Here is a 482074-nt window from a genome sequence, read left to right as displayed (position 1 = left end):
CTTTGGGAGGCCGAGGCACATGGATCACCTGAGGTCAGCAGTTTGAGCCCAGCCTGACCAACGTGGTGAAACCCCGGCTCTACTAAAAATACAAAAATTAGCCAGGTGTGATGGTGCACACCTGTAATCCCAGCTATTTGGGAGGCTGAGGTGGGTGAATCACTTGAACCTGGGATGTGGAGGTTGCAGTCAGCTGAGATTGCACCACTGGACTCCAGCCTGGGTGGCAGAGTGAGAGTCCATCTCAAAAAAAAAAGAAAAAAGAAAGAAAGAAAAAGCAGGGCACGTTGGCTTACGCCTGTAACCCCAGCACTTTGGGAGGCTGAGACAGGTGGATCACGAAGTCAGGAGTTTGAGACCATCCTGGCCAACATGGTGAAACCCCGTCTATACTAAAAATACAAAAATTAGCTGGTCTCAGTGGTGCACGCCTGTAGTCCCAGCTACTCAGGAGGCTGAGGCAGGAGAATCGCTTGAATCTGGGAGGCAGAGGTTGCAGTGAGCCAAGATCGTGCCACTGTACTTCAGCCTAGGTCACAGAGCAAGACTCCGTCAAAAAAAGAAGAAGAGTTCAAGGAAGAGTCCCTGATGTACACTGTGCCTCCTGGGGTTTGCATATGTTCTTCGTTCTGCCTGTAATGTTCTTGCCTGATCCACTCCTAACCAACCATGAAAGCCCAGCTCAGCATCTCCTCCTCTAGGAAGCCCTTCCTAACCTCCCACACAGGCTTCCTTCTCCTATTAGAGTGTATGAATTTGCTACGGCCACCCTAACAAAGTACCACAGACTTGGAGGCTTACACAACAGGAATGTGTGGTCTCAGTTCTGGAGGCTCCAAGTCCAAGATGAAGGTGTTGCCAACACTGACTCCTGAGGGCTGTGAGGAAGACTCGGTTCAGGCTCTCCTGGCTTCTGGCGACCTTTGGTGCTCCTTGGCTTGTAAAAGTATCAGCTGACCTCTGCCTTCATCTTCATATGACGTTCTCCCTGCATGCGTGTCCATCTCTGTCCAAATTTCCCCCTTTTATGAAGACACCAGTCATACTGGATTAGGGCCAACCCTGATGACCTCATTTTAGCTAATTACATAAGCAATGACCATATTTTCAATTTTTTTTTTTTTTTTTTTTGAGATAAAGTCTCGCTCTGTAGCCCAGGCTGGAGTACAGTGGTGCAATCTTGGCTCACTGCAATCTCCACCTCCCGTATCCTGGTTCAAGCAATTCTCCTACCTCAGCCTCCCAAGTAGCTGGGATTATAGGCACAAGCCCTCACATCCAGCTAATTTTTTGTGTTTTTTAGTAGAGATGGGGTTTCACCATGTTTGCCAGTCTGGTCTTGAACTCCTGACCTCGTGATCTGCCCACCTTGGCCTCCCAAAGTGCTGGGATTACAGGCGTGAGCCACCGTGCCGGCCCAATTTTTTTTTTTTTAGACAGTCTCACTCTGTCCTCAAGTGATCCACACACCTCGGCCTCCCAAAGTTCTGGGATTACAGGCATGAGCCACCACACCCGGCCCCTATTTTCAAATAAGGTCACATTCTGGGATGCTGGGGTTTGGGACTTCAAGACATGAATTTGGAGGGGGAAGGCAATTCAATCCATGACACAGAGGTCCCAATTCTCTGGGCTGTGGAGGTGCCAGCACTATCTCCAGTGGCCCAGTGCCTGGCTGGGGACCAGGCACGTAGCAGGGCACGGTGACTGTTGGCTACATGGGCAGGAGACTGAAAGATGCTGGAGGGTAGATGGCCATCAGCAATGTGTAACTCAAGGGACCACCCCACAATGTACCAGTGCCTAGTCTGGTGGGCTAGGGGAACCAGAGAAGACTTCCTGGAGAGGAGAAATTCCAGCCGAGCCTTAACCCGGAATTCACATCCCATGGTACCCATGGTAGACAGAGTGACAGCCTGCACAGGCACCCGTGCCAGGGACGAAACTCACCCGGACTCTGCTCCTGCCTTGCTTTAAAAGGAGGGAGTCAGCCAGGTGCAGTGGCTCACGCCTGTAATCCTAGCACTTTGGGAGGCCAAGGTGGGCAGATTACCTGAAGTCAAGAGTTTGAAACCAGCCTGGCCTACATGGTGAAACTCCATCTCTACTAAAAATACAAAAATTAGCTGGGCATGGTGGTTCATGCCTGTAATCCCAGCTACTCAGGAAGCTGAGATAGGAGAATTGCTTGAACCCAGGAGGTGGAGGTTGCAGTGAGCTGAGATTGCACCACTGCACTCCACCCTGGCGACAGAGCAAGACTCCATCTCAGAAAAAGAAAGAAAAATGTTTTTGAAATCATGGAAGAATTTTAATTTTCCTCATTGATATTCTTGAACCACGCTTCATTTCCAAATATACACAATAACAAAGCCATACTTACTCCTAACATTATACAACTATCCTGTATGCAACCGAAAACACACCAACCCTTCCCCAGGAGAAATGCAAAACCCTTGGATGATGTTCACTCTTCTCTTTTGATATCCTGTAACTTAAATACCATAATAAAAAGTTAGCTATTACTTTCTTATTTTGAGACAGGCTCTCACTGTATCACTCAGGCTGGAGTGCCAGTGGTGCGATCTTGGCTCACTGTAGCCTCTACCTCCCAGGCTCAGGCGATCCTCCCACCTCAGACTCCCTAGTAGCTGAGACTACAGGTGTACGCCACCACTCCAGACTAATTTTTTTTTGCATTTTTTGTAGAGACAGGGTTTTGCCATGTTGCCCAGATTGGTCTCAAACCCTTGGCCTCAAGCAGTTGCCCACCTTGCCCTCCCAAAAGGCTCGGATTACAGGTGTGACCACCACACCCAGCCTAAATTATTATTAATACATCTTATGTTAGATGGTAAGGAAATAAGAGGGAAGAAAACAAAAATATTTGGCTGATCTATATATAAACACTCATAACAAAATCAGTAAGAAACAGTCATGATTATTACTGTCCCCATTTCTGCAACTGGTCATGTGGTTGGAGCTGGTCTTTATAATTCCCGTCTTCCACTGCCCTTTCCATATTTCCTTTTCGCTCAGCAAGCATGTCATCTGGTCATGGTTCTTTGCCTGGTGGGGTGACCCAAACCTTCGTTCCTGAAATTCCTGGACGGTCAACAGTCCTGCCTGAACTGGGCTGTTGTCGTTTTTGTTTACTTTAGTCACAGGACGTGGTACCGACGCTTCTCCACTTACAATGAGGTTATGTCCTGATAAATCCATTTTTTTTTTTAAGACAGAGTCTCACTCTGTCACCCAGGTTGGAGGGCGGTGGTGCAGTCTCGGCTCAGTGCAGCCTCAACTTCCCAAGCTCAGGTGATCCTCCCACCTCAGCCTCCACGCACTATCACACCCGGCTAATTTTTTTGTATTTTCAGTACAGACGAGGTTTCACCATGTTGCCCAGGCTGGTCTCGAATTCCTGGGTTCAAGTGATCTACCCGAGTGCTGAGATACAGTTGTGAGCCACTGCACCTGGCCCTGATAAATCCATCCTAAGTTGTAAGTATCCAAAAATGAAACTGCACTTAATGCATCTAACCTATTGAACATCATAGCTTAGCCTTAAATGTGCTCAGAATACTTCCATTTGCCTACAGTTGGACAAAATCATCTAACACAAAGCCTATTTTGTTGACTAAATATGTTGACTATCTCACGTAATTTACTGAATACAGCACAATGTGGAATACGGTATCAGCTGTCTACCCTCGTGATCTGTGGCTGACTGGGAGCTGCGGTCGCCGCCACCGCCCAGCATCATGAGAAAGCATTGTACTACATGTTGATAGCCCAGGAAGAGATCAAAATTGAAAATTCAAAGAACATTTTCTAGTGAATGCATATCACTTTTGCCCATCATAAAGTAAAAAAAAATCAAAAGTCAGTTGGGCACGGTGGCTCACACCTGTAATCCCAGCACTTTGGAAGGTTGAGGCAAGTGGATCATGAGGTCAGGAGTTCGAGACAAGCCTGGCCAAGGTGGCGAAACCCCATCTCTATTATAAATACAAAAAATTCGTCAGGCGTGGTGGCAGGCTCCTGTAATCACAGCACTTTGGGAGGCCGAGACAGGGATGGATCATGAGGTCAGGAGTTCAACACCAACCTGGGCAACATGGTAAAACGCTGTCTCTACTAAAAATAGAAAAAAAAGAAGCTGGGCATGGTGGTGAGCACCCGTAATCCCAGCTACTTGGGAGGCTAAGGCAGGGAATTGCTTGAACCCAGAAGGCGGAGGTTGCAGTGAACCAAGATCATATCACTGCACTCCAGCCTGGGCAAGAGCGAGACTCTCTCTCAAAAAATGTATATATTATAAGTCAAATTATTATAAGACAAAGACTGTCTGTATTAAGAGAGGCCCTAAGGGAGCTCATGTGTTCCAGACATACTCTTCCTTACTCTGTTGTGTAGCAGCAATACAATTTCCCCTTGGTAACCAAGATCAGTCATCCCAGCCAGTTCAGTGACCTCCTTCTTTGCCTCTTAATTTTGGGCATGGGGAGCCCAGCACAACTGAATGGCAATCTCAACCTTCTGTTCAATGTAATCATTGTGTTGCCTAGTGGAAGCATTTCTCCCTTTGGAACCAAAACCTCTAAACTAGCAGAGCCTAAGGTCACGGGGACGGGAAGCAGAAATGCTGCTAGTACATCAATAGGGATAAAAGTGAGTGGAGCCACTCCTAACTCCTGCCCTTTGACTCCTGGCCCCATGAAACCTGGCTATAAGAGGAATAGCACCATATGCTGGACACTGATTTAAAGGATGTACAGCATCCTGGAGGGCATTGCCCCAGCCCTGCCAGGTATTGTCACCTAGATGGCATTGTCACTGAGTCTTCAAAAGGCAATTCACTACTCTATCAAATCAGTTGCTTCAGGATAGTGGGAAACATGGTAAGACCAGTGAATTACGGTGAATTCCATATGATGAGTTCATGACCAGTGAATTCCAGGCCCATTTCCACATTTCATGTGCAGGGAAGTGAGTTGCTTGATGAGAAGCAATACTGTAAAAGTCCATGGATCTGGGTGTCGTGGCTCATGTCTATAATCCCAGTTCTTTGAGAGGCTGAGGAGGGCGGATCACCAGAGGTCAGGAGTTCGAGAACATCCTAGCCAACATGGTGAAACTCTGTTTCTACTAAAAGTACAAAAAAATTAGCCAGGCATGGTGTCACAGAACTATAATCCCAGCTACTCAGGAGGCTAAGGCAGGAAAATCACTTGTACCTGGGAGATGGAGGTTGCAGTGAGCCGAGATCACGCCAGTACACTCCAGCCTGGGAAACAGCAAGACTACATCTCAAAAAAAAAAAAAAAAAGCCGGGCATGGTGGCTCATGCCTGTAATCCCAACACTTTGGGAGGCCAAGACAGGTGGATCACAAGGTCAGGAGATCAAGACCATCCTGGCTAACATGGTGAAACCCCGTCTCTACTAAAAATACAAAAAATGAGCCAGATTTGATGGCACATGCCTGTAGTCCCAACTGCTCGGGAGGCTGAGGCAGGAGAATTGCTTGAACCCGGGAGGTGGAGTTGCAGTAAGCCAAGATCACACCACTACACTCCAGCCTGGGTCACAGGGAGAGACTCTGTCTCTAAATAAATGAATGAATGAATGAATAAATAAATAAATAAATAAATAAATAAAAGTCCATGGTTGGTAATTTTAGCACTATTGTTTGCAGGGAAGACAAATCCATATCATATCCAGAGTGAGTGTCTATTCCAATAGTGTTCCTTCCACAATAGAAGTGTTACAATGTAGTTAACTCGCCCCCAGGTAGTTAACTAATCACCTCAGGGAATGGTGCCGTATCTGAGGCTTAGCATTGGCCTCGACTGCTGGCAGATGGGGCACTCAGCAGTGTCTGTAGCCAGGTAGACCTTGGTGAATGGAAGTTTGTATTGTTGAGGCTTTGCGTAATCCTACCCTACTAATATGGCTACTTGGTTTCTGAGCCCACTGGGTGATAACAAGAGTTGCTTGAGAAATAAGCTAATTGGAATATGCAAAATGGATCATCCTATCCACTTGATTATTATTATTATTATTACTATTGAGATGGAGTCTTGCTCTATTGCCCAGGCTAAAGTGCAGTGGTATAATTTTGGCTCACTGCCACCTCAACCTCCCGGGCTCAAGTGATCTTCCCACCTCAGCCTCCTGAGTAGCTTGGACTACAGGAATACACTATCATGCCTAGCTAATTTTTGTATTTTTTGTAGAGATGGGATTTCACCATGTTGCCCACACTGGTCATGCAGTGGCATGATCTCGGCTCACTGCAACCTCTGCCTCCTGGGTTCAAGTGATTCTCCTGCCTCAGACTCCCAAGCAGCTGGGACTACAGGTGCCCACCACCACATCCAGCTAATTTTTGTATTTTTTTAATAGAGAAGGGTTTTCACCATGTTGGCCAGCCTCTTGAACTCCCGACATCAAGTGATCTGCCCACCTTGGTCTCCCAAAGTGCTGGGATTACAGGCATGAACCAATGCACCCAGCCTACTTGATTATTAAAATCCTCTTCTGCTAGCTGGGCGTGGTGGCTCATGCCTGTAATCCAGCCTGGCCAATATGGTGAAACCCCACGTGGGGTTTTTGTAAAAATCCAAAAATTAGTTGGGCATGGTGACCCATGCCTGTAACCTCAGCTACTCGGGAGGCTGAGGCAGGATAATCACTTGAACCTGGGAGGAGGAGGTTGCAGTGAGCCAAGATTGCACCACTGCACTCCAGCCTGAGTGACAGAGCAAGACTCTTGTCTCAAAAAAGAAAAAAGGAGAGTAGTTATCCACAGAGGATGGTGGGACTCTGCCTTAAAATCCTAAGGGTCTGCCCTGTGATTCACCTAGAGGGGTCTACCAAAGACTGCAGACATCTCTATCTGCTAATGACACTCCAAGTGCCATTGGATCTGCTGTATCCTGTGGCCCAAGTGGCAGAGCAGCTTGCAGCCACGGAGCCTGGCCTCAAGTAAGAATTTAATAGGATGTGTGCAGTGGCTCATGCCTGCCTGTAGCCCCAACACTTGGGAGGCCAGAACGGGAGGATCAGTTGAGGTCAGGAGTTTGAGACAAGCCTGGTCAACAAAGTAAGAATGTGGTTCTCCAAAAATATATATAGAAATTAGTGGCTGAGCACGGTGGCTCACACCTGTAATCCCAGCACTTTGGGAGGCCGAGGCAGGGGGTGGATCATGAGGTCAGGTGTTCAACAACAGCCTGGCCAACAGGGTGAAATCCCATCTCTACTAAAAAAAGAAAAAATACAAAAATTAGCTAAGTATAGTGGTGGGCACTTGTAATCCCAGCTACTTGGGAGGCTGAGGCAGGGGAATAGCTTGAACCTGGGAGGTGGAGGTTACAGTGAGCCAAGATTTTGCCATTGCACTCCAGCCTTGGGGACAGAGTGAGACTCTCTCAAAAACAAAACAAAACAAACATATATATTTATATATATAAATATTCATGGCTGGGCATGGTGGCTCACATCTGTAATCCCAGCACTTTGGGAGGCTGAGACGGGCAGATCACCTGAGGTCAGGAGTTCCAGACCAGCCTGGACAACATGGTGAAACCCCATCTCTACTATAAAAAATACAAAAATTAGCCGGGCGTGGTGAAGGGCACTTGTAATCCCAGCTACTTGGAAGGCTGAGGGAGAAGGATCACTTGAACCCGGGAGGTGGAGGTTGCAGTGAGCCAAGATTGCACTCACTGCACTCCAGATAGGTGACAGAGTGAAACTCCACCTCAAAAAAGAAAAAAAAAGGAACATTCACACTTCATTCCTTCCATCTTTTGTGTATTATTGTCACGTATTTATTATTTATTTAGTTAGTTAGAGACAGGGTCTCACTCTGTCACCCAGGTTGGAGGGCAATGGCACTATCTTGGCTTACTGCAAACTTCGCCTCCTGGTTCAAGTATTTCTCCCACCTCAGCCTCCCAAATAGCTGGGACTACAGGTGTATGCCACCATGCCCGGCTAATTTTTGTATTTCTAGTAGAGATAGGGTTTTGCCGTGTTACCCAGGCTTGTCTCAAATTCTTGGGCTAAAGGAATCCTCCTGCCTTGTCCTCTCAAAGTGCTGGGATTCCAGACATAAGCCATCACACCAGCCCAAAAATTGTATACTTAGGATGTACAACAGGATGTTTTGATATATGTATACATTGTGAAACTGCTACATGAAGACAATTAACAGATGCATTACCTCTCATACTTACTGTTTTCTTTGTGGTGAGAACTTTAAAAATCTACTCTCTTAACATTTTTTTTTTTTTTAGGTGAGTCTCACTCTGTCGCCCAGGCTGGAGTGCACTGGCACTATCTCAGCTCACTGCAACCTCCACCTCCTGGGTTCAAGTGATTCTCCTGCCCCAGCCTCCTGAATAGCTGGGGATTACAGGCACCCACCACCATGCTCAGCTAATTTTTTGTATTTTTAGTAGAGACAGGGTCTCACCATGTTGGCCAGGCTGGTCTTGAACTCCTGACATCAGCTGATCCGCCCGCCTCGGCCTCCCAAAGTGCTGGGATTATAGGCATGAGCCACCGCACTCGGCCTCTCTTAGCAATTTGTAAGTATACAATATATTGTTGTTAATTAGAGTCACCATGACGTACAAAAAAATAAAATCCCTTGAACTTATTCCTTCTAACCAAAATTTTCTGTTCTTTGACCAATATCTCCCCAATCCCTCCACCCTGCTCGTACATTCTATTTTTTCATATCTATAAATCAACCATACATTGCTATTTTATTATTATTTTGAGACAGGATTTCACACTGTCACCCAGGCTGGAGTGTAAGTGCCACAATCGTAACTCACTGACCCCTCAGCCTCCTAAGCAGCTAGAACCACAAGTATGCACTACCACATATCCAGCTAATTTAAAAAAAATTTTTGTAAAGACAGGGTCTCACTGTGTTGCCCAGGCTGGTCTCAAACTCCTGAGCTCAAGTGATCCTCCTTCCTTGGCCTCCCAAAGTGCTAGTATTACAGGCGTGAGCCACTGCGTCCAGCCCACGTTGCTGTTATTTTTGCTTTGGATTGCCAATTATCTTTCAGGGTAATTAGAAATAATGTAAACATGTCTTTTGGCAGGAGGTGGTGGCTCACACCTGTGATCCCGCACTTTGGGAGGCTGAGGAGGGAGGATCACTTGAGTCCAGGAGTTTGAGACCAGCCTGAGCAACATAGCAAGACTTCACCTCTATAAATAATTTTTTAAATTAGCCAAGTGGCCAGGTGTGGTGGCTCACAACTGAAATTCCAGCACTTTGGGAAGCCGAGGTGGGCAGATCACCTGAGGTGAGGAGTTCAAGACCAGCCTGGCCATGGTAAAACTCCGTCTCTACAAAAATTAGACAGGCATTATGGTGGGTACCTGTAATCCCAGCTACTAGGGAGGCTGAGGCAGGAGAATTGCTTGAACCCGGGAGGCGGAAGTTGCAGTGAGCCGAGATCGTGCCATTGCACTCCAACCTAGGTGACAGAATGTGATTCCATCTCAAAAAAAAAAAAAAATTACCCAAGTGTCAGGGTGAGTGGGCACCTGTGGTCCTAGCTACTCAGGAGACTAAGGCAGGTGAATCACTTGAGCCTGAATGGTCAAGTTTGCAGTAAGCCATGATCACACCACTGCACTTCAGCCTAGGCATAGGGCAAGACCCATGTCAAAAATATATACATATCCAAGCATGGTGGTGTATGCCTGTAGTCCCAGCTACTTGAGGGGCTGAGGTGGGAGGATCACTTGAGCCCAGGAGATGGAGGCTGCAGTGAGCTATGATTGTGCCACTGCACTCCAGCCTGGGCAACAGAGTGAGACCCTGTCTCAAACAAAACAAAACAAAACAAATACACCTCTTTATTTTAAAATAATTAAATGAATCTATAAAATAATTAGAGATTCATAGGAAGTTGCAAAAAAACAGCATTGAGAGAGTCCTGCTTACCCTTCATCTAGCTTCTCCTAATGGTAACATTTTAAATAACTACATATAGTATCAAAACATGATATTGTTAATTCAAGAAACTGACATGAGTGCAATGACTTTAAGCAGAATATAGACCTTATCCAGATTTCACCTATGTGAGTTTTTGTATGCATTTCAGTGTGTGCCTATAGAGTTCTGTACAATTTTATACCATGAACTTGTTAGCACCACCCTCACTTTTGAAATTGATTCTTGTGACATACAGAATTCTGGGCTGATGGTTTCTTCAGCACCAAAGATGTTGGTTCATTATCTTCTGCTTGCATGGATAGTTTCTGATAAGAAGTCAGCTATAATTCTTATCCTTGTTCCTCTGTGTGTAATAATGTGTCCTTCCTTCCCTTTGGCTGTATGATTAATTTTAGGTGTTAACTTGACTGAGTCTTGGGGTGGTCAGATATTTAGTCAGTGATTATTCTGGATGTTTCTGTGAGGGTGTTTTGGATGAGATTAATTCAGTATCAGATTCAAATTAGTAGACTAAGTAATGAAGTCTACCCTCCCAACCAGCCTGGCCAACATGGTGAAATCCTATCTCAACTAAAAATACAAAAATTAGCCTGGCATGGTGGTGGGCACCTGTAATCCCAGCTACTCGGGAGGCTGAGGCAGGAGAATTGCTTGAACTCGGGAGGCGGAGGTTGCAGTGAGCCAAGATCACACCACTACAACCCAGCCTGAGCGACAGAATGAGACTCTATCTCAAAAAAAACGAAGTCTGCCTTCCCTAATGTGAGTGAGCCTCATCTAATCAATTGAAGGCCTCAATAGAACAAAAGCTTGTCTCTTCCCTGAGTAAGAGAATTCTTCCCACCTGACTACCTTCAAACTGAGACATCAGCTTTTTCCTCTCTTGCTTCAGACCAGAACTGAAACATCAGCCCTTCCTGGGTCTCAAACTCGGAAGCCTTTGTGCAGAAACTAAACCATTGTCTTTCCTGATTCTCATGCCTTTGGACTCGGACTGGAACTAAACCACTGAATCTCCTGGGTCTCCAGCTTGCTGACTCATCCTGCAAATCTTATGACTTGTAAGCCCCCATAATTGCATGAAGCAATTCATTATAATATATCCATATTTATCTACCCATCCATGTCTTACTGGCTCTGTTTCTCTGGAGAACCCTGACTAGTACAGGCTGCCTTCAAGATTGTCTCTTTATCTCTGGTTTTTATTTTTTAATTTTTTTAACTTTTTTTTTTTTTTGAGACAGAGTCTTCCTATGTTCCCAGGCTGGAGTGCAGTGATATGATCACGGCTCACTGCAACTTTCACCTCCCAGGCTCAGGGGATTTTTTCATCTCAGCCTCCCAAGTAGCTAGGACTACAGGTGCACCCCTCTACTGCCAGCTATTTTTGTGTTTTTTGTAGAAGCAGGGGTCTCGCCATGTTGCCCAGGCTGGTCTGGAACTCCTGGGCTCAACAATGTAACCACCATGGTCTTCTGAAGTGTTGGGATTACAGGTGTGCCCCATTGCACCCAGCATATCTTTGTTTTTTAGCTTGCTGACTATGCTGTATCTAGGTATGGTTTTTGTTTCTTTGTGTGGGTGGGGATGATATTTATCCTATTTAATGTTCTCTGTGATTTTTGGACATACGTTTTGTTGGGGTTTTTTGGGGTTTTTTGAGACAGAGTCTTGCTCTGTCGCCAGGCTGGAGTGCAGTAGCTCAATCTCACCTCACTGCAACCTCCACCTCCCAGGTTCAAGCAATTCCCCTGCCTCAGCCTGCCTCAGCCTCCTGAGTAGCTGGGACTACAGGTGCCTGCCACCACGCCCGGCTAGTTTTTTGTATTTTAGTAGAGACGGGGTTTCACCGTGTTAGCTAGGATGGTCTCAATCTCCTGACCTTGTGATCTACCCGCTTCGGCCTCCACAGTGCTGGGATTATAGGCGTGAGCCACGGCGCCCAGCCTGGACATATGTTTTGATGTCTTTCACTATTTTTGTAAAATTCTCAGCCATTATCTCTTCAAACATTTCTTCTCCCCATTCTCTTTCTCTTTCTTCTGTAAGTCCAATTACATGTATATTCGAAAGCTTGATGTTGTCCCACAGTTCTCAGATGCTCGGTTCTTTATTTTTGCACTTACTTTTCTCTTTGTATTTCAGTATTTCAGTGCGAGTAATTTCTTTTCTTTTTTTTGTTTTTTCGAAACAGACTCTTGCGATGTTGCCAGGCTGGAGTGCAGTGGCACGATCTCAGCTCACTGCAGCCTCCACCTCCAAGGTTGAAGCAATTCTCCTGCCTCAGCCTCCCAAGTAGCTGGGACTACTAACGCCAGCCAACATGCCCAGCTAATTTTTGTATTTTTAGTAGAGACGGAGTTTCACCATGTTGGCCAGGATGGTCTTGATTTCTTGACCTTGTGATCCGCCCGCCTCAGCCTCCCAAAGTGCTGGGATCACAGGCGTGAGCCACCACACCCAGCCACAGCGCAGGTAATTTCTATCAACCTACTTTCAATTTTTTTAGATTCTTTCTTCAATTTTGTGGAGTCTGCTGATAAACCCTTAGAAGGCATTCCTCCTCTGTTACCATGCTTTTATTTCCAGAATTTCCACTTGAATCAGGTAGCTTTTATCCCTGCTGAAATTACCCATCTGTTTTTGTTTGTGATCCATCTTTTCTACTAGCAATTTTAACATATAAATCATGTCTAAAATTCCTGACAATTTCAACATCTGCATCGTTTATGAGCATTTCTAGCTTTGTAGATTACTTTCTATATTGTTTGTTTATTTGTTTTCTTGTTTTGAGACAGAGTCTTGCTCTGTCATCCTGACTGGAGTGCAGTGGCACGACCTTGGCTCATGGCAGCTTCAACCTCCTGAGCTCAGGCAATCCTCTCCCCTCAGCCTCCAGAGTAGTTGTGACTGCGGGCGAGCATCACTGAACCAGGCTATGCTGTGTATCTTGACAGTGGATTGTTATTTTATTTCTTGCTTTTTAGCATTTTATAATTTTTGAATAAATGCCTGATGTTGTGTGTAGGAAGTTGAGACTTAAATAGTATTCATTCCTGGAAATGGGCATGTAGACACTTAGTATTGGAGCTGAAGTTAGTCAGGAGTTGAGTCGGGTTTGCTATGGTTACCTTCATTGCACTACTGACTCTCCATTCTTTTAGCATCATCTCAAGCTGAGGATGAGGGCTGGGTTGCTGGAGGGATTTACTCCGTGTTCCTGCTCTACGTCTGAGCTTTTCACCCCGAGTTAGATTGCTGGTGCTTGTTACTTGATGCTTGCTAGCCTTAGAAGGCGGGGGTGTCTGTTGTCTGATTCAAATTCAGTCTTATGCAAACTCCATCTTCCTAGGTCTTGAGAGAGGGACTTCCTCAGTGATCTTGCTCCTTTCCCCTTCCCTCAGCAGCAAAACTCTGGCTGGCACATTTGGCAGATCCTATGTGAGAGTTTCTTGCCCCTTTCCCAAAAGTAGGAACCTTGTAATGATATTGGCATAGGATCCTGGGTCAAGGGTGGTTTTCCATCCCTCCCTCTAACCCCAGCTGCAATGGGTCTTCACATGTGTCCTGGAGGGGAGGGCTCAGTGCTGTTTACCTGCAGCCTAGCACTTGTGTTCTAAAGGGGAAAGGGCCTGGGTGAGGCTGAGCCCTGCCCTCTTTCCTGCAGCTGCAGCTCCTCCCCGCCGCTAGACCTCCACCTGGTGGTGCAGAAACATAGATGCAAAGTGGCCAGACGTGGTGGCTCAAGTCTGTAATCCCAACACTTTGGGAGGCCGAGCCTGGCAGATCACCTGAGGTCAGGAGTTCGAGACCAGTATGGCCAATTTGGTGAAACCTCGTCTCTACTAAAAATACAAAAATTAGCCGGGAGTGGTGGTGGGAGCCTGCAGTCACAGCTACTCGGGTGGCTGAGGCAGGAGAACCACTTGAACCTAGGCGGTAGAGGTTGCAGTGAGCCGAGATTGCACCATTACACTCCAGCCTGGGTAACAGAGCTAGTATCTGTCTAAGAAAGAAAGAAAGAGAGAGAGAAAGAAAGAAAGAATGCAAACTTTGTTTCTGTGACTCCTAGGGGTCCTATATTTTATGCTAGCCCACATGTGACCTGTAACAATGTGTTACAAATTTTCTCTAGATTCCTTTCATGCTTGGCACATAATAGATGCACTGTACATACTTGTATATTTGGAGGAATTTTTTTTTTTTGAGACACAGTTTCACTGTGTTGCCCAGGCTGGAGTGCAGCGGCCTGATCTCGGCTCACTGCAACCTCTAGCTCCTAGTTTCAAGTGATTCTCCTGCCTCAGCCTCCCAAGTAGCTGGTATTACAAGCATGTGGCACCATGCCAGGCTAATTTTTGTACCTTTAGTAGAGACAGGGTTTTGCCATTTTGGCCCGCTGGTCTCGAACTCCTAACCCCAAGTGATCTGCCCACCTCAGCCTCCCAAAGTGCTGGGATTATAGGCATGAGCCATCATGCCCAACCTGGAGGAAATTATTTGCCTTTTCTGAGTCCATTTGTGCACTGTAAAATGGGGCTAATAATGCCCACCTCACACAGAGCTCACAGGAGGTGATGGTTATAAAGGGCTTTTAAATGGAGAGCAGCAAACACACATACAGGATAATTGGCCTCTGGGTCTCTGCTTCTTGAGGTGTGCAGGCTCAGAGGCAGAGAAAGCTGAAAAATGCTGTGAGGCTAGGATGGCAGTTGAGGAGGGTGTGGGTGGAGGGGTGGGGACAGTGGAGATCAGAGAGGCTGAAAACCAGAAGATAAAAGCCAGCACAGGCCGGGCACGGCACTTTGGGAGGCCAAGGCGGGCGGATCACAAGGTCAATAGATTGAGACCAGCCTGGCCAACATGGTGAAACCCCGTCTCTACTAAAAATACAAAAAAATTAGCTGGGCGTGGTGGCGCGTGCCTATAGTCCCAGCTACTGGGGAGGCTGAGGCAGGGGAATTGCTTGAATCCAGGAGGCGGAGGTTGCAGTGAGCCGAAGTCACACCACTGCACTCCAGCCTGGCACCTGGTGATGGAGTGAGACTCTGTCTTAAAAAAAAAAAAAAAAAAGCCAGCACAGACTGTCTGGGTTTAAGTCTTGGCTCCCACAGTTACTCCCTCTGTTACTATGGGCAAGTTGGGTAACCACTTTGAGGCTCAGTTTCTTTGTCTGCAAAAGGGGTTTTGAGATTTGTGAGAATTCTATTCATTAAGGCATGTAAAGAATTTCAAATATTTCCTGGACTGTAGTACTTAATAACTATCAGGTGCCGGGTACCTGTAATCCCAGCACTTTGGGAGCCCGAGGCAGATAGATCTCTTGAGGTCAGGAGTTATGACCAGCCTGGCCAACATGATGAAACCCCATCTCTACTAAAAACACAAAAAAAAATGGCCAGGCACAGTGGCTCATGCCTGTAATCCAAGCACTTTGGGAGGTCAAGGTGGGTGGATCACTTGAGATCAGGAGTTCGAGACCAGCCTAGCCAACATAGTGAAACCCCGTCTCTACTAGAAATACAAAAATTAGCTGGGCGTGGTGGCACATGCCTGTAGTCCTAGCTACTTAGGAGGCTGAGGCAGGAGAATTGCTTGAACCCAGAAGGTAGAGGTTGCAGTGAGCCAAGATCGTGCCACTGCACTCCAGCCTGAGGGACAGAGTGAGACCCTGTCTCAAAAAAAAAAAAGTGTATCTCTGGGGAAGTAACCTTTAAACTGAGACTTGAAGAACAAGCAGTAATTTGCTAGGTGTGCCAGGCAAAGGGAACAGCATGTGTAAGGCTGAATTAGGAAGAGGCTTGGACATATGCAGCAACTGGAAGAAGGCCCACTGAGGCTGAAGATGATAGAGAGAAGGGGGATGGAGAGAGAGGGGCAGAGGCCATTGGCTGCATCCTATGGGCCATAAAAGGACAACTGGGCTTTATCCTGAGAGCCATGGGAAGTTATTGGGGAGTACAGGCAGGGAGTGAGTCACACGATTAGTTTTGGATCTTTGAAAAGCTGTTCAGCAGGCTGTGCAGAGAATGGCTCAGAGGAGGGCCAGAGTGGAAGTGGACAGACCAGTCAGGAAGCAGAGAAAAAAAGGGAGCATGGCACATCCAGGGCAGCAGGGAGTCTTCACCTCAACCCTTTACTATTTTATTTTATTTTTGTATATTTATTTATTTATTGAGATGGAGTTTCGCTCTTGTCACCCAGGCTGGAGTGTAATGGCGTGATCACGGCTTACTGCAACCTCTGCCTCCAGGTTCAAGCAATTCTCCTGCTTCAGCCTTGAGAGTAGCTGGGATTACAGGAGCCCGCCACCACGCCCAGCTAATTTTTGGTTTTGTTTTTGTTTTTAAGTAGAGACAGGGTTTCACCATGTTGGTCAGGCTGGTCTCGAACTCCTGACCTCAGGTGATCCACCAACCTTGGTCTCTGAAAGTGTTGGGATTACAGGCATGAGCCACTGTGCCCAGCCAACCGATTTATTTATTTATTTATTTGAGCCGGGTGCAGTGGTGCGTGCCTGTAGTCCCAGCTACTCAGGAGGCTGAGGTGGGAGTATCGCTTGAGCCCAGGAGTTCTGGGCTGTAATGCACTATGCTGATCGGGTGTCCGCACTAAGTTCGGCATCTATTTGATGACCTCCCGGGAGCGGGGGACCACCAGGTTGCCTAAGGTGGGGTGAACTGGCCCAGGTCGGAAACGGAGCAGGTCAAAACTCCCGTGCTGATCAGTAGTGGGATTGTGCCTGTGAATAGCCACTGCACTCTAGCCTGGGCAACATAGCAAGACCCTGCCTCTAAAAAAAAAAAAAAAAAAAAAAAGAATATTTATTTGAGACAGAGTCTTACTCTGTCGTACAGGCTGGAGGTCAGTGACACAAATCTCAGCTCACTGCCACCTCCACCTCCAAGGTTCAAGTGATTCTTCTGACTCAGCTTCCCGAGTAGCTGGGATTACAGGTACCCACAACCATGCCTGGCTAATTTTTGTATTTTTAATAGAGATAGGATTTCACCAGGTTGTCCAGGCTGAATTCCTGACCTCAGGTGATCTGCCCACCTTGGCCTCCCAAAGTGCTGAGATTACAGGTGTGAAGTACTACACCCAACCAGGCTGGAGAATAGTGTTGCAATCACAGCTCACTACAGCCTCAACCTCCTGGTCTCAAGCAATCCTCCTGCCAAGGCCTCCCAAGTAGCTGGGACCACAGGCGCACACCACCACTCCTGGCTAATTTTTTAGTTTTTATAGAGATGGGGTCTCACCATGTTGACCAGGCTGGTCTTAAACTCCTGGGTTCAGGCAGTCCTCCCACCTCAGCCTCCCAAAGTGCTGGGATTACAGTGTGAGCCGCCATGCCTGGCTACCTCAACCCCTGGTACCATTTCCATTTCTTTCCGGAGCACTAAGGCAAAAACGTATTCTATAGGGTGAGGGTGCTGGGAAGTTCAGGCAAGCTGTTTCTTGCTAGTTTCAAGATTTGCCACCAGAGGGCAGAAAAACCCAAAGAGACGCTTGGAATAGGCCCGGGTCCACCTCCTGGAGACTGAGTCCTGGGATGCAGACAGCTGAAGGGCATACTCTCCCCTGGCCCAGTGAGATGGCTGAGTCGGGCTGACGGGAGCCAGTCTTTCTGTTCTGTAGATGTTGGTTAGAAGGCAGTGAGGAAGCTGAAGGAATTCTGGACTGGGTGCCTGAAAATGTGAGTTCTAGTTCTTTCCCCTCAGTTTCCTGACTCAAGCAAGTTACTTCACCTTTCTCAGCTCCCAATATCTGCAAGAATGGAGCTGATAGTCCCTGCCCCGGGCCTTGGCCCTAGATTCAGAAGGAGACCAAGTAATGTGTTCAGAATCTACTGTTTGTGTGACGTGTTTAAACCCAACCCCAACTACAAACTAGTTCTACAGTCTTGGTCAAGGGACTTCATTTTCTTTTCTTTTCTTTTGTCATCCAGGCTGGAGTGCAGTGGTGTGATCTCAGCTTACTGCAACCTACACCTCCCGGGTTCAAGTGATTCTCCTGCCTCAGCCTCCCAAGTAGCTGAGACTACAGGTGTGCGCCACCACGCCCTGCTAATTTTTTTGTATTTTTAGTAGAGATGGGATTTCACCATGTTAGCCAGGATAGTCTCAATCTCCTGACCTTGTGATCTGCCCACCTTGGTCTCCCAAAGTACTGAGATTACAGGCACATGTCACCACACCCAGCTAATTTTTGTATTTTTGGTAGAGACAAGGTTTTACCATTTTGCCCAGGCTGGTCTTGAACTCCTGGACTCTGGCGAGTCTTCCCTGCTTGACCTCCCAAAGTGCTGGGATTACAGGTTGAGCCACCGTGCCCAGCATTCTGAGCTGGTTTCCCTTTTTGTTAAATGGAAATTCTAACACATCGTTCACATATTTGCAAATTGTAAATAAGATAATGTCTATTAAGCACTTAGCACAGTTGCTGGCACATAATAATTGCTCAATATGGCCGGGTGTGGTGGCTCAAGCCTGTAATCCCAGCACTTTGGGAGGCCGAGGCAGGTGGATGACAAGATCAAGAGATCGAGACCATCCTCGTCAACATGGTGAAATCCCGTCTCTTCTAAAAATACAAAAAATTAGCTGGGCATAGTGGCGCGTGCCTGTAATCCCAGCTACTCATGAGGCTGAGGCAGGAGAATTGCCTGAACCCGGGAGGCGGAGGTTGCAGTGAGCCGAGATCGCGCCATTGCACTCCAGCCTGGGTAACAAGAGCAATACTCTGTCTCAAAAAAAAAAAAAATTGCTCAATATATGTTTATTATGTGTGTGTGTGTATATGTATATGTGTGTGTATATATATATATATATATGAATACTACTCAGCCATAAAAAGGAATGAATTAATGGCATTCACAGCAACCTGGTTGGGATTGGAGACTATTATTCTAAGTGAAGTAACTCAGGAATGGAAAACCAAACATCATATGTTCTCACTCATAAGTGGGAGTCAAGCTATGAGGATGGAAAGGCATAAGAATGATACAATGGACTTTGGGGACTCAAGGGGAAAGGATGGGAAGGGGGTGAGGGATAAAAGATAAAATTTGATTAAGCGTATACTTCTCAGGTGATGGGTGCACCAAAAGCTCACAAGTCACCACTAAAGAACCTTCTCATGTAACCAAATGCCACCTGATCCCTAAAAACATATGGAAATAAAAAATGAAAAAAAAAGGGGGGTAGATTAGACCAGATAGTCATTAGGAGCCCTTCCAGCTATGACATTGCAGGCTGCTTCTCTTTCTCCCTCCCTGTCTTCCATTTACCCATCAGTTACTCATTCCTCTAACAATTACTAACTGAATAGCTACTATAGTCCAGGTGCAGGAAACAAAACAGACCCACAGCAAAACAGGTGTAATCCACAGAAGCCAGCCCTTTGAACGTGTATTTGTTCTGAACCTTTATTGTCTTATCCAGCAATCAATCCTTGCAGGTTATTTCGTGTTTGGAACAGGAAATAATTGTGCCAAGCGTTTATTTCCATGCATCTTTGTGTGGCCATGTACACACAGGAGCACACACACACATTTATATATAACATTTGCAGCAGCGTTGTCATGGGAACCATTTTTTGGTGTCTCTGGGCATGAGGGACGCCTGCGAGTGGAGGAGCTTTTATCGAACACCCCCTGCATGCACTTTTGTGTGGCATGAAATCCCGCTGGGAGAGTTGACCCAAGAGCCTTGCTCGGCCCTTTTGATCGTCGCTGCCTATTTTCCTCATTGATCTTGTCAAATAAGAGTGAATTTGACTGAGGGAGCTGAATGTCAAAGTTGGTGACTGGCAGAGCAAGATCCTCTGGGACATTTGCCAACATGGTGGTGTAGATGGGTCAGCTTGGGCTTTTTGTCTTTTGAAACCCTTGATTTGGGCATGTTTAAAGGTTTGGGGAAGACTTGCATGAAGAGACAAAAGCAGCCAGGGGATGTATTTTCAGAAACGACAGCTGCAGCAGGCGCTTTTGAACTCGGTGGGCAGTGCCAGAGCAGGGAGGGATCAGAATGCCAGCAGGAGAGAGGAAGGGAGCCATGGTCCCCCGAGCATTTACTCTGGACCTGGCCCCATCCTGAGTGCTTTGCATACGTTATCTCCTCTAATCCTCAAATCAGCTCTGTAAGATAGACATTGTTGTTCTTAGCAGGAAACTGGAATCTAGAGAGGAAAAGGAACCTAGCCAGGAAGCTGCAAATCTCAGATTCCAACCCAGGTTGGGCTGGATTCCAGAGCCTGGGCTTTGCCCACTATTCAGTGTCACTGGACAACTTTCTGCAGTTTGGTTTTCCCTTACTTCTAGGCCAGAAATAGGGTGAAGGGCCAAGGAATGGCAGTCCAGAGATTCAAGTCCTGACAAACCCAAAGTCACTGTGGCAGATCCAGCCATGGGTGGCCATGAGGATGTCCAAACTGAGTGTATTGCAATATATTACATTCACCTTGGAACTGGCTCAAGTCTTGGTTTTGTGAGAGCTTACTGCATACGAGGCACTTTCTCATTTACTCATGATAAAGTCTTATGAGATCAATGCTATCATTGTTATTACTATAATGCAGATAAAGAGACTGAAGGTGGCCAGGCGCAGTGGGCCACACCTGTAATCCCAGCACTTTGGGAGGCTGAGGCAAGCGGATCACCTGAGGTGAGGAGTTCGAGACCAGCCTGACCAACATGGAGAAGCCCTGTCTCTACTAAAAATACAAAATTAGCTGGGCATGGTGGCATATACCTGTAATCCCAGCTAACTCAGGAGGCTGAGGCAGGAGGATTGCTTGAACCCCGGAGGCGGAGGTTGTGGTGAGCCAAGATCGCGCCACTGTACTCCAGCCTGGGCAATAAGAGTGAAACTCCATCTCAAAAATAAAAAAAAAAAGAGGCTGAAGAAGGCCAAGCTCAGTGGCTCACACATGTAATCCCAACACTTTGGGAGGCTGAGGCAGGAGGATCGCTTGAGACCAAGAGTTCAAGATCAGCCTGAGTAACATGATGAAACCCCTGTCTCTAACAAAAATACAAAAATTAGCCAGGCGTGATGGCATGTGCCTACAGTTCCAGCTATTCAGGAGGCTGAAGTGAGAGGATCACCTGAGCTCAGGAGGTCAAGGCTGCAGTAAGTTGTGATCATGCCATTGCATTTCAGTCTGGGCAACAGAATGAGACCCTGTCAAAAAAAAAAAAGACTAAAGTAGAGAGAGATTAAATGTCTTGCTCAAGGTCACACAGCTAGTGAGCTGAGATTTGAACCAGAGCAACCTGGCTCGAGAGCCTGAGCTGCCATAAGTTAGAGCTGGGTGTTAGAGTTGGGTGCAGTTCTACAACTGATCCACATGGAATTTCCCCTCCCTAAGGAGCGTCATGAAAGATGAGGAAGTCTCTGTGAACCCCAAAAATCTGACACAAGTCTCAGTTAATTTATAAAGTTTATTTTGCCAAGGTTGAGGATCTGCACCTGGGACACAGCCTCAGGAGGTCCTGACGACATGTGCCTGAGGTGGTCGGGCCCAGCTTGGTTGTATATGTTTTAGGGAGACATGAGACATCAATCAACATGTGTAAGATGTACACTGGTGATGCGGGACAACTGGAAGTGGGGAGGGGCCTCCAGATCCTAGGTAGGTACCAAACAAATGGTAGTATTCTTCTGAGTTTCTGATTAGCCTCTCTCCAAAGGGGGCAATCAGATATGCATTTATCTCAGTGAGCAAAGGGGGTGACTTCGAATAGAATGGGAGACAGGTTTGCCCTGAGCAGTTCTCAGTTTGATTTTTCCCTTTAGCTTAGTGATTTTGGGGCCCCACGATTTATTTACTTTCCTTTTACAACTTGAAGGGAGAAGAAAGGGGATCTCCGGGTGCGGTGGCTCACGCCTGTAATCCCAGCACTTTGAGAGGTCAAGGTAGGCAGATCACGAGGTCAAAAGATTGAGACCATCCTGGCCAACATGGTGAAACCCCATCTCTACTAAAAATGCAAAAATTAGCCGGGCGTGGTGGCACATGCCTGTGGTCCCAGCTACTTGGGAGGCTGAGGCGGAAGAATTGCTTGAACCCAGGAAGCAGAGGTTGCAGTGAGCCAAGATCGTGCCACTGCACTCCAGCCTGGCGTCAGAGCAAGACTCCGTCTCAAAAAAAAAAAGAAAGGGGATCGACCTTTCTTTCCTTCCTTCCTTCCTTCCTCCCTTCCTTCCTTTACCCTCCCCTCCTCTCCCCTCCTCTCCCCTCCTCTCTCCTCCTCTCCCCTCCTCTCCCCTCCCTTCCTCCCTTCCTTCCTTCTTCCTCTCTCTCTCTCTTCCTTTCTTTGACAGAGTCTTTCTCTGTTGCCCAGGCTGGAGTGCAATGGCGCTATCCTCATTTCTTGACCATTTCCTATGTGTCCAGTACTGTGCTAGATCTTTCCACCTCACACCTTTGCTGGAACATGGAAACTACTATAATCCCCCTCATAGAGATAAGAGAAATCAAGGCCTGCAGGGTGACTTGACTAAGGTCTCAAAACTGGGATTGGATTTCTACTTCTGTGGTGTAGATTTTGGAAAATAAGGTTTATTGTTTTCCAAAATCTATGCCACAGTAGAACAGCCCTGGGCCCTTCTCCCACATTTCTCAGTTATGATGCCAAGGAGAGGGGCTCAGGTGTTCTCCTAAGAGCAGGGAAGGCCACTCCAGAGACTCTTGCACAGGAGAGAACTCCAACCTCCCCAAATAGCAGGTGTCCCCCAAACCTGCCAGAGTAGGGTCACACCCAATACCTCAATCAGCATCCATCCCTCCACTATTTATGGAGCACCTCTGTGTGTCAGGAACTATGCTGCACATACGGCAATGAAGGTGAAGGTCATAGTCCCCATCCTTGGAGCTTACTTTCTAGCAGGGAACAGCCATGATTCAAGTTATTACAAGCCTGAGAAGCGAAGGGAGCTCCAGGCTGATAACAGATATGGAGGTTTTACATTTATTTAAGGGTGTGGGAGACCTTTCCAACATTTTGGCTTGAGAAGGCCAAAAATGTAACTTAGTATTCTCGGCCAAACCTGAAAGCCAGATGTGCTATGTCACGAAATGAAAGAGGTTTCTATTTTCTTTATGTTCAAAGAGCAAGTTGTGATAGTCTCCCCAAGCCATTTCCAGCTTCACAGAAGAGATAAATAAGCTCATGCTTATTGAATACTTCCTATGTGCCAGGTACTAGGCAAAATACACTTTTTATTAATAAAGTTTGATAGATTCACAATAAAATAAGGTCCTAGCACAAAAGAGGCAAGGGAAGAGGGATGATTAAGTCTGTCTGGCTGGGAGCAGGGAACCTAGGAAAGTTTGTCTCAGATGCCACCTGAACTAGGTTTTGTTTGTTTTTTAAGACGAAGTCTCACTCTATGTCCCAGGCTGGAGTGCAGTAATGCAATCTCGGCACACTGCAACCTCTGCCTCCTGGGTTCAAGCGATTCTCCTGCCTCAGCCTCCCAAGTAGCTGAGATTACAGGTGCCCGCCACCATGCCCAGCTAATTTTGTTGTATTTTTAGTGAGACAGGGTTTCACCATGTTGGCCAGGCTGGTTTCAAACTCTTGACCTCAGATGATCTGTCCACCCCAGCCTCCCAAAATGCTGGGATTATAGGTATGAGCCACTGCACCTGCCCTGAGCTAGGTTTTAAAGGATCAATTCGAGCTTCTAGGCAAGCCAGGAGCAGGAGATACTCTAGGTGGAGGGAACAGCAAATGGGAAGACTCAGAGACATGAAAATCCATAGCTGTTCAGGTTGCATGTCAGTGGGAAAGGGCTGAGAACTGAGGCTGCAGAGATTGGCATGAGCCAGAAGTGATGGGGCAGCAGGTGCCCAGCTGAGGAACCTGGACTCTACCCAATACCCACATACCCTGCATGAAAGGTGAGAACCAAGTAGCTTCTTCAACTTCTTTATTCAATAGAAGTGGAAGAAAAGGCGTGCAATGAAGGTGGAAAAAACAAGGCAAGAGAGACTGCCAAATTTGGGAAACTGAAAAATGTTCATCTGCAGAATTAATTCTAAATCACTGCTATTTTCACTCTCCTGCTGGTGGGAAAAGGCAGAGCATAGCAACGCTTCAGTCTCTTTCCAGGTGTCTGGAGTGTGGGCAGGCCAGGCCAGGCCAGGCCAGGCTGGCAGGCTGGCTCCCACAGAGATCACTGGAGCCGGTCTGGTGCTTGACACCAGCTGTGGGCATCTGGAAATCCAGCTTCCTCTTCTAGTCATTGGATAGGAGGTAAATCAGTGTCCAGGATTTTCCAAGGTAGCAAGCTTGGCTGGATATTTCAATGGCATCAGGTTCAACCAGGGCCAGGGGAAGGCTGGGCCACCTGGGGTAGAAGGAAGTGGTTTCCAGATTCAAGATGAGAAAGGCAGGTGAGTGAGTGAAGTCCCTTGGCTTAGAGACAGGCTGGAGGCCTGTTAGGCATGTATTAGAGACCTTCACTGGGCCAGGCCTGGTGGAGGTGCATGCTAATTTCAGCAATGGGGTAGCTCAGTGGATTTGGCATATGTGAAAGTTGCGCTAATAAGGCCTGGCATCAGCAAGGTAAAAGGCTGCCTGGGCCCCAGGTCCAGCGGCTTCCTCCCGAACATACTGGGTGATTAACCAGGGGAAAAAAGGAAGTCCCTGCCATGGCCCACCTCCTACATACAGGCATTACTAATACATAGAGTCTGATTAAATGAGTTAAGACATGTCAAGAGCTTTGCCGAATGCCTGGCACATAATGAATGCTCAGTAAATGTTAGGTTTTTTTTTGTTGTTTGTTTGTTTGTTTTTAAGATGGAGTCTCGCACTGTCACCCAGGCTGTAGTGCAGTGGCCTCACTGCAATCTCTGCCTTCTGGGTTCAAACAATTCTCCTGCCTCAGCCTCCCGAGTAGCTGGGACTATAGGCATGCAACACCACACCCAGCTAATTTTTTTGTATTTTTAGTAGAGACGGGGTTTCACCATGTTGGCCAGTATGGTCTCGATCTCCTGACCTTGTGATCCAGCCGCCTCGGCCTCCCAAAGTGCTGAGATTACAGGCATGAGCCACCGCGCCCGGCCTAGTTGTTTTTGTTGGGCAGATGCAGTAGTGGTTGATTTCAGCTTGCTAGCTTACAGCCCTCACAATAACCCTTGGAAGTAGAAATTAATAGAATTATTAACATTTTTTGTTTGTTTGTTGAGACAGGGTCTCACTCTGTCACCCAGGCTGGCTGGAGTGCAGTGGTGCAACCATAGCTCACTGTAGTCTTCATCTCTTAGGCTCAAGCAATCCTCCCACCTCAGTCTCCTGAGTAGCTGGGACTGCAGGTGCACACCACCATGCCCAGCTAATTTTTAAAATTTTTAGCAAAGATGAGTAGTCCAGGCTGGTGTCAAACTTCTGAACTCGAGTGATCTTCCTACCTCGGCCTCTCAAAGTGCTGGGATTACAAGCGTGAGCCACTGTGCCTGGCCAAAATTTGTCTTTTTGCAACTTAGTGCAATGAGGCAAAGGACACACGGATAAAAGTGGCAGAGCTGAAAGGAACTTCTACAACTCAGCAATAACAACAACAAAATAACCCAATTAAAAAGTAGGCACTCACACCTGTAATCCTAGCACTTTGGGAGGCTGAGGCAGGCAGATCACTCGAGTTCAGAAGTTTGACACCAGCCTGGCCAACATGGTGAAACCCTGTCTCTACTGAAAATACAAAAATTAGCTGGGCATGGTGGTGTGCGCCTGTAATCCCAGCTACTCAGGAGGCTGAGGCAGGAGAAGCAATTGAACGAGGGAGGCGGAGGTTGCAGTGTGCTGAAATTGTACCATTGCACTCCAGCCTGGCAACAGAGCCAGACTCCCTCTCAAAAAAAAAAAAAAAAAAAAAAATGTGCAAAGAGGCCAGGTGCGGTGGCTCACATCTGTGATCCCAGCACTTTGGGAGGCCGAGGTGGTTGGATCACTTGAGGTCAGGAGTTTGAGACCAGCCTGGCCAACATAGTGAAACTCCCGTCTCGACTAAAAATACAAAAATTAACCAGGTGTGGTGGCGGACGCCTGCTCCTCTGCAGCTACTCAGGAAACAGAGGCATGAGAATTGCTTGAACCCAGGAGATGAAGGTTGTAGTGAACCAAGATTGCACCACAACACTCCAGCTTGGGCAACAGAGTGAAACTCTGTCTCAAAAAAAAAAAAAAAAAAAGGGAGGCCGGGCACGGTGGCTCAAGCCTGTAATCCCAGCACTTTGGGAGGCCGAGGCGGGTGGATCATGAAGTCAAGAGATCGAGACCATCCTGGTCAACATGGTGAAACCCCGTCTCTATTAACACAAAAAATTAGCTGGGCATGGTGGCGCGTGCCTGTAATCCCAGCTACTCAGGAGGCTGAGGCAGGAGAATTGCCTGAACCCAGGAAGCGGAGGTTGCGGTGAGCCGAGATCGCGCCATTGCACTCCAGCCTGGGTAACGAGCGAAACTCCATCTCAAAAAGAAAAAAAAAAAAAAGGGCAAAGAACTTGAATAGCAATTTCTCTGAAGGTATACAAATGGTCATTAAGCACATGAAAAGATGCGCAACATCACCAATGATTAGAGTAATTTAGAGAAATGCAAATCAAAACCACAGAGATATCACTTCATAATCATTCAGATGGCTATGATATATTAACATATATTAATATATTTATATATATTATAACCATTCAGATGGCTCATGCCTGTAATCTTAGCACTTTGGGAGGCTGAGGCATGCGGATCACTTGAGGTCAGGAGTTCGAGACCAGCCTGGCCAACATGGTGAAACCCAGTCTCTACTAAAAATACAAAAATTAGCTGGGCATGGTGGCACATGACTGTAATCCCAGCTACTTGGGAGGTTGAGGCAGGAGAATCGCTTGAACCCAGGAGTCGGAGGTTGCAGTGAGCTGAGATTGCATCATTGCACTCTAGCCTGGGGGTCAAGAGCAAAACTCCATCTCAAAAACAAAAAACAAAAACAAAAACAAAAAAAAACCCATAAAACAGAAAAAACTAGAAACAAAACAAACAGAATAACAAGTGTTGGTGAGGATGTGGAGAAATTCAAACCTTTTGACTTGCTAGTAGAGATGATGTAAGATGGTGAAGCTGCTAAGGAAAACAGCAGGGTGGTTCCTCAAAAAGTTAAACATAGAACTACCATATGATCCATTTCTAGGTATATACCCCAAAGAATTGAAAGCAGGAATCCAAACAGATATGTATACACTCATATTCATAGCAGCATTATTTGCAATAGCCAAAAGGTGGAAACAACTCAGATCTCCCCTGATGTATGAATGGATAAACAAAATGTGGTATATTCATACCGTGGAATATTATTCAGCCCTAAAAAGGAACATACCTTTTTTTAAGAGACAGGAATTAGCTGGGCATGGTGGTGGGTGCTTGTAATCCCAGTTACTTGGGAGGCTGAGGCAGGAGAACTGCTTGAACCCGGGAGGTGGAGGTTGCAGTGAGCCTCGATCGCGCCACTGCACCCCAGCCTGGGCAACAGAGTGAGACTCCCTCTCAATATATATAAAATAAAAATTAATTAATTAATTAATTAATTAATTAAATAAGGAGACAGGGTCTTGCTCTGTTGCCCAGGCTGGAGTGTAGTGGCACTGTTAGCTCACTACAGCCTTGAACTCTTGGGCTCAAATGATCCTCCTACATCAGTTCCCTAAATAGCTGGGTTTATAGGTGGGAGCCACTGTGCCCAGTGACTTTCACTTTTTTTTTTTGGTTGAAATAGGGTCTTGCTCTGTTGCCCAGGCTGAATTGCAGTGGCACAATTGTGGCTCATGGTTGAGCTCAAGTGATCCTCCCACCTCAAGTAGCTGGGACTACAGGAATGCACCACACACACAGCTATTTTTTACATTTTTTGTAGAGATGGGGTCTTGCTATGTTGCCTAGGTGGTCTTGAACTTCTGGACTTAAGCGATCCTCCCACTTTGGCCTCCCAAAGTGTTCAGATTACAGGTATGAGCCACCATATTGGATATTGGGCTGAGCCTAGTTTTTTTTTTTTTTTTTTTTTGAGACAGGGTCCCGTTCTGTCACCTAGGCTGGAGTGCAAAGGCACAATCATGGCTCACTGCAGCCTTAAGTGAAGGCGCCAGTGATCTTCCTACCTCAGTTTCCCAAGTAGCTGGGACCACAGGGGCACAGCACCACGACTAGTGAATTTTTGTATTTTTGGTAGAAACAGGGTTTTGCCGTGTTGCCTACACTGGTCTCAAACTCCTGAACTCAAGTGATTCACCCACCTTGGCCTCCCGAAGTGTTGGGATTACAGACGTGAGCCACTGCACTCAGTAGGATCCTACTTCCTAATGAGAGGATAGGATCACATCACGAGAGACACCTTAGAGAAGTTGTTGAGTCCTGGCTCTGCTGCTCACTTGCTTTATGACCTTGAGAAAATCCTTTTCCAACTCTGTGCTCTATGCCTAAAACAGGAGCCTGGGAAAGGTAATCCCTAAGGATCTTTCCAGCCCTGGCCAGACTCTGTAATACTTGTTAAAAATCGTGCTAATACACATAACAACATTTACCATCTTAAGCATTCTACAATAATACTTTTTGCTCTCTTTCGCGTCCTAGTGAACCTGAACTATCTGAGGCCACAGTGGCTGCAAGGGCTGTGGTCAACTCTAGGAACTGCTGAGAGCTGGAAGAAATCATACATGCATTGGGCAGAGGTAAGACAGCTTGGGCCCAGAAGTGAGAGTGATGTTAAATCAAAGAAGCTGAAACTTCGCCCTGAGGGGAACAGGGAAGGAAGTAAGGCTTCCTGAGGTGCCTACTGTGCCCTAGGCCCTATTGATGGTCTCTGCAGAGAAGTTCCTTTACTTCTTGTTCTAATGTGTTAGAGGCTGACTTCTTATCTTCATTTGGCAAATGGTCAAGAGAAGTTAGGAAACTTGCTTAGGGTGGTAGAGTTAAGTCTCTAAGGTTAGAATTCAGATCTGTCTTAAAAGGAACCACCACTCTCACACGCCACCATATATCACTGGGCCCTAAGGCATTTGGAAGGGCCGGCTGGCTCAGCTCTATGTGGATGAGCATTTGTGGCTCATGATGAACATACTTGCAGTACAGAGAATGGAGATAAATCATTACTTTTCCCATTGAGGTTTCTCTCCTTCCTCCATGTCTACTTCAGGTGGGAGCCCCACAGTCTCTTTTCCCTTCATATTTATTTTTTAGAGAGAGGGTCATGTCCTATAGTCCAGGCTGGAATGTGGTGGCACAACCATAGCTCACTGAACTCCTGAGCTCAAGAGATCCTCTTGCCTCAGCCTCCCAAATGGCTGGGATTATGGGCATGTGCCACCAAGTTTGGCTAATTATTTTATTATTTACTTATTTTTGAGACAGGATCTCATTCTCAGGCTGGAGTGCAGTGGTGCCATCATAGCTCACTGCAGCCTCAAGCTCCTAGGCTCAAGTGATCCTCCTACCTCAGCCTTCTGAATAGATGGAACTACAGACACGTGGCATCACATTAAGCTAATTTGTAAACTCTTTTTGTAGAGATAGCATCTCACTATGTGGCCCAGGCTGGTCTTGAACTCCTGGTTTCAAGTGTAGCCCTAGGCCTCCCAAAGCATTGAGATTACAGGTGTGAGACACAGCGCCCAGCTTCCTCCCCTTTACCTCCTTTTTTCTCCTCTTCCTCCTCCTTTTTCTTCTCTTCCTTCATCTTGTTTTCTCCTCCTCCTCCTTCTTATCTTTCTTCCTCTTCCTCCTCTTCCTCCTTTTCCTTCTTCTTCTTCTTCTTCCTTTTTAATCACTTTGGCTTTCCATCTCTATGCCTTAATTACCTTGGGTCTAGATCTATTCTCAGCAGGCCTTTGTGGATGTTTGCATATTTCAGTACAGAGCACCTAATGATACTCAAGTCTCTCTGGGCTAACACAAATGGCTTCTCTTAGCATAACATGGCTTGTTTTTAAAGGCCAGTCCCTCCAGGAGGAAAATGAAAGGGTAAGAGAACTCCAGCTTGTCACGATATTTTGGAAAGTTTTTTTTTTTTTTTTTTTTTTGAGGGGGTGGTGGTGAACTAACTTTACCCTTAGGGACTGGAAAATTGAGATTACCAAGTCACTTTGTTCAAAAAGACTTTGTCGCCAGGACACAGCAAACCAAGTTTCATGGACCTCAATTAAGAAACTAAGTAGCCCTCCTGGGCCCAATCCTCAGCTCACTAAGGGAAACGTCGTGATCCCACATGGTAACAAGCAACCCATCATTACCCAGCTATAAGGAAATGTACCAACTGAGTCTTCATCTGTCATCTAGCTCTTTGGGAATGTAGGTCTTTGACAAGAGGCTGCACTGGGCTCTGGGAATAGTGGATGGCTGGTCAAAGACATAATGCTCCTCTCGTGAGCCTGCAGTGCCTGCTCTAGGATACTCCTGCTTTTCTCTCTCCCTGTGCAGTTAGACTCAGTCTGGGCTCTTGTGTTGTTACACAGAACTTCAGGGTAACACTAAGTCTTTAGGCAATTCACGAGTATTCAGTCATTCAGCAAATTTCACATCCTATTTATTGAGTGCTAGATGTCAGAGATATTTAAAATGATGAAATAATCTCTGGCTGGGTGCAGTGACTCACACCTGTAATCCCAGCACTTTGGGAGGCTGAGGCAGGTGGATCACCTGAGGTCGGGAGTTAGAGACCAGCCTGATCAACATGGAGAAACCCCATCTCTACTAAAAATATAAATTAGCTGGGTGTGATGGTTCATGCCTGTAATCCCAGCTACTCAGGAGCCTGAAGCAGGAGAATTGCTTGAACCTGGGAGGCAGAGGTTGAGGTGAGCCGAGAGCCTGGGCAACAAGAGCAAAACTCTGTCTCAGAAAAAAAAAAAAAAAAAGAAAAAGAAAAAGAAAAAAGAAAAAAAAGACTAAGTAATCTCCCTGCATAAATGAATAAAAATAGCTAAAATGTATCTAAGAATTACTATGAGCCAGAGACTGAGCTAAGTGTTTTGCATTTGTTTTATTTTATTTTATTTTTTGAGATGGAGTCTAGCTCTGTTGCCCAGGCTGGAGTGCAGTGGTGCTCGGCACACTGCAACCTCTGTTTTCCGGGTTCAAGCAATTCTCCTGCCTCAGTCTCCCAAGTAGCTAGGATTACAAGCGTCTGCCACCACGCCCAGCTCATTTTTGTATTTTTAGTAGAGAGGGATTTCACTGTGTTGGCCAGGCTGGTCTCAAACTTCTGACCTTGTGATCTGCCCGCCTCGGCCTCCCAAAGTGCTGGGATTACAAGCGTGAGCCACCCTGCCTGGCTGCATTTGTTTTATTTCTCATGATAACTCTAGGAGGTAACCTCTTTATTTTACAGATGAGAAAACCAAGGCTTGGCGAAATTAAGTGCTTTCTCCGAGATCATACACCTAATTAATGGCAGGGCTGAGAATCAAACTCAGGTCATTTGCTTCCAGTGGCTGCACTCATGGAGAGTGCCCTGAGACTTAAGCATCCACTGCCAAGGGGATCTAGAGGAAGGGTCCCTAGTTCAGCTTGGGGAATGAAAAAAGGCTGCCTTGAGGAAGTGATGCTTGAGCCAAACTTTGAGTCAGGAATTAGGAATTAGCCAATTGGCTAAGGGGAGTGAGGACAGTGTGGGGATACAGGGAGTAGCAACGGTTTGCACATGGGCGCCAGGGCAAGAAGAATGGTTTCCTTTTCAATAGACGAAGGTGGCTGCAGCTCTGGATTTGAGGTGGAGTGTGGCAGGTTGGAAGCAGAGCCCAGGCTCTGAAGGACCTTAGATTTAGACTGGATTCCAAAGGCAATGGTAACAGGAAAGTTAACAAAATCAGCTTTTCTTTTTTTTTTTTTTTTTTTGAGATGGAGTTTTGCTCTTGTTGCCCAGGCTGGAGTGCAATGGCACAATCTCAGCTCACTGCAACCTCCGCCTCCTGGGCTCAAGCAATTCTCCTGTCTCAGCCTCCCTAGTAGTTGGGAGTACAGGCGCCCACCACCATACCCAGCTAATTTTTGTATTTTTTAGTAGGGACGGGGTTTCACCATGTTGGCCGGGCTCGTCCTGAACTTCTCACCTCAGGTAATCCACCCACTTCGGCCTCCCAAAGTGCTGGGATTACAGGCATGAGCCACCGCTCCTGGCTAAAATCAGCTTTTCTTGTTGATAGTACCTCTGGCCATAGTGGGTAAGTTGCTATGTTGAAGTCAGATACCTTGGGTTGGAATTTGTGTACATTTACTTAAAAGTCTGTGCCTGCAATCCCAGCACTTTGGGAGGCCGAGGTGGGTGGATCATGAGGTCAAGAGATTGAGACCATCCTGGTCAACATGGTGAAACCCTGTCTCTACTCAAAATACAAAAAATTAGCTGGGCATGGTGGCGCGTGGCTGTAATCTCAGCTACTAAGGAGGCTGAGGCAGGAGAATTGCCTGAACCCAGGAGGCGGATGTTGCGGTGAGCCAAGATCGCACCATTGCACTCCAGCCTGGGTAACAAGAGCGAAACTCCATCTCAAAAAAAAAAAAAAAAAAAAAATGTTATGAGAGTTTTCACATCTTTGAATCTGTTTTTAAATTTGTAGAGGCAGGGAGTGGTTGGTGGCTCACACCTGTAATTCCAGCACTTTGGGAGGCCGAGGTGGGCAGATCCCTTGAGCCCAAGAGTTTGAGACCAGCCTTGGCTACACAGTGAGCCCCGTCTCTACAAAAAAATACAAAAATTAGCCGGGCATGGTGGTGTGAACCTGTAATCCCAACTACTCAGGAGGCTGAGGTGGGAGAATAACCTGAGCCCGGGGAAGTTGAGGCTGCACTGAACCATGATTGCACCACTACACTCCAGCCTGAGACCCTGTCTCAAAAATAAATAGTCTAGGCACAGTGGCTCATGCTTGTAATCCCAGCACTGTAGAAGGCTGAGGCAGGTGGATCACTTGAGGTCAGAAGTTAGAGACCAGCCTGGCCAACATGATGAAACCCCATCTCTACTAAAAATACAAAAAATTAGCTGGGTCCACGTGGTGGTGTGCACCTGTAATCCCAGCTACTTGGGAGGCTGAGACAGATAAGGTTCATAAAGTGCTTAGCTAAGACTGGCACACAGTAATCGCCTGATGCTTATAGCTATTATTAAATTAGAAAATAAAACTAGCTCAGAAAAGAATAACAATTAGGCAATTATCAGCCTGTTATCACCCTAGTGTAAATGAGAAGTCAAATCCTTTCCTGGAAGCAGGTTTTGATTGGGATAAGGAAGCCTGAGATCTCAGAAAATGAAAGCAGAATCTGGGGAACTGAAGGACCACTAGGGAATTCTTCCTGAAGCCAGTCATGCCGGGAGAGGAGCAGAAAATCCCATCCTAAATAATCAGGTGTTACAAATCCAGACAGTTTAAGATGCCACAGTATGAAGTACCTGCTGTTTTCCAGTCTGGAGATGGGGAATGAGGCTTCCTTTTCAATGTCAGAAACTGTGAAGCCCTAGCTAGAAAAACGCTGTAGGGGGTTGTGGTATCAACTCTCTTTCAGATACCCTTTTATCTCAGCAGGAGCATTTGGGGCTCCCAGGGATTGTCTTCGAATTAAGCATCCGCTATGTGTAGAGCTTTGTATGAATTAAAAACAACAACAGGCTGGGCGAGGTGGCTCATGCCTGTAATCCCAGCACTTTGGGAGGCCAAGGCGGGCAGATCACCTGAGGTCGGGAGTTCGAGACCAGCCTGACCAACATGGAGAAACCCTGTGTCTACTAAAAATACAAAATTAGCCAGACGTGGTGGCATATGCCTGTAATCCCAGCTACTCAGGTGGCTGAGGCAGGAGAATCACTTGAACCTGGGAGACGGAGGTTTCAGTGAGCCAAGATCCTGCCATTGCACTCCAGCCTGGGCAACAAGAGGGAGACTCCGTCTCAAAAACAACAGCAACAACAAAGGAAAGCAGTATGAAGCAGGATAGCAGAACTAGACTCGAATCTTAGCTCTGCCAACCACACTGTTCATGCGACCTCGGGAAAGTCTTCTGTGCATTTTGAGTCATAATTTTCTCAGCTTTTCTCTTGTGTGATGGTATTGAGCCTCCCCAGTTTCAGTTTATTCATTTGTAAAATGGATACTACCTATTTCACAGGACTGCTTGAAATAAGGAAGGGTACAGTGCTTAGTGCTATGTTTGGTAACTATTATTAAAACTTGATTGCTCCATGATGCCTGCCATTCTTTTTTTTTTTTTTTTTGAGATGGAGTCTACTCTGTTGCCCAGGCTGGAGTGCAATGGCACTATCTCGGATCACTGCAACCTTCGCCTCCTGGGTTCAAGCGATTCTCCCGCTTCAGCCTCCCCCGTAGCTGGGATTACAGGCGCGTGCCACCACGTCCGGCTAATTTTTTTATTTTTAGTAGAGACCAGGTTTCACCATGTTGGCAAGATTGGTCTCGAACTCCTGACCTCAAGTGATCCACCCACCTAGACATCCTAAATTGCTGGGATTACAGGTGTAAGCCTCTGCGCCTGGCCGATGCCTGCCCTTCTTTCCCACTCAATGTTACTGTGCTTAGGACAAGGCCCCTGCTTGGGGGTGGGGGTGGGAGTGATCTTGGCAGGTCTGGTTGGGAAGAAAATCCTTATCAACAAATGTCACCCAGCATAGGACACTGGGGAGCTGATCACTGGCTGCTGGTCAAAGGACCCTCCAGTCCTGGGGAAGGCCTAGGTTAGAATCCATCCGCAGAGTTCAGTTAAGGCTGCTCATTAGATATGGCGGCTCAGATCATGTCCCCAGCCAACTTGGGAGGTGGCAAGGTTCATCCAGACGAAGGTGGCATTTAGATTTAGGCTCTGTCCTTTCCCCCCCGCAGGGTGACCTTGGGCCAGTCACTTTTCCTCTCAGTGTCCTCTGGAAATGGGTCTCCTCATTCCAGTCACCTCTCAGAGCGTCTGAGGAAAAAGTGTCGACACAATGGGTGTGAAATGCGTGGTTAAGGGCCGGAGGGTAGCACTGGTTATGCGAAGTCCCGGTAGCGGGTCCCTACCCAGCGGGTTCCATTCCGGTTAAGCGGTTCCTTCCCCAGGAACCGGGGTTTCTTGTCTCGCCGCTGCTTCTCCGTCCCTGCAGGCAAGACCCAGGGAACAGCAGGCTCCGGGGCCATTACCATTGTTTTTCGAGGCTGGGCCGTAGGGAATGACTCTCGCAGGCCAGACCTCGCCTTTGGTCTCTGCCTCCGCCCCGTACCCGCGCCGCGGCAAGCCCGAGAAGCCCCTGTCGCCGATCTTTGCCGAGGAAGCGAGTTAGCCCCTGAGCGCTCCCGAACGGAGGCCGAAGACGCACCCGAGCGTCTCCGAAGAATCCCGACCCCTCTCAGTCTCCGGAAAGAGCCGAAGAGGCTCCCCACCCTCGGCCTCCCGAGCTATTCCGAAAAAGCCCGAAGTTTTCCGAGCGGCCGTCCTGCCGGACTGCTGGAGGCGGCCGCAGCGCCATGTTGGATGCTCTGCTCGTTGAGTGAAGAAAATCCGCCGGCATCGCCTGAGCCCCGCTACCAAGAAGGGCGCCGCTTCCCCCGGGGAGGGGGATAAAGATCCCCCGCTGCCGGCCCATGAGGATATTGCCGTGAAAGGTCCGGTCTCTCCGCCTCCTGCCCCCGCCGGGTCCGGCCCCCCCCCTGGGGTCGCGTTGTCACGGAGACCGGCAGCCGGTGGTGCTGGCCCGCGGGGCGGCTGCTGCTGCCGGCGGCGGCGGAGGCGGCGGCGGCGGCGGCGGCGGCGTCGGGCGTGTGTGACCGGCCCGGGCCCCCTCCTCCTCCTCCTCCCAGGCTCCCCCCAGCCCCCAGCTCCCGCCGCCTCCCCGGGTCTGCCCCCATCCCGCCCCCCCGCTGCCCCCGGCCCCTGCACCCCGGCGCGCCCGGTCCTGCTCTGGGGGGGTTGGTGGCTTCGCTTTGCCATGAGTTTACCGCAGAAACCGGCTCTGAAATCAGGCACAGCGACTGCAGCAGGAACCGGACCCGGCACCGGAGCGGCGGCGGCGGCGGCGGCGGCGGCAGCGGTACCGCCTCCTCACCCGGCGGCGGCAGCAGCGGCGGCAGCAGCAGCGGCGGCGGCGGCGGCGGCGGCGGCGGCGGCAGCGGCCCCCCCTCCTCACCCGAACATCAGGGCCCTCCAGACCCAGGCGTCCCAACAGTATCCTTTTCACCTTCCTGTCGGCCCTTCGGTTCTAGTCGTCGCGGCCCAGGGGGACCCCGCAGCCCAGGATACTTTCCTGCTGACCGCCACAGCCCAGCTAGGAAAGGGGCTGCCGCTCAAGCCCCTCCTGCATCTGGCTTGGCCGGAGCTTTTGGGGTGCCCGGCGGCAGCACTGCAGAGGGAACCCCAGACCTTCTGCAATACTGTGAAAGCTAGCTCCACTTGTCCGTGCTTCTGCAGCCCCTTCCTTTTAGAGCTGGGGGAACCCTTCACCCCTCCTCCTCTCCTAAGGTACCCTCCCTCCCTTTATTGGGCAGAATTTGCTTGGTGCCTGGGACCAACCCTGCAGGGAAGGCTTTTCTCTGATTATTGTGAGGATTACACCCTCCTACTCCTCACCTCCCCTCGGCGCCCCCTACAGCGGGGCACAGTGGGCTTCCCTAATTATTGTTAGTACATAATAAACTATATCGGTAAATTTCATGTTTAAAACTTAATCAGCTCGTTTTCGAGGTAAGTTGAATTTTCAGTCTAAGGTGAAAATGTACAGAAAGCAGTCCCTCTGGATAATTTTTTTTAGTAATGGGAGAGTTGTGATGTGGTTTGGGGTAGAACGAGATCTGAGGAAATGTGACGCTGGACGCTTCCCTGTCTGACCTTTTTAAAGGAAGAGGAAGTTCACTGACATTACCCATCACCCACAAAAGTCTCACTTCTTGGAAGATTTGTGTTAGGCTGAATATTTTTTATGGGTTTTAGTTTACTCTTCATAGGCCTGATGTCTAGAGAGTTGCCAGGGCTTCTGGAGGAAAGTCTAGTATTGAATGTTTCTAATTTCATGTTATTTGCTCGATTGTAGAATTTTGGACAGCTTTGATTGAAAAGACTTGGTGACGAGGTCTTTTAGTCAAAAACTAGACGGTGAGGGTAAAACGTTGAATTCATGACTTCCACGGAGATTTAGAAAGGTATTGCGTACTTGAGAATAACATTTCATCATGCATCCCCTCCTCCCTACACCCACTGTATATGTGTAAATCAATAAATAATGATTGGATGTTAGATGTGTTGTGTTTTTGTATTTGTGTCATCGTGTTTGACTTTTAGAGATTGTAGGGTGTTTGAGCAAGTAAGAAGCTAACTGCTGTGAGGTCCCCAGATTATTTCACAGACTGTAGTTTGATTCTTGTCTGTATAGATTACTTTGAGAAGGGAAAACAATCTCCCTTAGAGTCATTTCAGGTCATTGTTTGGTTTCTGTCAAGTGTCGTTTTCTCTGTTCTTTAAATATAGTTCACGTTTTTCAATCCAGGCACCGTGGCGCAGTGCAAAGATGAATTCCATTCCAGTGTGATATGTGTACTGATTTCATAATATTTTTATTCTGCATGATTCTGCTCAATTAGGAGTTGTTTACCGATGAGAAAGTGTAGTGATAACTTAGTGTTGCTTATAGAAAACATGGTTAGTTTTGGTCAATGTCTCTAATTGCTTTCCGGTGACGGAAGAAGGGGTAAGGTTGACTGGTTTGCTTCAAGGCAGAGTTCAGTGATGGATCTCTTAAACCTATCTTAATAATTTGTCAGTTTAAATTACTTTCTCATTTCATTTTTTTTTTACCTTGATTGCCTATACTCGGTTAGGACTTTTAAGTTTCTGAATTGTACCACCAAGTAAATTACTCATTACCTGCATCTTTGAGCTGTTTAGGCAATTAAACAGAAATGAAGGGAAACCTATAGTAGGCGTCCTTGATATACAAAGTAGTAAGAACTGCAGTGCTGAATGTGACACTGCTTGGTGAATTTGGTGGCTTTTTGGGACACAAAAAGTTGTGACTTAAGTGTTTCAAGTATACTTTTTCTCAGTGCATTTCATAGAAGGACTTATAAAAGCTCTGAGTTGGTTGCAACATGCAAGTAGTTACAAAAACTGAAACTTAATTTTCTTTTGAATAAAAAGCAGTTGTTAAGAGATAAATTTAAGGGTAATTTCCAGTATAGATCGTTTAAACCTATTTGTAGTAATATGGAATACTTAGTTTTATGTGGCTTTAAGTTTTTACTTTGCCTCATACCATTGAAGCTAAAATTAATCTTCCTCTTGATGTGTTTCACAGCTCTTAATATTTTCTCTTTGCTTTTACACACGGAAAGGTTACAATTGCTAAAATGGAAAATTTTATTATATGAACAGCAAATGAAGTGTAGGTTGTAGATTTCATCGGAACATATACCAGTGGTGAAGTGTTATCAACTGGTAATGGGGTATTGATTAAAAAGGATTGAAATAGAGCAGTTCTACTTTTGTACCCTGAGGGAGTATGGGAGTTTGTATTTGACGCAAGTGGTTGTTGTTCAGTAAGTTGATAACATTTAAGCATCTTGGCAGGAGTGCAAAGCTGGAGTTGCGCTTTTCATGGCTTGAATACATCTCCAGACACTCAAAATATATGGGTATGGTTGTGTTTGCATTGAATTAATAAGTTCAGACAGGTTTTTTTTTTTTTTTTTTTTTTTTTTATTTGAGTCTCACTCTGTCGCCCAGGCTGGAGTGCAGTGGTGCGATCTCAGCTCACTGCAACTTATGCCTCCTGGGTTCAAGTGATTCTCATGCCTCAGCCTCCTGAGTAGCTGGGATTACAGGTGTGTGCCACCGCTCCCAGGTAATTTTTTGTAGGGCGTCATCAGCCTCCCAAAGTGCTGGAATTACAGGTGTGAGCCACTGCACCTGGCCAGACGGTATTTTACATTTGTAAAAATACTAGAAAGATTTGCATGGCACCATGTCCTTCATTTATACTTAGCGTTCAAGTGACAAATCAGAAATAAGAAATGTTAACAATAAGGCCAGACATGGTGGCTCATGCCTGTAATCCAAGCACTTTGGAGGCCAAGGCGGGCAGATCACCTGAGGTCAGGAGTTCAAGACCAGCCTGACCAACATGGTGAAACCCCTCCTTTAAAAAAAAAAAAAGAAATGTTAACAATAGCAGATTTGAATGTAAACTGGAACTTGCTTCAAAGTAGGTATCAGTATTGCATGGTGGTACCCATAAGGCCATTTTAGGTAATGGCCTTTGGCATAAAAGAAGCAGATGATGGGGGGCCTGGCAGAGGGCAGGCTGGAAAAAGAAAAACTCTGATAGGAAAAGTGCTAAAGGAATGGAGAAATAGGCAAAGAGTTTTCATAACATAATCCAGCATGAAGTTTATAGGTTATGAAATTAGCACTGTACAATATTTGCCTTGAGATATGCTCACCCCAGCTTACCCTTATGTGGTTCCAAGAGGCTCTGTGGAGAATATTAACAGTGATTCTTAACCTTTTCTGGGTAACAGACAACTTTTACATTTTGATGAAAGCTATATGGACCCTTTCCACAGAAAACTGTGCATACATAGAAATTGTTGTTTACATTTTTGGGGGGGTTCTTGGGCACCCCTTAAAAGGCTAGGTCTTTAGATTGAAATTGCTCACTCTTCAGATAATTCAAGATAAATGAGTTTGAATTTAGGTATCCAAGTAGTTCTGACTTGAACAACTTTGCAGTCTGTTATGAATACACGGTGTTCTCTCTTTATGGAAAGACTTCAGGGTGTAATTTCTGTCAGGGTTGCTGACACTGGGGAGTCTAGTTACTGTTTTGGGGCAGCCAATATAGTTAAGAAAATCAGGCAGTGGGTTCTTTGCAGGAGCTAAATTTGAGAAAAACCTGTATCAACCAGAAAATAACTCGTGTTCTTAGCTAGTTTGTCATAGATATATGACATGTATATATTAAAAACCACTATTCCTGTTGCATTTTTTGGTATTATAGTTTTCCTTTTTCTGTATTGATTTTCAGTTTTATCTTTCAGGCTGAAGCCAATAACATTTTTTTTCTTTTTCTTATTTTTGCCTCTTTACCAAAGCTAAATCTGAATAATTAATAATAGTACTTATTCATTGAGTCCCTACTATTCTGGGAGCCAGACATGCATGAGTTTATTTAATTCCCTGGAAAACTTTAATAAGGTAGTCAGTATTGTCTGTATTTTACAGATAAGAAAACTGAAGTGCAGAGAAGTAATGTTTCCAGGGTTCTCCTGGTAAATGGTGGTCTGTGATTCAGACTGGTATGACTGACTCTAAAGCCCATGAATGCCTTTTTTACTATGCTTGGCTGTTTCTCACCAAGCCTGTATGTGAGAATGGGAGGAAGAATACTCTCCTATATTTGAGAGCCAGGGGAAGGTCTGTATACAGAAATGAGGTTCTGTGGAGTAATCTAGAACACAGTGATACTGTACTTTGTTTTAATTAGCTCGTAGCCACATACTGATAGACAAGTAGGTTATTTTTACCTTATTGACCCTTAAGACATAGGCCTGTTGGTTCAGTGCATGTTCCTGCTTGTTCAGAAGTTAGCAAGGCCTCAAGCGGAATACCATTATAATTAGCAACTAGAATTCTATAGCTCATTTAGTGGTCGGCAGTCTTTCTGCTCCTAAGCCCCACCATCAAGAAAACGTCATTCATTCAGTACAGATCCTCCTATAGGAGGACAGAGGGTGACAGATAAAAGATGGAGATAAGGAAGAAAGTTACTCAGATGACTGAGTTATAGCTCAGCTGCTGCTACTTCCTGTTCTAGGTTTATGAGTTTCAGAGTAAGGTATCTGCTATACCTGATCTTAGCTAGAAAGCCAAGAAGTGATCAAAGTGAAGTATTTTCTATCAAACCATGAGAGTTTAAACCAACTGAGGACAGATGCATTGATTTTCCACATTGGGGTTTCTGATAACATTTTTAATTTTTATTTTACTTTTTTTGAGACAGAGTCTTGCTCTGTCGCCCAGGTTGGAGTGTAGTAGTGCAATCTTGGCTCACTACAACCTTGACCTCCCAGGTTCGATTGATTCTCCTGCCTCAGTCTCCTGAGTAGCTGGGATTACATGCACGTACCACCATGCCTGGCTAATTTTTGTATTTTTAGTAGAGACTGGGTTTTGGCCATGTTGACCAGGCCGTTCTCGAACTCCTGGCTTCAGGTGGTCTGCCTGCCTTGGCCTTCCAAAGTGCTGGAGTTAAAGACACTGAGCCACCACACCTGGCCCTGCAGTCTCTACTAAAAATACAAAAATTAGCTGGGTGTGGTGGTGCCTGCCTGTAATCCCAGCTACTCAGGAGGCTGAGGCAGGAGAATCACTTGAACCTGGGAGGTGGAGGTTGCAGTGAGCCAAGATTGCACCACTGCACTCTCAGCCTGGGCTACAGAGTGAGACTACGTGTCTTAAAACAAAACAAAACGTCTTCTAAAAAATGTTTGAAAACCACATCTTAAATCAGTGGAGAGGATTGCCACATTTTGCCATTTATATTGAGGCTTCAATAGATGTGGCAAGTTTATGAATTCATTAATTCAGCACTTAATGTGTGTTACTACACTCAGTGCTAGATCTAGGATTGAAGAGCTAAGGTAGAATGCCCCCAAAGAACTTGGTCCAGACGGGTAGACAGAATGCCGTAAGTACAGGGATCACTCTGCTGTGAGAGTAGTCTAGGGAAGGAGGTAGGGCTTTCTAAAAGAAGTTGACATCTCAGCTAAATTAGAAGAATGAGTAAGAATTAACCCAGGTTTATATAACTTTCCCTCCTTCTGCCAGCCTATACTTTTCCCAATTCGGTTGTTGCTGCATAGAATTTTAATAAATGGATTTCAGTCACGTTTCAGGCTTTTTTTTTTTTTTTTGCTAGAGGAGGTACCAGAGGAAATGACGGTCAAATACAGTTGCTACAAATTCAAAGTATTTTCTGCATCATAATCTGAGGAGTTAGTGTATGAGAAGGAGGTACATACCTGATCTGATCTGTGGTTGGTCTGTTTCTGGTCTCCTTCCTACTGCATCTCATAATATTCTTGCCCTTTTGATACTAGACTTTGACTTAGAAACAATACTTGCTAGCCTTAAAATAGAAGTAGATTTACCTTGGTGATTGAGAAATGCATGTGATTTGGAGGCAAAAAATCTCGATTTCAGTTTAGCTCTTTCATTGTAATAGGTGTGTTATCTTGGACTAGCCACATAACTGCCCCAGGCGTTGGTTATCCCTTCTCTGAAACGTAGGGACTAGACTCATTTATTCAGTGACCTTCTTGAATTGTAATTGTTTATGATTCTGATTGTGCTTTGAGATTTGTTTTATTCTTGCAAGTAGAGGGGAGGGATTTACAGAAACCAGTGAATGGTTTCTTTGTCTGATGGTAAGTGACATGTTTCTGTGATGGCTTATTGATATTAGAAGATACTAATATGGAACAAAGGCAAAGCAATTTGCTTCTATAAGCTGCTTCTGGTTTTTGGCTTATTAATGTTAGATTCAGCCAAAGAGACTAAAAGACCTCTGTAACTTTAGTGGTGAAGACTATATGTAGTGGTGAAGACTGTGTAGACTATATCTGTATAGTTAGTGAGATAGTGTGAGACCATAAAATAAGATTGCCATGGTCATTTGCTAGCTTGTTCTGGATGATGATACAGTTAGTTCATTATGAGATAGGAGGGAAAGTAAGTTCTGGAATAAACTTCTGTGGTGCTGTGGTGAGACACAATCTATTTTTACCTAATGAATAATACTTTGAGCTAATATAATAGTAAACTATTTCCTGATTATTAGCCATGAATATGACTTTAAGCAATGGATAAACTGCTGCTGAGACTTACATGGATGAAATATTACAGGATCCCAAGCTACTTCTGAATTCTCAAATGGCTTCCAGTTCTTTGGCTTGCTGCCAATGAAAAGGAATTTTTCAATCTCCTGTAGCTCAGCTGAAATTTGAGATAGTTTAAACTATTTTAAGTGCGTTTGAAATTTGTTGGTTTTTATTATCTTTTTTTTTTTTTTGAGACAGGTTCTTGCTCTGTCACCCAGGCTGGAGTGCAGTGGTGTGATCTTGGCTCACTGCAACCTCTGCCTCCCAGGTTCAGGTGATTCTCATGCCTCAGACTCCCAAGTAGCTGTTATTATAGGTGTGTACCACCCCACCCAGCTAATTTTTGTATTTTTAGTAGAGATGGATTTTGCCATGTTGGCCAGGCTGTTCTAGAACTCCTGACCTCAAGCGATCCATCTGCCTTGACCTCCCAAAGTGCTGAGATTATAGGCGTGAGCCACCATGCCCCACCATGAACTTTATTAACTAGTAATTGTTTTGTACTTTTTTTTTTTGAGACAAAGTCTCTGTCATCCAAACTGGAGTGCAGTGGTGCAATCTTGGCTCACTGCAACCTCCGCCTCCTGGGTTCAAGCGATTCTCCTGCCTCAGCTTCCCTAGTAGCTGGGATTACAGAGGCATGCCATCATACCCAGCTAATTTTTGTATTTTGGGTAGAGGTGCGGTTTCACCATGTTGGCCAGGCTGGTCTTGAACTTCTGACCTCAAGTGATCCTCCCATCTCAAACCTCCCAGAGTGCTGGGATTGTAGGCGTTAGCCACTGCACCTGGCCTGTTTTGTACTTTTTTGAGCCCGTTGTGTGCTACCTCACTCTTCTAAGACATTGAATTTTGTTAACAGAATGTAAACTCCATAAAGGCAGAGATTTGTGTTTGTTTTGTTCACTGTGGAATTGCTAGCACCTAGAATAGTGCTTGACAGACAGTCGGCAGTCTGTAAATGTTTATTAAGAGAAATGTTAAGTGTGTTGGACCTCAGGAATCAATTTGAAGATTAGTTTTAGGGCTAATATAGAAGGCATCACAACTCACTTACAGCATTGAGAGCTGCCCTCAAATATTTTGTAGTCATGTATAATTGAATTGAAAATAGTTCTATAATTTCCTTTCAGATGGAATGGCATTGACCCAGTTAACAAAGCCATCTGAAGTGCCTGAGTTGTATTTGAAGTACATGTAAATACTGAGGATTAGGGGTGGTATAAATGCCGAAGAGGAACAACATGTGTAGTAAAATATATATGTTTTTAAAACTTATTTTAATATTATTAAAACTTATTTTCTGATCATAAGAACAACACAATTAAATCAGAAATTTTGAAAAGTACTTAGAAAAGTAAAAATCACTCATAATCTTATTGGTAGAGAGAACAAATTTTTTTTTTTTTTTTTGAGACAGTCTTGCTCTGTTGCCCAGGCTGAAGTACAGTGGCACACAGTCTAGGCTCACTGCAACCTCTGCTTCCCGAATTCAAGCAATTCTACCTCAGCCTCCTGCGTAGCTGAGGTTATAGGCATGTGCTACCATACCTGGCTGATTTTTGTATTTTTGGTAGAGATGGCGTTTCACCATGTTGGCCAGGATGGTCTTGAACTGACCTCAGGTGATCCGCCTTGGCCTCCCAAAGTGCTGGGATTATAGGCATGAGCTACCGCACATGGCCACTTTTTTTTTTTTTTTTTTTTAGAGGCACAGTCGTGACTCACTACAGCCTTGACCTATTGGACTCAAGCAGTCCTCCCACCTCAGCCTCCCAAGGAGCTGGGACCACAGGTGTGTGCCACCACACCTAGCTATTTTTTTGGTAGAGATGGGGTTTTGCCATGTTACCTAGGCTGGTCTCAAACTCCTGGGCTCAAGCCATCTGCTTACCTCGGCTTCCCAAAGTGTTGGGATTTTAGGCATGTGTCCCTGTGCCTAGGTGAGATAACCACTTTTAACATTTTGGTGCATTTCTTTTCTGATTTTTTTTTTCTGTGGATTTTAATATTAGTGGAGATAAATTTTTGTAACATAAAGTCAGATTACGTACATAGTTTCGTATCTTGCTTAATTTGTTACCTAAGTATCTGCCGTGAAAAGTACTTTTTTTGTCCAGGTGTTATGGCTCAAGCCCGTAATCCCAGTACTTTGGGAGGCTGGGGCAGGAGGATCACTTGAGTCTAGGAGTTTGAGACCAGCCTGGGCAACCTAGTGAGACTCAAAATTAAAAAATAGTTTGGGCCGGGTGTGGTGGCTCACGCCTGTAATCCCAGCACTTTGGGAGGCTGAGGCGGGTGGCTCACAAGGTCAAGAGATCGAGACCATCCTGGTCAACATGGTGAAACCCTGTCTCTACTAAAAGATACAAAAAATTAGCTGGGCATGGTGGCGCGTGCCTGTAATCCCAGCTACTCAGGAGGCTGAGGCAGGAGAATTGCCTGAATCCAGGAGGCGGAGGTTGCGGTGAGCCGAGATCGTGCCATTGCACTTCAGCCTGGGTAACAAGAGCGAAACTCCGTCTCAAAAAAAAAAAAAAAAAGTTTGCCAGGCATGGCAGTGCATGCCTGTAGTCCCTGCTACTCAGGAGGCTGAGGCTGGAGGATTGCTTGGGCCCAGGAGGTCAAGGCTGCAGTGAGACCTGATCATGCCATTGCATACCAGCCTGGGTGAAAGAGCAAGACTGTCCTAAAAAAATAAAAATAGGTTTTTTGTTTTTTTTTTTAAATTGAGATGGAGCCTCACTCTGTCACTCAGACTGGAGTGTAGTGGCATGATCTCAGCTCACTGCAACCTTCACCTCCTGGGTCAAGTGATTCTCCTGCCTCAGCCTCCTGAATAGCTGGGATTACAGGTGCCTGCCATCATGCCCAGTTAATTTTTTGTATTTTTAGTAGAAATGGGATTTCACCATGTTGGCCAGGCTGATCTCAAACTCCTGACCTCAAGTGATCTGCCCACCTTGACCTCCCAAAGTGTTGGGATTACAGGCATGAGCCACCACACCCAGCCAAGAGATACTTCTTGAATAGTTTTATTCTATATCTATTTGGAATATAAATGAACTTTTTGTTTCTAAAGAATGTTTTTCTTGGGAATATTTTTTCACCTTTGGCTTTTAGCTTAGAAGTTATGACTGCACATTACAAAGAGGAATGTTCAAACCTTTATCAAGTCAAACATCTTTGAGTTATTGTTCCTGTAATGTTTTGCATTATTTACAAGATTAAAACTCAATATAACATCCCAGGTTTTTTTCCCATACAATAATTCACATTTATTATTCCTATAAGTTCATCTTTATATGTTCAAGTATATTAAGTTTTTAAAAAGGCTGGGAGCCAGAGCCCTAATTTTTTTTTAGACAGAGTCTTACTCTGTCGTCTAGGCTGGATTGCAGTGTTGCGATCTTGGCTCATTGCAACCTCTGCCTCCAGGGTTCAAGCAATTCCCCTGCCTCAGCCTCCGGAGTAGCTGGGATTACAGGTGCCCGCCACCACGCCCGGCTAATTTTTGTATTTTTAGTAGAGGCAGGGTTTCGCCATGTTGGCCACGCTGGTCTTGAACTCCTGACCTTGGTCTTCCAAAGTACTGGGATTACAGGCATGAGCCACTGCACCTAGCCTGTTTATGTATTGGCCAGGCTGGTCTCGAACTCCTGACCTCAGGTGATCCACCTGTCTTGGCTTCCCAAAGTCCTGGGATTACAGGCGAGAACCATCGTTGGTTTTCAGGAGGTGTTAGTATTATAAGGAGCGATTGAAGGAAGGAGGAAAAGACCATGGGGATTCATGTGGGATAAGGGAAAGAGGATTGAAGTGTGGGAGTGAACAGAATTTTGGAATAGGAGAGAAAATTAGGTGGGAACAGAAAATGAATACAGCCAGTTTCAAAACAGAATACATTGTTTTTACATTGAGAATGGAAAGGACTGAACCTTGAAGGAACATAAGAAAGGGTGAATGAGATGATTCCTGACCTTTTTTCTGGGTCCTAGTAAATAGTACATAAGAAAAAGCACTTGGCCGGAGAATTTGGCCAGGTGCAGTGGGTCATGACTTGTAATCCCAGCACTTCAGGAGCCCAAGGTAGGTGGATTGCTTGAGTTCAGGAGTTTGAGACCATCCTGGACGACATGACGAAACCTTGTCTCTACAAAAAATAGAAAACTTAGCCAGGCTTGGTGGCACATACCTGTAGTCCCAGCTACTTGGGAGGCTGAGGTGGGAGGATTGCTTGAGCCTAGGAGGTCGAGGCTGCAGTGAGCCATAATTGCACTGCTGCACTCCAGCCTGGGTGACAGAGTGAATCCCTGTCTCAAAAAACCACCCCCCCCCAAAAAAAAAAAACTTGAATTGGAGGATGAATTAATTAATTAATTAAAAAAAATTTTTTTTTGAGACAAAGTGTCGTTGTGTCACCCAGGCTGGACTGTAGTGGTGCCATCTTGATCTAGCTCACTGCAACTTCTACCTCCCAGATTCAAGTGATTTTCATGCCTCAGCCTCCCAAGTACCTGGGATTACAGGTGTGCGCCACCACGCCTGGCCAATTTTTGTATTTTTAGTAGGGATGGGGTTTCACTATCATTGGCCAGGCTGGTCTCGAACTCCTGACCTCAAGTGAAGTGCCCGCCTCAGCCTCCCAAAGTGCTAGGATTACAGGCACGAGCCACTGCACCCGGTTTATTTATTCATTTTTTCGAGATGGGGTCTGGCTGTTTCACTCAGGCTGGAATGCGGTGGCCCAGTTACAGCTCACTGTAGCCTTGACCTCCTGGGCTCAGGCAGTCTTCCTGCCTCAACCTGTTGTGCAGCTGGGACCACAGACCCACTCCACTATGCCTAATTTTTGAATTTTTTTTGTAGAGATGAGATCTCAGTTTGTTGCCCAGGTTGATCTCAAACTCCTGGACTCCAGGGATCCTTCTCTTTGGCCTTCCAAAGTGCCAGGCCTACAGGTATGAATCACTGAGCCTGGCATGGATGGATGAATTTTAAAAAGAAAAAAAAGAGTTTAATACTATAGTCAGGGTTTGGGATAGGCAGAGGAGAGTGGATTATGGTGAGTGGGTGATCAGCATGAACAAAGATTTGGGCTTTGAAGCAAGTATAGTGTATGCTGTGTTCTAAGAATTTGGATCTATGTGCTTGGAATGGAGGAATCTCATGGTAATATTCTATGATACTACCATATTATCAAGATAATGGATCCAGATCCTAGAGCACTTTGAATAAATAAAAGAAGAGGAAGTTAGACTTCAGCTATGTGAAACTATTACTTTTTTTAAAGAACAGCTTTATTAAGATGTAATCCACATACCATATGAGTCACCCATTTAGAGTGTACTATTCAGTGGTTTTGAGTCTAATTCAGAACTAGTCGAGAATTGTACAGCCACCACCACAATTTTAGAATATTTTTGTCACTCCCCAAAGGAACCTGTTTGACTCCCCATTTTCCTCCGATTCTCCCTGTCCTAGGCAAGTCCAAGTCTACTTGCTGCCTCTATGTATCTGCCTATTTTGAACTTTTTAGAGAAGTGGACTAATGTGTGTTTTTATTTTTGTGATTTGTTTCTCTCAGCATATGTTTTCAGGGTTCATCTGTTATAACCATGTATTAGTACTTCATTTTAAAAATTGTTGAACAGTATTCCATATACCATGGACATTTGGGTTGTTTCAACTTTTTGGCCTTTGGATAATGGATAGCCAAAATGTTGGATAAAATTTTTGGCTCTGAACGATTTTGCTGTGAACATTCATGGATGTTTTTATATGGATGTTATGTTGTAATTTCTCTTGAGTATATATCTTGGGGTACAGTTGCTGGGTTATATGAGATAACTCCATGTTTAACATTTTGAGGAACTGCCAAAATGTTTTCCAAAGTGACTGTACCACCATTTTGCCAACAGCATATGAGGATTTCAGTTTTTCTACATCGTTGCCGACACCTGTCATCTGTTGTTTTGATTATAAGCCATCCTATTGGATGTGAAGTGGTATCTCATTGTGGTTTTGATTTCTATTTCCCTGATGGCTAATGGAGCTGAGCATGTTTTCATGTGTATTTGACCATTTGTCAGTTACGGAGAATTATCTATACAGATCCTTTGCCCAGTTGTTAATTGGGTCATATGTCTTTTTATTGTTCAGTTGTAAGAGTGCTTTATATATTCTGAATATAAGTTGTTTAACAGATACAGTGCAGGTATTTTCTCTCATTAAGTGGGTTATCTTTTCATTTTCTGGAGGTCTCTCTCTGTCACCCAGGCTGGAGTGTAATGACACAATCAGAGGTCACTGTAGCCTCGAACTCCTGAGTTCAAGGAGCCCTCCCACCTAAGCTTCCCTAGTAGCTGGGACTAACTGCATGTGTGCACCACTACACTCAACTACTTTCTGCAGTTTTTGTAGAGATGGGATTTTGCCATGTTGCCCAGGCTGGTCTCCAACTCCTGGGCTCAAGTGATTTGCCCACCTTGGCCTCCCCTTATAGGTACGAGTACGAGTCACCACTTCTGGCTAGTTTTTTATTTTCAGTAGAGACAAAATCTCACTGTGTTGCCCATCATGTCTCAAACTGCTAGGCTCAAGTGATTTCTGTCTTGGCTTCCCAAAGTGTTGCAATTAAAGGCATGAGCCACCCGGCCCAGACTTGCATGTTAAGGTCACATAATCCATTAAGTGCTTGAGATTTAGTGAGGTGTGCTATTTATAAAATATGGCCTATTGGATAAATGAACTTTGACTATTTCTATCATTTTTTTAATGGCCAGAAAACAAGTGTTACCTGCTTTTATTATTAAGATAAATTACTGTTAGGCAGTGATAGTTTTGTAAAAAAATGAAGTATAAGCATTTGGCTATTTTGCAATCCTGTAAATAATGGAAATTGTGAGTTACAAATTCTTAGGTTTTTGGATTTCGCATAGAGTGTTAGTTCTGTCAAGTTGAAATTGATTTTTGATGTGAAGTTATACTCTCAGGCTATTCTAATGTCTATGTTGTTATACAGAAACAATATTGGGGCTGGGCATTGTGGCTCACGCATGTAATCCCAGCACTTTGGGAGCCTGAGGTGGGCAGATCACCTGAGATCAGGAGTTTGAGACCAGCCTGGCCGAGATGGATAAACTCTGTCTCTACTAAAAAAAAATACAAAAATTAGCTGGATGTGGTGGCACGTGCCCGTTATCCCAGCTACTTGGGAGGCTGAGGCAGGAGAATCATTTGAACCTGGGAGGCAGAGGCTGCAGTGAGCTGAGATCGCACTACTGTACTGCAACCTGGGCTGCAGAGCCAGACCGTCTCAAAAAAGACAAAACAAAACAACAACAAAAAACAAAATTGGGAAATACTGCTTAATCTCTTGTTAGCGGGGTTTTTTTTGGTATTTAGAAAAAGACTGCATTAAAGAAGAGGTTATTACCTTTTGGTGTAATAAAAACAGTTTATTTGTTTTGGATAAAGACTTTCCACAAAAAAACTCTTCAATTACTTAAAATTGGGAAGTGGGAATGGGTGGAGTTGCTGGTTTTGTAAGATTATATCTACTTTTTAAGTTTTAAATTATTATGCATGTCATTATGCGTGTCTCTAGCTTAGCTCTTACTCAATATTCAAAGGAAGTGGGTCTTAATTAGTCCATGTATAATTTTAATGGCATCAAGTACCTAATTAATATTGTTGAGTCTTTGAGGCTAATGTAGTCAGCTGATACTCCCAGTATTAGATTGTTGATCTTTTTCAGAAATACTAGAATTTGGAAGCAGTCCAACTTCCTGGAATAAATGCTGTTTCAAAGCAGACAACGGAGCACTTGACCTTAGCTTATTACCTTTTATGTTGTGTGACTGGGTGAGTGTACTTAAATGTGATATATTTTAGGTAAGGCAATGGAAGCCGAATGTGGCTCTGGAATGTCACTGATTTCATTCTTTATCTTCATTAGAAAAATCATAGGCCAGGCGTGGTGGCTCATGCCTGTAATCCCAGCACCTTGGGAGACTGAGGCGGGCAGATCACAAGGTCGGGAGATTGAGACGATCCTAGCTAACACCATGAAATGCTGTCTCTACTAAAAATACAAAAAATTAGCTGGACATGGCGGTGCGCACCTGTAGTCCCAGGTACTCGGGCGCCTGAGGCAGGAGAATTGCTTGAACCTGGGAGGCAGAGGTTGCAGTGAGCGGAGATTGCGACACTGCACTCCAGTCTGGGTGACAGAGCAAGACTCTCTCAAAAAAAAAAAAAATGATAAAGGATCCAAACATAAGTATGCATTAGCTTATTTTTCCTTTACACATAGTAGACACTTAGTAAACTTAAAAAGAAATGTGTTTGAAGGGTACCGCCATGAACCAGTGATTTTTCTAAGCTGGAAACGAGTTTTCTGGTTCAACTCTCTGTCCCCTCTCCTGTCTTTGTTCCAAAGGCCCAGGGGAGGTAAGGACAACTTGCTTGAGCATAAGGTTCATGCCAATTCAAAGTTATTTGAGGTCTTTAACAACACTGACCAGTGATCTACTGATAGATCCTGTTTCTCCTGTAATGGTCCTGGTTTGGATTGTAAATTATATGGTTATTCCCACCTAGTAACCACATAGCTTAGACAATTAGGAATCTTTTTTTTTTTCTTTTTTTGAGACAGTGTCTTGTTCTGTTGCCAGGCGCCAGGCTGGAGTGCAGTGGTGCGATCTCCGCCTCCCAGGTTCAAGCATTTTTCCTGCCTCAGCCTCTGGAGTAGCTGGGACTACAGGTGCGTGCCACCATGCCCAGTTAATTTTTGTATTTTAGTAGAGACAAGATTTCATTGTGTTGGTTAGGATGGTCTCAATCTCTTGACCTCGTGATTTGCCCACCTCAGCCTCCCAAAGTGCCGGGATTAAAGGTGTGAGCCACCTCAGCCAGCCATCTTTTTTTTTTTTTAAGATGGAGTTTTGCTCTTGTCCCCCAGGCTGGGGTACAGTGGCACGATCTTGGCTCACTGCAGCCTCCACCTTGCAGTTTCAAGTGATTCCTCTGCCTTGGCCTACAGAGTAGCAGGCATTACAGGCATGCGCTACCACACCCAGCTAACTTTTGTATTTTTAGTACTCTACTAAAAATGAGGTTTTCACCATGTTGGCCAGGCTGGTCTTGAACTCCTGACCTCAAGTGATCCAACCACTTTGGCCTTCCGGAGTGCTGGGATTAATTACAGGCGTGAGCCACCATGCTTGGTCTAAACTCATTTTAGAGTTACTGAAAAGTTGCCAAAATAGTTGGATGAATTCTCTTATATCCCTGACCTCCTTTCCCTAATGTTAACATTTTTCATAACATTGTAAGGTTATCAAGAATGGGAAATTAACATTGATACACTATTATCAACTAAACTACAGACCTTATTAAAATTTTACCTGTTTTCCACTCATATCCTTTTTCTTTTCTTTTTTTCATTTACATATTTTTATTTGGAAAGTTTTTTTTTTTTTTTGAGACAGAGTCATGCTCTGTCACCCAGGCTGGAGTGCAGTTGCATGATAGCTCACTGCAACCTCCGCCCCCGGGGCTCAAGTGATTCTCTCACCTCAGCCTCCCAAGTAGTTGGGATTACAGGTGTGCGCCACCATACTCAGTTAAATTTTGTATTTTTATGTTTTTAGTAGAGATGGGCTTTCACTGTGTTGGTCAGGCTGGTCTTGAACTCCTGACATCAAGTGATCCGTCTGCCTTGGCCTCCCACAGTGCTGGGATTATAGGCGTGAACCACTGTGCCCGGCCTTTTTTTTTTTTTAAATGGTGTCTTGCTCTGTCGCCAGGCTGAGGTGCTGTGGTGCAATCTCAGCTCAGCTCACTGCAACCTCCAACTCCCGGGTTCAAGCGATTCTTCTGCCTCTGGAGTAGCTAGGATGACAGGTGCCCGCCACCACACCTGGCTAATTTGTAATTTTAGTAGAGATGTTGTTTCTCCATGTTTGCCAGGTTGGTGTTGAACTCCACTTACTTTGGATTAGTTTAGATATTAGTTTATATAAAAGACAGACATGGAAATTATTTACACGATGAATGATATCAGAACTTCAGTGGAATGGGTAGCTTCACGCTGATGCCATTTCAATAGTGATTTATTTCAGTTTACATACTTTCTGAGAGTGTCACCATGTCTAAATGAATAATCCTTGTCATCTAGAGCTGTTTGGCACCTCTATATTCTGGGAGAACTTTATCTTCAGTTTTTACACTGACTGGTTGAATCTCTCTCTACCCTTTCCTTCAGAGCCTGATCCAGCAGCTACTGGTGTTGCTTGCCATTCTTTTCTTTGAGATTTTTCTGAAAGGATAATATTTCCTTTGGTTACGATTTCAGTGGTGCTTGTTTTCAACCAACGCTCAGAGAGGAAGAAACTTTTTTTTTTGAGACAGAGTCTTTCTCTCTTGCCCAAGCTGGAGTGCAGTGGCATAATCAGTGCTCACTGCTCCCTCTGCCTCCTGGGCTCAAGTGATTCTCCTGCCTTAGCCTCCCAAGTAGCTGGGATTACAGGCGTGTGCCACCACTTCTGGCTAATTTTTTGTAGTAGAGACGGTATTTCACCATGTTGGCCAGGCTGGTCACGAACTCCTGACCTCAAGTGATCGGCCCACCTTCACCTTCCAAAGTGCTAGGATTACAGGCCTAAGAAACTTTCTTTCTTTCTTCTTTTTTTTTTGAGACAGAGTCTTGCTCTTTTCGCCAGGCTGGAGTGCAGTGGCAAGATCTCAGCTCACTGCAACCTCTGTCTCCCGGATTCAAGCGATTCCCCTGCCTCAGCCTCCTGAGTAGCTAGGAGTACAGGCGCATACCACCACACCTGGCTAATTTTGTATTTTAGTAGAGACGGGGTTTCACCATGGCCAGGATGGTCTCGATCTCCTGACCTTATGATCTGCCCACCTCGGCCTTCCAAAGTGCTGTGATTACAGGCGTGAGCCACCCCACCTGGCCAGGCCTAAGAAACTTTCTAAACGCTTTTCCTGCCATGACTCCCAGTACTCTAGCTCCTACTCTACTCTCGTACTGTGCTGGAAAGGAGAGACTCCTAATGTCCTTTTTCTGTTTCAGGATCGTAATTGCATTTAGTTACTTCTCTTTAGTCTCTTCTGGTTTGTAACTATTCCTCTGACTTTCCTTATCTTTTGTGACTTTGACCCTTTTGAAGATTACTGATCCATTGTTTTATAGGGTATCCCTCAGTTTGGATTTGTTTGATATTTTCTCATGAATGGGGTGAGGTTATGCATTCCTTCTCATTGCCCCATATCAGAAGATTCTTGAGGTCAGAATGGTGATGATTACCTTGACTACTTGATTAAGTGCGTCTTGCTAGTTTTTCTATTGTGGAGTTCTTCTCTTTCCTTTTGTAGTTCATAAGTATCTTGTGGAAGATATTTCATGAGTTTGCAAATAATGTTAGAATCTTCTCAAACTTTGGTTCTTAATTTTAGCAACCAGTGAATCTTGTCTGCAACATTTCTTACCTTTGTGGTTGCCTAATTGAGACTTTCTATTTCACTCCTTAATTCTACATTTATTGATTGCAATTCTGTGAGAAAAAGCTTTCTTTCCTCCGTTTGTTTATTATTCATTTGTTATTCATATCACTATGGACTCATGGTTGTATATTTTATTTTATGGATTAAAATCCAGTACTATCATAGTTTGTTTTGTTACTCAGATTGTTCTAGCTTTGGCCATCAGAAATTCCTTCAGGTTGATTTCTGTGTTCTTTCAACAAGCTATCATCTTTTTTTTTTGTTTGTTTGTTTAAATGAGACAGGATCTTGCTTCATTCCCCAGGCTGGAGTGAAGTGGCTTGATCATGGCTCAGTGTGACCTCAATGTCCCTGGCTCAAGAGATCTCCCACCTCAGGCTTCCGAGTATTTGAGACTATAAGCATGACGGGCATGTGCCACCATACCTGGCTAATTTTTTTTTTTTTTGAGACAGAGTCTTGCTGTGTTACCCAGGCTGGAGTGCAATGGCATACCATCTTGGCTCACTGCAACCTCTGTCTCCCGGGTTCAAGCAATTCTCCTGCCTCAGCCTCCTGAGTAGCTGGGATTACAGGTGCCTACCACCATGCCTGGCTAATTTTTGTATTTTTAGTAGAGCCAGGGTTTCACCATGTTGGCCAGTCTGGTCTCGAACTCCTGACCTTGTGATCTGCCCGCCTTGGCCTCCCAGAGTGCTGGGATTACAGGCGTGAGCCACTGTGCCTGCCCCCACCTCCCTTTTTTTTTTTTTTCAAGTAGAGATGGGGTTTCACCATGTTTGCCAGGATGGTCTTGATATCCTGACCTCATGATCTGCCCGTCTCAGCCTTCTAAAGTGCTGGGATTACAGGCATGAGCCACCATACCCAGCTGCATGGCAAACTGTTTCATATGGAGTGTTGAACAAAGCAGAGTTGGGATACTTTCTGCCTATATTCTGAAGAGAAATCTCTGTTCTTGTTTATGTATTCTGACTTGATCATTCAGTAGATATTTGTTTGGTAGCTGTCAGAACACTCACTGGAAGTGTGTCCTGGGCTAAGCACTGAGGAATTAGAAATAAGACATAGCCTTTGCTTTGAAGAAACTTACAATCCTAGCCAGACCCTGTCTCTACCAAAAACAACAACAACAACAACAACAAAACATTAGCCTAACATAGTGATGTGTGCCACTGTAGTTGCAGTTACGAGAGGCTAAAGTAGGAGGATGGTGTGAGGCCAGGAGTTTGAGGCTGCTGTGAGCTATGATTGCACCACTGCACTCTAGCTTTGGTGAAAGAGTGAGACTCTATCCCTTAAAAAAAAAATTGAAGAAACTTAAAGTCCTCATTGAGGAAACAGATACGTAAGAAGGTAAACAGGAATAAATAAGCACAGGGCCTATGAGAGCTTTGAGGAGGACCACTTAGAGGGTGAGTGGGAAAAGATTGAGAGGAATGCAGGAAGTGGACAGATAATCAGAGACCAGGAAGGGTCTTATAAATCATGCTAAAAAGCCTGGACACGGTGGCTCACACCTGTAGTCCCAGCACTCCTGAGGTCAGGAGTTTGAGACCAGCCTGACCAATATGATGAAACCCCATCTCTACCAAAAATACAAAAATTAACTGGCATAGTGGCATGCGCCTGTAATCCCAGCTAGTTGGGAGGCTGAGAGAGGCAAATTGCTTGAACCCAGGAGATGGAGGTTGCAGTGAGCCGAGATCGCACCATTGCACTCCAGCCTGGGCAACAAGAGCAAAATTCCATTTCAATACTCATAAGTAAATAAATAAACCATGCTAAAAAGCTGGGCTGTCACTCAGCCAACAGTGTGAAGCTGTAGTGTGAAGCTGTAGTGAGAAGCTGACAGAAGACATCAAAGCTGTAGGCTAGGGAATGACTGGATAATTTGTATTTGAGAAGGACCCTTCTGAAGACTTGTTAGGAGGGAGAGTTGGTTATATATTTGTAGTGAGTAATTTAAATCCAAGATTGATATGTGAATTAGATTTTTTACTTGGGACTTTTAAATAGATTTTATATATTTTTCATAAGGATGACTTTTCAGATTACCTTTTTATCTCCAGTTTTCCAAATAGGTATAAGAAAGCTTATATCTAGGTAAATTCCCATGACTGTCATCCACTCTCCATTTAAAATATACATATACATATACATATACATATACATATACATATACATATACATATATATTTTTTTTTGAGAAAGATCTTGCCCTATTGTCTAAGCTAGAATACAGTGGTGTGGTCATGGCTCCCTGCATCCTCAACCTCCTGGGCTCGAAAGATCTTTTAATCTTAGCCTTCTGAGAAGCTGAGACCACAGGTGTGCACGACCACACTTGGCTAATTAAAATATATATATATATATATATTTTTTTTTTTTTTTGCTGGGTGCAGTGGCTTATACCTGTAATCCCAGCACTTGGGGAGGCCAAGGCAGGTGGATCACCTGAGGTCAAGAGTTCGAGACTAGCCTGACCGATATGGTGAAACCCATCTCTACTAAAATTACAAAAAAATTAGCCGCACATGGTGGCATGTGCCTGTAGTCCAGCTACTCCGGAGGCTGAGACAGAACTGCTTGAACCCAGAGGCAGAGGTTGCAGTGAGCCAAGATTGCACCACTGTACTCCACTGGGCGACAGAGTGAGACTACGTCTCAAAAAAAATGTTTTGTTTTGTTTTGTTTTTTTATAGAGATGGGGGTCTCCTTGTTGCCCAGGCTGTTCTCAGACCTTCGGCTCAAGTGATTCTCTTGCCTGGGCCTCTTAAAGTGTTAGGATTACTGGTGTGAGCCACTGTGCCTGGCCTATATATTTTTATTTTTATTTTAATTTTTGAGATGAAGGTTCACTCTGTTGCCCAGGCTGGAATGCAGTGGCGTGATCTCAGCTCACTGCAGCCTCTGCCTCCCAGGTTCAGGTGATTCTTCTGTCTTAGCCTCCTGAGTAGCTGGGATTATAGGCACCTGCCACCACACCTAGGTAATTTTTGTGTTTTTAGTAGAGACGGGGTTTGTCTATGTTGGCCAGGCTGGTCTCGAGCTCCTGACCTCAAGTGATCTGCCTGCCTTGGCCTCCCAAAGTGCTGGGATTATAGGCATGAGCCCACTGCACCCTGCTGGCCTATGTATTTTAAAAATATATTTCTGGTTTTAGTTTCAGCCTTTGTTTACAGTTAGTGAATGGTTATTAGCAGGTTTGTAGTAGATAGTTTATAAGTGAGTAAAATTGAGGCATATTGTTTCAATACTCAAATAATGAGACAATAGCGAAAGTACCTGCTCATCAAAAGGTAAGAGTGTCTTTTATCATACTGCAAAAGAGATATGTAGATGGAGCGATACATATAGATCCATAGCATATATCTGCATCTCCTTATTAATAGTTCAGCTAGAATTTGAAATATTAGGTTAAATTGGCTGCCTTTGAATGAAAAAGGAAATTATCTATTTGTACTCAGGGTATAAAACTCAGATTAACCATTGGATATGAAACCAGAAAGCATTTAGGAGGTGTATTTCAGTTTATTCCTTCACTGGAAACCAAAACTTTCAAAAATATATTTGGAGGGGAGTCCACTTACGACAGAAGGATTCTTTTTTTTTTTTTTTTTTTTGAGACAGAGTCTCACTCTTGTCGCCCAGACTGGAGTATAGTGGTGCGATCTCGGCTCACTGCAACCTCCGCCTCCTGGCTTCAAGCAATAATTCTGCCTCAGCCTCCCAAATAACTGGGACTATAGGCGCCCATTACCATACCTGGCTAATTTTGTATTTTTAGTAGAGACAGGGTTTCACCGTGTTGGTCAGGCTGGTCTCAAACTCCTGACCTCAGGTAATCCGCTCACCTTGGCCTCCCAAAGTGCTGGGATTACAGGCATGAGCCACTGCCCACAACCAACAGGATTCTTTTTATTATTACTATTATTGTTTTAAATAGAGATGGGTTTCACTGTTTTGGTCAGTCTGGTCTCGAACTCCTGCTCAGGTGATCCACCTGCTTCGGCCTCCCAAAGTGCTAGGATTACAGGCGTGAGCCACCATGCCCAGCCCAGAAGGATACTTAAAGATGAACTTCTTTTGACTCAGAAGTAAAACTGAGTTGAAAATGCTCAAAACCAGACCAGTAGATAATTTTATAGAATGTTGGAGGTTGTTTTGCCTTTCTGGCTCTCACAAAAAAGGTTAGTGATTCATATTGTATCTGCACATTTTGTATTTCTTTCTCTGTACTTTAAATAGTTAATAGCATTGTGTAATTTTAAAAAAATATGCCCTTGACTTTTTTTGTTGTTATTGAAAGCAGTTTTTCCTGTGTCTGAGCATGTATAACATTAGTGTTCTATGTAGAGACTTTGGTTATTGCAACCAGAGGCACATTCTTAGGCAAGAATGGTTTTTGAATGTTCAGTTATCCTGTTTCTAGTCAGACATCTTCAGAAATGAGCAAATTCCATTAAACCAGTAACCCTGATTTTAGTGGATATGCACTTATACCAATTCTGCTTTGAGAAGAGAGATTGTTCACTGTGCTTTAGGAGCTGCTAGCTAAGTCTGGTGCTTCTTAATCTTTAACTAAGAAAAATGAGGCTTGCTGACAATAGGTATTTTTTAATGGCCTGTGAAACCCAACAACATGTTCAGCAATGTAAACCGTAATAACTGTCTTGCTGGCTTCGCTGTTCTCTGAAGTGTAACGAAAACGCTTCTCAGCCAGGTTTGGTGGCTCACACCTATAATCCCAGCATTTTGGGACGCCAAGGTGGGAGGATCACCTGAAGTCAGGAGTGAGAGACCAGCCTGGCCAACATGGTGAAATCCCTAAAAATAGAAAAATTAGTCTACTAAAAATAGAAAAATAGAAAAATTAATCTGGTGTGGTGGCACATTCCTGTAATCCCAGCTACTCGGGAAGTTGAGGCAGGAGAATCACTTGAACCTGGGAGGTGGAGGTTGCAGTGAGCCAAAATCGTGCCATTGCACTGCAGCCTGGGCTACAAGAGCAAGACTGTTTCAAAAAATAAAATAAACTGCTTCTCACAAATGACTCACCTGCTGACTCATCTTCCAGCTCCTAAACAACCATAGTATCCAGCATTATTGAATGCTGGGACTTGAGAATAAAGAATCTAACCAGAATCTTAGAATGTGAGAATTAGAATGGACATGGAAATCCTTTAACTCACCTCCTTCTCAAATGACCTTAGCTATCAAAAAGAAATGTCACTGTGGTAGCTGTCACAGTAGATAGTTAAAAGAATTAATGATAGTACTATTCAGAATGCCATTAGAATCTTCTGGATGAATGAGAACTTTTGTCTGTCTAAGAGTCTTTGAGATACAGACTTTTTAGCTTCCCTTCAAAAATAACACATTCTAAAAGTGGCTGAAAGCTACTGGTTGTAGGGGTAGCACACATCATTGCCTCCTATACACTTCAGGAGGACTGTGGGAAGAAGTAAAAATGAAGAGTGGCCATTGTCTCTGAAAATTTTCTAATCTAATTAGAAAATAGATTTGAGAAAGGAGAGAACTTTGGAGCATTTAGGAATCAATTTGTGATTATTAAAAAAAATTTTTTAGAGACAGGGTATTGTTTTGTTTCCCACCTTGGAGTGCAGTGGCTATTCACAGGTATAGTCATAGCTCACTGCAACCTCGAACTCCTAGTCTCAAGGCATCGTCCTGCCTCAGGATCCTGAGTTGCTGGGATGACAGTGTGTACATCATGCCTGGCTTGATTGGATCTGTTACCTATGTATGATTTTGTAACATTATGCATTGGTTATTTGGAAGATTATACGATTATGCATTGCTTATTTGGAAGATACTTTAAGTTATGTAAATTTTCCAAATGTTGATTTATTATATGGCATAAAATCATGTTATTAATAGTTAATATCACTATGATCTCCTAAGAAAAGTTTTTGGGAAGCTCTCTAGGTCATGGTAGTAGATACCAGCTCACTGTGACTTGTAAAGTGTGTAAAGTAATTGAAGTTGCATTCAGAACCAGTCTGTGGGTTGAAGGGAAATGGATTTCACTTTTATAAAGAAGCTTCATGTTGAAGGCTCTGTAAGTGGGTATTTTATTTTTCTGATTCCTTTTTTTTTTTAGTGTTAGCAAGTTAGATTCCATCTAAGGAGTACATAACCAAACATATTTGGCCTTTTCAAATTTGTTAACCCAAATATTTTTTTTAAATTTAATTTAATTAATTTTTTTTTTAGAGACAGAATCTCACTCTGTTGCCGAGGCTGGAATACAGTGGCATGATCTTGGCTCACTGCAGTATGGACTTTCCAGGCTCAAGCAATCCTTCCACCTCAGCCTCCACAGTAGCTGGGACTATAGGCATGTGCCACCATACTCAGCTAACTCTTGAATTTTTTTGTAGGGTTGGGATTGTAGCTCAGGCTGATCTTGAACTCCTAAGTTCAAGATTAAGAGTTCAAGCAATCCACCTGCCTTGGCCTCCTAAAATGTTGGGATTATAGGCATGAGCCACTGTGCCTGGCCCAAAGAAATTTCTGTGATGGAATGTATTGTGTACTTCTGAATTTGCCGGCTTTTTCTAGGTGCTTGGTTCTCTGTCAGTTATAGATCTAGGATTCTTTAGAACTTCTTCTGAGCCTTTTAGTCCCTCCATTCTCCAGTATGAAGCTAGACCTCAGAACTGGCTGATTAGAGTCCTGGATCAGTCTTACCTCATGGAATTGGTTTCATTTTTTTCCCAGGCTTAGCTACTGTCTTCTTTTTTTTGAACTTGTCTATTTTACTAAACTGGTATCTAGAATGAGACAGAGACTAGGATGAATCTCTTTTTACAAGTGGAGTGAGTGAGACAGTTTGACCTAAGATTTTGTTTCTTGTGCCCCTAGGTCATATAACAGAAACTGGACTGTTGTATCAAATTTTGTTAATATTCTAAGAGATTTTTTTTTTCCAACATATATTCAAGGATTACCTTGAAATTAGCCTAGTTTTATTTTTTAATACAATTTGCTTTTATAGAATTGTACTTTGAAAGTTGGTATTCAAATAAAAGTCTAATTGTTCTCATGTCATCTTTGATGATAAGTAAACCTTTTGAAACATGCTAAAGGCCTAGTAATAGGATGTTGGGCAAATGACAAGCTATATATGCATTCAAATACTATATAACCATTAAAAATGTTGTAGAAACATTTTGTTCTCATGTCATCTTTCATGATAGTAGACCTTTTGATACATGCTAAAGGCCTAGTAATAGGACGTTGGGCAAATTACAGGCTATATATGCAAATTACAGGCTATATGACCATTAAAATGTTGTAGAAACATTTACTGACATAAGAAAGTGCACATTTTCTCTGAGGAAGTCTGTTGAAAATAGTATGTATATTCAAATTTTATTTAAAAAGTATATTAGGAAAAAGTGTTTGGTTACACAACAGTGTTCATATGGTTACTGGTTGCTGGTGAGATTAGGTCATTTGATTTCTTTCTGTATAAGTGATACTTTGTTTAACTACTTTAATTATTATTATTATTATTTTGGAGACATAATCTCACTTTGTCACCCAGGCTGAATTGTGGTGGTGCGAGTCTGGCTCACTGCAACCTCTGCCTCCTGGGTTCAAGCATTTCTCCTGCCTCAGCCTCCCCAGTAGCTGGGATTCCAGACGTGTGCCACCATGCTAATTTTGTATTTTTAGTCGAGGTGGGGGTTTCACCATGTTAGCCAGGCTGATCTTGAACTCCCAACCGCAGGCCATCCACCTGCCTTGGCCTCCCAAAGTGCTGGGATTACAGTCGTGAGCCACCATGCCCAACCTGAGCCAATGCGCCTAGCCTGTTATTTTTATAATTAGGAAAGTAAAGCTACTTCTATTTTGGAAAATGAAATCAAATTAAATTGGACTTTCTCTGAGCTCTTCATTCAGTAAAGATTAAATTATATTACTTTAAGAGAGTGAAAAGGAATTTAAAATGCCTTTAGATTTTCAGCAGAATTCAAGGGAGTTTTTGTTGTTAACTATTATTTGAGTAGAAACTAAACTCATTAAGCATTGTGTTCCCCATTCTGATTAATCTTGGTTTTAGCATAGTATCGGTGTAGTGGCGATCTCACATTGTGGTGAATTAGGTTTCCTCAAATTTTTCATGACACCATGAAAAATGATTTTAAAGTACTTGAATATAGGCATCTTTTTTTTTTAAAGCCTTATTTTTAATGACATGGGATTTTACTGCAACATTTTTTATGATGCCTGATTCATTGTTATTTTTGTTAAAGAGTTTCCATTTTAGAAGTCCTTTGCCAACTTGTCCTTGCTGTCCTGGCTTTCATCTGGGACTGCAGCAGGGCTGAGCCAAAAATGGCTGCTGCTGCAGCAGGGGCGAGTGTAGTATAGGACTTGACTGCTGTGATTCCTGTGAGGAAGCAGAAAGAGAAGCTTGGGGAGAATTCCCTGGTTCAGGATTCTCTTGATGGTTGTGGCCACAAGAATTGGGCTTTTCTTGTGGAAGAATTTCCATGCTGTAAATTCTGCTGTTCGGAGGGAATTCCGCTGAGTATTGGGATTTACAGCCTTAGTGGGGACCCACCCATTCTCTGCAGTAGAAGAAATCTTAGCTGATGCTGTCATTCACTGAGCAGGATTGGCTGTTTTCAGAAAGCGGCAAGGCTTACCTGTCTGTGTCAGTTGATGACAGAGAAATGTCCAGAATGATAGTGATTTGTAGCTTGGTGGGTGAATATACTTAAATGCAAATTCTCTCTCAGGGAGGGAGTGGGTGGCATATAGTAGAGGATTAAAAAAGGTCTTCCCTTTTGTGCAGCTCATATGAGGAATACTGTTCCATATCAAAAATCAGCTTTTTTAAGGTGAAAGATAGGTTTGAGTAGGGAATTAAAGTTGCTGTATGTGCACTTTGGAACACTCCCAAGAGGAAATACACTGCCATTTGGATGGGTTGAGTTTGTGTCTGAGTTCCTGTCTTTTCTGCCTGTGAGTAGAGATAGGCATGATGTAAAAACACCAGGATCTGCTGCTTAGCAACCAGTAAGATACGGTATATCTGGATAGGCAGTAACACAGTACTTCATTCATTTCTCTTTCAGTGTGATGAAGAGAAAAGGCTTTTTTTGCTTAAGAAACAGAAGCCCCCATCTCTATAAAAGCCATATGTAATCATTGTGGAAAATACAGGAAAAAAACAAAAACAGAACAACAGTATACTCGTAACTCTTAACTCATTGATGTATTTTGATAAATTTCCTTGGAGGAATTTTTTGTTTATATATGTATACATGTTTATGTACATATTTATATACACATGGGTTGGCATATATGTGTTTATATATATATACACACATTTGTGTAGCTGCAAATCATACTGTAAATGTAACTATAATTTTTCCAATTTAAAAATTGATATATTTACATTTCTTTCCTTTTTTTAGAGAGTCTCTGTCACTCAGGCTGGAGTACAGTGGCATGATCATAGCTCACTGTAACCTCTAACTCCTGGGCTCAGGCTATCCTCCTGCCTCAGCTTACCCAGTCGCTGGGATTACAGGCATGAGCCCCTCCACCTGGCCAGTATAGTCACATTTCAATAAACATTCTGAAGGCATCTTTAACAGCTTTATAATATTAGATATATGACTGTGTCACAGTTTATTGAAAACACATTTCTTAATGCTTTTTTTTTTTTTTTTTTGACACAAGGATCTTGTTATGTTTCCTAGGCTGGCTTTGAACTTCTGGCTATCCTCCCATCTCAGCCTCTCAAGTTGCAGGGATTACAGACATGCACCATTTACTGGATTTTTAAGTTAACAATATTGCTATTGAAAGGAATGCTGAGACCAGGCAGGGTGGCTCCTGCCTGTAATAACTACCACTTTGGGAGGCCAAGGTGGGCATATTGCTTTAGGCCCAGGAGTTCAAGACCAACTTGGGCAACATAGCAAGACCTTGTCTCTATGAAATTAAAAGAAATAAATTAGTGAGGTATAGTGTGGTGTGCCTGTAGCCCTAGCTACTTGGGACACTGAGATGGGAGGATTGCTTGAGCTCAGGAGTTTGAGGCTGCAGTGAATTATGATTGTGCTATTACACACTCCAGCTTGGGTGACAGAGGGAGACCCTGTCTCTTAAAAAGAAAAGAAAAGAAAAAAAAAAGGAATGCTGAAATAAACATCTTTGTGCATACTGCTTTTTAATATTTCAGATATTTCTTTAGTAAAAAGTTAAAAAAAGTGGATCAACAGGTGTGAACACTAGGAAAATTGATGTATATTGCCAGATATGAATTTTCACCTCATCTGCAGTGTACCCTAGTACCTGTTACATTTTTAAATGTTTTTATTGATACATAATGCATGTACATATTTTCAGGGCCTACTCTACTTTTATCAGCCTTAAGTATTGCTGTCTTTCAATTTTTGTTAATTTGATAGGTGAAAATGATACACGATTTTAGTTTGCATTTCTTTCTTTTTTTTTTCTTTTCTTTTCTTTCTTTTTTTTTTTTTTGAGGTGAGTCTTGCTCTGTTGCCAGGCTGGAAGTTCAGTGGCGTGATCTTGGCTCACTGCAGTCTCTGCCTCCTGGGTTCAAGTGATTCTCCTGCCTCAGCCTCCTGAGTAGCTGGGACTGCAGGTGCACGCCACCATGCCCAGCTAATTTTTGTATTTTTAGTGGAGAGAGGATTTCACCATGTTTGGTCAGGATGGTCTCCATCTCTTGACCTCATGATCTGCCCTCCTTGGCCTCCCAAAGTGCTGGGTTTACAGGTGTGAGCCACTGCACCTGGCCTGCATTTCTTTTATTACTTGTAAGGTTTATTTTTACCCCTTGTTTACTAGGTTTCTTTCCAGTTTAAAAATTATTTGTTCATATCCTAGACTCGTATTTTTTGAAATTTTGATTTAGGTTGAAAACTTAGCAAAATAATGCATGTGTTTTATTTTTTAATTTTTTAAATTATTTTTATTTTTTTTCATGGCAGGACAAATTTTATTTATATATATATTTTTAGAGATGGGGTTTCACCATGTTGGCCAAGCTGGTCTCGAACTCCTGGCCTCAAGTGATCCACCCACCTCGGCCTCTCAAAGTGCTGGGATTACAGGCGTGAGCCACCGCGCCTGGTCTGCATGTGTTTTATAAATAATACAAATTGTATAGACTTATTTATTTATTTATTTTGAGACAGAGTCTTGTTCTGTCGCCAGACTGGAGTGCAGTGGCATCTTGGCTCACTTCAACCTCCGCCTCCCAGGTTCAAGTGATTCTCCTGCCTCAGTCTCCTGAGTAGCTGGGACTACAGGCATGCGCTGCAACACCCAGCTAATTTTTATATTTTTAGTAGAAATGGGTTTCACCATGTTAACCAGGATGGTCTCCATCTCTTGACCTCGTGATTCACCTGTCTTGGCCTCCCAGAGTGCTGGGATTGCAGGTGTAAGCCACCACGCCCAGCCAATTATATAGATTTATACCTTCGTATGGTGTAATTTAATATGGGAAATACTCTTTTCACTTATACTCCCATGATTAAAGGTTATCACCATTGATAGTTTGGTGTGTCTGTTCTTACAGACCTTTTTGTATGCATTTACAAATAAAGGAGAAGAAGAGGGAGAGAGAGAAAAACTGAGGTTTTAGAGGATGGACTTGAGCTGGACTCTGGTTTGTGTCCTGACTGCTGGAAATGTGAAGTATGACCTTGGTGGACTTAGAGTCCCAGCTCTCTTGGTTTAGTGCTATATGTCTTGGGAAAGTGATTTAACCTGTTTGTGCCCCAGTATCCTCATGTTTGCAGAGAGTGGTAGTTATAGACTCTTATGTCTTGAGTTGTGAGGATTAAATTAGTTAATACATTTAAAATGCTTAAAATAGTACCTGAAAGCCAGTGTTATATAGTACTATAGGTATGGTAGTTGTTATTACTATTATTGTTGTATTACATTACTGTATATAAAGAATATAAGTAGGATGATACTGCTCATGCTTAGTGACTACTTATTCATGTATCATATAAATCTTTGCCACGTCAATACATACAGACCATTGTGTAGTCTAGTTGTACTATTTTTTTTTCCTTTTTATGGATAGTAGTGTCGTTTTTAAGGAATATTTTGGTATTAAAGTTGTAGTGCATATCCTTGTACATATATTTTTGTGTATGTTTTTTAGTAGAATGGAGTCCTATAAATAGAATTTGCTGAATTGAAAAGTATGTAAATAAAAAAGCAACAATTTGACAGTCACTTTTTTAATGCCAAGAACTTTTGTTTCTGCTGCTTTTTTTTGGAGGCGGGTAGCAACTGTACCTTATTTTATGACTTAAAACATTTCTTTTTGAGACGGAGTCTTGCTCTGTTGCTCAGGCTGGAGTGCAGTGGCGTGATCATGGCTCACTGCAGCCTTGGCTTTCAGGGCCAAAGTGATCATCCCACCTCAACCCCCCCAAATAACTACGACTATAGATGTGCGCCACCATGCCCAGCTAATTTTGTTTGTATTTTGTAGAAGTGAGGTGTCTCACAATGTTGCCCAGGCTGGTCTTGAACTCCTGGGTTCAAGCAGTCTTCCCACCTCAGCCTCCCATATTTTATGTCTATTAATCACGAATCTTTTCAACGATACTAATTTGAAATTAAAAAAATCTTTTCCTATTCTGTGCACCATCTCTCTCCTCTGGGAGATCTCCTCTTTGTTCTTTACTTTCTTAATGTCTGGTGATTAATAGATTCTATTCATATTAATGAATAGAAAGAATGAAGGATGAGGTCTTCCAGTGATTTTTTTTGGTTGTCTCTAGGGAATTCAAGTAATTTTTTAAATGAAAATATTGTTAAAAAAGTTGAAATACCTATGTTAATTCATGTTAAGTTTGCATTATGGTCAGTTTTTTTATATTTATGTTTTATATTTATGTTTTGTGGAGTGGAGTTTTTCATACAGCATATTTTCTAAATGTATTTTAGTTGTGATTTTGGACCTATATCATCTCCTCAAAAAAGTAGATACTGTTGTATCTATTTTTAGAAGTGGAATAGAAATGGAAATCCTGAAATTTCCTTTTTTTTTTTTTTTTTTTTTTTTTTTTGTTCTGAGATGGAGTCTCGCTCTTGCCCAGGTTGGAGTTCAGTGGCGTGATCTCTGCTCATTGCAACCTCTGCCTCCTGGGCTTAAGTGATTCTCCTGTCCCAGCCTCCTGAGTAGCTAGATTACAGGTACCCACCACCATGCCCAGCTAAATTTTTGTATTTTTAATAGAAATGGGGTTTTGTCATGTTGGCCAGGCTGGTCTTGAACTCCCAACCTCAGGTGATCCACCTGAGGCTGATCTGCCTCAGCCTCCCAAAGTGCTGGGATTATAGGTCTGAGCCACCATGCCTGGCCAAAATCCTGAAATTTCTAAAATAACTGTATCTTTAGGGAACTTACTAGCTTTTGAAGAGTTCAGGTTTGCCTTTTATTACAATTATTGCATTGGTAGTAGTAGTATTTTATAGACTTTGTTGTGTGAAATGAAAAACTCCTGGTGATTATTGCTTTTTCTTATTCCAGTTATTGAATTACTATTGTCACCATCTACTATGTAATTTTATTTTATTTTATTTTTGAGATGGAGTTTCACTCTTGTTGCCCAGATTGGAGTTCAGTGGCATGATTTTGGCTCATGCAACCTTGGCCTCCCTGGTTCAAGTGATTCTCCTGCCTCAGCTTCCTGAGTAGCTGGGATTACAGGCATGCGCCACCATGCCCCGCTAATTTTTTATTTTTATTTTTAGTAGAGACCGGGTTTTACCATGTTGGCCACGCTGGTCTCCAACTCCTGACCTCAGGTGATTTGCCCGCCTTAGCCTCCCAGATTGCTGAGATTACAGGCATGAGCCACCATGCCTGGCCAATTTTAATATTTTTAAAAGTTAAAATTGCCTTTCTGATTTACATATCATTAGTTATTGAAATTAACCATTATAACCATATGTTTGCCCTTCATTTACTGTACTTTATAAAATTTTTTGAGGCAGGGTCTCGCTCTTTTGCCCAGGCAGGAATGCAGCAGTGCAGTCATGGCTCACTGCAGCTTCAGCCTCTTGGGCTCAAGCCATCTTCCTGTCTCAGCCTCCTGATTAGCTAGGACTACAGGTGCACATCACTGTGCCTGGCTAATTAAAAAATTTTTTTTTAGAGACTGGGTCTCACTATATTGCTCAGACTGGTGTGCAACTCCCTGGCTCAAGTAATCCTCCCACATTTACTCCTCAATTTTTTTTTTTTTTTTGAGACAAGGTCTCTCTCTATTACCCAGGCTGGAGTACAATATTGGCTCACTACAGCCTTGAACTCCTGAGCTCAATCAGTCCTTCTGCCTCAGCTTTCTTTGTAGCTAGGACTACAGGCCTGTGCTTGTCACAATCAGCTAATATAAAAAAAATTTAAAAATATTTTTTGTAGTGATGAGGTCTTGCTGTGTTGCCTAGGCTGGTCTCAAACATTTGACCTCAAATGATCCTCTTGTATTGGCCTCCCAAAGCACTGGGATTACAGATATGAGCCACCACACCCAGACCATTTTATGTAATTTTTAGCCTTTCAGACTTTTGTGATATTGGCTGGATTTTGTCATAGAGATTTGTATGTAACCAAATTTTATTCTTAACATTGACTACTAGATAACTGGATGGTTTTGGTGAGACTTTACCATTTCCGGGGTCCACCTCCTGGGTTCAATATTATGTTTTCCTTAAGGGAAATCACAATGTATATACATTTATAATTTTGTTTCAAATGATTCCATTTGTTAAAACATTTGATTTTGTTTCAAATGAATTCAATTTGATAAAACATGAATCATAGCTAGGCAGGGTGGCTCAAACCTGAAATCCCACTGAGTTAGGAGGCTGAGTAGGAGTATCATTTGAGGGTACATGTTTGAGACCAGCCTGGGAAGCATAGTAAGACCCAGTCTCTTAAAAAATAAATAAATAAATAAACTGGACAAGAGGTATATTGGTCAAGATCATTGGTTTTAGAAGATATAACAAAACTCGAGTTAAGCCCTAGGGTTTTTTTTTTTTTAAGGCTATGGTTCTATTGAAGTAGTCATGTGATCTTTGGCAGTTCTCTTAATGTAACATTTTAGAACTTGGTTTTCTTGTCTGTACGACAGTTGATATCTTTTTTTTTGTTTTTTTTTTTTTTTGAGACGAAGTCTTGCTTTGTTGCCAGGCTGAAGTATAGTGGCATGATCTCGGCTCACTGCAACCTCCCCCTCATGGGTTCAAGCGATTCTCTTGCTTCAGCCTCCCAAGTAGCTGATACTACAGATGCATGCCACCACGCCCAGCTAATTTTTTGTTTTTCTAGTAGAGACAGGGTTTCACCATGTTAGCCAGGGTAGTCTCGATCTCCCGACCTTGTGATCTGCCTGCCTTGGCCTCCCAGAGTGTTGGGATTACAGGTGTGAGGCACTGTTCCCAGCCAGTTAATGATATCTTACAAGTTGTTATGAGGATTACATGAGCCCTCTATACAAAATACCAAAAACACTGATAGGCATATGGTTGGTACTCAATAAATAATGGCTTTTTTTTTTTTTTTTTTTTTTTTTTTTTTTTTTTTTGCTGTGTAGCCCAGGCTTGTCTCTAACACCTGGGCTCAAGCATTCCTCCCACCTTGGCCTCCCAGAGTGTTAGGATTAGAGGCATGAGCCACCACGTCTGACCAAGAAACAATGCTATTATTATTCTGGCCAGCATAAAACAAAAATCATTTCCTGGAGAATTAGACTATTTAACAAGGCATGTGCTTATCAGTACTTGCTTTAGCTCTTCTAGTGTTCTGCTGTGTTGATATTTGTGACCAGGATCTGCATAGTTTGAGAACCCTCTATTTCAAGGATTAGGAGGTGGAAAACTTACGAGAAAGAAATCTGGCCTGGTAGAATGTACCTTGATGGCCTTTTTGAAAGATGGGACTCATTCTTTTTCTTTTAATGGCTTATAATCTATTGTTAAAATTTACTTTATGACCTGAGACAAAGACATTTTACTATTTAGGCCCGGTTAAATGTTGTTAAACGTGTCTACTACCCAGAGTGTACCAAGGTGCTTTTATTTCTTGAGATTCCTGTTGTATTTCATCCATAAAAATGATTGAAGCAGGGCCAGGAACCAGTAGCTCATGCTTGTAAGTCCAGCACTTTGGGAAGCCAAGATAGGAGGATTGCTTGAGGCCAGGAGTTTGAGACCAGCCTAGGCAACAGAGTGCAACAGAGTGAGACCCCCATCTCTCCCTCCTCCAAAAAAAAAAGGGTGGTGGTGTGCTCCTGTAGTGTTAGCCTACAGTTCTAGCTACTCAGGAAGCTGAGGTGGGAGGATCCCTCAAGGGGATCCCTCAAGATTGAGGCTAGAGTGAGTTAGTTCACTGAAGTGTTTCTCCAGACTTTCTATGCCCGTTACAACATTTTAAACTTTAACTAAAATGTTGTATACTCGTTTTATTTATTTATTTATTTATTTGAGATGGAGTCTCACTTTGTTGCCTAGGCTGGATGGAGTGCAGTGGCACGATCTCGGCTCACTGCAACCTCTGCCTCCTGGGTTCAAGCGATTCTCCTGCCTCAGCCTCCAGAGTAGCTGGGACTATAGGCATGCACCACTATGCCTGGCTAATTTTTGTCTTTTTAGTAGACAGGTGGTTTCACCATGATGGCCAAGCTGGTTTCGAACTCCTGACCTGAAGTGATCCACCACCTTGGCCTCCCAAAGTGCTGGGATTACAGATGTGAGCCACCGCGTCTGGCCTGTTTTATAGTATTTTTTCTTTCTTTTCTTTCTTTTTTTTTTTTCTGAGACGGATTCTTGCTCTGTCGCTCAGGCTTGAGTGCAATGGTGTGATATCAGCTGACTGCAACCTCTGCCTCCTGGGTTCAAGTGTTTCTCCTGCCTCAGCCTCTCTAGTAACTGGGATTACAGGCATATACGACCACACCCAGCTAATTTTTATATTTTTAGTAAAGATAGGGTTTCACCATGTTGGTCAGGCTGGTCTTGAACTCCTAACTTCAAGTGATCTGCCCACCTTGACCTCCCAAAGTGCTGGGATTACAGGCATGAGCCACTGTACCCAACCTGTTTTTTCTTTTTAATGTAATTTCTTTAGTAACAGTTTTATATTTCTGTAATATGTATCTATTTCTATTTCTATTTCTCGGAAATGACTATAATTACTTATGGATGCTGCTTAATTTGTTTTTATTCAATTCTTTCTAATCTACTTATTTCTTTTTTTTTAATATTATGAACTGTGCTGCACTGAACATTTTTATACAACTTTTTTTACTTGGATGGATATTTTTGCGATAAATTATAGAAGTAGATCAAAATGTGTGAAGGGAAGTATGTCACAGTATGAAGTAGGTAAAAAGGTTGTAGAAATTAAGTGTTAGCTGTTATGAGTTTTAAGTGGTTTGGTTCCTGATTCCATTTAGATCTTTGTTGTTTTTCTTCTTTCTTATTTATATTTACTTTGTATTATTTTGCTTTGCTTCATGTATTCTATTTAGCCACTTAAAAAAAAAAAATTAACGTTTGAGGAGACAGGGTCTCACTCTGCCACTCAGGCTGGAGTGCAGTTGTACAGTCTCAATTCACTGCAGCCTCCACCTCCCAGGCTCAAGCGATCCTCCCACGTCAACCTCCTGAGTAGCTGGGACTGTAGGCACACACTACCACAATGACTAATTTTTGTATTTTTTTTAGAGTCAGGGTTTCGTCATGTTGCCCAGGCTGGTCTAAAACTCCTAGGCTCAAGTAGTCCGCCTACTGTGACCTCTCAAAATGCTGGGATTACAGGCATGAGCCATTATGCCTGGCCATTAGTCACTTTAAAAATTCTAATACTTTTTTTTTTTCCCTGAGATGAGATGAGGTCTAACTGTGTTGCCTAGGCTGGTCTTAAGTGCCTGGACTCAAATAATCCTCCTGCTTCAGCCTCCAGAGTAGCTTTCTGTTTTAGTAATATATATCTATCTCCATTTTTTGGAAATGACTGAGATTATAGGCACACGCCACTGTGCCAGGCTAAATCTTCTTTATAAGACAATTATGGAAATATTCTTTCTGTGGTACTGATTAGAATTTTTTTTTTTTGAGACAGGGTCTTGCCCTGTTGCCTAGGCTGGATGGAGTACAGTGGCACAATAACAGCTCACTGCAGCCTCGATTTCCCAGGCTCAAGTGATTCTTCCACCTCAGCCTCTCTTGTAGCAGGGACTATAGGCCCACACCACCACGGCTGACAAATTTTAAAAAATTTTTGGTAGAGTCAGGGTCTCACTATGTTGCCCAGGCTAGTCTTGATTAGGTTCAAATGATTTTCCTGCCTTGGCTTCCCAAAGTGTTGGGATTACAGGCATAAGCCACTGTGTCTGGCATAAGTAGACATTTTTAAAAACCTTTTTCTGTTCCCTGCACTGTTTCTCTCCTGCAAGGTTGGATCTGTTTTTTGTCTCGTTTCTTCACTTTCTTAATGTAAAATAGAAAGCATACTGTAGTATCGTAATCACTGAGTAAGCAGGATCTTTTTTTTTCTCTTGGTGGGAAAAAAAATACAAAGTTCTTTTGAAATAAAAATCTTTTTCCACACTTCTTTTTTCTTAACATAGAACTATACATAAACTTACACACACAAAGAAATTTTTTTTTTCTCAAATAGAAATGGTAATATTCAATTCAAACATATATGCTATTCCACAGCTTTTCTTCTTTATTCAGTGTGTTGTAGATCATTCTATAACATGACACAGAAAGAGAAGCTATTTGGTGAGTGGTTACCCAGTTGGAATTGGATGACACTTCTTCGTTTATATAGCATGACTTTGGGCAAACTGCGTTGCTGCTGTGAACTGGGGTTTTCTATTTTGAAAAATGGGAATAATAATTGTTCCTAGGATGTTTTTGAGGGTTAACATTAACTTGTGAAGTTCTAGAACAGTTGGTTCAAGATATTTAGCTGAATAAATATAAACTGTAATGATTATAATATAGCTATTTCTGAGTTAAAAAATATATATTATGGATTTATCACATTCATTAAGTCATTCTCAAATTGATGTGCAGAAAAATTTATTTTAGAACACCTTATTTTTTCCTTAGATGCCTTTAAAGTGATGGTTAGTTTTTATTTTAGTAAATGGCTAACAAATCTTATTTTGCTGTTAGTTCCTTGAGTGAAGAACTTAACTGAAGCTTCAAAGCTTTTATAAAATAGGGAAGTAATTAACTGCTTTTCATTCCTAACCCTGGATGTGTCTGCTTTTCTCAGGTTCTATTTTGTGTAGTTTTTACAATATAGTCTTGTTTTCAAATAGTAGTTTTCATATCATCCATTGCTGAAAACTACTTACTTTCATTTTATCTTTTTATAACCTGCTGCATAAATAATTTTGCCAAGGTCAGGTGTTGTGGCTCACGCCTGTAATCCTAGCACTTTGGGAGGCCAAGGCAGGTGGATCAAAAGAGGCCAGTTCAAGACTAGTCTGGGCATATGGTGAAACTCTGTCTCTACTAAAAATAGAAAAATTAGCCATGCGTGGCGGTGCATTCCTGTAGACCCAGCTATTTAGGGGCACTAAATAGCTGAGGCGAGAGGCTTGCTTGAACCCAACGGGTTGAGGTTGCAGTGACCTGAGATTGTGCTACCGCACTCCAGCCTGCGTGACAGAGTGAGACTCTGTCTAAAAAAAAATTTTTTTGCCCATGCTACTGTGACCTTTAATTTTAGTGAAAGGAAGAACATTTTATTGTTCCTATTCTGTTGTTTCTTTAGGTTATTGCCTTCTTTGCAATTGGAAAATCAGTTTCATAACGATTTTGTTGTTGTGTTGGTTATCCACAAATGTCTAGAGAATATTCCATTTTCCTGAGAAAGACACATTATGACTTTTTTTCTTTGAGGAGTGTCGCTCTGTCACCAGGCTGGAGTGCAGTGGCGCAATCTTGGCTCACTGCAATCTCCACCTTCCAGGTTCAAGCGATTCTCCTGCCTCAGCCTCTTGAATAGCTGGTACTACAGATGTGTACCACCACGCCAGCTAATTTTTTTGTTTTTAGTAGAGACAGGGTTTCACCATGTTGACCAGGATGGTTTAGATCTCTTGACCTCGTGATCCTCCTGCCTCGGCCTCCCAAAGTGCTGGGATTACGGGTGTGTGCCACTGCGCCCAGTCTGACATACTCTTATTGAGAGAAGAGAGCCTCAGCCAAATCTGGAGGGTGTTTTTAAGAATGTGGGAAATATTTGCTAAGTTAAGACCTCTAGCTTAGAGAATTAGGATGCTCAATAATGAGTTTATTTAAATCATGCATATAATATATGGTATTTGCCTTTTTTGAAAGCTTTGAGTTACCAGCATGATGCTTATTGTTTTATTTAGAGCCTATTGTTTCTTAAGTTTTTTTTTCCCTCAGACAGGATATCACTCTGTCACCCAGGCTGGAGTGCAGTGGCGATATTGTAGCTTACTCCTGCCTCAAACTCCTGGCCTCAAGCGATTATCCTGCCTTACCTTCCCGGTGTTCTGGAATTAAAGGTGTGAGCCACCATGCCCAGCCTTCTTGTTAAGATTTTTGACTTGTCATTATCCAGAAGTAAGTTGATTTCTTTATTTCTCAGTGGAGATATTCTTTTAGTTTCTTTTCTAGAGTAATAGTATAAATAGGGTTTGGCAAATGGGTAGAGGAAGATGTTTTTTTCTTTTGAAGTGGGTTTGTTTTGGGACCTGATAAAGTGCAACCAAGCATTTTGTACTTGACATCTTCTTAAAACTTGGAATATTTCTTTTTTTTTTTTTTTCCTTGTTGTATTCATTTATTTCAATAGTTTTTGGTTACGTAGATAAGCAGTGGTAATTGAGATTTTGGTGCACCCATCACCTGAGCAGTGTACACCGTACTCAGTCTTATCCCTCACCCTTACTTCCATCCTGGTGACTCCACAAATGCCATTTATCACTTTTGTGCCTTTGCAGCCTCATGATTTAGCTTCCACTTATGAGAACATACAATTTTTGGTTTTCCATTTATGTCTTTTTTTTATGAAAGATCAGAATGGCTTCAGTATTTTTTGCATCTATGTTCATAAATACCAGGCCAAAAATTCTCTTGTGCTGTTCTTTTGAAGCTCAGATAATCTTGTTTATGAAACTAAGTTTTTAAAAAAAATTTTTTTTAATTAATTTATTTACTTTAGGTGCATACTGTATCTGGCATTTCTCCCCATGTTATCCCTCCCCACCCGCCGCTGTCTCTCCCCTACCCCCCTCAACTGCCCCCAGTGTGTGATGCTCCTCTCCCTGAGTCCATGTGTTCTCGTTGTTCAACACCCACCCATGAGTGAGAACATACGGTGTTTGGCTTTCTGTTCTTGTGTTAGTTTGCTGAGAATGATGGTTTCCAGATTCATCCAAGTTCCTACAAAGGACGCAGACTCATTTTTTATGGCTGCATAGTATTCCATGGTGTATATGTACCACATTTTCTTTGTCCAGTCTATCATTGATGGGCATTTGGGTTGATTCTGTGGAAGTCTAATAATTTCTTTTTTTTTTTTGAGACAGTTTCCAGTCGACACTCAGAAACAGGTTGTTCAGTTTCCAAGTGGTTGTGCAGGTTTGTGTGTGTTTCTTGATCCTGAGTCCTAGTCTGACTGTGCTGTGGTCTGATAGACTGTTACGGTTTCTGTTCTTTTGCATTTGCTGAGGAGTGATTTGCTTCCAATGATGTGGTCAATTTTAGAGTAAGTATGATGTGGTGCTGAGAAAAATGTATATTCTGTGGATTTGGGGTGGAGCGTTCTGTATATGTGTATTAGGTCCACTTGGTCCAGCTCTGCATTCAAGTCCTGGATATCCTTGTTAATTTTCTGTCTCATTCATCTGTCTAATATTGACAGTGGAGTGTTGAAGCCTCCCACTATTATTGTGTGGGAGTCTAAATCTCATTTTAGGTTGTTAAGAACTTGCTTTATGTATCTGGGTGCTCCTGTATTGGGGGCGTATGTATTTAGGATACTTAGCTCTTCCTGTTGGATTGATCCTTTTACCATTATGTAGTGTCCTTCTTTGTCTCTTTTGATCTTTGTTAGTTTGAAGTCCCATTTTATCAGAGACTAGGATTGCAACCCCTGCTTTTTTTTGTTCTCTATTTGCTTGGTAAATCTTCTTCCATCCCTTTATTTTGAGTCTATGTGTGTCTTTGTATGTGTGATGGGTTTCCTGAATACAGCACACCGATGGGTTCTGACTTTTTATCCAGTTGGCCAGTCTGTGTCTTTTGATTGGGGCATTTAGGCCATTTACATTCAATGTTAATATTGTTATGTGTGGATCTGATTCTGCCATTTTGTTACTGGCTGGTTTTCTTTCCTATCAGTTGACTCATTTTCTTCATTGCGTTTTTGGTCTTTGCCAACTGGTTTGCTTTTGCAGTGACTGGTGCTTGTTCCTTTCCATGCTTAGTGTTTCTTTCAGGAGCTCTTGTAGGGCAGGTCTGGTGGTGACAAAATCTCTCAATAATTGCTTGTCTGTAAAGGATTTTATTTCTCCTTCACTTATGAAGCTTAGTTTGGCTGGATATGAGATTCTGGGTTCAAAGTTCTTTTCTTTAAGGATATTGAATATTGGCCCCCACTCTCTTCTGGCTTGTAGGGTTTCTGCAGAGAGATCTGCTATGAGTCTGATAGGCTTCCCTCTGTGGGTGACCTGGCCTTTCTCTCTGGCTGCCCTTAGCATTTTTTCCTTCATTTCAACCCTGGTGAATCTGACGATTATGTGCCTTGGGGTTGCTCTTCTTGAGGAATATCTTTGTGGAGTTCTCTGTATTTCTTGAATTTGAAATTTGGACTGCCTTGCTAGGCTTGGGAAGTTCTGCTGGATAATATCCTGGAACATATTTTCCAGCTTGGATTCATTCTCCCCATCATATTCAGATATACTGATCAAGTGTAGATTAGGTCTTTTCACATAATCCCATATTTCTTGGAGGCTTTGTTCATTTCTTTTCACTCTTTTTTCTCTTGTCTTGCCTTCTCTTTTTATTTCATTGAGTTGATCTTCAATCTCTGATATCCTTTCTTCTCCTTGATCGATCTGGCTATTAAAACTTGTGTTTGCTCCACGTAGTTCTTGTGCTGGGGTTTTCAACTCCATCAAGTCGTTTATGTTCTTCTCTAACCTGGTTATTCCAATTAGCATTTTGTCTAACTTTTTTTCAAGGTTTTTGGTTTCCTTGCATTGAGTTCAAACATGTTCCTTTAGCTCAGAAATGTTTGTTATTAGCCACCTTCTGAAGCCTGTTTCTGTCAATTCGTCTCACTCCTCGGTCAAGTTGTGATCCTGTGTTGTTGAGGAGTTGTGATGCCTTGAAGGAGAAGAGGTGTTCTAGTCTTTGATGGTTTCATCTTTTTTGTGCTGTTTTTTTCCCATCTTTGTGGATTTACCTGGCTATGCTGTCAGGGAACTGCTTGATGAGGTTGCTTGTCTGCCCAGGAAGGCCAGGTTTCTGTAGTTCTCTAACATCACATTCCTATATAAATTCTGCTGTGCAGTGTCCAGGCATTGCCACTCCTCCAGAGAGAATTCTATGGCCACATCCCTAAATGTCAACGGTTCTTTTTCTTCAGGCTGAGAGAATTTTGGGCGTTAGCCACGCTTGGTCGCTGGCTTAATAAAGGACTCATAATTTATTCTCAGAGTGTGGCCCATTCCTTGACTCACTCCGGTACAACAGAAGGCTCCATCATTTCTAGGCTTCCAGGGGATCCCAGCGTCTTAGCTGTGGATCTCCAATACCTGCAGGTCACAGGGCCACACAAGCTAGGCGTCTTTAGAGTAAGCCAGCTTGCACGTTAGGATGCTGCAAGTCACATAAAGGAGGCCAGCGAAGAGAGGCTGCTTCACACACTGTGGTTTACCCAGACACAGACCCTGCCAACTTCTTGGAATATTTCATTGCCATTTATCTAATTGGTCAAAGTTAGAAAAACTTGGAATATTTCATTGCCATTTATCTAATTAGTCAAAGTTAGAAAAACTTGGAATATTTCATTACCATTTATCTAATTAGTCAAAGTTAGAAACTGAGCTGGGCACAGTGGCTCATGCCTGTAATCCCAGCATTTTGGGAGGCCAAGGCAAGAGTATTGCTTGAGCTCAGGAGTTTGAGACCAGCTTGGGCAACATATGAGACCTTGTCTCTACAACAAATTAAAATAAAATTTTTTTTTTTTTAAATTTGTGGTGCACACCTGTAGTCCCAGCTGCTCCGGAGGCTGAGGTATGAGGATTGCTTGAGCCCAGGAGGTCAAGGCTGCAGTGAGCTGTGATCACACCACGGCACTCTAGCCTGGGTGACAGGGTGAGACATTGTCTGAAAAAACAAAGCAAAACAAAAGAAACTAATGGGCAATGATAGTATTTAGCTTTTTTTTTTCTGCCCATCAGGAAGTGAACTTTTTTAATTTTTAGTTTTTTGAAACAGTCTTGCTCTGTTGCCCAGGCTGGCATACAGTGGTGTGATCTTGGGTCACTGCAACCTCTGCCTCTCAGGTTCCAATGATTCTCCTACCTCAGCCACCTGAGTAGCTGGGATTACAGGTGTGTACCATCATGCTTGGCTATATTTTTAGTAGAGACTGGGTTTGGCCATGTTGGCCAGGCTGGTCTTGAACTCCTGACCTGAAGTGATCTGCTTGCCTCAGCCTCCCAAAGTGCTGGGATTACAGGCGTGAACTACTGTACCCCACCAGATGTCTCGATATTAAGAGCAATTTATATTTCCTTTGGTCTATGTTGAATCTTCTCAGCTGTGTACAACCTTCTTGGTTTTGGGGAAGGAGGGCTTAGGAATTCTCTCTTTTTTGGCTGGAGTGAACTTGTGTATTTTTTATTCGTAAATCTGTTGTACATTTTCCTTAGGTCACTCTTGAGGGACTTGGGTCAGTGTGATTCATGTACCTATTGAGTTAATTTTTATGACTTCTCTCCTAGACATTGAAGAGCCAGAGCTCTGACTTTTAGCTCTGGGGGACTGATTCTATAAATATGGACAGACAGGTAATTTAAATGGATTGCATTAGTGCAATTAATGGTGTTTCCAGGATATTTTGAAATTTTCTCCTCTGTGTTTCTTTCGAAAAAGCTTGGGGTTTGATGTTGGGTCTGACTTTGATGAACCACGTTTCCATGGGCTATTTTTAGTGTAATTCAATGCAAAAGGAGGAGAAACAGTTTTATTCCATATCGCTTAATTCAGAAAACTTGTGGTTTTAATTTGTTGGGTTAATGAGTATCATTGTCAAACCAAAACGTGCCCAAGGTAATTAGAATTCTGACAACATATGTCTTTTCTTTGTTTACTTTTAAAAAATATTACATTTAGATTTAGTTAGATTTAGCTAATAATTATTTTTAGAGTTTCAATCTGGGATTCACATTTAATTAACTTTTATTTTTTTTTGAGACAGGGTCTTCTGTTGATCAGGCTGGAGTGCAGTGGCACCATTGTAGCTCACTGCAGCCTTGACCACCAGTCTCAAGTGGTCCTCCCACTTTAGCCTCCTGAGCAGCTGGGACTACAAGTGTGCACCATCATGCTTGGTGGTGGTGGTGGTGGTTGTTGTTGTTGTTGTTGTTATTATTATTATTATTATTATTATTTGAGACGGAGTCTCGCTGTATCGCCAGGCTGGAGTGTAATCCCAGCACTTTGGAAGGCCGAGGCGGGCGGATCACCTGAGGTCAAGAGTTTGAAACCAGCCTGGCCAACATGGAGAAACCCCATCTCTACTAAAAATACAAAATTAGCCAGGTGTGGTGGCTCATGCCTGTAATCACATTAGGATCACTTTAGCCCAGGAGTTCAAAGCTGCAGTGAACTATGCTTGTGCCACTGCACTCTAGCCTGAGCAACAGAGTGAGACCTTGTCTCCAAAAAGAAAAAAAAAAAGGAAAAACAAAACAAATTAATATCACGAGAACCAGCCATGTAATTTTAGATTTTCTTTGTTATTGTTGAGACAGAGTTTCACTCTTGTTGCCCGGGCTGGAGTGCAATGGTGCAATCTTGGCTCACTGCAACCTCCACCTCCCAAGTTTAAGTGATTCTCCTGCCTCAGCCTTTAGAGTAGCTGGGATTACAGGCATGTGCCACCGTGCCCGGCTAATTTTGTATTTTTAGTAGAGACGCGGTTTCTCCCATGTTGGCCAGGCTGGTCTCAAACTCTTGACCTCAGGTGATCTGCCTGCCTCGGCCTTCCGAAGTGCTGGGATTACAGGTGTGAGCCACCATGCCCGGCCGTATTTTAGATTTTCTAGTAGCTACATTAAAAAGTAAAAAGAAACAGGAGAAATCAATTTTAATAATATTTATTTAACTCATTATTGTTAAGACATTATTATTAAGACATGATCATATAAAAATTCTCAGTGAGATACTGTATTTTACATTGTTTATACTAAGTCTTTGCACTTCAGTGTATGTTTTATACTTTAACAGCACACCTCATCTTGTACCAGGCAGATTTCAAGTGTTCAATAGCCCCAGCATTCCTGGAGGCTACCTATTGAACAGTGCAGTACTGTAATATATTAAAGCGTAAATACTGTTTTCTGTCTGCTTTTAGAAAGGATCACAACTAGCAGAATTAAGATGCAAGGGAAAGGATGAAGAGGCAGAGCTATATGACAGGCAATACCTATCAGTATTGTGATGGTTCCTACCATTTCCTTCTTGGGTTAGTTACTCTACTAACAGCTGTGGGTAACTTTGTCCAGGCATTTGGGCATTGTATTGTCATTTTATTATATTTCAGTTTTTTCCACTAAACCATGTAGTTAAGACAAGGAAGAATTTTTTTTTTTTTTTTTTTTTTTTCCTTTTGGCAAGGGAATATGTTCTTTGTGTTCTTTGTTTCTGTTTTCATAAAGGTCTGTCTATGCTGGGAATAAAGTAGATAATATACTTACTGTTAGAGGTCTTTCTACTTAGAACAGAGAGCTCTGGCATGATTGATTGTATGGCTGGGACCTGGGTGTGTTATATTACCCATATTAGTTATGCATGAATTGATTCCCAGGCTTATTCTACAAATTGGGAGTCAGGGAAAATGTATATACTGTCAGGAGTAAGACCACATGTGAGGACTCTAGTTTTAGTGAATACTGATATACAGTCTCGTATTTTTGCATCTTTCTGTGTTAGCTTTTGCCAGTAATAATAACAAACATTTGATGAAAATATTCTATGTGGACTATTGATTTTTTACCCCATTTAATTTTCTTTCTGTTTTTTTTGTGATGGAGTTTTGCTCTTGTTGCCCAGGCTGGAGTGCAGTGGTGCAATCTCGGTTCACTGCAACCTCCACCTCCCAGGTTTAAGTGATTCTCCTGCCTCAGCTTCCCAGGTACCTGGGATCACAGGCATGCACCACCATACCTGGCTAATTTTGTATTTTTGGTAGAGACGGTTTCAGCTTGTTGGTCAGGCTGGTCTCGAACTCCTGACCCAGGTGATCCACCTGTCTCTGCTTCCCAAAGTGCTGGGATGATAGGCGTGAACCACCACACCTGGTCTACCCTGTTTAATTTTCATAATCCTGCTGTGACTATGCAGGTGGTGTTGACCTCATTGTATAGATGATGAAAATAGGTTTTACTGTCTTCTGTTACAAAAGGCATTTGCATCTCATGAATGGAATTTGTGTGTAAATTTAGTGTATGTGGTGGGATGTATTTCTTCTCTTAGGATCTATAGCAGTAACATGATGATGATGTTTTATGTGAAATTTATGTTTGTGTTTAGGCAGATGTAAAGTGGCACATCTGGTTTGAAAACCTCAAACAATTATATTTTAATATACTGTATATATGTCTGAGATTGGTAGCTATAAGAGAATAAGACAAAAATAAAAAATACTGCGTAGTACTCTATAAAAATACGCTATAATATAGCAGAGCAATGCATTGTTCATCAACTGGCTTCACAAACAAAATATAAAGTTCCTTGCATGTGCCGTCCTTGATCACTTGCTCCTCTCTTTCACCAGAGGTAACTGGTATCCTGAATTTGGGATTCATTAGCCCATTATATTTCTTTTATTTTTATTTTTATTATTTTTTGAGATGGAGTCTCACTCTGTCGTCCAGGCTGGAGTGCAGTGTTGCAGTCTTGGCTCACTGCAACCTCTGCCTCCTGAGCTCAAGCGATTCCCATGCCTCAGGCTTCCAAGTAGCTGGGATTACAGGTGTGTACCACCATGCTCAGCTAATTTTTGTTATTTTTAGTAGAGATGGGGGTTTCACCATGTTGGCTAGGCTGGTCTTGAACTCTTAACCTCATGTGATCCGTCTGCCTCGTCCCTCCAAAATGCTGGGATTACAGGCACGTGCCACCCTACCTGGCCAGCCCAATGTATTTCTATATTTATTCATATGTATGTCTGAGTTTTCCAGGTGTCTGTTTTTGTTTCAGCTAAGAAATCAGAATTATTAAATCTCAACGGACATGTGGGTATTTTTTTCAGCCTGTAAGGTATTTTCTGTACTTAGTTCCAACGTTGTATTTCTGGAGCGTTATTAGGTCTCATGACTGAGATACAGGAATGTGAAGTTTGAAAGAGTTAATCTCAGTGTTAATACCCAATATTTTGAGCTGTTAAGATTTTAATTTTATAAAGGGCAGGAATAAGACTGTTTAAAATTATTTTTCCCAGTGAAGTAAAATTCTAATGTGAGATTTTATTAAGTAACTATGGTCTGTTTGCTGTATTTAGGTGTAAGCATAGAAGCAGCAAGTGACATTGAAATCCACGGTGGAATTCTCGGCAATAAGTACAGTTCAACAACTGAGAACATTGCTTGTGATGATGGTGACCTTTAAGCATCCGAATTCTCATGATACTTATTTATCTATAAATGAGAATAACAATGCTTACATTATTAGGATAATGGGGAAGACTAGAGTATATAGTATATGAATCATCCTGGGTGCTCTCTTAGCATATCAGGTATTTTTCAAACCTTAGTATTTGTGGCCTTTGAATTTAAACAGTTGCCTGAAAGCCTGGTGTGTTATTAGCTTCAATTGTTGGAGATAGTGTCAATGAGTGGAATTTATCAGTTAGAAGCTACTCCTAGATTTTCAACACTCTGAAAGGTAGGACTATGTTTCCTTGATTGTTGCATCTTCATCCTCTTATAGGGAGTCAGTGGTACTCCAAACCAATAGCATAGACAACAGTCATTAAGAAAGAAGACTTCAGAAGGCTTTGTGCTTGACCTCAGCCCTGTCTGTAAAGTGTAACATTATTTAATTAAATCTGGTACATTGTCATTTTTGTTTAATAGGATATTTTTCCATTTGAAACAAAAGTAAATGTTCATAATGAAAAATTTGGGTCTAGGTGTGTTGGCTCACACTTACAATTCCAGCACTTGGGGAGCCGAGGTGGGTGGATCGCTTGAGTCCAAGAGTTTAAGACCAGCCTGATCAATATGGTGAAACTCCATCTCTACCAAAAACACAAAAATTAGCTAGGCATGATGGTGTGCACCTGTAATTCCAGCTACTCGGGAGGTTGAGGCAGGCGAATCTCTTGAACCTGGGAGGCGGAGGTTGCAGTTAGCCAAGATCACTCCACTGCACTCCAGCCTGGGTGACAGGATGATATTCTGTTTAAAAAAAAAAAAAATGGAAGTTTTAAAAGCTCTGAAAGCTGGGTGTGGTAGCTCATCCTATACTTCTAGCATTTTGGGAGGCTGAGATGGGAGGATTGCTTGATCCTAGGAGTTTGACACCAGCCTATGCAACATAGTGAGACCCCATCTGTACAGAAAATAAAATATAAGCTGGGTGTGGTGGATTATGCCTGTGGTCCTAGCTATAATACTTGGGAGGCTGAGGCGGGAGGATCTGTCGAGCCCAAGAAATCCAGGCTTCAGTGAGCACCACTGTACTCTAGCCTGGGTGACAGAGCATGACTGTTTGAAAAACAGATAAAAGCTATGAAGAGACCCTGATTTCACTATTCAGAAAGAACCTCTGATAAACTTTCATTTGAATGTTAAGGAAAATGTTTGAATCTCTCAGTTTTTAAATCTCATTTCAAGGACAATATCACTTTGACTATGTTTATTGAGTTTTGAGTAAAAATATCTAACAATAGTTTTACTTTGGTATGAAGAACATTATATTAATAATATTGATCTTTATATTGCCTTCATTGTTGAAAAATACTTTTCCTCATATAAAAGTCTGTGTTGATAAGGTTTTTTCTTCCTTTTTTTGATTATGAAAAAAAATTTTTTTTTAAGACAGGGTCACACCATTTCCCAGGCTGGAGTACAGTAATACGATCACAGCTTACTGCAACCTTGACCTCCCCAGGCACAGGTGATCCACCTCAGCCTCCCAAGTAGCTTGGACTACAGGCACACATGACCACGCCTGGCAAAGTTTGCAATTTCTTATAGAGATGGGTTTTGCCATATTGCCCAGGCCAGTCTCAAACTCCTTGGCTCAAGCTATCCTCCTGCCTCAGCTGCCAAAAGTGCAGGGTTTACAGGCATGAGCCACCATGCCTGGCCACACTCTTTTAAAGTAATGTAAAAATAATTGTTTTCTGGCTTATATTAATTCTCACAAGACTTGTATTACTTCTTACTTAAGTATATATGTAATTTTTTATTTTTTTCTTCTTGGTGTCTTCAAGCTATTTGACTTTGATGTTTCCAGACTTGTGTGTTTGTTGATTTGTTTTATATTTACCCTGATTAGGATTTCTCTAAACTTCCTGGATCTGTGGTTTGGAATTCTTAATTTTTTTCTGGAAAATTCTAGTTCGTTATCTCAAATATTTCTTTTATTTTAGTCTTTTTTTCCTTCTCTGAATCCAGTTATATGTATATTATACCATTTGCTATTTTCCCACATTAGTGGAACCTCTTTTTCTTGTTTTTTTTTTTTTTTTTTTTTTTTTTTTGTTTGTTTTTGTTTTTTCCTTCCTATGTTTTAGTTTGGGTAATTTCTGTTGATATATTTTCATGTATCTTGAAGTCCATTGAGTCTTTTTTTTCTTTTTTTGAGACAGAGTCTCACTCTGTTGCCCAGGCTGGAGTGCAGTGGCGTGATCTTGGCTTACTGCAGCCTTTGCCTCCTGGGTTCAAGTGATTTTTGTACCTCAGCTTCCTGAGTAGCTGGGATTACAGGCGCACGCCACCATGCCCGGCTAATTTTTGTATTATTAGTAGAGACGGGGTTACATCATGTTGACCAGGCTGGTCTTGAACTCCTGACCTCAGGTGATCCACCCACCTAGGCCTCTGAAAGTGCTAGAGTTACAAGCATGAACCACCATGCCTGGCTGGCACTGTTTTTTGTTTCTAGTATTTGCATTTAGCTTTTGAAATTACTCCATCGAAAAATAATTTTTCTTCCTGAAATTACTCATCTGTTCATGTATGTTGTCTCCTTTTTCACTGTGCCCTTTAACATACTAATCATAATTACAGAAAAATTCCTGTCTTCATTTTTCTAGCATCTGTGTTATCCCTGAATCTAGTTGTATTAATTGCTCTTTTCCCTATAGGTGGTTTTTTCTCTATTTGTGTCTTCTAAGTTTTGATTAAGCATTAAGCATTGTATGTAAGAACAGTAGAGAATGAGATAAGTAACATTTATGTTTGGAAATTGGTATGCCTCTTCTTTCAGGCCTTTAAGCGTCAAGTATTGGGTACTTAGTTGAGCTAGTTAGCTCACGCCTGTAATCTCAGCATTTTGGGAGGCTGAGGTGGGTAGATCACTTGAGGTCAGGAGTTCGAGACCACCCTGGCCAACATGGTGAAACCCCGTCTCTACCTAAACAAATACAGAAAATTAGCTGTTTGTGGTGGCATGCACCTGTAGTCCCAGCCACTTGGGAGACTGAGGCAGGAGAATTGCTTGAACCCTGGAGGCAGATGTTTCAGTGAGCCAAGATTGCACCACTGTACTCCAGCCTGGGTAACAGAGTGAGATTTCATCTCAAAAAAAAAAAGAGGTGGGGTCTCCCTGTGTTGCCCAGGCTGATCTTCAACTCCTGGGCTCATGTGATCCTCCCGCCTTGTCCTCCTAAAGTGCTGGGATCACAGCTACTGCACTTGGCTCTAGCTTGGGTTTTTATTGTTATTGTCATTACCTTTGGTGTACCACAGGCTTTAGGGTCTTAAAGTGGTAACTAATTTACCCACAGTGGTAGAATATCATTGCTTGGTACTAGGTGCTAGGATTGTGCTAGAGGCAGTTATCTGGATCCACCCTCAGTCTTATGCAGACCTCATGTACCTGGGTCTCAGATGTGGCTTTGTCAGTGTTACCTCCCCTCTTCCATGTGGCAGTCAGTGTTTGTCTTATATTTGTGGTTATTCTTGGGTTGGAATTTCTCACCCCATGCCCGGTGGTAGCAAACTTCTGCTTGATGTATCAGTATGGAATCCTAGGTCCAAGATAGTTTCCATCCTCTTCCTCACTAGGTTTAGGGTGGGAGGTTGTTATTTCTTCATCCTGGCAACAGTAGATTTTGGAAATATCCTGGGGAAGAAAAGGGTTTGCTGCCTTCTCTACAGTCAGTAACCTCTGCTTCATAGCAGGAAAGGACCCTTGGAATCTATTTTGGCTTTGTGCCTGTTCCTAGCTGTGGAGGATCTACCTCTTGCACTCCTGTTCCATCAAATGGGACTCTCTCCAGTTTCTGTCATGAGGCCAGTCTTTCTCATGAGCAACTGTGAGAGATATGTAAAGATCTTGCTCATGTGGAGATTTGTAGTGAAGATCTTGCAAGTGAATATAATATAATACTTACCAAGAGCCTTGTGTCTGGGCACTCAGTTTGGAAACTGATATGCCAGCCACTTTTTAATTTTTAGGAATTTATTAAACTTTTAGCAGATTTTTTCTTTGTTTTTGAGACAGAGTCTCACACTGTCGCCTGAGGTGGAATGTAGTGGTGCGATCTCGGCTTACTGCAACCTCTGCCTCCCAGGTTTAAGCAGTTCTCCTGTCTCAACCTCCCGAGTAGCTGGGATTACAGACACTTACCACTACACCTGGCTACTTTTTTGTAGTTTTAGTAGAGACGGGGTTTCACTATGTTGGCCAGGCTGGTCTTTGAGTGCCTGACCTCATGATCTACCTGCCTTGGCCTCCCAAAGTGCTGGGATTACAGGTGTGACCCACTGCACCCAGCCAGATTTTTCTTATTACAGCTAACCATCTCTTTCTCTCGTGGTCTGCCATTTTGTCTGTTCTTTATTGGAGGACCTTGTCCTTCTTTGGAATTCAATTCATTTTGTTCCCTTGCAAGTTCAGCTTTCTAATGGGCGAAAGAAAAGTTACATTTTATATTATGTAGCCTTTTCTCCTTTTAGAGTGAGTGTGATATTCTTTGCAGCTTTCTTTTTCCTAAGCAGAAACAGAATCTTTTGAATTAATCTGTGTCAAATTTCAACATTCAAAATTGTAATCATTTCATGAAGGATTATAAAAATGCTTGAAATACTAGGTGAAAAAACTAGATTTAGGAAATCAAGGCAATGAGACAATATAAGAATAGAGATTAAAAAATAACTAAAGAGGTAGGTAGAGCCATGAGTGTTATACAGAAATGAAGACAAAAGAACCTGGATAACTGATGGATGTGGGTTGGAGTTATGAATCTGAGCTTCATAATGACCAAAGCAAAGTTACATAATTGACAGTGTTGGAACTTTTGTGTGTGTGTGCGCGCGCGCGTGAGAGTTTCGCTTTTGTCACTCAGGCTGGAGTGCATGGCATGGTCTTGGCTCACTGCAACCTCTGCCTGCCAGGTTCCAGCAAATTCTCCTGCTTCAGGCTTCCGTGTAGCTGGGATTACAGGCACCTGCCACCACTCCTGGCTAATTTTTATATTTGTATTAGAGACAGGGTTTTACCATGTTTGCCAGGCTGGTCTTGAACTCCTGACCTCAGGTGATTTGCCACCCCACCCCTGGCCTCCCAAAGTGCTGGGATTATAGGCATGAGCCACCATCCTAGCCAAAACTATTAATATGAATTTATTTCCATGAGTGCATTTAAGTAGGGAGAAATATTTTTTGCTTTACTGGCAGATCTAGTGAAGTGAATTATGCAATTTATAAGACATCTGTCCTTAATATAGATACTTTTTAAATTGTGTTACTTTTTAAAGTGTGTTGTTTGTGCTCTTCTCACATTTTGTGCTGGAGGAGCTGAGATAATTTCTTGAATATTAGTGCCTGGTATTACAATGTAAGATGGTAGTTACAAGATAGTTGTTGTTTGAATCCCAGAGTCCTCAAAACAATCTATTAGTTTATTATTGCTAGGAAGCCAGGATGGCCTCATGCACAGGTGGGGTTAAGGAATGCATTCATTTGTTCCTTCATTTAACAAACATTAATTGCATGCCTACTGTGTATAAGGTATTGTATTAAAAGCTGAGGATAGGCCGGGCGTGGTGGCTCACACCTGTAATCCCACCACTTTGGGAGGCTGAGGTGGGCGTATCACGAGGTCAGGAGTTCGAGACCAGCCTGACTAACATGGTGAAACCCTGTCTCTACTAAGAATGGAAAAAAAGTTAGCCAGGTGTGGTGGCGCATGCCTGTAATCCCAGCAACTCAGGAGGCTGAGGCAGGAGAATCGCTTGAACCTGGGAGGCAGAGTTTGCAGTGAGCCGAGGTTGTGCCATTGCACTCCAGCCTGCACAACAGAGTGAGACTCAGTCTCAAAACAAACAAACAAACAAAGCTAAGGATATAGCAGTGAATGAAACAAGCCTTTTTTTTCCACAAAATTTTATTGTATTGAGATAAAAGGTAGTACCCAGACATAATTGTCAGATGGTGATAAGTGCTGTATAGAAAAATAACGCAGGCCTGATATGGTGGCTCATGCCTGAAATCCCAATACTTTGGCAGGCTGAGGTAGGTAGATTGCAATTACACAATTTTGAGTCCTGAAGAAAAAGAAAGTTAAAAGTATTTAAAGGAAACCAGGCACAGTAGATCATGCCTGTACTCTCAGGACTTTGGGAGTTCCAGGCGGGAGGATTAGTTCAGCCCAGGACTTCAAGACCAGCTTGGGCAACATAGTAAGACCCCATATCTACAGAAAATATAAAATTAGCCGGATATGGTGAGCACGCCTGTAGTCCCAGCTACTGGGTGGGGGAGGGTGCTGAGGTGGAAGGATTGCTTGAGCCTGAGAGGTCGAAGCTGTGGTGAGCCATCATTTTGCCACTGCACTCTGGCCTGGCAGCAAAGTGAGACCTTGTCTCAACAACACCACCACCAACAATAAAAATTATAGGAATAACCAGGGTGTGATGAGTCACACCTGTAATCCCAGCACTTTGGGAGGTGGGCGAATCATCTGAGGTCGGGAGTTTGAAACCAACCTGACCAACATGGAGAAACCCCGTCTCTACTAAAAATACAAAATTAGCCAGGCATGGTGGTGCTTTCCTGTAATCCTAGCTACTCAGGAGGCTGAGGCAGGAGAATCGCTTGAACCTGGGAGGCAGGTTACGGTGAGCCAAGATCCCACCATTGCACTCCATCCTGGGCAACAAGAGTGAAACTTTGTCTCAAAAAAAGAAAAATTATAGAAATAAAAAATAAGAAATTATGGTATAATAACTCTTTATGCAGCATTTACATTGTATAAGTAATCTAGAGATGATTTGAAGTATACAGGAGGATATGCATAGGTTATATGCAAACACTAGACCATTTACATCAGGAATTGAGCATCTGTGGATTTTAGTATCCACAGGAGTCCTGGAACCAATTCCCTTTTGATACAGAGGGACAAATGTACTTCATCAATTGACCTAGATCCATCTCTGTTAATGTGTTCTTTTTTACTTGATGTCTTTATTTTCCTTATCTTTTTTTCTTGGTTTGTTTAAAAAAAAGGGTCTGACTCTGGTAGCCCAGGTTAGAGGAACGGGGTGGCATGGTCATAGCTTACTGTAATCTGAAACTCCTGGGCTCAAGGAATCCTCCCATGTCAGTCTCAGGAGTAGCTGTGACTATAGGCAGGTGCTACCCTGCCCAGCTATTTATTTTTTGTAGAGATGAGGGCTTGCTATGTTGCCCAGGCTGCTCTTGAACTATTGGCCTCAAGCAATCTACCTTGTCCTCCCAAAGTACTGGAAATGTTTCCCTCAACTTGACATGTTTACTAAGTCTCTTAAGAATCAATACTTTACATAATTGCAGTGTAGTTTTGTGGTTAAGAGTATGGCCTCTGGCGTCAGAATACGTAGGTTCAAATCTTAGTCTTGGATACGTTTTTTTGCCTTTTCTGTGCCAGTTTTTTTTTTCTTTAATATTAATTTTTATATACATTCTTGAGACAGGGTCTCACTCTGTCACCCAGGCTGGAGTGTAGTGGCACGATTACAGCTCACTGCAGCCTCGACCTCCTGAGCTCAAACGATCCTCCTGCCTTAGCCTCTTCAGTAGCTGGGACTACAGGTATGTGCCACAACCATGCCTGGCTAATTTTTGTATAGACAGGGTTTCACCATGTTGCCCAGGCTGGTCTTGAACTCCTGGACTCAAGCAGTCCTCCCTCCTTGGCCTCTCAAAGTGCTGGGATTATAGCTATGAGGCACTGTGCCTGTTCTGTGCCTGATTTTCCATCCTGAAATAGGGAAATAATAGAACATTCCTCCAAAGTTTGTTGTAAATGAATTAATGTGCATAGAACAGGGTCTGTCATACTTAGTGCCTAATAATATATATATCATAATAATATATATGTATTTTCTGATATGGAGTCTCACTCTGTTGCCCAGGCTGTAGTGCAGTGGCACTGTCTCGGCTGACTGCAACCTCCGCCTCCCAGGCTTAAGTGAGTCTCCTGCTTCAGCTTCCCGAGTAGCTGGGATTACAGGCATCTGCCACCACTCTTGGCTACTTTTTGTATTTTTATTATAGACAGGTTTTCACCATGTTGGCCAAGCTGGTCTCGAACTCCTGACCTCAGGTGATGTTTCTGCCTCGGCCTCCCAAAGTGCTGGGATTACAGGTATGAGCCACTGCACCCGGTCTAGTGTCTAATAATATTAGCTATTTTTATTGTATGGAATATATAACCATGGAGCTTTTCTTTTAAGGGCCCTTGTCATTAAGAAAGGGCACTGTTTCAAATGTTTAAATAGAGTTTAAATATTGTTTCTGAGACTTCCCAATTTTTGTTTTACAGCAACTTTATCAGAAGTTGAATAGTTTAGAATTCTCTCATCTTTTAAAAAGCTTTTCTTTATATCTCATATGCTCCATATGTAGAACCCAGATTTGGTCTTTTTTACACATTAACATTGTATTGGATACAAAGTTACTGAGAAATCAGAAGCTTTAAGTGGATATGTAATTAAAATAAATTTCTTTCCTTCTAATTCATATACCATTGTAGTAGCTGATACTACGGTATACATTTTTTTGGTAATATGGGGGCTGAATCACTTTTGATGAGGAATTAATGGAACTTATTTCTAAACCTGGATGTGTTGAAACAGTTAATTCATCTGGAGGTGATTTTAGATCTACTTGATATTGAAGAGCGATAATCAGAAAGCACTGTAGTAATAGAAAATTATGATGGAAATATTAATTCCCCTTTTTGATTAATAATTGAGCAAATTTTTACTTAGTATTTTCACAAAAATGAAGTTCTTTAATTTGACTGGTTTAAAATGGTTATTCTCAATCTTTTTCAAAGGATTATATTATTTAACTGTTTAAGAGTATACTTTGTTGTCAGCTAACCATAGTAAATGCCATTTTTATGCTTCCTTTAAGAAGGATTGCACAGAAAAATTAAAAAGCCAGCATACTGGGATACCAACCACTACTGGGTGGTACAGTTTGAGGTTTCAAAATTCTGAAGAATTTTCATTTCCTCTACCTTCTATAGCACCATGAAGGCTTCTGACTATTCCCGGAAGTCAGTCTGGCCATCTTCTCTGTTTTATGTGTCAGTGAGTTACCCTCTTATAGAAGCAAAATAAAGCCTACCCTTTAGATTTCCATAATAAATTATCAGCTTTGCTGGCTCTTCAAGGTGTTTGAAGACAGTAGTGCGCACGTAAGAAGTAATCTCACATCTTTACTACACGGTGTTGGACAGCGGTTTGAATGTGTCAGATGAAGTACATTTGATGAAAGCTTTGTACTACACCTTGAAGTTTTTTTTTTTTTTTCTTTGAGACAGAGCCTCGCTCTCGTTGCCCAGGCTAGAGTGTAATAACACAGTCTTGGCTCACTGCAACCCCACTTCCTGGGTTCAAGCAGTTCTCCTGCCTCAGCCTCCCAAGTAGCTGGGATTACAGGCACCCACCACCACAGCCACCTAAGTTTTGTATTTTTAGTAGAGAGGAGGTTTCATCATGTTGGCTAGTCTGGTCTCGAACTCCTGACCTCAGGTGATCCACCTGCCTTGACCTCCCAAAGTGCTGGGATTACAGGCGTTTGCCACTATGCCCTGCCTACAGCTTGAATTTGAGTGAGAGATATGCAATGTTTAAGATATTTGAAGAAGAAAATATCATGTATTTCCAACTCCTAAATTGATCCCTGGAGATAGACCATCCAAAGGCTGTGTGTACCATAGCAATTTTGTCTCATAGAAATGCCTTCTATATAAAACTTGCTCTTCGTCATCACTGGAATTATGCCATTGAATAAGATTTCTGTATTTTTTATGGGACCTATGCGGCAGAATTTTACTTGATCATAGTCTAGAAAGGAATTCTACAGATAAGTTTGTTTTCTGTAGTTTAAAAAGTTGTTCAGTGCAATTTGTCTTTTCCTGCCCCCTCTTCCTTTTTTATTTTAACCGTAATGCCAGTAGATTTTAAGATAAATTTTTGGCCCAAATGCTCTGATCTGTTAATACTTTTTTTTTTTTTTTAAACCATCTCACTCTGTTACCATGCTGGAATGCAGTGGTGTGATGTTGACTCACTGTAATCTTCACCTCCTAGTTTCAAGCAATTCTTGTGCGTCAGCCTTCTGAGTAGCTTGGGCTACAGGTACATGTCACCACAGTCAGCTAATTTTTTGTATTTTTAGTAGATACAGGGTTTTGCCATGTTGGCCAGGCTGGTCTTGAACTCCTGGCCTCAAGTGATCTTCCCACCTTGGCCTCTCAAAGTACTCGGATTACATAGACGTGAACCATCACACCCACCCTCTGATCTACTTTAGTTTGAAGTATTGAAGGCATCACTTCTTTTTTTTTGATGAACTCTTTTTCCCATGGTGTTATGTCTTGTATTATTTAAGCCTACCACTGTCTCAGAGTCATTGTGCGCTAGGGCAGATTAAGAAAATTGGAGATCCTTTTGTGACTAGATAGATGTCTCACAACTTTTAAATATTTTGATAATTTACCATTAAGAGAGAATGACAATGATAATGAAGACACAAGAGGAAAAGCCTGGCCGTCAAGCTGTATAGCAGTTTTCCAGAAGCTTTTACTTTTAATTGGGATCAGATTATATTACCCTTGCATTCTTGTTCCAACCATGTGATTTTGCCTGAGTACATGATTTTAGCATGTCTCTAGCTTCTTTAGACATCATGATTCCTGTCTTGCTTGAGTCTGAATCTGTATAGCTTAAAACAGCATTATTACTAGTAAAAGTGCAATTATACATCATTGACATGTGTAATACAAACTGGCAGAGTAAGACCCCAGCTGATATGTTAAATGCATTGAAAAGGAGTTTTTCACACATTTGAATTGCATTATTTTCTTACATGAAAGTGCTCAATATTACTGGTTTGGGCTCTAATACTTGAATTGTAGTTGAACTTGAATTCACCCAAACTGAAAAATCTTGTTTGTCCTGTTCTGTATCGGTGTGCTAACTGCTGAAGCTATTAAAACATTAGGTGTGTGAAAGCATATGGAGATGCTTTATTTAAAGGAGATAAGGAGATGTTTATTTAAAAGGCATCAAGTTTAAATTTGCAACTAATTTTCTAATATATGTGCAAAAGTAATTCTCCTTTTCTCTTACCTTGTAATTTATAAAAATCAACAGAAAAATAAATTACATGGTTTGAATTGGTCATTTAGTTTTTTGGTTTTCCAATATATGGGAGGATGGAAATTATTTGACTTCTTGCTTCTGTTCATGTGATTTTGCTCTTAGTAATACAATTTATTCTTTGGTATAAAGGAGTTTTCATATTTTGAAAAATGCCCATCTGAGGGTTAGCATGGTATGAAGGTAATTAGTCAAAATACTATATTGAGAGCTCATCTGAACTCTTTCATATTCAAATGTGTCATTGTTTAAGCAGAGATCTCTCTTGCCCTAACATTTATTGTTTATATATACACGAATTCATTCCAGAGGGGGAATTAGAGGATGGTGTCTATAGACTGTTGGGACTGGAGCTAAGGTGACCTGGGTTCAGTCTGTGTTGTGACTCTCACCAGGTGTGTGAACCTGGGAAAACCACCTAACTTCTTTGTTGCTTAGCTTCCTAATAGGCTTATTATTAAGCCCGTTACCTTGTAAGGTAACCTATCTTACAAGGTGTTTTGAATCTTCAAGGTTGGAAGGCATTGAAATGTGTATAATAGCCAATGTACACATATATGTTGTAGTTAAGATCCATTGTAAAGGAACCAGAAGGTTTCCCTCCCATTTTTGTAGATTGTTTCTTTCTTTCTTTTTTTTTTTTGAGAGGAGTCTCGTGTAGCTGTGTGACCTTCAATAGGTTATTTCTCTTGAGTCTTTTTTTCCTTGTTATTTTAGTCAGACATTCATTTTATAAGATTATCTCCCAGCACTCTTTCAAATTTCTGATTCTGTAATTTTTTTATACCCATTTCAACTGCAAAGATGGGATTCATTAGTTCTTTTTTTTTTTTTGAGACGGAGTCTTGCTCTGTCGCCCAGGCTAGAGTGCAGTGGTGCAATCTTGGCTCACTGCACCTTCTGCCTCCTGGGTTCAAGCGATTCTCCTGCCTCAGCCTCCTGAGTAGCTGGAATTACAGGTGCCCGCCACCGTGCCTGGCTAACTTTTGTATTTTTAGTATAGATGAGGTTTCACCATCTTGGCCAGACTGGTCTGGAACTGCTGATCTCATGATCCACTCTCCTTGGCCTCCTAAAGTGCCGAGATTACAGGTGTGAGCCACCGTGCCTGGCCCAGTAGTTGTTAAAGTAGTGTTATAAACAAAATTTTTAAAAACTCGATAGCCCTTCAGAATAATCTTCAATTATTAAAATGTATTTTTTTGCAATCTAATTTGTCTTACAAGCAAATTCTAATATAGCTCTGCATAAAGTCAGCCATACACATACTTTAAAATCTCAGTCATGGAGTTGGATTTTTTAAAAAGAAATTTCCAGTAATGAGGATATATTAACTTTATACATGTATTTTTTAAAGAAAATCAGCATTTCTTCTCTCTCTCTCTCCTTTTTTTTTTTTTTTTTTTTAAAATAGAGTTTGGTTCTCAGTATGTTGCCTAGGATGGAGTGCAGTGGCTATTCACAGGTATGATCCTGGTGCACCTATAGCTGGGACTATAGGCATGTGCCACTGTGCCCAGCTCTCAGCATTTCTATTTCTTTTTTTTTTTTCCTCTTGGGATGGAGTCTCACTCTGTCACCCAGACTGGAGTGTGGTGTCATGATCTTGGCTCACTGTAACCGCTGCCTCCCAAGTACAAGTGATTCTCCTTCATTAGGCTCCCAAGTAGCTGGGATTACAGGCACCCATCACTACACCCAGCTGATTTTTGTATTTTTAGTAGAGACAGGGTTTTACCATGTTGGCCAGACTGGTCTTGAACTCCTGACCTCGGTAATCTGCCTGCCTCTGCCTCCCAAAGTGATGGGGTTACAGGTGTCAGCCACTGTGCCCGACCTGCATTTCTATTTCTAATTTTAATACTAGAGAATGAACCTTTTCTTTCTTTAGAACCTCAAAGGAAAGGATGTCTTGGGCTACCTGTAGCTTCACAGATATCACACAGTGGGTTATCAACCAAATCTCATCAAACTGTGACAGTTTCTTTCATTAATTTCATTTTAGTTGGTTAAGTTATGGCAATGAGGGAAATAGTTATGATCCACACTCTGAGGGTTTACTAGTATACTGAAATACGGAGGTCTCTGGTTATGAACCTGTATTACTTGTTCATATGTGAAGTGCTTAATGAGACAGTGAACTGTTAACTTCATAGAGAACTATGTTTGGTTATGTAGACTTTGAAAAATACCTAAACAAAATAATGAAATTTCTTAATAACTTTTCTATTGTCTTCTCATAAAAGGAATGGGATTATCATTGCTGGAATCCAAATTGCAAGCCAAAAGACTTTATGTCCTCTGTAGATTTCTCAGTGAACTAGTTTGCAAGGGCCAGTGTGAAATAAAAATGCAATTCCTGGAATTTTGTTTAAGAGTAAAGTGAAATGTAGTATAAGTAGGGCACAAGAGTCCTTTTTTTGGCTGGTCTGTATTGAACAAAGACCTAGTAGCTGCATGCTTGGAAAGCTTTCCTGTGTCCATGCGGTTTTCATCCTTATTGTAGCCAGGCAGCTGAGGAGATATCCCCTAAAGAGACAGAACTCCCCATCCTCCCACTTCTTCCGCTTTTATTTATTTATTTTTTATGATATACTGGGACACTGAAAGGCCTTCCATTGACCAGAAAGACAAAGAGTGCTTTCATACTTAGGGTTTAGCCATACCCAGTGTACAGGGCTTTTGTTAGGGCTTGCACTAGTTCTTTCTCTCTCACCTCCCTCAGTCTCAGTATTCATACTTTGCAGCAGCAGCTTTATCATTTTGAGAATTTTATCTCCTTAGTTAAAAATAAATAGTTGCAAAAGAAAAGTCAGTTTCTTATAATGAACAATGCAAAGCAAAGCTTTTCTTGTGTTTAATATGGATAAATAAAGTACACTATTATAGCTAGCTGAGTACCACACTGCTTGTCTTGTTGAAATTACTCTGTCATTTAAAAAGTACAGTTAAAATAAGTATTAGTTTGTGTGTGACTGTATCTCATCTAACTCTTGGTGCCTGCTATCATTCATGAAATATAAGAATCTTTTACCGGTATCAGGTGGTTTTGAAATTACTTAACAGTTTTTGTGTTTTATTAGATATGATGAAGTGGAGAATTTAGACAGTTATGTGGATTTAGACAATTATGTGCCTTTGACCTCAGTTCAGACAGATGTATCTCCTTAAGATTAACCTTGTTAGTATTGTCTTTGTCCTTTACCTTTCTTATATAGAAGTTAACGATTAAGATGAAATAAACAAGTTATTTTTAAATAGATGTTACATCTGAATATGTAGGCTTTATCAGATAGAACTGGATTATATTTTACAATTTTATTTCCAATTTGCAAGAGGTCTCTTGTCATTTTTTAATGCAAGTGATTAATCTTTTAATAAAAATTTTTTTTTTTTTTTTTTTTTTGAGGCGGAGTTTCGCTCTTGATACCCAGGCTGGAGTGCAATGGCGCAATCTCGGCTCACCGCAACCTCCGCCTCCTGGGTTCAGGCAATTCTCCTGCCTCAGCCTCCTGAGTAGCTGGGATTACAGGCACGCGCCACCGTGCCCAGCTAATTTTTTGTATTAGTAGAGACGGGGTTTCACCATGTTGACCAGGATGGTCTCGATCTCTTGACTTCGTGATCCACCTGCCTCGACCTCCCAAAGTGCTGGGATTATAGGCTTGAGCCACCGCGCCCGGCCAATAAAAAATTTAATGCATATGGAAAATTATAAAGAACAATATAACAGATACTTGTGTGCCTGCCACCCATCTTTGTTGTATCTGCATTTTTAAAACAAGATTTTGGAGGATTTTGTCAACCCTGATGTCTTAATCTGTGTCTTATTTATGATTATTTTATTTTCTCATTTGTCTCATGTTTCCCTCCTAGACAAGTCATTTGTTAAGAAAAACCTATTGAGTACCCTTTATGTTGTATGGTTTCTGCTGGAAAACATCAAATAGAACTTTCAAAATTATATTTAACTATGAATATTAAACAAGCTTATATACTACATTTTTAGATATTAAAGCTTGGTTATCATATATTCTAAGAAGGGGTAATGTATTACACATGGTGAAAATTTATTCAAGTATGTTATAAATTGTATAAATACAGGATTGAAGTCTGAGAGAAATTATCTATTATTCTGTCATTAATTCAGCTGCTATTGAAGTATTATACCTCATTTTGACCTTTATTATTAGACAGTTGCTCTTAGAGGTCTTAATAGTAGCAGTGGTTTATTATATGCCTACCATATACATGCCACTGGGTATCCTTTAAATTGTGTGGGCACAGTGGCTCACAACTTTGGAAGGCTGAGGCAAGAGGATCGCCTAAGGCCAGGAATTCTAGACCAACCTGGGTAACATAGTGAGACTCCTGTCTCTACAAAAATTTTTTTAAAAATTAGCTTGGAATGTTGGTACCCACCTGTATTCCTAGATACTTGGGAGACTGAGGCAGGAAGATCGCTTGAGCCCAGAAGTTCACGGGTGCAGTGAGCTATGATTGTGCCATTGAATCGTAGCCTGGGCAACAGAAGGACACCCTGTTTCTTCAAAAGAAAAAAAAAAATTTTAATAAATCATCTCATTTAACTCTATATCAGCTCTCTGAAGTGGTACATACTTTTTTTCCCTTTATTTTGCAGGTGATGAAATCTTATACAGGCACATCTCATTTTATTTCACTTCAGTCTATTTCACTTCACAGATAACTTTTTTTTTCCCTAACAAATTGAAGGTTTGTGGCAACTGAATGAAGCAAATCTTTTGGCACCATTTTTAACAGCATGTGCTCACTTCATGTCTCTTTATAATTCTTGGTTTTCTTTGATCTTACTATTGTAATTGTTTTGGAGTACCATGCTCAGGTAATATGGCAAACTTAATAAAAAATACTGTGTGCTGATTGTTCCACTGAAAGACCATTCCCCTGTATCTCCCCATGGGCCTTCCTCTTTCCTGACATATGACAATATTGAAAATTAGGCCAGTAACCCTGCAGTGGCCTCTAAGGGACATGTGGAAGGAAGGGTTACATGTCTCACTTTAAATTAGTAGCTAGAAATGATTAAGCTTTGCAAGGAAGGTGTTAGCCAAGTTGTGAATGCAAAGGAAAACCTTTTGCAGGAAATTAAAAGTGCTGCTCCAGTGAACACATAAGATTATAGTAAGATACATTTTGCCCTTATTTGTATACATTTTCACCAGTTGTGAAAACGTAAACTGTAATTGTAAATAATTTTTTTTTTTTTCATAGAGACAGGGTCTCACCATATTGCCCAGGCTGGTCTAGAACTCCTGGCCTTAAGCAATGCTCTTTCCTTAGCCTCTCAAAGTGCTAGGATTATAAGCATAAGCAAAGTGAATTGCACAATTGATTTACTGCTGGCATCTTAGCACAAATCAAGGTAGTGGTACGAAACCGTACTAATAATAATGATTGGGCTCTTGCGCAACATGCACTCTCAAAACAGACAGAACACCAGTTTTACTTAATGTCTTTGATGAAACAGCAAAAAAAATTTTGTTTTATTAAGTGTTGGTCTTTGAGTATACATCTTCTTAATATTCTGTGTGATAAAATGAGAAGCACACATAAAGCAGTTTTGTTGCATAATTGTCCAATAATGGTCTTAATGAAGAAGACTTGTGTCAGTGAGTGGCAGGCTCAAATAGCGGCTTTTTTCAGGCATCACCATTTTGAAATGATAAACTGGTTATTTATGCTTGGATATTTACAAGATACAGTATCAGAAAATAGTTGATTGTACTTGTCATTTCATGGAAAACAGTTTTCAATGATAAAATTACAGCTTTCATGGGCCAAGTGCGGTGGTTCATGCCTGTAATTCCAGGACTTTGGGAGGCCGAGGTGGGCGGATCATGAGGTCAAGAGATTGAGACCATCCTGGCCAACATGGTGAAACCCTGTCTTTACTAAAAATAAAAAAATTAGCTGGGCATGGTGGTGTGCGCCTGTAGTCCTAGCTACTCGGGACACTTAGGCAGGAGAATCGCTTAAACCCGGGACATGGAGGTTGCAGTAAGTTGAGATCACACCACTGCACTCCAGCCTGGTGACAGAGCAAGACTTCGTCTCAAAAAAAAAATACAGCTTTCAAGTGAAAATTAGAATTTGGGGCACTTGTAACCACCACTGTGAATTTGACAACTTTCCAATACTTAATAGACTTTTCTGATGAGATCAGTAGAGCTATAAACAGATAAGATTAAAAAAGAAATTGAGACAGGCTTTCACTGTTTACTCTGGCTGGAGTGCAGTGGTGCGATCACGGCTCACTGCAGCCTCGACCTCCTGGGCTCAGATAAGCTTCCCACTTCAGCCTCCCGAGTAGCTGGGCATAAAGGTGTGTGCCATCACATCCAGCTAATTTTTTATATTTTTTGTAGAGACAAGGTTTGCCATGTTGCCCAGGATAATCTCAAACTCCTAGGCTAAAGGAATCAACCTGCCTCAGCCTCCCAAAGTACGGGGATTACAAGTCATGAACCACCTTGCCTGGCCCAGATAAGATTTTTGATGTTCTGTAATGAAATGTGTCAAGGAAGACTTGTATTAGTGCATCAGTATTTTTCAGGTGACCAATGCATGATATTACAAAATCGTGGACAGATGAAAGATATATTTAAAATGTAGTACAGATCAATTGATTTTAATGTAACAGCATATGAGAAGTTCATTCATTTGGTTTTAGATTAGAAATTGCACCTAAGGTTTAAAAACTAGCACTCATTGAATTTTGGTGTAATTAAAAATATATGCCCATTATTTAGGAAAGAGTATTAAAATACTGCTTTTTCCTGGTGTGAGACCAGGTTTTTTCCACAGACTTCAAAATAACATGTAACAGATTGAATGCAGAAGCACATGTCAGAATTTATTCTTCTGTCAGAATCCACTTGATAGAATTAAAAAAAAATTTGTCGAGGAGCAGTGGCTCACACCTGTAATCCCAGCACTTTGGGAGGCTGAGGTGGGCGAATAATGGATCAGGAGTTTGAGACCAGACTGGCCAACCTGGTGAAACCCCATCTCTACTGAAAATACAAAAATTAGCTGGATATGGTGGTGGGTGCCTGTAATCCCAGATAAGGAAGACTGAGGCAGGAGAATCGCTTGAACTGAGAGGTGGAGGTTGCAGTGAGCCAAGATTGTGCCACTGCACTACAGTCTGGGTGACGGAGCAAGACTGTATCTCAAAAAAATTCATTCAGCCTGTGAAATCTGACTAAAAAAAAGAAAAGAATTTAGCTGGTCTACCACACATGAAAGTGATTTGCAAAAAATATACAATGCTACTCTTCTCCCAACTTAAAAAAAAAAAAAGTGACACTTTTTTTTTTTTTTTTTTTTGAGACAAGGTCTCACTCTGTTAGCCAGGCTGGAGTGGTGCAGTGGCACAATCATAGTTCACTGCAGCTTCGACCTCCTGGGCTTAAGCCATTCAGCCTCTTGAGTAGCTGGGACTACAGGTGCATACCACAATGCCCAGCCTATATGGCTATCCTTAAGAATAAAAAAAAGAAAGCCTGGACATGGTGGCTCTTACCTGTAATCCCAGCACTTTGGGAGGCCAGGCAGGCGGATCACCTGAGGTCAGGAGTTCGAGACCAGCCTGATCAATATGATGAAACCTTGTCTCTACTAAAAATGCAAAAATTAGCTGGGCCTGGTGGCATGTGCCTATAATCCCAGCTGCTTGGAAGGCTGAGACAGAAGAATTGCTTGAACCTGGGAGGCAGAGGTTGCAGTCAGCTGAGATTTGCCATTGCATTGCAGGCTGGGCAACGAGAGTGAAACTCTTGTCTCAGAAAAAAAAAAACTACAAAAAAAAACAGCTTAGGCCAGGCATAGTGGCTTACACCTGGCCCTTTGGGAAGCTGAGGAGGGAAGAGTGCTTGAGCCTGGGAGGCAGAGGTTGCAATGAGCCAAGATCGTAAAATTGCACTCCAGCCTGGGTGACAGAGTGAGACTGTCTCAAAACAAACATCACTTACGTTAACATACAGTTGGCTTATTATTATCCTAGAATAAGTTAATATTTTATTTTTCCTTAGTTTTGATTTCTAATTTGGCAGATACAGATCGAAGTAACCTGTTTAAGCAAAAGCTGTTTATGTTTCTTGGTATTTCTTACATGTAAAGGAATTCTAAGACCATAAAGTTTAGATACACTGAATTAGGCCATTCCAGCTGTTTCTTAAGCTTGGTTATCTTAATGAGACAAAGAGAGAAATAAACTTTTTCTGTTATAACTTATTTACTTGCTGTAATTATTAGGGATTATATCAAGCATATCACATGTTATTTAATTTTCACTACAACTGTGTGAAGTGAAAGGACTGTTAATATTCCTGTTTACATATAAGAAAATTGGGGCTCAAAAAATAACGTGTCTCCACCACAAGTAGTAAGTGGTGGAGTCTGAATATGAATTAGGAACCTTGACATCAGAGTTTACATTTTTAATCATATAACATGTTTGCCATAGTGGTCTGCTTTTTTCTTAGATTTAATGTCACTGTTAGCAAATGTATCTAAGATGACATTTAGTTATAATCTCATAATTCTGTGAAACATCTGCTATCATTTATGAGCAAACTGAGGTGTGGTGAGATGAAGTGACTTTCCCATTTTAGGAAGTACAGGGATCAAGATTCAAAGTAAGACTTTCTTTTTCCTTTTTTCTTTCTTTTTACAGATTCTCACTCTGTCGCCTAGCCTGGAGTGCAGTGGTGTCGTGATTTTGGCTCACTGCAACCTCTGCCTCTGGGGTTTAAGTGATTCTCCTTGCCTCAGCCTCCCAAGTGGCTGGGACTACAGGCATGCGCCACCATGCCTGGTGAATTTTCTTTTTTTATTTGAGGCAGAGTTTTGCTCTGTCACCAGGGCTGGAGTGCAGTGGTGCCATCTGGGCTCACTGCAACCTTCACCTCCCGGGTTCAAACGATTCTCCTGCCTCAGCCTTCCAAATAGCTGGGATTATAGGGATGTGCCATCACATCCAGCTAATTTTGTAATTTTAGTAGAGATGGGGTTTCTACATGTTGGTCAGTCTGGTCTTGAACTCCCTACGTCAGGTGATCCACCTGCCTTGGCCTACCAAAGTGCTGGGATTATAGGCGTGAGCCACTGTGCCCGGTCCCGGCTAACTTTTTTTGTATTTTGAGTAGAGACTGGGGTTTTACCATGTTGACCAGACTGGTCTTGAACTCCTGACTTCAGGCTACATCCCACCTTGACATACCAAAGTGCTGGGATTACAGGTGTGAGCCACCACGCCTGGCCCGTAAGACCTTATTTTTTCTAAAAGTGAAGACTTTTCATTTTATCAGCTGTCTCCCAAGCAACATGAGTGGGTAGAGAAAAATGGAGGAGTCAGGATTTACTTCTCTATGCATTTTTTTCCCTTCCCCTTTTTCTGTATACATCAGGTGTCTCACCTGAACATGGGTCACCTGGGTTGTTGTTACCTCTCTTACCTGACTAATCTGTGGTGACTGTAGCTGGATAGACTGGCCAGAAGAGAGGGAGGATTTTCATTTTAGGACTTTGATTTGATGTTTGAGGCAATGTCTGTACTGTTTTGGGAGATACTGGTTTGCCTTTGGTACCATGTTTGTTTGTTTGTTTGTTTGTTTCTAGTCATCACATAAGAAAATGATCTTTTTGGTCATTCAGACCAAGACCTATTAGTAATCCCTACCTTAAAATCTTTTACCAGTACAAAAGCAAAGCAGGCATTTGGGTTCTAATCAGCTTTGGAACTAAATTGCTTCTGTAGATTCTTCAACGAGCAGAATGGGAGGACCATTCTTCTTGGGTCTCCAAGGCTTGGGAGGGCCGAGGTGGGCAGATCACCTGAGGTTAGGAGTTCGAGACCAGCCTGGCCAACTTGGCGAAACCCTGTCTACTAAAAATACAAAAATTAGCCGGGCATGGTGGCAGTCACCTATAGTCCCAGCTATTCGAGAGGCTGAGGCAGGAGAATCACTTGAACCAGGAGGCAAAGGTTGCAGTGAACAGAGATCGAACCACTGCACTCCAGCCTGGGCAACAGAGTGAGACTTCATCTCAAAATCTTCCCATGGCTGTGGCGCTCACCTCGAGGAGACAGAGTGACTGTCTAGGCTCTTAGTGGAAATGTCATATCCATCTCACTGAACTCCTTACTTACCCTTCCCCTCTGAACTGCAACCTCTTGCCTCAGTCTTCTGACTAGTTAGGTCTACAAGTGCATAGTACTATGCCTGGCTAAATTTTGTGTTTTTGGTAGAAATGGGGTTTTGCCATGTCAGCCAGGCTGATCTGGAACTTCTGTCCTCAAGTGATCCACCCGCCTTGAATCCCAAGTACTGGGATTACAGGCATGAGCCACCCTGCCTGGCAGAGACTATTTTATTTTTTTGGAGATGAATTCTCACTCTGTCGCCCATTCTGGAGTGCAGTGGCATGATCTCGGCTCACTGCAACCTCTGCTTCCTGGGTTCAAGCAATTCTTCTGTCTCAGCCTCCCGAGTAACTGGGATTACAGGTGTGCACCACCACGCCTGGCTAATTTTTTTTTGTATTTTTAGTAGAGACAGGGTTTCACCATATTGACCAGGCTGGTCTCGAACTTCTGACCTTAATGATCCACCCGCCTCAGCCTCCCAAAGTGCTGGGATTATAGGTGTGAGCCACTGCACCCAGCCAAGACTGTTATTTTTTATTTAGGGAAGGTTTCATGGTGTGGAGTATAAAAATAGGTTCAGTTGGAGGGATGTTATGTACAGTGGTAATTGAAATCACAGGGTTTGTACTTAGTGGTAAAAACATTTGATTGTCCGTTGATGACTATAATGTTTTTCATGAAGATTGGTCTGATAATAGTATACTGTATGAATTTAATTGGAAGAAATTCCAGTTAGGAAAATCTAAGCAGCTACTGCAAATAGGCTACAAGAGAAGAAAAAAATATCCGAGTTGGAGTGGTGGTCATGGCCTTGGGAAATAGAAGATAAGGGTGGATTTTAGAAAAATTAAAAAGGAAATTGAGTGAATTTGAGGGCTAAAATTGTATACTGGCCATTAGCTTTCAAATTAGTTAATAATTGGACTGTTTAAAAAGAGTATACAATTAATAAACCAACTATGTTAAGTAACATTTTTTATTTAAAAAATAGTCATAATTTTTTTAATTTAGGGAATAGAATGGTATTGTTGTATAATTTTTGCAAATCTCATTAATATCTTGTGCAATAGAAAACCAGCTGAATTCTTTTATGTAGTATAAAGGCCAATTTTAACAAGTAGATTTTTTTCTTGAATTAAAAAAATTGTAGTATAGCTCATTAATATATAACATATTTGCTTTTAGATAGAATTGTTATATAATATTGATCTCTGCAGAGATTGATAAGAATATGATTTGGCCCTGGAACAAAGTTGGAAACTTAGTAATGGGAGAGTGGTTGGGATATTTTGTACACAGTGGTGTACTGGTGTGAGGGATGGTTGATTCTGAAGCTGCATAGGGTCAAAATTACTTTTGAAAACCTTTTTAAAGCAGTCATATCAGACATACTGTACTGCGTCTTGTAAGTCTGGTACACTCAGTTTTTTTTTTTTTTTTTTCAGTTTATATTTCTTCCTTGTTTGAGCACAGGATAATTCACTGTTATTTAGAGGCCAGATTGTATAGCAAATTATGTATTACACATTATCACACTTAAGATCTTGATAACTAAAGAAATTAGTTGGTTTAGATCTCAAGTCTTATGCTGACTCTGGAGCATATGCTCCTTGAGTGGGAAGACAGGAGTTGGCACTGTTGACATTTCTCTGTATCTCTCTTCCCCTCTGCCTTTCCCATGTCGTGGTTGAGTTTGTTTAAGTGTAGGAATTGTGCAGGATTATGGGACTCTATATATATACAAATACATAACCCATATACATGCACTTTGTATTATATGTATGTGTATATATATATAATCAGAAATTAAACAACACTATTAATTTCCATGGCATCAATTCTAAAAGGAATGTTTCTTCAAATGTTATAGAAACGAGTTAAATTTGAATTAAAAATAATTTGTTAAGTTTACATAGCCTCACTATCTTGAACTACTTCCTTCTCCTTCCAGTTAAGTTGCGCAGTAACTGTTATGGTATCAGTGTAGACACATTATACTTATTTATACAAGTAAAAAGAGTATTTCTGATAACTTTTATCTTCACCAGGCCTATGATATGCATCTTTTAACTTAGCGATTTAAAATCACATATTAAAACCATAATATTTGTAGTTTTTTGGCAGACGATAAAAAATTCAAACATGATAAAAGGGTGTCTACATTGAAAAGTTAAGTCTCCTAATATTCATATCCCTAATTCCCTTTCTCAGGGGGTTGTCAGTTTTTCTTTTTTTTGAGGCAGGATCTTGCTCTGTTGCCCAGACTGGAGTGCAGTGGCGTGATCTTGGCTTACTGCAACCCCCACCTCCTGGGTTCAAGCAATTCTCCTACCTCACCTCCTGAGTTGCTGGGATTACATGTGTGCGTCACCACACCCAGCTAATTTATGTATCTTTAGTAGAAATGAGGTTTTGTCATGTTGGCCAGGCTGGTCTTAAGCTCCTGGCCTCAAGTGATCTGGCCGCCTCCGCCTCCCAAAGTGCTGGGATTACAGGTGTGAGCCACTGCGTCTGGCCTATAATGAACATTTTTTAGGCTTATCACGTATCTAGAATTCTATACAACTTTAGTGGTTTCTTTTTAAGAGAAACCATATGTAATTTTCTTTGTTATAGGCAGTAGCTCTTGAGACTCTAGGTTGCCTACTTAAGCGTTTTCACAAGATTTATCTTTATGTTTGATTAGCAAAACTAGAAAGTATCCAGCATCCTATTGGACTTAGTTATCAGCTTAGAGGGAAGCCTCTACCTTAGCCTGACTTGGAGATGTAATGGTCTGGAACTTTCATGTGAGCAGAATGGGATATTGAGAGAGAGGTAAATCAGTAAGGTAGAAGAGGAGCAGCTTTCTTGATTAAATGTTCACAATCTGATGGCATTGTTTTATTTGAAGCATTATATAATTTTAGAATTTTTATATACCTATCAACACTTGAATATTTTATGTACCAAAATATATTAGAACTGACGATAAGTTTCTTCTTACTAAAATATCACTTGATGTGCTGGGCATGGTGGCTCACACCTGTAGTCTCACGCTTATAATCCCAGCACATTCGGAGGCTAAAACAGGTGGATCATTTGGGGGTCAGAAGTTCGAGACCGGCCTCGCCAACATGGTGAAACCTTGTCCTACTAAAAACACAAAAATTAGCTGGGTGTAGTGGTAGGGGCTTGCAGTCCCAGCTACTCAGGAGGCTGAGGTAGAATTGCTTGAACCTGGGAGGCAAAGGTTGCAGTGAACTGAGATCATGCCATCGCACTCCAGCCTGGGTGACAACAACGAAACTCCATCTCAAAAATAAATAAATAAATAAATAAAATAACACTTGCTCTTTTATGCCACAATGTTCTATTACATTGGCGTGGATGAGGAAAAGTTAATCTGTTAAGTGATAGATGTTAGTATTTAGATATTAGTCTTGAATTTAACAGTAGTCATTGATTGCATGTCAGATAACAAATGAATTCCTTTGACTTGGGGAGCACTATCATTTTAAAGATAGGAGAGAGTTACTGGTATGTTTTGTGTTGTAATTTTAAGTAGTTCTCTTCTGTGCCCCTTTTGTTGTTTTTTGAGTTTTTTTCTTTTTTTGAGACAAAGTCTTGCTCTGTCTCCAGGATGGAATGCAGTGAGCTTTGATCGTAGTGGTATAATCATAGCACAGTGTAGCTACAACCTCCTAGGCCCAAGCAATCCTCCTGCCTCTGCTGAGTAGCTGGGACTACAGGCATGCAATAGCATGCCTGGCTAATTTTTAAGTTTCTTTGTAGAGATGGGTCTCACTTTGTTGCCCAGACTGGTCTTGAACTCCTGGGCTCAAGCCTTCCTCCCACCTTGGCCTACCAAAGTGCAGGGATTACAGACATGAACCACTGTACTCAGCCCTTTTTCTAAATATTTATGTTTCTGACTTTTACCACTCACATTTATTTTAAAGTTACTTTTTAAAAGCTGGCTATCTTTGAGAAGTGGCATTTGATTGTTCAAAACATTTTTTTTTTTGGTAGACTCTTAAATTTGGACTTATGATACTGTATAAGTACTGATTACATTGTGCTGAAATTTATGGAAGAAAGTGAGTATGCCCCTTCTACATAAAAACATACACAGAATGTGCTGAAAAGCTTTCTATTTGAAGATGTTTTTATTATAACATGCTTTCCTTTCGTATTTTTATTTTCAAATGAAATGCTGCTGAATGTTGTAAGAAAGAAAACATCTTTAATGAGAATTGGGTGTATCTAGAATGAGAAATGGAAATACTGCCTGTAGAATTTTTATACCTCAGAAAAAATTAAGTAAAGTAACATTGACTTCATGTGGGTATGTATCTTAAGAAATTATGTTTAGAGTTTTGATAATTTGTAGGATTTTTTTCCTTAGGGCATTTTAATTGAATTTAGAAAGTAAATTATAAAGGATGTAAAAGTTTGTATTCTTCTTGTTAATGTTGTAACCAAAAACTAAAGATAATGTAGTTCACTTTTTTGCTTAGTGATCCAAAATTTTATTTTGTTTATTCATTGCTATTCACTTGGAGATCCTACTGTCTTGGTTGGCTCTGCGTGTGGTGAGATTGACTTGTAGAATGCTTTTCTTTTTTTTTTTTTACTTTGGTTTAATGATGCATGTACATGCCATCTAGAAGACAAGGTAAGGTTCTACATTTAGTTACATTATTGACAACTGCTTGCTGTGGAAATCTTGCCATAATGCTTCCTTCTGTGGGCAGTTTTTTTTTGTTGTTGTTGTTTTTTGATGAGAACAATTTAGCTTCCCTAAAGCTTGTTCTGTGAACCTCAGTAAGTGAAAATCTGTTTGTTTGTTTTTTTAAAAAAAAAGGTTGGGGGAGGGAGTAGGATTCCTTGTTAAAAACATTTTGGGAAACATTTTATATCCTCCCTGTTGGAGATTCACAACATACATTAACATATTAAAGACTCTTAAATGTATGCTTAATTGATTTTCAACAAAGGTGCCATGGTAATTCAATAGGGAAAGGATAGTCTTCTTTTTTTTTTTTTAAAGAGAAAGAAAAAAAAGAATGAAAGAGAGGAAGAAAAAGGAAGAGAAAGAGGGAGAGAGAATGAGAGTATTGCTTTATTGCCCAGGCTAGAATGCAGTCTAGAAATGGATATTGAAAACCTCTTTTATGCCAATAATTGTGTTTAACAATGGAGACAGGAAGGAATAAGGGAAGAAAATAACAAACAAGCAGCCAACCAATATTTCATTTAAACCTATGAAATGCTATGCAATTACTGAGGAGTGATTTACTTCCAATTATGTAGTTACTTTTGGAATAGGTGTGATGTGGTACTGATAAGAATGTATGTTTTGTGTATTTGAAGTGGAGAGTTCTATAAATGTTTATTAAGTTTACTTGTTCCGTGTCTGAGTTCAAGTCCTGGATATGCTTGTTAATTTTCTGTCTCGTTGATCTGTCTAATATTGACAATGTGATGTTACAGTCTCCCACTATTATTGTGTGGGGGGCTAAGTCTCTTTATAAGTCATTAAGAACTTGTCTTATGTATCTGGGTGCTCCTGTATTAGGTGCGTATATATTTAGGATCGTTAGCTCTTCTTGTTGCATTGATCCTTTTACCATTATGTGATGTCCTTCTTTGCCTCTTTTGATCTTTGTTGCTTTAAAGTCTATTTTATCAGAGGCAAGAATTGCAACTCCTGCTTTTATTTATTTATTTATTTTTGCTCTCCGTTTGGTTGGTTAATCTTCTTCCATCCCTTTGTTTTGAGTCTTTGTGTATCGTTGCATGTGAGATGGGTCTAGATGCAGCATACCGATGGGTTTTGGCTTTTTATCCAGTTTAAATAATAATATATATGAGTTTAATACTGCCATTTGATGCTAGCTGACTGTTTTGCCCATTAGTTGATGTAAATTCTTCATTATGTTGATGCTGTTTACTTTTTGATACATTTTTGGAAAGGCTGATACTGGTTGTTCCTTTATATGTGTAGTGCTTCTTTCAGAAGCTCTTGTAAAGCAGGCCTGGTGGTAGTGAAATCTCTAAGTATTTGCTTGTTCGCAAAAGATTTTATTTTTCCTTCACTTGTAAAGCTTAGTTTGGCTGGATATGAAATTCTGGGTTGAAAGTTCTTTTCTTTAAGGATGTTGAATATTGGCCCCCACTCTTTTCTGGTTTCTAGGGTTTCTGCTGAGAGATCTGCTGTAAGTCTGACAGGCTTCCCTTTGTGGGTAACCTGACCTTTCTCTCTGGCTGCCCTTAGTATTTTCTCTTTCATTTCAACCCTAATGAATCTGACAATTATGTGCCTTGGTGTTGGTCTTCTTGAGGAGTATCTTTGTGGTGTTCTCTGTATTACCTGGAGTTGAATATTGTCCTGCCTTACTAGGTTGGAAACATTTTCCTGAATAATATCCTGAAGAGTATTTTCCAGCTTGGATTCATTCTCTTCCTCACATTCAGGTACACCTATGAAACGTAGATTAGGTCTTTTCACATAGTCCCATATTTCTTGGAGACTTTGCTCATTCCTTTTTATCCTTTTTTCTCTAATTTGTCTTCTCGTCTTATTTCATTAAGTTGGTCTTCGACCTCTGATATCCTTTCTTCTGCTTGATCAATTCGACTGTTAAAACTTGTGCATACTTCGCGAAGTTCTCGTATTGTGTTTTTCAACTCCATTAATTCACTTATATTCCTCTCTAAATTGTCTATTCTCATTAGCATTTCGTCAAACCTTTTTTCAAAGTTCTTGTTTCTTTGCATTGGGTTAGAACAAGTTCTTTTAATTCACTAGAATGCTTTTCAACTTTTATTGCTTGTGAATTTACAAACAGTGGTAGTGATGAAAAGTGTTTCTAGTGTACTTTGATATCATTAAGAATGATGACTACAGGATGAAGGAAGAGAATTATATTTTCTGAGTGATGGTGGCTGGTATTTTATGTTGCTATTGATATTCATAAGATCATTATTCTTTAAGGGGAAAAATAGATTTAATTGAAAAGTGTTAAGTGGGGGACTTTGGAAAAAAGTTTTGCTAATAAAAGGGGAAATGATTTTTTCCCCATAATTTTCCTTGATAACTGGCATAGTGTGAACAAGTATATTCAATAATCTAGATCTTGCTCCCAAGGACCTACTTTTCCTTGTAATATATTTTATTGTAGCTTTTATTTATTTTATTTTATTTTTATTTTTGAGACAGAGTCTCACTCTGTTTCCCAGACGATAGTGCAGTGGCACAACCTTGGCTCACTGCAACCTCCATCTCCTGGGTTCAAGTCATTTTCAAGTCATTCTCCTGCGTCAGCCTCCTGAGTAGCTGGGATTACAGGTGCCCGCCACCACGCCCGGCTAATATTTGCATTTTTAGTAGAGACTGGGTTTCACTATGTTGGTCAGGCTGGTCTGAAACTCCTGACCTTGTGATTCGCCTGCCTTGGCCTCCCAAAATGCTGGGATTACAGGTGTGAACCACTGCGCCCAACCTTATTGTAGCTTTTCTAAGCTCTAAGGAATGAAGTTAGGAGATCCGTTGGTACTCTTAGGCAATTAAGACTATCTGGGAGAGATGTCTTAAAGGCTGTGTCACCTGGATAATCCAGAGAAAGGAAAACTCATGATTTTTTGGAAATGATATTTATAATATTGAAATACTGCCTAGTATGTGCTAAGCCCATTATAAGCCTTACTTTGTTAAATCTTTCCAGCAATCCCAGAGTATTGATGAGGAAACTGAAGTTTGGAGAGATCACGTCATTTTCCCAAGATAATCTAGCTGGAAAATGAATGTAGGATTCAAATTTTCGTCTTTTCCAGCTTCAAAGTCCATGCCTTCTTAGAGTGCCACTGTTTGTTAGTACTCAGGAATGTGCAACATATTCTAAAAGCAACAGAAATTGTTGATGTTGTCCTGAAATATATGTTTACATTCAGTGACAGATTAAGTTTATAGCCCATGTCATTAAATTTTCATTGTTTCATTTAATAAGAGCCAGAAAGTTCTTGCCCCGAACACATTTTCCTGAAAGATAACTATCTAAGATTAGTTCAAAGTACAGTCTTAGATGAGCTACGTGTATTTGTGTTTTATGTTCTTCGTCATTTAACAGAGAAAGTCAAGTGTTTTGGCATAGACTGGATGCAGACATTAAGGAAGAAACAAAAGCATGTGTCAGTTACAATGGGTGAATAATACAGTATTTTGAAAACATTACTCTGGGCCAGTGTCGTGGCTCAAGCCTGTAATCGTAGCACTTTGGGAGGCTGAGGTGAGCTGATCACCTGAGGTTAGGAGTTCAAGACCCGCCTGGTCAACATGGTGAAATTCTTTCTCTAATAAAAATACAATAAAAGGCTGGGTGCAGTGGCTCATGCTTATAATCCCAGTGCTTGGGAGGCTGAGGTGGGTAGATCACCTCAGGTCAGGAGTTTGAGATCAGCCTGACCAGCATGGTGAAACTCCATCTCTACTAAAAATACAAAAATCAGCAGGGCGTGGTGGCGTGCATCTGTAGTCCCAGCTACTTGGGAGGCTGAGACAGGAGAACTGCTTCAATCTGGGAGGCAGAGATTGCGGTGAGCCACGATTGCGCACTTCCGCCTGGTTTACAAAACAAGACTCCATCTCAAAAAAATAAAAAGAAAAAAAGAAGAAGTAACTCTGAAACCCGTGCTGAATTATAGCATTTAGATGTTGAAATAAGAGCTCCCTGTAGAATATCGGTTACATTTGAATATGGATTTACCTGCTTTGTCATCAAATTATCATTTTAATAAATTTAAAAAAATAGAAGGTATCCTTATGATTGTGTACCTTTATATTTCACTTTAAAGTTTCTACTTTAAAATTTGTTGGCCCTGCGTGGTGGCTCATGCCTGTAATACCAGCACTTTGGAAGGCTTGAGGCAGGTGGATCACTTGAGGTCAGGAGTTCAAGACCAGCCTGGCCAACATGGCGGAACCCTGTCTGTACTAAAAGTACAAAAATGAGCCAGGTGTGGTGGTGCACGCCTGTAATCTGAGCTATTCAGGAGATTGAGTCAAGAGAATTGCTTGAATCTGAGAGGCAAAGGTTGTAGTGAGCCGAGATCACGCCACAGCATGCCAGCCTGGGTGACAGAGTGAGACTTAGTCTCAAAATTAAAAGATGAAATTCTTACTCTTGCAAAGACTACTGGAAAACTTGGATGAAAAATTAAGTTTATAATTAGATTTCAAAATGAGATACATCAGAATCAGCATGATGGGTACAAATGTAATATCTATTATTTACATTCACATGATTGATTACTTGAGTATGAATAAGGTATGGTTTCGTTGGAGTTTTAGGTGAAAGAAAAGATATGCAACATAGTTTATTACCAACAACATGAATTAATAAAGAGAGATAAAAAGTAGAAAAAGCTTTCATAAAGGATTGTACTGATTTTGGAAAAGTGTATTTGTTCCACTTTAATCTGATATGATCACATCTGCCGCTTCATGAGTGGTCAAAGGAAGAGAGAATGTTTCACCTCGAAAAGATTAAAAGGAGACTTGCTAACTGCTTTCAGATATTTGAAGGATTTTCCTATATAGTATGCTAGGTGTATGGAATCCCTGCATTTCATGTCAGATTGATTAGGGCTATGAGCACCTTCTAATTATAATTTGATATATTTTTCATTGATAATTAACCATGATTTTTCACTTTGTGAAGTTATTTTTACCTTTAAACTTTGATCTCTTTTTTATCTGAAAATACACTGACTTATTTCTAGGTACCATAACTAAATCTCTCATTTGGTATATTGACAGTCTTCATTCACTGGTTTAGTATAAGTGTGCTTTGATTTGGGTTTATTGGCTGTGGAAAAGGATATTTACTTGATATTAGTGAAGAGAGAATTTGTCAGGAGTAGTGTCCAAAAGCAGATTGGGCAGTTTCCATCATGTGAGGTCGTTAAGCAAGATTTCAGCGGTGTGGATGATCCTGTATTGCTTTCTTCCTGTCATTGAAAAAGAATGTAGTTTGCCGCACAGGCCCAGCTGTTTTCCCGTGTGGTGCCTATCTTACTATTACTATTGCATAACAGTTCCCTTTGTGTAGATTCACAGGATGAACCACACTACTTTTTTTTTTTTTTTTTTTTTTTTTAAAGAGATGGGATCTCACTATGTTGCTCAGGCTGGAAAGCAGTCTGGCATAATCATAGTGCATTTCATCCTTGAACTTCATGGGCTCAAGGGATCCTTCTGCCTCAGACTCCTGAGTAGTTGGGACCATAGGCATGTGAAACTGTGCTTGGCAAGTCATACTTTTTAAAGTCTGTTGAACCAGATCACGATGATGAGACATTTTGAGTTTATGACTTCTTTCTGCAATATTCTGCGTAATGGGGTGAGAGTGGTAGAACAGATAAGATGCTTGTCTCCCCATGAAGTTCTAATATTATTTTTAAATTACGTACAATAATAATTAATTTTTTGGTAACAACATTATTGAGATATAATTCACATACCACAAAATTCACCCAATTAAATGTACAAATATACAGTTAAATTATATTTAATATCCAGAGTCATGCATACATCACCAAACATTTTGGAATGTTTGGTTTATCTCAAAAAGAAACCCAATATCCTTTAGCAGTCACCCCTTTTCCTCTCACTTCTCCCTTCAGCCTAGGCAACCACTATATCTACTTTCTGTCTCTATGGATTTACCTATTCTGGACATTTCATATAAGCAGAATCACACAGTATATAGTCTTTGGTGATTGGCTTCTTTCACTTACCTTAATGTTTTCATGGTTAATCCATAATGTACATTTGTCAGCACTTTCTTTTTGTTGCCAAATGAAATTCCATTGTATTGATATACCACAATTTATCCATCTAACAATTGGGCATTTATCTCCAGTTTCTTGCTATTATGTATAATGCTGATGTGAACATTCGTGTATAAGTTTTACATGGATATGTGTTTTATTTTTCTGTTGAGTACATACCTACGAGTGAAATTACTGAGCCATAGGTTGACTCTATTGCTCAACCTTTTGAAGAACTGACTATTCATTGATTTTAGGTGTACAGTTTGTACGTTCTGAAAAATGAATGGTTTTTGTAACCTACGTAGAAGATAACAGAAAACTTCCATTTATCCAGTTACATTCCTTTGTGGATAAACTTTCCCCCCAACCTCTAGCCCCTGGCAGGCACTGATCTGTTTTCTATTTCTACAGTTTTGTCATAACTAGCATGCATATAAATGGACTTAAACAGTTTTTTTGAGTCTAGCTTCTCTGCCACTTGCACTCCCTCAGGGACAGCGTCTCACTCTGTTGCCCAGGCAGGAGTGCAGTGAGTCTAGCTTTCTTTTACTTAAAATAATTAGCATTTGAGATTCATTCTCGTCTTTGTGTCTATTAATTGTTAATTCCTTTTAAATATCTACTAGTATTCCATTATATGGATATACCATAGTTTGTTGATTGGCCAGTTGAAAATATTTGCCTCATTTCCGGTTTATTTTGCCTTATGAATGAAACTGTTACAAGCATTTTTGTTCAGGGTTTTGTGTGAATTTAAGTTGTCATATATCTTGGGTAAATACCTATGAGTGGGATTGCTGAGTCATGTGGTTAGTGTATGTTTAGTTTTATAAGAAGCTGCCAAACTCCTTTCCAAAGTGACTATACCATTTTGCACTCAACAATGTGTGAGATTTTCAGTTGTTCCTCATCCTTGTCAGCACTCAGTGTTGTCATTTTTTATGGTTTTAGCTAATGTAACCTGTATAGTGATATCTCATTTTGGTTTTCATTTGCATTTCTTAATTATGTTTCATTAGGGACATAAAGATCCTTTTGAGTCTTTATTGACCATGTGTACCTTTTCTTTGGTTAGGTGTCATTCATTTAAAACTTCTGCCCATTTGAGGCCAGGCGTGGTGGCTCATGCCTGTAGTAATCCCAGCACTTGGCAATGATAAGGCAGGAGGATTGCTTGATTTCAGGAGTTTGGGATGAGCCTGGGCAACATAGTGAGACTTCATCTTTACAAAAAATGAAAGAATTAGCTGGACATAGTGGCACATAACAGTTATGGGTTGAGTTGGTGGGAGGATTGCTTAAGTCTGGGAGATCAAGGCTGTAGTGAGCTAAGATCCTGCAACTGTACTCCAGCCTGGGGTGACAGAGCAAGACCCTGTCTCTCACAACTACAGTAACCACAGCAAACTTTTGCCCATTTGAAAAATATTAGGTGGTTTGTTGTCTTACTGAGTTTTTAGTTTCTGTCCGTCTGTCTGTCTGTCTGTCTGTCTGTCTGTCTGTCTGTCTCACTCTGATTGTCTAGGCTGGAGTATAGTGGCGTGATCTCAGCTCACTGCAGTCTTCACCTCCTGAGCTCAGGTGATTCTCCCTGCTTAACCTCCCAAGAAGTTGGGATTACACGTTCCAGCATTCCTGTCAGGTTTTTGTGTTTTTAGTGGAGATTTTGCCATCTTGTCCAGGCTAGTCCTGAACCCCTGGACTCAAGCACTTCACCTGCCTCAGCCTCCCAAAATGTTGGGATTACAGGCATGAGCCACTGCACTCAGCCTAGTTTTTTATATGTATTCTAAATACAAATCATTTATCTTATTTACCTAAGTTTTACAAGTATTTTCCCCAGTCTGTATCTTATCTCTTTGTTCTTATACCAATGTCTTTTACAGTGGAAATGTTCTTAGTTTTGATGATACTCAGTTTATCAAGTTTCTTCTTTTTAAAAAATATTTTGTAGAGACAAAGTCTTGCTTGCTATGTTGCCCAAGCTGGTCTTAAACTCCTGGACTCAAGTAATCCTCCCACCTCGTCCTCCCGAAGGGCTTGGATTATAGGCATGAGCCACTGTGCCTGGCCCTATCAATTTTTTTTTAATAGATCATGCTTTTGATGTAATATCTGAAAACTTTCCCCCTAATCCAAGATAACAATTTTTTTCCTTTTTTTTTTTTTTTTTAAAGCCTACAGCACCTGTTATTCCCAGGTGGTCTCCCATCCAAGTACTAACCAGGCCCGATCCTGCGTAGCTTCTGAGATCAGACGAGATCGGGCGTGTTCAGGGTGGTATGGCCGTAGACCAGTTGTTTCCTCTTACTGTGTCTTCTAAAAGATCCATAGTTTTCTGACACTAGATCCACACGTTTTGAATTAATTTTTTATAAAGGGTGAGGTATTGGTAAAGAGTTTCATTGTTTTGCATATGGTTTTTCAGTTTTTCCAACACCATTTGTTGAAAAGACTATTTCTCTACTCAATTGCCTTTGTACCTTTGTGAAAAATTGATTCACCACGTTTGCATGGGCCTTCTTCTAGGTTTTATATTCTGTTCATTGATTTGTTTTTATGTCCTTTTGCCAGTACCACACTATCTTATTTTTTAAGTGTTAATTTTAAGTTTTGGATGATTTGTCTAATGCCCTCTTCCTTTTGGTTTTTCAAAGTTAAAAACTTAATTTTTCCTATCATAAAAAAACAGCCACTTTATTTTACCTGAGGTAACATATAGCAATACCTCAAATTCATGAGTTATTCCTTTCTTCCTATCTGGATTGTGAACCACAGTTTGAGATACTGAGGAAGAAGATACATCAAGTTGAGGACGATGTGGATGACTTCGTGTCCTTTTTTCTAGGGATGCATATTGAAAGTGGTTGCATTGCATATAAGCGTGATCATTGGCTGCATCATCTTAGCGCACAGCACGTGTATCAGTGAAAAAAAAGAGTCTCACTCCTTTTACTCCAGAAAGGAAGTACAAAATTGGAAAGATTGAGTATCCTTGATAGAATCTGCACACTATTTGTACAGAATAGAATAATAGTGCCAAACTCAGAAGAATCTCCTCTGCCTATTCCATAGTCATGGTTCTTTTATCTATTTATTTTAAAAGTTTATTCTTTATTGTGGTAAAATATACATAACACAACATTTACTATTTTAATCAATTTTCATTGTACAGATCTGTAGCATTAAGTAACTTCACATTGTGCTGCCATAACCACCATTCATGTTCAAGACTTTAACAAAAATCTTTTCCAACTAATCATGATTATTTTTTAACATAAGTTCCATTACTGAAATTTTTAGCACATTAAAGTTACATTCACTTTTTGAAATTACATTTTAACAGTGTTCTAGCATTTCAGGTCAATGACAAGACCTTAACATTTTTGTAAACCTTATGGTTATACCCATAAAAACTTTCAGCCAGTAGAATAATTTCCAGCAAACCTTGACTTTCTCATATGTGAGTAGCATTCAGTTATTCTTTAAAAGATAGCTTTTAAAATCTGCCAAATGTATGTAGCTCACATATTATCCACACCCATGTCCAGAGAAGTTTGGCATATGAGCATGTTTTATTTTGGTTATTATTAAGGCCATTTGAGTGATTCAGATGTAGGACACAACTGGAATTGCTAACTCCAACTTGGTTATGTTACTGCCATTTCTTTAAGGTGGGCAGTTAAAAAAATTGTATAAATTTTTGGGGGAGAAGTGTAATTTTGTTTCATGGACAGGTTGCTGTAGTGGTGAAGTCAGGATTTTCCGTATGTCCATCACCTGAATAAGTAATTTCTCATCATCTGCCCTATTCTCTTGTGTCTTTGTTTTCTGATATTCCACACTGAGTCTTCATTTTCTGACATTCCACATTGTACCTCCATGTGTATACATTATTTAGATCTCAGTAATAAATGAGAATATGTAGTATTTGTCTTTCTGAGTTGTTTCACATAATGGCTTCCAGTTCCATGTTGCTGCAAAAGACATGACCTCATTTTTTTATGGTTGAATAGTATCCCATTGTGTATATATACCACATTTTCTTTATGCAGTCATCCTCTGATGGATACTTGGGTTAACCTAATTCCACATTTTTGCTATCGTGCAAGGTGGCGATTTTTGAGAAGAGAGGCTTACTTTGTTGCTTTCTGCCCTTGCTTTGTCATGGATTGGTTGTATAGGAATCTGAATTGGGCATTAGAAAACATTTTAAATAATATTAGTTTGTTATAGAACTAAAAATATGAGGGCATTAGGAACTTCATTTGAAACTTGTGAGTATGTCATTCATTTGTGCGTATGTATGTAATTTTGTCTCACAGAAAAAATATGTTTTTATCTTGTGTAGAAATAACAGCATAGACAGCAGCCATTGTTGTGTAGTCTCTGGCAATAATTGTTTTGGTTTTTTGTTTGTATATTTCTAAACTTATACACAGGATATATTTTTGGGTAAATTTAAATGACTGGCAGGAAATCAGTTAGCAGTATGTGCTGACTCGTATTTGAGTTACTAGAAAATCAGCCAGAACAAGGGGTTTTCTGGCTAAACTTTTTGAGACTAATGTTTCTTCTGGATTTGTTAAAAATCTAATATAGGCCAGGTGTGGTGACTCATGCCTGTAATCTCAGCACTTTGGGAGGAAGAGGTGAGAGGATTGCTTGAGCCCTGGGCAACATAGGGTGACACCATCTCTACCAAAAAATTTAAAGATTAGCTGGGCATGATGGAACACACCTGTAGTCTCAGCTGCTTGGGAGACTGAGATGAGAAGATCACTTGAGCACAGGAGGTTCAGGCTGCAGTAAGCTGTGATCACGCCACTGTACTCCAAAATAAAACAAAATCTAATCTAATGTTTTCTAGTTCTGTACACTCCAGAGATACTAATTGCAAAGATGCAATGATAAAGACAGTATAGTCTTGCAATTCTGAAATCCCAAGAGCTTGGAGAACTTATTCTCTTTCTGGCATTGGCAAACTTCTGGACAGAAGGGCAGAAGTTTGAATATATTTTGCTACAGAGATATTAATGTGTTTAATTAGGGGTGTTGGTGTTAGCAGACACTCACACACACACACACACACACCCCTTCTGTATTTGCTGGCGTTAGGCGCGCGCGCGCACACACACACACACACATATACCCCACCCCCGTATTTGCTTTCTAGTTGTGGAAAAATTCTGATTTCCAATAGGGTTTTTGGATGTGAATTAACAGCCAGCATTAAATTGAGTTGAAACAGAGTTTAAAATTGGTTAGTTTTATTTCCTTGGATCTCAGTGGCAAAAGGTAAAGTGAGGAAAGAAAGAATTGTCCAGGTTAATGTTTGGGCTCGAGGGATCCTGTCATCACAGCTTTCTTAATGGCTGGAACTACAGGTATGCTCCACTGTGTCAGGCTCTTTTTAAAAAATAGGTTAATTTTTCTTTTGTAGGGGCTATTAAAAAAAAATCCTGGCTTTTTTTTTTTTCTTTTAAATATTTATAGAGACAGAGTCTGTTGTGGTTTAGGTTGGAGCCAGTTTGTTTAAATGGGATTTTTTTAATTTTTGAAAAACATATTTGTGTGTTTCAGAAGTAATGATAAAAGACTGTAGCTATTGTCAGGTGTGGTGACTCACACTTGTAATCCTAGCACTTTGGGAGGCTGAGGTGAGCGGATTGCCTGAGCTCAGGAGTTCGAGACCAGCCAAGGGAAAGTGGCGAAGCCCTATCTATACTAAAAATACAAAAAGCCAGCCATGGTGTAGTGCATGCCTGTAGTGTCCTAGCTACTTGGAAGGCCAAGTCACAGGAGGCTGAGTTATGAGACTCGCTTTAGCCTAGAAGGCGGAGGTTGCAGTGACCTGAGATTATGCCACTGAACTCCATACAGCCTGGGTGATGAGCGAGAGTCTGTCTCAAAAAATTAAAAATAAAATTTAAAAAAGAAGATTATAGCTATTTCCAAAGTGACTGTATTTTTAAAAGTACATCTTTTGCGAAATTACGTTTAATATCTTTGTAAAATAGGGTATAGTTAAGAAATTCTGCCATTGTTCTTAGTATTATAGAAGTTAACTTCCTTTTTATTGTCAGAACTATGTAGAAATAAGAAGTAGAGAAGGTATAAATTGACATTGACATATTGGCCTAAATAAGAAATAATATAGAAAAAGATCCTTTGCATTATTTTTTTAATCTCCTGATATTAGTTGCCCATTTTGCCTATACATCAGTATTTACTTGATGACATTTGTATCCTTACTCTTCCTTTCCATGAGGAAATGGTATCTCGAGTATTTCACTTTAAGAATATTGCTTATGCTGAACATTAGGACAGTAGTTTTTGTTGGAGTGGAGTGGGCAAGGTTTAGGAACATTTAGCTGGGAATTATAAATGGAACTTGAGTGTTTCTGCAGACTGAAAGACAATTTCTGTTTTTTTCACTTCTTGTTTTCTACTTTGTGAAAATTCACCTTTTAAGGAAGTACTGACTATAAACAAGCCCAGTGCCAGATATGATTGCCATAGATCAAGAAGGTTTATTCTAAAGAGAGTTCATCCTTCATGAAGTTTCATAACCATTTGTTCTTTTAAATATATTAGTCCTCTCTTTTCTACATAAGTAGGAAACATTCGTATCATTAATGTATATCATGTAATGGATTCTTGGATTTCTGCAATGACGTTTAGTCTCTGCAAGTGTATTTGCTTAGTTGGCATTTATTGTAATATGTATATAGTGAGTACTTTAATAATCAGAGTCTGTTGTGCTTTAATACTCTTTAACCATCAAATTACATTTATTTCTGAAATTTGTCTTTTGTTATTATTTTACTAGAAAAAGAAAGTGTAGAATTTGAAATTTTTTACATTTATATTTCTATTTATAGTCTTAATTCAGTATTGCATAGCATCTGTATAATCTTACTTTTGCTTGTATTTCCTGGTTATATAAATCATAGCAATTTGAACTACAGAAATATCAAGTGGATGTACTACTGTATTTCAATCATGGGTTTAAAAAAAATCAACATGTTCTGGATTATTGTGTGTGCATGTTACATGTGAAAAGCTGTTACCTTGAGCTCAGAGAGACAGAAACATCCAGTGATTTATGCTTGGAGATACAGAGTTTGGTGAGAACTGGTAATAAGCACAATGGCAGGCAGAATTAGGAAGGAAGTATGTTGTACAGAGTTTTACATGTGTCATTTATTTGAATTCAAATTCTGCAGAAAATTTCTGGCAGTTCCTGTCTCATACTGATTTATCTAGGCTTTTTTGGTAGAGAGGTATGCTAATTGCAACTTGTTAACGTTTTAAGTTCTGAGATAGGGGAGTGGAGGTGGTGGGAAAAAAAAAGTATTAAGAGATAGGGTCTTGCTGTGTTGCCCTGGCTGGAGTACAGTGGCACGATCTCGGCTTACTGCAACCTACGCCTCCTGGGTTCAAGTCATCCTCCTGCTACAGCCTCCTAAGTGGCTGGAATCACAGGCGTGCATCACCACACTCTGCTAATTTTTGTATTTTTAGTAGAAATGGGATTTCGCCATGTTGGCATGGCTGGTCTCGAACTCCTGGCATCAAGTGATCCACTCACTTTGGTCTCCCAAAGTGCTGGGATTACAGGCGTGAGCCTCAAGTTCTTTTATTGAGATGTATTTCATATATATGCCATAGAATTCATACTTCTAAAGTGTGCAGTTCAGTGATTTTTTAAAACATATTTACAAGGTTGTGCAACTATCAGCACTGTGAATTAAAGGAGAAAATTACTCCATAAAATAAATTCCTTTGGTTTCACTTATTACCTGACCAGTCTACGGTAGTGGATGTTCATTTGCCATTGGGCAGGTGATTGAGCTTGGGCCAAGAATTTTGGACTTTATAGAAGTTTTAGGGTGATATGCCATTTTTTTTTTTTTTTATGAAATAAACCATTGTATTTCTTGCTGTAGTTAGGGCAAAATCTTTTGACTGGGTTGTGACATTTTTCTTATGCAATGAAGTGTTATGTTCTTGGATAGCCTGGTGTAATAGGAAGATTACATGTTTTCGAGTATGGAGAGATCTGGCCTGGTGTCTTAACTTAGCCTCATCTTGGGCAAGTTACTTCATCTTGTTGACCCTCAGTTTACAGGAGAAAATATTAAGAGATTCAGTGAATTTAACATGATTGGTTAGGCTAACAACTGGGCTTGAGATTCAGATCTTCTGTTTCTATTTTCAGTTTTTGGTAGGACATTTTTATTTTAATGTAATTGTTTTTCATACAAAAGATCTTTTAAAACAATGTACTACTTCACAATAGTTTGTTGGTAGTTTACAGGGAGTTAAATAAATGAAATCAACATTACTTATTTGTGGCTATGGAGAAAGAATGTTACTGGACTATTGGCCAAATATATGATTGTCTCTAGAAATCTTGTATTTATAGCAATCTTATTATATAACAAGGTAAGTAAGAAAAATCAGAATTCCTAACTTTCTCTTTGTTAAGAGTAAGTGGAGTGACTCAGCATTTTGGGTATAGTATTGATAATCATTTTCTTTTATTATTAATTATTTTCTAAATCCTGAGAATCTGTGAAGATACTTATTTGAAATCCTATTCTCACATAGCAAGAATTAGCCGTGGCTAGAGAAAGCAATAGTACTTGTCACTGTAGAATAAAGAATGGCCTCATATTTTCCACCATTGTGTAACCACACTGCAGAACTCAAATGCAAAGAAAATTTTATTTCAGCTAAGGAATAGTCTTTATTCTGAGTTAATTGATAAGTGAACATTTTAAGGGCTTTTGTTCTAAAACTTTTTAGGCATATATACACACACACGTGTATACACACACACACACACATGCATGTGTATATGTATACATGAACATGCACCTTGGATAAAGTTTTTTTCTTTATGAAATCTTTTTTTTCATATGGAGTCTCACTGTGTCGCCAGGCTGGAGTGCAGTGGCACAATCTCGGCTTACTGCAACCTCTGCCTCCTGGGTTCAAGTGATTGTCCTGCCTCAGCCTCCTGAGTAGCTGGGACTAAGATGTGTGCCACCATGCCCAGCTAATTTTTGTATTTTTAGTAGAGATGGGGTTTCACCATGTTGGCTAGGATGGTCTCAATCTCCTGACCTCGTGATCCTCCTGCCTCAGCCTCCCAAAGTGCTGGGATTACAGGCTTGAACCACCGTGCCTGGCCATGAAATGTTTTAATATTGTTATTTCTCTTTTTTTTGAGACAGAGTATCGCTCTGTTGCCCAGGCTGGAGTGTGGTGGCGTGATCTTGGCTCACTGCAGCCTCCGCCTCCTGGGTTCAAGTGATTCTCCTGCCTTAGCCTCCCAGTAGCTGGGAGTACAGGTATGCGCCACCACACTCAGTTAATTTTTGTGTTTTTAGTAAAGACAGGGTTTCGCCATGTTGGCTAGGCTGGTCTTGAATTCCTGACCTCAAGTGATCTGCCTGCCTTGGCCTCCCAAAGTGCTGGGATTGCAGGAGTGAGCCACCGCACCTGGCCTAGCTTTGCTATTTTTCAGTGCAGCATTTTAAATACAGTTCTCAGTGTCTAAGAATTAATGGCAGTGCTTTTAACTGTTCTCTGAGGTTGCCTGTTTAAAGAACTCTCTAGAAACTGTTGCATTGTGACTAATTTTAATGATTAAAGTACAAATTTTTTTGCTTTCTTTTTTTCTTTTTTTTTTTTTGAGATGGAGTTTCATTCTCGTTGCTCAGGCTGGAGTGCAATGGCATGATTTTGGCTTACTGCAACTTCTGCTTCCTGGATTCAAACAATTCTCCTGCCTCAGCCTCCCGAGTAACTCGGATTACAGGCATGCACCACTACACCCAGCTAATTTTGTATTTTTAGTAGAGACGGTTTCTCCATGTTGGTCAGGCTGGTCTCGAACTCCTGACCTCTGTGATCTGCCCACCTCAGCCTCCCAGAGTGCTGGGATTACAGGTGTGAGCCACCGCTCCCAGCTCCCTGTTCTATCTCTGTGTAAACTTATAGTAGACTGTGGCTGCTTGGATGTAAAGAATTTTACTTCTTTTTTTTTTTTTTTTTTTTTTTTTTTTTTGAGACAGAGTCTCGCTCTTGTTACCCAGGCTGGAGTGCAATGGCGCGATCTCGGCTCACCGCAACCTCCGCCTCCTGGGTTCAGGCAATTCTCCTGCCTCAGCCTCCTGAGTAGCTGGGATTACAGGCACGCGCCACCGTGCCCAGCTAATTTTTTTGTATTAGTAGAGACGGGGTTTCACAATGTTGACCAGGATGGTCTCGATCTCTCGACCTCGTGATCCACCCGCCTCGGCCTCCCAAAGTGCTGGGATTACAGGCTTGAGCCACCGCGCCCGGCCAAGAATTTTACTTCTAATGATTCTTTCAGACTGTGGCAACTTGTGGTCATTCTTAAAAACTTATTTGCAGCTCTCACTTTGTTTTCTGAACTATCTCATTGAATTAGAAAGGAATATGATATGAAAAGTACTAAAGCCGGGCGCGTTGGCTCATGCCTGTAATCCTAGCACTTTGGGAGGCCGAGGCGGGCAGATCATGTGGTCAAGAGATCGAGACCATCCTGGCCAACATGGTGAAACCCAGTCTCTACTAAAAAAATACAAAAATTAGCTGGGTGTGGTGGCTCATACCTGTAGTCCCAGCTACTTGGGAGGGTCAGGCAGGAGAATTGCTTGAACCTGGGAGGCAGAGGTTGCAGTCAGCCCGAGATCGCGCCACTGCACTCCAGCTTGGCGCCTGGCGACAAAGTTGAGACTCTGTCTCAAAAAAAAAAAGTACTAAATATTTTTGTTAGGTTAAAGTAAAGAATCTCTCTCATTTTGGGTTAGTATTCTTAATTTTTTGAGACAGGCTCTTGCTCTGTTCTCCAGGCTGGAATGCAGAAGTGTGATCATGACTCACTGCAGACTGGACATCCGGCACTCAGGTGATCCTCCCGCCTCAGCCTTTGAAGTAGCTGGGGCTACAGGCTTGTATCACCACACTTGACTAATTTTTTAATTTTTTTTTAAAGATTAGCCAACGTGGTTGGTTAGGCTAACAGGTTTCCTATGTTGCCCAGGCTGGTTTCGAACTCTTGGGCTCCAGCGATCTACTGCCACAGCCTCCCAAAATGCTGGGATTACAGGTGTGAGGCATCGCACCCAGCCCAGGTTACTATATTTAGGGTCATTGAAAAATACATTTAAATCATACAAATAATTAATTTTTTTATAATACAGTGACATTACAATAATATTTGTAATAACATTGTTAAAAACATAATACAGTTATGCAAACCCACCGTCCGGAGGTAATTGCTGTAGATCTTTTGGTGCCAGTCTTTTGGTTGTCATTCTTAAATAGGTCTAGAATTTAAGAAAATACTAGTATTTTTTATTCCAAAAATATCACCTTACCAAGTAGAAGAGGTTACATCTTTTTATTTTGAAGCTGAATAAAATGATAGTCTTTTGTGTTTTAATAGAATGTCCTGCCAACATCATGAAATATTTTACACTAAATTATGGTCGATAGCCTCTTTTTAAAAATAGGAAGCTGGTGGTGACTATCAGGAAAGTACCATAAAATAGAAAAAGAAACAACTGTATTTGCCATTTCTTTTTCTTTTTTTTTTTGAGACAGAGTGTTGCTCTGTTGCCAGGCTGGAGTGCAGTGGCGTGATCTCAGCTCATTACAACCTCCTCCTCCCAGCGTTAAGCCATTCTCCTGCCTCAACCTCCTGAGTAGCTGAGACTACAGGCGTACACCACCACGCCCAGCTAATTTTTTGTACTCTTAGTAGAGGCGGAGTTTCACCATGTTGGCCAGGATGGTCTCGATCTCTTGACCTTGTGATCTGCCCGCCTCAGCCTTCCAAAGTGCTGGGATTATTGGCGTGAGCTGCTGCACCCGCCCTGTATTTGCCATTTCTATGTAGTTAAAACAGAGTGGGCCTTTGTCAGCAGTTTTCACTTGATGAATAACTCTTACCCTTCTGAATATTTTGCTTGTGTACTTCCTTAGTTTTTGTTTTTTGTTTTTTGAGACAGAGTCTTGCTCTATTGCTTAGTCTGGAGTGCTGTGGCACAATCATTGCTCACTGCAAACTCAAACTTTTGTGTTCAAGTGATCCTACCACCTCAGCCTCCCAAGTAGCTGATACTACAGGTGCTGGCGACCACACTCGGCTCATTTAATAGAGACAGGGTCTGGCTGTGTTGGCCAGGCTTGTCTTGAACTCTTGAGCTTTAGTGATTCTCTCAATGTGACCTCCCAAAGTGTTGAGATTATAGGCATGAGCCACTGCGACCAGCTGTTTTTTTTTTTTTTTTTTTTTGAGTAGAAAGTAAAGGTGGCAGAGTCTCATCACGGGCCTAAAATTTGGCATTTGCCATATAGTTGGCTTTATTTTGAGTTTCTTTGGAATGTTTATCATGGGAAGACTTTTGAAGATATTGATTTAGTTATTTTAGGACATCTGAAATATTTTATTTTTTAGTTTTAGTGGAGAAGTATATAACTCAATAATTGGGTGGAAGTATGTAACTCACTAATTGGAAAATGCTTAAGTTGTTGGTGGAATTTTGTGGTGGCAAGTTTCTCTAACTATTAATCATCCATTTTTGAATTCTGTTATCCTTAACTTGCTCTTCTAGAATTCCTAGAGGACCTGTGCAACAGCCTCTTGAGGATCGAATCTTCACTCCCACTGTCTCAGCAGTCTACAGCACGGTGAGTGTCTGAAGGTTGTCAGACAGTGTGTGTGCTTTTGTGTGTGAATCCTTGTTATTGCAGGCAGTGTTTGTTTGACAAATGACAAGTTTTTGGCAAAAAGATTAGTGAATTTCTGAATAGAATGAGATGTCTATAATAGAATAAGGTGAATAGGCCCTTTCCCCATAGAGATCTAAGAAATGGAGTAAAACAAATACTATGTTGAGATAGAGTGACCTGTCTTATTTTTCCTTTCTATAAATATTAACCTCTGTATTATTACTATTATTATTATTTTTGAGATAGAGTTTCACTCTGTTGCCCAGACTGGAGTGCAGTGGTGTGATCTTGGCTCACTGCAACCTCTGCCTCCTGGGTTAAAACGATTCTTCTACCTCAGCCACCCATGTAGCTGGGACTACAGGCACGGGCCACCACAGTTGGCTAATTTTTGTATTTTTAGTACAGATGGGGTTTCGTCGTAGTGGCCAGGCTGGTCTCAAACTTCTGACCTCAGATGAGCCACCTACCTTGGCCTCCCAAAGTGCAGCCTTGTATTATTCTTTTTTGACAATTTTATTTTCTTTCAGGACTTTTCTTAAAAATGTTATCAGTTTACCATTTTCTAAAGTTTAAATTTAAAAAATTTTACTTTTTATTCTCCCTGATTACATATTTTTAAAATGCTGAAAGTGTAGAAGAGTGAACATTGTTTTCTTTTTAATTTTGAGACAGAATTTTGCTCTTGTTGCCCAGGCTCAAGTGCAGTGGCATGATTATGGCTGACGGAAGTCTTGAACTCCTGGCCTCAAATGATCCTCCTGCCTCAGTCTCCCAAGTTACTGGGACTACAGTCACATGCTACTATGACTAAAAATATTTTTGGCGGATGCAGGGTCTTAATATGTTGCCCAGGCTAGTTAGACTCCTGAGCTCAAGCAATCCTCCTGCCTCTGCCTTCCAAAGTGCTGGAATTATAGACAATGAGCCATTATGGCCAGCCTATTTAATTTTTTTATATTAGATAGTTGATTCAAATTCATAAATGAAGGGAGAGTAATTATTTATTTTGAGGACTCTTACTTTGTTGTGCAGGCTATTTTCAAGTTCCTGGACTCAAGTGATCCTCCTACCTCAACCTCCTAAAGTGCTGGGATTATAGGTGTGAGCCACCATGCCCAGCCATATGAAAGGAAATTTAAAAGTTTGAGGATGAAGGTAATAATATTAGAAGCAAATTATAGGTGTGTTACAGTGAACCTAATGTAATTTAGGGGAATTAGGGAGTGAAACTTATCTTTTAAATGTTTTGGCTCAACATACCATTTATTCCTGTGGATATAGATAGGATTCCTTAAAAGGGACTCATAGTCTACTGAGGGCGATAAGAAAATAAATAATTGTAATATAAAGTGATATGATGGAAAAGTGATTGCTATTATTTTGGGTTATGAATCACTTTTAGAATATGAAAACAGTTGTAATACTCTCTCTTTCAAGAAGAACTTATATTCAGTGTTTATGTGTAATTTCAAAGTTTCCCAGATGTCTATCAGGTCATTTCTTTTTTTTTCTTTATTTTATTTTATTTTTTTGAGATGGAATCACACTCTGTCGCCCAGGCTGGAAGGCAGTGGCTCAATCTTGGCTCACTGCAACCTCTGCCTCCCAGTTAAAGTGATTTTCCTGCCTCAGCCTCTTGAGTAGCTGTGATTATAGGCTTGTACCACTACACCTGGCTAATTTTCGTATTTTTAGTAGAGATGGGATTTCATCATATTGTCCAGGCTGGTCTTGAACTCCTAACCTCAAGTGATATGCCCAACTCGGCCTGTCAAAGTGCTAGGATTACAGGTGTGGGCCACCACACGTGGCCTCATCAGGCCATTTCTTAGCTCCAGATTAAGAACCTTTGATTAGAGATATGAATATGTTAATTCAATGGTAAAGGAAGAGGTGACTGCATTGAGATTGTGTCACTTAACGGAGAAGATGGAAGACCTCTATAGTTAGAGAAGGGAAGGCAAAGCCTTCTAGGAAGTGAAGATTCAGAGGCCTGGTTAATGGAGTGGCCAGTAGTCAGTTTGCTGTGACATGTGAAATGAAATAAAGAGTCTGTAGTCAGTTTAGGGGTTTTAAGCTGATCTTTGTATATTATGCCAATTAACCAGGAATGGTGGCATGTGCCTATAGTCCCAGGTACTCTAGAAGCTGAAGCAAGAGGATCACCTGAGGCCAGGAGTTCAAGGCTGCAGTGAGCTTTGATCAAACCTCTATGTTCCAGCCTAGGTGACGAGTGAGACCCTCACTCAAAACAAACAAACAAACAACAAACAAACAAACAAAAAAGAGTATCATGTATCATGCAGGTAATAGGTAGGATAATTTTTCCTGGCCTTTCTGAAACAATGCTCAGTAACACCTGTTGTAGATCAATTAATTGTTTCCACAGCCCCATTCACTCTTAGAATTGACCCAGTTTTTTTTTTTTTTTTTAATCCAGTTTTGATTGTAAATTATCTGGTCACTCTAATCATTAGGAACCTTCAGTTCACATTGAAAAATAACCTTTGGCTGAGTGTGCTGTCTCCTACCCATTATCCCAGCACTTGGGGAGGCCAGGGCGGGAGGATTGCTTGAACCTAGTAGTTCAGTACCAGCCTGGGCAACATAATGAGACCCCATCTCAACAAAAAATTAAAAACAAATAAACAACAAAAAAAAAACTGGCCAGTCTGTAATCCCAGCACTTTGGGAGATTGAGACAGGCAGATCACCTGAGTTTGGGAGTTCAATACCCAGGAGGTGGTGAGCCGAGATTGCACCATTGCACTCCAGCAGCCTGGGCAACCAGAGCAAAACTACATCTCAAAAAAAAAAAAAAAAAAAAAAAAAAGAGGCCGGGCGTAGTGGCTCACACCTGTAATCCAAGCACTTTGGAGGCCAAGGCGGGTGGATCACCTGAGGTCGGGAGTTCAAGACCAGCCTGACCAACGTGGTGAAACCCCGTCTTGGGGAAAATAAAAAAGAAAGAAAACCTAGCTAGGCATGGTGGTATAAGCTTGTAATCCTAGGGAGTTGGGAGACTGAGGCAGGAGGATCACTTGAGCCCAGGAGGTCGAGGCTGCAGTGTGATATACGATTGTTCCACTGCATTCCAGCCTGCGCAATAGAGCAAGACCCTGTGTCTTAAGAAAAAAAAAATCTTAAAGTATTTTTTTCTGGCCAGGTATGGTGGTTCACACCTGTAATCCCAGCACTTTGAGAGGCCAAGGCGGGCCGATCATGAGGTCAGGAGTTCCAGACCAGCCTGGCCAATATGGTGAAACCCTGTCTGTACTAAAAATACAAAAATTAGCTGGGCATGGTGGTGCATGCCTGTAGTCCCAGCTACTTGGGAGGCTAGGGCAGAAGAATCACTTGAACCCAGAGGGCAGAGGTTGCAGTCAGCCAAGGTCACGCCACTGCACTCCAGCCTGGGCAACAGAGCGAGACTCTGTCTTAATAATAATAATAATAATAATAATGGTAATTTTTTTCTGGCTGGGTTCCGTGGCTGACACCTGTAATCCCAGCACTTTGGGAGGTCGAGGTGGGTGGATCATGAGGTCAGGAATTCAAGACCAGCCTGGCAAAGATGGTGAAATCCTGTCTCTACTGAAAATACAAAAATTAGCCGTGCATGGTAACGGGCTACTCAGGAGGCTGAGGCAGAGAATTGCTTGAACCCGGAGGCGGAGGTTGCAGTGAGCTGAGTTCGTACCGCTGTACTCCAGCCTGGGCTATAGAGCGAGATTGTGTCTCAAAAAAAAAAAAACTTACTTTTTAATAAATTGTTTTTATTCTTAGTAATTTACATCTCTATTTCACTTTTACAATGTTGTAGGACACACTCTTAACTGAATGGGTAGGTATGGTGTTATGTGTGTATATATATATATAGGTTTTCATTTACTGGTCGTACCTTATAATTCCCATGTCCCTTTTTACAGTCTTTTGTTATAATGTTGGGTATTGTTAGGCTTCAGGGGCAGACCTCAGGAAATAGAACCTTTTCTGCCCTCTTTTCACCTGCCCCAAAGCAGGACTCTAATCTTACCCCACTTTTCTGATTGTGGGTCTTAAGATTCTCCAGAGAGAGGGTCCTAACCCTATACATGGTTATGGGGGAAGAGGAATGCTGAAGTCTTGTAGCTTCCATAAAAGGACTGGGTTTGGAGAGCTTCCAGATAGCTGAACATATGGATATTCCTGGTGGGAGGCACACCCAGGGAGGGAGGGCATGGAAGTGTCACATCCCTTTCCCCATACCTCACCTTATGTGTCTTTTTATCTGTATCCTTTGTAGTATCCTATATAATAAACCAGCAAACCTATGTAAGTGTTTCCCTGAGTTCTGTGAGCCACTCTAGAAGATTAATTAAATGTAAAGATGGGGTTGTGAGAACCACAGCTTGAAGCTAGTTGGTCAGAAGTTCCTGAGTTCTGGACTTCTAAATGATGTCTGAGTGTTGGGGGGCAGTCTTGCAGGGGGTTGAGCCCCCTAACCTGTAGGATATGATACTATCTCCGGGTAGATAATGTCTGAATTGGAGAACACCCAACTGGCGTCCACTGCTTGATGCGTGGGGAAAACCCCTTACTATCTCTTCTGTATTGATGATTGTTGTGGTGTAAGAATAGAGAAAAAACAGTTTGAGAGAGTTTTTCTGAAAACTGTAGGAAAGTGATTGACTGGGTGCTTTGAAGCCCTTAGTCTCCCTTCTTCTTAGCCCCAGGATTATGTATTGATTATTATTCCTCTAGTATTTAAGTTCGTTGGCATCATTCCTGTCATGAGGTAAAAGTTAACCCTCAGTTCACCTCCTGCTGCCTTAGTATATGGTGTCCATATGTCACGTTCATTGAGTTGGTTAAACTTATTGAAAGGCTTGAAAGACTCCTGGACAGTCTAAAAATTAAACAAAGATTGTGCTTTCTTATATCTGATATTTAGGCTTTATACACTAATATCTGCCATTTTACATAATAGGGATTTGCTGACAATCAAAGAAGCATTAAAAGTTGGACTTGGCCAGGCATGGTGGCTCACACCTGTCATCCCAGCACTTTGGGAGGCCAACGTGATAGGAGGATTGCCTGAGCTCAGGAGTTTGAGACCAGCCTGGGCAACATGGTGAGACCCTGTCTCTCTATTATTTTTATTTATTTATTTATTTTGAGACGGAGTTTCACTCTTGTTGCTCAGGCTGGAGTGCAGTGGTGTCATCTCTGCTTACCGCAACCTCTGCCTCCCAGCTTCAAGCTCCTGCTTTAGCCTCCTGAGTAGCTGGGATTACAGGTGTGCAGCATCACGCCCAGCTAATTTTATATTTTTAATAGAGACAGGATTTCTCCATGTTGGTTAGGCTGGTCTCAAAGTCCTGACCTCAGTTGATCTACCCGCCTGGGCCTCCCATAGTGCTGGGATTACAGATGTGAGCCATCACACCCAGCCCTCTGTCTCTTATATTTTTTAATAATTAAGAAAAATAAGTTGGGGATGTGTGCAGTTGGCTGATGCCTTTAATCCCAGCACTTTGGGAGGCTGAGGTGGGTGGATCATTTGAGATCAGGAGTTCCAGACTGGCTTGGCCAACATTGTGAAACTCTGCCTCTACAAAAAATACAAGCAATTAGCTGGGTGTGGTGGCATGAGCCTGTAATCCCAGCTATTCAGGAGGCTGAGGTATGAGAATTGCTTGAATCCAGGAGTCAGAGGTTGCAGTGAACTAAGATTGCACCACTGCACTCCAGCTTGGGTGATAGAGCAACTGTCTCAAAAAAAAAAAAAAAAAAAAAAAGGACTCATCTACCAGAATGTGTTCATATTACATTTAGTCTAGTTATTTTGTATTTGTTTTTTTTTTTTACCTGGTTTATGCAAATTTGTCCTGGGAACATTTATCAGGGATGAGAGGGAAGCTTATGCCATTATTTCTTATTAGCCATAATTGAGTGATTGATTATATGAACAAGAAAAGAATCAAGCACATATTTTTAAAAGGTCTAGTAAGAGCTGCATATGTTAAATGGTGGGGGGAAAATGTCAAAACTAAAGAAACATAGGTTAATTGAAATATTAATTGATAACTTTCATATATTGGCATGCCTTTGCAATATAAACTATGGAATTTTACTGTATTGTATAATTTTGTCTTATATATGTTACTAAGAGAAATTAGATTTTATGATTGTCAGGCTAGTGTTTCTGATACAATTGCAGAGATGAACTTAATAGTAGAATAATGACTACTAAAAGAAGGAGCAGTTTATATTCTGTGAGATTGGAAGGTTGTCTTAATAACTGCTTATGAAAAATTTTTATAAATTATTTAAATTACTTCTTAATAAATAGTTTTTATTTTTTCATTTTTTTTTGAGACAGTGTCCTCCCCTCTTGCACAGGCTGGAGTACAGTGACGTGGTATCAGCTGACTATAGATAATTCCTCTTCAATGCCGTAAAATTTATTTTCTTCTTTCTTTCCTCTCTCTTTTTTTTGGTTGAGACAGGGTCTCTTTTCTGTTGCCTAAGGTGGAATGCAGTGGCATGATCATGGCTCACTAAAGCCTTAAACTCCTGGGCTCAGGCTATTCTCCTCCCGCAGCTTCCCAAATAGTTAGGACTACAGGCGTACATCATCATGCCTGGCTAATTTTTAAATTTTTTGTAAAGATGAGATCTTGTTATGTTGCCCAGGCTGGTCTCTAAGGTCAGGGCTCATGCAATTCTTCTGCCTCAGCCTTCCAGAGTGCTGGGATTATAGGCATGAGCCACCATGCCCAACTATGCCATAAAATTTCATTTTTTTTTTTTTTGAGACAGGGTCTTACTGTGTCATCCAGGCTGGAGTGCAGTGGCTCAGCCATGGTTTGCTGCAGCCTCAATTTCTTAGGCTCAAGAGATCCTTTTACCTCAGCCTCCCAAGTAGCTAGAGCTACAGATGTACACCATGACTCCTGGCTAATTTAAAAACTTTTTTTTTTGCCTTCTTTGTAGAGACAAGGTCTCTGTGTTGCCCAGGCTGGTCTTGAACTCCTGAACTCAAGCAATTTTCTTACCTCAGCCTCCTAAAGTGTTGGGATTACAGGTGTGAGCCACTGCTCCTGTCCTCATGATCCATTTAGCCATTTTATACTTTATAAAATCTTGATTCTTTTACCCTAAAGCTTTGTTTAATTAGAAAACCATGCCTTTATTTCTTTTGCCAGGTCACTGTTGAGTATTTGCCAGGTCACTGTTGAGTAGGCCATGATATCAGTGGAGACACCTCACCAGAGACAAAATTTAGCTTGGGTTAGTCAATATTCTTTAGGCAATGGTGTGTAGCTGGATATAAATCTATTTAAATTGTCCTAGCATCTAGCACAGATGGCAAATATATCAATTAAACTGAAGTTTATTTATACTTTATTTAGAAGAATCATTTTATTTATTTATGTTTACATCTCTGCTTTTAAAAATTGATAATAATTATTTGTGGGATACATGTGTTATTTAATTAATTTATTTCTTTGCCTACCTCGCTCAGGTTGGAGTGCAGTTGTGCCATCTCAGCTCACTGTAACCTCTGCCTCCTGGGTTCACGTGATTCTCCTGCCTTGGCTTCCCTAGTAGTTGGCAGTACAGTTGTGTGCCACGCCCAGTGAATTTTTGTATTTTTAATAGAGACAGTATTTCATCATATTGGCCAGGCTGGTCTCAAACTTCAGAGCTCAAGTGATCCGTCTAGTTTGGCCTCCCAAAGTGCTGGGATTACAGGCATGAGCCAACCATGTCCAGCCACAAGTGTTATTTTGATACATGGAAATAATGTATGGTAGTCAAATCAGGGTGATGAATTAGGGTATTCATCACCTCAAATATTTATCTTTTAGTGTTGGGAACATTTCAAATCTTCTAACTATTTTGAAATATAAATGTGAACTATGGTTGCCCTAGTCTGCTAACAATAGAACTTATTCCTTTTATCTAACTGTATGTTTGAACTCATTAACCAACCAGTCTTCATATCTCTCACCACCCTTCCATGCTTCCCAGCCTCTGGTAACCATCATTCTACTCTGTACCTATGTGAGATGAAATTTTTTTAACTCCCACATAGGAGTGAAGACATGGTATTTTTCCTTAGATGCTTGGCTTATTTCACTTAACATCATGACCTCCTGTTCATCTCTGTTGTCGCAAATGGACGTGGTTGAGTAATATTTGATTATGTATATATAACACATTTTCATTATCCATTAATCTGTTGATGGATACTTATATTGATCCACATCTTGGATATTGTGAATAGTGCTGCAGTAAACATGGGTGGCAGCTATCTCTTTGCATTGAATTCATAGATAAATAAATGAATGCTATAAATTCAAAATGCTGTAGATTTCATTTATAATTTTAATGCACTGATTTTCTTTCTTTTGGATGTATACTCAGCAGTGGGATCCTTTATACTATTCTCCATAGTGGTCATACTAACTTACATTCCCAGCAGCAGTGTACGAGCATTCTCTTTTCTCTGCTTTCTCAGCAGTGTTTGTTGTTTTTTGTATTTTTAGTAATAGACACTTTAACTGGAGGGAGATGATATCTCATTGTGGTTTTGATTTGCATTTCCCTGATGATGTTAAACATTTTGACATCAGTGATGTTAAACATTTTTCATATACTTATCTTCCATGTGTATATTTTCTTTTGAGAAATGTCTGTTTATATCATTTGCCTTTTTTTTTTTTTCCTAGAAAGGATCTTGCTCTTGTTGCCCAGGCTGGAGGACAGTGGTGCGATCTTGGCTCACTGCAGCCTTCTGGGCTCAAGCAATCCTCCTGCCTCAGCTTCCTGAGTAGCTAGGACTACAAGTGTGCGGCCTCCACACCGGGCCAATTTATTTATTTATTTTTGCAGATATGGGGTCTCACTATGTTGCCTGGGATGGTCTTAAATGCCTGGATTCAAGCAGTCCTCCTATCTGAACCTCCCATAGTGCTGAGATTACAGATGTGAGCCACTTTGGCCCTGCCTTCCCATTTTTAAATTGGATTTTCTTTTCTTTTTGCTATTTGAGTTGTGTTTCCCATATAGTTTGGCTATTAATCACTTGTCAGATGGATAGTTTGCATATATTTTCCCCCATTCTGTAGGTTGTCTCTTCATTTCTGTTGTTTCCTTAAATGTGCAGAAACTTTTTAATGGATGTAATCTCATTTCTCTATTTTTGCTTTTGTTTTCTCTTTTTAGATTTTACCCAAAAGAAAAATCTTTTTTCAGACCAATGTTCAAAGCATTTCCCTGGTGTTTTCTTCTATTAGTTTCATAGTTTCAGGCCTTAACATTTAAATCTTTAATCCATTTTGATTTGATTTTTGTATATGGTTAGTGATGGGGTCTAAGTTTCATTTCTTTGCATATGGATATCCAGTGTTTCCAGCACTGTTTGTTGAGGAGACTGCCCTTTCTCCTATGTTCTTGGCACCTTTAAAAAAATGAATTGGCTGTAAATAAATGGATTTATTTTTTGATTCTGTATTGTCTTCCATTGGTCTGTGTGTTTGTTTTTAATCCAGTACCATGCTGTTGGGGTTACTGTAGCTGTGCACTATATTTTGAAGTTAGATAGTATGATGTCTGTAGTTTATTATTTATTTATTTATTTATTTTTGAGACAGAGTCTCACTCTTCGCCAGGCTGAAATGCAGTGGCACAATCTCAGCTCACTGCAACCTCCGCCTCCCAGGTTCAAGCGATTCTCCCGCCTCAGCCTCCCAAGTAGCTGGGACTACAGGCATGCGCCACCACACCTGGCTAATTTTTGTATTTTATTAGAGACGAGGTTTCACTATATTGGCCAGGATGGTCTTCATCTCCTGATCTTGTGATCCACTTGCCTTGGCCTCCCAAAGTGCTGGGATTATAGGTGTGAGCCACCACTCTTTTCCTCTAGTTAATTTTTTTATTTTTATTTTTTGACACAGAGTCTTGTTCTCTCACCCAGACTGGAGTGCGGTGGACCAATCTCAGCTCACTGCAGCCTCCAATTCCCAGGTTCAAGCAATTTTCCTGCATCAGCCTCCTGAGTAGCTGGGGCTACAGGTGCACGCCACCATACCTTGTTAATTTTTGTGTTTTTAGTAGAGTCAGGGCTTTACCATATTGATCAGGCTAGTGTCAAACTCCTGACCTCAGGTGATCCACCTACCTTGGCCTCCTAATGTGCTGGGATTACAGATATGAGCCACTGCACCTAGACTCTAGTTTTTTTTTTTTTTTTTTTTTAAGGATTGCTTTGGCTATTTGGGGTCTTCTGTAGTTCCATATGAATTTTATAATTTTTTTTCTTTGAAGAATTTAAGTAGTATTTTGATAAGGATTCCATTGAATCTGTAGATTGCTTTTGTCAAAATATTAATTCTTCCAATTCATGAACATGGGGTGTTTTTCCATTTTCTTTGGTGACTTCTTTAATTTCTTTCATCAGTGCCTTATAGTTTTTCTTGTGTAACCTCCTTGGTTCAGTATGTTCTTTTTTTTTTTTTGAGATGAAGTTTCGCTCTTGTTGCCCAGGCTTGAGTGCAGTGGCACGATCTCGACTCACCGCAACCTCCGTCTCCTGGGTTCAAGCAATTCTCCTGGCTCAGCCTCCTGAGTAGCTGGGACTACAGGCACGCGCCACCATGCCCAGCTAATTTTTGTATTTTTAGTAGAGACTGGGTTTCACCATGTTGACCAGGATGGTCTTGATCTCTTGACCTTGTGATCCACCCATCTCGGCCTCCCAAAGTGCTGGGATTATAGGCGTGAGCCACTGTGCCCAGCTGGTTCAGTAAATTCTTAAGTGTCTCTCTCTCTGTGTGTATGTGTGTATATGGTTCCTGTAAATGGGATTGCTTTCTTAATTTTTTTTTTTTGCTAGTTCATTTTTGGTGTATAGAAAGGCTTCTGATTTTTGTATGTTGATTTTTGTATCCTGCAACTTTGTAGAATGTATTTATAATTTTAAGAGTTTTTGATGGTTAGCAGAACATGGTGGTATGCATCTGCAGTCCCAGCTACTTGGGTGGATTAGGTGGGAGAATCTCTTGAGCCTGAGAAGCCAAGGCTGGAGTGAGCCATAATTGTGCCACTGCAGAACAGTTTGGCTGTCCCGAGCACCTGGAAATGGAATTGTTGACCTTAATACCAAGAAGGTTGGGAAAGCACCAAAATCTGCATGTGGCATGTGCCTTGGCAGATTTTGAGGGGTTCATGCTGTGAGACCTAAAGTTGTTATGAGAAGGTGGCATTTTAGGTGATAACTGAACCATGAAGTGTATTCAGCTCTTCATGGATGAGGAAGAAGAGCATGAACCTTCCAAATAGATATTGCAGAGCTGCAAGGCTTTAAGGTGGGAGCCTCCTGATGATTGGAGGCTCAGAACCATGCTGTCCACTAGAACATTTCCTGTTGAGCACTTGAAATGTGACTAATGCAATTGAGGACCTGAATTTTAAATTTTATTTAATTTTCGTTAATTTAAATGTGAATAGCTGCATGTGGTTCCTACTGAATTTGAAAGTACCCTTCTAGAGGCTGAGAAAATCTAGGTCACGTTATTTTGTAAGGTTTTGATAAGGTATTTGTGTTTTATCTGATGTATAGAAGGAGCTGTTGGAGAGTTTCTACTAAGGGAATGACATATTTAAATTATGAAAATACTTATATTTATTATATTAGCAGATGAATTGGAGTTTATAGGTTACATGGGGAACAGAATGTTAAGAGCAGCCTAAGTGGCTCTGGAATCTGACCAAATAAATTCAGATCCTAGTGCTTCCATGTAGCAGCTCTGTGTTTCATTGGGCAAGTTTCTTGTACCTCAGTGTCCTTCCTCATTAGTAAAATGGAGATAATAATATTGCTGATCTCCAAAGGTCCTTATGAAGGTTAAGTTAGACAAATCCATTTAAACGTGCTAGAACTGATACACAGTCATCACTCAGATATTTACCAGCAGCTGTTGCCACCGTCAGTACTTGGCTCTTACAACTAGCATGAAGAAACTGCTAATTATTCAAACCATTCATTTGATATGAAATCTGAACAAGCTTAACATAGTGTTAGATAAAATGCTTGTGTTTTTCATTTCAATAGTGTTGCTTTTTTATTTTTTAAAAAATATTAAAAAAAAAAACCTATATATATATATATATATATATATATAGACCTGAGGCCTCCCTGTGTTGCCCACACTGGTCTTAAACTCCTGGGCTCAAACAGTCCTTCTGCTTCAGCTCCCAGAGTGTTGGGATTACAGGCATGGGCTACTGCACCCAGCCAGTGGTGTTGCTTTTCAAACTTTAGTATTTATCATCAATACTTATTATATGTTTGTCATCTTGGAATATCCAACTTTATTACCTTAGAAAAGTAAACTCTTTTAATAAATTACTAGATATACATGATACAAAACTTAGAAAGTTAAGGGATAAAAGACTTGTGTTATAATTATACATGTATTAAATATATTTTCTCTTTTTACTTAACCACATTGCCATATTATTAGACACATTGTTTTATTTTTAATAATTCCATACAAAATTTTTTGTGGAAATAATATAGTTTTAATAGTGTTGCTCAGGTGTTGTTATAGTTGTAGATTATTGTCACTTTACGTTTAAAAGCTACTTCATTCTCTCTGTCTTTGACTTCTGTGGGAAAATAGTATTTGGGAAGTAGCTGTGCTTTTTTTTTCTTCTTTTTTCTTTTTTCTTTTTTTTTTTTTTTGAGACAGTGTCTCACTCTGTCGTCCAGGCTGGAGTGCAGTGGCATGATCTTGGCTTACTGAAACCTCTACCTCCCTGGTTCAGGTGATTCTCCTGCCTCAGCCTCCTGCGTAGCTGGGATTATAGGTACCTGCCACCACGTCTGGCTAATTTTTGTATGTTTAGTAGAGATGGAGTTTTACCATGTTAGTCAGGCTGGTTTTTAACTCCTGACCTTGTGATCCACCTGCCTTGGCCTCCCAAAGTGCTGGGATTACAGGTGTGAGCCACTGTACCTGGTCTTGTAAGTGTTTTTCAAATGCCAGTTTTTACAGATGGTAGTAGTAGATACAGTTTTTATCTGTGGAACCATCTGTGGAGTGTCAGGACTGCACTGGAGGATTACATGGATTAGCATGTGTTTCTTTTCTTTTTTTGGAGATAGGTTCTCACTGTGTTGTCCATACTTGAGCATGGTGGCACCATCATAGTTTACTGTAATTAACTTTGAACTCCTGGGCCCAAGTAATCTTCCTGCCTCAGTCTCCCAAGTAGCTAGGACTATAGGTACATGCTGTCATGCCTGGCTAATTTTGTTTTGTTTCGTTTTCTGTAGTGACAGGATCTCACTATGTTGCCCAGGCTGGTCTAGAACTCCTTGCCTCAGACGATCCTTCTGCCTTAGCCTCCTAAGGTTCTGAGATTACAGGCACGAGCCATGCCACCTGGCCAACATGCTTCTTATATTAGAGCAATAATTTATTTTTGCTACTAAATCTTCAATTTATTCTTTATATCTGATATGAATTGCATTAACTAGTGTTGAAAATCATTCAGTTGCACTGAAGAACCTATTATATGCAAGATATGATGGGGTGGTAGTGGTGATCAAAGTATACCTACTCTCAAGAAATACAATAAAGTAGAATAAAATGAACTTACTAGACAACAATAAATATCAGCTAGTCCACATTCAAGTTCTTTGGAAGTTTCTTTTTATACTTAGAAAAAGATTCAGTCTGTTATCACGAGTTACTTAATAATTATTGTGCTGTCAAGAATGTTATAGAAAGTCAGTTTACCTTTGATATTCTAAAACTGCCCTCTCTTCAGTTTTTGAGTGGTTCCAATTTATATTAATTGGCATTTCTGAAACTTAGCAGAAAGTAGTTTGTTTTTTATTTTATGTTTGCGCATATATGTTTGGCTCTTAAAATGTTAGTAGGTTATATGGTTCTTTTCATTAAGGAGTTTTAAAAAATTAATAGTTAAAAAGAATATAGTTACATGTACACCATGAAGTGGTACTTAACCATTTAGAACAAGAATGAAGTAGGTATGTTTATTGACTTGGAAAGATCTCTAAGGTTTTAATAAGTGGAGAGGAAAACATATCATTGAATATTTATTATTGTGTTGTTGCAATTATTTTTACAAATTTGTAAATGTATAGAAAGGTTTGTAATAATGTGCTTCACAGTATTAATCATTTTGCCATGGGGAATGGAGTGGGATTTAAAGGGTGAAATGGGCACTACTGTTTCTTTTTTGAACAAAAATCATGTTTGTACATTATTTTAGCAATTAGAGAAAGCCTCAAACTCTTTTTTTTCTCACAGTCTTAGTTGCCACTGCCTGATACACAAATTGGTAATAACTCTATCCTGATTCAATAGTAGATGCAAATGGTTTTCCACAGTGGCCTTAAAATTTTCCCAAATTATTGAAAAATAATATTGTATTAGCAGTAATAAGTTGTGGTTTGCAGTTTTCCTTGTGGTCTCAAATTCATTTTTCCAAATTTTTTTTCTCTGGAGATGGAATCTCGCTCTTTCACCAGGCTGGAGTGCAGTGGCATCGTCTTGGCTTACTACAATCTCCAGCTCCCAGGTTCAAGCGATTCCCCTGCCTCAGCCTCCCCAGTAGTTGGAACTACAGGCATGCACTATCAAATCTGGCTAACTTTTTGTATTTTAGTAGAGATGGGGTTTCACTGTGTTGTCCAGGGTGGTATCAATCCCCAGAATTTGTGATCCGCGTGCCTTGGCCTCCAAAAGTGCTAGGATTGCAGGCATGAGCCACCACTCCTGGCCCAAAATTTCGATATCGGACAGTTAAATCAGTTCAAGTCTTGCATTACTTTGAAAGATCATCTTTGACTGAATTGTATAATGATTTAAAAGATACCCATATCTGAGTATATTTCATATAGAAATATTCTTCCTTTGCTTACCTTTTACTTTAGAAAGTTTAACTTACAAAAAAAAAAAAAAGTCATTCTTACCCATGATTAACTGACCCTCTTTTCTTTAGACAAACCTCACAGTCAGCACATCAAATATTTATGAAATCCAGATGCTGCTGCTGCTTTTTCTTTTTTCCGGTAAACATTTCTATGAATTAGACTCAGTCTTTTTTCTATTTTGCTTCTCTTTCTAAATAGAGAACAGCTTCTGTTGTGACAGTCAAAAAAGTGTTTGAAGTTACTTTTCTGTGTTATCCTAAGTACAAAATAACTGAAAGATCCTCTGGCCTCTTGGAGCTTTCTTTTCCAAGGCCCTAAACATTGGAGATGTTGCAGAGCTTTTAAGAATATTGAGATAAACTTAATTCAGAAAACATATATTGAATGAAATCTATGTGCAACGTTTTGTGCCAGTTAATATGAGAAAGCAGTGGTGGATACTGTGATCCTTGTCTTTAAGAGTGCTCATTTTACCAGGCAACATGGTGATACATTGTTTTAAGTACATGTGGGAAAATGAGGAAGAAACATTAATGATTATGTAAATGAGAATAAAAATATATAAATAAGTAGTAACATTTACTGGTGTAGTTTTCCTGGATTCTCATTAAGTAAAATACTTGGAGGAGTGAAGCATGGTTATAATAGAGAAATATGGTATCTAGATGAACTCTAAGAAGCCATAAAATGCAGATGGGCAGCAAGTTTTGACTGCATGTTACAAGATATGGGAATGAGTGTACATACATCAGTTAACGCCTTTGAGGTGAAGGTTGAGATTACGGCTACATAGTGTAATGAGTCATGAAATAGAATTGACCAAACCTAGGCAGAGGAATTAACTGGTGAGAAACTCAACTGAATAATTTATACAGATTGAGCATCCCTAATCAAAACATTCGAAATCTGATACGTTCTAAGACCTGAAACTTTTTGTGTATCAGCATTACTCTCAAAGGAAATGCTTATTGGAGCAGTTCAGATTTTGGATTTTCAGATTGAGGATGCTGAACTGCTAAGTATAATGCAGGTGTTCCAAAATCTGAAATCTGAAGCATTTCTGGTTCCAAATTTTTCAGATAAGGGATACGTAACCTGTAGAACGTTTTCTTTATTATTATAAGTAACACTTACTGTGTAACAGGCACTTTTCTGAGCATTTTATGTGTATTAACTCAATCCTTATGACAACTGTATGAGGTAGGTAGAATTACATTCCCCGTTATCAGTTGGGGAAATAGACGCAGAGGTGATGTATCCTGCCCAAAGTTATCCACGTAGTGTGTGGTAGAGGTTGGATTTGAACTTCTGTGGATCTTTAACATTTATTGAATGATTACAGTGTCCGAGACACTGCGCTAAATGCTTTATAGTCATGATATTGTTTAATACTTAGGACAACCTTTATTTACAAAAAAAGGAAAATGGGACTTGGAGACATGTAATGTGAATACAGGTCTGTTTGAGTTCATGTGAAGTATTTTATTTTACTGTGTGGGAAGCTGCTGCCTATTTTTTTTTTTTTTTTAACATAGAGTCTCACTCTGTCTCTTGGACTGGAGTGCAGTGGTACAATCTTGGCTCATTGCAACCTCTGCCTCCCAGATTCAAACAATACTCATGCCTTAGCCTCCTGAACAGCTGGGATTATAGGTTCCTTCACCATGCCTGGCTAATTTTTTGTATTTTTAGTAGAGACAGAGTTTCACCATGTTGGCCAGGCTGGTCTTGAACTCCTGACCTCAGGTGATCTACCTACCTTGGCCTCCCAGGCATGGGCCATTGTGCCCGGCCCCTTCTTTTTGTTAAGATCACAAATAAGGTCAAAAGCAATATTCAAATTTTTTGGGGATTAGGACCCTTTTGAAAATCTGATGAAAGGTATGGATCAACCTTTCAGAACAATAAAAATACAAACATAGAAGTTTTCATTTTTTATTTTTTAACTGCAGTTTTAAAAAAGTTCAGTAACTCTCACTGATAAGATTTCTTGTTCTAGTGTAGACCTATGGGGGGTTCCCCCTGCAGGGGTGCTGGGTTGCACTTTGACCCTGATTCCTAGGATTTGGAAATAGCTCAATTTTGACTTTATAGTGTATTAAATGGATAGATATCTTATTAAGATTTTATTTACCCTTTTATTTTGAAGCATTTTCTTAAAAAGCATTTATATATGTGGTACTCAGTTGTATTCTGGTAATTAAAAATTTTATGTCTGTTTTTCTACTCATAATAGTATCTGCTGATTAATGACATTTGTGAAACTTAGGATTCCTTGTTGTTAATATTTAATGCGAATTTGCTCATTAAATGTTAAATCAGATAGCTTATTAAAATATTATTTAATAAAAGCTGGGTGTGGTGGCTCCTGCCTGTAATCCCAGTACTTTGGGAGGTTGTGGCAGGCAGGTCACCTGAAGTGAGGAGTTTGAGACCATCCTGGCCAACATGGTGAAAACTCGTCTCTACTAAAAATACAAAAATTAGCCAGGCATGGTGGTGGGTTCCTGTCTTCTCAGCTATTTGGGAGTCTGAGGCAGGAGAATCTCTTGAACCCAGGAAACAGGTTTTAGTGAGCCAAGATCATGCCAAGATCATGCCATTGTAATTGCTGGGTGACAAGAATGGAAGTCTGTCTCAAAAAATATATATATTTAATATGTATTTACTTCATTACTTTTCTTCAAAAGAAGGATTAACCTTAAAGATACAAAGGTGTATTCTGTCGTTAAATGCCAGTTATAAATGTCTTTTGAATTTCTTGGATAAGAAAACAGTAGAAATAATAATAAAGTCCTTTAATGTTAGAAAACTATGAAAATGTGTTATCTTCAAACTATGGGATATTCCCTTCTCAGCAATTTTACTAAGTATATGTACTGTTATTAAAAGTAAAACAATTGATATGGACCACTTTTAACTAAAATGAGTCATAAGAAATTAATTGTTAATAACTAGTTGTGTGGTAAATGGAGTTTTAATTATTTTAAGGAAAAAGAAACAAAGACCATTAGTATCTCCGGGCATGGATTTATTATTGCCAAGAAGTTGGTGGCATGAATAGAAAGATGAGTTTTTCCTATAAACTTTAATAGACACTGGAGCATTTAACTTCAGCTTCATATAATTCCCTTTTTATCTTTTAAAAACACATCTGGGTGTCAGAAGAATTCTGTAGGAAAGAAATTGTGAAGGATTAGAAACTGTTCTTTGTTCATTTAAACTGTCATTCTGTGGTTGCTCAATTGCCATATAGAATGCAGAATACAAAATTTAAAAGGTGTTTAGTTTCTTTAGCTGTTACAAATCCCAAAGAACTTTTGACTATGTTAATTTCTTATGGCTCTAACATTTCTGTGTTAATATTTTACATATCTAATGTAAATCAGTGGTATATTGTTATTCTTTATTTGTTCAATAACCATTTGTTTAGTAACTTTATTAAAAAAAAATTTTTTTTTTACCTTTTTTTTTTCTTTTTTCCACGAGTGGACTGAGTCTGCAGGGCCTGGCCCCTTATCCTTTTTCCCGCCCCACTAGCCTATAACTTTTTTTTTTTTTTTTTTTTTTTTGCGACGGAGTTTCGCTCGTTACCCAGGCTAGAGTGCAATGGCGCGATCTCGGCTCACCGCAACCTCCACCTCCTGGGTTCAGGCAATTCTCCTGCCTCAGCTTCCTGAGTAGCTGGGATTACAGGCACGCGCCACCATGCCCAGCTAATTTTTTGTGTTAGTAGAGACGGGGTTTCACCATGTTGACCAGGATGGTCTCGATCTCTTGACCTTGTGATCCACCCGCCTCGGCCTCCCAAAGTGCTGGGATTATAGGCTTGGGCCACCGCGCCTGGCCCTTTTTTAAAAAATCCAGAATAATCAGTCAGGATGAGGTGTCAAGTATTTATTTATTTGTTAGTATTAATTTTCTTTTGAGACAGAGTCTTACTCTCTTGCCCAGTGGTATGATCATGGCTCACTGCAGCCTTGACCTCCTGGGCTCAGTTGGCCCTCTCCCACCTCAGCGTCTTCAGTGGCCACAACCTCCAGCTAATTTTTAAATTTTTATTAGATACAGGGTTTTGCCATGTTTCCTAGGCTGATCAAGTATTTATATTAAACTTGCTTAAAGGATTAGACTCTGAAAGACAAATTTAGAGATTGTTTTCTTGATAAAGACATTTATAGAAATGGAAAGAGGTACAGTCATGCATTCTGTAATGACATTTAGGTCAGTGACAGAATGTGCCAGTGGTACCATAAGATATTTACCATATTTTTACTGTACCTTTTCTATATTTACGTATTCAAATGCTTAGCACTGTGTTACAGTTGCCTACAGTATTCAGTTATTCAGTAGAGTAACATGCTGTACAGGTTTTTAGCCTAGGAGCAATAGGCTATACCATATAACCTAGGTAGGTGGTAGGCTGCTCCATCTAGGTTTGTTTAAGTACCCTCTGTTTGCACAGCAACTAAATCACATAAAAATGTGTTTCTCAGAGTGTAGCCATGTTGTTTAGCCACATATGACTATATAATATTGAAATGTATGACTAAAGATAATTTGGCTGCATTGGGTGGGAAGCTTTCTGGAGGATAACTCATTTACATCTGCGAAAATTGATCAAGTATTTTATCAGGAGTCCTAATTATTTTTTTAGAAGAAGCTAAGAAATTTTATAAAATAAGTTTAACCCAGGTCATATTTAGGGGCAGATTTCTTTTCTCATTGTTATTATGTGTTGGGTTAGGTTTTGTAGGAGAAAAGACAGTGGAAAAGAGGGTTCTCATACTTTATATTCTTTTTTTTTTTTTGGCACCACTGTACTCCAGCCTGGTGACAGAGTGAGACTCTCATACTTTATATACTTACACTTTGGCTGGAAAGACAAAATACACTCAAAAATTGGTGAGTAGCTGAAAGAATTAGATGAAAGAAATTGTTCAACACATCATTGGAAGTGAAGAAAGTCAAAACCAAATAGTAACACTGAACAAAAGTAAGCTCCTGTAATTTAGACAAAGCAGATACTGTATCATTGAGCCACTGATCCAAAGTTTTTTCTTGACTACACAAATATATCATTATGATGAACATCAAGTTTTGTGCAAAAATATACTTAATATTTATGAACTGTCAATAAAGCTCTAAACCAGTCTGTACACTTCTCTGCATCTACATTTGCCATCAGGCAGTTATGATTTTTGGTTGCTACCAGCATTCCAGCCTGAGGCTGTAAGTTTACTTGTTTGTTATTCAGTCTTTCTAATAATCTTAGGTGGACATCGAAACTCAACCAATATTTTGATACCTTTTCTCAGTTCCCTAGTGTTCCTCAAGTCTGCTAAACATATAAACATTTTTCTTCTGTATACCTTCTACTTACCCTTAGAAATTCAGCCCAAATCTCACCTCCCATGAGATAAATTTTCTAAAACCCTGTCTCCATAATTCGATTTCACACTGCTGCTCCACACTTGCAAGAATAGCAAGACATTCTCTGTCTGTTCTTCTATAAGCATTTATCTCACTGCACTTAAACTAGACTTCACTTTCAGCTTTCCCACTAGGTTATAAGTACCTTGAGGGCAGGGAGCAGTGAATCCTCTTTGTACTGTGCACAATGCCTTGCTAACAGATCCTAGAAAAATGGAAATCCAGAGAAAAGTATGACAGGAGGCTGGGCGCAGTGGCTCACGCCTGTAATCGTGATTTCAGTTCACTGCAACCTTTGGGAGGTTGAGGCAGGTGAATTACTTGAGGTCAAGAGTTGCAGACCAGCCTGGCCAAGGTGGTGAAACCCTGTCTCTAATATAAAAAAAAAATTAGCTGGGCATGGTGGCGGGCCTCTGTAATCCCGGCTACTTGGAAGGCTGAGGCAGGAGAATTGCCTGAACCCGGGAGGTGGAGGTTTCAGTGAGCTGAGGTAGCGCCACTGCATTCCAGTCTGGGCAACGGAGTGAGACTCTGTCCCCGACTCCAAAAAATGAAAAGTATGACAGGAAAAACATGACCCATGATGTTGTTAACAAAAAAGACTCGTAACACCCATTTTAACATGATCCTTGAAGTTGTTTTGCTGTGCCTTTAAAAAAAAAAGTTGAGGGCCGGGCGCAGTGGCTCACGCCTATAATCCCAGCACTTTGGGAGGCTGAGGTGGGTGGATCACGAGGTCAAGAGATCGAGACCATCCTGGTCAACATGGTGAAACCCTGTCTCTACTAAAAATGCAAAAAAAAAAAAATTAGCTGGGCATGGTGGCACGTGCCTGTAGTCCCAGCTACTTGGGAGGCTGAGGCAGGAGAATTGCCTGAACCCAGGAGGCGGAGGTTGCGGTGAGCCGAGATCGCGCCATTGCACTCCAGCCTGGGTAACAAGAGCGAAACTCCGTCTCAAAAAAAAAAAAAAAAAGTTGATACCAGTGTACTGCAAATTCCTGTCCTGCTTTCTTTACCTAAAATTATACCATAAGCAACTTCTCATTTTTAAAATATATTTTTCTAGGCTGGGCATGGTGGCTCACACCTGTAATCCCAGCACTTTGGGAGGCCAAGGTGGGCAGATCATGAGGTCAAGAGATGGAGACCATCCTGGCCAACATGATGAAACCCCGTCTCGACTAAAAATACAAGAATTAGCTGGGCGTGGTGGCATGTGCATGTAGTCCCAGCTACTCAGGAGGCTGAGGCAGGAGAATCGCTTGAACCCAGTTGGCAGAGGTTGCAGTGAGCCGAGATTACACCACTGCACTCCAGCCTGGTGACAGAGTGAGACTCTGTCTCAAAATAAATTTTATTTTTCTAAATATATATTTTAAGAATGTATTTACTTGTTCTCTAATGAGTTAATGTATTTTTTATTCTTACAGCGTTCAAACAACTGTCACATAATTTCTTGGGATCCATTAATTTTCTGTTGTTTTTTTTTAACGCTCTCTCAGCAGAATCAATGTTCTTTTCAAAATACTGTCTCTAACTTTTGATCTGAACTGAACCTTTGTTGTTCTCAAGGTCTAAGTCAGGTACCAGCAAACCTTTCCATATTCTTCTCAGACCTGGTTACTTTTGATTTTTCAGCAGTGCTTTAAATACATCTCCTATTAGCTGGATGTGGTAGTATGTGCCTGTAGTCCCAGCTGCCCAAGAGGCTGAGGTGAATGGATGGATTGAGGTTGGGAGGTGGAGGTTGCAGTGAGTTGTGATTGTGCCACTGCATTCCAGCTTGGGTGACAGAGTGAGACCCTGCCTCAATAAAATAAAGTATATATTCTATGGTATTTATCATATAACTCATTTGTGATCACAGTGTAGGTGAAATTAGGAATCATATCAAATTGGTTTGGATTGCTGTGTGGTATCTCCTATCCGTTATATTCTGTGTTCAGTATCAACAGACCCATTATTTAAAAAAAAAAAATCTGTCTACTGTTTGTGTCTTCTCTGTGGTGCTAGGTCCATATGGATCCTGAGAGTACTGATATTGGTTTGATTGTTCCTTAGTCATCTTTTGCCTATATTTTGAAATTCTGAGATTATGGCTTTGATTTAATTTTAGTTTAGGACATTACTGATTTATTCTCTGATGATCTTGTTTTTTTTCTTTTAGAATTACAAGCAGAGGCTAGGAGTAGTGGCTCATGCTGTAATCTCTGCATTTTGAGAGGCTGAGGTGGGAGGATTGCTTGAGCCCAGGAGTTTGAAGCCAGGCTGGGCAGCATAGTGAGGCCCTGTCTCTCCAAAAAATAAAAAATATTAGGCTGGGCATGGTGGTTTATGCCTGTAATCCCAGCACTTTGGGAGGCTGAGGTGGTTGGATCACTTGAGGTTGGGAGTTCAAGACCAACCTCTTTAACATGGTGAAACCCCATCTCTACTAAATATACAAAAATTAGCCAGGCATCGTGGCAGGCGCCTGTAATCTCAGCTACTTGGGAGGCTGAGGCAGGAGGATTACTTGAACCCAGGAGGTGGAGGTTGCAGTGAACTGAAATCATGCCATTGTGCTCCAGCCTGGGCAACAAGAGTGAAACTTTGTCTCAGGAAAAAAAAAAAAAAATAGCCCAGTGTAGTGGCACACACATATAGTTTTAACTACTTGGGAGGCTGAGACAGGAGGATTGCTTGAGCCCTGGAGTTTGAGGTTGCCATGAGCAATGATCGCACCACTGCGCTTCAGCCTGAGTGACAAAGCAAGACCCTGTCTTAGAAACAAACAAAAAACAAGCAGAGAGGCCGGTTGCAGTAGGTCAGGCCTGTAATCTCACTACTTTGGGAGGCGAAGGCGGGTGGATCACTTGAGGTCAGGTGTTCGAGACCAGCCTGGCCAACGTGAGAAAATCTTGTCTCTACTAAAAATACAAAAATTAGCCAGGCATGGTGGCATGTGCCTGTAGTCCTGGCTACTTGGGAGGCTGAGGCAAGAGAATTGCTTGAATTCAGGAGGTGGAGGTTGCAATGAGCCAAGGTGGTGCCACTGCACTCCAGCCTGGGTGACAGAGTGAGACTCTGTCCCAAAGAAAACACACACACATGCAGAGAAATAAACCATATTGATTATATAAGGAGAGTGAGGACAGCCTTGAGTATGTAACAATTGACATTGACAAAATTGTTGCAGAAATAAATTTTAGCTTGCTTTTTGCCATCTTTCTCTCATAAGTTTCAGACTTTCATCTGAAATTTGCTAGTTTTGAGAGTTAGCTTAGATGCTATGTGGAATGTTGGTAATGAGAACCTACCTCTAGATTTACTTGCCTAGCCTTGACTGCTCTCCTGAGCTTAGAATCATATATTCAACACACTACTTATTATTTCCATTTGAGTATCTAATAGGCATCTAAAACTACTTGTGATTACCCCTTTCCCTTTGTCAATTCTGCCTCTAATCCTGTCTCACAGTAATACAGGTTGAACATCCTGATCCAAAAATATAAAATGCTTCATAATCTGAAAGTTATGGAGTGCTGACATGATGCTCAAGGAAAATGCTCATTAGAGCATTTGGATTTTGGATTTTTGGATTAGGGATGCTGAACTGGTACAATGCATTTATTCAGAAATAAACAAAAACTGAATTACTTCTGATAGCAAGCATTTTGGATTATGAATACTTTCCCTTCCCACCTAATCTTTCAAGCCATAAACTTAAAATCCACCCCTGATATTTATAAGCTATCACTTTCAAGTATACTGTATAATTTATTTAAATATTATGGCAGTTATTATTTCAGCTAGACTATAAACTCCAGGAATGCAGGGATTTTAGTCTTTCTTACTGATGTATCCCATGCTCTTAGAACAATACTTGGCATAAAGTTCTCAATAAATATATATTAAATGAATGAATGAGTGAATCTGTCTACATTCCTTTTTATCCCACCTGCTCAAATTATCTTGTTACTACTGTGTTCTAAGCCACCATCAGTTGTGGCCAGGATTATTGCAGTAGCTTTTTTTTGTTGTTTTTAAGAGACAGGATCTTGCTATGTTGACCAGGCTGCAATGCAATGACTTTTCACAGGCATGATAATGGTGCCTTGCAGCCCTAAACTGCAGGGCCTCTTGCCTTAAGCTCCCAAGTAGCTGGGACTATAGGTCTGAGCCACTGTGGCCTGGCATGGTAGCTTTTAAGTAATCTCTCTGCTTCTATTCTTGTACTCTTCAGTTCTTATTCTTACGGAGCAACCAAAATGATCTTTGGAAAACATCAGATCTTTTCATACTCCTGCTTAAAACTTCCAGTAGGTTCCTTCCCACTCATGTTAGAATAAAACCCAAAGTCCTTATCATGCCAACAAGGCCTTAAATATATGTTGTTTAAGCTGTTAAATTTGTAATTTATTTCTTGATTAATTCAAATAACTGATAAATTACCTAGTCATGGCAGTGATACCCTATTAATATTCATTGGTCTCCCTCATTCTTCAGAGGAGGGAATTATGCAAGGTGTGTACACCAGGTACAGGTATACTGAGATCCTGAGTTCACCCTCGGCCAGGTGTGGTGGCACATGCCTGTAATTTCAGCACTTTGGAGGGCTGAGGCAGGCGGACTCCTTGAGTCCGGAAGTTTAAGACCAGCCTGGGCAACATGGCAAAATCTTCTCTACAAAAATAAAAAATTAGCCGAGTGTGGTAGCAGGTGCCTATAGTCCCAGCTACTCAGCAGACTGAGGAGGGAGGATCACTTGAGTCTGGGAGGTAGGTAGAGCCTGCAGTGAGCCGAGATGGGCCCACTACACACCTGCCTAGGTGATACAGACGCTGTCTCAATAAAAAGAGTTTGCCCTATGATCCTCAAGGATTCACATATGGTTTACTTTTTGTTAACCTTTGATACCTAGACATTTTTGGAAGTATTTCTTTCTTATTCATTTATTTTTTAATTTCTTAGTAATTGTTACTGATCCTCCAATGATAACATTTTCTTGTTTCTGTTGGACAGTTACTAAATAAGAAAAGCAACCCTCAGAATTAAACTCAGTGCTGACAAAAGCCATAGTAGAACATAAATGGTGTGTGTTTGCTTGAGTTTTTAATTACTACTTGAATCGTATGACATTACCTTTTCTTTTTTAAGTTAAAATATACTTGAATATCTGGAAATCTGGAATTTCATGTAATTCAACCTATTAAGTTTAGGTAAGAGTAGAGCAAGGAGGAATGCTATTTTTTTTTCTCTTTTTTTCTTAGTGGTTGGGGATTGGCAATGATATTAACAGAATTCGAATAGTGTCATGTATAAGTAAAACTTGCTAGTATCCACTGTAGTGTTCCTTTTAGTTGAGCAGACCAGCTTTTATTTAGTTCCCAATATCTGTCGATTTTGGGAAATAAATGATGTGAAGGAAGAACTAGGATGATACAAAGTATTAATGAAGGCAATGTCTTTACTTATCTATTCTGCTGCTTGAAGAGCATAGAGTATAGAAATTACCTACGTAAGAAGAGCTCTGGGATCCTTCCAGACTACCCAGAATTGAACTTGGTCATTTCCGTGTGTGAGTTGCAGCTGCTGAAATGTCTTTAGATGATCTCACTAAATAAACTTTTATCTTGGGATTAAAAAAGTAAGGGATGTCTCATACATAAACCATGTGTCTTTTACCTTTATGTGAATCATTTGTTGCTGAAAAATTAATTTACTTGATAGGAATCCTGGAGTTTCCTGTTTTTCTTTTAGTAACTGATTAATTACTATACTTTTAAAAGTAGTACGTTTTTATTATTCATATGATATAAAATATATACAATAAAAACATAGTGCTTTGTGTGTGTTATATTTAACAATATATCTATATTCAGTCAATGCCTATTTATGTAGAATCCAGTCACAAGTTTATATCTGAGTATTTATAGAAAGTTTGGCCAGGTGTGGTGGCTTATACCTGTAAACCTAGCACTTTCGGAAGCTGAGATAGGAAGATCACTTGAGTCTCAGAGTTTGAGACCAGACTGGGCAACATGGCGAGAACTTGTCTCTACCAAAAAAGAAGAAAAAAAAAAAAACAAGAAAGAAAAATTACTGGACATGGTGGCATGCACCTGTAGTCCCAGCTCTACTCGGAAACTGAGGCGGGTGGATCACTTGAGCCTGGGAGATAGAGGCTGCAATGAGCTGTGATCACACCACTGCACTCCAGCCTGGACAACACAGTGAGACCCCATCTCTTAAAAAAATTCAAAAATCAAGTTTATATTTGATGATGATCATGAGATACCCCTATAGCCACGTCCACACTTTGGCTGCCTGTATATTTAGTATACCAATATATGGTTTATTTAGCTTGTACTGTGTTTGGGAAGTCAGAACAATTTCATGCAGAAAGCCTTATTTTTGGTTACTCTTGAAAATTTTGAAGAAGTAGCACTGCTTATTTGGAATTTCTGCATGGCAGTACTTTTTTTTTTTCTTTTTTTTTTTTACTTGCATTTTAGGTTTTGGGGGACATGTGAAGAACATGCAAGATTGTTGCATAGGTGCATATGTGGCAGTGTGATTTGCTGCCTTCCTCCCCTTCACCTATATGTCGCATTTCTCCCCATGCTATCTCTCTCCAACTCCCCAGCCCCCGCTGTCCCTCCCCTATTTCCCCCCAACAGACCTCAGTGTATAGTGCTCCCCTCCCTGTGTTCATGTGTTCTCATTGTTCAACACCCGCCTATGAGTGAGAACATGCGGTGTTTGATTTTGTGTTCTTGTGTCAGTTTGCTGAGAATGATGGTTTCCAGGTTCATCCATGTCCCTACAAAGGACGCGAACTCCTCATTTTTGATGGCTGCATAATATTCCATGGTGTATATGTGCCACATTTTCCCTGTCCAGTCTATCATCGATGGGCATTTGGGTTGATTCCAGGTCTTTGCTATTGTAAACAGTGCTGCAATGAACATATGTGTGCATGTGTCCTTATAGTAAAATGATTTATAATCCTTTGGATATATACCCAGTAATGGGATTGCTGGGTCAAATGGAATTTCTGTTTCTAGGTCCTTGAGGAATCGCCACACTGTCTTCCACAATGGTTGAACTAATTTACACTCCCACCAACAGTGTAAACGTGTTCCTATTTCTCCACATCCTCTCCAGCATCTGTTGTCTCCAGATTTTTTAATGATCGCCATTCTAACTGGAATGAGATGGTATCTCAATGTAGTTTTGATTTGCATTTCTCTAATGACCAGTGATGATGAGCATTTTTTCATATGCTTGTTGGCCTCATGTATGTCTTCTTTTGTAAAGTGTCTGTTCATATCCTTCACCCACTTTTGAATGGGCTTGTTTGTTTTTTTCTTGTAAATCTGTTTTAGTTTGTTGTAAATTCTGGATATCGGCTCTTTGTCAGATGGGTAAGCTGCAAAAATTTTTTCCCATTTTGTTGGTTGCCAATTCACTCTAATGACTGTTTCTTTTGCCATGCAGAAGCTGTGGAGTTTGATTAGGTCCCATTTGTCTATTTTGGCTTTTATTGCCAATGCTTTTGGTGTTTTGGTCATGAAGTCCTTGCCTATGCCTATGTCCTGAATGATTTTGCCTAGGTTTTCTTCTAGGGTTTTTATGGTGTTAGGTCTTATGTTTAAGTCTTTAATCCATCTGGAGTTAATTTTAGTGTAAGGTGTCAGGAAGGGGTCCAGTTTCTGCTTTCTGCATATGGCTAGCCAGTTTTCCCAACACCACTTATTAAACAGGGAATCCTTTCCCCATTGCTTGTTTTTATCAGGTTTGTCAAAGATCGGTTGGTTGTAGATATGTTGTGTTGCCTCCCAGGCCTCTGTTCTGTTCCATTGGTCTATATCCCTGTTTTGATAACCAGTACCATGCTGTTTTGATTACTGTAGCCTTGTAGTATAGTTTGATGTCCGGTAGTGTGATGCCTCCCGCTTTGTTCTTTTTGCTTAGAATTGACTTGGCTATGCGGGCTCTCTTTTGGTTCCATATGAAGTTTAAGGTGGTTTTTTCCAGTTCTGTGAAGAAGGTCATTGGTAGCTTGATGGGGATAGCGTTGAATCTGTAAATTACTTTGGGCAGTATGGCCATTTTCACAATATTGATTCTTCCTAACCATGAACATGGAATGTTTCTCCATCTGTTTGTGTCCTCTCTTATTTCGTTGAGCAGTGGTTTGTAGTTCTCCTTGAAGAGGTCCTTTACGTTCCTTGTTAGTTGTATTCCTAGGTTTTTTATTCTCTTTGTAACAATTGTGAATGACAGTTCGTTCTTGATTTGGCTCTCTTTAAGTCTGTTATTGGTGTATAGGAATGCTTGTGATTTTTGCACATTGATTTTGTATCCTGAGACTTTGCTGAAGTTGCTTATCAGTTTCAGGAGATTTTGGACTGAGATGATGGGGTGTTCTAGATATACAATCATGTCATCTGCAAATAGAGACAATTTGACTTCCTCCTTTCCTAATTGAATACCCTTTATTTCTTTTTCTTGCCTGATTGCTCTGGCTGGCAGTAGTTGACTGTAGGAGAGTATCTCAGTATCTGCTGCCCTCTGGGAAGTGACCATTCTGTATGGTTTTTCCATAGTCCTTAATTTCTGTGGTTATATCTGACCAATTTTTTCCCATTTTCCCATTATGTTTCCTCCAGGGGTATTTCTCTTGCTCTGGAGTCATGTAAGAATGATCATATTAAGGAAACTTTGTTTTGCACGTTTTATTTATTATTTGAAAATTGTAGTTTATGTATTATAGTTCTTAATTGGCCAGAGTGTAATCAATTCCAGTAAGTTAGTGCTAGATAAATAAACTTTATTCCTAATGACTAATCTTAATTTGCATGATCTTTATGGTTTACCTTAAAATTTTTAAAAGATCCTTCAAGTTAATATTGGTCAGCAACCACTAAATATCATTAATTATGTAGATTATTTTTTGGTGGAAATCTTGAATGAAAATTCACTAGCTAGCTGAAGTTTTCAGAGTCAAAATTTTAGAACTTTTCTTTCTTGCAGCAATATTTCCTTTCAAGTGTTGTTTCTACTCTGCAGAGTAATAATGTCATACCAATGTAAGTGATATTTTATCACAGTTGTTAGTAGTTTGCTTGTTTTGTCTTTAATCTTGTTTTTGAGGTAGGTGGTGTAGAAGAGGATTAAAGTACACATTAATAAAAGTACATAAAACTTAAAGGTAGAGTTTAACAAATAATTTTAAAGCAAAAAAAAAAGTTTTAAACCAGTTTTTAAAAATCACTATATGGGACAGCATGGTGGCTCCACGCCTGTAATCCCAGCACTTTGAGAGGCCGAGGCAGGCAGATCGCGAGGTCAAGAAATCAAGACCATTCTGGCGAACATGGTGTAACCCCATCTCTTCTAAAAATACAAAAATTAGCCGAGCGTGATGGGGTGTGCCTGTAGTCCCAGCTACTCAGGAGGCTGAGGTAAGAGAATCGCTTGAACCCAGAAGCAGGAGGTTGCAGTGAGCCGAGATCACGCCACTGCACTCCAGCCTGGCAACAGAGTGAGACTCCGTCTTAAAAAAAGAAAATTATATGGCCTTTTCTGTCAGAATTTCTTTTCTCCCCAGAAATAATACTGTCTGCCTTTAAAAAATCATTTCCCGCTTCTCTTTATAGTTTTGCTAAACATGTGTACTTCTGTTGACTAATATGGTTAAGTTTTGCCTGTTTTGGATATTTGGATAAATGGAATCATACTTTCTATATTTGTCTTAATCTTTTACTCAGTACCATTATGAGAGTCATCTAAATTGTGTTATACTAGTTTTGTATTCTGTTTTTGTATAGGAAAATTTTCTGTGTATGAAAATTTCATTATTGATCACAATGAACAATTGGGTTATTTCCAATTTTTGGTTATTAAAACAATGTAATGATGAACATTTTTGTACATGTACCCTGGTGCACATTTTCTTTATTTTCTCCCAGATGTATACCTAGAAGTGGAATGGCTGAGTTATAGGGTATGACTGTTTCCAGGCTTGCCAGTTAATGCCAACTTGCTTCCCAAAGTTAGTGTACCAGTTTGCATTTCTGCCAGCAAGAGAATAAGAATTTTGGAAGCCCCACATTATTACCAATGCAACAATATAGTATCTGTAAGAAACGAAACTTTTCTTGGGCATATTTTCTTTTAAACGTAACAAGCAGTACACACAAACACATATTGCACAAGAAATGGTTGATTTATTTTGCCTACAATTAATATTAACGAAAAGAGAAAAATTTATTTAACTTTGGAGGTAGTTAAGTAGTTGCTGTTATCAGCTGTTCTGAGCTCCCTCCCAGCCTTCATGGTTGAGATGTTAGCAATATCTTTCAAATAACAGGAAAACATACGTTGTTTTCTTTGCATGAGAACTTCTTGCTACTACCTTTAAAGAAGATGGATTTCAACAGTATGACCTGAAATTGAACAGGTTAGCCAGAGAGAACCACCCTTAGCTAGAGAGCAGAAGATTCAGTAATTATTAATTTAGGAATATTTTCAAGAGGTATTTAAATTTTAGTGTAAATTTGATTTTTATCTATAACAATTTAGTTAGCCTTTGTGCCATTTCTTTGGGATAATATTTTGTTAACTATTTCTATTCTGTATAATTTCTAGTTAAAGATGGTATACCTTTTTCCATGACGGAGACATTAAGCCCTGTAAAAATACGTTAAAAGCAAATATGGGATGCCTAATGCACTGTGACATATGTAATAGGGGATCTTATTTCAATTGAATAGAGCCCAGTGAAGCTGAGAGATTTTTATTATATGTAACATCCTGTTTCTAGGAAGAATTTCTTAGAAATTCTGATTCTTCTATTATTTTGATATAGACTTATTTTCATTTGCCTACTTTTATTAGTAGACATCCCCAAATTTGGGAAGATGTGCCCTTCTAGAATATCTAATACCAAAGGATTACTAGTTTCGCAGAACTATTTAGGAGTAGCAAAGAATGCATACCATAGGCATATGCCCATGAAAGTTGATTTTCATTAGTGTTTCCTTTCAGCAAGCTTTTTATGCAGCAAGAGCATAGCACTTTTGGCTTTGAAAAAATGCCTTTTTTCTTTCTCTCAAACATTTGTGTTTTATGGTGCAATATAATAGTTTTGGACAAACCAATGAATACTAATTTTATATGTAATGATTTAAATTGTTCTTTCAGTATTTTTTTTTTTTTTTTTTTTTTTTTTTTTGCGACGGAGTTTCGCTCTTATTACCCAGGCTGGAGTGCAATGGCGCGATCTTGGCTTACCGCAACCTCCGCCTCCTGGGTTCAGGCAATTCTCCTGCCTCAGCCTCCTGAGTAGCTGGGCCATGCCCAGCTAATTTTTTGTATTAGTAGAGACGGGGTTTCACCATGTTGACCAAGATGGTCTCGATCTCTTGACCTCGTGATCCACCCGCCTCGGCCTCCCAAAATGCTCGGATTACAGGCTTGAGCCACCGCGCCCGGCCTCAGTGTTCTTTAGTATATGTCAGTACCTCTTAATATATGTCAGTACCTCTTTATAGCTCTGTAAGAAACATAGCTTACAGTCTTTACAGTTCTGAAGATGTTTTTCCTTTATTATTCCTAATTATTTCATATATTTATTTGCATTGATACCAGTGTACATGTTTATATTTTTAATATATTTAGTTCAGTTATGTTACTTCATTTTCCCATTGGTTGCTATTTCTAGCTTTTTTTGCTGTCATCTGAAATGATGCTGGATATGTCTTTAAGTTTCTGATTTTTGAGGTGAAATTTTTTTTTACGGTGTGTACTCTATAGTGAAATAATTTTGGGGTTATGGTTTTGAAGCACTGTGGGACACATTGCTCTATAATCCTGGGAACATAGTAAGGTAAAGCCAGTCACAGTATCTTATCTATGTCCTGTTTCCCTAGATCCCTGCCAGTAATGGGGCAAAGATTTTTTTAAATTTTACTTTTGTTAGTTTAATTGATAAACTTGTAATGTATTTTAATATTTTTGTCAATAGTATTTAAAAACTTTACTATGATTATCATGGACAAATTTTATATATAGTTTTTTATCAGAATAAATCAGAAGACTGGTCTAAGATAGATTTTATATAGTTAACTTCTTTGCTCTCCTTTTGTTTTCACTTTATTTCACTGTGCAAAATTTTTCCAGTGTTAAAAATATGTATTCATATTGAGGTTTTACTTTAGCAAAATATCAAAATAATTTATTCTAAAACATGGTAAATAATATAAATTCAGAAGCTTTGTTGGTAAGAAATTTGCTTATAAGAACTCTTTATTTCTGATTATTAATTTTCTAAAGTTTATGTTTAAATAGCAATCCAACTTTTCTCCTTTGAAAAATTTCCCTGGTGAGATTTGTATATGCTGTAACATTTCATGGTAAACTTTATGCCCTTATAAAATGTAATAGTCACTGAAAATTGGAAACAAAAATTTTCTAAGAAAATCATAATCAAGTTATTTAAAAAACAAGGATGAAACTAGATACAATTATTTTAAGTCATAATCTTTGGTCATATTGTGGCATCATTTATGTGTCTTTTAACCTGTAAGCTTTTGGTTCTTGTTAGTTATGTGTAAGTCCATTTTATTTCAGTATTGGGATAAGGTAGCTGATATTGAAGATGTTTATATCTGTTTAGAGAGTTATAAGTTATTTGCAGGCTAGATTACCAGGGACTGGATTTTCTTCATATCTTTTGACCGAGTGAATTCCAGGCCATTTTCCTTTTTCCTTGGGCAGAGTCTTTAACTTTATGATAAAATTCAGAAGACTAAGAACTGAAAATAGAGAATAGGTCTAATGATGAATTTTAGCATTTCTTTGCATTATGAATATAGATAGCAATTGTCATTAGTTCCTCTTTACCAAAACGAATATACATTACTATGTCAGGAATTTGTTTTAATATTTTTATACCTGTATTTTGACATAGATCATTTGTTGTCATAGTCTTATGTATTTTATGCATTTAATAACACGATTCTAAGAAGAAGTCCGTATTTTATGCTAGATTGGCAAAGCGTTCATGTTCCTCTCAAATTTAAGAACTACTGCTTAAGGAGAATGGCTTCTTTCATGTTAGCAATGGGCAGAACTGCCCATCATTCATGGAAGTTTGCAAAACCGTCAGTGTTAGTCTGGATTAGACTATGAGAGGGAGGAGCTGGCTAGGATTGATTGGTGGACACTAAATCAGGGGTCTGAATAAAGTGATTTCATACTTGTCATGGGCTGATGAGCAATTTTTTGCTTGCAAAAAATGGGGAACGTAAAATTTTTGGTTACAGAAAAACATGCTGATTATTTTTCAGTTGTATCAATTTGTGATTATTGTATTATATTAGAAAATACAAATGAGAAAAGAAAGAAATTCCTGTAATACTTTCTGTTGACATTTTGGTGTATCCTTATCGATCTTTAAAAATATTAGGTATACATGTTTGTAGATGTATATGTGTGCATTATATGCATACATAAATAAATTATGTGTGTAGAAATATACCTACACATGTGTATGTATATTTAAATGTTCTTTTTAAAATTTTTTTTTATTTAAAGAGATAGGGTCTTCCTCTATCACCCAGGTTGTAGCACAGTGATGTGATCATAGCTCACTGTAAGCCTTAAACTCCTGGGCTCAAGCAGTCCTCTTGCCTCAGCTTCCCAAGTAGCTATGTCTACAGGTGGATGCCACCATGCCTTGCTAATTAAAAAGAAAATTTTTTTTTTTTTAAATAGAGATGAAATGTTGCTATATTGTCCATGCTGATGTGAAACTTCTGTTCTTAAGCAGTCTTCCTGCCTTGGGCTCCCAAAGTGTTGGGATTACAGGCAGGCATGAGCCACAGCACCTGGCCAGATGTACATTTTTTTTATTTTTATTTTTATTTTTTTTGAGATGGAGTTTCGCTCTTGCTACCCAGGCTAGAGTGCAATGGTGCGATCTCGGCTCATTGCAAGCTCCGCCTCCTGGGTTCAGGCCATTCTCCTGCCTCAGCCTCCTGAGTAGCTGGGATTACAGGCGCGCGCCACCATGCCCAGCTAATTTTTTGTATTTTTAGTAGAGACGGGGTTTTACCATGTTGACCAGGATGGTCTTGATCTCTTGACCTCATGATCCACCCGCCTCGGCCTCCCAAAGTGCTGGGATTACAGGCGTGAGCCACCGCGCCCAGCCCCAGATGTACATTTTTTTTTTTTTTTTTTTTTTTTTTTTTTTTTTTTTTTTGAGACGGAGTCTCGCTCTTGTTACCCAGGCTGGAGTGCAATGGCGCGATCTCGGCTCACCGCAACCTCCGCCTCCTGGGTTCAGGCAATTCTCCTGCCTCAGCCTCCTGAGTAGCTGGGATTACAGGCACGCGCCACCGTGCCCAGCTAATTTTTTTTTTGTATTAATAGAGACGGGGTTTCACAATGTTGACCAGGATGGTCTCGATCTCTCGACCTCGTGATCCACCCGCCTCGGCCTCCCAAAGTGCTGGGATTACAGGCTTGAGCCACCGCGCCCGGCCCAGATGTACATTTTTAAAGACAAAAATGAGATTATGTCCTATCAGTAACTTACCATTACTGGGGTTTAGATTTATTGAGATGTAATTTAGTAAAATTCACCTTTTTAAGTGTGCACTTCCGTAAGTCTTGACAAGCACAGAGACATTCAATTCTCACTATAGTCATGATACAGAACAGTTCTGTCATCCTTACAAATCTCCTTGTCCTCTTATGTAATCATCTCCTTCCTCTTTGAACCATTGATTTCTTTCCTGTTCCTTTTACAAAATGGTATCATACAGTTTTTAGTTTTAAGTATTGTTTCTTTCCTGTAGCTTATATTTTCCTTTAAGATTTTTGGTTTTGAGATCATGCTTCAAGAATCTTTTATCAAATTGATGGTAATATTCATGTATATATTTTAAAAGAATTCTATATCTTTTTTAATTTTGAAAATTTCAAGTGTTTATTGAATCTGGTGCTTATTTTAGTGTAAGTTGTAAGGCAGGAAAGCCAATTAAAAATTAGATAGTTCAGTTGTATTTATCAAGATTGATTTACTAATATAATGTGCTTATTAAATATTGATTTCCTCACAGGTAACACAAGTAGCAAGACAGCCGGGAACCCAGACCCCATCCCCTTATTCAGCACATGAAATAAACAAGGGGCATCCAAATCTTGCAGCAACGCCCCCGGGACATGCATCGTCCCCTGGACTCTCTCAAGTAAGAAAAACCTTTTTTAAAAAAAATAAGAAATGTGATTGTAAAAGCATCATTTTTGTTTTTCTAAAGAGACTCCTAAGCAGTAACATTACTTGTATAGTAATTTCTGGTTTGTCTTTGGCATCTTTTCCGACTTAACTGTCCTTAAAGCAGGCTATTAACACATTTCACAGATTTCATTTTGGAGTCATTAGAAATTAACTGTCAGTGATATTTTGATTTAATTATTTTTCATTTTAAAAGAAATTAGCGTATTATTTTGAAGTTCACTAAAAAAACCCTACGAAGCTCTGATTTGCTTTTCGATGCTTAATCTGCTGCCTCTCACCCATTTTGGGTGAAATGTTGATGGTTATTTTCTACTTATGTGAAAATCTGGTATCTTCCCCTCTTGAGCAGCTTCAGTGGGATTTTTTTGTTTGTTGGTTTGGTTGTTTTCTGAGTTGTTTATTGTAATTTGATAGGCTTAAGTTTTTGTTGAACTGTTTAATTGTGAACCCCTTAGTGTATTTCTACTCAATAGGAACAACAGACATTCAGACACTGTTTATAGAAGATTTCCTATGTGTTCCTTGTACTTAAGCTATTTCCCAAGATGTGTTATTTAGCTTGCACCAATTTACTATTGCAAGCTTGTGTGAATTTCCTTGTGGTTAAGAGTTGGCTAGAGTTATAAAGTCTCTTACTGGAATGTGGAGTGTGAGTCAAGCCAATAACCTTAACCTAATTGTGTGAGATTATCAGTATTTATATGTAAGAGCTACTCTTTTTGATAATGAAAATCATAACATTATTTGCAATTTTAGCCTCCATATTTTAGGCCTTTTAGAGCTTGAATAATAGGAGAGATCAGTAATTACTAAGAATAATGCTGAAGATGGTGATTATAAGTCAGGGGCTGATTTTTTTAAAAAATTTTTTCCATCTCCTTCTTGAATTATAGGGGCTGATTTTTTTATTGTTTGTGATTTTTTAGAGACAATTTGTATTCCTTCTTTATTTTTACTTTTTTTAGAGACAGATTCTTGCTCTGTGGCCCAGGCTGGAGTACAGTGGCATGATTATAGCTTTCTGTAACCTTGAACTAACTCCTGGGGTCAAGTGATCTTCCTCCCTCAGCTTCCCAGTTGCTGAGAACACAGCTCATGCCACCATAGCAGGCTCATTTGTTGTTGTTGTTAATTTTTTTGTAGAAATGGGGTCTTGGTATGCTGCTTAGATTGGCCTTGAACTCCTGGCCTCAATCAGTCTTCTCACCTTGACCTCCCAAAGTGTTGGGATTATAGCTATGAGCCACTACGCCTGGCCATGTGCTGATTAACTATATTTTCGACTATAGAATGTTTGGAAAAGGAAGGTACAGTTTGCCAAATCATGACTGAAGTAGCCCTATTAATGAATATATAAATAAGTTTGTCATGAACTTAGTGTTATGCCTAAACTTGTTCTAAATCATTCTTACATAATTTTGAGTTTTAAACATTGAAAACAAGATAAAATAAGCTCCTGTTTGTTTCAATGAGGTTCTTGTGTTGGGATTCTTAGACTGAACACAATCACTCAACTTTTGTTATTAAGTTATATTAATATGAGTCTAATCAGGAGAGAAAAACTATACACTCTCAAGGATATAAAAATAGCAGATATAAAGAGCAAATGCTTATCTTAGGGCTGAGTAGAGGCTCAAATAAGGAACCTTTCTCTCTAGGGCTGAGCCAAAGGCTGTGGTAGAAAAGTCACTGTGGTAGTGTTCAGAACTTTCTGAAACTCTTTGTTCTATAACTTGCTGGAAATTTGCCCTATGAAGTATTGGGAAAAGCTTGCTTCTCTAGCACTAATCTCTTATAGCCAAGAGCTAATGCAGTGCACACTGGCTAAAAGGCTCTTTACAGCATGTCTGTTTCCCACAGACGATTCAAAACATTAGGTCTACTGGATCATGGGTCCCAGTGGTAGAGCAGCTTGCACTGCTCAACCCAAATTTACTGTAGACCCTTCATATGTTGTGTTCCTTACTCAAAATCGGAAACTGCCTAGGTGAATCTGTAGTCAGTTAAGTTAGCACATTCGGATGTAGTATATACATTGTCTCTAAAATCCAAAAATGCCTACCAAACCTACCTCTTATTTTTTATGGCAGGTAGTTTTAGGTGATAGACTAAAATCTTAAGCCCTACCCTGGGCTTAAGATCTTGACCTTGTTGGAGAGGGCATGGTGTGGCTTTCTGAATGGCAATGGTGCCATTTCAGTCTAACTTAACTGAAAATCCACCTTTAGAACTTGTCAGAATTCTGTCCTCTAGGGTGCAGAGGGAAAGCTGTTCCACAGGGAGGTGTCTTAGAAAAGCCCCTGTGCTACATATCTTCCTGAGGGGATACCAGGGTATCTCTTGGCTGCTGGGTACTGTTGCATGCTATGCACTGAAGCAGAAATCTTGCTCTGATGAAGCTATAGCCCATGAGGGGAGCTGGTCATTAGAGAAGCCATCTTTTGGAGAAGCTATCTGAGCTGCAGGAGACTGTAGGAACCAGGAAGCAAAACCCTTTCCTCCCACATATCTCTAGGGCCTTCTATTGACAACACTTAATTTTGTATCATCTGAAATGTTAAAATATTTATAGAGCTCAGATGCATTTTCTCATTACAGGCAACCAGGGTGAATTTTGAGGTGAAAGACAAGCAGTTGATAACAGACATGTAAGGGAAAGAGCTTAGTTTTCCATTTGAAATTCTTACTGTTTCAAGGTGTGATTTGACCCAAGCAGTTGGCCCAAAGGATTTAAGTTTTCTGAAAGATAGACTGCTTGCAAATGCATAGTTGGCATTTAAGAAAAGATGGTCTTCCAGTGGTTTCGCCATTTTTATCAGATGCCTTTAGAAACCAGAGTACATGAATACCAGGGAGAATGGCCACCAAATATTGTGCTGCATTCTTTTGTGGTCTGTTTTGCCACGATTTTGCCTAATCTGATGAATGAACCCGGTAAATCACACCTGGTTCACTGCTCTTTTTTCTCCTTTGTCCTTTCAGACAGAGGGAGGCTTCTATGGATTCTCTGTCTCCTAAGGAAGTTTTTCTAAACTGGCATACCTAGAAAAATGAGGAGTTCTGTGGGAAACTCAAGTTTTTTTAGGTTTCACTGTTGAAACAGTTTGTAGGGGCAGATGCAATGCTTCCCTTCTGTCCTCTCTGAGGGTTTGCTGAGATGACCGTCAGTAGACAGATTAGTAAGAGAAAAAGGCATACAGATTTGTCAATGTGCATGGACACATGAGAGTCCTACAAATATGAAAAGCAAAAGAACGGGGAGATGGTTGAGGCTTGAGTACCCTCTTCGTAGGGGAGGGGAAAGTTGGGTTGGGGATGGGCACAAAGCTCCTCTGAGCTCCTGGGAGGCGGCAGGAAGGTGAAGGATGAGACTTCATTGTGAACAAAGGTTATCTTATTATGAATATTAAATCTCCTAGATAATTTCTTAAGAGTTATCCTCAGAAGTAAAATGAAAAGTCTGTCTTGATGTGGTAATGGCTTTAGTCTCTTCTCTTTTCATGATTAATCTTTTCAGATTATTTGATGAGCTTCGGTTGGGGGCGTCTTAAGACAGTTGTGTTTCTTTTGGAAAGACATTTTCTTAGTCATATCTCTGTGCCCCACCAAGTTCATGGATGGTAATGGAAAGAAGAGCCTTCAAAATAGAGAGGAAAGGATTATAGGCTTGAAGTAAAACCATAGGTTCCAGGGCTCTTTGTTACTTTCTGGTTATATGATATTGAGTAAATTATGTAATACCTCTGGAACTTTGTTTCTTCATCTGTTATGTAGGGGAAAATTAGAACTCTACTGCCCTGTGAGAGTGTTGTTATGATGATTATGTGAAATCCTGCCTCAGAATGGAATTTCCTAAATTTAATAAGTTTCATTTATTATTTGTATGCCTTTTAGACTTCGTTCTCCTCAAGATTTATGTATATGTGCATGTGTGTATGCATGTATCCTTGCCTGCTAATTCTTTTATTTGGCTACCTATTGAGATTTAGTGTGAAACTTAGAAGCTATCTCCAAGGGTTTGAAATGTCATCCCTGTCTTTGCTTATTCTGATATTAGGGTAAAAGTAGGATTTTAGGCTTGATTATTTTCTGTTGGCAGTAATTTGTTTTATTCTTCTGTACAAAACAGATTCCGTCAACTGAGGATAGGATCAAAGCAACTATTCTTTAGCCACACGTCCTCTTTGATGTGACAGTCTCCCCTTCTTCTGTAATTAAATGTTTTTGTCCAAAGTAACTACCTGTGTCTGTCTGTGTACTCATAATCTATTACGGTCTAAGTGAAAGAAGCTAAGCTGAAGAAAAGTGAATTTCATAGCTTTGAAACATAAAAGAGGGAAAATATAGACTATTGTTTCTAACTTCCTCTGCAACCTCATTATCTGCTTCTTTCTCTTTACTAAGACAGGATTTTACACATACACTTGTGGTTTCCTACACCTGTATATGTGCCAAGTTTCAAGGCTTAATGTGCATTTTCCTTTTTTGCATGAGTTGTAGTTCTTTCTAGCTTCTTCCTCTCTGGAGACTTTAGACTATGCCATTTCAAACTATGGTAAATTGGTGAGACAGAGTCTTTATAGGCATAGATTCTTTTCAGTTTCCCTGAAATGGCAACACTTTTAAACAATCTCTAAACCCAGCATGTCTGTACTCTGAGAAGAGTAAATAGTTTGGAATTTAAAAGTATCCTTTAGTGGCAGATTGCAAAGTAAATCTCCTTGGAGGTAGGATACTCTCCAGGGAATCAGGAGTAGGGACTATAATTCAGAGTTCCAACCCTCCTAACACTGTTGTATAATTCAACCTATGGAAGTTCTTATTAATGCCCAGTTTTCTTCTTTGTCAATGAGCAGCTTTTGTTAGATGAGATCTGAATTTGATCTCCATCGGTCTTGAACACTTAACTTCAAAGTAGCTAGTTGTTATGGAAAATTATAAAATGATTTTAGATTTAAAATTACCCAAACTTGTCCTTGTTTCATTCTCTCTCTCTCTCTTTCTTTTTTCTCTCTTTCTCTCTCTTTCTTTCTTGAACAGAAGTTTATTTGAATTTTTTAAAATTACTTTTGAAGATAAGTAAAAACAAAAGAGACTCCTACTTATTGCTTAATTGGTGATGCACATTTGCTTTAACTTAATTTGCACAAAGTAGCAATTACAGACAGACCAAACTGGCACTGATTACCGGGATCAAAATCTAGGTCTTCTCTTTTTTCTCTTGGCATCATTGTCTAGACTTCTAGGCTTTTGGAGCTATATTCACAGTAATTAAGTGAGAAGTCATGCACAAAATGATGCCAAAGAAGTGGGGTAATAGGTGTTATCTGCCTGCTGTTTCTGGATTTCATTTGGTTCTCTGTTTTTTTCTGGGAGAGGAACTCCTTCTGTAGCATGTAATGTATAGTAGCTGATATGATAATGGTATATGATCCATTGGTTAGATTCTTTATTGTCTATGGAAATACTAAATAGAGTTCTTCATTGAGGAGTAGTAATTGGTCGTGATGCTTATTTTTACGTTACAGTTTTCATCATTAGTAAAGGATGAGTTGCAAATGACTCATGGTCCCAACAACCATTTTTGCTTGATCTAGCTTCTGGGAATCTTTTTTTATTTACTAAGGAGAATTTCTCTGTGTTGTCTCATAATTGTTCAGGGACTGACTGCTCCAGCTTTTGTAAGCTGTTTTTTCTTTATTGTTTTTTATTTTTAGAGACAGGACCTCACTCCGTCACCAAGGCTGGAGTTCAGTAGTGTGATCATACCTCACTGCAACCTTGAACCCCTGGACTCAAGTAGTCCAGGTAACTGGGACTGTATGCCAGCTCCACGTTGACTGACTAATTTTTTAATGTTTTGTAGAGATGGGACTTACTTTGTAGCCAAGGCAGGTTTTGTTTCTAAATCCTGGCCTCATATAGTCCTCCAGCTTCAGACTCCCGAAGTAGTGGGATTATAGGCGTGAGCCATGGTATCCTGGCATTCTTCTTAGACCTTGTCTCTACAAAAAATGTAAAAAATATTAGCCAGGTGTGGTGGCACACATTTGTAGTCCCAGCTACTTGGGAGGCTGAGGTGAGAGGATCTCTTGAGTCTGGGATGTTGAGGCGGTAGTGAGCTGGGATTACATCACTGCACTCCAGACTGGATGGCAGAGTGAAACCCTGTCTCAAAGGAGAAAAAAAAAAATAAAATAAAAATAAAGGTGAATAGTGACTTTTCCTTGCTGCATATGCTTACTTTCTTTTTTTTTTTTTAAATGCCTTTTGCGAAGAATATAAATTCTGAGTTTGATGCATCCAGGTTAGCCATAATAAAGTAGAGGAAGCTATGAAAGTTTACCTTAAGAAAACATCACAAAAAGGAGCTGGAACCACTCCTTCTGAAACTACTCCAAACAATCCAAAAAGAGGAAATCCTTCCCAAATCTTTTTTTTTTTTTTTTTTTTTTTTTTTTTGAGACAAGAGTCTCAGTTTTTCGCCAGGCGCCAGGCTGGAGGGCAGTGGAACAATCTTGGCTCACTGCAACCTCCGCCTCCCAAGTTCAAGCAATTCTCCTGCCTCAGCCTCCTGAGTAGCTGGGACTACAGACACACACCACCATGCCCAGCTAATTTTTGTATTTTTAGTAGAGACGGGGTTTCACCATGTTGGCCAGGATGGTCTCGATCTCTTGACTTCATGATCTGCCCGCCTCGGCCTCCCAGAGTGCTGGGATTACAGGCTTGAGCCACCGTGCCCGGCCCTTCCCAGATCATTTTCTGAGACAAACATCATCCTGATACCAAAACCCGGCAGAGACTCAACAAGAAAAGAAAACTTCAGGCCAATATCCATGATGAACATACATGCAAAAATCTTCAATAAAATACTGGCAATCCAATTGCAACAGCACATCAAAAAGCTTATCCATCACAATCAAGTAGGCTTCATTCCAGGGATGCAAGGCTGGTTCAACATACGCACGTCTATAAACATAATCCACGACATAAACAGAACCAAAGACAAAAACCACATGATTATCTCAATAGATGCAGAGAAAGTCTTCAACAAAATTCAGTAGCCCTTTATGCTAAAAACTCAGTAAACTTGAGATATGTTCCTTCAACATCTAAACAGTAAAAGCTATTTACGCCACACCTACAGCCAATATCATGCTGAATGGGCAAAAACTGGAAGCATTCCCTTTGAAATCTGGCACTAGACAAGGATGCCCTCTTTCACCACTCCTATTCAATATAGTATTGGACGTTCTAGCCAGAGCAATTTGGCAAGAAAAAAAAAGCGTATTCAATTCGGAAAAGAGGAAGTCAAATTGTCTCTATTTGCAGATGACATGGTTGTATATTTAGAAGACCCTATCATCTCAGCCCAAAATCTCCTTAAACCGATAAGCAACTTCAGCAAAATCTCAGGATGCAAAATCAATGTGCAGAAATCACAAGCATTTCTATACACCAATAACAGACTAACAGAGAGCCAAATCATGAGCAAACTCCCATTCACAATTGCTACAAAGAGAATAAATAAAATACCTAGGAATGCAACTAACAATGGATGTAAAGGACCTCTTCAAGGAGAACTACAAACCACTACTCAAGGAAATAAGAGAGGACACAAACAGATGACGAAACATTCCATGCTCATGGTTAGGAAGCATCAATTTAGTATAATGGCTGTATTGCCCATAGTAATTTATACATTCAGTGCTATCCCCATCAAGCTACCAATGACCTTCTTCACAGAACTGGAAAAAAACACCTTAAACTTCATATGGAACCAAAAAGGGAGCCATAGCCAAGACAATGCTAAGCAAAAAGAACAAACCTGGAGGCATCACGCTACCCGACTTCAAACTATACTACAAGGCTACAGTAATCAAAACAGCATGGTACTGGTACCAAAACAGAGCTATAGACCAATGGAACAGAACAGAGGCCTTGGAGGCAACACCACACATCTACAGCCATCTGATCTTTGACAAACCTGACAAAAACAAGCAATGGGGAAAGGATTCCCTGTTTAATAAATGGTGTTGGGAAAACTGGCTAGCCATATGCAGAAAGCAGAAACTGGACCCCTTCCTGACACCTTACACTAAAATTAACTCCAGATGGAATAAAGATTTAAATATAAGACCTAACACCATAAAAACCCTAGAAGAAAACCTAGGTAAAACCATTCAGGACATAGGCATAGGCAAGGACTTCGTGACTAAAACACCAAAAGCATTGATAGCAAAAGCCAAAATAGACGAATGGGACCTAATTAAACTCCAGAGCTTCTGTACAACCAACGAAACAATCATTAGAGTGAACCAGCAACCAACAGAATGAGAAAAAACTTTTGCAATCTACCCATCTGACAAAGGGCTAATATCTAGAATCTACAAAGAACTTAAACAGATTTAGAAGAAAAAAACAAACCCATCCAAAAGTGGGTGAAGGTTATGAACAGACACTTTTCAAAAGAAGACATAGGCCGGGCGCGGTGGCTCAAGCCTGTAATCCCAGCACTTTGGGAGGCCGAGGCAGGTGGATCACGAGGTCAAGAGATCGAGACCATCCTGGTCAACATGGTGAAACCCCGTCTCTACTAATACAAAAAATTAGCTGGGCACGGTGGCGCATGCCTGTAATCCCAGCTACTCAGGAGGCTGAGGCAGGAGAATTGCCTGAACTCAGGAGGCAGAGGTTGCGGTGAGCCGAGATCGCGCCATTGCACTCCAGCCTGGGTATCAAGAGTGAAACTCCGTCTCAAAAAAAAAAAAAGAAGACATATAGGCCAAAAAACATATGAAAAAATGCTCATCATCACTGATTATTAGAGAAATGCAAATCAAAACCACATTGAGATACCACCTCATGCCAGTTAGAATGGCGATCATTAATAAATCTGGAGACAACAGATGCTGGAAAGGATGTGGAGAAATAGGAACACTTTTACACTGTTGGTGGGGGTGTAAATTAGTTCAGTCATCGTGGAAGACAGTGTGGCACTTCCTCAAGGACCTAGAAATAGAAATTCCATTTGACCCAGCAATCCCATTACTGGGTATGTACCCATAGGATTATAAATCATTCTATTATAAAGACACATGCACACATATGTTCATTGTGGCACTGTTTACAATGGCAAAGACCTGGAACCAACCCAGATGCTCATCAATGATAGATTGGACAAGGAAAATGTGGCACATATACACCATGGAATACTATGCAGCCATAAAAAATGATGAGTTTGTGTCGTTTGTAGGGACAAACAGATGAATCTGGAAACCATAATTCTCAGCAAACTGACACAAGAACAGAAAATCAAATACCGCATGTTCTTACTCATAGGCGGGTGTTGAACAATGAGAACACATGGACACAGGAAGGGGAGCATCACACGCTGGGGTCTATTGGGGGGGGCAAGGGAGGGTCACCGGGGTGCAGGGGAGGTCAGGGAGGGCTAGCATGGGGAGAAATGCCAGATGTAGGTGACGGGGGGATGGAGGCAGCAAACCACATTGCCATGTGTGTACCTATGCAACAATCCTGCATGATCTGCACATGTACCCCAGACCCTAAAGTACATTAAAGAAAAAAAAGTAAACATCACATTTAATTGTGGAACTAGATGAGTATTCAATTTAATTAAAAAAAAAAAAAAGCAAAATTCATATTTTTTACACTCCCCATAGTCCCCACTTTGAAACACATTGTATCTATCTAAGGCAGTATTTGAGGTGAACTTACCAGGTTTCTTTAGCATATCATAAATGTAAACATGAATATTTTATAGGCCTTTGTAACTTGCTTTTAAATTAATGACATTTGCAAAGACATGTTATCCGTAAAGTGTTTAATGACAATATTTGTTGACATTTTTAACAAAAGGTAGGTTTTTAAGAATCTACTCATATTATCAACTTAAAAAAACGAAATGGAGGATTTGTCACTACAGGGATCAACTCAGTGCAGTCAGTACTATGGGCATCCAAACCCACACCAAGTCCCCATGTACCACGAATGCAGGTTCCAAAGAATCATGGTAAGCTTTTCTAATTGCTGAGATTTATTTTAATAAATAAATATTTATTATTAATATTTTTATATTTATATTAATTTATATTAAGCATAATTAATTTATAAATAATTATAAATTTATATTTTTATTATGAAAAATTATGTTTATAAATAATTATAAATAAGTATAATTTAGTTATATTTATATATTTATATATTATTAATATTTATATAATAATAAATAGTATTTATTAAATAAATAAATATTTATTAAAATAAATCTCAACTTGATTAGAAGATACTTGATTAGAAGAGTTCAGCTCTTTTGGTCATTTTTTTGTTGGTGTTAAAATATCAGTTGTAACCATATTTATAAAGCACTCTTGACCAAGTGTTTTTCTAATAGGTGTTTCATCTTTTCTTTCTTTTCTTTTCTTTTTTTTTTTTTTTTGAGGCAAGGTTTCACCCTGTCCCAGCCTGGAGTGCAATGGTGTGTTCTCCAATCACTGCAGTCCCCACCTCTCAGACTCAAGCGATCCTCCTGCCTTAGTCTCCTGAATAGCTGGGACTAGCTGACTTTTTGTATTTTTTGTAGAAATGGGATTTCCATATGTTACACAGGCCTGTCTACAACTCCTGAGTTCAAGCAACCCTCCTGCCTTGGCCTCCCAGAGTGCTGGGATTGCAGTCGTGAGTCACCATGCCTGGCCTAGGTGTTTAATCTTTTATGCAGTCCTGTAACTTACCTTTAAATGTGCCTGAAGCAGTTTTTATGTTTGATTATACTTCTCTTTGTATTGCCTGTAGCCAAAAAAAATTCCAGTTATTTTCTTTCAACATTTTTGTGGTTAGTTTTTAAATGTTGCTGCAAGAGTGATGGTTAGGTACAGTTATTTTTCAGACTTCTCATCCTAAGTCTTATGTCCATTTGGCAAATCCACATGGCTAGAACCCACATTTTAGAGTATCTAAGTAGTAATTCAGCACTATCACAGCAAAGTAAAGAATTTTCTAAGAACCAACCTGATTGTGATTTTGTAAGCATTTCTTTACTTCACTTTGATGTAGGCTCAGTTTTTTCTTGATGATGTTTATTTTCCCTTAAATCCTGTCAGAGGAAAAAGGTTTAGGATTTTGTCTTTTATATTTGATCAGCTATTTCTTTTGGACGCTTCCTGGGAGACTCTTCTTTTCTTCTCTGGCTACCTCTCATCTGTTTTAAGAAATCATGAAAAACCTCTGTCAGCATTTTCCTTTCAAGTTTACCTCTTGGTAATATCACACGTCATTTATTTCCCGTAGATTTGGGGGAGAAACTCACTTTAGTGCCACTGATTATTTATCTCATTGTGACATTCAGATTTTTAGATTTTAACGGTTCTGAAAATTGCTTATTCAGTTCAGCTACAGAGATCAGCATGTGTCAGTAAATTTTAGGATGAAAAATAGAACAGCTAACTTTTAAGAATAATGAGGAAATTGTGCAGTTTGACTATTCAATTTAAAGTGCTTGTGATAGTTCCTACAAAGATATATATGTGATTCAGAGAGTGTTATGGGGGAAGTGAGCAACAGATCTCTGAGAGAAAACTCAGTAGAGAGGTTAAGTACCATAGTAGACATGTATAATACTGTCTTGAGTTTAGTCAGGTAAATGGATATATACGTCTATTCAGATTTATTGTAGCTGACGGGAACATGCAGATTGTGAGGGCAAGCTTATTCAGGACTGTTTTTTTTTTTTTTTTTTTTTTCTTCATAAGGGATCAAGTAAAAAAATTTACTTAAAAGTCACAAACTACAAAGTGTAGTATACAAAGGCTAGCTATCTTTAAAGAACTAAGAATTGTGAATTTCAGTGACTCAGCAATCAATAAAAAGCCAGCAACACACACATCATCTTGTAGATGCAAGATCATTTTAAATTTTCTCAATGAATGGTAAAGAGAGGTTAATTTAGTTATATTTTAAGCAAATAAAATCAATTAAGTATAAAGAGTGAATATTATAAATTGATACATAGAATGACTATTAGGAAATAAAAATGTTGGGCTGGATGAGGTGGCTCATGCTTGTAATCCCAGCACTTGAGAGGCTGAGATGGGCAGTTCGCTTGAGCGTAGGAGTTTGAGACCAGCCTGGGCAACGTGGGGAAACTTCATCTCTACACAAATTAACTGGGTGTGGCGGTGTGGGCCTTTAGTCTCACCTGATTGGGTGGCTAAAGTGGGAGGATCACCTTAGCCCAGGAGGTCAGGGCTGCAGTAAGCCATGCTTGTGCCACTGCACTCCAGCTTTGGGAACAGAGTGAGACCCTGTCTTCAAAAAAAAGAAAAGAAAAGAAAATTGGTATAATTTACTTACTAAACCAAGAAACATTTTTCTCAGTGCATACATGTATGTACTGTTTTTTTTTTCTCTGATGTCTAGTCATGCTTATAATTAGGTAACATGAAGGGCTAAGTCTGATTTCCAAACTTTTCGTCAGTTGATGAACCCTTTTTTCTGTGAAGAATGATGAACTTTCAAGCTATCTGAATTGTCTCTCTTGTGTGTGTGTCTTTTCTGTGAACTACTTTGTTCCCTAGAAAACCCCTAAGTAGGTGGCATATCGAAAAAACCATGTTGCCAACATTTTGTTACACTTTTCATGTAAAACAAATTTCTATGTCTCTTCACTGCCAGTGTTACTCCAGTTACAAGTAATACACTATATTATTCAAAACTCTGTTTATGATTCCACATCTTATTACTCTTGATCACCATGAAAATTGTCCATTTTCTTTTATAGTTAGTTCAGTTTCCAATTTTCACATGTCTGTTTAGTGCAGTTGTCAAAGTCTTTTAGTAAATAAATTACAATAAACTATTTCAAATGGAGACGATTTTTAATACATGAATTTGTTATACTGGTTGAATGATTAATAAGGGGGATGCTGAGGCTGGGCATTGTGGCTCACACGTGTAATCCTAGCGCTTTGGGAGCCTGATGTGGAAGGATAGTTTGAGCCCGGGAGTTTGAGATAAGCCTGGGCAACATAGTGAGACTTTGTCTCTACAAAAAAAATAAAAAGGTGGATGCAGAGGCAATCTAAAGATTAATAACTGCAGAAAGCAGCTGACATCCCTGAGAGAAAGTCAAGAAAGGGGAAATTCAAAGTAAATGTGATAAGACAGCAGGACTGTGAAACATAACTCTTAGAATTAAAACTTAGTGGAATTAAATTTAAAGGAGTTTAATTGAGCAATGAACGATTCTTGCAGGCAGCCCCCAGAATCACAGCAAATTCAGAGAGACTCCAGGGGTGCCTTCTGGTCAGAACAAATTTATAGACCAAAAAAAAAAAGGGGGAAAGTTTTGTAAAAAATCAGAAGTGCGGTATAGAAACAGCTGGATTGTTTACAGGTTGAGGTTTGCCTTAGTTGAACAATTTGAAAACTCAGCAGTCTATGATTGGTTGAATTATGGCTCCTAGGATTGGCCAAGACTTAGCTTTTGTTACAGGTGTATACTCTTAAGCTAGGTTTTCAGTCTTGTCTGCCTTTTAAGCTAAGTTAGGGTTCATCCACAAGGACTCAAATTTAGAAGTACGGAGTCTTTCTCAGGCCATATTTAGTTCACTTGATATAAGTGTAATAATAACACAGTTAAATTGTCTTGATTCAGTGGAGACTCAAATTGGTCAAAAACTAAAATCTGGCTGGGGCGCGGTGGCTCACACCTATAATCCCAGCACTTTGGGATGCCAAGGCGGGTGGATCACGAGGTCAGGAGTTCGAGATCCGCCTGGCCAGTATGGTGAAACCCCACTCTACTAAAAATAGAAAAATTAGCTAGGCATGGTGGCATGCACCTATATTCCCAACTACTTGGGAGGCTTAGGCAGGAGAATCGGTTGAACCCTGGAGGCAGAGGTTGTAGTGAGATTGTGCCATTGCACTCCTACCTGGCAAACAATACTCCATCTCAAAACCCAAAATCTATGAATATGCATTTAAATTTGACAGAGAAAGATTAAAAACATTCCTCAAGCCTGCCTTTCCACCCCTTCAGCTATGTCCAGGCTTCTAGAACTTCTTCTTACTGACTGGCTTCAAGTTGGGGTTTTCATGATCCCCTCTTTGGGCTTGATAAATTTGCTGGAGCAGCTCACAGACCTCAGGAAAACACATTTACTTGTTTATAAAGGATATTACAAAGGACACAGTTGAAGAGATGCCTAGAGTGAGGTATGGGGGAAGGGGCACAGAGCTTCTCTCCCCTTCCTTGGTGCACCACCCTTCAGCAATTTCCATGTGTTTGGCTAACCAGAAGCTCACATAACCGTGTCCTGAGTTTTTTGGAGACTTCATTATGTGCATGATTGGTTAAACTATTGGCCATTGGTGATCAACTTGACCCTTAGTCCCTCTCCTTCCCCTGAGGTTAGGGGTTGGACTGAAGGTTCCAGCCCTCTAATCATGCCCTTGTGATCAGCTCCAGCTGTCAGTCATCATTTAGCATACAAAAAGACAACACTTTGGAGATTCTAAGGTTTTTAGAAGTTGTATGCCAGGAATCAGGATGAAGACCAAATATATATTTTATAATACCACTGTGGTGGTGTCAGAAACTTTACATGCTGAGGGGCAAGGAGAGAGAGAGTGTGTGTGTAAAACATTTGCATGTCACTAATGATTATTGATGTAGAACTTCTTTTAAAGTGCTTATTGGCCATTTGTATATTTTTAGAGAAATGTCTATTCAGAGCCCTTTGCCCATTTTTTAATTGGATTGCTGCTTTTGTTGTTGAGTTGTAGGAGTTCTTTATATATTCTGGGTATCACTTCATTATCAGATTTATATATGTTTTCTCCTATCCTGTCAGGTGCCTTTTCACTTTGTTAATAGTGTTCTTTACAGAAAGTTTTTAATTTTTGGATTTTTTTGAGACAGGTCTAGTTCTGTAGACCAGTCTGGAATTCAGGGACACGGACACAACTCACTGTAGCTTCTGTCTCTGAGATACAAGGGATACCCCCCAGCATATCCTCCCAAGTAGCTGGGACTACAGGCATGTGCCACCACGCCTAGCTAAAAAGTTTTTAATTTTGATGAAGTCTAATTTATCTTTTGTTATCTGTGCTTTTGGTGTCATATCTGAGAAAACAGTGCCAAATTCAGTGTTCTGAGTTTCCTCCTATATTCCTTTGTTGGAAATATATACTTTTAGATCTGTGATTCATTTAAAAACAGTTTTTTTTCTGTGCTCTCTCACAGAATGGAACTGTGATTCATTTGATCTAATTTTTATGTATGGTTTAAGATAAGGGCCTGACTTTATTTTTTTTTGACATGTGGCTATCCAGATTTTCTGGCACCATTGGTTGAAAAGACTGTCCTTTACCCATTGGATAGTGTTGGCACCTTTGTCAAAAGTTATTTGACCATATATGTGAAGGTTTATTTCTGGGCTCTTTTCATTGGTCTATATGTCTGTCTGTATGCCAGTATCATACTGACTTGATTGTTGTAGCTTTGTAGTAAGTTTTGAAATCAACGTGTGAGATCTCTAGGTTTGTTCTCCTTTTTTGAGATTGTTTTGGCTGTTTGGGGACCCTCGAGATACCATATGAATTTTAGGATTAGTTTTTCTATTTTTCCAAAATTTGTTTTGGGGTTTTTATAGGATTCTGTGTTTTTTAAAAAATATATGTGTATCATAATGGACACAACATTCTTTTTCTAAGTAGGTGAAGAAAGCATCATTGCCTGAGAGTGGAATTAAGATGTATTCACTTTAATAAAGAACTTATAAATAACTTTTATAGATACTCCCAAGAACTGGAAATGTCCTAGTTAATGATTCACTTCATAGGTACTTAAAAATCTAGTTTGAAGTCCTAGATCTGAGAGAGAGAGAGAGACAGAGAGAAGAGAAGGAGAGAAGAGAGGGAGAGGAGGGAGAGGGAGAGGGAAATTATGAAGTAGGAGGTGGTCTGAATTAGGGATAAAGCAGGGCCTAGAGAAAAGATTATGTCTACTAGTCTAGTGTGACAAATGAATGAGAACTCTGGCTAGGGATATTTTAGCTGAAATGTAGAAGGAGAAACTGATGGGAAACCAGAGACTGTAAAGGTGGGGGAAATGAGGGGAAGAAATTAGTAGAGATAATCGTGGTGGCTATCAGTAGTAGGTCCAGAGAGGGTCCTGTATATCAGCCATTGTAGTAGGAAGCGGAGAGCCAGCAGTGCAGACATTATAGAATACCTTTGTTGCTTGGGAATTCAGTGAACCAACAGCATCTCTCTATCAGCACACTGGTGCTTTTAGCCCACATTCTTGCGGGAACTGGTCCTGGGTTTGGAGAGGAAACTGGGTTGTCATGCTCTATAGGTAAAACCTAAGCTTTGAATAGTGTAGTTGATTTTAAGAGAACACAAGTAGCCTCTGATCCAGGTATGTTGTGAAAGCCATCCTATTATGTGAGTCCATTGTCTTGTGAAAGACAGAAAGCCATAGCATTTCAATGTTGAACTAATTATAAAGAGTACAGAAATGGTGATGATTTCAGCACAGTATTTCCCCGCTTCATATAATATCACTGCCCAGAAATGAGAAAGAGATGGATCAGTGGTTCCCATTTCTGCCTTCCCACTTAGAATCACCTGATGCCTGAGTATTCTCATTTAATTGCTTGGGATGAGCCTAGGTAATGCTAATGTGCACCCAGCATTGAGACAAAGCTGTGGAACAATGCGTTTTTTCCCCCTCTAATCCCACGGATGATTAAGAACAGAACTTTTTGAATATGTATTGCCCAAATGATACTTTATAAGCTCTGTTTGCTGGGAATGGTTTTCAGTGAAAGGAGCTGAAGATGCCCACATTTCAGACCTTATACAAGCATAGTGAATTGGGCTATTCTTAAGTTATGAAAAGTAGCCCTGGTAATTGAGAAGCCATTTCTGTTTAGTAGCTAAAAGAGACTGTTATAGCTTTTTACAGATAATATGTTTTGTATCGTGGTCTGTACTCAGAAAGTTTTTATAGTACTGATCTTATGCACCAATTTATTTTGATGATAGAACCAAATTATACCCTGACAGGTACTGTGTAATTGACACTTCTCATTCACCCAGAATGAGAGGGAGTGCTTTTTGCTTCCATACAATCACATACTCCTAGATTTAAAGCTATAGTATGGTATTTTCAAACTTTTAAAAGCAGCAGAACTCTTTTCTCCCATATGACTAGCAGTGCCTCATCCATAGTAAGCCTCTTAATAGTTCATAAATGAAAACTTGCTCTAAATGAAATTTTCCAGAAGTGTCAGTTTTTGGCTGTTTGCAGTGTGGATGCTTTATTTGGCTCAACAGTTTTTGTTTGTTTTTTTTTTTCTTTTTTCTGATTGGTACCATTAACAATTTTGCATAGTTCAGTAAAAGTTTACCAGTAGAAGCTTAACTTAAAAAGAGCCAAATATTATATTTTATACCCTTAGAGACATTATTCTGTAAGTGTCTAGGAATCTTAATATTCCAGCTGTTCTGTCATTGCGAATAAAATAATTAAGACTGAGTTCCTAAGCTGGAAAAGTCTTTTGTCAGGATGCCATGACAGGGATTTAAGGTCTTTTAAACCAGTTCAGTACTATATTGAATAGAGAATTTCTTAACTTTTTCTGAGTAGATGATCTGATTGTTTGGTATGAATATTCCAGAATATAACTCACAAAAAAGCTTTTTTTAAAAAAATTTTGTTTTTTATTTCTTTAGAGATGGAGTCTTACTCTGTCCCCCAGGCTGGAGTGCAGTGGTATGATCTGGCTCACTGCAACCTCCACCTCCTGGGCTCAAGCCATCCTCCCACCTCAACCTCTCAAGTAGCTGAGATTATAGATGCATGCCACCACATCTGTCTAATTTTTGTATTTTTTTGTAGAGATCGGTTTTTGCCATGTTGCCCACGCTGGCCTTGAACTCTTGAGCTCAAGCAATCCACCTGCCTCAGCCTCCCAAAGTGTTGGGACTACAGGTGTGAGCCACTGCACCCAGCTCACAAATAAGCATTTATATAGAGACAGGGTATGGTGGTAGGTACAAATGATTTTAAATATTAAGGTATTTAAAGAAAGGTAATGAGAGATTATGATTCATACTTTTTTTTTTTTTGTACTGATGTTATGGAATCTTTGGGGTGTCACTTTTCTGACCAGAAACTTATGTGGCCGGTGGTGCCTTTGCCCGAGTTCTTGTCCTACATCCAGGAAGAATGAGCTATAGACAAGTGGAGGGTGTGCAAGATGAAGATGAGCTTTACTGAGTGTTAAACAGCTCAGAGGAGACCTGCAGTGGGTAGTTCCTGTCTCCAGGCAGGTTGTCCTGTTGAGTGTTCAGCTCTCAGCAGAGAGGAGGCCCTGAAGTGTGTGGCTTCTCTCTTCAGGCTGGTTTTCCTGTTGTCTCTGCAACTCTGAGGCAGAGAGGAAGCCCTGGAGAGGATAGCTCCTCTCTGCAGCTAGTCGTCCTGATGTCTCTCCTTCCTCTGCCCTGCTCTGGTTGAGCCTGGGGCTTTTATGAACCTTAGAGGGGAGGTAGTACATGCCAGTTGGTCCATGGGCAGCTCAGAGAAGGCACCACATGTCCTCACTCTGGTCCATGGGATGGGTAGCCCACCCTCAGCCTTCAGGCCCTCCCTGGCCTGAAGGTGGGTCCTCACTGGAGATTCGCCCCTTCTGGCCCAGGAGCCCATGTACCTCCCACTGCTGCCCTTGGCCCCCAGGTCACTCATGCCAAGGGATGCCTACAGGCCAGAGCTAAACTGCCCCCAGCTCTATCTTGTCCACCCTCCCATGCTCGTTGGTGCCCAAAGTTTGGAGGGGCCAAGGTGGCAGGGGCCCATTGGATCAGTGCAGTCCTGAGTCTGTGCATACCTGGCTGGACTGCAACAGTGCCCAGGCCTGGTCCCAGCCCCACTCGGTGATCGGAGCAGATGCTGGGAGTGGGGAGAGGCCATGCAGCGGGAACATGCCCCTCAGCCTGTAGTGACAGGGGCTCTCCTGGACCCCTGAGAGCAAGCACCAAGAGGCCTGGGCCCACAGCCATGACCTGGGTGGCTGGAGCTGTGTCTGGGGAGCTCCTGGCCTGCCAACTCAGGAGGGGTGGGACTCCTGCCTGTCCTCGGCTCTGCAAATTGCACAGCCCTAGATGTGTCCCTCTCTGTGTCTTCCCATAGCAGTGGCAGGTGAGGTACAGGTGGCATGGTGGCTCTGGCCAGCCCTGCAAAAACAAATCTGATGCTCCCTGGGTGATCCCATGAGTCCCAGCTACACCTTTGGCTCCCAGGACATGGCCAGAAGTGAGGTTGAAGCTGCGGCAGCTGTGGACCTGGGAGCAGGTCCTACCCAGCTGTGTGAGGGTGGGGTGTCACCTTGGGGACATGGGCACAGGATGGAAGTTGGCTTCCTTGGGGACATGGGCACAGGGACCTACTGCCATTACTGCTGCTCCTGCAGCCGCTCCTGCTGCCCTGTCTGCCTCTTTGCAGCCTGGGTTGGGGCTCCAGGCCCATCGGGGGCAGGGGTGATATCACTGCAAGTTCCCCCTGCAGCCTGGGGGCTCTCCTTTGCCTCGCTCATGACCCTGCCAGGTTGGTGCCTCTGGGAGCAGATCTTGGGCTCAGGCCTGGCCACCAGGAGTGCCAGGCTCAGCAGGCACCCCAACATTGTGTGGATCCTGTGGACACGACCTCAGGTGGCCCCATTCTGAGCCTACTGCCGAAGTGTAGGAACCTGGTGCCATCCCAGGGCTGCAGGCCCCATATACCATTTGCCGCAGTGTTCATACCTGAGGGCCTGTGGTTTGCGCCTCCTCCCACCGCTGCCAGTGCCATGTCAGCAGCCGCTTTGGATGGCCACTGCTGCCATCACTAAGATAGTATTTCAGTGTACAGAGTCTTATGTGAAATTGGTTTACTTTTGCAAAATTGTCTCGTACTATAATTCTGTTTTATAGTGATAAATATTTTTAGAGTTTGGTTGATAGAATGGCATGACAAACAGCTGTTGCATGGATGATGCATAATATTAAAGTGTACTTCCGCTTGTGTAGAGTAATGCTTATTAAATATCTATTTTTGAAGGAACAGAGAAAGAATAATTGGATGGTCATAATGTGGAATAAAACACATACTGTGACTAAAATGAATGGTTGAGTTGCTTAAAACATTCATTTAAAAATTTCCAAAAGCCATAATTAAGTAAGAGCAATATTTGTGGTAGATAACATTTAAAATATAGCCCTTTGATTTTCAAGTACTAATGTCCCTGGTGTTGAAAAGAGATGCCATTCAGAAATAATTTCTCTCCTGGAGCTCTTGTTGAAGAGGCCTCAAGTACAGCCCAACAATTGAACTGTGATAAAGTCCCAGAATAATTTTTTTTTCCTTTCAGGCAGTCTCCCTCTGTCATCCAGGCTGGAGTGTGTTGTCGTAATCATAGTTCTTGAACTCCTGGGCTCAAGGGATCCTCCCATCTCAGCCTCCCTCACCTCAGCCTCTCAAGTACCTGGTACTAAAGGCACATACCAGCACACCCAGCTAATTTGTAAAATTTTTTTTATAGAGGCAGGGTCTCACTTTGTTCCCAGGCTGGTTTTGAACTCACCTTAAACTATCCTTCCTCCTTGGCCTCCTAAAGCGCTGGGATTACAGGCATAAGCCATCATGCATGGCCTTTTTTGTCTATTGATCTAACTAAAAAGATTGATCATACGGTATTCCCCATCTTCTCTTACAGAGCTTCACCACGACCTTCAAACTATCAACTGTGGAAAAGAATTTTCAGTTTGTTGTAGTATAGTGGCTGCATTACAGAAAGTAAAGTATCTTTTTCAAAACAGACCTGGCTGTGAATCACAGTTCTACCACTTCCTAATTGTGAGATTTTTCATAAATTGAACCTTATTCCACGTGGAAATCCTGCCATTTGTTCAGTAGAAATAACAATGCCTACATTATAGGATGCTAAATAAGTATTCCTTCCATGTCTTTTGCTGCAGTAGCTTTGGTGTATTTGACTTTTTTTTTTAATTTTTAAGTTCCTAATTCTAGAGAATGCATTCTTTATCTGCTCTGCTGTTAGGTTTCAATATCATATTTCTGGGACTTTTTCTTAGCTCTTCCATATCAGTTTATGATACTTGAGTAATCATTACTGAAAACCAGATGTTACTGATAGGGATTTCATATTATGAAATATTATTCCCTAATGTTGTTAAAAGATTTCATTAGTGGCCGGGCGCAGTGGCTCATGCCTGTAATTCCAGCACTTTGGGAGGCCGAGGCGGGCGGATCACGAGGTCAAGAGATCAAGACCATCCTGGCCAACATGGTGAAACCCCATCTCTACTAAAAATACAAAAAAATTAGTTGGTTGTGGTGGCGCACGCCTGTAGTCCCAGCTACTTGGGAAGCTGAGGCAGGAGAATTGCTTGAACCCGGGAGGTGGAGGTTGTAGTGAGCCAAGGTCACGCCACTGCACTGCAGCCTGGCCCTGGTGACGGAGTGAGACTCTGTCTCAAAAAAAAAAAAAAAAAAGATTTCATTAGTTTGACTCTTACCATATTTGTTATGCCTGCATTGTTGTTTAAAGAATAAAAACAACAAAAACTTACATGTCAGGTAAAACTGATATATAAAGTAGTTTAGAAATCCTAGGATAACCACTCAGAAAGTCATGACAATTATCTTGATGTTATCTAGAAACATAGTAGTTTACTGTGTAAAGTTTTCCAGAAATCACTCAGCAATATTAACTGTTAAGCAAATATTAGAGCACATGAAAAGGAAAAAAAATATTGACTTAGCAGGTGCACTGCTTCTCAAATAAACAAGTATTTTTCTTGTTTCTTTGAGAAACAGTCCATCATTGTATTATGATGGATTTGGGGAAATGTTCAAGTGCTCAAACAGTTCATAAGGAAAATAACTAATTTCTGGTTTATGTATGCCAGCATTTATTTTATAAGGTGGATTATGGCCTCTTCATTGTTCTTTTCTACCATATTTTTACTCCCTTTTTTCACTTCTTTTTTTAAATGCTATTTGTTCATAAACTCTGTAGAATCATAGGCAGAAGAAATGACACATGGCATCTGATCCATTGGCGTTGCTTCTTGTTAGTAACTATTCATAAATAGAATTCAAGATGAAAACATTTAAAGAGCATACCTGAAATAACGGTTTCGCCTTTCTGAAAAGTCTGGTTTTGCCCAATCTTACTGTAAATCAGTATCATAAGACTTTTTTAAAAAACGGCTGAAACATTTTTTTTCTAACTAAATGAAATAAAACAAGAATTTTTCTTCTTCACGATAGGAATGAGGAAGAAGATGAAGAGCGGATGCACTATCTGTTAATATTTGGCTACATTAATTGTATTTGTTTACATTGAAGTTTGATTCACATTTATCCCAAGTCATCCATTGGAGCCGTGCTGAGGATTAGACTTTGATTTGTAATGTACATATTTTTAATTTATTAGGTGAGCAGCGTCATGAGGAATGAACAGTTCTGCCAAAGATTAGCTAAAAATTACTGGTTTTCATCCATCATATACCTATTATTTTGCTGGATTTTATGAGAAATAAAAAATTATAAGAGACCAGCTTGTCTGCAGGGAAACATCTGTGCTATATTTTCAGTGTTATTGGATATAGTAGAAACAGTTGGAAATGACGTAAAAAGGTAAAGAAGTCTATGTAGATTTGTTTTGGTAAATACGATTTATGTGTTTTGATTTCTCTTTAAACCTATTTTTAAAGCGATTTTATTGAATACGTTTTCTTCCTCCTTATCAGATTTTACTGTGAAGACAACAAATAGCAAGATCCTTTTAGAGGTCCATTCTTCATACAACTATTTGGGTGCCTGATACTTTTAGAGTACATACTGTGTGTTACACGTAAATGGATTTGGGAAAGGCCACCACACAAAATTACTGTTTTCCTTATGAACTGCCACTTACATATTTAAGCCATTTATTTATCTGCAAGAATAAATATTCTAAAGTTTATGTGACTATGTATTCCAAGTTTCAGAAGAATTAGGAGCTTAGTCCTAGAATCAAGAAATTCTCCTTCTACTATTTTAGTTATCTGCTTATACTTTTTATTTTATATGGGTGAAATTGCTTATAGAATCTCTATCTGCTAACATTCTGTTATTGGACTTTTTGGCAAGTCCCTTTTGTTTTTTTCCTTCCACCCTTTCCTTGAACTCTTCCTCCCTCTATCTCCTTACTCTGTGGAAATTTAGATAATACTACTTTCCTTAGAAATCCTTCCACTTCAACATTGTTAATATTCTTACATTCTTTGTATCTTGAAAGGCTAGCGCAGCATTCTCCTGGCCCTTCGCTGCCATCTCTAGGTTGTTTGCCTGCAACTCTTGTGCCAAAAATGCATATACAGCTCCCCTTTTTGCTATCATTCCTCATTTTTATGTACCCATTATCTCATTGAGAATTTTAGTATCTGGCTAATAATTTACTTGTCTCTTTTGCTTTCTGACATCCACAAGGATGACTTGTAACATTTGTTGTTGTCCTGTCCATCCATTGCCTGTGGGCTCCTGGATCTACCCTCTTTTTCTTTTTTTTTTTTTTTTTGGGAGACAGAATCTCACTCTGTTGCTCAGGCTGGAGTGCAATGGCCTGATCTTGGCTCACTGCAGCCTCTGCCTCCTGGGTTCAAGTGATTTTCCTTCCTGAGCCACCCAAGTAACTCGGATTACAGGCATGTGCTACCACACCTTTGTATTTTTGGCCAGGCTGGTATTGAACTCCTGACCCCAAATGATCTTCCCACCTCAGCCTCCCAAATCGCTAGGATTGCAGGCTGGGATTCCCACCTCGGCCTTCCAAATTACAGAGAGAGATTCTACAGTTACACTCGGCCAACCCTCTTTTCTTCCCCTTCTTTGCCTCCCCAGAGCAACTGTATATGGACACATATTCAGCAATCTGTATGGACACAGTCTAGATCTGCACTGTCCAATGTGGTAGCTACTAGAGCCACTTGTGGCTTTGAGCACTTGAAACATAGTTTCTGCAAATTGAGATGTTCTATAAGTGTAAAACACAAAATTCATCTTACCAGTTTTAACTTTTTCTAATCTGGCTACCTAGAAAATTTTAAATTACTTACTTGTATGATTTGTATTGTTTTTTTTTTTTATATTTTTGTTAAAGAGCAGTGGCCTGCACCTGGTCTCTACTGATGTATTAGTCCATTTTCAGGCTGCTGATAAAGATATACCCAAGACTGAGCAGTTTACAAAAGAAAGAAGTTTATTGGACTTAGGGTTCCACATGGCTGGGAAGGCCTCTCAATCATGGCAGAAGGCAATGAAGAGCAAGTCACATCTTACGTGGATGGCAGCAGGCAAAAAGAGAGCTTGTGCAGGGCAACTCCCATTTCTAAAACCGTAAGATCATGTGAGATTTGTTCACTCTCACAAGAACAGCACGGGAAAGACCTGCCTCCATAATTCATTCTTCTCTCACTGGGTTTCTCCCACAACACATGGGAATTATGGAAGTTACAAGATGAGATTTGGATGGAGACACAGAGCCAAACAGTATCAGCTGAGAACTGCTTTGCCTTTGAATTTATGAAGTCTACAATTTCTCTGACCAGCCCAGTGGCTCACATCTGTAATTCCAGCACTTTGGGAGGCTGAGACAGGATGATCACTTGAAGCGAGAAGTTTGAGACCATCCTGGGCAGCAGAGCAAGACCCTGTCTCTACAAACAATTTTTAAAAATTAGTTGGACTTGGTGTTTTACACCTGTAGTCTCAGTTACTTGGGAGGCTGAGGTGGGAGGATCCCGAGCCCAGGAGTTCACGGCTCACTGCAGCCATGATTGTGCTACTGCGCTCCAGCCTGGCAACAAAGTGAGACCCTGTCTCAAAAATAAAAAATAAAATAAATAGCATTTTTCTGACCATAGTCTTCATTCCTTTTTCCTATCCATTGCCAGTCCTGTTGTACCTATTTTGCAGCCTATAGCATTTTAATTCTTTAATCCATTTCTATTCACAAGATGGCAGCCCCTTTCTGCCTTCACTTTCCTCTTGTTTACCCTTGATCCTATAACTAACTACTTTAACTTTATAAAACCACTAGTTCTCTTTCTTTTAAAAAAGAAAAAACCTAATTGTTTATTTTGTAGTGATGAGTTCTTGCTGTGTTGTGCAGGGTTGTCTCAAACTCCTGGCCTCAAGTGATCCTCCCACCTTGGCCTCCCAAAGTCCTAGGATTAGAGGTGTGAACTACTGCATCTGGCCCACTAGTTCCCTTTCCCCCCATCAATTTCTCTCTCTTCTCAGTTTTCATCCCTGAATCTAACTCAGCAGGCCTTTTCCTCTGTTCTGCCTCCCAAGATGGGTGGCTCTGCTTTAGAAATTCAAATACCTGTGTTGGTGGAGTCTAATTAAAACTTTATGATTGGAGCCAGGCACAGTGTCTCATGCCTGTAATCTCAACACTTTGGAAGGCAAAGCAGACGGATCACATGAGGCTAGGAGTTCAAGACCAGCCTAGCCAACGTGGTGAAACCCTGTCTCTCTTAAAAATATGAAGAATTAGCTGGGCATGGCTGTGTGCACCTGTAGTTTCAGCTACTTGGGAGAATTGCTTGGACCCAGGAGGTGGAGGTTGTAGTGAGCCGGGTTTGCACCACTGTACTCCAGAGCGAGACTCTGTTTGGGCCAGGCGCTTTGGTTCAAGCCAGTAATTCCAGCACTTTGGGAACCTGAGGCTGGAGACTCACTTGCTGCGTCCAGGAGTGAGAAGTTTGGTGTCTCAAACAAAAATTAATGACTTATTAATACAGTTGGTCTAAGCTCTACTAAGGTATAACGTAGCTACAACTTAGCTGCTTGGTAATTCTTTTATTAATCACGAATTGACTTTCAGTCATATCCTGCACTGTGCTTACATCAGTACTAGTTTGGTCACCAACACCTCGACAGGCCATGCACTGTATAAGTTACATATCATGAGTATCTCTGCTTTACCGTGTCTAATTCCACTGCTTACTCTTTGTTGAAATACCTACATTACACAATTTATTGTGGTATGTTTAAGCTTATAAAAGTATATTATAATGTGCTTGGTTTGAAAGGATAATCATAACACAACCAACCATCACTCACCTTAAGTCGATTACCAAGTTTCTTTGAAGCAACTCTGTATTCCTCCTTTATCCCAAGCCCTTCTTTCTCCCTAGTTATCCTGAGTTTTGTGTAAATAGGTATTTGTCTTGTAATTTCACCGGTGTCTGCATTTGGAGGTTTACATTTTGAATTAGGTATCATGTGTGACCTTGGGCAACTTACTTTACCATCTCTGAACCTTTCTCATTTTTACCCCAATTAAAAAAATTGTATTAAAATGCAAATAGTGTAAAATGTAAAATCTTAACCCCATTTTTAAGTGTACATTTTAAGTATACATTGATAGTATGCAGTGATCACCATGGTCCATCTTTTCTTTGATCTTGTAAAATTGAAAGTCCATACCCACTAAACATTAACTTCCCTTTGACCCCTTCCTTTAGTCCCTGACAACAACTATTCTCCTGTCTGTCTGTGGTTTTGGCTAGTCTTAAATTACATCATATAACTGTTATCGGACAACTGTAGTTGTTTGTGACTGGCTTATTTCACTTAGCATATTGTCCTCAAGTTCCATGCATTTTGTAGGATATGTCAGAATTTCCTTTCTTTTTATGGCTAATGTTTCACTTTATGTATGGTACCCTATTCTGTTTATCTTTTCATCTGTTGATGGACACTTGGTTGATGTTCATGTTTTACCTATTATGAATCATACTGATATGAATGTGTGTGTACAAACAGCTCTCTAAGACCTCATTTTCATTTATTTAGTGTGGATACTTAGAAGTGGAATTGCAGAACTGTATAGTAATTCCTATTTTTTTGTGAAAGTGCCATACTGTTTTCCACAATGGCTGTACCCATTTTACATTCCCACCAACAGTGCACTAGAGTTCCTCCACATCCTTTTCAAGACTTTTTTTTCTGTTAAAAAAGAAATACATTGCGTGTGTGTGTGTACATATGTGTATGTACATACATATATACTAACCATCTTGGTGTGAGGTGATATCTCAATATAGTATAGATTTGTATTTCCTTAGGATTCGCATCTTTTCATGGGCTTGTTGGCCATTCGTATATCTTTTTTTCTAGAAATGTCTATTCACGTCCTTTGCCCATTTCTGAATCAGATTGTTTGCTTTTTTGTTGTTGAGTTTTAGGAATCTTATATATTCAGGATATTAACTTTTTTTTTTTTTTCTTTAATAGAGTCTCCCTCTGTCATGCAGGCTGGAGTGCAGTGTTGCAATCTCGGTTCACTGCAACCTCCACCTACTGGGTTTAAGTGATTCTCGTGCCTCAGCCACCTGAGTGGCTGTGATTATAAGCGTGCACCACCAAGCCTGGCTCATTTTTCTATTTTTAGTAGAGACAGTGTTTTGCCATGTTGGCCAGGCTGGTCTCAAACTCCTGGCCTCAAGTAGTTCTCCCACTTTGGCCTCCCACAGTGCTGAGATTACAGACATGGGCCACTATGCCCAGCCCAAGATACTAACTTTTTAACAGATGTGCAATTTACAAATATTTTCTCCTCTTCTGTGGGTTGCCTCTTTACTTTCCTGGTATAGTATCTTTTGATGCACAAAAATTTTTAATATGCCCAAGTTGTCTACTTTTTTTTTTTTTTCTGCATTTGGTATTGTATCTAAGAAGTCATTGACAAATCCAGTGTTTCAAAGCATTTGCTCTGGGATTTCTTCTCAGATTTTTTTACTTGTAGCTCTTATATTTTTGTCTTTAATCTATTTTGAGCTAATTTTTATATTTGGTGTTAGGTGAGGGTCTAACTTCATTTTTCTGCATATGTATATCTAATTTTTTCTAGAACCATTTGTTGAAAATGCCCTTTCCATATTGAATGATTTTGGTACCCTTTTCAAAAATCATTTGAACATATATGTGTGGGTTTATTTCCAGGCCATTTTTTTCTATTTCTGATTATTTTTGGTTTATTTTTATACCAGTACTACACTTCTGATTTTTGCAGATTTGTAATTTTGAAATCTGGAATTGTGAGGCCTCCAACTTTTTTCAACTATTATTCTGGCTATTCAGAGTTCCTTGAGAATACATACTAATATCAGGATGGGGAGTTTTTCTGTTTTTGTAGAACACACCATTGGGATTTTGATAGAGATTGCATTCAATCTGTAGATCACTTTGGGTTGTATTGGCATCTTAATAGTATTAAATCTTCCAGTTCACGAACCAGGGGATAATTTTCTGTTGTTTGGTCTTTAGGTGATCTCATCCACTCTCATGGCAAGGACTGTTGGTTATGTTTGCTGATTCCTTGTTCACTCTCTGTTGTTGACTCTGCTCTCTTCATGCCTAATTACTCTGTAGACTTTTATACGTAGAGATCTCTTTGACATTAAAGCTCTCCATAATACAAATAAATCATCACTTTTTTATTCAAAGCAGAGAAAACAACTATTGCAAAAGCCTCAAGAGAAAATAAAGTTGGTTTGTTTGAGGGAAATAAATAAGGCCAATATGGCTGGACAGTAATGGTATATGAAGTGAAGTCAATGATAGCCTGGGACCCAATCATTTTGGGCTCTATAAGCATTCTTAGCCATCTAAACATCAGACTTTGGAGAAGCAGCTTTCTTCCCCTTATATTTAGTTGCTCAGAAAGTCCTGCTGTTTCCATATATGAATTAACTCCCAAATCTGCCTTCTTTGTCCAGATCCACTGCTGTTATCAAGCCCTTATCAATATGTACCTGGGCTGTTGGAGTCTGTTGTCTTGACACCAGTATCTTCCCTAAGAGTTCATATTGTTGTAATGGCTCTCTTTATTAAACAAATTGGATGATATTACTGCCTCATTGAACATCTCCTAGGATTACCTTCATGGTAAAGTCCTCACTTGACATGTCTTTTTAGTCAGGCCCTAATCTAATTCTCTGACGTCACCTCCTCTCACTCTACCTCATGCACTTCTATTCTCTGGCATTACTGATGTGTTCATGGTTCAGCAGACATGCCCTCATTTTTCAGATCTTTGTGCTTCTGTTTATTCTTTGTTTTGCCTACACATGATCTCCGCTTTTTAATGCTGACTGCAAGCTCACCATCTATCACTGTTGATCTGTCACTTTTGGAGGCTCACTGGAAATCTTCTTCCAGGAAGAATTAATCACATTCTGCTTTGTACTTCTTGATATATTATTCACACTCCTTATACCACTTTCTGTGTCGTTTTTACAGTTGTTAGGTAAACTGTAAATCCCTGTGCATAGGAATCATTCGTGTCTTTTTCAACTTTATTTCCATGACTTAGAATTGCTACTGCAAACAAAATAGAAAAACTCACAAACTTGTTAGATTGCTACATCTGAAGTCAAGTGTGGTTTCAGAGTTTCTTTTATATTAATGTGAGTACAAGTTTTTGTATGCCTAATATTTTTTCACTGAGGATACTACTAATTAGCATCCTCAAAGGAAAGAAAACTGAAAGTGATTTTGCTTTAAAGCTTGTTATTCATAGTAAAAGAACATTTACCATATCATTCAGAAGCTTTAGAAAGAAAACCTAGGGGATCTGTTGTCCATTTCAAAAAAGTGCAAGCTACATGGACAGTGAGGTGATACTGTAATACTTCCACCTATAGGTCAACTGGAGAGGCTTGTTTTTTTCCCCCAAATCTACCTGGCCTAATTGTGATGATGTGTGCCAACCTAATTAACCTCCTAATGTTACTTGTCTTTTTTTTTGTATTGTCAGGAGCTTGGTGTGTTGGTTGGGAATAATAGAACATAATAGAATGTTAGAAGGTAATAGAACTATATGATGTCTAAATTGAGCTTTAACACAAACTGTTTGGTGTTATTGAAGGAAGGAAAAGAAACCTGATGTTGTGGTGAGGTAGAAATTTCCACTGAGTTTCTGGGAACAGGAAGTAAAAGGCTAATGGTGGGTGACTCAGCTGTTTTCTGAACCTGTCTCATGTGATTCAGTGTGCATGATGTCTGTTTATTCTCGACAGAGTAAATACTATGGGAGTCACATTACACAGCAGACATAATGTTTATTTAACCAGCTCAGTGATTATCTAAAAATAACTTGCGTTTTTGTACTATATTTAGCATAATCAGATAGAAAAATCGTAATGGACACCCATCATTGAGTGCTTTCCCTTATAAATAACCGAATATGTAGTCAGCCAGTACTATTTCAGTTCTTACATTGTTAAGATGAAATCTTTGGTATTTAAATAAAAGATAGCAAAAGAAGATAGCCTTTAAATTATCCATAAAATAATTCTGTACCATTTTAGCTTATATTCTGGACAGATATGCATTTTTGGTGCTTCAGTGCCATCATTGAGGTATTTTTGCACCAGAATTTTCATATAGGAACTTTTCTGTGAGGCTATAGCAAATGTTTTTTTAAAATGGATATTTACTGCTGTGTATTTGCTGGATTGTATGTTCATATTATAGTGGTAATAGTTTTTTATTTTCTTGATGATTTACTTATCTTATACTGAAGGTTTATGCCTGCCATGTACTGTAATTGAGTCTTAAGCATGTCAGAGCTGGGCACTGTGGCTCATGCCTGTAATCCCAGCACTTTGGGAGGCTGAGGCAAGTAGATCATCTGAGGTCAGGAGTTCGAGGCCAACCTGGCCAGCATGGTGAAACCCCATCTCTCCTAAAAATACAGAAATTAGCCAGGCATGGTGGCGTGTGCCTGTAGTTCCAACTACTCAGAAGGCTCAGGTAGGAGAATCACTTGAACCCAAGAGGTGGAGGTTGCAGTGAGCCGAGATCACGCCACTGCATTCTAGCCTGGGTGATAGAGCAAGACTCCATCTCCAAATAAAGAAAAAAAAGAAACAAAGAGTCTTAAGTATGTCAGAGTGTGGTTATTATTATGCTGTGTACCTATTATATGCTTGGCTTTGAAGGAGAGAGAGCACTTGGAAGCCTGAGCTTACATAATAATCATAATCTGCTCATTTGTCTGAGAAGTTGTGAGTCATTATGATTTATTCTTTTTGACATTTGAGCATTCTTGCTATCAGAGGTGCTGCATATGTAGCATATAAACTTTAGTCAGAGATTATTTCAAAAGGGAAAGGGAAACTAGATTCACTAAGAAGAAATAGGCTGGATGCTGTGGCTCATGACTATAATCCCAGCACTTTGAGAGGCTGAGGTGGGTGGATCACTTGAGACTAGGAGTTCAAGACCAGCCTGGCCAATGTGGCAAAACACTGTCTCTACTAAAAATGCAAAAATTAGCTGGAGGTGTTGGTACATGCCTATAGTCCCAGGTACTCCGGAGGCTGAGGTATGAGGATGACTTGAACCTGAGAGGTGGCAGTTGCAGTGAACCAAGATCTCACCATTGCACTCCAGCCTGGCTGATAGAGGGAGACTGTCTCAAAAGGAGAAGGAGAAGGGGGAGGAGATAAATGCCAGCATTCTGTTTACAATAATGCTTAATGTAGTGGGAATATGTGATCAATCTAATAGTCAGTAGAACTACCTAGTGGTTGATGTTATATACAAAGGAAATACATACCTTTTTTATGATTGACTTTAAAAGTTTGTGTATTAAGCTTGCACTGCTTTATTTCACTCCATGTTTCAAAACAAGTTATAGGACTTAGTTTTATTTGCAATATTATACTGTTGTTTGAATATTTCATGGGATTTCTATTTTAAAATATTTTAGTTGGTATAGTTATTAGATATTTTGTGTTAACATAGAATTGAAAATTAAAGTACCTATCATCTGATTCACTGCATGTAAATAGGACCTGAGTTGGATACCATTTGAAATGCATTCCAATAATTACACTGGCTATACATGGTCCGATACCTGCCTGTATCCCAACAGATAAATGGTATTCTTTTATTCTTTCTCTCTTTCTCTTTCTCTCTCTTTCTTTCTTTTCTTTTTCCTTCCTTCCTTCTTTCTTTTTCTTTCTTTCTTTCTCTCTCTCTCTGTCTCTCTCTCTTTCCCTTTCCCTTTTTCCCTTTCCCTTTCCTTTTCCTTTTCCTTTTCCCTTTCCCTTTCCCTTTCCCTTTCCCTTTCCCTTTTCTTCTTTTGAGACGGCTTCTCACTCTCTTGCCCAGGCTGGAGCGCATTGTCATGATCTTGGCTCACTGCAACCTCTTCCTCCTCCTAGGCTGAAGCAGTCCTTCTACCTCAGCCTCCCAAGTAGCTTGGACTACAGGCATGCACCACCATGCTTGGATAATTTTTTTGATTTTTTTTTTTGTTGTTGTAGAGATGAGGTCTCACCATGTTACCCAGGCTGGTTTTGAACTTCTAAGCTCAAGCAATCCTCCCACCTCGGCCTCCTAAAAGTGCTAGGATTACCAATGTGATTACTGGGTCTGGCCCCTCAAATTGGTCATTTCTGATGGTTGTCTGGGCCTCAAAACCTGAGTCCAGAGTAGTGTTTTGGCACATTACAAAGAATAGGAAAATGGTTTTAAGAGGACGCAACTGTTTCACATGGGCTGATGTTAGATTTGAAGAAGGAAAAAGTGGTTCCTCAATTCCTATCAGATTGGCAGTTGAAATAGACACAGAACCCTAATTGACATGAAGAGCCAATGTTTTCCTGTGGTAGAAGAATTATTTTATTGCTTTATTTAATCATTTGTAATGTTTCTTGATTATGTTCATGGGGTCATTTTGTTTTTAAATAACATCTCTTGCTCTATATGATGAGAAAATATGTATTCTACTCGGGTCTTTCTTACTCTCCCTCTTTGATAATAAATGATAAAAATTTTTATTTTTCATTCACTGAAACATAAAAAAGTCATCATGTTTTGTGCAGACAATTAAATGTTGATTTTAAGATCTTTGTTGGATGATTTTATATAGGTATCTACCATTTATGAGTTTCATGTGGAATATAGTGCCGTATCAAGTTTTCATTGTTTAGACAGCTCTACTTTGTCAAATATTGTTTACAATTGAAGAAACAAGCAAGCATTTACAAGTGTATATGTGCAAATATGTATTCGTCTGATAGCCAATTAGTGAAATTGAATAAATGCTCTTAAAACAAACTTGTTTGATATCAGGCTTTTGTGCTACAGTAATATTGTTGTTTTGACTACTTTCAAAATGTTTTTATCTAGATGTGGTGACCCGTGCCTCTAGTCCCAGCTACTTGGGAGGCTGAGGCAAGGGAAGATCACTTAAACCCAGGTGTTCTAGGCTGCAGTGAGCTATGATTGTGTCACTGTACTTCACTCTGGGCAACAGAGTGAGACCTGTTCTCCAAAAAAATTTTTTTTTTAATTGTGATAAAATACGCACAACATTTACCATCTTTCTGAGACCATTTGAGCTGCTATAAAGGAATGCCTAAGTCTGGCTCATTTGAAGAAAAGGGCTCATGGTTCTGCAGGCTATACAATAAGCATGTTGTGCCAGCACCAGCACCTGCTTCTGATAAGGGCCTGAGAAAGCTTCTATTCATGGCAAAAGGTGAAGGGGGAGGTGTGTTCAGAAACCAGTTCTTGAGGGAACTAGGTGAGAACTCTCTCCAGCAACTCATTTATGAGAGAACATCTCTCTTAATCCAAACACTTCGCATTAGATCCCACCTCCAACATTGGGGGTCAGATTTCAGTATGATATTTGGAGAGGTCAGTATTCAACCATAGTATCACCTTGACAGTTTTTAAGTTTATAGTTCTGTGGTATTAAGAACATTTACATTTGGCTGGGCACGATGGCTCATACCTGTTAATCCCAGCACTTTGGGATGCCAATACAGGGCATTGGTTGAGCCCAGGAATTTGAGATAAGCCTGGGCAGCATAGCAAGAACCTGTCTCTATGAAAGATTTTTTTTTTTTTTTTAATTATTGGGTGTAGTAGCACATGCCTGTAGTCACAATTGCTTGGGAGGGAGAGGTGGGATGATCACTTGAGCCTGGGAGATCAAGACTGCGGTGAGCTATGATCATGACACTGCACTCCAGCCTGAGTAACAGAGTGAAACCTTGTCTCAAGAAAAAAAAAATGTGTAACTGTCAACACTGTATATCTTCATACCTCTTTTCATCTTGCAAAGCTGAAACTTTTTGTCCATTAAATACAGGTCTAGTATTCCTTATCCAGAATGCTTGGGACCAGAAGAGTTTTGAATTTCAGATTTTTCCAAATTTTGGAGAATTACATTATTTACAGGTTCAGCATTCCTAGTCTGAAAATCTCAAGTGCTCCAATGAGCTTTTAAAATTTTATTGTTTCATGCCGGCCCTCACAAACTTACAGATTTTGGAGCATTTGGATTAGGGATACTAAACATCTAACTCCCTATTGTCTCCTCTCCCCATCCCTTGCCAACCACAATTTTATTTTCTTTCTCTGTAATATGCCTAGTGTAGGTACCTCATGGAAGTGGAATGAGATTCTTGTAACTGGCTTATTCACCATGTTGTTGTAACTGGCTTATTTCACTTAAAATAATATCCTCAAAGCTCATCCATGTTGTAATGTGTCAGAATTCCCTTATTTTTTTAAGGATGAATAATATTTCTTTGTACACATGTACCATATTTTGCTTATCCATTCATCTGTCAGTGAACACTTGGGTTGCTCCCACCTTTTTAGCTATTTTGAATAATGCTGATATGAACATGTGTGTACAAATATCTTTTTAATTTTTATCTTTTTTTTTTTATGAGAGTCTCGCTCTGTCACCCAGGCTGAAGCCTCAGCCCCCCAAGTAGCCTCCCAAGTAGCTAGGACTGCAGGCACATGCCACCACGCCTGGCTGATTTTTGTATTTTTAGTAGAGTTGGGGTTTCACCATATTGGTCAGGCTGATCTCGAACTCCTGACCTCAGGTGATACAGTGCTGGGATTACAAGCATGAGCCACTGTGCCTGGACTTTTATTTATTTAGTTATTTTTTTAAACACAGGGTCTCATACTGTCACCCAGGCTGGAGTGCAGTGATTTTCTGGGCTCAAGTGATTTTCCCACCTCAGCTTCTGGAGTGGCTGAGACTACAGGAGTATATCACCATACCCAACTAATTTTTAATTTTTGATAGAGATGAGTCTCACAGTGTTGACCAAGCTGGTCTCCAGTTCCTGGGTTCAAGTAATCCTTCCACATCCACCTGTCAAAGTGTTGGGATTACAGGTGTGAGCAATAAAATCTGGCAACAAATATCTTTTTTAAGACTCTGCTTCGTTTCTTCCCTTACTGCCTTTTGTTGTGTTTAGTTGAGTTTTTGTAGTGACATGTTTTGATTCTGTTTTTATTTCATTTTATGTGTTGTCTACAGATTTTGTTTGGGATGATTATCAGAAGGATTTCATATAAAATCATGAAGTTATAAATATGTATTTTAAGGTGATAACAGTTTAACATGAGTTGCTTACAAAAACTGTACTTCTTTGTACCTCAGGCCTCTCTAACTTTGTTATTGATATCACAAATCACATCTTTATATATCAGGTATGCCCTTAGATTTTTATGCTTTTGTCTATAAAATCCTATAAAAGAATAAAAACTAGACTTATGAACCAAAATTATAATAATAGAGGCTTGGAGATGATGCAAGATCAGCTCTGGAGTACTTACTGTACCCAGCGAGAACACAGAGGGTGAGTGATCACCACATTTTCAAATGAATTTTTACTCCCCACAGACCAGGATATTCCTGGGTGGAAAAGCGCCACAAGTCTCCAGCACAGCTGTTTCAGCTAGCGCAGTGGGTCTCCGCACAAAAAACTCACACAAATCTAGGCGCTGTTTCAACTGGCGGCTGGAATGCCTGGGAGACAGAGTCACCCATTCAACTGAAATGAAAAAAAAAGGGGAGGCTGAAACAGGGAGCCAGGTGATCTGGGTGGGCGGGTCCCAACCCCACAAAGACCAGCAATCTGAAATGCTCTGGATTGTAAGTTTCACAGCAAGTACAGCTGGACCTGGGATGGTCCAGCTTTGTGAAGGGAAGGGCGTCCGCCATTACTGAGGCAGTCTGCCATTACCGAGGCAGGCCGCCATTACCAAGGCAATTCTAACTATACTTCTATAAACAAAACCTCAGGAAGTTCACACAGCAGCTGGGCAGAGCCCACGGCAGCTCAGCAACACCTCTGCTGGCAGACTGTGACTAGGCTACCCCCTCGCTGGGCAGGGCATCTCTGAAAAAAGACAGCAGCACATCAGGAACTTATCATAAAGCCCCACCGTCACAGGACAGAGCACCTGGGAAAAAAAGGTGGTTATGAGTTCTGCAGCAGACTTAAACGTATCTGCCCAGCAGCTCTGAACAGAACAATTCAGCTCACACTCAGCACTTGAGCTCCTATAAGGGAAAGACTGTCTTCTCAAGCAGCTCCCCGACCCCCATATATCCAAAGAGACACCTCATAAAGGATAGTTCAGGCTGACATCTGGCGGTATCCTTCTGGGCCAAAGATAACATTAGAAACTGGCAGCAACCCTTACTGTTATGCAGCTGCTGCAGGTGATCCCCAGACAAGAAGGGTCTGGAGTGGACCTCCAGCAGTCCTACAGCAGAGGAACCTGACTGTTAGAAGGAAAACTAAAAAACAGAAATAACTTCATCATCAACAAAAAGGATGTCCACTCAGAGACTTCATCCAAAAGTCACAAACTACAAAGACCGCAGGCAGATAAATCCACAAAGATGGAAAGAAACCAGTGCAAAAAGGATGAAAACACCCAAAACCAGAACGCCTCTCCTCCTCCAAGGGATCACAACTCCTCACCAGCAAGGGAATAAAGCTGGATGGAGAATGACTCTGATGAATTGACAGAAACAGGCTTCAGAAAGTGGGTAATAACAAACTTCTCTGAGATAAAAGAACATGTTCTAACCCAATGCAAAGAAACTAAGAACCTTAAAAAAAGGTTTGACAAAATGCTAACAAGAATAAACAGCTGAGAGAAGAATATAAACAAATTTATGGAGATGAAAAACACAACACGAGAACTTAACAAAACATACACAAGTTTCAATAGCTGAATCAACCAAGCAGAAGAAAGGATATCAGAGATTGAAGATCAACTCAATGAAATAAAACAAGAAGGCAAGATTAGAGAAAAAAGTAAAAAGAAATGAATAAAGCCTCCAAGAAATATGGGATTATGTGAAACATCTAATCTACGTTTGATAGGTGTACCTGAATGTGATGGAGAGAATGAATCCAAGCTGGAAAACACTCTTCAGGATATTATCCAGGAGGACTTCCCCAACCTAGCAAGGCAGGCCAATATTCAAGTCCAGGAAATACAGAGAACACCACAAAGGTATTCCTCAACAAGAGAAACCCCAAGGCACATGATCGTCAGATTCACCAGGGTTGAAATGAAGGAAAAAATGCTAAGGGCAGCCAGAGAGAAAGGTCTGGTTACCCACAAAGGGAAGTCCATCAGACTCACAGCGGATCTCTTGGCAAAAACCCTACAAGCCAGAAGAGAGTGGGGATCAATATTCAACATCCTTAAAGAAAAGAACTTTCAACCTAGAATTTCATATCCAGCCAAACTAAAGTTCATAAGCAAAGGAGAAATAAAATCCTTTACGGACAATCAATTGCTGAGAGATTTCATCACCACCAGGCCTGCCTTACAAGAGCTCCTGAAAGAAGCACTGAACATAGAAAGGAACAACCAGAAGTACCAACCACTCCAAAAATGTACCAAATGGTAAAGAGCATTGACACAACAAAGAAACTACATCAACGAACAGGCAAAACAACCAGCTAGCATTAAAATGGCAGGATCATATTCACACATAACAATATTAACCTTGAATGTAAGTGGGCTAAATGCCCCAATCAAAAGACACAGACTGGCAAATTGGATAAAAATTCAAAACCAATCAGTGTGCTGTATCCAGGAAACCCATCTCACATACAAGGCTATACATAGGCTCAAAATAAAGCGATGGAGGTAGATTTACCAAGCGAATGGAGAGCAAAAGAAAGCAGGAGTTGCAATCCTAGTCTCTGATAAAATAGACTTTAAACCAACAAAGATTAACAGAGACAAGGGCATTACATAATGGTAAAAGGATTAATGCAACAAGAAGAGCTAACAATCCTAAATATATACGCACCCAATACAGGAGCACCCAGCACATAAAGCAAGTTCTTAATGACCTACAAAGAGACTTGGATTCCCACACAATAATAGTGGGAGACTTGAACACTCCACTGTCAATATTAGATAGATCAACAAGACAGAAAATTAACAAGGATATCCAGGACTTGATCTCAGAGCAGGACCAAGCAAACCTAATAGACTTTTACAGAACTTTCCATCCCAAATCCACAGAAGATACATTCTTCTCAGCACCACATCACACCTACTCTAAAATTGACCACATAATTGGAGGTAAATCACTCCTCAGCAAATGCAAAAGAGCCGAAATCATAACAGTCTCTCAGACCACAGTACAATCAAATTAGAACTTGGGATTAAGAAACTAACTCAGAACTGCACAACTTCATGGAAACTGAACAACTGGCTCCTGAATGTTGACTGGATAGACAATGAAATGAAGGCAGAGATAAATATTAGTTATTCGAAACCAACAAGAACAAAGATAACAACCTACCAGAATCTCTGGGACACATTTAAATCAGTGTCTAAAGGAAAATTTATAGCAATAAATGCCCACATGAAAAGCAGGGAAAGATCTAAAATTGACACCCTATCATCAAAATGGAAAGAGCTAGTGGAGCAAGATCAAAAAAACTCAAAAGCTAGCAGAAGTCAAGACATAACTAAGATCAGAGCAGAACTGTAGGAGATAGAGACACAAAAAACCCTTCAAAATATTAACAAATCCAGGAGCTGGTTTTTTGAAAAGATCAACAAAATAGACCACTAGCCAGATTAATAAAAAAGAAAAGAGAAGAATCAAATAGATGTAATAAAAAACAATAAAGGGGATATCACCACTGATTCCACAGAAATACAAACTACTATCAGAGATTACTACAAACAACTCTATGCACATAAACCAGGAAACCTGGAAGAAATGGATAAATTTCTGGACACTTGCACTCTCCCAAGCCTAAACCAGGAAGAAGTAGAAACCCTGAATAGACCAACAACAAAGGCTGAAGCTGAGGCAGCAATTAATAGCCTACCACCCAAAAAAAGCCCAGGTCCGGATGGGTTCACAGCCAGATTCCACCAGACGTACAAAGAGGAGCTAGTACCACTGCTTCTGAAACTTTTCCAAACAATGAATCCTTCCCAAATCATTTTATGAGACCAGCATCATCCTGATACCAAAACCCGGCAGAGACTCAACAAAAAAAGAAAACTTCAGGCCAATATCCATGATGAACATAGATGCAAACATCTTCAATAAAATACTGGCAAACCGATTGCAACAGCATATCAGAAAGCTTATCCATCATGATCAAGTAGGATTCATCCCAGGGATGCAAGGCTGGTTCAGCATACACAAGTCTATAAACGTAATCCACCACATAAGCAGAACCAAAGAGAAAAACCACATGATTATCTCTATAGATGCAGAGGCCTTCAACAAAATTCAACAGCCCTATATGCTAAAAACTCTCAATAAACTAGGTATTGATGGAACGTATCTCAAAATAATAAAAGCTATTTATGACAAACCCATAGCCAATATCATACTGAATGGGCAAAAACTGGAAGCATTCCCTTTGAAATCTGGCACTGGACAAGGATGCCCTCTCTCACCCCTCCTATTCAATATAGTATTGGAAGTTCTAGCCAGAGCAATCAGGGAAGAAAAAGAAATAAAGGGTATTCAATTAGGAAAGGAGGAAATCAAATTGTCTCTATTTGCAGATCACATGATTGTATATTTAGAAGACCCCTTCGTCTCAGCCCAAAGTGTCCTTAAACTGATAGCAACTTCAGCAAAGTCTCAGGATACAAAATCAATGTGTGGAAATCACAGCATTCCTATATACCAATAACAGACTAACAGAGAGCCAAATCAAGAGTGAACTGCCATTCACAATTGCTACAAAGAGAATAAAATACCTAGGAATACAACTAACAAAGGATATAAAGGACCTCTTCAAGGAGAACTACAAATCACTGCTCGAGGAAATAAGAGAGGACACAAACAGATGGAAAAACATTCCATGCTCATGGTTAGGAAGCATCAATATTGTGAAAATGGCCATATTGCCCAAAGTGATTTACAGATTCAGCACTATCCCCATCAAGCTACCTCTGACCCTCTTCACAGAAGTGGAAAAAACCACCTTAAACTTCATATGGAACCAAAAGAGAGCCCGCATAGCCAAGTCAATTCTAAGCAAAAACAAAGCCAGAGGCATCACACTACCTGACTTCAAACTATACTAAAAGGCTGCAGCAATCAAAACAGCATGGTACTGGTACCAAAACAGAGATACAGACCAAGGGAACAGAACAGAGGCCTTGGAGGCAATGCCACACATCTACAGCCATCTGATCTTTGACAAACCTGACAAAAACAAGCAATGGGGAAAGGATTCCCTGTTTAATAAATGGTGTTGGGAAAACTGGCTGGCCATGTGTAGAAAGCAGAAACTGGATCCCTTCCTGACACTTTTCACCAAAATTAACTCCAGATGGAATAAAGACTTAAACATAAGACCTAACACCATAAAAACCCTAGAAGAAAACGTAGGCAGAACCATTCAGGACATAGGCATAGGCAAGGACTTCATGATTAAAACACCAAAAGCATTGGCAACAAAAGCCAAAATAGACGAATGGGACCTAATTAAACTCCAGAGCTTCTGTACAACCAAAGAAACAATCATTAGAGTGAACCAGCAACCAACAGAATGAGAAAAAACTTTTGCAATCTACCCATCTGACAAAGGGCTAATATCTAGAATCTACAAAGAACTTAAACAGATTTAGAAGAAAAAAACAAACCTATCCAAAAGTGAGCAAAGGATATGAACAGACATTTTCAACAGAAGACATATATGAGGCTTATAAACATATGAAAAAATGTTCAACATCACTGGTCATTAGAGAAATGCAAATCAAAACCACATTGAGATACCATCTCACACCAGTTAGAATGCCAATCATTAAAAAATCTGGAGACACCAGATGCTAGAGAGGATGTGGAGAAATAGGAAGACTTTTATACACTGTTGGTGGGAGTGTAAATTAGTTCAACCATTTTGGAAGACAGTGTGGCACTTCTTCAAGCTATAAAAAGATACAGTCTTTGTTTTATTAGTAATCATTTTGAGAGCAATGATATAGTCTGGAAAAAGGCACATGGGAAACATTTTGACAGAGCTCCAGTAATGTGTGTGATCAGAAAGGGTGTTGTTTCTGAACAAAAGAACTTTGTCTTTGAATGCTAATTCACATATTGCATTTTCAGTTGGCTCTATGTTGCCCTATTTGGCTTGAGTGTTGTAAGTATTGTTAAAATTTTGAGTGAGGTCAAATATGGCTGTTATGTATATTTTTAGTATGTTCAATGAAATACAATGGATTCCCTTTCTTCTTCTATAGTACAACAGCTATGAGAGATCAAAGTGTTTCCCTAATTTTTTGAAGCTTAGAAAGAGGTAACATTTCTTTATGTTTTTGTAAGTGATATATTTCAATGTTGCATTTAATATCTTGACAGCTAGAAACTCCTGCTTCAAAATACCACCAAATTAAATGTGAATAGTGTCAAAATATATCCTAAGATCAAAGAGCCTCATAACTGAGAAATGACTTTCTGAACACTTGATGATTTTTCTTTAACTTAATGAAGAATGAAATTGATACTGTCTTTTAAAACTACATTCAAATTGTAGAATGAAGTTTGAAGTTGAAGAAATGCTTTTTCTGAGTGAAGCCAGAATTGATAAGAAATTCATTCCCCATGTTTTCTTAAGTTAAAATAGTCAAACTTCCAGCCTTTCATAGTTTGAATGTGATACATACACGTAAACATTGTGTCTGAAACAGTGTTGAAAATAATCCTTGATAAGAAAAGTTGAATAAGTTTTAGGTCTTGTTTGATCTATTTATTAATTATTTGATAGACATGAGATTCTTTACTGCCATGTTTTTAGGTTGGTGGCTAGATTTAATAGAACTAGCGTAGGAAAGGAAATCAATCTGATGTTGAACTTTTGTGTCCACTACAGAGATGGCTGTATAGATTACTATGTTGAAAGATTGCCAGATTGCCTCTGTGTCTAACATGAAGCCATTAATTTTGTTTCATATGACTCAGTGACATAGTACATAATTTAAAAAAAAAAGAAAATTTTGTTTTTTTTATTTGAAAGGTATGATGAATCCTGTCAAGTATTTTCTTTAAAATTGGTGATCCCAGCCAAACATTAAATGGTCAACAGATGCCAAAAATCGTATAAACTTCTTTTTAAAAGTGGCGGGGTGGGGTGGCTCACGTCTGTAATCCCAGCACTTTGGGAGGCTGAGGTGGGCAGATCACCTGAGGTTGGGAGTTTGAGACCATCCTGACCAACATGGAGAAACTCTACCTCTACTAAAAATACAAAATTAGCCAGGTGTGGTGCGGCTACTCAGGAGGCTGAACGCAGGAGGCAGAGGTTGCGGTGAGCTGAGATCGCGCCATTGTACTCCAGCCTGGGCAACACAAGAGTGAAACTCCATCTCAAAAAAATAAAGTTAAAATATAAAAAATGAAAAGCAAAATTATAATACTTTCTAGATATATTATTTACTTTGTTATCTTAGGTAAGATACTTAAATTTTTTAGTCCTTGATTTTGGGTAAATAAAGGTGATTGTGGACTATTTTACTTTATCTGATTTAATCTTCACAAACTGCCTTGTGAGGTAGGTGTGTTCCTTTTTGCATTCGTGGGAAAAAATAAATGAGTTGCCCAAACTAACACCACTATTCAGTAGCAATTGTTAGGATTTTAGTCCAAGTCTTGTGGTTACGTGTCCATTGTTTCAGTGGTGGCATTTCATTTTAAATATGTTCCAACCATTTTTTTTTAAATTCAGTAGCACACAGTATATTAGTCTATAACATTTGGCATGGATTTACGATGAAAAGATTATGTTTTTATTTTCAGAAAATATATGGTAAATTAGTGATATGTATTACATTATCACTTATTCTAAGATTTTGTATAAGGTTCTTACTGGTTGTTCATTTTTATTGGATCATGTAAAAGGATTAAGGTATGTAAGCCTTCAGAAGATTACAGCAGTACGTAACAGTTAACTGTGTGGATCACTTACTGTGGCTCTGAGATGTCTTCCACAGGGAAAGCACACCATAGCAATAGCAAGTTCTCTCATCCATGTTTGATTTTGTTTATGGTTTGGACTATTTCAGAACTAGATGAATTCACAGTAGGTCCTCTTTGCACTGATAATTTCAAATAATTGCACCTAGTCTTTTCTTCATCTTTTTGTGCTGCCATAATCGTGTATATGAATGTTCTGGGTGATGCTTTCAGGAGCATCAGCAATGCTGAATAGAAAGGTAACCACTAGATTCTTAGTAGGTCATGATTTCCTATTTCTAACCATTATGATGAGGCATGCATACATTGACAAATTTGGAATCATTGATGATTAGAGAGCAGGGAAAATTGTTGTGAACCTCATAGGCAGGTTAAACAAGTGTGGAGTGATCGGCCTCAGATAGGATGTGCAACTCAAAGATCTAGAAAAAAGTGGCAGAATAATCTGCTCTCACCTTGTCAGTTTTGTTTCATTGTACTGACAACCTTAGCTGGCATCATGTACCATGAGGAAGTAAGGTGAAACACACAGAAGGGAAAATTCTGGGATTCTTTTTCTAGCAATGTAATACTTACTTATATATAAAATGCCTTAATGCACAAAGAAAGAAAAATGATTGCACCTAGATTTTGGGTTACTGATGTCCTTTTATCAGGAGAGTTATGATAACATAAAAAGTGCTGCACTAGCTGGTAAGAAAGCTGTTGTCTGTAGTCCCAGCTACTCAAGAGGATGAGGCGAGTGGATCTCTTCAGCCCAGGAGTTCAAGACTAGCCAGGGCAAATACCAATACTCTGTCCCTTTAAAAAGTAAGATAAAAAAGTTATTTAGGCGCTTTGGGAAGCCGAGGCAGGAGGATTGCTTGAGGCCTGGAGTTTGAGCCCAGCCTGGGCAACAAAGTGAGACCCTGTCTCTAGGGGAAAAGAAAAAAATTAGTCCAGCACCATGCTGCGTGCCTGTAGTCCCAGCTACTCCAATAGCTGAGATGAGAGGATCCACTTAAACCCATGATTTTGAGGCTGCGGCAAGCCATGATTATGCCACTGCACTCCAGCCTGGGTGACAGAGCGAGACCCCAGTTCATTAATTAAAAAAAAAGGAACTGCACTGATTTTGAGTTACTAGATATTGTGATAAAGTTAAATATTTAAAAAGTAGAACTGTAAACCACATTAGTAACCACTTCTGTAAACTTTTTTTAAACATCTTGTATTGCCATGCAATGCTTTTTCAAAATATTATATTGTTCTTGCCATTCTTTGACAGACCCCTTATCCCTCTGGACAGAATGCAGGTCCAACCACGCTGGTATACCCTCAAGCCCCTCAGACAATGAATTCACAACCTCAAACCCGTTCTCCGGTAAGTAAGCAGAAGCTTGTACTAAATTATATTCTCTACCTATGTTTGTGGATGTAATGGCTTGGGTTTCGTTGGCAAATATTTTTACTGGATTTTGGAAGTTTGTTCCAAAGATGATTTATTATTACTACTGCTACTATTATTTGTTAGCTTTGCATTTTCAGACTTTACCTATAGTATTAATTAAATTCATTGAGAAAAGAAGAAGAGGAGCTTTTAACTCCCCACCCCTTTTCTGTAGCATGATTTTTGTTTAAGTCTGGTTGCATTCAAGTTTTCTTCATTTCAGCTCTTAATTTTTGTTAGTTGTACTGTTCAAAATTCAGGTAAGAGTAAAGTACAATGATTTTAGGAGTAAATTGAATTTCACTAATTAAATTCTCAAATTCCAGTGGTTTAGGGAAGCAGGACTTTTGAATCAGTGTTATTAGATCTGTTCTAACCATTTGACATTATGGATCTATGCATGACATATACCAGTGAGTGTATTCATTTCTTCAAATGGTAAATAAATTGTGATACAAATGTAAATGCTGTCATCCTCTTTGTTCATCCTTTACATGAATTGCGTAAGTACTGCCAAGACTGAGAACTTACACAAGGTTCATCCTTTGTTTCACAAAAATATACAGTGGCTTTAGCTCTGCCTTTCTTAGAACATCGTTTCCTGCCCTGCATGATTAGCTTTGGCTCAAAAGTGCTTCTATAACATCTCACATTGTGTATCTCACATCCCTCTTTGTACCTCAGCTCAGTGTATTCTTCAGAATACAAGGATTTCTTTTTGTTCCCTGCCCCTGGTTTTTTGCCTGGAGGACAGGAATACCTCATTGCATTAGCTCCTATTCATTTCATTTTATGCATGAATTTACAATTGTTTAAATATACCAAAGACTTACTCAGAGAACTAGGAGAGCATAGCGTGTACCAAAATGTAATCTCTTTCTTATCCTTTTCCTATTTTACTTTTCCCTGTCGCCCTGTTCTCCAATACCTGTTCTTTGATTCCGGTTCTCCCCAGTGGGTGGAGGAACCGTTCTAAAGAGGTGGGACTTTGGTCCTAGTTGCCTGTTGGCTTGTCTCGGTTTTTGCTGAAATGGTCAATAAGATGTTTGATACAAGTTTTGTTATGAGAGTGGTTTGGGGATGTGTACACTTGACTAGTTGGGCCTGAGATCTCACCAGATCAATTTAGATAATCCCTGGTTCTAAAAATTAAACATGGAATATTATGGTAAGCTCCTATTGCAAAGAATTCTTTGGCCCTCTTTCTCTATACCCTACCCCTCTTTTCTGATTATCAGAAAATGAATTAAATTTACATGGTTAGAACTGGCGCAGAACCTGACTGAAGAGCTGCATCTCTAAACCAGTTTTTTTGACAGCCCAGCAGAACAGTGCCAATACATTGCACAGACAACTGGAAGAGGAGGAAGGTTTTGGAACAGACTCCCGTTTACAGGTCCTTGGCTGGAAGAGGCTGGATAAAATACTGCATTGTAAGCAATATAACAAACTGTACTTCTTGCAGGCAGTGGTGCCTCTGGCATTTAATATTTTTGACCACATCCATTTATTGGCTGATGAACAGAAATGCATTGATTGCTTCCTCTGTGAAAGTCTAACCTAGCATGGCAGTTTCTGCCAGGCATAGCAGGGAAAAGAATAACAAATTGGGTGGGTGTTCTCTATTGGGAATTAGTCAGGAATAATTTGGGGGTTTAGATTTTTCTTTATTTTAAACTTGAAGTGAGATATCCCTTTCAGATAAATTTGAATTTAAAAGATAAATTTCAAAGCTGCTTTTTACTCCCTTTCAATTTTATAATTGAATATTAAGGAGGAAATTGTCTGTAGTTGTCAGCCATTTTTCTGTGGTCATAAACTCTTCTGATACTATCCTTTATACAGTTTTTGCCATCTGCTCTGCTAGTGACCATTACCCATCCCATTACTAAAAACCACACACATAACATTCCATTACATACCCTAAAACAAGTGCAAGACTAGCAGACCCCAGACTACTCTTGCTTCTTGTTTTGGGTTCGATTTTCTTTATTTCATTATGGGTTTTTTGTTTCTTTGTTTGTTTTTGTGCTGGGAGGGAGAAGTTGGGGTCTGAAATTTGGCAGGGTTGCATTTTCTGTTTACATCCCAAGTTGTCATAGTCTAGTCTCATCCATCTCATAGCTGTCCCAACTGGTGAGGAGAGGTAAGCTGTTACATTAAGGAAGGGCCTTTTCCTGTGGCTTTGTAGAGTAGCTAAAGCTTACTCCATTCTATTTCTGCATTAATAGGCCATTGGCAATTGCACAATTTAGGCTTTTCTGTTCTTCCCTGGACAGCTGCCTTTGCAATCCGACTGGCTTCAAATGGCCTCCCTCCTTCCCTCCCTCCTTCAGGTTATCTTTGTGCCTGTCTTTTTACTTGATGCTTAGTATCTTAGTTAAATTCATAATATGGAAAGAAAATCTTTTTTAAAAATAATAAAAAACACCGATAAGCTTTCTATCTGTTCCATTTTCTTGTTTCACTGGAACTTTTAAACAGTAGTAGTTTTTTTTTTTTTTAATAGCCTATCTAAAGTAGTGAAGCTATTAAATACTTAACTTGGAGAGGGAGACAGTTTGGCTTTTGTAGTAACTGTAACCATTGGTTATTTCTATATTTTGTGGTGTTAAGTGTCAAAGTTATGTCAATGTTATGTTGGCCATGCTCAGTTACCAACTGTGCACACAAGGGGTAAGTAAGTGTGTGGGTGGGTGGCATTAACATTGGATCCAAGTTCACAGAAGGCTCCTTTCCTTTCTATCTACTACAGTCCTTACCATCTTAAAGACCCTTCTTTAACAAAAAGCAAAGAAAAAAGAAAGAAAATTTTCTATTTTTAATATGAGCCAGCAGCGACTACAGTTTGTTCTGTTGCTTACAGCTACCCATAGGATTAAGACTATTGTCACTTCAAATGAAAAACTCAATAGCCAATGGTGACTAGTGCAAAATAGACTAGGGTACTTTCCTAGGGCACTTTTCTACTAACTTAGGTTGTGATTTTCTTTTTTGCTTTTGTTTCCATATATGTGTAATTTTATAAGATACTCTTCTTGTTCATAGAAAGTTCTCTTTTGACTGGGACATTCAAAATGTACAAAGTTTTAGCTTTTGTTTTAGAGCCTTGGAAATGGGACCTTGTCTGTGGAACAGTGATAAGACAGGTACTGCCATACTCAGGTTAATTTTGTAACATGTCCCTTCTCTTCCACTTCCTTCAAACGTGTCATGGAGAAACATTTCACTTCCACCCCCTACTTTCATACCACATGGGTAGTATTGCCTGTTCTTGAAACTTGATGTCCATAGTAGAAGTATTATATGTTTTTCTTCTTATGGGAAAACTGAAAATTTAAGACCTCAGTTTCTTTGAAGAGAAAGTTTTCTGTAAGAACTGTAGCTGCCAGTTATCATTCTGAAAATCTGTATTATAGTGATTAGCAAAGTATGATGCCTGACCTAATATAACCGAAGTTTGTAAGTCACTAATGCACTTTTCATTACTTGAACAAAAGTTGACATTTTAGCTTGTGAGGTGAATTCTTGACAGAGCTATTTTCAGCTGTCTCCTACATTGTGGCCATGTGTTCTACTGCAATATGTTGGGGAAAAAAATTTTTTTTTTTGTTTTTTTGAGATGATGTCTCTTTCCGTCGCCACGCTGGAGTGCAGTGGCTCAACCTCAAATCACTGCAAGCTCCACCTCCCAGGTTCAAGCAATTCTTCTGCCTCAGCCTCCCTAGTAGCTGGCACTATAGGCGCATACCACCATGCCCAGCTAATTGTTGTATTTTTAGTAGAGATGGGGTTTCACCATGTTAGCCAGGATGGTCTCGATCTCTTGACCTCGTGATCTACCTGCCTTGGCCTCCCAAAGTGCTGGGATTACAGGCATGAGCCACCGTACCTGGCCTGTTAAAATTTTAAAATATGAACTAATGATAGTTGGGGAAGTAATTCCAAATGTTTTGCAAATCACTATTGCACGTAAATGCTGAGCATGAGAGATTGTTTCTTAATCTTCAATCTAATTCATCTGTAGTTTTAAGCTAACAGGAAAAAGTCTCAATAGAGGAAATGAGACAGCCAAAAACATATATTTTAGCTCCTTAAATATATTAGATAAAAACCCTGTATATGGTTTGCATTAAACACTGCTTTCTAAATATTTTCTTTCATCATTAAAGAGAGTGGTTAACATTACGATAGTTAATGTATTAGTAGCCAGAATATGGCTGTACCTACCCCAGTATTTTTCTCTGTTCTTTTCAGTTAAAATGTATTGGAACCCAAATTTGGCCTAGTGAATTACTTGAGCTTAGAGGTTTAGCAATTAAAATTTGCATAGGTGAAAAAACTTTTTCTTTTATTCGAAGTTCGTGGAAGAGGTGGAATATATATTTGTCACCTTCAAGTACTTTATGATTTAGCTGAGGAGTTACATTTCTTTATGCTTTATTCTTAGGTAACAATAGGTACATATATACACTGCTTTGCCGTTGTCTGTAGTAATTAATAGATTTGACTGATTTACTTTTTTTTTCTTCTCAAGCCTATAAGAATACCACTTGGATTAATGATAGAGACTGATGTTCTTTACTAGCTGTTTGCCTTGACGTGCCTTGTATTAAAGTATACTAGTTAACTGCATTTAAACTTAAACATATATATGTATGTGTGTGTATATATATATGTGTGTGTATACCTATATAATCATAAAAATTTTTTTCTTTAACTCCAAGAAATAAAGGAAGATACTGAAACTTCCATTTCACGGAAAAATATCCCATTTAACTTAAGAAAATTTGCAGTTAGTCCTGTTACATTTTTTACTCCTGCTGGGCTTTATAATTATCTCCTGGCTAGGTCTTGTAATTTAGAAACTTTCTGATTTCCTCCAGCTGTATCAGTTACATACAGCGTACTTGATTTTCATGTTTGTCTTAATGTAACCACTTAGTTTTTCAAACATGGTTTTGCCTTATTTTAAGGTTGATGTTTTTTAAAAAAATATTCCTATCAGAGAATACCTTACATGCCTAACAGCTTAGCCTGTTTCTCTCCCAGCTGATAAATGACAAACCATTCTGATAGTGGTGTTAACCTGTTGAATCTTAGTACCTGTCTGTCACTGTCCTGCAGCAAAGCTTTGACTGTTTTGTGTATTGTTTTTTAATTTCCCCCTGTGGGTTTTTTTTCTTTTGGCATATTGTGTGACATTTTAGTTTTCGTTGTGGTGTTTCTGACTCTTTGTGCCTTTCCTTTTGTGTTTGTTTTCCCTCCTTTTCTCAGTTTGCAGCGGGGCCTCGACCACCCCATCATCAGGTACTGTACCCTTGCCCCTTCACTATCACCTTTACCTAATAGGTGGAGGCTTTAGTAGCTGCTGACTCTTAGAATGCTGCCATCCCATAGAACTACTCAAATTACTCACTTCAAGAGTAGGTTCTATCTGATATAATTCAGCTCTTTTTGCCCTTCATTAATCTCACTGCATTTTGTTATTAACAAATCTATTTGCCTCTGTTTATGGCACATTTAAAAAATGCTACAGCTTTCTTTCCTTGCCAAACAAAAATTGTTTTTAAATTACACAATTTTGAAAAATTTAGATATTAAGCATTTATAGACTTTGCGGATATCTGTAGTAAGTTAAATTTAAGTGAATGAAGCAGGCAGCATTCTATGGGTTTTCTGTTAACATTCTGATATAACCTGTATTGATGTGTATAAAATAGCATTAGTATTTCTAAAACCACTTAAACTCAGTTACTAACTTAAATCTAATAATAAATTTATTAAACATAATGTATATCCATTTGCTGGATAGAATTATTTTTATTCTTAGGATGCATAGAAAAGATACCTTAATTAATTTAAATAACTTTATCCTATTGATTTTTTAAATGAAATAATTGTATGAATTAAAATTTCAAAAGTATGTTTGTGAACGCTGTCATTTAGCAGGAATCTGTTAGTGGTGGCACGACAGAAAGACTTGCAGGGTTCTCTGCCCAATGCCCAGTAGCTGTTTATGGGATATTCTGAAATGTTTTCTCCTGCCGAAAGAGCTTTGGTTTAGAGTCTGTTCATATTACAAACTTTACAATGTAACCAGCTTTGTTAAGCAAGTCTTTTTCTGCATCTCAGTTTCCTCATATGTAAAATTGAGATAAATAACCTCTGCATTAGAAATAGTATAAGTATCTGATACAAAATAAGCAGTCAGTAAGTGGTAGCTGTCTTTAATATGATTGGTATGAAACATAGTATGGTTGGATAAAGTAAATGTTACCAGTATTTACCTGTGTTACCATATTTAGAATTCTTATTACTGAGTAAATGGATATTGTCTAATTGAAGGCTTCATTGTCACTCATTGTCTTGAGTGATTTAGTGCATGACTCTATTTCTTAAACTGTAGTCCTTCCAATCTGGAAGATGTAGAGGCAAAGCAAATCTGAGTTATTAAAGGTACTTTGCAGGAGGATGGTTATATGAGGTGGATGGCTTTTCTTTTGGTTTCATAATGAAATAAAACCCAGCGGTAATTTTTTTGTATTGAGAGATAATATTGTAAAGTATTAATACTTTAAGAGCTTGAACTTTGCCATCAGCTAGACCTAGGTTTGATTCTTTTATATTAACCAAATGTTCTTGGATAAATCTCTGCCTAGTTTTCTCATCTGTAGAATGGAGACAATAATACCATGTCAAGACTACTGTGAAAAGTAAATGAGATAATGAAAATAAAATGATTAGCAGGGTGTTTTGCAAATATAGGATGTATGATTAGTATTAAAAATACTATTGATAATAAAAATAGTAGTTTCTTATGTAAAAGAGTGTTTATAATTTTATTTAAAAATTTAGTCAAGGGCCATTGAGGCATGGCTTAAGTTTTAATCCACGGTCAAGGCAAATACCTCTGAAAGAGAGAGAACTTGGGGATTCTTGCTCAAGAAGCAGAGTGAGAAGAAGCTATTTATTTGAGAAATAACTACAAAGGAATTAGGGTGAAAATGTTTTCTGAACTCCTTTATGTAAGGCACCTGTTCATTTCTTTGTTTACATGCTTGTGTTTTTCAAACCTTGGTTTATTTCATAAGTAATTTCAGATAGCTTAAGGTAGACTATTAGTAGAAGGAATTAACATTACCATTGGCCATAGTTACTTTGGCAGATTGTCTATATTGTAGATTGCTGGAATGGTGAGTGAATTTTGAAACAAGAGCCATATTGCTAAATAAGCTGGGTACGGTGGCCCACGTCTGTAAGGGAGGCCGAGGTGGGTGGATCACTTGAGGTCAGGAGTTCAAGACCAACCTGTGAGCATGGTGAAACCCTGTTTCTACTAAAATACAAAAATTAGCCGGGCTTAGTGGTGCATGCCTATAATTCCAGCTACTCTGGAGGCTGAGGCAGGAAATTACTTGAACCTGGGAGGCGGAGGTTGCAGTGAGCCAAGATCACACCACTGCATCCAGCCTGGGTGACAGAGTGAGACTCCATCTCAAAAAAAAAAAAGAAAAAAATTCCTAAATTTATCCTGGGCCTTTCTTATTAAGATTAGTAACTCTTTTAAAGACTATTGATTAAAAGTTTTAAGTTCTTCATGAAAACAGCAGAAACTTTAAGGTTGTGTTTCTGCTACTTGTGTTCGATAGTAGTGGTTCTAAAATTAGGATATTGTATTTAAGCATTTATAGCCAGACTTGGGAAATTCTGTTTTCTAAGAAAACTTTTTTATGAGCTTTAAACTTATGTGGTACATTTTGTCTTTCTTTAATTCCAACAATTGGGGAAAACGTTTAGAAATCTTTGTGAGAAAAGATTGATTTCCCGCATTTTTATGAGCAGTATGACTCAGTAAAGTGTCAGCAGATCAGTCGTGTAGCTGTATGATGATACTCATGAATTTATGGCTAGTTTAGATTATTTTAAAAATAGAACTATAGGCCGGATGCAGTATTTGATGCCTGCAATCTCAGCACTTTTGGAGGCTGAGGCAGGTGGATCACTTGAGCCTAGGAGTTAGAGATCAGCCTGAGCAACATGACGAACCTTCATCTCTACAAAATAAAAATACAAAAATTAGTTGGATGTGGTGGTGCATGCCTGTAGTCCCAGCTACTCTGGGAGGCTGAGGAATCACCTGAGCCCGGGTGGTCAAGGTTGCAGTGAGCTTTGATTGTGCCACTGTTCTCTAGCCTGGATGACAGAATGAGACTCTGTCCCCAAAAAAAGTAGTATATATGTGTATTATATTTATTATTTACTTATTAGCAAGAAAAATAATTATCATCTGATAATAGTTCTTGGAGGTGAGTTCCTAAGATGCAGCATAAATCCTGAGCTGTGATTTTTAATTCAGAAAATTCAGGCAGCTGACATTTTTTCTTTGTTACTCTTTTTTTCCTAAACATTAGTTAATTTTTTTTCAGCATATCACAGAGAATTGAGTAAGGCTGTCTGCACCCTTGCCTCAGGCAGCAACAGTAACTACCTTGAATAGAGAAGGAGAAAGACATGGGGTTGAAGTGGCATAGCTGAGCGGAGCTAACTGAACCAGCATTATGTATGGTATAGGATAAATTGTTAGGAAGAGTTTGCTATTCTGTATCCACACGAGATGTGGAGCCAATTTGGTTTGTTTCACTATAGAATAGGTATTGGCATTTGGGTGGGATAACCAGTTATCAAAACTACCCTATATATTACAATTAATTTAGCGTCCTTTGGTCTCTAAATGCCAGTAGAATTCCCCCACTGACAATTAGAAAACAAAACAAAAACACTTCCATACATTTCCAAATACCCGCCATGGAAGTGGTACTGTTTTCCATTTGAGAATTGCTTACGAATCTGCATTTCACAGCATCTTCTCTTCAGATCTAAGGTCAGTAGAAGCCTAAACCCTGAAAGATTTACGGAGGAGTTGCTCATAATACAAAACAAGACATAGAGACCTGCATAATGGAATGAAAGCTATTGGAGGAAAACAAACATTGAGTGGTATACAGAAAGTATATTTTTGAAGGGAAAACATCCATGTCCTGGAATATTTTGGCTTTGACATAATTAAGATTTAAAGTTACATTGAAGGTGCAAATGGTTTTTCCATCTGTGGTGGTTTGCTTTGGCCAGTGAATAGATTTATTTGTCCTTTATTGCATGATTGCATTTTTGATCAGTGGCTACTTTTCTGATCACTTTATATCCTTTTATGCTTTGACCTCAATTTATTTTTTGAAGGAATTTGTTGTTGGATGATGTTTTTAATGATTGTTTTTTCTAAAGTCTGATAGGAAACATAAAACTTTTTGTCAATGCTTAGTAAAAATTGCAAAGTTTGTTCTATAGCTATTGCAAAAAAAAAAAAACAATTATTTAGGTAGGCTTTTTGGAATTAATTGCTTCTGAAAAGAAAATATCATCCAGTTTAGTAATCTAGAACTTGCAGTATTTTTTCTGTGTCAGATGGAGTTACCTGAATTGAAGTAAACAAAAAATAACAAGATTTTAAATGGTAAACATTTTATTTGTTCTTAGTGGAATCGGGAAACTGCTTTGGATGTATTTCTTGGAACTTCTTTTATTTTAGAAGATCTTTTAACTATGTTTGGAGGGCTAGAGCTCCAGTTAGGATTATTTCAGCCCCATCTTCTTTCTCATATTGCCATTAGCTTTTGTCTTTTGTGGGGATTCTTTGGATTAATAAAGATGAGCTATTCTTTTTGCCTTTTATGACCTGAAGAGCTTTTAGAATTACAGTTTTCTTCAAAGATAAAACAAGAAATGCCAAGTCATTTTATATGCAAAACACTCTTGGCTTTAGAAATACGTCAACTATTTTTGCTCTGATACTTGAAAATCCCAAGGTAATTAGAAACTGAAAGAACAGAAAGTACACTCAGAATTATAGCAAGCCACTCAGCATTATTTAGATTCTGACTTGTATTGTTTATTTTATGTATTTGGACATTAAAATGTGTGTAGTTGTGGTTTAAAGTTACTTATGTTCCTGTCCTTATTTTACTTTTGGGTTTCACAATAGAGATCAGGTGTTGGTTATATACTATGACTAAGTAGTCTTTTCATTATGAGAAAGACCAGGGAAATGGTATTTTAAAGTGTTCATAGGACAAAACACTGTGCAATTTTTTGATATATGATTTTAGTTCACATAGTTTTCACAAATGCTGAAAAATATGCTGTATTCAAAGCAGTGGGATTTAGCATAAACAAATAATGAAATTTATAAAACTGGCATATGCTGGCAGCAGCAACAGCAGCAGCAGCAGTAGTATGTGCCATCAAGAAATGTCTTCCTTGGTGGCAAGCATTGAAATTGTACATGTTTTCCTGTTGTGGTTTGGTTCTTTTTGTGAAAAGTAAAATTTTGAAAAGAACAGGTGATTTATGTAGATTTCTTTTTCATTATGATCCCTAAAGTTTCCTTACTGAAAGTGTATGGTGTTATATTCCTGGTCGAGATATGTTTGTATTACTATAGGTAATTTATTAGATTTGGAAAGTAAAATAAATGAAGGCTTGGGCTTGTCTCTGGGGCCAAACCTGGCACATCAGAGTTAAATGAATATGAATAGCAAGCCATCTGAAGCATCTATACAACCTTATGACCTTTTGAATTAACGACCTTACAAATTCTTTGTTTTTTGGAGCTTGATACAAGTGAATTATGGGTGGTTTTATCTGGTGTCTTGTTCACAAGGAATTGTAGAGTAGCAGCATAGATAGTGAAGAAAATACATGTTGGGAGTCAGTAAAACTGATATTCAGTTTCAGCTTCACTACAAATTGTCTTTGGGCCTCAGGTTTCTGATATTCAGAATGGGTAAAATATGCTCATAAATGATATAATATTGAGATGTTATAATAACTGCATGTATGTCCTATGGGTGTTGTGAGGATAAAGTACCTGCCTATACAGTGTCTGCAATGTAGTAAGTCCTTGGTAAGTGTCAGTTTTCTTTAGCAGTGAGACTGCCTGCCTTTCCTCTTCTCCCAAGCAATTTTTTTTTTTAGCATGAATGAAGTATTTTATAAGAATGGTCATTTCCAAGACTCTCCTTTATCATCTGACACAACACCTCTTGTTACTGACATAAGCCTCTAGGGTAGCACTGTGTAATAGAATTTCTATGATGATGAAAATGTTCTGTATTTGTACTTTTCACTGCTGCTGAGCACTTTAAATGTGGCTAATGCAGCTAAAGAACTGATTTTTTTTTTTTTTTTTGAGACAGTCTCTTTCTGTCACCTAGGCTGGAGTGCAGTGGCACAATCTCAGCTCACTGCAACCTCCACCTCCCAGGTTCAAGTGATTTTTGTGCCTCAGCCACCTGAGTAGCTGGAATTATAGGCATGCACTACCATGCTCTATTAATTTTTGTATTTTTTTGTAGAGGTCGGGATTTCACCATGTTGGCCAGGCCGATTGCAAGCCCCTGACCTCAAGCGATCCACTCACCTTGGCCTCCCAAAGTGCTGGGATTATAGGCATGAGCCACTGTGCCCAACCTGGAACTGAATTTTTAATATAAGTAGTCAAGTATGGCTAGTGGCTACTGTATTGAACAACTCATCTCTAGGGCTTACATATCCTGATTCTTAGTGAAACCTAGGTTATGTAATATTGACCCCATGCAGGAAAATATAGAAAAAATTTAGAATGGAATAATCTCTGTTATAAATTATCATGGGTTAACAGAATATCAGATTGACACCTGAGTGATATTCCATTATGTGGACTCTTTAAAGCTTGTCCTTTTATCACTTGCCAGCGAATGATAGTACTGTTCTTCAAGAGTACTTTAGACTTTTAAAAGATATTCACCAAAGCAATTCCTAATTGCAGATGTTACTTTTTAATCTTCTAGTAGGCTGAACTATATATTGCTTAAAGCTAGAGATTTCAGAAGCATATTTTGTATTGCTTTGCCAGTTAATAAATACAGGCTTACCTTGGAGATACCGCAGACTTGGTTCCAGACCACTTCAAGTCATGTGAATTTTTTGGTTTCCCAGTGTATATATGTATACATGTTATGTTTCCACTATGCTGTAGTGTTCTAATTATGCAATAGTTAGAATCATGTCTAAGAAAATCATGTACATATAGTAATTCAATCCTTTTTTATTTTTATTTTTTTGAGACTTAGTCTTGCTCTGTTACCAGGCTGGAGTGCAGTGGTGCAATCTCGGCTCACTGCAACCTCTGCATCCCGGGTTAAAGCAATTCTCCTGCCTCAGCCTCCTGAGTAGCTGGGATTACAGGCACATGCCAGTATGCTAGCTAATTTTTGTATTTTTAGTAGAGATGGGATTTCACCATGTTGGTCAGGCTGGTCTTGAACTCCTGACCTCGTAATCCGCCCGCCTTGGCCTCCCAAAGTGCTGGGATTACAGGCATAAGCCACCATGCCCGGCCAATAACTAAATACTTTCTTGCTAAAAAATGCTGATGATTATTTGAGTCTTCGGTGAGTTGTAATCTTTTTGCTGGTGAAACGTCTTGCTTCAGTGTAGATGGCTGCTGACTGATTAGGGTAGTGGTTGCTGAGGGTTGAGGTGGCTGTGGCAATTTCTTGAAATAAGACAAATAAAGTTGTCCACATTGATGGACTCTTTTTTATTCTTTTTTTTTTTTTCTGAGATGGAGTCTCGCTCTGTCACCCAGGATGGAGTGCAGTGGTGTGATCTCTGCCCACTGCAGCTTTCACCTTCCAGGTTCAGGCAATTCTCCTGCCTCAGCTTCCTGAGTATCTGGGACTATAGGCACATGCTACAACATCCAGCTAATTTTTTCTATTTTTAGTAGAGTAGGGGTTTCACCATATTGGCCAGGCTGGTCTCGAACTCCTGACCTCAAGTGACTGCATTGGCCTCCCAAAGTGCTGGGTTTATAGGCGTGAGGTACTGCACTCGGCCGATGGACTCACATTTTCATGAAAGATTTCTCTGCAGCATGTGATACTGTTTAACAGCATTTTACCCACAGTAGAACTTTTTTTTTTTTTTTTTTTATCATTGGAGTCAATCTGCTCAAACTCTGCTGCTGCTCCATCAACTAGGTTTAGGTAATATTCTAAATCGTTTGTTGTCCTTTCAACAATGTTCACAGCGTCTTTATCAGGAATAGATTCCATCTCAGGAAACCACTTTCTTTGCTTCTCCATGTGAAAACAGTCCTCATTTGTTCGAGTTTTATCATGAGATTGCAGTAGTCAGTCACATCTTCAGGCTCTACTTTTTTTTTTTTTTTTTAATATGGAATTTTGCTCTCATTGCCCAGGCTGGAGTGCAGTGGCGCAATCTGGGCTCACTGCAACCTCTGCCTCTCAGGTTCAAGCAATTCTCCTGTCTCAGCCTCCCGAGTAGCTGGGATTACAGGCATCCACCACCATGCCCAGCTAATGTTTTGTATTTTTAGTACAGATGGGGTTTCACCATGTTGGCCAGGCTGGTCTCGATCTCCTGACCTCAGGTGATCAACTTGCCTCGGCCTCCCAAAATGCTGGGATTACAGGTGTGAGCCACTCTACCAGGCCCTGGCTCTACTTCTAATTCTAGCTCTCTTGCTGTTTCTACCATATCAGCACTTATTTCTTCCATTGAAGTCCTGAACCCCTCCAAGTCATCCATGAGTATTGGAATTAACTTCTTCCAAATGCTTGTTATTGTTGATATTTTGGCCTTCTCCCATGAATCACAAAATTAACTTTTCTCCTCTCCTCTCCCATGAATCACAAAATTAACTTTTCTCCTCTCCTCTCCCCTCTTCCCTCTCCCCTCTCCCCTCTTCCCTCTCCCCCTCCCCTCTCCCCTCTCCCCTCTTCCCTCTCCCCTCTCCCCTCTCCCCTCTTCCCTCTCCCCTCTCCCCTCTTCCCTCTCCCCTCTTCCCTCTTCCCTCTTCCCTCTCCCTACTTCCCTCTTCCCTCTCCCTACTTCCCTCTCCCCTCTCCCCTCTGCCCTCTGCCCTGTGCCCTCTGCTTTCTCTGGTCTCCCATCCCCTCCCTCCCCTCCCCTCTTTTCTTCTTTCTTTCCTCTTTTTGGGGGGATAGGGTCTCACTGTGTTGCCCAGGCTGGCCTCAAACTCCTGAGCTAGAACAGTCCTCTAACCTCAGCCTCCTATGTAGCTGGGACTGCACTTGTACACCACTGCACCCAGGAATGTTCTTAATGACATCAGCAATGGTGAATCCTTTCCAGGAAGTTTTTAATATAGTTTGCTCAGAACCATCAGAGAAATCAGTATGTATGGCTGCTGTAAGCCTGACAAATTATACTTCTTAAATAATAAGACTTGAAAGTCAAAACCTGATCCATAGGATGCAGAGTAGATGTTGTGTTTGCAGGCATGAAAGCAACATTAATCTTCTTATACATTTCCCTCAGAGCTCTTGGGTGACTAGGTGTTTTCCCAGTAAGCAGTAATATTTTGAAACGAATCTAAGCTCTCTATAGTAGTGGCCTTAAAATAGCCAGTAAACCATGCTGCAGACAGATGTACTATCATTCAGGCTTTGTTGTTTTATTTATAGGGCATAGTCAGAGTAAATTTAGCATAATTCTTAAGGGCCCTAGGATTTTTCCAGATAGTATATAAGTGTTGGCTTCAAATTAAAGTCACCAGCTATATTAGCCCCTAACAGTAGAGTCAGCCTTTTGAAGCTTTGATGCCACGCATTGAGTTCTCAGTAGCTATGAAAGTACTAGCTACAGAGAAGTCAATCTATGACATCTTGTTCCAATAGATGGCTGTTTCATCTGCACTGAAAATCATGTGTTTAGTGTAGGCCCTTTCATCAGTTATCGTGGCTGGATCTTCTGGATAACTTGAAGCAGTTTCTCCGTAAGCACTTGCTGCTTCACCTTGCACTTTTATGTTATGGAGACAGCTGCTTTCATTAAACTTCATGAGCTAACCTCCGCTAGCTTCAAACTTTCCTCTGTAGCTTTCTTACCTCTCTCAGCCTTCACAGAATTGAAAAGAGAGTTAGAACCTTGCTTTGGATTACATTTTGGTTTAAGGGAATGTTGTGGTTAGTTTGATCCATCCAAACTTCTCGAACTTTCTCTAAATCAGCTGTTTTGCTTTCTTATTATTCGTGTGGTCACTGGAGTAGCACTTTAAATTTCCTCCAAGAACTTACTCTTTGCATTTACAACTTGGTTTTTGGCACAAGAGAACTAGCTTTCAGCCTGTCTCATCTTTTGACATGCCTTCCTGACTAAGCTTAGTAATTTATGGTTTTTATTTAAAGTGAGAGACGTGGCATAAGACCATATAGAGGCCACTGTTTGGTTATTAATTTTGATATAATGGCCTAACTCCAATATTATTGTATCTGCTGAATAGGAAGGTCCAAGGACATGAGAAGAATGGGGGTAGAGGGGGAAAACAGATAGTAGTGGAGCAGTCAGAAAACACGTAACTTTCTCAAGTTGGCTATCTTCTATGAGTGCACTTCTTGGTGCTCCCAGTTAAAATGATAACATCAAAGGTCAGTGATCACACATCACCGTAACAGATATAATAATAATGTAAAGTGCCGGGCGCGGTGGCTCACGCCTGTAATCCCAGCACTTTGGGAGGCCGAGGCGGATGGATCACGAAGTCAAGAGATCGAGACCATCCTGGTCAACATGGTGAAACTCCGTCTCTACTAAAAATACAAAAAAAATTAGCTGGGCATGGTGGCACGTGCCTGTAATCCCAGCTACTCAGGAGGCTGAGGCAGAAGAATTGCCTGAACCCAGGAGGCGGAGGTTGCGGTGAGCTGAGATCACGCCATTGCACTCTAGCCTGGGTAACAAGAGCGAAACTCCGTCTCAAAAAAAAAAAAATAATGTAAAAATTGAAAGGAGAATTACTAAAAAGTGACAAGCATGAAATGAGCACATGCTGTGGGAAAAATGGTACTGATAGACTTTCTCAACACAAGAACTTCACAAACTTTCAATTTGTAAAAAAAAAAAAATAAAAGCAATAATGCAAAGCAGAATGGAATGAGGTATGCTTGTACTCAGAGTGTTTACGCACATGGGAATATCTAATGTGGTGAAATAAGATTTTTCTAGTTGCTCAAAATGAAAAGATGGTTTTCAGAGAATTTCTGTTATATAATTTGTTAGAGGTGTTTTTGTCTTTTCATGCTTTTAGTGAGCAAAGTCATGAAAAACCATATTTCATAATTAACACATTCAAACATTTGTTAGATGTTTTTGATGAGGAAGCTTCGGGTAATGATATAAATTACTGCATCTTTAGAAGGATTTTCAAAGAGGAAACATTTTTTCTTCTGGCTTCTGGAGTGTTTCTGGAAAAGTAAGCAATTTATAGGTATGCTAAGTTCACCGTCTGTTTTAAAAGTATCCTATCTTGTTGGATCTGCCCAAAATACTACCTCAAATGAGTTTTCACCTTCCTCTGCCATCCTCCTCGCATATTAATAATAAACCCTTGAAAGATGAAAGACTTAAAACAGATTGAAATGAAGTTTAGGAGGTGGTTTTTATGTTGCGCATGGTTCTCTTTTCTTTGCCTAGCCCTTTTCAGCGTTTTTATCAGTTACTTGGAAAAGTGACATTTATGTCGGGTTTTCTAATAATGCTGTGGTTTGCAATTGTCATGCAGTTGATACAATCTGAAACAATGGGTTGTTTAGCCAGATAAATTTTCCGAGTTACAAAGTATAAAATCTTGTATATGAGCTTCAAAACACAATTGTAAGAGTACACACTGACGTGAAGAACATGGCTCATTTAGCCAGGTTATGTGTAAAGAGGATTTAATCACTTTAAATGAATGTAAGTCAGTACCAATCAGTAGTAAAATATGGTTGACAGAAGTGCTTCTGTGATTCTTGGTTTCATTAATGGATTCGGAGTTGGGAGGAATAAGAGAGGTATATTGCCCTTTCATTCAGCAACAAATCTTTTTTGAGTGAGTGCCACGTACATTCTGGGCAGACGCCACATCAATACTTTTGTGTTGGAACAAGATTGAGAGAAAAGATGAAGCTAGTTAGGGAATTAAAAATCTTGGTTGGAGGGACAAGATGGAGGAGAGGGTTATGATTGGCTTAAAACAAAAAATAGTGCTGTGAAAATTGGCAGTGATGTTAGTGTCCAGATAACTAAGTGGTCTGTCACTTAGGGAGAAGGATTTGACTTCTTTGTGGTTTTAGAGATAGACATGAAACAAGTGGATAGGTGATATAGGGAGAAATATTTCGGGCTAGTAGAAGGAAGGGTTTTATAGTATCTGAACTCCATTTAACTATGAAAAGGATTTGTATCTTAAGTTGCTAAAGTTTATATCCCCACTGGCATGTTGTAAAAGATATTCAGACTTTAGGTGGATGGTGAGACTAAATGGCTCCTTCCATTCAGGAGAGTTTGACTCTTAGTGATTTTTCATCACTCAGCTGAGAAGAAAAGAAATTTGAAGGATTGCAAGCAGTTTGGGAAAGCACATTTATATATTCCTTTTAATAACCTGTGGTTTTCTGCTATGCTTGCCCAACTGAGAATCTGAATTTCTTGTATTACTATTAAATCTAATTATGCATTTGTAATTGAATGGTTAGGAAGGAGTACAAAAAGGAGAATTTATCTTTTTTTATTTTTTGCCATTTCTAGTCACTACGGCTTTTGAAGAATCTCTTCTGGTGCGTGCGCCTGTACTTTTAAGTGAAAAACATAAGCTACAGATAGACTGTTGTAAAAAATATTAGTGCACTGAAGTTGAGGAAAATTAGGACTGTAAAATGGTATGCCAAGGATATGCTTTTAACATATGAACAAGTTTCAGTCACTTTTAGGGAGATAGAGAATTTGAGTTGTGTAGGTAGAAGAAATTTGTTTTCTTGAATGATAAGCATGTATTTTGTGAAATAATTTGATGGAAAATTTTTCTTACCAGGAATCAATTATGGTTGAGGGACATGCTACCCATTGTATAGTTGGTTAAAGATCCTGCCACACCCCTTCAGCATTTGTAAAGAAAATATTTCTCCTGGGCTATTATAAAATATGGGGGTATTCCATTTCATGAGAGGTAGTATGTATAACAATTAAAAGTATATGCCTATAACCTGACTGTATTTTAGATACAGATGGGGGGCTTTCAGCAAGTTATTTACTCTCCTTTTTCCTCAGTTTTTACATATATCTCATGACCTGTTAATAATAGTACTTGCCTTCAAGGTCAGTTGTGAGCATGAGTTAATATGTATGTTAGCTGATGGGTCATGCCTGTAATCCCAGCACTTTGGGAGGCCGAGGTGGGCAGATCATGAGGTCAAGAGATGGAGACAATCCTGGTTAACATGGCAAAAACCCATCTCTACTAAAAATACAAAAAATTATCCGGGCATGGTGGCACACACCTCTAGTCCCAGCTACTCTGGAGGCTGAGGCAGGAGAATTGCTGGAACTTGGGAGGTGGAGGTTGCAGTGAGCTGACATCACGCCACTACACTCCAACCTGGGTGACAGAGCAAGACCCTGTCTCAAAATCAATCAATCAATCAATCTATCTATCTATCTATCTATCTATCTATCTATCTATAGATATAGATAGATAGATAGATAGACAGAGATATAGGTAGATATGTAAAATATTTAGGTTGGTGCATTATACATTTCTCTTTAGCTTTAAAGCTGAATTCTTTATGTATAAAAATTAGTATGTCAGTATAAGCATATATTTTGTCGCTTTTTAGTTCAACTATATGTTGATATTAGGAATACCATTAGAAACACTGTTTTTACTTCAAAGTCCCTGAAGAAAATAGTTTCATACTGTTCAGAAACCTCCTATAATAAGATGTAACTTTAGTTATTCTGGACAGACTGGTTAAAAGTTTCATCAGAACAGGTGAAAAATAATGGTAAGAAAATATTTCACATACAGACTGTCAGAATTTTTGGAAAACATTACCCACATCTATTTTTCTTATTCTGCATAAGTTAATGGGTTAGTTTTCTTTCTCCTCTCCTTACCACCCATAACATCCTATTTCTTCAGGCAACATATGAGTACTTTGACATTATTTAATGATAATGTTACCATAATAGATGATAACCTGTGTTCATTTGATATGCCCTTGATCTTGGGTGCCCTCTACAGTTGATTTCAAAGGATCTTTCAGTATTAAGATTTTTACCCTCTGCTTGTGTCATTTAGTAATGCCCAATAAGTTGAGCAGATAGTGACTCTTCCCTCCTTGAGGCTCGTATCATTTTTGTGGCTCCTAATATATTAACTACCTTGTAAAAATACTACATTTGTTCCTGAAATGGTGTTTACAGATCATATACATTGATGCATAATAGATTCTGTCTGCTTTGTAATTACGAGAAATGCAGTCCTGTAATGGAAGGTTTACTACTTTATTGTTCTTGTTAGCAGCCAACAAAAAAAAGTCTGTCACCAAAACAATATCAGTGGAGAAGACTAGAAGATGGTTGCTGTTGTTGTAGTCCAGCCCAGGTTCCTGTGTTATCAACTTTGCCTCTTGTGCTTTCTTTTCATCTCCATTGCCTACTGTCTGTGGCCTGCCCCTTTAGATTCCCCCATTTATTCCATTCTCCTGCTATACCTTTCTGCCTGTGGCTTTTCTGTGACTTAATCTCTTTAGGGCCTTTTTTGCCCTGGGGTATGAAGGTTTAATGGGGGATGAGCTTTAGACACTAGATCCCAGTTCTTCCATTTGAGCACCAGATGAAGTTACTTATACCATCTGTGGGTAGCTTGATGCCTAAGAATAGGACAAAATAAGACCAGAGTGGGCCCAAAGGTCGAAGCTTGGCTTTATTTGGACCGATAGCAACAAATATTTTGCTGCTTTATTTATTTTGGGACAAGACTTTATTTTAAGATTGTTATTATAATTCTCCATTTTAGAGCTATAAGTGCCCTCTTATGTGCCTGATTAGTTAAAAAGAGCAAGTCTCTGTCACGAAGAGTCTGATATATATTGAAAAGTTTAGTTATTTCTTAGGACTTTTACAAAAATAGCAAATGACACAGATGGCGAGTAGATCATAGAGATGGTAGACAATGCCAGATCATGAAATGGGTGATCTTGAGATCCAGGAGTAGGAACCAGTAGTCCCAACTGTACTTGTGCCACCAAGCAGACATTTCCTTGCACACTACTATAACTTGTGGCTGTTAATAATAATCAAGGATTTTTGCCACTGGATTTATTTTCAATTAAATGTGACTTGATTCTTCTATGTGTGCTTGAATTCTCAAGTGAAGACTTGTCATTCTGATTTTCTAGTCTTCTTTCTTCTCCTATTGTTACTAAATAGAAAGATATTTTTGCTGAGCTGCATGCTATGTCCTGTGCCTTCTGACTGATCTGTAAGCTTTCCCATTGGCTTTCTTTCTGTTTCCTGCTGCTTTCTTGCTTCATATTTGAAGGGAGGATTCAGACCTATCCAGGTAATAAACTACTGGTTCTGCATGGCCTCTTTATAACTCAGTCTGCTTATTATTATTACAGTGAGATTGATTGCTGATGAATGGATACATTCACATTGGAAATTTACTATTGTTATATTGTTTCAAGGCTTTTAAGCCTGCAGTGAAAATTATAAATACAGGTACTCGTTGCTATTTGAGAGATTTGAACTCTGCTCATTCTAGATCATTCTTAGGCCTGTCTAGATTGTCCACTTTTATTGCAGACTATTCTAGAAAGCAAAATTTGGCTCAGCTTAGTTTTGGATTGTGCCACCTTTTGGAGAGGGAAAAAACTGCTTAGTTCGGCATGCGACAAGTGTACAGATGGTTTAATTTAGCTTGACCCTGATGGACTGGGTAAATATTTTATGATCAAAGAGATTCCTTGTTCTTCTAAGTATTTTATAAATTAGTTGAGCAGCAGTCTTTTAGGAGGCTACTTTTAATTTTTAATGAGTTGATAATGAACCACTTACTGTTTATCAGAGTCAGTTCTTTTATATAATAGAGAATTACCAGCTACTTTTGTTATACTTTATTATACATTTTAAAACTAATAATTATGGTATAGAATTTGTATTTTAAGATAGCCAAAACTTAAAAGTTGAAACTACCCTACTGTTTTCAAATATGTGACGATAGTGATAAAAGCTTGCCCTAATGTGGTATATTTTTGGGAACCCAGCAATAGGTAATTTATTCTTTTTATGCATATTGTATTTATAATTCTATTAGTGAAGAAAAGGAGACAGTAAAATTTATATATTCCCCTTTGTAAAAAAAAAAAAAAAAAAAAAAAAATTTTTCTCCTCTTTCCAGTTTTTCCAGAGGCCTCAAATACAGCCTCCTAGAGCTACCATCCCGAACAGCAGTCCTTCCATTCGTCCTGGTGCACAGACACCCACTGCAGTGTATCAGGCTAATCAGCACATCATGATGGTTAACCATCTGCCCATGCCGTACCCAGTGCCCCAGGGTCCTCAGTACTGTATACCACAGGTAAAGTATCTTTGAGGCCTAGGTGGTCCAGCAGTAGAGTGGAAATTAACCCAGATTCTTCTCAGAGGGAGCTGGGAGGATGAATTATGGCATTAGTTTTTGGTGATGTGTGAACTGTTTTGTTGGTTACAAATCTAGCCATACTGTGATTTTTTATTATGCTATATGAAGATATTTCTACATCTGTTAACTTAAAATTTTTTAAAATGATAGAGAAATTGTTTTTATCTCCTTACTTTCTCATATCCCTTCGCCACAACCAACTGCTGTAAAATGGACTCAGTGATTATGCTGTTCCTGACATCTTTTAATGTCATTGAAAAGTTACCAGCCCGAGCTAATTTTACAGTGAGCTGATGTCTGCCTGTGCACTGATATGTTGTATGGCTTTACTAAGCTGCACCTTTCTCTCCATTATCATTGTATCTTAATGGCAAGCAAGCATTTTGAATGCGTTTGACCCAGTGGCTTTGCCTCATTTAAATGATTCTCTTACACAGAGAACTTTGCTTTCTGTAGTAAGCTACTTTCTTCTTCTTTTTCTTTCTTCTTTCTTCCTTCTTCCTTCCTTCCTCCTCCTCCTCCCCCCTCCTCCTCCTCCTCCTCTTCCTCCTCCTCCTTCATTTCATTATGTTTTCTCCCCCCAGATACTATATCATTTCTGAATGTTCGTACTTTCTCTTTTCTAGTATCGTCATAGTGGCCCTCCTTATGTTGGGCCTCCACAGCAATATCCAGTTCAACCGCCGGGGCCAGGTCCTTTTTATCCTGGACCAGGACCTGGGGACTTCCCCAATGCTTATGGTAAGTAGGAAAAGTCAAGAAATTTCTGCCAGTTTTTTGTGTTTATTTAATTTTGTTGGTTGGTGAGTCAGTTTATACAGTGAGGTAGAAAGGATTTTTAAATAACATGCTGCTAACAATTCTTTCTTGAAATCTACTTTAAAAAAAAAAAAAAAGAAATGGGAGTCTGACTACGTTAGTCAGGCTGATCTTAAACTCCTGGGCTCAAGCAGTCATCCTGCCTTAGTTTTCCAAGTAGCTGGAACTACAGGCACATGCCACTCCACTCAGCTTTAACAGTTACTTTTTAGAGAGTGGCTTACAAGAAAAGTATTATAGAAATATATTTAGTTAATGACACCTTCTTAAAAAGCTGGTAATTCTACTGGAATGAACCATGTTTCAGAGTTCTGACATCTTCCACCAATTCACTGTTACCTAGATTTTTACTGGATGATTGCCTATGGTGTGAATATACCTTATCTTCCTTTCGTGATTTCTTTTTCTGGAAACATTTACCACTACCTTACACCTTAAAGATTTTGTTAATGTCTGTCTTTTTTTTTTTTGAGATGGGAGTTTCGTTCTTGTTACCCAGGCTAGAGTGCAATGGCGTGATCTCGGCTCACTGCAACCTCCGCCTCCTGGGTTCAGGCAATTCTTCTGCCTCAGCCTCCTGAGTAGCTGGGATTACAGGCACACGCCACCATGCCCAGCTAATTTTTTGTATTTTTAGTAGAGATGGGGTTTCACCATGTTGACCAGGATGGTCTCGATCTCTTGACCTCATGATCCACCCGCCTCGGCCTCCCAAAGTGCAGGGATTACAAGCGTGAGGCACTGTGCCCGGCCCCAATGTCTGTCTTTTTAACTAGAATGCAGTTTCCATGAAGATGGAGATTTTTGTTTTGTTCACTGCTGTATTCCTAGTCCCTAGAACAGTGACTGACAGGCACTTGGAGAATATACATGAGATAACTGAATATAACTCGGTGAACGTGTGATTCCTTTTCTGCAAAATTGTGATACGATCTATGGCATGAGGGAGGTTTTAGGTATTAGTTCCAATGAAAATGCCTTGAAAAATTAAAAGCGTTTTTAATTTAGAGAAACAAATGCCAGGCTTATATTTGGCACATGAGCCAATGCTGAACTAAAAGTGATGAAAATACTTATTTTATTGAACAGATTTTTATTGCATATTACATTTCTTTTATTCCATGGAAGGTGAGTAGTAAGGAACACAATTAGTACTAGAAAAATGAAGTTTTTGAGGTTCAATAAGCATTGACCTATTACCAGCAAAGCAAAAGCATATTAAATAATCTTAATTTAACATGGTAATTTATCCATTATGCAGTTCCTAAAATTGGGATTGTCTCAGTTAAGAATCTTTACAGCAAAATTGATTTGATTCAAGTAGCCCAATAAAGTTTTTTCTTCAGTTTTGAGGTAAAATAGGCAAAGCAACCAAATGTTATGTGGCTTTACTTCTTTTAGCGAAGGGAAAAGCTTTCTGTTACCTCAATATTGTCTTGGGAAACTGCCATTTAAAAGTGATAATACAGTTTTTCACTTACCCTCAGGGAATACATTCCAAGACCCCCAGTGGATGTCTGAAACCTCAGATAGTATCCTATATATACACCATGGTTGTTTTTTTTTTAATCTGATAAGAGGGCTGCTAAATGACTAATTGACTTGTATACAGCATGGATGAACTAGATAAAGGGATGATTCACGTCACTGGTGACAGGAAACAGGATAGTGCACGATTTTATCATGCTATTCAGAATGGCTTACAATTTAAATCTTATGAATTGTTAATTTCTGGAATCTTTTGTTTAATATTTTCAGACCGTGGTTGACTGCTGGTAACAGAAATTACAGATAAGGGATTAATACTACATTTTATATAACCTCGCTAAATGTCTCAAGTATTATGTTTATTTAACTCAGCTTTATTTTTTTTATTTTTTTTATATATTTTTTTATTTTTATTTATTTTTATTTTTTATTGCATTTTAGGTTTTGGGGTACATGTGAAAAACATGCAAGATTGTTGCATAGGTGCACACGTGGCAGTGTGATTTGCTGCCTTCCTCCCCCTCGCCTATATGTGGCATTTCTCCCCATGCTATCTCTCCCCAACTCCCCACCCCCCGCTGTCCTCCCGACTCCCCCCCGAACAGACCCCAGTGTATAGTGCTCCCCTCCTTGTGTCCACGTGTTCCCATTGTTCAATACCTGTCTGTGAGTGAGAACATGCGGTGTTTGATTTTGTGTTCTTGTGTCAGTTTGCTGAGAATGATGGTTTCCAGGTTCATCCATGTCCCTACAAACGATGCGAACTCATCGTTTTTGACGGCTGCATAATATTCCATGATGTATATGTGCCACATTTTCCCTGTCCAGTCTATCATAGATGGGCATTTGGGTTGGTTCCAGGTCTTTGCTATTGTAAACTGTGCTGCAACGAACATTCGTGTGCATGTGTCCTTATAGTAGAATGATTTATAATCCTTTGGATATATACCCAGTAATGGGATTGCTGGGTCAAATGGAATTTCTATTTCTAGGTCCTTGAGGAATCGCCACACTGTCTTCCACAGTGGTTGAACTAATTTACACTCCCACCAACAGTGTAAAAGTGTTCCTATTTCTCCACATCCTCTCCAGCATCTGTCGTCTCTGGATTTTTTAATGATCGCCATTCTAACTGGTGTGAGATGGTGTCTCAGTGTAGTTTTGATTTGCATTTCTCTAATGACCAGTGATGATGAGCATTTTTTCATATGCTTGTTGGCCTCATGTATGTCTTCTTTTGTAAAGTGTCTGTTCATATCACTTTTGAATGGGCTTGTTTGTTTTTTTCTTGTAAATCTGTTTTAGTTCGTTGTAAATTCTGGATATCAGCCCTTTGTCAGATGGGTAGGCTGCAAAATTTTTTTCCCATTCTGTTGGTTGCCGATTCACTCTAATGACTGTTTCTTTTGCCGTGCAGAAGCTGTGGAGTTTGATTAGGTCCCATTTGTCTATTTTGGCTTTTATTGCCAATGCTTTTGGTGTTTTGGTCATGAAGTCCTTGCCTATGCCTATGTCCTGAATGATTTTGCCTAGGTTTTCTTCTAGGGTTTTTATGGTGTTAGGTCTTATGTTTAAGTCTTTAATCCATCTGGAGTTAATTTTAGTGTAAGGTGTCAGGAAGGGGTCCAGTTTCTGCTTTCTGCATATGGCTAGCCAGTTTTCCCAACGCCACTTATTAAACAGGGAATCCTTTCCCCATTGCTTGTTTGTATCAGGTTTGTCAAAGATGAGATGGTTGTAGATATGTTGTGTTGCCTCCGAGGCCTCTGTTCTGTTCCATTGGTCTATATCCCTGTTTTGGTACCAGTACCGTGCTGTTTTGATTACTGTAGCCTTGTAGTATAGTTTGATGTCTGGTAGTGTGATGCCTCCCGCTTTGTTCTTTTTGCTTAGAATTGACTTGGCTATGCGGACTCTCTTTTGGTTCCATATGAAGTTTAAGGTGGTTTTTTCCAGTTCTGTGAAGAAGGTCATTGGTAGCTTGATGGGGATAGCGTTGAATCTGTAAATTACTTTGGGCAGTATGGCCATTTTCACGATATTGATTCTTCCTAACCATGAACATGGAATGTTTCTGCATCTGTTTGTGTCCTCTCTTATTTCGTTGAGCAGTGGTTTGTAGTTCTCCTTGAAGAGGTCCTTTATGTTCCTTGTTAGTTGTATTCCTAGGTATTTTATTCTCTTTGTAGCAATTGTGAATGGCAGTTCGTTCTTGATTTGGCTCTCTTTAAGTCTGTTATTGGTGTATAGGAATGCTTGTGATTTTTGCACATTGATTTTGTATCCTGAGACTTTGCTGAAGTTGCTTATCAGTTTCAGGAGATTTTGGGCTGAGATGATGGGGTGTTCTAGATATATAATCATGTCGTCTGCCAATAGAGACAATTTGACTTCCTCCTTTCCTAATTGAATACCCTTTATTTCTTTTTCTTGCCTGATTGCTCTGGCTGGAATTTCCAGTACTATATTGAATAGGAGTGGTGAAAGAGGGCATCCTTGTCTAGTGCCAGATTTCAAAGGGAATGTTTCCAGTTTTTGCCCATTCAGTGTGGTATCGGCTGTTGGTTTATCGTAAATAGCTTTTATTATTTTGAGGTACGTTCCGTCAATACCTAGTTTATTGAGGGTTTTTTGCATAAAGGTCTGTTGAATTTTGTCAAAGGCCTTCTCTGCATCAATTGAGATAATCATGTGGTTTTTGTCTTTGGTTCTGTTTATGTGGTGAATTATATTTATGGACTTGTGTATGTTGAACCAGCCTTGCATCCCCGGGATGAATCCTACTTGATCATGATGGATAAGCTTTTTGATGTGCTGTTGCAGTCGGCTTTCCAGTATTTTATTGAAGATTTTTGCATCTATGTTCATCATGGATATTGACTTGTAGTTTTCTTTTCTTGTTGAGTCTCTGCCGGGTTTTGGTATCAGGATGATGCTGGTCTCATAAAATGATTTGGGAAGGATTCCCTCTTTTTGGATTATTTGGAGTAATTTCAGAAGGAATGGTACCAGTTCCTCTTTATATGTCTGGAAGAATTCGGCTGTGAACCCATCTGGACCTGGGCTTTTTTTGGGTGGTAGGCTCTTAATTGCTGCCTCGACTTCAGACCTTGTTATTGGTCTATTCAGGCTTTCGACTTCTTCCTGGTTTAGGCTTGGGAGGAGGCAACTGTCCAGGAATTTATCCATTTCTTCCAGGTTTTCTAGTTTATGTGCATAGAGTTGTTTATAATAATCTCTGATGATGATTTCAATTTCTGTGGCATCTGTGGTGATATCCCCTTTATCATTTTTTTATTGCATCCATCTGGTTATTCTCTCTTTTCTTTTTTATTAATCTGGCTAGTGGTCTGTCTATTTTGTTGATCTTTTCAAAAAACCAGCTCCTGGATTTATTGATTTTTTGAAGGGTTTTTCGTGTCTCTATCTCCTTCAATTCTGCTCTGATCTTAGTTATTTCCTGTCTTCTGCTAGGTTTTGAGTTTTTCTGATCTTGCTCCTCTAGCTCTTTCAATTTTGATGATAGAGTGTCAATTTTAGATCTCTCCTTGCTTCTCATGTGGACACTTATTGCTATATATTTTCCTCTAGAGAGTGCTTTAAATGTGTCCCAGAGATTCTGGTATGTGGTGTCTTCGTTCTTATTGGTTTCGAAGAACATCTTTATTTCTGCCTTCATTTCATTATTTATCCAGTCAACATTCAAGAGAAAGTTGTTTAGTTTCCATGAAGCGTGGTTCTGGGTTGGTTTCTGAATTCTGAGTTCTAACTTGATCGCATTGTGGTCTGAGAGACTGTTTGTTATGGTTTCCGTTCTTTTGCATTTGCTGAGGAGTGATTTACTTCCAATTATGTGGTCAATTTTAGAGTAGGTGTGATGTGGTGCTGACAAGAATGTATATTCTGTGGATTTGGGGTGGAGAGTTCTGTAAATGTCTATTAGGTTTGCTTGGTCCAGATCTGAGTTCAAGTCCTGGATATCCTTGTTAATTTTCTGTCTCGTTGATCTGTCTAATGTTGACAATGGTGTGTTGAAATCTCCCACTATTATTGTGTGGGAGTCTAAGTCTCTCTGTAAGTCATTAAGAACTTGCCTTATGTATCTGGGTACTCCTGTATTAGGTGCATATATATTTAGGATCGTTAGCTCTTCTTGTTGCATTGATCCTTTTACCATTATGTAATGTCCTACTTTGTCTCTTTTGATCTTTGTTGCTTTAAAGTCTATTTTATCAAAGATGAGAATTGCAACTCCTACTTTTTTTTGCTCTCCATTTGCTTGGTAAATCTTCCTCCATCCCTTTATTTTGAGCCTTTGTGTATCCTTGCATGTGAGATGGGTTTCCTGGATACAGCACACTGATGGGTTTTGGCTTTTTATCCAATTTGCCAGTCTGTGTCTTTTGATTGGGGCATTTAGTCCATTTATGTTTAGGGTTGATATTGTTATGTGTGAATTTGATACTGCCATTTTGATGCTAGCTGGCTGTTTTGCCCGTTGGTTGATGCAGATTCTTCATTGTGTTGATGCTCTTTACCATCTGGTATGTTTTTGGAGTGGCTGGTACTGGTTGTTCTTTTCTATGTGTAGTGCCTCTTTCAGGAGCTCTTGTAAAGCAGGTCTGGTGGTGATGAAATCTCTGAGTACTTGCTTGTTCACAAAGGATTTTATTTTTCCTTCACTTATGAAGCTTAATTTGGCTGGATATGAAATTCTGGGTTGAAAGTTCTTTTCTTCAAGGATGTTGAATATTGGCCCCCACTCTCTTCTGGCCTGTATGGTTTCTGCTGAGAGGTCTGCTGTGAGTCTGATGGGCTTCCCTTTGTGGGTAACCCAACCTTTCTCTCTGGCTGCCCTTAGTATTTTCGCCTTCATTTCAACCCTGGTGAATCTGACGATTATGTGCCTTGGGGTTGCTCTTCTTGAGGAATATCTTCATGGTGTTCTCTGTATTTCCTGGACTTGAATATTGGCCTGCCTTGCTAGGTTGGGGAAGTTTTCCTGGATAATATCCTGAAGAGTATTTTCCAGCTTGGATTCATTCTCTTCGTCACATTCAGGTACACCTATCAAACGTAGATTAGGTCTTTTCACATAGTCCCATATTTCTTGTTGACTTTGTTCATTCCTTTTTACCCTGTTTTCTCTAATCTTGCCTTCTTGTTTTATTTCATTGAGTTGATCTTCGACCTCTGATATCCTTTCTTCTGCTTGGTCAATTCAGTTGTTGAAACTTGTGCATGCTTTGCAAAGTTCTCATGTGTTTTTTATTTAGCTCCATCAATTCACTTATATTCCTCTCTAAGTTGTCCATTCTCGTTAGCATTTCGTCAAATCTTTTTTCAAGGTTCTTAGTTTCTTTCAATTGGGTTAGAACATGTTCTTTTAGCTCACGGAAGTTTCTTATTATCCACTTTCTGAAGGCTGATTCTGTCATTTCATCACACTCATTCTCCGTCCAGTCTTGTTCCCTTGCTGATGAGGAGTTGTGATCCCTTGTAGGAGGAGAGGTGTTCTGGTTTCGGATGTTTTCATCCTTTTTGTGCTGGTTTCTTCTCATCTTTGTGGATTTATCCACCTGTTGGCTTTGTAGTTGTTGACTTTCTGATTGGGTCTCTGAGTGGATGTCCTGTTTGTTGTTGATGAAGTTATTTCTGTTTCTTAGTTTTCCATTTAACTCTGTGGCCTCTCTGCTGTAGGACTGCTGAGGTCCACTCCAGGCCCTGCTTGCCTGGGGATCACTTGCAGCAGCTGCCAAACAGTAGTCTGAGGTCTCCTTTATGAGGTGACTCTGGATATATGGGGGTCACGGAACTGCTTGAGGAAACAGTCTGTCCTTTATGTTATCTTAGGTGCTGAGCTGTGAGCCCTGTTGTTCATTCAGAGCTGCTGGCCCGGTAAATTTAAGTCTGCAGCAGCAGGACTCATAACCCCCCCACCTTTTTTTTTCCCCAGGTGTTCTGTCCCAGGGAGTTAGGGCTTTATGAGTTTCCGCTGTGCTGCTGCCTTTTTTTTTTTCTTCAGGGCTGCCCTGCCCACAAGGAGGCAGCCTGGTCGCTCTCAGCCTGCAGAGGCTTCGCTGAGCTGCTGTGGGCTCCGCCCAGTTGCCGTGTGAACTTCCCTGCAGTCCTGTTTATATTGGTGTAGTTAGAACTGCTTCCGCTATGTTGGCCCGCCTCTGTAATGACGGACTCTCTCTGTAATGACGGGTTGCCTCGGCAACGGCGAGTTGCGTAGGCAGCGGCAGGCTGCCTCAGTAATGGCGGACGCCCCTCCCCCACAGAGCTGGACCGTCCTGGGTTCAGCTGTGCTTGCTGTGAAACTCTCAACTCTGAGCGTTTCCAATTGCTGTTTTTTTGTTTTTGTTTTTGTAGGGGAGGGATAAGCCGACCCTGATCACCTGGCTCCCTGTCTCAGAGCCTTTTGTTTTTTAGTTGAATGGTTGGCTCTCTCCCAGGTGTCCTGGTCGCCTGTTGAATAGGCGCCGGGATGTGTGTGATTTCTCGTGCTGCGACCCACTGCACCGGCTGAAACCACGGCTCTGAGATTCGTGGTGCCTTTTTTTGCCCTGGAATCTCCTGGCCTGGCTCCCTGTTCCAGCTCCCCTTGCTGGCTAAGTGGGAACACAGTCCCATTTACTCTGCACTGGGAGCCACTGCGCCGGGGCGTAGGCAAAACAGCCGCACAAGCCAAAACAGCAGCCCTGGCGACCCGTGGGGCTCCTCCGCCTGGGAATCTCCTGGTCTGTGGGCAATAAAAATCCGTCTGGAAATGCGGCGTCCACTCACCCTCTGCACTTTCACTCGGAGCTGCAATCCTGAGCTGCATCTAACCGGCCATCTTGGAACTCCTCCTAACTCAACTTTATTATGTTGTATTGTTACTATGAAATTTGATATTTTCAGAACAATATGTGTTACATATATGTGAGTTTAAAAGTTATACTATAAATACATCTCACCCAATCTTTGACAGAATATTGCAAGTGCTGTTGAAGTTTTCCTTGTGTAACCCTTGGATTTACCTTTGTTACCATTTTCATGTAATTCTAGTGCCTTCATTATAGGTCCTTTATTTTTAAGTAAAAATTATTTTTAAGAATAACACTGGGTGTTACCATCTAGACTTTTCAAAATGGAAAACAATAGGATTATCAATCAGCATAAACACGCTAAAATGTGCAATATCTCCCTTTCGTTTCTGTGTTGGAAAGGGAATACAGTTGGTCTTAATTTACAAAATCATTTTAAAGATGTCTTACTGAATAGTAATCTGCTTTTTACTTAGCAGTTATGCAGATTACTTTACTCAGAAAATGTCATAATTAAATTTCCTGCTGTAAGTCTGTGCCAGCCCTCTTTATAACTCTTAATGCTATTGCACAATATGTATAGAAACAGTAATGATGAGTTTTCTAGTAGGGACATAATGTGCAGATTTGAATATAGTATATTATAACATTTTGGCTTTATTTCTATTAGATATATACCATTTTATTCATTTTTATCAAAATGCAGTCTGTTTAGGTATAAGTATATCTCAGATATTACTGATGTCTGTTCTCTTTCATAGATATTCTTCCTTCCCTGGTAAATTCTCATGCAGATCCAGCAGCCATCAACTGGGCAGTTTATCTAGATTAAAATAATGTTTCTCTACTTTTCTTAATATTAGAAAAATAATCTTTTTTTTTTTGGAGACAAAGTTTCTCTCTTGTTGCCTAGTCCTGAGTGCAATGGTGCGATCTCAGCTCACTGCAACCTCCGCCTCCTGGGTTCAAATGATTCTCCTGCCTCAGCCTCACTAGTAGCTGGGATTTAAGGCACCCACCACCACACCTGCCTAATTTTTTTTTTTTTTTTTAACTGAGTCTCACTCTGTGGCCCAGGCTGGAGTGCAGTCACGTGATCTTAGCTCATTGCAACCTCTGCCTCCCAGTTTCAAGCGATTCTCCTGACTCAGCTTCCCAAGTAGCTCGAATTACAGGCGCCCGTCACCACACCCGGGTAATTTTTGTATTTTTAGTAGAGACAGGGTTTCACCAAGTTGGCCTGAATGGTCTCGATCTCTTGACCTTGTGATCCACTCGTCTCAGTCTCCCAAAGTGCTGGGATTACAGGCGTGAGCCACCGCGCCTGATGCCTGATTTTTTGTATTTTTAGAAGAGATGGGGTTTCACCATGTTGGTCAGGCTGATCTTGAACTCCTGACCTCAGGTGATCCGCTGGCCTTGGCTTCTCAAAGTACTTGGATTACAGGCGTGACCCACCACGCCCAACCAATAGTCTTAAAATAATTTATTTCATTATGAAAGTAACTAAATTCATGATAAAATTTAAATAATATAGAGTGCATAAAGCTGAAATAGCGAGTTTCTCTCCCTTCCCACCCTTTAAAGAAATAACATTTAACAGTTTGATATGTATTTTTTTATTTGTATTTAAAAATTTTTTAACTCAGATTGACACAGAATATTTATAATACTCTAAATAATAAAACTTCCTGGTTATTTTTTTCCTCTCATAGTATATTCATGGGCATCTTTCTATTTCATTATCTATAGAACTTTTCTCATTTCTTTTTAAAGCTACATAATATTCCATTTTTGGAATGAATTATAATTATCTATTTCTCTATTTATGGAAATTTGCATTATTTTAATCATTTGGACAGATATTTTAGCTTTAAAATTTATCACTAGTTAATATCCTTTTATCAGAATAAAAGTTCTGGTCTAATAGTTCCCATCAATTACAGCTCCTTCAGACTTTACTGTCTTAGGGCAGCTATCTTGGTCTTATGGTCTAGAAGTCACAAACATTTCATGCTTCTATTTCCTCTTCTTGGTATCTCTCCTTCTCTTACCTTTCCATTGCCAGTTCTTCATTTCCCTCTGTGTCAGATACCTTCCTTTTCCTCCACCACCTCTCCTGTCCTAATCTCGGGTTCAGATTACAAGCAAGTGTGAAGATGTGATCATAGTCCCATGTTCTGATGTAGGAATTCTCTGTTCTGGGGAAGAGAACTGTCCTTGGACAGAGCTGGCATGGATTGAATCCTGTGATTTGTTCCTTCGTGCCCTCCTGCTGTAATTTGTGTGTGAGTTGAATGGTCTTTTCTCCAAAGGTTTTAGCTCTACATTCTCAGCTTTAGAGTTCACTCCAGCATACTAACATTTTATTCCTGTACTCAGTTTAACTGTTCAATAATGATTCTCAAAGGATATTTCTACCTTCATTGAAGTACTATAAACAAAGACCATTGAATTCTGCTGGGAAAGTATAGCTCTTCAGTATTTCTACAGTTTTGAGGAAAAATAACTATGAGTAGTGTTTGCTCAATGTAAACTTTTCAGTTTTTCTCCTATTAGTGTTCCTGAAACATTTTGATGCTTGTTATATCAGAAAACTACCTGATAGAGACTGAAATTATTTCTAGGCAAACCTAGGGAGTGATGGCCCAAGATGGAAAAATTAGGTATTGGTTAGTGGTGGCAGTAATGTTGGTTAAAAAAAAAAAAAAAGATTGAAAATTCACAGGAGTAAAAGGCCCCATTCACCCTTGCTTCAACTCAGTATACTTCCCTTTCTCACTCTACCATTTCATTTTCCCCTCCTCTGTTGTCTTGTTTTCATTCTTTTCCTGAGTTTCTATGGGGCTTGGACATCTCATTTAGCTCATAAGAGCTCAAGGAATCTGTGGTGTCTGTCTCTCACTGTGGTGTGTGAACGTGAGAAAGTTTGGCATTCTAAGTTCAATTCAGTGAATTTCTGGAGAGCTAATACTGTGTTTGGTAATCTGGTTGTATCCTAACATTATTACTGCTCTCGGTATATTGTGGGATAAATTTATTTCTCTTTGATGACTTGGATATTTAACCACTATCTCTCTCTCTCTCTCTCTCGCTCGCCCTTCCTTCCTTCCTTCCTTCGTTCCTTCCTTCCTTCCTTTCTTCCTTTCTTCCTTCCTTCCTTTCTTCCTTTCTTCCTTCCTTCCTTTCTTCCTTCCTCCCTCCCTCTCTCTCTCTTCCTTCCCCCACTTCCTTCCCCTTCCCCTTCCCCTTTCCTTTTTCTTTTCTTTCCTTCTCAGAATCTCGCTCTGTAGCCCACACTCGAGTGCAGTGGTATGATCTCGGTTCACTGCAACCTCTGCCTCCTGGGGTCAGGCAGTTCTCCTACCTCAGCTTCCTGAATAGCTGGGACTTCAGGCACATGCCTCCACACCCTGCTAATTTTTGGTGTTTTAGTAGAGATGGGCTTTCACCATGTTGCCCAGGCTAGTTTCGAACTCCTAAGCTCAGACAGTCCACCTGTGCTGGCTTCCCAAGGTGCTAGGATTACAGGCATGAGCCAGCACGCCTGGCCATGTTTATTGTTTCTGTGGAAAATTCAAGGTTTTGAATGTTTTTTAGAAGACAGACAATGTGCTAGTTATTTTGTGGAATACAGGTGTTAAGATACTCTTCCTGCCTTTCAGTTTCTTAAGTTTGTTGGCTTTTGTGCTTAGGTTGAAACAATAAGAAATCTAAATATTGACTGTACCCCTGGTTCCACGTCATAGACAAGTAAAATAAATAAAAAGTAGAGTAAAATGAAGTACAACACACACGCGACTATTACAATTTTGCCAGTAAGACCTTTAAAAAAACTGCCATTTACTGCCAGTATCATTTCACGTTTTAACAACAAAAGTGTAGGAGTGAAATAATTTCAAAATAGGAGCAGTCCTTTATAAAAATTTTAACTTGTTAAACCTCTCTCTATGTGTATGTGTGTTTGTATTTCATGATTATTATTGTATGAATTTTGCCATGCATCGTTGACACTTTTTATGTAGTCTCAAGTTTGGGAACCACTGATTTAGAACTGGGATCAGTAAACTTTTTTCAGTAAAGAGCTAGGTAATAAATGTGTCTGTTGCAGCTGTTCAGCTGTGCCACTGTGATGTAAAATCCGCCATAGATAATTGATAGACGACTGTACGTGGGTATCTTCCAATTTATTAAAAAAATAAATAGTGGTGGGCTAGATTTGGGTCTTAGACTGTAGTTAACAGATCCTTGATCTAGACAAATTTACCTCATTCTGTGCATAAGAAATCTGAGATCCAGAGACGTTAATTAACTTACCTAATTAATAAATAGTATGCAAAATTTGCTCACATTTCTAGTAGAGTAAAACATTTTTTTTTGAGATGGAGTTTCCCTCTTTGTTGCCCAGGCTGGAGTGCTATGGCGCAATCTTGGCTGACCACAACCTCTGCCTCCCAGGTTTGAGCGATTCTCCTGTCTCAGCCTCTGTAGTAGCTGGGATTGCAGGCGCCCTCCACCACGCCTGGCTAATTTTGTATTTTTGTTTTTAGTAGAGATGGGGTTTCTCCATGTTGGTCAGGCTGGTCTTGAACTCCTGACTCAGGTCATCTGCCCACCTTGCCTCCCAAAGTGCTGGGATTACAGGCGTGAGCCACCGCGCCCGGCCTAAAACATGTTTTTAGATGTTTCTGACTAGCTTATAAAAGAAGACTACTATTTGGTAGGGCAGATTTTCTATTCTGCTAGAGTCCACAGTTAAGAAGAAGACTTAATGTTTTGCTAATTGCATTTGATTCCAGTATACTGAGATTATCTTGTTCTGCCATTTTTATTAAGCACTATTCATTGGATTAATGTGATATACCAGGCTCTTCCCCAATCATGTTGACTCAAAATTGTTTCATGAGAAGAATCTAGTTTGTGTGTGTGTGTGTGTGTGTGTGTGTGTGTGTGTGTGTTTTAAGAGATCACCTTTTGGATCTTATTTCACTTAGCTCAAAAAATATAGTGAAGTGAGCAGATTGTGTTGCTTGCCTGGCAGCATTTGAAACTAGTTTTCGGGGTTTGTTTTCTGAGTTAATTTTTCAGCCAATGATGTAATAAAGTAGCACGTAATGGCTAATTTGAGCTCTGCTTTGAGAATAGTTCACACATTGTTAGAGGAATTACTGAGATTTTTTTCTTTTTGGTCTTTTTACATTGAACTTACTGAAATCATAGTCAAGCTCTCTGCTTAGATCTTTTCCAAGTCTGATCAGCCAACCTGATTGATACCTACAGAATTCTAGTACTGCAAATCATAGTGCTTCCGAGAAATTTACACTTGAAAAGTGTTATTGGTAGTGGGGATGTTGATGGTGACAATGAAAGTGAGCCAACTTTACTTGACTGTTTACTTAGTATGAAAGATTTTGCCTGTGTTAACTACCTTCGTACATATTTTTTTCCTTCTTGTTATGGTGAATCAATTATCCATGCTCCTATGGAAAGCCAGTCTTGTATGTATATACTAGATCCCCTCCTATACCCATTTAAGGCTATTACTCTAGCAATTCTCTTTTTTCTTTCCCACACTGACAATTTCCCCCCTTTCCTCTGCTGGAATAGTGTCTTCTGCTTATGAGCACACTGTTTCGTTGACGTATTAAGGAAAGTTTTTTTGATTCCATATTTCTGTCCAGCTATAGCTCATTTTTCTGTTTTTCTTTTACAGCAAAAATTTTTTTTTTTTTTTTTTTTTTTTTTGAGACAGAGTTTTACTCTTGTTACCCAGGCTGGAGTGCTATGGCGTGATCTCAGCTCACCGCAACCTCTGTCTCCTGGGTTCAGGCAGTTCTCCTATCTCAGCCTCCTGAGTAGCTGGGATTACAGGCATGTGCCACCATGCCCAGCTAATTTTTTGTATTTTTAGTAGAGACGGGGTTTCACCATGTCGACCACGATGGTCTCGATCTCTTGACCTCATGATCCACCCACCTCAGCCTCCCAAAGTGCTGGTATTATAGACGTGAGCCACCGCGCCCGGCCCTACAGCAAAATTTTTAAGAAAAGTATTTTATACTCACAGTTTTCATTTTCTATGTTCTCTTTCACTATTGAATCCACTCAGATCAGGCGTCACACTCCTCACCTCTCTGCCCAAACAACCTTTGTCAAGGTCACTGATGATTTCTACTTTGAAAAATCTTATTTGACCTCTTTAGCACCATTTGATGTGGTTAAGCACACCCCTCATTCTTGAATAATTTCCTCGATTTCTATCTGTATTCATTTCCTGAGTTATCTAGTCTTGTTTAAATGTTGTTTATAATCTGATAGATAACTGTAACTCATACCTATCCTCTGACTCCAGATTTGTGTCACTTCCTAACCACTTGATATCTCTATTTGAAGATCTGATAAGCACCCAAATCTTGACATTTCTAAAATTGAACTCTTGATTTTTCTGCCCCAAACTCTATTCCTTCAGTTTTCCTCATCTTCTCATCTTAGTAAATAGTATCTCTATTCTTTCACTTGCTCAGGCATAAAACCAAAAGAGTTTTCCTTGAGTCCTCTTTCTCTCACACCAGTATCCAATTCATCAGCAAATCTATAGGCTCTACCTTCAAACCATGCAGTATTTGACCCCTTCACCACACCTCTTCTCCAAACACTCTGGCTTCAGAGTAATTATAATAATTAGTCTTAAGTTGTGAAAGTTAAAAACAGCTCATTGGGAATACAAGGAATAGGGGAAGAAGATAATTTCAGGCAGATGGGCCAGATAGTCAAAGTCCAAAAGATTGGTGTACTCAAAGGATAGGAGTTAGTCGTAGGTTATAGCTATAACAACGGTGTGGGTTCAAGAATGGTAGAAAATGTAGTTTGAAACCTGGATTCTTTAGATTCTGGACTTTATCTTTAGGCTATATGTTCTCAGCCCTTTTTCTACCCCAGCATTAGAAAATTTACTAATCCTTCGTATACCTCCCTATGGTAGTAATTCCCCATAAGTAAAGAGAAGAATTAGATCACCCCTACTGTCCAGAATGACCAGATATATTCTCTTCTGCCCCTGACCAAACCCATAAACAAACATATACATACACCCTTGTGTGTGAGTCATGATTGCATGTAGCAGGCCCACTCCAGAATAATATTTTTTTAACGTAACACTACAGCATGATCCATGTTTTAGAAAGATAACTATGGTGTGAATCTGTAGGAACTGGGTATTTAGTGGTTTTCATATTTGATGTTTGTGCATATTTGAAGACATTACACATTTTGGGAATAATTTCTTGACCACTTTAGTAACTGGAGGAGAGCCAGTGGAAAGAGATGATTAAGAATGCTTAGTATTTTTGTTTTTACCTTTTTAAAGGGATTATGCAGAGACACAGTGTCATTGATAGTTCTGTAGTGTTTGACAAAATAACCGAATGTCTATTTAATTTTTTCTAATTTTTTAGGAACTCCTTTTTACCCAAGTCAGCCAGTGTATCAGTCAGCACCCATCATAGTGCCTACGCAGCAGCAGCCCCCTCCAGCCAAGAGAGAGAAAAAAACTGTAAGAGATCTTTGTTACTTTTTCTTACTTTAAATCTAAAATCTATTTATTTATCGGATAAGTTCACCCAGTCATTATTCATCTCAATTCACAAATTACTGTGCTTTTTTTTTTTTTTTTTTTTTTTTTTATTCTTTCCTTGTATTTACACCACTTTACCTGGAGGATTTGTATGGGCATGCAATTAGAAGTTGTTCCTACCATTTGCACAGTATCATCTTTAATTATTCACTGGGCTAGTTATGCTACATGACAACATGTGCCCCACCTTCAGAACTGGGAGGGTTTAGTGTGCTAAGGTTTTACTCAGTGTGAGGAATTTAAATTCAGTTCTCACATCTAGACTCTCCTTTAACCAGTCTTTTTGTTTGTTTGTTGTGAGATGGAGTCTCACTCTGTAGCCCAAGGTGGAGTGCAGTGTTGTGATCTCAGCTCACTGCAACCTCTGCCTCCACGGCTTGGGGGAGTCTCATGCCTCAGCCTCCCAAGTAAGTTGGGACTACAGGGTCACGCTACCATGCCTGGCTAATTTTTTGTATTTTAGTATAAGTGGGGTTTCGCTATGTTGCCCAGGGTGGTCTCGAACTCCTGAGCTCAGGCAATCTGCCAGCCTCGGCACCCCCAAAGCACTGGAATTATAGTTGTGAGCCATCGTGCCTGGCCAACACCAGTCTTAATCTGCTCTCCATTCAAGTATGAATTGACAGAAGAAAAAAATAGCACAAGAGAAAAAGAACCAAAGTATTAAGGATAGCAAGAAAAGTCCTTCCTGTGGAATAGATATCTTTTAAGAAACAAAAAACAGTTTAGACATTGTATTCTAATTGTTTTTCGTAAGTTAGAAGAGCTTTGTCTTTGTCTAATGAGGCAGGTCCAAGATAACTGGAGTGTAGTAATATAAAAGTCAAATTTCAGAACATTTTGTAGCAGAGTGGCTTGCGATTTCTTACCCAACAGAACACACAAAATGGGTGATCTTTATATTCAAGAGAGACTCCCACGTTCACACAGGTAAGATAGGTGGGGTGGCTTATAGCAGTACTCTTGAGTTACTCTAACTTAATAAAAATTAATGAGGTTCAGGCTGGGTGTGGTGGCTCACACCTGTTACCCTAGAGCTTTGGAGGCCAAAGTGGGCAGATCACCTTAGGTCAGGAGTTAGAGGCTAGCCTGGCCAACATGGTGAAACCCTGTCTCTACTAAAAATACAAAAAGTAGCCAGGTGTGGAGGCAGGTGCCTGTAATTCCAGCTACTCAGGAGGCTCAGGCACAAGAATCACTTGAAACCAGGAGGCAGAGGTTGCAGTGAACTGAGATCCGTGCCACTGCACTCTAGCCTGGATGACAGTGTGAAACTGTGTCTCAAGGAAACAAACAAAGAAAATAATAATGAGGTTCAAGACTTTGGTTTAAAACCTTGTTTTTATTATTACCAACAAATTACCTGTGCATGTATCATAATGAACAGGATATGACAGTGTATCAGGACCCTACAGTCAAGGAACTATATATTTTGGTAATGTTGAATCAGCATGATAGAAGTTGGACTTGAAGAACACTCTCAGAATGCAGAAAAATGAATAGAAGAAATAATGAAACTGGAAAACAGTTGTCATAGATGTTTCCAAAGAAGAAAGTAAAATAAATGAATTAAAGTTATACTTAAAACTGTATTAGAAATAATTTTGTATACCTGAACAATAGCTGGCATTAGAAGTCTTAATTGAAGGACTCCCCTAAAAGCTTCCAGATCCAGGTAGTTTCATTAGTGAATTCCTTGAAATTCTCAAGAAATGTGGACTGGCTTGATTAAGGTATGGAGGTAATGAACAACAGTGGGCCCTTTATATCTTAGCACTCTCCCAGAATAGAATGCCCTGACCCAGATACTCATCTCCTTTACAGCACCAACTCTACTGACATCTGTAAGCATAGGTAGCCTTTTAAAAAAAAAGAGACCATACACACTTTTGTACTTACTGTGCTTACTGCATTTTTTTCACCTACCAGTGCATCTTAATCATTATTCTGTGTCAGTTCATGTAGATCTGCCTCATTCTTTTTACTGACTGTTAAGTATTTAATTGTAAGAACATAAGATAATTTGTGAGCTATTCTGTTCTCGGTTGACCTTTTTCCAGTCTTTGCTGGAAAAGGCATGTTTGCAGTGACCATTCTTATATATGTATATAAAGGATAAATTATTCTTAACTCATAGGGTATTTTTATTTTTTATTTTGTTAAAGAACTTCAGAGAATTATTTACAGCATTTAAAACTTTATTCTAGGCTGGGCACTGTGGCTCATGCCTGTAATCCTAATACTTTGGGAGACTGAGGCAGGTGAATCACCTGAGGTCAGCAGTTTGAGACCAACCTGACCAACATGGCAAAACCCTGTCTCTACTAAAAATACAAAAAAAATCAGCCGGGCATGGTGGCGGGCACCTGTAGTCCCAGCTGCTCAGGAGGCTGAGGTGTGAGAATCGCTTGAACCTGGGCAGTGGAGGTTGCAGTGAGCTGAGATTGTGCCACTCCACTCTAGCCTGGGTGACAGAGTGAGACTCCGTCTCAAAAAACAAAAACAAAAAAACAAAACAAAAATCCCCCAAAACCTTATTTTGTGCAGTAACTTTCATATATTAAAAGTATTTTGTGAAATTTATATGTTAAGTATTGTAAATAAAATCAGTCTGACAGGTTGTTACGAAACAAGTATAAATATTAATGGTTTGCCTTTTTGACCTAGAAATCCAGCCAACTAGGTTTTTTTTAGCTTGTTATTCTAATTAGTTCATGTCAGAGCTAATGGCCTAAATTTATCTGATCAATCTGTGATTGAAATTAAGTCAAATGTGGTGATTATCGCTTTTGATATTTGACAGCTTTCCCAATTTGCACCTTTAACTTAGTTGTATGCCTGTAAATTTGCTACACAGACACTCATCTGTACATATGCCATTTTATTTAACCTTATATAGATAAGAATTCGAGATCCAAACCAGGGAGGTAAAGATATAACAGAGGAGATTATGTCTGGAGGCGGCAGCAGGAATCCTACTCCACCCATAGGAAGACCCACACCCACACCTACTCCTCCTCAGGTAAGACAGAGTGATCTATAATGGATGGCACTATTTGTTCACTAACCTCTTCTGAACTCTTCTTTTTTCTATAGCCACTTTCTGTACTATTCATTTCCATCAATTGTCTCACAGCCTCGAATATCTAAATGGTATTTAAACAGACGTGTTTTTTTCTCTTTGCAAATTGTAATATTTTTAAATTTGTATTGGTAATGTATTTTATGTATTGTCTTCACAATCAGAGCACAGGGAGGTGCTGCCACTCTTCTTAATGAACTATTTCATGACACCAAAAGGAGCTGCATTCTTGTCGAAACCTCATCATTAAATGAGTATTTCACATTTCATATGGAACCTTAGGATTTAAGTGCTGCACACTTCGTTAATGCAAACATTAAGGTTGAGAATTTAGCATTTTTACCAAACAGTGTTGCTTGAGATGTGCCTGTGTTATTGAGAACATATTAGGATGTATAACAGGTATACTTCTTACCTTTTAGAACTACATAAATGAATTTCTTGAGTGGAGAGTGTCTTCTTTAATTACAATCATCCCTTGGTATCCACAGGGGATTTGATATTCAAAGATGCCCCCCTATTAGCTGGGCATGGTGACGCATGCCTGTAATCCCAGGTACTCTGGAGGCTGAGGCAGGAGAATCGCTTAAACCCAGGAGGCCGAGGCTGCAGTGAGCCGAGATCGTGCCACTGCAGTCCACACTCCAGCCTGGGCAACAGAGAGAGACTCCGTCTTAAAAATAAAAGATTTGTATTTAATTACTATGTTACTTTAAATTTTGATAAATGATTTAGAGATACGTGATTTTCAGATCTTAAAAGTTATCTAAAGTGAAGCCAGGTGTAGGTACATTGGCACATGCCTGTAGTTCCAGCTGTTTGGGAGGTTAAACAGTAGGATTCCTTGATCCCAGCTTGGACAACATAGCAAGACCCTGTCCCTTAAAAAAAAAAATTGTCTAAAATGAAAGCCTAGTATTTAAAAACAGATAAAAGGAAGCTGTTAAGGAGTAAGGGGCTGCTTTCTTTCCTCTTTTATGCCTGGATGGTAAGGGGGTTCCTTGGAGGCCAGTTTACAAATAAATGATACAGATGATCATATATAGGGCATTTCAGAATGATAGACTATTGACTTAACTTTAGTAGTACAGACAAAAATAAAAAGTTCATAAAATGTTCTTAAATATCAAAGTCACAAATAGCTGGAGTATAGAGCCCCTTGAAAGTCTGTGAATTTGAGAAAGGCTTAAATTTGGTCCTTTGTTCTAATAATATGTTTTCTCTTGGAAATGATGGTATCTGGCTGACGTTATCTCAGTCTTTAATTATTCAGATGTGTATGTATGTCCATCTGGATTTGTGAGTTGTAAGGTCATGTTAATAATTCTTTATCATTCCTCATTATTCCCCTAGGAATATTCCAATTTTGGAAGGGTGAAGAAGGCATTATATTTAGTTTCTTCCCTGGAAGTGAGCATGGGACAAACAAAACTTCCAAATTGAAGTAATCTGTATATGTGCTCTGTTAGGTAGGGGTACACCATAGCAAAACTTTTTGATTAGTTGATCAGTGCAGTCAAAATTTAGTATGTATTTTCAAACATGAAAATGTTACTTCTGTCAAGCCAGATAAACAAAGGATAGACAATCCTTTGTTGATTTCTGTTAAATTCTCAATTTAGACATGTATGTGTCTTTTTGCACTTAATGCCCTGTGGAGTGTGATTGGTTTTCTTTAATCTTCCAAGCCCGGTCCCACCCTCTTCTGGTATCCCTCTGTACTTAACTACAGAAATCTTTTTGTTGTCTTTCCGCAGAGACTGTGGTTCTGAATATGAGTGTATATTTCTCTATAAATCACATTGAATGTACACTCTCAGCAGATGAAGGCCATCAATCAATAATTGTAATGTTGGTAGTTCTTTTTGATATGTGCACATCCTTATAAAGCATAAGTTTATTTTATTAGATGACTTGTATTTAAATCCAAATGCATGAAATTCGTGGAATGAATGAATAGCTTTTTAACAGAGACATATGTACTAGATATATTTCATTTTATTCTTAAGAAAAACAGCAGCACAAGCGTGATGATGGCAACTGACATTTGACCTCATTTTCTGGAACGTCATATAAAGTGGTACACAGAGGGATGAGTGCGGTGGCTTAGGCCTATAATCCCAGCACTCTGGGAGGCGGGTGGATCACCTGAGGTCAGGAATTCAAGACCAGCCTGGCCAACATGGTGAAACCTCGTCTCTACTTAAAATACAAAAATTAGTCAGGCATGGTGGCAGGTGCCTGTAATCCCAGCTATTCTGGAGGCTGAGGTTACAATGAGCTGAGATTGCATTCTTGCACTCCAGCCTGGGTGACAGAGTAAGACTCCGTTTCAAAAAAAAGAAAAGTGATACACAGAGAGTGGGAGAGGGTATCCTTGGTTAAGGGACATGGTTGTTGCTGCCTGATCGTTACACTGTGTAAAATTGTTAACTCAGGCCTGATGTGGTGGCTCATACCTGCAATCCTAGCACTTTCAGAGGCTGAGGAGGGCAGATCACTTAAGGTCAGAAGTTCAAAACCAGCCTGGCCAACATGGTGAAACCCTGTCTCTACTAAAAATAGAAAAAAATTAGCCAGGTGTGGTGGTAGGCACCTCTAATCCCAGCCACTTGGGAGGCTTAGGCAGGAGAATCACTTGAACTGGAAGGTGGAGGTTGAAGTGAGCCGAGATCGTGCTACTGCACTCCAATTTGGGTAACAGAGAGACTCTGTCTCAAAAAAAAATGTTGACCCAGTGTTTCAGAAGAAGCTAGAAATCTTTAGTTATGTGTAAAAAAGTTGCAAGTTATAAATATTGGCACTTAATTTCACTGACAAAATAGCACTCTGCCAGCCAAAGAAAACTCACTAGATTTAACTTCAGTTTTATTAATTTTTAATTTTGACATCATTCCAGATAAATACAGAATCGTCTCGTTAGAAGACTACAGATGAGACAGCCCCCGCATCAAAATTTAGGATTAAACAGTAGATACTGTAGTACTTTTGGCCTTGCAGTACCTGCTTTGAGTTAGACATAATTGCTTGTGCTGTGGAGAGCAAAGCCTTTCCCTATCACCAAGAAGTCCCAGTCTCTTTAAAGGGAAACAGAAGACCAGTTACTGAGATCTGACTGGTGCGGAAGTGATCAAGTGGGGCAGAATTGTGGCACAGATATCAGAGACCCATTAATGGTCGTAGTACAGGTAAAATAGAACACGGAAGAGGCTTTAAAACTTTGACTTTGAACCAGACGTACTGGGTTTCAAGTCTCTGTGCTCCTACTCAGTTTTGTAACTTTAGCCTGATTATTTTCTCGCAGGGCATTAGCGTCTACATTTAAAAAGTAAAACCTATCAAACAAAGAGGATTAAATGAGATAAAATGCTTAAAAATTGTCTAAGTTCAGTGCCTGGTACGTAATGAGTATTCAGCAAATATTATCTGTTATTAATATTAAGAAGGCTTTACCGCAGAGATGCCATTTGATCTGAGTTTCATGGGTATTCACAAAATGAAAAAGGTATTTAGGCAGAGGAACAGCATGTGCAAAAATGGGAAATTAGATGAAGGAAGGCTATTATTATCATATTTCAGGTGAGAAATTAGTTGAAGCAGAGGAAGCCAATTGGAGAGATGTTCAGCAATTATTTATTAACTAAATAAGGACTCTAAAAAGGATGACCATGTAATTTACCATCTAAATTGGGATTATTGTGGAAATGATTGGCGATGCTATCATTAATGCCAGCACAGCCAGCATAACCAGTACTGCACATATATAAATGGGGATGTAAGTTTTCTCTAGATGTAAGGGAGAGAGTCAGGGATGCCTCTTGAAGTTTAAAAATACCTCTATTTATAGTGAAACATAATATTGAGTTTACATGGGTAGCTTTGAAGAGGGGGATAATGAGTTTGATTTGGGCAAGCAATCAAGCTGTTGTGATTTTTATCTAATTTGGTCTTGAGGTCTGTCTGTCAAGAGTGGCCATAAACCAAGAGAGCCCTGACCAGGGAACAGTTATGTTTGGGTGTGTTTGGCAGGTGAGACACAATGAGGAAGTGAAACCAAAATGCATGAAACAGAAAAAAATTAGCCATTTACTAATCCCAGAGAGGTTAGCAGTGCTGATGGGAGGCTGGTAAGGGAGCTCTGAAGGCAGCAGGGAACTCACTCAGCAGGTGGAGAGAGCGAGAGAGAGGACTTGTGGGACTGTCCCTTTATTAAGGTCCATGTCCTCCCTTAGGCTTCCCCACTGGAGTTACGGATTTGCTAGTTTAAAGAAAACACTCCCAAAGGGTGAACTTATTTCTATGACTCTGGTGTTAACCATTAGGTTTTATCACGGTCAGCAGCTGTGGGATGTATTGTGTTTTGGGTTGGTAAGTTGAGGAACAAACGACGTCTGTCGCAAGCAACTACACAGGAAGGAAACGTTTGAACTAGGCCAAAGGTGAAAGGGTACAACTGGGTTTCAAAAACATATGCCAGGCCTAAAAGTGGATGCTTGAGGCAGCCATTATATTAAATTTGTGACACAACCTACAAGTTAATTGAGTAAACTGCATTGGATTTCTGTGAGGAGAAACAAATTTTTGCTATCGATGTTTTTACCCTAATAAGTAAATGGAATTTGAAACTATTTTTTTAAGGCTTAAAATTTTCTGAGATAACTAGTAGAGATTTTATATCTCACATATTTAGGAAATACGTATCTGTATATATGCATGTGTCCATACAGAGGATCACAGTGCACAGATGGAGGTGCATGGGTGGATATCAGGGAGCCCTAGAACACTTGCTGTTGGTTTTCACTCTGTAACTTAGATTTATAATAGTGGGTCAGAACATTAAGTTCTTAAAACCCCTAGTTTTTCATCCATAAAATGAGGAATGGTATGAAATAATCTGAGAGTTCCCTTTTAGTTCTTACATATTAAAGTGGGAAAGAAGGAAGAATTTTGTTACTCTCTTAGTATCAAATCTCTCAGCTCTTGATGATGACAGTAAGGCATAAGGAATATCCCTATATTTAGAAATATGCTAGCTATTATGCCTAATAATCTTCATGGAAACCCTGTAGGTTAAAAATAAATACATGATGCCGTGTCAAAATTGTCTACTTTTAAAGGGAATGAGTGGTATATCAAAATCACTTAATTTTTTTTTTCTAATTTGAGGTGGAGTCTCACTCACTCTGTCACCCAGGCAAGAGTGCAAGTGCAGTGGCACAGTCTTGGCTCACTGCGACCTCTGCCTCCTGGATGCAAGTGATTCTCCTGCCTCAGCCTCCCAAGTAGCTGGGATTACAGGCATATGCCACCACACCGACTAATTTTTGTATTTTTAGTAAAGATGGGGTTTCATCCTGTTGACCCAGGCCGCTCTTGAACTCCTGGCCTCGAGTAATCTGCTCGCCTAGCCAAAACACTGGGATCACAGGCATGAGCCACCATGCCCAGCCAAAGATCACTTCATTTTAAAAAATCAATTATGTACCTTTCTTCCTTGATCTATTCTTTTTGCCCACCTGCCACCCCAGCTTTTAGAATTATTCTTGTAGTGAAACACAGTTATAATATGGGAGAGATTACTGTGCTTTGGGGCTTTGTGGTAGGAAGAGGTTGGAGATTATGATTTGATAACATATCTTAGGAAAGATACATCTCCTACCATTTTGGAAAATTACTAAAGCATGAGGTTATTCAGTCTTTTGTAGACCTGCTCATGAAGTTGATACCTGCAAACCTTAACTTCCGTGACCATTTATTATAATTGACCGTTGAACAAAAAGGGTTCATTTATATGATAATTTTTTTCAGTAAATATATTGGACATTTTTTTCGACATTGCGATAACTTGAAAAAACTCCCAGATGACACACTGCCTAAAATTATCAAAAAAAGAAAAATTGGCTGGGCGCGGTGGCTCAAGCCTGTAATCCCAGCACTTTGGGAGGCCGAGGCGGGTGGATCACGAGGTCAAGAGATCGAGACCATCCTGGTCAACATAGTGAAACCCCGTCTCTACTAATACAAAAAATTAGCTGGGCACGGTGGCGCGTGCCTGTAATCCCAGCTACTCAGGAGGCTGAGGCAGGAGAATTGCCTGAACCCAGGAGGCGGAGGTTGCGGTGAGCCGAGATCGCGCCATTGCACTCCAGCCTGGGTATCAAGAGCGAAACTCCGTCTCAAAAAAAAAAAAAAAAAAAAGAAAAATTTAGGTATGTCTTGAATGCATTAAATATATGTAGATACTAGTCTACTTCTTCATTTAGTACCATAAAAAATATACAAATCTATTATAAAAGTTAAAATTTATCAAAACTAAGGTACACAAATACAGACCAGACATGATGCCATTTGCAACTGAGAGAAATGTAAACAGACATAAATGTGCAATCTGGACATGGTGGTACACACCTGTAATCCCAGCACTTTGGGAAGCTGAGATGGGAGGGTTGCTTCAGTCCAGGAGTATAAGACCAGCCTGGGCAACATAGCAAGAGCTTGTCTATCAAAAAAAAAAAAAAAAAAGCTAAAAGAGGCAAAATTACACCCTAACTACATAAAGTTAACTATAGTACATACTGTACTAATGTAATTTTATAGCCACCTCCTGTTGCTATTTTTGTGAACTCAAGTGTTGGGAATATCTGCTTAAAATACCCTGTGACACTGATCATCTTCAGGTGAGCAGTTCATCGCTCCTGTAAATTGTGCCTCATAGTAAAAAGTGATCTCTCTTCATTCTTGCATATTTTTTGGTCATGTTTAATGCATTTTCATAAAGCTTGAATAATGCCATGGGACCCATACAGAGTGCCACCAGTGATGCTGGTAGTACTTCCAAGAAGCAGAGAAAAGTGATAACATTATAAGAAAAAGTTGAATTGCTGCATACGTACTATAGATTTAGGTCTGCAGTGGCCCACCATTTTAGACAGATGATTTATCTTGTAAACGGATGATGTAAACTTATGGTATTGATAAATACAGTATGGTATTGTAAATGTATTTTCTCTTCCTGATGGTTTTCTTAAACACATTTTCTTCTAGCTTGCATTATTGTAAGAGTATAGAATGTATTATATATAACATACATGCATACCAAGAAAAAAAATGTTTTATCGGTAAAGCTTTCAGTCAACAGTAGGCTGTTACTAGTTAAGTTTTTGGAGAGTCAAAAGTTATATGCAGATTTTCAACTGTGTGGGGTCAATGCCTCTAGTTCCTGAATTGTTCAAGGGTCAACTGTAGTTCATTTCATGGTTTAGCAGTAATGGTTTCCTAAAATTGGGTCTACACTTTCCATTGTCATATTCATGTTATAAGTTGATATGTGCAGTCAGTAGTTACATTCCTGCAGAAGAATTTGGAGGTGATACCTAGTATAATGTAAACAAATCCAATCTTTTAAAATTTCATTTTGTCATAGGCACTCATTCAATGAGTTTAAAATTTCATTTTGTCATAGGCACCTTAAAGCATATGGGTATGGTTTTGTTTTAGTAGTGACTACAATAAAAAGGGATCTCTCTTCTTTGTGTTCTAAATTTAGTGGTTACTAAATTAAATTATATTGTTCTTTATCTTTAACGAAATAACTTATCATCAGTAATCTCTCTTGACTTAAAAAGGTGTTCTTCAATAATATGTAAAGCCTTGTAGACTTTAAATAGGCATCTAAGCTGGGGCAGATTCTTTCAAGTTTTTAAATGGGACATTTGATGAACAGAGACCCTTGCTTTGTTATACTGTTTCATAGTTTAAAATCAATTTGTATATATTCTTTGGTTTGATAGAAGAAATAAGATCTAATGTTTGGTAGATCAGTAGGGTGACTATAGTTTACAATAATCTATTGTGCATTTTGAAATAGCTAGAAGAGTTCAAATGCTCCTAGCATAAAGAAAAGACATATATTGATCTTTGAATGATATGAATATATTACGTTTTTATGTGTACACTGAAACTATATACATCTGTCATGCAGTAATAACAATTATTTTTAAAGAATTTGCACACAGATCATCAAAGGTTCGTACTTAAATTTGTAGAGCAAGGTTGTTTATTTCATCAAATAACTCCAACATGACTTTAAAAAAATGTCTAATTTTTAAATACATCTGAGATTCTCCAGCTTCAATGCCTGTAGGAATTTCCTAAAGCAAGTAAGAAAAGAATAATTGAATTCCAACCACTTTCGAGGTACATAACCTTTTTTGGGAAGCCAGTGGAGCAAGTATGTTTTAAGTTGTTTGAGTATTCCAAGAAAAATAAGCCTATGAGACACATTAATAAAATTAAAATTTGTGTGTTTTTTAATATTTGACCTGTTTTCTCATAATTCTTCATCAAATGATATAAAAGCCTTTGTTTTTATAGTGGTTTAATTTTACCTTGGATACTCTAAACCAGAATCCTAATTATAAAGAAAATGTGACTTCCATTTTTGTGTATATAACAATTTTTATTCCTACTGCCTACTCCTAGTTGGACACTAAGCAATAGTATTGGAACTTACAGTCATCTGATGACTATGATAGTTGTAAGTGATCACAAGAAGTGTTGTGAAAGATCACAAGGAACTATCAAATTTAGTCTTTTATTTAAAACATATTTTCAAAATTAAAATAACTTTATGCAAATTATATGTCTTCATTGGAAAAGAGTAGTAAAGAAAGAAATCTTAATCCTAACTCTTATTACCAAGAATTAACCATTGTTAACTTTTGGGTGAATATCCTTTCAGACATCTTTTAGTGCATGTGCATATAGATGTATACATCTGTGTGTGTATATATTTGTTTTTTTAATTAGAGACAGAGTCTCACTCTGTCGCCCTGGCTGGAGTGCAGTGGCATGATCATAGCTTAAACATATAATTTAATAAATTTGGGTTTATGAAAGCCATTTCATAATTAGTATTTTTTCAGTAACCTCCCTTGACTTAAGATCACATTTTTCAGATCACATAGAAATGTTTATATTTGCCGGGCGTGGTGGCTTACGCCTGTAATCCTAGCACTTTGGGAGGCCGAGGTGGGTGGATTACCTGAGGCCAGGAGTTCAAGACCAGCCTGGCCATCATGGTGAAACCCCATCTTTAAAAAAATAAAAAATAAAGAAATGTTTATATTTGATTATATTAAAATGTCTATATTGTATCCTTTAATGTACCATAGTTGATTTAATTGATGGGTATTCATGTTGTTTCCTGTTTGTCTCTATATTAACAATGCTATGATGAACAACTTTGTTTGCTTATTTTGGGGTTATTGTGTTGTCATTTTCTACCTTCCACAAATGTACCAATTAATCTCTTACCCAGCAGTAAAAGAGAATGCTCTTTTCCCTATATCATTGCTTATCTGACAGATCAAAAAACAGTATCTTATTTAATTTTTGTGTTTTGTGAGTTAAGAATTTTTTGATGTTCACCACTTATATGTGTGTGTATGAATTATCTGTTTACACGTTTCTTTTAGTGATGATTTTTGTCTGACAGATTTATAAGAGTGCTTTACATGTTAAAGAAATCCTTTGACATACGTTAAAATTTTTTTCTTGTTTGATGATTATGTTTTAACTTTGTTGATCATGCCTTCTGTCATATGGAATTGCTAAATTTTTGTTTGATTTATTTATTTTTGAGACAGGGTCTTGTATGTTGCTCTGGCTGGATTGCTTATGACAGTCTTGAGCTCCTGGGCTCAAGCAATCCTCCCACCTCCCGCCTCAGCCTTCTGAGTAGCTGGGACTACATGTATATGCCACCATGCCTGGCTAATGTTTTTTTATTTTTAATAAAGATGAGATTTCACCATGTTGCCCAGCTGGTCTCAAAACTCCTGACAGCAGGTGATCCACCCACCTCAACCTCCCGAAGTGCTGGGATTACAGGTGTGGGCCACCGCTCCCAGCTACAATTTATTTTTTATATTATACAGGAAGTTTTAGATTGTGCCAAATGGCCTGTCTCTTGTTTCAGTATTATTTATTGAAGAAGTTCTCATTGCTTTCTTGTTTTGAAAGTTGTTTTAATTATTTCCTGTGTTATTATATACACTTAGGTCTGTTTATGGACTTTTCTATTTCATTGATTCGTTTTAATACCATTATTATACTGTCTTAAATGTAACTTATAGTACATTTTAATATGTTTGTGAGAGAATTCTGTTCATACTATATTTGCCTTTTAGAGTTTTTCTTGTTTCATTTTCCCCCTTCCCAATATGAACTTTATATTTGCCTATTTATTATTTTAATAGCTTTTAGGGTACAAATAGTTTTTTTGTTACATGGATGAATTATATAGTAGTCAATTCTAGATTTTAGTGCACCTGTCCCCTGAGTAGCATACATTGTACCACATTGTACCTGATGAGTAGTTTTTTTATCCCAGTTACCTCTCCCACCCTCCCCCTTCTGAGTCTCTAAAGTCCATTATATCACTCTGTATGCCTTTGTGTACTCATAGCTTAGCTTCCACTTAAGTCAGAACATACGGTTTTTAATTTTCCACTCCTGTGTTACTTCACTTAGAATAATGGCCTCCACCTCCAACCAAGTTGGTACAAAAGACATTCATTCCTTTTTATGACTGAATAGTATTCCGTAGTGTATCTATACCAGATTTTCTTTATCCACTCATTATGCACTTAGGTTAGTTCTACATCTTTGTAATTGTGAATTGTACTGCTATAAAAATACGTGTGCAAATATCTTTTTCATATAATGACTTCATTTCCTTTATGTAGATAGCCAGTAGTGGGATTGCTGGATCAAATGGTAGATCTACTTTTAGCTCTTTAAGGAATCTCTGTACTGTTTTCCATAAAGGTTATGCATTCCCACCAGTTTTACATTCCCACCAGCAATATATAAGCATAATCTTTTCCCCACCTGCTTGCCAGTACCTATTGTTTTTTGACTTTTTAATAATGGCCATTCTTGTAGCAGTAAGATGGTATTGCTTTGTGGTTTTAATTTGCATTTCTTTAATCATCAATGATGTTAAGCATGTTTTTATATTGTTTGTAGGATAATTTATATATCTTCTTTTGAGAAATGTCTGCTCATGTCCTTTGCCCACTTTTTGATGGGATTTTTATTATTATTGCTGATTTGTTTGAGTTCCTTGTAGATTCTGGATGCTAGTCCTTCGTCAGATGGATAGTTTGCATCTCTGTGGGTTATCTTTTTACTCTGATTATTATTTCTTTTGCTGTGCAGAAGGTTTTTAGTTTAATTAGGTTCCGTTTATTTGTTTTTGTTGCATTTGCTTTGGGGTCTTAGTCATGAATTATTTGCCTAGGCTGATATCTAGAAGAGTTTTTGCAATATCACTTTCTAGAATTTTTATAGTTTCGGGTCTTTATATTTAAGTCTTTGATCTATCTTGAGTTGATTTTTGTATAAGGTGAGAGATAGGGATCCAGTTTTATTCTTTTACATGAGGTTTGCCAGTTTTCCTAGTACCATTTGTTAAATAGGGTGTCTATTCCTCATTTTATGTTTTTGTTTGCTTTGTTGAAGATCAGTTGGCTGTACTTTCTTGGCTTTATTTCTGAGTTCTCTATTCTGTTTCATTAGCTTATGTGCCTACTTTTATATCAGTACCATGCTGTTTTGTTAACTATAGCCTTGTATAATTTTAAGTAATGTGATGCTCCCAGATTTCTTATTTTTCCCCTTCCAAATATGAACTTTATATTTATTTATTTATTTATTATTGCCTAGGATTACTTTGGCTACTTGGGCCCTTTTTTTGTTTTGTATGAATTTTAGGATTGTTTTTCCTGATTATATGAAAAATGTTGGTGTTTTGATGAGAATTACATTGAATCTGTAGATTGCTTTGAGTAGTATGGCAATTTTCACAACATTGATTTTTCCCGTCCATGATTATGCAATGCATTTCCATTTGTTTGTGTCATCTCTGATTTCTTTCAGCAGTGTTTTATATTTCTCCTTGTAGAGATCTTTCACCTCCTTGGTTAAGCATATTCCTAGGTATTTCATTTTATTTTTGCAGTTGTTGTAAAATATATTGATTTCTTGATTTAATTCTCAGCTTGGTCATTGTTGGTGTATAGTGGTGCTACTGATTTGTGTACATTGATTTTGTAACCTAAGACTTTACTGAATTCATTTATCAAATCTAAGAGTCTTTTTGAGGAGTCTTTAGGGTTTTCTAGGTATGCAGTCATATCATCTGCAAACAGCCCTAGTTTGACTTCCTCTTTTCCAATTTGAATGCCCTTTATTCTTTCTCTTGCCTAATTGCTCTGACTAGGACTTCCAGAACTATGTTGAATAGAGGTAGTGAGAGTGGGCCTCCTTGTTTTGTTCCTGTTGTCAGGGATAATGCGTTCAACTTTTTCCCATTCAGTATGTTATTGGCTATCGGTTTGTCATATATGACTTTTACTATTTTTAGGTAAGTTCCTTTTATGCCTACTTGGTTGAGGATTTTATCATAAAGGGATGTTGGATTTTGTTGAATGTTTTTTCAGCATCTATTGAGATGGTCATGTGGGTTTTGTTTATAATTCTATTTATGTGATGTATCACATTTATTGAACCATCCCTGCATCCCTGAAATGGAACCCACTTGATCATGATGAATTACCTTTTTGATGTGCTGTTGCATATGGTTAGCTAGTATTTTGTTGACGATTTTTACATCTGTCTTCATTACAGAAATTGGTCTGTACTTTCCTTTTGTGTGTTCTTTCCTGGATTAGGTATCAGGGTGATACTGGCTTCATAGAATGATTTAGGGAGGATTCCTTCTTTCTCAATCTTTTGGAATAGTTTCAGTAGGATTGGTACCAATTCTTTGAATGTCTGGTAGAATTTAGCCATGCATCCATCTGGTCCTGGGCTTTTTTTGTGTGTTGGCAATTTTAAAATTACTGATTCAGTCTTGCTGCTTGTCATTGGTCTATTCAGGGTTTCTCTTTCCTCCTGATTTAATGTAGGAGGGTTGTATGTTTCCAGAAATTTACCCATTTCCTCTAGGTTTTATAGTTTGTTGGCATAAAGTTGTTCATAGTAATCTTGAGTAATCTTTTTAATTTCTCTTGTGTCTATTGTCTTCAATTTCATTTCTAATTGAGTTTATTTGGATCTTCTCCCTTTTTTTGGTTAATTTAGTGAATGGTCTATTTTTTCAAGGAAACGACATTTTGTTTTATTGATCTTTTGTATTGCTTCTTTTGTTTATTTGTTTGAATTTCATTTAGTTTTGCTACAATTTTTATTATTTCTTTCTTTTTCTCTTTTCTTTTCTTTCTTTCTTTCTTTTTTTTTTTTTTTTGAGACAGAGTCTCCCCCTGTCATCCAGTCTGGAGTGCAGTAGCACAATCTTGGCTCACTGCATCCTGCCTCAGTCTCCTGAGTGGCTAGGATTACATGGGTGTAGGCACCACACCTGGCTAATTTTTTAATTTTTAGTACAGATGGGATCTCACCATGTTGGCCAGGCTGGTCTCAAATCCTTACTTCAAGTGATCCACCTGCCTCTGCCTCCCAAAATTCTGGGATTATAGGCACAAGCCAATTTTTGTCATTTCTTTTCTTCTTCTAGGTTTGGTTTTAGTTTGTGTTTGTTTTTCTAATTTCTCGAGGTGTGACATTAGGTTGTTAATTTGTGCTCTTTCAGATTTTTGATGTAGGCATTTAGTGCTGTAAACTTTCCTTTTAGCACTTCTTTTGCTGTATCTCAGATATTTTAATAACTTGTGTCATTATTATCACTTGATTCAGATACTTTTTAATTTCCATCTTCATTTCATTATTAACCAAGATATCATTTAGAAACATTATTTAATTCCTGTGTATTTGTATCCTTTTGAGGGTTCTTGCCCATAAGAACTTTAAAAATCATTTTCTTAGGCTGACATCGTGGCTCCTGGCTGTAATCCCAGCACTTTGGGAGGCTGAGGCAGCCGGATCATGAGGTCAGGAGTTCAAGACCAGCCTGGCCAACATGGTGAAACCTATCTCTATTAAAAATACAAAAATCATCCGAGTGTGGTGGTGGGCACCTGTAATCCCAGCTACTCAGGAGGCTGAGGCAGTAGATTGCTTGAACCCAGGAGGCGGAGGTTGCAGTGAGCCGAGACTACTCCATTGCATTTCAGCCTGGGTGACAGAGTGAGACTCCATCTCAAAAAAAAAAAAAAAAAATCATTTTCTTAAGTCTGCCTTCAAGCTTTTTTTCTTGAGTGTCCAGGTTTCCTCTCCTCATTTCTGACCTTGGCAACCTTTCCTTGCTTTCAAGGATGGTCTCTATTGCAGGTATATATTGTCTTGTCAGGTCAGTGCTTAAAGAACAAAAAAATTCATCAATCTGGATGCTGTTAGCCCAAGCATATACTCTCTAGTTTGTTACCTTGTTCTCTTATTATTTGCTCCCTTTTGAATTACACATTAAGGTTTCCGAAGGGATTTCAGTTTATGACCCCTTCGTTATAAACTATTTCAGGGCCTGGCACAGTGACTCATGCCTGTAATCAAGTACTTTGGGAGGCCAAGCTGAGAGAATTGCTTGAGCCCAGGAGTTCAACACCAGCCCTGGCAACATATCGAGACCCTGTCTCTGAGGCAGGACGATTGCTTGAGCCTGGGAATTTGAGACTGCAGTGAGCCATGGTCATGCCACTGCAATCCAGCCTGAATGGCAGAGCGAGACCCTGTCTCCAAAAAATTGAATGAAATAAACTATTTCAACAGATGTTTGATGTGCTCCCTTGTTCTTCTTTTGTAAATTATACTGTAGTCTACCTCAGTTGCTGAGGTTCTAAGCCTAGGAGTCACCTTTAAATCCTCTTAATCTCACTCTCCATGGTCATTACATCAGCAAGTCCTAGTTGACTCACATTGCCACCACCTTCACTACTGTTATTGTAGTCTAAGCCACTTTGCTCATTTTGCTTACCCCTAGACAACAGGAAATTTCTCACTCATCTCTCTGCTTCTGTTTTGCCTCTCCTCTATTGATTTTTTATACACAGCCCAAGTGAGTGATCTTTTTAAAACATAAATCATATCACACCCTTTCCCCACAAAATACTATCCAGTGTGTCTTCACTATTGACTAAGTGTCCATACAAAAACATAAAAAAGTTCATGTCCATAGAATTTTTGAGGTGTGTATAGGTATTATGGGAACTACAAGATGAGATTTGGGTGAGTACACAGTCAAACCTTACTAGTATAGAAAGAATTAAAGAACTGATTTATGTGGTTCATGACTACTGTAGTCCTTACATCGTGTAATTCCTGCGTTCGAATTCAGTGGAATTATTGTTACTATTATATTATTGCTGTTGTTATTTATTGTTTTTCATTGCCTTTGTCTTGAAGGAAGTGTTTATTATGGCATATCATATTATATTATGAGAACACTTCAGAGCTTCAGGTTAGATACTCAGTTTTTTACTTGATCTCTGTACTCAGGTATTTCACAAGCACTTAAACCTCAGAACTGGAGATCATGGTTTTCCTCTTTCCAAGCTCATGACTCCCAAACCTTATATCTCCTCCAGGGTTCCCTTTCTTATACTGGCCCCTATCTCAGAAATCTAGAAACCTAATGTTTTTCTTTTTACCCCCCTCTCCTCATAGATCACTTCTCTACCATGTCTCATCAAGCCCAGTCAGTTTACCTCCTACATTTAAGTAAAGTTCAGTCACTGCCCACCATTATTACCACCAAAATTATTTCCCTTGGGCTACTGAAGTAACTTTGAAAACTGTATCCTCCTAACTGTTATTTCCTCGCTCTAGTTCATTCTCCATGCAGTGGTCAGAATTATCTTTATAAAACATCAGCCACGTGTAATGGCTCATGCCTGTAGTCTCAGCACTTTAGGAGGCCAAGTGGGGAGGATTACTTGAGCCCAGTTCAAGACCAGCCCAGGCAACATACTGAGACCCCTTCTGTACAAAAAATAGAAAAAAATAGCTGGACATGGTGGTACACGCCTGTGGTCCTAGCTGCTTAGGAGCTGGGGTGGGAGGAACACTTGAACTCAGTAAGTCAAGGAAGCTGCAGTGAACTGTGATTGTACCACTGTACTCCAGCCAGGGTGACAGAGAGATCCTGTCTTAAAAAAAAAAAAATTAAAACACAAATCTGATTTTATAATATTGCTGTTTAAAACCTGGCCCTGGCTTCCTATTGCTATGGGGATAAAGACCAAAACCCTTGGTGTGGCCTGTAAGGCCCTGTCTGCCTGGCCCGTGACTGCTTCATTTCACACCAAATTTCCCTATTCTTTCTGTGTCCCTCTTACCTTTTACATAAAGTAGTTGATCACGGAATACTCTTCCATTTTAGAGCCTTCAGACGTGTTTTCTCTGCATGAGATGTGTCTACCTGCCCTTCCTTCTGCATGACAACATTCACATTGATTTTTTGAAACTCAACCTAAATGTTGCTTACTCAAAATATCTTCCTCACACATCATAAAGTCAGAACCCCAGATGATAGGTCATCTTTGTACTCTTACTTCCCCAGTAAAGCATTTATAGCTATGGTAATTAATGATTACTTTTGTGGTTGATACCATATGTTTCCTTTGATAGAATATAAGTTCTATGAAGCCAGAAATTTTGTCTTAGCCATGAGTGGATTCTTAGTGTTTTGTACAAGGTAAACATCTGGAGGAAAAACACACATATTGACACACACCTTTCTAATGAGAGACTGGGAGAAAGTCCTGCTAAAAACAAGCATGTTTTGGTACCTTTTCCTGGCATCAAGTATATTATTGTTTTGCTTCTTAACCTTCATAGTGTTTCTCGATGGAGGCTATACATGTTTATCATTTTATATATGTTAAATACATGAGGTATTTATACAAGGATTATTTTAAAGTCATTGAATGAGGATCTTATGATGGCAAATCAACTTTTTAAAAAATATTTATGTAACTATTTGAGGTCTCTGGCTTTCTGTAAATGAATTATAAGAGAGGTCAGGGAATATTTTCTGTAATGGGCCAGATAGTAAATATTTTAGACTTTGCAACTATATTATCTCTTTTAGCACTCTTCAACTGTGCCATTGTGGCTCAAAAGCAGTTATACAAAATATGTAGATGGATGGGTGTGTCTCTTTCAATAACACGTTATTTATGGGCACCAAAATTTGAATTTTACATAATTTTCATGTGTCAAGAAATACTGTTTTGTCTCTTGATTTTTTATTTCCCCCAACATTTGAAATTGTAGAAACTTACCTTTTGGGCAGTACAAAATCAGGTATATGGCCCCAGGGTCATAGTTGTTGACCCTTGTGTATAACCACCTTTGTACTTATGTATGTGATTAAAATAGAAGACAAAAGAAGGTGACCCCCTTTCTGGGCAAAACAATTTGCCTGTGTAAAGAAGTATGAATTTTAAATTATGCAAAGAAGTATTTAAGAACAGTTTTAGATTCTGTTGCCTGTTTGCCTAAGAGGTAAACCTTATGTTTTTAAAAAACAAATTCCTCCAGTATGTGGGCCCAAGCCTACCATGATTCCTTGAGGTCAGTACTTTAGTATATAAATCTTTGAGTAGATTGTAAAGGAAAATTTATAAGGAATTTTTCTGAAACACTATCAGGAATCTAATATCTTGCCCTCCCTTAAACTCTTTTCACTCTAGTTTGTGAGAAACATTTGATTTTTTTTTTCCCTTCTACCAGTCAGAACCTTGATTTTGCAAAATTTGATGGGGAATCTAGCATTTACATAAATTATGAATTGTTGCAACAGTGTGGGAAGAGTTGCTAAATTGACCTTGTCTAGCTTAATTTCTTTATATGTATCAAAATGCATACAGCGTTCATTGGATGTTGTGTTTTGTGTCACAGTACTTGGTATGTTTCCTGATTTTTCTGACTTACTGATTAGTAAAATAGTTCATGATTATTTATGCTTTGGGATGATAAGGAATTCCTTTTTAATAGACTGTTTATGGTTGAGTTACTTTTTTTTTTTTGAGATGGAATCTCACTCTTGTTGCCCAGACTAGGGTGCAATGGTGCAATCTCAGCTCACTGTAACCCCTACCTCCTGAGGTAAAGCAATTCTCCTGCCTCAGCCTCCTGAGTAGCTGGGATTACAAGCACCTGCCACCACGCCTGTCTAATTTTTGTATTTTTAATAGAATTGAGATTTCACCATGTTGGCCAGGCTGGTCTTGAACTTCTGACCTCAGGTGATCCACCTGCTTTGGCCTCCCAGAGTGCTGGGATTACAGGCGTGAGCCGCGGTGACTGGCCTAGTTGAGTTACTTTTTTAGGAGAGAATAGATGAAATTAAAGGTTGAACTACAATTTGAGAAGACTATCCTAAATTAAAACTAATTCTGAACAAGATTAAAGTATTGAATTCTGGCCGGGTGCAGTGGCTCACACCTGTAATCCCAGCACATTGGGAGGCGGAGGCAGGGAGATCACAAGGTTAGGAGGCCGGTCTGGCCAAAATGGTGAAATCTCGTCTCTACTAAAGTATAAAAAATTACCCAGGCATGGTGATGCGTGTCTGTAGTCTCAGCTACTTAGGAGGCTGAGGCAGGTGAATCACTGGAACCCAGGAGGCGGAGGTTGCAGTGGGCTGAGGTTGTGCCACTGCACTCTAGCTGGCGACAGAGCAGGACTGTGTCTCAAAAAAAAAAGTATTGAATTCTATCTTAATATGTTATGATTTCATTAGTACTGTTAGAGTCTTATAAAATGCTAAAGTTGAAGGAGACTGTAAGATCTTTACTTCTACATTTTATAGCTGTGAAAACTGAGAAATATTTTTCCAGCATTTTGTGGATATATACCTATGTACTGGATACTTGTATTTGGGATTGTAACTTAACAAACATGTTATCTCATTCCTTTCTTATGATTCTTTTACATAGATTCTTTCTAAGGCTTTGTTAATTTTAAAGTGTCCATCTTTTTTATGAATGAAGATATTTTAGATGGAAAAATCGACTCCAGTAGCCTTTTACTGTCTTAAACATCTTACTTTTTCTATGGATATCATTTTGGTGACCTACTTTTAGCAGTTACATTACCCCCCTCCCCACCCTTCTTATTTGGTTATTAATTTCCGAGGCAATTGAAGTAGTTAATATTTTTCTTCCTCTCAGGTAAATGATACAACTTACAGACCTTTTCTGGGAAATGTGGACAACTGCTTAATGAATGCTAAATAACACCGTGTTTGTTCTAGATCTGTTTTCAGCCTGTAGAATTGAAAAATCGGTATTTTTATTTGTAGCTATGAACCTTTCTATTGAACTTCAGTAGTGCATTTTTCCCCACTGAAACTAAGGATTCAGAGTAATTACAGCAGTGCTATTTTCTTTATTCGTTCCTGATTCAAAGTGAAAACAGTAACTCTCCATTTTTTTATATATAGAATTACGATTTTAGTAGTCTTCATTTAGAAGTAATTATGGATATGAACAGTTTGATTGTCTTAATGAATAGGTGAAATGATAGCATTTTCCCTATTTCTATTACTCTGTACAGTCCTTATGTAGTCAAATACAAATTTGATGTTGTACGTTCTGAAAAGCATTGTTACTTAAATGATACCTGTTATCCTGAATTGTATGTGTCCATTTCATTTTATATTCTCTCTTTAAGTGAGACTTACTAACTTGAAAATATTTTTTATCAGCTCTCACTTTTGAGTGTCCCTATCTGCCTACACTCACCCACATCTTAATCTCCCCATCCCTACTCCCCAGGGGGGAAAAAAAAGTAAAAAGAAAACTAGAATTGTGCAGGGAGCTCTACTCTGATAGCACTGATATAATTTGTTGTAGGATATTATAGATAAAAAATGTGACCTTAGATCTCCGAGGAGAGACACTGCTTTGTTTTGTGGCTTTTGTGTAACGCTCAAATCCAGAATGAATACCTGCCTGGAATGTGATGTACAATGAGTGTTCTTGTCCTCTCTGTGTAATTCTGTTCCTTCTAAGTTGAGCAATAGCTGTGATTTTTTTCAACCTACCCTGCTGGGATTTTGATGGGCATTTTTCATTCTAATACAGTGCCTGAGTGAAAATGAGTTTCCTTATCTCTGAAAAACCTGGTATTTTACTCAAGATTTCTGATTCTGAAACTACCATACTTAACCTAGAACCTATAGATATTTTATGGTGAAAGTGCTTTATATACTTTCAGAGTTGCATTTCCCTTGTATGATTACATGGATAAGTAGCAGGAATCATTTTTCAATATTGTTTTCTTGAATCTATAACTGGTTTTCAATCTCATTACATTTTCTGTTTGTCCTGCTTTGCTAGGTAATTTATACATGAAGTTGACCAAATCCTTTTGGCCTTTGGGAGGGTGTTAAATTCCCTGTCACATGTGACATCTATTGTTAGGTTGACAAGTCGGCTAGTCCTTAGAAGGAACAATGGGGAATAAAGTGTACTAATGATTGTTGTGCTGTCTTCTCTTGCTGTGGTTAATGGTAATCATTTCTTTTCCTTCCCCCTTTTCTGCTGCCTCTTTCTTTATCTTCCCTGTCTTCCCATGTACTTTTGAATTTATTAAATTGGACTATATATTTTTTCCTTGCTTCCCTTTTTAATTTTGTGATCTCCCATGCTCTACTGTCTTCCCGACTTGCTTGGGTTCCATGTTGCTAGTTTTTATGTTCGCACGCTCATTATCACCCTTTTTTGTACTTCAAATCCCAGCAGCTGCCCAGCCAGGTCCCCGAGCACAGCCCTGTGGTTTATGGGACTGTGGAGAGCGCTCATCTTGCTGCCAGCACCCCTGTCACTGCAGCTAGCGACCAGAAGCAAGGTTTGTGTATGACTGTTTTCCTCCCTCTTATCTTTAGCCTCTTTTTTATTAATTACATTGCCCTCAACATTCAAGAGTTAAGAGTACAGCATCCAAGTATTAATTTGACACCCACCTTTAAACAAAGCTTTGAGGTGGAAAATTAAAGTGTTCTACCTCTAGTAAACTAAAGTAGGGATGATTGGTAAAATTTTTTCGTACATTTGTCTCTCACTGTCAGTATTTGTATGTATGCAAAAGGTTAGTTGCCTTAAACTGCCTTTTAAAACAAGGTGGGAGGTGGAAGGAGAAATCATAGCATATATTTCTTTACAAGAACAATACACTTTAGTTTATATATTCATCATGTCCTGAGGTATCTTGCTGTTTTTTTAAAAGAAAAAAAGATAAAATGTTTCTTCTTACCGGATTGGGCTTCTATAGCCCCAGTTGGAGATGGAGCTGAGTTCAAATGTCAGCTCCATCATACACTAGTTATTTGGTCTTGATTGAGCCACTGACCTTGTATATCTCAGTTTCTTCACTTACAGAATGGAATAAAGACCTATGTGCCTGACAGGGTTACTGTGGGAATATGCCTAGCACATGGAAAGTGCTTAGTAAATTATAGCCATTAATATTATGCTAAGGAATAGTACACTAAGGTTTCTGCTTCTATTGAACTTGAACATGAAGATGCCAAATGTTTGTTGAAATAAATATTTTGCCTTTTGGAGTATAATAGAAAACTTAAGGGAAATCTCATACCAGAAACTGGGATATCATATTCTTTCCTGCCTAGTTGGATTTTAACTTGACCTTAACTAAAATTGAAAGACAATTCTAAACACAGATGGGGGAACCAAGTAACTTTGACCCTGGTTTATGTTTTAGATTTCTAAAAATGATTGGATATCATATATGGAAGCCATTATCTTCTTACTTTCTTGAATTATTCATTCTTCCAAACCCTTTAATAATTCTGTAGCTCTATCGTTAGTATATGGATTTTCTAAAAATTCTTTTTTTTTTTTTGAGACAGAATCTTGCTCTATCACCCAGGCTGGAGTGCAGTGGTGCAGTCTTGGCTCACTGCAACCTCTTCCTCCTCCTCCTCCTCCTGGGCTCAAGCTATTCTCCTGCCTCAGCCTCCAAGTAGCTGGAATTACAGGTGTGTGCCACTATGCCTGGCTAATTTTTGTATTTTTAGTAGAGACGGGGTTTCACTATGTTGGCCTGGCTGGTCTTGAATTCCTGACCTCAAGTGATTCACCTGCCTTAGCTTCCCAAAGTGCTGGGATTGTAGGTATGAGATACCACACCCAGACTAAAAATTATTCTTTAAAAAATATTTAGGAATGGCTCATAAAGTGGACATATTTAATATTAAAAGTTTTTGGGTAGACTGCAAGTTAGTTAATCACATTATAAACTTTCTGGAAGATGTATTTCTAATGTATGTTTTCAGTGATTTTTTACATCAAACAAAGATTATAATAATATGGTGTTTTATCTATAGAAATTTCATTTTCCCCCTGAGTATTGAGAAGCCTGATACTCTTCAACAGAGACATGTCCTATATTGTATTTGTTATATAAGATAGTTTTAAACCAAAAGATAGTTAGTGATCCCTAATCTGGCATGCTTCAAAAAATTGCACTGTCAAAAACTTTCAGCAACATTCAGAGTTAAAGGAGAATTCATGCATGCTTCAAGCAAATTTTTTAAATAGTAAAGTCATTTACATTGCAGACTTGCAGTTTGTAGACCAAATAGGAAAGAGCACTCTCTACCCTCATTGATAAAGTAGTTTTGAGTCAAAATTCAGAATGTTTTAAATCTTAGTGGAGAGTAATTCTCAGAGTATTTCCCTTCAAAAGTTAACTTGATTACACTTTTGCAAATGTGTAATCCTTCTGCTGGTTAGAATTATGCTAAGCATATCGAATACTTCCCATGCAGAGAGGCCTTAAAATAAATCCTCTGTGCAGACTTTCTCTGTAGCTGTGCCAGGATTTTTAAAAAATTATTACATACTTTGATGATGATAGTTCCGTCCTTCTGGAAGACAGTATTATTGCATTTGCCATTATTTTGCGAAAAATTGGGCTAAAATTTTTAGATTATGAGATCCCTGCATATTTAGGCACAGATTTCTAGACAAGGAATGCAGACTTGATTTCCTCTCAGGTTTTTGTTTTTGTTTTGCTTAGTGGAAATCTGAATAACAACATCAACATATCAAACTGATATATAATATAGGCTGAATTGGAAAGTGTTTAGTTTACCTTGATGAAAAGAAAACCTTGTAGTATTTTATGTACATTTAAGAGGTTATAAATAACTCTCTGGGATTATCATTCCTTTTAGTACCAACTATTCACCAGAAAACGAATTCCCTCCCTCCCTTTCTCCCTCCCTTTCTCCCTCCCTCTTTCCCTCCCTGTTTCCCTCTCTCCCTCTCTTCCTCCCTTCTTCCTTCCTCTCTCACTCTTTCATCGCTCTCTCTTTTTTCTTTCTTGGCTAGTCCAGTAACTTTTCTAATTTTATCCATAGCCTGCCAATATCTAAAATATTATTGTTTTCAGACTTGTTTTTTTTTTAAACTAAATTTACGTAACATTAGAAAGCGTGCACTACTTTTTAGAGAAAATGTTTTTTCTTTACACTGAGGATTTTTTTTTTCTCTTTTCTTCTATTCTGAGACAGGATCTCATTCTGTCACCTAGGATGGAGCGTAGTGACACAATCATCATTCACTGCAGCCTCCACCTCCTGGGCTTCAGCAGTCCTCTAACTTCAGCCTCCTGAGTAGCTGGAACTACAGGCATGAATCACCATGCCCAGCTAATTTTTGTGTTTGTTCGTAGAGGCGAGGTTTTGACAGTACAGGCTGGTCTCAAACTCTTGAGCTCAAGTGACCTGCCTGCTACGGCCTCCCAAGGTGCTGGGATTAAAAATGGGAGCCACCTTGGCCAGCCAAGGGGTTTATAAAAATTTCTGTCTTAACTGTAGATTCCTTCTGAAATTAGTATATAAAAATTGACTTTTTTCAAAGATTGCAGTATTACTCCCAGAAACAATAGTCTCTACCTTTTGCAAATTGTTTTTTTTTTTCTTTCTCAATGGAAATGTCATTACTGAGAGTTGTACTCAGTTATAGAATCTCCTGTTAACTCTAAAGTCTTCCTCCTGCTTGATTGACTTAAGTACTTCTGTTTCCATAAACCTCCCCTTTCCGGCACAAAGTTGGAAGAATGTGAGCTTTGAAAGCTATCTCAGGCTTGAGCACTTGCTATTTATATGACCTCGGGCCTATTGATTGATCTATAAAACCCTCAGTGTCCTCATCTGTAAAATAGGCAAATAATAGTATCTACCACAATGGTGGTTGTGAGAATTAAAAGGGACAATGTATGTATGGTATTTGACCCAGTTCCTGACACATGATAAGTATTTAACAAATGTTAGCTGCTATTATTAAGCTTCTGGTTTCTCAGAGTTTTTAACATGAATAGCTGGAATATTTTCATGAAGGCCAAGGTTCCAGACGAATGTACCATTTTTGCATTTGTTCAGCACTTTATGAAGACATAGGGAATACTTTCCATTGGTTTGTAGAGAGAACAGCTGTTGAATGAATTCAAATTTTTGCTTGTTATTGATGGTACACAGCTGAAAGGATTGCTGTTTCCTAAGTGAGAAAGAACATTGAATGCATTGTATTGAGGATATGGTGTAGATAATTCAACAAGAGTTAGTTGGTGCCTTAGTCTTAATCTTAGTGACTGTTGAAAGCACCTAGTGTGTTCAGTGAATGGTATTCTGTTGTAATTCAACCATTCATAGAAGTGTTGTGCATTTGGGACTCTGTTGGCATTTAGACCTATTCTTTGTCAAGGGAGACTGTACCTCAAATTGCAGGATGCTCAGCATTCCTTCCTCTGCCTATTAAATGGCAATAGCATCTTCTCAGTCATTGAAAGACTTGTGACAACCAAAAGATACACCTGTCTTGGTCATTGATTCCACCACCATATGAGAATAAAAAGGAGCAATTTTTTTCTTCTTGTAAATATGACACTCATTATGGAAACTACAGATAAGCAACATGGAGTTATATATGTCTGATTACTCAGAGCCATTATTAATAAACTGACTTTCCCCTGTGCACATATGTTAGTACTGAGTATTTTTTAGGTTTCCAAATTGGGTTCTACATACAGTTTTTGTGCCCCACTTAAAAAAAAAAAATTCTTGCCAGGTGCGGTGGCTCATGCCTGTAATCTAAGCACTTTGGGAGGACAAGGCAGGAGGATTGCTAGAGTTCAAGACCAGACTGAGTAACATAGCGAGACGCCCATCTCTACAAAAAATAAAAAAAATTAGCCAGGTATGGTGGCTCGTACCTGTGGTCTCAGATACTCAGGAGGCTGAGGTAAGAGGATTGCTTGAGCCTGGGAGATGGAGCTTGCAGTGAGCTGAGATCACACCACTGTACTCTAGCCTGGGCAACAGAGCAAGACTCTGTCTCAGAAACAGAACAAAACATATCTTTTATTATAGACAACTTTCCATATCATTAAACACTCTTTTTAAAACCTATTTTAAATATTGTATAGTATACCATTATATGCTCAGGCCATCATTTCTTTAAACATTCTTTATTGTTGAACATTTAGTTGATTTCTTTTTTTCCCCTTTTTTTTCTTATAAATAGTGTTGCCTTAAATATTCTAGACATCTATTTTTGCTAACTCTTTCATGATTATTAGGAAAAAGTCTTAAAGCTGGAATTCTTACAAATTCCTAAAGATGGCCAAACTCTTTATAGTAGATGTCTTTAGAGGGATAAAATAAGTGTTTTTTTAAAATTTAAATCTGTGTTTTCAGCTTTCACTTTAATAAGTGGGTTAAAGGACTTTTTTTTTAAATGTGGAACTCATAATTGTTTTGTTTTGTTTTGTTTTGTTTGACTATCTCAGAGAGTAGAGTCTCACTCTACTCTCTGTCACTCAGGGTGAAGTACAGTGGTGCAATGACAGCTCACTGCAGCCTCAACCTCCCAGGCTCAGATGTTCCTCTCACCTCAGCCTCCTTAGTAGCTGGGACCATGAATGCATACCACCACGCCCAGCTTGTAGAAATGAGGTCTCACTACATTGCCTAGGTTTGTCTCAAACTCCTTGGCTCAAGTGATTCTCCCACCCTGGCCTCCCAAATTGCTGGGATTTACAGGCATGAGCTCACTGTACTTGGCCTAAGTTTTTCAATACTAGATTTTTCTGAAGAGTGTATAGAAGTTTATTAGTCATAGGTCTACTTTGTTTGATTTTTTTACTATCAGAAATTGTTTCTCAACATTAATAATTAAATTGACATACTCTTATTTGATATTTAATGTGAGAATTTCTCTCTCTCTCCCTCTCTCCCTCTCTCCCTCTCCCTTTCTCCCCCTCTCTCCCTCTCCCTTCCCCCTTACTTCTCCCCTCTTCCCTCTCTCCCCTTCCTTGTCCCCTCTTTTCCTTTCCCTTTTCCATTTTGAGATAGCATCTCGCTCTGTTGCCCAGGTTGGAGTGCAGTGGCATGATTACAGGTTGCTGCAGCCTCAACCTCCTGGACTCAAACGATCCTTCTATCTTGGCCTCCCAAGTAGCTGGGTCTACAGGTCTGCACCACTTTGCCTGGCTAATTTTTTTTTATTTTTTATGGACACAAGCTCTCACTATGTTGCCAAGGCTTATTGCAAATTCCTAAGCTCAAGAGATCCTCCCATCTCTGCTTCCTAAAGTGCTAGGATTACAGACATGAGCCGCCACACCCTGCCCTATTTTTAAATTTACTGCATCTAGGTTTTAATCAGTGGTCATAAAGGGTGTTATTCTGAAATAAAGACATATTTTTCTGAAATATTTTTGTCCGTTGCCCTATCAACTTAGTCTGAGGGATTTGGCAGTGAGAGCCTACTGAACCTATTTCATCCTATTGTAACTAAGAAAAGTCCAATTTTAGAAGCACCAGCTTCTGTGCCTATAAATAAAAGTATATTTTAAGGCTAAAAGTGTTGTTACAGTGAATGAATTAAGAATATCTTAATGGTAGTATTTACTACCTATTTATCTGATAAACAATGCATATTTGCTTTCACATAATTAATTACAGTTTATTGTAAAGACTCACTTTCATTGATGCATAAAAAATTCTGACAGAGGAAGTAAAGACTCAGTTTAGGTTGTCTTTTAGTAGTGCTTGAACCTTTTGTTGTCATTTGATAAACATACTCCTGAGTATTTGTTTTTCCGTAGAGTCCGTTTATTGTGCTAAGGAAGCACAAGGCTGGAAGCCAGTCTAAACCTCCTTTGGTTTCCTCCATTCAGGGATGAATCACATGTATCATTTTATGTTGAATTTATTAATAAAAATATGGAAATTGTTAATTACCCTCATTATGGCCAGCTTCTCTTTTGGTCTTATTCTCTCTGTATATACACAGATGCATTTTTGTATATCAAACTATTTCATACTATGAAATACTAGTATTTTCATATTATAAATTATGTATGTTGTGTTTTTTTCCATTGGATTTATTTGTATATTAACTTTGTTTTCTCCTTAATGAATTATTTTATGTATAAAGACACAAGATAAATTTTCTTATTTTTATTTTGTTTAGAAACAGGGTCTCATTCTGTCACCCAGGCTACGATGCAGTGATGTAGTTATAGCTCAGTGCAGCCTCAAACTTCTGGGTTCAAGTGATCCTCCCACCTTAGCCTTTTGAGTAGTTGGGTTTATAGGCATGTGCCACCAAGCCTACCAATTTCAATTTTCATACCTTACATTATTTCTGGTTATATACTTCTATTCAGAAATGAAGGCTAAATTAATTTATAAGCTGATTTTTATCTGTTACTGAGAAAACTTGATTTCACTGATAATAAATTCCATTAAATAAAATATGATGCTTTATCTAAAAGTTTTTATACAAGTAATTTTTAAAGTAAAAATTATCAGCCAGGCGCGGTGGCTCACACCTGTAATTCCAGCACTTTGAGGGGGCCAAGGCAGGCTGATCATGAACTCAGGAGATTGAGATCATCCTGGCTAACAGCTGGGCATGGTGGTGTGAGCCTGTATTCCCAGCTACGCGGGAGGCTGAAGCAGGAGAATTGCTTGAACCAGGAGGCAGAGGTTGCAGTAAGCCAAGTTGGTGCCACTGCACTCCAGTGTTTGCAGCAGAGCGAGACTCTGTCTCAAAACAAAAAAGAAAAATGGTCTCTTCAACTACAAAAATATATAGAAAGAAAATAACATCAGTCTCTTTATAGTAATTTAATTTTTAATTGTTTGCCCTTGTACTGTTCTGTTAGTATATATACTCTATCTTTGGAAAAAAAATTTTTTAGGGAACAAGAGATGGTAGAAATGAAGGTCTTCCTACTTTAAAGAAAAGCCTCACTGCCAAATCAAGAATGGTTTAGCCTCAGTTTTGATGAGCTTTTCACTTGTGTTCTTGATATAATTGTTTGGTGACTAGATTCCTTTTCTTACTCCAAAATAGACTTTATGTATTGGATACCAAGTAAATAGTAGGTTTAAGTAAAAAATAAAAAAAAAACACAGTGTTTTTGGCATACCAAAATGAGTCTAACATATTGGTCTCTATTCTGCTGCCTGTAATTTAGGGTAAGAGATTGAAAGAAGTGGCCCAAGCAATGTATACTCTCTGATCCAAGAATTATTCTTAAAAATTATTTTTTTCTTCCCCAGAGGAGAAGCCAAAACCAGATCCAGTGTTAAAGTCTCCTTCCCCAGTCCTTAGGCTAGTCCTCAGTGGAGAGAAGAAAGAACAAGAAGGCCAGACATCTGAAGCTACTGCAGTAGTATCCATACCAGAGCTTCCTCTGCCTCCATTACCTACCACTGTTTCTTCTATTGCTCGAAGTACAATTGCTTCCCCCGCCTCTTCTACTCTTAGTAGCCAACCAATATTCACCACTGCTGTAGATGACAGATGTGAACTCTCATCCTCAAGAGAAGACACAATTCCTATATCCAGCCTCACATCTTGCACAGAAACATCAGACCCTTTACCAACAGGTGAAAATGATGATGATATATGCAAGAAACCCTGTAGTGTAGCACCTAATGATATTCCACTGATTTCTAGTACTAACCTAATTAATGAAATAAATGGAGTTAATGAAAAATTACCAGCCACAGAGAGCATTGTGGAAATAGCAAAGCAGGAAGTATTGCCATTGACTCTTGAATTTGAGATTCTCGAAAATCCCCCAGAAGAAATGAAACTGGAGTGTATCCCAGCTTCCATCACCCCTTCCACAGTTCCTTCCTTTCCTCCAACTCCTCCAACTCCTCCAGCTTCTCCTCCTCCCACTCCAGTCATTGTTCCTGCTGCCGCCACTACTGTTAGTTCTCCAAGTGCTGCCATCACAGTCCAGAGAGTCCTAGAGGAGGACGAGAGCATAAGAACTTGCCTTAGTGAAGATGCAAAAGAGATTCAAAACAAAACAGAGGTAGAAGCAGATGGGCAAACAGAAGATATTTTGGATTTTCAGAACTTAAATTCAAGAAAGAGCCCTGTGTCAGGTAAGCCATTCTACCATTAATCTCATGCTTGCTAAACGTAAAGAGGCGGTGTTTGAGTTATTTTTTAATTGGCTACTTTCCTTGACTTCCAGAAACATCGAATGAATGCTGAAATCCCTAGTCTGGTTTCTTCAGTGGTGTGTTTGTGTTTTAGTACAACCTGCAAAAGAGTTACTCCATTGTCTAAAAATGCAAATGTGAATTTCCAAATATACAAAATGCCTCCAAGGTATATGTCACAAAACATGCTGGGTTTTGTTGTTGTTGTTGCTATAGCCTCATTTTTGTGAATCAGTTTCTCAATGCTTAATTTTGCTGCTTTGGGGCTAGAAAACAATCAAAACCAGGATGGTCTATAGTCCCTAATTCTGTTTTCCTAGAATTTTAAAACCCAGTCAGTCCTAAACTTAAAGCAGCTCCTGTATGCATGCCCTGTTTTTAAATCTTAGATGTAGGAAGATAGCAATCAGAACATCAAAGGTTTATAACTGTTTTTGAAAATACAATGCTCTTGTTGATTCATTTGCAGGTAAGCTTAATGTTCTCTCCCTTTGCCTTTTGAAACAGTTTTATTTTTGTATACTTTTTTACATGGTCATTAATATTCTTGGAGTATTATATTCTTCCCAGTTTAAATTATTTCTTTTTAATGTAGCATCACCTGGGACCTTAGGAACTAATCATTGGGTTATTGTAAGTTTAATCAAAAGTTATCTGAAGCTTCTCAGCTCTTCTAAGATCAGTTAGCCCATAGGAATATTGAAGTTTTGGCTTTGAACAAGTCAGCACAGCCTATCTATCTTCTGCAACATTGCTCTCTGTTATACAATTTTTTTTTCTTTGTGTAGGCATTAAGCAATGCTTATGTAAATTGGGCTCTTTGATAAATGAGTGCTCCTTCAGCAGTTGATCCTTGACATGCAGTGAATAGATTTTGGTCACCAACATCCTCAGTATTTTTGTGTATTTTGAGGTGTGTAATAAGGAAACTTGACAAACCCAAAACCTGGTCCCCACTTTTGAGATGTAGCTTTTCTACCCAGCTCAGTTCTTGAGACAGTTTCCTCATCAGTATCTGTAAGAGGTGTCTGGCCCCTTGGAACTGTAGAACATCTTGTTCAACACCATGAGCCAGAGCAGAAAAGGAAACAAATGCAAGGCAATTGGAACCGTGAGAAATTTGTCATAAATCTTTGTAAATTACCTGTTTCCTCAACTATCTGGCCTCCATTGACATCAGTATTCATAGTGCCATCACTGTTTTAGGAACCTTCTTCCTTGGTGGAGAGATAACCTTAGACCTTTTTTTGTCAGTTGCCCTTTAGAAAAACAATATTGGTTTTGGTATGGCTACAGGTAAATGCCCTCCAAAGAACACCTGTTTGTTGGAGAACAGTAATTTGTTTGATACTTGGTTGTTCATTTTCATTTCTAATGATATGATAGTTAGAAAAATGAGAGAAACTAATGAACAGAAATGTTTTTAAAATGTAAAAACAAATAAAGAAAAACAAAACAATCATAGGAAATATAAGTTGAAGATACAAACCACACCTCAAATTGAAGTAAGTGTAAAGTGAAAAGACTATCCATCAAAATCATATTTCATTCATTTCTGACATTTATTCTTTTTTTTTTAAAGCAGTTTGCCACTTAAATGGCCTGATATTGCAAGACAGTGCCCAGGGATAGATGGGCAAACAGAATTTTGTTTTAAATAGTGTTCGTACCATGGTACATTTGTTTGAAATGCAGATACTCTCAATATTAGTATTGTGAACACCAGCACCTTAATCAAAAGAGTATAGATACTTCAGTGGTAATCCAGAGGACACCTAGAAAAGAATTGTCTTTTTCACGACTTGGAATAACGTAGAAGTTTGTGATGTTGGGAGGTAAAGTTTCTTGGCATTTTTCTAGTCTCATGATTTTTTAACCTATGTGTTTAAGGGAACTAGAAGTTTTATAATTTCCTTTTACATATTACAGTCTTCAAAATTCAACAGTAAATGAACTTCAACAACCCCTGCAACTCTAGCATTTTTAAAATTATAAAGCCTCAGAAGCATTTTTGACCCATTCGTTTTTGTCCCAGTATTTTTTAATGGTTTTGTCACAAAAGTTAACCGTGAAAATTAAAATTACCTCCAGTCTTTAAGTATATCCACCTGATGTGGTCATATGCTTAATGACTACAATTTATTTGTACTTATTTAATATTCACTTATTTTACATTGTTTATTCATAGAAGTTAATAAATCATAACAGCTGTTTGTTTTGCATATGAGTCTTTTGTTGGTGACTTTTGAGAATAGTTTTTACTTGTCTGTGCTTGAGGATGAAACACCTCAAAGCTGGCTTCAGAAACCTAATACATAAATAACATTTATACTCAGTTGGCATAGAGATATGTTGGTTAAAGCAGTAAAGTCATAACATAAGGGATATGGTATCTTCTTTTAGATCTGCTGCAAAACATTTTGTTCTAACTATTCTAGGTCATATTTCTAAGTGGATAAAAATGCATGAGTTGAGGCTGGGCGTGTGGCTCATGCCTGTAATCCCAGCACTTTGGGAGGCTGAGGAGGGTGGATCATCTGAGTTCAGGAGTTTGGGACCATCCTGGCCAACATGGTGAAACCCTGTCTCTCCTAATGTACAAAAATTAGCTGGGCATGGTGGTGCGCCTGTAATCCCGGCTAATCGGGAGGCTGAGGTGGGAGAATTGCTTGAACCTGGGAGGTGGATGCTGCAGTGAGCCAAGATCATGCCACTGGACTACAGTCTAGGCAACAGAGCGAGACCCTGTCTCAAAAAAAGAAAAAAAAGCATCAGTTGCTTTCGGATTGAAGAACAAGCTCTGTGAAATAAGAATTTATTTCTTATTTGGTGTGTATATCACACCAAATTATTTCTTATTTCTTATTTCTTATTTGGTGTGTATATCACACCAAATTATTTCTTATTTCTTATTGGTGTGTATATATCTTCAGTTTACTGTGAAAATCCTAAGTTATTGGCCACACTTTTAATTTCTCCATCCCTTCAATAATTAAATGCATAAAACTAGGTATTATTTGGATGATTTATTGAAGTCTTGGGAATTTTTATTTTTTATTCTGTATATCTGGTGGGAGGGAAAAGAGTGTTTTGAACTTGTGGAAAAGCACTCCCCAATCATCATCCAAGAGTTCATTTTCTACAATTTTAGGAATGTATATGATGTATACTATGTAACACTAACTTTCCCATTTTTTAAAAGAATTGTGACTTGTCTTTTATTTTATTATTCTTTATTATCTATATCAGATATAAAACCATTATTTAAAATTTTTTAGGCGGAGAGGTTTCTAATTTTTCTATTTACTTTGTGTTGGGTTTTTTTTTTTTTTTTTTTTTTTGGCTCTTGCTCATAGTACAGTTTTGCATGTGTGTTTTGTAAGTTTATTTTATGAACTTATCCAGATAAATTTTCCTGGATGTAGATTGATGGCAAGTTCTCCTAAAGCAGATTTGTATTTACTTTATCTGCTGGATAAAGTTGTAAAGCTACAATTGTGTCCCAAAGTCTGAGGACAGCCATACCCTGTGGCATGAATACTAATTTTCAGGGTAACAGCAGTCTCCTCTCCACCCAGTTGAAACAACATCCTTTTTCATCATCACTGTGTTGGTTCAGTGGTTTATTCCTTCTCTTTCTCTCTTTTTAAAGCTATTTTTTTTTACTGAGTATGCCACCCATTTAGGAGTCTCAGAGCTTTATGTGAGCATCTCAGTTCCAAGTTCCCACTTTAAAGGGATCCAAGATCTCTCTTTTCTTATGGGTGTTAAAAATATAAATTTCTTGCTTATAGAGACTGGCACACCGTCCTACACCCCCAGGAATGTAAGGATGGCATCAGCCACTGACCATGTTTAAGTGACTTCCAGTAGTTTACCTTATATTCTCATAAGCACAGCTAAGGAAGTAGAAGGGTTTCCAGATTCTATAGGATACAAGATGGGAAGTTCATTTCTCAAATGGAGATATGACTGTGTGTTTTGGTAATGTTAACAAAATACTGATCTGTGTTGCCAATCAAGTTGCTGCTTTCTCTTTTAGTTTAGACTTATTGAAGTATAAAGGGAGCTTACTTTAGTGCAAGAAAAGTATTTTAATAACAACATTTTATTCTCAACTGTGAGAGTATTGAGAGTACTTTTAAAGAAATATAACATAGCAAACATAAAACCACAGATATAAAAGTGTATCAGTTTTGCTAGGTTAAACTAAAAATCACTAAGTTTTTAAATAATGAAATTTATTCTCACCTTTGCTCAACTTACATATTCTAAGACATATTTGAAATATCTCTGAAAGATTTAGTTGCTGGAGCCAAAAGTAGATCGCTGGTGGTTTGAGTGTCCCATAGGCCCAATCACTCTACTACTGTGTATGTATCCTTATAATTTAGCTTCTACAGAAATGTGTTCTGGAAACATGGAAACAGGACTCCTTACACATTCCTGGTTCTTTGTCATCCACCAAAACCAGCAGAGTGATCCTTAAAGCAAGGACTCTTGGCTTCAGTTTCAGAGGCTTGAGTCTGAGTGATCCTTAGGGATAAATAAAGGTTTTCTCCACCTTGTTTGTAAACTGTTTCCAACAAAGCTGCCTAAAAGGTATGTTTCTGCCATACCATTCCTACTTTCTTGTTACTCTCCACAGCAAACTCTTCAGCATTCCTTGGAAAATACTAATGCTCGTCAAATTCTGTCCTAAATTTATATGATGAAGAATGAGCCCAGACATCTGTTAGTTGAGCCTCCTGGCAATTCCCTTACATAGTTCCTCCTTACCTCTTTATGTGGGCTAGATCTCCCCATTTTTTTTAACAGCAGTTCATGTCTTTGCAACATGAACCCTAAAGTCTCAGTCATTGGATATTAACTTAGTTCTACATCTCCATGAATAGATATACTTTGTTCAACATGTAGTTCTCTTTTCCCCACACTTAGTAACTAATCCTCCTCTACCACAAAGAACTATTGTACTGACCTACTTCCAGACAGGGTAATTCAGTCAGCATAGAGGTTTGCTCCCTCAGCCTAAAGAAAACCTCTTCAGGAAAACCTAGTCTTACTTAAAGCTTTCCCTTTCTCTCATATCCATCATTTACCTTGCACACAGTAGCCTTGAGAACTTTTCCTCGTTGCCTTTGAAAAGGTAATTTTCCATGTTCCTAACACAAAGAAATGATAAACATTTGAGGTGATGGATACCCCAGTAACCCTGATTTGGTCATTACACATCATGTGCTTTTATCAGAATAACACACGTATCTCACAAATATGTACAACTATTATGTATCCTTAAAAATTAAGAATTAAAAAATAAAAGCACAAGTATGCCAAAATAAGGAAGATAAGTGTAGTAAGACTTTATTAAGAAAAATAATTTTCCCTGCTAATGCATAAAAATGCCCAAAATACATTTCCTTCAATGTATTTCTCTTTTTCATTTTCTATTACTGTATTAAAGTACTTGGTAATTTAGTTGCAATCATAATAAAAGTTATTGAGTATTTTTTTGTTTCCAAAGCCTTTCCTGGGCATTTCAAACATTATTCTTGTGATTTAAACGGTTATTTCTGGGACATAGTTATTTCTGTTTTACTGATGACAAAAATAAGCCTTATAGTGGTAAATCAGCTTTCACAGGCTCTCAGGAGAATTACAACCCCTTTCTTTACATCATATTTCTATTAATCTTTCAGAGATGATATTTCAATACAAAGTTACCTCAGGATTTGACGATTATACTTTATGCTTATGACCTAGGTTCAAAGTGAAATGTGAAAGCCCACCTGTTTAAACCACAGTAGCTAGTAAAGGCCCACTAATGTGTCAGTCATTATTCCATGCACTTGAGATTTGTGAATGAATAATACAAAGATCCCTGCCCTAGTGATATACTAGAAAGTTTTTATTAAGTTCTATAAAAATAATAAAACAGGGTGAGGAATGCCGAGGAGCAGCAGGTTGTAGTATTTAAATAACATGATCAGAGTCATAGGCCTCAGTAGGAGGTGAAGATTAGAGCAAAGAGGGAGGAGGATTATTTGAGCTACCCTCTACAAAATCTGTGATTTTCTTCTTTTTCCTTTTGAAAAATCTACCTATCTAAACCCTTGAATCAGTACTATAACTCCTACTTTGTCTACTAAACTCCAGTAGGCAGAGCACTACTGGAAAAGATCACACTGTTGTAAGTGGTGTGAGTGCAACTACTGATTCACACTTTCTACCCCAATCATTATTTTTATGATTTTTCTGTTGGAATCCTGTACTCTGCCCACTGCTCTTCACCTATAGCACATGACCTCATCTCCTCCTTCATTGAGAACATTGAGGACACTGGGTATGCATTTTTTTTAACTTTCTGCCCACGGTTACTAACCTGGTTATATTGAAACCTTTGTCAAGCCCTCTTAGTTGTCCCTTAAAGTCTTGTATGTATTCACTGCCTCCTACCAACTTCTTATGTCTGTAAACATGCCGATACATCTCTCGTGCCAGAGATGCTCTCTGAGTCCCACATACCCATTTAGCTGCCACTTAAATGGTATTTTTTTCTTCTGACCCAAACTGTTTGAGAGTATTTCTTCTACTATTCTTTTCACTGTTCAACTAATATAATCTGATTTATGCTCCTTATATGCCAGTTGAATCTACCTCAGCTGGGTCATCAGTAGCCATAAGTTTATCTTCCTAGTCTTTTTGCCTCATTTTACCACTATTGGTCTCTCTCTCAGGTTGAGCATAATTTATATGCAGTAATATTCACCCTTGTTAGCTAGCATTAATTTTTTGAGATTTGACTACCACATAAAGCCATGCAATCTCAACAGTCAAAATATAAAACAGTTCCATCAGCTGGCGTGGTGGCCCAGGCCTGTAATCCCCACACTTTGGGAGGCCAAAGTGGTATTTTCAAATTTTTATCTCTATCCCAACTCCTCCTCTAAACTTCAGTCTTAAATTTTCAGTTATCTGACAAATATCTCCACTTGGAAATCTCAGAGTCATCTTAAATTCAGTATATCCAATACTAAACCAGTCACCTCTTCATCTAAGCCTATTATTTCACCTTAGGTTATAGCACTGGCATTAATTAAAATAAAACCCTGAAACCACTATTGGTGAACTTCCCCTTTGAGTTCCCTTTTCTCCCATCCGGTCATTTCACAAGGTGCCCTGGTTTTATCTAATATATTTGTGACATTTCTTTCCTCCTCTCCATTTCCTTCTTCCCCTGCCTTATCCCTGCACTTACGTGTGGGTGCTTGTGATTTCTGTGGCCCCAGTTTTGCCCCCACTTCAAATGGTTCTCCCCCAGATAGCCAAAATCATCTTTTAAAAATACAGATCTAGCTTTGTCACTCCTCTTTCACGTTTTTGTTTAAGCCCTTCAGGATGCTGGGAAGGATTGGGGGGAAATATCCACCAAGATAAACCTTAAGCTTCTCAAATTTTACTACAAGGTTTTCTGGTATCCATGTCCTCTCATACCTCTGCATCGTCAGCTACAATAATTCATCAGTGTTTTAGAAGCCTGCAGATTATTTCAAAGGCCCCATATAGTAGGAGTCTTCTGAGTATACAGGCATACTTCATTTTATTGCACTTTATTGTGCTTTCACTGATTTTTTTTTTTTTTTTTTAACAAATTGAAGGTTTGTTGAAACTCTGTTGAGCAGGTCTGTTAATGCCATTTTCCAACAGCATGTGCTCATTTCCTGTCTCTGTCACATTTTGGTAATTCTCTCAATATTTCACATATTTCATTATATGTATTATAGCGATCTGTGATCACTGATCTTTACCGTTACTATTGTAATTGTTTTGGAGCACCACGAACCATGTAAGACAGGAAACTTGATGGAGAAATATGTATGTTCTGACTATTCCACCCATCGGCAATTCTTCCATCTCTCTCCCTCTCCTTGGGCCTTCTTGTTTCCTGAGCTACGACAATATTGAAATTAGGGTATTAACCCTGCATTGGCTTCTAAGTGTTCAAGTAAAAGGAAGAGTCATACATCTCCTGCTTGAAATTAAAAGCTAGAAAATATTAAGCTTAGTGAGGAATATATGTTGAAAGCTGAGATAGACTGAAAGCTAGGCCTATTCAGACAAGATTCAAATTGTGAATGCAAAATGGAAAAGTTCTTGAAGGAAGTTTAAAGTGCTACTCCAGTGAACACACAAGTGATACAAAAGCAAAATAGCATTTTTGCTGACATGGAGAAAGTTTCACTGGTCTGGATAGAACATCACTCCAGCCACAACATTCCCTTAAGCCAAAGCCTCATCCAAAACAATGCCCTAAGTCCCTTCAATTCTGTGAAGACTGAGTGAGGTGGGAAGCTGCAGAAGAAAAGTTTGAAGCTAGCAGAACTTGGTTCATGAGATTTGAGAAAAGATGTCTTCATAACATCAAAGTGCAAGGTGGGAGCAGCAGGTGCTGACAGAAAAGCCACAGCAAGTTATCCAGATGATCTAGCTAAGATAATTGATGATAGTGGCTACACTAAATTACACATTTTCAGCATTTGTTGAAAATCAAGAGATACTGATATTGTAGATGAAACCGCCTTATGTTAGAAGAAGATGCCTTTTTTTTTTAGACAGAGTCTTGCTCTGTCACCAGGCTGGAGTACAGTGGTGTGATCTTGGCTCATTGCAACCTCTGCCTCGAGGGTTCAAGTGATTCTCCTGCCTCAGCCTCCCAAGTAGCTGGGACTACGAGCACTTGCCACCATGCCCAGCTAATTTTTGAATTTTTAGTAGAGACGGGGTTTCACCATGTTGGCCAGGATGGTCTCGATCTCTTGATCTCATGATCCACTGGCCTTGGCCTCCCAGAGTGCTGGAATTATAGGCATGAGCCACTGAGCCCAGCCCCATCTAGCACTTTCACAGTGAAAGAGGATCAGTCAATACCTGGCATTAAAACTACAAAAGACAGGCTGACTCTTGTTAGGGGCTTGTGTAGCTGGTGACTTCAATTTGAAGCCAGTGCTCATTTACCACGTGGAAAGTCCTAAGGCCCTTAAGAATTCTGCTAAATCTATTTTTCTTATGCTCTATGAATGGAGCCATAAATCCTGGATGATGACACATCTATTTGCAGCATGGCTTACTGACTCTAGAAGGCGTACTGTAGAGACCTACTGCCCAGACAGCAAGATTCCTTTCAAAGTATTACTGCACCTTGGCAAGATACCTGGTCACCTGAGATCAAGGAGTAATTTTGGCCGGGCGCGGTGGCTCAAGCCTGTAATCCCAGCACTTTGGGAGGCTGAGGCGGGTGGATCACGAAGTCAGGAGATCGTAGACCATCCTGGTCAACATGGTGAAACCCCGTCTCTACTAATACAAAAAATTAGCTGGGCACAGTGGCGCGTGCCTGTAATCCCAGCTACTCAGGAGGCTGAGGCAGGAGAATTGCCTGAACCCAGGAGGCGGAGGTTGCGGTGAGCCGAGATCGCGCCATTGCACTCCAGCCTGGGTATCAAGAGCGAAACTCCGTCTCAAAAAAAAAAAAAAAAAGTAGTAATTTTGACTTTCAAGCCTTATTATTTAATAAGTACATTTTGTATGGGTACAGCTGCCATAGATAATGATTCCTCTGATGGATCTGGGTAAACTAAATTAAAAAGCTCCTGGAAATCTGATATGTTTGTGACATTGTTCCCTCTTCATTTCCTTCTTTCCCTGCCTTAGTTAGTCCTGTACTTAGGTGTGGATGCTTGTCATTTCCCTGGTTCCAGTTTTGTACCTACTTCAAGTTTGTTCTCCACCAGATAGCCAAAGTAATTTCAGCATTCTAGTTGCCATTGAAAACATTTGGGAATGAAGTGGTTGCACGCCTGTACTCCTGGCTACTCAGGAGGCTGAGGTGGGATGATTGTTTGAGCTCAGAAGTTCAAAGTCAGCCTGCAGGAAAGAGGGGACACCTTAGCAAGATTCCTGTCTCTTAAAAAAAAATTGTGATTAATGGATTGAGGAGGTTAATATATCAACATTAATAAGCATTTGGAAGAAGTTGATTCTAACCTTCATTGATAACTTTGGAGGGGCTCAAGGCTTCAGTAGAAGAAGTAATTGCAGATGTGGTAGAAACAGCAAGAGAACTAGAATTAGAAGTGGAGCCTGGCTAGGCATGGTAGCATGCACCTATATACAGCATTTGGGAGGCTGAGGCAGGAGGATTGCTTGAGGCCAGGAGCTTGAGACTAGCCTGAGCAACATAGTGAGACCCTAGCTCTAAGAAAACAAAAACCGGTGGCTCACGCCTGTAATCCCAGCACTTTGGGAGGCCGAGGCGGGCGGATCACTAGGTCAAGAGATCGAGACCATCCTGGTCAACATGGTGAAACCCCGTCTCTACTAAAAATACAAAAAATTAGCTGGGCATGGTGGCGCGTGCCTGTAATCCCAGCTACTCAGGAGGCTGGGGCAGGAGAATTGCCTGAACCCGGGAGGCGGAGGTTGCGGTGAGCCGAGATCGCACCATTGCACTCCAGCCTGGGTAACAAGAGCGAAACTCCATCTCCAAAAAAAAAAAAAAAACACAGAACTGAAGCCTGGAACTACGTCTCAGTTACTGCAATCTCGTGATAAAACATGAATGGATAGTAGTTGCTGCTTAATGGGTAAGCAAAGAAAATGGTTTATTGAGTTGGAATCTATTCCTGGTGAGGATGCTGTGAACATTATAGACATAACAACAAAGGATTTAGAATATCACACAAACTTAGTTGATAAAACAGTGAGAGTATGAGAGAATTGACTCCAATTTTGAAAGAAGTTCTGTGGGTAAAATGCTGTCACATAGTATCACCTGATACAGAGAAATCTTTCATGAAAGGAACAGTCAAGCATTGCAGCAGACTTCATTGTCATCTTATTTTAAGAAATAGCCACAACTACTCTCATCCTTCAGCAATCACCATCCTGATGAGGCAGCAGCCATCAACATCAAGGTAAGACCCTCTACCAACAAAAAGATTATACTTTGCTGTGAGCTGAGACGATCGTTAGTATTTTTTACCAATAAAGTATTATTTAATTCAGGTATATACATTTTTTTTTAGACATAATGCTATTACACAGTTAATAGCTACAGTTTAGTGGAAACATAACTTTTATATGTACCGGGAAATCAAAAATTTGTGACTCACTTTATTGCAGTGGTCTGGAAACAAACCCACAATATCTTCAAAGTATGCCTATATAGTCATAGGCTCTGAATTTAATTTTTCATGTATTTGATTGAACACTGGCAGTAAAATTTAGTGGTAAGATCAAAGCAACAGAATCAAACACTCTTGAGTCTTAGCCTTTCTCCTTGTCTGTCTGACTTTGGCTGAGTTTCCTAACCTCTTTGTGTCTGTTTCTTATTTAGAAAATGAAGATAATCATAGTATTTACCTTATAGAATTGTAGTAAAGATAAGATGTGATGTATGTGAAGTACTTAGCACAACATCTGATACATATCAAGCACTCTGTATGTTGAATAATATTGATACTTCTATTTTCAGCTTGTATTAAGAGCCCAGGTGTTTCCTTTGAACTCTACTAACACACAGAAGAGTTGGATATCATGATCTTTGCCCTGAGGAATTTATCTTCCAGAGAAAGGAAGCTCAAGAAGTTGATACCTTCTGAAATGTTTTTAATAAAATCTGGGAAATGAGATGGTGGAAAATTCCTTAGGCTAGGCCTTTTGCATGTATAATGTTGATTAAAGGTTTTTGTACCCGTTATGTCATTTATCTTCACAGTAGACACATCTCAAGGTGACCTCTGCTGTGTTTGGTAAAGGAGAAGGCCTACTTAGGACAGGAGGAAAATCTGCAATTGAGTTGACGATGGTAATACCATCTTTGAAGGAAATCTTTGAAGGACAATTTGCAATTGAGTTGACAACGGTAATACCATCATTAACTTCCTGCTTTGGCAGGAGTGGAAAATTAGAAAGAAAGGCAAAGAGAAAATTCAGAAAAATGGGAGAAAAATCAATAAGGCATCCATAAAGTCATAACAACCTGAATCAGTTTATCAGCTGAGCTGATGCATGAATAAACAAAATGTGATATATACACACCATTGAATATTAGGCCAAGATAAGGAATGATGTTCACATAGTGCACAATGGGTGAACCTCAAAAACATTATGCTACGTGAAAAAAGTCACAAAAGACCACATTTTATGTGATAATCCATAGGAGCAGAAAATAAGTAGTTCATTCCAGGGGTTGGGGAGAGAGGGGAGTAGGGAGGCAGTGCTAATGCATACCGAGTGTCTTTCTGGGGTGATGAAAATGTTCTAAAATTAGATAGTGGTAATGGTCACAGAACTGTGGATATACCACAAACCATTAAATTGTATAGTTTTAAAAGGCGAATTCTATGATATGCAAATTATATGTCAACAAATATTATATAAAAAAAGAAAAATGAGTATGATACGGTGGTGTCACCAGCATTTATATAAGGATTTGCGTAGGGAAGTTATAGCTTATAAACTATAAGCTTGTTGAAATTTACTGAGGAAGTAAATTTCAACAAGAACACCACAATTCACAGTATCAGAAGTACAGGAATATTTGTGTACAGCTAAAAATTATATCATCTTTTGACACATTATGCTATTGTTCTATAAATAAGTTTATACAACAATTACTTGTATGCATAGTTCATGAATTAAAACTGTATTGTTTTTATTCTGTCTTATGACTTTACTACTAATTATATTTTACCTCAGTTTGAGAGGGTGTTCTCAGCTTGGTATTGAATATGCTACCTATAAAGTTCAAGACCAGCCTGGGCAACATACGTATGTTGTCTCTATAAAAAATAAAAAATTAGCCAGGCATGGTGGTGTGTGCCTGTAGTCCTAGCTACTCTGGAGCCTGAGGTGGGAGGATTGCTTGAGCCTTTGAGATTGAGACTGCACTGAGCCATGTTCACAACACTGCACTCCAGTCTGGATGACAGAGTGAGACCCTGTATTTTAAAAAAATTTGAAAACCACTTGTAGCAGTCATTCTAGAGGCATTGCTTGTTGTTACAAATGTGAAATATCCAGTTGGGTCAGGAAAGTGGAGTGGTTCTTCGTGATCAGAACATAAGGGATCTGCGTTTTAGAAGTAGTGATTATGCTTTTTCTTTGTTTATAACTTGGTCACTGTATGTTTTTGGCCCAATTCAACCACCCTCTGTAAGTCTTCCTTCAACTCCTACCTGATACCCTTCTGGATCTGTCTTTTCTTTCCAGCTATCCAACCATTCATTGTATTCACTGTTCAATCCCCTTTTTTCTTTTTTTTTTTTGAGACAGTCTTGCTCTGTCACCCAGGCTAGAGTGCAGTCGGACAATTTCAGCTCACTGCAGCCTCCACCTCTTGGGTTCAAGCAGTTCTCTTGCCTCGGCCTCACAGAGTTCTGGGATTACAGGTGTGAGCCACAGGGCCTGGCCTCAGTCCCCATTTCTTTTCACGCCATTGTACAGACTGTCATTATCTTACACCTCAGCTATTGCAACTCTGCTTTCAGACTTATCTGGAAAAGTGCATATTTCCCAGAAAACTTTTCCAAAGAAAATATTGCTTCTGGATGCCAGATGTCTGTTTAAGACATAACATCTGTCTAAGACTAAGAAATAGTTAATTTAAGGTACAAGATCCAGGCTCCAAGAGTAGCCTTGAGACTCTATCATTATTTCATCTTAGCTTAGCTTTTTTTTTTTTAAATAAAAGAGGGAGTTTATTAGAAGAATACAGAAGTTCTTGCAGCAATTCGAACAGCTGCAAGGAGTCAACAGCTAGAATCATGGCTTTCTGAAGGACAGAGTATGCTTTGATCACAAACTTCTAATTCTGAGTTCTGCACCATCAGGTAGAGAATATCCTAGAGGACAGTTCTCGTTGTATACTGCATAAGGGACTAGAATGTGGATTCATTTCTGCTTGCTTTTTGATCCTTATAGTTCTTTATACTGGCCTCAAACTTGTCAAGCACATGTTGGCAGACATTCATGAGCTCATTCAGGCCTCTCTGAAATGGCTCAACAGGTGGAAGGGCACCTAGAGTCTGTATGTGTAAATTAATGTTGCTCTCTGAAAGATGGGTCATAGTGTAATCACAAAATTCCACTTCCAGGTTATTCATGATCATGTAACACTGAGAATTTCCTAGGATATGGTCCTCCTTGTGCAATACAAATTTCACACAGTGTCTATCTGTTCCAGCTGCCTGGACCATTTCCAGGGCTGTCTTCCTCTCGCTTTCAGCCGTTGAGGTCTTCAATCCAGATATTTTTCTCTCCAGTTCCTGGTCCTCTTCCATCGTGGAGGCGGTTTCCGGATCCTCAGGTGGTGCTAGCGTATCGGGGGCTCTGCCCCATAGTGCGAGGCATGGAGGCGAAGCAGGAAGGAAGGCCTTAGCTTTGCTTTAATATTATTTTTTAATCTTTTTGCATGTCTCCCACACCTATGTGATGAGTTTTAATTCCTACATTGTTTCCTTGATGCTGTCTTCATCCTAGACCACATTAAAGAACCTGCTCAATTCAATTAGCTGGGCATGGTGCCAGTACCTGTAATCCTGGCTACTCAAGAGGCTGAGGCAGGAAAATTGCTTGAACCCAGGAGGCAGAGGTTGCAGCGAGCCAAGATAGTGCCACTGCACTCCAGCCTGGACAACAGAGTGAGACTCCACCTCAAAAAAAAGAAAAATGTAATTTTTTTCAATTTATCAATATGACTATATTCACAGGTTTATGACTTTATTCACATGAACCCTTAAATGTATAAATATAATTATGTCAATTTAAAATACTCATTATATTTTATGCATATTGATATGTATACATTTTACTTCTCCAACTTCTTTTACATCTCCACTGTAAGTAAAACTTTTATTTTTCTGTTATTTCCAGAAAACTTTTATTAAATGTTTATTTACTCATTTCAGCAAATGTATAGATTGGTGTTGATGTTTTTGTAGGGTTTTGTTTTGTCTTGTTTTTTTTACGATATCTGATGGTAACAAATCAGGTATATTTCAAATCACCACCTGGTAAGAAAAATTTGTAGGTTCTTTTTTTTTGGGGGGGGACAGGGTCTTGCTCTGTGACCCAGGCTAGAGTGCAGTGGCATAAACAGCTCACTGCAGAGTTGACCTCCTGGTCTCAAGCAGTCTTCCCAGCTCAGCCTCTTGAGTAGCTGTCACCACAGGTGCATGCCACCACACCCTGCTAACTTTTTGTAGAGACAGAATCTCATCATGTTTCTTAGCCTGGTCTTGAACTCCTGGCCTTAAGCAGTCCTCCTGCCTTGGCCTTCCAAAGTGCTGGAGTTAAACATGAACCACCATGCTTGGCCTGACCTGTTGATTTTAATAATATTAGCTGTCATTGATTAAATGCTAGCTATTTATCAGACACCATAGTAAATTATTAAACCCTCACAACAACTCTGTTATCCTTACTTTACGGAAGAGGAGAATGAGGCATAGAGGAGATAATTCAAATTTCAACTGTACAATCCATACTCATAGCCACACCTTTATAATATTGCCTCTCAAATTAAGCTAGATATCCTGTAAACAAATCTTAGACGTCAGCATTCAAAAGTTCAAGTCATTTAAAATAGCTCTTGCTAAAGTAAAATATTTTTATATTAAAGATTAATATAATATTTACATAAAGCTACAGCAGGATAAACAGGTAGATGATAACAAGGGATACAAAGTCAAATGTGCTCACCCCGAATAACTAGTAAGGGACAGCAAAAAGCACAGAATGTATCATTCCCAGTTCATTAGTTAATACCTCTTTCCAAGTTTCTGCTGATTCCAGAATTTATGCATGTAACCTAGGCATCACCTTAATACTAATATGGTGTTTAAGAAATAAAATAGGCTTGGTGCTGTGGCTCACACCTATAATCGCAGCACTTTGCAAGGCCAAGGTGGGAAGATCACTTGAAGCCCAGAGTTTGCGACCAGCTGGGGCAACAGAGAGACCCTGTCTCTACAAAAAATTTAAAAATTAACCAGGTGTGGTGGCACATGCTTGTAGTTCCAGATTCTCAGGAATCTAGGACAGAAAGACTGTGTGAGCCCAGAAGTTTCAGGCTGCAGTGAACTATGTTGATGCCACTGTACTCCAACTTGGAAAGCATAGCAAGACCCTGTTGCTAAAAAGTATTGAAATAAAGATAGAAGTCATTATTTATGTGATAGCATTCAGTATTTGATCAGATCAATAACATCCAAAAACTATTAGGGCTTTTGTAACATAATACCATCATTAATAGTTGTCATTTGTGAAGCAGGTACTTACTGAGTCCCAGACTATCATAATTTATTTTAGTTTTTAACAGAATTCAAATAAGATTTGAGTAACATTTAAAATGTTTAAATCCGTATACCTGATGATGAAGAGAAAAACTCCCTTTGACATGATATTATACATTGATGTTCCATAAATTGTATAAATCACATTGTAAGTCATGAATAACTCCTAAAACATGACTTTTCTATATATCTTACAGATAAATTTTACTCTAATTTTAAAGCTATACCAAGGTGTAAAACAGCACATATAGTATGAATAAGGGAGAAACTTGTATGCACATTCACATGTATAATGCACATATGTATGTGCTTGTATATACACCAATGTTTTCTGAGGATAAGTAGGAAATACTTAATAATGATTTTCTCTGGGGAGATTGACCTAGGAGCAGGATGGGAAAGAGAATACTTTTCCAGTTTTTCCTCATTTGTTGTGATTTTTTTTTCATATTGATTACTTTTGTCATAATTAAAGCCAGAAGCAAGCTTAATTATAAATTTAGCAGTTATATGTGTCTTGGGGCCCATTGAAATAATAATTTTCAGCTGGATGCAGTGGCTCACACCTATAATCCCAGCATTTTGGGGGACCAAGGTGGGCGGATTACCTGAGGTCAGGAGTTTGAGACCAGCCTGGCCAACATGATGAAATCCCATCTCTATTAAAATATAAAAGTTAGCCAGGTGTGGTGGTGCACATAGTCCCAGCTACACGGGAGGCTGAGGCAGGAGAATTTCTCGAACCGGGGAGGCTGAGGTTGCAGTGAGCCGAGATCTTGCCACTGCACGCACTCCAGCCTGGGTGACAGAGTGAGACTCCATTTCAAAAAAAAAAAAAAAAAAGAAACAACTCTCTCCTATCTGGTATATGTGCAACGTAAATTGTCAAATTTCAAAACGTACCTAACTGTTTGTTTTGAATGATTTCTAATATTCTTTAAGACTTGCAGTGCCTCACTTGTTTTTAATATCAGTTATTCTTCAGTAATATAAATGCAGAGAATCGAAATATTCCTTAACAATTTATTTTTTGTGTTAATTCTGATACCATTTGTTCATGTTTTCATTTAGAGTGCAGAAAAATTCCAGTTTTTTGGTTATAAGATTTAGTATTCAATTCAACAAACATATCAGCAAATAAAGTTAAAATGATGATGACAGTATTTTCTTTAAATTTCAAAAACAGACTGTAGATCTCTACAATTGTATGTTAAAATGTGTTATAAATTAGAATACCTTTTTGACTGTCTATTCTCCATATTTTGGGACAAATTAGAGAAGAATATTCAAATTGGGAACTGTCATGATAAAGCAAGAAATATGAATGGCTTAACCCTAAGTTTTTATGATGGCCCAAAAGAGGGGTTATAAATCCATGCTTCACTATTTTTGGTACAAAATCTGGAATTAAACTGATTACTAGATTGATTTTATTTGTTTAGCAATGCTAATTTATACCTACCATGTGACAGGCCCTTTTCTGACCTCTCGAACCGCAGAGATGAATGAGGCAAAGTCCCTTTCTACCAAGAACTTGATGATTTTATGGACAGACAAATACGTAAATACTGGGATGGGTAAGCTGAAGAGAGGAGGGAGTAAGTGATGGTCCCCGTTAGAGTATTTTTTTATTATTCGTAGTGGCTCCCTCATATTAAGGTTAGAGCAGATTTCTCGCACTTTGCAGTCTGGTAATATAGATTCACTGATGGTCAGATGGAAAGTGGATTTTTTTTTCCATCTAGGTTTACATATTCAAGGCAATGAGCTATAGCATTTTATTTAGAGATGAAGAGTATTGAGTAGATGGAAAGGTAACTGTGTTATAGCCTCTTTCCTAATTAAATTACATATTTGTGTTGTAGTGATTGACTTTTTTTGCATCTGTACTAGATTTACCTTGAATTAAATTGCAGTCTTTTTTGATGATGGTAGAAGTGGCACAAAAGTGTCTTATTAAAATGCAAAAGTGCCTAAGTCTGCAAACAGCAGTAAATTGTAAGACAGAGGCCTAGAAAATATGCCAGTGGTCTCATTGGAGTCATCTTTGTTCTCAGTGTTGACAGTTGCTTAATGGACTGTCCTCCACTGAACTTTTTGGAACAAACCTTCTACTTAGAGTCACTTTGCCATTTTATTTTTCTAATGACATACTATGCTGTCGGGGCAACAAACTGTACATCCTCTCCTGCTACAAAAGCAAAAGACAACTTTAACCAAGATAAAAATGAAGCTGGAATTCAGGCAAGAAAGTGTAGGATAAGGCAGACTTGAAAGGCCAGGTATTGAGTTGGGAAGGGTTTTGAAGTTAGATGTGTTTTAGTTCTAGCTCCAACCTTTACTCTCTGTAAAGGGGAAACTTAATTAATCTCTGTCTTCAGTTTCCTTATCTCTGAAATGGGGATACTAATACTACCTACTTAACACAAAGAGATTTCACCAGTGTTGTTTTTCTAGAGAGATGTTAACTTTGGCTTTAATTTTGATTGCAGGTCATTTATTCATTAACAGATCTTCAGTGGACATTCACTATGGGCCAGGCACTGTATTGGTTGCTGGGTAGATGGAAGAGACCAATAAAATACGATCCTTATACCCGAGGAATTCAAACCCTAATAATTATTCTTAGCTTGTATCCAAGTCTTTGAATGTGTAGAGTAGCATGGGTGGTACTAAGTGGGTTGGTAAAAATTTTAAAACTGTAGAGCAGTAAATGGGCCTGATGTTGACCAAAAGGTAGAAGCGAAATTTCTAATTTTGCTATGTGTCAGAAACCAGAGAAGCACATGTTCTTAAAGAGGTCGACCTTGAAGCTAGCACTGGTTTCATTCTCATGCAAGTGAATCTACATCAAAATTTTTAGATTTAAGTGTCACTTTGATAGGTATTTGAGATACCAAAAAAATTAAGAGTTCAGTCAAGAGAAATAGATATTTGAAACAGGATAGAGGTCTTCAGATTCTAAGAAGTATGTCCAGTAAGTAGGAACAGCAGGACTTGGAGACTGATAAGAATACAGGCCTAAAAAAACTTTTCAAAAAGAGTTTATATCAGACAATACCAGTACCAAATGCTGCAAAAATATTTGAGTGTGATGGTGAATTAAAAGGATGTTGAGGGGCCGGGCGCGGTGGCTCACGCCTATAATCCCAGCACTTTGGGAGGCCGACGTGGGTGGATCACGAGGTCAAGAGATCAAGACTATCCTGGTCAACAAGGTGAAACCCCTTCTCTACTGAGAAAAAATACAAAAATTAGCTGGGCATGGTGGCGCACGCCTGTAGTCCCAGCTACTCGGGAGGCTGAGGCAGGAGAATTGCTTGAACCCAGGAGGCGGAGGTTGCGGTGAGCCAAGATCGCGCCATTGCACTCCAGCCTGGGTAACAAGAGCGAAACCCCGTCTCCAGAAAAAAAAAGGATGTTGAATTTGTGATAAGGTTGTCATTTGCTACTCTTGAGAGAAGTTCCATCACCTAAGCAGATATAAGCACCAAAGATTGGGAGAAAGAATAGTGAAATCAAGAAAACAAAGATACAGGAGTGCCCATTGCAGGGCAGAAGCCTGGGGATGTCAAAATATACACTGGACCTGCTGAAGCATGATGAGAAAAGCAGAAGCAGGTGCACATTTTCTTCTATTTTCCATGCCACTTTGGAACAGGGCCCAAACATTTAGCTAAGCTGGGGCTTTTCGGCTGTATACTTAAGTGAGCATTATCTCCTCACCTGGCAATATCAGAAGCTGGAGTATAATGACAAAAAAATGAATTCAACAGTATTCTTCTAGTTTAGCATATATGGCTTTGGAATCACCAGCTCATCTCTTGATATAATTTGAGGGTCTGGTATCTAGTCCCTGGTACAGATGTCTCACATGGAAATCCTGTGACATCATCCATGACCTTGAAATCATGGTTTAGAATCCAACAGCTGTTCTTTCAGAATGGTCAAGACTGAGGTCAGTTTATATAATGAGGCACACTGTTAAGCTTATACACCACTTCAATGCTGCATTCAGATTAATGGTTTCTATTGAGCCACTTCTCTTTGCCTAACTTGCATCAATAGAATAATTACCTTAATTACTTTAGTTTTATAATATCTTCATATTACAAGTCCACTACATTTTAATTTTACATCAAATTTTATTGGCTTTTTTTTTGCTTTTGCTTTTTCATTTACAAATAACATAGAATTATTCTCTGCACAAAATAGATATTTGATCAATGGAAAAATTAGGAGATTGGGTTTTTTTCGTTATAAATATGGTATATTTATGGTTTCATTTGGATTAACAATTTTCCTATAAATATTTATATCACATAATTCATTCTTAGCATTTTCAAACACATCCAAATATAATTTGTACATAATTTTTATAAACACTTCTATTATATAAAATAATTATTCCTGTTCAGTCAGATACGTTGTTTGGAGGCGCAACGGAGAGGCAGACTGTTAGTAAAATATATTTCAGCAGAAAAGGTTTGAAAAACAATATTGGGACTTTAGCTTTCTCTGTAAGTGGATGGTTCTGAAACAGTGTTTCCAGAGAATGACCAATGAAAGTTGATATAAAAATCCTAAGTTCCAGGACTCAGGTTAATGGGAGGAAAAAAATCCAAGCTCTAGGTGGAAGTTTTGGTCAGAATAGTAGATGAAACAGAGTACAATGAGAATCAGGTAGCTTCTGATCATTAAGAAAGTGTACCACATGTGTTACTGGAATTTTTAAGCCTCTTTTTCTTAGAATTCTATTACAAGGTAGATTAATCCAAGAAAGTCATTCCAACTTCCTGTTCTTGGCAGTAGGAATTACATTTCTTCCTTAAAAGCAGAAAAGAGCCTAATAAATTATACTATTCTATTCTCTCTTCTATCCAATCACTAGTCATAATATGATAATAATTTTCAGTTTTTATTGTTGCCCTTTTTGGTTACTTTTGTGCCATAATTGTGCCTTATTTATAGGCTATATCTCATATCTTTACTAATTAAAAAAAGAATGTGAATAAAATATATTAATTCAAATTTAAATTATTAATTCAAATTTAAAAAATTTGAATTAATATATTTTGAATTAATTGAGTTAATATATTTTATTATATATATTTTATTTATAATATATTTTATATTTTTTATTATAAGTAAAATATATGATATAAATAAAAATATGTATAATATATATAATATATTTTATTTTAAATATTTTATTAAAATATAAAATATGTCTAATATATATTGCATATATTAATATATGTAATATATTACATATATTAATTATATATGTTATTACATATATAATTAATGCAATATATTACATATAATTAACATAATATTTAATATAAATAAAAATATAAAATATAAAATATATTTTAATAAATATTAAAATATTTAACATATTAATATATTTAATACATTGAAATATGTATTGTTTTATATAATATATATCATATAATATATAATAAATATATATAATATATTATAAATAAAAATATTCAATTCAAAATATATTCAAATTGCTTGAAAATTTACAGAAAATTTTCTACTTGAAATATATGATTTTAAAAATAAATGACCTATTTTAACTAATCTTTGTATCATAATACTGAAATAGCATGTAATTAAAACTTTGTCAGTTAAATGTCACTATTTATGAATTTTATTTGTGCAGTAAAATAATTTATTTCCAGAAGTTATCACAGCAGAAAATAACATTCTGACTTTTGTGTCTTAGCCTACAGCATTACAGTAGGAAATAACATTTTGATTTTCTTCTATAAAAGGGTTTTTAAAAAATATTATTGCTTTGTGATTCTTAAAATTCATAGCTAGAGTGAAATAGCAGCCCATTGCTGAGCAGAAATATGCCAGGTAATAGGCTTTGTAATGCTGTGTCTTACTAATTTACTTTATAATATATAATAAAGGGAAGAGAAAAAAAGACTTTTCCTTGCCTTAATTTCATATTAGTTAAAATGGATATTTTCTTTGATAATTTTTTCTTTTTGTATTGTTTTCAAAGTTAGCATATATTGATTAGAGAAAGTTCAATATAAACTGATAATAATAAGAAAAATTTTGAGCCAGGCTTAGTGGCTCACACCTGTAATCCCAGGACTATGGGAGGCCAAGGTGGGTGTATTGCTTGAGCCCAAGAGTTCAAGACCAGCCTGAGCAACATACCAAAACCCTGTCTCTATGAAAAATACAAAGATTAGCCAGGTGGTGTGTACCTGTACTTTACTCGGGAGGCTGAGGTAGGAGGATCACCTGTACCAGGGAGGTTGAGAATGGAGTGAGCAACTGTTCTTCAGCCTGGGTGACAAAGTGAAACCCTGTCTGAAAGAAAAAAACTAAATAAATGTTGAGTTTTGTCTTGGCAGAAGGGAAATCAAAAGACAATATTGATAAGGTTACCTTATCTGTAGGGTTAAAGAGAAAACAAAGCATCTGATAGAAGATTGGATTAAGGATAAAAATAGGAAATTCACAGAAAAGAAAGGACAACCAAAAACAGAAAAAGGAAAAAATGCTTAACCTCATTAGTGACTGTAGAAATAGCACTTTGAAGCTATTAGTTTGCCAAATATAAAGTACTTGTGAGACTGGAGAAAATCCATCACACATTTATTTGTGAGAGGAGTATGAGTAACTTTGTGGAACTAAATCTGACAATATATATATTTGGAAATAAAATTACTAGTATAGTCTGGGTATAATGGCTCACACCTGTAATCCCAGCTACTCAGGAGGCTGAGGCAGAGGAGGATTACTTGAACCCAGGAGTTCAAGACCAGCCTGGGCAACAGGGTGAGAACCTGCCTCTTAACAACAATAAAAAAAATGCTAGTAGATAAGGATATATTTAAAAGTTTTCATGGTAAGAAAAATAGCAAAGTAGTAAGATTTTTCAAAAGAAATATTGCATACGGATAGCTGTATAATGACTAGGAGCTAGGAGGGATTTTCTTAATACAGTGAAAATAAAGCATGTTGAAGAATAACTCATATAGTTATGACCCATTTTCTGTTTAAAATAAACTTGTGGCTAGGCGCAGTGGCTCATGCCTGTAATTCCAGCCCTTTGGGAGGCTAAGACTGAAGGACTGCTTGAGGCCAGGAGTTCGAGACTAGTCTAGACAACATAGGGAGACCCCCATCTCTATAAAAAATAAAAATGAAAATTAGTGAAGTGTGCTGGTGCATGATTGTGGTCCCAGCTACTTAAGAGGCCAAAGCAGAAGACTGCTTGAGGCCGGGAATTCGAGATTGTAGTAAACTGTGACTGTGCCAGTACACTCCACCCTGAGCCACAGAGAGAATCCCTGTCTAAAAAATAAATAACATAAACTCGTATATACGGTTGTGATTATTTGTATGAGCCTGGATGGTGTAGAAGACTATATCAAATACAAAGTTCTAAGGTAAGGTTCACCTCAGGCAAGTAGAATTGGCTACTTTGGAGAGAGGGATAAGTACCTTTATTTGTTTCAGTGGGCACATTTCTTATTCAAAAAACAAAAGTAAAAGATATAAAGCAACAGAAATTAGGAGGAGAAAAAAAAGCCCTTGGAATCCCACTACTTAGATGTACAGATATGTATTTATCTTCATAAATGGAAAAATACTGTATATGTAATTTTAAAGCCTTTTAAAAACTGTGTCATAGAAATGTTTTTATGTCTGTAAACATACATTATATTTTGTAGATGTGTAATAAATATATGGATATGCTAATGTTTTAGTTACTTCAGAAACCACCCAGAACACTAATACTTCTATTGAGGTATAGTTGACATAAGGTTAATGTACACATAAAGTATTTGATCACTTTTAACAGGAACATAATCTATATAAGCCATAACTATAATCATATTTATCACCCCAAAGTTATCTTATGCATATTTTGTAAATCGCCCCATCCTGCACTACTACCCTCATTTTCATTACCAGGCAAGCACCTATCTGTTTTTTGTCGCTACAGATTAGTTTGCATTTTAGAAATCTTACACGAATGAAAGCATGAACTGTATTTTGTCTGACTTCTTTCTTTTTTGAGATAGGGTCTCACTCTGTCACCTAGGTTTGAGTGCTGTGGCATGATCAGAGCCCACTGCAGCCTTGACCTCCCAGGTTCAACCCATCCTCCAGCCTCCCAAGTAGCTGAGACAACAGGCATGCACTACAATATCTGGCTAATTTTTTTTTTCTTTCTTTCTTTCTTTTTTTTTTTTTGTAGAGACTGTTTTGTCATGTTGCTCTGGCTGATCTGAAACTCCTGGGCTCAGGCAATCCACCTACCTTTACCACCCAAGGTGCTGGGATTAAAGGCATGAGTCACCATGCCCAGCCTGACTGGCTTCTTTCATTCAACATGTTTATATATGTTGTTGAGTATGTTAGGAGCTCATTTTAAAAAATTGCTGAGTATCGATTTGCAACAATTTGTCTATTTGTTAACCTATTGATAGACATTTTGGCTGTTTCCAGTTTCGGGCTGTTACAAATGAAGTTGCTGTGAGCACCTGTGCACAAGACTTTGTATGGAAATAAGCTGTCATTTTTCTTGGGTAAATAAGTATAAATGGCTGGGTTATATGTAGGTATATATTGACTTTTAAGAAATTTAAGTCATTTTCCAAAGTACATTTACCATTTTATATTTCCACCAGTAATATCTGAAAATTTCAGGCTACCTTGTTTTTGCTAAATCTCCTTCGAACCACTTCTATAAATATGTTGTAAATAATAATGAGAATTGATTGAATGGAGTCTCTGTTTTTTTCTGTTGATCTGGTTGTCTTTTCTTGATGCTCAAACCACACTGTCGTGATAGAGAAGCTTTGTAATGTCTTGAAATCAGATAGTATTAAGCCCTCCGACTTCATTCTTTTTCAAAGTTGTTTTCACCATTCTAGGTCCTTTGTTTTTCTAGATTCATTTTATAATCAGTTTTTTCTATATTTTTTCCCTGCCAGAAAAGGCAGTTGAAATTTTATTTGATTTACATTGACATTATAGACAGAATTAACATCTTGCAATATTGAGTCTTCTGACCCATGAACATGGTATATTTTGCATTTTTAAAAGTATTCCTTAATTCTCTCAATAATGGTTTGGAGTTTCTAGTGTACAGGCTTTTTGTATCTTTTGTCAAATTTATATCTTTAGATGCTCTTGTACATGGTATTTTTTATTTCACATTGTGTTTGTTACTATATATGGAAATACAAGGTATAATAGATTTTCGTGTATCAGTTTGATACCCTGCAACCTTGCTAAGTACACTTCCTAGTCTTGTTAGAATTTTTGTAGAGATTCCTTTGGATTTTTCTATGTGGATAATCATGTTGTCTGAACAAATTTACTTCATTTCCAACTGGATGCACCCTTTATTTCTTTTTCTTGACTTAACTGTCCTAGCTGGAAACTTTAATACAATGTTGAATAGAAGTGGTAAAAGTCAACATTGTGTTGTTCCAATCTCAGGGAGGAATCATTCAGTCTTACACCTTTAAGTATGATGTTAACTGTCATTTTTTTTTTATTATCTAGGTGAGGGATTTATTTTTTATTCCAAGATTGCTGAGAAATTATTTTAGTCAAGAATATAGATTAGATTTTATCAATTGCTTTTCCTGCATTTGTTAGTAAATCATATGGTTTTCTTTTTTTTTATTAATTCTTATTAGAAAATATTTGACATTTGAATATTAAATCAAACTGCTTTCCTGGAATAAAACTTGGCCATGACATTTTTTTCTTTTCCTATAATGTTGAGTTTTACATGCTAAAATTTTGTTTAGTGTTTTTTTTGTGTGTGTGTGTGTGTGTTTACATTTAAATTTATAAGGGGTGTTCACCTATAGTTTTCTGGTAATTGTCATGTTTTGGTATCTGGTTAATGCACACCTCAAACGATGAGTTAGTGACTTTTCTCCTGGGAAAGTTGGTGTAAAATTGATGTTGTTTCTTCCTCAAGTATTTGGTAGAATTCACCAGTGACACCATGAAAAAAAATATGACCCATAATGAGAAGAAAAATCAATTGAGACCTGTAACTGACAGAATTAGAATTAGCAGACAAAATCATTAAATGGTTATTAGATTCAGTTACTATAACTGTATTTCACATATTCAAAAAGTAGAGATAAGGAATCGACGTAACTGGAAAACACAGAATTGGTAGAAACAGTGAACAGCAAACTTGTAAGGACCTAGGAGACTGGATAGCACACTTAACCAACTTGATTTAATTGACTAAACATTTGAAAAGTAGATGCACATTCTTTTCAAATGCAAATAGAAGATTTAAAAGGGGAAAAAAAAAGGAGAAAGCAAGTTGAAGATTTACCAAGATAGACCATATTGTGGTTCATAAAATGAGTCTTAATAACTTTAAAAGGATTCAAGTTGGAAATCAATGAGAAAAGTATCTCTGGAAAATCCCCTGTATGCTCAGAAACTGGCACACCCATAACTCAGAGGTCAAAGAAGAAATCAGAAAATGAAATTATAAAATATTTTGAACCGAATGAAAATGAAAATCCACCCAACATATATCACATTATGTGGATGTTTCTTATATTCATTTTCTATTGCTGTTGTAACAAATCACCATATATACAGTGGCTTAAAATAATACATATTAATTGTCTTACAGTTTTGGAGGTCAGAATTCCAAAATGGATTTCATTTGGGCTAAAAATCAGGGGATCAGCAGGTCTGTGCCTCCTCTGGAGGCCTTCTGGAACAATCTATTCCCTTGTCTTTTTTTATCTGCTAGAAACTGCTTGCATTCCTTGGCTGTGTCCCTTTCCTCCATCTTCAATACCAGCAGCATAGCATCTTCAAATCTCTCTCTGTTTCTTCTACCTCCCTGTTTTGCTTGTAATGAACCTTTCTATTACACTGGATTAATCCAGGATAATAGTCTCCTCATCACAAGACCCTTTATTTTATCACATTTGTAAAGTCAGTTTTGCCAGGTAAGGTTACATATTCAAAGGCTAAAAGCATTAAGACATTGGCATCTTTGGTGTGCTCCATTATTCTGCCTACCACACTGCTAAAGCAGTACATAGATGGAAATTTACATCACTAACTGCAACTATTAGAAAAGAAGAAAATTATCTAATTATTGACCTCTATTAGCTTTCACCTTAAGAAATTATTAAAAGAAAACAAACCCAGAGAAAGTAGAAGAAAGGAAATAATACAAATAGGAAATAAATGAAACAGATAACAAGATAACAGTAGGGAAAATGTTTATAAAAACAAAAGGTGGTTATTGAGGAAATAAATAAAATTACTAACCCTGAATTTGACTTTTTATTTTGATATTTTATGTTAAAGCTAGAAGCACAAAAATTTAAATTGTGTTATAGATACATGGTTTTGTTGTTTTTAGAGACAGGGTCTTGCTCTGTCACACAGGCTGGGGTACAGTAATACGATCATATAACCTTCAACTCTTGGGCTCAAGCAATCCTCCTGCCTCACTCTCCTAAGCAGGTAGGACTATAGGCACATGCCACCATACCCAGCTAATTAAAAATTTTTTTTTGTAGAGATGGTGTCTCACTATGTTGTTCAGGCTATCTTGGAACTCCTGGCCTTGAGCAATTCACCCACCTTGTCCTCCCAAAGTCAAATGGCTGGTTTTGATAGAATTTAAGTCTAGTTTCCTCATTTTATTATACTGTTTTGTTTCCAGTACTAAGACCTCAGCAAACTAACTCACATAATTCAAGCTCTTTGTGAAGCAGTCATAGAGGAGAAAGATTTTGATGTAGAATGGGAAGCCTAATTACCAAGTCAACAAACATTTCAAATAACAACCCCTGAGAAGATGCCAGAAAAGCACCAGACCTAACGACTCTCTCATGTTTCTTTTGGTTGACATCTTTCAGTGACGCATCATTCTTACATGTTTCATCACATTGTTACTCTTTTTAGGTTATTTATATCTTCATTGTGAAGTGTATCCTTCTCTTACCTGGGTTTCTTCTTTGTGCCACCTTAGTTTCTTAGGTAAATCATCACATTTTCCTAGATTCCCATGAGGATCTGTGAAACAAGAAAAGGTGGTGAGGGGGGACAGATTAGGATTCACAGCCTATAGGAACTCTAGAGGGACAAAGTTCTTGCATATTATATCAGAATGATTTAGTACCAACTTGTAGGATCTCAACTTGGTAAACGGTAAGTAAAAATTGTCAACGTATGTCAAGAATGGATGAGAAGGGATTAAAACCAGGTGATAAGGATGGAAACTCTCACTGAAAGTTCCATTATTAGAACATTCTACTCTGTTTATGCAAAACTCTGTGACAATGCACTTGGGCTGTTCCCTGAGCAGTAGTGAAGTATCTACACTTAGAAAGTCTTCATAGTCTCAATTTTGTGTCACTTCAAACTAGAGACCCAGGCTCTGGACACAGTAATCTCAAACCTTGGAACTAGGGAGTTTATGTTGTATTCCAAAAGCATGTAGAGCTAGAAGGGAGCCTGTTTTTGTAATTCAGTCTCTCACCTGGCCATTATGTGACCACAAGATCTTTAGCTAATCTCCACAATTCAGGCACTTCAGGCCAACGAAGAATATTCTCTTCACAAATGTAGAAAATAAAACAGCATTATTAATTTTTTTACATTTTTTTCTTGAGAACAGTTCTCACTCTTTCACCCAGGCTAGAGTGCAGTTGTGTGATCATGGCTCACTGCAGCCTCAACCTCCTGGGCTCAGGATAATCCTTTTGCCTTAGTCTCCTGAGTAACTTGGACCACAGGTGCACACCACTACACCTGGCTAATTTTTAAAATATTTTGTAGAGATGACGTCTCCCTGTGTTGTCCAGGCTGGTCTTAAACTCCTAGGCTGAAGCAATTCTCCCAGCTTGGCCTCTCAAAGTACTGGGATTACAGGCATGAGCCACCATGCCTGGCCTTACTGTTTTAGAGACAGTCTCACTGTGTCACCTAGACTGAAATGTAGTGTATTTTATTTTTATTTTTTAAGAGACAGAGTCTAGCTATATATATTTATATTTATGTAAGGGGCAGAGGAAAGGTTTGCAATTAATATAAGTTTTCTCTAGCCAAAGATCTAAGAAAAGGGAGAGAGAAAGGAAAATAAAGATCTCTTTCCTTTATTACACCAGGGAAATAGAAAAAATTGTTAAACTCTTACTACTTACTTGGATGACTACCTGATTAATGAAGAAGTTATCTAGTAAAGAGAAGCAATATTAAGTTCATCTAAAAATTGCTCTCAGATTTATATTGTTGCATAGCTAATAGGATACCCTGAGATTAAAGATTTATATGTCTTCGCCAGGCATGGTGGCTCAAGCCTGTAATCCCAGCACTTTGGGAGGCTGAGGCGGGCGGATCACCAGGTCAAGAGATTGAGACCATCCTGGCCAACATGGTGAAACCCCGTCTCTACTAAAAATACAAAAAATTAGCTGGGTGTGGTGGTGCGTGCCTGTAGCCCCAGCTACTCGGGAGGCTGAGGCAGGAGAATTGCTTGAACCCGGGAGGCGGAGGTTGCAGTGAGCCGAGATGATGCCACTGCCCTCCAGCCTGGCGCCTGGCGACAGAGCAAGACTCTGTCTCAAAGAAAAAAAAAAAAAAAAGATTTACCTGTCTTATGTAGTAAGCTCTTTTACCTTTTTTTTTTTTTTTCGGCTAGAGTGCAATGGCACGATCATGGCTTACTGCAACTTCCAACTCCTTGGCTCAAGTGATCCTCCTACTTTAGCCTTCTTAGCCAGGACAACAAACGTGTACCCCATGCCTGGCTAATTTTTAAATTTTTTGTGGAGGTCTCATTTTGTTGCCTAGGCTGGTCTTGAACTCCTGGCCTCAAGCAGTCTTCCCTCTTCGGCCTCCCAAAGTGTTGGGATTACAGACATGAGCCACCACTCTCAACCTCTTTTACACTCTTTTAACCTATATGGAATGATGCTGGTTTTGGTTTTTCGTTTTTGGGGGTACAAAATGAGTACTCTCTGTGAACTCGATGAGTTCTCCAGATCCTCTGGAGATCAAAATCATACACAAAATTATAATGTGCCCAGTAAAATTAACGGTTTTAAAAATGTATTCTAATAGTATTTTTATAAAGAGCAATCTGTCCTAAAAAAACTAAAGTGGATTAGTGATACAGGATGAAACAGAATTTGAAACAATGAATTAAAATCAATTTTAAAAGTTTTATTTTTTTATTTCTCTCAATTTAAAATTATTATTACAAGCATTGAAGAGCAAAGAGAAACCACTTAATGTTCAAGTATGTAGTCTGAGTATTGGCATTAAACTTTTTTTTGTTTCCTTCCAGTTTTTACATAAATATTTTACATGATTATAAATGAAGTGTTGGTATAATTTTGTGTTTTTTGTACTTTTCTATTTTTTAACCTTAACCTACTTTCTTTTTTAAAAATACAGTTTAGGCCGGGCACAGTGGCTCACACCTGTAATCCCAGCACTTTGGGAAGCCGAGGCAGGTGGATCACGAGGTCAGAAGTTCGAGACCAGCCTGGCCAAGATGGTGAAACCCCATCTGTACTAAAAGTGCAAAAATTAGGCAGGCGCAGTGGCAGGCACCTTTAATCCCAGCTGCTAAGGAGTCTGAGGCAGGAGAATCGCTTGAATCTAGGAGGAGGTTGCAGTGAGCTGAGATTGCACCACTGCACTCTAGCCTGGGCGACAGAGCAAGACTCCATGTCAAAAAAAAAAAAAAAATTCATTAGCCTAAATCCAAATCCTTGCTGCTAGAAGTGGCTCATAAAAACCTGTGCTGTCATTTGGCTGTTGCCAGTAGATGTGAAACTTGTCCACTTTAATATTATCTTTATGTGGATTTTCTAAAGATTAATCAATAAGGTTTTTTTTTTTTACTTTTGAATAAAATGTCTTAATTTTTAGAATCATGTACATTTAGCTCTTTTATAGTTTTTCACTGCCTATTTATCTTTTTAAAATCTTTTAATTTTAATCATCTCCCTATTAATTGATTGCTTTCAAATTATCCTGCTACATAGCACTACTTATGAGCTTTTAGCAGCTTAATCAACATTTCGCAGATAGGGCCAAGTGTGGCAATGGCTCACTCCTGTCATCCTAGCACTTTGGGAGGCCAAGGCAGGAGGATCACCTGAGTCCAGGAGTTCAAGACCAGCCTGGGCAACATGGTAAGAGACCATCTCTACAAAAAAAAAGTTAAAAATTAGCTGGGCATGTTGCATGTACCTGTGGTCCCAACTACTAGAGAGGCTGAGGTGGGAGAATCACTTGGGCCCAGGAATTTGAGGCTACAGTGAGCCAAATTCATGCCACTGTACTCCAGCCTGGGCAACAGAGGAAGACCCTGTCTCAAACAAACAACGAAAAAAATTTAGCAGATTGAATATATAGGAATTTTAACAGAGTTAATTTGTATTAGGATAGTCCCAAAGACTATAAAGCTTAAATTCTTGTTTGAAGTTTAGTGGGAAAAATATATATAAAACTAAATAACGTGATATGCATATAATTATGCTTTTTTAAATCTTGGAAAGAAAATGACCCAAAATGTTTACAATATCTGAAAGATAACAGAGTTTTTTTTTTTTTTTTGTCAACTTTATATCTGTCTATACTTTATAAGTTTCTTCAATGGGTGTATCTTTTTATGATTAGAAAAAATAATCTAACGATTATTAGATTATTTCATAGTGAATAGTATGCAACGTTTGTCATTCTTGTACTTACTGCGTAAGATTTCTGAGTCAGGATTTTAGACTGAAAACCAGGACTTAACTATTAGCATTAGCAGTTTCTTTCTTTTTTCTTTTTTTTTTTTTGAGACAGAATCTGACTCTGTCACCAGGCTAGAGTGCAGTGGTGTGATCTTGGCTCATTGCAACCTCTGCCTCCTGGGTTCAAGCGACTCTCCTGCCTCAGCCTCCCAGGTAGCTGGGATTACAGGTGTGTGCCACCATGCCCAGCTAATTTTTGTATTTTTAGTAGGGATGGGGTTTCACCATGTTGGTCAGGATCACCCGTCTTGGCCTCCCAAAGTGCTGGGATTACAGACATAAGCCACAGCACCTGGCCAGCAGTTCCGTTAAGAGCTGCTATTTCTGCAAAGAAAAAGAAAGAGTGCACGTTCTAGATCATGTGTTTACACAGAATGGTTCCTCAGGATGCATTATATCCCTGTCTCTTAACTACTCCTGACTCTTCTGTCCCTGTAAGACCTATTTTACATAAAAGCTTTTCTCCATATTCTAACTACCTCAGACTTCAGGGAAAACTGTTTCTAAAAACTCATGGATTTTATAAAAACCAGTAAGTTTATGAAACTTTTACATTAGCCCTAGGCCTCTGTCTCCAAGGCCAGTGTTTATCTCTTAGATTGTACAGGGTTAGTTGTTAGCTCTTAATTTGCAGGAGTAACAATTTGACTTTGGTTAAGCCCATATTAAAAAGTAAATGAAAAACTAAGAAACTGTTCCATTAATGGGGATGACTTGTGATACATCTTACAGATACCAGCAAAATGTTACTGTAACATGGATTCTTTTTGAAATCTTAAATGTTTGATAGCATCAAAAATTGTTTCCTTCCAGTTCGCTGTAGGAACAGTAAACTGTAGCACAGTTTTAAAACTTCTATAGAGAGAAGACAATTTCCCTGAAACCCAATGATTAAACATGTCTGTTGCCCTAATCTTTTTCTGAATTTGTCCATTAGACATTTTACAAAATAGCTCTGAAGAAAAACATTTTCTTCCAATATCAATCATAAAAATTTGGAAAAAATCTTGAAATCAGCATTACTTTTTTTGTAGTTTTGTTTTTATTCTTATTTTAATGTAGTAGAAATTAAATGTGTCTGTAAGAGTTTAGTTCTTACAGAGGGAGTCCAGGTAATTATGAACTCTATGCAGAGACTGTCGCTTGTCCTCTCGTGAGTTAATACAAGAGAAGGTGGAAACAATCTATGTCTCTGCCTTGGGAAGGTCAACAATACAGCTTTTGCCTAGAACTGCTGTTATTTGTTCAGTCAGGAAATTCGAGTGCCCTCTCTGTGCGGTGGACTAGAAAGTACAAATCTGAGAGAGTATCTTAAATTTAATTCCCCCATTCTAGCTTAATCAGTGTTAATTATCCTGTAAGTCAGTGTCACTCTCTTTCTCTCTTCCCTCCCCCTTTCTCTTCCTGACTGCTTCCCTTTTACTCCTTTTTCTCCCCTTTCATCCCTCAGCACACCCAAATTTTACTGCACCTTTCTATCAGTAATTCAAGGAGAGGGGATATGTGCCCCAGCCTCACTAGGCATTAGGAGTGTGTGTGTGTGTTCAGTTTTTCTAAAGGACTAAGTTTCTCCTAAGGAAGTCTGTGCTCTTTCTGTCCCTCTTTTTCTGAATTATTGCTTTAAATCAAGACTTTAAATAGCCACTGTTCAAGTAACAATTCCCACTGGCTCAGTAGCTGTTCTTTTTTTTTCTTCCAAGTATGCTAAATGTGTTATATTACTCAAGGAAGAAATACTTTGTTTCATGTTTTGGGGTTGGGTATATTTGATATATTTGTGGAAAGAAAAGTTTATCTTACTTTGTCTTTTGTTGTTTAGAGGAAGTTCCTTTTTAGTTTATATTTGAACCCAAAGAATCTTCCAAAAAATGGTCTTCTTCTTTTCCATGAATGAGATTTAGAGCTAAATTCATACAAATGCAAAACAAAATAAAATTACAGATTCTCCAAATTGTATAACTCCTAAAAAGATTCAGCTATAGAAACAGAGTTGAAAATCACAAGAATGTTGGAGGAAGCTCATAAAATAGACTGGTTATATCAAATCAGAAGATCTACAAAAAATACAAAGAGACAACTACCGAATATACATATTCAGTAGAAGGCTGTGAGACAATAGCAAATTTAAACCCACCCATGGTTTTCATCCTTTGAAAAAATTTACCTTGAGTTGGATACAAAGGAAGAATATCAGCTAGTCTATTAGTGTTTCCTTAATTGTTCCTGAGGGGAAGAAGAAATAATAATTGGTGTGAGATGTATATAACAAAGAAGATATACAGAATATTTTTAAGATGGTACAGTAATTTTGAGAAAAAAAGTATTAGTATTAAATGTCTCCTTTTTCTTGTTCCCTGAAAAAGTATGTGTGCACATTCTACTGTCATACCAAAAAAGATGAGACTGTCCCAGAGTCTCAGTGAATTATCTTACGTTTCTATAGGGAATCAGATTAGATGATACCCTTTAGCTTCATGTTTATTTGCTTTTGGTAATGTTCACTATTAAGTGGCCTTTCTTTAACTCTTCTCCCTGTTCATCACTCCTGTCTTTTGATTCATAAGTTGCCCTCTGTAGAAGCAGTTTAATATTATCAACTTACTATCTGATGGTTAAATTGTCTTTCACTTAGGCACCCATGATTCTGTGGAATTTGTAAGCCAAATGAATTTTTTTAAGTCCTTTGTAAACTTAATCATTTAATCTAGAATTTCTGAAACAATGGAATAATTGAGTAAAAATTACCTATTTTCTTAGTTTTCACTCTAGCAATATGAAAGGCTAGGCAAACAGTATTGATCTGAGATGAAAACAGAGCGTTGTAGACAGGCTGCCTATCTGATGAAACCTTAATTGAAGTATCCTTTTGTTGTCTAGAAAAGTTAAAAATAATGGAATCCTGAGCATATTATTTTCTATTACTTGAAGTAACCTTCAATATCTAGTCTCATACCTTATAGCTGAATAATGTAGGCGCCTGAGACCTGTGACTTGCTTAAGTTCACACATTTGATCAATAGAAGTAGACCAAAGCTTAGAGTTGGATCACAAGTCAGTTTTCTTATGTATATACTCATCACATGCTGAAATACATGCTGGGGTATTTCTAACCGTGAAATGGGAAGAACCTAGGTTACTGGTTAGAAAGCTATGAATCTGTACCCACAACACTTGGCATTGCAATCTCTGGGCTACAGCTGCACAGTTGTTCACTTAATCAACCAACTATTTCTTTGGTATAGGTGAAGTTCTCTTTTCTTCTGCTGAATTTGAATATAGGTATCACTTATACCTAATATTTCTCAGAATGACTTTACAGTGACAAGTAATGGGCCTGATCTTGTATTTCAGCTCAAATAGCTATAACTGTACCAAAGACATGGAAGAAACCAAAAGATCGGACCCAAACCACTGAAGAGATGTTAGAGGCAGAATTGGAGGTAAGCAAATCTTTTAAGCTCATATTCAGAGGAGTGGTACCATTTCATCGACAGATGTGTGTTTATAACTATTTCTTGAAATAGGTTTCTAAGCAAAACTTGGTGTATCAAGCTCAGAGACTGTTTTGATCCATTTATATTAGACTTTTAAAAAGATTTTTAGTAGCATGTTTAATTTCATTGAATTCTTGTTTTTCTTTTAAAATACCTCTTAAAATAACAAACTTGGCCAGGCACAGGGGCTCACACCTGTAATTCCAGCACTTTATGAGGCGAAGGCAGGATGATCACTTGAACCCAGGAGTTTGAGACCAGCCTGGACAACATAGGGAGGCCCTGACTCTACAAAAATATTTTAACAAATTAGCCAGGCATGTTGGTGCATACCTGTGGTCCCAGCTACTCGGGAGGCTCAGGTGGGAGGATTGCTTGAGCATTGGAAGTTGAGGCTGCAGTGAGATATGGTCATGCCACTGCACTCTAGCCGAGGCAACAGAGTAAAACATTATCTCAAATAAATAAATAAATAAATAAAGTGACAACTTTTGGTTAACTCTTCACTTTTCTTTGTATTAACTTGATAGAAATTGAGAGTTTTTAAAAATATATCATTAGTAATAGTGGTAGAATTGATCTAGTACATTATAAAGAAATTGATTTTGAGTCTGTCCTCTGTTAACTGCATACCAGAAACATAACTTATCTTCATATCGTTTGTCTATCTTAAAATAAGCCATGCCAGATTTTGTGTTAGATTAAAACATACCAAGTCCAAGAGATGAATTGGAGGATGAAACAAGGGCAAAATCAGTCCTAAGGATTGCTCTAACAATTTCCTAGTCTGTAATCTCAACATCCTTAGCATTATGTATTGAAGCTTATAAATTAAGAGTAATATAAATCTATATGCAGCTTTTTCCCTTTTTTTTTTTTTTTTTTTTTTAACTATTCTTATAGCTTCTTTATTAAAACAGTTTTTACTCAGGGTTAACCTAATACTAAAATATAAAAATTATTTTAAGGTAACTTTGAGTGCGTTTACGTCATTGACTCTTCTAGCTAGTTATATTCTTACCTTCTTTGGGCATCTAATAGTACCCCTTTGTTACTTTCCTTGTCCCGTGATTGCTGTTACATGATGCTGTGTTGATGTCACAGTTAGTTCCATAGCAACCACTAAAATGTTGATGGGTATGATTTCATAGTGGTTATTAGGATGTAAAAATTGGCAGTAAGGTATAGAGTTGCAAATAGTCATTATACTCCTTTTGCAGCTGAATAAGAAAATCTTGCTCCTACGAAGAATAAAATACCTTCCAGAGGCAGGGGAATCACATACATTCCTGGTATGGCTGTTAAGAGCTTTATTACTTATTTCTTTTTAGATTTGGCTGGTTTTTTTATTAGTTGTCTTCTGTTATGCTTCATGTTGGATTTCTAAGCATTATTGAATATTAGATAGGCCACTCTTCCCATGCCTTCAGATATTCATCCTAATCTTCAGCTTTAGGATCAGCAAACTTTTTCTATAAAAGTCCAGATAGTAAATATTTTAGGCTGTCACTGTTACTCAACTCTGCCACTCTAGCTTAAAAGCAGCCATCAACAATGTGTAAATGGAAGAAGAATGGCTGTATCTTAGCAAAACCTAATTGATGGATGCTGAAATCTGAATTTGTATGCCAGGAAATATTTTTCCAATTTTTTTCAGACATTACAAATGTGAAAATCAACCTTACCTTGTATGCTGTGCAAAAGCAGCTGGTGAGCCAGTTGGCACATGGGCCAGAGTTTGCTATAAAGCTTCGTTAACTTGTTACTATTCAAACACAAATTGAATTTCCAAGTAATACAGAAATTCAATAAGCAAAATTGAATTTCCAGGTAATACAGATTGACTTATTTTGAACCAATCACTTTCCTTAACTTTATAGTTTAAGACAAGGCTGGGCACGGTGGCTCATGCCTGTAATTCCCAGCACTTTGGGAGGCTGAAGTGGATGGATTACTTGAGGCCAGGAGTTCAAGACCAGCCTGGCTAATGTGGCGAAACCCCGTTTCTACTAAAAATACAAAATTTAACCAGGCGTGGTGGCATGCGCCTGTAATCTCAGCTACTTGGGGAGCTGAGAGAGGAGAATCACTTGAACCCGGGAGGCAGAGGTTGAAATGAGCTGAGATTATGCCACTGCACTCCAGCTTTGGCAACAGAGCAAGACTCTGTCTCAAAAAAATAAAGTAACATAAAACATATTTTTAAAAACTAAAGCAAGACAAAAAATATTTGGTTTTTTACACACTGAGTTCTTTTTTCTGTCTTTCCTAAAACTGAGCTTTCATAGGCATAGGGTAGTAAATACTGGATGCCATTGTCTTCATTTACACTAATTCAAGCTCTCTCTTTCTTAGATTTATTTTCTCAGTTTTTAATAATTTGTTTCTAGTATCAGCTTACTTGGGTTACATATTAAGTTGTTGCATTATTAAAGATACTTATTAAAATTATAGCCTAGAGAAGTAAGTATGAAGGATGATTTCATGTTAAAATTTCTCAGCAAGGTATCTTAAAATACGTTTTAAAATTTTAGAGTATTTCGGCTGGGCGAGGTGTCTCATGCCTGCAGTACCAGCACTTTGGGAGGCCAAAGTGGGCGGATCACCTGAGGTCGGGAGTTCAAGACCAGCCTGACCAACATGGTGAAATCCTGTCTCTACTAAAAATACAAAATTAGCTGGGCGTGATGGCGCACACCTGTAATCCCAGCTACGCAGGAGGCTGAGGCAGGAGAATTGCTTGAACCCAGGAGGCAGAGGTTACTGTGAGCCAAGATCGTGCCATTCACTCCAGCCTGGGCAACAAAAGCAAAACTCCGTCACCAAAAAAAAAAAAAATTTAGAGCATTACATCAATTATTACATACATAGTTACCAGTCTGATTTTCTGGCACTTTTAAAAAAGTCCTTGCATTAAGTAGGGAGTTCTGCCAACTGAATTCTTAACAGGTTCCTATAAAAGGTTTACCTAGGCCAGGCGCGGTGGCTAACGCCTGTAATCCCAACACTTTGGGAGGCCGAGGTGAGGGGATTGCCTTACCTCAGGAGTTTGAGACCAGCCTGGGCAACACGGTGAAACCCCTTCTCTATTAAAATACAAGAACTTAGCTGGGCGTGGCGGCATGCGCCTGTAGTCCCAGCTACTCAGCAGGCTCGGGCAGAATTGCAGGAACCCGTGAAGTGGAGGTTGCAGTGAGCCGAGATCGTACCACTGCACTCCAGCATGGGCGACAGAGCCAGACTCTGTCTCAGAAAAAAAAAAAAAAGGTTTACCTTTGGCTGTCCAGCAAATGAAGTGATCTGTTTCTTAAGTCTGGTTTTCTACGTAAAAAACTTAGGAACTGTTAGACACAGACTAGTTGACTAGGATTTTATCCTGCTAAAATAAATAAATAAATATTTTAATTAAGCTATTTTTGTTATTCTCTTCAAATACCCCTCATAATAATACACCTCAGATAATTCAGTGATTCTGTGTTCTCTGAATTATGGTTTGTTATTCATAGAACTAGTTTCTTTGTACTTCTTTTTCCAGTTAAAAATTGAATTTCCAAGTAATATAGCTTCTGTTTATATGGGATAGACTGTTGTTGATTACAGGTACAGAGAAGAGGATGCACTGTATTTTCTTTTCTAAAAATACAGATTTTTTTTTTTTTTTTTTACATTTTACAAGATCTGAATGAAATAAGAATTCTATGTAATTGTATAATTGTATGATTGTGCTCTTTAGTAAGTTTAAATACCATTTACATATTCATATCCCAAATTATTAAATATCTTCTTGATGACCTATACTTAATTATGAGATGATATTGTAAGATTATTAGGCCAGGCGCTGTGGCTCACACCTGTAATCCCAGCACTTTGGGAGGCCAAGGTGGGCAGATCACCTGAGGTTGCGAGTTCTAGAGCACCCTGACCAACATGGAGAAACCCGTATCTACTAAACATACAAAATTAGCTGGGCGTGGTGTCGCACGCCTATAATCCTAGCTACTCAGGAGACTGAGGCAGCAGAATCGCCGGAACCCTGGAGGCAGAGGTTGCGGTGAGCCGAGATCTAGCTGTTGCATTCCAGCCTGGGCAACAAGAGTGAAACTCTATCTCAAAGAAGAAAAATTATTATAATTAGACTGTAGTGGAGTCTAAAATTTTTTAAAATGAGGCTTCTGATTCATGATTCAAATTTGGTAGATCTGGTTTTTTCATCATTTAACTGATAGCTACTTTCTGCCATACTTTATAAAATAAATTGTTTCCAGACTCATTTTTTTGGAATTTTATGTCTTTCTGTCCTTTGAGGGTTTTTATATGCTATCTCTTCCCATGGATTAGTTGGGGGAATAGGGGTGGGTGGGGTTTATGCATATTTGCATGAACTTTTTCCATTATTAGAAATAGAGTCTAAAAACCATCTGTTTCTACTGATAATATTAAACAGTTTATTGACTTTTCAACTGTGATCTGTTATATGGTAAAAGAAAATTTACTAGTATTATGTCTGTTTTAATACTATCTAACAAAGGAGTATTTGTCACTCAAAATTTTTTTAAACATAATTTCATAGGTCATTTGGGATGAACTGCTTTCTGCTATATATGACACGACTTTACACTGTGATCCTCTGTTGAACCAGCCCCAGTTTTTGACTCTTTTCCTAGTGTGAATTTATCAGTTAGAACACCCCTTTCCTCTGAGTTCTTGTACCAAAGGATTGTTTTCAAAGTTCTTACCTTTCACGAAAAAGGAGTTCATGGAGATCTTTGCCTCAAAGAGTTTTGAAGATTCATGAGGCCTTTACAAAGCCATTTTTGTTTGACATCTGACACCAAAGTAGTCAAAAATAATCTAGGGAATAACTTCAATTCTTTTTTGCCTTCTGAAAATAGGTGTGATACTCCAGAACCCAAATTTCTCCCTTTTTTTGTATACAAGATTTTTCTATATAGTCACAGCCTCAGAGAAGTCTAAGAATCAATAACAAAATAGATTTTAACTAACAAGCAGCCTTTTTATAAAATGAGATATGATCAGCCTTATAGGACTTAGATGCTTTAAGCTATTCTCTAAACTCTCAATTTCACAGCCAGAGGACAGTATAAAAAGTACCCTCCACTGTTTGTTTTTATATTTGTTGAGCTTTAGCGGCAAGGGTAGTGTAGTGCTTCTTTTAGATTTCTGACTAGGACTCGTTCATGTTCATAAAGTTCCAAGGATTAACAGTTCTTTCCATTCTAACCTTTGGTACATTTGGATATTATTAGTCTTATGTTAAAGCATTTCAGAAGCCATTTGAATTGTCTTCCTTATCCTAGGTGCTGAAATGAGAAAAGTATTTTTTTTAAATTCACCATTCTAATACCACACGCTGAACTCAGACATTCTTATCTTGAGTGACATGTTTTTCTTTCCTTTTTGAAGGGGGTAGATATAGGTCTTTATACTTACACCCATGAAAAAAATATATAACCTCTTTGTTCACTTATTATTTAGCCTAAAGCCGAAGAGGAGCTTTCAGTTGACAAGGTACTTGAATCTGAACAAGATAAAATGAGCCAGGGGTTTCATCCTGAAAGAGATCCCTCTGACCTAAAAAAAGTGAAAACTGTGGAAGAAAATGGAGAAGAAGCTGAGCCAGTACGTAATGGTGCTGAGAGTGTTTCTGAGGGTGAAGGAATAGATGCTAATTCAGGCTCCACCGATAGTTCTGGTGATGGGGTCACATTTCCATTTAAACCAGGTAAGTTTATGCCTGTCTTCCTGTGTACCTCTTTTTCACTCTACTACAACCTTAGGGAAATGTTGCCTCTGTATAGAGATATACTGAATGGAAGAAAGAGGTTTATCACAATATAACATTTACAAGACAGATCAGCAAGCCTAAGTTAGTGACTAGCAAATCCAGAGAGTTCTGTTTTGATGGAAATGATACCCAACACTGGTATTCCCCTTTTACTGGCATTGGAAGAGCATCTGACAAGGGGAATCAGATAGTGCCAAGCTAGTGGATGCAGTTTGATTTAAAAATTATTTTATTCCTTTTAATTGAAAGGGATATAGAGATAATACCACATTCCTTGAGATGGTGTTAGTCATCCTTTATGAGACTTGAACTCTGTTGACAGAATGACTCTGTAGAACTGAACTCTGAAACAATGTATTGAGTACCTGCAGTGTGGGAAGTACCCTGTGGTAAATATGTATGATAAACAAGCAAATAAGGAGTATATATGATAAACATATGGTAAACAAATACAAACCCTGGAGGATTTTTTTTTTTTTGAGACAGAGTCTCTCGTTGCCCAGGCTGCAGTGCAGTGGTGCGATTTCAGCTCACCACAATCTCCGCCTCCTGGGTTCAAGCAATTCTCCTGCCTCAGCCTCCCGAGTAGCTGGGACTACAGGCGTGTGCCACCACGCCCAGCTAATTTTTTTTTTGTATTTTTAGTAGAGACAGGGTTTCACCATGTTGGCCAGGATGATCTTAATCTCCTGACCTTGTGATCTGCCCTCCTGGGCCTCCCAAACTGCTGGGATTACAGGCGTGAGCCACCACGCCTGGCCTGGAGGATTTTTTTTTATCTTAAGATACCATCAAATGCATTAAACCTCTGTCCTAATGCTATATAAACTGTGACTGACTTTGAGATATATGGAGGTATTTGGTGTGGATCTGTGAGGAAAGGTGCTTCCTTTGGTAGAAAGTTTGGAGTAGGTGAGAAGCTTTTCTTAGTCTGTAAAATGTAGAGTAAGTTTTGTAGGAGGTAGGGTTTGCATGTAAAATATCAGACCTCAAAGGTAATCTAGGTCAGTGTTTTCCAAACTGTTGGGTTTAATACATTTAATAGGTTGTGAAATTAATAGGTCACAACCAACATTTTCAAAAAGAATAATATAATAAAAAATGCCAGTCTATTACATGTAGTAAGAATAAGTATTGTGGGTTTTTTTGGTGACACGAAGTCTTGCTCTGTCACACAGGCTGGAGTGCAATGGCACGCTTTTGGCTCACCACAACCTCTGCCTCCCAGTTTCAAGTGGTTCTCCTGCCTCAGCCTCCCAAGTAGCTGGGATTACAGGTGTGAGCCACCACGCCTGGCTAATTTTTGTATTTTTAAGTAGAGACAGGGTTTCACCATGTTGGTCAGGCTGGTCTCAAACCCCTGACTTCATGATCTGCCTGCCTCAGCGTCCCAAAGTGCTGGGATTACAGGCGTGAGCCACCTCGCCCATCTAAGAATAAGTATTATTTTTAGAAACTTTGTAGTTATATGTGTGTTTATAATTGTCCCAGGTCATGAAGTCATTATATGTCTTATTGTGAATTGTAGTCAGAGATGTTTGAAAACCAGTTACTAGTACTTACCACTTCATTTTATTTTATTTTATTTATTTATTTATTTATTTATTTTGAGATGGAGTCTCACTCTGTTGCCAGGCTGGAGTGCAATGGCGTGATCTCGGCTAACTGCAACCTCCAACTACCTGGTTCAAGCAATTCTCCTGCCTCAGCCTCTGGAGTAGCTGGGATTACAGGCGCCCGCCATGCACAGCTAATTTTTGTGTTTCTAGTAGAGACGAGGTTTCACCATGTTGGCCAGGATGGTCTCTATCTCCTGATCTTGTGATCTGCCTGCCTTGGACTCCCATAGTGCTCGGATTACAGATGTGAGCCTCCCATGCCTGGCCTATTTGATAGTATTTTTTTAAAATTTTACCTATTGTTCTGCTTTTCTTTTTTTTTTTTTTTTGAGACGAAATCCCACTCCATTGCCCAGGCTAGAGTGCAGTAGTGCAATCTTGGCTCACTGCAACCTCCTTCTCCCAGGTTTAAACAATTCTCCTGCCTCAGCCTCCCAAGTAGCTGAGACTACAGGTGCATGCCACCGTGCCTGGCTTACTTTTGTATTTTTAGTAGAGATGGGGTTTCATCGTGTTAGCCAGGATGGCCTCGATCTCCTGGCCTTGTGATCCACCCACCTCAGCCTCCCAAAGCGCTGGGTTTATAGGCATTAGCCACCACGCCTGGCCACTTATTGTTTATTTTTTACAGAGGGAGGGTCTCACTGTGTTGCCCAGGCTGGTTTCAAACTCCTATGCTCAAGCAGTTGGCCTCCCAAAGTAGTCCCACGCTCAGCCCTTACCACTTTGTTACATTGATCTTTCTTTCACTACCAGTAAACTCCTGTTAATGGGCTTTATGAAATTGTAAATGAATGCTATTGTAAAACTTTTTTAAAAAAAACCCTGCGACTCAGTGTACTGAATTGCTTTTTTCAACTTAGGCTTGTATACTGTGTTCAAAAATAAAGAAAAGAAAAAGAGTACTTGCAGCCATCACCAACGTATATTAAGAAAATTGAAACACTGGCTGGGTGCAATGGCTCAGGCCTGTAATACCAGCACTTTGGGAGGCCCAGGTGGGCGGATCACGAGGTCAGGAGTTGGAGACCAGCCTGGCCAATATGGTGAAACCCTGTCTCTACTACAAAAATTAGCTGGGTGTGATGGTGCATGCCTGTAGTCCCAGCTACTCTGGAGGCTGACGCAAGAGAATCACTTGAACCTAGGAGGCAGAGGTTGTGGTGAGCCGAGATTGTGCCACTGTACTCCAGCCTGGGCAACAGAACAAGACTCCGACTCAATAAAAAAAAGAAAAAAGAAAATTGAAACACTATTTCTATTTTTAGACTGTGTAAATTATTTTTTATATTTATTTTATATTTTAACATTTTATATATTGCATAATTTATGTTAATTATATTTTATATTTTAATCCTTTTTATCCATCAGTTTTGCAGTATAGGCCTTGACTATAATTGACCAACTACCTTATGTCCTTGTAATATTTAACAGCAGTAATTGGAAAAGATATTAGTAGTAACTGGAAGGAAAACAGTTTGAAATTTAGATCCCAGTAAGCTGTCTACTTTTTAATAAATATAATAAGGTAATAAAGATATGGTGAAAAACATCTGGAATATTCTCAGAGACCTCAGTGGGTCTATAACCTACACATTAGGCACCTCTAGTAGAAGGAGAATCCAATCTGCTATTATGAAGTAATCTGGAGTCTGATTTTGATGAATTTTGTTAATTAAAATAAGAAAACTGTCATTTTTTTAAAGATGAAATTATAGGCAGCAAGGAAAACTTAATATCTAACTGCTTAGACGTTGCATTATCTTAAATAAGTTGTTTTTGTGTTTTGTGTCCTTTTGCTTTTTCTTTTCTCTAAAATAACATTTCTAAGTGAACAGCCAAAGTATCCTTTTTCATGAAGCCGAGGGTTTTATCAGATTTCTTATTTCTCAGTTATTTAAGGGGTTGGTAGGTTGTTTGTGACATAATCTCGCTCTGTTGCCTAGGCTGGAGTGCAATGGTGTGATCTCGACTCCCTGCAACCTCCACCTCATGGGTACAAGCAATTCTGTCTCAACCTCCCAGGAAGCTGGGATTACAGGTGCCCGCCATCACACCCAACTAATTTTTGCATTTTTAATAGAGATGGGATTTCACCATATTGGTCAGGCTGGTCTCAAACTCCTGACTTTAGGTGATAAAACATGGTAGTTTATTTAATGAGGATTATTATATGTCCCTGGCAGATGGTTGCTTAGTGTGTATGTGAAGTGATTCCTACTTGCTTTAGATTATTTTACTACTCAAACATATTTAGAAGGGATGAAAGAACAAGTGATGGTTTAAAGTCTTTACATAATATTTTCTGACTATATTTTATTATTCATTTTTGTGTTTGTTTATGAAGAGATAAATACTGGAATGTGGTTTGTACTCTTAAGGGATATAAGTCATGCATCATTTAATGACAGCGATTTGTTCTGATAAATGCATCATTAGGCAATTTCTTCCTTGTGCAAACAAGAGTATTTACACAAACCTGGATGTTCTAGCCTACTACACATCTAGGCTGTATAGTATAGCCTATTGCTCTTAGGCTACAAACCTGTACAGCATGTTACTATACTGAATACTGTAGGCAGTTGTAACATAATGGTAAGTATTTATATATTTAAATATAGCTGAACATAGAAAAGGTATAGTAAAGATACCATATCAGAGATTTAAAATGGTTCACTGTTTAGGACAGTTAACAGGAATAGAGATTATAGGACTTGAAGTTGTTCTGGGTGAGTGGTGCGTGAATGTAAAGACCTAGGACGTGACTGTACACTGACGTGGATATTATAAACATTAGGGCACACTAATTATTTTAAAATTTTTGCATCTCCAATAATGAATTAATCTTAGTTTACTGTAATCTTTTTACTTGATAAGCCTTTTAATTTTTTTAACTTTTTGACTTTTATAATAATATTTAATTTAAAACACACTGTACAGCTATATAAAAATATTTTTCTTTCTTTTTTATTTTTCTCCTTTTTTTCTTTCTTGTTTTCTTTTTCCAAGATGGAATCTCACTCTGTCACCCAGGCTGGAGTGCAGTGGTGCAATGATAGCTCACTGCAGCCTCAACCTGCTGGACTCAAGTGATCTTCCCACCTCAGCCACCCTGTAACTGGGACTGCAGATGCACGCCACCATACCCAGCTAATTTTTTAATTTTTTTTTTCTATAGACTACGTCTCACTACATTGCCCAGGCTGGTCTCAAACTCTTGGTCTCCCAAAGTACTGGGATTATAGGTGTAAACCACTATCCCTGGCCTTGTTTCTTTATATCCTTATTCTATACACTTTTTCTACTTTTAAAACTATTTATCCTATTACTTGTTAAGGATTTTTGTTAAAAACGAAGACACAAACACACACATTAGCCTAGGCCTACACACAGTCAGGATCATCAACATGACCGTTTTCTACCTCCAGATCTTGTCCCACTGGAAGGTCTTCAAGGACAATAATGTGCATAGAGCTGTCATCTCCTATGATAACAGTGCCTTCCTCTAGAATATTTCCTGAAGGGAAGCTGTTTTACAGTTAACTTTTTTTGATAAGTAGAAGAAGTATACTCTAGTGATTAAAAAGTATAGTATAGTAAATACATAAGCCAGTAACATAGTCATTTCTTATCACTGTGAAATATTATGTGTTATTAGTAATTGTATGTGCTATATATTTTTTTTTTTTGAGACGGAATCTTGTTGTGTCACCCAGGTTGGAGTTCAGTGGCACTATCTCGGCTCACTGCAACCTCCGCACCCCCAGGTTCAAGCGATTCTCCTGCCTCAGCTTCCCGAGTAGCTGGGACTACAGGCGCGCACCACCACACCCAGCTAATTTTTGTATTTTTAGTAGAGACAGGGTTTCACCATGTTGTCCAGGATGGTCTCTATCTCTTGACCTTGTGATCCACCTGCCTCAGCCTCCCAAAGTGCTGGGATTACAGGCATGAGCCACCTCACCTAGCCTGTATGTCCTATACTTTTATATGACTGGCAGCACAGTAGGTTTATTTACACCAGGATTGACACACAAGTGTGAATAAAGCATTGTGCTGCCACATTAGGATGGTTACAGTGTCATTAAACAATAGGAATCTTTCAGCTTCATTATACCCTTATGGGACCTCTGTTGTATGTGCAGTTGTTATTGATCGAAACATCATTATGCAATGCATGACTGTATATATAATGCCCTACAAAGAGTTGTCTGCCTATATTCCTCTTTCTAGAATCCTGGAAGCCTACTGATACTGAAGGTAAGAAGCAGTATGACAGGGAGTTTCTGCTGGACTTTCAGTTCATGCCAGCCTGTATACAAAAACCAGAGGGCCTGCCTCCTATCAGTGATGTGGTTCTTGACAAGGTAAGCTGCATATTCAGAGAAAATGTTCCTTTTGGTCGGAACTGATTTTAACTATGAGTACAAATATGTGAAGTATGAGCAGTTTTTAGTAATTGTTAGATCAATGAAATGAAAATATCTAATGTTTAAGAATTTGTTTCCCTAGACACTGTTGGGTTTGGAGTTTCTTTTTTTTTTTTTAATTATACTTTAAGTTCTGGGGTACATGTGCATAACATGCAGGTTTGTTACATAGATATACATGTGCCATGGTGGTTTGCATCTATCCCCCTGTCATCTACATTAGGTATTTTTCCTAATGCTGTCCCTCCCCTATCCCCCCACCCCCTGGTATCCCTTCCCTAGCTCCCCACCCCGTGACAGGCCCCAGTGTGTGATGTTCCCCTCCCTGTGTCCATGTGTTCTCATTGTTCAATACTCACTTATGAGTGAGAACATGCACTGTTTGATTTTCTGTTCTTGTGTCAGTTTGCTGAGAATGATGGTTTCCAGCTTCATCCATGTCCCTACAAAGGACATGAACTCATCCTTCTTTTATGGCTGCATAGTATTCCATGGTTTATATGTGTGAATGAAGACACAACGTACCAGAATCTCTGGGACACATTTAAAGCAGTGTCTAGAGGGAAATTTATAGCACTAAATGCGCACAAGAAAATCGAGGAAGATCTAAAATTGACACCCTAACATCACGATGAAAAGAACTAGAAGAGCAAGATCAAACAAATTCAAAAGCTAGCAGAAGAAAAGAAAGAAAGAGCAGAACTGAAGGAGATAGGGACACAAAAAAACCCTTCAAAAAATCAATAAATCCAGGAGCTGGTGTTTTGTCAAGGTCAACAAAATAGACTTGATAGCGAGACTAATAGAAAAGAGAAGAATCAAATAGATGCAATAAAACATGATAAAGGGGATATCACCACCAATCCCACAGAAATACAAACTACTATCAGAGATCTACAAAAGTTCCTGGACACTTAAACGCTCCTAAGACTAAACCAGGAAGAAGTTGAATCCCTGAATAGACCAATAACAAGGTCTGAAATTGAGGCAGCAATTAATAGCCTACGTTGCAACCAAAAAAATTCCAGGACCAGAAAGGTTCACAGCTGAATTCTACCACAGGTACAAAGAGGAGCTGGTACCATTCCTTCTGAAACTATTCCAAACAATACAAAAAGAGGGAATCCTCCCTAACTCATTTTATGAGACCAACAACATCCTGATACCAAAACCTGGCAGAGGCACAACTAAAAAAGAAAATTTCAGGCCAATATCCATGATGAACATTGATGCGAAAATCCTCAATAAAATACTGGATTTGGAGTTTCTTTTCTGTTTCTTTTCTTTTCTTTTTTTCCCTGATCCCCATCATGAATGAATTTGGAGTTTCTTATAGGTTACAGTCATTTTGGGTCTTGGCCCATATTGGAATCGTGTTTTTTTAATGTTTATTGATTTATCTGCTTATGCCTGTTTCCTAGTGATACAAAAATTTTGTGTTTGTTGGGGGAAACATGGCTAAATTGATAAGGAGCTCTTTCCTCATTGTTCTAAAAGTTCATTATGGAATTCTAGAGGCACTGAGGACAGGTCAGAAATATAGGAAGATATTTGACAGATCAAACTTAAGTGAGTGTCAACATGATTCAAATAATATGTATCTCAAAATTTTCCTAATAAATACTACCAGTGATTTAATTCCCCAATCTGTGCAAATAGGCATCCCTTCAATGTGCACACAGAAAATTAGTACAGTCAGTATTTGCTTACTAAATTAAAAGGAATAAAGTCAGATTTACTAAAGTAATTTTATTTAAATCAAAGATAAACCAGGACTGATGACTAAGCTTTAAGTATTTTTGTTTTGTAGAGGAACAAAAATGTAATAACTGTCTTATGGAATCATATCTACCTCTAAACTATGCAAGTTCCCTTATGCATAGTGTTTTATTATTGGAATGCTAAGCTTGTAAGAGTTATTTACATCCTGCTGCTCAAGGTCATCGCCAAGGTCTGATTTTTCACACAAAAAGAACTTGCAACCTCCAGCATAAATGGGTTAACAAAGATGTCCAACAGCTACTTATCCAGAAGTCATTTGTATTATTTTATTTTCTTATAGCAACAGGTCTTTTTACTTCTATTGATGGTATCTAACTCTTCTCTCCTAAGTACTTATGTGAGGACAAGTTAATGATTGATTAATGGTGCTAATTTGAGGCTACTTCAGTACCTCAGAAGTCGGGTGTTATATCCACCAAATTAGATTATCCTCGTAGAAAATATTCCTGCCTGTCCTGGTACCTTATCTGTTTATGACTTTGGCCACTTAATTAGTTGATTTCTCACTGAGCTGCTTAACTTTGCTTTGTCCATAGTCAGGTTACATGCTTATTCACAGTTAGATGTCTCAGATTAACAAGGCAGACAGTGAAATTTTAAATGAATTATCACCTATTAAATATGTCTCCTCTAAGACTTATTGTCCACTCCTAATACATGCTTTACTAACCATAAGTCTGCAGCATCCAAACTAAAATGAGCCGTAGCAGGATTCCTATAGGCAAATGCTGTATATCCTGGTGAATTTTTTTTTTTTAATTCCAAAATTTGACCCTAATGTAGGGGATCTCAAAATAGCTTGTCTGTGCCATTCAGTTGATCCTCAGTATCTACTGAGCCAGTCTACTGATTGTGTCTAGCCCCTACTTTGGAATTGAAGGCCTAAATCATTCCCTGGATATCAGAAAACCATAGTTTTAGCCTAATGGTTCTAAGGGAGCCCAGGAGAAGCTGCCATGGATGCGATTGGACTTCTGCTGGTTCCAAAGCTGGTGCTTACTGTTTCAGCTGATGTAACTTTTGACTCATAATTCTTGTTCCCTTTTGTGTCAGGGAATACTCTGGGATGGGTATTAATCTTTCTTTTGCTTTTTTATGCAGATCAACCAACCCAAATTGCCAATGCGAACTCTGGATCCTCGAATTTTGCCTCGAGGACCAGACTTTACACCAGCCTTTGCTGATTTTGGAAGGCAGACACCTGGTGGAAGAGGTGTACCTGTAAGTGCAAGTTCCCTACAACCCACTTAGATACTTGCACAGACTCCATGACATCTTACCTCACGGCAAGAGAGCAGCTTTTATTCATTGATTCTAGTTGAGAAGAAGAAGAGGCAAAGACTATCCTTTCCATACTCATATTAAAGCAAATAAAAAATACGCATGAGCTGTTTTTACTTGAAAGAAGCTAGTCTGCATTAATTTGGTCTTGATTTTTTTGTCCCCTATTTTTGCAATTGAAGTGACCTGCAAATAGGTTTAAAAATAGAGTCAACTAGGGCCAGGCATGGTGGCTCAGGCCTGTAATGCCAGCACTTTGTGGGGTCAAAGCAGGAGGATCACTTGAGGTCAGAAGTTCAAGACCAGCCTGGCAACAAAGAGAGACCCTATCGCGCACGCGCATGCACACGCACACAAAATAGGCCAAGCATGCTGGCACGTGCTTATAGTCCTAGTCCTGGCTACTCAGGAGACTGAGGTGGTCCAGGCTGCAGTGAGCCATGATCCTTCCACTGTACTCCAGTCTGGGTGACAAAGTAAAACCCTCTCTCTGACAAAATATATAGAGAGCCAACCGTGATAAGATTCCTGTTTTATTTTGAGGTGTCCTGATGTACTGGCAATCTCTGGTGACATTCAGCTAATGACCATATCTTTGTCTTTGTTTCTACAGATTTGCAAAGTGCAGAGCAGGCATGGATTGCCAATTCTGGAGCAGAACAAAGCCCCAACTTGCCCTCCACTGGCGATGTCACACCCACCCATGAAGAGCCTGCCTCTAGGGGTGCGCTAAACACTTTGTTCTTTGTAATAATGCTCTCTGGTGTTATAATATTTTCTGTTACGCTCTTTTTATTTAGTATTGGTGTTAAGTCAAAATTTGAACAAATGACATGTACAAAAGAGTGCAGTATTGGTAAACTGCAGATTGCCATTACACCCCCAGTGGCAGGCTCTTCAGCGGTGGAAGTGGCATCACTAATGGAATTATGCTGGGTCACTGCACTGTCCAGGATTCGGCAGGCTCTGCCTACTCCATGCTTTGTAGACTTGCAGAAAGCATGGGGAAAGTTGCCAATGATGTTGAATACCTCTTTTCCCCAAGTTAGAATGGCATAGAGAGCAATCAATCTAACATTCTGGAGGAGCTTGGGGTTTGATATACATTTGCATATCACCCTGTTACTTCATTTTATGTAAGGTGACATTTTTGTTTCCCCATCACCTTTTTATTTCTGGAATGGCAACTTTTGAAACCTGCTTTTAAATAAGACTGCATTGTCTAAAAACAAATAACACTTTGTAGATATTTAAATTATTTGATTATTTGCCTGCAACCAAACAGTGATTGAAGACATACTTGAATGCCTACAGCGTGCTGGAGGCTTTGTAAAAACTATGAAAACCTGCTGAATTTGAAGCATACTGTTTATTGAGTCATTACCATCACCATTTTAGAGACCTGTGTATGTGAGATACTCTGTTTCTCACATATTTAATACTATTTTCAGGAAATACTAAATTAAAATTTTTCTTAATCTTGAGTTACCTCACCAGAAAGTCTTAGAAAGCAGCTTTCTAGAAACCATTTTATACCTTTTTTTAACATTATTTCCCTTTTTAATGTTGAAATTTATATTTGTGTTATTGTTCATTTTAGTTTTGGTTTATATCTTTGTTTTGCCGAACATTTGAAATAATGTTGATGCTGTTTTGATTATTCTGTGGATAATAGCATCTCTGGTTATTGCTCAGTTTTGTTCATCTGTGACTCAATTTTGTTGAGTATATTGCTCAATTTTGTTATAAATCTCTTCCAATGTATTTTGTCACTTTTCACTACCAGCTTGCTAGTCATTGTTTGCTAATAACTAGTTTTAGCAAAAAGAAATATAGTGAGTTTAGAATAAGCTATATCTTTTAAATTATTGAAAATAGAAAATGATTTTTAAAAGTAACTTTATCACAGCATATGTTTGCCCACTCATTTGTATACCTACATGTGTCAGATCAATAAGTTATTCTGCTACATTCAAAGTAATGTGACTGGAAGTGAGATATTATCTAGAATTTGTAGTAGCTTCAGAAAGATCAACTTTAATTATTTAATTTACTTTTCTTAAGCAGTTTTGTCCTGTGTCAAAAGATAGTTTTGAAGTGAAATTTTGATCTCTCAGGGTAATGTTGATATGTAAGCCTTAACACAAGTTATTCTTCCAGCCTGTCACCTAGATAATAGACATTCTCCACTTAATTTGCTCGGCTTACCTTGGTGTATTGTAGATACAGATGGGAATGTCATAGGACATAAGTATCAACATATAAAAGAACAAAACTGGTTGGGCATGGTGGCTCATGCCTGTAATCTCAAGCACTTTGGGAGGCCAAAGTGGGTGAATTGCTTGAGTCCAGGAGTTCAAGACCAGCCTGAACAACATGGTGAAATCCTGTCTACAAAAAATAAAAAAATTTGGTGGACATGATAGCACACACCTGTAGTGCCAGCTACTTGGGAGACAGAGGTGGGAGAATTGCCTGAGTCTAGGAAGCAGAGGTTGGAGGCAGAGGCTGCAGTGAGCCAAGATTGCACCATTGCACTTAAGCTTGGGCAACAGAGCAAGGCTCTGTCTCCAAAAAAAAAAAAAAGGAACAAAAATAGTGCTGTTTGGAAAAAAGCAACCTCCCCTACTCTTTGCAGTTTTTGATACCATCCTTCAAATAACTTTTTCCAGTTCTCCAAATTATCTTACAATTAATTATCACCTAATGATATTAAAATATATGAAATAGGGCCCATGGTATGTCTTAAGTAGCCATGACTTCTAGTATAAACTTTTCTGCAACAGGTCGGGCACGGTGGCTCACACCTGTAATCCTAGCACTTTGGGAGGCTGAGGTGGGCAGATCACATGAGGCCAGGAGTTCAAGACCAGCCTGGCTAACATGGCAAAACCCTGTGTATACTAAAAGTACAAAAATTAGCCTGGCATGGTTGTACATATCTGTAATCTCTGCTACTCAGAAGGCTGAGGCACAAGAATCGCTTGAACAAGGAGGTGGAGGTTGTAGTGAACCAAGATCACACCACTACACTCCAGCCTGGTTGACAGCGAGACTCTGTCTCCAAAAATAAAATAAAATAAACTTTGCTGCAACAGACTTGGTATAAAATATTTTTAATGTATGCCAGTGGTTTTAAAAAGTCGAATGCAGCTACATAGTTTTCAAATCTAAATGTCCTTCACTGGATAGTAAAGTGCATATCTGTTAGCAATTACCATGAAATATAATGTCTTAAGTTATTTTAAAATAAAATTACTCATCAGTTGTTTTAGTAGTCTTTTTGCAGACATCACAGAAAGTGCTCCAAAAAATACATCTTAAGGGGAGCATGGACCTAGGCAAGTAATTTTTGAGATAAACTGATCGATCATAAAAATCCTAGAAGCAAAGAAAAATCCCAGCAGTAAAGTCTTCCTTTAAAGGAACACTTGGTTGTCTTCCTTCTTTAAAATTTTAAGTGCATATTAGTTCTGTTTTCTTTGATTATCCAGGTAAACAGTAGAATTTAAGGTTATAGTCTCCAAATGAGATAGGAATGATGTATATTAAATAGCAAAACATAGATGGGTATAATTTCTTAATACATTTTTGAAAACTGACAGTGAGTAAAAAATTTAAACTTTAATGTTACGTGAAAAAAAAATGGCTTACTAGTCAATCCCAAACTTTAAGAATTTATTTTAGTTTTGATATTGTGGACCTTGAGCACATCATAGGTTAAAATTCCTTAAAGTACTGTCTTTCAAAGAAAGAAACCAGGTGTCATTTCTTTTTGTATATCCCATAACTCTTAGCTCAGGATCCTAGATGTTTTGTGTGTTTAGTATATAAATCATTCATCATGTGTTGCTACTTCTGAAGGATACCATAAATTTGATTATTTGTATTAAGTTTTACATACACAAAAAGGGACATGAAATGCTTAAATTTACATAGCACTTTTTTAAATATTCCTTTTGATCCTTTGGTATTGATGATGATAACATAGTTTTTAGGGTTTTCTTTTTCTTACATGGTTTGTATTCTATAATCCTCACAATAACGTGTTTAGGTAGGACTGGCATTGTATATATGAGAAAGCTTAAACTCAACAAAATTAACAGACTTGCTTACAGTAACTTTGCTCATACATAGATTTGGACTAGAGTTTGATTATTTTGTCTCCTAATCTGCTGCTTTTGTTCACTATACCAGTTTTCCAGGGATTGCTATTCCAAACAGTGAATTCATTCTCAGAGTATAAATATGGGCACATTAGAGATTGATTAATTGAACATATTAAGAATTTATAAGTATAGTAGATCTATTGAGGACTCAAAATACCTAGAAAAATATTTGAGAACAGTGTGTCTTTATCTTAGTTATAACCAGAGATTCAATTATAATTTTTAAATTTTTCTTGGGTACTTACCCCTGGGTTATACTTTTAACTATTTTATCCTGGACTAACAGTTTATCAGTTAGCTTTTCAAAGCTTTTTTTTCTTTGAAGCATTATTGTTAGTTTCTCACATCTGTTGCTCATTTGAAACTAATACATATTTGTCTTGGAGCAGGTAAAGAGATGTGGAATAAATCATATTGCCATTTTCCAGATTCAGATCTCAAGGCATATTCACTGGTGTTTGCAGTAGGTGTTGGAAATGGACGTTTTCTTTGTCTTCTAATGTGCATCTATGGCCCTTATATGATTTTGACATGATATGCTTTCATTACATGAGAAATATTTGTTTTTGGCTGTTTTTATGTACAAATACATGGATTAAATATCTTGTGATATAATTGTTTACCTGAGGTTTAGCCAAGCATTGAATAAATTGTATTAACCCACATAAGTCAACACTAGAATATAACCTGAAGTATAAAAAGCAGACATTACTTTGTTACCACATTTTTCTAACAAGAATTGTTTGGTCTGGGCTACCATATTAGAGTTTCAGTTACAATTTATGTTCATGTAGTAGTGCTGTCTGGTTTAGCAGCTGTTCCCTGTTGGTATTTTTCCAATCTGATGATCTTTATTTCCTTTAGTTATACAATGTGTCTCATACCTCTGGGTTTACCTGACCTTTTTTTTTTTATGTTTATCAAATAGTCTGAGATTATATCATCGGTACTCTATCCTTAGCTGGATGCATTTGACAAGATTAGTGTGAAATTTTGCAGAAACCCTAACTTTTGATCCTGATGCATCCTTGATAATTCCATTTCTAATTGGGGCAGATGGTGAAGCATAAAGGAATAATTCTGAGAATGATTGATGTGTAAAGGTGTTTGAACTTAGACTGTCTATCTCCTAGAAACTGTCTTTTTATATAATGAATGACATTAAAGTCTATACTTCTTTCTCTGAGGTGTTACATGAATTCAAAAGGACAGCATTGGGGCCTTAAGTCAGAAGTGATTCTCATCTATGTATGTTTTGTGTGAAGTTTTTATTCTCTCTTGAAATCTAATGGATAGCCCTTTAGTGCAGCTCAAAGAACAACAAAAATTTGATGGCGATACTTGATTTTTGCACTAAAAGAATGATATATCAGAAAAAGTAAACGTTGTCAACATGCAGCAGGTCTACTTGAAGGTAGCAGAGCTTAGTATCAACCCAAATGTTTAATCTTGAAAAATGATTTCCAAGCATTTAAGATAGTAATTATTATGAATATTTTGATACACAAAATACAACTTTTAACTTACTTTGTTATCTCTACTTAGTTTACTGCCATTATAACATGGAAACATACATTGGTTTTAACAGAAGAGTATAATGGGAATCCAGCAGAAACAGAGCTGAGAAACAAAAGGAAGACTTTTTTTTCAGGCAGTAATTTAGTTTGACCCTCATTGATTATATATAATGGGCTTATTTTAGTATTTCTGACCCAGCATATTGAGCAGGATATTTTTCTTCTTGTTTTGTTTATTTATTTATTGATTTTCGAGACGAAGTTTCACTCTTGTTGCCCAGGCTGGAGTACAATGGCGCAATTTCGGCTCACCATAACCTCCACCTCCCTGGTTCTAGCGATTCCCCTGCCTCAGACTCCCCAGTAGCTGGAATTACAGGCATGCACCACCATGCCTGGCTAATTTTGTATTTTTATAGAGACAGGGTTTCTCCATGCTGGTCTCAAACTCCCGACCTCAGGTGACTCCCCCCACCTCAACCTCTCAAAGTGCTGGTCTTATAGGTGTGAGCCACCATACCCAATGAGTGGGATCTTTTATGATCTACAGTAAAGCTTAGTGGTGACATTATATTTGCATTTTACCCCGGGAGTGTAGAAACCCAATTTTAGCAGATTTGTAACTATGATGGTAACTACCTGTGAATTTTGTAATTATTGAAGTGAGCAGTCCATAGTTATGCAACTAATAAAACGTAAAACTTCAATTGGGAGTAATCTTTCTCATTAGAAATAACAGCTTTGTCAAACATCATTTTCTGTCACTTTGTCTCATTTAGGAGCGCTTGTTCAAAAATTGTAGTGGTGGAGAAATTGCATTGATGGTATTCTGGGATTGTTTTCTTTACCCCCAAAAAAGATTACATCCAGCTTGAGTACCTAATACCCAATCTTTGCAGTTCGCATTGTTTGGTGTGGTCATCAGGCTTGACTTGAATAGCACAGCAAAAACAATTAAATTGTAAGTACTCTGAATACCTATAATATTCTTATCCTAGTTGTTGAATGTTGGACCACGAAGATCTCAACCTGGCCAAAGAAGAGAACCTAGAAAGATCATCACAGTTTCTGTAAAAGAAGATGTACACCTGAAAAAGGCAGAAAATGCTTGGAAGCCCAGCCAAAAACGAGACAGCCAAGCTGATGATCCTGAAAACATTAAAACCCAGGTGAGAACAGAAGCATATCCTAACACTGTTTTGAAATTACATTGATTTTTTTTAACTTATTTTGCTTTGCTAATATATGTAGAGCTAATCAGTTTAAAACTTTTTATAATGCCTTCCTATTAAAATAATTAATCTAAAAGCCATTATGGATGTCAGCAACCCACTATTTTCTCTTGAAATTGCTTTCTGTGTGTTTTTTTCAGTTAAGTTATCAGGTCTAGAGGGGTTCGTGTGTCATAGACCTATGTAATTTAGGCTTCAGTTAATATTTGCTTTTCTTCAAAATGCAGTTTTTAGATTTTCAGTGATTGAGTCTATTTATTTATTTATCCTAATTATTACATTGCTATGTTCCTTGTCAGGCCTTCATTGCTAATAAGCTAGAATTTAAAAGCTCATCTTGTTTTGTAGTCTTTTGTAATAAAGTTTAATTCTTTGAATCTTTTTATGCATATCCTGCCCTCAGAACTACAAGCGTAAATTGAATGGATTTGTTTTATTGACACAAAATTAATATTTGTGTATCAGGTTATATAAAGGCCTTATTCATCTTTTGATTTATACACAATGTCAGTTTCTATCCTTGGGTTACCTCTGCTACTTCAGATGTTTTTGCTTCTAGGCACCAAAACTGGAGTCTCTTAAAATTCACACTTGTGAATTTTAATCTTGGCATCACAGATCACATACTAACTTTTCAGCATCTTGATTCCTTATATATCTTTTCTCTCACCATGAGCAGTTGAGTGTGGCAGTTCAAAGTTCCAGCTCTGGAGGCAGACTCATGACTCCGTTAGGCAGGTTCTTAATCTCAACAATAAAATGAAGTTACAAACATTGAGTGCCTCATAGGGCCAGTGTGACGATTAAATTAAATGATATAAACCATTTGGTGTGATTCCTGGAGCTTGATTAAGTGCTCAGTATGATGATGTTCCTGAGATCAAGATGTGCCTTAGACATCTTTTTGATTCAGTACCATCATGGAACCTCAGAAAACCGGGGATCCCCAACCCCCAGTACCAGTCTGGGGTCTGTTAGGAACTGGGCCATACAGCAGGAGGTGAATGGTTGCAAGAAAGCATTACCATCTGAGCTCCGCCTCCTGTCAGATCATTGGCAGCACTAGATTCTCATAGGAGCAGAACCCTATTGTGAACTGCACATGTGAGCGATCTAGGTGGTATGCTCCTTATGAGAATCTAATGCCTGATGATCTGAAGTGGAACAATTTTATCTCAAAAACCACTTTCCTCTTCCCCCCTCAACCCCACCCCCAACCCTGGTCTCTAGGAAAATTGTCTTCCACAAAACCAGTTCCTAGTGCCAAAAGGTTGGGGACCACTGTCATAGAGAGTATATTCTCAGTAAATAATTGTTCAGTAAATAAGCTAACCCACAGAGTAGTTCATACAAAGCAAAGATGAAGACGAAGTCATCCATCAACTAGCCGTGCTGTCAAACTCTAATTGGTAGCTTGCTTTTGTTTATCTCTGTAGTGATTATCCCCAAACATTTGCCACAGGGTCCTAAGGATATCCTTCTCCACAAAAACTGAGATGAAGTCCCTACATTTTTCTCCATTTCAACATATCTCAACCTTTTTTGGAAGAAAAAAATGCCTTCCATATCCCTCTCTCCAATCTCCCTGAGAAATGCTTAATGATAATGGGCCTAAATGGCCTATAAATACAGTTAAAACTTCCTACTGAATCTTCATCGTTGACAATGAAGATGTATGTAAGGCACTTGGATTAATGCCTTATTTTATTAAATTCTTACTGTACCTAATTAGGAAATAGATGTTATCCTTTTTTTCATATGAAGAAACAAAAGCTTCAAAAGTTGTCAAGCATCATGAAAGATACTAAATAGTCCAGTTGTTGTAATCTGCTTCTGTTTACTCTATAACAGAGTTCTCTCTATAATTAATTCTTATTTCAGAAACAGAATAATTATCTTGATATGAGGCAGCATTAATTAACAGATTTTCTTTAGTAAGTAGATACAACAAATCCAATGGAGAACTATTAAAATTCTTTTTCAGAGCCAGTACAACTTTCTTTTTCTTGGCACTTTCTTTTCAATATGGACTTGCTTTGTTGCCCTCCCTTATGCTCCTACTACTATATTAAATCAATATTATGAATGACCACTGATGATGACTTTATTCTTCTTGTATCATAAAACATCATCATCTTGAAGCATTTCTAGGAAATCATTGCTCAGGACATATCTAGGCGTCTATTTGTAGGATTCCCTGCATTCTCTCTCTTCTTTCTCCTCTATTACAACATTTCTACTGATGCTGTGTGAGTCATCTACCTGAAACACTGATTTTTGTCTTTCTATTCAAGTTTTGTTTTTTTTTTTTTTTGAGACGGAGTTTCGCTCGTTACCCAGGCTGGAGTGCAATGGCGCGATCTCAGCTCACTGCAACCTCCGCCTCCTGGGTTCAGGCAGTTCTCCTGCCACAGCCACCTGAGTAGCTGGGATTACAGGCACGTGCCACCATGCCCAGCTAATTTTTTGTATTTTTGGTAGAGACGGGGTTTCACCATGTTGACCAGGATGGTCTCGATCTCTTGACCTCGTGATCCACCCGCCTTGGCCTCCCAAAGTGCTGGGATTACAGGCGTGAGCCACCGCGCCCGGCCATTCAAGCTTTTTAATGTAGCATTTAATCTGCAGTTTTCACTCACAACCAGTGAAAACTAGACCTCTGATATTTCCAGCTTGTTCTCTCAATTCGCAAGCTAGAAAATTCTCATTAACAGTTCCTTCCTAAAATGTTTTCTCCTTCATAAAATATCTACTTCATTTTTTTCTTCCCCTTAGCCAGCTCTTTCTGTCCTTTATAATCTAGCCCAATTCTCATTTCCTCCTGAAGGCATTCCTCGACTAATCCAGCGCCTCTGATCTCATGTACTGAAACTACTCCTCTTTCTGGTCTCTAATCAAACCTAGTACTTGCTTTATCACTTCATTTTTAAATATATTGTCCCTGCAACTAGATTTTGATTCTGTGGAAAGCAATAACTGTGCTTTGCACCTAACACAGCATTTACTGGACATCAACTAAACATTTGTTATAATGAAATGATTTTTTTTTTGGAGACAGGGTTTCACTCTGTGACCAAGGCTGAGGTGCAGTGGCACTATCATAGCTCACTGCAGCCTTGACCTGCTGGGCTCAAGTGATCCTCTCACTTCAGCCTCTCAAGTGTCTGGGACTACAGGCATGTGCCACTATGCCTGGTAAATTTTTCTGTTTTTTTTTCCACTCCATTGCCCAGGCTGGTTTTGAACTCCTGAGCTCAAGTAGTCCTCCTGCCTTAGCCTCCCAATTGCTGGGATTACAGGCATGAGCTACCATGCCCAGGCTTTTTTTTTTTTTTTCTTTTTTATTGGAAAGAGGGTCTCAATCTGTTGCCTAGGCTGGAGTACAGTGGCACGATGATGGCTTGCTGAAGCTTCAACCTCCTGGGCTCAAGTGTTTCTCCCTCCTCACCCTCCCAAGTAGCTAGAACTGTAGTCATGCACCACCATAACTGGCTAATTTGTTAAAAAAAATTTTTTGTTTTGTTTGTTTTGTGTGGGTTTTTTTCTTCCTTCCCTTCCCTTCCCTCCCCTACCCTCCCACTCCCACTCCCACTCCCACTCCCACTCCCACTCCCACTCCCCCTTCCCTTTCTTTTTTTTGAGATGTGTCTTCTGTGTTGCCCAGGCTGGAGTGCAGTGGCGCAATCTCAGCTCACTACATAACCTCCACCTCCTGTGTTCAAGCAATTCTCCTGCCTCAGCCTCCCAAGTAGCTGGGACTACAGGCATGCACCACTACACCTGGCTAAATTTTTAAATATTTTTAGTAGAGATGGGGTTTACCATGTTGACCAGGCTGGTCTCGAACTCCTGGGCTCAAACATTTCACCCAGCCCAGCCTCCCAAAGTGCTGGGATTACAGGTGTGCACCACCGTACCCAGCCTGTTTCTAATTTTGATAATATTGAATTAACCAACCTTTTCATTCATGATTGTGCTTTGGCTGTCATATCTAAGAAACATTTGCATAAGCTCAAGAAAACAATGCTTTTCTACTGTGTTGTCTTCTAGAATTTTATAGTTTTAGATTTCACATTTAGTTCTGTGGTATAGTTTTAGTTGAGTTTTGTACAAGGTGTACGAGTTTTGTACAAGATAATAGGTCAGAGTTCTTTTTTTCCCCTTTCTTGTGGATGTCCAGTTGTCCCAGCACCATTTGTTGAAAAGATTATCTTTTCTCCATTGAAAGTTTTTGGCATATTTGTTGAAAATCAGTTCATCATATATGTGTAAGTCTATTTCTAGACTCTACATTCTTCATCAAGCTACGTGTCTATCCTCTGGCCTATACCACACTGTCTTTATATAGTAAGTTTTGAAATCTGGTTGTGTAAATTCAATTCTCCAACTTTTTTTTTCTTCAAAATCGTTTAGGCTCTTCCAGGGTTCTGTGTGTGTGTGTGTGTGTGTGTGTATGTGTGTGTGTACGTGTGTGTGTGTGTCTTTTCATATAAACTGTAGAATCAGCTCCTTGTTTTCTACCCAAAACAAAAAAAGGCCCTATTAGAATTTGGATTATGATATATCCATATATCACTTTGGGGAAAACTGACATCTTAACAATAGTGAATCTTCTAATACATGAACATGATATGTATCTTCATTTATTTAAATCCTCTTTGATTTCCTTCATCAACAGCCTGGTCAACATGGTAAACCCCATCTCTACTAAAAATATTAAAAAATTTAGCCAGGTGTAGTGGTGCATGCCTGTAGTCCCAGCTACAGTGATTTATAGTTTTCATATTTTTTCCATCTTTTTTTTGAGACAGAGTCTCACTCTGTTGCCCAAGCTGCAGTGCAACAGTGCAATCTCAGCTCACTGCAGCCTCCGCCTCCCAGGTTCAAGTGATGCTTCTGCCTCAGCCTCCTGAGTAGCTGGGATTACAGGCATACATTCCTACACCCAGCTAATTTTTGTTTTTTTAGTAGAGATGGGGTTTTGCCATGTTAGCCAGGCTGCTCTTGAACCCCTGGCCTTAAGTGATCCACCCATCTCGAGCTCCCAAAGTGTTGGGATTACAGGTGTGAGCCACCACACCTGAACTTTTGTTAGTTTTTTAGCTAAATATTTTATAGATTTTGGTGTTGCTATAAATGATACTTATAAAATAATTAATTCTGGTTATTTATTGCTGATATTTAGAAATACAGTCTATGTTTGCATTTTGACATTGTATCCTACAATTGCTAAACTGATTTATTCTAGTCTTTTTGTAGATTCCTTATGATTGTCTATGTAGACAACTCTCTTTTCTGCATAAAGTTTTATTTCTTCCTTTACAGTCTACCTACCTTTTATTGCTTTTTCTTTGCTTTATTGCATTGATTAGGACCTCTAGTATGGCATTGAATGGGAATGGTGAGAAGAAACATTTTTTGCCTTATTCTCAATCTTAGGGACAAAAAGCATTTTGCCTTTCACCATTAAGTGGAGTTGTAGATCTCCTTTTACTATTCTAGAAAGGTCTCTTCTAGTCCTATTTTTTTTTTTTAGAGTTTTTACAACATTATTTTAAAGGATTCCTGCCTATTATTTCATACCATTATTTATATTATACCATAATTTAGGCAAATTTCTGTTTTTTTTACATTGAAGTTATTTTCTATAAAGGGTTATGATGGAAATTAGTGTAGCTAAAATATTTTTACCTATCTCTAAATATAGATATATTTCTTCTTCTTCTTCTTCTTCTTCTTTTTTTTTTTTAAAGAGACGGAGTTTTTCTCTTGTTGCCCAGCTGGAGTGCAATGGTGTGATCTTGGCTCACCGCAACCTTTGCCTTCCAGGGTTCAAGTGATTCTCCTGCCTCAGGCTCCTGAGCAACGGGGATTATAGGCATGTCTTACCACACCTGGCTAATTCTGCCTTTTTTTTTTTAGTAGAGATGGGGTTTCTTTATGTTGGTAAGGCTGGTCTTGAACTCCTGACCTCAGGTGATCCACCTGCCTTGGCCTCCCAAAGTGCTGAGATTACAGGTGTGAGCCACCTCGCCTAGCCATAAATACATTTGAAAAAGTATAATTACTGGTTCAAAGATTACATACACAGTTTTAAAGCTTTTGATACACATTGTCAAATTGCCCTTAGAAACGTTAACAAAGGATGCTCCCACAATCTAAGTGTGTATATACCTATTCCTAAAATTCTACTCAGTAGTGAAAAGAAGGTAGTGTAATTTTTGACTGTTTGTTAAAATAGATTAATTATTTCTATGACTAGTCCACAGTCCTTGTTAATAATTTAAGAAGTTGAGCTTAAATATTATTTTAAAAATGAATCATTACAGAAAGCACTCATATTGTCACAGTTACTTTAACACTCTTTTCTTTTTTGTGGCCCTTCTAGGAGCTTTTCAGAAAAGTTCGAAGTATCTTAAATAAATTGACACCACAGATGTTCAATCAACTGATGAAGCAAGTGTCAGGACTTACTGTTGATACAGAGGAGCGGCTGAAAGGAGTTATTGACCTGGTCTTTGAGAAGGCTATTGATGAACCCAGTTTCTCTGTGGCTTACGCAAACATGTGTCGATGTCTAGTAACGGTAAGAAGAGAGGAAGGAGTAAAACCAGAAATCTTCAAGAGGTATATTCTCCCCTCACTACACATTCTTCCCAGAAGTGTTATTGGGGCAACATAAAGGGGAGAATATATTTTTAGTATTTATTAATATAATATCTTCATTACATGAAGACAGTCTTGCTTTATTAAAATGTATACTTCTCTCTGGAGGGGATATGAAGTCTGGACTGAAATGGGGATGAGATGGGCCCATTCAACATGTGGAAGATTGAGTAAAGTTTAAGTTAGTAATGTAAAATTATCATCATGGGCAACAAATTTTCCCTGTGTGTCTCTTACAGAAAGCAAGCAAATACATACTTTCACATTTAAGTTTGAAATTTAAAAACACGTTGATTCTAATTCTAATCTCTGTGAAAATGACAGGATAGTTGTTCTGTAGTCAAAAAGGTTTTAAAGCTAATAATTTCATGTCATAGAAACTGTTAAGTTCTGTTTTCATTGTCTGAAGCCATTTAATCTCGACAGCCTGTCAAATCTAGGGCAAGACAGAGAGAGAGACGGAAGAGCTTCTGATTAGTGTTCATTGTCCTCTATCCCACAGTCATAAACTGCCATGTATCATCTGTGTTTTCTCTTCCTGTTATTGTTACCAAGGTACTTGTGTCAGAAATGTCTGTCCTTTAACATTTGGATTTTTTCTTAATTATTACAACCATTGTCCTGCCTTGCTGATTAGAAACAAGCTCTGAAAATGCAAAAATCTGTCATTCTACCAATATTTTTGACTACCTATATCAAAGGTAGGTAAGTCTTTTGGGGTTTGGAAAAGTTACATCTTCTGTCTTAAAGGAGCTTAAAATCCATTTTGCAAATAAGCATTTGCAAGAAAAAAATTACTTCAAAGGTATTTTGTGATGTAGCAGTGTCTTGATGCCTGAATGGATGGTCAGACCAAAAAGTAAATTGGAAGAAAAACAAAACACTATGTTGGTGGGAGAGTCAAAAAACTTTTGTAAAGCAAATAGAATTTGAGTTGGACCTGAGATAATGGCAAATACACATTTGGAGAAGAAAGAACATAATCTAGGCAGGCTCAAGTCTGAAGCAGCAAGTGTGCCTTTGGAGTCACCGCTCTAGGTTTAGAATTTAAACTTTAATGATCGCCATTCTAACTGGCATGAGATGGTATCTCAATGTGGTTTTGATTTGCATTTCTCTAATGACCAGTGATGTTGAGCTTTTTTTTTTTTTTTTTTCCATGAGGCATTTTATTTGTAAATATATGTATTACATCCCTAGAAAAAGAATCCCAGGATTTTCCCTCCTGTGTGTTTTCGTCTTGCTTCTTCATGGTCCATGATGCCAGCTGAGGTTGTCAATACAATGAAACCAAACTGGCGGGATGGAAGCAGATTATTCTGCCATTTTTCTAGATCTTTGAGTTGCACATCAAATCTGGGGCTGATCACACCACACTTGTTTAGCCTGCCTGTGAGATTCACAACAATTTTCCCAGCTCTGTGATCATCAATGATTTCAAATTCGCCAATGTAACCATGCTTCATCATCACAGTGAGAAACCGGACGATGACTTTGGAGCACGGCCTAATAAGCACCTGGCGTTTGCCTCTCTTTTCGGCATTGTTGATGCTCTTGAGAGCATCAGCCAGGACATTCATGCGCACCATTGTGGCGGCACGGAAAGATGGCGGAAAGAGGACGGGAGGGGAGAGTGCACGGAGTTATGGGCGATGTTGAGCTTTTTAAAATATGTTTGTTGGCTGCATGAATGTCTTCTTTTGAGGAGTGTCTGTTCATATCCTTAGACCACTTTTTGATGGGGTTGTGTTGTAAATTTGTTTAAGTTCTTTGTAGATTCTGGATATTAGCGCTTTGTCAGATGGATAGATTGCAAAAATTTTCTCCCATTCTGTAGGTTGCCTGTTCACTCTGATGATAGTTTCTTTTGCTGTGGAGAAGCTCTTTAGTTTAATTAGATCCCATTTGTCTATTTTGGCTTTTGTTGCCATTGCTTTTGCTGTTTTAGTCATGAAGTCTTTGCCCACGCCTATGTCCTGAATGGTTTTGCCTAGGTTTTCTAGGGTTTTTATTGTTTTAGATCTTAAGTCTTTAATCCATCTTGAGTTAATTTTTGTATAAAGTGTAAGGAAGGGATCCAGTTTCAGCTTTCTGCATATGGCTAGCCAGTTTTCTCAGCACCATTTATTAAATAAGGAATCCTTTCCCCATTGCTTGTTCCTAAATGCCCATCAAAGATAGACTGGATAAAGAAAATGTGGCACATATACACCATGGAATACTATGCAGCCATAAAAAGGATGAGTTCATGTCCTTTGCCAGGGACATGGATGAAGCTGGAAACCATCACTCTCAGCAAACTAACACAAGCACAGAAAACCAAACAGCACATGTTCTCACTCATAAGTGGGAGTTCAACAATGAGAACATGTAGGCATAGGGAGGGGAACATCACACAGGGGCCTGTTGAGGGATGGGGGCTGGGGGGGCCTGTTGGGGGCTGGGGGGGCCTGTTGGGGGATGGGGGGCTAGGGGAGGGATAGCATTAGGAGAAATACCTAATATAGATGACAGGTTGATGAGGGCAGCAATCCAGCATGGCACGTGTATACCAGTATAACAAACCTGCACATTCTGCACATGTACCCCAGAACTTAAAGTATAACTAAAAAAAAAAAAAAACTTTAAAATCAAATTCCAGGCCAGGCACGGTGGCTCACGCCTGTAATCCCAGCACTTTGGGAGGCCAAGGCGAGTAGATCACCTAAGGTCAGAAGTTTAAGACTAGCCTGGCTAACATGGTGAAACCCCATTTCTACTGAAAATACAAAAAATTTGCCGGGCGTGGTGGTGCGTGCCCATAATCCAGCTACTTGGAAGGCTGAGGCAAGAGAATTGCTTGAACCGGGGAGGCGGAGGTTAACAGTAAGCTGAGATTGCACCATCTCACTCCAGCCTGGGCAACAAGAACAAAACTCTGTCTCTAAAAAAAAAAAAAAAGAATAGTTATTGATCTCTTTAAGCCTCTGTTTTTAATCCATAAAATGAGATTAATGCAATTTATAATATAATGATAAAATTAATTAAAAGAAATGAGATCACAAAATTTCTAACTCAGTATTTACCCTGTAGTAAGCCCTAAATAAATTGAAACTATATTGATGGAAAACCTTTCAGGTCCAATTTATGAAGGTTTTAAATGTTGGCTGTAGAGTGAGGATGATTATAACAAAAATCATCTATTCACCACCTACTGAGTTGCAATGTGGATAGAGGCTTTATATATACATATTATTTTTAATGGTTATTCTAACCCTGAATGGTCAGTGTTATTAGCCCCACTTTATTGAACCAAAAACTGAGCTTAAAAAGGAAAAATAATTGCTCAGGGTGATGTAACAAGTAAGTGGCATTCAATGATAGACTGGATAAAGAAAAATGCATGTACATACCATTGAATACTGTGCAGCCATAAAAAGGAATGAGATCATGTCCTTTTCAGGGACATGGATGAAGCTGGAAGCCATTATCTCAGCAAACTAATAGAGGAACAGAAAAACAAACACCACATCTTCTCACTCATAAGTGGAAGTTGAACATTGAGAACACATGGACACAGAGAGGGGAAAAACATACACCAGGGCCTGTTGGGGGGTAGGGGTAGAGGAGAAGGAACTTAGAGGACGGGTCAATAGGTGCAGCAAACCACCATGGCACATGGATACCTGTGTAACAAACCTGCACGTCCTATGCATGTATTCTGTTTTTCGGTGTTTTTTTAAGGATCATGGAAGTGATAAACTAAGAAAAGATAAACCATAGTTCTGTAAAGTTTATTCTCACTAGATTGAAAAAAACAAACATTTTAAATGTTTGCAAAGATGAATACAACCATTTAGAGGGGAATTGGGCAATAATGCCGAAGGTGTTCATATACTATGCAGTAATGCCAGATTGCTAAATTTACCAGATATTTACAAATATGTGAAGCAACAAGAACTCTTGCATACTGCCAATGGTAATATAAATTGCAACAGCCACTTTGGAAATTGTTTAGCATTATATGCTAAAGCTGAATTGAAATGCTTTAGTTATGGCAGAAACCAATAAACATACATATCTTACATGCTAGCAAATATATACAAAAATGTTGTGGCATTTTTTTATACAGGAAAAAACTAAAAAGTGCCCATTAGTAGTAGAATGGATAAATTGTAGCATGTTTCTACAAGGACAGTGAACCTGAAGTACAACTACATGCACATGGATAAATCTCACGAGAATAAGTTTGAGTAAAAGAAGGCAGACCCAGAAAGATACTATGTGATTTGTTTATTTAATGTTCAAAAATGAAACAAAACTAACTTTGGTGTTTGGGGAAACCTGTCTATAGTATTAGGGATTGCATGTTTTCTTTGTAAACAAGTCTAGGACTTATACAAAAGCCTCCTAGACTTGTATACAAGTTTTAGATTTCCTTCCAAAGCACATTCACAGCCCCCCTCTTGGTATACTATTTTTTTTTTTTTTTTTTTTTTTTTTTTTTTTGAGACGGAGTTTCGCTCTCGATACCCAGGCTGGAGTGCAATGGCGCGATCTCGGCTCACCGCAACCTCCGCCTCCTGGGTTCAGGCAATTCTCCTGCCTCAGCCTCCTGAGTAGCTGGGATTACAGGCACGCGCCACCGTGCCCAGCTAATTTTTTGTATTAGTAGAGACGGGGTTTCACCATGTTGACCAGGATGGTCTCGATCTCTTGACCTCGTGATCCACCCGCCTCGGCCTCCCAAAGTGCTGGGATTACAGGCTTGAGCCACCGCGCCCGGTATACTATTATAAAGTCTAGGAGGCTTTTGTATAATAACTCTGGAGACAGAGAGGGGGTTGTGAATGTGCTTTGTAAGGAAATTTAAGAGGAGCTTCTCAGAAGCTTTCAGTGTTCTGTGTCTTGACCTGGTACTATACTTGGTGGTGTTCAGGAAGTTTGCTTTTTCATAATTTCTTGAGCTGAACCTTAAAAAGTTTTCAAAACAAAAACAAGCAATAGAGTGAAAAGCTTAAAAACCACTATAGGCTTTTAAGCTTTGCTATAATATTTGGTTTCTTAAAGCTGAAAAAGTGGCCAACTGTGGTGGTTCATGCCTGTAATTCCAGTTTGGGAGGCTGATGTTGGAGGATCACTTGAGCCTAGGAGTTGGAGACCAGCCTGGACAACATACTGAGACCCCATCTCTACAAAAAAAATAGAAAAAATTAGGCAGGTGTGTTGGCACATGCCTGTAGTCCCTGCTACTTGGGAGGCTGAGGTGGAAGGATCACTTGAGCCCAGGAGGTTGAGGCTATAGTGAGCCATGATTGGGCCACTGCACTCCAGCCTGGGTGACCAGAGTGAGACCCTGTCTTAAAAAAAAAAAAAAAGAGTGAAAAGCTGCGTGTGGTGGCATATACCTGTATTCCCAGCTACTCCAGAGGCTGAGGCAAGAGAGGATCACTTGAGCCCAGGAGTTCAAGGGTACAGTGAGCTATGATGGCACTGTTGCACTCCAGCCTGAGCAACAGATCAAGACCTCGTCTTTAATATATGTCTATATATACATACACACACTAATTTTTTTTTTAAGTAAAAGATCTAAAACAAATACAGCAAAATGTTAAGATTTGACACATTTGGGCAGTGGGTATATTAGTGTGTGCTATATTACTTTGTACTGTTAGAAAATAAATGAATTAGCTGGGTATGGTGGTGCATATCTGTAATCTCAGCTACTTCGGAGGCTAAGGCATGAGAATCACTTGAACCCAGGAGGTGGAGGTTGCGGTAAGCCAAGATTCCACTGCTGCATGCCAGGCTGCGTGACAGAGCAAAACCCTGTCTCAAGAAAAAAAAAAAGAAGAAAAGAAATGAAGTCTAGCCAATTGCTTTTTCTTTTTTTTTTTTTTTTTTTTTTATTTTGAGACGGGGTCTCGCTCTTGTTACCCAGGCTGGAGTGCAATGGCGCGATCTCGGCTCACCGCAACCTCCGCCTCCCGGGTTCAGGCAATTCTCCTGCCTCAGCCTCCTGAGTAGCTGGGATTACAGGCACGCGCCACCATGCCCAGCTAATTTTTTGTATATTTAGTAGAGACGGGGTTTCACCATGTTGACCAGGATGGTCTCGATCTCTTGACCTCGTGATCCGCCCGCCTCGGCCTCCCAAAGTGCTGGGATTACAGGCGTGAGCCACCGCGCCCGGCCGCCAATTGCTTTTTCAAGATGACTTGTCCATGGACCAGTGTTGCCTAAAAGTGAAATGCCCAAAATTGAGCTATTAGTATATGTTTCAACAATGCTGGCATAAGCAGATTTGTTTTCTTCAAGCCTCTGTTTATTTTGCTAATGTTTCTTGTGAAATCAGACAGGAAAGATCTACTGTATATAATATTTTCCAAACCTCTAGACCATAGGCATTTAAAAAAATTTCCTTAAGGTAATTAGTAGCTTGAAAAATGATACCTCCCAACAGACTTAAAGAAATTGAAGAGAGTGAATAAAAAATTAAACTAATATCTGGGAGACTGGTCTCAACCAGGGACATTCCCTCCCACCCCAACTTCAGGACATTTGGCAGTGTCTGGAGGCCTTCTTGGTTATTGGTATGGCATCTTGGTGAGTATATGATGAGGATGCTGCTAAGCTTTCTACAGTGCACAGGAGAGCCCTGCACAAGAAATACTTATCCTACTCCAAATGTCAGTAATGTTAAGGTTTAAAAACCCTGCTAGATTGTTGAGATTCTAAGATTTAGAATATGTATTCTCATTGTTTAGAGCAGTTGTTAAGCCAATTTTCTCTTTCCGTGTTGCTCACATTGATTACATACCTCCATTTAAAACCTCTTTTGTTACTTTGAAGTGATTAGGTGAATCCAAGAGTACAAAATTATTTTGTTTGTTAGCTTTTTCATAAAGTCTTTTTATTTTTGAGACAGAGTCTCATTCTGTCACCAGGCTGGAGTGGGGTGGCTTGATCTTGGCTCACTGCAACCTCTGCCTCCCAGGTTCAAACCATTCTCCTGCCTCATCCTCCCGAGTAGCCGGGACTACAGGCATGCGTGACCACACCCAGCTAATTTTTGTATTTTTTAGAGTAGAGATGGGGTTTCGCCATCTTGGCTAGGATGGTCTCGATCTCTTGACCTCGTGATCCGCCTGCCTCAGCCTCCCAAAGTGCTGGGATTACAGGCGTAAACCACTGGCACCTGGCCTTTTCATGAAGTCTTAAAGGGTAAACCTTTAAGAAAGATTCCTTTAGATTTGTAGAGGAAATTAATGTAATGGATTCAGCTTTCCCTCGTTGCTCTGTAATACCATATACATGCAAATACACACACATATGTACATATCCATCCATATATGCAGCTGCCCGTGTCCACCAAGCTCTACTAAGGCATATCATACAAAGCGTAAGGGAATCATAAGAGATGGTCAACCCTGCTTCTGGAGTATTTTGCTGCTTCTGCTGCTAGGTCAACTAGAACTGACTGAAGAGGCCTGTGAGACTCCCTTCATGAATAATAAAGCATTTAACTAGAATTTAGCACTTATTTTAGGAGGAGGACATCTGAATTAAGTGGCAGATGGAGAGGAGTGGGCAAGAGAAATGTTGTCCTGTATCTAAATCTGTACTTAAGTACAATTTTAAGTTTGATTATTGAAACTTTAAATTGCTGTGCTTTTATCTTAATTATAATTGAAATGAGAATCCTCATCTCAGAACCCCAATGGAATATAAACTTCGAGAGTATAGCGACTTTTTCTATGTTGTTCACTGCTGAATTCCCAGTGCCTAGAATGATTCTTGGCAGGTAATAGTTGTGAGTGAGTAGGTAAATGCCTCAATGAAAGAATAACCAACATGAAAGAGTTTATTTTATGCCCTGAGATTGTAGTTTTGTTACTTTTTATCTGTGCTGTGGGAGACAGGCATACTTCGGCTACAAAGAATAGCACTAAAGGCAGATTTTTAAGCATTCTGTGTACTGTTAGCCAGATACAGAGCTTGTAGTGTTGCCACTTTAAGTGTTTAAAAGCAAAACATGAAGAGAATGACAGGAGTAAGAATAGGAAGAGACACCGAGAGAACAAGAGAGGGAGTTAAATCTCATAAAAAATAAAGCCTGGAATTGCAAACATGACAAGTCAGCCTTGGACAACAGCAAGTGGCTGGAGTAAACTGGAGGAGGAGGGATGTGTGTCCTGATGGAAGATTTTATGATGTGTTGAAGAAAAAAATGATCAGAGATGACTTATACTTTCATAACTGACCACCTCCTTTTGAATCTTGTGCGTATCCTTCAACACTATACCTCTTCAAGTACATCTAACAGAGATGCATTTTGATAGATGTGTTCAATTATGTACAGTTTTGGCAGGTTAAATTACCTAAGGTCATGACATAACCACTGATAGAGAATAGTATGTCACCATGGACCTGGGAGTTATTGCTTTCTTAAACAATTTTTTTAAATTGCTATATTGCTATTTACTTCACATTTAAGAGCAAACTGTCCTTGGCTAGGAGTAGTGGCACATGTGTATAATCCCAGCTACTCAGGAAACAGGTGGGAGGATCGCTTGAGCCCCAGAGTTTGAGACCACCCTTGGCAACATAGGGATACACCGTCTCCCCCGCCAAAAAAACATTTTTTTAAGAGTAAACTATCCTCCAGAAACCAGAGTTTTAGAGTGAGCACAGAGATGCCACTTGCTTACATTACAGTATTCATTACAAATACTTTACTTCAGACTAGCACACAATTTGGGGGCAAAAATTACTTCTGGACCATGGGTTACCATTAACATCTACTCTTCATGTTCTATTTCAATTAACCAATCTCAGTAGGTCTCCTGACCAGCCAGTGTCCAGCAGACAACAAATGCTCACTTATAGCTGTATCAAATTTACCATCTCCTAAGGACAAAAAAAAAAAAAAAAAAAAATCACCATGCATCACTATTCTCAGAGGATATCTTCTCACTAGCCCATTTCCATATTTCCACAGCCCTGTCAACCATCCCCAGAAGGTGTTTAGATCATGTTCCAAAATGGGTCTTCAAGGAGCTGTATAGCTAGGTATTCATTCATTCATTCATTCATTCATTCATTCAGAGATATGTTTTTGTAAATCTGTAGTCATTCTTCTAATTATTCAGTTTTAATAATTCCATGTGAATATATCTAAAAAGTTTATGCATGATTTTACATTTCTTGATGCCCCGATTCATGTGAGATTTCTCTTGACTGTCATTCTGGGATAGCAGACTTTTGTTTCTCTTGCATTTTGTGATTTTTCTCTTTATTGCTTAGTGAGCTAACTTTGCTTTTTTCTTTCTTTGATAGCTATGTTATTACAATATAGGTAACTCTTAATGTTTAATCATAGGCACGTGAAATGGAACTTCAAGTGTTTAAATATGGCCATACTAGTTGTTTATTGGGCCCTTACTGTGTGTCAGCCACAATTTGCTTTTTCTAGAGACCTCATTTGATCCTCCCAATAACACCTCCTAAGAGATAGGTGTTATTCCCATTTTTGAAATAGAGGTTTGGTGAAACTAAGTAACTTGGCCAAAGTCACATGGCAGAGCTGGTGTTGTTACTATGTCCAGAGCTCCCTTTTCAACAGCTATTTTATAATGTTCCTTAATCTACAATCATTTTGGAATATCTCATTCTGCCAGTGTAGGGACTGAGGTTCAATGAGGTAACTTGCCCAAATTCACATAGTGGATTAATTAAAGAGCTGGGATTCAGTTTCTGATTTTGTGACTCAGATTCCAGCAATCTTTCTATTTCAGTTACACCTTACTTAATCTATGGCTTATTAAAGTGCTTCCATGGTGAATGCTCAAGCCGCCCTCTCAGTTGGACATAGAGGCTGTGCCTCCCTTGTTTTAGATGACGAAACTGAAACTTGGATTAAAAGAATTGCCTTTGTTTATATAGCAAGTAAGCAAATCTTTTGATCCTTAACCCAGGTCTTTTAATATAGTCTTTACTACACTTCTCACCATATGGCAGTGGCTTAGATTTTCATATTGTTTGTTGTCCTCATCTCTCCCATTTTCTATGCAGTAAATCTGTATAGCAGGAAACATTTCTTTAGAGATAATAGCTTGTGGGCCGGGCTATTATTTTCTTATCAGTCAGTTACTTAATATAGATGATGGAGGTAAACATGCCAAGATGCTGGCTAGGATTTTTTGGCTGGTTTAACTTATGTTCCTATAAAGCAGCAAATTGGATATAACTTGATTTTTATAACTTTTATTCTAAAACCTAATGTTATGTTGGTGCTCTATTGTATGCCAGCGTGCTTTTGAATGTACTTCTTGGTTCTCTTTTGTATTTCTTAGCCCATTATTGTGTATTCTGGGCCTTAAATAAGAGAAGGTAGAATCAACTTTAGGCTTTTGCTTTGGAAAACTTCTGCTTTCATATAGCATTTCTTTTCTTGAAGGCCGATAAACTCCTGAGCCCTCTTGTGTGACTTTAGAGTAGGCCTGACTATGAAATGATCTATAATTGCTTGCACTTATGTAGCCTGAATTCGGAGTTAAGTATACAGTAGCTTTTTCTCTGGTTGTCAAAAAAATTGTTTGAAGATGTTTCCCTCTTCCTAAGATAACGTTTCCTGCAGAAAAGAAATATGCAGTGTCACACATGGTTGATTATAACTGGACTTGTTAAATGATCTTTCATACATCATAGGGAATACATTGGAGAGTGTGCCATCAGTTCTAGTACAAATATTCTATAGCATCATCGTCCTCAGTTCTTAGGAAGTTTCTCTAGTCATCCAGCCTTGATCAGTAGCTGACCAAGTTCATTCTGGTTAATAACATTATTTTGTGAGTATGAATGCAGTGTACCCTATTTTTACAAAGATCTTCCATTATACCTAGGGCAAAGACCATGCATACATTTCAGAACTTTGGGAGCCACTTTGTGATCCCAGAAAAACTGTTTTGCCGTATTATGAAATAGCTCTTCAAAATAGTCCTCTGAGGGATGTCATCTGTAAATTAGAATATTTTAGTAGATTCCCTGCTGCAGTCTTCTGTCTTTATATTCTAAATATATTCATAAGAATGTCTCTGTATTTGGTTACAAGTAACCTTTAGCTATTGCAACTATTAGAAAACAATTATTATTTGATTTGGATGGAAACCTTGTAAGGATCTTGCTTCCGAACTTTTGAACAACTAGTATATTCTTGTGGCACATAAGCAATAAACAGTAAACATACTATAGTTATAGTCAAGGTAAGTACTAATATTAAGACATTCGCCAATGAAAAGATATCTCAAAAATCCTCCAATATCCCCACTTCTGCTTTTTTCTAGAATAAGGATTTCACCTACAACAGTTTTGATGTAACCAGGAAATTCTCCCCTGTCTTATGTCATCTCTATGTGTCCTATTAAACCAAAATACTTATTACAGTGGTACTAAATAAAAAGAAGTAATAACTCTACAGAGTTTTCTTTTTAAAAGGTCTGGTAAGTTCAGGGTGATGTGACAAGGATTTCCATGTCAGCTAGAAGCATGGCTAAAAAAGAGTGCATTTATATAAGAAAAATATGTGTCTTTTCTAAATAAAATTTAAGACATATTACTGTTGAATCATGAAATGCCTGAAGCTATTTTGTTTGCCTCTTATAGAATGCTTACCTATGGTTCAGTCAGCATTATTTCGTACAATAAAGAAAATAGGTATTTTTAATGTCTTTAAGTAATCTTGTTCCTTTTTTTTATTTTCCTGTCTGGATGTAGCTGAAAGTACCCATGGCAGACAAGCCTGGTAACACAGTGAATTTCCGGAAGCTGCTACTGAACCGTTGCCAGAAGGAGTTTGAAAAAGATAAAGCAGATGATGATGTCTTTGAGAAGAAGCAGAAAGAACTTGAGGCTGCCAGTGCTGTGAGTATTTTCATAAAAAGACAATGCTTGGACACTTTGAGCACTGTGAAGTAGAATTTTCATGAAGCTGGATATAGCATCTCCCTGCTGCCTTAAGAGAGACATATAGCCTTTTTTTCATGTAAAAACAACATATTAATATTTAGGGGAATGCTTTGTTCCTTTTAGTGCCTAATAAAGGGGGAAGCTCGATTCTCCATGCCAGCGATTCTGTCTAATGTGGAGTCAGGTTGCTGAGTTCCAAAAATCTAAAATGGATGGGTATAGTTTAGTTTTCTCAGGAGTAGATTCACACTTGCTATCAGATTCTCAGAGGGTATCTGACCCCTAGAAAGGGTAAAGACCATGAATCTCAGTGTTTATTGTGCAGTACAACTTTCATCATCAAGATGCTATTAATCTTCCTTATACAACAGCCAGAGGAGAGGACGAGGCTTCATGATGAACTGGAAGAAGCCAAGGACAAAGCTCGGCGGAGATCCATTGGCAACATCAAGTTTATTGGAGAACTCTTTAAACTCAAAATGCTGACTGAAGCCATCATGCACGACTGTGTGGTGAAGCTGCTGAAGAACCATGATGAGGAATCCCTGGAGTGCCTGTGTCGTCTGCTCACCACCATTGGCAAAGACTTGGACTTTGAAAAAGCAAAGGTAAAACTCAAAAAACTGAGAAACCTTCATGAAGGCTCCTTGTCAGTTGCAAAAGAACTTAGACTGTCAACAAGGTAGTTCTATCTTGTCCCAAAGGTCTAGGCTGTTCATTTTTCTTCTTTTGCCCATCTCATTGTCTGTGTTCAACCATTCTTCTCCTTACATTTCCATTAAAGTGAGAGGTGAGGAATGTCCCAAATTATGTAAAAGCCACTTTGTAGATTCTTCAGATTATTTTTCTTATTTTCTTTTTTCTTCTTCTGTAATCATTTCGCAATTTGGGAACAGAAATATGAAAAGAAAAACTACCATGGCCTAAGGGTAATGCAGAAATGAAGACTCAGTAGCGTCTAAAGTTTATACTCTAATTGATAATAAAGCTATCTAATCGTAATATAAGAAATCATTAAAAATACTGTAATAATGTGTGCTGTTTAAATAAGGGGTATAGAAATTAAAAATGCTTCAAAGAAATAATGTCAGAAACACTCCATAACATCTAATTTAGCTAGGATTATGTTTAGCTGTGACAGAAAACCCAGTGGTTTATACAAGATCGAGGTTTATTTCTTATTTATGTAAACAAAGTTCAGAGGTAAATCCTTTCTGCTTAATATTCCATGACTCCTAAAGTATAACCCATGTCCTAATTATACTCACCAGAGAAGGTCGGAAAAGGGGCAGAAAACAGCCACCTCTCTCTCTCTCTCTTTCTCTCTCTCTGTTTTTTTTTTTTCAGTAACAGGGCCTTGCCCTGTCACCCAGATTGGAGCGCAGTGGTGTGATCATAGCTCAGTGCAGCCTTAAACTCCTGGGTGCTGTCAACAAAAGAGTTCTATCAAGTGATCCTCCTGCTTTAGCCTCCCAAGTAGCTGAGAATACAGGTGCATTCCTCTGCGCCTGGCTAATTTTTTTTTTTTTCTTCACTTTTTGTACAGATGAGGGGTCTCACTTAGTTGCCCAGGCTGGTCTTAAACTGGCTTCAAGCGATCCTCTTGCCTTGGCCTCCCTGATTGCTAGGATTACAGGTACAAGTCACTATGCCTGGCCCCTCGGGTCTCTTTAGGAAGCTATGGAATAACATTTCCATTTATATTATTGACTGTAACTAATCACATGACCAAAACCAGCTCCCAGGAGCCTAGAAAACATAGACTTTATTTTAGGTAGTTATATGAATAATGAAAAATTCTACCACATGGCCGGGCACAGTGGCTCACACCTATAATCCCAGTACTTTGGGTGGCTGAGGCAGAAGGATTGCTTGAGCTCAGCAGTTTGAGGCCAGCCTAGGTAACATAGTGAGATTTTATCTTTCCAAAAAATCATACACACAGAAAAACTGAGCTGGATGTGGAGGCACATGCCTGTGGTCCCACCTACTTGGGAAGCTGAGGTGGGAGCTTTGCTTAAGCCTGGAAGTTTGAGGCTGCAGTGAGCCATAATTTAGCCACTACACTCCCAACTGGGTGACAGAACAAGACCCTGTCTCAAGAAAGTAAACACTCTACCACATTACCTTTTGGCTATAAATTGATACTCCTAGACCATTTTACAAACTACATGGGCTGGATGCAGTGGCTCATGGCTATAATTCTAGCACTTTGAAAGGCAAAGGCTGGAGGATCACTTGAGCCCAGGAGTTCAAGACCAGTCTGTGCAACATAGTGAGGCCTCATCTCTACAAAAAACTAAAAGATTAGCCAGGCATGGTGGCACCTGCCTGTAGGCCCAGCTACTCAAAAGGCTGAGGTGAGATTGATTGAGCCTGAGAGGTCGAAGCTGCAGTGAGCTGTGATCATGCCACTGCACTCCAGTCTGGGCAACGGAGTGAGATTCCATCTCTAAAACAATAAATAGATAACTAACTAAATAAATAACTCTAACACGGTAAAATTACATTTACGTATCTCAGCCAGGAGTACTAACGATTTTGTCTCTTGCAGCCACGAATGGACCAGTACTTTAATCAGATGGAGAAAATTGTGAAAGAAAGAAAAACTTCGTCTAGGATTCGGTTCATGCTTCAAGATGTAATAGACCTAAGGCTGGTGAGTGGGGAAAAAATATAAGCCTATTATCTCTTTAAAGGATTGGGTTGGAGAAGGATGTCCTGTTGTTTACATGCGTAAAGACAGTGCTTTTGCTTCAGGACTCTCAGAACTGAATTGGCAAACTTTCAGTGGGAGAGTTATAACAAAAGACAAAAGGCCTGGCCGGGCGTGGTAGCTCACGCCTGTAATCCCAGCACTCTGGGAGGCCGAGGCGGGCGGATCACCTGAGGTCGGGAGTTCAAGACCAGCCTGACCAACATGGTGAAATCCCGTCTTTAAATAAATAAACAAATAAATAAATAAAAGACAAAAGGCCTATTGCCAGTTACATGCTTCTTCTCCTTACTCTGATTATCAAACCATATTGCAATTTTTTTTGTTTTTTTGTTTTTTTGAGATAGAGTCTCACTCTCTCGCCCTGGCTGCAGTGCAGTGGCACAATGTCGGTTCACTGCAACCTCCGCCTCCTGGGTTCAAGTGATTCTCCTGCCTCAGCCTCCTGAGTAGCTGGGATTACAGGCACATGTCCCCACACCTGGCCAATTTTTCTATTTTTAGTAGAGATGAGGTTTCACCCTGTTGGCCAGGCTGGTCTTGAACACCTGACCTCAAGTGATCTGCCCGCCTTGTACTCCCAAAGTGCTGGGATTAGTAATCCCATCACTTTGCCACTTGCAATTTTGTAATCAGCCATTCTGAATTCAAACTTCATTCAGATTCAATTAAATTTAGTCTTTGTAAGCTAAATAATCAGCAAGTCTCATCTCCATAGTAAATACATTTAACTCTCTGAGCCTTACATTTTTAATCTCTAAAATGAGAATGTTGCCTGCCTTTCAGATTTGTTGTAAAGAGTCAATGGAATAATTATGTAAGGTGCCCAGCTCAGATATTGGTGTTTTCTTCTCTTTCGTTTTTCCTGTTAACCCTCCTATTCTGCTGCTGTTTTGTTTTTTTTCTTATTTCATACCAGGTGCAGTTTTTATTACTACCACTTCTTTTCTCTTTTTTAAGTTTCACTTCTACATGGAATATACTGCAGCAAGCATTGCACTAGAGAAAGTGAACAAAGCCCTACCTCTTACTTATCCTGCACCCAGGCCAGATAGCACTGATGATGATTTTTTATCTTGCTAAGACTAGATGTGATCTTAGGATCCTTCATATTATCAAAGCCAACGCTAGTTGATCAGAATTTGCATTCTGATTTAAACCTGTTTTCCATTCTTGCCTCTAGCTAATATAAATAAATATAAAAAATTTCTTCACCCATGTTATCAGTCACTTCTATTTATAGCAGATGTTTGGACTATTGCTAGGAAGAGAAGGGAGAAGTATAATTATAAAGTGAAAACTTATTTTGTCTTTAGTACAGGGGATAACCAAAGGGCAGAGTGGTGTAGAACTTAGTGTAGAATATCAGAACTATGATATTGGAGAAAGAAAAGCATGAGTTATCCTTGATTTAGAACCCCTATGGAGTGTGATATGATCTGAGTAGTGATTCCACAGATTAAGGCAAGGAATCCTCATTATTTTTCATTTTCTTTCCTCCTTTCAAATGTACAAAATGCTGATACAGATACAATCCATTTAGGCTGCAGATTAATATATGCAGTGCTTAAAAATATAATAAATTTGGGCCAATCTTTGACTCTGTTCTTTGTATCCATTGGCTATTGGAATGTTTAGTATACAGTTGGCTAGATTTGATTGAGAAGATTTTAATTATTTAGCTCTAACCTTAAACTGCTCACAGTGTCATCTATAAGGTACATGAGAAGCTGCCATAATACAGCTTTTGTAGGTATTTTATACTTTTCCAGCAGTAAAAATTACAGATATTTAATTTTTCTTAAATTTTCAGTTATCTGGCAGATAACCTTATATTCTACTTTTATAGTGCAATTGGGTATCTCGAAGAGCAGATCAAGGGCCTAAAACTATCGAACAGATTCACAAAGAGGCTAAAATAGAAGAACAAGAAGAGCAAAGGAAGGTCCAGCAGCTCATGACCAAAGAGAAGAGAAGACCAGGTGAGGCTGGAGTCCACTAGGGTTTAGAGAACTTAGAATTTTCAGGAATACATATTTAAGAATTATCTATTTGGGTATAAAATGAGATCAGAAAGAATAGCCCAAAGAATAGAGTGGTGATTGTTAGGTAAAGCAGTTTCACCTGAAGAGTAAAATCATTGAGTAAAAGTAGGGAATATAGGAACAAAGCATGATTTCTTTTACTACTGCCAGTAAGCCATAAGACTTTATTGAGCATCTTTTATATACTCAGAATTGGTGGGACAGAAAAAACAATGGAAAATGTAGTTACTTTCCTCTCAAAGTGTACAGTTTATCTGGTAAGGTAAAACTTTTGACAAGCAGAAAAGGAACATTTGTTAAGCAAATGGAAGATATTATCAATTAGGAAATATATTCTCCATTAAGTTTTAAAATTTAGAGTAAAAGGAGAGTCAGAAAGCTGAAAGAAAATTTTATTTAAGAAAGGGGCACTTTGGCAGGCTGGGCGCTGTGGCTCACGTCAGTAATCCCAGCACTTTGGGAGGCTGAGGTGGGCGGATCACATTAGATCAGGAGTTTGAAACCATCCTGACCAACATGGTGAAACCCCATCTCTACTAAAAAATTAGCTTGGTGTAGTGGGGTGTGCCTGTAATCCCAGCTACTCAGAAGGCTGAGGCAGGAGAATCACTTGACCCCCGGAGACTGAGGTTACAGTGAGCTGAGATCATACCACTGCATTCCAGCCTGGGGAACAGAGTGAGACTCCATCTCAAAAAAAAAAGAAAAAAGAATAGAAAGAGACATGCAAAAAAGTGAAAGATGAAATAGAAGGCATTTTAAACCCAAGACAATAGTCTATTGACTAAGTTTAGGAACATTGGAAAAGAAAACCTTTTTCATAGGGAAATGATAATTTTCTGGCAGATAGTAAACACTCAGTATCCATTAGCTATTGTTACAGACACAGTAAAGCTCATAGTGAATTGTTAGGAGGGATGAATTCTGCGGAGAAGAAAGTTTACTTTTAAGTTTCATGAGACACCACAGTTACTCTCCTCGCTCTAGTGCCTAGTGCAGTGCCTTTGAGGTAGTAACTTTTATTTATTTTTGAACCAGATTGAGAGAGAATAGGAGAAGATATCAAAGTCTAATTCATGGAAGATATTCACATATGACTAAGGGAAGAAAATAACTCTTGGAAAAGTGACAGATAAGAGCAAGTGGAAAGAAAGAACTAACATATAAGTGTCATAGAAACAAGGAAGAAGCAAGAATGTTTATGATCAGTAATATCAGATAACACAGAGAAAATCAAGAAGTATGTTAGGATCAGAAAAGCTTTGGGATAGACAGTTTGGTGATCTTTCAATTCATTCGTTCATTCAGCAAATATTTATTGTTTATCACTTAACAAGGCATACAAAGTCTCTTCCATCATGCAGTTTACATCTTATGGTAGAGGAGAGAGAAGGGAAAATAATAAATACTTAAATTAAATATATCATTTTTCAAATAAATTTTTTCTGTAGTAAAACAAGGGAGAAGGGACCAGGGAGTGCAAATCTTGGTGAGTAGGGCAGTTTTCAACAGGAAAATTGGGGAAACCTATTAAAGTTGATATTGTTTTAGCAAAGACCTGAAGCAAGTGAGGGCATTGAATCATGTGGAAATCTGGGGAAAGAGACTTTTAGGCAAGTGAGTAGTACAGCTGAATCTAAGAAGGGCCTGAGCGGGAGAGTGGTAGAAGATGGGGACTGAGAGGCAGCAGGAGCCAGATTATTTAGAGGCTATTTGTAAGGAATTTTCTCCTTTTCTCTGAATGAGATAAATGTCAGAAGTGTTTTGAACCAAAAAGTGACAGAATCTGACTTGTACTTTATTAGGATCACACTGGCTGCCATTATGAGCACAGCTGAAAGTAGAAGCAGGAAGCCCAAAACAAAGGTCTCTACAGTAATCTAGGAAAGGGATGTTGGTCACTTAAACAAAACTGCTATTGTTGGTAGTAGATTCTGAATGTATTATATGGGTTGAACTGACAAGATTTACTGACAAATTGGATGTGAAGTGTGAAAGAGGAGTCAGGGTTTTCCACCTGAGCCCCTGAAATGTTGGAGAAGCAGGTTTGGGAAATGATCGAAGGATACTTGTGTCACTTGACCCCATTAAATACAATGTCTTTAGAATAAATAATTTCCATCTGACTTCTCCCAAAGTGTTCTAGTCATTAATTCTGTGAACACTGGATTTGGCCCTGCCTTCTCCAGCACCAAATATTCATTTGTGTCAGTTGTTTTTTTCTAGGTCAGTAATGTTTCATTAGTGATCCAAAATAACCAGTGCTTCTAGCTTATATTTTCCTGCTGTGGGTATTAAAGTTATTATCATCAATGTTTTAACAGCTTCTTTTGTCTTTCTCCTTGGTTTTGAGAAAATATTGCTCACTCTTTCAATGTCAAACAGACGAGACAGATGAGAGACTGATACTCTATTCTCCTTGCAGGGGTCCAGAGAGTGGATGAAGGTGGGTGGAACACTGTACAAGGGGCCAAGAACAGTCGGGTACTGGACCCTTCAAAATTCCTAAAAATCACTAAGGTGAGTGTGACATTTGAAATGCAATTTACACTCTCCTTTGATGGCTTTAATATAAAAAAAAAACATGCAATTTACAATAGTTGCAAAACATGAGTTTCAAAAGTACTTAGTGTAAAACAGCAGTATTACAAATCCATGGGGTGATTTTTTTTTTTTTTTTGAGACAGGGTTTCGCTCTTGTTGACCAGGCAGTAGTACAATTGTGTGATCTCAGCTTACTGCAACCTCCGCCTCCTGGGTTCAAGCAATTCTCCTGCCTCAGCTTCCCAAGTAGCTGGGATTACAAGCATGCGCCACCATTCTTGGCTAATTTTATATTTTTAATAGAGAGAGGGGTTTCTCCATGTTGCTCAGACTGATCTTGAACTGACCTGAGGTGATCCACCTGCTTCAGCCTCCCAAAGTGCAGGGATTACAGGCATTGAGCCACCGTGCCCGGCTGGGGTAGTTATTTTTTAATGCAGACACTTTTCTTCAAGTTGGTATTGATCAGTGTATTCTATATGCTCATTTCTACTTCTGTAAGTGTTTACCAAAGAGGAGACTAGGTTAATTCTAGGCATAAGATGCTTAATATACAAGAGGTGATAACAAAGATATTTCAGAAGTCTGTCAATTGCAAGCTTTAACACAATGTATCCATAGCTCTCGGGAGAAAAGCAATCTCCTATTTAGACATAACCATGAAAGATTTGCCTTATCCAAGGCCTAAAGGAAACCACAGAGGGCCTACTAGAAATCATTCTATAATAAGGCTTTTATAGACACTACTTTCCTCTCTTTTGATAGTCTGTGGACAGTAAGAGGAAAAAACTTTGTCTAGCAGATATTTTCAGCTGTAAAAGTTGATCATTGTAAGTAGGATGAAGAACTTTGGAGAATGTAGAGAAAGCAGAAATAAATATGTTAAGAGTGGAAACTTCTAAAATCCAGTGGGTTTTCTAAATCATTTGCAAGTCTAGTTTGATCGTTACTTACACTTTCCATAGTTCTGAAAATCAGCATCCTGCCAGCAAAATACGGAAGCCAATCAAAACTAATGTGAAAACATTACATGAAAGAAGGTAACTGACAAGAAGTATAAAGACTTCTGTCTTTAAGAAAATTGGAATAAAATGGGCTATGTCATTTGCATCTTCACGGTTTTGTCAAAGCTTGCTTCATGATAGAAAATTCTTTCTCTGGATCCCTTGATAATGTCATTAGCTAGGATCCTTTTCTCCAAGATTCTGGTAATTTCTTCTAGTTGTTTATATCTCAGAGCAGGAATTCCATTGCTAAATACAATTTGAGTCTTACCCGTCACCATTTTCATCTAGAGACAATTTTAACCAAAACTTTTATGTTTAAAGAAATCCTCCAGTATTTTGAAAAATGTGTCAGTATTTAATAACAACATTTATGTTTTCAAATATTATGCTTTCTGTGCATGGATACTATAAAAACAGCGCTGGTATCAAACCTCCAACATTACTATCTTAAAATGTTTAAATATGTAAATTGTTAATAAACTTTGTGTATTCAGATAGTTACACTTTAGGTACTATACATGAATATCCTAGAAAAAACATTAAACATATTTATTGTTAATTGGGAGAGGTTTTTGTGAAAGCATATTTCATAGAATGGCAACATATTATGAGCTGTCAGAACACAGAAATAACCTTTTTTTACGAAGAGGTATATTACAGCTTTTATGTTTTATGTATTTTATAGTAATATGCATTACAGTGTAATTTTATTTCACTTGTAGTAGAGCTACATTACAGCTTTTATATTATATGTATTTTGTAATAATATACATTATAGTGTAATTTTATTTCACTTGTAGTAAAGTTGTGCTTAGAAGATTAAACGTGAGCTACCAGGCACCTTAACTTCCTATGCTCCCTGCCTAACATTTCAATCTCTTCTTCTTCTTTATTGAATACTCACATCCCATCTCCTGTCTCTCATCCCAACATGAAATTTTTGTGTCTGTTGATGTGTTTTCTGAGTCATGGAAAGATACTAATGAATTAATTTTGTAGTATTTGTATTTTTCTCTTTTTAAAATTAATGGGTATTATTGTTAAAGAAGAATGATTAGAAACTGCTTATTACATTTAGCAAATTAATAAACCATCTTAAATAGGAGGACCTGGATGCATTCCCTAGACCAGTACCTTCAAACTATTTTTTATGGAAACTCAGTTTAATGAGAACAGTTCCAATTTCTATTTCTATTAAATTTGCATTCCAAACAATTTTTTGTTGCTAAAATTGGTTCTACTTCACTGAGGAAGAAAAAATAAAGAAAAGAAAAACTATTCTTCTAGAATATTTCCTATAATTGACTTATGGTCCCTTATGTTACAGCCTACAATTGATGAGAAAATTCAGCTGGTACCTAAAGCACAGCTAGGCAGCTGGGGAAAAGGCAGCAGTGGTGGAGCAAAGGCAAGCGAGACTGGTAAGCATGCAGTATCCCTTCTCAAACCTGACTTGTGAGTATTCGCTTCACAGTGCATTCCCGTAGTCATTGGATGATGGTTTTAGGGAAAGATGTGTAGACTAATCATGCCTAAAATTTTATTGGTAGCCCTTTCCTTTCAACACAAATCAATCCTTTCTCAGGATCCCTAAATAATTTTAAGTATTTTTTTAAAAATTTCAGTTCATTCATTTAGGTTATTTAATTAAGACATTTATTTATTTATTTATTTTTTGAGACAGGATCCCGCTCTGTCACCCAGGCTGAAGTGTAGTGGCATGATCAGGGCTCACCACAGCCTCAATTTCCTAGGTTCAAGCAATCCTCCTGCCTCAGGCTCCTGAGTAGTTGGGACTACAGGCGCACACCATCACACCTGGCTGATTTTCTTTCTTTCTTTTTTTTTTTTAATTTTTTGTAGAGATGGAGTCTCACTGTGTTGCCTCGGCTAGTCTTGAACTGGGCTCAAGTGATCCTCCCACCTCGGCCTCCTGAATGCTGGAGTTACAGTTGTGAGCCACATCCAGCCGCTAAGACCTTAACTTTTTAGGTTCCCTTTTTGTTGTTGTTGTTCACAAATTGAGTATAGTTACAGAAATTACTGGGACCCTAAATTAAAAGGGAAACTCATTATGCTGAGAAAATAATCTTTTTTTTTTTTTTTTTTTTGATATGGAGTTTTGCTCTTGTTTCTCAGGGTGGAGTGTGATGGTGCAATCTTGGCTCACCGTAACCTCCCCATCCCAGGTTCAAGCGATTCTGCTGCCTCAGCCTCTCGAGTAGCTGGGATTACAGGCATGCACCACCACACCTCACTAATTTTGTATTTTTAGTAGAAATGGGTTTTCTCCATGTTGGTCAGGCTGGTCTCGAACTCTCTTCCTCAGGTGATCTGCCCGCCTCGACCTCCCAAAGTGCTGGAATTACAGGCGTGAGCCACTGCACCCTTCTGAGAAAAAAATCTTAATATGCAGGAGTATTTACTGTAATTTTAGGGAGTTGTAAAAGAATAAAGAAACAATGTTCAAAATCTTTTTCAAAAATCAGATTTTGAGAGATTTGACCTCAGGACCAAAATGTTTGGACCATCAGAAACACATCTTACTGGCTGAGGAAGCCCAATGGAAAGAAGAAAAATTTCAGTGTTAACCTACTTCCCATATGTCCCTCCACTAAGTAATTTCAGACTTTTGTTCTTTAAATTTAAAAAAAGTCATTATTCAGTAAAACCCACCTGAATATTTGTACATGCGTGGGGTTGTAGCATTTGTATTAGGTAGCTTTCTTAAAGTTTAGTTGTTTTTGCTTGCCTTCCTCCTAGTTGCCACTCCCATCCCTGTTTACTATTTTTTAAAGGAACTAATGGTTGTAATAAATAAAGATGTATAAACTCGCTATTACATGCAAATTCCCTCTAACACTTTGCTTCTCAGAATATGGTAGAGGGACCAGCAGATTGGCATCACCTAAGCTTGTTAGGAATGCCTGGTCTCAGGCCTCACCTAGGGATGCAAATGACTGATTATTTGCATTTTAGTCATGTGATTTGTATATTTTTCTAAATCCTCAACACGTGTAGATGCCTTACGGTCAAGTGCTTCCAGTTTAAACAGATTCTCTGCCCTGCAACCTCCAGCACCTTCAGGGTCCACGCCATCCACGCCTGTAGAGTTTGAGTCCCGAAGGACCTTAACCAGGTGAGAAGCCTACTTTTTATATCTACTCAAAGCTGACCTGCTTGCCAGTCTGTGTGGCAAGGTAGAAACAAGGGTTTTGATTATAATCCTTACGGATGCATTTCTTTTATTCCTAAAGTTGATTTCTTTCTTTAATCTTCACACACTATGATTTCTAAGATAGGAACATAATTGGGTGGTGGATTTGGGATTGGATGGGAGGGAAAGTATTCTTAAGAAAGCCAGGCCCACCCAGACAGCACTGGAGGCATGTCTAGAGGCTCCCCAGGCCAGTGCTCCAGATGCTCTAGAAGCACCTAGCATTCTCAAGCATGGGAATTAAAGAACATGACAATCCACCCATATATTTCTCTGTCACACTCTTGTTCACATTATATTTGAAGTTGTCCTTCAGTTTTTTCTAGTCTCCATATTTCACTATCTTTCTACTTTTGCTTTTCTAGGATTGATACAGTCAAGTATTCTGTTGGCTGGTTTACATACAATGAATGGGGACCCTGTGGTGCAGTCACATAAAATAACATTTTTATATAAGCACTTTCAGAACTGAAGTTTCTTTAAGCTCTACAACTTTTTTTTTTATTATGTTTTAGAGACAGCATCTTGCTGTGTTACCCAGGCTGGCATTGAACTCCTGGCCTCAAGTGATCCTCTCGTCAGGCTTTTTATTATTGTAGTAATTTGATTAGGTAGATTTTGTAAACTATGTTACTTACTCTCTTGACTTCTGAAACAGAGTTTACTTAGCACAGGTCAGCTTTTCTGGATGATTCAGATTGTCATTGAGTATCAGTTGTGGATCTTTGCCTTGTCATAAATTTCCCCTAATGATTCTGCTTCCTAAGCAGTTGTATATGTTCTTTCACAGTAGTTAGACTATTCTCCTGCCTGAGTCTCTCCTTTTCCCTTTTAATTTCCTGCTTCTGGTCTTCCATAGGCCAAGAAACTGTTTGCCCAGCTGGTTAGAATCATCTAAAAGAAGACGATATAGGGAAATATGGAGAGTCTCTTTTAAAAGGAATAAACTATATGGCATTAGCTAATCCAAGATAGCTTCTACTTGATTCTCAAATATTTTCCATATGTTTGAAATTTCTAAATAAAAAGATATATGGTAATCATAATATTTCCCTTTCATTTATGTAACTCATACTTTCATTGTTTTCTATTTTCCTGAAAAATTTTCAAAACTAAAATAAGAAATTACCAAAATTTGGCCAGGCACAGTGGCTCATGCCTGTAATCCCAGCACTTGGGGAGGCCGAGGCAGGTAGATCACGAAGTCAAGAAATCGAGACCATCCTGGGCAACATGGTGAAACCTCGTCTCTACTGAAAATACAAAAAAATTAGCAGGGTGTGGTGGCTCATGCCTGTAGTCCTAGCTACTGGAGTGGCTGAGACAGGAGAATCACTTGAACCTGGGAGGCGAAGGTTGCAGTGAGCTGAGATCGAGCCACTGCACTCCAGCCTGGTGACAGGAGGAGACTCCATCTCCAAAAATAAAAAAAAATTACCAAAATTAAGGCTGGGCGCCATGGCTCATGCCTGTAATTCCTGCACTTTGGGAGGCCAAGGTGGGCAGATTACCTGAGGTTGGGAGTTCGAGACCAGCCTAATCAACATGGAGAAACCCTGTCTCTACTAAAAATATAAAATTATCTGGGTGTGGTGGCACACGCCTATAACACTAGCAAATCAGGAGGCTGAGGCAAGAGAATCGCTTGAACCCAGGAGGCGGAGGTTGCGGTGAGCTGAGACTGCACCATTGCGTTTTAACCTGGGCAGTAAGAGGGAAACTCCATCTCAAAAAAAACAAAAAACAAAAAAAGAAATTACCAAAATTATCACTGACTTTTTTGTTTTTGTTTGTGAGACAGAGTCTCACTGTCGCCCAGGCTAGAGTGCAGTGGTGCAATCTTGACTCACTGCAACTTCCTCCTCACAGGTTCAAGCAGTTCTCGTGCTTCAGCTTCCCAAGTAGCTGGAATTACAGGTGCCCACCATCATACCTGGCTAATTTTTGTATTATTAGTAGGGACAGGGTTTCACCATGTTGCCCAGACTGTTCTCGAATTCCTGACCTCAAGTAATCCACCTGGCTCAGCCTCCCAAAGTGCTGGGATTATAAGTGTGAGCCACCATGCCTGGCCACCACTGACATTTTTAAGTGTTAATTAGTATCCCTTCAAAGAAAGTTAAAACATCTTAATAAATATTCCCTTTAAAGCACTCTTTTACTTGTTCGTTGAATAATTATACTTTGAAATATAATTGGTGCCTCACACATCTAGTGTTATCTGTGAAAAATTATTCTGCATACTTTTAGAAAGTCTTAGTTTTATTTTATAATTTGGGGTACATGCGCTTGTCTTTTTTAAAAAGTGTTGTTTTGTCTTTTAAGTCGTGGAAGTATGGGCAGAGAGAAGAATGACAAGCCCCTTCCATCTGCAACACCTCGGCCAAATACTTTCATGAGAGGTGGCAGCAGTAAAGACCTGCTAGACAATCAGTCTCAAGAAGAGCAGCGGAGAGAGATGCTGGAGACCGTGAAGCAGCTCACAGGAGGCGTGGATGTGGAGAGGAACAGCACTGAGGCTGAGCGAAATAAAACAAGGGAGTCAGGTGAGAGACTTGGCTTAAACAGATGCAGATGCAGATTTGGGTTTTAAATTTGGAAGGAAAATAAAAACGAGACTCTGCCTGAGTACATTTTAGAATCAACACATGATAGCAACACATACCAGCATCTGAAGAGTTAAAGGGCACTTCATAGTTTTGTAACAGTTCTCATTCCCTAGGTACACCTTTCCTCAACAGTTTATAAATTTTCCCTTTTTTCAATTAAATGTTATGGTGAGGAGGTCCTCCTGCTGTATTTTAAGTAGTCTAAATTTCGTATAAGTCCCCTTAACATCCCATACTTTACATTGCTGTTAGAGTGTGTATGCTGTGGAGAGCCACTCAGATGTGTGAAAATTCTCATATCATTGAGCCACTGCAGACAAACCAAAGAGAAGGTATTAGGTTGTCTTTAATTGCCATCGTCTTCCTTGGTAACCTGTTGTTTTTGTGTGTATTTAGCATGTATATACTTAAAGGACTTACTGAGATAATGCTCTAAAAATTGCTTCATGCATTTAACCTCTGTTTCAGTTTCCCTGTCTGTTAAATGGGATAAGTTTTACCTACCTTTTCAGAATAGTATGAAGATTAAATAAGAGGGTGATACATGTAAATACTTAGAACAATGCCTGATAAATACAAGGTTTTCAAAAAGTATTAGATGTTGTGATGATGATAGCAATGGAAAACTGTTTAAATTGAAGATAATTTTCAGCCTCTTTAAAATATTAATCATGAACTAATACTGGTTGTTTTTAGTATTTTTATTGCTTTCTGATTTGTTTCACTATTTAAATTGCTTTTATTAACTGTAGTCCCTATATAGATTTCAGAGACAAATTGAAATGTCTTCTCCCAATTGGTGTAACTTTAAATAATACAGCTTTAGGGAAATGTGGCTTTTTTAAAAATCTGTGCTATACTTTTTAAATATAACAGGATAGGACATGAAAATATCTTGTGTGTAGTGAATAATGTAGCACAGCTGCCCTATGTGTTTTTATTGTCTGGTTCATTTATTTGTTCGTTCACCAGATGCACAGTGAGTGTGCAGCACTTGATTCCTGTTCTCAGCCTTCAGTCTGCTGAGTCAGAAAACCCTTTTTTAGTAATTCCACTGAAGATAAAAACTGAAAAAGGTGCTATGAAGCGAAGGAATTTAGTTCTAAGAAAATACTTAGAACTGTCTGGTACCAAGGAATTATGTAGAATTGGGGCAAGGGGAGGTTTCCTTCATCTGAAGGACCAGTGGGAATGAAACAGGTTTGTAGGCAGGGTTGGGTGTGAATCAGAGGGAAAGAGCACTCCAGATGGGATCACTATGAGCAAAGCTGTAGTAGGAGCAGCCATGGTTTGTTCAAGCAACCGCCCAAGATCAGTGTGGTTCAAGCTTGGTGGTGAGCAGGGCCCTGACCTGTGTAGGATTGTAGGATTGTGAAGACCTCATGTACTCTTCATCATTGAAGCAATGGGGAGCAATCATAATACAGAAAGGAAGAAAAAAGCTCTAATTAGGAAAGTTTATCATGTTGCTAAATCTTGTTCATTGTTATTGTGAATTACAATGTTACTTAGTGCATATCTATTCTAAAACAAAAGGTTTTCTATATTCTGTTTTTATCTATTAAATGTAATCTATTCAGCCAGGCGTGGTGGCTCACGACTATAATCCAAGCACTTTGGGAGGCCAAGGCAGGCAGATCATGAGGTCAAGAGATTGAGAGACCATTCTGGCCAACATGATAAAACACCATCTCTACTAAAAATACCAAAAAAAAAAAAAAAAAAAAAAAATTAGCTGGGCATGGTAGCACGTACCTATAATCCCAGCTACTTGGGAGGCTGAGGCAGGAGACTCCCTTGAACCTGGGAGGTGGAGGTTTAAGTGAGCCAGGATCACATCACTGCACTCCAGCCTGGTGACAGAGTGAGACTCTGCCAAATGAATGAATGAATGAAGTCTATTATATTATATCTATTAAATGCCTTAACTGTAAAAAAAAATACATAATATTGTCAACCATAATCCCACTATTTTAATAGTAATTTTTTAATCTTTTTCTCTTTTTTTTAATTGGCCTCACTAATAGCAAAACCAGAAATTTCAACAGTGTCAGCTCCTGACAAGCCTGCATTATCAGAAGAGGAAATGGAGAGGAAGTCCAAATCCATCATTGATGAATTTCTACACATTAATGATTTTAAGGTAAATGAGATTAAAACACAAAGTCCTTTGACAGTACCTAATAACTTGGTTCTGGTCTAAATCAGGTGTCATTGTGAACTGATAAGACTTAGATTGAGTAATCCAAGTCCTACACAATTCACATTGCTTAATGCTGATGCATTTATGCCAAATACTCTCTTTTAATTTGATACTATAATTTACAACATAGAATGGTGGGCAGAGAGAATGAGTACCAATTCATCCACTCTAAGAGAAAACCAAATTGACTTCAATATTAAGGAATAAAAACAACACATTATCATTATGAAGCATTTCTGGCACCCTCTATATAGCTGTCATGGTCTTTATTTTTTGAGACAGAGTCTTGCTCTGTTACTTAGGCTCAAGTGCAGTGGCACAATCTTGGCTCACTGCAATCTCCACCTCCCTGGTTCAAGCAATTCTCCTACCTCAGCCTTCTGAGTAGCTGGGACTACAGACACCCATCACCACACCCAGCTAATTTTTGTATTTTTAGTAGAGGCAGGGTTTCACCATTTTGGCCAGGCTGGTCGCAAACTTCTGACCTCAAATGATCCACCCACCTTGGCCTTCCAAAGTGCTGGGATTACAGGCATGAGCCACCACACCTGGCCTGTCATCATCTTTATATAATAATACTATCGTCATTCTCATTTTAATATTAAAATATGGCCAGCATTACTTTTTCTTGATTTCATAAAACTGAGGCATAAAGAGAGAAGCAATATGCCAGGTCAGACAGCCAAGTCAGAGATTTCAAGACAAGACTTTGAATTTGCCCTTCTTTAACCCTTACCTTCTCTTTGATCTTCATTTTGAGATACTAGTGAATAAGACATTCTACCTGACCTCATGTGGCAGAGACAAACCATAAACAAATAATTCCACCAGCAGTTACTTAAATTGTAGTTATAATTAGTGCTGGTAGACCTATAGGTCTTATGAGAAATCCATTAATGGGATCTAATTAAGTGATCTGAGGTCAGGAAAGACTAATCTGTTAAAACAGTCTTATCTCTTAAAATATTTGTCAGATATATTAACTACTTTTGCTGCTTTGGCACTATATTATTAAAAATTCTTTCAAGATCACTTGTTTTCTTGGCCTGGTGCAGAGGCTGGTGCCTGTAATCCCAGCACCTTGGGAGGCTGAGGCAGGAGGATCACTTAAGCTCAGGAGTTCGAGAGCAGCCTGGGCAACATGGCAAAACCCTGTCTGTACAAAAAGTACAAAAAGTAGCTGGGTGTGGTGGCATGAATCTGTAGTCCCAGCTACTTGAGAGGCTGAGATGGGAGGATCACTTGAATCCCAGGAGGCAGAGGTTGCAGTGAGCTGAGATTGTCCTGCTGCATTCCAGCCTGGGTGACAGAGTGAGACCTTATCTCAAGAAAAAAAAAGAAAGAAAATATTACTTGTTTTCTTTACAGTATAATAATCATCTGCTTTCTATAACACAAAAATCACTTTGGTTATCTGTAGTTGAATCTTCTAAAACCTTCAAGCCTTTGAAATTGTCCAAAATCCAGAAGAAGTAGAAGGAAGTTTTTGATTATGAGTGAGGTGGAGATGAATGCTTTGCAGAAACCATTGGAAATGTACCACAGTAAATGAACATTAACTGGAAATAGCCAAGGAATAAACCTGATGTACTGTGATTCATCAGTTAGCTTCCTGGAAAATTAGGGGTATTATAAATTGGCAGCATAGCCTTTTTCTTGCATGGAAATAGGGAAATGTGTAATTGCAAAAAATTAGAATGGCCAAGGAAGATGAAATGCCAAGACAGTAAGGAAGAAAACAGTGGAGACTGGCTTCAGACGTAATTTGAAGGATGTACAAAGTCAATGAATGACCCTTTGAAAGGGGAATATATGATCCTGTTATGAACTGGAGGTACAGGGAGAAAAAGACCTTAGTAATACCTAAAGATTGCAGTAAGAGGACTCTGGAGAATCATGAGCCCTAGGCCAGGCCTGCAGTACAGAAGGGACACAGTCGTCATATCTTTAGGATTTCATTGTGCAGTGTACAAAGCAACTGTGCCTGCAATATGGTAAAAAGAACCAGGTATTAATTTTGGATATTTATTGACTCTGTGTCAGGTGCTATTGTACATACTTGGTATGGATTAGTTTGTATCGTCCTTGTAATGTTCTCCTGAATTGATATTATTATACACATTTTTATAGATAAGGAAACTGAGGTACAAAGATGTAAAGCAACTTGTTCAAAATCTTAATGCTAATAAGTGGCAGATTGAGGATCCAAAGCTAAGCTTCTAGCTTCAGAGGAGAAAATGCTTTATCTCATTGCCTTTAGGGTATCAGTATGTCAGGCTAAATACTTAAAGAGCTGATCTTAAGTTTTTTTCCAAATATCTTCCTAGCAGGTGCTATTGTTTTTAACAATAATTCAAATTAATACTTATTGAGGCTTTATTTTGTGCCTGGCACTGTGCCAAGGTCTATATATGTGTGTGTGTGTGTGTGTGTGTGTGTGTGTGTGTGTGTGTGTGTATTATACATTTCTCACAGTAACCGTAGGAAGTTAAGCCCGAGAGATTAAGTTAAACTCCTAAACTCATATAGTAGTAAGTGGCAGAACCAGGTTCAAATATACCTCCATCTGACTTCACCATGTATGTTTTTAGCCTCTATGCTATATATATATTGAACATCTAAAATGTGTCAGTCACATTTTAGGGGTTATGACTGCATATACCATATTTGTAGTGAGCAACATAACATAGTCTGCTTCTGTGGAGCTTACATTCCGGTGGGGAGATACAGACAAGTCTGGCCCTAAGATCAGTAGTAAATTAATAAACAATAGCTACCAAAAAAAAAAATGTTTTCAGTGCCAAAAACTAAAACTATGTGATGTGATGGAGTGAGAAAAGACAGGAGGTATCGTTTCAGCTGAAAGCTCAAAGTCAAGAAGTAGCAAACCATGAGAAAATGAGATGAAAGGGCAAGGTTATGAACTGCTATGACATTATGAATATCATGATATAACTGGAAGCATTACCCTTGAGAATCAGCACAAGACAAGAATGCCTTCTCTCACCACTCCTTTCAACACAGTATTGGAAGTTCTGTCCAGGGTAATGAGGCAAGAAAAATAAATAAAGCATATCGATATAGGAAGAGAGGCATAAAGAGACAAGCAATATGCCAGGTCAGACAGCCAAGTCAGAGATTTGAAGACAAGGAAGAGGGGAAGTCAAACTCTCCCTGTTTGCAGATGACATGAACCTATATCTAGAAAACCCCATCATCTCAGCCAAAAGCTTCCTAAGCTGATAAGCAACTTCAGCAAAATCTCAGGATACAAAATTAATGTGTAAAAACCCTAGCATTCGTATATACCAACAACAGTCAAACTGAAAGCCAAATCTCGAATGAACTTCCATTCACAATTGCCACAAAAAAATAAAATACCTAGGAATACAGTTAACAAGGGAAGTTAAGGATCTCTACAAGGAGAACTATAAACCACTATTCAAAGAAATCAGAGATGACACAAACAAATGGAAAAACATTCCATGCTCATGGATAGGAAGAATCACTATCATGAAAATGGCCATACTGCCCAAAGCAATTTATAGGTTTAGTGCTATTTTCATTAAACTACCATTGACGTTCTTCACGGAACTAGAAAAAATACTTAAAAATTCATATAGAACCAAAAAAAGAGCCCAAATAGCCAAGGCAGTTGTAAGCAAAAGAACAAAACTGGAGGTGTCACACTTCCCTACTTCAAACTATATTACCAGGCTACAGTAACCAAAACAGCATGGTATGGTACAATAACAGACACATAGATCAGTGGAATAGAATAGAGAACCCAGAAATAAGACTACACACCTACAACTATCTGATCTTCAACAAACCTGACAAAAACAAGCAATGGGGAAACAATTCCCTTTTTAAGAAATGGTGCTGGGATACCCAGCTAGCCATATGCAGAAAATTGAAACTGGACACCTTCTTTATACCATATACAAAAATCAACTCAAGATGGATTAAAATGTAAAACTCAAAACTATAAAGAAGAAAACTTACACAGTACCATTCAGGACATAGGCACAGGTGAAGATTTCATGATGAAGATGCCAAAAGCAATTGCAACAAATGCAAAAATTGACAAATGGGATCTAATTAAACTACAGAGCTCTGTACACACAAAACTGTCAATCAACAGAATAAACAGACAACTTACAAAATGGGAGAAAATGCTTGCAATCTATGTATCAGATAGAAGTCTTCTGTCCAGCATCTATAAGGAACTTCAACAAATTTACAAGAAAGAAACCCTATGAAAAAGTGGACAAAGGACATCAACAGACAGTACTCAAAGGAAGACATACATGTGGCCAACAATCATAAGGGAAAAAAGCTCCACGTAACTGATTATTAAAGAAACGCACATCAGAACCACAATGAGATATCATCTAATCCCAATCAGAGTGGCTGTTATTAAAAAGTCAAAAAATAATAGATGTTAGCGAGGTTGTGGAGAAAAAGGTACACTTTTTTTTTTTTTTTTTTTGAGACTGAGTCTAGCTCTGTCACCCAGGCTGGAGTGCAGTGGCGCTATCTCAGCTCACCGAAACCTCTGCCTCCTGGGTTCAAGCGATTCTCCTGTCTCAACCTCCCCAGTAGTTGGGATTACCAGTGCCTGCCACCATGCCCAACTAATTTTTGTGTTTTTAGTAGAGATGGGGTTTCACTGTGTTGGCCAGGCTGGTCTTGAACTCCTGACCTCAAGTGATCTGCCCACCTTGGCTTCCCAAAGTGCTGGGATTACAAGTGTGAGCCACCACACCCGGGCTAAAAAAGGTACACTTTTACACTGTTGGGAGTGTAAATGAGTTCAACCATTGTGGAAGACAGTATGGTGATTCCTGAGAGACCTAGAGACAGAAATACCATTTGATTCAGCAATCCCATTACTGGCTATATACCCAAAGGAATATAAATTGTTCTCTTATAAAGAGAACATATGTTCATTGCAGCACTATTCACCATAGCAAAAACATGTGATCAACCTAAATGCCTATCAGTGATAGACTAGATAAAGAAAATGTGGCACATAGACACTATGAAACATTATCCAGCCATAAAAGGGACTGAGATCATGTTCTTTGCAGGGACATGGATGGAGCTAGAGGCCATTATCCTTAGCAAACTAATGCAGAAACGGAAAAGCAAATACCTCAGGTTCTCACTTATTTATTTTTTTTTTTATTTTTATTTTTTGAGACGGAGTTTCGCTCTTGATACCCAGGCTGGAGTGCAATGGCGCGATCTCGGCTCACCGCAACCTCCGCCTCCTGGGTTCAGGCAATTCTCCTGCCTCAGCCTCCTGAGTAGCTGGGATTACAGGCACGCGCCACCATGCCCAGCTAATTTTTTGTATTAGTAGAGACGGGGTTTCACCATGTTGACCAGGATGGTCTCGATCTCTTGACCTCGTGATCCACCCGCCTGGGCCTCCCAAAGTGCTGGGATTACAGGCTTGAGCCACCGCGCCCGGCCAGGTTCTCACTTATAAACGGGAGCTAAATGATGAGAACACATGGATACGTAGAGGGGAACAACACACACCGGGGCCTACTGGAGGACAGAAGATGGAAGGAGAGAGAGGATCAGGAAAAATAACTAATGGATACTAGGCTTAGTATTTGGGTGATAAAATAATCTGTACTACAAACCCCCATGACACATGATACAGTTAATTGACCCTTCATGCAAGCACAGTGAATGAATTCTCATTAGAAGATGTTTAATCACTAAGGATTGATTTTTAAAAATTATTTATTTATTTATTTTTTTGAGACAAACTCTTACTCTGTCACCCAGGCTAGAGTGCAGTGGCTTGACTTCAGCTCACTGCAACCTCCGCCTCCCTGATTGAAGCAATTCTCTTGCGTCAGCCTCCCGAGTGGCTGGTATTACAGGCACGTGCCACCACCACGCCCAGCTAATTTTTGTATTTTTGGTATAGACGAGGTTTCACCTTGTTGGCCAGGCTGGTCTCGAACTCCTGACCTCAAGTGATCTGCCCACCTTGGCGTCCCAAAGTGCGGGGATTACAGGTGTGAGCCACTACGCCCGGCCTGAGGATTTAATATTTGCATTCATTTGCAGGCCCTCTTCAAAAGACGTAACAGTGAGTTGATTGGCTTAAAATGAGGTTAAAAACCCCACAAGGGGCCAGGTACTAAGGATGCGTGGTAATTTATTTAACAAACTAAGAACGTGTGTGAGGTGCAGATGTGGCCAGAAGCAAAAGGGAATTAGGTTTATTAAAAGCATATATAAGGAACCATTTTACAGCTGGTCGAGGTGGCTCAAGCCTGTAATCCCAGCATTTTGGGAGGCCGAGTTGGGCAGATCACCTGAGGTCAGGAGTTTGAAACTAGCCTGGCCAGCATGGTGAAACCTTATCTCTACTAAAAATACAAAATTAGCAGGGCATAGTGGTGCATGCCTATAATCTCAGCTACTTGGGAGGCTGAGGCAGGAGAATCTCTTGAACCTCTGAGGCAGAGGTTTCTGTGAGCCGAGATTGTGTCATTACACTCTATCCTGGGCAACAAGAGTGAAACTCTGTCTCAAAAAGAAAAAAGAAACCATTTTACGTGTTAATTGTCTTGAATGTTTCAAAAATGGCAATGTCATGAAAAGACAAGAAAGGACCATTTTAGATTAAAGGAGTCTGAACAACATCATGACATGTAAAGTGGGGTTCTCAACTGGACTCAGCAACAACAAAAAGCTGTATTAGACATTTAGAGACAGCTGTGGACATTTGAATATGTACTATCTATCAAATATTTTTATTGACATTATTATATCAATAGTAAATTTCTTGGACATTTAGAAAGAAAAAATAACAATTGAATCTAAATCAAAGTTAAGATGGATAATTGTAAATTGTATGACTCTTAATTTTTCTGTAGGCTTGAAATTTTGTTAGATAAAAAGTTAATGTTGGGGAGGTATTAAATAAAGGAGCAAGGAGGAAAAAGCGACAGTGGTGAGACACCTAGATGAGCCTCCTCCCTTCGACATCTGGTCATCACCCTTCCTACCTACATCCTCCCCCTTGGAAGAGCTACTTTGCTTCAAAGGTTGAACCAAAAGATTTTGAATTCTGGGGCACCAGACTAATTTGCAGTAGCTGAGGGCAGAGAGGTACACTGCTTTATTGATGTTTCAGCAACTCTGGCTGACCAGCTTTCACCCTTCAGACCAAAGATATTGACTTGGCTGGATTACTCTATAGTAAACACCAGTTAACAAGCACAAATTAAGAAGCATACTAGAAGAATTTACTAAAAGGATTTTAATGCTTAACCTAACCATATCACTTAATTTTAACTTTCATATGAAGGAAGACCTTTTTCGTTGAAGATTATACAAATATTAACCTACCCAGACACAGTAACCTTAGTTCACTCATTAAAACTTTTGAATTATGACATTGAATTTTTATTTCATAATATACCATTTTTAATTTTTTAAATAAGTGATTATAAAATAAGTAAACATTATGTAGAAAAATACATTTGACTCTGGGCCTTTGAGTGATGTTTAATACAATGTTAAACTAAATGTGTTAACTTTGTGAAGATGCATTATTTTTTATAATTTTTCATTTATAAAAACAGTTCTCTGGTAAAAACAGGAAAACCTAGACAAATTCTAAAAGAGCTATAACGCTCTTTTTTAATATGACTTTTAATATTGCCCATATCAGACTGCAATTTACTGAGTTGTATATTATGTTAATCAGATAGAAACTTAAAATATGAAAACTGTCTTGTTCATAGAGCTTTCTACTGATTCTTTTATAAGTAAAAGATTTATCTTAACATTCTGGTAACACTATCCAGATTTTGGAGTAAGCCTTTCTTTGCTGTTTGAACAGGAAGCCATGCAGTGTGTGGAAGAGCTGAATGCCCAGGGCCTGCTACATGTTTTTGTGAGAGTGGGAGTGGAGTCCACCCTGGAAAGGAGCCAGATCACCAGGGATCACATGGGCCAACTACTTTATCAGCTGGTACAGTCAGAAAAACTCAGCAAACAGGACTTTTTCAAAGGGTTGGTATCTTCTTCAAGAGTGGTATTCAGTTACTAGGTTCTTAGATACCAGTTAATTTTTGAAGTACTTACCTCTTTAATTATTTAGTTTTTTCCATAGATAAAAATTGTATCCACTGTAATATGTCGATATGATGCAGTTAATATATTGATAATATGTTGGTTGATGTGATTGATGACATTTTGTAGATTGTGCTAGGGCATAAAGGTTATCTTTTGGTTTTCTGTATATTATTGTTTGATCTCTATCATGACGTAAGTAAGGTAGCAGAGACCCCTTAGCCTCAGGGAAACTCTGAGGCCTTTAGCAGCCCATTTACATGTGATCCCCAAATGAATTTTGAGGAAAAAAGCTTTTCTTTATGAGAACAATCCTGAAAAATCGTCTTAAATTTAAAAACCTTATTCTTTTAATAAACAACGGTTATTTTGGCCAGGAAGCACTTGTCTGCCCAGTCTAGCATCATGGAGGATATGTAACTAGATGTTCTTAATGATGTAGTCTATTTCAGGTTGGTTTCATTATGATTCTTGTCAATGGATGATTTGATGAGGTCTGCCTGTCATTGGTGGTGAATCCTCATTTGATCAGGTTCTTGTATATTTGTGATATACCATCATCACAAGTGCATGGATCAGGTTCCTTGTGGTTCAACCACAAAATCTTACCCAAGCATAGGCTGTATAATCAGTGTTTAAAGTGAAAATTGCATTGGTAAAAAGTATTGTTTTGGGAGCCATGTTGTATCAAATATAAACTCAGAATCACACCCAGCACTAACAGATGCCCACTCTCTACGAGAATAGCAAATAGGATCTCCTGAGTTCTGGACATTCGATTTACATCTGCCATCTCATCTTCAACTGGACATATGCTTATTGAATCAAGTGGCAGTAAGAATTCTGCACTACTTGTAATTTTCCTCTTTGAATTTTTTTTTTGTCAAGCTCATAATCTCATAATTAAATGTACATATGATGAAATGTCACTGTATATTTTTCTTTAATCTTTTCACATATGGCCATTCTTTTAGAATAAGGTAACCATGAAATGTCACTGTTGGCCGGGTACAGTGGCTCATACCTGTAATCCCAGCACTTTGGGAGGCTGAGGTGGGGAGATCACAGTGTCAGGAGATCAGACCATCCTGGCTAACATGGTGAAACCCCATCTCTACTAAAAATACGAAAAATGGGCCAGGCGAGGTGGCACACACCTGTAATACTAGCTACCCGGGAGGGCAAGGCAGGAGAATTGCTTGAACCCAGGAGGCAGAGGTTTCAGTGAGCCAAGATTGTGCCACTGCACTCCAGCCTAGGCAACAGAGCAAGACTCTATCTCAAAGAAAAAAAGTTTTCTTAAAGGCTGGGCACCGTGGCTCACACCTGTAATCCTAGCACTTTGGAAGGCTGAGGCGGGAAGATTGCTTGAGCCTGGGAGTTTGAGACCAGCCTGAGCAACATGGTGAAATTCCATATATATGGTGGTGTGCACCTGTAGTCCCAGCTACTTGGGAGACTGAGGTGAAATAATTGATTGAGTCTGGGAGGTAAAGGCTGTAGTGAGCCATGATCACACCACTATACTCCAGTGTAGGTGACAGAATGAGATCCTGTCTGGAAAAAAAAACGAGTTTTCTTTCAGCAATAAGCTAGCTTGCTCTGAATTCAGTGAATGACTAGATTAAGGCCATCTGAACCAGTTAACTTGGTAAGAAACTTTGGCAAAAGTTGCTGAGGTTATTGGCTTTTAAGGCCAGGATGGTTTCCCAGTTTTAAAAGAGAAACCTGCAGTACACTCCAGTAACTAACCAGTGCAAACAGTAAGAGCGAATGAAGGCATGTACGCCCTCACAATCAGATATTGAATGTGGTCCTCCAAGCAGACTTGAAACTACTGTAGTTTCCAGAAATTACTGTTGGAGTGATGAGGATATCCATTTATAGTAAGTAATAGTTTTACTTTACCATTTATCCATAAGTAATAGTTACTTATTACCCAGGTATTATGATATATTCCTCAGAAAATTCTGGAAATGATATTGGTAAGTTATCATTTACCATTTTCTGTCTCTTCAAACTACACTCAGAAGTTGATTTATATCTATAAAGATCTCAGGAAGTGTAGTCTACCTTTATTGGCTATAACTGAACTTGTGAGATACTAGCTTAGTTTCTAGGGTATCTCAGACATTTGCATTTCTCCCTTTGTGGGATTCCCTGAAGAAAAAGTATTATGTCCAGACATGGTGGCTACATTTTTGTTGTTGGTAGTAAAATTGCTGTTGTCAGCAATAACTACCACACTACTACCTTTTATTTTGATGTAAAATGAAGTTAACACTTCTGTGTCTCAGCAGTTACTTCATGTTTCACCATATCTGCTGCTTTCTGCAGCTGGAGGCAGTGCAGTGTCTCCAGGCCTAGCTTTTCATACTTGGTTAGACCTAATCAGCCTTGGACCTTAGACCAAGACATGTAAAAGTTGTACTATTTTATTCTAAATGGAGAGGCCTCAGAATTTAGTGCCCACCTTTTCCTAAGAGGGAAATGTGGGGATAGCTTCATGTCAGTGTCCACCAAGAGCCTTCCTGCAAGTGGATTAGAATTTCACAATCCCTTCTAAAACCTGAGTTATAAATGGCTCATACTGTCTAGAGAGGCCATTTCATTGGACCCATGAAGATACCCTGTCTTTTGTTTCTTTATTCCTTACCTACAAAGATAGTGTTGTCCTTTTGTACTGTTGTGGAAGAGCCTCTGAGGTCAGCTTCTTTGGGTGCTGCTACTGCTTAGATGTCAACTTCTGAAACCTAGCCAAGCCAATAATAACTCTGGGAGGGTTAGAAAGCAAAAAGCTTCCCTGTATACTGGTCCCTGGTGAGATAGCTACTAATCTGCCATTTATCCCTATAGTTATCTTCAGAGTATGCACTGCTGCAAAGTAGTAAAATAGACAAAAGTTTCAAATAGGCTTTATGAATATAGTTTTCAGCTCCTTTGGAATTTTCCTTACAAGATGTTATATAATTGCTCTACGTAAAATATACCTCCACAAAGATAACATCAAGCCATGCTCCTGATATTAATGGACTAACTACTAAATGTAAATCTAAATCTTTATGATACAAATTAGGTCAGTAGGTAGATAGGTAGAAGCATTATTGTATAGGTACCTGCACTTCAAATAGTGTGTTGATACAGTCTTTTTATATTATGATTTCAGAAAACTTTTTTTTTTTTTTTTGAGACTGAGTCTCGCTCTGTCACCCAGGCTGGAGTGCAATGGTATGATTTGGCTCACTGCAACCTCCACCTCCCGGGTTTAACCAATTCTCCTGCTTCAGCCTCCCGAGTAACTGGGATTACAGGTGCATGCCACTACACCTAGCTAATTTTTTGTATTTTTAGTAGAGATGGGGGTTTCACCACGTTGACCAGGCTGGTCTCGAACTCCTGACCTCAGGTGATCTGCCTGCCTTGGCCTCCCAAAGTGCTGGGATTACAGGTGTGAGCCACCACACCCAGCCCCAGAAAGCTTCTTTTAAAAAACTGTCTAGTAAATATGGTTTAAACTATATTCATAAAGCCTATTTGCTGTTCGTCACAGAATTGGAATGACTTTGAAAGTGTAATAAGGAAATGAATACCAAGATAGTAAAAATTAGAGTGGACAATAGACACAAAATATATACCCTACAGGGAGATTGATGCATTAATATTTCACTTTGGGAGCAGTTTGTTGGAGAGGAAATTCTTATCTCTGCCTTGACTACTTTACTGGAACTTTTATTACGGCTTACAGCAATTCTACATTGATAAAAAGACCCTACATAAGCTGGACACAGTGACTCACACCTGTAATCTCAGCTACTAGGGAGTCTAAGGTGGGACGATGGCTTGAGGCCAGGAGGTCAAGGCCTGGCCGACACAGCAAGACCCCATCTCTTAAAAAAATTAGCTGTGCCAGATCTCTTGGCAGAAACCCTACAAGCCAGAAGAGAGTGGGGGCCGATATTCAACATCCTTAAAGATAAGAAATTTCAACCTAGAATTTCATATCCAGCCAAACTAAGCTTCATCAGCAAAGGAGAAATAAAATCCTTTACGGACAATCAATTGCTGAGAGATTTTGTCACCACCAGGCCTGCCTTACAAGAGATCCTGAAAGAAGCACTAAACATGGAAAGGAACAACCAGTACCAGCCACTCCAAAAACATACCAAATGGTAGAGACCATCGACACAATGAAGAAACTGCATCAACTAACAGGCAAAACAACCAGCTAGCATCAAAATGGCAGGATCAAACTGACACATAGCAATATTAACCTTAAATGTTAATGGGCTAAATGCCCCAATCAAAAGAGACAGACTGGTAAATTGGATAAAAAGTCAAGAACCATCTGTGTTCTGTATTCTGGAAACCCATCTCACGTGCAGGGACACACATAAGCTCAAAATAAAGGGATGGAGGAAGATTTACCAAGCAAATGGAGAGCCAAAAAAAAGTAGGAGTTGCAATCCTAGTCTCTGATAAAATGGACTTTAAACCAACAAAAATGAAAAGAGACAAAGCACATTACATAATGGTAAAAGGATCAATGTAACAAGAAGAACTAATGATCCTAAATATATAGGCACCCAATACAGGAGCACCCAGATACGTAAAGCAAGTTCTTAATGATCTACAAAGAGACTTAGACTCCCACACAATAATTGTGGGAGACTTTAACACTCCACTGTCAATATTAGATCAACAAAACAGAAAATTAACAAGGATATCCAGGACTTGAACTCAGATCTGAACCAAGCGAACCTCATAGACATCTACAAAACTCTCCACCCCAAATCCACAGAAGATACATTCTTCTCAGCACCACATCACACCTACTCTCAAATTGACCACATAATTGGAAGTAAGTCACTCCTCGGCAAATGCAAAAGAGTGGAAATCATAACAAACAGTCTCTCAGACCACAGTGCAATCAAATTAGAACTTAGGATTAAGAAATTAACTCAGAACCTCACGACTCATGGAAACTGAACAACTGGCTCCTGAATGTTGACTGGATAAACAGTGAAATGAAGGCAGAAATAAAGATGTTCTTTGAAACCAACAAGAACATACCAGAATCTCTGGGACACATTTAAAGCAGTGTCTAGAGGGAAATTTATAGCAATAAATGCCCACATGAGAAGCGAGGAAAGATCCAAAATCGACATCCTATCATCAAAATTGAAAGAGCTAGAGGAGCAAGATCAAAAAAACTAAAAAGCTAGCATAAGACAAGAAATAACTAAGAGCAGAACTGAAGGAGATAGAGACACAAAAAACCCTTCCAAAAAAATCAATAAATCCAGGAGCTGGTTTTTTGAAAAGATCAACCAGATTAATAAAAAAGAGAAGAATCAAATAGATGCAATAAAAAACGATAAACAGGATATCACCACTGATTCCACAGAAATAAAAACTACCATCAGAGATTACTACAAACAACTCTATGCACATAAACCAGTAAACTTGGAAGAAATGGATAAATTCCTGGACACTTGCACCCTCCCAAGCCTAAACTAGAAAGAAATTGAAACCCTGAATAGACCAATAACAAGGGCTGAAGTTGAGGCAGCAATTAATAGCCTATCAACCAAAAAAAGTCCAGGTCCAGATGGGTTCACAGCCAAATTCCACCAGACGTACAAAGAGGAGCTGGTACCACTCCTTGTGAAACTTTTCCAAACAATCCTAAAAGAGGGAATCCTTCCCAAATCATTTTATGAGACCAACATCATCCTGATACCAAAACCCGGCAGAGACTCAACAAAAAAAGAAAACTTCAGGCCAATATCCATGATGAACATAGATGCAAACATCTTCAATAAAATACTGGCAAACTGATTGCAACAGCACATCAGAAAGCTTATCCATCATGATCAAGTAGACTTCATCCTGGGGATGCAAGGCTGGTTCAACATACGCAAGTCTGTGAACATAATCCACCACAGAAACAGAACCAAAGACAAAAACCACATGATATCTCAGTAGATGCAGAGAAGGCCTTCGACAAAATTCAACAGCCATTTATGCTAAAAACTCTCAATAAACTTGGTATGGATGGAACGTTTCTTAAAGTAATAAAAGCTATTTACGACAGACTCACAGCCAATATCATACTGAAAGGGCAAAAACTGGAAGCATTCCCTTTGAAATCTGGCACTAGACAAGGATGCCCTCTGTTACCACTCCTTCCTATTGGAAGTTCTAGCCAGAGCAATCAGGCAAGAAAAGGAAATAAAGGGTATTCAATTAGGAAAGGAGGAAGTCAAATAGTCTCTATTTGCAGATGACATGATTGTATATTTAGAAGACCCCATTGTCTCAGCCCAAAATGTCCTTAAACTGATAAGCAACTTCAGCAAAGTCTCAGGATACAAAATCAATGTGCAGAAATCACAAGCATTCCTATACACCAATAACAGACTTACAGAGAGCCAAATCAAGAGCGAACTCCCATTCACAGTTGCTATCAAGAGAATAAAATATCTAGGAATACAACTAACAAAGGATATAAAGAACCTCTTCAAGGAGAACTACAAACCACTGCTCAAAGAAATAAGAGAGGACACAAACAGATGGAGAAACATTCCATGTTCATGGTTAGGAAGCATCAATTTAGTGAAATGGCCATACTGCCCAAAGTAATTTATAGATTCAATGCTATCCCCATCAAGCTACCAATGACCTTCTTCACAGAACTGGAAAAAAACACCTTAAACTTAATATGGAACCAAAAGAGAGCCCACATAGCTAAGGCAATCCTAAGCAAAAAGAATAAAGCTGTAGGCATCACGCTACCTGACTTCAAACTATACTACAAGGCTACAGTAATCAAAGCAGCATGGTACTGGCACTGAAATGAGATATAGACCAATGGAACAGAACAGAGGCCTTGGAGGCAACGCCACACATCTACAACCATCTGATCTTTGACAAACCTGATAAAAACAAGCAATGGGGAAAGGATTCCCTGTTTAATAAATGGTGTTGGGAAAACTGGCTAGCCATGTGCAGAAAGCAGAAACTGGACCCCTTCCTGACACCTTCACTAAAATTAACTCCAGATGGATTAAAGACTTAAACATAAGACCTAACACCATAAAAACCCTAGAAGAAAACCTAGGCAAAACCATTCAGGACATAGGCATAGGCAAGGACTTCATGACTAAAATATCAAAAGCATTGGCAACAAAAGCCAAAATAGACAAATGGGATCTAATTAAACTCCAGAGATTTTGTACAGTAAAAGAAACAATCATTAGAGTGAACCAGCAATCAACAGAATGGGAAAAAATTTTTGCAATCTACCCATCTGACAAAGGGCTAATATCCAGAATCTATCAAGAACTAAAACACATTTACAAGAAAAAAACAAACATCCCATTCACAAATGGGTGAAGGATATGAACAGACACCTTTCAAAAGACATATATGAGGCCAACAAACATACAAAAAAATGCTCATCATCACTGGTCATTAGAGAAATGCAAATGAGAACCACATTGAAATACCATCTCACGCCAGTTAGAATGGCAGTCATTAAAAAATCTGGAGACAGCAGATGCTGGAGAGGATGTGGAGAAATAGGAACTTTTACACTGTTGGTGGGTGTGTAAATTAGTTCAGTCATTGTGGAAGACAGTGTGGTGACTCCTCAAGGATCTAGAAATAGAAATTCCGTTTGACCCAGCGAAATCCCATTACTGGATGTATACTCAAAGGATTATAAATCATTCTATTATAAAGACACATGCACATGTATGTTCATTTTGGCACTGTTTACAATAGCAAAGACCTGGAACCAACCCAAATGCCCATCAATGATAGACTGGACAGGGAAAATGTGGCACATATACACCATGAAATACTATGCAGACATAAAAAACGATGAGTTTGTGTCCTTTGTAGGGACATGGATGAATCTGGAAGCCATCATTCTCAGCATACTGATACAAGATCAGAAAATCAAATACCGCATGTTCTCACTCATAGGCGGGTGTTGAACAATGAGAACAAATGGACACAGGCAGAGGAACATCGCACACTGGGGTCTGTTGGGGGTGGGGCTAGAGGAGGGACAGCAGTGAGTGGGGAGGTTGGGGAGAGATAACATGGGGAGAAATGCCAGCTATAGGTGATGAGGGTAGATAGAGGCAGCAAACCACCTTGCCATGTATATACCTGTGTAACAATCCTGCATAGTCTGTACATGTACCCTGTAACCTAAAGTACAATAAAAAACAAAAAATTAGCTGTGCATGGTGGCATGTAACAATAGTCACAGCTACTTGGGAGCTGAGGCAGGAAGATTGTTTGAGCCCAGGAGTTCAAGGTTATAGTGAGCTATGATAGCATCACTGCACCCCAGCCTGGGCAACAGAGTGAGATCCTGTCTTTAAAAATAAAAAACACTCTGGGAGGCCAAAGTGGGCAAATTGCTTGCGCTTAGGAGTTTGAGACTAGCCTGGGCAACATGGTGAAACCCCATCTCTACCAAAAAATGCAAAAACTATCTGGGCATGGTGGTGGGTGCCTGTTGCAGCTACTCAGGAGGCTGAGGTCAGAGGATTGCCATACTGACCTTGTAAAATGACTTGGGAAGTATTTTCTTAACCTCAATTTTTTGAAGAGTTTGAGAAGAATTTGTTCTCCTTTAAGCGTTTGGTAGGATTCAGCAGCGAAGCTATCTAGTCCTGGACTTTTTTTTTTCTTTCTCAGATAGGGTCTTGCTCTCTCACTCAGGCTGGAGTGCAGTGGCTTCATTGTGGCTCACTGCAGCCTCAGCCTTCTGGGCTCAAGTGATCCTCCCATCTCAGCTTCTCCAGTAGCTAGGACAATAGGTGCATGCCACTGTGCTTAGCTAATTTTTTATTTTTTGTAGAGATGGTGTCTCACTATGTTGCCCAAGCTGGTCTTGAACTCCGAAATTCAAACGATCCTTCCACCTTGGCCTCCCAAAGTGCTGGGATAACAGGTTTAAGCCAGTGCACCTGGCCATGATTCAGTCCTAATTTGTTGGCTGTATCTGTGAGTTTATCTTTTTTTTTTTGCCTAGATTATCCATATTATTGTTCATAGTGGTTTCTTATGATCCTTTGTATTTCTGTAGTATCAATTGTAATATCTCCTCTTTCATTTCTTATTTTATTTGAGTCTTCTCTCTTTTCTCCTAGTCTAGGTAAGAGTTGCTTGATTTTGTTAATTTTTCCAAAAAACATTTAGTTTCATTATTTTTTTCCTTTGGTTTTTTAAGTGTCTATTGCATTTATTTCTTTTAGATGTTTGTTATTTCCTTCCCTGTGCTAACTCTGGGCTTAGTTTCTTCTTCTTTTTCTAGTTCTTTGATGTGTAATGTTACATTGTTTGAGATCTTTTTTCTTTTTTGATGTAGATACTGGTTGCTGTACGTTTTCCTCTTAGTGCTTTTTGTTGCATTCTATAACTTTTGGTATGTGGCGTATCCTTTTCATTTGTCTCAAGGTAGTTTTTAAAATTCCTTTCTGATTTCTTCTGTGACCCATTGGTTGTTTAGGAGGATGTTGTTTAACATTCACATATTTGTATGTTTTTCAAGATTTCTCTTGTTACTGATTTCTAGTTTTATTGCATTGTGATCCAAAAAGATACTTGATATGATTTCAGTCCTCTTAAATTTGTTAAGACTTGTTTTGTGGTCTAACATATGATCTATTGGGGAGAATGTTTTATTTGCACTTTAGAAGAATATGTATTCTGCTGCTGTTTGATGGAATGTTTTGTATATTTCATTTTGGTTTAAAGTATAATTCTAGTCCAGTGTTTCCTTACTGACTTTCTGTCTAGATGAGTTGTTCATTGTTGAAAGAAGGGTATTCAGGTCCCCTACTCTTACTGTATTGTAGTTTATTTTTCCCTTCATATCATTAATTGCCTTATGTATTTAGGTACTCCAGTGTGAGATGCATATGTATTTATAATTGTTATATCCTCTTAGTAAATTGATTGCTTTATCATTACATAATGACCTTTGTCTTTTTTTATAGTTTTTGACTTAATGTCCTTTTTGTCTTGTATAAGTATTGCTAGTCTGCCCTCTTTTAATTTTCATTTTCATGAAATAGCTTTTTTTATCTCTTCATTTTCAGTCTATGAATGTCCTTACTGGTAGAGTGAATCTCTTATAGGCAGCTTATGGTTGGATCTCATTTTTCATTTATTTATTTTTTAAATTTTGAGACAGTCATGCTCTGTCTCCCAGCCTGGAGTGCAGTGGCACAATCAAAGCGCACTGCAGCCTCTACCTTCTGGGCTCAAGCAGTCCTTCTGGGTAACTGAGACCACAGCCATGCATCATGATGCCTGGCTAATTTTTAAAATTTTTTTGTAGGGACAGATTCTCCCTACATTGCCCAGGCTGGTCTCCAACTCCTAGGCTCCAGTGATCCTCCTGCCTTGGCCTTTTCAAGTGTTGGGATTACAGGCATGAGCCATTATGCTTGTTTTTTAATCTATTTAGCCACTCCATCCTTTGATTGGAAAATTTAATACATTCACATTTGACATAATTATTGATAGATAAGGACTTGCTACTGCCATTTTGTAATTTGTTTTTTCTGATTATTTTGACAATGCCACTTTCAATTGTGGTAGCATTATTTTGCTTTTTAAAAAATTTTTTTATCAGAACTTTACTGAATTAAAATTCTAAAATATTTTTCTTTTAATTCTGTATCCCTTTCTTCAATTAAATTTTAGACAAGAACCCAGTATATAAAATAAAGTGGAGCTTTTGTAGTTGAAATGAGCAGAGGGATATCTGCAGTCTCGTGTATGTAGACCCTACCAGTTCAGTCCAATGGCTGTGATGGTCACTACATGCCAAGAGGCAGGGGTTTGATGTAGTTCTGTTTCATTTTTTCAGCTTTTAGAAAATACGTATTGTGCAAAGCATTATTTATAGGCTATGTAGCAGTGCAAAGACATAAAGACAGTTATTACCTAGGTGCTTCAGCACACTTAGGGTTTTTCTCTTAGAATCATGCAACAGGATTTAGGAACTGTAAACCTAAAAAAAATAGAAGCCTCTTACAGGCTTGTTCTATGGAAATCCCATGTTCAACCAAAGAAGGGTTTTTGTTAGCAGTATAGATTTGACCACTGATTGTGTTCTGCAGACTGTCCCATGATGAACTGAGTCATCAAGGAGTAAAAAATCAAGGCAAGAATATGGGTATATTTTATTTGTAAGGAGATAAAATATACGAGATAAAAATAGCACCAGATATACTGCTGAAAGACCAACATGGCTATAGTTGTCTCTTGGGCCAATTAAACAGCTTAATTTATGCTGCTAGCCCACGGAGCATGAATTGGTAGGATCAGGTGATTAACCTAGAGATCCTGGAGTCTCGCTAGCTTATGTTTCATCAGTGGAACTGAACTTAACTGAACCCAAAGTATGTATATAATGAGAAAACTTGCAATTATTTGGCATCTATTTGCCATACAACAGATACTGCCCTCAGCATCTGTTGTATGGCAAATAGATGTCAAATAATTGCAAGCTGTGAGGTAAGAAAGTTGGAATTAAGGATTCATGAAGCCCAGAGTTAGGTAATATGGCCAAGCTGCAAACTGTTTTGAAATGGCAGCTTCAGAATGGTGACCCTGCCTATAGTGGTAACTCTTTTTAAGTGATACATTTTAGTGAGATGTAGGCCTCTGAAAAAAGGGTGGCATACTTTGGCTGGAACCTGGAACTGCAGTGGAAAAGCACACATTGTACAATTGCAGAGATCTGAAAGGGTATGAATACAAATACCACCTGCTCTTAGCCCTTCCATTCATTCTTCCCTTTCCTTATGACTTGCAGTTATATGTGTGTCTCCAGTTAAATTCATTTGCTCTTGTACTTTTTAATATATTGTATGTGGAAATAATTAACAAAGTCTTGAATTGTTTGTTTATACTTCCAAATGAATAGCTATGATTTTTAGCCTACATAAGACTGCTAGTATTTTATATTCAATTTTCCTGTTTTATATTTAATTCCCATTTGCTTTACATTGAGAAATGTTTATATTTCGTAGCACAAAAGCCTGAAACCATTAGCGTTTCTGTAGAGATAGAACAGTTCGTAACATGTAATAATGATGGTAATGTTCGTGATGATGTCAGACTCTTTTACATCCATCCAGATTTTTCCCCATTGTAAGGTTCCTCAAGGACAAAGATTTTTGTCTTGTCTTCTATTTTCGTCAGATCTGCGTTACAGTAAGTGTTTAGTCAGTGCTTTTAACTGACTCAGAGGATATGTTATTCAACTGTGGTGAATTCTTTATAGTGCAGAATTAAATGGATAGTTTTTCCCCTAGAACTTCACAGGACTGTCTTCCTTTTCATCATTTAAGGCTGTCAAATATCACCTTTATATAGAGGTATTTTCTGACCTTCCTCTGGTGCCATACCTCATGTTCTTCAGAATATTAGCTTTATCTGCCAGTATGCTTTGGTCTATTCAAGTCTTTTTTCCCCACACTAACATAAGCTCTTTGAGAATGGTAATGTGTTTACCAGTCACTTTGGCCTAGACTGTGCCTAACATAGCAGGTGATGAATTTGTACTTCATGACTGATTTTTTATGTCTTTATTTAATCTTAACTTTTGAATTACATTTGCATACGATTTTTACCCCTTGTTCCTTTTCAGTTTTTCAGAAACTTTGGAATTGGCAGATGACATGGCCATTGATATTCCCCATATTTGGTTGTACCTTGCTGAACTGGTGACCCCCATGTTAAAAGAAGGCGGAATCTCCATGAGAGAACTTACTATGTAAGTTATACTTGTTTCTCTTGATATATCAGGTAAAATTCACACATAACTCACCTGCTAGCTCTCTAGCATAGTACTGTCCCATTATTGCCTTTGTAGACTCTTGAATGCAGCCTGTGACTCTTTAAGCTCTTTAATTTCAGTGTAAAAATGTTACATTATGCTAGGTCTACACATGAGACATGTTGGGGATATGATATCCCTGTGGTCTGTTGGGGGTAGTGGCAATGATAGATTGGCTCCAGAATCATGTAAGTGGAAGATGACTGCTTCTAGAAGCTTAATGTTAATCTGGCTTTTGTGTCTGTCATTGCACTAGTGCTATAAGTAGTTATATTTTCCCATTAGAGCTTGTTAGACTGCAGTACCCCATAATACATGCTCGTGATGATAATAAAAGGATGATTATAATAAAAGGAACTGAAATCTCAAGGATTCCTAGATTTGGATGTGAATGGAGAATTGATGCTACATTATATATACTAGTGGTTCCCAAACGCTCTTCTTCGAAACACTGGTATTCCACAAAAGTTGTTAATATAGTCAGGCTTTGCACTCTGTCACATGCCTTTTCTTTGAGATTAACTAAACATACTTAGCACATTAAAGTTTATGAGAATCCTATAGTAAAGCAATAAATAAAAACTAGTTAGCTTTGTTTAATTTAGCATTGCCTCACTTAGAGTAGAGATATCCTATGGAATACAGTTTGGGAAATACTGATTTAGACTATTAAAAAACTGGCTCCTTCTCTGTTTCATCCATAATTTCTTCCATAAAGAAAAGCTTCCTTTCTTAAAAATACTTTATAAAAGCATCACAATTCCCTGTTACGTAAGGTGCTCCTCCTTTTGGCTTGAAACGGAATTTACATAAACAAACAGATTACTGAGTCTGATCTTTGTGTTGCTTCTATCACTAAAGTGGTTACAGAAAAAGGAAAAACTGGCCGGGTGTGGTGGCTCACTCCCCAGCACTTTGGGAAGCTGAGGCGTGTGGATCACGAGGTCAAGAGATTGACACCATCCTGGCCAACATGGTGAAACCCCGTCTCTACTAAAAATACAAAAAATTAGCCGGACGTGGTGGCACGTGCCTATAATCCCAGCTACTTGGGAGGCTGAGGCAGGAGAATCGCTTGAACCCAGGAGGCAGAGGTTGCGGTGAGCTGAAGGTTGCAGTGAGCCGAGAATGCGCCATTAGCACTCTAGCCTGGGCAACAAGAGCGAAACTCCGTCTCAAAAAAAAAAAAAAAAGAGAGAGAAAGAAGAAGGGAAAACCATGAATTCTCATGTTCCTTTTCAGGGATTTCTGCTGAAAATAACTTAGAACATGTCCTGGAGCTTTGGCTTGCCCAGTATTATTTAGGTTGCATAGTATCTGGTTTTTGGTCACACATTGTTTGCCTCTTATTCTAGAAGAGAGGATTTCTTTATCTGTACTTAATTACTGCTCCTATCTTTTACAGAGAATTTAGCAAACCTTTACTTCCTGTTGGAAGAGCTGGAGTCTTGCTTTCTGAAATATTGCACCTTCTATGCAAACAAATGGTAAGTGTTAACTGAGTGCCAGCCTCTACAGCGTTATTAGGAAGGGCAGTAATCTTCATCTTGAGTTATCTGTGAATAGCTTAGGTCTCAGGGTGTAAGTAATTCCATTTTCTTTTATTCTCTGAAAAAAAAGTAAGGTCTCTGCTTCAATCCAGTTTTTTTCCTGAGGTGTATTTGTCCTTCTGTTTATTAATATTCTGGGGAAACAATTATCTAGTCTTGACTAGATTTGGTATAATTCTAAAGAATCTCAAGACATGTTTTATTTGTGGTTGATAATTTTTTCTTCCCTTGAAACAAAATGGGCATATCATTTCTACATTTTAATAGATCTCAAAGAAAAGCTCCGTAGAACTAGAGGCTGTCACTCTGTAAAGTCTGTGGCAGGCTGTCAATTTATAAAGTGGGAAACAGATAAATCTAAACCAATAATTTCAAAAGAGTGTGGAAGTGTCTGTTAGAAGTCTAAGAGGTTTGGGGAAGTGTTGTGGCATCACAAATGGAATGAAATGTCTAAGATGACAGACGTCAAAACAAAATAGAACTCAGAAATGATGATTCTGGAGTGATTTCTGACTGACTTGTGCCTGAGCCAAAGATATTGGATGATAGATTTTAATGTTTTTATAAGCATTGATTTTTTTAAAAGCCAGTGTTTCATTCCTCCCTCTGATACACAAGTCCTTCTGTATCCCATTTGTGTAGTCGTTACTCATAAACAGTTGCACTAAATATCCTGGTCTCTAGTTCTAGTTGATTATTTGCTAATACTATTCTTGCTTAATGGCACTAAAATTTTTACTGAACCCTAGTTTTTATGTCCAAAATTTTCTCCTCTCCAACCTACTTGACTTTAGTCCTTATTTAAAACTCACATTCTGGCCAGTGCAGTGGTTCACACCTGTAATCCCAGCACTTTGGGAGGCCAAGGTGGGTGGATCACTTGAGGTCAGGAGTTGGAGACCAGCCTGGCCAACATGGCGAAATCCTATCTCTACAAAAAATACAAAAATTAGCCAAGCATGGTGGAAGGCATCTGTAATCCCAGCTACTTTGAGGCTGAGGCAGAGAATTGCTTGAACCTGGGAGGCAGAGATTGCAGTGAGCCAAGATTGTGCCACTGCACTCCAGCCTGGGCAACAGAGCAAGACTGTCTCAAAATATAATAATAATAAATAAAAATAAAACTGACATTCTTACTTTTATTTGTAGAAACAGCACATTCCTACTTCTAAATAAAACTAAATTCTCAAAGAATATAAGCTTTGGAACCAGATGCCTGAGTTCAAATTCTGGTTCCGTTAAATTTTCAGCTATGCCTTGGACAAGTTACTCTATGAAGTAATTAATACATGGCTCTCAGATGACAACTGCAGCCTCAAACCTGGCATTTTCCTTTGTCACTGTGACTTTCTTGAGGTAGTGGACTTGTACCTCTTCATGTTTTTCTACCTGACAACAGCTCTTCTTTATTGTCTCTCTTGGGCTCAACCTTATGCTTCTTGCCCTTGAAACACCTCTCATACTTAGTTCAGGAGCAACAATTGCCTTAAGCATCCTTATATCAGGCGGCATCACTGTGGTCTATTATGAAGAGGGAGTCTAGTAAGGCCTCTTCAGTGGCTTATTTATTTATTTATTTATTTATTTATTTTATATATATATATATTTTTATTTTTTTAGAGGTGGGGTTTCACCATCTTGGCCAGGCTGGTCTTGAACTCCTGACCTCGTGATCCACCCATCTGTGCCTTCCAAAGTGCTGGGATTACAGGCGTAAGCCACGGCACCCGGCCCTTCAGTGGCTTTGAGAGCAGATACATACAGAGCTATCTAGGAAAAGACACAGTGTGGAATTTATAAACTCTGTGTATTGGACTCTTTTTGATGTTTATATTTATAAATCCCAAATTACCAGCTTGTAGCTCCCCAATCACCTCATAAATGAATTATTTAATCTTAAGCAGCTGTACTTATTCACTATTATATTTATGTACATTCAGACATCTTAGTTTGAAAGTAACAAGTCCTAAGAGATTAACTTTTTATCAATGAGGGAAAGTTTGTTTGTTTTTGAGACCGAGGTCTTGCTGTGTGTGTTGCCTGGGCTAGACTCACATTCCTGGGTGAAAACTGTCTTCCCACCTCAGCCTCCCAAGTAGCTAGGACTACAGGTGTGCACCAGTATGACCCACTGGAAAAGTTTTGACTTTTCAGCTTTTTGGGTTCTGTACTCTTGACTTCAGGCAAATCTTTTTTTTTTTTTTTTCCTATTTGTTCTTCCACTGTGAAAGTAAATGGATTGGGTTTATCTCTATTTTAGAGCCATAAGAAAGTGGGAGCCTTATGGAGGGAGGCTGACCTCAGCTGGAAGGACTTTTTACCAGAAGGAGAAGATGTACATAATTTTCTTTTGGAGCAGGTAAGAACAAGGCTTGTGTTTTGCTGTTTGATAGTATTTAGAGGAAATGAAGATAATTTCCTTAGTATTCTAGTCATTAAAATTACATCAAAATAGGAATCTCAGTAAAGATGTCATTTTAAGTTCATGCTTTTAAAGCTACTCTAACTGTGTTGTGGTCATTAGATGATTGATCTTTCCTTCTTTCCTCTCTCCCTCCCTCCCTCCCTCCCTTTTTGAGATGGAGTTTTACTCTTGTTACCCAGGCTGGAGTGCAGTGGCGTGATCTCGGCTTTTCGCAACCTCCACCTCCCGGATTCAAGCGATTCTCCTCTCAGCCTCCCGAGTAGCTGGGATTACAGGCATGCACCACCACACTTGGCTAATTTTGTACTTTTAGTAGAGACAGTGTTTCTGTATGTTGGTCAGGCTGGTCTCGAACTCCTGACCTCAGGTGATCCGCCTGCCTCAGCCTCCCAAAATGCTGGGATTACAGGCGTGAGCCACTGTGCCTGGTCGAGATAATTGGTATTTAAAAAAATAAAATGTAAAAGACTTAGCAACCTATAGAAAAAACAAGCTACAGGAAGCAGAAATGAAGTTGACAAATAAAGCAGGGTGACAGGGCCAAAGCTGCCTCTTGATTTCTGGGTCTGACAGCACACTGAAGCAGCCAGAAATTACTCTGTGGGGAATGGGGACTAGTATTACCCTTGTAAGGTAGAAGATTAGAGACAAGCTTATAGCTTGAAACTGCACAGATAAATTAAGTGCAAGGAAATAGACGCAGCTTATTATAGCCAGAACCTTAGCTAGCCTGCCTACTGACTTGGTAACTAGATCCAGAAATCCACAAAGCAGAAGACCTCAAGGTCAGTATAATCTGGTCCTACAGGAGGATTTGTGGTTAGGTTGAGGTAACCATAAAACAAATTAGATCAAGGAAAGTAACAGAAAGAAAACAAAACTCTCTTAAAACATTACTGAAAATCAAAATCCTAAAACACATGAGGAAAACTAAAGCTAAGACAGCCAACCAAATCAGGAATAAGGAGAAAAAAAAAAATCACTATAGGTAAAAAGAGAACAAGAATACAATCTGAAAATGACTTTAAAGTAAGTATGTTGTTCTGGAGAAAGACATTATATTAGGTTGCTAGGGATTAGCTTTCTTTTTGGTTGTAGTCTAGAACACTGAAGAGTATTCTTGCCACAGCAATAAGAACCTGTATGAAGCATGACTTCTGATGTGTTGCTGAACTCAGAAGAGGTGGAAGTAATTTCCTCCAAATGGACAAAAAGAATTAGTCAGGGACAAAAGCCAAAGATGAAACCTGAACTGTGAATAGTAATTACATGTGAAGGGCATATTGCCCAAAGGGCATACAGCCCACTGGGAAGATACTATTACAAATACTGCCAGATATCATGCAAAAAGTTGATTTAGTCCCAGCTCAGTATCACCTCGGCTCCCAGAAGAAGCAAATCAAAATGCTCTTTGGAGAAACATCCTCAGCTTAGGTCCCCTTATTTTCTACAAACATACATTATCTAAATATATAAGTTGACACTTGGTGTTCATTTAACATACAATGAAAGAAGTAAATATAAAAGTAAACAGACAGTAAGTAGTAGATTTAGACCCCATGGAGTTGAGGTAATATAATTATCATTCAGAGTATAAAATAAAGAGAAGGAATCACAAAAATGAGCAAATGAGACTAGTCCAAATGGCTAAAGAGATTTGAAAAAAAAAAAAAAAAAATGGTTTGGTGCAGTAGTGGCTTATGCCTTTAATCCTAGCACTGTGGGAGGCTGAGGCAAGAGAATCTGAAGCCAGGAGTTGGAGATCAGCCTTGGCATCATAGTGAGACCTGTCTTTATTAAAAAAAAAATTAGCTGGGTGTATTGGTGCACCTGTAGTCCTAAGTTACTCAAGAAACTGAGGCGGAAGGATTACTAGAGTCCGGGAGTTTAAGGCTGCAGTGAGAAACCATCACCACTGCACTCCAACCTAAGAGACAGAGCGAGGGCCTGTCGCAAGAACGCAGAAACAAATAAATGACACACATGCACACAACAAAAGTAGTAACTAGCTATCTAAGATATGTTAGGAGATTTGGAGGAAAGAGTGAGAGAACGTCTAACCTATCTAATTGGAGTCCCAGAAGGCAAATTAGACTGAATAGAGAAGAGGCAATATTTGAAGAGACATAGTTGAGACTTCTAGAGCTGATAAAATACACAAATCCATAATGAAAGCCTATATATGCCAAACGGGATAATTATATTTTAGTGAAACTGCATGATATCAAAGACAAATGAAAGGTTTTAAAGAAGCTAGAAAGAAGAAGCACATTACCTACCTGCTTCCTCTCAAAAAAGTATGCACACAGAAAAAGAGACTTTGCAATAGCAACCATGAAAGCCAGAAGATGGTAGAATAATCTTAGAATGCTGAGAAACTAGCAGTAAATGTAGAATTCCCTGTGCAGCGAAACTAACCTTTAAGAGTTAGGGCAATGCTTATTGAGAAACTTAATAACATAGTTCTACATACGCATGGGTCAAAGAAATCAAAAAGGATAGTAAAAACATTTTTAACTGAATAAAAACAAAAGCACGACATGTCATCGATATTTAGAAAAGAAGAAAGGCTCTAAATCAATGACCTCAGCTTCAACCTTAAGAAATTAGAAAAATAAGGCCGAGTGCAATGGCTCATGTCTATAATCCCAACACTTTGAGTGGCCAAGATAGGAGGATTGCTAGAGCCCAGGAGCTCTAGAGACCAGCCCAGGCAACAGAGCAGGACCCTGTCACTAAATAAATAAATAAGAAAAATAAGAGCTTCAAGTAAATAAAGGAAATAATAAACATTACATCATAAAACAATGAAATAGAATACTTTTTAGAGAAAAACCCATGAAATCAAAAGCTGGTTCTCCAGGAGGCAGAGGTTGCAGTGAGCCAAGATCACACCACTGCACTCCAGCCTGGGCAAGAGGCTGAGACTTCATCTCAAAAAAAAAAAAAAGAAGCTGGTTCTTTGAGAAGATAAAATTGATAAACCTCTAGCCAGATTGATGAGGAAAAAAAGTTTGAAAAGAAGGTACATATTACTAATATCTGGAATGAAAGAGGTAACATCACCATAGATTCTATACGTAAAAGTGGGTGAGGAAATTTTATGAATAATCTTTATGTCAGTAAATACACCAGCCAGGCGTGGTAGGTCATGCTTATAATCCAGCACTTTGAGAAGCCAAGGCAGGCAAATCACTTGAGCCCAGGAGTGCAAGACCAGCCTGTGAAACATGGTAAAACCCCACCTTTACAAAAAATACAAAAATAAGCCAGGCATGGTGGTACATGCCTGTAATCCTAACTACTCGAGAGGCTGAGGACCACTTGAGCCCAAAAGGACAAGGCTACAGTGAGCTGTAATCATGCCACTACACCCCAGCCTAGACAGCAGAGTGAGACCCTGTCTTCAAAAATAAATAACTCAATCTAGTTGGAATGAATAAATTTCTTTTTTTTTTTTTTGAGTCGGAGTTTCACTCTTGTTGCCCATGCTGGAGTGCAATGGCTCGATCTTGGCTAACTGCAACCTCTGCCTCCCAGGTTCTAGTGATTCTCCTTCCTCAGCCTCCCGAGTAGCTGGGATTACAGGCATGCACCACCACACCTGGCTAATTTTGTATTTTTAGTAGAGATGGGGTTTCATCATGTTGGTCAGGCTGGTCTCAAACTACCGACCTCAAGTGATCCACCCGCCTCGGCCTCGCAAAGTGCTGGGATTACAGGCATGAGCCACCGCGCCTGGTCACAAATTTCTTAAAAGATACAGACTACTAGGCCGGGCGCAGTGGCTCACGCCTGTAATCCCAGCACTTCGGGAGGCCGAGGTGGGTGGATCACGAGGTCAAGAGATCAAGACCATCCTGGCCAACATGGTGAAACCCCGTCTCTACTAAAAATACAAAAATTAGCTGGGCATGGTGGCGTGTGCCTATAGTCCCAGATACTCAAGAGGCTGAGGCAGGAGAATTGCTTGAACCCAGGAGGCAGAGGTTGCAGTGAGCCGAGATTGTGCCACTGCACTCCAGCCTGGCACCTGGTGACAGAGTGAGACTCTGTCTCAAAAAAAAAAAAAAAAAAAGATACAGACTACTAGAGCTATCTCAAGAGATGGATAACCCGCATATCTGTTAAAGAGATTGAATTTGTAATTTAAAATGTTCCCACAAAACAACTCCAGGCTTAATTCTACCAAACATTTAAAGAGGAAATAATACCCATTTATCAAAAGAATTCTACAACAACTATTCCAGAATATTGAAGAGAAGAGAGTACTTCTATGAGGCCAGCATTAGTCTGATACCAAAACCAAAGACATTTCAAAAATCTATAGACTAATATGCCTCATAAACATTGAGAAAAAATTCCCAATGCAATTTTAGAAAATAAAATCCAACAATATATAAAAAGAGTAATACATTATAATAAGGTAGGGTTGACTAGGTGCGGTAGCTCTTGCCTGTAATCCCAGCACTTTGGGAGACCAAGGATCATGAGGTCAGGAGTTTGAGACCAGTCTCACCAACTTGGTGAAACCTCGTCTCTACTAAAAATACAAAATTTAGCCAGGCGTGATGGCACATGCCTGTAATCCCAGCTACACGGGAGGCTGAGGCAGGAGAATTACTTGAACCTGGGAGGCGGAGGTTGCAGTGAGCCGAGATCACATCATTGCACTCCACCTCTGGGCAACAGAGCAAGACTCCATCTTGGAAAAATAAAAAAACATAAGGTAGGGTTTATCCCAGAAAGGTAAGGTTGGTTTAATATTTGAAAATTGATGTATAGATAATAGGGAAGATGGTGAAGTAGGAAGCTCCAGGAATCAGTCCCTCCACTGACACAAGTATTGAACTGGCAAGATCTGTTAGAGCCAACTGTCTTGGAACTGTGGAGTCTGGTTAAATACATGCATTGTCAACACCAGGGGAGTGCATGATGAAAAAAGAGTCTGATAAATTTTAGTGAATTTGGGAATTTTGCATAGAACCTGCCAGCACCCAGCCCTGTGTCAGACAGCTAGGAAACTGGCATCACGCTATTTCTGGTGCAGCTTCCTGGTGCCAGGTTGAACAATAAGGACTTAATTTTCTAAGGATTGGGGTTGTGCCTTTTAATCTGCCTGGCAGTTGACAGAGGCCAGTGCTGGGGCTGGCTGTTATTTCAACCATTTCAAGCTAAAGTAGCTTTTGAGGCTGTGACTATCAAAGTATTTAAGCAGTAGTGTTATGGGATCTCTAGGGTGTCAGTTTTTTTGGCCAGAAACCTCTGTGGCCCTGGTGCCTTTGCCCGAGTTCCTGTCATACATCCAGGAAGAATGAGGTACGCAGACAAGTGAAAGGTGAAGAAGAGTTTTATTTAGTGTTAGAACAGCTCAGAGGAGTGGGTACCTCCTCTCTAGTAGGCAGGTTGTCCCATGGAGTGTCCAGCTCTCTGCAGAGAGGAGGCTCTGGAGAGGATAGCTCCTCTCCACAGTCAGGTCATTTTGACATTTCTGCAGGTCTCTCTGAAGCTCTCAGTGGAGAGGGTACCTCCTCTCTGCTGGCAGGTGGTCTCTGCAGCTCTCAGCAGAGAAGGTACTCTCCTCTGCAGCTGGTCCTCCCATTGCCTCTTTGTCCTCTTCTTCCTCTAGCCATCTATTGCCCTGCTCTGGCTGAGCCCAGGGCGTTTATGGACCTTAGAGGGGAGGAAGTACAAGCCGATTGGTCCATAGGTGGCCATGCGTGGGCCGGGAAGAGGCACCATGAGTCCCCACTGCAGTCTGCTGGACTGACAGCCCAGCTCCCAGCCTTCAGGCCCTCCCTTGCATGAGGGTGGGTCCTTACTGGGGACCCTGCCCCCTTCCACCCAGGACTCTGTCTCCTGCTGACATTCATGGCCCTGGGACTTGGTCCCTACCCTGATCCGAGATCAGGGAGCAGATACCCCTGAGCCTGCAGGGACAGGGGATCCTTCCTAGAGCACCCAAGAGTGCAGGTTGCAGAGACACTCAGGTCCTATATGCCTGGAAGGGTCGCTACAGCTGCACCCCAGAGCTCCTACCCCACAAACTCAAAAGAGGCGGGGTTCCCACTTGTCCCGGCTCCTGCCTGCTTTGTGGAGTGGGAGGCCCAGGTCTGCAGCCACGGGTCTGGCAGCTGCGACAGCACCTGGGAGGGGAGATTCTGCCTGTTCCTAGCTCCCCCAAGAACACAGAGAGGCTCGGATCCACAGCTGCAGTTTGGGTGGCTGTAGCAGCACAGGGAGCTCCCATCCCAACTCAGAAGGGGCAGGGTTCCCACCGGCTCCAAGCAGTGTGCAGTCCCAGCTGCGCCTCCCTGCTACAGCCAGCACGTTGGCAGCCGCCACTGCCATCAATAGTATACCTCCCTCCCTCCATCCCACCCTCCCCCTACTTCTCTCTCACATCTCTCTCTCTTCTTTCCTCTCTCCTCTCTCCTCCCTCTCCCTGTCTCTTTCTCTCTTTTTTAAATTTAATTTTTATTTTAAGGTGACATGTACATTTCAGGTTTGTCATATAGGTAAACTTGTGTCATGGGGGTTTGTTGTACAGATTGTTTTGTCAGCCATAAGTTAAGCCTAGTACCCATAGTTCTTTTTCCTCTTCCTCCTCCCAACCTCTGCCTTCTGATAGGTTCCAGTGTGTGTTGTTCCCCTCTATGTTTCCATGTGTTCTCATTATTTAGCTCCCACCTATAAGTGAGAACATGTAGTATTTGGTTTTCTGTTCCTGCATTAGTTTGCTAAGGATCACTTGGCCCAGGAGGTCAAGGCTACAGTGAGCCATAATAGTGCCACTGCACTCTAACTTGGGTGAAAGAGCAAGACCCTGTCTGAATAAATATGAGACTTCAGTTTAAAAGAAAAAAAAAGGGAAATAATAAAATACATATGCATACACATACATATATATAATAAAATGAATAAATAAAAATATTTAGAGTATAGTTTGAAAAATGAGGTTGAAAAAATCTTGGTCTATATCCTGACTTTCACTTTGCTTAAAGAGCTTATGCTTCATGTTGTGCTTTTTTGCATCTATTGGAGCATCATGGATTGGATGTATAGTTAACCAATACTGAATCAGAAAAAATTGTAATATTGAGCCATGTTTTTAAAACCTTATGGAGCTGGGTGCGGTGATGCACACTAGCCTCAGTGGCTCAAGAGGCTGAGGCAGGAGGATCTTTGAGCCCCAGAGTTCAAGTCCAACCTGGCAACATAGTGAGACCCCGACTCAAAAATAAATAAATAATAAAACCTTATCAGGAAATATCATTTAGAGCTGCTACATAAGTGGTAGAAATGGAACAATCAGATGACAGAATTCAAGATAGTGGTTTTCACGTGGTGGATTGGGGGTAGGGCATAGGACTATACCAGAATATTCAAGGGCATTAGAGAATACCTAATGTGAATAATCTTTAATATTTTCATCTTTATGGTTTTTGTATAGTGAAGTTACATAAAACAAGGCATACCTATACACCTCATTGCTTTAGTCCCTTGAAAATGATGAATAATTTTGATTATAGATTTTCTTTTTCTTATTGAGACAGGGTCTCGCCCTATTGCCAGGCTGGAGTATAGTGGCACAATCACAGTTCACTGCAGCCTCGACCTCCCATGCTCAAGCAATCCTCCCATCTCAGCCTCCTGAGTAGCTGGGACCACAGGCGCATGCCACAACACCCAGATAATTTTTGTATTTTTTTTTTTTTTTTTTTTTTTTGGTAGAGATGGAGTTTTGCCATGTTGCCCAGGCTGGTCTCAAACTCCTGGAGTCAAGCAGTCCTCCTGCCTTGGCCTCCCAAAGTGCTGGGATTACTGGCATGAGTCACTGCACCCAGCCTGATTAGAGATTTTTTAAAACTACATATCTAAGTGCTAAACAATTATAGCATCATTTCTCACACTTACATTCAAAATGGTCATAACTTAACAAAGGCAAAACTATGGAGTTTTGAAAGCTGCTGAGTACCAATACTAATATTAAACCATAGGTTGCAGACAGGGAGTAAAATTGTACCCTTTTCTAAGGCTCCTCTTCTGCCTTAAAGAGCTATGTCACAGCTAAGAGCAAGATTGAAGCTCAAGATTATTTGCATGTAAGAATAGCATGGAGATAATTATAGGGGGTTTATTTCCTTCCTTTTAAGATACACAGTATGAGAAGTTGGCAAAATATTCAGGAGGATAATGGACTGACAGTCTTTCAAAACTATAATACAAACAGTTTGGCATGGTGAGTCCTGCCTGTAATCCCAGCACTTTGGGAGGCCGAGGAGGGTGGATTGTTTGAGCTCAGGAGTTCAAGACCAGCCTAGGCATCATGGCAAGACTCCTTCTCTACTAAAAATACAAAAAAGTAGCCAAGTATGGTGGTGCAAGTCTGGGGTCCCATCTACTCAGGAGGATGAGGTGGGAGGATTGCTTGAGCCCATGATGTGGAGGTTGCAGTGAGCCAAGATTGAGCCATTGCACTCCAGCCTTCGCAACAGAGCAAGACCCTGTCTCAAAAACAAACAACAACAACAAAAAAACTACAAACATAAAAATAACTTCTGCTGATCATTTTAATTCCATGTAAAAGAGAAGATATAACCTATGACTTTGTTCTTCTCTCAGGATGATAATAACATAGAATTATATTAATATGTTAATATGTTCCACCTTTTATGTTTCAGAATTTGGACTTCATAGAGTCTGACAGTCCCTGTTCCTCTGAAGCACTTTCAAAGAAAGAACTGTCTGCTGAAGAGCTAAATAAGCTACTCGAAAAACTCATTATTGAGGACAAAGCGAATGATGAACAGATCTTTGACTGGGTGGAGGTATGAATACTATGTCACCTTCCCTGATACTTCTACAGGAAAGATTCTTGTGGGATCCCCTCAAGTCACATACCTATCTGTTCACTTCATGAGTTTTTAACCTTAATGAAACTAGTTTTTACATGCTGTGTTTTTTTTTTGCCATCCTTCGAAAGAGGAACAGTTTTTTCACCACTTAAGGGGTTAAGTAATGCTTGAGATTAACCTCTAATTCACATTAAAATTAAGATGAAAAAGCAGTGTTTGCACATGTAAAAATAGTTACATGCTTCTGAGTAAGTAGTCATTAAAATACACTGCAGTTGTGGTGTCGTTCTTTTATAGATTGAGTAGATTATCTTCATATGGATTTTTTATTGAGGGATAAAATGTTTTTAAGTGGTTATACTTTGAAATGTATAAGTACATAACACTGTATAATTGAAAGAGTAGAGGATAGGCAGTGAGAAGGACCCTGAAAAACTAAATACTGCTAATTCAAACATTTATATATAGAACTGGCAATAACCAAATTATTTTTCAGTGAATCGGACATTTAACAAGAATGTGCAAAAATGTGACTTGTCTGTTCTTAGTGCCAGATTGGTCCTGATTTTCAGGGGATAATTTCTCTGGTATGCAAAGGTTTTTTTTTTGTTTTTTTTTTTTGTTTGTTTTTTTGAGATGGAGTTTTGCTCTTGTTGCCAAGGCTGGAATGCAGTGGCGTGATCTCGGCTCACTGCAACCTCCACCTCCTCATTAAAACGATTCTCCTGCCTAAGCCTCCACCCGCCACTGGGCATAGCTAATTTTTGTATTTTTAGTAGAGACAGGGTTTCACTGTGTTGGCCAGGGTGGTCTCGAACTCCTGAACTCAAGTGATCCATCCTCTTTAGCCTCCTAAAGTGCTGGGATTACAGGCATGAGCCATCACACCCACCCGGCCTGTTTTTTGTTTTCTTGAGACAAGGTCTCACTCTGTCACCCAGACTGGAGTACAGCAGTGCAGTCATAGCTCACTGCAGCCTTGAACTCTTGGGATCAAGTAATTCTCTCATCTTAGTCTCCCAGGTAGCTGGGAACACAGGCATGTGCCACCACGCCCAGCTTTTTTTTTTTTTTTTGTAGAGACAGGGTCTCACTATATTGCCCAGACTGGTCTCAACTCCTAGCCTCAAGTGATCCTCCTATCTCAGCTTCCCAAAGTGTTGGGATTATCAGCATGAGCCTCTATGCCTGGCTGAGCAAGGGTATCTTTAATTGTTTTATTTCTTTTTGATTTTAGGCTAATCTAGACGAAAGCCAGATGAGTTCACCTACATTCCTTAGAGCTTTAATGACTGCCGTTTGTAAAGCAGCTATTATAGGTAAGTAACATTTCTGAAGGCAGCTCATAACATCCGAAATCCCCATTATGTCAACTACTAAGTATACAGTTTGATTTTACATTGTTTTCAAAACTTGCCCTATGTAGCATACTTTTCTGTGCACTGCCCTTTCTGTCTGTGATGCCTGGTTGCCTCAAGCATGTCTGCCTACAGAGAACCCAGATCTAAACAGCTACCGCATACCTTGCATGCTCCTTGCGTTGTTTTTTATTACATTGTGTGTAGATTTTCCTTCACCTTTTTACCTCTAACATTCAGCCCTGCCTCCTCCTTCCAATCATGAATTATAATGAATGGGTTGAATATTCTTGACCTAATTATCAGTATAGGCCTAGTCTCATCAAAAAAGTTATTTTATGTAAGTACATATATGAAGGAAAAAAAATACCAAGTTTCTCCTGTTCTTCGTTGACTTTATATAATAAGAATTTTATTGATTTCTCAATTGTTAAAATGGATAGGATTAGGGTCAGTAGACATCCTAAATATCCCAAGCTGTATACAATATTTAACATGATTCAATGAAGACATCTCTTTAGTTTCAGGTAGAAATTCACATTTCTATCACTGAAATGAGAAAAAAAATCATCAGCACAAAAGGTGTCTCAGAATTTCAGCTGTCTGTATTATTTTAGAAGATAGCTTCCTGCCACTTAATTTAGCTTCAGAATTGTAATTTAAGATTTTTAGTGAATTTATTTTCAGTGTTCTTTAATGAAATAAATATCAAAGCTAAGTAGAAAGTCTTCATGAAATTTTTAAAAATCATTTTCAGTATCCATAGAACCATGATACTACTTTGGTGTTTTAAAATTAGAGTTGGGAAGTCCAAAAGCTGTTTAGTTTTTGTTTTCTTGAGACAAGGGGTCGCTATGTTGCCCAGGCTGGACGTGAACTTTTGAGCTTAAGCTATCCTATCACCTCAGCTTCTTGAGTAGCTGGGATTACAAGCATGAGCCACAATGCCCAGCACAAAATCTGCTTTTAAAAACAAAATTGTGTCTTAGCGATAACTTACAGATAATATAAATCCTTATGTGTCTTGGCACTGAGGATGCTTTTCATTTCTCAGCCCCTTTTTATCATTCCTTTCCCTCAAAAGGCCTAGATGAGGTATGTTATCTGGCACTACCACAGTTAGTTTTTATCCTAGTAATAACAAATGGTTCAAATTATTTTACCCTTCTGAAAAGATTTGTATTAAGTGTCACTTTAATTTCCTTTTCTAATGTTGCTTTTTTCATGTTGCTTTTTTAAAGTACTCACTTGAAATTCCTACTTTATGTTTCATTTATTTCTGATTGACAAATCATAATTGTATATGTTTATGGGGTACAATGTGATGTTTTGATATATCTATCCAATGTGGAATGATTGAATCAAATTAATTAACATATCTGTCACCTCACTTTTTTTATAAGACATTTGATTAATTTTGTTTTTGTAGTTTGTCATAAAACCACTGTTGGCCAGGCACGGTGGCTCATGCCTGTAATCCCAGCACTTTGGAAGTCCAAAGCAGGTGGATCACAAGGTCAGCAGTTCGAGACCAGCCTGGCCAACAGAGTGAAACCCCATCTCTATTAAAAATACAAAAATTAGCCAAATGTGGTGGTGGGCACCTGTAGTCCCAGCTACTTGGGCGGCTGAGGCAGGAGAATCTTTTGAACCCAGGAAGCAGAGGTTGTAGTGAGCTGAGACCCCTGCCTTGCACTCCAGTCTGGGTGACAAAGCAAGTCTCCCATCCCAAAAAAAAAAAACAAAAAACAGTGAAACCACTGTCATTGTTTCATTATAATTAAAGATAATTGTGTGTACTACTCCTGAGGGAAAACAGCATTCAAAATACATCCCCCTCCATGTTTTTTATTATTTGTGAGAGAATGTCTCATTAATAATTTCATAACATTTTGCATTTTATTTGCCTTAGACCTTCTTGCCTCCTCTTCTCTTGTAGAGCCACATGAGTCCTTTGTACTCAGAAAATTGAAAATGAGCCAGGTGCAGTGGCTCATGCTTGTAATCCCAGCACTTTGGGAGGCCAAGGCAGAAGGAATGCTTGAGCCCGGGAGTTGAAGACTAGCCTGGGCAATGTAGTGAGACCCCATCTCTATTATTTTAAAAAAACTAAAAAAGGATAAAAAGGAAGAGGCTGGGTGCAGTGGCTCATGCCTGTAATCCCAGCACTTTGGGAGGCTGAGGCAGGTGGGTCGCCTGAGGTCAGGAGTTGGAGACAGGCTGACTGATACAGTGAAACCCTGTCTCTGCTAAAAATACACAAAAAAATTAGCCAGGCTTGGTGGTGGGTGCCTGTAGTCCCAGTTACTTGGGCGTCTGAGACAGGAGAATTGCAGAGGTTGCAGTGAGCTGAGATTGCTCCATTGCACTCCAGCCTGAGCAACGGAGGGAGACTGCCTCAAAAAAAGGAAAAGAAAAAGAAAATTAAAGATAATTCTGTGTTAACTCCTTAAATGTAATTCCTAGTTCTTCTATCACCTTTAGCCGACTGTTCTACCTTCAGAGTGGACACTGCTGTTATCAAGCAGAGAGTGCCGATCTTACTCAAGTACCTAGACTCAGATACAGAGAAGGAACTGCAAGCACTTTATGCACTACAAGCATCAGTAGTAAAACTTGATCAACCTGCCAGTAAGTTTATCTCATGTTACAGTTAATCCATCCAGTGAATGAGATTTATCCAAGCCAGGACTTCAGAGATGATGTAGGGTTTGAACAATGGACAATAAAAGAATCACTAATAATAAAAACACATATAACTAACTTTAATAAATCTGAATTTGGCCAGGTACAGTGGCTCGTGCCTGTAATCCTAGCACTTTGGGAGGCCACGATGGGTGGATCACTTGAGGTCAAGAGTTCAAGACCAGCCTGGCCAACATGGTGAAACCCCATCTCCCCTAAAAATACAAAAAGTATCTGGGTGTGGTGGCGTGTGCCTGTAGTTCCAGCTACTAGGGAAGCTGAGGCATGAGAACCGCTTGAACCTGGGAGGTGGAGGTTGCAGTGAGCCAAGATCGCACCACTGCACTCTGGCCTGGGCAAACAGAGCAAGATTCCATCTTAAAAAAAAAATCTGAACTTGTTATATACTTGTATGAAAAAATCACAACAAGAAAACTATTTAGATTAGGTTATTTCATCCTCATTCTAGGGCAGGCCTAATAAAACTTTATACAGTGATGGAAGTATATCCATACCATTAAGTATGGTAACCATGAGCCACATGTAGCAATTCTATACTTAAATGTATCTGTTGTGACTTAGGAACTGAATTATTGACTTTAAATTTAATAGCCCACAGTTGGCTCGTGGCTTCTGTATTGGACAACGCAGATCTAGGGCATGAAAATGGTTAATGATGTTGAAGATGATACTCTAGAATCTTTAGACACCCAACAAAGACTCTAAGTATAGTATATTTACCATGGTGTTTTTACTAAGGAGTTTCAGAATAGTTTTTAGTTGTTATAATTAATTCTTGGCTAATGAAACAAAGTAACCTGTACACTTAAATCTCAGTGATACTTAGCATTAACTAATCATTTTTATTACATCTTGAAAATTCAGTTTAAATTTGTGAAAGTGGGCGGTACATAGCTGTTAGAGATAGCACTGAGGTAGTTGTTTGGTAGTTCCTTATTTTTGGTTTTATAAAATTCCTTTCATAGTCCTGCTGAATCGCTCTGGGAGATAAAGGAAAAGATCAAAACAAATTAGCTTTATAATGTAATTGAAAAGATAGTCTACTGTGAATCAGAGAATTTGATAATATTAACCTTGACTAATATAATTACAAAGAAATCTCTTAAAAAAAAAAGGTTAATATGGGCCAGGTGCAGTGGCTCACGCCTGTAATCCCAGCACTTTGGGAGGCCAAGGCAGGTGGATCACCTGAAGTCAGGAGTTTGAGACCAGCCTGGCCAACATGGTGAAACCTCATCTCTACTAAACATACAAAATTAGCTGGGCACAGTGGCTCGCTCCTGTAGTCCCAGCTACTGGGGAGGCTGAGGCAGGAGAATCACTAGAACCTAGGAGGCAGAGGTTGCAGTGAGCCAAGATCATGCCATTGCACTTAAGCCTGGGCAAAAAGAGCAAAACTCCATCTCAAAAAAAAAAAAAAAAGGTTAATATGACTTAGAGAAACCTAATATTGATTCGCATTTATTGTTTATTCTACTGCCTCCCTCCATTAATATAAATGATCAGAGAGCTGACTATAATAACTAATAAGATAATAACTTATTATCTTGATAACTATAATTCTCTGTTTTACTATGAGAGTAAACCCGAGAATTAAAATCACATAGATAGTTTGGACATTTAAAACGATAAATAACAGGTATAGTTTCACTGGATAAATCCTTTACCCATGTTTTCCATGTGAATGATCACCTCTTCATTTTTAAAACAACATTACAAGGAAGAAAAAGCATATCCTGCCTTTCCACCTGCCCCCTCAAATTTGTAAAAATAATATAGTAAACTTTCAATGCAGAAAATAGTAAAAAGAAAGTAAAAATCTACTCATATTTAAATTTTGTAGTGTTTAGGTTGGGATAAACATCATATGAAACAGCTTCACAAGTATCAGAAAATAGTTCAAATAGGGCCAGGCACGGTTGCTCACGCCTGTAATCTCAGCACTTGGGGAGGCCAAAGCAGGCGGATCACCTGAGGTCAGGAGTTTGAGACCAGCCTGGCCAACATGGTGAAACCCTGTCTCTACTAAAAATATAAAAATTAGCTGAGCGTGGTGGCGAGCACCTGTAATCCCAGCTACTTGGGAGGCCAAGGCAGGGAAATTGCTTAAATCCAGGAGGTGGAGGTTGCAGTGAGCCAAGATTGCACCACTGCACTCCAGCCTGGGGACAGAGAAAGATTGTCTCTCAAAAAAAAAAAAAAAAGTTCAAATTGAACAAAATAATAGGAATAAAAAATAATTTAGACTGCTTCAATCTTTTTCCCTCTTATTTAAACAAGTTGTTGGGCTGTTTCTACTATCAAGAGCAAGTATGATGAATTGCCATTATTGCTTTTTTCTGGAGGAATTAATGTGCATTTATTCAGTCATTCATTATTTTGAAATACATTCTTTTCCTCATAACTACAGTGTCCGAAAGCTTATAGTTTATTTTCACCCTCCTTGCAGATTTGTTGCGGATGTTTTTTGATTGCCTATACGATGAGGAGGTGATCTCTGAGGATGCCTTCTACAAATGGGAGAGCAGCAAGGACCCTGCAGAACAGAATGGGAAGGGAGTGGCCCTGAAATCTGTCACGGCATTCTTCACATGGCTGCGGGAAGCAGAAGAAGAGTCTGAAGATAACTAAAACTTCAAATACACAAAACGAAACAAAAGAAACAATTTAAGTATTTTTTTAAAAAGTTTCACATCTTCGCCAATCACAGTGCAGCAAGGCCAATTCTCGCAGAAACCCCCACATGTGCACAAGTGGGAGAGGGAAAAGAGAGAAAAAGGTGATCATGGAGGACAAAGGTACTGGGAAAAGTAAACTGCAAACCTTAGGGCGGGAGCACTGAAACCAAAATACATGTATTATTTATAGAAAATATTTTCTGTTTTAATCTTTTCTTTTTAAACAAGGACTCATACTTTAAAAAAATGTTTAGCAAAAAAAAATGTTGAGAACTTTTAATTTATTTTAAGGACTGCAAATGCCAGTGTAATTTTTTAATTTGCAGTTTCTGTAAACATCTTGTATAATAGAAAAGCAGAGAAATAAATTTCCCTCCCCTTCAGATGCACCTCATGTTTGTTTTAAGGTATAGCATTTAGTTCAGATTTGAGAAAGTTTGGGGTGAACAAGGTAAGAAAGATTTTTTTTTTTTGGCATCAAATCTTTCTGCCTGCCTCTCAGCTTGCTTCAGAAAATTTAAAAAATCACAATAGTAATCAAAACATACATAACATTCAAACAGAAGGAAATGCTGTGGACCACAGAACTCCAAGAATTGTTTAAAAAAAAAAAGTGCTACCCTGGTCAAAGTACTCTTAGTAATTTTGAAATCTTTAGAGCAACTTTAAGGCTTGTAAATACATAGAACAAATATTTAAAAAAAAAAAAAAGAAATTGACTCAATACTATTTCTTTTCACTTTGAAAATATAAAGAACAAAATAAAGACAAACATTGCAAGTTTAAAAGAAAGTAAAGTGACTTCTCCTTTGGACAGCTGCTGCATATGTGCCCATTCCTGGGGGTGCTTTCTGGCTATTTATTGTCTAATTCAAATCACTCCTGAGGGGAGAGAGATAAAACGAGAGAGAGTGTGTGTGTGTGCGTGTGTGCACTTGTATGTGCGTGCACATATATGTATGTATATGTCTCTACTCGCTGAAAAGGCAAGCTACTTTGTGGGTAAGGAGGGCACTTATGCTTGGGTGGGTATGCCCCTCTGGAAGTCCAGTAAAACTGATTTCCAACACTAACTAGAAATGCATTCAGGACAGCAAACCTCAGGGCAGTCGTTTAGATAACTAAGTTTTCCGCTATATGTATCCGGACTTAGGACACTAATTCACTTTGAGACTGTCACTACTACTGATTTTTAAATCTTCCATCAATTGCCTGAAATGCTTAAGAAACCCAAAGATGTCTTCTAAAGAATGAAGAAAACCAAAAGCTATGTTACGCTTTTACAAAAGTAGGGGTGGGATTTAAAATCAAACCAATACTATGTATGAAAATCACATTTTGTCTGCCAACTCCAACCTCATTCAAGCCATTCTGGTGAGTATAAAGCTAACTGTGGGCCTCTGCTTTGGCCTTTGCTTCTCTTACAGATATTGGAGTGCTGTGCTTTCTAATTTTCCTACCCTTTCCAACCCTAGAGTTGTAGTCTCTACAGATGGTTTTCCATTTGAGTTGTTTGTGGGCCATCACCCTACAAAATGTATTGAAGAAAGCCAGACTACTCCCAGATAAATGGTCTTTGTCTTTTGTATCTGGGTAACAAGAGCGTCCTGCTGGCTTCCATCTCTGAAAAAATATCCACATTAAGAGACTTGGCAAGACTTGTGAAACACAAGAACAAAATTTTCTATAGCAATAAAATGTTTTTCTGAAGTGTAGTTGAACACAATATAAGATCCCACTACATAAGTCCACAGAGGCCATTTTTAAGTGGTAGAATGCTGTACACCAGTGGTCCCGAATGTGTAACATAGATCCCTTACATGTGCAGCTCACGATAGAGTTTGTGCTCCTACGAGAATCTAATGCCGTCACTGATCTGACAGCAGGTGGAGCTCAGGTGGAAATGCTTGTTCACCCACCGCTCACCTTCTGCTGTGCAGCCCAGTTTCTAAGAGGCCATGGACCAGTACCTGTCCTTGGCCCAGGGGTTGGGGACCCCTGCCGTATGCTGCTTTTGTTTTGTTTTGAGACAGGGTCTTGCTTTGTCACCTAGACTGGAGTGCAGTGGCTTGATCATGGCTCACTATAGCCTCTAACTCCTGGGCTCAAGCCATCCTCCTGCCTGCCTCACCCTCCCCAGTAGCTGGGATTACAGGTATATAGCACCACAGAATACTACTGTTGAAGGACCAAGTCCTGAAAGTCTTTTGAAAGGCATGTGACAGCATCAGCCATAAAAGATAAGACCTGAAAAGCTGTTTTGGGGCCTGACCACGGGCTTTGCCTGGGATCCCTCAGTTGGGAGAAGCAACCTGGTTCTATGATCAACTGAGTTAACAACCTCCAGAATCAAAGTGAGACAATTATGATCAAGGAATCTCCTCTGAGTGATAGAACTGTTTTAGAGGGTATTTATAGCACTCACAGGGTTTGAGGGATGGGGAGTTCGGGGGAATACAGGGTGGTGACTGCGTCTTGAGAATCAGTAGATGTTTTTTGCAGGGGTCTGATGAGGGAGGGATTTTAGGTAGTAGAGATGGCCTATTTATCAGTATTTTAGATATTAACAAGTGTAAGGAATGGAGGAGAGAGAGAAATATTTTTGAAGGAACAATTAAAGGAAAAATATCTTAAGATAAAAACATCTCTAGTACAATGACAGAAATAATGTTAGAAATCTCACCTATAACATGAAGTGTGATGAAGACACTACAAAATAAGCTTTGACTATCTTGTTGCTGTGGACACAGAATGTTTGCTAGGATCAGAAAAGTTACCTAATGACAAAACATAAGCAAAGTAAGATAACTGACCCATATAATATCAACTGAACTGCAAAACGTTGTCAAGATTATTACCCTCTTTAGTCTTTTTACTGAAATATAGGGCTTGGCAATTTTTGTTTTAATGTATTAGGTGACATTGCCAACATTGATATGCCAGCACTCCTTTAAGCTGTAGCAAAAGCTCTTTCACCAATTTCAAATTTGGAAACAGGTCCAATGCTGTTTTGTTTTGTTTTGTTTTTGTTTGAGATGGAGTCTCTCTCTGTCACCCAGGCTGGAGTGCAGTGACATGCTCTCGGCTCACTGCAACCTCCACCTCCCGAGTTCAAGCAATTCTCCTGCCTCAGCCTCTCAAGAAGCTGGGATTACAGGCATGTGCCACCATGCCCAGCTAATTTTTTTGTATTTTTAGTAGAGACAGGGTTTCACCATATTGGCCAGGCTGGTCTCGAACTCCTGATCTGCCCTCCTTGGTCTCCCAAAGTGCTGAGATTACAGGTGTGAACCACCGCGCCCAGCCCAATGCCTCTTTTAGTGCATTTGTTAAGGTGCTTATTCCTGTTTTCTAACCAGTTAACTTATGGCTATTCAATAATTTAAATGAACATTTTGTCATTTCTAACAAAGGAACATGATAATAATTTTCAAAATGAACTTATTTTGGGTTCTTGCATAGGCCAATAAGCCAGCCCATAACTGCATCATGAACTTGTTTTGTTCAACCAATATTTAACTGAACATCTACTGTGCACTAAGTGGAGATAGGATAACAGTGACCAAAGGTAGTCTCTGCTTTCATGGATCTCATATTCTTCATGAAAACAGAAAGCTAGAGGTTATTAACATGCTGCATCAGCATCCTATCCCACTAAGAAGTGTCTGCCCCTTATTACTGTGGTAGATCTTTTTTTTCTTTTTTTCATTATATTTCAAAATCTATTCTAGGCTGTTTGCAGCAATTAAATGCAAAGACAGCTTTAAAACCACTCTCTAAATAAGTTATCATTCTGGAGTTTTTGTCGTCCTGTCTTTTTGTTTCAAATGGCTCCTTTTAAGTCAATAGAATTCTAAGTTGGTGGGGGGAAATTCTGTTTTCATCACTCAAGTTTTATTCCTTAAAAAAAATTATAGAGTCCGGGCACGGTGGCTCACACCTGTAATCCCAGCACTTTGGGACGTCAAGGCGGGCGGATCACCTGAGGTCAGGAATTCCAGACCAGCCTGGCCAACATGGTGAAACCTCATCTCTACTAAAAATATAAAAATTAGCCAGGCGTGGTGGCAGGCACCTGAAATCCCAGCTACTTGGGAGGCTGAGGCAGGAGAATCACTTCAACTCAGGAGGCGGAGATTGCAGTGAGCTGAGAGTATGCCATTGCACTCCAGCCTGGGCAACAGAGATAAACTTTGCCTCAAAAAAAAAAAAAAAAAAAAAAAGAGGAATCCAGTTTTTCAGTTTCAACTGTGTCATTAGCACAAGCTTTCATAGTCCCCATTTTGTAGGGAGTAACATTTTGCATTAATTTTTGTTTGCTTTTTTTTTTTTCTTGAATTTTTCTTTTTTTTGAGACAGAATCTCACTGTGTTGCCCAGGTGGAAATGCAGTGGCGCCATCTTAGCTCACTGCAGCCTCCGCCTCTTGGGTTAAAGGGATTCTCCTGCCTCAGCCTCCTGAGTAGCTGGGACTACAAGCTCAGGCCAAGTAGGGAGTCAATAGAATTCTAAGTTCTATTGACTTAGAATTGACATGGTAACTACATGCCCACTGGCATAAAATATTATTTGGGGACTTAAAAAAAAACCTAGTATCACTATATTACCGAATCATGAGATGATTTATATATCAAGCTACAGAGAATCATATGACAAATGCTTTTCAGTTAATGTTTTATTATGAAATAATTTTAGACTTACAGAAAAGTTGAAGATTTTACAGAAAGTTCCATATACCCCTCACCCAGTTCCTTTATAATAACATCTTATATTACCATAGGACATTTGTAAAAACTAATAAACCAGCCTTAGTATGTCGCTTTTAACTAAACTTAAGACTTATTTAGATTTTCACCAATGTCTCTTTTCTGGTCCAGGATGCAATCCAGGATACTACATTGCATCTAAGTCACCATCTCCTTAGTGTCCTCTGGACTTTTGACAGTTTTTTTGGTCTTTGTTTTTCATGACTTTGACAATTTTGAGGAATAATAGTGAGACATATTGTAGAATGTCTGTCAATTTGTATTTGTCTGGTGTTTTTCTCATGATTAAAGTGAGGTTATGTATTTTGGATAAAAATAACCTCATATTGTAATCCCAGCTCTTTGGAAGACCAAGGCAGGAGGATTGTTTGAAGTCAGGAGGTCAAGACCAGCCTGGACAATACAGCGAGTCCCTTCATCTCTACAAAAATATTTAAAAATTAGCCAGGCACGGTCCCAGCTGCTCAGGAAGCTAAAGCAGGAGAATCACTTGAGTCCAGGAGATCAAGGCTGCAGTGAGCTATGATCATGCCACTGCATTTCAGCTTGGGCAGCAGAATGAGACCCTGTCTCTAAGAAATAAAAACTAAAATACTATATAAATGAAGTTCTCTTCTCATATATCAGCAGGTGCAAGATACTCACATGATATCTTTACTTGGTTAGGTTGGTGTTTGCCAGGTTTCTCCACTCTAGAGTTACTTTTCTTTCCTTCCTTTCTTACTCTAGTCTATTTGAAAGCGAGTCACTAAATCCAGCCCACACTTGGGAAGAGAGGTGGGAGTAGAAGAGAAGCTTCACTTCCTTTCTAGAGTGGGAAGTGTCTACTTAAATTATTTGGAATTTTCCAACAAGGAAGATGTCTCTCCTCTCCATTTGTTTATTTAGTCACTCATACGTATTTATATGTGTGTATGTATAAATGTACACACATGGATATATATGTGTCTATATATATCAGTGCGGGCTCATGTATATTTCATACTTTGAATTATAATCCAATAGCACATGATTGTGTTGTTCAAATTATTCCAGCTTTAGCCATTAGGGGCTCTTTCAAGTTTTCTTATGTGTCTCTTGACATTCCCTCATGCTTTTGTTTTTAGAGCACTTACTTTCTGACATCACAAGATGCCACAGACATATCTTGTATTTTCCCTGCGTCAGTCCTAGAATCAGCCATTTCTACAAGAATCCCTGATTTCTTTTAGGAGAATGGGATTTAGAAAGCAAGATTTTACTCACTGACTTTGCATGTTGCTGTTGGGGCATCTCAGCCTCTTGGTCTGCCAACATTTCAAACTTCATTTTCTTGCCAGGTGAGTAAGCTGCTTTCACATGGAGCACTATGACCTTTAGAAAACATAGTTCTGGGCTGGGCATAGGGGCTCATGGCTATAATCCCAGCACTTTGGGAGGCTGGGTCGGGTGGATCACAAGGTCAAGAGATTGAGGCCATACTGGCCAACATGGTGAAACCTTGTCTCTACTAAAAATACAAAAATTAGCTGGGCATGGTGGCACACACCTGTGATCCCTAGCTACTCGAGAGACTGAGGCAGGAGAATCACTTGAACCAGGGAGTGGAAGGTTGCAGTGAGCCAAGATTGTGCCACAGCACTCCAGCTTGGTGACAGAGCAAGAGTCTGTGTCAAAAACAAAACAAACAAAAAAACATAGTTCTGGGGTGTGTGTGTGTGTGTATTACTTTGGGCTGGGCACAGTGGCTTATACCTATAATCCCAGCACTTTGGGAGGCCGGGGCGGGTAGATCACTTGAGATCAGGAGTTTGAGACCAGCCTGGCCAACATGGTGAAAAACCATCTCTATAAAAAACACAAAATTAGCCAGGTGTGTTGGTAGGTGCCTCTCTTAAACCCAGGAGGCAGAGGTTTCAGTGAACCAAGATCCCACTATTGCACTACAGCCTGGGTAAGAGCAAGACTGTGTCTAAAAATAAAATACTCTGGTACCCAAAAGACACAAACCTATAGATACTCCAGTCACTTTTTTCTCATCTTACATAAGAAAAAAATAGAGGGCCAGGCACTGTGGCTCACACCTGTAATCCCAGCACTTTGGGAGGCTGAGGGTGGGCAGATCACTTGAAGCCGGAGTTCAAGACCAGTCAGGCCAACATGGCAAGACTCTGTCTCTACTAAAAAATATAAAAATTAGCTGGACGTGGTGGCACATGCCTGTAATCCCAGCTATTCAGAAGGCTGAGGCATCAGAATCACTTGAACCTGGGAGGCGGAGGTTGCAGTGAACCAAGATAGGGCCACTGCACCCCAGCCTGGGTGACAGCCTGTCTCAAATAAATATAATAAAAATTGAATTGTTTCTCTCTTTCCCTGTTAAGATGATTTGTTTTAATTTTCTCTTAGCTTAGTGATATTTGGAGCCTACTAAGGTGCCAATACAGAATAGTGTTAAAATGTTAACTCAATTAAATAATAATAATGGAAATCATGAAATAATGAAAAGTTAACTGATGATAAAAGCACTGCATATCAAAACTTGAGATAAACCTAAAGTAAGCCCAAGAGTTCAAGGTTACAGTGAGCTTTGACTGTGCTATTGCACTCCAGCCTGGGTGACAAGAGTTAAGACCCTGTCTCTTAAAAAAAGTAATAATTTTATGTAAATGTAAAGTCTTTAAATGCATTTATTTAGAAACCATGAAAGTTTAAAGTAAATGAATTAGGCTATCAGAAGAACCAGCTGGGGGCAGGGGAATGCCACGTAAATGAAATACCGAGAGTTCACTCTTATTTCTGTAGGAAGAAGTTGTGTGCTGTAGTGGAAAGAGGTCTGGACTAAAATTGGGATACTTGTGTTGTAATGCTAACACTGCTGTTCACTGAATATTTGACCACCCTCTTAGTATGGGCCTTCTTGTCTTCTCTCGAAAGGGTTCACTTTTGCCAACCATATGAGCACATCCGGAATCACTTTACTGCCTACCAAGCTTAACAAAGATAGAAGGTTTTGGTAATACTAGGATATTAAGCTTTTCAAGGAAGTAAAAATATCAAGAATTTCTGAAATTTTCAAAACAAATCACCATGAGTTGAACATGTACTATCAGTATTCCTTTTCAATCCTGCTGTCATATTTACTTTTTATTGGTAAATACATGTCCTGTGACCTGAAGTCCTAGGAAACTATCTTTGCCAAATTTCAAAAAGCCACCCTACCATAGCTTCTTCATACAATGTACAATAAATAGTGCGCAGCATTGGCTGCATGTTAGAAGTAACTGGAAAACTTTTTAAAATACAAATCCTGGAGCTCCCACCTCAGACTAATTATTTCAGAATCTCTGGGGATGAGACCTGGGTCTCTCTCTCTCTCTCTTTGTCTCTCTCTGTCTCTCTCTGTCTCTCTCTCTGTCTCTCTTACCTAGGTAATCATAATATGACCCAAGGTTGAGACCACATTGGAATCGTGAAAATAACCTGATTCAGCTAACAATATAGAGAACAATTTACATTTTCAGGTATTTCAGACATACATTTTAACTGCAAGGTGTTGGACAGACAAATGGACTTACACATGGCACATATTTTGAAAATACCGTGTTAGGAGAGCATATAATGGGGACCCTGTATAGACTGGGGGATTAAGGAATGCTGCCCTTAGGAGCAGAATTTTAAACAAAAATCTGAAGAATGAAATAGTTAAGAGGACACGTTCAAGTAGAGGAGATCTTTTGTGCCAAGTCCATGGTTGGGGGATGCATGGTGTATTTGAAGAATGAAGAAAGGGCGACAGTATGGCGAGAGTTCATTCTCACACGCAAAAGTTGAATCTGAATGTGCCCAATGACAAATTAATCCAGACAAACTTTTCCTGGACAAATAGAAGGAATGAACCTTTTTTTTTTTTTTTGAGACAGAGTCTTACTCTGTCACCCAGGCTGGAGTGCACCCCCTACTCTCCATGAATAAACTGGGACAGTTCATCACCCTGGATATCACTGAGCTGACACTCGTTTCTGGCCACCCTCAGAGGCCTGGTTGCCCTGCAAAGAAGGGAATCCTCCTGCAAAGATTTGCCTGTAAAGCCACAAAGCAGGAGTGAAAGGGGAAGAACAGTGCTGTTAGTACATTAACTTCACATTACACAGTCAAAACTGCATATATTCTGCTTTTAGTAAATCTGGCCAGTAGTGTCTGTTCTCTTCAGTCTAAAATGCAGTTGGTTTGCATCTGGCATTGAAAGCGGGAAAAGACCTATCAACACATACAAATCCCAGAACCTGACATGAAAACAGGCTTGGAAGCAAGTTCTGTTATTTTTCCTAAAGATGGCAGGACTAAGTACCTTACCTACCTTAGTTTTAGATTCTGTTCCCTGTGGAGAGACTCTTGTCATAACATTCTCAGATGTTTGTGTTCCCTTGAGTGCTGAATTGTAACTCTACCCAGTATGTCAGATGCTATAAACTAAAGGAGAGCTATTATTTAAAACCTTTTATCCTCAAAACGATAGCAAACTTTTGGCACACTTTCAGACCCTCTCAGGTAAGAGCTGTAGGTAGAAATGTTGACTCCCGCTGAGCGCTGGGCGGAGGCTGCTGACACCTAGGATAGAGGTTCTCTTAACTGAATGACAAAATTAACTTTTAAAAATGCAGTCAGCATTTTAAAAATAGAACATACAAATACACCTTTTGGTAAAACTTGTTTGGCTTTTATATATTGTAGTACCCCCTTATTTGTGGTTTCACTTTTTGAGATTTCAGGGACACCACAGTAAAAATTCTTTGGTAGAGTCCTAGAGTTTTGCCATGTTGCCCAGGCTGGTCTTGACTCCTAGGCTCAAGCAGTCTGCCAGCCTCAGCTTCCCAAAGTGCTGGGATTACAGGCATGAGCCACTGTGCCCGACCACAGTTCAAAAATATTTTCAACAGTACATTGTTGTAATAATTCTATTATTTATTGTTATTAATCTTACTTTACCTAATTTATAAATGAAACTTTATTACAGGTATGTAGGTATAGGAAAAAACATACTATATATAAGGTTTTATACTATCTGCAGTTTCAGGCATCTTCTGGGGTTCTTGGAATGTAGCCCTCATGGGCAAGAGGTGATTACTGTACTGACTCACCATCCTTTATCCAAAACCGTTGGGATGAGATGTGTTTCAGAATTTTTCAGTTTAAGAAAATGTTTCAAAGTTGGATGACTGCTGGGCTAAGTGGAATTCAAACTATTGCCACCAGTGAATAGAGAAAAGTGCAACATTGGCAAAGGAGGATCCAAGGGTGTTCCTTGTCTTTAAACCAACATCTTGGCTCTCAAGTAACACTACAAACAAAAAGAGAAAATCACTGGGAGTGGGAAAGTCATATTAAATGTTTTTGTCAGCCTCCATTTCTTGCAAAGCAGTATAAATTGTTCTTTCTCTTACCATCCCTTTACAAGCTGCAGCTAAGTTAGGGGCTATTTCCAGTCTATAAAAGTCAAGCAACCTTCAACCCTGCCAAGACCATACATTCTGACGAGATCCAAACCCTGGCCTAGTTTTTTTGTTACTTCTGTGTGAAATTGCAATCCATCAGACGTGATTCACGGAAAGAGTAAAGATCAGCTGGGCTAGGAACAGAAACCTCCTCTCCCCATCAGCCAATCAGGAATTATTCTTCAAGCGTTGGCCAGCCACAGTGGTTCACAGCTGTAATTGCAGCACTTTGGGCGGCCAAGTTTGGAGGATCACTGGAGCCGAGGAGTTCGAGACTAGCCTGGGCAATATAGTGCGACTATATACAAAATTTAAAAACTGGGCATGATGGTGGGTGCCTGTAATCCCAACTACTCAGGCGGCTGAGGCAGGAGGATTACCTGAGTTGAGTTTGATGCTGTGATTGCACCACTGCACTCCAGTCTGGGTGACAGAACAAGACCCTGTCTCAATAATAATTAAAAAAAAAAAAAAAAGAATTATTCAACTTTTAACAGCTCTTTTAGAATTTTCTTGTTTTTACCAGAAAACCCCCATGGGGGTAAAAAATTCTTCAGACTTCTCCTTGTTAACACAAGGTAGAATATAAGTAAAACAGGTAGATATATCTTTCGATGCTTAGCCCAGTGACTGTGATGTCATAGCACTAGTCTGGAATATTCTTAGAATCTGAATCTGCAGTTGCTTTGTCTGGGCATGGTAGCTCATGCCTGTAATCCCAGCACTTTGGGAGTCTGAGGTGGGCGGAAGACTTAAGGTCAGGAGTTCAAGACCAGTGTGGCCAATATGGTGAAACCCTTTCTCTGCTGAAAATACAAAAATTACCCGAGTGCGATGGTTCATACCTATAGTCTCAGCTACATGGGAGGCTGGGGCATGAGAATAGCTTGAACCCAGGAGGCAGAGATTGCAGTGAGCCAAGATTGCACCACCACCGCACTCCAGCCTGGATGACACACAGCAAGACTTTGTTTCAAAAAAAAAAGATCTGCAGTTACTTTTTCTCCATTCTTATGCTTGGCACTCCAAAGTCACCTACTTTGCTTTTCTATACAAGACCTTTTAGACTAACAGACAAGTATCACATAGCTTTAAATTTGAGGAACAGGGCCAAGCACTGTGGCTTAATTCTGTAATCCCAGCATTTTAGGAGGCCAGGCAGGTGGATCACCTGAAGTCAGGAATTCAAGACCAGCCTGGCCAACATGGCGAAACCCTGTCTCTACTAAAAATACAAAAATTAGCTGGGCATGGTGGAGCACGCCTGTTGTCCCAGCTACTCAGGAGGCTAAGGCAGGAGAATCGCTCGAACCCAGGAGACGGAGGTTGGAGTGAGCCAAAATCATGCCACTGCAGTCCAGCCTGGGTAACAGACTCTGTCTCAAAAATAAATAAATAAATAAATAAATTTGAAGAAAAGGAAAAAAACAAAAAGCAACCAATCTATTACCTTCACAACAGGCCATAAAGTCTGCAAAGCTAGCCTTATGCTAAAGTTTCAACAGGGACTTGGCTTCTGAAAAAGTAGGTGTTGAACATTAGAGATGATACAGTTATATTGCGAGGACTTCTTAACACTTGCTGTTCTAGTTCACAAACCACTATGTTTCCTCATCTTTCTGGAACTTTCTAGGCAAAGACTCCCTGAGAATGGATAGCCTTGAGCAGAACTGTGAAGTCATCACAAATGGCCCCTCATTTACTCCTTTCTCTCCCCTGAAGTTACTACCCTAGTCAGACCTCCAGGGTTCTTACGCTTCTGATCCATCCGGAAAGAGGTTTAAAGTAGGAATTCTCAATTATCACTTTAAAAGTGCTATAGAAGAATGGCTGGGAGAGGTGGTGTGCCTGTAGTCACAGCTACTTGGGAGACTGAGGCAGAATTGCTTGAGCCCAGGAGTTTAATTCCAGCCTGGGTAATATAGCAAGACCCTATCTCTAAAAAAATTGTTTTAAGTGCTATGGAAGACAGTGAAGATTAAACCAAAGGAATGAATCTCTGAGTGGTAGAACTTCAGGGACTTTGATCAGTGTGAGAGGTCTCTGAGTGAGAGGGTCTTCTCAGTGCCTGTAAGCTCACTCTTTGATGGCAGCCTTCTACAATACACGCCATAAGAGCTGACCTGCTCTTCTAAGCTTGCCAAGGTGGATCTTTCCACCTATGCAGCTTGTTTACCTTTAAGTAAATGGTACAAAAATCATCATGTAATTGTTGGCTGGGCACAGTGGCTCATGCCTGTAATCCCAGCACTTTGGGAGGCTGAGGTGGGCAGATCACCTGAGGTCAGGAGTTCAAGACCAGCCTGGCCAACATGGTGAAACCCTGTCTCTACTAAAAATACAAAAATTAGCCAGGCATGGTGGTGTACCTTTGTAATCCCATCTACTCAGAAGGCTGAGCCACAAGAATCACTTGAACTCAGGAGGTAGAACTTGCAGTGAGCTGAGATTGTGCCAGTGCACTCCAGCCTGGGTGACAGAGACTTCATCTCAAAAACGAAAACAAAACAAAACACGAAACCTGTTAACATAGCACATTTCAATGATTTGTGACTAGTATAGCTTAAAGAAAGTCAAGTGAAATAAAGTATAAAACTATACCCCTGTGGAATCTTTTGATTCAGAGGTAGGTATGTATAAAAATCAAAACTGGTCAGATACTAAACCTTACATTGAGCAAAGGTAATATGCTTTAACTAATAGACATGTCCAATAAAAATTTCAGATCTCTCAATAAAAATTTCAGATCCCTAAGTAGACTTTTCAGCTTCAGTCTTCAGTAAGTGGTAGCCTTAATGCCTGCCTGCGTGTGTGTTCACTCGCTTGTGAAAACATTTTGTTTCAGGATTTTTCCTTCTTTGGTGTTCATGTGGTGAAGAAAATATGATTGATTGATTCACTGATTGATTGAGATGGAGTCTCACTCTGTTGCCCAAGCTGGCACTATCTCAGTCTCACTCTGTTGCCCAGTTGCAGTGGCACTATCTCAGCCCACTGCAGCCTCTGCCTCCTGGGTTCAAGTGATTCTCCCCGCTCAGCTTCCTGAATAGCTAGGATTACAGGCATCCAACATCATCCCTGGCTAATTTTTGTATTTTTGTAGAGATGGGTTTTCATCATACTGGCCAGGCCGGTCTTGAACTCCTGACCTCAGGTGATTCGCCGGCCTCAGCCTCCCAGAGTTCTGAGATTAGCAGTGTGAGCCACTGCACCAGCCCTTATTTTTTTTTTATTTTTATTTTTATTTTTATTTTTTTTGAGACAGGACTCCTTCTGTCAGCCAGGCTGGAGTGCAGTGGTGCAATCTTGGCTCACTGCAGCCTTTGCCTCCCGGGTTCAAGGAATTCTCCTGCTTCAGTCTCCTGAGTAGTTGGGATTGCAGGTGCATGCCACACACCTGGCTAAGTTTTGTATTTTTAGTAGGGACAGGATTTCACCATGTTGGCCAGGCTGGTCTCGAACTTCTGAAGTCACGTGATCCACCCACTTTGGCCTCCCAAAGTGCTGGGATTACAGGCATGAGCCACGACACCTGGCCTAATTGATTTTTGAAACACCTTGTTGCCCACGCTGGAGTGCAGTGTCACCATTCACGGCTCACTGCAGTCTCCACCATCTGTGTTTAAGTGATACTCCCATCTCAGCCTCTCATGTAGCTGGGACCACAGGCCTGTTCCACCACGCCCAGCTAATTCTTTGATTATGTATAGAAATCGGGTTTCTCCATGTTGCTCTAGGGTAGTCTTAAACCTTCTGGGCTAAAGAGATCCTCCTTATGGGAACTTAGGCTTCCCAAAGTGCTGGGATTACAGGCGTGAGCCACTGTGCCCCACCAAGATTTATTTTTTTAAGACCGAGTCTTGCTCTCTCAGGCTTGGAACACAGTGGTGATCATAGCTCACTGCTGATTCGAACTCCTGGGCTCAAGCGATCCTCCTGCTTCAGCCTCCGGAGTAGCTGGGACTAAAGGCCTTTGCCACTATTCCCGGTTTATTTATTTAGAGATGGTGTCTGATTATGTTGCCCTGGCTGGCCTAGAACTCCTGGCCCCAAGCCTCATGCGATCCTCCCACTTCTGCCTCCCAAAGTGCAGGGATCACGGGCGTAAACCACCATGCTCGGCCTAAGTTTTTTTTTTTTTTTTTTTTTTTTTTTTAAAGCAAAAATCTGTGGTGGAAGAAACATCTCCCAGTTTGCTCTCATCTGAGTCAGCTTCTTACATGAGATCAGGCTAAAGACATTTTAGGGTAAAAGAAGAACGGTAGGGTTTTAAATGTACGAATACATAAAAATGGAATAGAGGCTTTGAAAAGGAAGACAACAGAAAAGTTAAGGACAAAGGAAGTGAGCAGAATGAAGAATGGCATAAAAGACCAAAACTCCTTTTGAACAGCTAGCTGGAATATGACACCAGAGCACTCAACACTGGTAATGCCATCAGGATATTAATCATAATGCTCACCTGGTAAATAATTTTTGGTGGTGGTTGTGAAATTTGAACTGATAGAGTGGGGTGGCGGTGGCAGGGAAAGCTGATGAGACAACTATGCTAATCGCAGGCGAGACGACTAGGTGAGTGCTTAAATGGTGTCATAAGTCTCTATAAACCTTGCTTGGCACATGTGTTGAGTACTGGTCATCTACCGTCAGCTCGGAGCAATTCTAGTGGTGTTTCCCTACACTTACTACCCAATCCCTCCCGTCCCCCAAACACCTGCAACTTTAAAAACAATCTTTCCAAGCTAGCTTTGAAGAGCTGTATTTTTCCTTCGTATGTTCGTACGTTGCTTAAGTACGCTGATAGCAACGTCATGTGACAATTCAAAGGGAATCCCCTTTCTTCTAATCTCAGGGTTTCCTTCTGGAGAACTCTCCCTGCCTGTGCGGATTAGGGAGCCCGGGAAGCCCGTTTCAACTTTTCAGTTTAGTCTCGAGTCACTACTCTGCCCTGTACTGTCCGGAGGCTTAATGGGAGCGAGTGCGTGGCAGTGAATTCTCCGCTCTCTAGTTTTCCCATTCTTCCACCGTCTTCAAAAAAAGAGCTGTTTGCTCTTGAGCTACGCCTAAACTGAGAAGCGGGAAAGGCCAGCCCCGCCAAAGGCGGACGGGTGGCCGAAGCGAAAACCCGGTTAAGGGCAGGGACTGCCCCGGAGAGCAGAGAAAGGGAAGGTTAGCGGGGGCAAGTAACGCCCCTCGGAAAAAACCGACACTACTCGGCCAGGCCAAGCCAATGGGCGCCACCAGGCAGCGCCGGGAACGCGCGCCGACGCCCCGCGCTCCGCCGGCGTCCGCCCGTCCCCGCGCGCCCCCTTGTACCCCGCGCGCGGGGGGCGGGGCCGGCGGGGGCGCGCGCGGGGCCGCGGGCAGGGGGGCGGGGCGGCAGAGCTCGGCGGCTGGGACTGGAGGACAGCGGCGGCAGAGGCGACGAGCGGCGGCGGGAGCGGCGCCCAGAGGCCGGGAGGGACGCGGGCTCCAGGACCGGCCGAACGCAGAGGTAACGCAGGACGGAATAGGCGGCCGAAGAGTGGGCGCGGGCTCGCTGGGTCCCGAAGGCGAGTGGGGAAGGCCGCTCGCCCGGGGCGCCGACGCCGCTCCCGGAGAGGAGGGGGCGGGGTGCCCGGTTCCCCGGAGGTGGCGCCTTTTGTTTGCCTTCCCCGGCCGCTCCGCCCTCCTCCCTTCCCCTCTCCTGCGACCTAGCCCCCTGCCCCTCTCGTGGACGCCTCCTCAGGGGCCCTCCGGCGCGCGCGCGCTCCCTCCCTTGTTTTGTTTGGACTTGGGGGAGGAGGGGGAGCTCTTTCCTAGCCGTGCGACCCTGCGTCCCAGCGCGCCTGCGTCGGCGTCCTCTGACCGCCCCGATTGGCTGTGGGCTGCGCATGCTCCGAGGCCCGCCGCGGCCCGGCGTCCGCCCGCGCCCTCCCCTCACCCCATTCCCTCAGCGGTTTTCGGAGCCGGTTCGAAAGATGCCGGCGGCGGTGACTGGCTGCGGCGGGCCCGCCCCCCGGGTTCTCCGCCCCCGCCGCCGCCATTACGGAGCTCCCAGTGGTGAGTGTGCGGAGCACTGAGGCTCGCGTTCCTCCGCTGCTTCTGTCGCCGGGCGGGCGCCGCGGTTTCCCTGCCGAGCGTGAGCCCCGAACTGTCACCGCGCCAAGCCCCCACCTCATCCGTCGGTGTCTGCGGTCCCGAGCTTTCCCCGCCTTGCTGGCGGCCGGCGTTCTCCCCCGCCGTGCGCGTTCGCCGCTGTGGCCTGTAGCTGCCTCGCCTCTCCGCTTTGTCTCCGCTGCTCTTGCCGTCCTCCCCGCGGCCCTCTGCGGGCGGGGCTGGCGGCTGTCGCTTTGCTGCTCCGCGACGGCGGCCTTGAGTCTCGCTTCCCTGGTGGCAAACCTAGAACTGGTTACTTGCCACCTTAGGCGGTGGGGTCTGAATGAGAGCAGTGCCTCGGTAGGTCGTCAGAAAGTCACAGTCCATCTGAGCGTTTGTCAGAGATGTAGGCAGGAGTGGTGAGGTGAGAGCCCAGATCCGAGGGTTGGTACCGAATTGACAGCTGTGACCAGGGACAGCCACTTACCCTTTTTGAGAAAGAGTTCTCTCCCGGACCAGGTGAACTGTGCTGCCGCCTCTGCGTGCACGTTCTTTTTGTTGTTTATTGCACTTCCTGGCTTTGCATCGCATTGAAAAGTGAGAGTCCAGTTCGAAATACGTCTAAAAATCACCTGGGGCTTTTTGAGCACTCTGTCTAGTCTTAGAGTGAAAGTAGACGTGACTAGTGTCATTTTGAAAGATGCTCTAATTTTGTTTTACCTAGCATCGGCATAAAACTTTTTAGCCTTTAAACTTTTCATTGCTCTTCTCAAACGTTAGTGTGATTTGTCTCAAAATAGAAGTAACATTTGGAAGTTTGGTGGGTTGGTTGGTTTTGGCTTTGTTTTGTTTTTTGAGACGAAGTTTCACTCTTATTGCCCAGGCTGGAGTGCAGTGGCGTGATTCGGCTCACCGCAGCCTCCGCCTCCCGGGTTCAAGCGATTCTCCTGCCTCAGCCTCCCGAGTAGCTGGGATTACAGGGATGTGCCACCATACCTGGCTAATTTTGTAGTTTTAGTAGAGACAGGGGGGTTTCACCATGTTGGTCAGGCTGGACTCGAAACTCCTGACCTCAGGTGATCCGCCCGCCTCAGCCTCCCAAAGTGTTGGGATTACAGGCCTGATCCACCGCGCCTGGTCGGTTTTGGCTTTGTTTTTAAGCTTACTTGGAAGATTGTAGGTTTGGAAGTTGGTGGATAAATTAACACTGATTTCTCCATATGTAGATAAAAGTTTTAACTCCTTGCCCAGTTAGATTGTAATTGTGTTGGGATGAGACACCCTGTAGTGTCCTTAGCATCTGTGCGCGACAGACAGACACCGAGTATATGCTTACTTACATAACTTAACTGAAATTTGAAAATAAAAACAAAAGGTGCCAGCAATCAAATGACAGGCATGGTTTTTGTGACATGACTCGTTAAATCTGAGTATAATGAATGACATTAGGTTGGGAACAGTGTGAGGTGTTCAGTGCCTCACTAATGGCATGTATCACATATATTTTGGGGTAAAATGTGAAATTATAGTACTTTTCCTAAAATGCATATTAACAAGGATATCAGTAAACTGAATTACGTTGTTAAACTCCTACTCACTTTTCTACTGCTTTCTTTTAATGTAGAGGAAATAAAACTGAAATTTGGGGCTTTTTATTTCTACAGTCCTTTTTTTTTTTTGCCTGCATTAAAATAATTTAAAGCCAGGCATGGTGGCTCACACCTGTAATCCTAGCACTTTGGGAAGCCAAAGAGGAGGATCGCTTGAGTCCAGGAGTTAGAGACCATCTTGGGCAACACAGGGAGACCCTGTCTCTACAAAAAATGCAAAAACTATTGCAGTGTGGTGGCACGTACCTGTAATCCCAGCTGAGGTGGTTGAGGTGAGAGGATCACTTGAGCCCGGAAGGTGGCGGCTACAGTGATCCCTGATCATGCCACTGCCCTCCAGCCTGAGACCCTGTCTCAAAATAACCGATTTAATTTAAGCATTTCCCTTGACAAAAAGCAAATCTTTGTATTGTTATTCTGACATTAAGTTTAAAAAGCAAACTGATGTTCGTAAGAGGGCCATGTAAACCACAGGTAAACTCAGACTGTTTTTGGCACATATAAGAACCAAGGTGAAAAATATGAGTAAACTTCATTTGTTCATCCTTTAGTTTAACAAATATTAACTGAGCATCTATTCTGTGCCTGGTATGTTCATAGGCTTCAGGTATGCAGCAAGTGAACCAGGTAAATGAGATCCCTGCCAGGAACAAGTGTGGCAGCCAAAAAATCTGATCATTCAGAAGTGCAATAGCAAACAGTTTAGTTAATAGGTACACTGGGTCAAATGCAGTGGCTTACACCTGTAATCTTAACACGTTGAGAGGCCAAGGCAGGTGAATTGCTTGAGCCCAGGAGTTTGTGACCAGTCTAGGCAACATGGCGAAACCCTGTCTTTACAAAAAAAAAAAGAAAAAAAAAGAAGCCAGGCATGGTGGTGCATGCCTGTAGTCCCAGCTACTAGGGAGACAAAGGTGGGAGAGTCACTTGAACCTGGGAGGTTGAGGCTGCAGTGAGCTGTGATACCTCCAACCTGGGTGACAGAGTGAGACTCTGTCTAAAAACAAAACAAAACAAACATAGGTACAGTGATAATGGCAATATGAATTAACCATGCATATACTTAGCTTTGTAATGAACAGTGAATTTATTAAATAGCCAATTACCCCAGCTATTCTAAAGCAAGTACTACAGATTGAAGTTTGAAGTTCAATGGCTTTTTTTTAAGGAAATGCAGAGCTGAGGCTAACATAGCTTTTTTTTTTTTTTTTTTTTTTTTTTTTGAGATGCAGTCTTACTCTGTCACCCAGGCTGGCGTGCAGTGATGTGATCTTAGCTCACTGCAACCCCTGCCTCCTGGGTTTAAGTGATTCTCCTGCCTCAGCCTCCTGAGTAGCTGGGAATAACCCAGCTATTCTAAAGAAAGTACTATAGATTGAAGCTTTGAAGTTCTACTACTTTTACTAAGGAAATACAGAGCTGAGGCTAACATCTCTGTGTTTTGTTTTGTTTTGAGATAGAGTCTCTCTCTAACCCAGGCTAGAGTGCAGTGGCGCAATCTCAGCTCACTGCAGCCTCTGCCACCTGGGTTCAAGTGATTCTTCTGCTTCATTCTCCTGAGTAGCTGGGACTACAGGCATGTGCCACTGCTCCCAGCTAACTTGTGTATTTTTAATAGAGATGGGGTTTCACCATCTTGGCCAGGATGGTCTTGAACTCCTGACCTCAGATGATCACCTCAGCCTCCCAAAATGCTGGGAATACAGGCATGCACCACTGTACCCGGCCGTAAAGTCTCTTAATATTTATCCCAAATAACTGCGTTTTAAGTGTTCTTCACACATAATGAATGTAGTAATAAGTATTACCAGATGTCATTGTTATTTTATTGTTATTATTGAGCCAAGGTCTTGCTCTGTTACCCAGACTGGTGTGATTCTAGCTCACTGTAGCCTCAGTCTCCTGGGCACTGGCAGTCCTCCCACCTCAGTCTTCGAAGTAGCTGAGACTTACGGGCACATGCCACAGTGACCCACTAATTTTTTATCTCGTGTGTGTGTGTGTGTGTGTGTGTGTGCGTTTTAAGAGACGGGGTCTCGCTGTGTTGCCCAGGCTGGAGTTCAGTGACTATTCACAAGCGTGATCCCACTGCTGATCAGCACGAGAGTTTTGATCTGCTCTGTTTCCATCCCGGGCCGGTTCGCCCCTCCTTAGGCAGCCAGGTGGTCCCCTGCTCCTGGGAGGTTACCATTTTGATGCTGAACTTAGTGTGGATACCTGATCCGCATAGTGCACTACAGCCCAGAACTCCTGGGCTCAAGCAATCCTCTTACCTCAGCCTCCTGAGTAGCTGGGACTGCATGCACCCACCACCGCACCTGGCTTATTTTTTTTTAATTATTTTTTTGAGGCAGGCTCTGCTCTGTCAGCTGGGCTGGAATGCAGTGACTCGATCTTGGGTCGCTGCATCCTAAATTTTCTGGGCCAAGCAGTCCTCTCAATGTCAGCCTCCCAAGTAGCTGGAACTACAGGTGCGTGCCACCATGCCCAGCTGATTGTTAATTTTTTTTTAGAGACAGGGTCTAACTATTGCCCAGGTTGGTCTTGAACTCCTGGGCTCAAGTGATCCTCCCACTTTAGCCTCCCAAAGTGCTAGGATTACAGGTGTGAGCCACCATACCTGGCCTGTTTTTAAATTTTAATTTATTTTTGGTAAAGACCAAGTCTTAACCATGTTGCCTAAGCTAGTTTTGAATTCCTAGCCTCAAGGGATCCTCCCACCTCTGCCTCCCAAAGTGCTGGGGTTGCAGGCAGGAGCTACTGCACCAAATGGGGAAATACTTTTTTAAGATGCTTATTAATGGAGACTCCTGAAGGTTGTTGATTTCACGGTAGCATTTTCAGCCTAGCTAGTGTTATCATGGGTTAATAGAGATAAATTCATTGGCAATATAACTTTATTAAGGACAACCTGATTGTGATAATTGTTTTACTTCTATATCATTTTTGCATGTAAAAATACCAGCAGATTTGCATAGGGCTTTTTATTATCAAGGAAAGTATATTGCTATATAATTGCTAATTGGATGAATGACCAAGCTTATATACTAAAATTATCCCAAGATAGATATTTAGTTTTCACAGACCTGAATAATGTCCTTAAACCAACTTGACCCTCTTTTCACAGATCAGAAAACAACAAAGAAATTATTATAGTTTATAATTTCTTGAAGTTAATCACTACATGACCATTTTATGTAGTTTTTATAATAATTTTTGCTGGGCAGTGGCTCATGCCTGTAGTCCCAGCACTTTGGGAGGCCGAGGCAGGAGGATAGCTTGAGCTCAGGAGTTCAAGACCAGCCTGGGCAACATGGCGAGACCTCATCTCTACAATAGCCAGGCATGGTGGCATGCGCCTGCAGTCCCAGCTACTCAGGAGGCTGAGATGGGAGAATCTCTTAAGCCTGGGAGGCAGAGGTTGCGGTAAGCTGTGATCACGCTGCTGCACTCCAGCCTGGGTGACAGAGCGAGACCCTGGCTCAAGAAAAAAAAAAAAAATTGGCCAGGTGTGGTGGTTCACACCTGTAATCCCAGCACTTTGGGAGGCCAAGGCAGGCAGATCACAAGGTCAGGCATTTGAGACTAGCCTGGCCAACATAGCAAAACACCGTCTCTCCTAAGAATACAAAAAAAATTAGCCTGTAGTCCCAACTCGGGAGGCTGAGGCAGAAGAATCACTTGAACCCAGGGGACAGAGATTGTAGTGAGCCAAAATCACACCACTGCACTCCAGCCTGGGCAACAGAGTGAGACTCTGTCTCAAAAAAAAAAAAGAGAGAAAAAAGAAAAAATTTAATATTAATGAATATTCTAGTTCACTAAGTTTTAGTGTGTTATACTGCACTGAATTCTTTCAGCTGCCTTTCCTTGTAGCTGATTGACAGTTGACAAGTCTGGTATTGCTTTTGGTGTTCCCATAAAAAGATTTTTCTCTATAAATGTGACTGCATCCCCTATGTTTGAATTTTCTGGATTTATCCTAGTTGTTTTAGATTGAGACTGTTACTTGGCAAGTTAAAAGCTCTTAAATTCTTAGGCAAGGTTAGGGCTTAATGTAGAAGTGGAATGACTGTCATTCCCCAACTCTTTGTTAGTAGTTCATTGGCACAGAGACCTAAACACTTAAGTGGTCTTCTTTTTTTTTTTTTTTTTTTTTGTATTGAGGAATTTTTATATAAAATGTCATTGAGTCTCAGATGAGATTTTTGGGAAAGAAGGGGTGTTAGTGATCAGATAAACTTGGGTAACTGCATGGATTTTATCTTTGAATATTTGTATTACTCTGTACTAGTTTTCCTTACATTAAAAATATGACAGTCATAGAAGCATACTTTTATTCTCCTAGGTGATGGTCTAAATTTGCTTCTGTGGGTCTGGAGGCTAATAGAATGTCATGTTATTCAGCAGTATTTTTGCCCTTGTGTTATCCCTTAATAGAAGAAAAAAAAGTACTCATCTAATAGAGATAGAGTTTAAGATTACAGGTAATTTTGCTGACCCTTTTGAGAACAGTAACAACAAAAGCCTTCTCTTGGTAAACTGATCTTTGACTAAACATTTGACTAACTGTTCCTTAGTCTCCTTATTCTATCCTTCTAAGTTCCTGATGGTAGCAGGAGAGGGAATGGGATTAGGTTCCTTATGAGCTTCCTTGCCCTTGTCTTTGTTCATGTGGAAGATGCAAACAGCTGCTGTGGCTTATGCATTCGTCTTAGTCGCTGCTTTATGTAGTTTACATTTTGTTAGTTTTATCTTTCTGAATAACCAAATCATCTGTCACTTAACTATAAACTTTATAGTTATATTTTTTCTCTTTGGATGTGTATTAAATTTAGACGTTTTAGTTTAGTTTTGTTTCTGTTAATCTTCACACCAGGTCTTTTCTGTGCTTTAGGTTGATTCTTCACCACACTGAAACCATTAGGAAAAATCCTTGTGGTTAACAGCAGAGGCTTCAGAGTGTAACCTGTACTCGGGCCTAGAAATTATTTAAAATGGCGACTGATACGTCTCAAGGTGAACTCGTCCATCCTAAGGCACTCCCACTTATAGTAGGAGCTCAGCTGATCCACGCGGACAAGTTAGGTGAGGTAGGGGCTGACACATTCTTGAAGCTCACTCTTGGATCAATCCCTGACTTCAGGCCCTGCTGGGTCCTTCTTGGTACATGTTCCTTCCCTTAACTTTGGGGAGTCTAGGTTGTGAATTTGGAAAAAAATCAGATACAAAGTTCTTTTCATCTTCCCTTTCCCCTCAAATTCCTGAGAAAACCTCCAACCTTCTAAATTTATAGCAAATCAACTATAATTATGTGTTTCCATGTGCAATTCAAGCTAAAATAACATACTTTAAAAAGTATTTCTTAAAAATCATATTCACTTCAAAAAACTTGTTAAAAGTAATTTGCGTCAGATCCTGGAGTCGACTTGAAGAATTCTCCTACATCTTCTAGCACCCAGTTAGGCCCTTTGAGAAAGAGAGAAAAGAGAATTTTTTAATGCATGTTTGATTATGGCCATCTCTTTTCTCAGAAGGTAGAAGATAGCACCATGCCGATTCGTCGAACTGTGAATTCTACTCGGGAAACTCCTCCCAAAAGCAAGCTTGCTGAAGGGGAGGAAGAAAAGCCAGGTAAAGTAAAATGGCAATACCACTTAAAACAGCAAAAGTTTTACTGCAATTTGGAGTGTCCCATAAATTCCTTTGAACTTAATTGTTCTTTTTTCATGACTGTTTTGGGGAAACATTTAGAGAGAGATCAATAGCTATTGGTATATCATTGCCAGACCATGTGGGCAAAGTAAGATTTCATTTTCTCTGTAAAGATTTTTGGAAGGTGAAAATGTTATGTTGGAATTAAAAACAGAAAAATGTTTGGGGATGACAGAAATGGCCAAAGAGTAGCATTCTGGACAAAAAGTGTCATGGGGATGAATGCACTGTGGGAGAATGGAAAACGTGGGCCTTCAGGGTAGATAGTGGAAGGTTCATCCAGAAATCATCTGGAGGCCTTAAGAGAAGCAAATGGTAATCTGTTGGTCTGTAACAGGTATCGCTAGAGAAAAGATTGGCCAGTCAGTGGTGGGAGCATAACAAATGGAAAGAAACATAGACCCATCAGCGTGGAGTACTAGTGTTCCTTTATGGCATCTATAACCACCTCTTCTCCTTTTCCCGTCTTTATTTTTCTTCTCAAGATCTTTTTTTTTTCTTTTTCCCTTTTTTCCTTTCTCTCTTGCCTTTTACCTCAAGTTTTTCAGGGATGAGCACACTGTGCTGCCCCTGTTGTGGCTGTTAGAATCAGTTATTTGCTGACCAGCCTGTATTAGGAATAGAGGGCCGGGCGCAGTGGCTCATGCCTGTAATCCCAGCACTTTCGGAGACCGAGGTGGGCAGATCACCTGAGGTCAGGAGTTCAAGACCAGCCTGGCCAACATGGTGAAACCCCATCTCTACTAAAATTACAAACATTATCTGGGCATGGTGGTGCACGCCTGTAATCCCTGCTACTCTGGAGGCTGAAACACAAGAATCACTTGAGCCCAGGAGGCGGAAGTTGCAGTGAGCTGAGATCACACCATTGCACTCCAGGCTAGGCAACAGAGGGAAACTGTCTCCAAAAAAAAAAAAAAAAAAAAAGAGGAATAGAAAATACATGCATCTTTGTTGCCTGTATCCCTTGGTGGGTGCATCAGGGCAAACATCAAAAACCAGTCAATAGACTCTTTTTTGGCCGAGCCGGGATTTTGTGTCTGTATCCTTAGATGAATGCTATAAACAATTTGGGTACCCTGGCCTAAGGCAGTTAAGAAACATGGGAATCCGAATATTTTAAAAAGTAGACGGGTGCTGGTAAGTTGAAGATAGATTATCTTGTCCAGCACTGGGATAAGCCACTTGGTCTGTCTTAATCCATGTTTATTTAACAGCCAGCTGAAGCCACTAAATCACTAATAATATCAGTTTTCAGAATACATGCTAGAGAGTTCAGATGCAGAGTATTAGAAAAGTCAGCCAAGAGTTTATAAAGCAATAGTGTCACTTCACAAGTTGTATGTTTAGTCTTCTCTCTGTCCCATTTTTTACACAGTATTTTGTACATAGAAATTACACTTTTGTAAGCTCTACATTTTGCACAGAAACAGACACAGTAGTTTAATGAGTTGGAAACAGTGTCTTATACATACAACATATTCAATATCTGTTGAATGACTGAACCTTTATTTAGCCCTCTTAAGCAGTTATTGAGAAGAGAAAATAATGTAAAATTAAATTTATGGGGTTTTTTTTTTTTTTTTTTTTTGAGGCAGAGTTTCACTCTTGTTGCCCAGGCTGGAGTATAATGGCACGATCTTGGCTCACTGCAACTTCCGCCTCCTGCGTTCAAGTGATTCTCTTGCCTCAGCCTCCCCGATAGCTGAGATTACAGGCATGCATCACCATGCCCAGCTAATTTTATATTTTTAGTAGAGGTGCGGTTTCTCCATGTTCGTCAGGCTAGTCTGGAGCTCCTGACCTCAGATAATCTGCCTGCCCCGGCCTCCCAAAGTGCTGAGATTACATGGGTGAGCCATCTCGCCCAGCTGTCTTTTGTTTTGTTTTGTTTTGTTTTAATGAGACAGAGTCTTACTCTGTCACTCAGGCTGGAGTGCAGTGGCGTGATCTCGGCTCACTGCAATCTCTGCCTTCCGGGTTCAAGCGATTCTCCTGCCTCGGCCTCCTGAGTAGCTGAGACTACAGGCGCATGCCACCATAGCCTGCTAATTTTTTGTATTTTTAGTAGAGACAGGGTTTCAATGTGTTAGCCAGGATGGTTTCGATCTCCTGACTTCATGATCCGCCCACCTCAGCCTCCCAAAGTGCTGGGATTGCAGGCATGAACCACTGTGCCCGGCCTATAAGTCTTAATACAGTAAAACCCAGTGAATGATTCTTAGCTTTTCATCTTGTTTGGAATAAGGCAAAGTATAAATAAACATGACTAACTAATAGTAAATTCTTGCCCATGCAGCCATTTGGGTCAAATTGTTGGGGTAAGGGGCAGTGAAAGATACATCATGGTGGAAGGGGGAGAAAAAGAAAAGATACATCATGATGAAAAACACATTTTATTGTGGAAAACTTAAATGTAGTTATTAGCTATATCCCCACATACCATTGTTATAGTGCAGTTCTATCCATAATACTTTGTGAACCTAAGCATATGGGAAACGGTTCTAGAAGCAGCAGAGAAGGCCAAAGGAGGACAGGAATCACTTGCTTAGTATATAAGTGTTGGCCTACAGGCTTTCCTAAAGCACTCTATATAATCCTTATAATAACTCTGTGAGGTAAGGATACTGAGACTTGAGCATCAAAGAACTTTCCTTAAGGTTAGCAAGCTAGAAAGGTACAGAGATTGAACTTGAATCCAGGTGAATCTGACCCTAAAACCTCAGTTTTGGCTGAACAGATATATGAGGAGTTTGATTAGTCTAATCTATGCAGTTTTACTTGAAGAGCATAATCTGGGACAGGATTTACAAATTGTAGTTAACTGTTCTGAGATTTATCATTTAGAATTTTAATTAGTTGAAAATCTGAAAATTCCTTTAGAATTGTACTTAATGTGATTTGATTTTCAGAAAGAAGTGGCAGTGAAAAATTCTCGTTTATGTGAAGCCCACAAAGAAGTCCTTATCATTAGTCCAGTAATTAATTCACATAATTTAAATGATCAGATTCTTTAAGCGTATACTTTGGCTTGAAGTATATGCTTGCCACTGAAGTGCTTTTTCTTTTGTGTTTTTTGTTTGTTTGTTTGTTTTTTCTTTTGGAGTCCTCTGAAGTCCTTGCATAACCAGTGCCTGGGGTTCTATGTTTTATAGTAGCTGCTCAAAGAGACATGCTGTGAAGGAAAGGCACAAATAACAAACAGACCTCCATGTTCCCCCTCTCATATTTCTACTCTTGTTTCAGTCATTCCTCTTGGAAAATACATGAGGTTTTTATTATTTACACTCTGGGATTTGCCTGTTAAATTATGAAATGGCTAGTTTCTTAATTGTGAGTCTCATGAAGATTGCAGAGTAGAATAATTAAACGATTTGGGATGAAATGAGTTTTCCTTTCTATGTAATTTCCTGGTTTATTTTTCTCATAATAAACAACCACCTGACCAGGCAGCTTGAGTGGCATGAAGAATGTAAGAAAACTCCATTAGTGGTCATTTGTTTTTATTTTAGAATTTGTTAATTGGAAACTTTGGCTGGTCTGTTTAATAAGATAAACTTTTGCCCTTTTATTGACTCAGATTTGAATACATCTGCTTATGCACTTCTGCTCACCTGATTTTTTAGAACCGGATGTAAGTTCAGAGGAATCTGTCTCCACTGTAGAGGAACAAGAGAATGAGACGCCACCTGCCACTTCGAGTGAGGCAGAGCAGCCAAAGGGTGAACCTGAGAATGAAGAGAAGGAAGAAAATAAATCTTCTGAGGAAACCAAAAAGGAGTAAGGAGTTATGTCTTCTTGCTATTTATATTTGAAGAATGTGTGAAGACTGTGGATCAGATTGTTTTAAAGTGTTGCAACATTGGTTTATGCTAGGTGTTTGCTATTTGGATTTAATTTTTAGAATTACCATTTGAAATAGGCTTATTATATAATTGTATGACCTGCTAGAATTTGCTGTAGTTAGCAGAACACCATGGTTTGAATAATCCAAAGGTCTTTCTCTTTGGCTTTGGAATGTGTTTTTGAGCTTATAATTTATTGTGGAGTGTATCTGATATTTTAAGCATTGGCAACACTTGAGTAAGAAATGAAAATAACTATAAAAATCTGACCTAGAAGATATTTCATTATTTTATTCCTACCTCTGTGCCAAGAGTGGATTGGTTTTGTGTGCTTTCATTAGAAGGCATTAATCTGTATCAAGCCATCAGTAGTGTGACCTAATAGTCTATATATGTTTGCTGAAGTAGTCAGTTGAGGAATTGACTTTGAGAATCTGAAAGTAAAATTTGCTACTGATGTGTATCTATATAAGGTGATGGCAGTTACTTTTTAATTTTATTTATTTATTTTTTTTTGCAAGAGAGCTGGTAGTAATTATTCTATTTTCATAATTGGTCAGAACAATTAGAAATTACTTTTAAATATAATCATGCATTGCTTAACAATGGGTATACATTCTGAGAGATGCATTTTTAGGCAATTTCATCATCGTGCCAACGTCATAAATTGTACTTACGCAAACCTACATGGTACAGCCTACTACATACCTAGGCTTTATGGGATAGTCTGTTGTTCCTAGGCTACAAACCTTACAGCATGTTACTGTACTAAATACTGTAGGCAATTATAACACAATGGTAAGTGTTTGTGTATTTAAACATAGAAAAGGTACAGTAAAAATAACGATATAAAAGATAAAAAATGGTATACCTGTATAGGACACTTACCATGAATGGACCTTATAGGATTGAAAGTTGTTCGGGTGAACGAGTGGTAAGTGAATGGAAAGGCCTAGGGCGTTATTATGTTCATCTGTAGGCTTTATAAACATTGTATGCTTAAGCTACACTAAATTTATTAAAATATATTTTTATTTCTTCAATAATAAACCTTACCTTACTGTAACTTTATAAATGTTTTATTTTTTAACTTTTCGACTCTTGTCAAAAGTTTAAAGCACGAACACATTACACAGCTGTACAAAAAGTATTTTTAATTGTTATTTTATAAGCTTTTTTCTGTGTAAAAAATTATTTATTTGTTTTTTAAAATATATATATGTATTTTTTTTTTTCTTTTTAAAAACGGGGTTTCACCATGTTGGTCAGGCTGGTCTTGAACTCCTGACTTCAGGTGATCTGCCCACCTTGGCCTCCAAAGTGCTTGGATTACAGGCGTGAGCCACCACGCCCGGCCCTAAAAATTTTTTATTTTTAAAAAACTTTTAAACTTTATAAAAACGAAGACACAAGCCATATGCAGTGGTGCACACCTGTAGCCCTGGCTACTTAGGAAGCCAAGGTGGGGGGATTGCTTGAGCCCTGAATTTTGAGTCTAGGTTAGGCAATATCATGAGACCTCATATCTATAAAAAAACAAAACTAAGACACAAACACGTACCTTAACCTACGCCTACACAGTGTCAGGGTCATCAATATCACTGTCTTCCACCTCCAGATCTTGTCCCACTGGAAGGCCTTCAGGAGCAGTAATATGCATGGACCTGTCATCTCCTATGATAACAGTGCTGTCTTTTGGATAGCATTGTTCTGAAAGACCCGATTGAGTCTGTTTTACAGTTAACTTTTTATTTTTTTTTAGATAGAAAGCATGTACTCTAAAATAATGATAAAAAGTATAGTAAACACATAAACTAGTAGTATAGCCATTTATTATTATCAAGTATTATGTAATATATATAATTGTACTGTGCTCCTTTTTTTTTTTTTTTTTTTTTTTTGAGATGGAGTCCCACTATGTCACCAGGCTGGAGTGGCATGATCTCAACTCACTGCAACCTCCGCCTCCCGGGTTCAAGCAGTTCCCCTACTTCAGCCTCCCGAGTAGCTGGGATTACAGGTGCACACCACCATCTCCAGCTAATTTTTGTATTTTTAGTAGAGATGGGGTTTCACCATGTTGGCCAGAATGGTCTCGATCTCTTGACCTCATGATCCACCCACCTCGGCCTCCCAAAGTGCTGGGATTACAGGCGTGAGCCACCACGCCTGGCCAGTGTACTATATTTTTATATGCCTGGCAGCACAGTAAGTTTTTTTATACCAATGTCACCACAAACAAGTGAGTACTGTGTTGGCGCTGTGATGTTACCACAGGTATCATGTTAACCAGCTAATCGGAGGTTTTCATTTCCTTTATAATCTTGAGACCACTGTTGTATATGTGGTCTGTCGACTAAAATATCGTTGTGCAGCACATACCCATAAAAGAATAACTTAGTAATAACTATACCTTCTGGGTATAATCTTCAGGGTATTCTTTATCTGAGTTTCATAGGTAAAGCTGAGGTCTGTGGAATTTGTAGCAACTATTTGTGTGTGTGTATTTATGTGTATGTATTTTTAATAGAGATGGCGTCTCACTATGTTAGCCAGGTTGGGCTTGAACTCCCAACTTCAGGCAGTTCTCCAACCTCAGACCCCCAAATTGCTGGGATTACAGGCATGAGCCACTGCACCCAGCCTATCCTATATTTTTAAATCTTCTAAAATCTTCTAATGCATATATTAGGTGCACAGAGTACTGTTATATACTCAGAATAAAATTTATATAATGCTTTAACGCTCATGAAATTGCTTTGATAAACATACTGTTATAACTCTTGCAACACCTTGGGAAGTAGTTGGTTTTATATTACTATTTTATAGCTGAGGAGACTGAGACTCACATCATTTATTAAGATCATATAGCTAGCTAGTAAATGTTTGAGAGAAAACGCAAACAAAGGTTTTCTGACTTAAGAGCTTGAAATTTTTCCACTATACCAAATTGCATCTGTTGTAGTTGTTAACAAATACGCATTTTAAAATTCTCATTTATCTTATGTACTGAGCACTTATACCAGTGATAATTTATGTGACTCCTCTCTCCTGCACCTAAGAGTAAAATACCTTTTTAATTCATTTATAGTACCTAGTTTTTAAAGAGTTATTTTGTAAAATTTTGCTTATTGTACATATCACCTTAGCCTGTAAATAAATTAAAGCATTAATTTTTATCTCTTCCTGGTCTTTTTCTCTTTCTGACTTTATACATCTTTCTAGAGAATTTATCTTCTATAATAACAATTCTTTGTTTTAAAGTGAGAAAGATCAATCTAAAGAAAAGGAGAAGAAAGTGAAAAAAACAATTCCTTCCTGGGCTACCCTTTCTGCCAGCCAGCTAGCCAGGGCCCAGAAACAAACACCAATGGCTTCTTCTCCACGTCCCAAGATGGATGCAATCTTAACTGAGGCCATTAAGGCAAGTTTTTATTTCAAGCAATTCATCTTAGATTTATTATGTTCATTTTTTTCTTATTTGAAAATGGCATACTTCTGTCTAGACATCATAAATCTTGCTCTGCTTCCTAAAGGAGTTTTAAAGAGAGGGAAGTCATTATGTGTTCATGTTTTTCTAATGTAATCACATTTGGTGAACACTTAATTTTTTAAAAAATGTGTACTTACTATTGCAAATATTTTTAACTTTAGAATTTTTAAATTCAGTTTATTGAGTAAGTATAGTTTTTATTCGAAGGCTGAAAATACTAATTCATTCAAATGTTAATTCATTCAACAAACATTTAAGGACTACCTTCCCTCTGTCGAGTACCCCTGCTAGTGGTATAGAATTAATTAAGGCTAGCAAAGTCCTTGCCCTTATAAATCTAATTATGACTCAGTAACTGAAAAATATTGAGAATTTTTGGTCAAAAAATATCTCTAAGTTCATTTGTAAAGCTAAGTGTCTGATCTTGGTAGTCGTTACCTTTCATACCTGAACCCTGTTACAAACACTGCTTTATCACCTAGACGTTCCAGAATGCTTAGAAAAATTATTCTCCTTACATAGATTTATGATTTGCTGTAATCCATTGACTTTTCATCAGGAAAAATTCGCTAGTTAAAGGTTATCTTGTAATCTGACATTGCCTTTATTGTATAAGTCTTTTCATTTAATTTTGCCTTGTTTAGTTCACATGATAGATGATAAGAGGAGTTAGAACAGACCCATCTTTCAGGGACCCGTTGTTAGGGTCTGAGGCAAGATTAGGAAGGCAGGGATACAGATAATTTTAACCAGAAAAAGGAAGGTGTATGTAAAAAGGAGCAGCCTCTTTGTCATTCTCAGAATGGAAGAAGATAGCACTAACACATAAACTGGAAAAGGGGTTTGCCTTCAGACCTCTTCCGCTACTCCTTCAAGACTTCTTATGCTCTCACCTCATTAAGAAAACTTCATTGGTCTAGATCACCTGACTGTAGTGAAATCTCTGGTTTGTATAGCCTCTCTTCAAGAATTTTGTTTGGTGATTACTCAGCCTGGGTTTGAAGGAGCAGCAGCATAGTGAGGATGTAAAAGGTACTAAAACTTTAAAATAGTGAAACAAAAAATTAAAACGATATCAGTTTGGCTTAAAGAATGGTTTGAATATGATTGTGCATATTTATACAGATGATGGATATATATATAGATAATGTGTATTCCATGCAATATGTCAAATTATTGTTTCAGACCACAGATACCATTTTCTGTATCAAACAGGAATCATGATGTCTACTTCCATCTCACTGTCAGATTGGTGGAGCAAAAGATTATTTGTTTGAGCATTAGTGTTCTTTTCTGCTTGGTTTTCTTTGCTTTGTGTTTTCTTATAAGATCAAGAGTAAAACTCAATAGGTCATTAATAATAATTCAGAGACCCAGACTTGAATTATATGACCCATATTAATACAACTTGTTTTGTGTTGTACAATCTATTCTGGACTATTACTAAAAATAGCTTGTGAGTTATTTTTTTTTGTTGTCAAAATGTATAAAAACATCAACAAAATTCTTATCCAGTGAGAATAAGTGCGACATTCATTTAATAGACAATATGGCAGTACAAAATTGATGGACTGGCCCATTAAATGACGAATGCTACTTCTGTGTGCTTCAAAATTTAAAGTGTTTGATTTGATGACAATGACCAGTTGGAAAACAAAATTTTAAGCATTCAAAAAATATTAAATATTTACTGCCTTTGTGACATAATGAGCTACTTAATTCTTTGAGTTGCATTAGTCAAATGGAGTATATGTAAAATAGGATGGAAATGGAAGAGGGCACATTAAATTCAAATAGAATACCTTCACTATTACCCAAAACTCTTCTTCAGGACTTTGCCATCTGTAAACCCATTTTTATGCCATTTGTTCATATTATCTTGATTCTTCTCCCTGCTGACATTCATATAAAGCCTTCAGGGAAATATTGATCCTGGCATGCTCATTTCTTAAGCTTATACCTTAAAATGGACCAGATCTGTGATCTTGTAATTGATAGGTGTGTTCTGCTTCTCTCATTTTGATGCCAAAGATCTGTCTTCTAAATATAGAATGGAATTAAAATGGAAAGAGGTTCTTTGTTATATATAAAATGTTGTTCATGTTTAGTATCGTCTTTCGGGCTGTTTTGAACAATTTAAATTTGTAGCAGAAATACTTAGTAATTCTGTTATATCTCCGCAGCTATTATAAACTGAAGTCTTCTGAAGTTCATTCTTCGCTACCATTTTTGTCATCCATTATTAAGTTCACTTTCAAAATAATTTATTTTGAAAATATATGTCAGACTCTGTATCTAATAAAAAACAACTAGTTTAATGTATATGGTTTGATAAATCTTTTCTAGGCTTGCTTCCAGAAGAGTGGTGCATCAGTAGTTGCTATTCGAAAATACATCATCCATAAGTATCCTTCTCTGGAGCTGGAGAGAAGGGGTTATCTCCTTAAACAAGCACTGAAAAGAGAATTAAATAGAGGAGTCATCAAACAGGTATTACACAGTTGTTAGTAATAAGATCATTTCATTGTGTATTGGCTTTAAGTCTATAGTTAGTAACATTTAGGCTTTTTGTATCTTTTTTGTTAAGAATAGGTTGTATGATGATGAAATTGCTTAAGTTTAACCTCTTTGAATTATCCGAGGCTAGGTTTTGAAAACATTGGTGCCATTAAGATAGTAAAAGTTTTTTCTAGCTTACTTTGCTCTTAATTAAATTTTTCTTTGGGGACTGCTTGTGCTTGAAATCACGTAGCACTGAACATGAAAAGAGGTAAGGAATCCTACTACTGAAACAGCAGGCATGGGGCTAAGCATGGTGGCCTACACCTGTAGTCCCAACACTTTTGGAGGCTGAGTTGGGAGGATCACTTGAGCCCAGGAGTTCGAGACCAGCCTGGGCAACATAGCAAGACCCCTTCTCTAAAAAAAATAAAAAATTAGCAGGGTGTGGTGGCATGTGCCAGTCCACCCTATGTATAGTCTCAGCTACTCGGGAGGCAGAGGCAGGAGGACCACTTGAGTCTGGGGAGCTCAAGACTACAGTAAGCTATGATCTCACCATTCCGGCCTTAGTAAAAGTGAGACCCTGTCTGAAAAAAAAAAGAAATAGCAAAAATGATAATTGCCCTTGTCTTAGGTTTGTTTCCTTCAAAGTCTAACTTATATGGTAGATTTCTTACTGTTAATTTTTAGCTTCGCAAATATGCTTACCTTAGCTGATAAGTATCTAAACTATTAAAGCCTGTTAGGAGTATCAGAGAAGCCTGAGTGAAATGTGACTAATACTGGAACCAATGTTGATTTCAGGCATAAATCCACTTTGCCTTGCATAGTGCGTGGAGGTTTAGAACCATAGAAATCTAAAGCTAGAATAAACTTTATCTTATGTTACACTCTTCAGAGGTCCAGAGTGATGAAATAACTACTAATATATCATGGTAGTGGCAAAGATGTTAAAAACCTAGTTCACCACATTCCTAGAGTCTTGTTGCCTTTTTTCTGTGCCTCCCCGCCTGTTTGATCAGTATAGAATTCTGCGCCACTCAGGCATTTAAACTCTGCTTATTGACTTTCAACTAGTACTTAATTCCACAAATATGTCTTGTCTCCTATGTGCCAGTTGCCTGGAGGTCTGTCAGTGAATAAAACATATTCCTGCTGTGTGGAGCTTAGAGTCTAGCTTTCTCAAAATGTAAAACTGATATTTAAACAGCCTTTAAAATTATCACTGATAGCCTGGTGCAGTGGCTCATGCCTGTAATCCCAGCACCTTGGGAAGCTGAAGTGGGAGGGTTGCTTCAGGCCAGGAGTTTGAGACCAGCCTTGGCAACATAGCAAGGTGAGACTCTGTCTCTACAAAAAAAATTACTTCTTTATTGTATTTTATTTTACTTTTTGAGGCAGGATCTCACTCTGACCGAGGCTGGGGTGCAGAGGTGCAATCTTGGCTCACTGCAACCTCTATCCACTGGGCTCCAGCGGTCCTTCCACCTGGGCTTCGCGAGTATGTGGGACTAGGTGTGTACCACCACACCCAGTTAATTTTTGTATTCTTTGTAGAGACGGGGTTTTGCCATGTTTCCCAGGCTAGTCTCAAGCTCCTGGATCCAAGTGATTCACCTGCCTCAGCCTCCCAAAGTGCTGAGATTACAGATATGAGCCACCACTCCCAGCCTTTACAAAAAATTTAAAAATTAGCAAATGTAGGGGTGCATGCCTGTAGTCCCAACTCAGGAGGCTGAGGCAGAAGGATCACTTGAGTTGAGGCTGCGGTGAGCTATGATTGTGCCACTGCACTCCACCATGTATGACAAAGTAAGATCCTGTCTCTAAAATAAAACGAAATGATCATTGATTAAAAGGTCTTACCTAGTTAATATAATTATTAGAGCCAAGGACTTATCCTGTAACACAGTATATGTCAGCATAGCTTATGCGATGGCCTCATGTTTTAGTTTATGACCTGTTCTAGCTTACGTAGCCTGACCACCCTCAGTTTGATGCTTAAACAACTCTTTTTCTTTTTCTTTTTTTTTTCTTTTTTGAGACGGAGTTTCGCTCTTGTTACCCAGGCTGGAGTGCAGTGGCGCGATCTTGGCTCACCGCAACCTCCACCTCCTGGGTTCAGGCAATTCTCCTGCCTCAGCCTCCCGTAAACAACTCTTAGTAGGCTCAAAGCATTCCAGCTTGATTGCTACATTGATAGCAGTGTAGGTAAAATTAAGCTGTGGAGGACTTTGGCTATTGTGAATCAACTTTTTTTTTTTTTTTTTTTTGAGATGGAGTCTTGCTCTGTTACCAGGCTGGAGTGCAGTGGCGTGATACCATCTTACCGTACTCTCTGCCTCCCATGTTCAAACAGTTGTCCCACCTTAGCCTCCTGAGTAGCTGGGATTACAGGCACCCGCCACCTCACCTGGCTAATTTTTTGTATTTTTAGTGGAGACAGGGTTGCACCATGTTGGTCAGGCTGGTCTCAAACTTTTGACCTCAAGTCATTTGCCTACCTTGGCCTCCCCAAGTGCTGGGATTACAGGAATGAACCACCGCTGGCCTATTGTGAATCAACTTTAAAACTTTATGAAAGTGCTTTGTGAACTGGAAATATATGGCAAAACTTACATACCATTTTGTTCAGTGTCTAGAAAATTGTTAGATAACCTTTCCCATAAGGAATAATGTGTCACTGATAAGCTGTGGGAAGTTATGTGGCCTGAGACTAATTAGGCTCTAAACTTTTTCCAAGGAGCTTTTAAGACAGTGAGGACTTTTCTTATTTTTCTAAGAGATTGTGTCCCTTCCTTCTGTGTGACATTTTTGCTTTTTTTATTTTGTTGTGAAAGTTTTTTTTTTTTTTTTTTTTTTTGAGACGGAGTCTTGCTCTGTCACCTAGGCTATAAGTGCAGTGGCGTGATCTCAGCTCACTGCAATCTCTGCTTCCCGGGTTCAAGCAATTCTCCTGCCTCAGCTTCCTTAGTAGCTGGGACTACAGGTGCCCGCCACCACACCAGGCTAAATTTTTTGTATTTTTAGTAGAGATGGGGTTTCATCATATTGGCCAGGCTGATCTTGAACTGACCTTGTGATCCTCCTGCCTCAGCCTCCCAAAGTGCTGGGATTACAGGCGTGAGCCACTGCTCCTGACCTTGTTTTGAAAGTTTTTAATAGACTAATTTAACCTGGTATCACAATAGCCTTCTTCTCAAAATTTTGTGGATGAGAAAACAGAAGCTCAGGGCATTAACTGAATTGTCCAGTATTGCTCAGCATCAGCTAGATGGTGCTATAAAGGCGCTTTCATCTGAAATATTTGGACTCTTGATTGTCTGTTCTTTTTTCTCTGAAGAATTAAACACCACTTTATATTAGCTCTCGCAGCACTGTCATTTCCTTAGCCTAACGAATAGTTATGAATACTAGAATAACAAAATAAAAATTAATTTACTTTAGGTTAAAGGAAAAGGTGCTTCTGGAAGTTTTGTTGTGGTTCAGAAATCAAGAAAAACACCTCCGAAATCCAGAAACAGAAAGGTAAGACATCTATACCACAGTTTGAGTGTTGTGGAGCTGTTACTGATACTAAAAATAGAAGCACTCATTGAGTATTTGCTATGTGTCTGGCACTATGCAAAGTTCAGCCTTTCTGCTAAGACCTAAAGAGGTTATAAATAATTTGTTCATTTAGTCAGTAGAATAGCCAGGATGCAGATCTAAGCAGTCCAACCTGGTTAAGCCTATGCTCTTAAGTGCCTTACATTAAATTATGGGCAGCTATATGAATTATACTGCTTTTTGTGAAATATCTTTTAAACTAGAGGAGAGGTATAAGAGTACATTTTTTTTTTTTTTTTGAGATGGAGTCTTACTCTGTTTCTTGGGCTGGAGTGCAGTGCATTATCTTGGCTTGCTGCCACCACCTCCTCCTCCTGGATTCAAGTGATTTTCCTGCCTCAGCCTCCCAGTAGGACTACTACAGGCGTGTGTTACCATGCCCAACTAATGTTTGTATTTTTAGTACAGACGGAATTTCACTCTCTTGGCCAGGCTGGTATCCCAACTCCTGACCTCAGGTGATCCACCTGACTCAGCCTCCCAGAGTGCTGGGATTATAGGCATGAGCCACTGGTGACCAACCTAAAAGTACATTTTTACCTAATACTAGACCCCAAAACTGCACCCAGATCCAATTTTTCTTCCTGTTTATATAAATACTAACATTCTTCTCCCAACACATGTAATTTCATTTGTGTAAAATATTTCTGCAATAATAAAGTGAAATGTCTTGTACTCGTATCAGAAATTGAAATTTTTCTACACTTTTTTTTTTATAACTCTGAAGTTTTTAATCCTTTTTTGATAGACTTTGCAAACACTTTCTTTCTTTTTTTTTTTTTTTTTTGAGACAGAGTCTTGCTCTGTCTCCCAGGCTGGAGTACAATGATGTGATCTCAGCTCACTGCAACCTCCGCCTTTGAGGTTCAAACGATTCTCCTGCCTCAGCCTCCTGAGTAGCTGGGATTATAGGCGCATGCCACCATGCCCAGCTAATTTTTGTATTTTTAGTAGAGACGGAGTCTTCCTCTGTTGGTCAGGCTGGTCTCAAACTCCTGGCCTCGTGATCTGCCTGCCTCGGCCTCCCAAAGTGCTGGGATTACAGGCGTGAGCCATCGTGGCTGGCCTCAAACACTTTCAAAATGAACTATATGTATTACTTTACACTTCATTCTTTTGTTATTGAAGGCTAAAAATAAATTAGGACCTTTAAAGTCTACATTCCTTTTTTGGAATGGAGTTTTACTCTTGTTGCCCAAGCTGTAGTGGAGTGGCGTAATCTTGGTTCACTGAAACCTCCACCTCCTGGGTTCAAGTGATTCTCCTGCCTCAGCCTCATGAGTAACTAGGATTACAGGCACATGCTACCATGCCTGGCTAATTTTGTATTTTTAGTAGAGACAGGGTTTCACCATGTTGGCCATACTGGTCTCAAACTTATGACCTCAGGTGATCCAGCCGCCTTGGTCTCCTAAATTGCTGGGAGTACAGGCATGAGCCACTATGCCCAGCTGTTTTTTCATTTCTTTTTTTTTGAGATGGAATCTTCCTCTGTCATCCAGGCTGGAGTATGGTGACTCCATCTTGGCTCACTGCAACCTACACCTCCTGGGTTCAAGAATTTCTTGTGCCTCAGCCTCCCAGGTAGCTGGGCTTACAAGCGCTCGCTACCACACTTGGCTAATTTTTGTATTTTTAGTAGAGAGAGGGTTTCACCATGTTGGCCAGGCTGGTCTTGAACTCCTGACCTCAAGTGATCTACCCACCTCGGCCTCCTAAAGTGCTGGGATTACAGGTGTGAGCCACCACACCCAGCTTTTATATGTATTTTTAATGCTCTCAAGTAAAAGTTTAATCAGCTAAGGAAAGCCCTTGAGTTATACGTAGAAACATTTATACTGTGTAATGATCATAATTTTTGATATTACATTTCAGAATAGGAGCTCTGCAGTTGATCCAGAACCACAAGTAAAATTGGAGGATGTCCTCCCACTGGCCTTTACTCGCCTTTGTGAACCTAAAGAAGCTTCCTACAGTCTCATCAGGAAATATGTGTCTCAGTATTATCCTAAGCTTAGAGTGGACATCAGGTATGAGCCATTGACCTGGGCTTTAAAACATGATGTATTACTTCCTTTAGCTCCCTTTTCATGAGAAAGGAGATAGATTAAATACTGAAGAAGGATTACTTTTAGCCAAGAATAAACCTTTTTTTTTTTTTTTTGCCTCATTATGTTTTTCTTTTCATGTCTTCATATGTAGGTTTTTTTTTTTTTTTTGAGACAGAGTTTTGCTCTTGTCACCCAGACTGGAGCGCAGTGGCGCCATCTTGGCTCAGTGCAACTTCTGCCTCCCAAGGTCAAGCTATTCTTCTGCCTCCGCCTCCAGGTAGCTGGGACCTCAGGCGCCTGCCACCACACCCTGTTTTTATTTTTAGTAGAGCTGAGGTTTCACCATGTTGGCCAGGCTGGCTCGAACTCCTGAACTCAAGTGATCCACCCTCCTTAGCCTCCCAAAAGTGCTGGGATTACAAGCATGAGCCACTGTGCCCGGCCTTTTTTTTTTTTTTTTTTTTTTTTGAAATGACATCTCACTCTTGTTGCCTAGGCTGGAGTACATTGAGCAATCTTGGCTCACTGCACCCTCCACCTCCCGGGTTCAAGCAATTCTCTTGCCTCAGCCTCCCAAGTAGCTGGAACTATAGGCACCTGCCATCATTCCTGACCTAGGTTTTTTTTTTTTTTTTTTGAAACCCAAATCTTAATGTTTCTTTGTAAGATCCTGATAGAGAAACTCTATTAATGTTGTCAGCTGTTAAGATAATTAATATTGAACTCCGTGTTTTCTCAGATATTAAATATCTTAACAGCTAACAACATTAAAAGAGTTACTCTACCAGGGTTTCAAAAAAAAACTAGGCTGGGTGTGGTGGCAGGCACCTATAGTCCCAGCTACACGGGAGGCTGAGGCAGGAAAATCGATTCAACACGGGAGGTGGAGTTTGCAGTGAGCTGAGATTGTGCCATTGCACTCCAGTCTGGGGACCAAGAGTGAGATTCCATCTCAGAAAAGAAAACATAAAAGTAAAAAGGAGTATAGACTTTTAAAGGTCCAAATTTATTGTTAGCCTTCAATAACAAAGAATGAATCCAGCACCAGAAAGTAATGCATAAAGTTCATTTTGAAAGTATTTGAAAAATTGGAAAAAAATAAAAAGCTTCAGAGTTGTTAAAAAAAAGTGTAGAATGCTTTTTCAATTTCTGATAAAAATGAGCATAAGACATTTCATTTTATTGTCGAAATACTTTACACAAATTATATTTGTTGGGGAGAAGAATGTTAGTATTTACAAAAACAAAAAGAAAAATTGGATCTGGGTACAGTTTTGGGGTCTAGTATTGTATAAAAATGTACTTTTAGGCTGAGCACGGTGGCTCACGCCTATAATCCTAGCACTCCAGAAAGAGTGAGATGCCATCTCAAAAAACAGAAAACATTATATATACATATATGATCTATACATATATACATATAAACATCATATATATGTCATGAGAATTCAGGCTTCAGTAACACCTGTACACAGAGATAGCATAATGTCTTCATCATTTACACATGCACCATAAAATTCTGAGATAATTTTGTTAGTAATTCTTATGTAAAATTTGTTACTTAATGTCTTGACAGATCATTTAGATTATCACATTTGCTCACTTGTAGATTCGTGCAGATATATCAATTTGTTTAAATTTGTAATTCATAGACTTTGAGAATGTTTGTGTGAGATGATTTCTAGAAAATTATATTTAATCCAGAGTTCTTTCTACAGAAGACTGCTGTATTAAATGCACATTGTCCTGATAAGTTAGTACCAGTGTTTTCTTGCATTACTGAGCCATACAATTAGAATTGCTGTAGTGGTTAGTAGTCAGACACAATCGTGGATCAAAAATGCGTTGTATGATGCATTTAAAGGTGGAAACATGCCAGGCGCGGTAGCTCACGCCTGTAATCCCAGCACTTTAGGAGGCTGAGGTGGGTGGATCACGAGGTCAAGAGTACGAGACCAGCCTGGCCAGTATGGTGAAACCCCACCTCTACAAAAAATAGAAAAATTAGCCGGGCGTGGTGGCGGGCACCTGTAGTCTCAGCTACACAGGAGGCTGAGGCAGGAGAATTGCTTGAACCCAGGATGTGGAGGTTGCAGTAAGCCAAGATTGTGCCATTTCACTTCAACCTGGGTGACAGAGTGGGACTTTGTCTTAAACAAAAATTTTTTTTAATTAAAAAAAAAAAAAAAAGATGTAAATATGTTTCGCTATTCTTTCTTCAATAAGAATAGAGTTTATTTGGCGTATGGTACTGCAGGCTGTACAAGAAGCATAGTGCAGGAATCTGCCTCTAGTGAGGGCCTCAGGAAACTTACAGCAGAAGGAGGAGCTGTCACATGGCAAGAAAGCGAATAAGAGAGAAGGGAAAAGTGCCACAGTCTTAACCAGATCTCATATACTTTTCTTTTTTGAGATGGAGTCTTGTCACCCTGGCTGGAGTTCAGTGGTGCGATCTCGGTTCACTGCAACCTCCATGGGTTCTAGTGATTCTCTTGTCTCAGCCTTCCAAGTAGCTGGAATGGATTATAGGCGCTTGCCACCACACCAGGCTAATTTTTTGTATTTTTAGTACAGACAGGGGTTTTGCCATGTTGGCCAGACTGGTCTTGAACTCCTAACCTCGTGATCCACCCACCTTGGCCTCCCAAAGTGCTGGGATTACAGGTGTGAGCCACCATGCCCGGCCCAGATCTCACACTCGCTCATTACTGCCAGAAAGGCACAAAGCCATTTATGAGGGATCTCCCCGCATGACCCAGACCCCTCCCACTAGGCCCCAACTGCAGCATTGGGGATCCCATTTCGCTTTTATCTTCCTTGCAACCCCTAAATATCTGAGACAGGCCTCAGTCCATTTAGAATGTTTTTTTCCCCAAGGTTAAGGATATGCTGTGACACAGCCTCATGTGCCAAAGGTGGTCTGGGCACAACTTGGTTTTATACATTTTAGGGAGACAGGAGACTTTAATATATGTAAGGTGTACATTGGTTTGGTCTGGAAAAGTGGGACAACTCAAATCAGGGAGGAGGCTTCCAGGTGATAGGTAGATAAGAGACAGTTTCATTCTTTTTGAGTTTCTGATTAGCTTTTTGAAAGAAAGCAATCAGATATGCATTTATCTCAGTGAGCAGATGGATGACTTGGAGTTCTGTCTGTCCTTTGTCCCAAGGAAGAACTAGGTGTTTTGGGTACATGGAGACTCTGAGTTGGCTTTGAAGAAGGTGTCTTTTGAAATTATCTGGGGTAATTCTATCATACGGCATTAGAAATCAAATGTTAAAATCTACAGCCAGGCATGGTGGGTTACGCCTGTAATCTCAGCACTTTGGGATGCCTAGAGTTCAAGACCAGCCTGGGAAATGTAGTGAAACGCCACTTCTACCACAAAAAAAAAAAGAAAAAAAGCATGGTGGTACACACCTATACACCCAGCTAGTCCTAGCTACTTGGGAGGTTGAGGCAGGTGGATGCTTGAGCCTAGGAGATCAAGGCTGCCTTGAACCATTTACCATTGCTCTGCAGCCTGGGCAACAGAGCAAGCCTGTATATAAAAAAAAAAATCTATGTAAGATGCAACTCATACTCTCTTTTTGGTTTTTCTGTATTTATGTCAAAAAGTGAGCATAGCCCAAGATGCAGTACCTGTGCTTTTCTCTAAACATACTAATTTATTTGGAGAACTCTTCGATTCTTAAATTTAAACCTACTTATTTCAAGAGTTCTCTTGATTTTCTTAATTCCATCTATGCATTTCTAATAGCCTGGTGTTCATAGCTGGCCTCAGAGAATTCCAGAGTTGGATGAGACTTTTAAGATATCCGTCCTTTGCTTGATTACTCACTTTGATCACTGTTGTGGTCCAATGGCAATCAGTGGTGGGTTTTTAGAGTGCTTTGGCAGTTTAGAAATTGGTTCTATATGGTATGAGATTCTGTATGTATAGATAATGACTTAGCTTCTTTACTTGAAAGGAAAGAGTACCTCTTGTTAAGAATGCCAGCAATTTGTTACTACTTTTTTCATTTTACCAAACTAATACATATAATAATAATCAGAACTCTGGATCTGGAAATAACCCTGGATCTGTTTCTTTACATTTTTCTTTTATTAATGTATTTATCACTGTTTTTTGTTTTTTGTTTTTTTTGCAGGCCTCAGCTGTTGAAGAATGCTCTGCAGAGAGCAGTAGAGAGAGGCCAGTTAGAACAGATAACTGGCAAAGGTGCTTCGGGGACATTCCAGGTTAGAGACCAGAGGCTTGATTGTGGAGAAGTGCTTCTTAAAGGTTTTGGTTTCAGGACCTCGTTATACTGTAAAAATTTTTGAGGGGGTCAGGTATGATGGTTCACACCTATAATTCCAACACTTTGGGAGGCCGAGGTGGGTGGATTATGAGGTCAAGAGATCAAGACCATCCTGGCCAACATGCTGAATCCCCTCCTCTACCAAAAGTACAAAAATTAGCTGGACGTGGTGGCTTGCACCTGTAGTCCCAGCTACTCTGGAGGCTGAGGCAGGCACTCCAGCCTGGGTACAGAGTGAGACTCCATCTCAAAAAAAAAAAAAAAAAAAAAAAAAAAATTTATTGAGAACCCCCGAAGAACTTTTGTTTATGTGGGTTAGAAATTGACACTGAGTACTGGGTGCAGTGGGTCACACCTGTGATCCCATCCAGCACTTTGGGAGGCTGTGGATCACCTGAGGTTAGGAGTTTGAGACCAGCCTGGTGAAACCCCGTGTCTACTAAAAATACAAAAATTAGCTGGACATGGTGACACGCGCCTGTAGTCCCAACTACTTGGGAGGCTGAGGCAGGAGAATCACTTGAACCCGGGAAGTGAAGGTTGCATTGAGCCGAGATCGCACCACTGTGCTCTAGCCTGGGTGACAGCCTGGGACTCCATCTCAAAGAAAATAAAAATAACACTGAGGAAAAATTTAAGTATTGATTTATTTAAAAATAATAATAGTAAACCCATTACCTGTTTACATAAATGACATGTTTTTTAGTGAAAAATAACTGTCCTCCCCCACCACCTCCCAACCTTTGTTTTGAGACAGGGTCTCGCTCTGTTTCCCAGGCTGGAGTGCAGTGGTACAATCACAGCTCACTGTAGCCTCTATTTCCCAGATTCAAGCGATTTTTCCAGCCTCAACCTTCCAAAGTGGTGGGATTATAGGTATGGGCCTGTAGTCTGTCTTCTCCAGTTTTTTTTTTTAATGAGAAGTCGGGCATTGTGTACATTTTTGCAAATGTCATTAATGTCTAGCATAACAGAAGACAGCCAGTATCTGTTTTGGTTTGTTTTGGGTTTCTTACTTGAAGAAAATCTAACCTCGCACAGAAATACAGTTAGAAAAGGGTGGAATATTTTGAGATAACTTTCAGATAGTTGTAGAAATTATTTTTTGATACTACACCAAAACAAATCATTTTTTAAGCAGCTTTATTGAGGTATGATTTACATATCATATACAATTTAGTTTATATAATTACAGTATAACTCAGTAATTTTTAGTGACTTTATAGAGTTGTACCACTACCACAGTCCAATTTTAGGACATTTCTGTCACCCAAAGAAGACCCTTATAGCCATTTGCGGTCACTCCCTATTCCCACCAGCAGCCTCAGGCAACCTCTAGTCTGCTCTCTCTGCACATTTGCATTTTCTTCACATTTCCTATGGATAAAATCATATACTATGTGATCTTTTGTGTATGGCTTCTTTTAGCATGATGTTTTTGAGTTTTATACTCCACGTTGCTGCATGTACCAGTAATTTCATTCTTTTTTATTGTCCAATAGTATTTCATTCTATGGATGTCACATTTTGTTTATCCATTCCTGAGATGATGACGGACATTTGGATTGTTTCTACTTTTCAGCTAATTATGAATAATACTGCCTGTGAACATTTATGTTCAAGTCTTTGTGTGGATATGTTTTTAGGACTTGCTGGGCCATATGGTAAATTTACATTCTCAGCAACTGGCAGTGTTTATAAGGGCTCAAGTCTTTTTGTTTTGTTTTGAGATAGGGTTTCACTCTGTCACTCAATGGCGTGATCTCGGCTCACTGCAACCTCCACCTCCTGGGCTCATGCAATCCTCCCATTTCAGCTTCCCTAGTAGCTGGGACTATAGGTGCACACCACCATGACTGATTGATTTTTGTACTTTTTGTAGAGATGGGGTTTCACCATGTTGCCCAGGCTGGTCTTGAACTTCTGGGTTCAAGGAAGTAATCTGCCTGCCTCAGTTTCCCAAAGTATTGGAATTACAGGTGTGAGCCACTGCACTTGACCAGGGCTTGTTTCTCCATATCCTCCTCAATATTTGTTATTCTCTTTTTTATTATAGCTATTCTAGTGGATAGAGGTATCTTACTGTAGTTTTGATTGGCATTTCACTAATAATTACTGATGTTGAGCATCTCTCGTGTGTAAGGCCATTTGTTTATTTTCTGTTGTGAAATGTATATTCATATCTTCTTCCCATTTTTAAAATGGGATTATTGTTACAAGAATTCATTACTCTAAATATAAAGTCTCATCAGATTTTTTTCTCCTTTTCTGTGACTTTCTCAGTAATGTCTTTTGAAGTGTTTTTTTGATGAAGTCCTATTTATCATTTTAAAAAATTGCTTTTGCAGTTTTATGGTTATCTAAGAAACATTGCCTAACTAAAGGTAATGAAAATTTACTCCTATGCTTTAAGAGTTTTATAGTTTGGGCTCTTATATTTAGGTCTGTGATCTATATTGCTTTGTTTATAGTATGAGGTAAGGGTATAATTTGTCTTTTTGCATGTGAGTATCTGATTATTCCAGCACCTTTTATTGAAAAAACTGTCCTTATTGAATTGCCTTAGCATCTTATGAAAATCAATTGACACAAATACAAAGGTTTATTTCTGGATTCTGAGTTCTCTGTTGTTCTTCTCTGTGTGTATCCTTCATGCCAGTACCACACTGTCTTAATAACTGTAGCTTTGGGTCGGGCGCGGTGGCTCACACCTGTAATCCCAGCACTTTGGGAGGCTGAGGCGGGTGGATCACGAGGTCAAGAGATCGAGACCATCCTGGTCAACATGGTGAAACCCCGTCTCTACTAAAAATACAAAAAATTGGCTGAGCCTGGTGGCACGTGTCTGTAATCCCAGCTACTCAGGAGACTGAGATAGGAGAATTGCCTGAACCCATGAGGCGGAGGTTGTGGTGAGCTGAGATCGTGCCATTGCACTCCAGCCTGGATAACAAGAGAGAAACTCCGTCTCAAAAAAAATAAAATAAAATAAAAAATAACTATACCTTTATAGTGAATTTTGAAAACTAGAATTATAAGCCCTCTATCTTTTTCAGGAATGTTTTGATTATTATGGGTCCTGTAAATTTCCATTCAAATTGTCCATTTCTGCTCCCCCCTCCCCCAAAAAAGAAAACAGAAACAGCTGGAGTTTTGGTAGAAATTGCATTGAGCCTATAGATCCATTTGGGGAGACTCACTGTCTTTACAATGTTGAATTTTCCAATCCATGACACAGAATGTCTCTTTATTCAATTTCTCTCAGCAGTGATTTGTAGTTTTAAGGGTACAGCTCTTGAATTTTTTTTGTTAAATTTATTGCCAAGTATTTTATTCTTTTTCCATGCTATCATGAATGGTGGAAGTGGTTTTTAATTTTTGTTTTCAGGTTGTTCATGCTAACCTGTAGAAATACAGTTGAATTGTCCATTGCTCTTGTATCCTTCATCTTTACTGAACTCACCAGTTCTAGTAGTTTCTTTGTGAATTCCTTACGGTTTACTATATACAGGATTTGTTATCTGCAAATAAAGACCATTTTACTTTTTTCCGTCCAATCTGGATGTCTTTTACTTCTTTTTATTGCTTGATTGCTCTCGATAAAACTTCTATTACAGTGTTGAATAGAAATGGTAACAGCAGATATCTTTGCCTTGTTCCCCATCCTGGAGAGAAAGCATTCAGTCTTTCACCATTAAGTTAGCTGTAGGTTTTTCATAAATGCCTATTGTCAGGTTGAGCAAGTTCCTTTCTATATTATTAGTTTATTGGGAGTTTTTGTTCTTTTTTTTTTTTCCCCCACGAATGGCTGTTGGATTTGTCAAATGCTTTTTCAGTGTCTATTGAGATGATTTGTGGTTTGTGTCCTTTGTTCACATGGTCTGTTAACATTATTAATTTTGTGGTAAATTCCTTAAAGTTTAGTTGCCTTGTGGAACCTGAAACCATAATCAGTGAATTTCTTGTACTATGTTACCTTAAAATTCATTGAACTTTGAATAGATATTTTAATCCTGCATAATTTTATAGCACAGTACATTGGTCATTTGAAAAATAATGGCTCAGAGTTACATAAATTTTCCAAATGTTGGCATATCATTATATATTATAACAAAAATCACAATCATTGGTATTGGCCACTGATCTTAGAAGAACATTATTTAAGTATTGGGAAGATAACAAACTCACAGTTTTGAACACAGGTTTTTCAGAATTTAAATTTTCTCTTGAAAGTTTGAATTTTATCATTGGCAACAAATACCATTATGTTTTGACATGACAAACTCTTTTAGTTCATTTTCAAGATATTGTCTACCTCATAACCAAGTGTCTGAATAATGGTAGTGTAGCTGTCAGTTATTTCTTCAAGTAAAAAAAATATTCCAAGAAAAATGTAGCTAATTCAGCTTATAACTCTAATAATTACACAAGTGCTTTTCCTGGATACCGTCATGTCTACGTATGTAGCAGATACGGGTTATGTGTTGCTGTTTCATCCCATAAAATATTCTAAAGACACATTCAAAAGTTTAAATTTAATAAAATAATATTTAGTACTTTATCAAGGGCATTCCTAAGTGAATTGGTTCTCTTTTTTTAAACCGTAAGGACATAGTAATGAAGAAGACAGTAACCACATTTTTGTGCCTCTGCCTTGATCTGTGGTAAGCTGACGGCCGTTTTACCCACCATTGCTTCTGCACCATCAGTGCAAATGTCAAGACAGTGGAAAGGCCAGATGTAGTGGCTCATGTCTGTAATCCCAGCATTTTGGGATGCCATGGCAGGAGAATCAGTTGAGGTCAGAAGTTTGAGGCCAGCCTGGCCAACATGGTGAAACCCCGTCTCTACTAAAAATACAAAAGTTAGCCAGGTGTGGTGGCAGGCGCCTGTAACCCCAGCTACTCGGGAGGTTGACGCAGGAGAATCACTTGAACCTGGGAGGTGGAGGTTGCATTGGGCCGAGACTGTGCCATTGCACTCCAGCCTGGGCAACAGAGCGAAACTCTGTCTCAAAAAAAAAAAAAAAAGTGAAAAAGCAGATAACATCTTAAGATTTTGTTTTTCTGTTTGAGTTTGTTGTTTTTTGAGACAGAGTCTCGCTGTAACACTGAGGCTGGAGTACAGTGGTGCCCTCTTGGCTTTGCAACCTCCGCCTCCCAGGGTCAAGCAATTCTCCTGCCTCAGTCTTCAGAATAGCTGAGACTACAGGTGCCTGCCTGGTTAATTTTTGTATTTTTAGTGGAGATGGGACTTCACCATGTTGGCCAGGCTGGTTATGAACTCCTGACCTCAAATGATCCGCCCACCTCTGCCTCCCAAAAGTGCTGAGATTACAGGCGTGAGCAACCACGCCTGACCCATCTTAGTTTTATTATGCAAATAGTTTTGACCTTGGAGATCTTCTGAAAGGGTGTCAGGAACCCCAGAAGGTTGTGGACTATTCTTTGGGAACCACTAACCAGTTTTGTGGAGCATTTCTGATTTTCTCCTTTTCCCTTTTTGCTTTTTATTGCTAACCTTTGTTCCTACACCTTTCATTTTCAAATTATGTTATGTAATTTTCTTTTGTATGATACTCTAAAATATTTTTTAGTATATTTATTTATTTATTTTTAGAGACAGGGTCTTGGTCTGTCACTCAGGCTGGAGTACAGTGGTGTAATCATAGCTCACTGTAGCCTCAACTTCCTAGGCTTAAGCCATCCTCCCACCTCAGCCTTTCATGTAGCTAGGACTATAGGCATGCCACCATTCATAGCTAGTTTTTTTATTTTTAGTAGAGAGAGGGTCTTGCTATGTTGCCCAGGTTGGTCTTGAACCCTTGGCCTCAAACAGTGCTTCCTCATTAGCCTGAACCACTGTGCTCCCTGATACCCTAAATATTTATCAAAATTTTTCTTTGCTATTTTCCTCATAGGATTAAAAGGGCTATTTATTATTTTTTTATAACTACAGTTGACCCTTGAACAATATACTGTTTAAGGGTGCAGATACCCCATGCAGTAAAAAATTCATGTATAACTTTAGATTCCCAAAAAGCTTGACTATTAATAGCCTACTATTGATGAGAAGCCTTAACAGCTAATACATATTGCATATGTTGTATGTATTAATAATGTACTCTTACAATAAAGCAAGCTAGAGAAAAGACAATGTTACTGAGAAAATCCTAAGAAAGAGAAAATATGGTCTAGGCGTGGTGGCTCACTTAAGGGAGGCGAAGGCGGGTCCATCTCCTGAGGTCAAGAGTTCAAGACCAGCCTGGCCAATATGGTGAAACCACATCTCTACTAAAAATACATAAATTAGCCAAGTGTGGTGGTGGGTGCCTGTAATCCCAGCTACTCAGGAGGTTGAGGCAGGAGAAATGCTTGAACCCAGTAGGCAGAGGTAGCAACGAGCCAAGACTGCGCCATTGCACTCAAGCCTGGGCGACAGAGTGAGACTCCATCTCAAAAAAAGAGAAAATATGGGCCGGGCGCGGTGGTTCACGCCTGTAATCCCAGCACTTTGGGAGGCTGAGGCGGGTGGATCACGAGGTCAAGAGATTGAGACGATCCTGGTCAACATGGTGAAATCCCAGCTACTCAGGAGGCTGAGGCAGGAGAATTGCCTGAACCCAGGAGGCGGAGGTTGCGGTGAGCTGAGATTGCGCCATTGCACTCCAGCCTGGGTAACAAGAGCGAAACTCCGTCTCAAAAAAAAAGAGAGAAAATATATTTACTGTTCATTAAGTGGAAGAGAATGATCATAAATGTATTTATCCTTGTCATCTTCGAGTCGAGTAGGCTTAGGAGAACAAGGAGGTGTTGGTCTTGCTGTCTTGGGGTGGCAGGCAGAGGCAGAAGAAAATCCACATATAAGTGGACCAGCACAGATAAAATTGTGTTGTATTAAGTGGTCAGCTGTACTTCATTTTCTTGAGAAAAAGGAACTATTCTCAAATAAAGGAATCTTTTTTTTTTTTTTTTTTTGACAGAATCTTGCTCTGTCACCCAGGCTGGATGCAGTGGCATGATCTCAGCTCACTCAACATCTGCCTCTTTGGGTCAAGTGATTCTCCTGCCTCAGCCTCCCAACTGACTGGGACCACAGACACCCACCACCACACCCAGCTAATTTTTTTTTTTTTTTTTTGAGATGGAGTTTCGCTCTTGTTACCCCAGTCTGGAGTGAAATGGCGCGATCTTGGCTCACCGCAACCTCCGCCTCCTGGGTTCAGGCAATTCTCCTGCCTCAGCCTCTTGAGTAGCTGGGATTACAGGCACACGCCACCATGCCCAGCTAATTTTTTGTATTTTTAGTAGAGATGGGGTTTCACCATGTTGACCAGTATGGTCTCGATCTGTTGACCTCGTGATCCACCCGCTTCAGCTTCCCAAAGTGCTGGGATTACAGGCGTGAGCCACCGCGCCCGGCCTATTTTTTTTTATATTTTTAGTAGACACGGGTTTTTGCCATGTTCGCCAGGCTGGTCTCGAACTCCTGGCCTTCAGTGACTGCCTGCCTCTGCCTCCCAAAGTGCTGGGATTACAGGCATGAGTACCCAGCCAAAAGAATCTTAGTTTATTAGGGACATAACTGGTTGACCTGCTTATTGGGGTACAGTTGTTGGTATCTTTGGATTACGTTGGCTCTTAGGTCAGATAGAGGGTAAATGGAAGGAGAAAATATCCATAAGAGGGTTGAGACTTCTCAGAATGAATACCTGGTGAATGGGAAGAGAAAGTCCCTAAGCTGACAATTTATTGTAAAACGTATCTGTGCTAATGCAGGAACTCCGACCCACCTGGTGCAGAGGAGTCTTGTCTTGACCTGCTTTGGGAGAGTGTTGTCTTGATGCTTTTCTCTTCCTCCTTGGAAAACAGCTGAAGAAATCAGGGGAGAAACCCCTGCTTGGTGGAAGCCTGATGGAATATGCAATCTTGTCTGCCATTGCTGCCATGAATGAGCCGAAGACCTGCTCTACCACTGCTCTGAAGAAATATGTCCTAGAGAATCACCCAGGAAGCAATTCTAATTATCAAAGTAAGACTCAGTTGTGTATCTTTAACTGGGATTAGGAGAATTTTCTTTTGAAAAAACCATAGTGATCATGCTATTAATGTGAAAGTATTAACTACTGACTGTGAAAACCAAGAGGGAACAGCTTTACAAATTTAATATTTACAAAAAGAAAAACAAATAATCAAAACTGAATTCTTTATTTAAAGCATCTACTTATAAGAAGTTGATTTACTTTACTGTGGAGATTTTTCTGATACTTATTGTAATTTAGATAAACCTAGGTTCAAAGCACCTCTGAATTATAGTATATTTTTTCCTTCTTTGGAATGTTTACCTAAAACATCTCAATTTACTTTGAAACTAAGCCAGAATTTTAAAATACTTACTACTTAGATTATTTCTTACTGACTTAAGCCCCACATCAGAAAATACTTTATTTCAGTAAAGTATATTTACTCTAGGAGGTGGTGATTTGAGATGAGACACCCTGCCTTATCAGCATTATCACATACGGATTGGTGAGATTGGGTGACTTCTCAGTGAACTACTAGAAGAGGCAGTGATGTAGGGTGAGGGATGTGGAAATTAAGTTTAACAGAAGAAGACAAGCCAGAATATGTTATTGTAAATAAAAAGGTAATTTTGATGTCTTAATATTGACTTTTAACATATATGCAATTTGTTTTGTTTTGGTTTTTGTTTTCAGAGGCAGATCTTGCTTTGCCTCTACTAAAAGTACAGTGGCTCCATCATAGGTCACTGCAGCCTCAAACTCCTGGGCTCAGGTGATCCTCCTGCCTCAGCCTCCTCGATAGCTGGGACTACAGGCATACACCACCACACCTGGCTAATTTTTAAATTTGGGGTGGTCTTGCTATGTTGCCCACGCTGGTTTCAAACTCCTGGCCTCAAGTGATCCCAAAGTGCTGGGATTAGAGGCATGTGCCACCACGTCTGGCCAGTATGTATATTTAAACATTATGAAGGAATGCTTTTCTGATTGTTTTCTTCTTACCTACTTTGAAAACTGCTATTTTTATCTTTTCTTATTGTACATATTGTATATATGCATATTGATCCTTTTAGACTATTTCGTGATTTTCTGTTTCCAAATGTTTTAAGAGAAGATGAATTTGGTTAAGAAGCCTTTCAGTTTCACTGATATTTATAGCTGTTTTTTGGATACTGAATCACCATAAAATTTGGATATGTCTTTGTAAGAAAGATGAGAATGAAGGAATTCAGGAGCCATGATACTGTTTTGTTACTGTTTACTGATTTATGAAAAATTGGTTCTGTTCATCTTGATAAGATACTCTCCTACACCGGGCACAGTGGCTCACACCTGTAATCCCAACACTTTGGGAGGCCAGGGCAGGCAGATCACAAGGTGAGGAGATCAAGACCATCCTGGCCAACATGGTGAAACCCTGTCTCTACTAAAGTATAGAAAATTAGCCAGGCCTGGTGGCATGCACCTGTAGTCCCAGCTACACAAGAGGCTGAGGCAGGGGAATTGCTTGAACCTGGGAGGTGGAGATTACAGTGAGCCGAGATCACACCACTGCATTCCAGCCTGGTGACAGAGCAAGACTCCATGTCAAAAAAAAAAAAAAAAGATTTTCTTCTAGATGATTATCAATACCTATAAGGTACACAATAGATGTTTAAATGAATCGAAATATCCAGTATCTCACAAGATTAGGCCTGTCTTAAATGAATGAATGAATTGAAATAAATATTTAGTTTTAGGTCTGCTGTTTATGTGCTACCTTAGAGCAAGTCAGTTTGACTCGATGGTCTCTAATATGTCTTTTCATTATAACACTTGCCATGTCTGGTGGCTCATGCCTGGAGTCCCAGCACTTTGGGAGGCCAAGGTGGGAGTATTGCCTGAGCCCAGGAGTTTGAGACCAGCCTGGGCAACATAGTGAAACTAAGTCTCTATATTTTAAAAAATTAAAAAATACGCGTGTGTGTGTGTGTGTGTGTGTGTGTGTGTGTGTGTGTGTGTAATTTAACTCTTGCCAGATTTAGGAGCACTAAATGTTTGATGAATTAAATACCTTTGAACACATAGGATTCACTTAGCGTATGTCAATTACTGTATGTGACAGGACATTAAGTTGATGCCAATTGATGGACATCTGTTTGTGGTTTAGGGAATTACCTAGTCTGAATAACTAGATAACTTTCGTTTCTGAATTTTTTTATTCAGTGCATTTGCTGAAAAAAACCCTGCAGAAATGCGAAAAGAATGGGTGGATGGAACAGATCTCTGGGAAAGGTTTCAGTGGCACCTTCCAGCTCTGTTTTCCCTATTATCCCAGGTAAGCACTTAGCCCCGTAATAGATCACTGTAAATTTATAATCTGATTCTAGGTTACACACTTGATTTAACTTATTTTACCCTCATTACTGTTAGAGTGAACTGGAGTTACAGTCGTCCTTTGTTATGTATGGGTGATTGGTTTCAGAATTGCCCACATACCCAAATGTGCATGTACTCAACCCTGTGGAATTCATGTTTCTGAAAAGTCTGTCCTATTTTTTGTGTTTTTTGGTTTGTTTTAGGTTTTTATTTTGTTTTATTTTGTTTTTTGAGACGGAATTTTGCTCTTTGTTGCCCAGGCTGGAGTGCAGTGGCGTGATCTCAGCTCACTGCAACTTCCGCCTCCGGGTTTAAGTGATTGTCTGTCTCAGCCTCTCAAGTAGCTGGGATTACAGGCGCCTGCCACCACGCCCAGCAAATTTTTGTATTTTTAGTAGAGATGGAGTTTCACCACGTTGGCCAGTCTGGTTTTGAACTCCTGACCTCGTGTGATCCGTTCACCTCTGCCTCCCAAAGTGCTAGGATTACAGGTGTGAGCCATCACGCCTGGCCAAGTCTATCCTCTTTGTATGCAGGCTTCACATCCTGTGAATACTGTACTTCTGATCTGTGTCTGGTTGAAAAAAAATCCACATGTAAAGTGGGCTCATGCATTTCAAACCTGTGTTCAAGGGTCAACTGTATTTGAAAATAAAGATGACTTAAAGCAGTATTATTTTGGAGCAAAGGTTTTTGTATAAGAATGGGGATGTTAGCTAGGCATCAGATTATTTGAGATCCTTGGATGGTCATTTTGATGTTTGTTTCTTCTTTATCAAGTAAATGATAATGACAGGTTCTTAGAGGATTATGTATAAGATTTTGTTTTTTGAGACAAGGTCTCACTGTCGCCTAAGCTGGACCAGTGGTGCAATCTCAGCTCACTACAACCTCCGTTTCCTGGGCTCAAGTGATCCTCCCACCTCAGTTTCCCAAGTAGCTGGGGCTACAGGTGTGTGCCATCACACCTGGCTAATTTTTGTGTTTTTTGTAGAGATGAGGTCTTGCCATGTTACCTAGGCTGGTATTGAATTCCTGAGCTCAAGCAGTCCTCCTCCCTCAGCCTCTCAGAGTGATAGGATTAGATGTATACACTTTAATTATCCAATACCAAGTGGGAAGAACGTTGACTGTTTCCAGGAATCTTAACTCTGCCTTCATACTGTAAAGACAGGGGCACTTATTTGAAAACTTGTCTCTTGTAAATACCTTATTTATTCTTTGAAACAAAAAAATGTGGGCTGGGCACAGTGGGTCACGCCTGTGATCCCAGTACTTTGAGAGGCCGAGGCAGGCAGATCACCTGAGGTCAGGAGTTCGTCTTGACCAACATGGAAAAACCCCATCTCTAGTAAAAAAATACAAAATTAGCTGGGCGTGCTGGCAGTTGCCTGTTATCCCAGCTACTCAAGAGGCTGAGACAGGAGAATCACTTCAACCTGGGAGGCGGAGGTTGCACTGAGCCGAAATTGCACCATTAAACTCCAGCCTGGGCAACGAGTGAAACTTCGTCTCAAAGAAAAGAAACAAAAAATCTATTGAGCACCTCCTGTGGGCCAAGCATTGTTTCATGCACTGGTGCTAAAGCCTTTTGATTTCCAGTAAAGTATATAACATACACCACTAAGACTCTATTTTATTTAGCAAGACTATTGTGTAACTTTCTTTTGTTATTTCTGTAAACACATAAGTGTAACTTGGCTGAATATATGTTACATGAATTTTTCAAACATTAAACATTAAATTTAATTCCCCAAGTCACACACACAAATGTTATATTCTGCCAGGTGTGGTGGGATGCACCTGTAGTCCTAGCCACTTTGGAATGTGAGGTTGGAGGATCCCTTGAGCCTAGGAATTTGAGTCCAGCCTGGGCAACACAAGACCCTGTCTCTTAAAAACAAGACACACACACACACACACACACGTATGTTATCATTTAAAGATGTTAATCAAAATAATCAAGATTCATACCATGAAGGACAAAAAAAGAGTTTAGGAAACCCTTGTCAAATTTCTCTAAAGCTTTGAAGAGATTTAGGACTTTGGTCTTTTTTTTAAGACTTGGAAGTCTTTTGCCAGTATTGCGAGGGTAAAATGTGTATTGCCATGCAGACTGTTCATTGCTGTGTACTCATTGACTAATACAGTGCCAGACACAGGAGTTTAAGTAACTGTTTACTAAATAAATTGATTGTGGGTTAATTTTATTAAGTAGCGGATATAGAATTAGGTATGGTCCAGGACTTTTATAGATTTGGCATAACTTTGTATGTATTTTCAAAACAGGGTAGATTGTAACCGGATATATGTAACCTAACTTGACATTTTTGGGAGGGGTGGGAAGAAGTGGGTAATGTCCAGGTAAGAGTACCTAGGTTCACATTATTTTTCTTGTCCTATATGAGACTTGTGTTTTATCTAATTTTTTCCCCCATAGCCCAGGAGTTCTGTTTCCAAAGAAAGAGCCAGATGATTCTAGAGATGAGGATGAAGATGAAGATGAGTCATCAGAAGAAGACTCTGAGGATGAAGAGCCACCACCTAAGAGAAGGTGTGGTCATATGAAAATCCCTTGTAGGGAGGACACTGAATATCTTAGAGTTGAAAAATAGTACTAATAGGAGGGGCTGAAGCTAAAAAAAGTGTTTCAGAAACTCTGGATCCTTCACATTCTTTATATAAATTTGGATTTATCTTCTCCCTTGAAAATCAAGGACTCCAGACTTTTAGAGCAAGTGTCTATGTATATATATATCCATAGTTTAGTTATTCAAAGAAAAATAATTCCATATTTCCCTAAGAAAACGTCATAAAATTATGTCTAGACTTTATGAATTGGTCTAATTTGTATACAGTCCTCTAGTAAAAAATTGTCACATTCCTATTCTTAACATAAGTGACCATTTCGTATACCATTTCTCTTTAGAAGGCATCTGGTTGTCCCAGCAAAACGAATCTCTTATGTACTAAGTGATAGCCTTTGCCCTTTGGTTCTCACAGGTTGCAGAAGAAAACCCCAGCCAAGTCCTCAGGGAAGGCTGCGTCTGTGAAGCAGAGAGGGTCCAAACCTGCACCTAAAGTCTCAGCTGCCCAGCGGGGGAAGGCTAGGCCCTTGCCCAAGAAAGCCCCTCCTAAGGCCAAAACTCCTGCCAAGAAAGCCAGACCTTCACCCACAGTCATCAAGAAACCTAGTGGTGGCTCCTCAAAGAAGCCTGCAACCAGTGCAAGAAAGGAAGTAAAATTGCCGGGCAAGGGCAAATCCACCATGAAGAAGTCTTTCAAAGTGAAAAAGTAAATTTTATAGGACAAAAGGGTATCATGATGAAATTCAAAATCTTATTTTCTAAGGTCAGTGTGCATTTGTTTAGTTTTGATGCTTTTCAAATTACATTATTTTCCTCCCCTATGAACACTGTAGGGAGGGACTATAAAGAAACCAGTTAGGCATTTGCTAGCTTTAGGTGCTGTTCTTGGTGCCTGCCTTTTCCCTTGTTCATTTAAATTTCTGCAATAATCCTGGACTTTCCTAACTATATAATCTATACCTGTCCTTTTTCTCCCCCTCCCTGAGCCCCCTATCGTTTTATGGTCAGCTTTGCCTTTTTTTTTCTTCCAATTTTATCTAAACAGTTGCAAAGATTTTTATATTTTTAGAAAGCATAAAGAATGGTGTGCCAGTCAGGTGCTGGAAGTAAAAAAGAGGTGCAGTATAGCACTGACTGAGTTGTAAAGCCTCCTGCCTGGAGAATTCAGTTATAGCTGTAATAATTAATCTTATTTATAAAAACCACTCCACTAACCTTTTCTCTCCAATGTAAACACAGAGACAGCTTTGGGAGTAAGCCAAAAACAGTGTGATCTCATTAGATTTTGAAGGTATATAACTCCTTTCGGCTACTTTTCATATTGATGAATTTCTAGGTATTTTTCACTGGCCCAAAGCATTGCATTCCCTTAACAGCAAGCACAAGTTCTCTATACCACTTGGTTTTTTGTTGTTGTTGTTGTTGTTTGAGACGGAGTCTTGCTCAGGCACCCTGGAGTGCAGTAGTGCACTCTTGGCTCACTGCAACCTCTTCCTCCTGGGTTCAGGCAATTCTCCTGCCTCAGCCTCCCAAGTAGCTGGGTTTACGTGTGTGTACCACCACACCCAACTAATTTTTGTATTTTTAGTAGAGATGGGGTTTCACCATGTTGGCCAGGCTGGTCTCGAACTCCTGACCTCGGATAATCACCTGTCTCAGCCTCCCAGAGTTCTGGGATTACAGGAGTGAGCCACCATGCCCAGCCTATACCATTTGATCTTTGACTGGAAGGGAAGTACAGAAATACATTGATTTTGTGATTTTTTGGTGTCACCTGTGTTACCAAAAATCAAAACAAATCTTTTTTTTTTTTTTTTGAGACGGAGTCTCACTCTGTCTCCCAAGCTGGAGTGCAGGGTATGATCTCGGCTCACTGCAGCCTCTGCCTCCCAATTCAAGCGATTCTCCTGCCTCAGCCTCCTAAGTACCTAGGACTACAGGCGCATGCTACCATGCCCGGCTAAATTTTTGTATTTTTAGTGGATACGGTTTCACCATGTTAGCCAGGATGGTCTCGATCTCCTGACCTTGTGATCTGCCTGCCTCGGCCTCCCAAAGTGCTGGGATATAGGAGTGAGCCACCTCACCCAGCCCAAATCTTCTTGATCATATGTTTAAATATACTTTTTAATATTTGGAGCATGAGTTGTCAGTTCTTGTTTGCCTTTTTTATAAGGAAATGTTGGAGAGTTACATCATTGCCAATGTAGAAATGTTAAGTGGAAAAATACAAAATTTGCTAAAATAAATGAGATTCCACATTCATTTGTGGTTTTTTCCCCCCTCCTTTCTTTCCACAGCACTTTTGATATCAAGCAAGTGGCTTTCTTTTTGAGATATTAAAAAGAAAAGGAAAAAAAGTAAATGAAGCCCAACTACCTTTCTTATTTGTATTTGTTTTAGTATTGTGAAGTTGTGTTAAATATAGTACTAGCTAGAAATACCAATTTCTGGTTATCATTTCTCTTCCCTGTGGCACTTGACATATTAATTGTCTTAAACTTTTTGAAGTACATCTTCTGGCCCTCCTGAGTACTGCCAGAGGCAAAAGATGTTTGTTTCTTATTCATTCCACCTTTGTCTCCTGGGATCCCTTCTGTAGCCTAAGTATGGCTGGGAAATGGACTTGAGAAGATTGGCTTGAATTAGATCATAATCATCTGTGATCCCATCATGAGTTCATTGGAATTTGTGTTGCATGTAAGGCAATCTTTCCTGTTGTAAATCTTCCTTTTTTTATGTACATATATTTTGAAAATATGAATAAACATGAAATTTTAAAAGCTGCTCAACTGTAGCTTATATTAGTTTCTAGTATAGTATATCCTCAGAAGTAGCTAAGTGTCGCCCTCACTTTTAAGTCTTCTACTCTTTGAAATGAACACCATCATTTTCCTTTTTAAATACAAGCTCTAGCTTGTGAATTCTTAGAGGGTAAACGATGTTTTCCAGATACGTTGAATGACAATTACATAATGAATCAAAGGTTTAAAAAATCATTTTGTATTTTATTAAGGACTGTTTTCAAGATCATAGGGTACAATCTTTCATGATCAGTAAATGTTCAATATTCAGATAAGTCCATGGACTAGAAAAAATTGTAGTACTATAAAAGATAACAAACCCTAGACATCAAATTCTAGAAAGTAATTGTAATTTTTCTTGTGCTTGTTAGCAAGTAATGATTCTTAATAGTATGGATGTTAGGTACCTGTGCTCAGAATTCTGTACTCTTCTGGAATCAAAAAGTTGGGAGATGTAGGTTGGTTGGTTTGCTTTATGATAATTGCGTTTAAAAAAACTTACTGAGGCCGGGCGCGGTGGCTCACGCTTGTAATCCCAGCACTTTGGGAGGCCGAGGCGGGTGGATTATGAGGTCAAGAGATCGAGACCATCCTGGTCAACATGGTGAAACCCCGTCTCTGCTAAAAATACAAAAAATTATCTGGGCATGGTGGCACGTGCCTGTAATCCCAGCTACTCAGGAGGCTGAGGCAGGAGAATTGCCTGAACCCAGGAGGCGGAGGTTGTGGTGAGCCGAGGTCGCATCATTGCACTCCAGCCTGGGTAACAAGAGCGAAACTCCATCTCAAAAAAAAAAAAAAAAAAAACTTACTGAATAATCACCTGGTAGCTGTATTACACACCAGGCACTTAAGCATAGGGTGACAAGTTTACATCATTTAAAGTTTCTTCCAACTCTTAACATTCTGTTAACTCTAAGGGTAATTTGTTTCAGTGTAATGGAAAGGGAAAAGACAGGAGGGTCATTGCACTCTTCATGAAATCCATAACTGTCAAAGAGACACACCTTACTTACATTCAGATAAAGGAATGTTTGATTTTTTCCTTCCAGGCATTCCATAGGAGCAGAACACAAAGTTTTTACTTCTGTGTTCAGAAAGGGGAACAATAAACCCCAGAGGTAATCCCAGAAATCTCTAGCATAGATCAATAGCTTCAGTACTCTGTTAGTGGCTTAATGACCTCATTTACAATGTTTCATATACTCTGAAACTACCTACAAGCTATCTTAGATAAATGAGTCTCAGAAAGTGCTGGGAGAGAGATTATTGGCTTCTTAACCTACAAAATGAGAAAGAAAAGATACCATTGCTGAGAAATGTGGAGACTTTCCCTTAGCACTATGACAGAAGCATTCATTGCACATGGATCCTGACTAACCACCCACATGGACTTAATTGAAGGAACCTGGTCCTGTCTAAATCTTAGAAACAGGTGTATATTTTAATCATGTCTGTTGGGTATAAACAGGAAAATGACATGAAAACAGGAACTAAACAATATGCTAATACCTTTTGACATTTGTTTTTCCATCATTCCTGTGTTTTCAAATTTTGTTAGCCCTTGTCAAGGTTTACTAACCAATTCTTAATACTTACTTTAAAGAGCCTATGAAATTATTCTCTCTTAGACTTGATACTCTTGCCATCTTGATAGGAGAACGAAGTTCACCAGCCATGTTCATTAAATACTGCATTTAACTAACAAAGAGAAACTTTAAAAATTTAGGATTATAGTTAAGGTCTTCTGTCTTTAGAACCTGGTTAATTTTTCTTTCTTTGGGTAAACAAAAATTCTAATTTTAGCTATGAAAGGAGAGAAATTCTATTCTTAATTGGAAAAGACCATTAAACTGTTTCCCCAGAGGTTCTAGTTGACATTACTTTCTAGCATGTCGAATTTGCTTTTGCATTTTTATGGTGGAACAGATGGTCACTCAATTCTGCAGAGCTAAAGCTAGGGAACCAGAACTGTTGAAGCTCTTGGCTTAGGAACCACTTGACAAAGATTTGTTTAGAAGCCATTACAGATGGCTAAACAGTACCCCTAATCAGCTGCATCATTTACTTTTTTTAAGAAATTAATCTCTACCATCTTTATAGCTATATTTTATTTGTGTGTGTGTGTGTGTGTGTGTGTGTGATGGAGTTTGCTGTGTTGCTTAGGCTGTAGTGGCGTGCTGTGATCTTGGCTAACTGCAGCTTTGAACTCCTGTGCTCAAAACAGTTCTCCCACCTCAACCTCCCAAGTAGCTGGGACTACAGGCAAGCATCACCATGCCTGGCTAATTTGTTTTTTTTTTTTTTATGTTGCTCAGGCTGGTCTTGAACTCCTGGCCTCACATGATCTTCCCACCTGGGCTTTCCAAAGTGCCAGGATTACAGGCGTGAGTCACCACACCTGGACCTATTCTTTCTTCTGTTATTTTCTATAAGATTGTTAACTTCAGTGGCTTTTTTCCTGTTTAAAAAACTTTCTACCTTTGATGATTCAATTTTATCAGCTTTTCAACCAGAACTTTTCTTAATTCTGTCTTGTCAACCATTGGTATGTCAAAGAAGAAGGCCTCAAAAGGCTGAAGCAATTTTCCTTAAAAATTACAACTCTCAGGTTGCGCGCGGTGGCTCATGACTGTAATCCCAGCACTTTGGGAGGCCAAGGCGGGCAGATTACCTGAGGTCAGGAGTCCAAGACTAGCCTGACCAACATGAAGAAACCCTGTCTCTACTAAATATACAAAATGAGCTGGGTGTGGTGGCACATCCCTTTAATCCCCAGCTATTCGGGCGGCTTGGACAGGAGAATCACTTGAACCCAGGAGGTGGAGGTTGTGGTGAGCCGAGATCATGCCATTGTACTCCAGCCTGGGCAAGAAGAGTGAAACTCCATCTCAAAAAAAAAAATTACAACTCCCTTTTCTCCTGCTAATTGTATATAATGTATAATTAACACTGTTTGCTACTGAATCTTTGCTTAGCAAAAGAGAACTCTGTGGTGCCTGATAAGGTATAGTTATAAGTTTGGCTTATTAATAAAAATAGTAATAGTCATAGCAACTAACACTAACTGAACTTCTTCCACATGCCAGACCCTGTACATATATTATTTTTATTTATTTATTTATTTTTGAGATGGAATCTCACTGTTGCCCAGGCTGGAGTGAAGAGGTGCTATCTCAGCTCACTGCAGCCACCACCTCCCAGGTTCGATCAGTCCTCCCACCTCAGCCTCCTGAGTAGCTGGGACTACAGGCATGTGCCACCATGCCCAGCTAATTTTTGTGTTTTTAGTAAGAGTTTCACCATGTTGGCCAGGCTAGTCACAAATTCCTGACCTCAGGTGATCCTCCTGCCTTGGCCTCCCAAAGTGTGGGGATTACAGGTGTGAGCCACACTGTGCCCAGCCATATTATCTCATTTTAATCTTAGCAACTCTTGGAGATGGGAATTGTTTATTATCCCCATTTTACAAAAGGGAAAACCGTGACACAGAGTGAAGTAACTTGTTCCAGGTTGTAAGTAAGTGTCAAAGCCAGAATTAAAACCCAGGCACTCTGAATGCAAGCCGTCTTGCTTTCCTCCACAATTTTTCAAGCTTCTGAATTCTCCCCTTATGCTGCAGCCTAGTGACTCCATATTCTAGTCATGGAAGGGAAAGGACATACTTATTTTTTATTTATCTTTATTTTTATTTTTTGAGACAGGATCTTGCTCTGTCACCCAGGCTGGCATGCAGTGGTGTACTGTAGCTTCAACCTTCCAGACTCAAGCAGTCTTCCCCGCCTCAGCCTCTCAAATAGCTGGGACCACAGGCACGTGCTATAGTAAATTATGCCCAGCTAATTTATTTTAATTTTTCATAGAGATGGAGTCTCACTCTCTTGCCCAGGCTGGTCTTGAACTTCTGGGCTCCAGTGATCCTTCTGCCTTGGCCTCACAAAGTGTTGGAATTACAGGTGTGAGCCACTGCGCCTGGCCAACCACATATTTAAGAGAGCAGAGGGCTTGGAAATTACTGTCAGCTTTGCCAATAGTCAAGTTAGTGTGCCTTTTGTTTTAATTTTGATAACTGAAAATTAGACCTTGAATTACTGGAAAGTACTATCTTGGCTGCCCTAAGTTTTGCGGGGTTTTTTGTTCGTTTTTATGTCACAAGTTAGTAAACAATCCCTTAAGTCTTTTTTAGGACACTGCAGGTATTTGATCATTCTCATATTCTAGTTGTGGGACACAAACTGGTCTCCTCACAGTGTACTCATTGTAGGAGAAGTCATCCCATGAATTTGTCCAGTTTGCAGGATACTGATACTCGTGAGAGCTTTTCCCCCTCCGGGAGCCACAGCTTCTATCAGAACTTCATGTTGCTAAATGAGCAGCTTTCTTTATATAAACTGTGAACTTACATTCCAGGAAGCAAGAGAAATTCCAGAATGGGGATTTTCTCAGACAACTGAATTTTTTGGACACAGGATCTGCTTAGTAATCGTGAGCAGGAATGTTAGAAATCCTAGCTCTTATATTTATCATTCTGAAAGAAACCTTAGTCATCAGTCTCTCCTATCTTTGTGTGCTTTGTTTGCCTAATACCAACAAATAAATGCTCTTTTTCCTAATTCCCAGAGTTTTACATCCTGTTCATCCATTCTGCTTGAGAACTTTTGCTCTGATGAATTTATTCTGTCAGACCTAAATTCCTTGTTTACCGGTTTGTGTAACTCAAACTTGCCGATACAGTCTATAGAATAATAAATGTTTGTCAGTTGCAAATTGAGGTTAACTTTTGATTGGAGTACACTGCTCAGTCCAGTGTCCTAATATCTGTGACTGTGGTCCTGCATGGTGGTCCCTGAGGACTGTGTCACTTAACCAACTGTGTGACCTTGGCCACCCACTTAATCTCCCTGAGCCTTGATTTCCTCATCTGTAAAATGGGCTTCACTTTAACAATCCTTGTTTTTTCAGAATAACACCTAGAAACAACATGAGAGTCTTCAATGCCAAAGAAGTATTGAACTATGTTCACTACACTACAGTTAGCAATTCATTTAGTATTTTAGGGAAGACTTTTTACAGAATAAGAGAGCCAAAACATCCAATCTCACAAAATTCTGTTTTGTTTCAATTCAATTGTAGTTTCTTATTGTTAGATGCTTTAAATCACATTACCTCAAATTCTCACAGGTATATTTTCAAAGATAAATGAAAATATCCTCAGTTTTCAGAAGCAAATAAATTTAGTTGATTTTCCCCAAATTAAAGATGTAATAAGTGATGGAGTTAGATATAAACCCAGGTGTGGCCACCTACCTTTCTTCCATGCCTCCTTTAGTGATTTTGTACACTGATAGCTCAAGCAGCAAACTCTGACAAGAAGGTAGAAGAGGGTCATGCCATAAAAATCAATGGGCATTGTGGGTAGCAGATTTTTCACTCGCAGATTTTAAAATCAGGTTATTAAACTATTAGAAGCTTACTTGGTAAAAGATGAACAAGAACAAAAAAGGAAGCATATACAGCCTTGAGTTTCAAAAACCAGGGAGCAGGGAAGAGAAGCCAGGTGGACAAGAGATGTGATTTCCTTCTGAGCGGTGGCCACCAGCTGCCTAGGCAGCCATCAGTTGCCACCTGGCTCAAACCTGGGGCCTCAGTTGGCTCCCTTGTCCGTGTAGATGAAGAGCAGAGCTACAGAGAAAACTGAAGCTACTTGATGAGCAATCTTTATTTGTTAAAATCTTCATTAAAGAATACCAGCTTAAGTTTTTCAGCATAGGCATTATTTTAATAATGGATAACACCTGCCTTTCATTACTTTCTGAAACGCATTGCAAGACTTCTATTTTATTTGTCTCAGGCAACAAACTTTGTAAAAAGCATTTCTGGGAAGGAGTCATCTTCTTCCAGACATGTGCTTTTCAGTTGGGAAAGGACTATAAACCATTCCTTGTTTCCTTGCATCTCAGATGGGATACACATAGGAACAACAGAAACATGGTGCCTCTTTCTGGTGCATCAGTTTTATTCAAAGATATTGCAGGGAGTGGCTTCATGGTAATATTGACACAAGTGGAAGAAAGTATGAAGCCCACAAGAATTGGTAAGATGAAACGAGATTTCCCAGAAATAAAGCAGCAGGAGCGCTTCAGGTAGGCTCTGCTGTCTGATCCCCAAGGTGTGTACAGTCACTCACTCTCCTTGGAAAACACAAGAAGCTGGGGCTGGGTCCTTCCGAAAGGGTACAGTTGTCTAGAGTGTGTCCCCTTTGGAACGAGAACTAGCAGTGCTACCTTGGCCAAGTCACTTAACCTTCTGATTCTTTGGAAAAGTGAGTTGAACTCAGATCATCTGTTGTAGCCCCTCCAGCTCTGACATTTCTCTGTGTAACCTCCACGCTTTCTGCCAACCAAAAGAATATACAGGGAAAAGAAGAGTTAAGCAGTACCGCGTTGTGTCCTGTTTCCTGATGGATAAGGAGTCTTATGTTTCTTAGAGATGGGGTCTCACTGTGTTGCCTAGGCTGGACTCAAACTCCTAGGTCAGCCTCCTGAGTAGCTGGGACTACAGGCACATGCCACCATGCCTGGCCAGAAATCTTTTAATCATTGTATTAGTTTGATGGGGGAGCCGTAACAAAATACCACAGACAGGTTTAAACAGAAATTTTCTCCTGTTCTGAAGGCTAGAGGTCCAGTATCAAGGAATAAGCAGGATTGTTTCTCCCGAGGTCCCTGAGGGAAGGATCTGTTCTAGGGTTTTCTCCTTGACTTGCAAATGGCTGTCTTCTCCCTGTGTATTTATGTCACCTTATTTCTGTACTCGTGTCCAGATTTCCTCTTCGTATAAGGACACCAGTGTTACTGGATTAGGACCCACACTAATGAACTCTTAATTACCTCCTTAAAGACCCCATCTCCCAATACGATTCTGAGGTCCTGGAGATTAGGACTTCAACATAAAAATTTAGAGAGGACAGTTTGGCTCATGACATTGCCTCTGAATTTTTTTTTTTTTAATTTCTAGAGACAGTATCTTGCTCTGTCACCCAGGCTGGTGTGCAGTGGCATGATCATAGCTCACTGCAACCTTAAACTCTTGGGCTCAAGCGATCCTCCCACCTCAGCCTTCCAAATACCTGGGACTATAGGTGTGTGTCGCCACACCCAGCTAATTTTTAACTCTTTTTTTTTTTTTTTGTAGAGTCTTGCTGTGTTGTCTGGGCTGGTTTGGAACTCCTGGCCTCAGGTGATCCTCCCACCTCAGCCTCCCAAAATATTGAGATTACAGGCATGAGTCACTGCACCTGGCTTGGAATGTTTTTTAAAATCGCTGTTCTAGGTCACTTATTTTTGGGGGACAGTGTTGGTAAATTGCAGGGATGGCCGTCAGGGTACATCTGAGGGAACGGAATGATAGTGCTCAAAGGTGAAAGTAACTATCAACATGTGAAGGTGTTGGAAACAGATGGCAGTCGATGTGGGTGAGGCCTGAGAGCTCACCATCTTGGCTCTGGTGTGCAGGCCGGTTGTTGGAGAACAGCTTCTCAGTGATGTGGTGTTAACTTCCCACACACATTCATCAGCTGCCAACTCCAGCGCCGGATTCTGGGATTTTAGAGAAAAGGGAAGATGATGATAGCAAGCTTACACCTGTGTGCTTTAGTCACTGTCATTGACTCATCAGGAAATACCATGACATGCTGTGTGCACCAACATGTTCAGCAGTCATGACTCCCACCCCCACCCGGCTTGCCTTTTTATCATCCTTCCATGCTTAATATGGGTCCTTTGGGCTTCCTGCACATGTGAGTCATTAATCCAGTGGTTGAAGTTTTACACCTGGTGGCTCCCAAGAGCTTGTGTTGTCGTGAATGTGAGATCAGAGACATTCAGCAGATGAAACAGTGGTGGCTGTTTTATGCTGCAATCCTGAGTGGAACCCAGGAGATGGCTGACGCCCACTGCAGTTTGTTACCTTTGATGTAAACCTTTCAGTTTGTACATCAAATGTACCTTCAGCAAGGCTCCATCTGTGGTACAAGCTTGGTGTTTTTGTGCTTTTAGAATAAGACCAAATGAATTTGGTAACCTGGGGGAATAGCTCAGATAGGCAGTTACATTATTTTGATGCATAAATAAAAGTGAAGGCCGGGCACGGTGGCTCACGGCTCACACCTATTATCCCAGCACTTTGGGAGGCCAAGACAAGGTGGGTTACTTGAGGTCAGGAGTTTGAGACCAGTCTACTCTGGGCTGTCTTTACCAAAAATATGAAAATTAGCCAGGAGTCGTGGCATGTGCATGTAATAGGCTACTTGGGAGGCAGAGGCAGGAGAATTGCTTGAACCCGGGAGGTAGAGGTTGCAGTGAGCCGAGATTGTGCCCCTGTACTCAAATATATAAATGTATTTGGTTTTGAAACCTTATATTTCTGAGTTGGACTGAAGACCAACAAAAAGACCCTTCTTGGTAGTAGAAGTCAGTAGTCAGTATCACAGACTTTGAACATACTTATTTTTTTAGTTTTTTTGTTTGTTTGTTTTTAAGATGGAGTCTCAATCTTGTAGCCCAGGCTGGAGTGCAGTGATGCAATCTCAGCTCACTGCAACCTCCACCTCCTGGGTTCAAGCGATTCTCTTGCCTCAGCCTCTTGAGTAGCTGGGATTACAGGCGCCTGCCACCACGCCCTGCTAATTTTTGTATTTTTAGTAGAGATGGGGTTTCACTATGTTGGCCAGGCTAGTCTCGAACTCCTCAGGTGATCCACCTGCCTCGGCCTCCCAAAGTGCTGGGATTACAGGTGTGAGCCACAGCGTCCAGCCTCTAGATCTGGCTTTTGCAGCACTTCATGTGCTCTGTTGTAAATCTCTGTATCCCTGGCCTAGCACAGTGCCTGCCACTCAAATCTTGACCCTCTGTTTCCTTCTGAGAAAAGCAGGACTCTTCCTCTGGTTTTGACTATTTCATTATCTGAATTTAAGCTTTTGTCATTTTGACCTGAAACAAATTCCTGCCACTATTTTAAAAATTGTGTGTATTAGAATGAATTGTATGCATCAGAAACTTGTTACAGTCAGCATTTAGTGGAGCTGTGCCTTGTGTTGTTTTCTCTGAGTATTCTCAAAACAGACTGTGGAGCTAGTAATTGGCGAGTCCTCTATTTAAAATTTACATGCTTTTCTTTCCCCCCAGAAGGCTAGGGATTACCTTTATTCTTTGTGAACTCCGAGTTTAATAAACTGGATTTACAGAGAATAGGAGTGACTTGTGAACCAACTTATTCCCTCGTCACTGGGCTCGAGGCTGGCAGATGGCTGTGGAGAAGTGTTTCCCAGAGCACTTGACACATAGAAGTCAGAGAACCTTTGCTTCAGCCAGGGCAATATAGTGAGACCTCATCGCTACGAAAAAAAACAAAAAAAATTAGCCGGGCATGGTGGCATTCACCTGTAGTCCCAGCTGCTCCGTGGCTGAGGCAGGGGTTGGGGAATTGCTTGAGCCTGAGAGATGGAGGAGTGAGCAGTGATCCGTGATCGCGCCACTGCACTCCAGCCTGGGCGACAGTCAGACCCTGTCTTAAAGCCTTGCTGTACTGTCACATACAAAAGAAAATAAAAGTAAGGTCTAATGTCAGCTAATATTTACTGGGTGCCTCACTTCCTGTGGGTCAGGTATTGTACTGCGCACTTCGCCAACACGAATTCGTTTGAATCCTCATATGGCTGTGAGTCAGGCGTTAGTAACGCTCCTTTCCACACGGGGCACTCAAAGATGAAAGTGGTGAAGGCGTTTGCCCAAGGCCCCACGTTTGTAAGAGGAAGCGCCCAGATTTGGGGCCGTGGCGCCTCACTGCTGCCTCTGGGTGTCCAGATCCCCTGAAGAGGAGTGGCCAGCTCGGCCTCTTGGTGTAAGCCCGCCTCCCCTGTAACTCCAGGGGCCTCAGGCCCTCTGCGCTGTGCCCACTTGTCAGAGTGCCCGCTCCCAGGCTGCAGCCTTTGCGCCCCCACTGGCCCTGAACCCTTGTGTCCTGGCTTCTCTGCGGTGTGGTGCACCGGCAGGTT

At 39.5% G+C, this 482074-nt stretch overlaps 4 protein-coding genes, 1 non-coding gene and 1 pseudogene across 42 annotated transcripts; 2 read left to right on the top strand and 4 right to left on the bottom strand.

Annotated features, from left to right (window-relative positions):
• Positions 1 to 35465: 35465 nt before the first annotated feature.
• Positions 35466 to 413183, top strand: EIF4G3 (eukaryotic translation initiation factor 4 gamma 3). 35 transcript variants are annotated; one of them, XM_064363385.1, is made up of 38 exons: positions 126503 to 126558; positions 128270 to 128345; positions 163907 to 164035; positions 208777 to 208872; positions 210258 to 210371; positions 214216 to 214248; positions 229388 to 229408; positions 230249 to 230428; positions 231118 to 231232; positions 247065 to 247162; positions 250143 to 250265; positions 271034 to 271142; positions 278893 to 279732; positions 315305 to 315393; positions 316668 to 316739; positions 320944 to 321190; positions 327106 to 327239; positions 330186 to 330305; positions 330979 to 331089; positions 337050 to 337220; positions 343672 to 343869; positions 355704 to 355850; positions 356267 to 356503; positions 358450 to 358554; positions 360461 to 360593; positions 363082 to 363176; positions 365535 to 365628; positions 367229 to 367346; positions 369750 to 369970; positions 372061 to 372176; positions 380119 to 380291; positions 393037 to 393162; positions 394631 to 394712; positions 397036 to 397134; positions 405885 to 406031; positions 407296 to 407377; positions 409901 to 410047; positions 412572 to 413183. In XM_064363385.1, exons 1-38 carry the CDS (start codon positions 126509 to 126511, stop codon positions 412751 to 412753), a joined length of 5430 nt encoding a protein of 1809 aa, XP_064219455.1. In that variant the 5' UTR covers positions 126503 to 126508; the 3' UTR covers positions 412754 to 413183. The 35 variants fall into 35 exon arrangements, 34 of the variants coding, with proteins under 34 accessions (XP_021524016.1, XP_064219473.1, XP_021524027.1 ...); XM_021668341.2 differs by lacking the exons at positions 126503 to 126558; positions 229388 to 229408; positions 316668 to 316739 and adding exons at positions 35466 to 35640; positions 35998 to 36199; XM_064363403.1 differs by lacking the exons at positions 126503 to 126558; positions 316668 to 316739; positions 330979 to 331089 and adding exons at positions 35466 to 35640; positions 35998 to 36199.
• LOC135269587 (5S ribosomal RNA) lies at positions 117786 to 117904 on the bottom strand. Its single transcript, XR_010337840.1, has one exon. It is a non-coding gene; the product is annotated as a 5S ribosomal RNA (ribosomal RNA).
• On the bottom strand, positions 293527 to 294225 carry LOC105708450 (DNA-directed RNA polymerases I and III subunit RPAC2-like). The gene has a single exon (XM_012439820.3). It carries the CDS (start codon positions 294129 to 294131, stop codon positions 293730 to 293732), a length of 402 nt encoding a protein of 133 aa, XP_012295243.2. The 5' UTR covers positions 294132 to 294225; the 3' UTR covers positions 293527 to 293729.
• On the bottom strand, positions 345117 to 345577 carry LOC110567792 (small ribosomal subunit protein uS8). The gene has a single exon (XM_021668356.2). It carries the CDS (start codon positions 345536 to 345538, stop codon positions 345146 to 345148), a length of 393 nt encoding a protein of 130 aa, XP_021524031.1. The 5' UTR covers positions 345539 to 345577; the 3' UTR covers positions 345117 to 345145.
• On the bottom strand, positions 379857 to 379912 carry LOC135269547 (U7 small nuclear RNA; annotated as a pseudogene).
• A 15281-nt stretch (positions 413184 to 428464) lies between the features above and the next one.
• On the top strand, positions 428465 to 472003 carry HP1BP3 (heterochromatin protein 1 binding protein 3). 4 transcript variants are annotated; one of them, XR_001105326.3, is made up of 14 exons: positions 428465 to 428533; positions 435625 to 435820; positions 436262 to 436361; positions 440069 to 440222; positions 443552 to 443711; positions 446127 to 446270; positions 449730 to 449810; positions 451767 to 451921; positions 456095 to 456185; positions 464119 to 464278; positions 466476 to 466587; positions 469069 to 469182; positions 469632 to 469979; positions 471517 to 472003. XR_001105326.3 is itself a non-coding variant. In XM_012439986.3 (13 exons), exons 2-13 carry the CDS (start codon positions 435725 to 435727, stop codon positions 469924 to 469926), a joined length of 1662 nt encoding a protein of 553 aa, XP_012295409.1. In that variant the 5' UTR covers positions 428465 to 428533; positions 435625 to 435724; the 3' UTR covers positions 469927 to 472003. The 4 variants fall into 4 exon arrangements, 3 of the variants coding, with proteins under 3 accessions (XP_012295409.1, XP_012295410.1, XP_064219454.1); XM_012439986.3 differs by having other exon boundaries at positions 469632 to 472003; XM_012439987.3 differs by lacking the exon at positions 435625 to 435820 and having other exon boundaries at positions 428468 to 428533; positions 469632 to 472003.
• Positions 472004 to 482074: the final 10071 nt, after the last annotated feature.

The sequence above is a fragment of the Aotus nancymaae genome, unplaced genomic scaffold (genome assembly GCF_030222135.1).
Source record: "Aotus nancymaae isolate 86718 unplaced genomic scaffold, 86718_ANA_hifiasm-v0.15.2.pri h1tg000053l, whole genome shotgun sequence".
Classification (NCBI taxonomy): domain Eukaryota; kingdom Metazoa; phylum Chordata; class Mammalia; order Primates; family Aotidae; genus Aotus; species Aotus nancymaae.
Note: the sequence above shows the minus strand (reverse complement) of the source record. Positions and strands in the feature narration are given on the sequence as shown.

Bases quoted from the DNA above. Each gene is read 5' to 3' on its own strand.
- HP1BP3 (XM_012439986.3), top strand. From the start codon at position 435,725: ATGGCGACTGATACGTCTCAAGGTGAACTCGTCCATCCTAAGGCACTC. The intron at 464,279-466,475 runs GTAAGACTCAGT...TTTTTTATTCAG, and splicing joins AAGCAATTCTAATTATCAAA to TGCATTTGCTGAAAAAAACC. The intron at 466,588-469,068 runs GTAAGCACTTAG...TTTCCCCCATAG, and splicing joins TGTTTTCCCTATTATCCCAG to CCCAGGAGTTCTGTTTCCAA.
- LOC110567792 (XM_021668356.2), bottom strand. From the start codon at position 345,538: ATGGTGCGCATGAATGTCCTGGCTGATGCTCTCAAGAGCATCAACAAT.
- EIF4G3 (XM_064363385.1), top strand. From the start codon at position 126,509: ATGCAGAAGTGTGATCATGACTCACTGCAGACTGGACATCCGGCACTC. The intron at 407,378-409,900 runs GTAAGTAACATT...TATCACCTTTAG, and splicing joins TTGTAAAGCAGCTATTATAG to CCGACTGTTCTACCTTCAGA. The intron at 410,048-412,571 runs GTAAGTTTATCT...CCCTCCTTGCAG, and splicing joins AAAACTTGATCAACCTGCCA to ATTTGTTGCGGATGTTTTTT.
- LOC105708450 (XM_012439820.3), bottom strand. From the start codon at position 294,131: ATGGAAGAGGACCAGGAACTGGAGAGAAAAATATCTGGATTGAAGACC.